We start from the raw sequence: 576,716 nt of genomic DNA, 5'->3' as shown, positions 1-576,716 counted from the left end.
ATTCTTAAGGGATGGAAATCCAAGATACATTCAATTAAAAAACTCATCAGTGATGCTCGTGAAATGTCAAATTCCCTAGTTGAATCCATTAATGAATCCTTACTTGAATCAAATCTTGTCTCCAACTATATGGAGGATTCCTTGCCAGATGTTGAAAGATTGCTCAAGAATTGGCTTGAACAGGGGGCCAAATTCACTAAAAAGGTTAACTAATTGAGTAAAGTTGATCTTCAATCCAACTGGAATTTCTTGGTCAAACCTCACACCAATTGGTTAGTTTTAAAGTCACTTACCAACATGTCCATTCTGATGCTGCCATTGTTGCAAGAGGCTATCTTTAGCAGCCAGATGCAAATCAAGTCCCGTCCCCCTCCAGAGCTGGTGATGCTTGTAAACATTAAAAAATCATGGCAAAGATGGATAGTGGAGCATGGGTCCACTTCGAGAGATCAAGTCATCCAACAATGGAGATTTTTTCCTGATTTGGAAATCATGACATGTCATTGTCATTTTGTAATTTTTTAAATATTTTGTTTTCAAGAAGGAATCAAGTTTGTTATGTAATATTTATAAAAGCTAGGTCATTGGAACGCTGCACAGCTGATTAGTTTAGACAACTGGAGCACTCTAAGATATTTTTGTAACTGTTTTTGTTGGGACTCTCCCTATAAAAGGGAAGAAGAACTCATTAGTAAGGGTTTGATTTTTCTATTATGGAGGTTGTAGCCTTCTACAAGTTTTGCAAGTTTTGAAGCTTATGAGATGTATGTTGTTCCTGAATATTAATGAAGATGTTTTTGGCGATTCCAAGCACTAGTATGTGAAGCATGTGTTTCTGTCCTCTTAGAAATCGCGTAATTGTAGCTGCTGGAACTCAGTCTTGTATGTTAGATTTATCTATGTCATGCTATGACAAATGGTACCTATAATATGTGAGATTGAAGGACTTAAACTTTGTTCCATGGTTTCTAATTTCGTTCCCTTTGTTTCTTCATAATTCCACTAGACTTGGTGTACAAGATTCTATCACTCGGGCCCTTTTCACTAGATTTATCTCTTGCATTCTTTCTTTCACCTATACTACAATAATAAGAAACTTCATTATATGTGTGTAGACCACCATGGCCGAACATTAATTCTTTGGAATGAACTATCATTAATGTTTGAAATGTGATTTTCCTCTGAGTAAGATAATTGAACCAAATTTAAATCATTTTACATTTAACTCTTGAGCAACATTGATCTATCTTCAAGAGACACTAAGATGTCCTAGGCATTGAACCTTCTTCTCAACCTGGGGGTTGTCTCTAGGAGCCACAAGATCTTCTGGCGCCATTGTCGGAGAGCGAATTATAATATATTTCCCTAGTTATGATTTTCGTGCATTCCTTTTTTCTAGTGACCAAAGGAAGTGTGGGTTGAGACCACTCACCTAATAGAGTTCTTACATTGTAATCCTAGATTTTAGAAGGCCTCATACTCGTTCATATACCTCTCAACAAAAAAATCCTCTACTCTTTAACCTAGAAATAATTATCTCCAGGAGAATCTGGAGAGAAATAACCCTAAGAAATCTTGATCCACTTGGTTCTTCCCTCGAAGCCTCAACTTCTAGTTCTTAGCTAGTTGTAATAAATGTTTTCCCCCACCCGACTCTTACTTTTCAAAACCTAAGTCTGAAGAGATCTCTACCAGCTATGATCCTCTTGCATTTCATACTTTCCTAGAAGTTTAAGAAGTCAAATATAATCTGATTACTAGTCCATGTCAAACCCCCATAGTTATTTCACACCAAATCTTATCTAGCATTGTTCAACCAACCCATCACCTAGGCCTTGCAACAAATATTTTTCAACCTCCCTTACAAAACATGGTTGTCCTTGGATTTTTACTCAACATATATTCTCCTCTCAATCTGCAGTAACCTATGAATGCAATGCCCCAAGACTATCTCAAGCTATTGCCTAGATTCACTGGGGAAGATGATGTCACAACCCAAAAACATATTGAGATCTTCTATGCATTTGCAGAAAACTTGAATGTAGAACATTTGGATGTAGTCCTGAGGCTATTTTTCCAGTCTTTAGATGGGGAGGATAGAAAAAGGTTCATGAATTTTCCCAAAAACTCAATCAATACTTGGGAAGAATTGGAGAACACCTTTATGCAGAAATGGGGGGAGAAGAAAGACCATGGATACTTCTTGACTGAATTTAATGCAATAAAGAAAAGGCACAATGAGGATGTCACATCATTTACCAAAAAAAATAGTAAACTATATAACGACTTGCCTGCTGAGATTAAACCTCCACAGGAAGCAACTAAGGTGGTGTTTGCTGGAGCCTTTGAGTTAGATTTTGGATTTGTACACAAAGAGAGGAAATCCTTCACACTGGACTAGATCTAGACTGATGCTCTGGAAGTAGAAGCGAAATTTTCATCTGTAGGGAAGCTAAAGGGAAAAGGAGAACATAGTGATAGGAGAAGAGGGAAAGAGAAATCCATCTCCTCTGGTCAAGCAATGGATGCTCATGAACATAAGATAGATTAGATGAATAAGTTGATTAGAAACCTTTCAAACAAGCTAGTGAAGCTAGAGTTGAAAGACGAAAATCCTCCTCAACAGATTCAACAAGGCCCTAAAAGAAACTTCAATCCCCAATATAGGAGACCTCCTTGATAGCTATTGCAAAGGGGAAGACAAGACCAACAATATCAAATATAACCTACCTTGTATATAGAGGATGATCCCGAGGAAGGTATTGAAGAGGCTCTTAAATCTTAGGAGAACCACTACTCAACTCTCTCAGAAGAAGAAAATAAATAGAACCACAGGGAGGAGATAAGGATGTCCAGAATGTCCCTTTGGATGAAGAAGAGATACATTCTTACTGTAAATAGTTTGTTGATATCACGCAAGAAAAATTGTATAGGAGATATGACTTGAGGTATAGGAAAATATCTCAGACACAGGACCAAGAGGAAGAAACTGTTTAACCTACCACCCAAAACAAATTGATAAGGGGAAAAAACATGCCATCCCTGATCTACCAGCCAAAGGAGAAACATCCCACCCCATTCATTCTAAGCTTAAATTTGTAAATACAGAGAAAATACCAAAACAAAACAGTCCATTCCATCAAGAAAACAAAGAGCTAATTGAGCCAGTGAAGGTGGATAGGAGTGCTTATGCCTTTAGTTTGCAAAAGGAACTAGAAAAAGTGAAGATATTTGTCCCTTTGGTTGAGTTGCTAAAACAACCTGCCTATAAGAGGAAAATATATGAATTCATGGATGTCTCTCATGTCACCTCAACACAAGATAGTTTAAACTTGTAGGAAGAGAGACTTGTAGTCATGTTTGGCCCACATGTGGAGGAGTAGGACCCTTCCACCCCTCCATTTTATGTTACATTAATGATTCATGATCCACTGCTTCATAATTTTATGCTTGATTCATGAGCTTCTCATAATGTAATACCTCTATCTGTCATGGAGAAACTAGGCCTACAAATAATAAAGCCATATAAGGACTTGTATTCTTTTGATTCCAAAAGAGTGAAATTCCTTGGGATGATCAAGGATTTGGTGGTTAATTTGGCTCAAATACCTCTATTATGGTCGCAGACATTCCTGTAAGATCTAGAATGATTCTTTCCAAATTATGGGGAATAAATCTTGGAGTATCCATCAAACTAGATGTCACATATGCCACCATTCCAGTGTTTGGTGGAGAGGAGTGTAAGTTATACAGAGAATCTAGGTTTGTGAAGATTTTCACTAAGCCAGACAATCCCAATAATTCTCTAGTACATGGCCAAGAAAAAGATTTCTCCTATCTATTGTTGGAAGTGGATGGTGAATTTATGGAGGATACCCAAGTGGGGGTTCCCTCACAAGTGAATAAGCATATGAAAGCTGGCTATGTTCAGAAGTTATATTTTGATGGAGCCTACTCCAAAGAAGGAAATGGAGTAGGAGTGTTGTTGATATCCCCTGAAGGTAACCTCATTCCTCTCTCATATAAGTTGGAATTTGAAATTGCAAATAACATTATTGAATATGAAGCATTGGTGTTGGGTCTACAAGCTACAAGAGATCTAAAAATTTAATGTTTGAAAATTTTTGGAGATTTTGAACTGATTATAAGACAAATCAGGAATCAATGCCACACTAAGAACCCAAGTTTGAAGTCTTATAGAAATGAAGTATGGATCTGATTCAGAATTTCTTTTTGGAATTTAATATTCAATTTCTACCTAGAGAGAAAACCAAAATGGTTGATTCCTTAGCAACAATAGGCAACACCTTCAAGCGACCACAAAATCTCCGACCAATATATGAAGTTGAGGTTAGGTACAAACCATCAATACCAGATTATGTGAAATAATGGCAGGTGTTTGGGGATGAAGAGCAAATTAAAAGGTTTAAGGAGGTGATAAGAGAATTTTCCAATTCCTTGATAAACCAAGAGAGTGAAGATATTGAACAAATTGAAGGAGCTGAGCAGTATGTGCCTTGGGAGGAAACTATGGCTGGACATAATTTTTTTACAGTTGAACGTAAACGTAATCCCAAAGGGGTTGGTTCCATTGGAAAGGTTATTTGCTGTTAATGATGTGGCCATCCAACCAACCAAGAAGGAGTCTGAAGATGACATAAAAGACTGTAAAATTGACACAAAACAACAACCCAAACTAATTAAGTTGGCCAAGGGGATTCTAGAGGGGATACAAACAAAAATATATTGACTTGTTTAGAAAGTATGTTAATATTTTTTATTGGTCTTATGATGACCTGAAGACTTATGATATCAGTATAATTTAACATAAGATTCCTCTCAAGTCTGGTATTAAACCTCACAAGCGAAAGATTAGGCAAATAAATCCCCTGCTTCTCCCTTTGATAAAGAAAGAATTCAGAAAAATGCTCCAATCTAAAATCATTATACCCTTGAGATATTCAGATTGGGTGGATAATTTGGTCCCTATCAGGAAGAAGAATGGAGATAGTAGGGTGTGTGTGGATTTTAGAAACTTGAACAGGGCTTCCCTAAAAGATAATTATCCTCTTCCCAACATGGATTATATTTTGCAGAACGTGGTGGTGTCATCAAGATTGTCCATAATCGATGGGTTATCTGGGTATAGCTAAATTGTTGTGCATCTCAAGGATAAGAAAAGGACAACCTTCACCACGCCTTGGGGGAAATTCGTGTATGCCATAATTCATTTTGGTCTCATGAACATCGGTGCTACCTTTCAAAGGGAAATGTATATAACATTTGTTGGGGAGAAGGATACGTTTTTGGTTATTTACTTGGATGACATAACAATCTTCTCAAAGTCTGATGAGGAACACTTGCAACATTTACAACACACATTTGAGAAATGCAGGAAGTATGGTCTGTCCCTAAACCCAAAGAAGTCTCAATTTTCCCTTAGAGAAGGAAAATTGTTGGGTCATATAGTCTCAAGAGAGGGAGTGAAAAGTGACCCCAAAAGGGTAGAAGAAATCAATACTATCCCTTTGCCAAGAAAGAAAAAGGAGATACATGTCTTCTAAGGGAGGATAAATTTCTTGAGGAAGTTTGTGCCAAATTATGCTGAGGTTGTGAAGGAGGTTACAAACATGTTGAAAAGGGGCAAAGAGGTCAAATGGACTACAGGAGAAAGATAATCGTTTTACAGAATTAAAAGGTCCTTTGGAGAGGCTCCAGTCCTAACTAGCCCCAATTATCAAAGGCCATTTCTTATCTTTTCTTTTGTGTCACCTTACACTGTTGTAATTGTCTTATTACAAAAGAATGAAAAGGAGAAAGAACAACTAGTGGCATTTTTAGCCAAGTACTGAGGGATGCATAATTAAAATATGAAATCTTGGAAAAATAGGCATATGCCCTAGTTAAGGCCGTGAAGGCTTTCAAGACATATTTTTCAATCTAAGATAATTTCCTATGTTCCTACAACAATTGTAAAGGACATCCTCACTCAAGGAGATGGTGAGGGAAAAAGTGGTAAGTGGATAGCCAAAATTCAGGAGTATGACATGGACATCAACCCAACTAAATTAATCAAGGGGCAAGGTTTACCCAAGATATTATCAGAAGCAAACTATCAAGCAATGTGGACAAATTTGTTGGCTGAGACTTCTAGACCAAATGTAGTAGGTAAGGAGGGCCAATCTAGTGAACAAGATAGTAGAATTGCTTATAAATATCTTTGTTCAGATTGGTACAAAAGTATTGTCCATTATCTACTATTTATTAATTGTCCAACAAATTTGACAAAACTAAATATAAGACTTTGAGAATGAAAGCCCATAAATATGTTATCACAAATGGTCAACTGTATTGGAAGGATCTCGTTGATGTATTTCTATTGTGCTTAACAGAAGATGAAATTCCTGAGATTATAAATGAATACCATGGTTGTGCTTATGGAGGCCATTATAGTTGGAAGGTTACAACACATAAGATCCTGAAGGTTGGTTTTTACTGGCCTAACTTTTTATTGATGTATATAAGCTAGTTAAAGGTTGCAAGGAATGTCATATTTTCACTGAAAATAAGAAGCTAACACCATTGCCATTGATTCCAGTTTTTGTGGAGGAACCTTTTAGACAATGGGGATTAGATTTCATAGGAGAAATCCACCCACCTTCCAGTGGAAAACATAAATGGATTTTGACAGATACTGACTATTTTACAAAGTGGGTGGAATCCATTCCTACCTGGACTGCAATTGATTCAGTGGTTATAAAATTTCTTGATGAAAATATTTTTGCTAGATTTGGTTGTCCGAAGAAGATCACTGACAATGCACTATTGTTTAAGTTTGCAAAACTTATTTATTTTTGACAGAAGTATAATGTCATACTTGGTTACTCTACCACCTATTATCCATAGCGAAATGGGCTGGCAGATTCATCGCAAAAGACTTTGGTGAGGATTTTAAAGAAAACTATTGCAGAGAATAAGAAAAACTAGGACTTCCCGCCTAAATTTTCTCTTTGGGAAAACATAGTCATAATGAAAAGATCCACTGGAAAATCACCATTTGAATTAGTATATGGTACTGCAACATTGTTCCCTAGTCAATTGGTTATGCCAGAGGCTAATTAATTCAGGATGCAGAGGAGGAACCTAAACCCTTAACTAGGAGGATAAATCAGCTGGTGGAGCTTGTTGAAGAATTTAACTAGTGCCGGTCTTCATAATTGTACGAGTCATAATGAAATGTATTTATCAAAATAAAGAAAAATAAATTGTATTATTAAATAAATTCACTTATTAAAGCACGGGTTTCACGAACTCATTATATATTGGAGCAACTTGACACATTTGGAAGCACATCACACACAAGTTTTAATTGTAGTAGCTAGGAGCAGAAAAAGTGTGAAGTTCAGAAGGAAGCTAGAATCAATGTTTTTGGATCTCTCTCTCATGTGCAACGAAATTATGAAGCTGCATCGAATTTGGGAAACTGCATCGAAGCTATGAAGCTACATCGAAGCTGTAAAGTTGCATCGAATCTGTGAAGTGCACCTATATTTGGTGTGCTTGATCTTCATGTTTTGGTTTTGGTAATTTCTTGATGAACTAAGATAAAAGAAGAACATAAGAAAGATAATAATAACTTAAAGAAATCACAATTAATTATCAATAAGAGAAAATATTTCTACCTTTTTTATTTTCCAACAGAGCTAAATGAAAGTGGGGAACAAGTCACTTAGAATATGATCAAGTACCAGGAAAAGATGAAGGATCTTTTTGACAAAAAGGCCAAAGACAGAATTTTCCAGCTAGGTTACCTTGTGCCCATATGGGATGTCAGGAGAGAAGACAAAGGAAAACATGGAAAATTTGATCCTTTGTGGTTTAGGCCCTTCAAAATGGTTGAAGTCAAAGGTAACAACATGTTCTTGTTGGAAAATATGGATGGTGAAGTGTTTGAGCTGCTTGTAAATGGGAAGTACCTCAAGCACTATTTCCAACACTAAATTCATGTATCCACTTCCATTGTAAATCCTAGTGAGTCATTGTAAGTACCAAAGTGTTTATTTCATTTTTAGTTTTGTATGTATTTTTGACTCAATGGCCAACAAGGCTACTAGTTTGCAGGTTCTCAGTGCCTTTCCAGCAATACGTTGTCCCTAGTTGGAGCCGATGTTGTACCCTCCTTTTCCTTCCTATTATCCTTCATATAGCAAAAGGGTCAAGGTGAAAAGGGTAGCAAAGATTGAATCCATTTTTAGGGCAACATGTGAACTCAAAGATTACATCAGACCCACCCAACTAGAAAGTTCTTATGGAAGAGCTTTCCAATCGTATAAAGAAGTTTGCAAATGCCCCCATGGATCAAAATATAGAGGCAGTTAAAGTTGGACCTATGAAGGTCAAAATCTTGGAAACCCTGCGACCTCGGAATCCCGTAACTCATCAAAAAATCAATTTCAAGAAGCTCCGGGGACCACAGGACTAGGGATCCATCAACTATCGTAGCCGAGGCTATTTATTGATGAAACCAGATAACATAAATCAGAGGCCTGAATCCCCGGACCCCATAACCTTTTGTGAAATGAATTATTGAGAGCGTCGGGATTGAACCGTTTACAAAGAAATTGTTCACAAAATAAATGATCAGGGGACCCTTTCTCTCTCCTTCTATTGGATAGGTGGAAATGAATGATTGGTCATAACTGACGTCAACAATTGCCCAATTGCAAATGGACATGTGGAAAGAAGTTTTGGAGTTTTTGAGTACCCAAAGGGCCCATATATGGATGACACATGGACCAATCACAGGTCGACATGTGGCTTGGTTGACATCAATATGACGTCATCCCAACAGCATACCCCGGAGGGTCAGAATTCCGTAACAATTTTCAATTACATTTCAAAAGGAGTCAGGCTTCCGGGGACCAGGGCACTAATGCATCCGGGTTGTAGACTTCCAATTCAACAGAGCGGAAGTCTTAAAAGGGTATGAGACGCACATGAGCTGCCAAGTGGTAGTGGACCTTCCCCCACTTTCCAAATGTAAATGGCTAAACATCGGCCACCAATGCGACAAATCACCATCCATCTTGAAGCGACCTCACCCCAGAAAGAGCTCCGATGGGTTAACAAGCATGACTGTTAAGATGACGTTTCCCCCCAGAAAGTTAGAGTCAATAAAGTGAATCACAAAAATATACAAATGTGATGAATTCCGGGGAATCGAACCTTGCCTCCATGTCTACCCAGGCACCCTGCTGGAGGAGGTAAAATGGGCCCACCACCTATCAGGCTAACGTGTCGACCACATCAGCAACATGGACCACTATCAAGCAAGCACAACAGGCGAGTGTGAAGCCATTCAACACACTACCCTTCCCCCTTTCTCTTTTCCCAATCCATCTCCACCATGTGTACCCTCCCACCACCTTTTCCTTTTCTTGCCTAAACACCACCACGTACCAAATGTTGCAACTTAAACTTCATTACTTCAAACTGTTCTATGTCTTGCCATTCTGCCTGTTTGCAGCTACCTCTGCTCAAGTATCAACCAACATAAGGAGCTCCATGCACTGACAACATTCCATTCCGTCCTCTTACTAGGGAAATCTTCAACTACTCTCGTCAAGAAGAAATGAAGAAAGCCAAGGGGAAAAAGAAGGAGTCTGTACAACAACAAGCCAACCCATTTAGGGAAACCATTGATGAAAAATTACCAAGAGAAGGATTATTTATAGATAATTTTTTTTACCAAGGATTCAAGACATTCCTTGTGGGAAGAATTTACAAATATTTTGAAGATGAAGGCCCCAGGGTGACAGTCAAAATAATTGTAGTTGACGATGAAACCCCCACTTTAGAGGCAACTCCACAGGATGCGACAAACTCTTTCTTGCATAGAATTGGAGCGAGGCCTCAAATTTTTCCCTATACAAATATGGTTAGATGGGTTATTGAAATGATAGATATCATAGAAAGGAAGTTCCACACTTAGAAAGGCACCATAATTGGTTTATTCACAACATAGGTCTTTCAGGAAGAATTTCACTTTCTAGACCCCCAATGCATATACAACAAAAATAATGTGGAGGGCTTCTTTAAAAAGCACATGCATCCAGCTGATTCTATTAAAGAATGGAGGAGTGACCCAAACAAACACAAAAAGGAAGGAGATTGTAAGTAATCTATTGATTCACTCGCTTCTCCTTTTTGTCAAGTTGCTGCCATGCTTTGCAGATTACATGCATATCCAAATGTCTCTGAATTCCCCAACAGTTGGGTTCCTTTAATTGATGGGGCTTCTGAGGGGTACACTTTTATTAGGCCACCATACTATCTAATAATTTGGCTAAACACAATTTGGATTTTTGTTCTTCCCGTAGTGTTTTAGAGAATACAATCCCTCCATTTATACGTCATCCTACATCATGGACTCTCTCTATTATTCGCTTGATTTTCTAGCCATGGGATGGAATGCGACCATCTCTGATCCCTCACCAATTCATATTTATCACAATGCACACTGGAAGACAAATTATTTTTTTATTTTTTATCAGATTTGTCACAAGGTCATGATCCTAATTTATGAAGTTATATTTGAAACCAAAACCCCAGGATGTCTCAAGAAGCTATGGAAAACCTTAGTAAAATTGGGAATTGGTTTGGTGAAGATTCATTTAGATATATGTCTTGGACAACTATGCACACCCACATGTCTTGCTACTTTATGTTCTAGATAAGTTGCTATGCAAGGAAGTAGCATACCAAACAGTTGGCCATGGGATTACCAAAGCCTTAAAAGAATCCAACAAAAGGGTTTGGCCTCAATTCCATCTACCTTTTGGAATATTCTCTTTGGCCAATTATGGACATGCTGAAAAGGAGTTGAAACCCATTGAGGTATTAAATTTAGCCACCATTCTGACTAGGCCTTATGACCCAAATGGAGTAGTGAAACAAGTGGCCCTAGCATATGGTATTAGAATATTCCTCCATGAAGAAAATAAGTTTGATGACTTATTCACTAAAGCAACTTCTTATAATTCAGTTTTGAAAAGGGTGGATGAGGAATTATCAGTTCAGGAGCGAGAACAATTCCTCGCTTTTAGAAATGCAAGACTAGCCCCCCTGCCATTAGATTTGTTGCAACCTCCTCTACAATATATATATATATATATATATATATATATATATATATATATATATATATATATATATATATATATATATATATTTTAAATGACACCACAACATCTACTCAATAGGATAATTCCTCCCAACTAGTGGTTCCTCCTCAACAATAGCAAACAACAACAACTAGTCCTTCAAACCCTAAAGGAGAGATGCATGTAGTAAACCCAAGCACGAAATAGGTGTGGGACCATTTTGATCAAGCCTTGAATTAGTCCAATCATGGTGAATAAGGGAAAAATATCTTAGAGGGAGAAATATTTTTCAACAACAGACTCCATTAAGTAGCCCCTCTTCTCAACAATACACCATGCTAGAGGAATCTACATTTGAGAAGACACCATTGGTTACCTGACTTGAAGTAGAGGTTATTCCAGTCAATACTACTTCAGAGGTCTTTCTCAACATTGAAGAGATCCCTCCAGTGGATATTTTTTACAAGCCTGTGCATAAAGCAATGGTAAAATGAGGAAGGAAGAAAAGGAATATAGATGATTATCAAGCCTTAGTGCCTGGGAAAATTTCACAAGATGCTCCTCTTGAAGTTCTCTGGAAAGGTACTTCAGCTGCCCCCGTTGATGAACTTGGAAAGTTAACACAATTCACAAGTGCATATGCTTCTGCCACCATGGACAAAGCAATTGAAGTACAAGAATTACTAAGGGAGAAGGATGAAATGATTGGCACGATGGAACAAGCATTCATCAATAAGGAAGAACAATTGAGAGCATAGTGGCAAGCTTAATTAGATCAAAAGGATATTGCACTGGAAGAATTGAAAAAGCAGTTCAATTCTCTTCATATTCAACATGCATAGGAGATCAAGGAAAAAGATACACAACTTCGAGAATCTTAGCAAAAATAAAACAATTACAAGTCAGGACCCTTCAACTGAAGGATTTCAAATATCAGGCCCATGATTTAAATGTAAAACTACAGAGGAAGCAACAACTATTTTGTGAGAAATTGAGTTTGATTAAGGAATAATGCAGATTTGAAAATACTCTGATTGATGAGTTAGTAGAAATGATTTCATGTTATGATGAAGCCAAGAAGGATCTCAATAAAATGCTAGAATGGCAAGACAGTGCTAAAGGGAGGAATTCTGACTTTCCCAAAATTGATGAAATGCATAAATCATTCATTCTTAAGGGATGGAAATCCAAGATATGTTTAGTTAAAAAACTCATCAGTGATGCTTGTGAAAGGTCAAATTCCTAGTTGAATCCATTAATGAACCCTTACTTGAATCCAATTTTGTCTCCAATTGTATAGAGGATTCCCTCCCAGATGTTGAAAGCTTGATGAAGGATTGGCTTGAACAGTGGGTCGAATTCACTAAAAGGTTTAACCAATTGAGTGAATTTCTTAGTCAAACCTCACGCAAATTGGTTAGTTTTAAAGTCACTTACCAACATCTCCATTCAGATGTTGCCATTGTTGCAAGAGGCTATATTTAGCATCCAAATACAAATCAAGCCTCGCCCCCCTCCAGAGTTGTATATACTTCTAAAAATTCAAAAATCAGGGCAAAGATGGATATTGGAGCATGGGTCCACTTCGAGAGATCAATTGAGCCAACAATGAAGATTTTTTACTGATTTGGAAATCATGACATATCACCGTCATTTTTCAATTTTGTAATATTTTATTTTCAAGAAGGAATCAAGTTTGTTATGTAATAATTAGGAAAACTAGGCCATTGGCATGCTTGCACAACTAATTAGTTTAGACCGTTGGAGCACTCCAAGATATTTTTGTAACCATTTTTTTTTGGGAATCTCCTTATAGAAGGGAAGAAGAACTCATTAGTAGGGGTTTGATTTTCTATTTTAGAGGTTGTAGACTTCTGCAAGTTTGAAGCTTATGGGATGTATTTTGTTCCTAAAGATTAACGAAGGTGTTTTTGGTGATTCCAAGAACTGATATGTGAAGTATGTTGTTTTATCCTTGTTTATCATTTTCATATTTGTTTCGTTCCTCTTAGAAATCGTGTAATTGTAGCTGTTGGAACTCAATGTTGTATGTTAGATTTATCTATGTCATGCTATGACAAATGGTACCTGTAATATGTGAGAGTGAAGGCCTTAAAATGCACTCCATGGTTTCTATTTTCGTTCCCTTTGGCTCTTCATAATTCTACTGGAATTTGGTGTAAATGATTCTATCACTAGCCCTCTGCATTATATTTCTCTCTTGCATTTTTTGTTTCACCTATACTACATCATTTAAATAAGATTCATTATCTATGTATAGGCCACCATGGCTGAACGTTAATTCTTTTGAACGAAGTATTGTTAATGTATGAAATGTGATTTTCCTTTTGAGTAAGATAATTGGACCAGATTTAAATAATTTTATATTTCAATCTTGAGAAGCACTGATCTATCTTCAAGAGATACTAAAATGTCCTAGGCACTGGCCCTTCTCATCAACCCAGGGGTTGTCTCTAGGAGCCACAACAAAGTATCTTCTTCATACTTTTCTTCCTTAGATAGACCTTCACTAGCCTCACGATAACCCTTCACTTGCCTTAGAATAACCCTTCGCTTGCCTTAGAGAATAGACCTTCGCTTACCTTAGAAATAGACCTTCGCTTGCCTCAAAAATAGATCTTCGTTTGCCTCTGAAACATGCCGAACCACAAAAGAAAGGAGACACAAATTTCTCTTTCACAAAAGATAAGAAAATTTCCCTTGAGGAGGTAGAGTCACTCTTTACTTATACTATTTCAACATAATGAATATTTGTTTCCTTCAACTAATCCAACTTAATAATTTGAGGGGCTGACTTGACTAGGAGGAGGCTGACGTGGCTAATTTGGAGTCCCAAATTTTATCCCAAAATTTCAAATTCTCTCTTTTTTGAAGTCCAATAAAAGGGACATGACTCAAAAATATTATTCCTTTTGTTCTAGCATGAACAACATGCTTATAAATACATAAATGACTCAAACATACATTATGAACATTGACCATAGTTACAAAAATCAACACTCCCTCTTAACTAGGGAGGTATTCATAATGACAATCTAGATGTTTTGATGTTGAAAGAATTTCTCTTTGAAAAGATAAAATCATCATCAATCTTGTCAGCATCTCTAACATCATCAACATAATCATTATTGGCATCATTATCTAACCATTAGCATCTTCTAGTTTCCATATCTGGTTAATACCTGACCCATGGCATATCATCATCATCTTGGGACATACTCTCTTAGAGTAATCTGGTCCTCAAATCCAAAGGCCTCTTATTAGGCAAATATGTTATGATACTAACTCAACCCTCCTAGGGAGAACTTTGGTCTTGATGGTAAAAGACCTCAGTCAACACTTCCTTGGGGAGTGATTGGGTTTTGATGTTGAAAGACCTCAGTCAACCCTTCCTTGGGGAGTGATTGGGTCTTGATGCCAAAATACCTCACTCAACCCTTCCTTGGAGAGTGATCATGTCATGATGCTAAGAGACCACACTCAACCCTCCATAGGGAGTAATAAAGGTCTCTTTACTGAGAGGTACTCACTCAGCCCTATTGGGAATCACTCTGGGCCTCTCAGACCATTCTCCCTATAGGGTGAGTGGCCATCCATATTTTGTCCTCATTAGCACTCCCTCTCAACGAGGGGTGATCTCCACATGCCCCATATTTTCTTTGTAGTACATGAACTTCTCTCTAGACAACGACTTCATCAAAATATCAGACAACTGCTCATCAGTAGAGACGTACTTAGGCCTTACTACTCTCTTCTTGTACCATGTATTGGTATTATATCTCAAGGTCCCTTAACCTGTCATCATGCTGTCACTTGCACCTTATCAACCAATCATGCAAGATGCAGTCAATTGCTTCATAACTCACCTTTAACATTGCAACATACTTGGCCTCTAAGTGCAACATACGTCTATTTCTTGCTAATCCACGAGGTCAAAGCCCAATCAGAAGCGATATACAAAATCATTCTGTCTTCATCACTCCTTGCCCAATTTTGAATTTTTGAATCCTTGCAGCTTCCAAAAAACTGACATTCCATGAACAAGTGAACCATGTTGGTACTTCAACATATGTTGAGCTATATGCATTGGCTCAACCATAGACTAATATGCTTCCTTCTCTTGATTTATCATCTTGGCTTCTTTCAAGCTACCCTAACTCGGTGTTCTTTAACAAATCCTATCACGGAAATCCCGATTTTCTCCCTCTTCCACTGATATTATCATTTACCTAGTGACGATATTTAATCTTGAATTCAAATATCAATTCCCTTTGAGGCTAAGACAAGAGTTGGAGAAGCCTTGACTTCTCTCTTTAGAGAAAATATTTCAATCAATACAAATCCCTTTGACAAATGATCTCTTCTCACAAGATGTTCCTTCATATTTTCTCTCCCTCTTACTAAGGTAAGCTTTGTACTTCTTTCCATCAATCATTTTTTGTCTTAGAGGTCACCACTGACTTCTTTCTAGTATAAATCAAGGCATTTTTCAACCTTGCTGATATGTCAGCTCCCTCTAAACTCATATCCCTACTGGGACAATATCTCTCAAGACAAATCCCTATTTATGGGAGATCCCTCTTCTCTTATCATATCTTTTCTTTTTTCTTCCACCTGCTATCAAAGCTTTGAAAAACTTCATTATGTACCTACAATCCGCATTAGGAGGCCAAGGAAGAACAATCACAACCAAGCAAAGAATTCAAGGACAACGAAATAACTAATAGTAAAATCAACAACAATAGTAATGAGAAAATAAGAAAGATATGGAATACTTATCTTTTGAGTGGATATCAACTCCCTCTTGATCTTCAGTCCTCTTGTATCCATTAACAACGTTATCAGCTTCGTCATGATCATGGTGTCATTCCTACAAGAGCTAGGGTTTTTTCTTTCACTGAAAAAGTTGATCTAAATCAAATCCTAGGATTTTGTCCATAAGCCCTAGAGCTTCCAAGCCATTGTTGATTACTAGGGTATCCTAGATGTGAAAAACCTTAGACTCAATTTATGCATTCTGATTTTTTCATGATTTCTTTTAACTGGTAATTACCTCCAATGTTTATTTAGCTAGTTCATCACAAATTCAACATTAAGCAATAAAAAATCTTCATTAATTGACAATATAAACAATAGGAACACTTCAATTCTTCTAAACTTGATGAAATCTTCAATCAAATAATGTTACCTTAGCATAAATTATGCTTTCGATATAATATCCGTATACTTCACAATGCATAATGGACATTAAGTGTTCTGATGAGGCCACCATCTGACTCTTATCCCGAGAAGATTTCATCGACAAGTGACCAGGCTTCTTGGTCACTTTAATTGTCAAGTCACCATTATTACTTTTCTAGGTCAAAACATTATCCATGTATATTTTTGTATAACTTACTATCACCCTTGATCTATTTCTTTGGATCAAACCTTGATAATCCAAGATGAGGTCAGTGGACATTTATTCTTCCTAGATTCGGTTTGCTAGAGAAACTTGTCTGCGTCAGGTTGACTTTAATTTTTCAAAATTCAAGAGGGACTCGACCCCTTTTTCTTTGTATGCTAAATTTATTGATCAAGGTGATCTATCTTCAAAGGCATATTAGTGACAGTTCATATATGATGAATATTTCTAGGACCTGATTTTAAACACAATGCAACATCTTTCAAGAAAACACACAGGTCAGTTACGAACATTTGTTTGATCTTTGCCCAGATTATGATGTTATCATATGATTATGTCCTCAGGGATATATTATCATATGATTGAATATCATAAGTGAGACTCATTGTGAGTGAAGGGACTCCTTCAATTATCGTGATTGTCCTTGAAGGTTTCTTTAAGGTCCCTTGAATAATTCATGATACACTCAAATGTAGCATTACTTTGGAGATCAATAGTTTCAAGGATAGTCTTTAACACATTACTACATACCTTTTTAATTAGACTCATGCCTGATCCTTAATAGTATTTTCAAAGAAACTTGATCTAAAACAAAATTTCTAAATTTGACCTAATGGTACATACCTTTCGGACTTCATTACAATCAGGATCTCTGGCTTCCTAGTCCTCGTACTCGTTTTGATCATCATTCACATGGAAGACAAAGTCATTTAGCATTAAACAATATTGTATTAATGAAACACATTCACACTTTAAAATAATACTAAGACATCAGATCAATCACAAATAAGAAAATGATTACAAAGATATCCTCAAATTTCTATGGGTTGCTTTCTTCAAAGAGATACCAGATCAAATCCTTGCAATGCACCACATATATTATCACCTTCTTTTATGATTAGATCCTTCCAGAGCTCAAAGATTAAGGATACACTAAGATCCTTTCAAGGTAAAATTAGATAGACTTCTTAAAGGATTTATAGATTCAACTTCTTCAGATGATTTGCTTTTTCAATGAGGTATAATTTGGTTTCTTCAATGTCGTATAATAGTAATAAAACTTACCTTTGATTTCAACTTTGAGGCTTCTTTGTCCCAAATTATGAGACTTAGACTTGATCTTTGTAAACAAGATATGCTCTGAGGACATCTAAATAAAAAGTAGATTATGTTATTTTGTGCCTCTGTCATTAGTCTTGAATTATTCGGTATTTTGCAACTTCCTGAGGTAACTTAGACCTTCATACTGAGTATGAGGTTAAGATTCAATTCTACTAAAAAAATTGATGTTTTTGGCCCGAATAATTTTTTTTCCAAAAATGATCCTAGACAGATCTTTGATATACATTCTTCTTCTTTGCAAACAGTGAGACATGCTCTTCTGAGGAAATTTGGATACTTCTAGGCCTGTGACCTAGTTTTGCAATCATTTCTAAAAAAAATCGTCCTAAAAAGGACTGAGGTCATTCGACCTTTAACACAAGCTTGTCAAAAATTTGGACTAGAGATCTTCCTTTTCAGTCATCATAAACAAGGGAACATATCTTAGTCTTTACTCAACTTCATTTTTGACCTTATAGGTTACTCTTTCACCCAATGCTTTGATACCATGTTGATTGTATAAGAATCTTCTATACTAATAATTATTTCTAATGAATTTTAGTCTTTTCACATTCTTATTCATTATTCCATCATTCAATAATTATACAAAAGAAATAAACAATATAATTCTTAAAATAGTAGGATCCTAAAGAGACAACCATATAAAATAACTCAAGAATTTACCCTGGGAAAATCCATATGGGGAAAACCCAAAAAACGTTTCAATAGATAAATCTTCAATTCAATAGAGATAAATGTTAGTCAATAACTAGGTCAAACCTGCTCCCTCCTAGTCAAGTCAACTTCCCACAGAGTGAATTAGGCCTTCTGCCTTTCTCAGAATTTGATCCCCTACTGCACTTTTTCATCTCAAAACTTCGAATTTCTCATGGAGTCTCTGCTTCAGAATTTGCTGCCTCAGATAACCCTTCATTAGTCTCAGAATAAATTTTCACTTGCCTCAGAATAAGCCTTTGCTTTCCTTAGAAATAGAACTTCACTTGCCTCAGAAATAGGCCTTCGAATAGGCAAAACCACAAAAGAAAGGAGTCTCAGATTGCTCTTTCACAAAAGCTATGCGAATTACCCTTGAGGAGGTCGAGTCACTCTTTATTTATAGTGTTTGAATAGGCCGAATAGGTGCATCCTTTAATTGAGCCAACTTGAACATTTGAGGGGCCAACTTGATCAGGAGGAAGCCGACATAGCTAATTTTGAGCCACGAATTTTATTTCAAAAATTCAAACTCTTTTTAAAAGTCCAAAATAAAGGGACATGACTCAATTTTTTTTGTTTTTATTCTAGCATGAAGAACATGCTTATAAATACATAAATGACTCAAACATACATTATGAAGAATAACCATAGTTACAAAAATCAACAGGCACTCACTAGATAGAGAATTAGATTTCACATCTAGCAAGTGTTCGCACTTGAATTTGAATTAGCCTATAAGGAGATAAGTCAAAAATAAAATTAAAAAAAAAAAAAGTATTTTTCTTATTTTCTCTCCAAAAATATTTATCCACGGGGATGGCATCATCATCTTGAATCTTGTTGGTTCTTTTAAAGTTGATTTTGTTAGTACATTTTTCATTCCAAGGCCCATTTTTTACCTGAAAATTACCCTTATTCAAATGCTTATTAGTGAATGACAAGGTGCGTCTTTCTTGCATCAAGACCACTCCAATACCTCTTCTGGGTTATCCTAGCAGTCTGAAGCCTATGCATCCAACGCAACGAGGTTTTCTGACCACCACATAATCCAAGCCAAGCCATCCGGCACTACAAATACTACAGTAATTCACATGATATCCTTTAAAGTTGAGAAAGCATGTTCAATGGCCTTACTCCAAAACAAATGCCTTATTTTTGAGTAGTGAAGTTAAGAAAACAACAAATTTTCCATAATTTTTCACTAGTTTCCTTTAATATCCTATATGTTCTAAGAATCCATGTAAGTTGCTTAGGTCTTGGGTCAAGGCCGATCTTGCATTGCTATTACCTTCTTGGGATCAACCCATACACCATCCTAATTTACAATGTGACCTAATTATTCAACCTCTAAATCCCCAAAGTACATTTGGATCATTTCACAGACAATTGGTAGTATCAAAAGAGTTACAAGGATTTGTCAACATGCTCTATGTGGGATCCCCATGTTTTGCTGAAGATTAAGATATCATCAAAGAATATGATCTCAAAATTGTGTATGAAGGTTCAAAAAATATTGTTCATGAGGCCCTAGATGGAAAATGGAGCATTGAAAAGGCCTAAGGGCATTACTAAAAACTCATATTGACCTTCATGTGTATGGAAATGGTGATGAGTAAGGGCTAGTAATAGGATGTATGATGCCCATGTCGAACAATTCCTTAATGATCTTTTCAATTTCATTATTTTGTGCAAAAGCGTATTGATTTACACATTAGGTGGTTGACTACCTCAAATGAGGAATACCATGGTTAAGCTCTCCATGTGAAGGTGGTAAAACTTGTGGTGTTTCAAATACCTATTGATGCTTACACTAAACTAGTTACAAATTACAATGAATTTCGTGTGGGGGGCATTAGAGAAATTTTGAGGACGAAAATGGACCTCCTAAGGAATATTATAAAATAATAGTGGAAATAATAAAATAAGATTAGATTACATCATAAAGTTTTGGAGGGAAAAAATAAAAAACTATTTTTTTCAACTCATATCTTCATCTTATCTCCCTACGATTTTACTCAAATTTTGAGCAAGAGCACTCGTTGGATGTGGAATTCAATTTTTTATCCAAGGAGTACCCATGTTGCATATTTTTGATGGATCCTACCACATGAAAAATGTGAAATACATGAACAAATGTGAATAAAATCACATTTTTCGTTTAGTAGGGTCCATTAAAAATATGCAACATCAATACTCCTTGGAGGAAAAATTAAATTATGCACCCAATGAGTGCTCCCACTTGAAATTTGAGTAAAACCGTAGGGGAGATAAGTTGAAAATACGAGTTGAAAAAGTTGTTTTTTATTTTTATTTTTGTTTTTATCTTTTTACCTTTTTACCCCAAAAATGGTGAATCATCCCCCATGATTGACATCATGATATTGAATCCTATTGGTTCTTATAAATTTGAATTTCATTGCACTTTTTTTTTAAGGCCCATTTTTTACCTCAAAATTACTCTAATGTTATCCACTACTAGTATGGTATTGAACTATGCAATGATACTCAAATGGCCTTTCCTTAATAACTTCTCCATATGATGACGTGTGATAATTTTAGGGGAATCAAATGTAAGCCCCTTGAGGGTATGGATTTTCCCTTCCTTAGTGACGCTCATATATAAATTCTTGAAATCCATGGTGGCATATGATAAAGAACATAACCATTCTGCCACAAGAACTACATCACAACTGTCCATTTCAATAGAAAATATGTGAGTTTTGAGATGATGTCTACTAATTTGTTTTTTTTTCACATTTTCACATCTACCTCCACATTTCATCATACCATAATTAGCTATAATAATTTAAGAATTAGATATGGAATTAACATAAGAATGAGTTTCTTGTGCCACTCTCTGATGAATAAAATTGTGGGAATTCCCACTGTCAATCAACACAATCACTTTGCAGTGGTTGATGTAGGCAATGAATTTCAAGGTTTGGGATGTTGAGAAGCCTAATAGGGCATAGAGGAAAATTTGGGGTCCATGAGAGTGTTAGCGTCTTCTAAGTTGGGTTTAGTAGTATCCTAAGAAATCAAATTCGTCCTCTTCGTGCCCTAAATCCCACGAATCAGACACGATTCTCTAGGACACGTGTCTGATTCTCGTGTCCACCGTGTCCTAGAACATGGGATTCTCATGTCCATTGTGTCCCAGCGTGTCCTAAAGCATGTCCTAACGTGTCCTGGAGCACACCCATCTATAATTTTTGAAGATTGCAGATACAAAGTTTGCCTCTTCATTCATCATGTTAAAGAGGTTGAGGGAGGTCAAGACTTCTCTTGGGGCCATCGTTATTTGAGAGTTTTGGTCTTTTTGGAGAAGGACAGATCAAGCAACCTCAAAAAGAGTCAAGGACATAATGTTAGATGATGCTTGGTGGGAGAGGGTAAGTCTCACTATTAAGATCATGGACCATATCATTGATTTCTTACGATTTGAAGATACAGACCAACCCATCCTAGGAGAGGTTTATGAGGGACGGTATTCCATTATTGAGTCCATGAGGACCATTATTTTATAGAGTGAGTGCGCTGAGTAAGAGACATCATCAAAGGCCTTCTTCACCACCATACATGATATCTTGTCAGCAGATGGGACAAGAATTGCACACCTTTGCTTTGTTTGGATTACTCATTAAACCCAAAATACTACAACCATGAGTGGCTGAATGGTGTGACCTTCCCGCAGATTCCCTCCTCACATGGATGAGAAATTTCATAGGGGAGGAAGGATGCATTGAGGGGATATTTTAGGATAGAGTATCCCTTAATGAGGTGGAGAATGCCTTTGCAGAGTTTTCCACTAGCACTAGGCGATTTGCAGGCTATGATGTTATTAGAGACAAGGTGGCTAAGAATCCCTATTCTTGGTGGGAAACTCATGGGGCAATAATCCCTGCTCTACAACAGTTAGCCATGAGGCTCCTCTCTTAGGTGAATTCATCCTCTTGTTGCAAGAGGAATTAGAGCACATATAGGAATTTGTATAGTGTCTAGAAGAGAAAGCTTGAGCAGTTCAGTGCAGAGACAATGGTGTATGTGCACACCAACCTTTGTCTTATTTACGGAAGAGGGATGAGTGGCTGAAGCGAAAGACAAAGATGTGGGATGTCTTTCCTGATGATATGGGTTTGGAAAACAGAGTTGAGTTGGCATTGGCCAACTTGGATCTTATTGACACAGTGCTAGAGCCTGTCACTTTTGATGATGGTGATACTCTTGAGGGGTCACCCTCCACACCCACAAATGCAAAGACTACATTGGATACAGAGGAGGAGAATGCAGCAGAGGAGAGCATTGGTGACCATGAAAATTTTTGATGATGATTATTATTAATGATTGATTAGCTATCAAATACCTTGAAGTTGTTTTGTATTTGCTATTTCTATTTTCCATTGGCATTGCTACTACCTATGTAACACATTTTGATTTTGATGACTTTATGAGAAAACTACAGTTTGAAGTTTGTCTTTCTCCTATTGGATCATTGATGAATCTATCACAATTGTATTTGTATGCATAATGTTACTTTGTAAAACTTACAAATTTCAAATTTACAATGAAGAATCCAGATCTATGTCTGAATTTGTATCATGAATGAGAATTTGTGTAAGAAATATCTATTTTTAATATATATATATATATATAACATGTCCTAACATGTCCGTTCCGAGGGGTCAACGTGCCGGTGTCGGACACTCGAATCTTCGTGTCATGCGTGTCTAGTGTTCCCGTGTCCGATGACTTAGGTAGTATCTTTAGCAATGTCTTTTGAGGGGCCCTGAGAAGATGCATCTATTTATAATTTGTTTGTTCTTTACATTTGTGCTCTTTGAAATACTAATCACAATTATAGAAAAGGTTGACGTGTTGGAAATTTTTCATCTCTTTGGGAAACAAATTTTGGATTCTTAATGGTCGAGAGGTGGAGAAGCTTAGGGTAGTGGCCATGGGAGGGCCATTATGAATAGGGAATGAAGGCCTTTTGGTGTTGGAAACACTGAGAGGGGGATGAATCAATATTTTTCTTATTTTTACACAATTGGTTGGTTTATTCTTTTAAGCATTGAGAGCATCAAAAAAATATGAAACATCATTGCATCGTAACAAAATGCATAGAAGATTTTGTCTCAACAAAAGCTCTTCATCATGTATGGTTACATACAACTTTACCAGCTGAACTAGAAGGAAGTAAAATACTCCCCACATATGAAGATATTTGTAGACTCAGTCTGCATGAGTCCTCAGTCTCCCTTACAATCAACCAATCACCCAATCACCACTTCTTGCTGTTGTCACACCACAATACCTACTGCAACTATTGCTCCAATCCTCTTCACTGTTGTCACTCTATAACTACCTGCTTTCAGTTTTGCATGAATGCTTGTTGCTCCAATCCAATTCACTCCTCAATGCCTACTGCCATTGCTACTACTTTTGCTACTGCCCACTGCTGCCACTGCTACTATTGTTCACTATTGTTATTGCCCACTGTTTCCACTGCTACTACTACTACTACGGTCTGCTATTGCCGCTGCTGTTGTACTTAGTCATTTGGACTCACAACATTATGCTCAAGAACTGCAATATATCATGTTGTCATAAGCTATATAGGGTCACTCCCATGCATCATATTGCAATAAGCTGTATGGGGTCACTGCCATGCATCACACTGTCATAAGCTATATAGGGTCACTTTCACAAGGTCACTACCATGTATCACACTATCATAAGCTATATGTCACTATCACAGGGTCACTGCCATGTCAAACAATGTCATAAGTGACTGTCATAGAGGCACTGCCATATTTATTAGACCAATATCATACATCACTGAGACAGACATAGAAGATCACATCCATACATTTTTGTCAAGCCTAACATCACTCAAGGTAACTGCCACTCAAACTCTGATAGCCAGTATGAATGCTATAACCTAACCTCAACACTCACTGTTCAAAACCCAGGGATTAACATATCTTCTTAAACTGGACAACTAGCTGTAACATGAAATGTTAGTAAAACATAACTAATTCAATACATAATGGTGACAAAAAGGCCCTTAATATTGCTGATGATAAGCCTTCACTGTTGTACTGCTCTAATTGCTGTAGAAGACTACTGCAACCAAACTACTGTTTCCACTTCTGTAGCTCTCAGTAAGACATAGGATTTGTGTAAGTGTCGGATTCATGTGCAGTGAAACCTTGCTACACTTCTCATGCCAGAAAAGGTGATCCAAGTACAAATTTACTTCTCAAGATGAAGTGGTTTGGTATGCTCAGGTGTGTACCTTTATATTGCAAAACTTTTGCATATCTTGAACGCCATGAATATTTAGATATACATTAGAACATTTCTTGAGATATTCGTTCCAAAGGATTACCAAATCTTGTATATGCCCTGCCACAATGGTTATGCAAAGAAGACTTAAAATATGTGCACATAAAAATAATTTCTCAAGTCTCTTAGCCTTTAACTTCTGATGTAGGTATCACCGTCAATTTGGTCTTCTTTCCTTGCGTTTCTATTCACACAGATTTTACTTCAGATTTTGTAGATCTGAGAAATGTGCTACTATAGGTGTTCATGTTAGCACAAATCACTAAATTAGCCTCCACTCACATTCTACAGTGAAGATACATAGTTTAACTCACAGCGATCCATGCCATAGTATGACTCTCCATCGTAGGTTCAACTATATGTGGTTTTAGGCCTCCAATTCATTGCTCAAACGTACTGGTATCAAATTTGGCACTATTCACTGTAATATGCCTTGCATACATGGTCTATGTATCACATAGGTTACTAAATTCTTTGCGTTCATGATATTAGTGTTAGAGCTTCATCACACTAGTTCAGAATTTCAATCATTTTGTAACCAAGTCGCAAATCTCATAACAATCCTTCTGATAATAGAGCTATATTGATCACATACATACACTTCAGATGTAATATTGGATTAGGGCAAGGATATTTTCTTGTAACAAGTGCCAAATAAAAAATTGCTTCAGGTTTATTCTCAAAGACCTGAATATTCAAGGGCTGCCCAATGTCTACATTGCACACTTGTCTCGCGTTACACCAAAAAACAACTACCGCCACACAACATGGAACCTTCACATTATTCAATCAATCTCATGAAGACATCATTTATGTAATAATGGCAGAGAAAAATCAGTGTTGTAGATTGTAACTACTGCAATTCTTGATCACAATCCAGAATTCAGAACGTAGCTACAGGGGTTCAAATTCAGATGAGGCTTTGATGCTCCCTTTAATTAGAATTGAAACTAGAATCAACCTCAAGAACATTATTAGTCAAAAATCCTTAAGACAAGAGCCATATCCTAAAGAGAATATGCCAAAATGCTCTCCAATACTTCGATTTCCAAAAGTATTAGACGTTGCTCCATAGGGTGAGAATCATCACTTGAGGAATGACGTCGAAGATAAGCTAGCAAGGCCACAGAGATGAAGATTTGATAGTATGCTACTCCAGATCTCCTTAGAATGTTGCTTGCTTCATAGGGATGGGATCATTTAGAGGATAATGCAAGTCACTTAATGAGTTGCAAGCTTGAACACAGATCCAAATTGCAGACGTACTCCCATAGATCTGAATCCCTTTCTTCCATAAATCCAACTATATTCAGATCATCCTCAAATTTGCCTTCACAAAGATGAATTGATTTCCGACATGATATTCCAATTAGTATCTTTTGGAAGAAAAATTCCTTCGCTTGGACAATGATTAAGACCATAGAGAATGTATATGTCTTCAAATAAGTTTTACAACGAGCTCCATAACTCTCAATGCAATAAAAATAGTTTCACCTCTGCTACTACCTTATCCAAGGGCCAAATTAGTCCAAATTTCTAAAACAACGAGAGAAATAGCTTCAGAGCAATATTAATTTTTGTGCAATGAAGACCACCTGCAAAGATTCAAGGAAAAAAATAATATAAAAACCCTTATGCCAACAAAGAACCAAAAACCCTTCTCGTCTGATCTAATGATGCTCCACAGGGGTCGCAATTGAATTGTAGAGGAAACAATGCCAAGTCATGTGTATTATGGGGAGAAATTGCACTTGATTTTTATAGAGGCCGAGTAGAAATTCAAAGGGGCATGCCAACCTTTACTTGGAGGGAAAAATAAATTTAAATGTTTAGATTAATTTGGATCCAAAACCCAATATTAAATTGAGGTTGACCTCCAATATTTCAAATTTGAACTAATTTATTTAATATCAACTTTGACTTTTGGAGCCAAAATGTTTCTTCCAAATTTTTCGACCATATATCCTTGATTAATTAAATTTGATAATTAACTTTACCTATTCAACAAATCATCCATGTTTGCCACATCATACAACCAATAATGTCATGCCATATCATCACTTGTTTGGGGCTTTTGACCATAAGTAAGGGGCTTCAACTTTAATAAAACATATCTCTCAAACAATGAGGACCCATGAAGCGCCCCACATATCACTAGAATCGACACTACGAGGAGAATCCAATGACGAGGTTCTCAATGGAAAATTCATTGAACTGCATCTTCAAAAAGTTCAACAAATGTGGTTGTGCTCATCTTCCAATAGATCCAAACCCTAGAGCTAGGGTTTAATCAATGCATCATCTCATCCATGCATGCCAACATACTAAGAACATCAATGATGATATCCTACACTCGCTTTGACATATTGCACCCACTATGACATCTTATACCCACTTTGACATATCATACTCAATAATCTCCCCCTTTGTCATTGATGTCAACACACTAATCATCTTGACATGTTGCATAAGCTCCCCTTTAGTTCATGCTTCTTCTCTTCGATCCTTTCCAATATTATCTCCCCCTTTGACATCAATGAAAAAGTGTGGCTGGGACGTTATTTTCATTAACTATATCTTCATTTGACATGGCTCCCCCTGACAATGTGCTCTCTTATTGCATCATCTCTCTCATTACACAAGCTTCCCCTGATAATGTGCTTTCTTGCTATATAATCTCTTCCATTACACATGATCCCCCTCACAATACATTATCCTGTTGAATCGTGTCTTCTAATTGTGTGAGAATTCATTGTGAAATATGTTTTCTTTTCCATCCCTGGTGGTATTTTCTTCTTTCCTGGTGAATTTCCATCCTTTTTGGTTCTCCAAGGTCCACTTCAAGATACTTCTACAATCTCGTGCAAAATGGCCAAAGTTATGACATAGGTAGCACTCTACATTTGGTTTGAACAATGGTGCAATGGTGTTGTAACTTTTGTTGTCATAAGCATATGGGTTGTTGTCTTGTCTTCCAAGAAATCTGTCTCCAGGGATTTGAAAAAACCCTCTATCATTACTCCTACTATATTCCTTGTAATCTCCTGCTACAATTCCATAGCTAGAACATGCATAACAATAACCATAAAATGTGCTTGTATACCTGGGTGTATATGGTGGTCTTCTAAAGGTGTCTCACCCTTGAGAATATCTTTGTTGCTCTCCACTTCTGAATGTTCTTGTATGATTTGTCATCTTCAATGCATCATCTTGACTTCTTGAGGCATTGATCTTCCAACTTCCGATGTTGGTTGACTTGTGAAAAACCTTGAATTCGGGCTTCTTTTCTTCTTCCTCATGTGGCTTCTCTTCATTTCTGGAATGAGGATTCTCTTCATGAGGCTTCTTTTCTTCTTTAACATGTGGATTCTCTTCATTTTTGGAGAGTTTATCCTTGCAACATGAGGACTTACCAACATATCCAAGAATTGTCTTGATAAGTGGTGATGTTTGGAAATTGAGAATGTCATCCAATCCCTGTGAGCTCCTCAATATTTGATTCAACTTGTCCATTTATGCTCTTAGAGTGACAATTTCATGTTCTCGTTTCATGAAATATTTTTCCTTCTACTTCAAATGATTTCTTATGACTTCCTCAATCCTTTTGGCTTCTTCAAGTTCCCTCTTCAAGGAGGCGATGAAAAGTTCTTTATCCTAGTTGTCCCATTTATTTTTCCTTTCCTTTTCCTTGAGCTGGCTTGTCAAGGTGCTTTCCCTATTATTTGCCTCTTGCAACATGCTTTTGAGATGATCCACTTCCTTCTTTGATCCATAAAGTTCATGATCTTTTTTTAGTTGTTGTTGGTTATTAATTTGATTTTAAAGAAGGCTAATTTTAACTACGACTAATCTAAAGTCATCATATATCTTTGTATTCTTGGTCTTCAACTCTTCATGTTTCGAATAAAGACTATTATACAAACCTTTGAGCCTATCCTTTGTCCCATTTCAATTCGTAAATTTTTCCTTTGAGGGAATTATCATCTTCTTTGGGATCAACAACCTTCTTATCTTCAACTACAAGATACCAATCAACTTTGAATGCTACAAATCCACCTTCAAGTGTTTAAGCTTCCAAAGAAGGACTTGCTCTGATCCCAATTGTTGGAAATATTGAGAGGGCGGTGAATCAATATTTCTCGTATTTTTACAAAATTCATTAGTTTATTCTTTTAAGCATTCAAAGCATCAAACAAATATGAAACATCGTCACATCGTAAAATAATGCATAGAAGATTTTGTGTCAGCAAAATCTCTTCATTATGTATGGTTACATACAACTTTACCAACTGAACTAGAAGTAAGATACCCCCCAAGTCTGAAGATATTTTCAGACTTATTCTATAGGAGTCCTCAGTCTCCCTTACATTCAACCTATCACCCAGCCACCACTGCTTGCTACTATCACACCACAATACCTACTGTAACTGCTGCTCCAATCCTATTCACTGTTGTCACTCTATAACTATTTTCTTCCACTGTTACACCAATGCTTATTGCTCCATTCCACTTCACTCAATTCCCACTGCCACTGCTACTACTACTTCTACTGTCCAGTGCTACCACTACTGCTAATGTTCACTGTTGTTATTGTTGCTACTATCTACTGTTGCCACTGCTATTATTGTCTGTGTTAAAATTGGAAACTAGGGCCAAACTCCATGTGGGTCACCTTATTTATGGCAGCTGATATTTTTCCTAGATTCCTCTCGTCGAGAGGTGTAGGATTGATCTAAAGATCATCTGATTCGGACAAGTATTTATGGAGATATGAATTTATTTCTAATTACTTAACAAATTGTCAAGGTTGGCCAGCAGCTAAGTGTGTCGCACACATGCCCAGCGTTTCATATAAATAGAAGAGAGGTTGAGTCATTTTAGCATCTCATCTCATCATCTCTTCTTCTCTCTCACTCTCCTTTCTTGTTTGGGTTAACAAAGGAGCAACAAGTGGGAAAAGAGGACACAGGTCTATTCTGCGTTAACCTAGGGTGCAGCCAGCAAAAGAGGACAACGTGGACCAGTGAGGAGCCTCTTTGACTGCGGCCTTGTGTGGGGAGTCTCCCTCAAGCTAGCCGCAAATCTGATCCGCTGTTTGGAGGGCTAATTTGACCCACAAAGTAACCAGCGCTGACTGGTTAGGGTTGACCGTCGGGCTGCCTAAACGTTGATCACATTTGACCACATTCTTTGGGTTGTTTCGGTCTGTCCTTCATCTCTGTTGAAGGCTAGGTTGACTAAGGTTGACTCTAGACTATTTGTGAATCATTTGATCCACTTTGCAAGTGCTGGTTAGGGCATCTTTTACTACTGTCATAAAATTACAGATCTGTACTATTGTACTATTTCTCTCTCTGCTGAACTATTGAAGATTAAAGAAGAATTGATCAAAGGGTTTCCCCGCATTGGGGTTTGTCCCTGGCTAGCCGCCACATCTGGTGTCTCTTGTCTTGGCTTGTTTTCTGTCAATCTATTAATGTTCTATCTGCACTTTACTTTATGTTTATGTGATTGCTAAACTATGGCTAATAAGAAGATTTGAAGTAAACTGCTCTAAGCATAGAACATACCATAAATTAACATGATATCAGAGCTGAGGTGAAGACAAAGTCCAACCAAGAGCAAGATTAGAGTAATCACCAAAGCTGTTGAAGCAATCTTAAAAGATGTCATGGGGTCCTCATCACACTTCCCTTTTAAAGACAAGCTCCATGAGAAGTTTGACTATCACAGATGGAAGATGTCTCTCGATCTGACATTGGAAGAGCAGGAAGTGTTGGACCATGTCAAAGGCAGAATTGTTGAGCCTCCATCAAATGCATCTGCTGCTGCTAGGAACAAGTGGACCAGGGGAGAATTCAAAGCAAAGAAGATCATCCGGGACTCTATCGACAAACGCCTGGTGGCCTATGTTTCCGAGCTGACCACTTCCAAGGAAATCTACAATATACTGGTAAGCTTATTTAAAGTCAACGATGCAACTCAAGTTTTGTTCCTTAGAAATAAGCTGAAGGAAATTAAGAAGGGAAAAGATGAGAGTATGCAAGCATATTTCTTAAGGATCATCGAGATCAAGAATGATCTCCTATCAATTGGGGAAGTCGTTCCTGACAGGGAAATGACCATCACAACTCTCTAAGGGCTCCCATCTGAATGGTATACATTTAGGACCACTCTTCTCAACAATAATATAATCCCAGGATTTGAGGAACTGATGGCAAGATGCATTCAAGAAGAAACTAGGATGGAAGAGCAGGAAATGCCTGCACTTAGAGGCAATCCCGTTGCATTCTCCTCTCATGCTAAAAGGAGAAACAATTTCAGGGCTAAATCCAAGGGAAAGGTCAGACCGAAGGGTGGAAGAAAAGGACGATGTTACAATTGCAACAAAATGGGCTACTATGTGAGGGAGTGCCCTGATAAAAGGGACTCACATCATGACGGTGATCAAAATCACTCCTGAGGCAATCAAAGGAATGGTAGGTTCAATGGCAAAGGAAAGAGGAACGTCGGAAATCAAGGAAGTGGTCAACCCTCCAGGAAGGCAAGAAACTCCAGTTATGAATCTAACATTGTTAACAACAAGAAAGATGAATATTATCTACCAGCGGCCCTCTCTACTATTGCTCCCCAGGACTCGCTGGGAAATAGGCTTATTGATAATGGTGCCTCAAGGCACTTCACTGGTTGCAAAGAAGCTCTCTCTAATCTGATAGAGAATGAGACCAACTTGGAAATTGTTCTTGGGGACAACTCCAAATATCCAGTGAAAGGCGTAGGAAATGTTACTCTTTAATTGAATTAGGGTAATACAATTCATTTGCAAGAAGTCCTATATGTACCGGATCTCAAAAAGAACCTGGTGTCCGTTTCGGAAATGGAAGACAAAGGCTACGAGGTGGCCTTCATCGATGGCAAGGTACGTGTATGGAAAAAGAATTTTAAAGATGCTTTCACTCTTGGGTTTCGAGTTGATTCATTATATCAGGTTGGAGGAAGTACGCTGGGTGTCATATCTTGTGACACATCTCTTCAGTCCGAACTATGGCATCGGAGGTTTGCTCACCTTCATTATAAAGCTCTACTTGATGTGAGACAAATGGTGACAGGGATGCCTGAGTTCAAAATAGAGCAAGAAGGTGTATGTCCGGGATGTGCCGAAGGAAAGCTCAAAACGGGACCATTCCCCTCAAGCCATAGCAAGACCTCTGATATATTGTAGTTAGTTCACTCAGACATATCTGGTATGATCCCTGTGAACTCCTTGGGAGGATATTTATATTACCTCACTTTTACAAATGACTATTCTCGCAATACTTGGATATACTTCTTGAAAAAGAAGGATGAAGTGTTCTCCTGGTTTCGTCATTTCAAAGCCTTGATCGAGAATCAAACTGAAAAGAAGATCAAGATCTTAAGGACTGATAATGGGACTGAGTATGAATCCAATGAGTTCCATGAATTTTGCAAAGAGGTTGGCATTAAGAGGGAGACTACAACACCATATACTCCTGAGCAGAATGGTGTGGCGGAAAGGAAGAATCGTATGATTGTGGAAGTTATTCGTGCTATGCTCCATGATCAAAGACTTCTGAAGTTTCTATGGGCCGAAGCTGCGAATACCGCCGTATATGTGCAAAACCGATGCCCTCATCAAGCATTGGGTTCCAAGACTCCCGAAGAGATGTTCACTGGTAAGAAACTTGACGTATCTCATTTTAGAATTTTTGGAAGTCTTGTATATTTTCATGTGCCGAAAGAGAAAAGGAATAAATTGGGTGCATCTGGAAAGAAAGGAATCTTCGTGGGCTATAGCAAAAATACCAAGGGCTATAGAATCTATGTGGCTGGTCAAAGGTAAGTCGAGATTAGCCATGATGTCACCTTTGACGAAGATATGGCTCTTAGCAAAGTTGACAATCTTCCTACTCTAAGGGAATCTAAAGAAGCCAACACCAGGAAACCGAAGGAAAAGGAAGATGAGACGATGCCCTATGTGGAAGAACCTATGGATCCTATTGATCCCCCTTCGCTTCCTATTCTAGGAAGAGGCCTTCATGGCTAAGGGGGACACTAGATGATGCTGAAGGACACATTGCACCCAGGGGGAATTTCCGGGAAAGTAAGAAGTCGAATAGGTATCAAGGATACTTGACCATCACGAGCACGATCATCCAAAATGAGCCTTCATCATTTGCAGAAGCCGTCAAACATCAAGTATGGAAGGATGTTATGACTGAGGATTATGATTCCATCATGAAAAACGATGTCTGGGATATGGTCCCCACACTCCAAGACAAAGCAGTTGTCACTTCGAAATGGCTTTACAAGATAAAATCATGGAGTTGATGGAAGTGCTGAAAAGTATAAGGCTCGTTTTGTCGCTCGTGGCTTCTCCCAGAAGGAAGGCATAGACTACGACGAGATATTTGCACCTATTGCCCGATACACCACCATCCGCTCGATCATAACCCTTACTGCTTCACAAGGATGGAATCTACATCAGATGGATGTCAAGACCGCATTCTTGCATGGTTCGATCAAAGAGGAAGTCTATGTGGAACAACCCGAAGGATTTGAGATTCATGATCTGGAATCTCACGTGTGTAGGTTGAAGAAAGCCCTTTATGCGCTAAAGCAAGGACCCCGAGCGTGGTATGAGAGGATCGATAGCTACTTGATGAAGCTCGGATTCACTAGGAGTGAAGCTGACCCTAACCTTTACTTTAAGGTTGAAAATGACAAAGCTCTCATACTGGTGTTGTACATTGATGACCTCTTTCTAATAGGTGTAGACCCTCTCATTCACAAATGTAAGAGGGAGTTGGCTTCTGAGTTTGAGATGAAGGACCTAGGACTGAAGCACTATTTCCTAGGACTGGAAGTCTGGCAGAAGCCAAGGGAGATTTTCCTATCTCAAGGAAAATATGTGGTGAAGATATTGGAGAGATTCGGTATGGTGGACTGCAAGCCCGTGACTATCCTGATGGAGCTTGACTTCAAGAAGTTAAGCGGTAGTGCTGTCGGACCTATTTTACAAAATGCTACCAAGTATCGTCAACTCATCGAAGCATTGATGTTCTTAGTGAACACCTGTCCGGATATATGCTTTGCAGTCAACACGTTGAGTCAACATATGGTTGAGCCTCACCACACACATTGGATTGGTGCCAAGAATTTGTTGAGATATATTTGAAGCATAATCACTCATGGGCTAAGATATATTGCTGGAGATGTGAGACTACATGGATATACCGATGCTGATTGGGCAGGCAGTGTGGTGGACCGAAAGAGCACTTTCGGGTGTTGTTTCTCTTTGGGATCTGCCTCGATATCCTGGATGAGCAAGAAGCAGAAGTCAGTGGCTTTGAGCACCGCCGAGGCAGAATACATTGCTACGAGTATGGCCTCTTGTGAGGCGGTCTAGTTGCGAAATCTCTTTAGTGAGCTGTTTGGATTTACATTAGATACTACTGTGATTCTGTGTGACAACCAGAGCGGGATTCATTTATTAGAGAATCCCATATTTCATGATCGCTCCAAGCATATCGATATCAGGTACCACTATATCCAGGATATGGTGCAGCGGGGAGCAATAAGGCTCCAACATATTGGTACAGATGAGTAGGTCGCTGACATTTTGACGAAGCCCCTAGGAAAGATCAAATTCTTGACTTTCCGAGAACAACTTGGTGTCGTTGAGAGACCCTCTTATGAGGATTGTTATGATGCATACATTAAGCTCTGGGAGCTCCAGGGGGCACGGGGTACTTCTTGTAGTGATATATGACCACAGGGCGACTCACCCTCCCATAGTGGTGCGTTATGTACAGGGTGAAAGGTTAAACCTTCCCCTATGATACCCCATGGCGACTTTGGGACAAGATGATTAGTTCTCCTATTGAGGCATCCTACCCATGCAGTCTGGGACTCATGGGAAGTACCTCTCATCTGATCAATGAGTAGGGAAATGGGGTTAGGGACCATTAGTAGTACTATTGATGGACGCATCGTTGTATCTACTGTACTCCCTATGTTAGGATGACCTCCATTGATCTGGGATCAGTGAGAGTGGTGTGACACACTCTGAGACTGACTTTGGGTCAGTGGAGGATGGTATGATACATCCTCGATCATTTCTTCTTCTTCATAGTTAAGCAGAGCAGAGCCGCGCAGTGCATTTGATGGCAGAGATAGTACCGACGGTCAGACGGATTAGCAGATGGAGTTCTCCCTAGTTGAGAGGGAGTGTTAAAATTGGCAACTAGGGCCAAACTCCATGTGGGTCACCTTATTTATGGCAGCTGATATTTTTCCTAGCTTCCTCTCGTCGAGAGGTGTAGGATTGATCTAAAAGTCCTCGGATTCCGACAAGTATTTATGGAGATATGAATTTATTTCTAATTACTTAACAAATTGTCAAGGTCGGCCAGCAGCTAAGTGTGTGGCACACATGCCCAACGTTTCATATAAATAGAAGAGAGGTTGAGTCATTTTAGCATCTCATCTCATCATCTCTTCTTCTCTCTCACTCTCCTTTCTTGTTTGGGTTAGCAAAGGAGCAGCTAGTGGGAAAAGAGGACGCAGGTCTGTTCTGTGTTGACCTAGGGTGCAGCCAGCGAAAGAGGACAGCATGGACCAGCGAGGAGCCTCTTTGACTGCGGCCTTGTGTGGGGAGTCTCCCTCAATCTAGCCGCAAATCTGATCTGCTGTTTGGAGGGCTGATTTGACCCACAAAGTAACCAACATTGACTGGTTAGGGCTGACCGCAGGGCTGCCTAAACGTTGATCACATTTGACCACATTCTTTGGGTTGTTTCGGGCTGTCCTTCATCTCTGTTGAAGGCTGGGTTGACTAAGGTTGACTCTAGACTATTTGTGAATCATTTGATCCACTTTGCAAGTGCTGGTTAGGGCATCTTTTAATGCTGTCATAACATTACATATCTGTACTATTGTACTATTTCTCTCTCTGCTGAACTATTGAAGATTAAAGAAGAATTGATCAAAGGGTTTCCCCGCATTGGGGTTTGTCCCTGGCTAGCCGCCACATCTGGTGTCTCTTGTCTTGGCTTGTTTTCTATCGATCTATTAATGTTCTATCTGCACTTTACTTTATGTTTATGTGATTGCTAAACTATGGCTAATAAGAAGATTTGAAGTAAACTGCTCTAAGCATAGAACATACCATAAATTAACAGTCTGCTACTGCCACTACTGCTTCTATCACTTACCTCTTCTGTCCCACAAGATTCTGTTGCACTTAGTCATTCAGCCTCACAACATTCTTCTCAAGAACTACCATACATCACGCTATCGTAAACTATATAGGGTCACTGTCATGCATCATACTGTCATAAGCTATATAGGGTCACTATAATGCTTCATACTGTAATAAGATATATAGGATCACTGTCAGAAGGTCACTGCCATGCATCATACTATCATAAGCCATATGTCACTGTCATAAGGTCACTACCATGTCAAACACTGTCATAAGTCACGGTCACAGAGGCATTGTGATATTTATTAAACCACTATCATACATCACTGAGATAGGCATAGAATATCACAACCATACATTGCTGTCAGGCTTGACATCACTAAAGGTATCACTCAAACTCTGAGTGCCGATACAAATGATACAACCTAAACTCAACACTCATTGTTCAAAACCCGGGGATTAACATCTGTGCTTAAACTAGACAACTAGTTGCAACATGATATGTTAGTAAAACCTAACTGCTTCGATACATAATGGTGAAAAAAAGACGCTTACTACCGCTGATAATAAGCATTCACTATTGTACTACTCTAACTACTGTAGAAGACTACTGCAACCAGACTACTGTATCTCTCAGTAAGACATAGGATTTGCGTAGCTGTTTGTAGGATTCAAATGCAATGAAACCTTGTGACACTTCTCATGCAAATAAAGGTAATCCAAGTACAAAATTTCTTCTCAAGATGAAGTTCTTTGGTATGCTCAGGGTTGTACCTTTATATTGCAGAACTTTTACATATTTTGAATCCCATGAATCTTCAAAATATACATCAGATCTTTGCTTAATATCTCCATTCCAAAGGATTACCAAATCTTGTATATGCCCTGCCACAATGGTTATGCAAAGAAGACTTAAAATATGTGCACATAAAAATAATTTCTCAAGACTCTTAGCCCTTAACTTTTGATGCCAATATCACTGGTCAATCTGGTCTTCTTTCCTTTCGTTTCTCTTCACACAAGTTTTACTTCAGATTTTGTAGATATGAGAAATGTGCTGCAACAGGTGTTCTTGAGTGCACAAATCACTAAATTAGCCTCCACTCATATTCTACAACGAAGATAGATAGTTTCACTCACAAATATCCATGGCATAGTATGACTCCATCGTAGGTTAAGCTGCATGTGGTTTTTGGCCTCTAATTCATTGCCAAAATGCATTGGTATGAGATCTGGCACTATTCACTATAATATGCCTTGCATACAAGATCTATGTATCGCAAAGGTTACTAATTTATATGCATTAATGATATTAGTGTTAAAGCTTCATCGCACTAGTTCAAAATTTCAATCATTTCATAACCAAGTCGCAAATCTCATAACAATCCTTTTGATAGAAGAGCTATACTAATTGCAAACATACACTTCAGATGTAATATTAGATTGGGAAAAGGGTCTTTGCTTGTAACAAGTGCTACATCAAAAATTGCTTCGAGTTTATTCTCAAAGATCTAAATATTCAAGGGTTTCCCAATGTCTGTGCTGCGCACTTGTCTCCTTGCTCTACACCGTAAAACAACTACTGCCACGCAACATGGAATTTCACATTGCTTAATCGATCTCATGAAGACATCATTTATGTAATAATGCCAGAGTAAAATCAATGCTGTAAATTGTAAGTACCACAATTCCTGATCACAATCTCGAATCCAGAACGTAACTACAAGGGTTCAAACTTAGATGAGGTTTCGATGCTCCCTTTAATCAGAAACGAAACCAAAATCAGCCTCAAAGACAATATTTGTGTAAAATCCTTAAGCCAAGAGCCATATCCTAAAGAGAATAAGCCGGAAACCTCCCCGATACTTCGATTTCCAAAAGTATTAGACGTTGCTCCACAGGGTGAGAATCATCACCTGAGGAATGACGCAAAAGATAAGTTAGCAAGGCCATAAAAGATGAAGATTCAAGAGTATGCTACTCTAGATCTCCTTAGAATGTTGCATGCTTCATAGGGACAATATATTTTAGAGGAGAATGCGAGTCATTTTCTTGAGTTGTAGGCTTGAACAAAGATCCAAATTGCAAATGTACTCCCACATATTGAATCCCTTTCTTCCATAACCCCAACTATATTTGAATCATCCTCAAATCACAAGGAGGAATTGATTTCAGAGATGATATTCCAATTAGTATCTTTTGGAGGACAAATTACTTCGCTTTGACAGTGAATAAGACTACAGAGAATGGATATATCTTCAAATCAGTTTTACAATGAGCTCTAGAACTCTCAGCACTGCAAAAATAGTTACACCTCTGTTATTACCTTGTCCAAGGGCCAAATTAGTCCAAATGTCTCAAACAAGGAGAGAACTGACCATAGAGAAATAAGAGGTTATGTGTCATGAAGATCACCTGCAAAGATTCAAGGAAAAATAGAATATCAAAAGTTATGTGTCATGAAGATCACCTGCAAAGATTCAAGGAAAAATAGAATATCAAAACCCCTGTCCCATCAAAGAACCAAAAAGCCTTCTTGTTTGATTTGCTGATGATCCACAGGGGCTGCAATTGAATTGAAGAGGAAACAATGCCAAGTCGTGTGTATTATGGGGAGAAATTACACTTGATTTAAATAGAGGTTGAGTAGACCTTCGAAGGGGCAGACTAACCTTTTTGTGGAGGGAAAAAGAAATTTAAATTTTTAAATAAATTTGGATCCAAAACCCAAAATTAAATTGAGGTTGACCTCCAACATTTCAGATTTGAACTAATTTATTTAATTTCAACTTTGACTTTTGGAGCTAAGATGTTTATTCCAAAATTTTGGACCATATATCCTCGATTAATTAAATTTGATTATTAAATTTACCTCTTCAAAAATCATCCATCATTGCCACATCATTCATCCAATAATATCATGCCACATCATCACTTGTTTGGGGCTTTTGACCATAAGTAAGGGGCTTCAACATCAATCAAGCATATCTCTCGAATGGTGAGGATCCACAAAGTGCTCCACATATTACCAGAATCAACATGACGAGGAGAATACAATGGCAAGGGTCTCCAAGGGAAATTCATTGATCTGCATCTTCAAGATCCTCAACAAAGGAGGGTTTTGCCTTAACCTTCTCAACAATCACATTGACCTGATGTTTTCTTGTCTATTCTTTTGTACAATGTCCTAATAGAAGTTTTCAATGCTATATGTTTGTTCTTTGACTAAATAGGTAAACACAATTAGAATTTTGACAAACAGTTTTCAAAACATTCCTTCCATGCACATATACAAAACCAGGTTGCAAATCTTCTTTCAAAGAGGGGTATCGACTCAAAGCCAGGTAAGTATCACTTCCCTGCATATGTACAGGATGCACTTATGAATGCTGGATTTATCAACTCCATATAGGGAATCTCCTACCCATTTTTGATGACTTTTTATGTTATGATGCACTTATTAATGCTGGATCCAACAATCTATTGATGGCTTTATTTGGTATTGTAGAACTGGACATGAGGATTACACAAATATTTTTGTCTCAGATGTAAGGTAGAGAATAGTAGAAACATACTAATAGTTACAGACAAAAAAAATCCATGAGAATTAATGACTCTGTTTAGAAAAACTCATTGAATGTACTCTCTTTCTTATTAATGATTTTTTTTTTTTTTTGGGGCTGAAAAGCAGGAAAAAAATGTAAACACAAAGTCAATGCTAAATGTTTGTTATTTGACTAAATAAGTAAACACAAATTCAATGCTATATGTTTCTTCTATGACTAAATAAGCTGCACAGAAACACAAATTGCAACCAGCAAGAGCACAATGAAAGTTGCAGTAATAAATATACGTGTCCTTCTAGATGAGCAAATACTAATTTTCTCTGTTGACATTGAAACTACAGCTCAGGAAAGGATGGTTGGTTTTGGATAAGTTGAAATGGCTTTGTCGCTGGAGAAACTTTCGGAACGAAACTTTCATAGTTCTTAATGCTATATGTTTGTTCTTTGAATATGTTTTCAATGCTATATGGTTGTTCTTTGAATAAATTGAATTGACTCTGACTCTGAGGAACTAGACAGATATGTAGTCCTCACTAGCTCAGTTTGTCGAAGAAAGAATCCGAAGAAAAGTGGATTTATAACATTCTAAGTGCATAATAGATTCTTAGAATGAAAGACAATTAAATCAGATTAAAAAGAAGGGTAATTTGTAGATAATTAGCGCATGGGATAAGTGACAAATGACCATTGTTTAACAGACAATTCAATCAGATTAAAAGAAGGGTAGTTTGTAGAGAATTAATGCATAGGAGAAGGGGCAAATGACCATTGTTTAACGAGCTTTAAAAGAAGGGTAGTTTGTAGAGAATTAATGCATAGGAAAAGGGGCAAATGACCATTGTTTAACAAGCTTTTATTGAAAGCTTCCATGTCATAAATTATATCTGTGATATAAACCAGCAGAATTAAAAATTGACCAAAGTTAATTTTTTTGTTAATTTTTTTTTAAATAAGTTTATCAAAAAGTATATGGGTATGAGATTTGGAAAAAATAAATAAATAAAGGAAGGAATTAAGAAAATTAAGAAATTAAAAGTAAAATTGAAAAATCATGAATGCTATAATCAAAGAGATATAGAACAGTCGGTGAAGGAGCGCGCTGTTAAGGCGCTCCATATGCAAAGGTCACCGGTTTTAGTTTCGCCGATATCAAAAAATCCAGCATGGTTTCCGCTGGTGCGGCTCAGGCCGGGTGCGATCCCCGGGTGATTTTGACGGCTTAGATGCCCCTGAGTCGTGGCCTCTCAGCCACATGGTAAGAGTGATTTTCAGGATTCACCCACTTATCAACAAAAAAAAGAAAAATCATGAATGCTATTAATTTTTTTATTCAAAACAATATAGATAAATCAATGTAATATAATATATATAAAATAATTGAATATATATAGATGGGATAGATTTTGAATGTTATTATAGTTAATGGAAAATGATATTTAAAATAAAAATAAAAAATTATTATAAATTTATTGTATTTGATATTGTTATTAGACTGTGTCTTAATTTGATATTGCTTAAAAATAAGTGTAGTTTAATTGTTCTATGTTTTGGTCTTTTTTCAAATATATTTTTGGTTAATTTCATCTAAAATTTGTTAAGGTTTTTTTTGGAATTTTGATCCTTTTTCAAATATATTTTTAGGTAATTTCATCTAAAATTTGTTAAGATTTTTTTGGAATTGTAGGTTTGTGCTATGTAATTTGCACAATCCAAACGTTCCAAAAGTTTTTCAAGATACTAAATTTGTTCATACATTCAAAGAAATAATTTAAATAATAAAAAATTACAAACCCAATTAGAAAATCACATTCCTATATTTTAAGAAAAAAATGTAAAACAATTAGACTATGCCATCAATAATATTTTAAACAGAATAAGATAATTTTGTAAAATAAAAAATTGAATAAAATTATGAAAAGTTTTATTATGATTATAGGTTTATATTGCGGGGAATAATACTCTTAGAAATATATGATGCAATTTTAAATAATTGAAAAATCCATTTTTTTAATCATCCCATTTTAAAAATTAAAATAAATTTTATTACATTATTATATAACTCTGTAGGAAACATTACCAATATTATATAATTATATACATTATTGTTAAGTTAAAAATGAATAATTTTTTTAATACTATACAAATGTATATTGTATAAATAAAAATATAGGATAATATTAAAAATATTAAATTAATTATTATTAATTAAATCTTATTATAGAAAGGAAAATTAATATTTTTATATTATATAATTCATATTATCATAATGATTGAATATATATTATGTTTATTATTAAAAGAAAGGTATAGAAAATTAAAAATAGTGTTTAAAATAAAAAAATTACTAAAAAAAATTAATTTTAAAAGAATTAATAAGATTCATAATGATAATATCATTTCTAGAAGTAAATATATTTTGAGGGAAGAGAAGAAAACTACTTTTCTTTATTGTAATGTTGGTTTATCTTCTTGTAGGTTTATTCAAATGTCAAGTGCCCACATCTATTCAATGCTGAATTACCCACTTTGCATACTTTTGAATAGAACCACATCCAAAAGAATTGAAAATACATGAAATAAATGTGTTGTTACTCAGAAGTATGCAAAGTGAGTACTCATTTGAATCCAATGTTTGTCTACACTTTGCACTTGAGTAGCCAAAAATACAATTCAAAAAGTAGTTTCTTTTCATTTTTTTCAATTCATAACTCTTATTTTATTATTTTCCATAGGAAAGCCATTTTAAACTTAGAACTTCCCCTAATAATTTTAAATTCACATAGATAAATCAACTCTTTAGGAAACAAATAATCTCAAGTAACATTATTAAGAAGAGTGTAAGACCTACAAAGAAGGGGGGAGTTAATCCCCTATTGACTTGAGGTGATGAATGTGATGGTGATAGGTGTTATAATTTTTTTTTTCTCCTAAAAATCATTTAATTCTTCTCTTGAATCACCATTAATGTTCAATGTTACTAGAGATCTTTCTGGAGATATTTTTAAAATGTTTCAGAAATTACTTAACTTTGTTAGAGAAAGTTGAACTTAGATTCATAATAACATTTAATTCTTGATGTTATTTCTCCTCACCTAGAAATTCATTAAATTGGATTAGCAATCAATTAATTTTTTGAATGGTATGCAAATGAATAGAGAAGAAACATGAACTTGATTATTAAAGAATTAGATTATGAGAATTTGTGTCTCTAATCGCCATCACATTTTTTTATAGAGTAAAGTTAGAATTTCAATGCCTTCTAAAGTTATGAGTCTCTCTATCTCATTGTACAACCAATTCCTATGAAAGTTCAAAGTCTTTCTGCCTATTGGGTCCTATTTCAAATTAATTGACCAACATAGATCTATCTAATCTTGAATCTATCAAGTGTCAACACGAGTTAATCACCTCAAGGTGCAAAACTTTCCTCCACTTTTTGCATCCTAATAAATTTGTTCACCTTACAGGATTTGATCCCTCTTAATACTTAATAGGTTTGTGTTTTTAATATATCTAAAATGATTTATGATTTTTGTATTAAAAGTGAAAATGCTTCTAATACAATAAAGTGGAATGTGACTCCTCCATGATATAGGAAAATAGATTTATCATATATTGTGATGATGAGTATATTGAATTTTATAAAAGAATGTGAAGACTATAAGAGCATAGATGCCTTGTGGAGTCTAAAGAATAGACACATAAAGGTTAAATATTGTACACATGTTCAACATATTTAGCATCTCCATACAATATTAGAGGTCTATTCACAAATGAGAAAGTCTTATTCAATAGTCAATAAGGTTGCATTGAGAGAAAGTAGGTGCATTCAACATTCTAGTATTGGAAATATTGTAACATCCTTCCCATGTATATAACATTGAGATCAATGTAAGTCAATCCAATATAATTTTATAAAAAACCTAAAATTATAGTAATAACAATCTCTCTCTCTCTCACGCACATAAGCGAGAAATGTGGGGCAATTTTGCTTAGCATCATTCTCTACTAGTTTTTAACAACCCACAATAGTGAATTTTGTGTATATTTCTAAAGAATGTAACTAGTGTTGGTCTTCATAATTGCAATTTATTTATCAAAAAGGAAAGAAAAATGATTTTTTCTTATTATTAAATTGACTTATTAAAGCATGGGTTTCATCCTTGGGTCAATGGTCAATATGTCAAAGTACCCATTGAGTGCTCTAGGATTCTTTTGTTGAGTCAAAGTCAAAGTTTTATATAAGAAACCCTTCATGAGTCCATGTTGTCAAATAAAGAAAAATATTTTTTGTCTTACATCTCCTCCATCAAGTCAACCATGGTCTCCTTGCAAGTCGGCCTCTTCAAAAAGGATAAGTCGGCTTCATAAACTGTCACATCCACCTTGCAGTTGACTATACACACACACACACACACACACACACACACACACACACACACTTGCATTCGACCTTGAGGAGTATCGATCTATAATGCATACTGTGATTTACAATTCGATAAGAAATGAAGCTCGTGGGGAATACAAAAGGAAGCTACAGGACCAAATTATCTATTGGCCACAGGACCAAATTTCTTCATGACTACAGGACCAAATTATCTCTTGGCTACATGGCCAAATCTCTTCTTGAATACATGACAGAAGTATTCCATCACTACAGGACCGAAGATATTCTTGATTACATGACTGAAAGACTTCATTAATGTAGGAAGAAGAATACACATGAGTATAAGAGAGGTCGAGTAACTTACAGGACCAACAGAAGATTTGTTAAAGGATGACTTGATGGATGGAAGGTGTTTTAGGTCTAGAGGGTCTTGGTCATCTCAACTTGAATTACTAGTAAAGAGTTCGGATTGGGTTTTCCCCTAGAGAGGGGTTTTTCCTTCTGTGTGCCTACATTTTGTGTCTCTTGTTGTGATCTTCATTGTTTTGGCATTTGTCTTGATAAAATAAATATAAGAAAGTATAAGAAAACCTAATAAGAAGAAAAGAACCATCACAAGCAAATGTTAAAGTTTAAGAGAAATCTATCTGAAGAATTTAATCTCCATGATGCCATTGATTTCTCAACATGATTTTAGAGCTTGGTTTGTTTGCTTAAAGGGAATTTAGAACATCACAGGTAGCTCTAGTTACAGAGATTAGGTCACGGGAAGAATGACGCTAGTTGAAGAATACACATTCCCTATGTTGAAGCTCCAAGGGGCTAGTCTAGTAGCTCATTCAAGGCCAAGAATATTGGTAATGAAATCGAAGGTTTGCACTTAAATATTGATCTTTGAAATTATTTATGAAATCATAAATCATATATAACAAAATTTTCCACTGGTTCAGTTCAAATTAAAAATAATAGAGTCATGAAATTTGTGATTAGTCCTTGAAACCATCAAATAAAGGAACAAAGACTGATTTGTTTAAAGGTTTTCAAGATTTACACATAAGGACCATTACAAAGTTACAAAGTCATATGTGAAGGAAGGACAAGTTGTCTGGAGAAGAGAGAAAAAGTGTAATGATCCTATATAAGATCTGAAATCGTCATTTAAGAATCATTTATGTGCTACAACAATTTGTGAAAGGAGTGAATAAGTTAAAGATATTACAAATTCATTTTCACTTTGGAAAATAGTTGATCTCCCTCAAAACTATAAGCATAAAATATGAAATTGGAAGCCCTGAAGTTTGGCCACTGTCATTTTCAAAAAGTGCCGAAATTTTGAGCAAGGTTGAGCTCTCAATTCGATCTATCACCCTCTTTCACAACATCATCTTGGAACAAGCAATACGTTGATCTTACAAGTGTTATGTCAAGTCAAGTTTGGTGGTAAATTCTGAGTATATAGATACATAGTCTGATCCTAAACAAGGAGACAATAAGTGACCTGTGGAAAATAATCTCAGTCTTGAAGAAGAATCAAACTTATGCATCTCTGTAAGATGAAAGAATTCTTTGATTTTCTAGACCCAATGTAACTATTTCATACCAACTTTTGATTGGAAGTCAACCCTTCCAATCCGAGAGGGCTTTCTCAATATATTTAAAAATTTGGCTATGATAAGCTTAAAAATATAGATGGCTAACTCTGGTTTTCTATGTGAATTTTGCAGGTGAAAGAGTGTGAGGACAACCACCATTGGGCATGGGGTCAATTAAAGAAAATCAATTACAAACATCATTGTTTTGTGGAAGCTGAGGCATTCTTTGGTTTACTAATGTGAATATGGACATTTACAATAATCACAACAAATTGAAGGAAAATTGAAGGAAGTTGGAGCAATGTAGCATTGAATTCCAAGTAATCAAATAAGCTATGAAAACTTATAACAACATAGAAGCATGATAGGATGGAACTGAAACCAAAAATGAATCTCAGGTTAAAAATAGAGGATTGCTGCAAACTGTATTTCTATTAACTAAAAAATATACAAAGTGGTCTTCCTCACATGATCGATTCCCCCCCTTCTCAGAGTCGAAAATCTCATATTTATAGACAAAAGATATCTTTACATTATCTGCCACTTGGGCTAGATTCGATTGATAACTATGAGATCTAATCCTATTTGATTTAATAAAACATGAGCCTTCATAGGGATTTTCTGTTACAATTATTTATGAAAATAAAACTATTTGTAGTGTGGCACTGTATTTGTGGAAATTCATACATCTGGCCCTTTGAATCATGCTATGTTGTTTCTGGGACTTTATCCCGCTGGTAGGTGTGCTGTTCGTTGATTGAAACATGTTTGAAAGTGTCTCGTTGTCTCTGTGCCTCGATGCCCTCTTTTCTCGCTGCCTCTGTGTCTTGTTGTCCTCTTTGTTTCGCTGCCTTCTATGTTTCGCTTCCCTCTTTTCTCGGTGTTTTGTTTAATGACCATGTTGCTGAATAAATGCCGAAAAATACCCTCGTTGTACACTGAGCAAAGGTGAAATGGACGCTTTAATGCTCGTTGACCTGGGTCTGATGTTATCACAATCAGAATACAGGAGGGGCCTTTAACATTGATTTATGGTAATTTCCTAATATGCTAGATTTGAAATTTCTCAAAACCATAAAACATAACCTATCGGGTCCATCGCAATTGCAAGTCATAAAGGAGTTCGATGGGGGAGGGATTTGTGACTTAAACGATCCCTGAATGTGATATCGCAATTGGCGAGGGAGGACTTATCGCAATCGGTGGGGGAGGACTTATCGCAATTGGCGAGGGGAGACACATCGCAATCGGCGTGGGGAGACACATCGCAATCAACGAAGGGAGACACATCGCAATCGGTGAAGGGAGACACATCACAATCGGTGAGTGGGACGAAACTTTATGCAATATCGCAATCGGCGGGGAGGACGTGTGATATCAGCGAAGGAGTGGTGGCAAGACTTTGCGATATCGCAATCGGCGGGGACAGAACTTTATGTGATATCGCAATTGCAAGTGGAGGAGAGACGAGTGGCTATGGTTTCACAAAAAGGAAAAGGCCAATTGCGATATAGACTACGGGTCCCAACCCTTTAAAAAGAATTGCGACTAGAGTTAAAAAAGGGACGCGGCTAGAGTTTTAAATATGGGTTACAACTAGAGTTGAAATATGAAATGTGGCTAGAGTTTAAATGCGGGTTACTACTAGAGTTTAAAAAACAAAGGATGAAATGGGATTAGTAAAAGAAATGGGTTTTAGAGAGCATGGGAATTTCTCCAAAACAATTTAAACTGGACCTGTTCATCTTCCTTAAATCTCCAAATGTAAGCACAACTTTATCAAAAAAACAAAAGATAGATGTAAAGAGCAGTGGTGAACAACCTATCTCAAATAACTAATCAAACTAAAAATTATTTCTAGGAGTTATCATGGATAACAATGGATCCAATGGGGATGTTGTGCCCCTGTGGTGCAACAAAGAACCAACAAACCAATTGCCTGACCATTGGGCTGGTCCCAATTTGAAAATTGAAAAGCACACTACAAACCAACTGAAAACTAACTACTACGGCTGCAATATGATATCAAACTGTTGTACAAATTGAAACTGTCAACTGCGAAATGTTTCCTAAAGTTGAAAGAAATGCTTGCTCAAAAAGCTTATTTATGTACTAATAACCCTACTCTAAGACCTGAAAATCCAACTGCTAAATTCAAACAATATGAAACCTCCAATATAACCAGTCAAAGAGTTGATTCAACGCCAGGGCTTCTTAACTATGCTTGAACAAAATCAGTAGTGGATCATCTATTGGCAACTTAGAATAAAAACTAAATCTATCACTTGAGCTTAAAAGAAAATCCATCTTCATAGATGACTGAAATAGACTTACCAAATGATCTTGATAATCATGAAAAATCACCTTTTCTTTATGAGTAACACCACAAGGAGTAACACCATAAGGACTGAATTCATTCATAACTGATAGCCTTTATTGTCCTATGTCTTCAACTCCAAGAATATCATTAAATAAAAAGGCGACAATAGATTTCTTTTCCCTTCCATGTAAATCAACAAAATCATCCATGCATCCTTGAACATCTTCAAACATGACATCCATATTGCGTGTATCAAAACTACTCTTTTGCTTATCAAACAAATCAGATATAACCTTTGGTAGTTTTGCTTGAGGAATGTCATCTTGAGTCTGAACACTAACAACTCCTATACAAACAACTTTATGTATATCATCCATGTCATTTTGATGATCCTAAAATAAAATAGGAAAAACTTGTATATTCAGCTCTTCATGTAACTCAGGTTTACCTAAAAGTGAAATTTCATGCACTTTAATCGAGACAACATCATTATGATCTTCAACATAAAAAAGTTCCTATCTAGGTAGACAACTTTCATCACATGTTACCTCTCTGTTTAGATTTTTCATGCATGTATTTTCAACACCTTGACCCTGAGGAGTTTCTTCTTGACATAAAATCTCAGAAAAGGACTCATACGTTTGACTGCATATAGATTGATAAGACTGAAAATCTTGATGGATTTCATGTAATATGACTTGATTGTCAAATTGTTGATCCATTTCATCTTCAACTAAAGAAGAGACATCTGCTTGTTGGAAAAATTCTTGATCATCATGACAAATAGCTTAAGAAGAAAATTCATAAAGTGCCTCTAACATTTCCTCATCATCCATACATTCTACATCATCATCAATACTTTCAAGATATTGAATGAAACCTTTCCAAAAATTACAACAGTCTTGAAACAGTGGTGTTGAACGATGAGACTTCCCATAATGTCCAAAAAATATTCTATGAAAATATTTAAGAGAACACAAGCTTCCTGTGGAAACCCTTCATACCATACTCTAGCTTTATCTTCTAGAGTAGCCATAAACATCTTCATGAGACAATCCTCAGGAAACTCAACCCTCAGTCTACATACATGTAAATGGAATTTAACCAAATGTAGACTAGCATCATCTTCCTTTTCGTCTTTAAATATGGGAATATGAGTTGACCAATGAACACAAGGCATAGGATTTGGAAAACTATAGACGTGAGACCAATCCATAAGATTGTACCTGGAATTTCTTCTTACAGTAGAACTCATCTTTGAAATTCTTCAAGCTAATGATCTATAAGCAGTGGAGTCACCATGAAGCTTCGATCTTCTGGATCTTTTGAAATTGGAGTCGCCAGGGTAATATCACAACCTTCAGAAAACTTTGATTTCATGTTACCCTCAGGAATCAGAATGAAGAGACTCAAAGAGAATCCAAGAAAAGGAGCTTTTCGGCTCCCGGTAGATGCACCAAAATGTTATCACCAGGCTAGAGTAGGTTGGGCTGTGTCAACCTTCAACCCAGTGTAACTATTTCAAACAAACTTTTGATTGGAAGTTAGCCCTTCCAATCTAAGAGGGATCTCTCAATATATTTAAAAATTTGTCTATGATAAGTTTAAAAATACATATGGCTAACTCTAGTTTTCTATGTGATTTTTGCGGGGGAAAGGGTCAGAGGAATCAGGACAACCACCATTGGTCATGGAGTCAATTAAAGAAAATTAATTACAAACAACATTGTTGTGTGGAAGCTGAGGCATTCTTTGGTTTACTAATGTGAATATGGACATTTACAATAATCACAACAAATTGAAGGAAGTTGGAGCAATGTAACATTGAATTCCAAGTAATGAAATAAGCTATGAAAACTAATGGCACCATAGAAGCATGATAGGATGGAATTGAAACCAAAAATGAATCTCAGGTTAAAAACAAATGATTGCTGCAAATTGTATTTCTATTAACTAAAAAATATAAAAAGTGGTCTTCCTCACATCATCGATTCCCCCCCTTCTCAGAGTCGAAAATCTCATATTTATAGAGAAAGGATCTCTTTACATTATTTGCCACCTGGGCTAGATTCAATTGACAACTATGATATCTAATCCTATTTGATTTAATAAAACATGAGCCTTCATAGGGATTTTCTGTTACAATTATTTATGAAAATAAAACTATTTGTAGTGTGGCACTGTATTTGTGAAAATTCATACATCTGGCCCTTTGAATCGTGTTTTACTGTTATGGGCCTTTATCATGCTGGTAGGCATGTTTTTCATTGATTGAAACGTGTTTGAAAGTGTCTCGCTGTCTCTGTGGCTCACTGACCTCTTTTCTCATTGTCTCTATGTCTTGTTGTCCTCTTTGTTTCGTTGCCTTCTGTGTCTCACTGCTCTCTTTTCTCTGTGTTCTGCTTAATGACCATGCTACTGAATAAATGCCAAAAAATACCCTCGCTGTCCTTTGAGCAGAGGTGAAATGGACGCTTTAATGCTCATTGACCTAGGTCTACTATTATCGCAATCAGAATACAGGAGGGGCCTTTAACGTTGATTTATGGTAATTTCCAAATATGCTGGATTTGAAATTTCTCAAAACCCTAAAACATAACTTATCAGGTCCATCTCAATCGCAAGTCAAAAAGGAGTTCGACGGAGGAGGGATTTGTGACTTAAACAATCCCCGATTGCAATATCGCAATCAGCGGGGGAGGACTTATTGCAATCGACGAGGGGAGACACATCACAATTGGCGAGGGGAGACACATCGCAATCGGCGAAGGGAGACACATCGCAAGCGGCGAGCGGGACAGAACTTTATGCGATATCGCAATCGGCGAGGAGGACGTGCGATATTGGTGGAGGAGTGGTGACGGGACTTTGCGATATCGCAATCGGCGGGGGACAAAACTTTATGCAATATCACAATCGCAAGCGGAGGAGGGATGAGTGGCTATGGTTTTGCAAAAGGGAAAAGGCCGATTGCGATATAGACTGCGGGTACCGACCCTTTAAAAAGAACTGTGACTAGAGTTAAAAAAGGGATGCGGCTGGAGTGTTAAATATGGGTTACGGCTAGAGTTGAAATATGAGATGTGGCTAGAGTTTAAATGCAGGTTACGGCTAGAGTTTAAAAAACAAAGGATGAAATGGGATTAGTAAAAGAAATGGGTTTTAGAGAACATGGGAATTTCTCCAAAACAATTTAAGCTAAACCTGTTCATCTTCCTTAAATCTCCAAATGTAAGCACAACAACATTTTTTAGAAAAACAATAGATAGATGCAAAGAGGAGTGGTGAAAAACCTTATCTCAAATAACTAATCAAACTAAAAATTATTTCTAGGAGTTATCATGGATAACAGTCTCAAGGAAGTACAAAGTCTTCAATAGTGAATGTGTCCTGCACCAACTCATGAAAGAACCCTAGAAGATTTCATCAAGGCCAATCTGCAAGTATAAATATTAAGTTGGAGCTTGCAATTAGAATCTCAATTCAAAAGGAAGAAAGAAGATTTAAGAAGAAATCCTACAAGGTTTGTAAAAGAAGCGAGGTATGTAAAAAGTCTTCTTCATTAAAGATATGATCATTTTGAAATTTTTTCTTGGTCTTACTAACTCTCTCATGTCTAGGTTTTCAAATCATAAGGATTCTTGTTAGGGTGATTAATCTCTTGATTGAATCAACCCTCATCATATTATCTTTTTCTACTTTGTTTATGAAACCCTAATCTAAGGGTTCACTATAAAACCCAAAGCCTCTTAACACTAAGGGTATGTCGATGAAACCCTAGTCTACTTAGGGTTTGTACAATAAAATTTTATCCTTTCTTAGGATATGTTAACAATAATGTTGAAACCTTAATCCTCTTAGGGTTGTTATTAAAGAACCGATGATGAAACGACTATTCTTGTTTTGGTATTGTTTTGACAAAATTGTAGTCTTTTAGGGTTTGTTGTGATTATGCTAGTAATAAACCAAATCCTTAAGTTAAGTTTTTTTGCTAATGAATCGAAACCCTAGATGTTTAGGGTTTGATGAATTGGGGTTTATAGAAAAATCCCTTGGTATGTATTCTTCTGCTTAATCAAAACCCTAGCTTGATTGAAATTTGTGTATCTAACTTTGATGTATTGATTCTAGGGTTTATATAAGTTTCTAAGTATACGATGTTGAAACCCTAGATATGCATATGCTAGTATGCTAACTTGAGTATTGATGTATCTAAGGTTTATAACAAAAACCCTAGCAAAAGGTTGAAGTTTAGAATGTAAAAGGATGTGTCTCTTGTTGATTATAAACCTATCTAGGTTTAGATATTTGATGTCTAAAGCATGAATTATTTGATGCTTCCATTACAATGACATGATAAAACATATCATAGTTTCCTTCGTGTCTTTGTATATTTGTACTTGGTTGTACGTGCTATTAAAGTTTTACAGTTACATAATATTCAAGATGTTGGAGATGTTCGTAATTGAAGATGATAATGAGCATGATGTAGGAAGCTATAAGAATGATGATGATCAAGATAACCTTGATTTCATGAAACCTTGAAAGGAAGAAATTTCTCCGATGTTATGAAGTCATTGATCTCCCTAAAGTTGAGGGGGAGCTTGGATAGAATAAAGGGTATATCTCCCTAGTTGAGAGGGAGGGCATATTATGATAATGAATACCTTGAAGCAAGAATACATGAAAAGTAATACAGATGAATGTTTGTGATTCATTAAGTTGCAATCAAAAGACTTGAGAAGTACTGAGGTTGTATTTGGTGTTGCTGAAGAAGTAAAAGAAGAAATATTCTGACAAGATGTATTTGGATAACTTGATGATGATATAAGTGACATCAGAATGAATGAGGACCCCAAAGGTTTGTGTTTACTTGTATGTATATTTGAAATTTTATTATTGATTGGGGTTGTGTTTGTACAGGTAAATCTCTCCATAAAAAGGATGAACACTTGGGAAGCATGCTTGGACAATTGGATATATCTAATTTAGTTTATTAGGGAGAGATGAAGCATCTAATGGAAAGATACTTGGGAGGACATCTGGCCAGCCTATGTGTTGATGTCTAGATCTCGAAGCGGGAGGGTGGCGCTGGTCACGGAGCTCCGAACTTGGATATGCACCTAGATCCCTAGGTTGGTGGTAGAGCTTAAAACATTGATGGTACCTAGATTGGTTAAAGCTTGATTCCCCTTAGTCCCACCCGGATAGAATACCTGGTTAGGTATCTAGTCCGCAACATTGAGTGTGCTAGAACTCTTCATAGTTAGTATCATTTTTGGATCTTCCATGTACCTCTATGTGTATGTAATTATGAATACTTCCCTAGTTAAGAGGGAGTGTTGAAGAATATAACTAGTTTCGGTCTTCATAATTGTAATTTATTTATCAAAAAGGAAAGAGAAAGGATTTTTTATTATTATTAAATTGACTTATTAAAGCATGGGTTTCATGCTTGGATCAATGGTCAATAGATCAAATTAACCATTGAGTGTTCTAGGAATCTTTTGTTGAGTCAAAGTCAAAGTTTTATATAAGAAACCCTTCTTAGGTCCATGTTTTCAAACAAAGAAAAATATTTTTTGTCTTACATCTCCTTCATCAAGTCAGCCTTGGTCTCCTTGTAAGTCGACCTCTTCAAAAAGGATACGTCGGCTTAATAAATTGTCACATCCACCTTGCAATGGACTATATATATATATATATATATATATATATATATATATATATATATATATATATATATATATACACACACTTGCATTTGACCTTGAGGAGTATCGATCTATAATACATACTGTGATTTACAATTTGATAAGAAGAGAAGCTTGTGGGGAATACAAACAGAAGCTAGAGGACCAAATTATCTATTGGCTATAGGACCAAATTTCTTCATGACTACAGGACCGAATTATCTCTTGGTTACATGGCCAAATCTCTTCTTGAATACATGGTTGAAGTATTCCATCACTACAGGACCAAAGATATTCTTGATTACATGACCGAAAGACTTCATGAATGTAGGAAGTAGAATACACATGAGTATACGAGAGGCTGAGTAACTTACAGGACCAACAAAAGATTTGTTAAAGGCTGACTTGATGGGTGGAAGGTGTTTTAGGTCTAGAGGGTCTTGGTCATCTCAACTTGAATTACTAGTAAAGAGTTCGGATTGGGTTTTCCCCTAGAGAGGGGTTTTTCCCTGGCTGTGTGCCTACATTTTGTGTCTCTTGTTGCGATCTTCATTGTTTTGGCATTTGTCTTGATAAAATAAATATAATAAAGTATAAGAAAACCTAATACGAAGAAAAGAACCATCACAAGAAAATGTCAAAGTCTAAGAGAAATCTAATTGAAGAATTTAATCACCATGATGCCCTTAATTTCTCAACACACACACACACACACAAACACATGACACCCTTGATTTCTCAACACACACACACACATATATATATGAAGAGAGAGAAAACACCAACATAGATGTATTTTAATTGAGATCTTTTAAGCACTATGAGATTTGTATATAAACTATTTTTTATCCTTCTTAATGTTTAATAAATTGGAAATTTAAATAAATCTTTCTCGGTCTATATTTCGATAGCATAATAACTAGTTGTTCAACCTTTGTTATAATGTCATATCTTCCATTTGTTTTTGCGATTTCACTATCATATTTTATGAAAATTTCATATTTAAATTTTTTTATTTTCTAAAATGGTCCAACTATAAACAATACCACACTAATAACCTCATATTTATAACCCTCTTCATGGAATTGTAAATTAAATTTCCACAACCTTAGTACACCTTAATAACCCTACTTACAAATTTGAGCTGCGGTTTGCAACCACTTCAAAATGAAATGCATGATAGATTGACAATTTAGGACCGTATAACTTTGCAACTAACTAAATTCCAAAATGCAATGCATCGCTATTTTAGACAATATGACTTTGCAACTAACTTAGAATTCAAAATGCAATGCATCACATTTTTAAACTATATGATTTAACATTAACTTGGAATACAAAATGCTTATTAATGGCAATGGCTTTGGCATGCTGGTGTCCATCTCACCAATCATTCGACATATGGAGCAACTGTCCTCCTTTGTTGGTTTCTACAAGTGCAAGCTAGTATTTTTTTTTTTCAACAGTAATTTGATTGGCGTTGGTTTGGCCTTGCTTTCATCAATCCGAGATAAAGGAATACTGAAATATCGAGTATGTTCTTCCACTTTGTCAATAGTTGGTAAACAAATGTGTTGGTAACCTAGATCCAAGTTTGTGACTTGCAAGAAAGTGCTAAGTAGTCTATTTCCATAAACTAATACTTTGTGGGTTGCAAGAACATAAAAGCCTTGACAAAAGTGGTGGGTAAGACTTAATCAACCTAGCAAATACATGTTGGAGTGAGACTAACATGATCACTTGTCAATTTGATAACAACAAACAAAGGCCATCATTTCAAAATTATAAGGCGTTAAACTAAAGTGAAACTAACATGATCACTTGTCAATTTGATAACAACATACACAGGCCATCATTTCAAAACGATAAGCCTTTAAACTAGCCTCTTAACAAATGGCTCTAAATCTTATAATGATTTTTCTTACAACGGCAGGCTAAATGTATGCATTTCAATGTTCCTATAGTTAATTCGTCACTGAATGCCACCATATTTAAGCTCGTTAAAATATAATAATGGGAAATCAGTTGATGCATCTTCCTCGGGTTAGTTTGTAACCAAATGTCAGTGTATTTAAATCTGTAAAACTATAATAATGGGAAATCAGTTGTATCAACTGAATAACAAACGCAAGGAAATAGGAAGCAATGTCTACAATCATTGTTAGCATGCATGCATATCTCAAGTGTTTTAAATAAGCCCACAGTAATTCCTCATCTCAAGTGTTTTAAATAAGCCCACAGTAATTCCTCATCTCAGGCCTAAAAGGTCTCCCCAAGTTCGAGTTGTTTGGAGAGGTTCTTCAAATAATAAATTGCAGTAATGCAACAGTAATTTTAAAATTGTGAATACCGAATAATACAATACATTCCGTTTGAAGCAATACTAATAATAATGTTATAATGCTTTCAATTTCGTAGTAATGATAAGGTTTCTTTTTAGTTACAAATGTTTTTCAAGAAGCCTATTAATACATATATATTTGTTATTGCTGTGAGGGTTAGTTTAATTGGCCAGTTTTTAGAGTTAAAACATTTTCGTTATTGACCGGATCAAGAGTTTAATTCTCTACATTTTTGAAATCTGCCTCTGTAATTGAACAAGCTAAAAGTGATCCCTTCAAATAAATTTACCTAATACATCTATCCAATAAACATAACCAAAATTCATAAACCAAATAAAAAAATAAAAAATAAAATACATACCTGCCATGTCCATGTCCAAATTAGGGAACGTTACAAATCTGTGTCTTTCCATGTGAATTCTGCTGTTAATTTTCCATGTGAATAAATGGTTTTAATTCTGAAATCCAAAGCTCCTTGGAAATGCAACCTGAGGGTTGTGCCTTATACTGTCGCGTACTCTTTAATCGCATGCTACAGCGTGTGACATGCATGGTCTTCCTCCAACTGCTGTACATACATGCATGCAGAACGGAACGTTGGAGTGAAACTCCAGTCGTGGTGTTTGCAGGGCCACACTAAGAAAAGAGGAAACTAGAAACCTACCCACATGCAAAACACACAGCAGCTTTCTGTCAGTTCAATTTTATTTCCCGTTCTATTATTCTCTGAAAGACATAACAGCCACAGCAACATAGAAGACTAACTATAGTTATGGAATTCAAATTTTTTCACTGCAAGATCAAACACATTTACTAGGGAAGAGAAGGACGCCATGAAAGTACCTTCCCTCCTGGCCTGGTGTGGCCTCTTGGAACGGTTTCTACGCCCTCTCCGTTTATACTGAGCTTTGCCTTGCTACAACCTTGCGAGAAAAGTTATAATGTACACATTTTTTCTTTTCATTGATCAACCAATCCAGAGTGCGAAGATGGAAGGTTACGGTTACCCTTATCTGCACCTAAGGGTTTTATAAGGTCGTTAGATAGGCGTTCCATCAACCCATCTATCTCCTTGCCAACACGCTGCTCTTAACTGCCAGTCACAATATCCCTAGCTCCGCAGGATATCGCACAGTAAAGAGATCTCTCCCTAACTATATCCCCAAGTTGAAGGAACTTAGATGTGGAAAGTTCATGCACATTAGCAAGATACATGCATCTTTAAGTGTGGTATGAATTTCCTTTTCAAGAAAACTTGTCAAAAAAGTGACATCAAAATTTGAAATTTGGGTTTAATTAGGTTGATAGGTGTGTTTATTTTAGAATAGGTGTTTCATAATTTTAATTTGACCTCCATGCAATACACTGAAATATTTATAGTTATATTTATAAATTAAAGATTAAAATTTATTTCCAAGTTAATTATGTTTTCTTAATTAATTTATTTCAAATTAATTAACTACAAGAAATTTCATATCAACACATGTTATATTGGACATGTGGTATTTATAAGCCATGGTATTGACCTTGTAAGAAGACATATTTCTACGGTGGAAAAAAGTTCTGAATTTCTCATTAATCAACAATTTAGATTTTAAGAATTTACATGATAAAGTGAGTGTGGATTTCCATAGTTAAGAATATATATATGTGTGTGTGTGTTTAACTCGTACATTTTATTTATTTATTTTTTATAATTAGTAATAATAATAATTTATAATAAAGTTGCTATATGTTTTTAAAAATGTATATATGTTTAACTCATACCTTAATTTTTTTACAATTAATAATAATAATAATTTATAATAAAGTTGTAATTTAGTTAATTTTTTAATAATTATTGCGCAATATGAGATATATCATTGGATAAGTGTTTTGATGCTTATTATGGATTGATGTCTATAAGTGTTTACCAACTATTTAATTTATGTAACTGCGCTAGTTATAGATTTTTTATACCCAACATGCCTAAAGTTAATAACCAGTCTAGATCCATATTAACTTGGTAGATCCAGAGTTAAGATGAATCTAGGCCGATTTAATTATTAATTATAAAATATAATTATTAATTTGATGTTTCCTATTTTATTTTTACCAAGTCAAAATGTTAAAGATTACCAGATCAAATGTTTACATAGGAGTATCCATCTTAACTTTGGATCTACCAAGGGTTCGAGAGGGATCAAATATTCTCCGAGCTTGGTAGATCGAGAGTTAAGATGGATTTAGGCTAGTTTAATTTATCTCTTTAAATATGCTACATTCCACATGAATACCATGGGCCATTTTATTTTTTTATTTTATTTGACCGAGTCAAAACATTTACATTACATTTTTATTTTACTTTATTTTTATGTAATTTGATTTAGTCAAAATGTTAAACATTACATTACAACATCACTACCATACTGGTTTGGAGAGTGCCTCTCACCTAAATGAACCTCAAATATAAAGATTTGTTTTAATAAAAAGTGAATTTGAGGGGAAATCTTGGATAAAATATAATATTACAGCATTTGTGTTGAAGAATTTAGGGCATCTAGGTACGGTGAGATTCTTCTCACAATGATAACAATTTGTGAAGCACTTTTTATTTTTCTTATTAGCACAAAATTCTCTTATTATTATTATTGTGTGTTATTCTTACTTCATCAAACACTTACCAAAACAAAAGAGACAAGAACACAAGATGTTGGCTCACCCAGGGCAAAACCTCTCTCTCCTAGAGAGGAAAACCCTTCTGCAAATTTCTCTTATTGAAGCTTCAATTGACCCTAGACCCTTGACAAGTAGATCCTCCAAACAGAAGGCATAATCTCTCTTTCTTTGTCCTTCAATTGATGCCTTCTTCTGGGTTGCACCTTGATCTCTTCCTTCACACTTCTTCCGGCAACTGGCAACTCTTTTTCTAGCAATTGCAGAAACCCTAGGTCTCCTTAGATACCTCTTCTTTGGAGTCCTTCATTCCTTCTCTACCTCGCTTGGCAATTTTCCTTCTCCTTGATACATACGCTAGAGAATGAGGCCTTTCTTGAGAGATGTCCTTGAGGTTATAGGTGATCCTTTTAAACCTTACTGCTTCTCTGATTTATGCACATGTGTGGCTGATCTAGGGCTTGAAATACACCCTTTCATTTGCTCCTTTCCTTTGCTAGGTGTGGGACCTCCTTCGCTTGAGATGAAGGCTTATTTGGGGTCACTTCTTGGCCCAATCGAACTCTATTATGTTGCTTCCCTTTTGGATCTGATGTGACTGCAAAAATGCCCTCCTTTCTTCACATGTGTGACAAAATTAGGCCCAAAAACGATTCTCTCAAACTCGGTTTCTCCTTCCTCTTCTTCACTGCCCTAGAATCACTTCAATGCTTCTTTTTCGCACCTCTTTTTCATCCTCATTTGCTCGTTGATTTCAGAGATGAGTAGTGATGCTCTTATGAGGTTGAACTGCCCTATATATAGGAGTCTGCCCCTCCTTTTAGGCCGACTTGACATTTGTGCATAAAAATTCATTTCTTGAGTGGACTTGAAGGGGAGACTTGTATTTGCTTTGGAGGATCACTCTAAACATATTTCTTTGACTGTAATACATATGTTTAGATAGTGTAACATGCCCACATGGGTCTTCAATAATTACATTGTCTCTTTGACTTTCCTAGAAGCACTTAAACATGTGCTTGACTTATCGAATGGACAAAAAATCCATTCTTGATAATGCCAAAAATAACAATTATTTTTCTTTTACAAGTACAAAGATCAAAATTACATTTATGAAGACCGAACCTAGTTACACTTTCTTCAACACTCCCTCTTAACTAGGGAGGTATTCATAAATAATTACAAGGTGTTTGGCCATTTTCAATTTGAAGAATTCACATAAGAGAAATCAAATTGACAATCTATCTGTTATAGCATCATAGTAACCAACATTGTTTCCACAACAAGGCCTTGACTAACAAGTCTATCTCTTATTAGATCGGAGCACAATGTTGGCAAGAACAATGACTATAGACACCTTCATCATTGTCTCTCAAGGTATATACCCACCTGGGTGTTCACTGAGTATGACCTTTTAGGACTATTCTTATCTTAGGTTCCCAGCCCTCAAAGAATATCGGTCCTCTTTCCTACTCTTATCTGGGATGCCCTACACATCCTCAAAGGGAATTGAATACCAAATGATTACCCAATCCTCCATTCTTTCTTACCAAGTGAAGACAAGAATTTTGTGCCTACCTCTCCCTCTTAACTAGGGAAGATATGCCCATTCTTGTAAATGAATGTACCCAAGCTCCCTCTGATCAGGAACTTGCCCAAGATCCCTCTTAATTAGGGACTTGTCAGAGCTCCTTCTAAACTAGGGAATCTTCTTTCCATCAACAACTTCTTCTTTGTGGGTCCTTCAATTGCTTGATCACTTTCTTTCCTTGGTGTCATGAAATTCATTTGAGCTTCTTCCTTGTAGGGCATTAACCATCGATCACTTTCCTTCTTGGTTCGTCATGTCATTCCTTTCTTCATGGAAAGTGGCCTTCTCGATACATATCTGGAACCTCCATCATATGGCTACTTCTTCCCCATCATGTTTCTTTAAGGAATTTCCATCCACCACATGAATGTTGGTTGTACTTGTACTTACAACCCTTGTTCTAGTAGCCCTGCACGAATCTATCCAGATATTATTCAAGAAATCAAAGCATAACATTAAATCACATAGTACCTTACGAGATGGCTTTCCATAATGACATCTTGCTAGCTTGAATCATCAACATCCTGCATTTTCCCCATCTCCAAGGCCTTTTCCAGGTGTCAAGGGTTTTTTGATATTTTTCTTCCTTTTCCAGAATTCTTGTGCTTTCTTCTGGGAGATGCCTTCAACAAATCTATCGGATGTTAATTCCTAGTGTCCATGGTGTCCTTTTATCCTTGATCTCTTTATCTCATATGCTTCTTTATAGATTTTCTTTGTCAACCACCTCATACTCCATATGAGGACATTTCTCATGTTGACCTTATCCACGAGTGAACCATGTCTTTATGCATATTCTTAATGAAAAGAGATCTACCCTATTCTTTGACTATGCTACTAGAGAAATTTCCTATGCTCATTGATACAAATGATGACATGACTTTAACTGAAACCATAGATGCATGCATACCTCATCTTAGTTCTTTCCTTGATCATCTCAACTTCCTTGATTGAGATTACCTCAATCCCCTTTTCTTTCCTACATCTTTCCTTGCCTGCATATCATCCTTTCTTGAATCCCCATAAGGGGAATTCCTATTGAGACATTTGTTTTTCCTGAAAATCATGAACATTCTATTGAATATTCCACCGAAGGATCCTAGTAGTCCTCATCCTGCAAATGCTCCTTTCTGCTGATGATAGTGACATTCCAAGATGATTCTTCTTGATCATGATCATTCCTTTATGCCTTGATTAGGTTATCCAATGGCTACATCCTTCCTACATGAATATATTTATTTGATTTATCTCTACATAATGCTCCTACATTCCTGAAAATTCCATTCTTTTAAATCATGCATTCTATCCTACTGCTACATGTTCCTATGATACCCAAAACTTTAAAGAAGAATTATGTGAAGAAGTTGATTTCAATCATAGTAGAGATCCAAAGGCTCCTCCTTCTTCTGCGTCTTATCTTCTTCTTTCACTTCTTGGGTAATGTGAGCTTCTTCTAGTTTCCTCTTAATGTTTTCCTTCTTGAACTTAGGACAATCTCTCTTATAGTGTCCATACTCTTAGAAGCCAAAGCATTGGACTTTGGACATATCTATTTTACCCTTTCTCTGTGGACCAAACTTTCCAAATTTCCCTTTTCTCTTGGCCATAGCAACAAATGCCTGCTCCTTTGATCCCACATCGTCTTTGGCTTTGATTCTAGTTTCCTCAATCTTGTATAGAGACCAAAGTTCATTCAATGGGGTGGCTTCCTACTTGGCATATATACTTGATGTGAAGTTGCCCCATTCCTTAGGTAATGCATTGAGCACTACAATTGTCATATATCTGTTTGACATAACTTCTCCTAGTTCTTGCAGCTGATCTCTCATCTCAGAGACCTTTATGAAGTAGGGATCTATTCCTTCTTCCTTGGATATATTCATTTTGTATATTTCATTACATAACGATATCACTTCTCTAGTTGTACTAACTGAGCATAGGTCCACCAACTTATCCTAGATTTCTTTAGATGTTTCAAGTTTGGAAACATAAGGAATGGGAGGGTCTTTGATGGATTCTATCAAAATCCTTTGAGCCCTTGTTTCATCCTTATTATAATTTGCTAAGGCTTGAGTTTTTTCCTTTGCAGTAATAATAACACTCCCTTTGACATAGAACAAGAGTTCATTTTCTTTGAGAAGTAGATCAGTCCTCTTTTTCCATGCAAGGAACTTAGCAGTCCCAACCAATTTGTTACTTTCCTTGCAAAAAAGAACTTTTGATTTGTTCAGGAGAGGACATAAAAATACTTACTTGCGAGTGTTAATGATGAGGAGATATTGCTGCTTCCTTGAAGATTTGATGACTTGAATTCTTAGATCTTGGAGTTCTTCAAGATGCTTCCTTCAAGGTGCTTTATGAGAGACTTTCTTGGTGATGAGAACTTCTCACTGTGTAAATATGTAGATCTTCAATGATTAATCTATATCTTGGGTGCCTTTCTTTGTCAATGAAGGATCTTTGATGGAGACTCTTCTTGGATGCACCTTCTTGTAGAGGCCTTTAGATGGAAGGCTTTCTTCTTTGTTTGTTCCCAAGATGGTAGTCCTTGTTGATGGATCTAGGAGAGTAGATGATAATCCTTCTTGTCTTTCATGGATTTGGAACTCTTGCTTGTAGATCTGATGCTTCAACCTTTGTGTACCCTTGCTTCTTGATCTTGATGATTCAATGTTCTATGTGTTGTTGATATACCCTTCCTTGTTGTGCCACTTTAGCTCTGATACCATGTTGAAGAATCTAGGGCATCTAGGTATGGTGAGATTCTTCTAACGATGATAACGATTTGTAAAGTACTTTTTACTTTTCTTATTAGCACAAACTTCTCTTATTATTATTAGTGTGTGTTCTTCTTACTTCATCAAATAGCTACCAAAACAAAAGATACAAGAACACAAGATGTTGGCTCTCAGCCAGGGCAAAACCTTTATCTCCTAAAGAGGAAAACCATTCTGCAAATTTCTCTTATTGAAGCTTCAATTGAAAAATGTCAAACCCTAGACCCTTGACAAGTAGGTCTTCCAAGAACAAGGCACAATCTCTCTTTCTTTGTCCTTAAATTGATGCCTTTTTTTGGGTTGCACCTTGATCTCTTCCTTCACACTTCTTCCCAAAACTGACAACTCTTTTTCTGGCAACTGCAAAAACCCTAGATCTCCTTAGTTACCTCTTCTTTGGAGTCCTTCTTTCCTTCTCTACCTCGCTTGGAAATTTTCCTTCTCCTTGATACTCAAGCTAGAGAATGAGGCCTTTCTTGGGATATTTCCTTGAGGTTATAGGCTGATCCTTTTAGCCCTTACTATTTCTCTAATTTCTTTGCACATGTGGTTGATCTAGGGCCTGAAATACACCCTTTCACTTGCTCCTTTCCTTTGCTAGGTGTGGGACCTCCTTCGCTTGAGATGGAGGCTTATTTGGGTTCACTTCTAGGCCCAATCGAACTGTATTATGTTGTTGCCCTTGTGGATCTGATGTGACTGCAGAATTGCCCTCCTTTCTTTGTACATGTGATAGAATTAGGCCCAAAACAATCCTCTCAAACTCGGTTTCTCTTTCCTCTTCTTTTCTTCCCTAGAATCACTTCAATGCTTATTTTTTGCACCTTCTTTTTGTCCTTATTTGGTCGCTGATTTCAGAGATGAGTAGTGATGATTTTGTGAGGTTGAATTTCCCTATATATAGGAGTTTTCCCCTCATTTTAGGCTGACTTGATAAACTGGTGAAGCCAACTTGACATTTGTGCATAAAAATTCATTTCTTGAGCCGACTTGAAGAGGAGACTTGTCTTTGCTTTGGAGGATCACTCTAAACATATTTCTTTGACTTTAATACATATGTTTACATAATGTAACATGCATGGGTCTTCAATAATACATTGACTCTTTGACTTTACTAGAAGCACTTAAACATGTGCTTGACTTATCGAATGGACAAGAAATCCATTCTTGATAATGACAAAAACAATAATTCTTTTTCTTTTACAAGTACAAAGATCAAAATTACATTTATGAAGATTGAACCTAGTTACACTTTCTTCAATAATTTGTTACCATCCCCACCTAATAAAAAGTGGCCAGGTGTGGGGGAAAATACTAATTAAATGTAATATTATTACATTTAACCCAATATTTCCCATCACACCTCAGCTTAGATGTTACATTTTAGCCAATATTTTCCCTCACGCCTACTAGTTTTATAGTTGAGATTGTTTACTTTCAAAAGTAAACAAACTCAACTAAATGGTTTTGTATCTTCCTTCATAACTAAGACTTATACATTAAAATTTGACAGATTGTCCTCCTTGTTTTCCAATTATTGCTACGTTTGTGTTATAATATAAGTACACCTCCTCTCTTGGTGATATTCAACCAAATCACTTTATTTAAAATGAATAAGCTAAAATTTGCACAAATCCCTTTTTTCCATGGCATTTGTGAATGAATGGAGTCTTAGCATCTTATCTACCATTCCATCATAAAAATAATAAAAGATTTTGTGGTATGGAGCTCACATTTCAAATCTTAAATCTTCTTCTCCCACTAGTGTGACTCCTCACATTGGTTGTTGGTTGTCTTACTATATTTGCTCATTAATGTCTTTCAACTCTTCCAACTTTTCTCTTCGTGGAGACTTTCCCATGGTTAATTTTACCTTGTTACTAATATGATATCTAATCACTCAGCTTATTGTCGATACGATTCATTAACACATATCCCTCTAAATTTATGTTGGGGATTGAACCTTAGAATAGAGAACACAAAATATACTATAAAGAAGTAGATAGAAGAGTAATTATGTTGCAAGATCATTAATGGTGTCTAAAGACACCATTATGGCACTTAAGAATAACACATTACAATTAGAACATCAAAATGCATGATAATGTAACAAAAATGAATTCAATCCTTGGTTTATTATATTCAACCCATAAGGTTCTTTATTTCTAATGTCCAAATCTTACGAACTTCCTTGAATTCTAGAAGATTTAGTGCACAAACGCGCATAAACAATTTCAACCATTTTTGTGAAATCTGCATTGTTTTGTTAACTAGTTGATTTTTTTAGCTATCCCAATTTTTGTCAACTAACAAATTTCCCAAGTTGATCTGATTGTCTAGTTAATTCATCTGACTGCTTAGTCAACGATTCCACTAGTTGATCACTCGATCGACTATCTACCGTTAGTTACTCGACCAACCCAATGATGACTCAATCGAATACTCTGCTAGTCAACCATTTGACTTACCATCTCTTGTTAGTTGAATCTTCAACTAACTATCTCCAGAAGATCTAGAGGTGACATGAACCAACATAACCTTAGGTTCTAACACCCCTCCATTAACACAACATTTTAGACGTTTGAGAGGTGAAATTTGTTAACACGTCACCCCACCCATAATTGCAGTGCCCTAAAGTCCAAGCATGTCACATAACTTAACAAACTTGGCGTAAAACAACGGTTTTATAAATATATCATCAATATAATCATAATTTCTACAATATACAAGGGTGACAACCTTCTCTTGAACCAACTTTCATAAGTAGTGAGCATGGAGTTTGACACGCTTCATCTTATTATGTGTAGTAAGATTGTCAACAACCTGAATTGTACTTTAATTGTCACAATAAATAACAATCAATGCATTGATAGGAAACCCAAGCTCTCCCAAGAGTTGATGAAACCATATTGCCTCCATCTCTACTTTAACAGATTCATGATATCCAACTTCCATAGTCAATAGAGAAACTATACATTACTTATTGCATAATCAAATCATGGGTCCAACACTAAAGCAAAACACATAGCCATAAGTGGATTTTATGTCATCACTGTCACTTGCCTCATTAGATTTGGTGAAGGTGACTAACAAATTTGAACCGTAATAATATTTGATACCAAAATGAGAGGTACCCTTAAAGTAATGAGCAATTCATCTTGCATCTTTATAATGGTTTTCTCACGGATCCTGCATAGACTAGGAAACCACACAAACAATAACAGAAATGTTAGGTCGAGTATGAGTTAAGTGAATAAGACCATTGACTAGTTGTTAATAAAGGATAACATCGACTTTTGGAGATTGATATTTAGACAACTTGATACCAACTGGAAGGGTGTAGCACATGGCTTATAGTCATCCATATTAATTTATTTCAATAAGTCGAATACATATTTAGATTAAGACATAAAGAGACCATCATGTATTGGTAAAACTTAGAAGACCAAGAAAGAAATGTAGAAGACCAAGGGTTGTCAACTCAAAGGTGTTAGCAAGTCTGCTCTTCAATCTATGAATTTGATCATTGTTATTGCCAGTTATAACCAAATCATCAACATATATAACACAATAAAAGTATCACCATTAGTTTGTAAGACATAGATAATATGATCTAATTGTTAGGTCCTTATAATACTAGTGTAACCCCTTATTATTATTGTTAGTGTAGCCCCCTTATTGTTATTGTTTTGCCCATGTAGTCCTCGTATTGTTATTATTGTTCCCCATAGAAGCCCACTATTGTTATTGTTGTGCCCTTACATTATTATTGTTATGTAGCCTCTAATTGTATTGTGACCCCTTCGACTCCTATATATAGAAAAGGGGCCTTTTCATTTGTATCATCCAATAATTATTCATTTGTGTAATGTAAAGGATGTTTCCCCATTGAAGAGGCTAATTTTTAAGTCATTGATCTATCTTTTCTTCTATTTTGTGAGTTGGTTTCATAATATTTGGTATCAAAGCTTTGGATTCTAGGGTTTTGCTTCTTCAAACAGGCCATCTTGGAATTTTTGATATAAATTTTTTTCTATGAAGCTTCAAAAGTTTAACTTACAACCACATGGAGCTGAAATATTGGTGAACCTCGTGTACGAATTTTAGATCTTGTCTCACTATATTTTCAGAAATATGATATGAGGAAGTTAGGGTTTTTGCAAGCTCCAAAATTCCATCTCAAATAGGTGACCTAGGGAAAATCATCATAACTTTGTCTCTGAGCATCATATTTGAATTTTGTAAAATGTGAATGAAAGAGGACGGACTCTAGTTTGTTGGGTATTATTTTCAAGATCAAAGGTCAAAACGGTGACACGTGGCACTCCATACAAGTTCGCTCTACTGAACTAGTCTATAATCAAGCCATCGTGGGAGATTGGGAATAACTCTTTCTTGAAGAATCCAATCTTCTTCTGACTTGTTGGGTTGGAAATAAGAATAATAGGACTAATATAGGACGAAATTTGAGACCTTGGAGATTCAAAATTACATAGATACAACAACTTCAATACCAAGCTCCTAAAAAGAAAGAAAAAAATGTGTATTTTTTAAATTTTACATAACTTTTGTTTGATATATCAGTTTGAAGTGATTCAAAGGGCATAGTGAAGCATATATATCATTGTTTTATTTCAAAATGCCTCGAAACAAAAAAAATGCACACACCTAGTAAGCAACTAGAAAGATCTACTATGATGTTGAAAATGCAACAAGATGATGGAGCCTAGTGAAAACAAGTCGCCTTCACTAAGTGGGCCCGCAAGCTATTTTTGGTGCAAAGTCTATTTTTAGACATATGGATCATGGTCTATGAGTTGCAGGATGTTTTTTATGGATGATTGGTCATGTTGGGAAAAATATATGGACTTCTATTTTTGGTTCACAGCGGAGTGATCAGAGTCTATTTTTAGACTGCCGGGCTAAAAATAGAAATAGTCAAATATTATTAGCCCTTAGTAATATTTGGACTCTAAACATTATCTTATTCTCTTGGAGCACTTCAGTTCGAGCTACGGATGTGGCACATGCAGCTGACAGAAGGAATCACGTGGTTTCATATGTGTTAGTTGAGCTATTACATGGAGGACTTCAGTTAGAACTCGTGCATGTGAGTTCTGTGGAGTTGATGGAGTTGTGTTCAGTTTGACTTAGTTGAACTAGTTGTATTTAGTCTAACTAAAGAATAAACTAGTGATGAGTTGTGTGAATTGATTGTTAATTAATTCACTAATTATTAACTCATAATGCAACTGAAGAATACATCAGTTAACTCAGTGCATGGATAGTTCAACAGAGACAGGTGTTAGAGGTAAGTGAAAGGGTGAGTTGTGACTATCAGTTGTGCATGAGATTTTGCACATGCATGGATTGAGTAATGCCAATGAGGATTGCATAATGTGGGCCAATATCAAGGCAATTGTAGCTTGTGCTCACGTGATTTCTCTTGTAGATTGTGCAGTGGAGGCAGGCAAAGCAGTGGAGGAGATTTGAACCTGTGACTTGTTCGGATCTGAGCTAGTTTTGTGTGTAACAGGTGGAGATAGTACTGAGTACTTGTGAGGAGTATTGTACTATGTATTGTTACATGTTCTCAATCATTAATATACAGATAGTGTGGGGTTTTCAGCTGTAAGCTTTCCCCGGGTTACATACTGTGTTAATGTGTGCATGTGATTGATGTTTCATTATTTTTGATGCTGCTAAATTGATGATCAACGTAGAGGAGGTTATGTATTATGCATGTATTCTGCAATAGTGTATAATCGGGATAATCTCTGTGAATAAGTGTCATATTATTCAAAATTTCTACATGGTATCAGAGGTGGTTGATTTGTAGAAAAAGTTCTATAGGATGTCAAAGCGGGATTGATCATCAGATCTATTATTCAGAAAGTGTTTACATTTTATTTCTTCAGGCAGAGTCTATAATTAGGCCAGGTATCTTCTGGATTCATCCTTCTTTTGGAAGGTGAGATATCCGGTGAATGCCCATACAGTCGATCTCTGTACAAGAAATAATTTGTTCTCACGAATTTTAGATCAGAAGCGATTGAGTTTTTGAGATGGTGGAATGGCGCTCAAGGATAAACTCAGAAACATCTAAGTGTGAGAATGGAGACAGTATGCCCAGGTATCTCACGAAGTTCACCCAATGCCGGGATGAGCTGGGAAGTGTGGGGGTGACTGTCGATGATGAGGACTTGGTGAGATTGGCTCTCCTTGGTCTTCCGAAGAGTTGGCATTCCTATCAGGACTCTGTCAATGGTCGGGAGGAATTGCCAGATGGGAGAGACTTTGGTCAGATCTTGTGCAAGAGGAGATCAGACGGAGCACCAGAGACAGTTCTTCATCCATGCATGATGAGGAGAATTGTGCCTTAGCGAGTAAGGTGAAGAAGGGAAAGGAGAAGGGTTCTCTTTCCGAATCCAGTTCTTCCAATGATGGGAAGAAGGTTGACAAGTCGAAGGTGAGATGCTTTCGTTGTCATGAGTTGGGCCATTATGCTACTAATTACCCAAAGAAGAAGTCCAAGAAGGGATCCGGGGAAGGATCTGAAGGTGAGGCTCTTGCTTCACAGTTTGAGCTGGATTTCACACTCTTCACATGCATGGTTTCATCCATGGTGGGAAGTGGTTGGTTTCTTGATAGTGGAGCTTCTTTCCACATGACCAGTGACAAAAGTTTGTTCAATACTTTGGAGGAGAAAGATCTCCAGATACTCATAGAGATGGGTAATGATGAGAAGTATAGTGTCTCAGGTGTAGGCACGGTTATTTTTCAGAGGGAGCATGGAGCTCGCCTTACCTTGACCGATGTCAAGTATGTACCAGGACTGAAGAGAAACTTGGTGTCGATCGCGATGCTGGAAGACAGAGGCTATGATGTAGTCTTCAGTGAGGGAAAGGTTTTCCTTAGACACATCATCACTAGACAGGTGAAGCAAATTGGTTCATGGGTCAAGAACCTGTATGCTCTTGAGGTTCTGTTGTGCCCTACAACAACCCCCCCATTTCATATCATTTATATTTACAAAATTATCATATGAAATGGGTCCCTTTAGAAGTTAATTGGTATCAATATTACATTATTTGAAAAAGGTCCGCAAACCAAAGCAAGACATTATATAAAACCTTTTGAAAAACCCATTTTTGATCAAATAAAACAATCTTTTATCATTGCGATAAAGCGATCGCAAGATCGCATATCGCAATGACATAGAAAACACAAATAAGTGACATATGGGTTCCCGCCGATGCAATATCGCTATCGGCTATCGGCGATACTCTATACGCAGTCTTAAAGCACCCCAAGCCTTTCACCCCGATGCGATGGGATATCGCAATCGACAATCGGCAATATCCTATGCACAATAATAAGGCGCCCAGGTCATACCCCCGATGCGATGCGATATCGCAATCGGCAATCGGCGATACACTATCTATGCACATTGTTATGCCCATTCACCCCGATGCAATGCGATTTCGCTATCGGCGATCGGTGATATGCTATCCAATTGTTTATATAATATCAATTCTCCCGATGCGATGCGATATCGCTATCGGCGATCGGGGTTTCAAAATTGTCAACATAAGGATTTAAGTGTTCCCGACGCCCGATTATGATATAGCGCGGATTTCAAAAAGCTGTTAAATGGAGGGATATTATGATGAAATCATATTTAAAGCTTAATCTGCTAAGCAATGATGCACCTGCGCCCAACCGCCAAAACATCCATAGCACGCTTAAACGGGTCATTCGGCCGAACAATGGTATAATGGGCATTTAAGGGGTGGCAGGTTTTAAACGGCCATTTAATGTAAGTGTAAGATCTTCCCATGGATTGTATCCATGGCCATTTTTAAGAGTTAATCTCTCAGCACGCTTTGATCATTATATCTTTCCCATATTGGATTTTCATTGGCATATCTTTGTGTTACGTTTATTTTCGCCTCTGTGTAGAATTCATCCAAAGGAGAAAGCTCAAGCAAAATGGGGAAGAAATCCAAGAAGACCACAGGCGCTTCCGCTACACCAGCTACAGGACAAGCCGTCGTGGACAAAAAGAAGGAATGATATCTGATACTACATGTTTGGGTCTCGTCAGAGTTACTTGGCAAGGTACCTACAACCTGATTGAAGCCGAAGAACCAGCAGTGACAACAGTAGAAGCTACTGTGGATTTAACTCGGAAGTCTGAGGGTACTCTCAAGGACTTAGCTGACTCCTTCCTTCACCGGATAGCAGCTAGTGAGCAAATTCTCCCATACACAGATGTAGTGCGGTGGGCGATTGAAGAAATCCCAATCCTGGATAGAACCTTCAGCACCAGAGATGGGAGAATTTTCGGGTCATTCAGGGCGGATGATCTAAGGCAAATGTATCATTTGCCCGAGCCGGAGAAGATATATAATAAGGCATTCCTGGAGAAATTCGCAAACGAAAATGAAGTTGAATCCGAACCCATCCGGGATTGGAGACAAAATCCGGCAAAGCACAAACATGAGTCGTCTGGTAAGTACTCAGTTGATTCCATGGCTTCTCCTTATTGCTATGCTGGAATAATGATGTGTAGATTATGGGGATTGCATGACTCTGCTAATTTTACCATAGAAATGGTTCCCCTAATGGAAGCAGCATGCAACAGTGTAATTATGGATTGGGCCACTATCCTCTCAGACAAATTAGCAACATATGTGCTTGAGTTTAGAAGCAAGACCCGTATTTCTGAAAGGGTAATTCCCCCATTCCACTACAGTGCCTATATTCTAGATACCCTGTGTTTTAACTCTGAATTCCCCGTACTCGGCTGGAGGTGGACTGCACAAGACCCCACGCCTATTCATATATATCATCAGAAATTGTGGAAATCTTCTTATAAACATCATCTATACCAAGTCTGTAATGGCTTTATGTTGCCTATTTATTATTCCATTTTCGATAAACCTGCTCCCAAGATTTCCTATCAAGCCGGATTTGATTTAACCGCAATAGGTAGATGGTTTGGAGAGGAGAGATTTACCTACATAAGAGTTTTCGGTAGCCAAGACGACCCCCATGTCCTCCCTTTATACATACCTGATAAACTGCTGGCAAGGGAAATCGCTTACCAGATTATGGCTGAGAGTGTTACACAGACTCTCAAGAAGGGCTGGCCCTCTTTTCCCTTGAGGTGTGGTGTCTATACTCTGCATGATATCAAACATGCAGAAAAGGAAGCCACAAAGATTCAATCCTTAACTCTGGCGACTCTCCCAAATAGGCAGTTTGATCCAAATAAAGTTGCCTATAATGCACTAGAACAGGCCAAATTGACAAGATTTGACCATAAAGAAGATATGTTTGACGACCTGTTCTCTTCAGCTGAGACAATAAATCAGGTTAAAGCATTCGCCAAAGCGAAATATAATGATGAAGGGTTGACTGAATTTAATAAACTTAGAGAACAGAGGTTGCAAACTCTGCCTCTAGATTTACTAGCGACAACCCCAGCGACATCATCAAGCGAGCCTGGTCGGCAATAGTCAAAGGAACCTCCGGTTATAACAAAGGATCATAAGAAAGAACAGGAGGAAAAGCAGAGGAGAGAACAAGAAGAAAGGCAGAGAAAAGAAAAAGAAGAAAAGCAGAAGAGAGCGCAGGAGGAAAAACAGAGAAGAGAGAAAGAGGAAAATCAAAAGAAAGAGCATGAGGAAAGGCAAAAGAAAGAACAAGAGGAACAGCAGAAGAGAGAATAGGAAAAAGTACGGAAGGAGTCTCAAGCCGAAAAGCAAAAACAAACCACCATTGATGTCAATATAGATACTCGTATTGACCCTAAATTGCTCCAGGAATGGAAGCAATTTGATTCCATCATCAGTGGGTTGGAATGTTCAAAGGATACAGACACTTCCAAGACAACGGATACGCAGGACATCACTTCACCTCAGGTTCTAAGTGGAACCAGCGGCCCACCCATTTCTAAAGAAGTTGAGGTAATACCAAAGGACCCCTCCGACCAAATCATTTTGCAGGTAGAAGATATTCCTCCCCTGGATGTTTTCTACAGCCCGAGGCATAAAGCAGTGGTGAAACGACAAAGGAAAAGAAGAAGGACTGATAAACCTTCCCTTTTCCCAGAGCAAACTGTTACGGGCAATGTGGTTTGGAAGGAGGAATTTGACCCCTCTGACGAACTGACAAAACTGTCGCAGTATGCGGGAGCCTATTCGGCAGCGACAATTGATAAGGCATCGGAGGTAAGTCTTCTACTGAAAACCAAGGATCAAGAGATTTTCTCATTACAGGCAGAGTTAGCTGAGACAAAGCAGAAGGCAGAGCAGCAATTGTTGACACAACAGCAAGTGAACAGTCAACTAACTCAACAATTGCAGGCAGAAAAGCAAAGGATCGACCAAAGCGCGATCCAGAAACAAAAAGAATTATCAGAGGCATTGGCACAATTGAAGGCAGCGAACGAGCAAATGGTGAAGACAAAAGATGAGCAAATCGCTCAATTATCATCACAGCTCGAGAAAATAAAGGGCGTTCCACAAGTGGCTGAATTTAGAGCAGAAGCATTACAAATAAACACTGCATTAATATCCCAAATTAAGCTTCTGTGTCAACAAATCGCCCAGGCAGAGCCACTGTGTGAATTAACGGCATCCATTAATAAGCAGGTAGAGAAGGCCAGAACTGAATTGGATCAAGCCGAAGAAACCATAGCTTCATTTCTTGACTGGCAAGATTCTGATTAAGGACAAGCGGCGAATTTGCCCAGGATCCTAGAGACACATAAAGATATACTCTTTACGGAATGGCAGTCCCAGTTAATGAAATCAGAGAGGGCAGCTTCAAGATGTAAATCAACTTCCAGCAATCTAGTTGAACTGGTTAATAACACTCTCTATTTATCAAATATGATCTCCCAATGCACACTAGGAAAGTTGACAACAAAGAACACATTGGAGCAATCATGTTATCCTGATTTAGAGGAAAAGGGGAGATTAATCGCTGGGATTAACAGTTTAACCTGGGACACATATTGGTTCTTCCTGGTAAAGCCGCATACACAGAGAGCCACCCTTAAGTGCCTAACAGATGCAATCGGGTATATGATTCCCGATATTCAGGATGCCACCTATGCCGCCCAGCTCAGTTCGCGCCTCAACAAACCTCCTGAAGTAGAGCCAATGCTTGCGATAAGTCAGCTCAGATTTAAAGGCAAGCAGCCTACTTGATGAATCATGCCGCCGAGTGCCAGATCGCTGAGAAAAATAGGATCAAAATTTATTGATACCGATTTAGTAGGATTTCAGTTTATTAGATATTTAGATTAATTTAGTATTTATAGACCCTTTCATTGTTTTGGAAAGGGTCATAAAGTTTTGTACCAGACTTAAAGACTGAAGTTTGCACTATTGTGCTTCAGTCAATATTCTTTTATGAAACTGGACTAGTTGTTCTTAATTCAACAAGGAAGTTTTTTTTATGCAATTGCGCACTATTGTCTTTGTTGAGAATGTTTCTGCGTTGAAGGAAGAATTACAAGTAGCGATTGATATTGGGAGTGTCAAGCAGCTCATATGGTATTTCTATCTATGTCTGAATTCATTCCTTTCATATGAATTGTTATGTGATTATTCTTGCTATTATTGATTATATGCATGCGCTGTAACAGCAGATCTATATTCATTCCACTATTGGATGTTTTATGATGTGCCTTTCTTTTTAATCATGTATATGTCAATGATATAAATGATAAGTGTGGTAATATCGCTTTAATCGCTTTGCTTAACTATTTAAGCATAGTAATCATGAATGAAATAATGTCCATGTCTGTTAAATGGAGTCATCTATATGCCTGTTTATAGACACAGATCATCAAGCGCTGCACTTTAAAGCTCAATAAGTTCCCGGGATAAATCATAGTTTACGTATTCTTGTTAATAGTTTTAGTTATTCGCTCACCGCTAGTTTAGTTTATAAATCATCCATTCATCCCGTTTATCCACTTTTGGGAAACTGGTCCCATTATCCCCAGTCGGAGCCACTATTCCAAACGGAAAAGGAGTTGTACTAAGGTCCGGACCGGGTGGTTATCCCCAATGTTGTTGCAGCGATTTTCGAGGCATCAACAGGTTCAAGATGCATGCAAAGCCTTGAGCAATGAGGCAACTGACGGAGACTTGGTGGTTGAGAGGGAGCGTATATTACCTCTCAACATGCAGAGCCAGAAGAAGTCTCAGACGATTGTGGAGGAGCCACGATTGGTGCAGCAGCTTCAGGAGGTTGTGGAGCAGCCACAACAAGGGAAGCTGAGAGGAGATCGAGTAGAGACATCTACTCATGCAGATACCTCCAGTAGGGGGAAAATTCGAGCCAGGTGGGCTGAGGGATCGCATGTAGCCATACCTCTAGGTAGGAGGTGGGGTGATGTGGATTGATCATCCCAAGGAGGAGGGGCATGATCCTTGAGGTACCCAACCTCTTGGATGAGACCTTGCTACGGGAGCCCCAATGTGGAGTAACAGGAACTGAATGATTGGGTAGAGACAGTGCGGATGGAGCGGCAGAGAGAGAGAGACAGTGCAGGGAATCCCAGGATAGCGCATAGCTAGCAGGCTGCAGCAATGCGAGAGGCACAAGTGTTTTGCACAGTGCTAGGTGGCACAGAGAGGTGTGCAATGGTGCGAGATGCATGGAGATGTTGCAGTAGTGCAGATTTCAGAGAGGGAGCACTTGTCAGCAGAAGGTAGAGCTTCAGCATCAGAGTATGTTCCTAGCCCAACAGAGTGGTCAGTTGGGAGTGGTTTTGTTCCAAGTGTTGTTGGAGCAAGTGGACCACGCAAATGTGTTGCATGCAGAACATTCCAGAGTTACAGGATAGGGGTTGTTGATAATCCATATCTTGTTGAGAGGGAGTGTTGAAAATGCAACAAGATGATGGAGCCTAGTGAAAAGAAGTCGCCTTCACTAAGTGGGCCTGTAGGCTATTTTTGGCGCAAAGTCTATTTTTAGACTATGTCTATTTTTAGACATATGGATCATGGTCTATGAGTTGCAGGATGCTATTTATGGATGATTGGTCATGTTGGGAAAAATAGATGGACTTCTTTTTTTGGTTCACAACGGAGTGATCAGAGTCTATTTTTAGACTGTCGGGCTAAAAATAAAAACAGTCAAATATTATTAGCCCTTAGTAATATTTAGACTCTAAACATTATCTTATTCTCTTGGAGCACTTCAGTTCGAGCTACAGATGTGGCACATGCAGCTGACAGAAGGAATCACGTGGTTGCTTATGTGTTAGTTGAGCTATTACATGGAGGACTTCAATTAGAACTCATGCATGTGAGTTCTGTGGAGTTGGATGTGGAGTTGATGGAGTTGTGTTCAGTTTAACTTAGTTGAACTAGTTGTATTTAGTCTAACTAAAGAATACACTAGTGATGAGTTGTGTGAATTGATTGTTAATTAATTCACTAATTATTAACTCATAATGCAACTGAATAATACATTAGTTAACTCAGTGCATGGACAGTTCAACAGAGACAGGTGTTAGAGGTAAGTGAAAGGGTGAGTTGTGACTATCAGTTGTGCATGAGATTTTAGCATGGATTGAGTAATGTCAATGAGGATTGCACAGTGTGGGCCAATATCAAGGCAATTGTAGCTTGTGCTCACGTGATTTCTCTTGCAGATTGTGCAGTGGAGGCAGACAAAGCAGTGGAGGAGATTTGAACCTGTGACTTGTTCGGATATGAGATAGTTTTGTGTGTAACAGGTGGAGATAGTACTGAGTACTTGTGAGGAGTATTGTACTATGTATTGTTACATGTTATCAATCATTAATATACAGATAGTGTGGGGTTTTCAGCTGTAAGCTTTCCCCGGGTTACATACTGTGTTAATGTGTGCATGCGATTGATGTTTCATTGTTTTTTATGCTGCTAAATTGATGATCAACGTAGAGGAGGTTATGTATTATGCATGTATTCCGCAATAGTGTATAATCGGGATAATCTCTATGAATAAGTGTCATATTATTCAAAATTTCTACATATGACACATGAAGAAGAGGAAGAAATGCAGCATGGTATATAAAATTTGCGAGATCAAGTGCAACAATTTTCACTCTCACAAAGAGTAACCAAATGAATTGGAAGCTAAGATGGACGGTTTGAAATCCAACATGGAATAAATGATGAATGTCAAGATGGAAGGTTTGAAGGATGGTTTAAAAAAGGATTTGAAAAGGGACCTAGAAGGTTTGCAGGAAGTTTTGACAAAATTTCTACAAGAAATGCTTCCTAGTGGGGACAAGGTACTCCATGAAAATCATGATGAGGATAAAATGAATACAAATTATGATTTTAGAGACTCACATAGTGGGTTGAAGAATAATCACATTCTAAAGATCGATATGAGGAATTTTGATGGCAAGGATCCGGTGACATGGATACTATAGATGGAGCAATTCTTTGATCTACATGATGTGTCGAACACACAAAAGGTACGCATTGCATCTTTATATTTAGAACAAAATCAGTTTGTATGGTATCAATGAATATGTTCTTGTCAACCACTTGTCACTTGGTAACTTTTTATGAAGGAAATGATAGCACATTATGAGGATACAAAAAGCAACACCTTGTTTAGCCAATTGATAAATCTCAAACAAAAGGGTTCAATGATGGAGCACATTGAGGACTTCCAAAAATTGAATATAACGGTAAATGATATTCCATATGAGCATAGGATTTTTGTCTTCATAGGGAATTTAAAGGATAACATCCAACATGAGGTTTGCCTTTGGGAACTTGATTCATTGGAGAAAGCATTCAAGACGGCAAGAAAAGTTGAAAGAAAAATTATGGCTACAAGGAAGTCTACCACTCACAACTACAAAGATGTAAGTGTTGCTACTCCTAGACTTACACAACCTACAAGTTGAAACCACAAATATTGGAAGAAAGAAGAGAAAAAGGGATTTGTTATAGTTGTGATAGAAAATACACTAAAGGTCATAAGTGTGTTGAGAAAAATTATTTTACATAGATTGTGAAGAGGAGGAAGAAAAGGAACAAGAAACGTCGAAATAAAAGGATATACACGAGGGACCAACCCCAAAGAAAGAAGAAATAAACCTGGCCATATCTTGTAATGCATTGGCAGGAATTATCACTCCTCAAACTCTCAAGATAGAAAGACATATCAAGAAGAAAAAGGTAATAGTGTTGATTGATTCAGGTAGTAGCCATAATTTTATTCATTGTAAGATAGCCAAGGAATTGAATTGCTTCCTATATCCAGCACCAGAGTGTTAAGTGATGGTTGCAAATGGAGGAACTTTAAATTGCTCTGGAAAGTGCCATAATATCAAGCTAACCATGGGGGAAAATGTATTAAATAGTTCAATTCTTTCCATTCCAATGCGTGGTGCTGATGTTGCACTAGGAGTCTAATGGTTACAATCTTTGGATATGAGAACTTTTAATTTTCAAGAACTTTTCTTGAATTTTTTTTGGGAAGGAAAGGAATTTGAATTAAAGGGTATTACAGGGAAACCAGGAAATATAATCAACTCTAATAGCGTGATAAATATTTTAAAGAAAGAACAACAGGGTATAATTGCCCAATTATGATCACTAGAGGTTCAAACATTGAAATCATCTATTTATCCAGATCTCCAAAAAGTGTTGGAAAATCATTACAAGGTATTTGAGACTCCCAAAGGCCTCCCACCTATTCATGATCATGATCATGCTATTCACTCAATTCCAGGAAGTGTTCCTCCAAACATCAGGCCATACAAATATCCATATGCCCAAAAGAGTGAATTGAACGTATGGTTGTAAAAATGTTAGAGGTTGGTATAATTCAACCTGGTCAAAGTTCTTTCTTCGCTCGAATAGTATTGGTGAAAAATAAGGATGGATCGTGTCACATGTGTCCATATTATAGGAAGCTCAACAAGCTCACTATTAAATATAAATTTACCATTCCTATCGTTGATGAATTGTTGGATGAATTACATGGAGAAATTTACTTCACCAAGTTGGATCTTAGTTCGGGATATCATCAAGTTAGAATGAATACTAAATACACTATGAAAACAACATTTAGAACTCATGAGGGTCATTATGAATTTTTGGTCATGCCCTTTGGCCTTACCAATGCACCTTCGGCATTTCAAAGTTTGATGAGTTCCATTTTCAACCCTTCCTTAGAAAATTTTGTTAGTATTTTTTGATGATATATTAATATATAGAAAGTCTTGGAAGGATCATATTCAACATGTTTATAGGGTGCTCAAACTATTGGAGGAGAAACAATTATATGAAAAAAAACTCCAAATGTTTCTTTGGAGTACAGGAGGTGGAATATCTAGGTCATATTGTATTTCATGAGGGTGTTAAGGTAGACCCTAACAAAATTAAAGCCATTAAGGAATGGAAAATCCCTACAAACATAAAGCATCTTCAATGATTTCTCAGGTTGACAGGATATTATCGCAAGTTTGTTAATAATTATGGGAGAATATCATCACATCTAACAACATTACTGAAGAAAGATGCATTTTCTTGGACTCCAAAAGCAACTAAGTCCTTTGAACATATTAAAGAGGCAATGTTCCAAGCACCGGTCTTAGCTATGCCAGATTTCACAAAAACCTTTATTGTGGAATGTGATGCCTCAAGAAATGGAATTGTTGTTGTTTTAATGCAAGAAGGAATACTCATTTCTTTTGAAAGCCATCTAATCAAAGGAAAGTATTTACACAAACATATTTATGAGAAAGAAATGTTGGAAATATTACATGCACTAAAGAAATGGAGACCTTACCTAATGGGAAAACACTTCAAGGTAAACACATATCATGATAGTCTTAAATACTTTTTGGAACAAAGATTATCTTAAAAAGAGCAACAAAAATGGGTCACAAAGATGTTGGGTTATGACTTTGAAATCATCTACAAAAAGGGGAAGCAAAATGTTGTTGCAGATGCACTCTCAAGAAAGGATGAGGATGTGGAAGCATTGCTTTGTGCCATTTCTATTATCCAACCAAATTAGATAACTGAAGCAAGGGATGAATGGAAGAATGATGAAGAAGTGTGGACACTCATTCAAAAGTTGCAGCAAGATCTCAATACATCTGATACATTTAGCTGGAAAATTGATTCATTATAGTACAAAGATAGCTTGTATCTTTGTAATAATTCCCAACTCAAACAAAATATTATTTTGGAATTGAACACCTCTCCCTTAGGAGGGCACTCAGGGTTTTAAATAAATTACCACGGGGTCAAGAAAGAATTTTTTGGTATGGACTTAAATTTGATATTCAAAAGTTTGTGGCAGAATGTTTGGTTTGCCAACAAAATAAAGTTGAGACAATTAAGACCCTGGGTTTGTTACAACCGTTAACCATTCCAAGTTAAGGTTGGGAGGAGGTCTCAATGGATTTTATCGCAGGTTTACCCAAGTCCGAAGGAAAGAGTGTCATCATGGTAGTAGTTGATAGACTTACCAAGTATGCATACTTTTGTGCATTATCTCATCCATTTAAATCTAGTACAGTTGCTATTGCATTTATGGAAACAATTCAAAAGATACATGGAAACCCAAAGATTATTGTAAGTGATGTAGAAATTTTGAATAATATGACACTTATTCACAGATATTATCCCGATTATACACTATTGCGGAATACATGCATAATACATAACCTCCTCTATGTTGATCATCAATTTTGCAGCGTTAAAAACAATGAAACATCAATAGCATGCGCACATTAACACAGTATGTAACCCGGGGAAAGCATACAACTGAAAACCCCAGACTATATGTATATTATAATGATTGAGAACATGTAACAATACATAGTACAATACTCCTCACAAGTACTCAGTACTATCTCCACCTGTTACACACAAAACTAGCTTAGATCCGAACAAGTCACAAGTTCAAATCTCCTCCACTGCTTTGCCTGCCTCCACTGCACAATCTGCAAGAGAAATCACGTGAGCACAAGCTACAATTTCCTTGATATTGGCCCACACTACACAATCCTCATTGGCATTACTCAATCCATGCATGTGCAAAATCTCATGCACAACTGATAGTCACAACTCACCCTTTCACTTACCTCTAACACCTGTCTCTGTTGAACTATCGATGCACTGAGTTAACTGATGTATTCTTCAGTTGCATTATGAGTTAATAATTAGTGAATTAATTAAAAATCAATTCACACAACTCATCACTAGTGTATTCTTTAGTTAGACTAAATACAACTAGTTCAACTAAGTCAAACTGAACACAACTCCATCAACTCCACATCCAACTCCATAGAACTCACATGAATGAGTTATAACTGAAGTCCTCCATGCAATAGCTCAACTAACACATAAGAAACCATGTGATTCCTTCTATCAGCTGCATGTGCCACATCCATAGCTCGAACTGAAGTGCTCCAAGAGAATAAGATAATGTTTAGAGTCCAAATATTACTAAGGGCTAATAATATTTGACTGTTTCTATTTTTAGCCTGACAGTCTAAAAATAGACTCTGATCACTCCGCTGTGAACCAAAAATAGAAGTCCATATATTTTTCCCAACATGACCAATCATCCATAAACAACATCCTGCAACTCATAGACCATGATCCATATGTCTAAAAATAGACATAGTCTAAAAATAGACTTTGCGCCAAAAATACCCTGCGGGCCCACTTAGTGAAGGCGACTCCTTTTCACTAAGCTCCATCATCTTGTTGCATTTTCAACACTCCCTCTCAACAAGATATGGATAATCTGCAACCCCTATCCAGCAACTCTGGAATGTTCTACATGCAACACATTTGCTCGGTCCACTTGCTCCAACAACACTTGGAACAAAAACACTCCCAACTGACCACTCTGTTGGGCTAGGAACATACTCTGATGTTGAAGCTCTACCTGCTGCTGACAAGTGCTCCCTCTCTGACATCTGCAATACTACAACATCTCCATGCATCTCGCACCATTGCACACTTCTTTGTGCCACCTAGCACTGTGCAAAACACTTGCGCCTCTAGCATTGCTACAGCCTGCTAGCTATGCGCTGTCCTGGGATTCCCTACACTATCGCTCTCTCTGCCGCTCCATCTGCATCTGTCTCTACCCAATCAGTCAGTTCCTGCTACTCCACATTAGGGATCCTATAGCAAGGTCTCATCCAAGAGGTTGGGTACCTCAAGGATCCTGCCCCTCCTCCTTGGGACGATCACTCCACATCGCCCCACCTCGTACCTGGAGGTATGGCTACATGCGATCCCTCAGCCCACCTGGCTCGAAGTTTCCCCCTACTGGAGGTCTCTGCATGAGTAGATGTCTCTACTCGATCTCCTCTCAACTTCCCTTGTTGTGGTTGCTCCACAACCTCCTGAAGCTGTTGCACCAATCGTGGTTCCTCCACAATTGTCTGAGACTTCTTCTGGCTTTGCATATTGATCGGTAATATATGCTCCCTCTCAACCACCAAGTCTCCATCAGTTGCCTCGTTGCTCAAGGCTTTGCATGCATCTACATGCAATTGATAAAGGTTCCTGACTCGAACCCCTAGCTTCCGGGTTTCTCCAGTTGTCTTGCTGCGTAGGAAAGCCTTTCCCTCACTGAAGACAACATCATATCCCTTGTCTTCTAACATCGCCACAGAGATGAGATTCTTCTTCAATCCTAGAACATGCATTACTTCCTTCAATCTGAAGGGTTTACCAGACTCCCTCTCAAAGGAAATGGTACCGATACCGGTCTCATTGTATCTACCATCATCGCTCATCTCGATGTGCACTCCAAGATCTTTCTCATCCAGATCAGAAAACAAATCTCGATCTCCTGTCATGTGAGAAGATGCACCACTGTCCAAAAAACATATCGATCCCATCACACTTGATACCAAGCATGCGATCAGCAAAAAATCCAGCTCAAACTGCGAGGCTAAGGCATCTCCCACTGCAGATCCAACAACTTGCTTATTTTTCTTCTTCTGCAGACAATCTGTGGCATCTCCATTCTCAGCTTTGATGTTTCTGAGTTTATCCTTGAGCGCCATTCCACCAGCTCAAAACTTAACCGCTTCTGATCTAAAATTCGTGAGAATAAAGTATTTCTTGTACAGAGATCGACTGTATGGGCATTCACCGGATATCTCACCTTCCAAAAGAAGGATGAATCCAGAGGCTACCTGACCAGATTACAGACTCTGCCTAAAGAAATAAAATGTAATCACTTTCTGAATAATAGATCTGATGATCAATCCCGCTTTGATATCCTGTAGAACTTTTTCTACAAATCAGCCAACTCTGATACCATGTAGAAATTTTGAATAATATGATGCTTATTCACATAGATTATCCCGATTATACACTATTGCGGACGACATGCATAATACATAACCTCCTCTATGTTGATCATCAATTTAGCAGCATTAAAAACAATGAAACATCAATAGCATGCGCACATTAACACAGTATGTAACCCGGGGAAAGCATACAGATGAAAAACCCACACTATCTGTATATTATAATGATTGTGAACATGTCAGAATACATAGTACAATACTCCTCACAAGTACTCAGTACTATCTCCACCTGTTACACACAAAACTAGCTCAGATCCAAACAAGTCACAGGTTCAAATCTCCTCCACTGCTTTGCCTGCCTCCACTGCACAATCTGCAAGAGAAATCACGTGAGCACAAGCTACAATTACCTTGATATTGGCGCACACTGCGCAATCCTCATTGGCATTACTCAATCCATGCATGTGAAAAATCTCATGCACAACTGATAGTCACAACTCACCCTTTCACTTACCTCTAACACCTGTCTCCATTGAACTGTTCATGCACTGAGTTAACTGATGTATTCTTCAGTTGCATTATGATTTAATAATTAGTGAATTAATTAACAGTCAATTCACACAACTCATCACTAGTGTATTCTTTAGTTATACTAAATACAACTAGTTCAACTAAGTCAAACTGAACACAACTCCATCAACTCCACATCCAACTCCACATAACTCACATGCATGAGTTCTAACTAAAGTCCTCCATGCAATAGCTCAACTAACACATAACAAACCATGTGATTCCTTCTGTCAGCTGCATGTGCCACAACCATAGCTCGAACTGAAGTGCTCCAAGAGAATAAGATAATGTTTAGAGTCCAAATATTACTAAGGGCTAATAATATTTGACTGTTTCTATTTTTAGCCTGGCAGTCTAAAAATAGACTCTGATCACTCCACTGTGAACCAAAAATAGAAGTCCATCTATTTTTATCAACATGACCAGTCATCCATAAACAACATCCTGCAACTCATAGACCATGATCCATATGTCTAAAAATAGACATAGTCTAAAAATAGACTTTGCGCCAAAAATACCCTGCGGGCCCACTTAGTGAAGGTGACTCCTTTTCACTAAGCTCCATCATCTTGTTGCATTTTCAACAAGTGACAGAGATCCCATTTTCACTAGAAATTTTTGGATGAAATTATTTTCTTGCCTGGGTACTCAATTAACGCATAGCTCGTCTTATCATCCTCAATCTGATGGGAAAACTGATATAATGAACAAATGTTTGGAAAGATATCTTTGTTGTTTTGTATCTAATAAACAAACACAATGGGTCAAGTGGTTACCTCTAGCTGAATGGTGGTATAACACTTCCTTCCATACTACAACAAAAATGATCCCATTTATGGCACTTTATGGACATCATCCACCGTCTATCACATCATCATTAAGAGAAAATTCTAATATTAAAGTAGTGGAAGATCACATCAAACATTAACAACGGGTTCTCCAACTCTTAAAGTATAACCTCACTTTGGCATAGAATCGAATGAAATAATGGGTCGATCAACATCACAGCAAAAGAAGTTTTAATGTAGGCGAATGGGTGTTTTTACGGCTACAACCATACAAATAAATGTCCTTCAAGAAAGCTAAGAAGGATAATAAATTAACACAAAATTATTATGGTCCTTAGAAGGTGTTGCAAAAGATTGGTACTATGGAATTCAAATTGGAGCTTCATGCATCTTCTTGAGTGCACCTAGTTTTCCATGTTTCATGCTTAAAGAAGGTTATAGGTGACAAGCTCCCAATTCAAAAAATACTTCTAGAACTTGACGAGGAAGAAAAAATCATATTGGAACTTAAAGCAGTCACAAAAGCAAGAACCTGACAGCTATGAAATTGATCCATTTCAGAGTGTATCATCAAATGGAAGAAATTACCCGCTAAAGATTCCACATGGGAGGATGAGATTTTTATACAAAAGCATCCATAACTACTCAAGTGTTGAGGACAACACTTTTTTGAATGAGAGGGGCAAGTTAGGTCCCTATAATACTAGTGTATCCCCTTATTGTTATTGTTAGTGTAGCCCCCTAATTGTTATTGTTGTGCCCATGTAGTCCCCATATTGTTATTATTGTGCCCCATAAAAGCCCACTATTGTTATTATTGTGCCCTTACATTATTATTGTTATGTAGGCTCTGATTATATTGTGACCCCTTAGACTCCTATATACAGAAAGGAGGTATTATGATTTGTATCATCCAAGCCCCTGTTGAAGAATCTAGGGCAAATAGAATTAAGATGATTCTTCTTATCATGATAACAATTTTTGAAGTATTTAAGCAATTTATATTAGCTTGATCTTTCATTCATTATTAGTGTGTGTTTTCACTTCATCAAACTGCTACCAAAAAAAAGAAAGAGACAAGAACACAAATACTTGGCTTTTTTCCAAGGCCAAAACCTCTCCCTCTTGGAGAGGAAAACCCATGCAAAATTCTTCTTATAGAGATTCCATTGACGAATACCAAGGCCATGACTCTTAACACATTCTTCTTCTACAAGACCAAGAAATCAATCCTCTTACTTTAACACTACTGAGAACATCATGATTGATGCACCATAAAAGTTGTCACTGAGATCTTCTAATATTTGCTCCATGACTGATATTTGATATTTTCGTTGAGGTGATCTTTGCATCATTCATCAAGATTATGATATTTCATAACAAGATCATAACAACATCTAGAGTTGATGTGTTACATCATGAGATCATGAGACTGTTTATCCTTGTCATCACTACCACAACTCCCTTCTTTATGACAAGGCTGTAACTATCATGGTTTCTTACTACTCTCTTTGAGTATACCGAGATTGTAGATCTTGAATTGATTGTCACTACTTAGATTGCAGTAGACACAGTCATCACTGAAATTCTCTTCAATGTGATAATATGTCGAGACTGAGATAATACCTTTAGGATCACTATGGTTTCTATTAGCCCGTGACAGTAAGGGCAACAAGGATTCTGAAGTTTACATTGATTGCTCATGAAGTATATCCACCAAGATCTACTTTCCATATAGGCCAAGAATACATGTATATCAGATATATATATGACGAGGCAGATTCATTCACATGTATGTCGTAAGGGAGATCTTTGCTCCATCTTCTATTCGAGATTCATCTTCAGGTATGCCGAGATATGATATAGCCCAGATCTTAAGTCAATGTGAAGTCAACTAAGACTTCTCCTTGTCATGCAAGGTCAATCTATCTTTGATGCCGAGATTGTCATCATGAAGATCAGTTATATGCCGAGAATGTGTTGAGCCTAGACTTCAACTCACTGTTGTGTCCTCATTCAAAGTTATTTCTGCTCCATACATCCGAGATCATGACTGCACCTAAACCCCAGATGAGGCGCAGTCGAACCCTACTGTGGCTCTGCTCCTATATGTGAAATTTCATAGGTATACGAAATTTTCCTTGTGTCATTTGCGCTGACCCTTCGTGGGTATTTATAATAGTGTGTGCTCTTAATTTGAGCCAACTTGAACTTATGAACCGACATGCCTTTATGCCAAGCCGACATGACTTCCATTTATACATTTAATTCATTTTTGGATCCGACATTAGGATTCCTTTGATATTTTTCTTGCAAACTTCGGTAGGCTGCTTTTGAGGTATTGATCTTGGTCTTGGAGGGCTGTTACACAACTTTGAGGACATGAATACATTTACATAAAGTCATGAAGAGTTTTTATACACATGATATGACTCTTTGACATATAAATAAATCCTTAAGACATCAAGAAGATGCCTTTCACCTAGTGAAAATTCTTGCTCATGAAACCCATGTAGAAAGGCATAAAAATAATTTATTTCCTTTTATTACATCATTTAAAAATATCATGTCATTATGAAGACCAAACCTAGTGATACTTTCTTCAACATTCCCTCTTAACTAGGGAGGTATTCATAATGGTACTTGGCCATTCTCAATTTGAAGAATTTCTCGTAAGAAGAATCGGATTTGCAATCCATCTGTTATAACATCATTTCAACCAACATTGTTTCCATATAGCAAGGCCTTTACTAATAGCTCTATCTCTAAAATAGATCAAAGCACATAATGTTGGCGAGACCAATGATTGATAAACACACATCATCATTATCTCTCTTAGGGTCATACCCACCCGAGTGTTCTCCGAGTACGCCCTACTAGGACTTTTCTCATCTTGGGTTCCCAGTGCTCAAGAATATCGGTCCTCTTGCCCACTCTTTTCTTTGATGCCCTACCACATCCTCAAAGAGTGTCAGATGCCAGATGATTACACAATCCTTCATTCTTTCTTCCAAATCGAAGACAAGAATGTCGTTTCTAACTCTCCCTTTTAACCAGGGATGAGTTCCAAGTTTCTCTTCACTCAGAAACTTGCTCGAGTTCCTTTTACTTATAGGAACCTATTAGAGCTCCCTGTTACCTAGGGACTCTCTCATTAGTACTTTATAGGGTCTTCTAGTTGACTGACAATCTAAGACTTTGATGTCATCAATTTCTTCACGTGTAGGGTTCAACTATCCATCACTTTCCTCCATCATGTCATTTCTTCTTTCCCGGAAAGTATCCTCCTTGGCTTTGCATATGGGGCTTCCTTCATAGGGCCATCTATCTTCACCCTTTTCTTCAATGGTGATTTACAAAGTACATAGTTGTGGCATCCTTCACAACTGTCCTTACCTTGGCCCTGCACACATACCTAGTCTTTTCCAAGAGGTCAGACACCAAAAACAAATTACATGTTACCTTTTCGTGATGACCTTCTATTAATGACATACTTTTGTAGGCATCGACATCCTGCATACATGTTGACACCTCCCAACAATATCTATTGTTAAGGGTCTTCATCTTTTCAGACTTCTATTAGATTCATCACATCTTTCTGGGAGATTTCTTGGTCAAGTCTTCCTGATCTTTTGGAACTTGATTGCCTTCATCAAGGTTGCATACTTCACGATCTTTGTCATCCTCACATCTTTCATTCCTAGGAGCTCTCAGATTTCTTCAATTGTAGTTAACTACCTCATACTTCTTATGAGGACATATTATGTTGATTTCATCTAGTTAGACTTATGTCTTTCTGCATCCTTTCAGAGGAGGAGATCCTTTCCCTTTTGATCATTCTCGATCCATTTTACCTGCAACCATATATCATGACATTACAACATCAAATACAAATACAAACATACATACCTCATTTTCCCTTCAGGTTACTTTCAACAGCTTTCTTGATTGAACGGATATTCAATCTCTTGGTCTGCTTCATCATGTCATCTGTCCTTCATCTCATGATTTCCATAAGTTGGAAATCCTGATGAAACATTTGCTGCCTTCCTGGACTAGGAGATACTTTACTGAAATATCCATCAGAGATCCTTTAGGATCTAGTATGTCCCCATCTGGAAAATGTTTCCTTTGTCCTGGATGACTTCTTCCTTTCCTTTGATATTCAATGAGATTCTCAAGAGCTATGTTATTCTTGATTCTCATACAAGCTCTTGTTTCCATGATGCCACGATGCACCTTATTACCATGAACATATCTGCAAAGACTTATGATAGGATCCTTTTGAGAGGGACACTATCTCACTCATAATGGAGATCTACTATTCCCTCTTTCCCTGATCCCTTTCTTCAGCTTCCTCCATCCTTTCGGTGATATGCGTTTTTCTTCCATAGTACTATTTTGTCTTGTCAACCTCCTTGTCCATGGACATTAGTTACCTTTCTTATCATTATCAATGATGTTTATTTTGTCATTATTCCCAGATATCGTAACTGATATCTCATGAAGATGTTTCTTCATTCTTCTTTACTATATTTCAGATAGTATATCCTCTAGCATTTCATGTATCCTTCTTATGTTTCCTTTCTTACTTTATAGAACCTTAAGAGATCTCATGACTTCAAAGGAGACCTCATTGTACTGACTTCACCTTTTTATAAGGATTTTATCAATCCTACTGCAATAACTTTTGATGACCCATCTAACCCATATATCTTCTTCCAATGATGAAGTCAATCAACCAAACTTGATTATAGAATGAAAAGATACTTACTTGATATGTGAAGATGAGATCTTCACCTTAATCATTTGATGCTTCCTTCGGATAGGATCCTTGTTGAGGCTTATCATCAAGTATTCAAATTAATTGACTTGAATATCTTATCCTTGCAACATTGATTTGAGGTTGCTTGCCATGATGTATAGATCCATCAATTACTGTTATTATGACTGTGGCAACGAACATCTTCATTCTATATTGAGTATTGTCCATGCAATTCATGCTGTAGATGATTTGCTTCTTTGAGTAGGAATCCGAGTTGTTCTCTATTGAAAGGATCAATCATTGTAATGTTGAGGTCATGCCATGATGTGGATTTTGGGAGTCATCAAGGCTTCTGCTATGCATCTTGAGATCTAACTATTTCATCCTGTGATTAATGTCTCTCAAGATCCTTTGTTGTAGACTTGATGATGTAGACTGCCCCTTAGATCTAGATCTTGTTCCTTTAGCTAATTTGTTTCCTTGACCTCTGAATGTCTCTTTTATGCCCCTTTCCTTGGCTACTAAACCATCCCTTTAATACCATATTGAAGAATCTAGGGAGAACAGAATTAAGGTTATTCTTCTTATCATGATAACAATTTGTGAAGTATTTAAGAATTTTATATTAGCTTGATCTTTCATTCATTATTATTGTGTGTTTTCACTTCATCAAACTGCTACCAAAAAAAAAAACAAAAGAGACAAGTACATAAGTATTTGGCTTTCTTCCAGGGCCAAAACCTCTCCCTCTTGGAAAGGAAAACCTACACAAAATTCTTCTTATAGAGATTCCATTGACGAATACCAAGACCATGACTCTTGACACATCTTGCCTCTCCAAGACCAAGAAATCAATCATCTTCCTTTAACACTGCTGAGATCATCATGATTGCTGCACCATTGAAGTTGCCACTAAGATCTTCTAATATCTACTCCATGACTGATCTTTGATATTTCCGTCGAGGTGATCTCTACATCATTCATCAAGATTATGATCTTTCATAACAAGATCATGAGAACATCTAGAGTTGATGTGTTACATCATGAGATCATGAGACTGTTTATCATTTTCATCATTATCATAGCTCCCTTCTTTATGATAAGGCTATAACTATCATGGTTTCTTACTACTCCCTTTGAGTATATCGAGACTCTAGCTCTTGACTTGATTGTCACTGCTTAGATTGCAGTAGACACAGTCATCACTGAAATTCTCTTCAATGTGATTATATGCCGAGACTGAGACAATACCTTCAGGATCACTGTGATTTCTATTAGGCCGTGACAATAAGGGAAACAAGGATTCTAAAGTTTACATTGATTGCTCATGAAGTATATCCACCGAGATCTACTTTCCATCTAGGTCGAGAATACCTGTATATCAGATATTTATATGACAAGGCATATTCATTCAGATGTATGTCGTAAGGGAGATATTTGCTCCATCTTCCATGCGAGATTCATCTTCAGGTATGCCGAGATAAGATATAGCCCAGATCTTAAGTCAATGTTAATTCTACCAAGACTGCTCCTTGTCATGCGAGGGCAGTCTATCTTTTATGCCGAGATTGTCATCATCAAGATTAGCTATATTCCGAGAATGTGTTGAGCCCAAACTTCAACTCACTTTTGTGTCCTCATCTGAAGTTATTTCTGCTCCATACATCCGAGATCATGACTACACCTAAACCCCAAACGAGGTTCAGTCAAACCCTACTGCGACTCTGCTCCTATATGCGAAATTTTAGAGGCATACAAAATTTTCCTTGTGTCATTTGCGTCGACCCTTCATGGGTATTTATAGTAGTTTGTGCTCTTAATTTGAGCTGACTTGAACTTATGAACTGACATGTCTTTATGCCAAGCCAACATGACTTCCATTTATACATTTAATTCATTTTTGGAGCCAACATTAGGATTCCTTTGATGTTTTGCTTGGAGACTTCGGTAGGCTGCTTTTGAGGTATTAATCTTGGTCTTGGAGGGTTGTAACACAACTTTGAGGACATGAATACATTTACATAAACTCATGAAGAGTTTTTATACACATGACATGACTCTTTGACATACAAATAAATCCTAAGGACATCAAGAAGAAGTCTTTCACCTGGTGACACTTCTTGCTCATGAAACCCATGTATAAAGGCATAAAAATAATTTATTTCCTTTTATTACATCGTTTACAAAGATCATGTCATTATGAAGACCGAATCTAGTTATACTTTCTTCAACAACCCCCTCGAAGAGGCTATTTTTTAAGTTGTTTATCTATCTTTTCTTCTATTTTGTGAGCTATTTGCATAACACTAATTCACAATGTTTGAACCCAATATTGAGAAAAAAACAATCAATCTTAACACATCAAGGGTGAGGGGCTTGCTTCAAACTATACAACAATTTTTTTGTTGAGAACACACTTATATTGGGGGATGGGGTTGATGAATTAGTATAAGACACATTTGATATTTTTAAACATTCATGAACCATAAAAAAAAACCACATATGAAATCTATCAGTTGCAGATTTGGAACACAAGATTTACATGGGAACCCTTATTGGTGAAAACCAGCAAACTTCGGTTTATAATTATTTATAGGCATCAACCTATTGTTACAAATATTTATAGACACCAATCCTGACTCGCACAAAACCCAATAGGAACCAAAGTACTCTTCTATATTTTCTATACAATAATCTATCGGAGATACCAATCCCCACAATTAAGCACCAACATAGAAAGAGATACCAATATATTTGTTTTTGTGGTAGCTTTCCCAAAACTTGCTAATTTTTGGCCTCTTTCCAAGAACACACTTAAATAGCGTGCCACATGTCCAATTATTTATATTTTAGTTTTACCTGATTCACCTAGACATGTCTCCTTAGATCTCTAAAAAACTCACATTCTAGAGTGACCCAGAAATATGATTATAGTGAAAATTCCATGACACTCGTTTGAAATTGATTCAAGGACCATTCAAAAACCTTAACTTCCATAGGGTATATATTCGAAATTATGGAGAACAATAATATAAAATTTTGAATGTATGTACTTTGAGTTGCTTTCTCAATATGCTCAAAATTTCACAGTCTAATTCTTCAAAGAAAGCAAATTATAGCGAAAGTTCTAAGTTTACTTGTTTAAAACTAATTTTAGGAAAATTCATAGATTCTAACTTGCACAAGGTATACCTATAAAATTATAATGAACCAGAATCTATTTCTTTTTATCAATATGTATCTTATTATGTCTTGTCAATCTTCTCCAAATTTCATAATCTGAAACATCCTTGAAAATAAATTATAGTGAAAATATCGAAATGACTCTTTTCAAAAAGATTTTAGAGTCAATCACAAACCTTAAATTTTATAGTGTATACCTTTGAAAGTATAGCGAACCAAAATTTGACATTTTAACAAGATGTTCCCCTCGATATCTCATCTATATGCTAAAAAATTCATCATTTGAGGCATCCCAAAAAAAGTTATAGAAAAATTCCAAGATGACTCGCTTACTCCACATATTACATTTTCACACACACACTTTCCTTCAAATACTTTCTCCTTTTATTCATTATCATAACCATTCATGAAGATACATGTTAATTACAAAATACACGTCAATTCATTAAGTAAATATTTAATTCCCCTTTTATTTCATTTTTTCAAATACAATGGGAAAATACCATGGGCTTGAAACCACAATTTCACTTTTTAGTTTGACTTCATCTTATTTCATGAGCATCCCCTTTTTAATATACTTAGCTAAACGCGTGCACACACACACACATATACATACTCCCCTTGGTACAATTCTCCACCTGCTTGCAACAAAATAATTCTCCCCCTTGCTGCAATACTCCCCCTATCTACAACTCTTCCCTTTGACATCAATAACAAAGGAATGTTGTGCCTAAACTTTAGTTTTTCCTTAAGAAATTAGTACTAATATGGATATTACTCCCAATTGTTTTCTAAGATATTCAAATGCCTCTTTGGGAAGAGGTTTTTTTAAAATATTTTCAATATGGTCTTTGGTGGAAATATGTTCCAACTTAACAATCTTTTCTGTGACTTGTTCTCATAAGACGTCATACTTGATCGGAATATGTCTTGTTTTCAAGTGCATAATATTATTTGTTGAAATATTTATTACATTTGTGTTGTTATAAAATATTGATAGTGGACACTCATATTATATCTTAATATCTCTAAATGTCTATTTCATCCAAAGAATTTGTGTGCAACATGATGTTGTTGATATATACTTGGTTTTTGCTTTGAATAGAGAAATTGAAGGTTGTTTCTTGCTCAACCAAGACACTGGATTATGCCTAGAAATAATGCCTATTTATACTTTTCATATCATCAACACTACCCATCAAATCTACACTCGTATATGATGTCAGAGTAAAATCTTCACCTTTGGAGTGCCATGAGTCAAAGTCTATGGTGCCTTCAGATATTTGAATATTCTTTTCACTACTTGGACATGAATTTCTTTTGGTGTAACTTGAAACCATGTATCCAATATCACTACTTGCATAATGTATGGTCTTGATGCTGTTACATAGATTAGGTTTCCAATAATTGAACTGTATAATGTTGGTTTTGCTTATGGATACTCATCATCTTTACTCAATTTACAACTTGCAACCATGGTGTGTTGTTTGGTGTACAATCTTCTATATGAATTTCTTCAACTTCTCCTTGATATAGTTTTTTTGTGAAATGAATATGCCTATGTCAAATTAAGAAATATATAAACCAAGGAAGAGTGCCACCAAGCATAGACATCTCAAATTCTTTTTGCATTTCCACTACAACCTCTTTGCACATTTTGTTCATATTGCCTCTATAAATGATATCATCTACATAAACCACAACAATCAATTGATTTTCTCCTTCTGTATTGATGTAGAAATTATTGTTGGCAATTCATCTTTAGAATCCTTGTTGTTGTAGATATTTTTCAAGTCTTGAATACTTGGGATCTTGTTTCGGCCCATAAAGTGTTTTCTTCAATTTGCACACATAGTCCTTTTTATTTGACAATAGGAACCCTTCTAGTTGTCTAGTGTATTTTTTTCATTAGATTTCTGAGAAAGGATGACTTGACATGCATTTTATAGAATTTGAAGTTCTTAAAACTTGTAAATGCCAAAAATATTCTAATAGATTTTAGTCTCGCAATTGGGGCAAAGATTTATTCAAAATCAATGCCTTCAACTTGAGCGTAGCCTTTGCAAACTAACCTTGCTTTATTTCTTATTACTTGAGCTCATTCATTCAACTTGTTTCTAAAAATCCATTTGGTGCTAATCATGTATTTATCTTTCAGTCTTGAAACCTGTTCTCATGTCTCATTCTTCCAAATTTGATTCAACTCTTCTTCCATAAGATCAATCCAATGCTTGTCTTCGCTAGATTTTGTGAAATTCTTCGGATCAATTTTTTATACCAGGGAGAAATGTACATGTTCTCGTCCACTTGCTATTATTCATTAAGTTTACACTCCCATATCATTATCACCAACAATTATATTTTTTGAATGATTCGTTTGGATGACTGTAGATGGTGCTTTTCTACCTTGTCCTTCTGTTTCTTCTTCTTCAATTTCTTCTTTCTTGCAACTCATCTCTTTTAGATGTTCATTTTTTTGTGATTTCTCCTTTTGAGTCCTTTCATCCACATTCACATTTGTAGTTGCTACAATTTTGTGCAATGATTTATTTTAGCATCTCTAAGCCTTGATTCTTAATTGATAACCAAGAAAGATACCTTCATCAACTATGGAGTCATTTTTTTTCCAAATCATCATCATATATTTTTAAGTAGCACCATTGGTGCACGTGGGGAAGTGACCAAGGGTTCAAGAATATGCCAAAAAATCCCCCTCAAATAGCAACATTTTCAACACCTACAACCAGGTGAGGTATCACTGGAGGTATGTTGATGAGTTTGCAGAACCATTGAAGGTTATGCAAGGAGAAAAGGGAGACAAATATAGCTCATAGTAACCCAATCCAACTGAGTGCAATTACCATATAATGTAGTGATCAGAATTTGATCATTATATTTTTTTCATCCATATCGATGCATTTGGAGTGGAAAAAGTGGAGGAATTAGCTCATGGGATTGTTTTTACCGAAGGAACCTAGTTTGGTGAAATGGGGTCTGAAACATGCCGGGAGCATTTTGAGGCATAAAATGACTTTTTTTGTGGGGTAAAACTTTACTGATCTAGCGTATCATTTTTTAATGTTATTCTACACACAAAGACCTTTCCAACGGTGCAAGAAGCGCATCAATAGGAGTCCATAAGCAAAATTTATGCCACTCAGAAGTTGACCTTCCTATTTTCACACCTATAGTTCGGGATGGTGCCACGCCAACCCCCATTATTCATGGAAAAGGGGATATCCATGTGTTTGTGATGTAAGAGAATATAGAAGAGTCTATTTTGTAACTTTAGTTAAGATTTGATGTAGTCAAACTTAACCACTATTACGCTATGAGGTTGTGTTATAACCAAGCCACTAGGAGGAAGAGACATTCCATTCTTTCGAGAGCATTTTGTTCCATAGATGAGAAAAGATAGAGATGAGAGATATGAGGTAGAGCACACACAGAGGATTTGTGCACTATAGCAACCCATGGGCCATAGGCATTACTTCTTTGTACCTGCAGCCATATTTCTAGTCAGAGAAAGAGAGCGAAGTGACCTCACCTTCCAGTTGGGTTTTCTCCCTAAAGGGTTACCCAGAGAGCATATCTTGTGTCTTGTGTGTGTGTGATTATTTTTTCATTCTCTACTTTTATGCATAATTTCCATTCATATATGTGTACTAATTATAATTAGATCCACAAATCTTAAAGTTTAATAAACTATAATAATGTAGAATTTTCAGAGTTTTAATATAATATTATTAGATCTATTGTGACAAACTTTCGGGTGGAATATCCATGGAAATTTATAGATCATTTGGTATCATAGCAAGTTTCTTTAGGTATTTGTGGATATTTGTAGGGGATCTAGGTTAGCGGGGTCAAAAATGGTAAAACCCTAATAATGGTCGATGAATCTGTAAACGAACCTCGTGATCTTGTAGAGGTGAGGTTTTTGCGGCTCGAACAACAAGTCGTGGATATAAACCACAATGTAAACCTCCTGATGGCATACCTAAGCAATAATATGGGGATATTTGGAGAAGATGGGGGTTCAAATGCAGAGGAAAAAATTAGAAGGGGGATCAAGAGATCAGGAAGACATGGAGAACCAACTTAAGAAAGAACCCGTAAAAGATCAACCCAGTTTGAGTGCCGTGAATCAATCCTTGTTCAAAATGGAAGAGAAATTTGAAATCAAGCCGTAACATGGTGAGATAGATGCTCTGAAGCTGAACCACTAATTGCAACAACTAGAATTTTATCTCATTTGCATGGCTAAATTTGGAGGGCCATGCACTGAATTGGTGGGAGAGCCACATGGAAACTCTGAAGTTGGAGGGAGAACGTCCAGTGACTAAGTGGGAGGATTTAAAAATCCCCATTAACTCATAATTTTATCCCATTGGGTACATGGAGGACTAGTGGATCTAACGACATTACTTTAGGTAAAAGCCGAGCCAAAGCATGTAGGAGTACACCACAGAATTCAGAAAGATGGCTATAATTCTAGGTATCTCTCCAAAGAACCCATATGTACTTGTTAAGTATTTGGGGGGTATGCAACGCCATCTGCATGAGCAAGTGATGTTTTTCTAGCCCAAAATAGTGGACGATACTTGTGTACAAACATAATACCTGAAGAACATAGGCCTGAAAAGAGCGCAATCAAGTGGATCAGAGTAGAAGGAGCAACATGAAGCTTCTAAGGAGGGGAAGAAGAAGAAAAAAGGGGGAAATATAAAAAGATGACAACCAAAACACACTAGTGTAAAGATCCTAGCAACCACTGCAACCACTACAACATTTATGGCCATAAAAAGGAGAAGTGCTGGAAGTTGCATCTAGAGCTAAACGTGAAGAAAAAGAAGAAAGATAATAATAAGAAGAATCTCTTGGCCACTGATTCAAGCAACCAAGTTGAAAGAAGCTCGGACATGGATGAGAAGATCGCCTGTACATCAGTGCAGAAGGAGGTGAATCTGAGTAGAATTCAGCAACGGGAAGAGAAGGAAATGACCAAACTCTTCGATGTAAAGATGCAAGACAAGAAGACAAAGGTTAATGCTTTGTTTGACTCAGGATCGCAGGCAAATCTCATTGCAGCAGAGCTGGTCAAGAAGTTGGGGCTAGAAGTTCGTGATCATCCAAACCAATATCCACTGGGATGGGTAAATAAGGATGTAAAGCCGAAGGTAACAAAACAATGAAAAATTAGATTTGCTATCAATGCTGATTTTATTGATGAAGTAAATCTGGATGTGATTCCCCTTGATGTATGTGGAGTCATGTTTGGGAGTCCATACATGTACATGCATGATGCAATATTCATGAGGAGAGCTAACCAGTACTGACTAATCAAGGATGGAAAATCATACATCATCAATGCGCACAAAGGCAAGTCAAAAATTTCACTAGTAGGTGCCAACCAAGCCAATAAATTGATTAGTCCCAACAAGAAGTATGTTTTATTGTTTTTAAGAGAAAGTCGATCTGAAGTGGAGTCAATAAGAGGAAAGGCATCCCTAGAGGGGTGTACTAAGACACAAAAAGCAACAATTGGAGGAGTTGTTACAAGCATACAAGGATGTGTTTCGAGAGCCTAAATAGTTACCACCTAAGAGAGAAGTGGAGCATGAGATCCAACTATTGCCAGAGTCTCCATTGCCAAATATTGGGTTGTACAAGCAGTTTGTTATAGAAGTAAATGAGGTGAAGAAATAGTTGCAACAACTACTGAACAGGGTGTCATTCGAATGAGTAGATCGCCATTTTTTTCACCCATCATCATTGTGCCAAAGAAGGATGGGACTTGGTGAATGTGTATAGATTACAGGGAGTTGAATAAAATAACTCTCTAGAGCAGATACCCCCTACCCAGGATAGACAATCTGCTAGATCAGTTGTAACAAGAAAAGTATTTCACCAAGATGGACTTGAAGTCTCAATATCACCAAGTTCGAGTCAAAGAAGAAGATACATGGAAGACCACCTTCAAAACCAGGCAAGGTTTGTATGATTGGTTAGTTATTCCATTTGGCTTATGTAATGCATGATTCAATGGATAAAAATAATGCTCAAAATTAAAAGTGCGCGATAGAGCTCGAAACCTATATGATTGGATAGATATCAATGATCTGAATCCAACTAAATTCATTTCACTCAAATCCAATGTCAGATGCTCCCATAATCTCATTTTGATCGATTTGGGAAACAACTAAAAATTTTGGAAAAAAGTTGTAGGTACACCCAGTCAGTAGTCCATACATTGACTGGGCCATGACTTGGCATGTTGATTGGTCCTCGATCGGCCAATGAATGGTCAACACTTGGCGCAACATGAATGGTTGTGGCACGGTGAATTTTCATTGGTTAATGGTTTTGTTGTGGCGACCTAATGAGGGAGTGGAACGTGGACCAACCAGTGGTTGCCATGTGGCCTCCTCATGGAGGCTAAAATTTGTTTGGAGGCCAAATGACACCCCTGTGATTTATACTTGTGACCTCACACATATCAGTCTAGGCCCACACCAACGCGCCACTATTGTTGCTTGTTAAGCGTTGCAAACAAAACAATATTTAAGTTTGGTGTATGGCACATTTGGGGGAGGGGTTGGGCTAAGTCCTAGCCCTTGGCCACCTTGTTGCCATAGGACCATAGGAGGGGGGCCAAGGGGTAGGGCCTAGCCCAACCCTCATGGCCCATGACTACAACCCCAAGCCATTGCATAGGCATGTGCCCAGTCAAAAAACCGGGAGTGCAAATGAAACAGGGGCCAGCCCCGGGTCATATGACCCTCATTGAACCACAGGCATGGCAGACAAGAGGGGCTAGCCCCAAGGGGTGGCTGAACGATAGTCACATGCGAGTGCATAAAACCAAGGGCGCATGCTAGTGAAGGGGGCTAGACAGAGCCCAGGATCTTCGACCCCTTATGCGGTCGCATGATGCCATCTGACTAGGATTTTCAGGACTGGGGGTCAATGGTGACCTTAACTGTCCTACAAATTCACCCACCGAGCAGGAATTGTGCTAGGTTTAGTGCGCATGTTTTGTGTTTGGGACGCTCAAGCCAGGTTGAGGTCGAATTGTAGGATGGTTAGCTGCATAATATGGGAAAATGAAGAAACAAGCATAAATTTCTCTGTTTTTGGCCTAATGAGGTGTAGAAGGAAAAAAAATAGGGGTTTTTGATAGTGTTGGATCCATCGGAGACATCAGTTATGCTATTTTAGCATTGTAAAGCATGTAAACACACTTTTGAGAATTTTTAACGAAAGAGGCCTTACATTGGAAAATGGATCAGGAGATGTATCCCAAGAGATGGGTGAACTCCTTTATCATGCTTGTGTTATGTATTTCAGATATGCTGGTTTTGTCTCTATTTTGGTTGTAAATTGTGGTTAAAATTTACTTGTTTATGTGTTTAGTAAAATGATCCTCTACCCAAAACACATATAAATTTAACTTGAAAATTGTTAAAAATAGTCAAGTTTACACATTTCAGATCAGTTTTGGTATCATAGAAACATGTTTTTTGTGAAGATTGATTTGTTTGCAAGTGTTTTTCTGATGCTTACAAGGTTGAATCTCAAGAGAGGAGAAGGAGAATTGGTGGAGCCAAGATCTCAAATTGTTTCAAGGAGAACAAACACTCCTCAAGCTTCAATAGTCATGGCACATGAAGAAGGTCCTGAAGAGATGTTTGAAGATGAGAAGACTTTCAAAAAAGCATTCTTTGAGATGTCAGAGATGGTTAAGGTTCTGTATGAGGAGAGGAATTCCATATTGTATGGAGAAAGCTCAAAACCTCATGGAGGAAAATGAGACAAACCTCCAAAAGGGAATGGAGGGAATGGTGACAAACCACCACCTTCACCTCCATCATCATCCTCATCTTCATATTCATCCTCATCTTCAACTTCTTCTACCCTTTCACAAACACATCCAAATTCCCCAAAGGGTCATGGTAAAACTCATTTTCTTAAGTTTGACATTAAGTTTTAATTGCCTATGTACAATGGAGAGGTAAATATAGAGAGATTAGATAATTAGATTTGTTAGATTGAAGTGTATTTCATGATACAAAGAATGAAGGATGATGAAACCAAGATTCAACTTGCTTCTCTTAGATTGGAAGGTGTAACACTAATTTGGAGGGAAGCCAAAACTCAAGAGGACATGAAGAAACATGGTAAGGTTTTACCCTCTTCGAATGATTTTTTCGTTGCAAATATAAGAAGGAAGTTTTGTCAATTAGAATACATGCAAAAATCTATTATGGATTGGCGGAACTTTAGGCAAGCTAAAGGGAAAAATGTGCTCGAGAACTTAGGAAAAGAGCTTTGATTTTGGGTATATATTTGTCCTCACAAGATATTTTTCTCAAATATATTGGAGGATTGCATAGTGATTTGAGACATACCATTCTCATGTTTAACCCTATGAAGCTAAATGAAGTTTGTGTTCAAGAAAATCATTTAGAGGCAAGAGGGAAAAATGTTTCTAAAGAAACTAGTGAGAGTTCCTTTGAGTCTAGAGAAAAAGGAAAAAGTAAGTTCAAAGGAAAAGGGAAAAATAATGCTACCATCAAGATGGAGAAAGAAAAATAAGCATGTAAGCATTGTTCCAAAGATGGCTATGATGAAGATCATTGCTTGAAACTTCATCTAGAAATAAGACCCAAAAAGTTTAAGAACAAGGAGAAGGGGAAGAGAACTGCAACTACACAACATGATTTAGGTTCAAATTGTGGAGATGAAAAAAAGACCACAACCATGGGTTTGAAAGGTAAGGACATTGCAAGTACTAGTTCTTCAAATTGTCTCAATGAAACTCAAGATGAAAAAACAAGAATATAGCTTTTCCATATTAGAGTTATTTCAAAACATACTAAGATAGATACACTATTTGATAGTGGTTCACAAGCAAATATTATCTGAGAAGACAGAAGTTGAATTTAGAAACCATTCCTCATCCTAAACCTTATCCTTTAGGTTGGGTATGTGAGAATGCCAAATTGCAGGTGAAAAATAAATGCATACTTAGATTTGAAATCACTGCAAAATTTCTAGATGAGGTAGAGCTTGATGTAATCCCAATTGTTATATGTGGTATTGTTTTGGGAAGCCCAAAGCTATATGACAGGAGAGATATTTTTCATCACCATCATAAAAAATATCATTTGTTCAAGAATGGGATTGAGTACATTGTCAGAGCACACAACAAGAAGTTGATTGCATCTATTGTAAATCGGGACAAATGAAAAGGACTGTTAATGCTAGTCATAACTTTGCATTGTTAATGATCAAACATGAAGGTGTTGAGGAATCTAAATCCTTTCAAGGATATGAATCAATTTTGAAATCCGATTTCATTGATGTTTCTAATTCATATAATAAGATGTTTCAAGAGTCTGTAATTCCCTACTTGATCATATCATTCTAATTTTGATTAGTGTTTAATTAACTTGAAAATATTGACTTATAACTATTAAGTAATCTTGGTATATATCTACACTTGTGAATCTCTAATTTTATTTTACTGATATGACTTTTGTTATTGTTATTTTTCAAATCCCAAGGTTTCCTCTCAAATATACTTTTGGATAATATATGGTCTTCTCCAATTTATTTATAAATTTAATATCCATATTTCTATTCCCAAGATGTCTTTTCAAATCTACTTTTGGATAAGATATGGTCTTCTCCAATTTATTTCTAAATTAAATATCTATATTTCTATTCCTAAAGTGTCTTCTCATATCTACTTTTGGATAAGATATGGTCTTCTCCAATTTATTTCTAAATCAAATATCCATATTTCTATTCCCAATGTGTCTTCTCAAATCTACTTTTGGATAAGATGTGGTAAATGAAGTCAATGATATTAAATTAAAAGGATGAGGGGTTACTCATGGAATTAATGGTAAGTGGTTGAGATGGATGAGAGGAAGAGACATAAATGGAAGGAGGATGAGAGGATAATGGGGATCTTTGGTCTTTGTTTTTGGCATTGGAGGATTTTATTTTGGGAAGGAATGTGGAGGAGAAGGGAGAGAATGGGAGAACTCAAACTTGGATCTATTGGAGAGTGTTTCTTTTAACTTGGACACACTACAGTTGGTTGGACTTGGGCTCAGAGGGCTAGGGAACCTGTGGAGGTTCCCTGGGCTAGGAATTCATTCCTAGTTTGTGGGAGGTAAATTCAGTTGGGTAGCCAAGAGCAACATTCCAACAGAGTCAGGAGCACCCCAACCAAGCTATTGGAATAGGTATTCTTCCATTTGTTGATTACTTATGTAATTTATTGCAATGAAAATTTAATATGTTGTAAATAAATTTTACCTGTATATTATCATGAGATAAATGTTGAGTTATAAATAGGATATTTCCTTCTTATTGTGTTTAATTGAAATAAATTCAGTTTGTTGCTATTAATGTTTCTAATACAAAATTATTTAAACATCAAAGGAATTTCGTGGTACTTTAATATTGATCTTCTTTAGAAATTTCTCTCTAAATTGATATGCATTATATGATCCATTACAAGCTATGGTAATATGGTAATATCTTTCACTTCTCTTTCTAAGGTGACTACGTGCTATGTGACCAACACCAACTAGCACCAACTTCATCATCTCCCACCGTGTGGAAAGGATCAATAAATACTAAATTCATTCATTATGTCTTCGCGCTATATAATCATATTAATCTCTAATAATGAATCATCTATCACATATGAGGTCAATCAAGTTGGATTTAATATAGGCCCTAAGGACACTCACCATTAATGCTTAGATCGACAAGCTTATAATTTTATTCATATAAACACCTAACAATTAAATTTTTGAGGTGACAACCCTATTGAAAATCCTGGTCAAATGACACATAGGGTTGTTGTTGGGTGCAAAAAGGCGTATTTTAAAACTCCTAATTGCTTCACATTAATTATCAACCTGGGCAAGTCCTCTTATTTCAAGAGTGTACACAATATGTGCACGCTATAATCCCAGAGAGTAATGTTTCCTAAATTGCAGTATAGATCTTTCAAATACAAGAGTAAATGGATGCTTTTAATAAATCCCAATTGCAATTAAAGAAAACTTAATCCTCTAATGAAATCAAATCATACATGCATCAAAGTAACAACAATCATCAGTCGAGGATACAATAGTGATAACTCATTCCTCTTTTAACTAATTTAATCTAAATCAAACACAATCCTAAATAACCAATACATGCAACAAACGATCCCAATCTGAGAGCTTTGACAACGATAGTCAATACTCTTTACAGTTGATGATCTCAAACATAATATGTAATTAAATAATTGAATCTGAAATAATAGTAAACTGAATCAACAACACTACTACGGATTATACAAAGCAGAACGATTCTGTTAAGATTGGAAAATAAGAAACAACAAAGCGATACAATTGCAGAAAGTAAGAATTCAATCAAACCATCACACTGCGGAAATCAGAAATGCATGATACAGGAACAACAAGTGAATCCACTAGGGGCTGGGCCCTTAGCTACCAGTGAACACCACCATATTACTTCAGTAGATGGGAAGGAACAACAACTACTTTTATATATTAATCAATTCAAAATCGTCATAGCCAGTTCATACTCTGCTTCAGCAGCGAGAGTCAATGATCAAAGTTACAAATACAATAGTAATTCTCTAATTAATTCTCCCCCTCTCCTCCTATCCTATCCTATCTATCTCTAATATAATAATCCATCTCATTCTCCATAATTTCCATTTTTTTGCTTTGATCTCTGTTTTCATTTAAATACACATAGAGCAGAGAGCAGTTACAACAGAGATGATTACAATGTGATTCCCATTACAAAATTGGATTGTTCACAACAAAATTGATCAACAATATCATATCTGAAATATCTTTCCATCAACATTCAACAGGAACAGGTCGAATTTGGTATTGCAACTGAGATTATTTGGAAAACGGCCACAATAGCAAATCTGAGAAAAACGTCCTCAAAGAACCTTCCATTTCTCTTAATACAGACCGAATTTGGGAAAACGCTCCTCACAAAATTGATTTGGTCCGTTTTGGACAACACCCATGTTTTGGATTTTCCAGATTCTTCTCCATTTGCCCAAAATGCCCAATGCAAAATTGTCACTTCTTATTCCAGTGAATTTCTGAGTTGGCACATTTAATGATGAGTTGGAGATCAAATCTGCAATATGGAAAATAGCTTGGAGGCTAAAATGGTGAGTGATGTTACAACCAATTTATTAATAAACCATCATGGGTAAAAACATGCATAATAACCAATTTATTAAAAATAAAAGAGAAGAAATAATATTTATCCATAAGAGCATAAATAATTATAAAATGGGATTATATGATAAATCATGATAAATGACATGATAAAGAAGAGTAGAAATGGATGAAATAGGTGTTCAAAAGTGATAATAATAATGACATATTGGCGACCCAACAGTTGCTATCCTGGATGGGCACAGGATCATGTCAGATGGGCTTGCAATCAAAGTGCCATCTCATCGCTCTCACATAGACGGTCAAGATCTTCCAAGGAAATGTGACAGCCTAAGTAGATTAGGTTTTCACTTGGTTGGGTGACTACCCTTATTTTGTTTTCATTTCCTCATTTCTATTTTTGTTTGGCTGCAAGTGTTGGAGAGGGTTTTAGATTTTAGCCATGGCACACCCAACAAGTGATGAGATCTAACACTATAAGGAGGTATCAAGTTCCCTCCAGAAGTCAGTCTGATGTTGATGCTGAGATCGGTGCATCTGAGCCCATCATTGTTGAAGCAGTCAGTTCTGAACAATTTAGTTATCGAGCTTTACTCCCTTAAATTTAGCGTCTGGTCTAGTGAAGATGACACTTAGGTATCTCATCCATAACTAAAGTCACCCTTGGTTAGGGAGAGTTCCGCAGGAGGACACTGCTATTGTTCTTATTATATCCTCATTTCTGCATTTATTCAAAAGAGGGTCTTCCCCTCCAACACACAACCTAAGTCTCACAGAGGAAATGCAAGGTGTAAAGCATAAAGAGATTAAAAGGAGACTGTATAATAAGAAGTCTCTCAGAACGAGTCTCCCTTCTAGGGATTTTTCTAGTTTTTTTTTTTGGAGCACGAAAATTGCAGCCATTTACACCTCAAGGTAGAGCAACTTAAAATATTCCCATAGAGTGGAATAGACCATAAAATCATCATATGATATTTTTACCATTCGTTCCTCCATACTCTTACTAGGGTGAGTTAAATTGATTAAAATGACCCACAAGGATTCCTACAACACATTATGTAGGTAAAATTGGGTAAATTGTTTCTTTTTTTTTAATGTCTTTGGTTATAATTAAATTCATTCTTTAAGATATATATATATATATATTAAGAGTTCATTACCTTGAGCACTATACCATGGAACCCTATGCTATATTCCACCCCAAAACTCATTGTTTTCTATTTTTGTGTCTAGAATTTGAAGTTTACTTGGTAGTATTTTTGCAGCTAATTTTTTTTAGAGATTCCACTGAGATTTGAACTTGAGGAATCTGAGTCTAAATTTTGCATATATATATATCTATATCTATATATATATATATATATAAGAGTTCATTACCTTGAGCACTATACCATAGAACCCTATGCTATATTCCACCCCAAAACTCATTGTTTTCTATTTTTGTGTCTAGAATTTGAAGATTACTTGGTAGTATTTTTGCAGCTAATTTTTTTTAGAGATTCCATTGAGATTTGAACTTGAGGAATCTGAGTCTAAATTTTGCCCTCTATTTCACTGTAAATTATATTCTTATTGTCATACATTCATATTTCATTTTACAGACATGCATTATATTTAAGAGATTTCAATCTAGGGAATTGGTTGGGATGTATAATTTTATAAGTTATTTTTGATTAAATACTTTATTGTTTTCACTAACTACTTTGTATTAATAATATGCACACGCTATATATATATATCCATTTTTTTTTACTATGTGCACTTATATATATTTTTTTAATTTTTAAAATTTTCATTGGTTTGTTGCGTCTAGAAGAATGGTGACATGTGTAGAGAAAAAGCAGATAATGGAGGGAGGAAGGTTTTCATTCAAATGATTAAAAGGAGACTGTATAATAAGAATTCTCTCAGAACGAGTCTCCCTTCTAGGGATTTTTCCAGTTTTTTTTTTTTTTTTTTTTTGGAGCACGAAAATTGCAGCCATTTACACCTTGCCAAGGTAGAGCAACTTAAAATATTCCCATAGAATGGAATAGACCATAAAATCATCATATGATATTTTTACCATTCGTTCCTCCATAGTCTTACTAGGGTCAGTTAAATTGACCCACAAGGATTCATACAACACATTATGTAGGTAAAATTGGGTAAGTTGTTGCTTTTGTTGTAATGTCTTTGGTTATAATTAAATTCATTCTTTAAAGAATATATATATATATATATATATATATATATATATATATATATATATATAAGAGTTCATTACCTTGAGCACTATACCATGGAACCCTATGCTATATTCCACCCCAAAACTCATTGTTTTCTATTTTTGTGTCTAGAATTTGAAGATTACTTGGTAGTATTTTTGCAGTTAATTTTTTTTAGAGATTCCACTGAGATTTGAACTTGAGGAATTTGAGTCTAAATTCCACCCTCTATTTCACTGTAAATTATATTCTTATTGCTATATAATCATATTTCATTTTACAAACATGCATTATATTTAAGAGATTTCAATCTAGGGAATTGGTTGGGATGTATACTTTTATAAGTTATTTTTTATTAAATACTCTATTGTTTTCACTAGCTACTTTGTATTAATAATATGCGCGCGTGCACACACACACACACATATATATATATATATATATATATATATATCCATTTTTTTTACTATGTGCACTTATATTTTTTTTTTTTTTAATTTTTAAAAATTTCATTGGTTTGTTGCGGTCTAGAATAATGGTGACATGTGTAGAGAACAAATGGATAATGGAGGGAGGAAGGTTTTCATTCCAATGAATCAATCAATTGGAGTAGTATATATCTGGCAAGGTTAAATCATAATTTTTTTTTTTTTTTAATTTCTTGTTTATTTTCCTTTTTCTTGATAACAATATGTGTTATCTGAGCATGGATGGAGAGAAAATGTGAAATCATTGAACAACCACAAATACTCAAGGAAACATAGAGGGGATGAGAATTGGTTCCACATGTAGTGACGATGGGATGATAAGTAAAGTTGAAGGTGGTGTAAATAGAGGGAGAGATGTAGTAGAATTAATTTCTTCCATCTTTTTTTTCCTATGAAATGTCCCTTTAGTTCAATAATGATTGACCAATCATTATCAATCTCTGATATCAAGCCATAAGATGATAGGAGTTTATATTATTCATGATTTTAAGGTTAAAATCACTGTATAATTCAATTATTTATTTATTTTTAGCTTCCCTTTTCTTATTCCAATTCTAGTTCTCTTAAATTAAAAGTTTGAAATTTTAAATTAACATTGCCTAACTTTTAATAATTTTAATGTTAAAATAAGTGTAAAATCTAGTTTTTATTTACCTTTCCTCTATTTTTTTTCTTTAGTTGGAGTTAATTCCATCTCTCTGAGTACAACTTTAATTGATTCCATCTCCCTTGGATTTAGAGTTTGAAATTTTATAATTAAGCCGTAAGGCGTTTCCATTTGAAATGAATTACCCCAGGTGCTGCTGTGTTTTGTTGTTGACCGTAGATTTATGATGTTAGACGATGGAATGAAGTGTGATCGTTGATCTGGAACACTGAAAGGTTAATGAAGAAGCAGGACGGACCCACCGCCAGCGAGCCATTCGTTTCAGCGGCTCGTTTCGCAGCTGATATGGGCTTGTTATAATCATGGTGCAGCAAACAGACACCCGAAAAAGATACCGCACTGTATACCTAACGCAGACCGGCTACCTTGCCCTGTGCAAACCTACCGGTGCATGATCTACACCAAAATGCCCAAAGATCTACCATCCCTGCTGCTTCACCCATATAAATCTCACGATAGCTCGATTTTTATGTCTGTGCTGCCGCGCCCTTTGCTCAAGTGAATGAATTTGTTGCAGGATTCCAATCCGAGTCTCTGCTCAGCTGTGTTCATTTCTTCACTGCAACGCTAATTCCATTTGGAACTCGCACCTCATCCTCAGTCAGGTCATTTGGCTCCTTTCTTGGGTAAGAAATGTGAGAAATCCGTGGAAATTCCAATCATTGCCTCATTCTTGAAATTGCTTACCTACAATCCATTAGTAGGAATAAACTTATAACGAGGCAAATAGCGGAACCAATCGCTATTGTAGAAAGCCGTTCGTAAGCCATGAGAAATATGTTGTCAACCCGGTATCCGGAGACTGTTATCATATTGAAGGTCAGGATAAAAATCACAACGCCGTAATCGTATTTGCGTTTTATTTTGGGGAAAAACCGAAGGTATGTTGCAGATGCCCCTGTAAAAACAATTATGGTAAGAACGATATCTAAAGTAAAATGTCCAAGCTTTTTTAATTTAATTTGGCCATGCCTACCGATATCACGAGGATATTTTTTTTTTACGGAATCTGGTTAAAGAATTAAAAAAATCAGTTTGAATAAGATTTTTTTTTGCGGAATCTGGTTAAAGAATTTAAAAAAACAGTTTAATAATTTTTAAGCGGTGGAAATAGATTCTGCACCCTCCCAAATTTATTTTAGAACTTTAAAATTTTGTTAATCTTATCAAAATTTTTATTATTTTCAGAGTTACCAAAATTTCTATTATTTTCATATTATTGTAAATTTTAAAAATATATTTTAAAAAACAATGTTAGATAGATGCCTGTTAAAATAATAATTAGTTTAATCTCACCCGGTAAATTCCTAAATATTCTTGGAAGTTACTTCTTTTTACAGGTGTATCATACAATTTTTTAATATTCAAAAAACAGGTTCAGCACATCATCAAACCTAGAATGAAACACGAAGCAGCGATAAGAATGGGTTCTCCTACTGTCCCGGCCCTTTGGGCTACCCATCCAACCAATATACCAAGAGATCCTGCGAGCACTGTCCCGATTCCTCTATTCAAGCCCTTAATAAGAGTGGCACCCGCACAAGGATATTTCACAAGAAATCTTATACTCGCACGCATATCCAATCAAAAATATTAGGTCATATCTTACGATTACCTTTGGTTTTAACAAAATTGTTCAACCTATTGAGATGAGGACATTTTAAATCCAATTTTATAAAGCCAAACGATCTAAACATGGACGCATCTGCATTTATAATTACATTAACGTATAAAAGAAAAAACACAAAACAGTAATTCTGAACCGGAACAAAGGTTTGTTCAAGTTCGATAGTATTAATCCAAGGATTTGCATCGATTAAACTAATTGATCGAATAATCAACGAAAAGTGTTAGCAATTACCTGCAGTAAACTCAAAAACCACCACAACGGTCATGATAGCCCAGATGGCATTATTACCCACACCATTAAATAAAGGCTCCATGAGATAGAACAGAGATACCACTGACAGTGCAAGCCCAACCTTGATCGCGTGTATAACTTTTCGCCAATCGTCTTTCCCCATCTTCCATACTCTTCTAAAAAAATCATTCAGAACGAGCTTCCAGATTGGAATTTCGTTTGATCTTGTAAATATATTGGGCTCCTCAGCAAAATTACTTTCAGAATTTTCTGCTCTGCTACTTTCAATGTTGATGTTACACTCGCTGGACTTTTGGTCCGCCATTGACAAACCAGAAGGACAATCCTTGATACAATAGAACTTGGGGCCCTAAACTTATATATAAACTATTGTCAGTTGCAATGCATCACAGCGATTCGAATTGATCAGAAAAAGATTCTGCACCAGCAATTCTATGAAGCTTGTCTGAATATTCGAGAGACGATTTGCTTTGAAAGTATTTTGAGTGCAGAGTTTCTTATATAGAGTCCATTTAGTGGCTTTAGAAATTTGGCCACTTAAAAGATTATTTATGTCCACTACGGCATAGTGGGATAGCACTGTGTAAGTTGTTTGCATAATTTGTAATACCGAAAGCGCACTTTGCAGCATGTGGGTCATGCCGAAATGGATCCCCAGGCCAAATTTCAGAAGTGGATTTCATTTAGCATGATTTTGGCAGTTTACTATCAAATTTCTTGTCACCATTTGACAAAATTACTGCGCTACAGTGAGTTAAATTTCTCTAATCCGGGCATAAATTTAAGAGCATCGGAGCCACGGCTGCTGACATTGATAACGGGTACTCGAACTGTTACTGATTAGTTTTAGGGCACTAATGTTTCCTTAAAATTTGGTAATTTCAACCATCCATATTTGCAATCCCCAACTATGAAGGTTAATGTGATCTCTACACACAGTAACAAATGGGGCAACTAATCAATTTACTTCAGGAAGTTGTTGCCTACTAGATTCCGTTTAAGGTTACCAGAATGAAAGCGATTTGAGTGCTCTTTATCAAGGTCCTTGCTTATTGCTGCGGTAATTGTTCTTGTTTGAATGTTTCACATCCGTGCACCATAGTGCTCCAGTAATTGATAAATTTACTTGTGAATTTGCTAAACACGGGATGATCACGACACCTAAAAAAAAGGTGATCATGCATTGAAATAAATAATTATTTTTATGTACGTTATAATCAAAATATCTGAATCCTGGACTCTTATACGGCAATCTAACGGTTGTCATTTGAACGCAGTCAATCTTGAATTTGGCATCCGAAACACGCGCGCTCATTGTTAGTACAATTATTTTGTTTTATTGAAATAAACTTACACCGGACGAACATGCAGTGTTAGTGCTCTTAGTTGATGTAAGCGTCATGTTTAGTTCCACATAATATCAAAACAGATGGCCAAGGATTCTCATAGAAAGTGGAGAGCATTCGACACAGTTGAGAGGGAGCGGCCGACATTCTATCTTATTTTCAAATGAAAACACCAAATGTCAATCGAAGCAACGGTTGAATTCATTGCAGATACGTCATATCATGTCGTTCGGATTCTCCTTTACGCTTGAATTCTCTCGAAATAACGGGCAAACATTTTCGTGGCTGTTCTCTAACGGTTTGATGGTAGATGTTTTCACTATTCTTCTGGGCCAATTATTTTTTTATTTTGATTGAAATTAAGGGAAATTTTCATGGAACACTAAGTTTTGATGTCTCTCTCTAAAAGTGGTGAATTTTATTTATATATTTATTAATATAATTATATTAAAAATATTAATGTGGTTATTGAAAGATTCATAAATATAATAAAAATAATTATTGTAATACTAAGAATGTTTTATTAATGTACATATTTATTTTATTAATTATTTATAAAAAGATTATGAGTCAATTTTAATTGGACGGAAAAAAAAATTTACATATTTTATTGTAAAATGGATGATTTTACTAAATAAATTTTGCTTTTATTAATTTCCCTATCTAATTAGAATATGAACTTATTAGAATTGAATAATTTCAATACTGTAAAATGGATGATTTTACTAAATAAAATTTGCTTTTATTAATTTCCCTATCTAATTAGAATATGAACTTATTAGAATTGAATAATTTCAATTCCTTAGAAAATTGGTGAGCTGCAAGCCACTTGACACGAATCTAATTTAACTTGAGAAAAGAAAAAGAATTACACATCTTATTGTAAAATATACCATTTTGCTCGATAAATTTTGCTTATACATTAATTTCCCTAGAATAAAAACATATTAGAATTGGAATAATCTCAAATCTCTAGGAAATTGGTGGCAGCGGCTACAGAAATACAATTTTATTAATGTACATATTTATTTTACTAATTATGTATAAAAAGTTTATGAGTCAATTTTAACTTGAGGAAAAAAGGAATTACACATCTTATTGTAAAATGGACCATTTTGCTAAATAAAATTTTCTTATATATTAATTTTCCCCTCTAATTAGAATATGAGTTTATTAGAATTTGAATAATCTCAAATTCATAGAAATTTGGTGAGCTGCAAGTCACTTGGCACAAATCCAATTTAACTTGAGAAAATAAAAAGAATTGCACATCTTATTGTAAAATATTAATTTCCATAGAATATAAACATATTAAAATTGGAACAATCTCATAAAATCAATACAAAACATTAAGATGAAAATATTTCCCAAAAATTAATCTAAAAATCAATTAAAAATCTTTTAAAAATTCAACACATCTTCCTCACCTTAAATTGAAATAATTTTATCTCCAAATTCTATAAAAAAAATAAATAAATAAAATCATTTACATAGCTTTCTAATTTTCTGCGGCTATTAAATTTGTAAATTTTCATTAAAATAATGGGGCCACAATTTCAATAAACGGGGGCAATATAATTACAGTACACACCGCACTAACAGCTGCGAATGCATGATACATGAGAAAACCTCATCTATTTCTACATGAACTCTATCATCTTTGGGAACGAGCGAATGTTAAAATTATTATTGTTTACAGTTGCGCTTACATTCAAAGATAGATGTGAGAAAAAGTTGAATCGTGAAACTTGTATTTCACTAAAGATGCCAAACCAATAGCAATGTAAGAAGATTATCTAATACAAATCATGCTTCCGATTTAGATGTAGTGGGACACATCCCACTACAATGTGTACTTATCCAAACAAACTGATAGTGGTTTGGTGTTGTACTTTCTCCACTATTTTCAGGTTTATATTATGATTTATGTGATATCACACGTCGTCATAAAATTGTCACATATTAAGGTAGTTACAAAATTTTGGAAACTCTAATATTTACGCCGTAAGGCGTTCCCTCTGGAATCAACACATATTATTACAAAATTTTGGAAACTCTAATATTTACGCCGTAAGGCGTTCCCTCTGGAATCAACTCCCTTCCTTGATTACGTGTCATTTTGTGCACCATACGATTAGATGTTAGACGATTACACAAATTTCAAGCGTTAGATCAATGGCAAGGGGAAGAGACACGGGCAGAATGGAGTGGTCACTGTGATTTGAATTCATGGTTATTGCCAATTGCAGAACCTGCGCATACCTCCACAATGCCCTTGATGCCCTTCGTTTCTGTGGAGTTTCGACCTTTAAACTGCAGACCACCTTTGGTGGCCACCCTTCCCGTTTCTTGTACAGGCAGGAACAGACGAAGGTGAGCCAATCTCAGTTTCAGTCCCACCTTTTCCCTCCTTCCCAACTATTCTTCCAATGGCAGGAATAGTTGCAGTATTTGAACGCCCGCCCTCCTGCCGGGCAGATATCGACGGAGGACGACGGGAGATTGCTGAGATTCGTCCGGTTGGAGGATGCCAAAAAAAGAATACAGTGGATTCACGATGACCGCATTTCATATGACGAGCTGCTGCGAGTTTACGTGGAGTCGTTGGAGGGGACTTCAGAGGAAGAAGCGAAAGGAATAACGAAGCTACTTGACGAATTGGGCCATGGTCTCGTATTGAAAAAGACTGTCTATTTTCGTCCTTACAAGGTATATCTAAATTAGAGCTTCTTTAGCATTTCTGGGGCTCAGGATTCACTGATTTGGGATTTTTAGTTGTGGTTTCACTGATATTCTTTTTTCTTTGGTGTGGTTTCAGATAGCAAGAGCTTTCGAGAAGATCATGCCTACGCCCCTTGCAACGAAGATCCATCCTTACAAGGAAGAGCTGGAGAGACTGGAGAAAGAAAAGGAGGAGATTGATCAGAAAGCTCAGAGTCATGCCATGACAGAATTACGGTTGGGGTTGGGGTTTTTTGGACTTAATGGAACCACCGGAAGTAGTTTTTTGGCAAAAATATGCAAAATCTTGGAGGAAGCTCAAAGAACAACATAGTCTTTGAGGAAAATGGAAGAGCAGCAAGCAGAAAATATCAACAGTTTCTAAGAATGGAACAAAAGATTAGAAGAATTTAACAAAATGCCACATCTAATAAAAATAATATGGGACAAATTCTGGAATAACAACAAGAAAAACGAACCAAATGATACTAATGATAAGTACTACAGAAGAAAGTATAAGAAAAAATGAGGCGAAAGAAAAAGTGTGGACATAGTTATCTCCCCCTAAAAATATGGACGATCCGAGGACAATGGGCCTGTGACTGAAGCATCTAAATCAGATAATCGGTCAATAGGTGATAAGTGAATGGTGTTATTTCATATTATTGCATGGTATATTAGTTGCTGGTTGAAGACTGGTTGGCATATCAGCTCATAAATTAGAAATGCAATATTATTTAGTTCTGGGTTATTTGCATTGGTGAAAGGTGCTTCTTGTCATTGTATGGTATATATCAGAATTGTATCTTTGGCTGAAATCTAATATTAAGGTTGTTTTCAGAGATTAGGCTTTCACCTTAGGCTTTCAGAGATTAGGCCTTCACCTGTGTAAGGGGCATTTAGGGACATGAAAAGAACTAAAAGAATTTTTCTCTGCTGTTTTAATTTTCAGTTGCAGATATGCCATCTCTTCATGGATTTTGTGATTGATGGTATCAGGTTATAGATAGTTTGTGTGCTATGGTGGGTATATGTTTTCACAGTGGCATTCTCCTCTGTAGATTGTTGGATGAATTTGCTATTGCATATGTTACGGATTGAATCTTCTTGTTTGGGCTTTTGGACGAGTTTTTAATATTTATTTGATGTGTAATGAGTTTTGAACCCTAACACCCAACTTAATATAATACAGTAACCTATTTTAGCATGGTCCCCAACTCAGCATTAACACAATACAGTAATTCATTTTAACATGGATCTCCAACTCTGTATTAATAGGGTTAACGTCGGGGTTCCAAGTTTGCATCAACATATACTGACTATTGCAGCCTATAGATGCACCATAAAACAAGTTACAACAAATATAAAGCAGAAGAGTGTTTTGCCTTCACACAGCTGCTGTGTAAACATCCAGCCAAAAAACCATGCCAAGCCCCAGACATCCATACAAGTTGAAAAGAAATAGGGCTTTTTGATAACACAGTAAAGCTCAAGAAAAAAAATACTACCATATATTTCTAGATTTTCAGTCAATACATGGTAATATAAAATTCAGGCTTCAACAAATAATTTGGGCCTTGGATCTTCAGACAATACACTCTAAGCTTATTTATCCAACTTCGTTTTTTTCTTGAATCAGGTGGCAGTAACACTAAGCTACATTGAGTTAACAACAACATAATTTTAAATTGAGTAACACACATTCCAAGTTAGCCCAAGGCCTTGTGCAGCAATTATCCCCGAATTACCCCTTTCTAACAAGAGGCAAACAAATAATCATGTTTATGAGGGATAGCAAATGCAGGAAATACATCAACTAAAACATGCAAGATGAATATACTTAATGTTAGATTTTTTGTTAATCTTCACATATCCTCTGGACCTGCATCTCCTAGAAAGCAAGGTTTTGTCTTACTGTCTATGTAAGGACAGCTGAATAGTACTTTAGGAAGGTTCACTGACCCTTGCTTTATGAATAGCCCTTTAGGAAGAAAAAATCATTTTAGCCTTTATCTATAGAGAAGTATTGAATACATTTAATTAAATAATAAAAAATATATAATGAGGCAAAAAAACTGTCACAAAAAAAGAAAGACAGAGGAGAATTCAACAGAGAAGACAACATGATAATCAAGGAACAACTTGAATAGATAAATTGTAGTCACACTCTGTAAGTGTGGGAGAATTCAAGATAATGTAAGGTTGACTCATGCATTTTATTTCCAAAGCACTGCAATTCTCTATCGTATATTTTTCTCTCTAATATTTGTCCACTGTGAATACATCATTTTTTCTGGTAAAATTAAAATATTTCAGTGGATGGTATGTCTTTTATTTGCTATACATTCATGCCTTAATCAATAAATTTGATTCCAATTGTTGAGCACTCTAGTGTTGCAAACACAAGCTCAATATCTCTCTTTGATCACTGGAATTTTTTCCAATATTTGATACCAAAGCTAATGGTCTGTTCATAAGGAAGGTCAGACTTTAATTTTCAGGTTGGTTACCTATTTGAAAAAGAACAAGCAATACAACAAACACCCATTCAAATTAGAAGTCTCAAAGTACACCAGAACCATGGCTGTAGCTAGCTTGACTTTCTTCTTTGTCTAAAACAGATCTGGTTGTAAAATTTAACAGCATGGGATTTCATCTGGAAGCTGCAAATGGGAATTCCATTATTGAACAAGATCATTTAGCATTCTGGAAGAAGATGAAGTCAAACATACCATATGAACTGCTAGAATCAACAAATGGGAAACTAATAATCACAGGACTCTTACTTGTATCATTTTGAGGATTAATGATCAAATGACTCACATCAGCAGTGCCAAAACACCAAAACTGTGAGATTTGTCTGAGGGAACTTCACCAAATAAAGAGGAGTCTCCTAATATGTAGCCAAACACAACAATCAATTGAAATTCAAGATGTTTAACATTTATGAATATCAAGCTGTCATCCTAAGATATAGCTGAGGAAGTTTTCACAAATAAAGATGACAACATAAGATGTGGCCAACAACACCAATCACTTCAAAAAATTGTTAGAGATGCTAGCACCTGTTGAGGCACCAATTCAAAATGTACATGCAATCATCGCCTTGCTTGCATTACTAGCCTAATCTTATGACAGTCTGGTCACTTCATTTGACATAGAACCCAAATCGCCATAATAATGCAAGAGAAGACATGAAAGAAATATTCAAGGTTGATAACAAAAAACACAGTTTTCTTTCAGCAAGTAGGAACAAGAAGTTCGAGAAAAAGGTTGTTGATCTGACACGAAAATGAGATTCACTTGCAATTATATTTTTTGTTGCTAAAATAGCAAGGTATAATTCATTTATTGCAGAAAGCAATGGCACCACACCAAAGGAGCATTGGAAAATGTTTTCAGTTGAAAAGGAGGATAAAGCAAATGTGGCAACATACTTCAGGTAGTCTGAGCCTACTTCTTACATCAATGCTCCACCGGTTGGCGCCCTTGCATTTTTCCGTGGTCATCCTTCCTAGCAAGCATGTGAAAATTAATGTGCACCAAATTCCTCTCACATAATTGAATATATTTGTACTCAAAATCTCACCCCAATGAAAAGCCCAAATAAACCATGCACCTGGCAAAGTGCACAGGCAGGCACAGTGGATGCAGGAAGCTTGCAATGGTGGTGGTTTAGGATTATCTGATTTTCATGGCCTCCATGGCTAAGTGGGTAGTACACAATCAAGCACACTGGATGCAGGAGCTTGAGTTTGCAATTGTAATGGCGATGGTTTATTGTATTTTTTTTTCAACTAAAAAAATTGTGTTTGGAGCAGTTTTCAGATATATATAATTTTGCTTGAGATTGGACCGCGTTTGGAGCAATTTTCAGATATATATAATTTTGTTTGAGATTAGACCTCCCTACTTAACTATGAACCATTAAACCACGTCCTAAAAACTATTTAAGATGTCTGGATGGCTAAGTGGTTCGTTATAAATTTGTTAATTGATTACGATGCAATGGGAAAACACCTTCAGTGTCGCTTGAACCTGCGCCCAAATGGAGACCTTGAATGTATATGTTTCGCAAGACGCTGGGAGCTGCCAATGCAGACAATTTATAGCAGCACGGGGTGGGATTCGTATGCATGGGTCTTCCGAGCACCTGCCAAAATGGTGGACGTCATTGTTCACAGAGTATAATTTACCTTACGCCTAGGGAATAGCCTGCGGGGATTCAACACCGCGAGCGGACCTGCGAGGTGAGCAAGCACCATGAGCAGGAGAAACGAATGCTCGAGAGGGCCTGTTCCGGTTGTGCGAATGGAGCAAATGAATGTTTGGTGCGAGGGATCGTTTGAAATTGTGTGAGTGTTGGTTGCCAAAATGGTGGATGTCATTGTTCACAGAGTATAATTTACCTTGCGCCTGGGGCACAGCCTGCTGGGATTCAACACCGCGAGCGGACTTGCGAGGTGAGCAAGCACCATGAGCGGGAGAAACGAATGCTTGAGAGGACCTGTTCCGGTTGTGCGAATGGATCAAATGAGCAAGCACTGTGAGCGGGAGAAATGAATGCTCGAGAGGACCTGTTCCGGTTGTGCAAATGAATGTTTGGCGTGAGGGCTCGTTTGAAATTGCGCGGGTGTTGGTTGCCAGCGCAGCGGGTGCCAGCTCGGAGGTGGTGGGTCAAAGAAGCGTTAGTTTGTGTCATATGTTATTGATGGCTTTACATAGTGTTATATGTTATCCATTGCCTTACGGCGTTTTCTTTGCAACGTCTAGTGCAAATGCTAGTGTTTATTTCCTATTTAAATTTTAGTTAATTCCAGATATAACACAATATTCTAAACAAAAACATGGCACTACAATGTACAAAATTACTAAATGCAACCAACAATCAACATTTATTTTAGCATATTGTACTATTCTAGGGTGTTTCTTCTAATTCTAGTTTAATGGTGAGGCTTATAAGGTCCTAAAGTGATGAAAACATGGTTCTGATACCATATGTGAGGATCCAACCTAGGGTCCTCTAACTAAAACTAAATTAATTTAATTTAAACACGATAAGAATGGAAATAGCCTAGTTATAACTTAATATTTATCTTATGGTAATATACAAGTAAAATTTATTTACAACATATTAAATTCTCATTGCAACAATTTACATAAATACTCATCAAATGGAAGAATACCTGTTCCGGTAGCTTGGTTGGGGTGCTCTTGGCTATGTTAGGATGCTCGTCTTGGCTATCTGACTGAATTTACCTCCCAGCCAACTAGGATTGAATTCCTAGCCAAGGGAACCTCCACAAGTTCCCTAGTCCTCCGAGCCGAAGTCCAACCAACTGTAGTGTGTCCAAGTTAAAAGCAACACTCTCTAATAGATCCAAGTTTGAGTTCTATCTTTCTCTCCCTTCTCCTCCACATTCCTCCCCAAAATAAATCCTCTAATGCCCAAAACAAACACCAAGGACCCCCTCTTATCCTCTCATCCTCCTTCCCTTTATGTCTCTTCCTCTCATCCATTTCAACCACTTACCATTAATTCCATGACTACCCCTTCATCCTTTTAATTTAATATCATTGACTTCCTTTACCATATCTTATCCAAAAGTGGATTTGAGAAGACACATTGGAAATAGAAATATAGATATTTGATTTAGAAATAAATTAGAGAAGACCATACCTTATCCAAAAGTAGATTTGAGAAGACATCTTGGGAATAGAAATATAGATATTATATTTAGAAATAAATTGAAGAAGACCATATATTATCCAGAAGTAAATTTGAGAAGACATATTGGGAGTTGAATAATAACAATAATAAAAGTCATATCAGTAAAATAAAATTAGAGATTCACAAGTGTAGATATATACCAATATTACTTAATAATTATAAGTAAATATTTTCAAGTTAATTAAACACTAATCAAAATTAGAATGATATGATCAAGTAGGGCATTACAGAGTCTAACATGTTGTCTCCTAAAAGAGGTAAACAAAATGAAGTAAATTTGCAGCAACATGCATCATTGTTGAACATTGGTGTGAACAAGATGCCAGTGTTAGAGAGTGCAGAGGTCCAAGAGAAAATGTAAAAGAAAATTGACAAAGAGGAAATTGGTTCCAAAAATTATTCTTGTGGGTTTCATAATGTGTTGGATTTGAAAAGGGATGGTTCATGGCAATCACGATAACATTTGGTCAAGAGTCGAGCCAAGTAGAAGGCTAGACATGGTAAGCATCATCATGATGACAATGTTCAAGGTGAGAAGAATTTGAGATTGTTTAAGTTTCCTTTGATTAGAGACCAAGGAGGGAATGTGTTTATTCCTTCAAAGACAGTTTGTTGATATCCATATTCTAGGAGATTGCAACAATATGGCATCTATGACACCAAGACAGGGACTTCAAAATTAGGGAAAATGATGTATTTTCATGAAAAGCTCAAAATAACAGATTCAAGCAAAGTTCAGTGGATTGAGACTAGAAGGGTGAGGAAATTGTGCCCTCATATATTTGTTGCTTGATAAAGAGCTTTTGGAGGTCCAAAAGCTTCCAATGGGGAGGACTGATCCGATGGATAAAAGTAATGCTCAAAAATCAAAGTGTGCGACAAAGCTTGAAACCTATATGATTGGATAGATCTCGGTGATATGAATCCAACACAACTCGTTTCACTCAAATCTGACATCATATGCTCCAATTAATGCATTTTAATCGTTTGGGAAATAACTATTTTTTTGGAAAAAGAGTTGCAGGTACACCCAGTCAACATGCCAAGTCATGGCCTAGTCAGTGTACGGGCTGCTGATTGGTTGTACCTACAACTTTTTTTCCAAATTTTTTAGTTGTTTCCAAAATCAATCATAATGTGATTCTGGGAACACCCGTTGTCGAATTTGAGTGAAACGAGTTGCGTTGGATTTAGATCGCCGAGATCTATCCAATCATACAAGTTTCACTTTGGGGCACACTTTCAATTTTGAGCATTATTTTTATCCACTGGATCACTCCTCCCCATTGGAAGCTTTTGGACCTCCAAAATCTCTTTATCAATGAACAAATAGATGAGGGTATGTCTCCCTCACCCTTCCAGTCTCAATCCAATGAACTTTTCTTGAATTTGTCATTTTGAGCTTTTCATGAAAATACATCATTTTCCTTGATTTTGGAGTCCTTATCTTATTGTCATAAATGATATATTTCTGTAATTTATCAGAATATGCAGAACAACGAACTACCTTTAAAGGAATAAATACATTCCCTCCTCAGTCTCCAATCAAAGGAAACTTAAAAAATCTCAAATTATTCTCACCTTGAACAATGTCGTCATGATGATGCTTACCATGTCTAACGTTGTACTTGGCTCAACTCTTGACCAAACGTGATCGCCATTGCCATGCACCATCCCTTTTCAAATCCAACACATTATGAAACCCATAAGAACAAGTTTTGGAACGCATGTCCTCTTTTTCAATTTGCTTTTGAATTTTCTCTTTGACCTCTGCACTCTCTAATACTGGCATCTTGTTCACACCAATGTTCAACAATGATGCATGTTTCCGCCAATTTACTTCACTTTGTTTACCTATTTTAGGAGGCAACATGTTAAACTCCTGAAACATCTTATCAAATGAATTAGAAATGTCAATGAAATCAGATTTCAAACTTGATTCATATCCTTGAAATGATTTAGATTCTTCAACACCTTCATGTTTCATCATTAACAATGCAAAGTTTTGACTAGCATTAACAATCCTCTTCATTTGTCTCGCATTTACAAGAGATGCATTCAACTTCTTGCAATGTGGTCTAATAATGTACTCAATCCCATTCTTGAAAAAATTATATTTGTTCTCATGGCGATGAAAAATATCTCTCCTATCATATATATATGGGATTCCCAAAATAATACCACATATATCAATTGGAATTACATCAATCTCTACCTCATCTAGAAAGTTTGCAGTGATTGCAAATTTCAATTTACATCTTTTTGTCACACTTTTTGTCACATGCAATTTTGCATTGTCACATATCCAACCTAGAAGATAAGGTTTAGGATGAGTAATGATTTCTAAATTCAACTTCTTGACAATGTCTTATGAGATAAGATTTGCTTGTGAACCACTATCAAACAGTGTATCTATCTTGATATGTTTTGAAATAACTTTGATATGGAAAATCTCTATTTTTGTTTTTTCATCTCGAGTTTCATTGAGACAATTTGAAAAACTAGTAATTGAAATGTCCTTACCTTTCAAACCCATGGCTGTGATCTTTGTTTCATCTCAAGAATCTGAACCTAAATCATGTTGTGTAGTTGCAGTTGTCTTCTCCTTCTCCTTGTTCCTAAAATTTTTGGGTCTCATTTATGGATGTAGTTTCCAATAATGATCTTCATCATGGCCATCTTTGGAACAACATTTACATGTGATATTTTATTTCTCCCTCTTGATGGAAACATTCTTCTTCCCTTTTCCTTTTTCTCCAGAATCAAAGGAACTCTCACTATTTTCTTCAGAAACATTTTTCCCTATTTCCTCTAAATGAGTTTCCTGAACACAAACCTCATCTAGTTTTGTAGGGTTAAACATGAGAATGGTATGTATCGAATAACTATGAAATCCTCCAATGTATTTGAGAAAAGTATCTTGTGAGGAAACATCTATACCCAAAATCAAAGTTCTTTTCCTAAATTCTTGAGTATAAGATTGCACATTTTTCTCTTTAGCTTGCCTAAAGTTCTGCCAATCCATAATAGGTTTCTTTGTGTATGCCAATGGATAAAATTGCCTTATTATTGCAACAAAAAAATAATTCAACGAGGATAAAACCTCACCATGTCTCTTCATGTCCTCTTGAGTTTTGGATTCCCACCAAATTAGTGTTACACCTTCCAATCTAAGAGAAGTAACCTGAATCTTGGTTTCGTCATCTTTGATTCTTTGTATCCTACAATACACTTCAATATGAAGAATCCAATTGTCTAACCTCTCTACATTTAGCTCTCCATTGTACATAGGCAATTCAAAATTAATATCAAGCTTAAACAAAGGAGTTTTACCATGTCCCTTTGGGGAATTTGGATGTGTTTGTGAAAGGGTAGAAGAAGTTGAAGATGAGGATGAAGATAAAGATGAGGATGATGATGGAGGTGAAGTTGTTGGTTTGTCACCATTCCCTCCATTCCCTTTTCCTCCATCATATTTTGAGCTTTCTCCATGCAATATGGAATTCATCTCCTCATACAAAACTTTAATCATCTCTCACATTTCAAAGAATGCTTTCTGAAAGTCTTTTCCTCTTCAAACATATCTTCAGCACCTTCTTTATGTGCCATGACTATTGAAGCTTGATGTGTGTTTTTTCTCCTTGAAATAATTTGAGATCTTGGTTCCACCAATTCTGCTTCTCCTCTCTTGAGCTTAAACCTTGTAAGCATCAGAAAAACACTTGCAAACAAATCAAATCTTCACAAAAAAATTGTTGCTCTGATACCAAAAAAGCTCAAAAGTGTGTTTGAATGCTTTAAAATGATAAAATTGAAGAACTAATGTCTCCAATGGATCTAAAATTGTCAAAACCCCCTTGCTTGTTTCTTCATTTTCCCAAATTTTGTAGTTAAGCATCCTACGATTCAGCCTCAACCTGGCTTGAGTGCCCAAAGATGGAACCGATGCACTAAAACGGGCACAATTCCTGCTCGATGGGCGAATTTGTAGGACCGTTAAGGGTGTCATTAAGCCCCTAATCCTGAAAATCTTGGTCATGTGGTGCCATACGACCACATAGGGGGCCGAAGATCCTAGGCTTTGTCTAGCTCCCTTCACTGGCGCTTGCCCTTGGTTCTATGCACTTGCATGTGACCATGGTTTAACTTTCCCTTGGGGCTTTCCCCTCTTGTCTATCGTACCCATGGTTCCATCAGGGTCATATGACCTAGGGCTGGCCCCCGTTTCGTTTGCACTTCTAGATTTTCAGTTGGGCATATGGCTGTGCGATGGCTTGGGGTTGTGGCCATGGGACGTAAGGGTTAGGCTAGGCCCTAGCCCTTGGCCCCCCACCTACGGTCCTGTGGCGTAGAGGTGGCTAGGAGCTAGGGCTTAGCCCGACCCCTACCCCAAACACGCCATAAACTAAACTTAAATATTGTTTTGTTTGCAACGTTTAATAATAAACACTAGTGACGCGTTGGTGTGGGCCTTTACTGATATGTGTGAGGAAACAATTTCGAATCCCGGGGGTGTTGTTCGGCCTCCAAACAAATTTTGACCGCCATGAGGAGGCCACGTGGTAGCCACTGGTTGGTCCACGTGGCACTCCCTCATTGGGGCACCACAACAAAACCATTAACCAATGAAAATTTGCCATGCCACAACTAACCATGCTGTGCCAAGTATCGACCATTCATTGTCCGATGGAGGACCATCAAACATGCCAATTCATGGCCTAGCCAACATATGGAATGCTGACTGGGTGTACCTGCAACTTTTTTCCAAAAATTTTATTTGTTCCCCAAATCGACCATAACATGATTTTGGGAGCATCCAATGTTAGATTTGAGTGAAACAAGTTGCATTGGATTCAAATCACTGAGATCTATTCAATTATACAACTTTTGAGCTCTATTGCAAACTTTCAATTTTGAGCATTATTTTTATCCATCGGATCAATGCACTAGCTACATTTATGAGATTAATGAAGGATGTATTGTGCCCTTTTCTAGATTCATTTGTTATTGTATATTTGGATGATATAATGATATATAGTGCTACATGGGAGGAACATATTTCACACTTGACGCAGGTGCTGGAAACATTGAAGAAGCACTAGTTGCTAGCAAATATCAAGAAGTGTGATTTTGCGCAGGTGTCCTTGGTGTATTTGGGATATGTGATTGGTGGAGGATAATTGAAGATAGATCCTTCCAAGATGGATGCCATCACAAAATGGCAAGTTTCTACTAATGTTTTTGAGGTCAGGGGTTTCATTGGGGCATCACAGTACCTGAGGAAATTCATAGTCTCATTTTCAGCAGTAGTAGCACTGCTCCATGCCATAACAGCAAGTGGAAAGAGTTTCCAATGGGGAAAAGGTCAGCATAAGGCTTTTGAGGAGTTAAAGAAGAAAATCAGTCAAGCACTAGTTCTGGCATTACCAAACTTGCAGTGGCCCTTCAATGTGGAGACAAATGCGAGTGCGTATGCTATGGGATTTTTCTTGAAGCAAGGAGGAAGGTCTGTTTGCTACCATTCTGAAGTATTTCATGGGGCAGTTCTTAAATTCCATACCTACAATAAGGAGCTCTATGCTATGGTGGAAGTTGTGAAGAAGTGGAAGCACTATTTGATGGGAAAGGACACAATAATCCACACAGATCACCAACCGTTACAGTACTTGCAGACTTAGAGTAAGCTATAACAGACCAGGCATTACAAGTGGATGGGGTTTTTACATCAGTTTCATTTGGTGATCAAGTATAAGAAGGGAAGCACACACAAGTTAGATGATGTGCTTTCAAGTCTTCCCACATCAAACATTGCAGCTTTGGGGACTCTTATGCACATGGAGCCATTTACCCATGATGCATATAGAGAGGCATATTCAAAAGATGAGGACTTCAAGAAGGTGTATCAGTAGTTGCAGAGTCAGAGTCATGTGCATGATGGTGAAAACACAGTTGAATACCATCTCCAGGATGGGTTACTCTAATGCTGGATAAGCTATTTGTTTCTAAAGGTGATCTTTTACAACTGATTAGAGAGGTTTACACCTCCATGGTTGTAAGGCACTTTGGTGTAGGGAAGACTGTGGCTAACTTGCAGAGGTATGTGTATTAGACTAAGATGCAAGAGAAGGTAGCTAGGTTCATAAGAGGATTTATGCTTTGTTGTACCAGTAAGCCTAGCAACAGGAAACAAGGTCTATATCAGCCCTTGCCTATACCTACTAGTCCTTAGGAAAGCATTTCCATGGAATTTGTGGCAGGTTTATCGATAAGTATGAAGAGACATGCCTACCTATTCATGGTAGTTGACAGATTCAGCAAGATGTGTGTTCCGATGTCCTGTAACAATAACATCAATGGACAAGAAGCAATTTTTTTTCTTTGGACAGGTCTGGGTGCACTTTGGGATACCAATGAGCATCATTTAAAATAGGGACACAAGATTTCTCAGTGCACTCTGGACTACATTGTGGGAGAATATGGACACAAAGTTGAAGAGATCTACAACATTCCATCCACAGAGAGATGGGTAGACAGAAGTAGTCAACAGGACTTTGGTGCATCTTCTGATGGGATACAACTAGAAGCATTCGAAGACCTAGGATGCAAATTTGGTATATATACAACATTATTATAACAGATAAGTCCACACTTCTATAGGAAAGTCCCCATTTGAAACATGTTTTGGATATTTTCCACCTTCACCTTTGGATATTGCATATGGGCAGTAAGGAGGAGTGAGGGAAGATCTTACAGCAGATGCTTTGAGGGTTGGAAAATTTATAGAGAATATTAGGGAGATCCATCTACAGGTACAATAAACACTACAAAAGTCATAGGAGAAGTATAAAGCCAGGCATGATAATCACAAAATAGAGAAATCATTCAAGGTGGGAGACAGAGTATGGCTACAATTGAACAAGGAGAGGCTGCAGGGGCCCGGTAAGAAAATTAAGGCTATAAGGTATGGTTCCTTTGAGATACTGGAAAATGTGGGCGATAATTCCTATCGACTCATTTTACCACTATATATGTGCATTTACCTTGTTCTGAATGTAGAGAATTTGAAATTCTGTGAGCCTTCCATGCTAGATTAGGGAGAGGAACATGCCCTATCTTTTGTAGAGGATTTGGCACCAGATGGTCAGGAAAATTTGACAAAAGATACAATTCTACAGAAAATCTCTAGAACTATAAGACAGAGGCAACACGACCTTTGGTAAATTGGGTTGAAGGGACAACTTCTAGGAAAAGCTAAATGGTACACTAGAGAGAAGGTGAAGGAAAAATTTCCTCACCTCATTCAGTAAAATATTTTGGGGACCAAAATCCTCCCAAAATGGGGAGGTGTGATCTGAATTGGATCTATATATTGTTTTTCATCTATCTCGATGCATTTGGAGTGGAAAAAGTGAAGGAATAATCTCACAAGACCATTTTTACTAGCGGAACCCAGTTTGGCGAAACATAGTCTGAAACCTTCCAGGAGTGCTTTGAGGTATAAAACGACTTTTTTTGGGGTAAAACTTTGCTTCTATACAATAAAATATTTTCATGCTATTCTACACATAGAGACCTCTCCAACGGTGCAAGAAGTGTGTCAATTGGAGTCTGTATACAAAATTTATGCCATTTAGAAGTTGACCTTCCTATTTTCACACCTATAGTTCAGTAGGATGCCGTGTCAACCCCCATTATTCATGGAAAAGGGGCTAGCCACGTGTTTTTGATGTAAAATACTCTAGAAGAGTCTATTTTGTAACTCTAGTTAAGAGTTGATTTAGCCAAACTTAACCACTAGTAAGCTATCGGGTTGTGTTATAACCGAGCCACTAGGAGGAAGAGGCATTCCATTCTTTTGAGAGAATATTTTTCCATAGATAAGCAAAGATATCCAAGAGAGATAGGAGGTAGCGCACCCAGAGAGGATATATGCATTGTAGTAGCCCACGGTCAACATACAATACTTCTTTGTACCTGTAACCATATTTCCAGACAGAGAGAGAGCGAAGCAGCCTCACCTTCTAGCTGATTTTTCTCCCAAAAGGGTTTCCCAAAGAGAATATATTGTGTCTTGTGTGTGTGTGCTTATTTTGTCGTTCTCTACTTTTCTACATAATTTCCATTCGTATGCATGCACTAATTACAGTTATATCCACATATCTTAAAGTTTAATAAATTGTAATAGTGTAAAATTTTCAGAGTTGTAATATAATATTATTAGATCTATTGTGACAAACTGTCCAACGGAATATCCACGACAGTTTACAGATCACGTAGACAAACCCATTAAACATTAATACTTTTAGAAGCCTTTACTGCATACATTAACATATTCCCAACGTCTATGATAGGTATTGGTAGCACATAATATATGGTTTATTCAGAAAATAAAATGTTCAACTGACCTTCATCACATGAACACAAAAATAACTTCAACGTAAAACAATAAAAGGGATATGTTTCATTCATTTGTTCAGTGACACAAATATTTAGAACACAAAAATTACTCACACAGACATTTGGTAGAAACCTTGCATAGACTCCACAGCCCATTCATTGATTCCACAATTGACATAATGCATATAAATGAGAGAACCTTGAATCTAGAACAAAACCTTTGGATAACTCATATTTATATTAAACATCAAAAGTGTAAATTATACATTAGGTCCACATGTCCGATAACAACAATTAAGAATGTGATCATTCATATAGCACCATTGGCTAATGCCATTACAACACACAAATTTCATAATAACAACAAATTGACAAATTACTAGAGCCTTGACATTATCATTCATGGAACCAGTTAATAGAAAAAAATAATGTTGAATAGCACCAACAATCCAAAACTATCAGGTAGCAAAAGAGGGACTACAGTATCATTGAACATAACCAAATAGAATAACGTTGAACAGACATAGCCCAAATAACATCGAACAATAGAACCATTGATCATCAGAAGTAGCCCCTTTTATAGAATTGGCCTTCCACATTTAGTTGTAGGGAATCTCCATGTAACTCACCTTGGTGAGGTGTTCTCATACATTCCAAATTTCAACTATTTTCTGAACCATATTGAGTTGAATTGCCACCTCATCCCATATCTAACCAACTTGCGCAACTAGAGGATACCCTATCAGTCGAGGAATATTTTGGTTACCACACAGTCATTTGGGCCTTTGTCACACATATACGCAGTTTCTTGAGCATCTACTCAGTCTGCTATGCGCGGTGTCGAGCATCCTCTATACAATATCCCCATACTTAGGCAAAATTAAAAAAAAAATCCCCCTTTTCCTCTTAACCCCAATAGTCCCCCAACACTAGTTGTGGCTCGTCCCCAAGCCACATTATCATTTTTGTGCACTGAGGGAAGGGAGGACTTTTGTAGTCTATGACACAAACTTCTCAAAGACTATTTGGCCTTGTGCATTGTAGCCTTGGATGATTGCATTGTTCCAATGATGTTTGTGACAAATCTCTATAAGCATATGTGTAGCTTGGAACAAAGGCTCATTCTCGATAATGATGTGCATTGTATTTTGTGTTGCAACAAGATCATCTATGAGTTGCTAGCCTCATCTTATAGTTGTTCAACTTTCTGTGCCAATTATTGTTGGTCTTCCCTCTAGTGGTTGATCTTTCAGCCCAATATCGCACTCACGGCCATTGCAACTCGATGTTCTAGGGCAGACAAAGTTATCAGATTGTTGTGTATAGCTTCATTCTATTGCTCAACAACCTGAATCTTGGAACTTATTGGTGCCTGATTTGACCCTCCTTAAAAGGTAGACCTTCACATGACTTTTCCTATTCTCATCGGCCTTATTCAACCTCCCTTATCATATGACTCCCTCTCATATTCTTGTGATAAAAATTGCTCCCTATAATACAAAGGTGAATCAATAAAATAGATTAGAACAAACCTAAGTAAGGTTTATAACTAAGCAACATTAAAGTAATGTCACACTATAAATATGCATATGTAATACTTTATTATGATTTCAATTTTATAAATCACATATAAATTCAAAATACAAACAATTTAAAGATTAACATCATTAATTAATGAATATTAATAAAAGCTATTAACATTTGTATTCCTAACTAAGAACTCCTAAAAATGGGAAACATTGTCCACAAAAAGGGGGAAAGATATATACTAAGAATATTTAAAATTTGGTGTTTGAATGATTAAGGGAGTTGACTTCATATATATATATATATATATATATATATATATATATATATATATATATATATATTTGTAATACATATTAGAAAACATAATTTTACAAATGTTACTCGCGGGTAATTTATGATATAAAACATGGAAGTAAATATTTAAAAGTCCACTTAAAGAATTTCCTAACATATGTTGAATCCATACACTTAAAAATTTATTAGAATTATTGTGCAAGGAACTCATCAAATCACTTTCTCTTTTTACTCTTCAAATGCATTGTAAAATCATTAGTCAAAATAAATTTGAAACTCAAGTGAAATTTCAAGAGGTTATTGTTAAAATTATCTTTATGATATAAAACATGGAAGTAAGTATTTAAAATTCCACATAAAGAATTAAAGAATTTCGTAACATGTTGAATTCATACGCTTAAAAATTTATTAGAATTATTATGTAAGAAGCTTATCAAATCGCTTTCTCTTGTTACTCTTCAAATACACTGTAAAATCAGTAGTCAAAGTAAATTTGAAACTCAAGTGAAATTTCAAGAGGTTATTGTTAAAATTATTTAGCTTCACAACTAATTCATTAAAACCCTATTCAAAATTTCAATAGAAATTTCAATTTATCTATGTAAATATATTCCAAAATTTTTAATTTGATTTAGAGTTTCAATAATTTATCCCGTGGATAATGGAATTTAATTACTAAAAGCCTTAATTATTTATAGAAAGATTTCATATTACATAATGGAACATATTCTATTGAACACAAATCTATAAATATCTAGGTGAGTATACTCAGTTTAATTACTAAAGCCCTTAATTATTCATGGAAAGATTTCATATTACATAATGGAGCATATTCTATTGAACACACATCTATAAATATTTGGGTGAGTATTTTACAGTACTCTTGAACCAATATGAAAGAACATACAATCATTTATTAAAAAATTTATAACATTTTATCGATAACATTTAAAATATGGAGAGGTTTGAATTGTGATTTTTTACAAAATCACTTAGACTCCTAATATTTTAATGCATAGATATTAAAATTATAAAAATAATTTCATAAACTTTTTAGAGCTTCACTCTCATTGTAGTTTGGGAACTTGGTTATTTGCATAAGCGATGAAGAGCATACAATCATTTATTCGAGAACATTTAAAATATGCAGATGTTTGAATTGCGATATTTTAGAAAATCATTTAGACTCCTATTATTTCAATGCATAGATATTAAAATTATAAAATCATTTCATAAACTTTTTAGAGCTTCACTCTCATTGTAGTTTGAGAACTTCGTTATTTACATAAGCTATGAAGAGCATATAATCATTTATTCAAAAGTTTATAACATTTTATCGAGAACATTTAAAATACGCAGAGGTTTGAATTGTGATATTTTACAAAATCATTTAGACTCCTATTATTTTAATGCATAGATATTAAAATTATAAAATCATTTCATAAACTTTTTAGAGCTTCACTTTCATTGTAGTTTGAAAACTTGGTTATTTACATAAGCTTTGTGAGAAATCAAAATAAAATTTAAAACTTTTCATAAAACAAATGCTCACAAAATGTTAAGATACTCTATCAAAATCATTAATTACTAAACAACATACTTTATATATTTTATTTTCCAAATATCGAGTTTATAGCGTTGCATTAAAATTATTAAAAGAGAACTAAAGCACAAAATATTTATTGAACTATATCTTATTAAAATATTTAACATATATTTATCTTCCCATCCAATATGAATGTCATCCCTTCATTAAAAATGAGATTCGCTGATATGATTTTATCAGGTGAGTAAATACTCATTAATATTATATTTTACGCAACAGAACCCGTAAAATTTTTATGCAGGTAGGCAAAATATTAGATAAAATGTAATAATTACATTTTTCCTAATATTTCCCCCACTTCTACAAGCTACATGGATTCAACGTCATTTTCTACAACTAATTATGTATCTAATTCCCCCCTGAAATAAGTTATATTCCACATGAATACCATGAGTTAATACCATGGATTTTTAAAACCATGAGTTATTTTTATTTTATTTTCACATGTTAAAATGTTTACATTACATTATGTTACGTTACACAATTCTAGCATACTATAGGAATTAAATCTCGGCTCAATGAAGAAATCACATATATCCCTAATACTAAAAAGTATTTTTCTAGCTATTGATTTTTAAAGTAACGTTACCCATCCCCCCGCCTCCACACACACACGTGTATATATATATATATATATATATATATATATAATGTAACACTACATGACAACATCTCCCTCATGTACTAGTAAAATGTGCAATTAATTTTACTTTATATCTATTAAATACTTTAAATATGTAATAAAGATAAAAATACTTCACATTAAAAATTTCATGTCCATTACTTTGAATCTATGGCAGACATAAAGATACTTAAAATTTAAAACATCAATTTATTATTATAAATTTGAAAGGAATTGAAATTGATTTCAAAATTATATATCTTGTTACATAACATTTAGAACCACATTTCGCTCAAATTTTTTGATACCCAATTCAAGCACAAGATATGGAAAATATTAGTGTACTATAGAACTGTCTCTCTCCTATCACAGAATTGTCCATCTCATTTATTGCTTATCATAGTTCCCCATGGGGTATAATTCCTCCTTGAGTACATCAAGAAATACTACCCAAGTGCATCCTACCTTTAATATTGTAGATTAATATTCATTTTGTCTCTCCTAGTAACTTTCCCCATAATCATTGACATGGGGAAGGGATTTCAGGAGTGAAAAAGGTGATATTTTCATTGTTTGAATTGTTTTCAACCGAGTAATAGCCATGTAATAGCCCTATAACATATTTAAGCATTTATCTAAATAAACTCCATCTATTTAGTCTTCAAATAAGGGGATATCAAATTTAACTTGTACCTTAAATGGTATCGCTACTCCAAAATTATAGCTTGTTGAAGGTGTCGTGGTCATTGTTAGAAATCATCGAAGGAACTGGGCAAAATTGTCCATTATCTCATTCTTTTGTCGCATGAGTGCTTCCTTGATAACCAATTTGATAGGATATCATGCTCCATCATCTCTCTTTTCTTCCACTATGGGATACTACTTGGGTTGGAGAGAGCGATCATTTCCAAGTGAAACCAACTCCATAGCTCGTAGGGTACATGTATTGAGAAATAATAAGGAGAAAATTGCTTGGATAACACTTATTTGAGTTGTAAAAGGAATGAAATAGAAGGAAATAAAGGAAATGAAACACACACAACAATAAATATAGTATAGTGAAATCCCAACTTATATTAATAAATAAAATAGTTGAATATTATAGAACACAAACTAATTAGAATGGTGGTAGCTTGTCTCTAGAGAGGGAGAGAGAGAGAGAGAGATGGAAGCTACACTCATTCACAAAAATATATTACAAGTGTCTTAAAGAATGATACTTTGACATAATGAAATAACCCTAGAGGTCTGAAACCTTAACCTTAGAAGATAAAGTGGAAAAATGTTTAGAGGCCCTAGGGTGGTTACTTGTTACATCAATTTCCTAGGGGTGCAACTTTTTCATACAATCTCCATTTGAGGCACACAATAGGTCATCATAAATAAATATATGATGATTACAATTTGGTCATCCCTAGCCCCCAAAATTACCAAAAACCATTGTTTAGGGCCTCAAAATTGCCTCAAAAATTTGGGACCCAAAAAATCATAGAATATTTCCAAGAAGATAGAGAATCATTGAGACACTAGAAGAGGTAGGTGACCATTAATATCCACCTCAATCACTTATATAGCAAAGGTATAGCTAGAAATTATCCATATTGATAAATGTTCCATCAATAAATCTTCTTTAACTGATGGTATGTGTTGACATTCATTTATGACTTTTCTAGGTATACTTGGATGTATTTCTTGAATAATAAGAATTATGAATTTAAAATATTCAATGAATTTGGGTCACTCCATGAAAACAACATGGCTGACTTATGAAATGTTTAATATCTCACAATGAAGGAAAATATGTGAAGAAATCATATAAAAAGTTATTTTCAAACAATGGTAACTCTTGGTAGAGATCTATACCTCAGATAGCCCATCATAATTGTGTTGTTGAATGAAAGTATTGGAATTTGGTTGAAATGTCACATAAATTTCTATAGGTTTAAGTTATATTGACTAATTTTTGGAAAAAAATCGTTGGTACTCAAACTATTTGTTAATACAATTCCACTAAAGATGTATGGGTGACTCTAGTTGAACAGTGGAGCGGAAGGGAACCCTTAGTGGGGACACCTTAGAACCTTTGGATGCACTATTTGGGCTCATATTTTAGATGATGAAAGGAATAAACTTGATGCAATGAGTCATGCATGTAATATGATAGTAGCATTTGTTAAGGATGTAAAATTGGTTGTTGCATTATATGTGGTTGACGTAAACATTATTGAAAATAATGTAAATTTAATTAATGGTCTAAGGAAATAATTTGCATATTCCTTTGAAATGATTGGTCTCGCTTTGTTGCATTTACCTTTAAATTGGTTTATGTTTATCTAAAGAAATCCTTTTATGGTTAGAAATAGTCCTGTAGGTTGTGGTATGAATGTTGGCCCAAACATCACACTGGGGGGGGGGTGGGTGAATTAGTGTGAGATTAATTTTACCATTTCGGAGCTTTTCATAATAAAAAAAACCATATAGAAATAAATAATAACCATTATCTCATCAACTATAAAAATAAATCATCAAACTACCATTATATCAATAATATAGAAGCCATCAAATCATAAAGAGACACAAGCTTTTTACGTGGAAACCCATACGAGAGAAAACCACAAATATTCTTCTTCTTTATCTTCGATTCATAGGCTACGACCTGTTGGAGGAAATTACCCCCAACATATGAAAGTTTCCACATATGGTAGGCTACAACCTGATTGAGGCACCAACCTTGAAATATGCAAGTAGATGCTCACTATAGGCTACAATTAGGATAAGGCACCAACCTTGATGATGTGTGGACTCCAAACTGCTTTAGGCTTCAATTTGATTAAGTCTCCAACCGCCTTATTCAACTCCTTGTGGACCTCTATTTCATATCATTTTCAAACTGGACCCACTTTCATCCTCTATAATGATTGAGTCCAATCACAACCATTGCCACAACCTATAATCAATGCCACTCCAAACACTATGACCATTGTCATTGTATAACCTACAAACACTATATTGTAATCATTTTCATAAAATTCATATCAATTACTAATGTTGGTTGTCATACTATTTTCCTATACCCTATTCCAACCTGTTCATCAATCTGATTACTCAATCCCCTTCTCGGAATGTATTTTCACAATGTATCCAAAACTTTCACAACCTGTTCATAACCTCTCAAAACATACAAAAGGGATTCTAGTCATAAAATAAGTGTCAAAAGGGAATCACACACCTCTGGTTAAATTCATCTCTAATCTCTAATCACCTAGCTTATTAAAGAATTCAATTTGGACAAATATTGACCCTAGAAACTCATAAAAACCATGTGGAACTAGATAACAAATTAATTGCACAAAAGGCATTTTTCTGGGCACCCTTCAACAAATTTCCCAAATTCTAGCATGAGTGTGACAGAATAGCTACCGCTAGTATGCTTAAATTTTCTAGAAAATGAACTCAATAATATAGAAAAAAATACACGCTAACCTGACTACCGTTGGAACTTGAACCATGGTCTCAACCAATACAACACGGGTGCACCACTAACCGAGTTGTGTGTGAGGCTTCTGAAATCCAAGCCTTCGAGTTAATGATAATTGTGATTTGGGACCTATGTGTGAGTATGGCCATCGTTCCAACCCTATTATATTATATCACACATGCCAATATATATCTATATCTATATCTATATATATGTATAGGTCCATGAAGCCATAGGCACAACCCAGGAAGCCATTCACTCTATCAAATCTAAGAATCTGAAAATCATCATTCTCAAGATGATCCTGATCCACTTAGGATTCCCTATAGCTTTCACAAATTGGATTATCTATTGCATAAACACAGCCTCCTTCAACATTTTGATTAATGGCTCGGCATCCCATTTCTTTCATGCAGAATGAGGGCTGAGGCAGGGGTGTCATTTGTCACCTCTACTGTTCCTCTTAGTGATGGAAGGTCTCAGTAGGCTCATTGCCTTTACAAAAATGGAGGGCAGACTAAAAGGTCTGAGAATGAACGAGCTCTGCCATCTCACACACCTGCTCTTTGTTGATGATGTTTTGATCTTCCTAGATGGCAGTATTAGGGACTCGGCCTCCTTCCATGAGATTCTCACCCTCTTTGAAAAAGTGGCAGGCATGGTTACAAATCAGATAAAATCTACGATAAAACTGACCCATACTACCCTACAAGAGGTCAGAGCTGCCCAAATTTACTTTCATTACATTCCTCACAACCTCTCGGATGGTCTCAAATACTTGGGTTTCCGGATAAAACCACACAGCTATCGGATTGCCGACTGGATCTGGTTAGTGATAAAACTGGAGAAGAGGTTGAAAATTTGGAATCATAGATTACTCTCTAGAGCAGGGAGACTTGTCCTGATTAAATTTATTCTGGAAGCCACCCCGGTATATTGGATGTCTCTTGCCTGGATCCCTCGGGGTATCCTCAGTCGCATACAACAGATATGTTGCCGATATCTATGGAATGGCCACAAGGAAAGTAAAACATTTGCTTGGGTAAGCTGGAAGAACATTGCCCTCCCAAAAAAATGGGGGGGATGGGGGTTAAAAGATCTGTCTAATTTTGCTCAAGCTCTTGCAGCCAAGATGAGCTGGTCTCTTCTCACTGCAAAAAACCTTTAGACGATGGTGACATACCACAAATACATTTGGCCACAACAGATCCTGGACTGGGTCCGTCTTCAAAACTGGCCTCGTGGGGGCATATCCATTGTATGGAAAGCAATTTTACAAACTATGCCTTTTATCAGAGCTGGATTGGCATGGCGCATCAACAATGGTTCCTCTGTGCAACTTGGCATTGATCCTTGGATTGGTGGGGGTAACAGATACCTCCTGCCCTCGAACCTCTTACATCATCTTAATCATCGGAATATCATGATGATTTCTTAGATTTCCGATCAAAAGCACAGTTCCATATTTAGACAATGCTAGAAATTTGCTCAAGATCTAAACATCCATGTTCAGTGGCAGCACACATGGGAATTATTTCTCTGGGCACTGCCCGAAGCACATATAACCCTCAATCAGGATCTTGATGTTTTAGTATGGACACCAGCTGACCACGGTAAATATAGTCCCAACAGGGATACATCCATCTACTACAGTCTCGTAAGCCTAACCATACTATTCAATGGTGGCAGCAGATATGGCGACTGAAAGCACCTCCACGGGCCTGTCTCTTCATGTGGTGTGTATTAAGTAACAAAACTCCCACAAGAGAAGCAATTATGCGCAGATCCATATTCGGGCCGAGCTGGTGTGTGCTATGTAAACAATCATCTGAAACAAATGAACACCTGTTCTTGCTTTGCCCTTTCGCCACCCAATTCTGGCAAGCTGTAACACAACAACTCTCAATGAGAAATGCATGGCAGGGTTCTACAATTCTTCAAGCTTGGAACAAATGGATATCAGTGCACCAGAGACAAAAAACTCAATGTTTACCCCTTATTATTTGCTGGACCCTATGGCTCGCTCGAAATCACCTTATTTTTCTGAATGAGTCTGTTTGTTGGCATTTGCTCATCGCCAAGGCAGTGACTGTCTTTCACGACATCCCTGAGGAGGAACCTTCACACACCCGTAAAATCTCGGGCGTTGGCAGCATTGAAAAATCTCGGTCATGGGCCTTTTTCGATGGGGCTTCTTAACCTCAAGGAAATGGGGGGGGGTTTCTGTTTATACCTCTCGGGGCAGCATCACTACAAAGTCAAATTAGGACTTGGGGAAGGAACCAAAAACTATGCTGAACTTATCACACTCAGACATTTTCTCTACTTTTCACTTGCACATAATTTCACCTCCTTATAGATCTAAGGAGACTCACAAATTATCTTCAATTGGTTCAATTCAAAAAATCACTGTCATGCTATATCTCTTCAAAACATTTTGAATGAAGTATTCAATCTCAAAGCAGGATTTAATATGGTCTCTTGTCAACATATATACAGGGAACACAATGAAGATGCTGACAAGCTTTCCAAGGAGGGCTCGCTACTTCCCCGAGGCTTGTGGATAATCGTTGAGCAGCAGGACTCAGAGGTCTATCAATATCATCACAAGCCATACATAGACCAGGATTACTATAGGGTGGAAAGACCCTAATTTATATCAGCTTTTTTGTGACATTTTTTGAGTTTAATGCATCAACACCAATATGTATATATTTATATTTTCTGCTGCAAAAAAGAGACAAAATACATATACTCTGGAAATGGCGAGGCCATATTTTTTGTTACAGCTTTTTATTGTACAAAGGTCTATATGATCTACAGATATAACATATGCCAACAGGCATCTACTACATGTAATTTTTCCTCATTAATATAGATATATATATATATATATATATATATATATATATACATACACTATCCATTCCGAGGATATGGCCTTCGTTCTAGTCAAAATGCAAACACTTCCCATTCTGAGGCTATGGCCTTCGTGCTAGTCATAATGTAAACATTTCCCATTCTAAGTGTATGGTATTCATGCTAATCACAATGTAAACATTGTTGTTCTGTATAAAAGGCCTTCATGCCAGTTATATTGTAAACATTTCCCATTCCAATGGTACAGCCTTTGTTCCAGTCACAATGTAAAAATTTCTCGTCTGCGGGTATGGCCTTCATGCCCGTTATAATGTAAACATTGTCCATCTAATGTTATATCCTTCGTGCTAGTAACAACATAAACACTTCTTGTTCTGAGGGTATGTACATATGGCCAGACACAACATAAACACTAATCATCTATAGATATGTCTGTTGTGCCAGTTATAATGTAAACATTTCCAATTTCAAGGATATAGCCTTCGTGCGAGTCACAATGTAAACACTACTTGTCTGCAGGTATTGCATTCGTACCAATTACATTGTAAACATTTCCCATCTGATGGTATAACCTTCATGCCAATCACAACATAAACATTTCTTATATGTGGGTATGGATTTCATACTAGTTACAATGTAAATACTTCTCGTATGATACTTTCGTGCTAGTTACTACAAATATTACCAATCACGATCCAAGCGCCAAGCCTTTTCACTAAACAAGCACTTCAAATGAAATCCACTGAGACTAAGTTTCAATCCATCACATGATTACTAATTATGTTTGAATTGGCAACTCGACACACATGGTCTCAAAATGGTGGAGGGATGACCCAAGGGCCCATGGATTTGCCTGTAATATTGGGGTCGACATCTCATATTATGCCATACATGTTCCATACAATCGGGGCTTGGTTTATGTGTTAGGCCCTTATCATGCATTGCCATTCAACATTCCATATAACTGAACTTTATTTAACAATGCCATTTATCCATAACTTCCACCATGTGACTGAGCTTAGTCCCACCATATGACCACAGATTTTAATTTTTTCCTTTGACCTTAGCGCTTTGGTCCCATGTGATTAGGCCTTATGACCAAATTCCTATGGGAACCTAGCCATTTGCATGATGATGTCATCATGCCACATGGTATCTTTTAGTGATGCCATGTTAGCATGCTTATGTTAGTGAGGGACCTATGTGTTCAGACAACCTGTAATCTCTTTTCATGTGTCATCAAATATGGGCTTCCCACTTCTTGGTTTGAGAGAGGTCAAGGTGGTAGGTAAACTATTGTGCATGTTCTTAGGGCATATTCCCTCCAATTTATTTGTTTTTCGATTATGTGCATCAAATCATTGACAAGATGCATGATATTTATCTAGGTTAAAGGTCTTGTAAGTTTTGTAAAGATTGACCATTCACTAGGTCAATGGGCCATGGATGCAGTCAAAAGGTACACAATATTTAACATATTACCTTTTTGGGTTTTTTCCTGTAGTTCAGGCTCCAACTATAATTTATTTTCAAATGGCGATAACTTCTCATCTAAAAGGAATTTTTTAGAGACAAATACATCATTATAAAGATATCGACAATATCTATTCAACCATGTAGGTTGTAGGATCATTTGGACATCATAACTTCATCAAAAAATCAAATAACTTCAATCACCTTTAACTTCACTTGATGAGATCATGTAAGTGTCCTAGATGTCATACTGCTTCATAAAGTGTATTTCTACATATGGGTGATGCTACTATTGTCTCAAACACCCCCTTTGACATCAATGATGTTTGGTTATCATAAATGACAACACAATGTGCAAAAATATCCCCCTTTGGCATTAACGGCAACACCATTAGAAATTAGTGGTAATTTGATTTCAAACTTGCAACAAAAAGTATGCCCCTGTAAAGATGCTCCATATGTTGATACTTACATTCTCTCCTTTAAATCATTGTCTCTAAAAACTACCCCCCTTTAACATTAATGGAAAAGGGTCATGGATGTCTATGAAACTACCATACTAATGATCCTGCATAAGTATTTGTCAAAACTCCATAACCTATTCCTGAATGATCTTGTGGACTTGACTGAACCATGTTATTATGCTTCCATAGAGTCTCCTCCTAAGACCATGCTTCCATTGTTGCTCATAAATGTACTCTTAAAATATTCCTTTTAGATCACGCACTTCCCTATGAACCTGATCTAAGTATATTGTTGCACATTATTGTTATTCAAAATATCCCCCTAAGACCATGCTTCATATCATATATGCATTCTCTAATTGTTCCTAAAACATGCCTACTTTAATTTTCTTTACATCTGATATATCATCATCAAACCATACTTAATCAATGTAAATGTATTTTCCACATACTGCATTCATACATGTAGTTACTTCTTCAAGTTTTGATTCAACAAATTACGGTCTAGAAAAATCTTTCACCAAGGACTTATATCTAAGGAATCACACCTAATCGAGGTCCTCCTTGACCTCTTATTTTTCTTGTATAATTTATAGGATGTCCCTATTGTTTGTACCATCTCACATTGAGTCTACAATCCCATGCTATATGGCCTTCATTGTGACATATCTAGCATTCAACATTGGGCTTCAACACTTGTGAAAAAGGCTAAGGAATTCCCTTGATTTGGTCCACATGCCTCCATCTAGGTACTTGATCATATCTTTTAAACCTGACCAAGTCATAGGTTCTGTAATCTTGTACTTTGTGCCCAAACTTTGTACACGAGAAACAATAACCCAGAAACTTATTTGATATATGTATATGGAAGGATGTCTTGATCTCCCAAAGTTACTTCTTAGGGGAGCCATGTTCCCTTGTTGATCAACACCTCCTTGATTTTTGCTTAATTCTTTGTGAGGAACCATATTCATATATTGATCTTCAATACATGCTTTATTGTTTCTTGTGAATTCTTTGTGAGGAGCCATATTGATTGACTACATTTTAACAATTGCATTATTTCTACTTGTGGATCCTTTCTCTTCATTTTCGTTCCTTGTATTTTCCCCTTCCTAGAATTGCCTTGAGTGTCATTGAATTAAATATGCTTAGCCTGGTGCACCATTTTCTTTGGATTATCAAGATATCTTTTTTTGGATGCTATGAATGTCTTATCAAGCCTCATGGCGTGATTTTCATTTGATGATATTGGGGGGTCATTGTTCTTGGGTGCCTCAAAATTTTCTTGATAACGAAGACATGTCTGAATGAGTGGGGATCTCTGCATGTTGAGTTTATGCTCTAGGGATTCAGTTCCTTTGTGGAAATTTGAATTGAGTTTCTATAATTGTTCTATTAATAGGAGAACCTCCTCTTCTAGTCTTTCACAAATTTTCTCCTTTTAATTTAGTTGTTCAGATAGAAACTCCTTTACCCTTTTTTCTTCTTCTAGTTCAACTTTGAGAGAAAGAATGATGTCTTCATTTAAACTTTTGTCTTGAAGTTGTTGCATCAATTGGATTTATTTATTTCTAAGGATCCCTATTTCATTCAATGCACTTTTAAGTTCTCCCTCATAATCATGTTATGCTTCAGGTTCTTCGGTCTCAACAATGAATAATATTTTACTCCTTTCTTTATCAATCATAATTTCATTGCTTTCACTATCACTTTGTTCTTTTCAGTAAAAAACATTTTTATTACTAGCTTTCTTCTTATTTTGATGCTTAGGTTTGAATATTGATTCATTATCACTATCATTCATCTTAGCATAAGGAAATTTAGATGCATAATGACCTATCCTTCCACATTCAAAGAATTTGAGGGGAATATTTCCTTTTAACTTGTTGGTTCCTCTCTTCAAATTTCATACAAACTTGGATTCTTCTTCATCAGAGTTAGATTCTTCTTGATCTTTTTTATTTTTCTCTTCTTTTTCTTCCTTGATTCCCAATTTGTCTTCCTTGATTGTTAACTCATATGTAAAGATATTTCCATGAAGTTTATCCATAGACATTTTGTCTACTTCTTATAGTTCCTCAAGAGGTGATATTTTGAGATTAAATCTTGATGGAAGTGATTTCAAACAAATTTAGACAACATAGCTATCTTGGAATTCTTCAATGAGAATGCTAATAGAGTTGATTATATTGTCTACTCAAAGAAAATATGAAGCAATTTCCTCATCTTCTTCCATCTTCAAACTTTCAAATTGTCCCCTAAGAGCTTATAACCTAACTTCTTTAACTTTTACATCCCCTTCATAATAATTTTTGAGCCTATTCCATACCTCATGAGCTAACTTACATTGCATTAATTTGACAAATTATGATTGTGCCAAGCCACTTAAGATAGCATGCTTAGCTTGTGCATTATATGTGTAGACTACCTTCTTTGTTTCATCTATTGGAAGTATTAGGGAGTTTGTATTCAGTCTCCACAATTTCCGACCAAACTTCTGCACCTAAGGAGATGAGATAGGTCTCCATATTTATTTTCCAAAATGCATAGTTGGTTCCATCAAACATAGGGGGATTTCCCACTACTCTAGTCGTGGATTTTTTTTATTTGATCTTTAACCTTTTAGTAGGTAGTTTTTCTAACAGTAATCTTCTATGATACCACATGTTGGCCAAGAGATCACACTGATAGGGGGGTGAATTAGTGTGAGATTAATTTTACCATTTCACAATTTTTCATAATCAAACAACCATATGGCAATGAATCATAACAATTATATCATCAACTGCAAATACATCATCAAGCTACCATAAGATCAATAACATAGAAGCCATCATATCACAAAGAGACACAACCTTTTTACGTGGAAACCAATACGAGAGAAAACTACAAATATTCTTCTTATTTATCTTCAATTCATTTATATATATTTGCAAGCTATGACCTTTGGAGGAAACTACTGATGGCCCTCAGTATTACAACAAGAATGTTGAAATTTGTGAGGGTCTCATCTTTAGTTATCAACCCAGGGATCGTAAAAACTTAATAGGTATCAACACTATATGTACAACATGCAATGTATTCTACTTACGTTGATCTGATGCAGCTGAAGAGAAGTTAAAATGCACAGAGACCACTCAGCTACAGGAAATGCTCAGAAAATTCAATGAATAGTAAATAGATCTATTCTAAATTGTAGGAAAGGAAACAACTAAAGGAATCTCATTCTATTGCAGAAAAGAAAATGATAGAAAATAAACCCTAATCTAATTGCAAGAAGGTAAATGACAAGAAGTAATTCTACCTTATTTTTCATAAAGTAAGTCTATGTTATTGTAGGAAAGTAAATGAATGAAATAGACCTATTCTATTGCAAGAAAACAAAGAAAACACTTCAAGAATGTTGGACGAAAATCAATCCTACTCTATGGTGCATGATAATCAATTCTGCAACTAAAAGGAGACATACAAAAAAAACCATAATTGCAGAAATAAAGATACAAATACTAGGGTAAAGTTACTAAGGGGTCTCAGAACCTCTAGACTCCATCTTCAAGCTCTAATTTACATTGTAAAATTTTGAGGAATGATAGAAAAGCTTTTGGTGCTATTCTGGTGATGTTCTAAAGCAATATGTGTATTGCTACAGGATGGCCTTGTTTTCCTACAGGAAACATCCAAGAGAAAATTATGAGGCCTACCTGCAGTTTGAAGAGAAGAGAAGGTGGGGGAAGGTTGTGGATGGGAAACTAAGCCCCTTCCAATCCCAGGTACACCCAATGGATCAAATCATACAATGAAGAGGCAAAATTGGGGGTTTTTTTAGCTTGATTAGGAAAATTTAGCTTGTTGGTAGTTTGCAAAGTTGTAAAATAGTGGGTGAAAATATGATGTTGTGAGTGAAATAAATGCATCAAAACAACACTAACTTTTCATATGAAACAATACCATCTATCTAAAAGTAAAGTGCATGGTTAACTGATAAAAGAAAGGTGCATAAACAACTGATAAACTACTAATGTGCAAAAAATTAAAATGATGGAAAGGATGAGTTGAACTTTAAATAAAGATTACTACTGCATAAAAGAAAATATTTTGTGTTTATCAATAAAAGGTACATAAAAAAACTCAGAAAGAGCTTACTCATAAATTACAATCCCTGCAAAGACAATATTTTTTCAAAGATGAGATTTGCAGAAAATCATAACTAAACTAAATGCATAGAAAGAAAATATACAAGAAGGGGGAGTATGCACATGGGTTTGGCCCTAAACAAAGGAAACTTAGGTCCCTTTGAAGAAAAGCATACTGGGAACAAAATGGCACTTTTCATTAATCCTCATAAGGGCTCATACATGAAACATGAAAAATTGAAATAATAAGTAAGAGCCTTTCTAGGGCCTTTCTCTAATGCTAACTATATTACTCTATAGTTTGAAATCCCTACTGAGTTGTTAAGGTCCCTTATTTATACAAAAACTGCGTGAGGGGCAGCCTCCTTGAAGGGAGGACTTCTTCCCTACAAATTCCCTAAAAATGTGGATATGGTTCCCTGGTGTCCTCACAGCTACAGAGAGGTAGTAAATTTCCTTGAAACAGACGAGATGGGATTAGCTTTCAACAGGGAACAAGCCTTATAATTCTATCTTGTTGGACCTATGTGTGATCTACATAAGATATCCTCATATCTTGCATATTTAATGCATTAGGCACACAAGATATAGAAATTTTCTCTTAACCCTCCTAAAACCATATTAAATTTGAAAAATACATTATGAAATGTAGAAGGAAAGGTTAAATATGCTTATGGATGGTTAGATGAACCTTAAACTATACCTATTTGGGAGTCCCATCATTCCTCCCTACTAAAAATGTTGCTCATCCTTTGAGAAACCTAGTCATCTTGATGCACCTCATTCATTTCCCTAATGGATTTCCTGACAACCCAAGTTGTTTTATATATAGTGGCCCCCTTTGGATGAAACCCTGCATTCCCCTCAATTTCTATCCACTCCCCGTTTTCCTCTTCCTGATCCTTACTCTCATGTAGGCCCAATAGTAGAGGGGGGTAGAACTTGAGTCTAATCTAGTGGAATCTAAGCCTCTAGATGATTCTTTTGTATAGAAGTTTTCTAGTCAATGCATCTCTTAACATCTTTGATGAATGGTATTATCTTATTCTCAAACTATGTGGCAAGGCACGCCAGCTTCTTTGGCATGCTTACAAGATTTCATCCCCCAAAAGTATAAAAGTGTCTTCAAAGTTAAGAATTTCCTATTCTTTCTTTTCTTTATAGACATTTTCCATTTTAGGATTTTTTGCTATGAATCTATGGTTAGCAATGATGAGATGTGTTAGTGTGAAATTTCTTGGAAGTTTTACCAAAAACAGTTCACTTAAGTCACTAGGTGACAAGGGACCCTAACAACAAGTTGATGGTTGTTTGCGATTTAGATATGCAGTAAAAATGGAAAACCTGCAACAAAAGTATAGATGATCTAGAATAGAAAGCAACAGTAAAAATATCCAATGCAATAACCCAAATGGAAAGACTTTAATTGAATAAATACTTTATTAAAACACCTAGTGAAGGAGATTTACAAAAGGGTTTGTAAGTGCCCCTCCGTGGGATGGGTCCTTTGATGTCCTTGATGCTTCAGAAAACAATGTTCTCTCTCAATGTGTAAAAAACCAAGACAAAATGTGGAGAACTCAAGTGGGATCTCAAAAGAAAAAAGACAATAATGGTAACGATGATTATGATCATGCTGAAGAATGAATGGAAAACCCTCCTATTTATAACGAAGTATTGAGTTAATCTCGAAAATGGAGAATAATAAAATAATATAAACCAAATCAAGGTATAACTGCTTGGAATACTTTATTATATTTATTGAAGAGGGAAAAAATATTTAAAATGGTCAAATATCTTTATTTAGAAATAATTAACAAATAAAAAATTATTTCACGAGGATTACAAATGGTGTGAAATTGAAACAATGATTAAATAGTGATTTAACAATTATTCCAATAATAGAAATAAGGAATATTAAATAAATAGGGATTTATTTAATTATTCCTCAGGGATTTAGTCAAACGTGATAAGGAATAATCATTTAAATAATGATTTAATAATTATTCCTAGAGAAAATTAAATAAATAATGATTTATATAATTATTCTCGTGGATTTTTTGATTTAAATCATAAAATAATCTAATAAAAGTGGTTTACTAAATTATTTTCCACAATGAAAATGATTTTACTATGGTAAAATTAATCCTACATGGTGTATTTCGATCCACCTAGTTAGAAATGGCTAGGTTATAATTTTTTGGTGATAACAGATCCCCCCCCAACGTATGAATGTTAGGAGCAAATCGTGTGACCGAAATATGTTGTAGGTTACACTTCCATGGGACACCAAAGGGGAGTCAAAGAGGTGAGAAAAAACTAAAGCAATACAAGGACGAACAAATAATGGAGGGGGCTAGACCTCCTAAACTAATAGAAGTCTCGTTTTATGTGGGACCACCTCATCTCAAATGAGGCGGGGGAGGCATACCCATACTTGTCGAGATAATTGCGTATAAATAATAATGGTGAGATCAACAATGTGGAACTGAACTACAAAGTACATGATACATGATACACTGGCTTCAATGGGCCATTAAATAATATAATGGATCCCATATAAATAATGCACCTGGAAAAACATAGGCCAAGATGAAATATAATAACATCTGATTACATGAGACATAATGCCCCTCAAGATGACATGGCGAGGGGGGATTGCAACCAAATAAGCCCTGCTGAACAGGAAAGGGCTATGAAGATTTGAATGTATCATCTAAAGGAGACATGCGTGTTGTGGGCACTGCAATTGATGGAAAATGAACCCATCAAATCTATAGAGCTGCTTCTGAGGTTGTATCAACATATGTGTTCATCTAGGCATGTGGGGGACTACCTAAAGGGTCACCCCCTCATGAGGTCTAGAACATCTCACACACACCTAGGAATCACTAGAACAATTGTCTGGATCTCCAAAACGTCAAGTGTATGAATCTCAAACATGTGATAGGGAGTTGGTGTCAAGCACGTGAGAAACAACCAAGTCAAAGGGAAATGATGAGTCCCTTTGCTTGATCTGAGGCACTGAATAAAGATGGAACCTGGAACCAAGGTACACCACCCTCTAGACCACTCTTTTGGAATAAATGTGCCGAGGTCGACAGAAGAGGGCCCACCAGAGTTAAGGAAATAAGGAATTCTTAACAAGGGCACGAGGGAACATAGTAGAGTGACTGATGGAATGACACCAGGGATGAGGATGGAAGGAAGGAAGATGGGTGGAGGACTGATGAATTTCCTTGTCAGAGCATAATAAGGATGGTTGACCTGGTAGCGTATGACTTGATTCCATAGGGGATGGTCAATGACTCAAACGATGTTTCAAAAAAGACGGAGCAGTAGATATGGAAGCCAAATATGAGTAAAATGGGAGGGATGCGACACATCGATGTATGAAACACTGTAATGGGACACAAGGGGACTCAAAACAAACTCCATAAATACAAGGGTGACTAATCTCTAATGCTTTGAACAAGGGTGACTCGATGATGTTGCCATGTGGGGGCGTCTTGGAGGGGACCATGAAAACATAAGTAAATGATGGTTATTCATGACAAATTGACATGTGAGTCAACCAGGGCAAAGGTAAAGTGTTCCCAGAGTATGGGTGGCTCAAATGAAGAAATTTGATTTTAATAGGCGGAAAAGTGAGACCTCATGGAATAATGGCTTCTCGGTGAAGTGTCAAATTACCAAAAACAAAGAGAGACCCATTATAGAAGTTGATGAGATATTTCCAATAGTTCTGATGATTCATCAAATGGAGCTACGATTAGGTTGCAATGGGTGACATAAAAACTAGTGTTATTCCTATAAAAGAGCTTCTTACCCCCAAATCCAATTCATTTGCATAGTGAGCCGTGGAGAATTTGGAGAGGAGGAGAAGGCCATAAATCTTGTGGAGATTGTATTAGACAAACCGATCGTAAGAATTTGGATTTGTGACTTTTAGGTAAGTGGCCTTACTTGTATAAGAATGGCCTTAATGGGAAAGAGGGTTCTTGATAAAGAATCAAGGGATATCAAAATTAACTACTTGAGAAGGTTTAGGATCATCCCATCCGACCAAGTCAAACATGGGGACTAGGTGGTAAGTCTGGAATCACATAAAGTAGGATGTTTGAATAGATGGTATCAATCATCTACAATATGTGATATGAATATGGCTTGCTGAAGAGGTCATTAGGAAAAATCATCCAAGGAATGAAAGGATAATCGACCATGCCTAGATTGTTGGGTTCTAGGCCGAGACTAATGTTGATCAAGTGAGAATGTCGTCAGGGGCCATCATGCCCCCAAGCATGGGATAATGTCCCCCCAGCATATGATGATGGAGGGGATTGATTAGGTGGGAATAATGCCCCTTAGCTGGATGAGTTTGTGGAGTGTCATTGTGTTCCAAGTGCTCAAATAATGGACTCAATAATTTGGCTCTAATGGAATAATATCCTGCAGAGTATCATGAGGAGATGTAGGGGCATATGTGCCCCCCAATTTTTGTATGGATAGATGTAGTATGCTATGGCATACCGAATGTATTTAGAGTAGTGGAATCCAAACACATCTTGATGATGTGGTTCACCATTTGTTTATGTTATGGATGTATTATTGTGGGAAGAGTGGATATATACAATTAGAGAAAGGAAATGGTGGATTACCAATCTCATTTGGCACTGCATATATGAATCAAATGGACTAAATTTCTGGGTTTTCATAATGGTATCACTATACCAAAGAATGGCTTTGGATATAAGGAACTAATGCTCATCTAGAAAACATGGTGGTTGAACAACAACAATTTCTAAGGGACTGGGTTGTTGATGTAAGATATAGGAATGATGAAGTGGATCATCCCCATCATGATCTACAGTGATATGAGACTCTAGAGGTTCTTCTAAATGGGGAAGAATGATGGTACTAAAATCAAAATTACTAGATGCACTAGGAGGGTTGGGGAGAATTGCTTCTCATGGACTCTAAAAAATGGATGCCCGCTTACCCAAACATTGTGTGGCAATGGAATGGCCTCAAGGTGGATGTGGTTCGAATTCATGGGTTCAAAGTAAGGGGTTGTTAAACCAATTGTCTTCACCATGGATGAAGTCTTTAAACTCCACAACATATTGATCATTGTTTTGCTGTGGAAGGAAGTATGCATGATGGTGCATATCATCCCAAGGATAATCAAGGGTGGTCATGGCTTCCATGATGTCTTCATCAGAATGGAAGATGGGGGGACTAGAGGAAGAGAGACCACATGATGGAGAAGAGATTCCTGAGGAATCTTCATGAGAGACAAGGTTCACATACAAATCATCAAGGATGGGATACATATGACTAGTAGACAGAATATCTACTGATTGTTAGACTAGAGTGTTCGTCAAAGAAGGTTCAACATAATCAAAATAGGAGACATCAAGGTAGTTCCAATGCATCGATCTCATGGATGATGGCATGTAGAGAATGATAGCGGTAGTATTCATCATCTCGACATCAGGGGGAGGGATCACAATGGGTGTTCATTAGGGGAATTTTGAGGTCTAAAATGAGCCTCCTAAGAAAAATGTACAACCAAAATAAAATTTATAAGAACCAATAGGATTCAAGATGATGATGTCAACCATGGGGGATGATTCACCATGTTTTGAGTAAAAAAGTAAAAAGATTAAAAATAATAAAATAATAAAACAACTTTCTCAACTCGTATTTTCAACTTATCTCCATAAGGTTTTACTCAAATTTCGAGTGGAAGCACTCGTTAGATGCAAAATTTAATTATTCATCTAAGGAGTACCTATGTTGCATACTTTCGATGGACCTTCCTACACGAAAAATGAAAAAACGTGATTACAATCACGTTTTTCATGTATTTCTCATATTTTGTGTAGCAAGGTCCATCGAAAGTATGCAACATGGGTACTCCTTGGATGAGGAATCAAATTTTTCATCCAACGAGTGTTGCTGATCAAATTTGAGTAAACCCATAGGGAGATAAGTTGAATATACGAGTTCAAAAAATAGTTTATTTTTCCCCTCTAAAATTTGATGATGTAATCTAATCTTCTTTTATTATTTCCACTATTATTTTATAATTTCCTTAGGATGCCCATTTTAGACCTCAAAAATCCCCTAATTGAAGAGACCTCTTGTTCTGGTGTAGGAGGACCAGAATCCGCAGGTAGAGGAGAGGTGAACTCACTACGAGCGGCCTCTAATTCGTGAAGCACTTGAAGTGTATCATGAAAATCTTAGAGAAAGGGGAAAAAATGAGAATAGTGGCCATAATGATCACACAAAGCACATGGGTGATTTGTGCGTAATGATCTATTCTTCTTAGCTGACTCAGGTAAGGTTACATGAACCTCAGGAATGTTAGAATCAGGGAAGGTATCAAAGACCACATATTTAACACGAGGGAGTTTAGGAAAATTATTGTGGTATGATCGACAACATCACACAAATCACAAGGAGGAATAGTCTTCGGTGACTTAGGAGGAGCTGGAGTTCTTGGGGGTGCCTTGTCTTTAGTTCCCTTTTTCAGGGTTTTTCCCCCCTCACCAGATGCTTTCGCAACAGGAGTAGGTTCCTGTTGAGGTTGTTGTGGAACTGAAGCAAAGGTAGGGGTAGGAAAATAGGTTCAACTAGGGTCAAAGCAGTGTAAGGTTTGAGTTGACTGGATGGAGCATTTGCAGGAGGATCTTTGTACCATACTAGGATCACCAAGGTAATGCTGGGTAAACTTAATGTAGCCATAACAAGTGTAGAATAAAATCCATGAAGTGGAAAGAAGAATAGTATTTGACCAGAAGTATAATGGCCTGGAGGAACTTCTCTGAGATGGTTAAGGCCCGGGGAAACGGTTTCGGGCGGGAATGGATTAGGAGAGATACCAGCAGAAGGAAATGATCCTTGAGGAGTAGTACCGTAAGGTTGTGTTGAGTTAGGAACAACAAGTTGCAGCGGTGTTGTCTACTGTGAAGGCGTACCAGACTATTTGTGGGTGGCTCGCGATGCTTGGAGCATGCAAACACTAGATGAGCTAGGCTTAGAAGGATTAGGTGGTGGACCATAGTAAGAACCAAGAAAAGTGGAATCTTTGTAGACTCTTGGAGAGACATTGGTGAAGGACGAGGCAATCGTAGTTTCAGCCATGAAAGAAAAGTTGGACTGAGGTGAAGTTTGGCTTTGGGGTCATAGTATTTCAACTGATAAACGGTGATGATATTTCCATTATGGGGAAAGAACATCTTACGGTGAACCACAGATGTGACAAATGACATGGCATAAGTATTGCTACGACCCAAAAAGATTTTATAGTCTAAGGGACTTCAATGTCAATAGAGATAGTCTTTCCAACAACTGTGACTGGGTAGTTGCGAGATAAGCCAAGGGGTTGTGAAGGATGACTATCCCATGCACGAAGAGTGATGGTGGATGGGGATAGGTTAGGGGAACCAAGTTGCTTCTAAACACTGGAAACCATCACACAGTTGGAGGTGCCTTCATCAATGATACACCGCTGAACAATGATGTTTCTAATGGAGACTGGAATTTGAAATGTAATGGATGAAGGTAGGGGAGAGTTTTTCAACTTATAAACATGAAATAAAATCATCTGATCATCTTGGGGATCCATGAAACCCAAATCAGATAGTAGAGATTTTCATTGGGATGGGCACGTATGGAGGACTTCTAGTGTTGACATGGAAACATGTGACTGCGCAAAGTCATCTGCTATGCTATATGTATGGGTGACTTTTGTAGAAGCATAATTTCAACGTAATGGACCTTTGGGGATCTTGGGAATAACCTCGACCTTAGATTGAGGGATCTGTAAGATACCATTGTATGATGATAGAGGCTCGGTGGAAACTTTGGGTTGGGACTCAGTCGTAGACTTAGAGGATGGCTTTTCGTATTGGCGTGATCGAGTCTGAAGGTTGACTTGCTCAATCTTGACCTCATCATAATTCATAATAAGAATCTGATAATCATGGTGACTAGATGGTGGAACTGGTTGGGCTGCCTGACCTTGTGTAGGTTGGGTAGCTATATATCCTTGGTGAGGGAAAGGATCTGTAAGCACTGTTGGTTGAGATGAAGCAGGGGAGGGAGGAGGAGCGGTGGGTTGCATTCCTCGAGAAGCAACTACTTCAGCTTTCCACGCTTGACGCATTTGAGGTAAAAGAGGACACTCATGGGTATAATGATCATATACACCACAACATGCATAAGGTTTTTTCATACAAAGACCCTTGTTTTGCTTGGCCTCACCATCCTGTTGCTGGGTTGCGGGATTAGGTTGAGGACCCTGAGGGGAATTGGGTGGAGGACCTTGGTTTCCTTGATTACCTTGAGACTTCTAGTTCTGATTACCCTTAACCTTATTCATTTTCTTGGGGTTAGGGGGATTGTGTCCACTCCGCTGAGCATACACTTTTCCTTGTGGAGGAGGTGGTTGTTGTGGCAAAGGGGGAGTAGGCATGGGGGGTTGGGGTGCTGGTGCCAGAGGGGCTGGAGCACTAGTAGGTGCATACTGATAATAAGGATATGGGGAAACATTGGGATAAATAGGCAGTGCAACAACTGGCCCTGGAATCTTTTGATGCAGATGGGGATATGCATATGGCATGCTGGGACCTGGATAAGGGTTGTCTTGTGGAGGATTGGGGGAGGGATAATTGTAAGTGGAATTGGTCCCTCCCTGAGGTGGACCATAACTCATTTGAGGTGGAGCATATGGTTGAGGGTGTGAAATAGTTCCAATTATGCCATCCGTGACATGATATGCCCTCGATGCATTAGAATCATTAGGTTGAGGCATATTAGGGATGATAGTGTAAACATAACCTGACTAGGCGTAAATTGAGTGCATCTTCCTTAGATTGGGGGAAGTGTGACGTGACGACTTTGGAAATGGGAGCCAAAAACAATCTAAGGAACCAATTCATATAGATGTGGTATTTGAATTCAGGAGCTCTATAAACACTCCTTCTTTGCCATTCTTGAACATGGTCAGAAAGGCGGGTGGCAGAAGTCTGACAGAATGAAGTCAAAATTTCAGTACCGATATCATAACGGAGAGGTAACTGGAAATAGGAAAGAAAAGTTGTGGCAAGATTCACAAGATAGAATGAGTGGCTTTGGGTTGATCGACATACCACTTAGTAGCATCTCCAGTGAGCATGCGTTGGAACAGACAAAGATGGATGGAGTCTCCAGTAATGGAATTCGATTAACACCACGTGTGGAATGAGTGAACACAAATAGTTGGATCTTCTCCAGGATTACCTTCAAACTTTGGGATGTCTGAAGGGAGTTTAGTAGGAATAACTGGCCAAGTGGGATCATGGAGAAGAGGATCATTGATAAGCTAGTTAAAATCGGGGAGACTCAAACTGGCCATAAAAGTAAGCAAGGGAGTAGGGGTGACCACATATGTGGGGGTTCTACTAGTGGGGGTACCCTGGTTGGTACCTGGGTTACCACCTTTGTTTCCTACACCTGCCTTGGTTCTTGACATGGTGGTGATATGGGGTTGAGAAGATGTGGAATCAAAGGATGAACATGATAAATCCATAGAATTATAATCAAAATGATGACTCGATGGAGCACTGGGATGATGTACTCTAACTCGACGGGGAGGGGTAATATGTCCTAACGGGAACTGAGGGTGAAGACCTCGAATTCGACGTGAAAAACACCTAGGGGAGGCAATGATGTCAAGACAAAAATGATCGAAGAACTAAAGGGTAATGATAGGAATAAAAGATCAACAAATAGCAAGCAAACACCTGGTGCAGTGGTGCCAAGTGTAAACTAACTATTTTAATGATGTTAGCAAAACATGTCCTATCAAAGGAAAATACCTCTAGCCTATAAGTGATCTAAATAATCAAACAATCCTAGATCTACTATTTCAGATGGCCTTCCAAAGAACTTCTTACTTGACGGAATCTGATCCCCACAAGCAGAGCTATCTAGAGAAAGGTGGGGTAAAGAACCAATTGCTTCCCAGATGCATTCCTATAGGGTGTTTTCCTAAGATTGGTCACTATGGTTACCTTCGTCCCACGGGGGTGGTCGAGTCTCGAGATTCTTGGTAGTCATCCAATGCATGGGATTTCCTTCCATGGGTTGGGTAGACCCGAGGGGAACCACTCACATGATGACCTGGCCTAACACCCTTTGAATTGGGTTTCTGATGCACTCTGACTTTGGACCATGGGACGGTGAAGGATTTTTAAACTCCCTAATATGTCAACTTCTATTTCTCAATGAAAGCGATTGATTGGTGTTATTGGAAGCCTATCCCATTGATCCTACACTTACACTATAAATATTGTTTAGCCCTGGTGCCCAAGTGGGCTTAATCTATGTGTTTTAAGTTATTAAGGTGTAGTGTTTCAAGTCTTGGCTTGGCGGTGTTAAGCAATCTCATGTTCTCTTAAGGTGTGAGTATGTGAAAATAATATGTCAAGTGGATGAGTTAATTAAGCATATTTCATGATGCCATGTGTTTCTGAAAGTAAAGTGTTGAAATACTATAAATAAATCTAAAAATGATAGAAAATAAACAACCAATCAAGCACACAAAACCCCACCCACAAAGGCTACCAAGAAACTAAGAAAGAGAGGGAAAACAAGCTAATCAAAGACACATAAAAAGGCCTAAAATATCTAATTTCAAGGGACTGGGATCTAGAGGCACTAATCTGCTATAAATGGTGCAAACAAATAACAAAAATCAAAGGTGAAAAATGCTGCAAAGGATGGTTGTGAAGTTATAAAATCTAAGATGCTCAAGGGGATCCTAAGGGGGAAAAAGAAAATCCAAACTCTAAAGAGAGAAAAGGTAAAATAAACCTATCCATAAGTGCTGGAAAGTAATGGATTAGAATCTAAAAATGAGTGGCTAAAAACGTTGAAACCCTAGAATCCTCACTCAACAAATATCTTCCTAACAATGTGGAGGTGTGCTCTAAATACTAGGGGGCTTTTTCCTTCCTCAAGGAGACAAATTAAGTGTATCTAGGCCTAGGGGAGAATGAAAATAGAGGTGAATTACCCAACCTAGTTTGCAGACAACACTCACGGTAATTCTAAAAAAAATTTGAAAATTTTCCGAAAAAATATCAAAATGCAGGTACTGACATGGAATAGTGAAAAATTCAGTTTTTGGGCCAAATAGTGTGCTCTGGAATGCAGATCAGGGGCTAAAATGTGCTTTTTATCCCAAGACTCTCGGTTGGTAGATCTCACATAGATTTTACCATCGCTTGCTCTGTTGGTACCTGTGACCTGTAGAAACAATTAGAAAAGCACCAGAATCTGAAAATTTGACAAAAAAGGAAATAATACTATAAATATAAATTGAGAGGCTAAAAATAGCTGTAGAAAACCCTGAAATTTTTTGAAAATTCAATTACCCAAGAACATTATTATTACACCAGTGGAGTCCCCATTTTTTGAATGACAAATGTGTAACTAAATACCCAATGGAGTCGCCATTTGTTAGCGACAATTGTAAGTAAAAACCCAGTGGAGTCCCCAATTTTTGAATGACAAATGTGTAACTAAATACCCAATGGAGTCGCCATTTGTTAGCGACAATTGTAAGTAAAAACCCAGTGGAGTCAACATTTGTTAGTGTGAAATTTCTTGGAAGGTGTACCAACAACACTTCACTTAATTCAATAGGTGACAAGTGACCCTAACAACAAATTGATGGCTGCTTGTGATTAAGATCTGCAATAAACATGGAAAACCTACAACTAAAGTATAGATGTTCCAGAATATAAAGAAACAGTAAAAATATACAATGCAATAACCCAAATGGAAAGACTTTAATTGAATAGATTCTTTATTAAAACACTTCGTGAAGGAGATTTACAAAAAGGTCTGTAAGTCCCCCTCCGTGGGATGGGTCCTTTGATGTCCTTGATGCTTCAAAAAATGATCTTCTCTATCAATATGTGAAAAACCCAAACAAAATGTGGAGAACTCAAATGGGAGCTCTAAAGAAAAAAGACGATTATGGTGACGATGATTATGATCATGGTGAAGAATGAATGGAAAACCCTCCTATTTATAACAATGTGTTGAGTTAATCTTCAAAGTGGAGAATAATAAAATATTATTAACCAAATCAAGATCTAACCGTTTGGAATACTTTATTATATTTATTGGGAGGGAAAATATATTTAAAATGGTTAAATAACTTTATTTAGAAAAAATTAACAGATAAAATGATTTATTAATTATTTCGCGAGGATTAAGAATGGCGTGAAATTGAAATGATTATTAAATAACGATTTAACAATTATTCCAATAATAGAAATAAGAATATTAAATAAATAGTGATTTATTTAATTATTCCTAGGGGATTTAGTCAAATGTGACAAGGAATAATTATTTAAGTAATGATTTAATAATTATTCCTAAAAAAAATCAAACAAATAATGATTTATCTAATTATTCCCATTAGTTTTTTATTTAAATCAGAAAATAATTTAATGAATTATTTTCCACAGTGAAATTTATTTTACTATGGTAAAATTAAACCTACATGGTGTATTTCGATCCACCTAGTTAGAAATGGCTAGGTGATCATTTTTTGGTGATAACAAGATCCTAATATGAAACTGGCACCCCTACTAATTCATGAACTTATAATATGTTTTTGATGTATGTTTGCAATGTATAACTTCCATGGATAGACTAGCCATTGTGGAAATTTATTCTTATTTCTCTTGTAGTAGCTTTTGAGTTTGATACAACTAGGATTTCAACTTCTTATTTTCATTTTGTATATGGTACCTTATGTTTGCTTCATTGGACCTGAGGTTTGCCATATCTTATCCCATTTTCTTCATCTTTTCTTCCTTAATGCCAACATAATCAACCCCTTTAGACCTTGAAATTTGCCTCCATTTATAAGTTATGCTTCTCTCTTTCTCGAATTAAAAAAAATAGTTCAAGTGCAAAGTGGGTAGGAATCACCTTCCTTGCATTAATCGAAGTAATATAAGATTTTAGGTTTAGTTAAGGATCTGGTTCCTATAGCTTTGGATTTTGTTCCTATAGTTCCATAGTATTTTCATGTATTTTTGCATTATGTCCCTATGGTTTTATAATCTTCTCCTATAGCTCTCTTGGTAGTTCTAGGAGCAATGTTTTCTTAGTGTCTGGCCCTTCTTATTGAGCTTGTGGCTCTTTTCCCTTAACTAATGTGGAGGTTGTCTCAACTTCTTATTTCTCCTGTTTTTAGATTCTTCCTCCTTATGGCTAATTGACTCCTCAATGGTGATTGGAGTTGGAGAAGGTGGTTGAGGTTTTCCTTGATTTATTTTGTTACTCTTCCTTCTCTTGAAGTAAAGGGGGGTTTCCCTTGGTTTCCTTACTTTGGATTTTATTGGGGTATTTTCTAATGCAGAGGTTATCTCAACTTATTTTTCTAAATTTCCTTCTGAATTGATCTATTTCTCCTGCATTTTACTTTTCTTTGGTGGCTTGGGGATGTCTCAATAGCCTCTTGGGGATTTTGAGCCTCTAATTATGTCAAATTGAGCTTAGCTAGCCCTTCCTCAACCACTTTTACCTCTGCCTTTGTTTCAAATTGTATTTTTTTCCTTCCTTGTCTATCTCTTCTTCTGATTCTCTCTTTGATTTCTCCCATTCAATCTCATATCCCCTTTTTGCTTCAAGTTCCTCCTCTTGTTATTCCCCTTCTGACTCCAATTGAGGTTGGACTTAGATTTCTAAAAATGTTTCTTTTTCCATGTCTATCAAATTAGTCTAGGAAACAGGTTTTTCCATGCTTTCCAAGGCATCTAGGATTATCAATCATATAAACCCATGGTGATATAGATAATGGCGTTTTCCTCCATTCAACCTTAGCCTCATTTTTTTATAGACTGAAGGAGGAAATGAGTAATGTTGAGCCTCTCTTGGGTAGGGAAATCTACTTGAAATATGAATTGATGGAGAAACCTAAAGTGATAAGCATATACAATTCTTATCCTACCATCACATGAAATATATTTGAGGAAATGGTAGGCCACCTCATCCCAAGGGTATGGTATGCTCTCCCTCCTCACTCCATTTTTATCCTCTACTGGCTGCTCATTCTGAAGGAAGAAATTCTTCTTGGTTGTAGTGGTCTCAAGCCTCTCTTCTTTATTATGTTTGACTCCCTTGGGGACTATGGTTACCCTACTGATAATTTCTTCATTTACGTAGATGATGTGGCCTCTAACCATAGTGATAGACTCATGCCCTTTTGGTAGCTATATATTTTAGGCAAACTCTTGCGAAAGTTCATCATCAAAGCCTCTTAGCCTCTCGAAAATACCTAGCCATTGAAAATTTGCAAAAATATTTTTGACGTTAAGGTGTTGATGGATCTTGGAGGGGTCTATAGGATATATTCTATTAAATCCCCCTCCCATGGCTTTAATATAATTCTAACAAAGTAGAACAAAGCATTTGTCTTTTGCTTCTACAGGATCCTAGGGTTTCTTGTGTAGTGGAAGATGTTGAAACAAAGAAAAAAATGACAATTTGTTTTACAAGGTTGAGGGAAAGAAAAAATTCAACATGCACTTATTCTTTGTTCAATACACCTTATCCTTTCAACACACCATATATTTTAAATAAGTGCCCAACCAATTCACTATTTTCCTTACTGAAATTCAAAATTATGAAATTTATAGAGTTCTTTCTCTAAGGATTGGGATGGTTTCTTAAGTCCTTATATAAAATTTCGTTGAGGAAAAATTACACTTACACTCTTTCTGATGATTTTCCTTTACTCCTCAAACTTTGATGGTTATTCTGGTCAGAAATGAGCTTCTTGTAGCACTTTGTGAACATATTTTAGCATTGGCCTATAACTTCCTGTAGCGGCATATGCTGGAAATTGTTTGGTTGTGTCGACCTCTTGTAGCATTGGCAGGCCTCCTTGGTTTTTAAAATAAACTTTTCATGCAAGAATAGATTTGGTGGGGGGGGGGGGGCAATGGTGAATTAAGTGGTTAATTCGTTGAGGTGATGGGCTTAGCGCGCTATGTGTGTTGGCCCCCACTTACTACGTTGAGTTCCACATTCCACAATGAGTAGGCAACGTTGGCCCACTCTCTCAAGTTATCTCCCCTTTTGTCTCATATTATTTTGGCATGTGTGGGTGACATTGGAGAAAAACTGAAGTTGACCACTAATTATGGTCGAGGCTTATCTAACTAAGTTTTGCCTATAAAACCTTTTCCTTTATACACTTCAAAAATTTCTTTAAGCTAAAATAAGTTTGAAGGGGGGGTTTTGAGGATTGCATACTTAGGCCTTACCTTCGGTGTTTCCTTGCAAATGATATCGAGGTTGTTGATGTAGTTGTTAAAGATACCTTTAATGGTCTTGAAGGTACTTTTGATGATTTGTTGGAGGGTCCAATGCTACTACCCATTGCTTCTGAAGGACTTCTAGAGTTTTTTTATTGATTTTTTTGTTTCCCAAATATCTTTGGTTCAGATGGCCAAAATACTATTGATATGAGTGGCTTGATGTTGTTGGTGTTGGTGATTGAATATCCTATAACATCCTACAAGAGATCATGTAGCTACTCAGACTTATTTTCTGTGTTCTTTGAATATGGTAGACTTCATAGCTCCTCTAATTGATAATGCAAATTTGGGCATGTAGGTCTTCTAAATACTGCTACATGACTGTGTATTTTCCTGTAGTAGCCACATAATCTCCTGAGACTCACAATTTATTTTAGATGGAGCCTTAAAAACAATTATAATTCAGGAGGGGGCTACTTATGGTGATGGAGAAATGGGTGAAAGATTGGAATATTGTGGGTGATCAATGAAATAGTGAGGGAAAAATTGAAAGTTGATGGGATGTAGGGGTACTAAGGACTCCTAAAGACCTTCTCCTTTGCTCGTGGTTGGAAAAACTTTAGATTTGCATCCTTTTTCTATGCTTTGTCATATCCTGTAGCAATACAAGATGTTTCCTTTAGAAATTTAGGACAATGATTAAAATATATATGGAAGAGTCTTGGGAATGATGGAGGAAGCTTAGGAAAAGTGTGGGAACGAGTGAGATGAATGTACAGAAGCTCCCTGAGTGCTTTAAATGTGAGTGCCTGAATTGTAGGTTGATTATCTGGGATGTTACAAGAATTATGTTGTACCTGCATCAATGTTAGAATAGATCAAACATGGGTGACTTTTTTGTGTCTTCATTTTTATTTTTATTCTTGTTTTTTTGTTTGTTTTTTCTTTTCTCCCTTTTTTATTTTGGGGCCCATAGGCTGCCTCATGGAGGTTTTCATCCTAAGTGAGTCTACCCCAGAGCCTCAAGGGAGGTTTTCACCTAGGGAAATTTTATTTTTCTTTTTTCTTTAGGCTCATTGGCTACCTCAAGGAGGTTTTTAGCCTTAGAGCCTTCCTCAAAGGAGGTTTTCACTTGGGTTTTTTTGTTTGTTTTACTTTTCCTCTTTTTTATTTTGTTTTTTTCTTACTTCTTTCTTGACCAATGGTTGAATGGATTGGGAGTTATAATGATCTCAATCACATTCAGTTCTCTACTTATTAAATTAACAAACTCAACCCTTGAATGGGTTTTCTTATAAAACTTCAATCTGTAGCCATTCACTAGAAGCATGATGTGTTCTTCATCAATTGTCTTGATCTGAACTAAGCCATTGTCATGTCATTTCTCCACTAGATAAGGAGCCAACCATCTGTTCATGAGTTTTCCTTTGAAATGTTTGAACCTAGAATCATATAAGAGGGCCCAATCACCCTCTTGGAAGGTTCTAGTCTTGATGTTCCTATCATGCCAAACTTTCCTTTGTAATTAAACCATTCTATTGTGCATTAGAGCTTGCAAATTGACTCCATAAATGGCATCTACTGTTGCAATATATCTTCCTAATATTTTGTGATTTTCAAATCAAGTTGTGATCTCATTCTTAATGTATTGTACTCAAATTCAATGGACAATACAACTTTCTTATCATAGACAAAATCAAAGGGGGTGAACCTAGTTGTGTTCTTCCAAGTAGTGTTGTAGATCCAATTAGTCTCAACAATCCTTTCCGCCCAATATTTCTTATTGCTACTAAGCACCTTAGTAAAAAAAATCTAGTGCTCTATTAGTCACCTCCACTTACCCATTTTCTTAAGAGTTATATGGGGGCAGATCTTCTATGCCTGATACGAAGTTGAATCATTATCCCCTCTATCATATTGGATGTGAATTGAGCACCTTGGTCTATCACTAGTTCCTACCTATGGAATCTTGTAGGTTGTTCTCTTAGAAACAAAATGAACCCCACAAGGTCTATCATGACATGTTGAGAGGATGTCATAGACCTCATATTTTCTTACATATATCCTTAGGGTTTGATAAATACCTGATCTAAAGAGGTTTCCCCTAATCCAAGGATAAGGAGCACTTTTCTTGACAATTTTTCTCTTTTCCTTTGAAGACAAGTTAAGGGAAACTGGCCAACAAACAAAATTTTTGTTATATAAACAAACTAAGGATATATCAATGATATGGAAAAGAAGTGCTCATCCGAAATTTGGTCATCCACCATCTCTTCATTTTCTACAGAGAAGGTCAACATAGACAAGAAATGTATAACAACATTTTCTTTCCTTGGCTTATCAATAATGGTTAGATCAAATTGTTGTAACAATAATAACCATCTAATGATTTGAGCATTGATGTGAATTTAATTCATCAAGTACCTAATGGTTACAAGATTAGTGTGCACAAAAACTAGATATCCAATAATGTAGTGCCTAAACTTATTCAAAGAATACACATAAAAAAAAGGTTCTTTTTTGGTGATTGTGTAACTGAGTTAATCCTTGGACAAGTTTTTAATAATGAAATAGATGGCATAAGCAAATTTACATTCAATTTTACCAATGTTTCCCCCATTGCTTTTTTTGATGCATCTGCGCGGGTGTGGAAGGGAAAGGCCCAATTTGGACCCCTAAGGATTGGTGCAATTGTCAGTTTGTCTTTGAGCTTTTCAAATTCCTTTTTGACAAACATTTGTCTAATATAAATTTGAATATTTGTTAGTAAACCAAACAAAGGTGAATAATTTTTTCTGAAATCCTTAATAAATATCATATAGTACCTAGCAAGTCCTACAAAGCTCCTAACATCTTTTTTTCTTTGTGGAAAAATAAATTTTCAAATAATTGCAATCTTATTAGGATCAACTTGAATTCCTTTTTAGGGAGGAAGTGGCCTGGAACAATTCTTGCATTAATAAAAAATTAGCACTTTTTAGGGCTTAAGGAGAGATTCATTTCTATGTATTTTTTCATAACTTTACATAGGTTGGAGAGAGCTTCCTGAGAAGGATCTCCATAAGGTATAAAGTCATCCATATAGATATCTACTAAGAAATGTATAATATCGAAAAAAATACTCAATATTTGCCTCTCGAAGGTGGAAGTGGCATTACACAAGCCAAACAGAAAGACCCTATAGGAAAAGGTCCCCGATGGGCAAGTGAAAGTAGTTTGATCTTGGTATTCAAAATTGATTTGGATCTAATTGTTGTTGAACCCTTCCATAAATGAAAAGAACTTTCCTGCAAGAGCAACTGAAACTTGGTCAATAAAAGGTAAAGAAAAGTGATATTTCTTGGTGTACTTAATAAGTCCTATGTAATCAATGCAAAATCTTCATTTCCCATTCTTCTTAGGCACAATTACTAAATATGACACCCTTTGATTGTCCAAAATTGGATAGATAAAACATGCATCTAATAATTTTTGTAACCCCTCTTTTACAATGTCCTTAAGTGAAAGGTTCATTCTTCCCTAAGGTTGAAGTTTATGGTATTCCCTAATGTATATATGATGAGTACAGACAGAGGGGTGAATTCCTTTTATCTCTTTGTAATCCCATTCAAAATCATAAAGGATTTTGCTTAAAATAGTGAGTAATTGTTCTTTTTAACCAGTTGAAAGGAAAGGGTTGATATTCAAAGTTTTAGAGGGGTTGATTTATATGATTTTTATATTAATTTGATTAGAACCAATAGTGATTAAAACTTCCCATGAGATATCTTCAGGTTTTTCTTAATATTCTTCTTTTAGACCATCAATTTGCATGGCAACAACATACTTATTTTGAAAGAAAAATCAATCGGATTGTCCTCATCCAATTTATTGTTATAAATAGTGGTTTCTAATGTATAAATGGGGTAGGTTGATGACTAAGCTATTCTTATTCCTCCTCTCTTACCCACATAGAAAATCATGCTCAACAAGGGGTTGAGTAGTGGGATACAATATAAGTTGTTTTTTAGCTTCCCATTTGTAATTTTCATGTTTCCATCTCTACGGTGATATAAACATCAACAATAGCTAATTGTGATATTCATAGGATAAGAGGATAACCATTTAACTTGGTTTTGAGCTGGAGAACATGAAAACCAATAGGGTACTCCTAGGAATCAATGGAAACCATGATGTCGTCAATGATTTCCTCCGGTGCTAATGTGGATTTGTCTACAAATTGTAGCATTGTGATGGTTTCCCTTAAGGCTCCTTAGAGGTTAAGATTGAGCATAGTCTTCTTCGTCATGAAATTTATTGCATCCCCTATGTAAATGAGGGCATTTGGGACTACAATGTTGTTAATGTGCACATCTACTACCAGGATACCAGGATCCAAATACTTTGGGATGATGACCTTCATAAGCATTAGATCAGTCAGTTTCCCAATGAAATTGATAGTAGGGGCATATTTCCTTTTATTTCTTGGCCTCTTAATGCATTCCTCTTTGATGAATCTATTATATATGGGAAAATCCTTGATAACTTGTATGAGGGGAATTTTGACATAGATATTTTTCAGTTCTCCCAAAAGTTTAGCTTCTTCTTGAGTGTGTGTTTTAGGATGGATCAAACTTTCAAGATAGGGTGGTTTTTTGGCTTCAGGAGTTCTTTCTTCCTTCTCTTTTCATGATTTTCTACTATAGAAGGTGGGTGAGCATTAGGAAGTACCTTCCCAGACCTGATATTGATTTCTTGGATTTCTACAACATAGGTAGGATAACATGTCTCTCCATTGTAGACTTGATGTGTTATGTCCCTATAATACTAGTGATTTCTCTATTATTATTGTCATTGTAGCCCTTATTGTTATTGTTGTGCCCTTATATTATTATTGTTATGTCGGCTTTGATTATATTGTGACCCCTTAGCCTCCTATATATAGAAAGGAGGTTTTGTCATTTGTATCATCCAAGAATTGTTCCTTTGTGTAATGTAAAGGAGGTTTCCCCCTCGAATAGGCTGATTTTGAAGTTGTTGATCTATCTTTTCTTCTATTTTGTGAGTTGGTTACATAACATTTGGTATGAGAGATTTAGATTCTAGGGTTTTGCTACTCCAAACAAGTCATCATGGAATTTTCTCTATAAATTTTTTTATACGACATTTGAGAAGCTGAAATTAAAACCCACTTGAGCCAAAATTTTGATGAACCTTGGTTACAAATTTCAAATCTTTTCTTTCTATATTTCCAGAGATAGGATCCAAGGAAGTTAGGGTTTTTGCAGGCTCCTGAATTATATCTAAAACAGGTGACCTAGGGAAAATCATCAAGAGGACGGAATTTAGTTTTCTTTGTATTAGTTTTAGGTTCTAAGGTCAAAACAGTGACACGTGGCACTTCAGACAAGTTCGCTCTACTGAACCAGTCAATAATTAGGTCATCATGGGAGATTTGGCATAAATCTTCCTTGGTGAATCCAATATTGATCATACTTGTGGGGTTAGAAAGAGGACTCAGAGGGATACTGCAAGACGCAAGTTCAGAGCTTGGAGATCTGAAATTTCAGAGATACAACAAAGTCAATATCGAGCTCCTACAAAGTGAAAAAATGTGTGTAGTTTTTTAAAAATTTTGCATAAGTTTGGTTTGAAAAATTAGTTTGAAGAAATTCAAAGGGAATAATGAAGCATTATTATCATTAATTTATGCCCTAAAGAAATAAAATGGAAAAACCTAGTAAGAAACCTCAAAGCTCTAGCATGACTCATGAAGAAGAGGAAGAAATGCAACATGATATATCAAAATTACGAGACCAAGTGCAACAAATTTCACTCTCACAAAAAGTAACAGAAGCTAAGATGGATGGTTTAAGGAAAGGCATGGAAGCTAAGATAGATGGTATGAAAGACAACATTCAAGATTGGAAGAAATACATGGAAGGTTGGAAGGAAGGTTTGACAAAGTTGCAACAAGAAAGGTTTCCTAATGGTGAAAAGGTAGTAGAGGAAACTCATAATGAGAACAAAATAAATGTTAATCATGATTCAAAGAATGACAACATTGAAGATTTGAAGAAAGACATGGAAGATTTGAAGGAAGGTTTGACAAAGTTGCTCCAAGGAAGGCTTCCTAGTGGCGAAAAGGTAGTAGAGGAAACTCATGATGAAAACAAAAGAAATGTTAATCATGATTTCATAGACTCTAACATTGGAACAAAGACACACCACATTCCAAATATCGATATGAGAGAGTTTGATGGCAAGGATCCCGTAACATGGATACTGCAGATGGAACAATATTTCGATCTCCATAATGTGCAAAACACACAAAAGGTACGCATTGCAACTTTATATTTGGATCCAAATTAGTCTGTATGGTATCGGTGGCTTTTCTCTCATAAACAAATTGTCACTTGGGCAATTTTTTGGAAGAAATGATAGCACATTATGAGGATACAAAAAGAAACACCTTTTTTAGCCAATTGATAAATCTAAAAAAAATGGTTCAATGATGGAGCACATTGACGACTTCCAAAAATTGAATATAAGGCTAAAAGATATTCCAGAGGAGCATAGGATTGATGTGTTCATAGGGACTTTAAAGGATAACATCCAACATGAGGTTCACCTTTGGGGACCTGATTCATTGGAGAAGGCATTTAAGTTGGCAAGAAAAATGGAAAGAAAAATTATGGCAACAAGGAATCCTACAACTCACAACTATAAATATGGAAGTGTTGTTTCTCCTAGCCTTTCAAAATCTACAAGGTTGACACCACAACAATTGGAAGAAAAAAGAGAAAAAGGGATTTGTTACAATTGTGATAGAAAATACACTAAAGGTCATAAGTGTGCTGAAGATAAATTATTTTACATAGATTGTGAAGAGGACGAAGAAAAGGAACAAGAAACGTCAAAAGAAGAGGATATACACCAGGAACAAACCCTAGAGAAAGAAGAAATGAATCCGACCATATCTTGTAATGCATTGGCCAGAATTACCACTCCTTAAGCTATCAATATAGAAGGACATATCAAGAATAAAAAGGTAATAATGTTGATTGATTCAGGAAATACCCATAATTTTATTCATTGTAAGATAGCCAAGGAATTGAATTTATTCCTATATCCAGCACCAGAGTTTCAAGTGATGGTCGCAAGTGGAGGAACAATAAATTTCTTTGGAAAGTGCCATAATATCAATCTATCCATGGGAGAATATGTATTGAATAGCCCAAAGCTTTCCATTCCAATGGGTGGTGCTGATGTTATACTAGGAGTCCAATGGCTACAATCTTTGGGTACAATAACTTTTAATTTTCAAGAACTTTTCATGAAATTTTCTTCGGAAGGAAAGGAAGTTGAATTAAGGGGTATCACAGAGAAACTGGGAAAGATAATCAGCGCTAACGGAATGACAAAGATTCTAAATAAAGAATAACGAGGCATAATTGCACAATTATGTTCGCTAGTGATAGAAAATTATATATTACAGAGCATGGAACACATAAAATATATTGCAGAAATTTAAACACAAAAAACAAATAAAAAAAGAGAGACACAGACATATGTGGTTAACCCAATTTGGGCTATGTCCACGGAGAAACAACCAATCCTTCCTTTTATATTATCCAGCAAACTGAAGAGATACAACCTACAGTAGATCCGCTATAATTCCCTCTTTTCTATCACACAATCTCCTCTCTCTTTCTCATTCAGAATACAGATCTACATAGACGCAATACAATTCTCTCATATATAACGAGGGGTTGTCTTCTAGGGAAGAAAACCCTAAATTAAACATAACTTCTACTGTCAGATATCCACCTAATGAATGACCTAGATTGGCTACGAAATTACAATATTTTACAAGGAATTTTTACATCTATTTTTAGCTTCGGGGACACTGCCCCCTATCCCCCACCAGGGGGGGCTCCCAAAGATCATAGCCACCCCCACCTGGACCCCCCTTGCAACATACATTTTACAGGCAGTGTTTCCTGTACATTAGGAAATGGGGTCCAATGTGGCGATACCTCTAAATAAAGAATATAATCAAGTTCCACACCCAACAGCTAGAGGTTCCCACATCAAAATCATCTATTTCTCCAGATCTCCAAAAAGTATTGGACTTTCATTCCAAGGTATTTGAGACTCCCAAAGTCCTCCCACCTATTTGTGATCATGATCATGCTATTCAATTGTTTCCAGGAAGTGTTCCTCCAAACCTCAGGCCTTATAGATATCCCTATGCCCAAAAGAGTGAGATTGAATGTATGGTTGCAGAAATGCTAGAGGTTGGTATAATTCAACCTAGTCAAAGTTATTTCTCTGCTCTAGTAGTATTGGTGCACAAGAAGGATGGGTCATGGCGCATGTGTCCAAATTATATGAAGCTCAACAAGCTCACTATTGAAGATAAATTTCTCATTCATGTCATTGATGAATTATTGGATAAATTGCATGGATCAATTTACTTCACGAAGTTGGATCTTCGTTCAGGATATCATCAAATCAAAATGAAGATTGAAGACATTTCCGAAAACAACATTTAGAACTCATGAGGGTCATTATGAATTTTTGGTCATGCCTTTTGGCCTTACCAATGCACCTTCTACATTTCAAGGTTTATTGAATTCCATTTTCAAACCCTTCCTTAGAAAATTTGTGTTAGTATTTTTCGATGATATACTAATATACAACAAGTCTCGGAAGGATCATGTTCAACATGTTGACAGGGTGCTCAAACTATTAGAGGAGAAACAATTATATGCAAAAAGCTCCAAATGTTTCTTTGGAGTACAAGACATGGAATATCTGGGTCATATTGTATCTCATGAAGGTGTTAAGGTAGACCCTAGAAAAATTAAAGCCATTAAGGAATGGAAACTCCCCACATCCATAGAGCATCTATGAGGATTTCTCGGGTTGATAGGGTATTATCGCAAGTTTGTTAAGAATTATGGGAGAATAACATCACCTCTAACAACATTATTGAAGAAAGATGCATTTTCATGGACTCTAGAAGCAACAAAATCCTTTGAACATCTTAAAGAGGAAATGTGTCAAGCACTGGTCTTAGCTACGCTAGACTTCACAAAAACCTTTATTGTGGAATATGATGCCTCAAGAAATAGAATTGGTGTTGTTTTAATGCAAAAAGAAAGACCCATTGATTTCAAAAGTCGTCCAATCAAAGGAAAGTATTTACACAAAGCTATTTATGAGAAGGAAATGTTGACAATACTACATGCACTTAAGAAATGGCGGCCCTGCCTAATGGGAAGACACTTAAGGTAAAAATGGATCATGATAGTCTTAAATACTTTTTAGAACAAATATTATCTTCAGAAGAGCAGCAAAAATGGGTCACACAGATGTTGGGTTATGACTTTGAAATCATCTACAAAAAGGGAAGAAAAATGTTGTGGCAGATGCACTCTCAAGAAAGGATGAGGATGTGGAAGCATTGCTTTGTGCCATTTCTATTATCCAACCAGATTGGATAAACGAAGCAAGGGATGAATGGAAGAATGATGAAGAAGTGTGGGCACTTATTCAAAAGTTACAACAAAATTCTAGTACATCTGATACATTTAGCTGGAAAAATGATTCGTTATGGTACAAAGATCGCTTATACCTATGTAAGAATTCCCAACTCAAACAAAAGATTCTTATGGAATTGCACACCTCTCCCTTAGGAGGGCACTCAAGATTTTATAAAACTTACCACATGGTTAAGAAAGATTTTTTTTGGAATGGCCTTAAATCGGATATTCAAAAGTTTGTGGTGGAATGTTTGGTTTGACAACAAAATAAAGTTGAAACAATTAAGACCCCAAGTCTATTACAACCTTTATCCATTCCAAGCCAACGTTGGGATGAGGTTTCAATGGATTTTATCACAGATTTACCCAAGTCTGAAGGAAAGAGTGTCATCATGGTGGTATTTGACAGACTTACCAAGTATGTACACTTTTATGTATTATGGCATACATTTAAAGAATGTACAGTTTCTACTTCATTTATGGAAACAATTCAAAAGCTACATGGAAACCCAAAGATTATTGTAATAGATAGAGATCCCATTTTCACTGGAAATTTTTTGACATAATTGTTTTCTTGTCTTGGTACTTAGTTAGCTCATAGCTCATCTTATCATCCTCAATCTGATGGGCAAGCTGAGATAGTAAACAAATGTTTGGAAGGATATCTTCATTGCTTTGTATCTGATAAATGAACACAATGGGTCAAATGGTTGCCTCTGGCTGAATGTTGGTATAACACTTCCTTCCATACTACAACAAAATGACCCCATTTATGGCACTTTATGGATATCATCCACCGTCCATCACATCATATTTAAGAGAAAATTCTAAGGTTCAAGCAGTGGAAGATCACATCGAGTGTTAGGTCCCTATAATACTAATGATGCCCCCATTACTATTGTAGTTGTATCCCTTATTAATATTGTTGTTCCCCATAGAATCCCTCTATTGTTATTTTTGTGCCGCTATATTATTATTGTTAGGTCGGCTTGGTTATATTGTGACTCCTTAGACTCCTATATATAGAAAGGAGGTTTTGTCATTTGAATCATCCAAGAATTATTCATATATGTAATGTAAAGGAGGTTACCCCCTCGAAGAGGCTGAATTCTAAGGCATTGATCTATCTTTTCTATCTTTTTGTGAGCTGGTTTCATAACATTTGGTATCAGAGCTTTGGATTCTAGGGTTTCGCTGCTCCAAATAGGTCATCGTGGCATTTTCGCTATAACTCTTTTTCTACGATGTTTCAGAAGCGAACAAAAAAACCCATTTGAGACGAAATCACGTTGAACCTCGGATCCAAATTTTAGAGATTTTCATGCTATATTTGTGGAGATATGATCTGAGGAAGTTGGTATTTTTGCAGACTCTTGAATTACATTCCAAACAGGTGACCTTGGGAAAATCGTCATAACTTTTGTTTTGAGCATCAGATTGAAATTTCATAAGAAGTTACAGAAAGAGGACGGACTATAGTTTCCTGTATATATTTTTTAGACTAGAAGGTCAAAACAGTGACATGTGGCACCTCATACAAGTTCACTCTTCTGAAAATGTATATAATCAGGTCATCTTGGGAGATTGTGCATAACTCTTTCTTGGAGAATCTAAATTTGATCAGACTGGTGGTATTGGAAAGATGACATAGAGGGATACTGCAGGTCGCAATTTTAGAACTGAAAGATCTGAAATTACAGAGATACATCATATTCAATATCGAGTGCCTACAAAGTGAAAAAAATGTGTGTATTTTTTTTAATATTTGCATAAGCTTGGTTTGAAAAATTATTTTGAAGGAATTCAAAGGGAATAGTGAAGAGTTACTATCGGTAATTGATGCCTCGAAGAAAGAAAATGGAAACACCTAGTAAACAACCTGAAAGCTCTAGCATGACTCATGAAGAAGAGGAAGAAATGCTACATGATATATCAAAATTACAAGACCAAGTGCAACAAATTTCACTCTCACAAAAGCTAACAGAAGCTAAGATAAATGGTGTGGAATCTAAGATAAAGGGCGTGGAAGCTAAGATGAATGGCGTGGAAGCTAAGATGAATGGTGTGGAAACTAAGATCAATGGCATGGAAGCTAAGATGAATGGCATGGATGCTAAGATGGATGGCATGGATGATAAGATGGAAGAATTGAAGATAAATTTGAATAAGTTGCTACAAGAAATGGTCACTAATGGTGAAAGAGTAGTAAAGGAAACTCATGATGAGAACAAAAGAAATGTTAATCATGATTTCATAGACTCTAATGTTGGATCAGAGACCCACCATATTCCAAAAATCAATATGAGGAAGTTTGATGGCAAGGATCCCGCAACATGGATACTACAGATGGAGCAATTTTTCGATCTCAATAATGTGCAAAACACACAAAAGGTACGTATTGAAACTTTATATTGGAACCAAATCAATTTGTATGGTATCAATGGCTTTGCTCTTGTAAACAAATGATCACTTGGGAAATTTTTACGGAAGAAATGACAACACATTATGAGGATACAAAAAGCAACACCTTTTTTAGCCAATTGATAAGTCTCAAACAAAAGGGTTCAATAATGGAGCACATTGAGGAGTTCCAAAAATTGAACATAAGGGTAAAAAATATTCCAGAGGAGCATAGGATTTATGTGTTCATAGGGTCTTTAAAGGAGAATATCCAACATGATGTTTGCCTTTGGGAACCTGATTCATTGGAGAAGGCATTCAGGTTAGCAAGAAAAATGGAAAGCAAAATTATGGCAACCGGGAAGCCTACCACTCACAACTATAAAGATGGAAGTGTTGTTGCCCCTAGCCTTCCACAACCTATAAGGTTGACACCACAAAAATTGGAAGAAAAAAGAGCAAAAGGGATTTGTTACAGTTGTGATAGCAAATAAACTAAAGGTTATAAGTGTGCTGAGAAGAAATTATTCTACATAGATTGTGAAGAGGAAGAAGAAAAGGAACAAGAAATGTCAAAAGAAGAGGATATACTCCAGGAACAAAGCCTAGATAAAGAAGAAATGAATCCGACCATATCTTGTAATACATTGGCTAGAATTACCACTCCTCAAACCATCAAGATAGAAGGACATATAAAGAAGAAAAAGGTAATAGTGTTGATTGATTCAGGAAGTACCCACAATTTTATTCATTGTAAGATAGCAAAAGAATTGTATTTCTTCCTATATCTAGAACCAGAGTGTCAAGTGACGGTTTCAAGTGGAGGAATGATAAATTGCTCTGGAAAGTGCCATAATATTAAGCTATCCATGGAAGAATATGTATTGAATAGCCCAATGCTTTCCATTCCAATGGGAGGTGTTGATGTTGTACTAGGAGTTCAATGGCTAAAATCCTTGGGTACAATAGATTTTAACTTTCAAGAACTTTTCATGAAATTTTATGCGGAAGGAAACGAAATTGAATTAATGGGCATTGCAAGGAAACTGAGAAAGATAATCAGCTCTAACGGTATGACAAAGCTTCTAAAAAAGGAACAATGAGGTGTAATTGCACAATTATGTTCGCTAAATGTTTCCACATCGAAATCATCTATTTCTCTAGATCTCCAAAAAGTCTTGGACAATCATTCCAAGCTATTTGAGACTCCCAAAGGTATCCCTCCTATTCATGATCATGATAATGCTATTCATTTGATTCTAGGAAGTGTTCCTCCAAACATCAGGCCGTACAGATATCCCTATTCCCAAAAGAGTGAAATTGAACATATGGTTGCAGAAATGCTAGAGGCTGGTATAATTCAACCTAGCCAAAGTTCTTTCTCTCCTCCAATAGTATTGGTGCACAAGAAGGATGGATCATGGCGCATGTGTTCAGATTATAGGGAGCTCAACAAGCTCACCATTAAAGATAAGTTTCCCATTCCTATCATTGACGAATTATTGGATGAATTGCATGGGTCAATTTACTTCACCAAGTTGGATCTTCATTCAGGATATCATCAAATCATAATGAAGACTGAAGACATTCTGAAAACAGGATTTAGAACTCATGAGGGTCACTATGAATTTTTGGTCATGCCTTTTGGCCTTACCAATGCACCTTCTACATTTCAAGGTTTGATGAATTCCATTTTCAAACCCTTCCTTAGAAAATTTGTGTTAGTATTTTTTGATGATATAATAATCTACAGCAAGTCTTGGAAGGATCATGTTGAACATGTTGATAGGGTGCTACAACTATTGGAGGAGAAACAATTATATGAAAAACAATCCAAATGTTTCTTTGCAGTACAAGAGGTGGAATATCTAGGTCATATTGTATCTCATGAAGGAGTTAAGGTAGATCCTAGAAAAATTAAAGCCATTAAGGAATGGAAAATCCCCACATCCATAAACCATTTGCGAGGATTTCTCAGGTTGACAGGGTATTATCACAAGTTTGTTAAGAATTATGGGAAAATAGTAGCACCTCTAACAACATTATTAAAGAAAGATGCATTTTCATGGACTCCAGAAGCAATAAAGGCCTTCGAACATCTTAAAGAGGCAATGTGCCAAGCACCGGTCTTAGCTACACCAGACTTCACAAAAACCTTTATTGTGGAATGTGATGCTTCAGGAAATGGAATTGGTGTTGTTTTAATTCAAGATGAAAGACCCATTGCTTTCGAAAGTCATCCAATCAAGGGAAAGTATTTACACAAAGCTATTTATGAGAAGGAAATGTTTGCAATACTACATGCACTTAAGAAATGGCGACCCTACCTAATGGGAAGACACTTCATGGTAAAAACGGATCATGATAGCCTTAAATACTTTTTAGAACAAAGATTATCCTCTGAAGAACAACAAAATTGGGTCACAAAGATGTTGGGTTATGACTTTGAAATCATCTACAAAAAACGGAAGCAAAATGTTATGGCAGATGCACTCTCAAGAAAGGATGAGGATGTGGAAGCATTGTTGTGCGCCATTTCTATTATCCAACCATATTGGATAAAAAAAGAAAGGGGGGAATGGAAGAATGACGAAGAAGTGTGGGCACTTATTCGGAAGTTACAACAAGATTCTAGTACATCTGATATATTTCGGTAGAAAAATGATTCGTTATGGTACAAAGATCGCTTATACCTCTGTAATAAATCCCAACTCAAACAAAAGATTCTTCTGGAATTGCACGCTTCTCCCTTAGGAGGGCACTCAGGATTTTTAAAAACTCACCACAGGGTTAAGAAGGAATTTTTTTGGGATGGCCTTAAATCAGATATTCAAAATTTCGTGGCGGAATGTTTGGTTTGCCAACAAAATAAAGCTGAAACAATTAAGACACCAGGTCTATTACAACCTTTATCCATTCCAAGCCAACATTGGGAGGAGGTTTCAATGGATTTTATCACAGGTTTACCCAAGTCTGAGGGAAAGATTGTCATCATGGTGGTAGTTGACAGACTTACCAAGTATGCACATTTTTGTGCATTATCACATCCATTTAAAGTGAGTACAGTTTCTATTGCATTTATGGAAACAATTCAAAAGCTACATGGAAACCCAAAGATTATTCTAAGTGAAAGAGATCCCATTTTTACTGGAAATTTTTGGACATAATTATTTTCTTGTCTTTGCACTCAGTTAGCTCATAGCTCATCTTATCATCCTCAATCTGATGGGCAAACTAAGATAGTAAACAAATGTTTGGAAGGATATCTTCATTGCTTTGTATCTGATAAACAGACACAAAGGGTCAAATGGTTGCCTCTGGCTGAATGGTGGTATAACACTTCCTTCCATACTGCAACAAAATTGACTCCATTTATGGCACTTTATGGATATCAGCCACCATCCATCACATCATATTTAAGAGAAAATTCTAAGGATCAAGCAGTGGAACATCACATCGAGCATCAACAACAAGTTCTCCAACTCTTAAAGGATAACCTTGTGTTGGCACAAAATAGAATGAAACAACAAGCAGATCAACATCGTAGTGAAGTAAGTTTTGATGTAGGTGACTGGGTATTCCTACAGCTACAACCATATAAACAAATGTACCTCAAGCAAGCTAAGAAGGATAATAAATTATCACCCAAGTATTATGGTCCATACAAGGTGGTGCAAAATATTGGTACTATGGCATACAAATTGGAGCTTCTTGTAGCTTCTCAAGTGCACCTAGTTTTCCATGTTTCATGTTTAAAGAAGGTTATAGGCGACAAGCTCCTAGTTCAAACAATATTTCCAGAACTTGAAGAGGAAGGAAAAATTATATTGGAACCAGAAGCAGTCATAGAAACAAGAACTCGACAGCTACAAAATCGATTCATTTCAAAGTATCTCATCAAGTGGAAGAACTTATCCGCTGAAGATTCCACATGGGAGGATGAGAATCTTATACAGAAGCATCTAGAACTACTCAAGCGTTGAGGACATCACTTTTTTGAAGGAGAGGGGCATGTTAGGTCCCTATAATACTAATGATGCCCCCATTACTATTGTAGTTGTATCCCTTATTAATATTGTTGTGCCCCATAGAATCCCTCTATTGTTATTTTTGTGCCTTTATATTATTATTGTTATGTCGGCTTGGTTATATTGTGACTCCTTAGACTCCTATATATAGAAAGGAGGTTTTGTCATTTGAATCATCCAAGAATTGTTCATTTATGTAATGTAAAGGAGGTTTCCCCCTCAAAGAGGTTGAATCCTAAGGCGTTGATCTATCTTTTCTATATTTTTGTGAGCTGGTTTCATAACATTGAGCATCAACAAAAGGTTCTCCAACTCGTAAAGGATAACCTCACTTTGGCACAGAATAGAATGAAACAACAAGCAGATCAACATCGCAGTGAAAGAAGTTTTGTTGTTAGTGACGGGGTATTCCTACGGCTACAACCATATAAACAAATGCCCCTCAAGAAAGCTAAGAAGGATAATAAATTATCACCAAAGTATTATGGTCTGTACAAGGCGTTGCAAAAGATTGGTACTATGGCATACAAATTGGAGCTTCCTGCAGCTTCCCAAGTGCACCCAGTTTTCCATGTTTCATGCTTAAAGAAGGTTATAGGTGACAAACTCCCAATTCAAACAATATTGCCAGAACTTGACGAGGAAGGAAAATCATATTGGAACCTAAAGTAGTCATAGAAACAAGAACTCGACAACTATGAAATCGATCAATTTCGGAGTATCTCATAAAGTGGAAGAACTTACTCGCTGAAGATTCCACATGGGAGGGTGATAATTTTATACAGAAGCACCCAGAACTACTCAAGAGTTGAGGAAAACACTTTTTTGAAGGAGAGGGGCATGCTAAGTCCCTATAATACTAGTGATTCCCCCATTAATATTGTCATTGTAGCCCTTAATGTTATTATTGTGCCCCATAGAAGCACACTATTGTTATTGTTGTGCCCTTATATTATTATTGTTATGTCAGCTTTGATTATATTGTGACCCCTTATACTCCTATATATAGAAAGGACTTTTTGTCATTTGTATCATCCAAGAATTGTTCATTTATGTAATGTAAAGGCGGTTGCCCCCTCAAAGAGGCTGATTTTGAAGTCATTTATCTATATTTTCTTCTATTTTGTGAGTTGGTTACATAAAATGTTGGATATACTTGTGTTTGTGGTTCCGATTTGGTTGAGTGTGGATTTGTGGTTGTTTAGGTGGATTTTTTTAGGGTAGTTGTGGTTGAGGAGGAAGAGGCACTGGGGCAAGTGGTTGGCTTCCTAAGGCCTCCATATTACCCCATTGAGGAGTTTGGTGTTGGTATGGTTGAAAAGGGAAAATGACAGGTTGAGGAGGATAGGACCAAGGAGTAGGCATAGGCCAAGGTGAGTTGTTAGGTGGATACCAAGATTGAAATGGTGCATTATAACTTGTATTGAAAGAGGAAGGATAGTTCATACCTTGATGATATGGTTTAGGGCCTTGTGGCCTCTTCTGGTTGATAAAGAAAAGTTGCTCCATGCCTCCTACTCCTTGATACACCACTTTCAGACCTAGCATATATGGACACTTGTTAGTTGAATGATTCTCTTCACACATAGAGCATATTTCTATAACATTTAATGGGAAGTAATTTCTAGGGTGCCTCTTGGTGCATCTAGGGAAAAATATGGCTAATGCCCTTTTTCCTCTTATTTTTTTCTTAATCTGCAATGTATCCATATGCAAGGAAAAAGTATGTAATATTTCACTTTTAAAATCCTCCAACATCCTTCTATTTTATTCTTAATGATTGAAGTAGACCCCAGTTGGATCTACCTCTTTTTTCTTGCAGTTATAGAGTGGTTTTTGAACATTGTTTAATGTCTTCATAATTGACTTGATAAATATCTCCATTGGCCAACATATTGAGGGCCTCCATCAACTCTTATTTGACCGCCTGGAGTAACGCTAGCTTCAATTAATGCATATCGAGGGTATATTTATCCCTCATATAGCTCGGCTGAAATATTTCTGCAGTCTTCTAGTGATTAATCTGGCCCTTGGGCCATTATGAATATTTCCTCCCTTGTATCTCTTGCTATGCAATAGTACCTATTTTTGGTGTTTAATGCTTGCTTCATCTGAGTGCATGTAGTAATGTTGCCCCCTTCTAAACTCATGAACTAGTGCAAGGCTGCATCCTTGAGGGTGGAAGGAAACAGTTTGAGCTTCTTCTCATTAGATGTATGACCATATGTCTTGTAGAATATAAAAATTCAAACCTAAAGGTGTCAGTCTAGTTATAATCCATTCCATGAAAGTGTGGAAGAGCAATGTGGCCAATATTTTTCATTTTAGCTTCCCCATTTGTCTACCTAATAGGAAAGAATTCAGGTTGTTTATTTCCAGCCATATTCTCAATAGGTGATGGAGGTTCTTCTCCTCCTATTGGCTCCTCAAAAATATATGGTTTCTCACCTAATAAGGCCTCTATATCCCCTATAGACAAATTAGGAGGCCCACAACCATCTAGTGAAGGTTGGTTGTTTGTAGGAGTGTTGAGTTTAGGCAGAAATTTCCTTGAATTATCCCTAACTCTATGAGGCATGGAATAAATGTTTTTTATGTATTTTTTTTATAAATGGAAATGTTGATGCAATTTTTTTGTGCTTTTTAAGGAAATGAAATGAAATTGATGATATTAGAGCAGAAAATAGTACCTACTTTGACACCTCCCAAACAACAATGCCAAAAAGTGATGGTTGACAATATTACAATAAGAATGTTGAAACTCTTAAGGGTCAACTTTAATTATCAACCTGGGGTTCATACAAACTTAAGAGGTATGAAAAATATAGGTACAACAGGAAATGTATTCTACTTAGGTTGAAATAATGCAATTGAAGAGAAGTTAAAATGTAGATATACCACTAGGCTACAGGAAATGCTTATAAAATTCAACGAACACTAAATAGATCTACTCTAACTTGAAGGAAAGGAAACAACTAAAAGGAATCCTATTATATTGTAGAAAACCAAATGGAAAAAAAAATCTAAATCTAATTGCAAGAAGGTATATAACAAGAAGTAATTCTACTTATTTAATAATTTATCTCACATTGACTAAATTAGTTAAATTTCTTGATTAAAAACTAGTTGTTATTGTTAAAATATTGTTATTATCCTAACAACTAAATCTAGAACTTGATGCAAATCTCCGTTATTTAATCCTATTTACAGGTCATTTTTTTCACCTTGGACTTGAACATGAAACTCATTAGTAGGTTCAAAACGTCAACCATCAATAATTGTTGATGTGATTTGTCTGAAAGCTAACTATAAAAATAAATATGGATCACAAAAGTCTGAGATCAAATAATTCTACCTTGTTTTGCAGAAAGTAAATCTATGTTATTATAGGAAAGTAAATGACTCAAATAGACCTATGCTACTGCAAGAAAAAAAATAAAACACTTCAAGAGTGCTAGAGGAAAATCAATCCTACTCTAGGCTACATGATAAATCAATTATGTAGTTGAAACAAGACATACAAACAACAAAACCTAATTGTAGAAAGAAAGCTACAACTACTAGGGTAAAGTTGTTAAGGGGTATTTGAACCTATAAACTCCATCTATAGGGTCTAATTAACGTTGTAAAATGTTGAGGAATGACATCCAAGCATTCGGTGAAATTTGGGGGATGTTCTAAGGAAATTTGTGTATTATTACAAGATGGCCCTGTTTTGCTACAAGAAACATCCAAGAGAAACTTTATGAGTTATAGATGTGATTTGAAGAGTGAAGAAGGTAGGGGAAGGTCATGGAAGGGAAAATAGGTCATTTCCAACCCCAGGCACATGCAATGGAATAACTCATAAAAGGAGGCAAAACTGTGGGTTTCTTGTAGCTCGGCTAGGAAGAATTTAGCTTGTCGCCATTTTGCAAAGATTTAAAATAGTGGGTGAAAAGATGATGTTGTGAGTGAAATACATGCATCAAAACAACACCAACTTTTCCTATGAAACAATACCATCTATCTGAGAGAAAAGTGCATTGTTAACTAATAAAAAAAAGGTTCATAAAGAACTTATAATCTACTAATATGTAGAAAAGTGTGGTCTAGAAGTTCACATTGACCTTTGTCATCGACCTCTGGAGATCATGTTGGTGACAAACCCTCAACTAGTAATAGTAGGGTTCATCGGAAAAAGCGTAAAGTCAAATTTCCTTGTAAGTTATGTGAAGGGAATCATCCCGAGTCACCTTTGTCCTTATATGGATGAAGCCTCAAAAGTGTTGGACAACCTTACAACTTCTCAGCCTCATCTTCGAACTGGTTATCGAAAGCTTTCCCCTGATCCTCCACCAGTTGATCAAGTGATTGATCAAAATGCATCTCTAGTCAGTCCCACTCTCTCTGAATGTGAATCCCATGAGCTCGTTCCCGATCAAACATTGGTTGAGAAAATGGTTGACTTAATTCCACCTTCAGTTGACCATACCCTTCCCGTAGAGAGTGAACTTCATACCACTCAGGTTCTTCTTGTTTCTCTAGATTCCAATGAATTGGGGGGAAATCCTACCATTCCCACGACACAGGGGGGTGATCCTCCGATTCCCATAATGCAAGGGTGCAATTCTCCCATTTTGATGACACCCTCTCCAAGTAGTATAGTCACTTCATTTCATTGGAGTCGACTGACCAGATATCATCTTCCTTCTTACGTACCCTTTTAGATCATAGTACAAGCTTATAATATACTCGTACCTGGAAAAAGCATAGATGAAGACATGTTAATTATTATTCTGTCCTCAACTACTTGGAAAGATGTAGGTTCTCCATAGCTTGTGCCCGTCACCCAGAATTTGTTGGCTTTTAATAGAGGAACCAATCAACCGTTAGGAATCCTTCCTAAGTTTCCTATTACTTTGGGAGGAAAAATAGTCTATATCAATGTGATGGTTTTCCAAGGCCCTTCAGATTTTAATTTACTCCTTTGTCATAACTATGTTTATGTCATGGGAGCTCTTGTATCTTCTCTCTTTTATGTCATATGTTTCCCGCATGAAGGAAGAATTGTGACCATTGATCAACTTTCATTCGTTGGTCATAATTTTTCTCCCAATCAACCATATTCCCTAAATGGTCCTTGAATGCAAGTGGTAACAACCCCTGCCACAGGTTAATTATGTGGCCACCTGTTCCATGTCAGCGTCTAATGATGATCTAGTCAATGATATAATGCATCATGTACTAGGAACATTGGAGCCTGATCTTTCTATTAAATCCCCTGGCATGTATCCCTTTCAGAGCATTGTTCTCCCATCTGATGAGAAACTCTTAGAAGCCATGGCGTCTTATGATCCATAATCAATGTTTTTCAGAGCATAGTTCCTTATCTTTTGTCAATCTCCTTAAAACATGAAACAAGGTGTTGGAGTAGAGTTCCTTTACTCGTGTCAAGCTCATTAAAATATGAAACAAATCCCCATCCAATTCGAGTCGTTTGATATGGTAAATTCCTAGTTGAGTCTTTCACTTGATCTCGTAAATGAACCTTCATTCCATCCACCTTTTAGTACCCAGTAGTCTACTTAGGTGAATGAAATGAAGCTTGAGGGGAATGTACCTCGAATCATATCATTATTCTGGGGGCATGCAAACTTATCTCAAGAATAGTTTTTCTTTGTTTCATGCTTGTGTAAAAATGAAACCAATATCAAGAATAGTTTGTCTTTGTTTCAAGCTTGTGTAAAAATGAAACCAAATCCAAGCATATTTTTTTCTCATGTTTCAAGCTTGTGAAAAAATGAAACCATCTTCAAGTATCCTCAAGCATAGTTTCCCATGTTTCAAGTTTGTGTAAAAATGAAATCATTCCCACTTTACCTCTCGTGATTGCCATTTTTTATCAACTTTTTTTTGCCACATGAACCTTGGTTTTCTCATTCCATCGTTACCATCTATTTGGCCAATCACACACTTTCACTCGGTTGTTTTATCCTTGCTTGAGGAACAACTGCGATGAGCGGTCTTATTAGCCAGTCTCTTGACCTTTGCATGTTTTGAACAGTTCCATCATGACCAAAACTAGTTTCCCTTTATGCCACTTGTTCCTCCAGGTCAAGACATCTTCCAACTCTTTTCTGACTCTCGAAATATGAAAATATTTTTTAGCACTTGTCTTTTCTAACTTGTAAAAGTAAACAGAAAGACGTATACTCAGTATAAGTTTAATCCTTGTCCGGATTGAGATAGACTAGTTACGAAAAGGGAATAGCTTAATCAAATGTGACTAAGAGGTTCTCTTGGATATTGTTTTATACCATTTCAGATTCGATTGACTATCTACGAAAAGGGACATCTCGAGTTTTCTTTTTGCCTCTTTTTCAAACTCTCTAAACATGAAAAATATGTTGAGTTACCCCTCTTTCAGACTGTAAAACTAAAACAACGAAGGACATGTCACCATGAAGATACCGAGCTACTCCTTCCTAGGGCTCTTTATAAATACTAGGATGGATTCATCCAAAGGATGAACTTATATGAAAATCATATGGCATCCTCTTCAAGCTTGAGATTAAAAATAAATAGGTACTCGCTAGAAATAGTGGTGTCAAATGGAAAGAAACATATATCCTGTATTTTGTATGAAAGGCAGTATGTCACTCTTGAACATGAAAATTATGTGTATCTCGTGTCTGGTTTGGGGCACTCACTTTGTCACTTGGCTTAGCGGGTTTGGGAAATCCATTTTCCTCTCTTTTTATTATATCGTATTGTCACCATGACCTCTGATCCTATTTTGAGGCAAATGTTGCCAAATTCCAGAGTCATGTCGCCAATATGTTCAAGAGAAGTCCCATCTGCAAATTCAAACCACTTATACCATGTTTTACTTTTTCTGCAACAATCGTGAATCACTCTTGCCAACTCTACAAAATCCTATGTTTCGTGTCGATGATGTGGGAAAAAAATTGGCTCTCTTTTGATGGAACACTTCCTATCGACTCCAACTCATTATCCAGGAAGATGATCTAGGAACTCCCTTTCAGTACCTTGGAGCTTGCATGCCTCAATGGAAGGTTCTTCGTATTCGACGATAGGTTCACATCACTAGCCTTCGATCAAATGATTCTGTGAGTGTTCGACTTCAGCTTCATTGTTCACACTTGTGGATTGTGTTGTTGTACCTTGAGAGCCATCGTCATCATTGGTGGTTTCTCTCATGCCTGTTAATGGTTTACATCATTGACCGGTAATCAGGTGGTTTCTACCATGTTCAACTACAACCCATTTATTTGCATGGAGAGATTCATACTTTGGTTAGATTGAGATAGAGATGAAGAGCCTGTGTTTTGTTCGATAAATCTAGGCTATGTGGAGCTAATAAGTATTCATGATTGTAAACATGATCCTTTCTATACAGATGGTTTCCATGTCGTGGATCCATGTATTGTTATATGCTTACACTTTAAGCATACTTACATCAAATATGTCATATATATTGTATTATGTTTGATTTGTAGGTCCCTTAACACTGTTTCTCTAAGTCCTTTCCTTTGCTTGTAAAGCACTTCAGCCATAACTTCCTATTCTAACTTCATGCCTTCGGGGCATCTGTTATTGACCCTAGAAACTCATAAAAACCATATGGAGCTATATAATAAGTTAAAGCTTCTACAAAAAGGCCTTTTTCCATAAACCTTTCTACAAATTTCCTGAATTACAGTGTTGATGCAACAAAATAGCCACCACTAGTCTGCTTAAACATTCTACAAAATGAACTCAATAATATATAAAAAAATATGCGTTGACCTAACTACTGTTGGGACTCGAACTAGGGTCTTGGCTAGTACAACATAGGTGCACCACCAATTGAGTCTTCTGTGAGGCTTGTAAGTCCAAGCCTCCAGCTTAATAATAACTATGCTTTGATACCTAAGCATTGGTGCTTAGGTCTCAGATCACAGTTATCATTAAGATGAAGGCTTGGATTTAAAAGCCTCACACAAAAACTTAGATAGTATGTATGTATGTATATATATATATATATATATATATATATATATATATATATATATATATATAGATATCTATATATATATAAACACTACCCATTCTAAGGATATAGCCTTCATACCAGTCACAACATAAAAACTACTCATCTGCGGGTATCGCCTTCATGCTAGTTACAATGTAAACACTACACATCTGATGGTATAGCCTTCATTCTAGTCGTAATGTAAAAATTGCTCGTTCTAAGGATATGGCCTTAGTGCTACTCACAATGTAAAAAATGCCCATCTGCAGACATGGCCTTCATGTTAGTTACAATGTAAACATTGCTCGTTCTGAGGGTATAGCCTTCATTCTAGTCACAACATAAACATTTCTAATCTTTGGGTATAGCCTTCATGCCAGTTACAATGTAAATACTACCCATATGATGGTATAGCCTTCGTGCTAGTCACAATGTAAACATTGCTCATCTGTTGGTATTGCCTTCATGCTAGTTAAAATGTAAACACTTCCCATATGATACCTTCATGCCAGTTACAACAGGGATTGCCGATCACAATCTAAGTGCCAAGCCTTTTCACCAATCAAAAACTTCAAACGAAATCCACTGAGATTGAGTTTTCAATCCATCACATGATTTCTCATTATTCTTGAATGGGAAACTCAGACGCATATATAGTGGTTCGTGGTCTCGAGAAGGGACAACCCAAGGGCTCATGGATTTGGCTTATAATATTGGGGTTGACATCCCATATAATGCCATACACATTCCATACAATTAGGGCTTGGTTTAAGGGCTAGACCATTCTCATGCATCATGATTCAACATTCCATACAACTTGGCTTAGTTTAACAAGCCCATTCAGCCATAACTTTCACTATGTGACCAGGCCTTATGACCGGGTTCCTAGCCATTCATGTGATGATGCCATCGTGACATCATTATGCCACATGATAGAATGTGATGGGTGCCATGTGTCACCCATTTCTAACCTTTCTACCAATAAAAACTTGTCATTTGTCCATACCATGTGGCAGCTTTTGGTGACACCACGTTAGCATGTTGACGTCGACAAGTGATGTGTCACCTACGTGTTCATACAACCTATGATATCTTTCCATTTTCCACCCAATCTGGTCTCACCACATTTCGATCCAAAAGAGGTCAAGGTGGTGAGGTAATTATCATGCATGTTTCTAAGACATTTGTCTTCCAATTTCTTCATCCGTCAGTTATATGCATTAGATTGTTGAAAAAATGAGTGATATTTAACAGGGTTAAAGGTTGTGCAAGTTTTGTGGAGATAAATCATTCACTAAGTCAATGGACCATGGATACACTCAAAAGGTGTGCACTATTTGACATATTACCATTTTGAGTTTTTTCCCTATAGTTTGGGCCTCCAACTAGAACTAATTTTCAAATGGACACAACTTCTCATCCGGGAGGATTTTTTCAGAGAAGGATATACTTTTGGAAAGGTATAAATGAGACCTACACTTTTATGCAACCCTCTCACAAAATAGAAGAAGAGATAGATCAACGAATTCAAAATTAGCCTCTTCGAGGTGACAACCTCCTTTACATTACACAAATGAATAATTCTTGGATGATACAAATGACAAGACCTCCTTTATATATATAGGAGTCTAAGGGGTCACAATATAATCAAAGCCTACATAACAATAATATTATAAGGACACAACAATACAATAGTGGGGCTTCTATGGGGCACAATAATAACAATATGCGGATGACATGGGCACAACAATACAATAAGTGGGTGTCACTAATAACAATAAGGGGCTACACTAGTAGTATAGGGACCTAACATGCCACAATCCTTCAAAAATTTGTTGTCCTCAATGCTTGAGTAGTTCTAGATGCTTCTATATAAAATTCTCATCCTCCCATGTAGAATATTCAGTGGTTAAGTTCTTCCATTTGATGAGATACTCTAAAATTGATTGATTTCATAGTTGTCGGGTTCTTATTTCTGTGACTGCTTCAGGTTCCAATATGATTTTTTCTTCCTCGTCAAGTTCTGGCAATATTGTTTGAACTTGGAGTTTGTCACCTATAACCTCCTTTAATCATGAAACATGGAAAACTTGGTGCAATTGGGAAGATGCAGGAAGCTCCAATTTGTATGCCATCATAGCAATATTTTGCAACACCTTGTAAGGATCATAGTACTTTGGTGATAATTTATTATCCTTCTTAGTTTGCTTGAGGGACATTTGTTTGTATGGTTGTAGTTATGAAAATACCCATTCGCCTACATCAAAACATATTTCACTATGATGTTAATCTACCTGTTGTTTCATTTGATTCTACGCCAAAGTGAGGTTATCCTTTAAGAGTTGGAGAACTTGTTGTTGATTCTTGATCTGATCTTCAACTACTTGAACCTTAGAATTTTCTCTTAAAGATGATATGATGGATGGTGCATGATATCCATAAAGTGCCATATATGGGGTCATTTTTACTGAAACGTTATACCACCATTCAACCAAAGGTAACCACTTGACCCCTTGTGTTTGTTTATCAGTTACGAAGCAACAAAGATATCCTTCCAAACATTTGTTCACTATCTTCGTTTGTCCATCTATCTTGAGAAATTTAGGACTGGTAATTCCTGCCAATGCATTACAGGATATGGTCGGATTCATTTTTTCTTTCTTTGGGGCTGGTTCATGGTGTATATCCTCTTCTTTTGACGTTTCTTGATCCTTTTCTTCCTCCTCTTCACAATCTATGTAGAATAATTTATTCTTAGCAACTTATGACCTTTAGTGTATTTGTTATCACAACTGTAACAAATCCCTTTTCCTGTTTTTTCTTCCAATTGTTGTGGTTTCAACCTTGTAGGTTATGGAAGGCTAGGAGTAAAAAAACTTCCATCATTATAGTTGTGAGTTGTAGGATTCGTTGTTGCCATAATTTTTCTTTCGATTTTTCTTGCCAACCTGAATAGCTTGTCCAATGAATTGGGTTCCCAAAGACAAACCTCATGTTGGATGTTATCCTTTAAATTCCCTATGAAGAGATCAATCCTATGCTCCTATGGAATATCATTTACCCTTATATTCAATTTTTGGAAGTCCTCAATGTGCTCTGCCATTGAACCCTTTTGTTTGATATTTATCAATTTGAAGGTGTTGATCTTTGTATCCTCATATTGTGCTATCATTTCTCCCATAAAAATGGACAAGGTGACAATTTTTTTATGAGAGAAAATCCATCGATACCATACAAACTAATTGGGCTCAAAATATAAAGTTTTAATACGTACCTTTTGTGTATTTTGCACATTATGGAGATCAAAATATTGCTCTATCTATAGTATCCATGTTACAGGGTCCTTGCCATCAAAATTCCTCATATCGATATTTGGAATATGGCGGGTCTTCAATACAACGTTAGATTCTATGAAATCATGATTAACATTTATTTTTTTCTCATCATGAGTTTCCTCTACTACCTTTTCTGATCCAGGTGGATGTTGGTGGCCACCCACCAACCCATTTGGACCCCCACAACTGTCTCTTTCAGTCTTTTTAGTTTCCTAAATTGTAGCACTGTTTACTATTTTTAGCAGTTTTTCGGGTCCTGAACTTCCGGAGCCATTTTGAGGCCCTAAACGATGTTTTTTTGGGAATCTGGGGCAACATGGGTCCATGGACCCATGTTGCCTCCCAAAGTGGTAGTACTCGGATAGATCTTTCTAACGAGCTATCGTACGTGTCAAACGGAGATCGTATGCCAAAGTTACGACCCCGGGAAATTGATGTACCAATTTACCCAAACGGGGCCCACAATTTGGCGTTTCATCTTCCAGGGCTAGGTTTCGGGATGTGAAGGGTTTTCCATTGTTTCTCAACAATAAATAGGCCTTCGAGCCTCATTGTAATACAGTTCGGAACAGTTCAGAGGCATGTAGCCGCCACATCTCTTCTCAGAGATAAGCTACCATCGCCCTAGCTGGTTTCTTTCCATTTTTGTTTGTAAGCATATTTCAGTATTTTACAGTAATGAAATGAAGTATTATTTCCGCTGCATCTTTGTGTTTATGGTTATCGCATCTCTGTATTTATGGTTATCTCTGTAAGCTATTGCGTTCCTGTTTAAATCCGGATCAGTGGTATCAGAGCGGTCTGCTTTTTCTCTGTTTTTCTTTGCATGTCCCCAACGAGGTCGGGATATAAGGAGTTAGGGCTTGAACTGGTCGAACCTTTGCAAGACCAGCCTCGCAAATCCCGACGGCCTCCCATGGCGGATGAGAAGAAAGATGAGGGGGCAGGAGATCCTATCAAAATCTTGCTCGAAGAAGCGCTCGAGCGGCAAAGGAACGCGATGATGGATAGCTTTGCGCAGATCCTTCAGCGGTTACCCAGAGGCGACGCATCGGCTTCCAACAGCGACTCTGGAAATGCCACACCCTTCAAGGTACAAGTTAATTTTGAAATCCCCATATTCGAGGGTCAAATAGACGCAGATGTCGTAGATAAATGGTTAAATCTGCTAGATGGGTATTTTTCTGTTCATGAATTTTCAAGTCGGGAAAAGATTGTTTTCGCTCTTCTCAAAGCAGCCCCCCACGTCAAGGACTGGTGGGAAACCTACTGCGAGCAGAAGGATGAAAGTACAGGCTCACTATTTTCAGCCGCACCCACTTGGAATGACTTCCGGGATGCCATCAAGGAGCAGTACTACCCTGTCGGAAGCTATGAGGACAAATACATCAAATGGACCACACTGCGGCAGGGTCGAGACCAAGATGTGCCGGAGTTCACAAACATTTTTCATACCCTTCGCACACAGTTGGGTATCAAAGATTCTGAGCTGCATCTGGTACTCAAATACCGCGGCTGCCTACACAGATACATCCAAGAAGAGATGGGGTTCTTGAACATCCCCTCACTTGGCACAGCGTACCGATACGCTGTCAAAATCGAGCAAAAGTTCAAACAGAAGAAGTGAGACTTTGGATCTGCAAATCCGAAGCCCAAAGGACAAAGCCAAGGCGGGGTGACCCAAGATAACCCGTCGAAGCCACAAGAAAAGAACAACACCACGAAGCCGAAGAAGGACACAGGAAAGTGGTGTGAGTTCCACAAAAGTCCCACTCATAACACAAGTGAGTGTCGGACCAAGCAGTCACTGGTGGCGGAGTTGAAGGCTTCTGAATCAGATGCATGTTCCGACCTTGAGCCAGAACCTGACAAGGGGAATGGTAAAGGGAAGCAGATCATTGATGTGGATCCCAGCGCCACTGTTGCCACTGCCAAGATCCAGAAAGATGAGCCCGAAAATCCAGAGGAAGGGGAGCGTCTTTTCCACTCACAGATGTGGGTGAAGGGTTCGCCGCTGCAATTCATTGTCGACAGTGGCAGCCAAAAGAACCTCATTTCAGCAGAGGTTGTGAAGCGGTTGGGTCTACCGACTACACCACACCCACAGCCGTACAGTATCGGGTGGCTTCACGAAGGACGAGATCTGAAAGTTCGCCAGCAGTGTCGCCTTCCCTATAGCATCAAGCCCTTCACAGACGAGGTATTATGTGATGTTACACCTCTAGATGTTTGTGATGTATTACTAGGCCAGCCATACTTGTGGAGGCGACATGCTGTGTATGAGTCAAGGCCTCGCGCTGTCATTATTTCTTTGAATAATTCATTATACAGGATACCAGAGGTAGCCCCACTTACTGCCACATCCTTGATCACTACCAAGAAAGGCAGCAAGCTCATATCACAGACCAGGAAATTCATCTGTCTGGTTCACTCCCAAAATAAGGGGAAGATCGTTGCTACATCCATGACCCCTGCAAAGGGTTCCTCCACGCAGCAGCAGCAGCAAAGGGATACGGTCATGACAGAACACAGGAACAACTTCTCCTCACCCACAGGGGTACCACACAAGTTTCAGGTGGGCGACAAAGTTTGGTTACATCTGCAGAGAGAACGCCTTACCAGAACCCATCAGAAACTCAGGCAACTCCGACATGGTCCTTACAGCAGTACCAAGGCTATGGGGAACAATGCTTTGGAGCACATCATTCCTCCATTCCTTTGCCTGCACCAAATGTTCAATGTGGACCATCGTCGACCATGCTTCCCACCATCACTGGACACATCAGAGATTGCAGGACAAGTTCAGCAGATGGAGGAACTCAACGCAATGGGGACCATTGCTTCCTAAGGGGGGAGGAATGATCCAGGTGGATGTTGGTGGCCACCCACCAACCCATTTGGACCCCCACAACTGTCTCTTTCAGTCTTTTTAGTTTCCTAAATTGTAGCACAGTTTACTATTTTTAGCAGTTTTTCAGGTCCTGAACTTTCGGAGCCGTTTTGAGGCCCTAAACGACGTTTTTTTGGGAATCTGGGGCAACATGGGTCCATGGACCCATGTTGCCTCCCAAAGTGGTAGTACTCGGATAGATCTTTCTAACGAGCTATCGTACGCGTCAAACGGAGATCGTATGCCAAAGTTACGACCCCGGGAAATTGATGTACCAATTTACCCAAACGGGGCCCACAATTTGGCGTTTCATCTTCCAGGGCTAGGTTTCGGGATGTGAAGGGTTTTCCATTGTTTCTCAACAATAAATAGGCCTTCGAGCCTCATTGTAATACAGTTCGGAACAGTTCAGAGGCATGTAGCCGCCACATCTCTTCTCAGAGATAAGCTACCATCGCCCTAGCTGGTTTCTTTCCATTTCTGTTTGTAAGCATATTTCAGTATTTTATAGTAATGAAATGAAGTATTATTTCCGCTGCATCTTTGTGTTTATGGTTATCGCATCTCTTTATTTATGGTTATCTCTGTAAGCTATTGCGTTCCTATTTAAATCCGGATCATTTTCGCCATTAGGAAGCCTTTCTTGTAGCAACTTTGTCCAACCTTCCTTCAAACCTTTCATGTCTTTCTTCAAATATTCCATGTTTCCTTTCAATTATGCTTCTATACCATCAATATTAGCTTCCATGACATATATAAAACCATTTATATTAGCTTCAATCACATTCTTCAAATCATCCCTCCAATATTTCTTACTAGGTGTTTCTATTTTCTTGATTCGAGTCATTATTTTTCTTGCTTTTAGGAGCTCAATCTTGAATCTGCTAAATATTTGTAATTTAGGATATCTAAGGTCTCAAATTTTTTCATGTGTTAGCCCTATGAGGCCTCTTTCCAACTCCACAAGTCTGATCGAGATTGGATTCTCCAAGAAAGAGTTATGCCCAATATCCCATGATGATCGAATTATAGACTAGTTTTATAGGGCAAACTTGTACGACGTGCCACTTATCACTATTTTGACCTTCGGCCCTGAAAACGATAAACATAAAACTAAATTCATCCCTATTTCTGTCACTTTTTATGAAATTTGAATCTGATGCTCAGAGAGAATGTTATGATGATTTTCCTAAGGTCACCTGTTTGAGATCGAATTCTGGAGCCTACAAAAACCCTAAATTCCTCAGTTCATATCTCGCAAATATAGCAAGACAAGATCTAAAATTCGGTTGTGAGGTTCATCAATATTTCGGCTTAAATGGGTTTTAATGTTAGATTTTGAAGCTTTGTAGAAAAAAAACTTTATAGCAAAAATTCCTCGATGACATGTTTTAGGCAGCGAAACCCTAGAATCCAAAGCTCTAATACCAAATGTCATGCAACTAGTGCACAAAATAGAAGAAGAGATAGATCAAAGACTTCAAAATTAGCCTCTTTGAGGGTGAAACCTACTTTACATTACACAAATGAACAATTCTTGGATGATACAAATGACAAGACCCCCTTTCTATATATAGGTATCTAAGGGGTCTCAATATAATCAGAGGCTACATAACAATAATATTGTAAGGGCACAACAATACAATAGTAGGAATTTTATGGGGCACAATAATAACAATATGGTGACTACATGGACACAAAAATACAATAAGGGGGTTTCACTAATAAAAATAAGGGCTGCACTAGTAGTATAAGGACCTAACATACACAACCATGCAGTTTGTAGGATCATGTGGACATCATAACTACATAAAAAACTCAAATAAATTCAAGCACCTTTGACTTGACTTGATGAGATCTTGTAAGAGTCTTGGATGTCATACTACTTCATAGAGTGTGCTGCTACGTATAGGTGATACTACTATTTTCTCAAGCATTCCATTTGAAATTAATGACATCCAATTATCATTAATGAAAACACAATGTGCAACAATGAGAAGATTGCACTCAACTCACAAATGAAATATCACTCAACAAATTTCTTAACATCCTTGTTGATGCTAGGCTAAATGTATCTTTTATTTGCTAATGTAATGTCCACCCAAACCTCCATTATGCAACTCTTTAATAAGATTTAGCCACAATGAGCTCCATCAAATGATTTTTTTTTTTTAAATAAGAATCCTTCTTGGATTTGGAAATCCAAATATGGAGTTCTATCAACACACCAATTTTCCTCATATGCTTTCTAGGATGTACAAAATTTTCATACTTTTCATATAACTCCTTCATACATTCCAAGCTCACTAATTCAATTAACAAAGTATTCAATAGCATTATCTTCTCACTTATTACATCTACAACCTTAATTGATTTTCTAGACATATGCTTTAAAACAATTGATTAATGTAACACAAATTTTATCCATTTGGAATGATTTTGATTAAGATCACCTTGACTGTTAATGTATTGAAACACAATATGAACAGTAAATAAGACAATATCCTTTGGTAGCAACTAATGTCTTCATTTAATCAAAGATTGTACAATAGAAAATATTTTTTTATCATAAATAGAGTACTTGTTCTTAGCAACATTCAACGCCTCACTACAAAATGCAATTAGTTTTCCTTATTGAATTGAAACTACAATTGTTGAACCACTTGCATCACAAACCACTTGAGACACCTTATTGAAATTTGGAAGTGCCAAAATTGGCTATTAAGTTTCCTTCTACTTCAAGTTTTCAAATGCTTTCATAGCTGCTATTTTTTGTTTGAATACCCCTTTATTCATAGATTTTGCAATTGTGGCACAAATATCAATGAAATATCGCATAAATTCTGCATAGAAGCTTACTAAACCATGAAATATTCTAACATTAAAGTGTTGGGCATACTATTTCCATGATGACAACCAATGTCGTGTCATTGATGTCAAAGAAGGTACAATGGTTTGGAGATCAAATGAAGAAAATGGTTGGGCATAGTGTTGTCAAGTCAAAGGAGGTATGATATCTTGGAAGATCATTGAGCATTTGATTAACACATCAGTGATGTCACGATTCCTTGAAATATCAATGAGTATTTGATTGGCATACTACTAATGTCACGATGCCTTGGAATATCATTGAGCATTTGATTGACACATTAGTGATGTCAAGAATATGATTTCCTGAAGATTATTGAGGATTGTTTTTGAAGTTATGATAATAAAATGAGTGTGTATAAGGTTTAGTTTGATAGTTCTCTTTAAGACCTTTCCAATGGTATATTACACTTGGTCAAACTCGTCCGGAATGAGAAGATAATTCAATTTGAAAGTGACATTGGAAAAAGGATCAAAAACACAAAATTTGTTAACATCCATGCATCTTCAAAGTGGATCTATGCTTTGGTGAGAAATCAAATATAGTTGGCGTGTGGACATGTGCATTTTTTAACCAACTTAAATATTGGTGCACCTCCGGGAAGATCTAGTGGTTATGAACACTATGCATGATAGATGAAGCACATACTTAGACGATGATTAATTTTGGTTACGCCCCCCAAAAATATGTTATCAAATGCAAAGAGAGAGGTTAAATGTGCTAAAGGATGGTCATATGGGCCTTAATTTGTATCTAATTTGGAGGCCCATCATACCTGTTGGGTCCCTATAATACTAGTGACTACCCCATTACTATTGTAGTTGTATCCCTTATTAATATTGTTGTGCCCCTATTGTCCCCATATTGTTATTACGGTGCCCCATAGAATCCCTCTATTGTTATTTTTGTGGCTTTATATTATTATTGTTAGGTCAGTTGGGTTATATTGTGACTCCTTAGACTCCTATATATAGAAAGGAGGTTTTGTCATTTGAATCATCCAAGAATTGTTCATTTGTGTAATGTAAAGGAGGTTTCCCCCTCGAAGAGGCTGAATTCTAAGGCGTTGATCTATCTTTTCTATCTTTTTGTGAGCTGGTTTCATAACATTTGGTATCAGAGCTTTGGATTCTAGGGTTTCGCTGCTCCAAACAGGTCATCGTGGCATTTTCGCTATAACTTTTTTTCTGCGATGTTTCAAAAGCTAAAAAAAAACCGAGTTGAGAAGAAATCGCTCTGAATCTTGGGTCTGAATTTCAAAGCTTTTTGCGCTATATTTGCGGAGATATTATCTGAGAAAGTTGGTCTTTTGGCAGACTCTTGAATTACATTCCAAATAGGTGACCTGGGGAAAATCGTCATAACTTTCTCTCTGAGCATCGGATTGAAATTTCATAAGAAGGTATAGAAAGAGGACAGACTGTAGTTTCTTGTATATAATTTTCAGATCCAAAGGTCGAAACAGTGACTCGTGGCACATCATACAAGTTCGCTCTACTGAACTAGTCTATAATCAGGTCATCTTGAGAGATTGTGCATAAATCTTCCTTGGAGAATCCAATTTGGATCAGACTGGTGGCATTGGAAAGAGGACATAGAGGGCTACTACAGCTCACAATTTCAGAACTGGATGATCCAAAATTGCAGAGATACATTAGATTCAATATCAAGCTTCTAAAAAGTAAAAAAAGGTGTGTAGTTTTTTTAATTTTTTTCCATAAGCTTGGTTTGAAAAATTAGTTTGAATCGGTAATTGATGCCCGGAGGAAAGAAAATGCAAACACCTAGTAAGCAACCTGAAAGCTCTAGCATGACTCATGAAGAATAGGAAGAAATGCAACATGATATATCAAAATTATGAGACCAAGTGCAACACGTGTCACTTGCACTTGGATGGTTTAAGGAAAGATGTAGAAACTAAGATGGATGGTTTAAAGAAAGGTGTAGAAGCTAAGATGGATTTTTTAAAGAAAGGCGTAGAAGCTAAGATGGATGGAATGGAAGCTAAGATGAATGGCATGGACACTAAAATTGATGGCACGGATGATAAGATGGAAGAATTGAAGATAAATATGAATAAGTTGCTACAAGAAATGGTCACTAATGGTGAAAGGGTAGTAAAAGAAACTCATGATGAGAACAAAAGAAATGTTAATAATGATTCCATAGACTCTAATGTTCGATCGAAGACCCACCATATTCAAAAAATCGATATGAGGAAGTTTGATGGCAAGGATCCCGCAACATGGATATTACAGATGGAGCAATTTTTCGATCTCAATAATGTGCAAAACACACAAAAGGTACGTATTGCAACTTTATATTTGGAACCAAATCAGTTTGTATGGTATCAATGGCTTTGCTCTCGTGAAAAAATTATCACTTGGGAAATTTTTACGGAAGAATTGACAGCACATTATGAGGATACAAAAATCAACACTTTTTTTAGCCAATTGATAAGTCTCAAACAAAAGGGTTCAATAATGGAGCACATTGAGGAGTTCCAAAAATTGAACATAAGGGTAAAAAATATTCCAGAGGAGCATAGGATTGATGTGTTCATAGGGAATTTAAAGGATAATATCCAACATGATGTTCGCCTTTGGGAAGCTGATTCATTAGAGAAGGCATTCAGGTTAGCAAGAAAAATGGAAAGCAAAATTATGGCAACCAGGAAGCATACCACTCACAACTATAAATATGGAAGTGTTGTTGCCCCTAGTCTTCCACAACCTATAAGGTTGACACCACAAAAATTGGAATAAAAAAGAGCAAAAGGGCTTTGTTATAGTTGTGATAGCAAATACACTAATGGTCATAAGTGTGCTGAGAAGAAATTATTCTACATAGATTGTGAAGAGGAAGAAAAAAAGGAGCAAGAAAGGTCAAAAGAAGAGGAAATACTCCAGGAACAAAGCCTAGATAAAGAATAAATGAATCCGACCATATCTTGTAATGCATTGGCAGGAATTACCACTCCTCAAACCATCAAGATAGAAGGACAAATCAAGAAGAAAAAGGTAATAGTGTTGATTGATTCAGGAAGTACCCACAATTTTATTCATTGTAAGGTAGCAAAAGAATTGAATTGCTTCTTATATCCAGCACCAGAGTGTCAAGTGATAGTTGCAAATGGAGGAACAATAAATTGCTATGGAAAGTGCCACAATATCAAGCTATCCATGGGAGAATATGTATTGACTAGCCCCATGCTTTCCATTCCAAAGGGAGGTGCTGATGTTGTACTAGGAGTCCAATGGCTACAATCCTTGGGTACAATAGCTTTTAAGTTTCAAGAACTTTTCATTAAATTTTCTCTAGAAGGAAAGGAAGTTGAATTAAGGGGTATTTCAGGGAAACCGGGAAAGATAATCAGCTCTAACGGTATGACAAAGCTTCTAAAAAAGGAATAAAGAGGTGTAATTGCACAATTATGTTCGCTAGATGTTTCCACATTGGAATCATCTATTTCTCCAGATCTCCAAAAAGCCTTGGACAAACATTCCAAGGTATTTGAGACTCCCAAAGGTCTCCCACCTATTCGTGATCATGATCATGCTATTCATCTAATTCCAGGAAGTGTTCCTCCGAACATCAGGCCGTACAGATATCCCGATGCCCAAAAGAGTGAAATTGAACGTATGGTTGCAGAAATGTTAGAGGCTGGTATAATTCAACCGAGTCAAAGTTCTTTCTCTGCTCCAGTAGTATTGGTGCACAAGAAGGATGGATCATGGCGCATGTGTCCGGATTATGGGGAGCTCAACAAGCTCACTATTAGAGATAAGTTTCCCATTCCGGTCATTGATGAATTACTGGATGAATTGCATGGATCAATTTACTTCACTAAGTTGGATCTTCGTTCAGGATATCATCAAATTAGAATGAAGACTGAAGACATTCTGAAAACAACATTTAGAACTCATGAGGGTCATTATGAATTTTTGGTCATGCCTTTTGGCCTTACCAATGCACCTTCAACATTTCAAGGTTTGATGAATTCCATTTTCAAACCATTCCTTAGAAAATTTGTGTTAGTATTTTTTGATGATATACTAATCTAAAACAAGTCTTGGAAGGATCATGTTGAACATGTTGACAAGGTGCTACAACTATTGGAGGAGAAACAATTATATGCAAAAAGATCCAAATGTTTCTTTGGAGTACAAGAGGTGGAATATCTAGGTCATATTGTATCTCATGAAGGAGTTAAGGTAGACCCTAGCATCCATTAAGGAATGGAATATCCCCACATCCATAAAGCATCTGCGAGGATTTCTTGGGTTGATAGGGTATTATTGCAAGTTTGTTAAGAATTATGGGAGAATAGATACACCTCTAACAACATTATTGAAGAAAGATACATTTTCATGGACTCCAGAAGCAACAAAGGCCTTCGAGCATCTTAAAGAGGCGATGTGCCAAGCACCGGTCTTAGCTACACCAGACTTCACATAAACCTTTATTGTGGAATGATGCTTTAGGAAATGGAATTGGTGTTGTTTTAATGCAAGATGAAAGACCCATTGCTTTCGAAAGTCGTCCAATAAAGGGAAAGTTTTTACACAAAGCTATTTATGAGAAAGAAATGTTGGCAATACTCCATGCACTTAAGAAATGGCGACCCTACCTAATGGGAAGACACTTCAAGGTAAAAACGGATCATGATAGCCTTAAATACTTTCTAGAACAAAGATTATCCTCTGAAGAGCAACAAAAGTGGGTCACAAAGATGTTGGGTTATGACTTTGAAATCATCTACAAAAAGGGAAGCAAAATGTGGTGGCAGATGCACTCTCAAGAAAGGATGAGGATGTGGAAGCATTGTTGTGCGCCATTTCTATTATCCAACCAGATTGGATAAACGAAGCAAGGGAGGAATGGAAGAATGACGAAGAAGTGTGGGCACTTATTCGGAAGTTACAACAAGACTTCAGTATGTCTGATACATTTAGCTGGAAAAATGATTCGTTATGGTACAAAGATCGCTTATACCTCTATAAGAATTCCCAGCTAAAACAAAATATTCTTATGGAATTGCACACTTCTACCTTAGGAGGGCACTCAGGATTTTTAAAAACTTACCACAGGGTTGAGAAGGAATTTTTTTGGGAGGGCCTTAAATTTGATATTCAAAAGTTTGTGGCGGAATGTTTGGTTTGCCAACAAAATAAAGTTGAAACAATTAAGACACCGGGTCTATACAAACTTTATCCATTCCAAGCCAACGTTGGGAGGAGGTTTCAATGGATTTTATCACAGGTTTACCCAAGTCTAAGGGAAAAAGTGTCATCATGGTGGTAGTTGACAGACTTACCAAATATGCACACTTTTGTGCATTATCACATCCATTTAAAGCCAGTACAATTTCTATTGCATTTATGGAAACAATTCAAAACCTACATGGAAACCCAAAGATTATTGTAAGTGACAGAGATCCCATTTTCACTGGAAATTTTTGGACAGAATTATTTTCTTGTCTTGGTACTCAATTAGCTCATAGCTCATCTTATCATCCTCAATCTGATGGGCAAACTGAGATAGTAAACAAATGTTTGGAAGGATATCTTCGTTGCTTTGTATCTGATAAACAAACACAATGGGTCAAATGGTTGCCTCTGGCTGAATGGTGGTATAACACTTCCTTCCATACAACAACAAAAATGACCCCATTTATAGCACTTTATGGATATTAGCCACCATCCATCACATCATATTTAAGAGAATATTCTAAGGTTCAGGTAGTGGAACATCACATCAAACATCAACAACATGTCCTCCAACTCTTAAAGGATAACCTCATGTTGGCACAGAATAGAATGAAACAACAGGCAAATCAACATCGCAATGAAAGAAGTTTTGATGTAGGTGAGTGGGTATTCCTACGGCTACAACCATATAAGCAAATGTCCCTCAAGCAAGCTAAGAAGGATGATAAATTATCACCAAAGTATTATGGTCCATACAAGGTGTTGCAAAATATTGGTACTATTGCATACAAATTGGAGCTTCCTGCAGCTTCTTGGTTGCACCTAGTTTTCCATGTTTCATGTTTAAAGAAGGTTATAGGCGACAAGCTCCCAGTTCAAACAATATTGCCAAAACTTGACGAGGAAGGAAAAATTATATTGGAACCAGAAGCAGTCACACAAACAAGAACTCGACAGTTACGAAATCGATAAATTTCGGAGTATCTTATTAAGTGGAAGAACTTATTCGCTGAAGATTCCACATGGGAGGATGAGAATTTTATACAGAAGCATCCATAACTACTGAAGCGTTGAGGACAACACTTTTTTGAAGGAGAGGGGCATGTTGGGTCCCTATAATACTAGTGATTACCCCATTACTATTGTAGTTGTATCCCTTATTAATATTGTTGTGCCCCTATTGTCCCCATATTGTTATTACTATTCCCCATAGAATCCCTCTATTGTTATTTTTGTGGCTTTATATCATTATTGTTAGGTCGGCTGGGTTATATTGTGACTCCTTAAACTCCTATATATAGAAAGGAGGTTTTGTCATTTGAATCATCCAAGAATTGTTCATTTGTGTAATTTAAAGGAGGTTTCCCCCTCGAAGAGGCTGAATTATAAGGCGTTGATCTCTCTTTTCTATCTTTTTGTGAGTTGGTTTCATAACAATACCCCTCTACTGAAAAATTTTCTCATCCTTTGAGCAACTTAGTCACCTAATTGTACCTCATTCCTTGCCCTGGTAGCCTCTCTCTTGTACATTTCTTAATCCTTTCCCTTAAGAAGCTTGGTTGTATGGACAAGCACAAAAATATAGTTGTTCTTTTAATGCATTTTTTTAGCAATATTTCAATCACAAAAACATAATTGAACTCTGATGAACTGTAGGTCAAAGTGACATTATCTCCATTACATGCACACCCTCTCCCTTGACATTCTCATTTCATTTTCTCTCATACTTCCAAACTATCTATGCACAAAAAATCCACAATTTTGCTTGAGACCATTAGTATGCATTTCTCCCCTTGCGCAAGATTGTCTCCTAAATAGTTCTAGGCTTGGGAAGGTCTTCCACATCCTTTACCAATCTCCTGCTACCTTTTGCCACCATTTAGCCACATTTGGAACCCTCAGATGCAATCTTGTAGTAGTATAGAGGATCCTATAACATCCTATAGCAGACCTATAACATCTTGTAGCACCTCAAAAAAATTATTAGAATTTGACTATAATTGACCCCTAGGCTTTATTTTTTCCTCTTACCCTTCTACAACATCTTTTAAGCTCTCGATACAAGCTGGAAGATATCAGAGACCCCTTGGAAAACCTCTTTTCATCATTATAGTTTGATTTTTGCAATTAGGGTTAGATATTTTGATGGTGAATGTTTACTTTCCTTCTACTCCCTTCTTCTTCTTGGTTGTGGGATATCTATAGTTAAATCCACCCCCATAGTATTCAATACAACTTTTCAAAGTTGGAAAGACAATTTTCTATTTCTACTATAAGTTTTAGATATTTTTGTGCACGAGGGTTTTTAAGACATGGGGAAAAAGAACAATTTTCTTGTTTCTTGGAAGAGGGCATATTTCATTCTCAACTCAAAAAAATTGCAATTTAATCTATTATAATGTTCAATTAAAAAGAAACACCCATACTTCATCTTCCTTTCATTCTCAAACTTTTATCAGAAATTGGTATAGGATGTATCGTTAAAAAACTAAAATATTTTACAGGATTTTTGCCCAAAAGGGGAAAGGAAAAATGTGTACTTACTTCCATTTTGATGCTCCTCATTTGAATCTTACTTCCATTTGGTGACAAAGTTGCTCAAAATCATGCTTTTTGTAGCTCTCTCGTTTCCTGTAGCACATTGTCTTAAACTGTAACATACTGTCTCAATCCTGTAGCAATCAATTATGAACCTATAGCACTCTATTCTAATCCTATAGCAGTGCTTTCCAGGTCCTGTATCCCCTCTACAATGGTCTATGAAAGAAATAAATCGGGTGGTTTATCCTCCAACACCAATGGCAGGCCTCCTTAGATTAAAATATAATTTTTTTATGTGCCACATGAGGCTCTAGCACGCTTAAATTATTGGTGGTTTGGTGGGAGAGAGAAAAAATTGCATTCCAATCTCAAGAAAAGTTCATATTCCTATTATAATTATCATCTGAACAAGAGAAAAATTTCACAATTTAGTTTCTTTTGTTTTCAAGGTTCTGTTATAGGATATGCAGTGAAGGATTTTTGCAAGAATTCACAAACTTTTTATTTTGCAAGAGGTGAGGAGAATCAAGTACTTACCCCTTCCTTGCATAATTCTTCAAAATTATAGGTTTTTTAGGACATTATTACTTAGATTGGGATCCTTTAAACTCCTTGAGACAATCCCATAGCACATCGTCTGCATGATGTAGCACAAAGTCTGAATCCTATAACAGTTGTCTGCAATCCTGTAGCACTAAATTCTGATCCTGTAGGAGCTAGTGTTCAGCCATAGATCTCTTATGCGTAGGCACATGGGACCCTTGATGGTATATAGCTTGACTCTTGATGATGCAGTTGGAATCTCTTGCCATTTTTGGATTGAAAATTTGGTGCAAATGGAGTCGAGGCCCGCTTTTATTCCATTTTTTTTCTTGGTGGTGGGCTCAGCGCATTGTGCTAGCTATCCCCCACCTACCACCTCAAAATTTCTATGTCAAACAGTAGATTGGACTGACTTGAATTTCTTTTAGCATGTTTCCATCATCCTTATGCATCTCCCCATAAATCATCTTGGCCAATGTATGTACGAATCTCGTGAGAAATGGAAAATGGTTGTAGTTGATGGAGCCCAATTTATTGAAAAATATGCACTGGAATTTGCTGAAATTTCTTGAGCATGTTACTGTCATCCTTACACAAATCCCCATGTAACAGAACACTCTATGGATGCTTGGTTTTCAAGATATGGTAAAAAAAATTCCTTTATGTGTTTTCCTTTCAATCCTTGGCTAAGTGTGGAGCTTCTTGTTGGTGTCACATCTTTGGATTGAAGACTTGTTTTGCAGGCATCGTTGGAGCCAAATAATTTGTTGCATGTGCTAAATGCAGGCATGATTCTTCGTTGATGATTTTTGTAGGGGTTTGTTTCTTCATGGCTAGTGTTATACATTATTTTTTCACACTCCCAGCCTAGTATCCTGAAGTGTCACATTTTGTGTCGTCAATGTCGCAAGTGCCGCAAGTGATGAAAGCCATCACAAAAAATGTATTCACCATGAAACATGTTTGGAACATCCCTAAAGAAAAGAAAGGATTTCTTGCACAAAAAAATGGTGACTCCACTAGGGAGTACATAACCCTTAAAACCTCGTTTTGTTTTTGGTCTCGTTTGATAAGTTTGGGCAACCTCTTAGTGATCCATAACTTTCATTGATTGTGGATCACATTCTGAGTGATGTGTGGTTTAAAATGTCAAATCTAGGTCTCTATTCAACATTGTTTGTTTTCTCCTAAATGTTTCTCGCCCAGTGCCCATTTTCTTGAGAAACAGAGCGCTGTCAGCGCGGATTTTGCTGATTACAGTCACACTGAAGACCAATTCAACGCGAATTTTGACCATTACAGTCACGCTGATCCAAAAAATGAGATTTTTTAGGGTTTTTGACATAAGATATGGAATGTCTTGATCTCTAAATTTTTTCTCCTGCTATGTTTGCATATAATTTTGACTCATTATTGTTAAATTCTTAATGGTTTTCAATAGTCTGTTCCATGTTTAAGTGGTGAAAATGAACTTTGGTTGAATCTTTAGTTCTTTGGGTAAATCGAATCTATTGTTTTTCTGCTTGCAAGTGTTGAAGGAATTACTGATTTGTTTTCTTATAAGTATTTCTTCTTTTGAAAACCAGAAAGGAATTGAATTTGCATTTGTTAAGCCTTCATCTCAAAATTTATCATTACTTCTGGAAATTGCATTAGATTACATTGCACTGGAAATTTGTTTTTGAGATTGTCATTGAGCATAGATTACATTGCTTGGTGTTGAAAGAAGATAAGTTCATCGTCATTCATTTTAAAAAAGAAGAAAATATTCATGTAGGTGAAATTTAGTGAATTAAAATTCATTTACTTTTGGGTTGTTGCATTGGAATTTTGGAATTGAAATATCTAGTTAGGAAGCTATTGTTGGTTGCATATTTGATTGTTGCATCAACATTTGCACTTATTTCCTACAATTGATAGCTTTCATTGAAATGAAACGAATCATTTTTTCATATTAGTTGCATCGTAGGTGTGTTTAGGTGACATCGATTTTTGAGCCTTGAAATCAAAACATAATTCAAGATCAACTTTAAAATTTACATCAATTAAACAAAGGAGTATTTGGAACATTAATGATAACATCTAGAGGTCTAGACTAGAGCCGTGTTCCAACGTTGTTAAAGATAGGAGTTGTCATTGTTTGCAAATATTGCATCTCATGTGTGAAATCCTGTTCCACGTACATAAATGTATAGGATCATTCTCCACGTACCTTTGGGTATATCAGACGACGCTCCACACATGAAATAAATGAACGCTCTCATTGAACAGTTATGCATTTGACAACACTACTACGGACTGCACTCCCACGTACCATCGAGTATATTTTGGGAGTCCGCTACATGTTCCTATCCATCCATAGGTAACTGAGTTTGTCGCCTTGTATACCATGATACACTGAATATAGCATTTGGGGAGATTGGTTGTCGTACGTTAAGTCCTTGGTTTGCCAAGGTGTACATTGCAGTTCACAGTGACTTGGTAAGCCCTTTTTCCTAGCTACCCCTTTGTTTTGTTTTGTGTCTTTAATTTCTAAAATTAATTAATTGACCATGGAACGACATCCTCCTCATGGAATAGCTCCTTAGTGGATCTTAGGTTGAGACTAATGGCAACAGTTCCTGAGTCCATCAACCAAGGAAAACCCTTTGATGGGAATCCTATTCCTTTTCCTTCTTTTGGAAATATTGGTGCTCCTTTTATGGCAATGTCGTCCCTTCTCGGATTTACCATTCGTTTTCCAGTTTGGTTATTTTTGACCCCTATGGTTTTGAATGTTCAAAATTCTTCTCAATCGGGTTCTCCTCCACCTCAACAATATCAACCTGTAGTTGATCATAAAGTTGACTCTTTGCCTTCTTCGCTTGTTCAATATTCTTCCTCTTCTTTCTCTTCGTTTGGTGAAAGCTTGCAAGTTAGTAACTAGGTGGATAAGAAGAAGAAGAAAAGGATTATTAAGAAGAAGAAAAATAAGCAAGGGGACAACCAAGAAGTCATTGCTATGGATGCAACTAGTATGGAGAAACCTTCCAATCAGCCCCGCAAAGTTAAATTCCCATGCATGCTTTGTAAGGGTGACCACATTCTTAGAGATTGTCCAGGTATTCCCAAGATATTAGAAGTGAGGTCTACAGGCTCACATCAACCTTTGTCATTGGCCTCTAGAGATCATGCTGGTGACAAACCCTCAACTAGTAATAGTAAGGTTCAAAGGAAAAAGGGTAAAGTCAAATTTCCCTGTAAGTTATGTGAAAGGAATCATCCTATTCACTTTTGTCTTTATATGGATGAAGCCTCAAAAGTGTTGGACAACCTTACATATTCTCAGCCTCATCTTCAGATTGGTTATCGAAAGCTTTCCCTTGATCCTCCACTAGTTGATTAGAATTCATCTCTAGTCAATCACACTCTCTCTGAATGTGACTCCCATGAGCCTGTTCTTGATCAGCCATTGGTTGAGAAAATGGTTGACTCGATTCCACCTTCATTTGATCATACCTTTCCCATTGAGAGTCAACTTCATACCACTTAGGTTCTTCTTGTTTCCTAATATTCCAATGAATTGGGGGGTAATCCCCCCATTACCATAGTGAAGGGGGCGATCCTCCCATTCCCATAACGTGAGGGGGTGATCCTCCCATTCCCATAATGTAAGGGAGAATTTCTCCCTTTCCCATGGCACCCCCTCCAAGTAGTATTGTCACTTCCTTTGATTGGAGTCAATTGGAAGGATATCGTCTTCCTTCTTATGTGCCCTTTCAGATCATAGTAGAGGCTTATAATATACACATACCTGGCACAATCATAGATGAAGGCGTGTCAATTAGTATTCTTTCCTCAACTACTTGGCAAGATTTAGGTTCTCCACAGCTTGTGCTTGTTAACTGTTAGGGATCCTTCCTAAGTCTCCTACTACATTGGGAGGAAAAATACTCTATATCGATGTTATGGTTGTCCAAGGCCCTTTTGATTTTAATTTACTCCTTTGTTGTAACTATGTTTATGTCATGAGAGCTCTTGCCTCTTCTCTATTTCATGTCATATGTTTCCCACATGAAAGAAGAATTGTGACCATTGATCATCTTTCATTCATTGGTCCTAATTTGACTCCCAATCAACGATCTTCACTAAATGGTCCTTGTATGCAAGTGGTATCACCCCCGCATACAATGATAAAGTGCATCATGTACTGGGAGCATTGGAGCCTGATATTTCCATTAGATCCCTTGGCATGTATCCCTTCCAAAGCATTTTTCTCCCATATTATGATAACCTCTTTGGAGACATGTCCTCTTATGGTTCATAATCAAGGCTTTTCAGGGTAGAGTTCCTTGTCTTGTGTCAAGCTCTTTAAAAAATGAAACAAGGTGTCAAAGCAGAGTTCCTTTACTTGTGTCAATCTTGTTGAAAAATGAAGCAAGGTGTCATGATCATGGTTCTTTTCCAGTGTCAAGCTCATTAAAAAATGAAACAAACCCCCTTCCAATTCGAGCCGATTAGATCTCATAAATTCCCAAGCTAGTCTTTCACTTGATCTCATAAATGAACCTTCATTCCATCCACCTTTTAGTACCCAGTAGTCTACTTAGGTGCATGAAATGAAGTTTGGGGGGCATGTAACTCGAATTGAGTCATTATGATGGGGCATGTAAACTTATCTCAAGCGTAGTTTTTCTTTGTTTCATGCTTGTGTAAAAATGAAACCAATATCAAGCATAATTTTTCTTTGTTTCAAGCTTGTGTAAAAATGAAACTAATCTCAAACATAGTTTGTTTCTCTTTCAAGCTTGTGTAAAAATGAAACAAATCCAAGCATAGTTTTTTTCTCATGTTTCAAGCTTGTAAAAAAATGAAACTATCTTCAAGTATCCTCAAGCCTAGTTTCCCATGTTTCAAGCTTGTGTAAAAATGAAACCATTCCCACTCTACCTCTTGTGATTGCCATTTTTTATCAGCATGTTTTCTCCAGTTGAACCTTGGATTTCTCATTCCATCGTCACCATCTGTTTGGGCAATCATATTATATCACTTGGTTATTTTATCCTTGCTTGAGGAACCATTGCGATGAGTGGTCTTAGTAGCCACCCTCTTGACCTTTACATGTTTTGAGCAGTTCCATCATCACCGGAACCAGTTTCCCTTTATACCACTTATTAGTGTCAGTCTTTGAAGCCTTCCTCCAGCGATCAAACGTGCTCTTACAAAGTGATTTTAAGGTGTCAAGGTCAAATTTTGTCATTTCAGTGAGTCTTCAAGTAAAATTTGGTCTGACTCTGACCATTCAAGGGCTCAACATAAACAGAAATATATAGAGACTTGTTATAAATGATGAAAGTATAAGTGCATGCAGGACTTACTTCTAAATCAATCGTCACTTCCCAAAACAACAAGCCTGATACAGATATCCAATCCTCAGGCGACCATGCGCGAGTCTCCACATGACCTCTCTCCACGGGTCTTCACTCAAGCGCCTTACAACTCAAACCTCTTTCGGATTACAGGAACTGTCCTCAGACAGGCGGCCCAGTAGGCTTCGATATTAATCAAAACAGAAACATAAATACACAAAGCTTATTACAACAGAGTGTCTCAGACTGAACGATCAGGATAGAGCAAATGGATCGAATGACGAGAATGATCGTAATGGTCTGCAAACTCTTTCTTATATAGACTCTATCTAGGCTGAAGCTATCTAATTACTGACGTCAAAAAGAAATTATTGAGGGTCCTGTCGGTATCTTTTTCCACCGACGGTGTCTACTCAATCCTTTCCTGTACAAGGGAATCTTGTCACAACATGTGAACAACATTATCACATTGCTGACAAAGATTCTACCAGGGTCCCATCGGACTCCTAGTCTCCCACATGTCTTCTTCTGATGATCCTGGAGAGGGTTCGTACTCATCTATAATTTGGCGGTGGTATCTGTTCATCAGTCGGTCATACTGTTCCTCGATTCCTTCATTTGGATCTTGCGCATCTGTCATTTCACCTTTTTCTTTCGGCTGCATTATTGTTGTCCAGCGAGATGCTGCTGATGATGATTCTCCTTTGTTAATATTCGTTTTGATCTTATGGAGGCCCGGTTGTTGTGAGGTATGCATCAATTCTTGCTTTTCCCATTTATTCAAAAAAGGAAGAGCACTGACTTCAATATCAAGAAACGAATCTTTAAAGGCGTTCCGGGTTGCAGGTGATCTCTGTACTGCCAATTCGATGCCATCTAATAATTCCCACTTAAAAATCTGGAACATGTTAGTTGAGCTTTCAATAGCGTGCTGAATCCATAATCTACAATTTTCGTTCAAAATATCTCTATGCTGCCATCCAAGTTCAAAAATCATTGATGTGCATATCTTTTTTGAAATCATTAAACTGACAAGGTGGATGACATTATTATTCCAGTTTGGAGATAAGACTGAAATGGTTACTAGTGCCCTCTGATTAATTATGAACTTCAGAGCTTTAGGCTGTCCTTGTAATCCATCTAGTTTATTTAGAATTTGCAATTTTTCTATCAATCTTAGATTCCCAAATTCATGGAACCATTCAGCATGCTGTTTTATCAATTCTTGATTGTTACCAGTTTCAAAACTGCCAATCCTTTCATGACTGAAAACTTGAGCAAATGGATTTGGCTCTATATTGTCTCTGATTCTTAAACTGTGAAAATCCCAGGGATAAGCAAAAGTCTTTAAATACTGTACCGTTCTTTGTATGCACTGGGATACTCTGGTAACCTGAATTTTTCTGCATTCTCCTCCTCTGATTTCCCAATCTGCAAAACTTTCAAAAATTTCATACTGAGGGAAAGTATCAGTATTGGCGTAATTTTCATCAATTCTTTGGAGGAATGAAGCTTCGAGTTCCTCAAAAATATCTGGGATTTTTAATGACACCAAATATTTTATCATTTCTTCGGTCATCGGAATTTCTTCTAAATCTAAAATCTTGGCACCTGTAAACAAACTGAGTGCAAAATCAACACCTCCTATGATCTGGTAGTAATTTAAGACTCGGAGTGTCCAGATCATTTCTTTTGTATAGACACTAGACCACAAATCACATAAGCTTCTGAAGAAAAGCTTAACCTTCATATTTGGCAAAGAAAAGATTTTTACCAAATTTTCGTCTAGGCCTAAGGAAATGCCTAAGTTCTTTGATTGCCATGCCTAACATTTTTTGATCCACATATTTCTTCTGAGTCTGAAACCGACCACTTTCTTGATTTCATCTGTTACAAAACTTGCATGACTTTCAAGGATTCGAAATCTATCTACAAAAGTGGCAAAGCTATCATCTTCTGGTCCTTTGCCTGGAATTTCAAAAACTGAATATTTACAAGTTATAAACATCTTATTCATATCTCTTGTCAAGGAATCTGTCAAGAAATTTGAATTGCCTGGAATCCACTCTACCTCAAAATCAAACTGCTGAAACCAGATTTGCCAGGCTAGAATTCTGCCTTTTGCAATTTGTCTTGAAATCTTAGCAGACAGAAAATATTTAAAATTTCTGGAGTCTGTTCTGATTAAAAACTTTACTGGGGTGAGATATACCTCAAAACGTTGAATTCCATTGAAAATAGCTAACGTCTCCTTTTCAGCTATGAAGTAGTTTTTCTGACTTGGTGTAAATTCCCCAGAAGCATATCCACACAAATTTTCTTCGACTTCTCCCTCGCTATTCTTTCTTTGCTCTAAAAGTACAGCTGCCCAAAATTCAAGTGAAGCATCAGTTTGTAAAATAAGTAAACCATCACCTGGTGGTTGAAGCTTGGGTAAGTGCTGGCATTCTTCTTTGAGTTTCTTCACTGCTTCAGTAGCTTCTTTAGACCATCCTTGGTTGATGTGTCTTCTGATTGGAGCTGTCTTCTCTGATAGATTCGGGATGTATTTGTGGAGATAATTCAGTACTCCAAGAAATCTCTGAATTGTCTTTTTGTCCTTCAATTCATCAGGAAATTGTGTTAACTTTGTTAGCACATGGGGCTGCATTTGAATAACACCATTAGCAACATTAATCCCCAAAAAATCAATGCTATCCTGAAATAAGGACATTTTTCTTTCTGACAGAACAATTCCATGCTTTTTAAGTTCTTCAAGAAAAATCTCTAAATGTTCTAAGTGAGTCTGTACATCAGGGCTATGAATCAATATATCATCTATATATGTGACTATAAACTCATATTTAGAAAAAATATAATCCATCCTTCTTTGAAAAAAGGCTGGAGCGTTCTTCAGGCCGAACGGAACAACTTTCCACTAATAGAAACCTGCTGGGCATATGAAAGCTGTTTTGTGTCTGTCTTCTGGCTGGATCTGGATTTGGTAGTACCCTGACTTCATGTCAAATTTGCTAAACACCTTACTATGCTGAATCTTCTGCATAATCACTTCGGGTCTTGGCAATGGATAATTAAAATTCTGAGTGATGGCATTAAGAGGTTTATAATTAATAACCATTCTTGGCTTACCTCTCACGATCTCAGAATGATTTCTTACTAGAAATGCAGAACATGCATAGTGAGATTCACTTGGCTCGATTAGCTGCATTTTTAGTAATTCTTGAATCTGATTCTTTATTTCTTGTTCATCATCTGGTGTGCACGGAATCATCTTTCCCTTTACTCCATTGTCATGTAAGGTGACTATTTCCTGCATCGGACTTTCAGTTTCCCAAAATTGTTGTGGATTGTCTGAGCAACTCTTTAGAAGTCTCTGGTAGATATCCTTCTGCTCTGTAGACCAATTAGTATCAATGCATGCTAATTGTCTTGTTTTGTTTTCTACTCTGGCCTCATAAATTTGTAGGACTTCTTGCCAGTCATCTGAGTCTTTTATCGGCTTTCGGGTTCCTACTCTTTTTTGACTATTTTCATACCTAGCTTCAGAATTTGCAATACTTAATCTAGGTACTGATATAGCTTTTTTCTTCAAATTTATTATCAGCTTGTCTTGGCTGATAGTAACAGGTAGCACAGAGTTTATGAATGGCATGCCTAACATCAAGCTTGTTGAAGGGTCGTAATGCTGAATTGCTGAGATTTTAATAATACTCCCCCCAACTTTTAAAGGAACATTGTCTACATAATGTGTGAGCTGAACAGATCCTCCAATTGTCTCTGAAACCAGTATATTTTTTAAAGGTTTCCACAGGGGTTTGAACAGAGATGGTCTAGCTAGATTGTTAGAACCTCCAGTATCTACAAATGCATCTACTGAAATCCATTCACCTCTTACTTGCACTTGTACTGGAATATAAATCAGACTATCTGTTTTAACAATCTTTTTTAGCAAAGTATTATGTTCTTCTTTAGTACCCTCTGGTTGTGGCATACTGGTTGATGGCGTTATTTTCTTTTCATACGGACAGAAAGAATTAAATTGAGATGAAGGCACTGCAAGTTGCTTACCTTTATCTTCTTGAACTGTTTCCAAGATTTCCGATTCATCATCTGAATCTTCTTCTGTCTCGCTTGTCGACTCAATGTCTGAAGAACTCTCTATGTCACTGTAATGTTGTTCACTAGAAAAATCTGAACAAGATGGACAGATATTCATTTTCTGTACATTATCACTTTCATCCTCAACATCTGAAACTTCTGTAAGAATATATACATCAGAAATTTCATCATCTGATTCTACAACAGACCAGTCATCCTGAAACTCTTCAATATCTACACAAGCTTTGAGTTTACTAGATGATTTCTGGGGGCACTTTCTGGCAAAGTGTCCTTCCTTTTTACAGATGAAACAACAACTGTTGTTTCTGGGTTTGGTTCTCTTCTTCAAAAATCTGAATTTTCTAAAAGGCCTCTTTGGGTTTGATATTCTTTTGGGTTTGTATTTGCCATACCTTTTGGATTTCTTCTTGGACTTAAAAGGTGTCCATGGCAATACTGATCTGCATACATCTGAACTTGGAGTGATGTCGTGCGCTTTCTTCTGCCAACATAAATATTTTACCTTTTCTGATACTCGAAACAGAAGATCAACCCAATAGATTTGATCTAGACTTTTCATCTGAATTTCTAGATCTTTCATTATTAGATCTCCCAAATTACCTGGTAATTTTGATAAAAATGCAATTTTTTGAGCAAGGTCATTAAACAGATTAGCTTTAAAGACTCTAGCCATAAATTCTTTTCCAAATTGATCTAAATGTTTTAGATCTTTCAATTCCATACGGCTAAGGTCAGTTAAAAGTTGTTTCTTTTCATCTACTGGTTCTGGCACAAATTGTGTTTTTAACAATATTTCTAATGTGGACAAACCAGCTTCCATGACTGCTCTTCTTTCTGTTTCTGATCCTCCCATCCACCAATCAAAAACAATTCCTGCCATCCTCTTTTCAGCTAGAATCATAATAGACAAATTGTCTAATTTTGTGGTGACCTGCATTTGATATAATGCTCCTATCCAAATTCTAATAGACTCTCCTGGATTTGATGAGTTATCAAGGTCTAGAATATAGCCACTAGAATTTGCTGCAAACAAGTCTTCTTCGATTCTAGGATATTTTGTAGCTTCTTTCAGAATATGAGCTTTATTCTGATTATTTATAGACGAAAAAATAAAAGATGGGAATTTTATTGCAGCTTGCTCTAATGTCATGACTTCCTTTTTAGACTCAAATGGTTTATCTATCTTATATTTCTTTGATGATTTTGTCTCACTGGTTAGTTTACCAGTGTCTATGGAAGTTCCTTCACCTGCACTAGATTGAGCTGCTTCTTTTCTATCTTCTTCATCTTCTTCTAAATCCAAGTAGTTTGGAGTTGACATATCTACATGAAACTTTGGGATTTGCTTGGCCTTCTTTTTCTGTTTCCTTCTTCTCCTTTCTTCTCTTTCCATTTTCTCTGCTTGTTTCTCTTCATATAACAACTTTAGATTATCATTTATCAAATCAGCTTGTTTTCCCAAATCGTCTAGAACATCCTCGGCATGGGAGCACCAAGTAGTCAAGTAGTTTCCTACCTGATAGACTTGATCCATATCATCAGGATCTTGAGAATTATGTTCTAACAAGGGAGCACAATCGGCTCTTGTGGGTGGCTGTCTAGTTCGAGATGAAGAAACACAGAACTTGGTTTTGGGTGGCCATTTCCCCCCTCTAACAAATCTTTTGTTAGCAAACTGATATTCTTCTATAGGCGGAAAAGTATTTACATGAGTCCTAAACATTTTATTGACTGCAAAAAATGGTTTTTCTTCAGGAATATACAACTGACTTTCAGACCGGGGTGTACTAGTGGAAGTAGAAGGTTGTTCTTCTGGTATAGTGAGTTGTCTATAAAAATATCTTCTTCCACTTTGGATTGGTTCTTCAACTGGTAATACATGCTTCTCTGGCAAGACTATGGGCTTAGGAATTCTAGGATGGTTTGGATTAGGTATAATCTTTACACCACCATCTGTAAGCGCCATTCTCTTAATCTTACTATTTGCACTGTCTGAAGCCAAAGACTTATACTGAATATACCAGTCATTGGGTAAGGATTCCTTTTCATAATGCACACCTTCAATTTGAGCATTTCCTATCCCAACTGTTACACAATCTTTCAACACTGGCTGTTTTAATTTTGGATGGACTGTATTAGTAAGCTGGAAGGATGTTTGGACTATTACAGACAGGAATTCATTGTCATCTACCATGGATAACCCTTGTACTCCTATCAAGGCTTTCCAACAGTATTTAATATGAACATCTGTTAGACTGATAGCATAATCAGGAAAAATTGTTCCATGCTAATAACCAGATGATAAGTTCCCCAGAATGGTTCCTATTCTAGCATGATCATATTCATTATGCCTTGTGTCAAATAACTCTGCTATGCAAGGAGTATTTAATCCATGTCTGAATAGAGGATCTAAACCAATTCTAATTGCTCTGAAATGTAAATAATAAAACCTTCCTTCTTTAGCATACTTTCTGAACTTCCTTATCTCATCTTCAGAAAATAAATTCAAACCAACTATCTGTACAAATGGACCTTTGATTCTGACTTTAATCTCAACTTCTTTAAAATAATACTTTTTTGATAATTTGAACATAAGCGGGACCGGATAGACTTATTTAGTATCTAGAGCAGGAGGGTTCCAGCTCTCAGGGTCTTCTACTTTCTCATGTTCATTTACATCTGACTCAACAAATCTACTTTCTACTTCTGATATTGATCTTTTGTCAATGGTAGAAAAAGATCTCATTAGGTCTAGGATTTGTTTTCATTCATTTCAAAGTTTTCCAAGTTTCGGTCCATATCACCATTCGGGCGAGTGTACCATCATTCAAAAAGTTGTCATCATCATTCCAGGTTCCATTGGGTCATTTTACACCTTGTTCGTGCTTCAGTTGTACCTAGGTAAGGCTCATTTCCCTCTCTTAAGGTTTTGAAGGTAATTTCTCTTGGATGGTAAAATCATCAACAAAACTTGTATCCTGATGCTCATACACCTTCCCCTATCCTTAATCTACCTTCTTAAGAACTCCCCATCACTGATATCCTTCAAATTTATCATTTTCCCACAAAGCCTAGCTTCTTGCTACAATTTGACAATTTTCTAGGCTAGGTCTGTGTTTTGCCCTTTCAGACCCCTTCCCCTCACTCAATCTTTGAAATCCCACTTCCCTTCCTTCCTAACATCCCTCCCTATTTTCAAAAATCTTCTCAAGAATTTATCAGCCCCTTATCCCCTTCATTTCCCTTCATTTCTACAAAACCCCTGTTCCACACATTGGGGTAGGTTTTCCTCAAATGATGTTTATGAGAAATAGAAGATGAATTTGAAAAAAGTGAGAGCGGTTTTTGTCCATAATAGGCCAAGGAAGAAAATCCTCCTTCAAATTTTACACATGTGTCATGGTTTTAGAGAAATGTAAAAAATAAAGTTGCCTCAGGAGGGTTGCTGTACCTCTGGAGTGACCTTAGGAAAATCAAGCTTTCTCCTATCATGGTTGGCCAAATTACTTGCTTGATGAGTCAAATGATAACTATACACAAATATATTTCCAATGAGCTATCATGAGCTCAATTTGGAGTTGAGGAAGACCTTCAAAGGTTGATTTCAACAACACTCTACATTTAAGCAGCCTCATCTTTCACATTTTGACCAGTCTTGGGAGATTTGAATTTTGACAGGGCAAATGAACTCCAAATTGAAAAATTCAAGATGTTTTGGAAATTAGACTCGACAAGATTTCCAATGAGCTATTATACACCCAATTTTGACACCGGAAGGACTCCAAAACTTAGTCTGAAAATGATGCTACGCATAGAATCAGTGGTGCTGCGCATTAAATTTTTTGCACAGGGATTTCCAATAGGTGCGCAGCGCCACTGTCACTACGCTTTTGGTTGGGACACCTTCTTGAAAAATGGCTTTCATATTTGGAATCAGCATGAAAAATAAGAAAACCCAAAAATTTTGAGAATATTTGGACAAGATCTTGGCCACCAAAAGGGCAAAACACACCCAAAAAATGCCCTCTTTGCCACGTTTTTGACCCACATGAAGCAGTCTTTGGAGAATCAACTTTTGGAGGGGAAAATGACCTCCAAATAAGGAAATTAAAATTGTTCCAGAAACTAGACAGGTAGGGATTTCCAACAAGCCATCTTGGGCATGATTTGGATGAGTGGAAGACCTTAAAAATGACCTCTGAAGTGGCACTGCGCATTAAACTGATTTTGCCAGTTTTGCTCAAATTTCCAAATTTTTCCTAGTTTTCTTCGAAGTTGACTTTTTATTCATTCCTTGGTAAATGTATGCATGGTAAATGATGTATTTGATGTAAATATGGATGAAAAACACCTCATAGGGTAGATACATCAAGTTCCAAGTGGTTTTGATCCTGAATGAATTGGTTTCCTAAGTTTTAGAGACAAGCTGTTCCACTACCTACTTTTGTGTTCCTAGTTTAGATATGGTTTAAACCACTCCTCTTCTCATGGTTTCGACCCCTTATAGCTAGCTTGAGTAGTTTCCTTGCCTATATCATGTACCCTTTGATTCATTTGTAAAGGTTGGACTCTTGTGGAAGCTCTGAGCTCTATTGTATATCTCTACAACAGTTTGGCAAGGAATAAAACTAGGTTTTGTAGCTATTTTTGTGGGATTCTTGTGATACTATGTTTTTTTATTGTTTCTTATTTTTTAATAAGTTATTCTTATGTGTTATATGTTTCAAAACCTTTTCATTCTTCTTAACTAAATGAATCAAGAGAAATAGGCAAAATACATTGATAACAGTGCTTTGCCTTGGGAATGCATTTAGTTCTTAATGTTTTCAGTAGTCTGAAGATGATTCATGATCTCTGCATGCCCTCCTCAACCCATCAGTAGTCTTAAATCAACCATCTCACTTGATTACTAGTGCATAAACACTTATATATCTCGCCCCATAGAACATGTCTGTAAATTTGACTTGATTTCCCGAACCCAAGCTACCTGCTCCATTTGATCCAGCAACCAATCATCAAAATAAACCAAAAACCTTTGAGCTACTATACCTAGCCTAAAATATAATTTCAATTCAGTCATCTCAAGCTGTAACTGCAGTCATCTTTATTGAGATTGACAAGGAGAGAGCCCTCTCCCAACCTGGTAGGGCTAGCTACCAGGTTAAGTGTGGTTTGTGGTTATCCTAGGATTACCTCCCTTCAGCCTGAGATCGATCTAGGCTCTAACACCACTCATTCCTCTAGGTCGAGTCATCTTCCATCTCTTTACCGAGTCTCGAAATATGAAAATATTGTCGAGCACTTGTCTTTTCGTACTCATAAAAGTAAATGAAAAGATGTCTACTCAGTATAAGTTAACTCTTTTCTATACTGAGATAGACAAGTTATGAAGGAATAGCTTAGTCAAACGTGGCTAAGACGTTCTCTTAGATATTGTTTTCTACATTTTTGGATTCGAGAGACTATCTAAGAAAAGGGACATCTAGATTTTTCTTTTCACCTCTTTCTCAAACTCTCTGAACATGAAAAAGATGTCGAGTTACCCCTATGTCGGACTCGTAAAACTAAAATGACGAAGGAATTGTCACCATGACAAGACCGGGCTACTCCTTCTTAGGGATTGTTATAAATATTAGGATGGATTCATCTGAAGGATGAACTTATACGACAAGAAAATGGTATCCTTTTCAAGTTTGAGATTAAAAATAAAGAGGTACTTTCTATAAATAGTGGGAGAAAAATTGAAAGAAACATTTATCTTGTATTTTGTATGAAAGGCAGTATGTCGCTCTTGAACAAGACACTTATCTGTATCTTGTGTTGGGTTTGGGGCATCGCCACTTTGTCACTTGGCTTACCGGGTTTGGTAAATCCATTTGCCTCTCATTTGATTATATCATATTGTCACCATGACCTCTAATCCTTTTGAGTCAAATGCTTCCAAATTCCAAAGACGTGTCGCCGATATTTTCAAGAGAAGTCCCATCTTCAAATTCAAACAACTTATACCTTGTTTGAAAATTTCTCCAAAATCCTGAATCACTCTTGCAAACTCTGGAAAATCCTATGTTTCATGTCGATGATGTGGGAAACATTATGGCCCTCCTTCGACGGATCACTACCTGTCGACTCCAACTCATTATCCACGAATATGATCTAGGAACTCCCTTACCTTGGATCTTGCATGCCTCAATGGTAGGTTCTTCACATTCGACGATAGGTTCACATCACTAACCTTCGATCAAATGATTCTACGAGTGTTTGACTTCAACTTCATTGTTCACACTCGTGGATTGTGTTGTTTTACCTTGAGAGCCATTGTCATCATTGGTGGTTTCTCTTGTGCCTGTTAATGGTTTACATCATTAATCAATAATCAAGTGGTTTCTACCATGTTCAAATATAATCCATTTATTCGTACGGTGAGATTCATATTTTGGTTATATCGAGACAGAGATGAAGACCCTGGGTTTTGTTTGATAAATCCAAGATGCATGGAGTTATTAAGTATTCATGATTGTAAACATGATCCTTTCTATATGGATGGTTGTATTTATGCCGTGGATCCATGTATTGTTATATTCTTACACTTTAAGCATACTTACATCAAATATGTCAGATATATTGTATTATGTTTGATTTGCAGGTCTCCTGACGATGTTTCTCTAAGTCCTTGTGTTTGCTTGTAAAGCACTTCAACCATCACTTCTCTTTCTGACATCATGTTTTAGGGGGAATCTGTTATTGACCATAGAAATTCATAAAAACCATATGGAGCTATATAATAAATTAAAGCTTCTACAAAAGGCATTTTTCCATAAACCTTTCTATAAATTTCTCAAATTACAGTGTTGATGCAACAAAATAGCCACCACTAGTCTGCTTAAATGTTCTACAAAATTAACTCAATAATATATAATAAAAAAATATGCGCCGAACTAACTACTGTTGGGACTCAAACTAGGGTCTTGGCTTGTACAACATAGGTGTGCCACCAATTGCGTTTTGTGTGAGGCTTGTAAAGCCAAGCCTTCAGCTTAATGATAACTACAATCTGAGATTTAAGCACCAATGCTTAGGTCTCAGATCGTTGTTATCTTTAAGCCGAAGACTTGCCTTTACAAGCCTCACACAAAAACTCAGTTGGTACATATATATGTAAACACTACCCATTATGAGGATACATCCTTCATACCGATCACAACTTAAACATTACTCATTTGCAGGTATGGCGTTCATGCTAGTTACAATGTAAACATTACCCATATAATGGTATAGCCTTCATTCCAATCGCAATGTAAAAATTGCTCGTTCTAAGGGTATGGACTTCGTGCTACTCACAATGTAAAAATTGCCCATATGAAAACATGGCCTTCATGTTAGTTACAATGTAAACATTGCTCATTCCAAGGGTACAACCTTTGTTCTAGTCACAACATAAACATTTCTCATCTTCGGGTATAGCCTTATGCTAGTTACAATGTAAACACTACCCATATGATGGTATAGCCTTCGTGCTAGTCACAATTTAAACATTGCTTGTCCACTGGTATGGCCTTCAAGCTAGTTAAAATGTCAACACTTCCCATTTGATACCTTCATGCTAGTTACAACAGATATTACCAATCACAATCCAAGCGTCAAGCCTTTTCACCAAACAAAAACTTCAAACGAAATCCACTAATATTTGCTTTTCAATCCATAACATGATTTCTCATTATGTTTGAATGGGAAACTTAGACGCATACATAGTGGTTCATGGTCCTGAGGAGGGCCAACCCAAGGACTCGTGGATTTGGCTTATAATATTAGGGTTGACATCCCATATGATGCTATACACTTTCCATATAATTGGGTCTTGGTTTAAGGTCTAGACCCTTATCATGCATCACCATTCAACATTCCATATAATTGGGCTTGGTTTAATAGGGCCATTTAGCCATAACTTTCACTATGTGACTAGGCCTTATGACCGGGTTCCTAGGAGAACCTAGCCATTCATATGATGATGTCAGCATGACATCATCATGTCACATGGTAGCATATGAGGGGTTCCATGTGTCACCCGATTCCAACCTTTCTACCAATCAAAACTTGTCATTTGTCCATGCCATGTGGCAACTTCTAGTGACACCATGTCAACGTGTTGAAGTTAGCAAGTGATGTGTCAGTTACATGTTTAGACAACCTGTAATATCTTTCCATGTGCCATCCAATCTGGGCTCACCACATTTCGGTTTGAGAGAGGTCAAGGTGGTGAGTTAGTTATCATGCATGTTTCTAAGACATTTGCCTTCTAATTTATTAATCCGTCAATTATATGTGTTAAATTATTGAAAAAATGTGTGATATTTAACTGGATTAAAAGTTGTGCAAGTTTTGTGGAGATAAATTATTCACTAGGTCAATGAACCATGGATACGCTCAGAAGGTGTGCACTATTTAACATATTACCATTTGGATTTTTTCCCTATAATTTGGGCCTCCAACTAGAACTAATTTTGAAATGGACACAACTTCTCATCTGAGAGAATTTTTTCAAAGAAGGATATATCGTTGGAAAGGTGTAAACGATACCTACACTGTTATGAAACCAGCTCACAAAATAGAAGAAGAGATAGATCAACGACTTCAAAATTAGCCTCTTCGAGGGGGAAACCTCCTTTACATTACATAAATGAACAATTCTTGGATGATACAAATGACAAGACCTCCTTTCTATATATAGGAGTATAAGGGGTCACAATATAATCAAAGCCTACATAACAATAATATTATAAGGACACAACAATACAATAGTGGGGCTTCTACGGGGCACAATAATAAAAATATGGGGACGACATGGGCACAACAATACAATAAGGGGGTGTCACTAATAACAATAAGGGGCTACACTAGTAGTATAGGGACCTAACATGCTACTCTCCTTCAAAAAATTGTTGTCCTCAATGCATGAGTAGTTCTAGATGCTTCTATATAAAATTCTCATCCTGTCATGTAGAATCTTCAGTGGTTAAGTTCTTCCACTTGATGAGATACTCTGAAATTGATCAATTTCGTAGCTGTCGGGTTCTTATTTTCATGACAGCATCAGGTTCCAATATGATTTTTTCTTCCTCATCAATTTTCGACAATATTGTTTGAACTCATAGCTTGTCACTTATAGCCTTCTTTAAGCATGAAACATGGAAAACTGGGTGCACTCGGGAAGATGCAAGAAGCTCCAATTTGTATGCCATCATACCAATCTTTTGCAACACCTTGTAAGGACCATATTACTTTGGTGATAATTTATTATCCTTCTTAGCTTGCTTGAGGGACATTTTTTTGTAAGGTTGTAGCCATAAAAATACCCAGTTGCCTACGTCAAAATTTTCTTTCGCTACGATGTTGATATGCCTATTGTTTCATTTGATTCTTTGCCAAAGTAAGGTTATTCGTTAAAAGTTGGAGAACTTGTTGTTAATGCTTGATGTGATATTTAATTTCTTGAACCTTAGAATTTTCTCTTAAACATAATGTGATGGATGGTGCACGATATCGATAAAGTGCCATAAATGGGGTCATTTTTGTTGAAGCGTTAACCAATATTCAACCAAATGTAACCACTTGAACCATTGTGTTTGTTTATCAGATATGAAGCAACGAAGATATCCTTCCAAAAAAAATTTCACTCTCTGTTTGTCCATCTATATTGAGAGTTTGAGGAGTAGTAATTCCTGCCAATGCATTACAAGATATGGTCGAATTCATTTCTTCTTTCTTTGGGGTTGGTTCCTAGTGTATATCCTCTTCTTTTGATGTTTCTTGATCCTTTTCTTCCTCCTCTTCACAATCTATGTAGAATAGTTTCTTCTCAGCACACTTATGACCTTTAGTGTATTTTTTATCACAGCTGTAACAAAGCCCTTTTTCTCTTTTTTCTTCCAATTGATGTGGTGGAAATCTTGTAGGTTGTGGAAGGCTAGGAGCGACAACACTTCCATCTTTATATTTGTGAGTGGTAGGATTCCTTATTCCCATAATTTTGCTTTCAATTTTTCTTGCCAACCTGAATGCCTTCGCCAATGAATCAGGTTCCCAAAGACGAACCTCATGTTGGATGTTATTCTTTAAATTTCCTATGGTGAAATCAATCCTATGCTCCACCAAAATATCATTTAACCTTATATTCAATTTCTGGAAGTCCTCAATGTGCTCTACCATTGAACCCTTTTGTTTGAGATTTATCAATTGGCTAAAAAAGTTGTTGCTCTTTGTATCCTCATATTGTGCTATCATTTATTCCATAAAAATGGACCAAGTGACAATTTGTTTACGATAGAAAAGCCATCGATACTATACAAACTGATTGAGTTCTAAATATAAGTTGCAATATGTACCTTTTGTGTGTTTTTCACATTATGGAGATCAAAATATTGCGCCATCTGTAATATCCATGTTATAGGATCCTTGCCATCAAACTTCCTCATATCAATATTTGGAATATGGTGGGTTTTCAATCCAATGTTAGATTCTATGAAATCATGATTAACATTTCTTTTGTTCTCATCATGAGTTTCCTCTACTACCTTTTTGCCATTAGGAAGCATATCTTGTAGCAACTTTGTCCAACCTTCCTTCAAACCTTTCATGTATTTCTTCAAATATTACATGTTACCTTTCAATTATTCTTCTATATCAAAGACATTCTCTTCCATTCCATATATAAAACCATTTATCTTAGCTTCAATCACATTCTTCAAATCATCCATCCAATTTTTCTTACTAGGTGTTTCTATTTTCTTGATTCGAGTCATTATTTTTCTTGATTTTACGAGCTCGATCTTGAATCTATTATATCTATATAATTTTGGATCACAAAGGTCTCAAATTCCGTCCTATGTTAAGCCTCTGAGACCTCTTTCCAACGCCACAAGTATGATCGCGATTGGTTTCTCCAAGAAAGCGTTATGCCCAATATCCCACAATGATCTGAGTATAGACTGGTTCAATAGAGTGAACTTGTACGATGTACCACGTGTCACTTTTTCAACATTTGGCCCTAAAAAAAGTAATAAAAAAACTAAAGTCCATCCTCTTTCTATCCCTTTTTACAAAATTTGAATCCGATGCTCAAATAGAAAGTTATGACAATTTTCCCAAAGTCACCATTTTGAGATCGAATCCTGGAGCCTGCAAAATCCCTAACTTCCTCAGTTCATATCTCCGAAAATATAGCAGGACAAGATTTGAAATTAGGTCACAATGTTCATCAAGATTGCAGCTCAAATGGTTTATAATTTCATGTTATGAAGCTTTGTGGAAAAAAAAGTTATAGGGAAAATTCCACAATGACCTGTTTGAAGCAGCGCAAACCCTAGAATCCAAAGCTATGATACCAAATGTTATGCAACCAGCTCACAAAATAGAAGAAGAGATAGATCAACGACTTCAAAATTATCCTCTTCAAGGGGGAAAACTCCTTTATATTACACAAATGAAAAATTATTGGATGATACAAATGACAATACCTCCTTTCTATATATAGGAGTATAAGGGATCACAATATAAACATAACCTAGATAACAATAATATTGTAAGGGCACAACAATACAATAGTGGGGCTTCTATGGGGCACAATAATAACAATATGGGGACTACATGGGCACAAAAATATAATAAGGGGTTGCACTAATAACAATAAGGGTCTACACTAGTAATATAGGGACCTAACATACAAAACCATGCAGGCTGTAGGATCATTTGGACATCATAACTACATAAAAATCTCAAATAAATTCAAGCACCTTGATGAGATCTTGTAAGAGTCTTGGCTATCATACTACTTCATAGAGTGTGTTGATACATATAGGTGATACTACTATTGCCTCAAGCATTCACTTTGACATCAGTGACATCCAATTATCATTAATGACAACATATTGTGCAACAATGAGAAGATTGAACATTTTTTTTCTAAATCTTGGTTTTAATCACTATTAATCTAATCACAATATCTATGTTTTTGCATGTAAGAGATGAGATGAATTAGTCATTAATATAAGTGATGTAAATGCATTATGGATTTGAACAAACAAATAGCAAATACCTTTGAAATGTTTAATCTTGGTTTATCACATATGTTTTAGCATCCAATTCCTATAGATGGATGATTATATATTTATTTATCAACCTAAACATATGTTGAACCTTCTATGAAAGTTTTGAATGGAATATTATAAATATTGTGCTATGTGGTATCAGTCGAGAGTGAATCTAACTAAAGAATGTGATTTTGTAAAAGTAGATGCAACACTTATCCATAACTTATTGGTAGCCTTATTTATTTAGCTCACAACAAATCTGATATTTTATTTGTTTTCAGTATAGTTTCTTAGTTTATTTAAGATCTACAAGAAATTCATGTTGAATCAATGAAAGTGAATTGTTTCTTATATAAATGGAACTTTTTGTCTTTGTCTAAAGTATTATAATGCCTCCATGAAATAGTTATTAGGTAACATCAAATAAAATTAAGACGGAGATGTAGATGACAATAAGTCAACATATAGTTATGTGTAATAACATTGCCCTTACAAGTAGAATAACATTGTGTAATGCATGATGACACAAAATCAATGTGGATTTGACATCTTATGTGAAAATGTGGTTTTATAATAAAGGAATTTATTATGGAGTATTGTGATAGTCAAAGCGTGAAATAGATTGTTAAAAATATTGTTGGACGTAGTAAATTGAAGCATGTGAGTCATCATGCTCATTATTTGAGGTATTTAATAGAATACCATGTTATAAATCTTATTATTGCAATATATATGATTAAATAGTTGTATCTTGATGTACGTGGTTGTTAAAATCCTATACACAACCAACTACATGAACATGGTCTCTTCTCACAACCAGCACAAATGTTTGTATGTTGGTATTAATAGAAATTATAATCAAACAAATGAAGTGAGGAGCTAAGAGTTATAGGGAGACAACAACAAATATGATTTCTTATTGATAAAACACCATTTTATTCTTACAATTTATGAGCATTCTTTCTATACATTATGACTATACATATGCATCATTTGTTTCACACTAGACTCAAACAAATATTATTCAAAGCTATTCCTTATTCCTTTTTTCGAGCTCTATGATTTATTCTCCCCTTTTTTATCCTTTGATCTCCCACTTGTCCCTTTCTTGTAAATTATGGGTTGGAATATAGATAATTGTGTCATTTCAACTTCCTCTTCTATTTCTCAAAACAATTAATATTTCCTCACATATATGACCAATTTTTTTTTCAAGAAGTCCCCATAAGACACGTGGAATCGTAGCGAGGTGGATTTGCAACACTCATGTCATAGTATGGAAGAGTTTCAACATTTCCACAACGAGGTAGAGTTGTGGCATTTTAATAATAAGGCAGAGTCACAACACTCTTATTTCATCCTCTAAACTACTAACTAGAATTAATCAATGTAGATTTCTTTAGGCCAAACATACTCTTCCCTGGCACTTCCTTGGTAAGAGAAACATGAGCTTCTAGCTCATCTGGATGCAACTATGGATGTCATAGATGAGGAATTCCTTTCTAAGTTTTCCAGTTCCTCTTTAGAAACCCATAATGCATCCTCTGAACTATTATTTCTCCACTTTAACAAATATTCATAGTAACCCTTATTTCAAGTCCTTTTCTTGACCCTCCTCCCTAATACTTTCTCTAATTCTTTAGCTAGATTAACAAGAAATTATTTCTTCCATAGATCTAGAGTGCTTTCTTCATCATACCCTTCTCCTTCATGAAACTCATACAAGTCAGTAATATTGGATATTGGAAAAATGTCAAATTTTCTAATAACTTCGACTTATAAGCATTATCAAAAATCTTCTTTAGGACTCAACATGGTTTTACTTTCTTGTACTTGAATTTACTTGATGTACCTATGGGGAATCTTTCTTTGTTAAATGTGCCTTCACCAAGTATCCTTCAAAATATTTTTTTCTTCTTTGCATATATATATCCGTTAATTATATCTAGAATTGCTTTGTTGTAGCCTTAGTTTGACCTGCTCATGCATTTCCTATACGTCCTCTACAAATTCACTTGCATCAATAGTGTTTCTATCCTCTAGATTTGGAAACTTAACCAAATCCACAACTCCCTTTGGTGACCTACCATAAACAATATGAAATGGATTATTTCCAAAAAACCTATTGATTGAATCATTATAAGTGAATTTATCTTGGGCCAAAACCAAATCCCATTGTCCATATTTTTCTCCACTCAAACTCCTCAACATTCCCAAGTCTCTGTCTAACCACCTTTGTAAATCCTACAATTTGTGGATGGTATGCATAATTGTACAAAAACTTGGATCATATTTGCTTCCAAAGTATGCTACAAAAATTTCCAAGAAATATTGCGTCTCTATCAAGATTGAGACTCCTTGGTAGTCCATGTAATTTCATGATTTCATAAAAGAACAAAACATCCAATTTAGTAGCATCATTGGTTTTCTTACATGGTATGAAATATGCCATATTAAAAAAACTATCTAGTATAATCATCATACAATCATGACCTCTCTATGTTCTAGGTAATCCAAAAACAAAGTCCATACTTACATCTTCCCATGACCTTTTGGTTGTTTGAAGTGGCATATATAACACTTTGTTTTTACTCCTTCCTTTCACCAACTGACAAATCCTATATCACTCAACAAATTTCTTAACACCCTTGTTGATGCTAGGTTAAAATTATCTTTTCTTTACTAATGTAATGTCCACCCAAACCTCCACTATGCAGCGCTTTAATAAGATTTAGCCACAATGAGCTCCATCAAATGAAAAAAAAAATGATTATTAAATAAGGATCCTTCTTGGATTTGGAAATGTAAATACATATTTCTATCAATACACCAATTTGCCTCATATGCTTTCTAGGATGTACAAAATTTGCATCCTTTTCATATAACTCCTTCATACATTCCAAGCTCACTAGTTCAATTAACCAAGTATTCAATATCATTATCTTCTGACTTATTGCATCTACAACCTTAATTAATTTTCTAGACATATGATTTAAAACAAATGATTAATGTTACACAAATTTTATCCATTTGGAATGATTTTGATTAAGCTTACCTTGACTAATAATGTATTGCAACACACTATGAACAGTAAATAAGACAATATCCTTTGGTAGCAACTAATGTCTTCATTTAATAAAATATTGTACAATAGAAAAGAATTCTTGATCATAGATATAGTAATTCTTCTTAGCATCTGATTCAGCTTCTCACTACAAAATGCAATTAGTTTTCCTTATTGAATTGAAACTACAATTTTTGAACCACTTGCATCACAAACCACTTGAGACACCTTATTAAAATTTGGAAGTGCCAAAATTGGTTATTAAGTTGCCTTCTACTCCAAGTTTTCAAATGATTTCATGGTTGTTGTTTTCTATTGGAATATCCCTTTCTTCATAGATTTTGCAATTGTGGCACAAATATCATTGAAATATCGCATAAATTCCACATAGAAGCTTACTAAACCATGGAATATTCTAACATTAAAGTGTTGGGCATACTGTTTCCATGATGACAACCAATGCCGTGTCATTGATGTCAAATAAGGTACAATGTTTTGGATATAAAAGGAAGAAAATGGTTGGGCACAGTGTTTTCAAGTCAAAGGAGGTATGATATCTTGGAAGATAATTGAGTATTTGATTAACACAACAGTGATGTCATGATTCCTCGAAAGATCAATGAGTATTTGATTGACACACTATTAATGTCACAATGCCTTGGAATATCATTGAGCATTTGATTGACACATTAATGATGTCAAGAATATGATGGCCTAAAGACTATTGAGATTTTTTTTTTGAAGTTATGAAAATAAAATGAGTGTTTATGCGGTCTAGTTTGATAGTCCTCTTCGAGACATTTCCAATCATTATATTACACTTGGTCAAACTCCTTCGAAATGATAAGATAATTCAATTTGAAAGTGGCTTTGGAAAAATGATCAAAAACACCAAATTTGTTAACATCCATGCATCTTCAAAGTGGATCTATGAATTTGTGAGAAATAAATGATAGTTGGCATATGGACATGTGCATTGTTTAACCAGCTTAAACACTGTGCACCCAAGGGAAGATCTGGTGGTTATGAACATTATTCATGATGGGTTAAGTGAAAACTTACACAATGATTAATGGAGATCGTGCCCCCCATGTTCTCCAACCTTTGCTATGTTGGAGGAATGGAAACACGACATGTGGTAAGTACCACGTGGTCCTTTAACTGGATGTCACATGGAAACTTCAGCAACATGACACATGGATTGATGATGCATGAGAGTGATCATGTTGTAATATAGTATTGGTGATAAGTGGTAGCACAAGTACACATGGATGATGGCATGGACATACACATGGATGATGATGTGTAAGTATGATAGATGATGTGGTAGCACGGTAGGGTGCGACATGACATATCCAATCAGTAGTTTTGGGTGGCCAATCAGACAAAATATGAGTGACATATGGCACCACTAATAGAGTTCCACGTGGCATGATATCGTTAGCATCCAATTAACCATGGACTCCTAAGGACTAGGTTACATTGCACGATCATATGGAGGATTGGGAAATCCCTATGGGGTACCTTGTTCACTATATATGCATCAAAGTCAGGCCATATGGATGTTTCTACATTATTCAAATTAACATTTGTCCAAATTCAAATTAAAGTCAGCCCCAATTATAGCTCGAGGTAACCCACACATATATATGCATGTGTTGGTGCAATTCATATGAGAATCGATGGTGTTAAATACATAATACCCAGTGTGAATTGATTTGGTCTGATATATATATATATATATATATATATATATATATATATATATATATATATATATATATATATATATATATATATATATATATATATATATATATACAAAGTGGCTCTTGGATCATGGTTAATCCCAAAGGCATATTTGGATCGGTTTGGTCTAATATATATATATATATATACATATATACATATACATATATATGTATATAGATATACATATATATGTATATATATACACATATATACATATACACATATGAATATAGACATATAGACACACACACACACACACACACACACACACACACACACACACACACATATATCTATGTGTGTGTGTGTGTGTGTGTAGTCTGGATCTTGGCTCTTGGATAAGCTCAGAGGAATATATATTTTCATCATGATTTCAAGTCTAAGTTAATCAATATAGTCTGAGTTATATACACAGTGCAACTCTTGGCTCTATTGTTAAGCTTAAAGGCATATTTGGTTTTGTCAAGGGTTTGAGTTAATCAATCTTGTCTGAGATATATACACAACGTGGTGTGGATTTGTGGTTAGGCCCGAAGGTGTTTTTGGTTATGTTACAACTTTTATCCAATCTAAGATTGAACGTATGGCATGGTTCTGTGGTTAAGCCTCAAGGCATCTTTAGTTTCGTCACAAGTTTGATTTGGTCCATGACTGAATGCATGGCATAACTCTATGTTTAAGCATAAAAGTCTCGGCATATGGCTCCACTCATGTTAAAACTATTTTTTATTACTAGCATAAACAAGTGACAACGTAGCTGAGTTGGTATTAAGTCTTATTGCTCCACTGTAGGTCATGGGTTCGAGTTATGTCGAGCTCACCAAAATATTTTTGGCCTTGGAAGTGGATTCCATTGAACCCTTTATTAGACAGACATAATGCATTTTGTTGAACGTGCACTAGAATAGTGCATTTTGTAGAATATAGATCAGAAAGGTGCATTTTGTTTATCAATTAATTTTTGTAATTTTTTATTAGCCAATTTGAGGTCCAAATTATTCTTGAAAAGGGGGAAGTGGAAAGGCTTTGTTTGTAATTTGAAAGGGGGACATGAAATGTCATGAAGATAAATTTTTGGGTGAAAGAGGGCTATTTTTTTTGTCAAAATGTTATAGGGATTATGAATAGGTACAAGAAAAGGAGATGGTGTTGTTGAATACTAAAGAACAAGTTGAATTGAAATGGGATTGTAGATCCAATTTGAAAGATTGTGAAAAGTGGTCCATATTGGTGCTTGCACATTTTAGAGGTTTGTGCCTTGATCGGGTTATAACCTAGAACAACTTGGTGCTTGCATATTACAGAGGTTGGTGCCTCAATAAGATTGTAGCCTAGAACAAGTTGGTTCTTGCATATCCTTGGGGGTCAGCACGTCCAGCAAGTTGGTGCCTGCAGATTTATTTTGGGCGTTGGTGCCTCTAATAGGTTGGTGTTGTTAATTTGGCAGCTCAGGGACAAATTCCCTCCTTTGGAAAACATTCCTCATCTGGAGAACATCCTCTTTCCCCTTGGAAGAATTTAATTTGGTCAAGGAAAAATATATGTTTAATATGAAAAAACACATGTGCACAAAAGTCCAAGTCAGCCTAAAGGACAAATTGGGTCTCCAAGGAATAATATAAATGTAAGGCAAGTCAACCTCATTTGGACATCACATCAACTATCTTCTTCTTCTCTCTCTTATTTGGATTGGTTCGTACAGGTCTGCAACTAAGAGGTCTGAGCTCACACATGCAAAGGGAAAGAGGCAATTCTGAAATTAAGCATCGACTTTATATTTGAGCAACCATTGACCAAGTTTGACTTAGATTTTTGACTTGCTTCAACTTGCATAATTCTGATCTTTGGAGGCTGATTTTTTTTGTGGAGGAGCCAATATTTTCTAGGCACTTTTGACTATTGTTGACCATTGAATTTGACCTCTAAAATATGAAGTTTGACTGAAAATATTTTCTCTCTCCTTGGACTAAGTTTCACTGAGTTGTTTGGGACTATTTTGACTGAGATTTGACCAGCAAGGAAGGCCGAGTATTTTTACTACTAACTGAGCCATTTTGGAGGAGTTTGACCATTGACTTCAAGACTAGTTAGGGAATATTTGACTATTGATGACTTTGATAAAATTACGTACTTTGACTTGCTGGACAGATTTGACTTTGAAGCTCATATTTTGGATATTATTTGGTAGTGATGAGCCCCAATATTGCAACAAGAATGCTACAACTCCCAAGGCTATCAATTTAAATTATCAACCCGAGGTTTGTACAAACTTAAGAGGGGCCGACATTGTATATGGAGCAGACACCTTCCTCTTCCTAGTTTGAATCCCTTTGATGAAAGTGAAAGAAGGAAATGAAACAACTTCAAATGATCAAATATCTAAGTAAGCCACCAATCCTAAGTTGCAAAAGGTAAATAACAATAAGAAAACTTATTCGACTTTGTTGGAAAGTAAATGGTAGAAAGGGAATCTATTATATTTGCACAAATGTAAATCATAATGAAAACTAAGCAAATTTAATCTATCATGTTGGAAAGGAAATGGAATTAAAGTAAATGTATTCTATTTTGCAAGAAAGGAAAGTCCTCGATTACTCTTGCAAGAAGGAAATCACACGTTGCATAAGGTAAATTGCAAAAAGGAAATCTAACCTAATTGCAGAAATCAACATTCAAGAAGCGAGAAATGTAAGACATACTTGGCGACCTAACCAAGCCTCGGCTCAACCAAAGTGGTCTCAGAGAATTCATAGGCTATAAATATACTTCTACCATGAATTTGGAGTGAATCTAGGCAAGGAAGATCTTGAAAACAACTTGTTATATGATTCCTACAAAATTGTTATTTCTCAAGTTAACTTGCCAAATTCCAAAGAAAATCAAATGAAAATGAGATGAGATTTTTTTTTATTAATTATGATTTCCTAGGAGTCCAACCCAAGTGGAATCACTCAAAAATACCTATGTTAACATGTGCTTAAAAATAACAGAAAATTACTACTCTAAAAACTGGAAATTTAAGAATTAGTGAGCTAGTTAACCTATCAAATTCCTACGCTGATGAAGTGAAAATTCTATGGGGAAAATGTTTTTATTAATTAGAATTATTTTAGGACTCAACACAAGTGGAATCAAGTCAAAAGAGCCTCGTTAACATGTGCAAAAAAATAGCAGAAAATTACTACTAGAAACCAAAAATTTCAGAGCAACGAACTAGTAAGCTAATCAAGTGAAAATGTTATGGGGTAAATTTTGTTATTAATTTGGATGTTTTTAAGCTCCAATACAATTGGAATAAACTTTAAATAATCTCATTAACATTTGCTAAAAATTAGTAGAAAATTAATACTACTTTGCTACAAGATACTTCCAGATATTCCAAAATTGTGAATTGGTTAAACTAATACAAGTAGATAAATCATGGATATGAATTTGAAAGGTTTGTCTAAAGATGAATCATGATTTTAAATTCATAAATAACATGCAAAAAACTCACTTCAATCATTTAACCAATATAACTTACAACAGGTGAAACATGAATACTAAATGCAAAAATAGGAAAAACAAGAATAGAAGATGCAAGTGAAAACATTCAAAGAAGATAAAGAAATTCTACAACATGATTCTGAGGATCTTGGGATAGCCAAGCACAAGGATACTTAGATTCCTTTGAAGGAAACTAGACTTTAGAAGCTAAAAATGACACCAAACTTCATTACGTCAATCAATCCAAGTACATCCCCGCTATAAATGAAAGTAGAGCTGCTAAATAGCATTTTTTTCTCCACAATAAGACTAAGAAACATATGCCTCTAGAGGAAAATTTAAATTTGTACTTATACAAATCTATGGGGAGGCATTCTCCTTAAAAGGAGGCAAATTTCCCCTCCGAAATCCCTCAAAAAGTGGATCTGGTTCCCAACAATAGGAATCTTCATTTAATGACAGGGAACACATTCCTAGATTTTCTCAACCAGTGGAGCTCCAGAAACTATCAATGATTTCATGAAATTTTATTCATTTATTGGTCCATCCTGTAGCATCCAGTGGTAGGGAACAAGTATCTAAATTCTCTCATTCATAATTAATTCAATATTTTCTTAATATTTTGCAAAAATAAATAATATTAGGCACATAATATGCAATTATTTCGAAACCTTCCTAATGAACACATTATAGCCCAAAAATATGTTATCAAATGCAAAGAGAGAGTTTGAGTGTAATAAAGGATGGTTAGATGGGCCTTAATTTGCATCTAATTTTGAGGCCCATCATACCCCTCTACTAAAAAAATTGTTCATCCTCTGAGCAACTTAGTCACCTAATTGTACCTCATTCCTTTCCCTAGTAGCCTCTCTCTTGTACAATCTTAGTCCTTTCTCCTAAGAAGCTTGGTTGTATGGACAAGCACAAAAGTATATTTGTTCTTTTAATGCATTTTTTTAGTAGTCTTTCAATCACAAAAACATAACTAAACTCTGATGGGTTGTAGGTCAAAGTGACATCATCTCCATTTCATGCACACCCTCTCCCTTGATACTCTCATTTCATTTCCACTCATACTTCCAAACTATATATGCACATAAAAATCACAGTTTTGCTTGAGACCATTAGTATGACTTTCTCCCCTTGTGCACGATTGGCTCCTAAATATTTCTAAGCTTGGAAAGGTTTTCCACATCCTTTACCAATCTCTTGCTACCTTTTTCCACCATTTAGCCACATTTGGAACCCTTGGATGTAATCTTGTAGCAGCATAGAGGATCCTATAGCATCTTGTAGCAGGCATATAACATCTTGTAGCACCTCACAAAATTTATCAGAACTTGACTATAATTTCCCCTCAAGCCTAATTTTTCCCCCTTACCCTTCTACAACATCTTTTAAGCTCTGGACACAAGCTGGAAGAGATTAGAGACCCCTTGGAAAACCTCTTTTCATCACTATAGTTTGATTTCTGAAATTAGGGCTTAGATATTTTGATGGTGAATGTCTACTTTCCTTCTACTCCCTTCTTCTTCTTGGTTATGGTATATCTATAGTTAAATCCACCCCCCATGGTCTTCAATACAACTTTTCAAAGTTGGTAAGGCAATTCTCCATTTCTGCTATAAGTTTTAGATATTTTTGTGTAATGACGGTTTTTAAGACAGAGGGAAAAATAACAATTTTCTTGTTTCTTGGAAGAGTGCATATTTCATGCTCAAATAAAAGAATTTGCAATTTCCCTTCTTATCATGTTAAATTCAAAAGAAACATCCATACTTCATCTTCCTTTCATTATCAAACTTCTATAAAAAATTGTTATAGGATGTATCGTTGAAAAACTAAAAGATTTTACAAGATTTATGACCAAAAGGGGCAAGGAAAAATGTGTACTTACTTCCCTTTTTATGCTCCTCATTTGAATTCTAGGGTTTTGGTGACAAAGTTTCTCAAAATCATGCTTTTTTTTAGCTCTCTGGACTTTCCTGTAGCACACTGTCTTAAACTGTAACACACTGTGTCAATCCTGTCTGTAGCAGTTTATTCTAATCCTGTAGCAGTGCTTTCCAGGTCCTATATCCCCTCTAAAATGGTCTATGAAAGAAATATAATAGGTGGTTTGTCCTCCAACAGTAGTGGCAGGCTTCCTTAGCTTAAAATACAAATTTTTTATGTGCCACATGAGGCTTTATTCTGCTTAACTTAGTGGTGGTTTGGTGGGAGAGAGAAACAAATTGCATGCCAATATTAAGAAAAGTTCATATTCCTATTATAATTATCATCTTTACAAGAGAAAAAATTCACGGTTCAATTTATTTTGTTTTTAGGGTTTTGTTATAGGATATGCACTGAAGGATTTTTGTAAGAATTCATAAGCTTTTTAGTTTGAAAGAGGTGAGGAGAATTAAGTACTTACCCTTTCCTTGCATACTTCCTCAAAATTTTAGGTTTTTGAGGACATTATTACTCATATTTGGATCCTTTACACCCCTTGAGACAATCTCATATCACATAGTCTATGTCATGTAGCACACAGTCTGAATTCTATAATTGTTGTGTGTAATCCTGTAGCACTGAATTCTGATCCTGTCGCAGCTAGTGTTTGGCCTTAGATCTCTTCTATGACACTCTATGTGATCCTTGATGGTAGCTAGCTCGACTCTTGATGATGAACTTAGCATCTCTTGCCATTTTTGGAATGAACTTTTGGTGCAAATGGAGTTGGAGCCCGTGTTTATTCCTTTTTTTGGTTTGGTGGTGGGCTCAGCGCATTGTGCTAGCTAGCCCCCACCTACCACCTCCAAATTTCTATCATAATCTCAATGGCCCACCATCATATTCATCACCCACTTTGGTTTTGTCATTTTCTCTATGTATGTAAAAAGAGAGGTAGTTCACTTAATTGTTCAAGGGTGGCCGATACTGTTGGCCACCTTCAACCTACAAAACCTTCTCTCTTATGCATTGAAAACAATTTTTTAGCCATAATACGCTCAAGAGGAGCGGTGAAGAACAATGCATACCTGTGCCTACTTGATGGTTTTTGGCTGCCTTGATGTTTGAATGTTGCTTCAAAATGGTGTTTTCTCTGCTGATATTTTAAGGTTCCATCTTCCATACTATTTGTTTCGTGATCTGGTTCTACTTTTGAAAAAAAATATTTTCTGATAGGTGTTTGATTAAGAAAAGTTTGTTGATGCAGGTTCTACAAATGGTGAATTGATTTGTTGTTGATTGAGATGAATAGTGACGTTGTAGTATCTCCTTAGGATTTGTGTGGCTTCCCAAGATCACAAATATGGTCCTTTAATGTTTTAGGTTGGCTACGTATTCATTTTGGTGTTGTCAAGTGTTTCCAACTGTGGTTCTGTATGGTTTGTGCACGCTCCTACAAGATTGGATTATTTCCTGTAGTAGTCACACAGACCCCTCTAAGATCAGAGTAACCTTCATGAAATCATTCAAGAGCTCTAATAATTCATGGTGACCTCATGCATAGGGACTAGAAATTGTGGTGGTGGTGAAAATTATGGAAGGAGTGAAAATGGGTTGTTTTCATGAAAAAAGATGAATTTTTTTTTATGGAGAATGCTAAATGGTGTGGAGGATGGGTGATGGTGGTGTTGTAGACTTGTTTTTTCATTCCCCCAAGGAAAACATAATATTTTACCCTTATCTCAATGCCAATCACAATCCTGTAGCAAATCTGGGACAATGCTATAACACTATGTGTCAATCATATAACAACCTTGTTTAACCCATATATCTCAAACAATAGATTGGACTGACCTTAATTTTTTTTAGCATGTTTCCATCATCCTTATGCATATCCCCATAAATCGTCTTGGCCAATGTATACATAATCTTGAGAAAAATGGAAAATGGTTGTAGGTGATGGAGGCCAATTTCTCAAAAAATATGCACCAGAATTTGCTGAAATTTCTTGAGCATGTTACCATCATCCTTATGCATCTCCCCATGAAACAGATCATCCAATGGATGCTTGGTTTTCAAGATATGGTAAAAAAAAAAATCTTATCTGTGTTTTTCTTTCAATCCTTTCCTACTTGTGGAGCTTATTGATGGTGTCACAGCTTTGGATTGAAGACTTGTTCTGCAGGTGTTGTTGGAACCAAATAATTTGTTGCATGTGCTAGATGTAGGCCTAATTCTTCATTGATGATTTTTGTCATGTGTTTATTTCTTCATGGCTAGTGTTATACAATATTTTGTCACACTCCCAGTCTCGTATCCTGAAGTGTCACACTTTGTTTCGTCAATTTCGCAAGTGATGAAAGCTGTCAAAAACAATGTATTCACCATGAAACATGTTTGGAACATCCCTGAAGAAAAGAAAGGATTACCTGCACAACAAAATGGCGACTCCACTAGGGAGTACATAACCCTTCAAACCTCCTTTTGTTTTTGGTCTTGTTTGATAAGTTTGGCCAACCTCTTAGTGATCCATAACTTCAATTGATTGTGGATCCACATTCTGAGTGGTGTGTGGTTTAGAGTGTCAAAACTATGTCTCTTTTCAACTTTGTTTGTTTTCTCCTAAATTTTTCTTGCCTAGTTTCCTTTTCCCTGAGAAACAAATTGTTGTCAGCACGGATTTTGTTGATTACAGTCACGTTGAAGACCCTGTTAGCACGAATTTTGACCATTACAGTCGCACTGGTCCAAACAATGAGATTTTTTAGGGCTTTTGACAGAAGATCTAGAATGTCTTGATCTCTAAAGTTTTTCTCATGCTCTGTTTGCATAGAATTTTGACTTATTGTTGTTAAATTCGTAATGGTTTGAAAGATTCTTTAAAACGAGCTTTGGTTGAATCTTTAGTTCTTTAGGTAAATCGAATCTATTGTTTTGTTTCTTTCAGATGTTGAAGGAATTACTAATTTACTATCTAATAAGCATTTCTTCTTTTGAAAAACAAAAAGGAATTGCATTTTCATTTGTTAAGCCTTCATCTCAAAATTGATCATTACTTCAGGAAATTGCATTAGATTACATTGCACTGGAAAGTTTTTTTAAGATTGTCATTAAGCATAGATTACATTGCTTGGTGTTGAAAGCTGATAAGTGCATCCTAATTCATTTTAAAAAAGAAAAATAAATCACGTAGGTGAACTTTAGTGAATTAAAATTCATTTACTTTTTTGGTTGTTGCATTGGAATTGGGGAATTGAAAGATCTAGTTATGAAGATATTGTTGTTGGCATATTTGATTGTTGCACCAATGTTTGCACTTCTTCCCTACATTAGATAATTTTCATCGAAATGAAAAGAATCATTTTTTCATATTAGTTGCATTGTAGGTGTGTTCAGGTGACATCAATTTTTTGAGCCTTGAAATCGAAACATAATTCAAGATCAAATTTAAAATTTATCTCAAATAACCTAAGGAGAATTTGGAACATTAATGAAAACATCTAGATGTCTAGGCTAGAGATGTGTTCCGATGTCGTTAAACGTAGGAGTTGTCATTGTTTTCCAACAATGCATCCCAGGGGTGAAATCCTATTCCACGTTTGAAAGTGTATAGGATTGTTATCCACTTACCTTCGGGTATACTGGAAGGCACTCCATGCATTAAAAGTATAAAGGAATTCTCTCATCAAATGGTCACACATTAGACAAAACCACTACGGACTGCACTCCCATGTATCATCGAGTATATATTGGGAGTCCCCTACAGGTTGTTATACATCCATAGGTAACTTTCACTATGTGACTAGGCCTTATGATCGGGTTCGTAGGGGAACCTAGCCATTCATAAGATGATGCAACATGACATCATCATCAACATGTTGACCTCAGCAATTGATGTGTTACCTATGTGATCGGACAACCTATAATATATTTCCATGTGCCATCCAATCTAGGCTCACCACATTTCGGTCCAAGAGAGGTCAAGGTGGTGAGTTAGTTATCATGCATGTTTCTAATACATTTTCCTTCCAATTTCTTCATCTGTCAGTTATTTGTTAGATTGTTGAAAAAATGTGTGATATTTAACTGGATTAAAGGTTGTGCAAGTTTTGTGGAGATAAATCGTTCACTAGGTCAATGGACCATGGATATGCTCAATAGATGTGCATTATTTAAAATATTACCATTTTCGGTCTTTTCCCTATAGCTTGGGCCTCCAACTAGAACTAATTTTCAAATGGACACAACTTCTCATTCGAGAGGATTTTTTCAGAGAAGGATATACCATTGGAAAGGTATAAATGAGACTTACATTTTTATGCAACCAACTCACAAAATAGAAGAAGAGATAGATCAACGACTTCAAAATTAGCCTCTTCGAGGGGGAACCTCCTTTACATTACACAAATGAATAATTCTTGGATGATACAAATGGCAAGACCTCCTTTCTATATATAGGAGTCTAAGGAATATAATCATAGCCTACATAACAATAATATTGTAAGGACACAACAATACAATAGTGGGGCTTCTATGGGGCACAATAATAACAATATGGGGACTACATGGGCACAACAATACAATAAGGGAGCTGCACTAATAACAATAAGGGGGTTTCACTAATAACAATAAAGGGCTACACTAGTAGTATAGGGACCTAACATACATCAAACATAGCATTCGAGGAGATTGGTTGCCATACGTTAAGTCCTTGGTTCACCAAGGTGTATATTGAAATTTAGAGTGACTTGGTAAGCCTTTTTCCCTAGCAACCCATTTATTTTGTTTTGTGTCTTTAATTTCTAAAATTAATTAATTGACCATGGAACGAAATCCTCCCCATGGAATAACTCCTTAGTGGATCTTAGGTTGAGACTAATGGCAACAGTTCCTGACTCCACCAATCAAGTAAACCCCTCTGATGGGAATCCTGGTCCTTTTCCTTATTTTGGAAATATTGATGCTCCTTATATGGCAACATTGTCCCTTCCTAGATTTACCATTGGTTTGCGAGTTTGGTTTTTTTCGACCCCTATGGTTCCAAATTTCCAAACTGCTTCTCAATCGGGTTCTCCTCCACCTGAACAATATCAACCTCCAGTTGATCCTAAAGTTGACTCTTTGCCTTCTTTCTTCTTCCTTTTCTTCTGGTGAAATCATGTAAGTTAGTAACCAAGTGGATAAGAAGAAGAAGAAAATGAAGATTAATAAGAAGAAAAATAAGCAAGGGGACAACCAAGTAGCAGTTGCTATGGATGCAACTAGTATGGAGAAACATTCCAATCGGCCCTGAAAAGTTAAATTCCCTTGCATGCTTTGTAAGGGTGATCACCTTCTTATAAATTTTCTTGGTAATCCCAAAGTATTAGAAGTGTGGTCTACAACTCACATCGGCCTTTGGAGATCATGCTGGTGACAAACCCTAAACTAGTAATAGTAAGGTTCATGGGAAAAAGGGTAAATTTAAATTTCAGTGTACGTTATGTGAAGGGAATCATCCTATTCTACTTTGTCCTTATATGGATGAAGTCTCAAAAGTTTTGGACAACCTTACAACTTCTCAGCCTCGTCTTCCGATTGGTTATCAAAAGCTTTCCCCTGATCCTGCACTAGTTGTTCAAGTGATTGATTAGAAATCATATCTAGTCAATCCCACTCTCTCTGAATGTGAATCCCATGAGCCCAATCCTGATCAACCATTGGTTGAGAAAATGGTTGAATCTATTCCACCTTCAGTTGATCGTACCTTCCCCATGGAGAGTGAACTTTGTACTACTCATGTTCTTTTTGTTTCTTCATATTCCAGTGAATTGGGGGGAAATCCTCCCATTCCCACAATACAGGGGGGTGATACTCTTGTTCCCATAATGTAAGGGGGCAGTTCTCCAATTCCCATGGCACCCCCTCCAAGTAGTATGGTCACTGCCTTTGATTGGAGTTGACTGGCAGGATATTGTCTTCCTTCCTACGTGCCCTTTTAGATCATACTACAATCTTATAATATAACCATACCTGGAAAAATAATAGATGAAGGCATGTCAATTAGTATTTCCTCCTCAACTACTTGGAAAGATTTAGGTTCTCCACAACTTATTCCCATTACCTAGAATTTGTTGGCTTTTAACAAAGGAACTAGTTAATCATTTGGGATCCTTCCTAAGTTTCCTATTACTTTGGGAGGAAAAATCGTCTATATCGATGTGATGGTCATCCAAGGACCTTTGTATTTTAATTTAATCATTGGTCATAAATATGTTTATGTTATCGGAGATCTTGCCTCTTCTCTCTTTTGTGTCATATGTTTCCCGCATGAAGGAATAATTGTGACAATTGATCAGCTTTCATTCGTTGGTACTAATTTGACTCCCAATTAACCATTTCCCTAAATGGTCCTTGTATGCAAGTGGTATCACCCCCACCATAGGTTAATTATGTGGCCACCTATTCCATGCCCGTGTCTACTAATGATCTAGTAAGTGATACAGTGCATCATGTACTCGGAGCATTGGAGCCTGATTTTTCCATTAGATCCCTTACCATGTATCCCTACCAAAGCATTGTTCTCTCATTTGATGAGAACCTCTTGGAAGCCATGGCCTCTTATGGTCCATAATCAAGGTTTTTCAGAGCAGAGTTCCTTGTCTTGTGTCAAGCTCCTTAAAAAATGAAACAAGTTTTCAGAGTAGAGTTCCTTTAGTCAAGCTCGTTAAAAAATGAAGCAAGGTTTCATGAGCATGGTTCCTTTCCTGTGTCAATTTAATTAGAAAATGAAACAAACCTCCTTCCAATTCGAGTCGATTAGATCTCGTAAATTCCCAATCTATTCTTTCACTTGATCTCATAGATGAACCTTATTTCCATCCACCTTTTAGTACCCAGTTGTCTACTTAGGTGAATGAAAAGAAGCTTAAGGAATGTGTACCTCGAATTGAGTCATTATGTTGGGGGCATGCAAAATTATCTCAAGCATAGTTTTTCTTTGTTTCAAGCTTGTGTAAAATTGAAACCAATCTCAAGAATAATTTTTCTTTGTTTCAAGATGTGTAAAAATGAAACTAATCTCAAGCATAATTTGTCTCTGTTTCAAGCTTGTGTAAAAATGAAACCATTCCCACTTTACCTCTCGTGATTTCCATTTTTTATCAACTTGTTTTTGCCAGATGAACCACTTGTTTTTATCAACTTGTTTTTATCAACTTGTTTTATCCTTTCCTAAGGAACCACTACGATGAATGGTATTATTAGCCAACCTCTTGACCTTTACATGTTTTGAGTAGTTTCATCATGACCAGAAGCAATTTCCCTTTATACCACTCATTCCTTTAGGTCAATTCATCTTCCAGCTCTTTTCTTACTCTCGAAATATAAAAATATTGTCGAGCACTTGTCTTTTCGAACTCGTAAAAGTAAATGAAAAGACGTCTACTCAGTATAAGTTTAAACCTTTTCCAGAATGAGATAGACTAGTTACAAAAAAGGAATACCTTAGTCAAACGTGGCTAAGAGGTTCTCTTGGATATTGTTTTCTACCTTTTCGGATTCAAGAAACTATCTATGAAAAGAGACATCTTGAGTTTTCTTTTCACCTCTTTTTCAAACTCTCTAAACTTGAAAAAGATGTCGAGTTACCCTTCCGTCAGACTCGTAAAACTAAAATGACGAAGGACTTGTCACCATGATGAGACCGAGCTACTCCTTCCTAGGGCTCGTTAAAAATACTAGGATGGATTCATCTGAAGGATGAACTTATATGGAAAGCATATGGTATCTTCTTCAAGCTTGAGATTAAAAATAAAGAGGTACTTGCTAGAAATAGTGGGGGAAAATCGAAAGAAACATATATCATGTATTTTGTATGAAAGGCAATATGTCGCTCTTGAACAAGACACTTATCTGTATCTTGTGTCAGGTTTGGGGCATCGCCACTTTGTCACTTAGCTTATCATGTTTGGGAAATCCATTTGCCTCTCATTTGATTATATCATATTGTCACCATGACCTCTGATCCTATTTTTAGTCAAATGCTACCAAATTCCGGAGTTGTCTCACCAATATGTTCAAGAGAAGTCCCATCTACAAATTCAAACCACTTATATGATGTTTTACTTTTTCTGCAACAATCCTGAATCACTCTTCCCAACTCTGCAAAATCTTATGTTTCGTGTCAATGATGTGGGAAACATTATGGCCCTCCTTCGATGGATCACTTCCTTTTGACTCCAACTCATTATCCGGGAAGATGATCTAGGAACTCCCTTACAGTGCCTTGGAGCTTGCATGCATCAATGGAAGGTTCTTCACATTCGATGATCGATTCACATCACTGGCCTTAGATTGAATGATTCTGCAAGTGTTCGATTTCAACTTCATTGTTTAGACTCGTGGATTGTGTTGTTGTATCTTGAGAGCTAACATCATCATTGGTGGTTTCTCGTGTACCTGTTAATGGTATATATCATTGACCGGTAATCATGTGGTTTATACCATGTTTGACCACAACCAATTTATTCACATGGTGAGATTCGTACTTTGGTTAGATCGAGACAGAGATGAAGACCCTAGGTTTCGTTTGATAAACCCAGGCTACCTGGAGTTATTTTGTATTCATGATTGTAAACATGATCCTTTCTATATGGATGGTTGTGTCCATGTCATGGATCCATTTATTGTTAGATGCTTACACTTTAAGCATACTTACATCAGATATGTCAGATATATTGTATTATGTTTGATTTGCAGGTCTCCTGATGGTGTTTCTCTAACTCCTTGCCTTTGCTTGTAAAGTACTTCCACCATAACTTCCCATTCTGACTTCATGCTTTAGGGGGCATCTGTTATTGACCCTAGAAACTCATAAAAATCATATGGAGCTATATAATAAATTAAAGCTTCTACAAAAGACCTTTTTCCATAAACCTTTCTACAAATTTCCTAAATTACAGTGTTGATGCAAAAAAGTAGCCACCACTAGTCTACTTAAATGTTCTACAAAATGAACTCAATAATATATATAAAAAAATATGCTCTGACCTAACTACTGTTGGGACTTGAACCAAGTTCCTGGCTAGTACAACATAGGTGTGACAACAACTGAGTTTTGTGTGAGGCTTGTAAATCCAAGCTTTCAACTTAATAATAATTGTGATCTGAGACCTAAGAACTAGTGTTTAGGTCTCATATCACAGTTATCATTAAGACGAAGGCTTGGATTTAAAAGCCTCGCACAAAAACTCAGTTGGTATATATATATATATATATATATATATATATATATATATATATATATATATATATATATATATATATATATATATATATATATATTTGTGTGTGTGTGTAAAGACTACCCATTCTGAGGATATAGCCTTCATACCAGTCACAACATAAACACTACTCATCTACAGGTATAGCCTTCATGCTAGTTACAATGTAAACACTACCCATCTGATGGTATAGCCTTCGTTCTAGTCACAATGTAGAAATTTCTCATTCTAAGGGTATGGCCTTCGTGCTACTTAGAATGTAAAAAATGCCCATTTGCAAAAATGACCTTCATGTTAGTTACAACAAAGATTACCAATCACAATCTAAGTGCCAAGCATTTTCACCAAACAAAAACTTCAAACGAAATCCACTGAGATTGAGTTTTCAATCCATCACATGATTGCTCATTAATTTTGAATGGGAAACTTAGACGCATATATAGTGGTTTGTGGTCTCGAGGAGGGCCAACTCAAGGGCTCGCGGATTTGTCTTATAATATTAGGGTTGATATCCCATATGATGCCATACACTTTCCATACAATTGGGGCTTGGTTTAAGGGCTAGACCCTTCTCATGCATCACTATTCAACATTCCATACAACTGTTCTTGGTTCAACAGGGTCATTTAGCCATAACTTTCACTATGTGAGCAGGCCTTATGACCGGGTTCATAGGGTAACCTAGTCATTCATATGGTGATGCAACATGACATCATCATCAGCATGTCGACCTCAGCAAGTAATGTGTCACCTACGTGATCAGGCAACCTATAATATCTTTCCATGTGCCATCAAATCTGGGCTCACCATGTTTCAATCCGAGGGAGGTCAAGGTGGTAAGTTAGTTATCATGCATGTTTCTAAGACATTTGTTTTCCAATTTCTTCATCCATTAGTTATATGTGTTAGATTGTTGAAAAAATGTGTGATATTTAACTAGGTTAAAGGTGGTGCAAGTTTTGTGGAGATAAATTGTTCACTAGGTCAATGGACCATGGATATGATCAATAGATGTGCATTATTTAACATATTACCATTTTTGGTCTTTTCCCTATAGTTTAGGCCTCCAACTAGAACTAATTTTCAAATGGACAAAACTTCTCATCTGAGAGGATTTTTTAGAGAATGATATATCATTGGAAAGGTATAAATGAGACTTACATTGCTATGCAATCAACTCACAAAATAGAAGAAGAGATAGATAAATGACTTCAAAATTAGTGACCTCGAGGGGGAAACCTCCTTTAAATTAGACAAATGAAAAATTCTTGGATGATACAAATGACAAGACCTCCCTTCAATATATAGGAGTCTAAGGGGTCACAATATAACCAGAGCGTACATAAAAATAATATTGTAAGGGCACAATAATACAATAGTGGGGCTTATATGGGGCACAATGTAGGAATTTACAGGGTAATTTCCTCATATAGAACACTGAAGGACACCGCTCACAAACAGATCACAGATCAATACACAAGTATTCTTGACGTGGTTAAAACCCTCAAAGAGGGAAAAAACCCACTGCTTCAGCCAACACGGCCACTTCAGACAATTTATTAATAAAAGAATGAAAATTTACATAAGCTTCTCTCATGAACGATTACCCTACAAATGACCCTCCATGCTCTTTAAATAGAGATTATGGACCAATTGGGTGTTAAGCCACAGATCAAGTGTCGGTAATACCAACAAGAGAATGAACCGTCAGATCACTTCATGTCTAGAACATATCGTGACCGTTGGATTGTAAGTTACAAAAGTACATAGTAAAAAAACACACTTTACCTAACTCTACACTAGACCAAGTTATACTTAACTATTTCCACTGTGTTGGAATATCCTAACATCCCCCCTTAAGAACAACTTGGGATAGGATTGAAGGATGTACAAATATGACATAATAGGAGAAGGAAGGAGGCATTAGAGCCTATCCCCCCTTAGTGACAACTTCTTGAACTCCAACCATAAATCGAAGTTTAGTAAACTTCGCCTCTATGAGAGCCTTTGTAAAGATGTCTACAACTTGATCATCTGTTGAACAATATTGCACTTCAAGAACATGGTCATGAATGAGCTTTCTGATGAAGTGCATGTGCAGTTCAATGTGTTTGCTGTGCAGATGTTGGACTGGATCTTTGCATAGTTGAATGTCACTTTGATTATCACACCAAAATGTAGTTGGATGCTATTGCTGAAAGCCAAACTCTGACAGGATTTGATGAAGCCACATGGCTTCCTTACTAGCTTCTATGGCACCACGATAATATGCTTCTGCTAAAGAAAGAGAAATGGCACTTTTTTTCTTGCAATCCCATGTAATAGGTCCTGAACCAAGAGTGAACACATAACCTACAATAGACTTCCGATCATCAGGGTCACCAACCCAATCGGAATCAATGAAACCAACCAATAGAGGAGATTCTTCTGCACTATAATGAATCCCAAACTGAACTGTACCTTGAACATAACGATGTATTCTTTTAGTTGCTTTCCAATGAATTTCATGTGGGTTTTGCATAAACCGAGCAATAAGGCCAACAACAAAGGAAAGGTCATGATGAGTATGGGTCAGATACAAAAGTTTTCCTACAAGTTGACGGTATAAGGTAGCATCAACTTTAGGGGAAGAACAAATGACTGAAAGTTTGGCTCCAGACTGAAAGGGAGAAGGGGTTGGTTTACAGTCTTCCATGTGAAAATAGCGTAGAATATCATAGGCATACTTGGATTGGGAAAGGGAAATACCTTCCTTGGATTGCAAGACTTGAAGACCAAGAAAATAATGCAAGTGTCCTAATTCTGTCATTTCAAACTTCTTTTTAAGGCTGGACTTCACATGGTTTATAAGGTTGGGATCACTACAGTAAGGATAAGATCATCAACATAAAGAACAAGAATGATAAGGGACTTGCCCACTTTCTTGATGTAGACAGTATTGTCAGAATGACACCTAGAAAAGCCAGTTTCTAAAAGAAAGCTATCAATTATAGCATACCAAGCCTAAGGGGCTTTCTTGAGACCATAAAGCAATTTCTTAAGCCGATTTACAAGGTTGGAGTCTATTTGTATAAAGCCAGTAGGTTGTTCCTTATAGATTTCTTCATGCAAGTCCCCATGCAAGAAGACAAATTTAACATCCATCTGATGGACTTCCCATTTGAAAGAGGCAGCAAGGGAAAGAACAAGGTGGATAGAGTTCATTTTGGAAATAAGGGAGAAGGTTTTAGTATAGTCAATGCGTTCAACTTGTGAAAAACCCTTAGAAACAAGACGAGCTTTATGTTTATGAACTTTTCCATCTGTTCCATATTTGGTTCTGTAAACCCATTTGCATCTAACAAGTTTTCGTCCCTTTGGAAGAGGAACAAGATCCCATGTATCATTTGCCAATAATGAACGATATTCTTCATTCATAGCTGCATTCCAATTTGGATGGCCTGAAGCTTCCGCAAAGGTTCCAAGATCATAATTAGTTGAAGCTTGAGCCAGTAAAGAAGAGGCTCTATTGAATTGAGAACGTGTACATCGCTGATCTGTAGGATCACCAGCAAGAGCACCTGCTGCATCCCGAGTAGCACGGAAGGAGGATCCTGAGAAGGTGGGGGAGGATTGTCATCCTCGCTGTCATCATCTGAAGAAGAAATATTTTCAGAAGTAGAAGGGATAGAGAGAGGTGGCACATCCACCAAACTAGGCTTGTAGGCCGATATATTTTAAGCAAACTTTACATCTCTTCTAATGATAACATTTTTGGACTTAAGTGGAATAAGTCTATATCCTTTGACATCTTCAGAATATCCAACAAAAATACATTTTTCACTCTTAGGTTCTAAAGCTTTATGTTTCTCATCTAGAATATGGGCCCATGCTTCACTTCCAAAAACACGAAAGTGACTTACATCTGGTTTAATTGAGCAACATGCTTCCTTTGGAGTGATATTCTTTAAAACCTAGTAAGAGTGAGATTTACTATGTAATTTGCACAGTTAATTTCTTCTACCCAAAATTAAGACTAAGTCCTTTAGATTGAAGCATACAATTAGCCATTTCCTTTAAAGTGTGATTCTTCCTTTCAGCTACACCATTTTGTTGTGGAGTATATGGAACAATATGTTGCATTTGAATTCTATTATTAGTGCAAAAGTTGATGAATTTGTTGTTAACATATTCTCCGCCATTATCAGAACTTAGCTTAAGAATTTGATGTCCAGATTGTTTTTCAACAAAGGCCTTAAAGGCTAAGAACATGTTAAATACATCACTCTTGAGTTAAAGTTAAGAAATACTTGTAGCCAAAGAATGAAACAACTGGAAGTGAACCACATAAATCACTATGCACAAGCTATAAAGGGGCTGAGGCGTGCCAAGAGGCATGTTTTTCTAAACTATCCCAATGATGTTTTCCGAGTATACATCCGGAACAAACACCATCTCTGCAAGATACCATTAGAAGACCTGTCACCATATTTTCTTTGCATAGATTCTGAAGGGAGCGATAGTTTAAGTGACCAAATCACTTATGCCAAAGTTTGTTCACTTCATCATTATGAACAACAAATACCAAGGGAAGATTTGATGACCCAAAGTTTTTAAACTTATACAACCTTGTAGAATCATCAACAATGTCAGTAGCTAAAATATGTCTAGGATCTCTTAGGTCCTTAATTACAACATCGTGAGGTGAAAATTCAATGATTTTACCTTCACCTGAATGATTTATTTGATGTATAGATAGAACGTTGCAGGATAAGGTTGGAACACATAATACATCATTAAATTGACCATTGTCTAGATGAACAGTTCTAGTCCCTACAACACTAAGAGATATATCATCACCAACATATATATTTTTGGTGTTACAATCATTTAAAGAAGAAAAAATGGCTTTGTTTTTGGCCATGTGATAAGAAGCTCTAGAATCAATGAGCCACTCATGAGAATGAAAAGAAGAAGATACATTTAGTGCATAACCAGACCAAGATACTTGACAACCACATGTAGAAAGTGTTATTCCTGAAGATGAAGTTGAAGTTGAAGAATGCTCCAAATGGATGTTATGCTTTTTCATTTCTGCTTCCAAGGCTTCTATCTTCTTAAAGCATTTGGATTCTAAGTGGCCATCTCAATTACAAAAGTGGCAATGTCTATCGTTCTTCTTCCCTTTGTTTTTATTTGCCTTATCATTTTGTTGAAATGATTTTTCATTTTGAGACTAAAATTGCTTAGGACCCTTGTTTGGTTTAGGACCATTCTTTTTAGGATACTGCTTCTTAGGATTCTTTGAATTTGGTTGTTGTTGGGTGGCTAAGGCTTTCTTAGAAGAGTTTCCAAGATTAAGAAGACTAAGATATAAGAGCTTTTCTTGTTCTCTTATTAAAGAATAAAAAAAGACATCAAAAGAGGGGGACTTGTAGTCTTGTCCTTGAGAAATAAAGGCTTCTCTAGTAGAATGGAAGGTGGAAACAAACACAGAATAGGCTGGTCCCAATTTAGTAAGAATGGAATAGATAAAGCTACCATGTTCTTTCTTAACCTTAACACCTTCCAAGAGAAGTCTAAGGGTCTTGAACTTGGACAAAAAATATTCAATGGAAGAAAAATTATTGGGGTCCAATGTAAGCAACTCATTTTCGAGTTGATGGACTCCAATTTCATTTTTAATTCCAAAAACTTTAGTGAGTTGTTTCATTGCTTAATTAGGAGTATCAAGTTTTGCGATATGGAATCTAAGGTCTGGAGAAATAGACATCCCTATCAACCCATGTGCTTGATATTGCCTATTTTCCCATTTGGCTTCCTTATCTTCATCTTGAGGTTTGGTTTCTTGGTGTGAGGCTATTCTATAAAGACCTTTACTTCTAAGTAAATCCACAATGTAAGACCACCATTGGAAGTAGTTGGTGTTGTCAAGCATAACTTGGCATGGAATTTCTATTTTAACAGAAATTGAAGCTGTAGATGCTGAAACTAAGTGTTCCAATGGAAATATCTCGAAAAATTAGGTTGATTAAAAAAACGACTTTGAAAATAGCTTCCGGATGAAGAAGTTGTGGCTTTTTGAAGAAAAGTTGTTGAAAATGTCGACGAAGTGCGTGAATATGCAGAAATGAATGAAAATATTATATTTAAAAAAAAGTCCTCCCCCTTCCAAATTTAATCTAATTAGCTCACTTTAAAAAAAAAAGATTTTATGTGACTCACTTTTATAAATAAGTGAAAGTCACTTTTACAATGGTACTTTATGAGCTACCCACTAAATTGTAACTTAAATAAAAGATAAGGAGACTTTAGAATTATAAGTGACTCACTTTTTATAATGGGTGAGAATATTTTTACATAAAGTAACTTTAAAACATAAGTTACATGTGCTTTTTGGAAGATTAACTAAAAGTGGTACTTTATGAGCTACCCACAAAATTGTAACTTAAATAAAAGATAAAGAGACTTTAGAATGATAAGTGACTCACTTTTTATAATGGGTGAGAATATTTTTACATAAAGTAACATTAAAACATAAGTTACATGTGCTTTTTGGAAGATTAACTCAACAAAAAGAAAGACTTGAACTCAAGATATCTATTCTCATAAAGTAACTTTGGACCAAGTGAGCTAGTTTAAAAGGTTAGTAATTTTTGGAAAAGAGGAAGAAGTGGTTTTTTTTTGTTTTTTGTTTTTGTTTTTTTTTTAACTGAAGTTTTGGGGTGCGTGCTTACTTGAAAAAACTCTTTTTTCTTACAGAACAAAAACCACAAAACCCAACACGGACATACAAAAAAAAACAATACCTTACATCTTGAAGTTAGCTTTAGCCAGAAACTAAATATTTTCTTCAATGTTTTTGATTCTCCGAGATCACACTAAGGTGTTGCGGAAAAGAGCATACACATGAGAAAAATTTTCTCATATCGCATAGAGTCGTGGGGCAAAGAACATACACAGAAATGAAAGGTATAGATCTGGGAATAAAAAACAGAGAGCTAAATAAACTGAAATAAACAGAGAGATGAATAGCTAGAACTACAAATAAAGACTGTATACCTCTATATCTTTAAAATGATGTAGCTAGGGCTACCAAAAACATTTTCGCATGAAAATAAAGGGGTTCCTCACTGGAATAGATGCTCCTAACATAATAGAGCAGTCCTTTCAGCCTGAAAGTAGTCAAAAACAATAGATCTAGGAAACGACAATCGGATGCAGTTGTATCGGATTTAGATTTGGATCACCAACGGATGCGACCCTCAAATAGCTCTGATACCATGTAGGAATTTACAGGGTAAGTTCCTCAGACAGAACACCAAAGGACACCACTCACAAACAGATCAAAAATCAATACACCAGTATTCTTGACGTGGTTAAAATCCTCAAAGAGGGAAACAGTCCACGGCCTGTGCCAACGCGGCCACTTCTGGAAATTTATTAAAAGAATGAAAATTTACTTAAACTTCTCTCATGAACGGTTACACTAAAAATGACCCTCCATACTCTTTAAATAGAGATCATGGACCAATTGGGTGTTAAGCCACGGATCAAGTGTTAATAATACCGAGGAGAAAATGAACCGTCGGATCACTTCATGTCTAGAACATATTGTGACCGTTGGATTGTAAGTTACAAAAGTACATAGTAAAGAAACACACTTTACTTAACTCTACACTAGACCAGGTTATACTTAACTATTTCCTATGTGTTGGAATATCAATATGGAGACTACATGGACATAACAATACAATAAGGGGGTATCACTAATAAAAATAAGGGGCTACACTATTAGTATAGGGACCTAACATACCACTTTCCTTCAAAAAAGTGTTGTCCTCAACGCTTGAGTAGTTCTAGATGCTTCTGTATAAAATTATCATCCTCCTATGCAAAATCTTCAGCGGTTAAGTTCTTCCACTTGATGAGATACTTTGAAATTGATCGATTTCATAGTTGTCAGGTTCTTATTTCTGTGACTGCTTCAGGTGCCAATATGATTTTTTCTTCCTCATCAAGTTCCAGCAATATTGTTTGAACTTGTAGCTTGTCACCTATAACCTTCTTTAAGCATGAAACATGGAAAACTTGGTGCACTTGGGAAGATGAAGGAAGCTCCAATTTGTATGCCATCATAACAATATTTTGCAACACCTTGTAAGGACCATAGTACTTTGGTGATAATTTATTATCCTTCTTAGCTTGCTTGAGGGACATTTGTTTGTATGGTTGTAGCTGTGAAAATACCCAGTCGCCTACATCAAAACTTCTTTCGCTATGATGTTGATTTTCCAGTTGTTTCATTTGATTATGTGCCAAAGCGAGGTTATCCTTTAAGAGTTGGAGAACTTGTTGTTGGTGCTTGATGTGATCTTCAACTGCTTGAACCTTAGAATTTTCTCTTAAAGATGATGTGATGGATGGTGCATGATATCCATAAACTGCCATAAATGGGGTCATTTTTGCTGAAGCGTTATACCACCATTCAACCAAAGGAAACCACTTGACCAATTGTGTTTGTTTATCAGATACAAAGCAACGAAGATATCCTTCCAAACATTTGTTCACTATCTTCATTTTTCCATCTATATTGAGAGTTTGAGGAGTGGTAATTGCTGCAAATGCATTACAAGATATGGCCGAATTCATTTCTTCTTTCTCTCCGATTGGTTCCTAGTGTATATCCTTTTCTTTTGACATTTCTTAATCATTTTCTTCCTCCTCTTCACGATATATGTAGAATAATTTATTCTTAGCACACTTATGACCTTTAGTGTAGTTATCACAACTGTAACAAAGCCCTTTTTCTCTTTTTTTCTTCCAATTTTTGTGGTGTCAACCTTGTAGGTTGTGGAAGGATAGGAGAAACAACACTTCCATATTTATAGTTGTGAGCGGTAGGATTCCTTGTTGCCATAATTTTTTTTTCATTTTTTCTTGCCAACCTGAATGCCTTTTCCAGTAAATGAAGTTCCCAAAGACAAACCTCATGTTGGATGTTATCCTTTAAAGTCCCTATGAAGACATCAATCCTATGCTCCTCTAGAATATCATTTACCCTTATATTCAATTTTTGGAAGTCCTCAATGTGCTTTGCCATTGAACCCTTTTGTTTGAGATTTATCAATTGGCTAAGGAAGGTGTTTCTCTTCGTATCCTCATATTGTGCTATCATTTCTTCCATAAAAATGGACCAAGTGACAATTTATTTACTAGAATAAATCCATCAATACCCTACAAACTAATTGGGTTATAAATATAAAGTTGCAATACGTACCTTTTGTGTGTTTTGCACATTATGGAGATCAAAATATTACTTCATCTGTAGTATGCATGTTACGAGATCCTTACAATCAAAATTCCTCATATCGACATTTGGAATATGGTAGGTCTTCAATCCAACATTACATTCTATGAAATCATGATTAACGTTTTTTTTGTTCTCATAATGAGTTTCCTCTACTACCTTTTCGCCATTAGGAAGCCTTTCTTGTAGCAACTTTGTCCAACCTTCCTTCAAACCTTTCATGTATTTCTTCAAATATTCCATGTTGGATTTCAATTATTCTTCTATACCATCGATATTAGCTTTCACGCCACAGATAAAACCATTTATCTTAGCTTCAATCACATTCTTCAAATCATCCCTCCAATTTGGCTTACTAGGTGTTTCTATTTTCTTGATTTGAATCATTCTTTTTCTTACTTTTAGGAGCTCAATATTGAATCTATTATATCTCAATTATTTCGGATCTCCAAGGTCTCAAATTTTACCTTGTGTTATCCCTCTAAGACCTCTTTCCAACTCCACAAGTCTGATCAGTATTGGATTCTCTAAGAAAGAGTTATGCCTAATCTCCCAAGATGACCTAATTATAGACTGGTTCAGTAGAGTGAACTTGTACGACATGTCATGTGTCACTGTTTCAACCTTCAGCCCTTAAAAATGTACCCAAAAAACTAAATTTTGTTCTCTTTCTGTCACTTTTTACGAAATTTGAATCCAAGACTCAAATAGAACGTTATGACGATTTTCCCAAGGTCACTTGTTTGAGATCGAATTCTAGAGCCTGCAAAAATCCTAACTTCCTCGGTTCACATCTCCGAAAATATAGCGAGACAATATCTAAAATTATGTCACGAGCTTCTTATAAACATTGTTATAGCGAATTTTCCATGATGACCTGTTTGAAGCAGTGAAACCCTAGAATCCAAAGCTCTGATACCAAATTCTATGCAACCAACTCACAAAATAGAAGAAGAGATAGATGAACGACTTCAAAATTAGCCTCTTCGAGGGGGAAACATCATTTACATTACACAAATGAATAATTCTTGGATGATACAAATGAAAATACCTCCTTTCTATATATAGGAGTCTAAGGGGTCACAATATAATCATAGCCTACATAACAATCATATTGTAAGGGCATAACAAAAAAATAGTGGGGCTTCTATGGGGAACAATAATAACAATATGGAGACTACATGGGCACAACAATACAATAAGGGGATTGCACTAATAACAATAAGGGGCTACACTAGTAGTATAGGGACCTAACATACACAACCATGCAGGTTACAGGATCATTTGGACATCATAACTGCATAAAAAACTCAAATAAATTCAAGCACCTTTGACTTCACTTGATGAGATCTTGTACAAGTCTTGGTTGTCATACTACTTCATAGAGTGTATTGCTACATGTGCTTCATACTGCTTCATAGAGTCTTGGCTGTCATACTGCTTCATAAAATCTTGGTTGTCATGCTACCATCTGTTTGGACAATCATACACGTTCACTTGGTTGTTTTATCCTTGCCCTAGGAATTGTTGTGATGAATGGTCTTATTAGCCAGCGTCTTGACCTTTGAATATTTTGAGCAGTTCCATCATGACCAGAATTAGTTTCCCTTTATACCACTCATTCATCCAGGTCGAGTCATCTTCCAACTCTTTTTTGACTCTCGAGATATGAAAATATATTCGAGCACTTGTCTTTTCGAACTCATAAAAGTAAATGAAAAGACGTTTACTCAGTATAAGTTTAACCATTTTTCAGAATGAGATAGACTAGTTACAAAAAAGGAATATGTTAAGCAAACGTGGTTAAGAGGTTTTCTTGGATATTGTTTTCTACCTTTTCAGATTGGAGAGACTATCTACGAAAAGGGACATTTGGAGTTTTCTTTTCGCCTCTTTTTCAAACTCTCTAAACATGAAAAAGATGTCGAGTTACCGCTCTGTTGGGCTCATAAAACTAAAATGACGAAGGACTTGTCACCATGATGAGACCAAGCTACTCCTTCCTAGGGATTGTTATAAATATTAGGATGGATTTATCCGAAGGATAAACTTATACGACAAGCATATTGTATCCTCTTCAAGCTTGAGATTAAAAATAGAGAGGTACTCGCTAGAAATAGTGGGGGGAAATGGAAAGAAACATATATCCTATATTTTGTATGAAAGGAAGTATGTTGCTCTTGAACATGACGCTTATTTGTATCTCGTGTCGGGTTTGGGGCATCCTCACTTTGTCACTTAGCTTACCGGGTTTGGGAATTCCATTTGCCTCTCATTTGATTATATAATATTGTCACCATGACCTCTAATCCTATTTTGAGTCAAATGCTGCCAAATTCTGGAATCGTGTCACCGATATGTTCAAGAGAAGTCCCATTTGCAAATTCAAACCACTTATCCCCCGTTTGACTTTTTCTGCAACAATCTAGAATCACTCTTTCCAACTATGCAAAATCCTATGTTTCGTGTCGATGATGTGGGAAACATTATGGCCATCCTTTGATGGATCACTTCCCGTCGACTCCAACTTATTATCCAAGATGATCTAGGAACTCACTTTCAGTACCTTGGAGCTTGTATGCCTCAATGACAAGTTCTTCGCATTCGACGATAGGTTCACATCACTAGCCTTTGATCAGATGATTTTGCAAGTGTTCGACTTTAGATTCATTGTTCACACTCGTGGATTGTGTTGTTAATGTACCTTGAGAGCCATCATCATCACTGGTGGTTTCTCTCGTGCCTGTTAATGGTTTACATCATTGACCGATAATCAGGTGGTTTCTACCATATTTGACTACAACCCATTTATTCACATGGTGAGATTCGTACTTTGGTTAGATTGAGACAGAGATGAAGACCCTGGGTTTTGTTTGATAAACCTAGGTCGTGTGGAGTTATTAAGTATTCATGATTGTAAACACGATCCTTTCTATACAGATGGATGTGCCCATGTCATGGATCCATGTATTGTTAGATGCTTACCCTTTAAGCATACTTACATCAGAGATGTCAGATATATTATATAATGTTTGATTTTCAAGTCTCTTGATGGTGTTTCTCTGAGTCATTGCCTTTTCTTGTAAAGCACTTCAACCATCACTTCCCGTTCTGACTTCATGCTTTAGGGGGAATTTGTTATACAATATTTTGTCACACTCCTAGTCTCGTATCCTGAATTGTCACACTTTGTGTCGTCATTGTTGCAAGTGTTGTAAAGTAATGAAAGTCATCACAAACAATGTATTCACCATGAAACATGTTTGGAACAAACCTGAAGAAAAGGAAGCAAACTTTCCTTGAAAGAATTTTGAAGAGATTTTCGAAAAACCTTGTTTTGCAAGCCCAACACTACTTTTATCAGGAAAATCCACGCTGGTAACCTCTAGTATTACACATGTCTAGCATTGCCAGTGCTACGTTTATTAGGAAAATACACGTTGGTCCTCTTCAAGCTTTTTTTTCCCAAAATGGAGGAGAATCCTCTCTTACTAGAAGGCTCGAGAATGATGATGTGGTTTTAGGTGAATGAAGATTGGAATGAGATCTCCCATTCCTGGCCCTAGATCCTACTTCCATGGATATCTCCCTTGAGATGTGGAACTCCTCCCTCTCTTCCTTATAAATTAATTTCCCACCATCAGCTAATGGTTGGATGTTGGTTGGTTGGTTTCCATCCTAAGAGTTGAATTATGCCCAATTGATGCCCATTTGCAAAGGAGAAAGGTGTTTGAAGGGTAAGGCTTGGACTTGGAATATCACTTGAAGGAGGCTTCCAACATCAAGGCATCATTGGTTGTAATACTCCCTTTTTCATCTATTAATAATAAAATATATGTTTTCTTTCCATAAATATGCCAATTATTGCCCATTTATTGTAATGCTCCTTCATCTGTTACATAATTTGTATTAGAAAATGTTATGCATTGCATAGTTTTGTTGTATCCACTTGATATTTCTTGCAAACACTCATCTACACCAGCGAAGAGGAGATCACGAGCTTGGAATCCAAAGAGTCAAGGTCGACATCAAGGGTATTAACATCAAAGAGAGGTAGGAGATCTATCTTCCTTTGTATTTTCTAGTATGAATTAGGAAATATTGCATGTAGTTGTCTTCTGTAGTTTCTAGATCCTCCCATAGGGCTAGAGAGATTTTTTCTGTTTGCCAAAAAGTTTTGATCATGTTACCATCATCCTTATGCACCTCCCCATGAAATAGATCATCCAATGGATGTTTGGTTTTCAAGATATGGTAAAAACAATTTTTGATCTATGTTTTTCTTTCAATCCTTGCCTACCTATGGAGTTTCTTGATGGTGTCGGAGCTTTGGATTTAAGACATTTTTTGCAGGCATTGTTGGAGCCAAATAATTTGTTTCATGTACTACATGCATGCTTGATTCTTTGTTGATGATTGTTGTCACGGGTTTTTTTCTTCATGGCTAGCTGATTGGATCCATGGCTAGATCTTCTTTATCCTTCTTGCATGGTTGTCAAACCTTCCTTTTTCATGTTGTTGGAGTATTCTTCAATTGTAATTGATGATGTTAAGGCCCTCTTGGCATCTTCTCTTCAATTTTTGATAATTAGTGGTGGTTTTGTTAGGCCCTTGAAGGTTGCTACAGGAAACAAAGTTTCTTGCAATAGTCACAAAGAATCCATAAACTCACCATTTCTTGGAGCTCTTGTTGTTGTGGGCACTCAATGGAGATAAGTTAAGGTTATTGTATAGGTATACATGGCTAAAAGAAAGAAGTGGAGGGGTCAAATGCTAGCTCTGACGAGGAGGCAGAACCATTGCATGAAAAAATACCAAATTTTGAAAGTGGTGGTCATCAAAAAGTGCTTGATTGGATTGATGGGGGAGGTAATTAGGAGTATCAATATTCCTTTATTTTCCTAAAATGAAGGAAAAAAAAAATGAAATTTTGTTTTAAACATGCTAGAAATATATGGGAAAATTTCAAGTTAGAAATGCAAGTTCTTGGATTCCAATTTAGGTCAATGATGCCTTCCCAAAGACAAATTGACAAGAAAAAGTTGTTGTTGTAGCATTTTGTTAAAAAAAACATATAAATGAGACTACGATGAGCTTGAAATGATGGTGGGAGCGGAGTTTTGGCACTTGGGATAGGTGGGGATAATTTTTTGAGTTGAGATACACCTTCCTCCCCTTCAAAATTGAAATTTTTTCCTTGTTATATCTTTTTAACAAGACTGTCTATATCTTGTAGTATTACAGGAGAATCCTGTAGCATTTCGGGACCATGCATCAAATGAGCTAGAAATTGATGAAATGGAAGGGGAAAAGGTATGGAATCATGTTAGGAGGATGGAAAGAGGTGAATTGACCTTTCCTTGGCCCTTCTTGATCATTTTTCATAGGAGGTAAGAAGTGCAAGGTTGATTGTTTTTTTACTTTTTGCTCGCATCATTGCTCATTTCTTTTTTTTCTTTTTTTGTAGCGCTGAATTGTTTCTTTTCCTTGGGTAGGTGGGGGAGTAACTGCATGGAAACACATAGATGCATATGGAACAAAAAAATTATCTTCTTCTTTCATTTTTCCATTTTTTTTTCTTTTTTATTTAGGCCTACTAGTTTCTTCAATGAGGTTTTCAACTAGTAGGTCTACCTGGGCGCCTCAAAAGAGGTTTTCACCCAAGATCTTATTGTTTTTTCTTTTTTTCTTTTTCCATCCTACTAACCACCTCATGGAGGTTTTCAATTAGTGAACCAATCTCAGGTGCCTCAAAAGAGGTTATCACTTGAGATTTTATTTTTTCTTTTATTTTTTCTCTTTTCCTTTTCTTGTTTTTTTTTAATCCTCTATCCTACTCTACTTGAAAAAAAGAAAATCTCTTTCAAGTATAGGAATACTTCCAGAGGATCCATGTCCATAAAAATATGACATATAATCTCATGTTTAGGCTTGAAATATATGCTTTGACATGTACCTGAGTATGATAGACCAACTTCTTTGACGATGTCAATAATTGTTGAAGAAGAGAGTGGTGCTTTAGCCTAATGATTTTCTGGAACCAAAGTTATAGCTTTGATGCCCTTGGTTCTCTTGGTCATATAGATCATTATGTATGTCTTCTTTTTCCATGTCATTCAAATCTTCTACTTTTTCTGATTATCCCCTTGAACACATAAATTATCTGATGATAAGCATTATAGAAATTCTTCAATCTCAAGCTCCAACGTTTGTTCTCCATAAAATGTGGTCCATGATTCTTTATTCTACCCTATATCTTCTTCTTTTGGATGTTTTTCTTCAATAGGAGAAATATATTTTCTTCTTTGCAATACTCTCACTGATCCAAGATGAATACCATTTGGCTCAAGAGGATTTGTTTGGATATTTTGGATCTTAGCATTGTAAGTGGGTTGAGTTAGTTTGTTGCTTGAGATTGGAAATGGTTATGTAGGTAGTTGAGTGGGAGTGGGTCTTTTAAATGGTTGTGGTTGAGGATGCTCTTGTGGCAGAGGTGGATGGGATGGATAACGTTGAGTTTGGTATGGAGAATATTGAGGATGTTGATGGAAATATGGATCACCCCATTGAGGAGGTTGGTTTTGATATGGATTAAAAGGAGGAATGAAATATTCGGGAGTATAAGACCATGAATATGGAGGAGAATATGGATAACCACATGGATGATGTTATGGGTGAAAAGAAGGAATGGCACAAGATCCGTGATATGGTTGAAAAGGTTGGGGATGATAAGACTCTTGTTGATATGGGTTGATAGAGTAGAGTTGCTCCATGCCTCCTAACTTCTCTACCACATATTATTCTTCTAGCTACATATGATCAAGTGGGGGGGTTTGTGGTGTTGAAAAAATATTTTTTTGTTGTTATAATTTTTTTGAATGAGAATGCTAATGCTAATGCAATGCAATTTTTTTGGTGTTTGCAGAAAATAAAGAGGGAATTGTTCCAAGAATAGGAGAGTTCTTGCTCTGCACCCTCCCCAACAACGACACCAAAAAGTGATGAGCCCCAGTATTGCAACAAGAATGTTGGAACTACCAAGGCTACCAACTTAAATTATCAACCCACGGTCAAACATAAGAGGGGGCGACATTGTATGTGCAGCAAACACCTTCCTCTTCCTATTTTGAATCCCTTTGATGCAAGTTAAAGAAGGAAATGAAACAAATTGAAATGGGAAAATATCTAAGTAATCCGCCAATCCTAAGTTGCAGAAGGTAAATAAAAATAAGCAAAACTATTCTACTTTTGCTAGAAAGTAAATGGAAGAAAGGGAATCTATTTTATTTGAAAAAAAGTAAAGAATAATGAAAACTAAGAAAATATAATCTATATTGTTGGAAAGGAAATGGAATTAAAGGAAACATATTTTGTTTTACAGGAAAGGAAAGTCATGGATTACTCTTGCAAGAAGGAAATCACACTTCGCATAAAGTAAATTGCGGAAACGAAATTTGAACTAATTGTAGAAATTAACAATCAAGAAGCAAGCAATGTAAGAGTTAAATGGTGACCTAACCAAGCCTCATCTCAACCAAATTGGTCTTGGAGCATTCATAGGCTATAAATTTACTTCTACCATGAATTTGGAGTGAATCTAGGCAAGGAAGATCTCGAAAACAAATTGCTACAGGATTGTTATTTCTCGAGTTAACTTATCGAATTCCCAAGAAAATCAAATGAAAATGAGATAGAATTTTTTTTGTTATTAATTAGGATTTTCTAGGACTCACCCCAAGTGGAATCGCTCAAAAATACCCTTGTTAACATGTGCCAAAAAATAACAGAAAAATAATACTCTAAAAACTGGAAATTCAAGAATTAGTGAGCTAGTTAAATTATCAAATGCCTAACCTGATCAAGTGAAATCGTTATGGGGATTTTTTTTTTATTAAATAGAATTAATTTAGGACTCAATAAAAGTGGAATCAAGTCAAAATATCCTTTTTAACTAGTGCGAAAAAATAGCAGACAATTACTACTAGAAACTAGAAATTTCAAAGCGATGAACTAGTAAGCTGGTCTAAGTGCCCAAATGGCTAGGCTAATCAAGTGAAAATGTTGTGGGGTAAATTTTTTTATTAAGTTGGACTTTTTTAAGCTCCAATACAAGGGGAATAAACTTTAAATAATCTCAGTAACACGTGCTAAAAATTAGCAGAAAATCACTGCTATTTTGCTACAAGGTAGTTCCAGAAATTCCAAAATTATGAACTAGTAAACCAATCCAAGTAGGTCAATCATGGATATGACTTTGTAAAGTTGTTATAAATATGCATAATTATTTTGAATTAGTAAATAACCTGAAAAAAAAACTTAATTAAATAATTTAACCAATATAACTTAAAACAAATGAAACATGAATACTAAATGGAGAAATAGGAAAAGCAAGAATAGAAGATACAAGTGAAAACATTCAAATAAGATAAAGAAATCGTACAACATGGCTTTGAGGCTCTTGGGATGGCCAAGCCCAAGGATGATCAGAGTTCTGTGAATGAAACCGGGCTTTAGAAGCTAAAAATGAAACTAAACTTCATTATTTGAATCAATCCAAGTACATCCCTGCTAGAAATGAAAGTAAAGCTACTAAATAACAAATTTTCTCCACAATAAGACTAATAAATACATGCCCCTAGAGGAAAATTTGAATTGGTACTTATAAAAATTGATGGGGAAGCATTATCCTTGAAAGGAGACAAATTTCCCCTCCAAAATACTTCAAAAATTGGATCTGGTTCCCAACAGTAGGAATCATAATTTAATGACAAGGAACATATTCATAGATTTTCTCAGTGAGTGGAGCTCTAGAATCTGTTAATGATTTCATGATATCCTGTAGCATCCTATGGTATGGAACAAGTCTCTAAATTATCTCATTCAAAATTTACTCAAAATTCTCTCAATATTCTACAAAAATAAATAATATTAGGAACATAATGTGCATTTATTTCTAAACCTTCCTAATGAACACATTATAGCTCAAAAAGATGTTATCAAATGCAAAGAGAGAGGCTTAATGTGCTAAAGGATGGTCAGATGGGCCTTAATTTATATCTAATTTGGAGGCCCATCATACCCCCCTACTAAAAGTGTTTTTCATCCTTTGAGCAACTTAGTCACATAATTGTACCTCATTCCTTGCCCCGGTAGCCTCTCTCTTGTACATTTCTCAGTCCTTTCTCTTAAGAAGATTGGTTGTATGGAAAAGCACAAAAATATAGTTGTTCTTTTAATGCATTTGTTTAGCAGTCTTTCAAGAAAAAAACATAATTGAACTTTGTTGGCTTGTATGTTAAAGTGGAATCATCTCTATTGCATGCACACCCTCTCCCTTAACACTCTCATTTCATTATCACCCATACTTCCAAACTGTCTATGCATAGAAAAATCACAGTTGTGCTTGAGACCATTAGTCTGCCTTTCTCCCCTTGTGCAATATGGGCTCCTGAAGAGTTCTAGGCTTGGCAAGGTCTTCCACATCCTTTCCTAATCTCCTGCTACCTTTTTCCACCATTTATCCACCCGTGGAACCCTCAAAATTCCCTAAGAAGCAATCATGTAGCAATACATAGGATCCTGTTGCAGACCTGAAACATTGTGTAGCAAACCTGTAACATCCTATATCACCTCACAAAATCTATCATAACTTAACTATAATTGCACCTTAGGCCTAATTTTTTATTCTTACCCTTCTACAACATATTTTAGGTTATGGAAACAATATGGAAGAGATCAGAGACCCCTTGGAAAAACTCTTTTCATCATTATAGTTTGATTTTTGCAATTAGCGTTAGATATTCTGATGGTGAATGTATAATTTCCTTTTTCTCCCTTCATATTATTGGCTATGGGATCTCTATGGTTAAATCCACCCCCCTAGTCTTCAATACAACTTTTCAAAGTTGGCAAGACAATTCTCCCTCTATGCTATAATTTTTAGAGATTTTTGTGAAATGAGGGTTTTTGAGACACAAGGAAAAAGAACAGTTTGCTTACTTCTTGGAAGAGGGCATATTTCATGCTCCACTCAAAAAAATTTCAATTTCCCTTCTTATAATGTTCGATTCAAAAGAAACATCCATACATCATCTTCCTTTCATTCTCAAACTTCTATCACAAATTGCTATAGGATGTACTGTTGAAAAACTAAAATATTTTATAGGTTTTTTATCCAAAAGGGGCAAGGAAAAATGTGTACTTACTTCCCTTTTTATGCTCCTCATTTGAATTCCAGGGTTTTTGTGACAAAAGTTCTCAAAATTAGGCTTTTTGTAGCTCTCTATGCTTTTCTATAGCACATTGTCTTATCCTATAGCAGACTGTCTCAATCATGTAGTAATTTGTTATGATCTTGTAGCAGTCTATTCTAATCATGTACCAACGCTTTCCAGGTCATGTATCCCCTCTATAATGGTCTATGAAAGAAATAGAATGGGTCGTTTGTCCTCCAACACCAATGGCAGGCCTCCTTAGCTTAAAATATATTTTTTTATATGCCACATGAGGCTCTAGCCCACTTAACTTATTGGTGGTTTGGTGGGAGAGAGTAAAAAATTATATGCCAATCTCAAGGCAAGTTCATCTTCCTATTATAATGCTCATCTTTACAAAAGAAAAACTTCACACCTTAGTTTCTTTCATTTTCAAGGTTCTATTATGGGATATGCAGTGAAGAATTTTTGCAAGAATTCATAGACTTTTTATTTTGCAAGAGGTGAGGAGGATCCAGTACTTACCCCTTCATTGCATAATCCTTCAAAATTATAGGTTTTTAAGGCCATTATTACTCAAATTGGTCTCCTTTACACCTCTTGTGAGAATCCTGTAGCACACAGTCTGCATCCTGTAGCACACAATTTGAATCCAGTAGCAGTTGTGTGCAATCCTGTAGCACTGAATTATGATCCTGTAGCATCTAGTGTTTTTCCTTAGAGCTCTTTTGTGGTAGTCTATGGGGCCCCTAATGGTAGCTAGATTGACTCTTGATGATGAAGTTGGCATCTATTACCATTTTTGGAATGAACTTTTGGGGCAAATGGAGTTGGGGCCAACTTTTATTCCCTTTTATGGTTTGGTGGTGTGCTCAACATGCTATACTAGCTATACCCCACCTACCACCTCTAAATTTCTATCATAGGCTCAATGTCCCACCCTCATTTTCATCACCCACTTTTGTTTTGTCATTTTCTCCATGTATGCCAAAAGAGAGGCAGTTAACTTCACCTAATTGTTCGAGGGTGGCCAAGACTACTGGCCACCTTTAGCCTTCAAAACCTTCTCCCATATGCATTGAAAACAAAATTTAGACATAATACGCTCAAGAGGAGAGGTGAAGAAGAATGTAAACCTGTGTCTACCTGATGGTTTATGGATGCCTTGATGTTTGCATGTTGCTTCAAAATGGTGGTTGATATGTTGATCTTTGGAGGTTACATCTTCCATACTAGTTGTTTCATGCTTTGGCTCTGCTTTTGAAAAAAAATTGTAAATATTTTCTGATAGGTGTTTGACTGAGAAAAGTTTGTTGATGCAGGTTCTACAAATTGTGAATCAATTTTCTGTTGTTGGAGATGAATAGTGACCTTGTAGTAGCTCCTAAAGAGTTGTGTTCCTGCCCAAGATCACAAATATGGTCCTTTAATGCTTTAGGTTGGCTAAGTATTCATTCTTGTGTTGTCAAGTGTTTCCAACTGTGGCTTTGTAGGGTCTATGTAGGTTGCTATAAGATTGAATTCTTTCTTGTAGTAGTCACAAAGACCCCTCTAAGATCGCAATAAATTTCATTCAATGCATTCAAGAGCTTTAATAATTCATGGCAAGCTCATGGATAGGGACTAGAAACTATGGTGGTGGTATAGTGGAAGAAGGGGTGAAAATGGATTGTTTTCATGAACAAAGATGAATTTTATGATGGAGAAGTTGTAAGAGACCCTAGTGAAAATTCCATGTAATAAAAGTTAATAAAGGAAAAATAATAACCACGGTTATGGGACACTTATTCCATGTTAAGATTGGGGAAGACATCCTAGTGTGGGTGTTCATTTAGTTTATTATGGCTAAGGAAATTGGCAAAGGAAATGGCAAAGGTTTTGGAAAGGAATGAGGCATTAATTGGCATTTTATTTATGGAAATAATGGACATTAGGAGAAAAATAAGGTAAAAGGTCACAGGTTGCATGTGAGGAGGAAAATGAAGGAAAATAATGGAAAATTGAAGAAAATAGAGGTCTTATTAATAAAAAGGATTCTGAAGATCAGTCTGTGGCTTTTTGTCAGTTCAATTTTGGAGCTCTCTCTCTATTCTCTCTCTCTCACTCTTGCACACTTAGAGTTTTCTTGGAGCACCTAAACATTGGATCAAGAAAATCAAAGAAGGTAAAGGAAAGCAAAGATTAAGCAAGGAAGAGAAAGATCAAGAAGCTACAATGAGATTACTTGTAGGTATCAATTTGTATGTGTGATTTCCTTGCTAGTTTTGGAATTCATGGTTATTCATGTGTGTTCTTGGTTCTCTTGTTGTCATTGGCATGGTTTTTTTCTAGGTGTGACAATGTTTTCAGCCTAGCCTTGTCCTTTCTGGATAGCCATGGTGTGATGGGGTTCTCATGCTTTTTGTTGAGCTGGATTTCTGGATGGATTCGAAATTGAGTAAGGTGGTCTCTCAAAGAAAGAAAACATGGCCTAGTGATCCCTGAATCAGACTGTGCATTACAGTAAATCCTTGTCCTAGTAACACCTGAACTGGACTGTGGGTTGCGTAAAGCTAGATTTTGTGTTACCTCAGTGGGCCTAGGAATCCTCGACCAGTGAATGGTGGGATATATGGTAACACCTAGAGGTGGGTTCCATCAATTTGGTCTAGGATAATAATTGGCCAGTGATTAGCATGATATACGGTAAATCCTGGAGGGTGGAGATTTAGTTAGGGCCTAGTGATCCAGTGGGGATTGAGATAAATCCTAGAGACTAGGAGACATGGAAATTCCTCACGATGTAGGTGGAGAAATCTGGTGGCATCCATGCTTGTCTGGGGCCTAGTGATCTAGTGTGAATTTCGGTAAAGCATGGTCCTATTGATTAGGGTGAGGTGCTTTGCCTCGGGAACCCCTGGTTGATTTTGGTTATGACTCCCATATTCATGCTTGGAATATGGCATGGTGGTGATTGGATGAAAGAAATATTTGGTTCAACCAATCTATGGATGGGTGGTTCATGGAAGTCCCATACCTGGTTGAATTTTGCATTCATTAATAAGGGTTCCTTCTCCTTGGTATTTCATGTGTAAATGTATTGGTTTATATGTGGATTTTATGGTTGTTGTATCATTATTATTTATGTTGTTTATATGTTGGTTATGAGTATGTTTTATTCTTTTATGTTGTTTATATGTTGGTTATGAGTATGTTTTATTCTAGTGATTATGTATGACTCTCATCATGTTTTGATTTGTAAATGAATGAACAATGAATATATGACCTAATAGATGATAATGCAACTAATGTGATAAGGAATCAATGCTTCTTATAGATTCTTAGATAAGTATGAGACTCCTATGCTCAGATATGTTGTTATAACCTATAGAATGCATATTTGTGACATGTTTGACAAAATTTTGTCATGGCTAGTAGGGGTCCATTCAAGTGTTTGCTCAAGTATTTGTATTAGTATCATTGTTTCAATGTTACTTTTCATTTTTGAAAGTTTCAAGAAGTTTTGGGCAGTGGCCTGAGTCCTGGCCCTGAAAAAGTGGCACAAAATCTAAGGTCGTAGACACAAAACTAGCTGGAAAAGTCCCCAGTCACTGGCATGTCCTTGTTATGGGAGTGAATGGAGGGTCCTAGTCTCATGCATGCCCATGTCACGGGAGAGACTAAGGCTCTAGGTCTCTAAAATGTCAATTTACCTCACGGGTTGGTCACCTAGAAGGGTTGGTTGGCTCTTGAAGGTTCTGTAACATGTGGAGAAGGTCAGATGGGTTGTGTTTTCTCGGTTCCACTTCCTTAACTATACAAGGGGAGTTGAATCAGATCATAGTAGCCTCTCCTCACATGTTTACCCCAGTGAACTGGTTAACTTCCGTAAATGTGGGAGGAGGGTGTTACAGAGTGGTATCAAAGCATGGTTCACCCCTTGGACTGGATGGGCAGTGTGTTGGTCATGAATTCATGTTGGTTGCATATGTTTTCCTTATACTCGTGGTCTATATGCTTGTTGCATATGCATGGTGTGCTCGTGGTTGCATTTGTGTCGCCATGTGAAAGTTGATGGTGTTGATGTTGGATGTGTTTATCATGAATATAGGTTGGTTATGCACCGGTTATGCATGTCAGTGTTTTTATGTATTGTGTATGCATGCATGTCGTACATATGTTGATTATGCATACATTGATATGGTTGTAGTTGTCATTCATGGGGTCATGATGTTTGGTTGATATGGTCATGCATTGATGACTAGAATATGGTTAGGATGATATCTATATGTTGTTATGATTATGTTTATACATGTATTGTGCTAATCTGGTTGATCTTGCAGATGAGATATCCTCCCCGAACTATACTGAGGTATGTTGATTATGTTTATATTTTGGTTTAGCTGTCATGGTATGTTTGGCAGGAAAGATATCAAAGATGAATAGAGAGATGGTAGACTACAACTCCCGAGACTCTCCATATGGATCAGATGAGCAGTGTGGTGTTGGGAACTCTTCTGAATTAGCAGACACATTGAGAAGTTTGAAGGAAGAAATAAGGAGTTGCGCAAGCAGATAATGATAGAATCATGCAGGCCCATGAGAAATACACAGAAATCAATGCAGTAACTCTTCAGAGTTTGTCTTACTTGCAGAGGCAGGTACCACTTCGGATCAACCATGGAAGGGAGGATAGGACTAATGGGGCATATGGCCGTATATATCATGGTGGTCACATGTCAGATAGGGATGACACAATCATAGATGGTAGGCTCTTAGATACTCTAGATAGGAGAGGTGATGGACATAGGTATTATTCTAATTCTAATTCTGGCACGCACTATGATCTCCATTTTTATCACCCTTATAGGACACGTGATAAGGGATACTTGCCAAATGAGTTCAAGAAAGCTAAACCACCTACTTTTGATGGATATTTGAAGAAGTCAGAGGATGCAGAGGCTTGGTTACTTGGAATGAAGTTATTTGAATTAAATGAGTACACAAAATATGAAGGCCAAAATAGATATCTTCAACCTCACAGGGAAAGAAGACATCTGGCAAGAAGATGTGAAGCAGGCTAGAGACATCAGGATAGAGGAGTTGAGTTGGCATGAATTCAATATACTTTTCAGGAAGAAGTACTTAACAGAAAGGTATTGTTGTAGCAGCCACAACCACCCTCCAAAAATTTTCCTTAGCTTCATTTTGGAGCCTCCCTACGGACCATCCTCAGTAGTATGTCTTGCACTATAAATCACATTGGCTTCAACTGTTTCATAGAGCCTTGTCAGCTTGTGCATGCAATTTTGTTCCACCCCCTTCACAGGCTTCTTTCTAGACTTATTGTCAGTTGCTGGTTGAGCAGCTCCCTATGGGAATTGCACAGTTCTGGAGGGGAACCATCCTTCCCTCTAGAAATTGCACAAACCCAGTTGGGCTCTAGAATTATGCAATTATTCCTAACAGTCTTCCTCTAAAAAATTGTGCAATTCATCCCAAGATAGCTGCTTAGCCCAAAAATTGCGTAATTCTCGGCAGAAGTCACCTGCTGCTCCTAGAAATTGCAAAATCCCTCTAGGATAGCTAGCCCAGCAACTAGCAAAAATTGCACAAATCCAGCCAGGCAACCTGCTGGCCTCAGAAATTGTGCGATATAGTTAGACATGCTTCCTTGAGAAAATTGTGAGGTTTGACCCAGGATAGCTGCTTAGCTTAGAAATTACGAGATATAGTCAGACAAGCTTCCTTGAGAAAAGTGTGAGGTCTAACCCAAGATAGTTGCTCAACATAGAAATTGTGAGATACATTTAGATAGGCTTCCTTGAGGAAATTATGAGGTTTGACCCAGGGCAGCTTCTCAGCCCAGAAACTGCGCAGATTTTCATCCCAGGCTCGCAGACCAATGCATGTGCCTTTAAGTTGACTAGTTCCCTCCGGGACTGAGCAAAACTGATTTGCATGCATGGACTGCTTCTCCCAAGGCAATACGCAAAGACATCCCTTGATTAAGATATCTATTTTTAGTAGATGGAGGTTACATGCAAGGATCATTTCAAAAACCTCCCACCAAGTGTCGCTTTTCCTAGATTTGTGGCATGCGCGTCACAACCTTGATTTTATCAAAACTCATCAATCGGATGCTGCAGAGCTCATTACTCACATCAACCGTGTAGCTCTGACATCCCACATTGCATCTAGGAGTCATCGGCACATTCAACTCATTTTTTTGGGGGTAAGACAACTTTTCATCTCTCATGCTGTGTTTCTGTCGCTTTATGTGTTTCACTTTGCATGAGTGCTATCTGCTTGATTTTAGTGAGCACTTTTTTTCGTTTTGATGTATGTTAGCTTGTAGAAGCACTGTTTCATTTTTTGTTTGCATCTCATTAATGTGGCATGCATGACACTATTTTTTCACGAACGGTCGTCGTTGTAGCAACTCGCTTCACACACATGCATGCATTCCCGTTTCCTGAATCCTGCATTTTCTGTTTGCAAGTATGATCATTCACTCTTATTTTCACTCACCTCATCATGCATTCATATTTCTCATGTTTCCAGTCACCCGTCGGCTGGTCTAGGCTGCCTTGGCCCGGGCTGCACCTTGCCCAGCTAGCACTACACATTTATGGAAGCAAAGGCTCTGCCTTCCCTTCAGAAATTGCGCAAGTTTGGCCCATCACTGACCTCCAGGATTGCATTGTGAAATTATTGGAGGCAGTGTCCTGCTAACCCCAGAAACTGTGCAATGCAGTTTGTTGGTTGCATGTCACTGCTGACTGAAAATGCGCATTGTGCAGTTTCAGTCCTCAGTAGACCAGGATGGACTGTGCATTGTGTAGTTCTAGAAGTTAGTCAGCCTCCCAAAAGCTCGGACTATGCCTTGCACATTTTTGGTAGTCATTCACCTGACATCCATTGGAAATTAAGAAACCTTCACGATCAATCACACAAGTATGTTGCAAGTGAGACCTCAAGTTTGTTTTGGTTTTCGACTCACAGATTTCTTGTCATGAGTGTTGTTATGTCTCCAAGTATCACAAGTGTTCATCTGCCTCTCAGCAGCACATGTACAATGGCTTCCAGGAGAGCAGAGTGGAAGACACCATTCAAAGCACACTTGGGGATGTTGTCGATCAAGTGTCTATGAACTTGCCTATCTATGAAGACATCAAGTTTTTCATGGACAAGGATATCAAGATGAATGGCAATGACATCACAGTGAGCAGCACCATCAGCAGAAGCAGAAGGCAACACACCTGCACGTGATGAATGCAAGAGGAAGGTTGTTGGAAACATAGAGGTGAAATAAAGTTGCAAGTTCAAAGCAGATCCACTCATGACCAAAGCAGCTTTGGAGATTGAGGCTATGAGGTGACAGCGCAACACGAAGATCGAACGAAGGTAGAGATAGAAAAAGAGAAGGAGTTGCATGTGGTGAAGTAGTAACTCAAGGAAGAACAAGAGCTGCACAAACAAGAGAATGAGTTGCAGTAGGAACAGGTACAATAGGGGGCACAACATGCATAGACGAATGAAACTATGCCCACACAAGTTATAGATCCATCCTAGCAGCTGGCACGGAGCAAACAAGGTGAGCAGTGATGTTGATCACATGCAAGGGAATTCAACAACATGCATGCCATTGTGCACACGCATGAGATCCCACCCATTTGGCACACTCACTAAGGAAAAGACAAGAAGCAAGTCCGATTCAAGCTAAACATGTACTTCGACAAGTTGATGTGCATGGTCACCAACACACACTTGGAGATCAACACATACACTATGCATCAATATATTGTTGGTCCAGCCACATTCAAGACGATGATGTGCATGCTATCAAACGAGTTGGATAGAGGGGCCATATCAGAGTACCCAGATGCAACAGAGGCAAGAGTTTGCTTTCAGTATGATGTCACCATTGACGCGCACGAACACCATCACGAACGACCAAGCTTGGCATCAGTTCACCACCATTGACCATCACAAGGATGTCAAAGGGTTGGTCTCACCACAATGGTCCGAGTGTCAGTGATGTATTTCATGGCTTTATCAAGCCATTTTGTCTCACATGGGTACATGTGCAGATTGTATGTAACATCTTGTCAAGTGGAAGTTCAAGTTTCGGTAGTTGAATGTAACAGTCATAGAGTAGTTGAAGAGTCATGAGGGTAGATGAACGATCACAAAGGGGGATGTCAAGGGTCACCCCACCCTTTGCTATAAATATTCCCTCATAACTCATTGTAGAGGCTTTTGGTTAGCCAAGTTTCCGATAGGAGTATCTTAGAGAAAGCTTGGACATTATTGTAACGAGCCTTGGCTTCTCCACTATGCAGAGCTAGTATATCTCTTTGGAGGAGTAGGCGGTTGTGGCTATAACATTCCGCTATCGGAACTAGTGGTTGGACATGGATCTATTGTATGACTATAACTTACACTTCTTAATATAACAGAGCCAACACGTTTCATGCATATGTCATATTGTATTCGAACTATCTTGTTTACTCTAAATGATATATGTATTTGTTTTCTTACGCATGCATGCATGGATTATTTTGTATAAGTATGTATGAATCTTACTGAAATGTGTTGATTGGTTTAACCATCACTTTGTATTGCTTGCTAACTTTCTTTCCATTTCGTGATGCATCTTCGCTCGTGTGTTCCCTTCCAAGCTGCGTGCTATCATAGGTTTCCAAGGGGTGCACTCAGCCCACTTTCCGTGTGTTAGAACCATTGATGCACCTTCCTTGAATCACCATAGCTGTCACACCCTTGCTACGAACAGGGACATCTTACTTGCCTCTATGTGAAACCGTGGTCAAGGTGATACTGTACGACCCACTGCTAGGACTCCTACACCAAACGGTCTTAGGTCTAATTGGGATTTCTTACCGCGGAGATCCCTTGACATGTTGGCGGGTCCAACATCATCAACATGTACCACGAAGTAAGGCCAAAGAATTTTAAGAGCTAAATATGGGATCAATGGTAGACGAGGAGTATATGACCAACTTCATGGAGCTATTGAGGTATGTATCGTATCTTAAGGATGAAAATGATAAAGTTCAGAGATTTATTAGTGGATTGCCATTGGCTTTTAGAGATCAGATTGAGTATGATGAGCCTTGGTCACTTGAGGAAGTTATTAGGAAATTGAAGCATTGTTATGAACAATCAAAGCATAAGAATAAATCTCAGCAAGGATGGAAAGGGAAAGATAAAGATAAAGGTAAAGGTAAATGGCAGCCAAAAATAACAAGGCCTTAGAATACATAAGAGAAAGAAAATGTTGCACCATACAAGAAGTTCAATGTAGCTAGACCGGGACATGGGTCACAACAGCAGAATAGAGGTGATGGTACAGGATGGTTGGAGTATTGGAAATTTGGTAAAGAACATCTTAAGATGTATTTTCCACAAAATCAGGGTGGTAGGCCTTAGATTTACGGTGCACAAGAAGCGTAGACAGTTGGGGATGTTGGCCAGAGCATTCCACTGATTTATTTAGTGTTGGATAACAATTAGGTAGAGCACCAGGCAACTGTTATTGGGATGGACAGTAAGATTTTTGATCAAGTTGTTTCCATTTTGATTGACCTCGGATCTAATTATAGTTTTGTTAGTCCTAACCTTGTGGATAAGTGTGGTTTGAATAAAGAAGTGCCTGCATAATCCTAGTTAGTGCAATTGGCTACAGGTACTAAGAAGAGAGTGTATCACTGGGTAAGATCTTGTGCATTCGATTTGAATGGTATGCCTACCTCAATACATTTGAATGTATTGTCATTGGGATCATACAGTATGATTTTGGGTATGTACTGGTTTTATCTTCATAGGACCAAAGTGGATTGTTATGACAGATCCATTGAGTGCTTGGATGACAATGGAGAATAGAGAACCTTGCAAGGTAAGAAGGCAACATCAGTTAGAATGGTGAAAACTATGCAGGTGAAGCACAGTCACAGGAAAGGGTGTGTGTTATTTGTAGTGTATATTTCTAGTGATAAAGGTAAGGAAGTTGAGGATGTAGAGGTATTGAGCAGGTACCCGATCTTGCAGTAGTTTCAGGATGTGTTTTCGGCAAATATTTCAGAGTTTTCGCCTCACAAAGAAGTGGACATTTATATTGAGTTGGTACCAGGCGAAACATCAACATCAAAAGCATCATAAAGGATGAGAGCTCTAGATTTAGTAGATTTAAAGTTGCAGTTGAAGAAATTCTTTGACAAGGGATACATTAGGCCAAGTGTATTTCCTTGGGGTGCACCGATATTTTTTGTGAAGAAGAAGGATGTTACTCTTAGGTTATCCATTGATTACATGCAGTTGAACAAAGTAACCATCAAGAACATGTATACATTGTCGAGGATTGATGACTTGTTCGATCAATTGAAGGGAGAAATATTGTTCTAGAAGATTGATCTGAGATGAGGATATCATCAGGTACACATTAAGGAAGAGGACATATAAAAGGCAAATTTTCGGACCAGGTAGAGGAATTATGAGTTTTTTGTAGTTCCATTTGGTTTGACTAATGCTCCAACTATCTTTATGTGCTTGATGAATAGTGTGTTGTGTCCTTATCTAGACAAGTGTGTTATCATATTCATTGATGACATCTTGATATATTCTAAAAATGAGGAAGATCATGTTGAGCATTTAGCAACAGTGTTGATATTGCTAAGAGAGCATCAATTGTATGTTAAGCTTAGAAAATTCAATTTCTTTCAAAAAGGTACATTACGTGGGGCATGTGGTCTCCAAGGAAGGTATAACAGTGGATCCAGAGAAGATAAGGGCTATCATGGAGTGGGTAGCTCCTAGAAATGTGGATGAGGTAATATCATTCATGGGGTTAGAAGGTTATTATAGGAGGTTCATCAGGAACTTCTCTCACATTGAATATCATATTAAGTCATTGCAAAGGAAATGTAAGAAATTTGAATGGAAAAAATAATGTGCAACAAGTTTTGAGCAGTTGAAGTAGTTGTTGACAAATGCTCCGGTGTTAAATATTGTGAATCCGGACAAATAATTTGTGGTGTGCACAGATGCCTACAAGAGAGTACTTGGTGGAGTCCTTATGCATGAAGCATGTAGTGTTCTATGAGTCACAAAAAATGAATGAGCATGAGCAGAATTATCCAACACATGATCTTTAGCTGGCAGTGATCATCCATGTGTTGAAGACGTGGAGGAACTATCTTCTTGGCAGGAGGTTTGTATTGATGAGTGATCATAGTGGGTTGAGGTACTTGTTTGATCAGATGAATCTGAATGTCATGCAAGCTAGATGGTTGGCCACAATCAATGAGTTTGACTTTGAGATCAGGTACATCAAGGGTAAAGAGAACAGGGTTGTAGATGCTCTTAGCAGGAAGATACAGGTGAATCATATAACATCCATGAGTTCTTATGGGATAGACTTACATGATCAGATCTTACAGGTAGTTCAGTAGGATGGTAGGTACATGGAGCTTATGCATAGGTTACAATAGGGTGTAGGTGGTCAGGATGTGGACTATCATCTTATAGCAGATGGTTTGATCAGATTTAGGGACAGGATTTATGTGCCATACAATAGTTAGCTCAAGAAGACTATCTTGAGAGATTTTCATGCGAAACCGTATTCGGGTCACCCAGGATATCAAAAGACATTGACAACAGTGAAGAAGTTTGATTATTGGTCGAATATGAAGAAGGAGGTGGCATAGCTTGTGGCTAGATTCTTGCATTGTCAGAAGGTAAAAGTAGAGTGTAAGCATCTGGGTGGACTACTACAACTGATTATAATTCCAGAGTGGAAATGGGAGGTCATTTCCATGGATTTTATAACAGGTTTTCCGAAGAAATATAGACAACATGATTCCATCATGGTTGTGGTGGACAGGTTGACAAAGGTAGAGCACTTCATTCCAATAAAGTCTACTTATTCAGCTAGTGATGTAGCATAGGTATTCATCAAAGATGTGGTTAGATTCCATGGTGTTCCAAAGAATATTGTGTCAAACAAGGATGCTAAGCTCACTTCCAAGTTTTGGAAGGAGTTGTTCACAAGATTGGGGACAGAGTTGGCCTTCAGTACAACTTATCATCCGCAAACAGGTGGAAAGACACAAAGGATTAATAGGATATTGGAGGACATGTTGAGGATGTATGTGATGCATCAGCAGTGGAAGTGGGAAGAGTACCTTCCACTGGTTTAGTTTTCTTACAACAATGGGTATTAGGAATCTTTGAGGATGAGTCTATTTGAGGCATTATCCAGGAGGAGTTGTAATACTCCCATCAGTTGGAGTGATCCAGCTAACAGGGTGTTGATTGGACCAAATATGTTGGCAGAGATGGAATAGGAAATGCAGGTAATCAATAAGAATTTAAAGGCAACATAGGACATGTAGAAAAGTTATGGAGATCAGAATAGGTTGTTTAAGGAGTTTCAAGTTGTGGAACAAGTGTACTTGTGCATCAAGCCCAAGAAGAGTTCCTTGTGGATTGGATCATGTACCAAGCTAGCACCTTGGTTTTGTGGACCTTTCAAGATTCTTGAAAGGATTGGACCAGTATCCTATCGAATTGCATTGCCTCCAACAGTGAAAGTCCATTATGTTTTCCATGTTTCATTGCTTAATAAATATGTTAAAGATGTTGCATGTGATTGACTGGTCTATATTGCAAGTGGAGCCAGATGGAGAATTACAGCTAGAACCTCAGTGTATATTGTAGAGAAACATGCTCATGTTCTAGAACCAAGCAATCGAGTAGGTTAAAGTGTAGTGGAAGCACTTTGGGCCCGATGAAGCTACATGGGAGATGACGGATCAGGTGCAGGCTATGTGTCCTTCCTTATTCGCTGGTTGAGTGCATTTTTTTGGCATATGTTTTGGTGTGCTGTTTTTGGTATATGTACATTTGTACATGGATGTAAATGCCACCATGAGTTTTGTTATAAACTCCAATAAGAAGTATGGGTGTCATGTCATTATGGTTGTCATGTTGTTTGTTTCTCAACAGGTTGATCATTGTAAATACTGCAACAAGCTAAGTTATAAATCTCCACGCCCAGTATGTTTTGATTTGAATAGTCTTATTGGTTGTAGGTGTCATTGAACATCGAGGACGATGTTTCCCCAAGGGGGAGGGTTCTATAACATCCCTGGTGAAAATTCCATGTAATAAAAGTTAATAAAGGCAAAATAATAACCACGGTTATGGGACATTTATTCCAAGTTGAATGTTGGGCAAGACATCTTAGTCTAGGTGTTCATTTGGTTTATTATGGCTAAGGAAATTGGCAAAGGCAATGGAAAAGGATTTGGAAAGGCATGAGGCATTAATTGGCATTTTATATATGAAAATAATGGAAATTAGGAGAAAAGGAAGGGGAAAGGTCACAGGTTGCACGTGAGGAGGAAAATGAAGGAAAATAATGGAAAATTGAACAAAATAGAGGCCTTACTAACAAAAAGGCTTATTAGGATCAGTTTGTGGCTTTTTGTCAGTTCAGTTTTTGGAGCTCTGTCTCTATTCTCTCTCTCTCTCACTATTGGGAACTTAAAGAGTTTTATTGGAGCACTTCAACATTGGATCAAGAAAAGCAAATAAGGAAAAGGAAAGCAAGGATCAACCCAAGAAGAGAAGGATCAAGCAACTACAACGAGATTACTTACATGTATCGATTTGCATGTGTGATTTCCTTACTAGTTTTGGCATGCATGGTTATGCATGTGTGTTGTTGGTTCTCTTGTTTTCATTGGCATGGGTTTTTCTAGGTGTGACAATGTTTTCAGCCTAGACTTGTCATTCTTGGATAGACATGGTGTGATGGGGTTCTCACGTTTTTGGTTGAGCTAGATTACCGGATGGATTCGAAACTGAGTGATGTGGTATCTGAAGTAAAGAACACATGGATGACCTAGTGATCCCGGAATCATACTATGGATTACGGTAAATCCTTGGCCTAGTAACCCTTGCACCAGATTGTGGGTTGCAGTAAAGTTGGATTTTGTGTTACCTCGGTGGTCCTAGAAATCCTCAACCGGTGAATGACGGGATATACAGTAAATCCTAGAGGTGGGTGCCCTCAATCAGGCCTAGGAATCATTGGCCAGTGATTGGAAGGATATATGATAAATTCTGGTGGGAGGAGTCTCTATTAGGGCCTAGTGATTGGTGGGGATTGCTGTAAATCCTAGAGAATAGGAGACAGTAAAATTCCACACAGCGTAGGTGGAGAAATCCAATGGAATCCAAGCTTGTTTAGGGCCTAGTGATTTGGTGTGGATTGTGGTAAAGCTTGGTTCTATTGATGAGGGTGAGGTAGTTTAACCTTGGGAAGCCCTGGTTGATTTTGGTTACAAGTCCCACATGCTTGGAATGTGGCACGGGGTTTATTGGCTAAAAGAAATATTTGGTTCAACCAATCTATGGTCAGGGGGCTAAGTCCTGTACCTGGTTGGATTTTGTATTCATTAATAAGAGTTCCTTCTCCTTGGTATTTCATGTGTAAATATACTGGTTTATATGTGGATTTTATGGTTGTTGTATCCTTATTATTTATGTTGTTTATATGTTGGTTATGAGTGTGTTTTATGACAATGATGAAGTATGGCTCTCATCATGTTTTGATTTGTAAATTAATGAACAATGAATATATGACCTAATAGATGATAATGCGGCTAATGTGATAAAGCATCAATTCTTCTTTGTGATTCTTAGATAAGTGTGAGACCTCTATGATTAGATATGTTGTTATAACCTGTAGAATGTTATTTGTGACATGTTGGACAAAATTCCTATCATGGCCAATAGGGGTCCAGTCAAGTCTTTGTTCATGTATTTGTATCAGCATCATTTTTATGATGTTACTTTTCAATTTTGGAAGTTTTAAGAAGTTTTGGTCAATGGCCTGAGTCCTAGCCCTCAAAAAGTGGCACAGAATCTGGGGCCATAGGCATAAAAATAAATGAAAAAGTCCCCAGTCGCTAGCATACCCAAGCTGTGGGAATGGCTGGAGGATCCTAGTTGCATGCATGCCCATGTCACGGGAGTGACTAAGGCTCTAGGTCAATAAAATGTCAAGTTAGCTCAGGGGTTGGTCACCTAGAAGGGTTGGTTACCTCCTAACGGTTCTGTCACATGTGGAGAAGGTCATATGGGATGTCTTTTGTCAGTTACACTTCCTTAACCATACATGGGGAATTGAATCAAATCATAGTATCCTCTCATCACATTTTTACCTCAACGGGCCAATAAATTGGGGTAAATGTGAGAGGAGGGTGTTACACAAGTAGCTAAATGGCATGGAGAATGGGTGATGGTGGTGTGGTAGATTTATTTTTTCATTTCCCCAAGGAAAACATAAGATTTTACCCTTCTCTCAATGTCAATCACAATCCTGTAGCAAATTTGGGACAATCTTATAGCACTCTGTGTCAATCATATAATAGCCTTGTTTAACCCGCATATCTCAAATAGTAGATTGGATTGACCTTAAAATTTTTGAGCATGTTTCCATCATCCTTATGCATCTCCCCATAAAACATCTTGGCCAATTGATGCATGAATCTTGATAAAAATGGAAAATGGTTATAGGTAATGGAGGCCAATTTCTTGAAAAATATGCATTTGAATTTGCTTAAATTTCTTAAGCATGTTACCATCATCCTTATGCACCTCCCCATGAAACATATCGTCCAATGGATGCACGGTTTTCAAGATATGGTAAAACCAATTTTTTCTCTGTGTTTTCCTTTCAATCCTTGCCTACCTATGGAGCTTCTTGATGGTGTTGATGCATTGGATTGAAGAATTATTTTTCAAGTGTTGTTGGAGCCAAAGAATTTATTGCATGTGCTACATGTAGACTTGATTCTTCATTGATGATTGTTGTAAGGGGTTTTGTTCTTCATGTCTAGCTGATTGGATCCATGGCTAGATCTTCTTTATCCTTCTTGCATGGTTTCCCAACCTTCCTTTTTCATGCTACTAGAGTCTTATTCAAATTAAATTGATGATGTTAAGGCCCTCCTAGCATCTTCTCTTCAATTCTTGCTAAGTAGTGGTGGTTTTGTTGGGCTCTTGAAGGTTGCTACAGGAAACAAATTTTCTTGCAACAGTCACAAAGACTCCATAAAATCACCATTTCTTGGAGCTCTTGTTGTTGTTGGCACTTAATGGATATCAGGTAAGGTTATGGTATAGGTATCCATGGCTAAAATAAAGAAGTGGAGGGATCAAATGTTGACTGTGATGAGGAGGCAGAACCAGTGCATGGAAAAATATCAAATTTTGAAAGTGGTGGAAATCAAAATGTGCTTGATTGGATTGATGGGGAAGGTAATTAGGAGTATCAAGATGCCTTTATTTTCCTCAAACTAAGGAAAAAAATAGATATGAAATTTTGTTGTAAATAGGAAAGAAATGCATGGGAAAATTTTAGGCTAGAAATGAAAGTGCTCAGATTCTAATTTTAACATGGGGGGTGTATATAATATTAAATTAGAAGGTCAACTATGTCTTCCCATGGCAAAATTGACAAGATAACGTTGTTGTTGTAGTTTTTTTCTAAAACATACCTATAAATGAGACTACAACGAGATTGAAATGATAGTGTAGGATGGCGGGAGCAAAGTTTTGGCACTTGGGATAGGTGGAGATAATGTTTTGAGTTCAGAGACACCTTCCTTCCCTTCAAAAATCGAAAATTTTGCCTTCTTGTATATTTTTGACAAGACTGCCTACATCCTATAGAATTCTAGGACCATGCTCCAAATGAGCTATAAATTGATGAAATGGAAGGGGAAAAGGTATGGAATCATGTTAGGAGGATGGAGAGAGTTGAATTGACTTTTCCTTGGTCATTCTTGAGTAGTTTTCATACGAGGTAAGAAACCCAATGTTGATTGTATTTTTACTTTCTTCTTGCATCAATTGCTCATTTGTTCTTTTTCTTTTTTGTAGTGTTGAATTGTTTCTTTTCCTTGGGCAGGTGGGGGAGTACTTGCATGGAAACACATAGATGCATATGGAACAAAAAATATCTTCTTCTTTCATTTTTTCCTTTTTTTCTTCTTCTTTTTCTTCCTTTTTTTCTTTAGGCCTACAAATTGCCTCAGTGAGTTTTTCCACTGGTAGGTATGCTTGGGTGCCTCAAAAGAGGTTTCACCCAAGATCTTATTATTTTTTCTTTTTTTCTTTTTCCAACCCAATGACCGCCTCATGGATGTTTTCAATCATTGAGCTAATATCAAGCGACTCAAAGGAGGTTTTCACCTGAGATTTTATTTTTTTCTCTTATTTTTTCTATTTTCGTATTTTTTTTGTTATTCCTCTATTTTACTCTACTTGAAAAAAAAGAAAATATCTTTCAAGAATAGGAATACTTCTAATGAAGCTATGTGCATAACAACATGACATATAACCTCATGTGTAGGATTGAAATATATGCTTTGACATGTACCTAAATATGAGAGACCAACTGCTTTGATGATGTCAAGAATTTTTGAAGAAAAGAATGGTGCTCTAGCCTATTGATTTTCTTGAACCAAAATTCGATATAGCTTTGATTACCTTCATTATATTGCTCATCTAGATCATTTTGTATGTCTTCTTCATCGATGCCATACAAATCTTCTACTATTTTCCAATTAGCCCCTTGAACACATAGGGGATATGATGATAAGAATTATAGAAATTCTTCAATCTCAAACTCCAATGGTTGCTCTCCATCAAATGCGGTACATGATTATTTATTCTCCCATGTATATTTTTCTTTTGGATGTTGTTCTTTAATAGGAGCAAGATAATTTATTCTTTGCAATAATCTTCCCAATCCAAGATGAATGTCATTTGGCTCAAGAGGATTTGTTTGGAGATTTTGAATCTTACCATTGTAAGTGGGTTGAGTTACTTTGTTGATTGGGATGGAAATGGTTTTGCAGATAGTTGAGTGGGAGTGGGTATTTGAAATAGTTGTGGTTGATGTGGATGGGATGGATAGCATTGAGTTTGGTATGGAGGATATTAAGGATGTTGAGGGAAATATGAATCACCCCATTGAGGAGGTTGGTGTTGATATGGATGAAAAGGAGGAATGACATATTGGGGAGGATAAGACCATGAATATGGAGGAAAATATGGATCACCCCATGGGTGATGATATGGGTGAAAATAATGAATGACATAAGATCCTTGATATGGTTGAAAAGGTTGGGGAGGATAAGACTCTTGTTGATATCGGTTGATAGAGTAGAGTTTCTCCATGCCTCCTAACTTCTCTGCCACATCTTCTGCTTCTAACTGCACATGATCAAGTGGGGGGGGGGGGGGGGGTTTGTGGTGTTTAAGGAATATTTTTTTGTTGTTATACATTTTTTTTGAATGAGAATTCTAATGTAATGCAATGATTTTTTTTTTTGTTTTTGTAGAAAATAAAGAGGGAATCATTCCAAGAGCAAAATATTTATTTCTTTGATACCCTCCTGTTGAGGGTCCTGAAATCGGGTCAACAACAAGGGGGATACCCACCCAGTCGGGGACCTGGTTGGCGGCTCCGTGCCCGTTTGGTGTAGCGGGTCCGACTGGGGATAACGGGACCAACTTCCCGTTCTAAGGGGATGTGTGTGTGTAGAGTTTGGTGATGTGTGTGTGTGTAGAATATAATAATGAAAATATGGAATTATTTCTAAGCTAATCTAGTTCTAAACTCTGAGACTGAATTTTATACTACTTTAATCTATCAAGAACAACACATCTAATCTACGCTAACCCGGGATAGAACTTTTTCCATTATGCGATCTAGAAAGATTTCACACAATAACTGGTAATGAAGATTATTCAGCTATTATGAGAATATAAATCAATTAAGATGAACCATCCTGCATAAAAAGTTAAGCAAAACGGTTGTGAACAGCATATCGCATAATCAGTTATTCATGTATTAAGCATAAATCAATGACTCCACCGTACAAAAGTGCCAAATGGTAGTCCACTCATTCATACGTTAACATATAAACAACATCAGCTGTATATTACTCTAAGAATGCAAGCAGAAACTCGTCAAGAGATAAAAGTACCATTTATGACTGACTTTATACTCACAGACCTGAAGCAATAATGATCTATTTCTACTTACTTCTAATGCCTACTAAGAGTACAGAAGTGCAACATCAGTAGCAGGTATTAAAATGCAAACATAAATAAATCTTGATCCGTCCATTCATCAAAAACCCCCTCCGAGGGTGCAAAAGTGCATGTTCTGAGGACAAGTTTTTTGACAAATTTCCTGACCCTTCTCCAATGCAACGAGAAGGGTTAAATACTACTAACCGGCTAATTTTAATTACACAAATTTAGGGAACGGCTTCAAATGACCGCCCTTTTACTAAAACAAATTTATTTCTAAAAACTGAAACTAATTTCTAACCATTTATGTATCTGCTCTTTAGTGCTGTAAGCGATGCGTTGTTCGCCGTGAAAGAGTCGGCTGCTTGTCCTTTCCTTTTGTTCAAGCTTGAAAATTAGAAATAATAAGAGTTGGCACCTCTTTCTGACAAACTAGAAGATATTTTTGAAAGTGTTCTTCTGGAGGAGTGTCTTCGCGGCGTGTATACTTAGTACAACTCAGATTTCTTTCAAACTGATTGTGTTGTTGCTATTTTGGTTTCCGGCCGTGCGAATGACTCAATGAGCTGGGGATTTTGTTGCCTGAACGATTTTCTCAATTGAAACTTGTTTCCATTCTTTGTTCCAGGCTTTTCTGAGACGTCTTTCCCCTTAAGCGTTTTTCTTTTTGCTTTACCCAATTTGGGACTCAGGATCTTTCATAAACGCTTTGCTTCTGTGCGCCTTTGACTCTGAGTCCTAGATAGCCTATTTCCATCAACATTTGTTGAGTGATACTCTGGGATCCGCGGTCCTGCTGTATGCGGTATCCATCTGCGAAGTCATCTCCTCTCTTTTCTTCTAGTTCTGGCGCTTTTCCTTAGATGTTTCCTGCATATAGATTTATATCAGTTGCTGACTTATAGTTCATGTAAATGAAAAGAGACAGAAGAAAAAATTGACATGAAAGCAATTAAGTTCTAATGAATGCATAATCATGTCACCCATTATGACTTGACTCTTCGAAAAACGCAACATAATCATCTTTGGATACACAGGCGTACAATCATTAATTTCCCGTAAGGTGCGCGCCTAATTTTAGGCTCATAGATCATGCTGAGGAATGCCTGCGACGAATGGCTTCTGCGATTTGCATCGCAGCATCGAAGATTGCGAGGTAAATAGGTGGCATCGCAGCGATTGATAGTCTCATTTGTCGCACACCATAGATCGCAGGTCGCAGCTTTGCATGGTCGCAGATCGCATATCGCAATATCGCAAGGTCGCAAGGTTTTTCGCTTTGTCACTTTGTGCTGCTTATGCGACATTGCGACGTGCGATGTTGCATATCGGCCGTCGGCGGCTTCTTAGGTTTTCCCCTTTTGAGCACCTTTAATGCACGCGATGCGATGAGTTCTCGCGTCGCTCCTCCTCAGTGTGTTCATGCGCTTTTGGAAAGCGCTCCTTTTTCCTTTGCGACGCGATATAGCTCTTAGGGAGTTAATACAAAAGGTTTTTCAAACAAAAATATTTTTTGGATTTTTTGGTTAAGGGTCCCCCTTTGCTTGATGTTATTACTAATATCAAACAAAGAGGGGGGTTGTTGGTGACCACAACAATGGCGATTCACTGTGAAGAACCAGTTATCTCTGCATTTCTATTGACCGTTCACTTCCGAAACAACAAAAATTTTTATATGTCTAAATTTTGTTATGGACAGATAGAGTAGATTGCCTCTCACCTTGTCGACGATATTTTGTCTCAACCCTTTTTATATCCCAATTTCTTGCTTCCTCAGGTTTTTTCTTGCATTCGCGTCAGACATTACTTGGTCTTGATAAAAGATAAAATAAGGTCTTCTCTGCGTACTGGCTTAAAAGTATGCTCATTTGTCGTAGGTAGAGCCTCTGCTGCCCGCAAGCGTCCATAGCCTCGACAGGGTTACCATGTTATCTAGCAATGATCCTTTTTCCTGCTTGAGGTTACTCGCAACATTCCAGAGAAAAATCCTTTTTGACACACATTTTTTTTTTTTTTAATTCTCTAAAGAACAATGTCTTGGTTTGGTGGCCAAATTATGACACAGTCATTCACCTAATTTACACTTTTGCTGAACAAGCCGGCTCGTGATGAGACCTCTTGTCTTTTGATTGCAACAATATTAAGTCGTTGCCCTGTTTTGATAGACAGTATTGGCAAAGTCAGCAAGTTATAATATCTGTGATCATGATAAGCCGGCTCGTGATGAGACCTCTTATTCTTTGAGATATAGTGTTTTGTTTGGATTGTTTCTCTGGATGCTGTAATTTCCTTTTAGCAGGGAGGAAGTCATTGTTTTTCCTTAAGAAAGCTCTGGACGACAATAATAGAGTTTTTGAAAACAACAACTTTGTAGAGAATGCTTATTTTATTATTGATGATACCTTTCATGGTGCTGATACAAAACAATTCTTTTACCAGAGGTTGCTTTTGTCAAAGTTTTTTAGAGGTCGAAACGAGTATCGTAATCAAAGTGAAGTTAACTCTATTTGTCAATAATAAAATTTAGATTTTCAAAAATTTTGCTATTTGTACAAGCGAAATCAAAATTTGATAGAGAATTGGCGTGCTCTTTCATGAATCCTTTTTAAATGATCATTTACAACGGGTTTTATTCATAAAAAGAGAAAAACAAAATAAAATAAAAACTAAAAACTAAATCTATCCTACAAAAATAGAAGATTTCTCTTCTATGGAAAGTATAATTTAAGAATCAGTCCATTGACAGGTAAAGAATCTCTCCTTCCTGCCAGATCCTGCAACACGAATGTAGACGGGTCTACGACTTCTACAATCTGAAAAGGGCCAAGCGACAGCTTCTGAAATTTCGTATGTTTGCCCTTTTCTTCATGAGCCTTATCCCATTTCAAAACTAAATCACCCATCTGAAAGTTTTTTCTGGTTATAATGCTTGAGTCAAAAGAAGATTTTATTAGCGCTTGGTGATGAGCATGGGTTTTCCTAGCTTGTTCTCTTTGTTCTTCTAGTTTGATTATTTCCATTTGTCTTAATTGTAAAGAGGAAGTAGGTACTTCATCGATATATTGCACTAAAGACAAAGAGGGAATGACTAGGTGAGTCGGAAGAACCACTTCTCTCCCATAAACTAAATTAAAGGGAGAAGTGCCGATCGAAGCTTTCTTTGTGATTCTATCAGCCCATAGAGCATTTACCAGCGCTTTGTGCCAATTCCTTTGGTTTTGGTCGATTGTTCTTTTGATAATTCTGATTAGGTTCTTGTTTGTTGATTCGGCCAATCCATTACCTTGCGGATAGTAGTTGGCAGAATATTTTAGTTTGAACCCTCTTTTAAGCGCAAACTCAGTCATAGCATTTCCAGAAAAATATGAAGCGTTATCAAACATTAATGCTGTTGGCAATCCAAACCTAGTGATGATAAATTGATCTATGAATTCAATAATATTTTCAGAATGAACTGTCTTGAGAGGAACTGCTTCTACCCATTTGGTAAAATAATCAGTTGCCGTAAGGATATACTTATGCTGCTTAGAAGAGTGAGGAACGATCTCACCTATTATGTCCAAGCCCCATTGACTGAATGGTTGGTCGATGATGACTGGTTGTAGCGGCATGGACGGTTTCCTTTGTTTTCCTGCAGCAGTCTGGCAGACTTGGCATTTCCTTACGTGATTGTATGAGTCTTTGAACAGCGTGGGCCAATAATATCCTGCACGCAAGATTTTATGTGCAGTCGCATCTCCGACATAGTGTCCGCTCGCTGGTCCATCGTGGAGTTCCTGCAAAACCTTTTCGGCTTCAGTTTTCTCAAGACACCTAAGAAGCACAGAATCGTAATTCCTTTTAAACAAGACATCATTTATGAGCTAGTATTGTTTAGCTTTTGATCTCAGAGCTCTTTTCTTGGTATGATCCAGACGTGATGGAGCATACCCGTTCTTAAGAAAATAAATGGTGTCAGCATATGATGATTCTGCATCGTTTAGGCTTACCTCGTACGCTTGTACCTCTTCAGATGAGTTCTCCGGGATTTGCGATGCTCCGGCTAACATCTTGCAGAAGCCTTGACCTCTTACGATGTTTGCTGGTTTGATCTCAAGATCATATTCTTGTAAAGCGGTAATCCAATTAGCTCTCTTTTCACCCACGTCTTTCTGCACTAAAAGGTTTCTTACCGCCGGAAACGGTACTACGCCTTTAGTGTGGGCTTTAAGCAAGAAAGGTCTGAAATATTTGATCACTTTGAAAACAACATATGCTTGTTTCTCTACATCTGAGTAATTAATTTCAGCACCTTGTAAGTTTGAGCTAAAGAATGCGATTGGAGCCTCCGCTTTCTCTTGATTTGCTTGGGTCAAAATCGTGGCATAGGATTTCTCTGAGGCAAAAGTGTATAAGGTAAAAGATTCTGAAAATTTGGGGTGGCCAAAGATGGAGCATTGATGATAGCTTGTTTGATTAAGTTGAATGCTTCGTGCTCATCTAGACCCCATTTGAAACTTGAATTCTTTTTTATCATATTTTGTAAGGGAGAAATAATACGTGAAAAATCCGGGACAAATCTTTTGACAAAATTGATCTGTCCAAGGAAGAATTGCATGGATTTCTTGTTATGAGGTATGGATATTTCGGAAATTTCCTTGATTCTGTTGGGTTCTATATGAATACCAGATTTCGACACTATGAATCCGAGCAATTTCCCTTCGCTTAACGCAAAGAAAGATTTCTTTGGGTTGAGCAAAATCCCATACCTCAAGCATCTTTGAAAGATTTGCTTCAAATCTTTGAGATGGTTGTTTCGTTTTTTGGAGTACACTATTATATCATCCAAGTAAATCACCACTGATTTATTGACTAACCCTTTAAATGCGATGTCCATGGATCTCTGAAAGGTAGCTCCGGCATTGATCAGCCCAAATGGCATCTTCCGATATGCATAAGTTCCCCATTTGGTTCGGAACGTAGTCTTTAACTGATCATCGAGATGCACCAGTACTTGATTGTATCCTGAAAATCCATCCAGGAATGACATTAATTCTGAGCCTGCTACTACCTGTAATATTTGCTCCATAGGTGGGAGGGGAAAGTTATCTTTCTGACAGGCTTTGTTGAGATTTCGGAAATCGATACAGATTCTAATGTCTCCGTTTTTCTTCCTAACGGGCACCATATTGGATACCCATTTAGAATGCCTGACGGGGAAGATTATTCTAGCTCTCAACAACTTATTAAGCTCAGTTTTTATCTGATTTTCTAGGTTAGGGTGTATTTTTCTGAGCTTCTGTTGGACAGGTTTTTCATTGTCAATCATAGGGATAACGTTTTGAATGATAGAAGTGTTGTATGTTTTTAGTTCATCGTAATTCTAGGCAAAAACGTTTTTGTATTGTCTCAGAAGACGGATATATGCTGATTTCTCTTCAGGGGCTAGGCCGTGACCTAGGTTAACGTTTTGTGGCTTCTGATCGGTCCCTAGGTTTACTAATTCATAGTTCAGGGTAGAACTGCAAAGTTTAGCATTGGCGGACCTTTTAAACCGACTTTTCAAATCATATAAATCTTCTAACTTGACCACCGATTTTGGTATAGCATTGTCGGAGCCATTTTGTTGTATTTGATGATCATGATGGTCTTCGTCGATTATCTGATTTGAGTAGGATCCTTCAGAAGTAAGGAAATTTACGATGTCAGGATCGTCGTTGAACACTCTCCAATTGGTGATATTGTCAGGGATGGATGGTCTAAAGATTAATTCTATTGAAAACCTATCAGGACTAAAATCTTCAGAAGGGATAAGTCTAGAGGCTACGTTAGCTAACAGGTCTGCGCTCGCGTTTTGAATTCTTGGGATTGACGAGATGTTGAATGCTACGAAATGTGCAGTGAGATCTTGAACTAATGATTGATAATGCTTTAAATGACTTGACAGGCAATGTATGGTGTTACGTACCTGTTTTATGACGATCTCCGAATCTCCAAAGACTTGAAGATACTTAATGTTTAATCTGATTGCTTTGTATAGGCCTTGAACCAAGGCTTCGTACTCTGTTGTGTTGTTCGTGCAATCGAACTCAAGTCTGCATGTGAGCATAATCTTATTCCCATCTGGGTTAATTAGAACGCATCCTGCTCCTGCTCCCTCATTTGATTTAGATCCGTCAAAATATAATTTCCAAAATAAAGATGTATTTACAGAATTATCTAAAAAACTAAAACATTTTGAGTCATCAGTTTGGGAGAAATTTTCAACTTGGGATAAAACTGAATTCTCTAAGTATGGTGAAATATGAGCATTGAAATTACCTAGGAAAGAATCTATTGCGTAATTGCCTACAATGCTGCTATTGTACGTTATGGCCTCATTTTCTCCTTCCAGTTCTGTCACTATGTATTTTTGGTGCAACTCTCATTCAACCTTTATCTAATTTGGTTTACCATTGTATGGTAACCACATGTGCGACCAATCGGTTGAAAAATATCCGTGGAGTTTTTCCAACCAATCCCTGCTAAGAATCAAACCATAGAACTCAGGGATATCAGCTACTAGAATGTCGATAACCTGACACACTTTTGGGTTAGACGACAATCTTATGGTCACCTGATTAAGTTCACCAATCACTTCGACTTGGGATCGATCAAGTTGAACTATACGTACCGCGGATTTTTGAGGTTTCACATTCAATTTGGCACATATTGATCTGGGTAAAATATTCGTTGAAGCACCAGAATCGACCAAGCAATTGTTCGCGTTTTTGTTGAAGATTTCATATGTGAGAAGAAAAGGAGGAGTATGAGATCTTGATCTTCCTCCAATCAAGGCGATGTCATTTGGATCAATTTTATTGATCGTGTTGGTTGGAGGCCTTCCCAGATTGTGGGAAGCTACAGCTGTAGGTAAAGATGTAGTAGGCACAGCATATAATTCTTTCATCATTATTTTCTGCTGGTGTTTCAATTTACTTAATTCGTACAGAGTGATATTAGCCCTAGTCTTCTTCATGTCATCAATGATGTTATACTCCATTTCATCCGACACTATTAGTGTTCTTGATGGAGGCGTTTGATCAGATTGGACTGGGCTAATCTGGGTTGCTTTAGCAGTTGTCTTTTTTGTTGCGACCTTTTCTTTTGTTGCAGGGCTTGCGCCCTTTTGTTTTGGAGTAGTTAGGGGAGGATCAAGTTGACTTTTGCTTCTCGTGCTAACAGGAAATGCTTCTTGATCCTCTTCTTGTGGGAGGATGAAGTCCCACATTCCTTGTAGTTCTACGACCTCTTCCTTGTCGGTCTGCCCTTCAATGGTATTCTCTTCTTCTTCGTCTTCTTCAGATTCAACGTTTGAGACAACACTAGGTGGTCTTACCTCCATGGGAGGATTTATTTTAAAAGTCCTAAAGGGCTTTTTCGAAGAAGTCTCTGCTACCTGTTTCTTAATATCAATCATCTCGTTTGACATGGCTTTCAACACTTTTTGTAATCCTTCCAAATCGAAAGGATCTTTCGTTTGCTTCTTCTTGGTGTCTTCTTTGAAAGAGATCTTCTTAGATTTGCGTTCTTCTATAGCGGATCTCTTTTCTAGGGCTACCACGCGTTTTTCCACTGCTAACGCTTCTGTCAAGTTGTCGACAAGGTGGTCTTGTTTGCCCTATCTACGAAGATAGCCAAGTTTGGAGGTAAAACCGTGATGTACCATTCACATCTTACTTCCTCGCTGGGTTATGAGGCGGCGGGGATTTTGTTGAGGATCTTATTGAACCGTAAGTTAAAATCTTTAATGGGTTCTCTAGCCTTAGCCTTAAGATTAGATAGGTCATTGATCAATGTCACCGTGGATCTGTCATCACCAAACTTGGTGAGGAACTGACTTTGAAAAATGTCCCAGCTTGTGATGGATCCGGAAGGTAACGAAAAGTACCATGACCCGGCTGTTCCCTGCATTGTATAAGGGAAAAGCCGGACAACAGCGTCTTCGTTAGTGACTCCGTTGAGATTAACAGAAAGCATGAAATTATTGATATGTTCCTCGGCTAGCATTCCTGCTTCCGGATTGAATTTAGGCAGCCATTTCTCAGGATGGGCCGGTATAGGGCTCAGGGGTGGAGGCATTAAAACCGCCCCAGGATTGTTCCATGGAGACTGGGCCATCGTTGAGCTGCTAGTTAATGGAAGTGCAGAAGACAATCCCTGATGCTGAGAAGATGAAGATATTAAGATCTTTGATGTTTGAAGAGGAAGGTTTGTAGAAGATGGGTGAGTGAGTTGGAATGAAAGAGTGGGTGGTTGACTTCACGGTGAGGGATTTGATATGGACGAAGTGGATGAAGGAGTCTGACTGTCAGACTCTGGTGGTGTTTTCCTTGCTCTTTTCCTGGTAGGGAGAGGGATTTCACTTGGTTGTATGCCAAAATTTTCACTCTTTGATCTGGTAAGGGGATGAGCAGGGTTGTACTGCGAAGTCACGCTGCTTTTAGATTTATCAGACTTCTGGTTAAAAATAGAGAATCCCTGGAGTTTACGAATCAAAGTTCGAATTTCAGGGGGTTCAATGATAGATTGGTCTGATATATTCGAATATGTAGCAGTGGTAGGTACTCGAGCGACTTCAAATTCCGGGTTTAACCGTGTTGGAGAAGTCGAGGGAGTTGATGAGGGTGTATTACTCTCAGAATGGTATTTAGATGTTTCTTTAGGTGCCATTCATAGTTCGGGCCCTCCTTCTAGCGCCAAATATGTTGAGGGCCCTAAAATCGGGTCAACAACAAGGGGGATACCCACCCGGTTGGGAACCTGGTTGGCGGCTCCGTGCCCGTTTGGTGTAGCGGGTCCGACTGGGGATAACGGGACCAGCTTCCCGTTCTAAGGGGATGTGTGTGTGTAGAGTTTGGTGATGTGTGTGTGTGTAGAATATAATAATGAAAATATGGAATTATTTCTAAGCTAATCTAGTTCTAAACTCTGAGACTGAATTTTATACTACTTTAATCTATCAAGAACAACACATCTAATCTACGCTAACCCGGGATAGAACTTTTTCCATTATGCGATCTAGAAAGATTTCACACAATAACTGGTAATGAAGATTATTCAGCTATTATGAGAATATAAATCAATTAAGATGAACCATCCTGCATAAAAAGTTAAGCAAAACGGTTGTGAACAGCATATCGCATAATCAGTTATTCATGTATTAAGCATAAATCAATGACTCCACCGTACAAAAGTGCCAAATGGTAGTCCACTCATTCATACGTTAACATATAAACAACATCAGCTGTATATTACTCTAAGAATGCAAGCAGAAACTCGTCAAGAGATAAAAGTACCATTTATGACTGACTTTATACTCACAGACCTGAAGCAATAATGATCTATTTCTACTTACTTCTAATGCCTACTAAGAGTACAGAAGTGCAACATCAGTAGCAGGTATTAAAATGCAAACATAAATAAATCTTGATCCGTCCATTCATCAAAAACCCCCTCCGAGGGTGCAAAAGTGCATGTTCTGAGGACAAGTTTTTTGACAAATTTCCGGACCCTTCTCCAATGCAACGAGAAGGGTTAAATACTACTAACCGGCTAATTTTAATTACAAAAATTTAGGGAACGGCTTCAAATGACCGCCCTTTTACTAAAACAAATTTATTTCTAAAAACTGAAACTAATTTCTAACCATTTCTGTATCTGCTCTTTAGTGCTGTAAGCGATGCGCTGTTCGCCGTGAAAGAGTCGGCTGCTTGTCCTTTCCTTTTGTTCAAGCTTGAAAATTAGAAATAACAAGAGCTGGAACCTCTTTCTGACAAACTAGAAGATATTTTTGAAAGTGTTCTTCTGGAGGAGTGTCTTCGCGGCGTGTATACTTAGTACAACTCAGATTTCTTTCAAACTGATTGTGTTGTTGCTATTTCGGTTTCCGGCCGTGCGAATGACTCAATGAGCTGGGGATTTTGTTGCCTGAATGATTTTCTCAATTGAAACTTGTTTCCATTCTTTGTTCCAGGCTTTTCTGAGACGTCTTTCCCCTTAAGCGTTTTTCTTTTTGCTTTACCCAATTTGGGACTCAGGATCTTTCATAAACGCTTTGCTTTTGTGCGCCTTTGACTCTGAGTCCTAGATAGCCTATTTCCATCAGCATTTGTTGAGTGATACTCTGGGATCCGCGGTCCTGCTGTATGCGTTATCCATCTGCGAAGTCATCTCCTCTCTTTTCTTCTAGTTCTGGCGCTTTTCCTTAGATGTTTCCTGCATATAGATTTATATCAGTTGCTGACTTATAGTTCACGTAAATGAAAAGAGACAGAAGAAAAGATTGACATGAAAGCAATTCAATTCTAATGAATGCATAATCATGTCACCCATTATGACTTGACTCTTCGAAAAATGCAACATAATCATCTTTGGATACACAGGCGTACAATCATTAATTTCCCGTAAGGTGCGCGCCTAATTTTAGGCTCATAGATCATGCCGAGGAATGCCTGCGACAAATGGCTTCTGCGATTTGCATCGCAGCATCGAAGATTGCGAGGTAAATAGGTGGCATCGCAGCGATTGATAGTCTCATTTGTCGCACACCATAGATCGCAGGTCGCAGCTTTGCATGGTCGCAGATCGCATATCGCAATATCGCAAGGTCGCAAGGTTTTTCGCTTTGTCACTTTGTGCTGCTTATGCGACGTCGCATATCGACCGTCGGCGGCTTCTTAGGTTTTCCCCTTTTGAGCGCCTTTAATGCACGCGATGCGATGAGTTTTCGCGTCACTCCTCCTCAGTGTGTTCATGCGCTTTGGGAAAGCGCTCCTTTTTCCTTTGCGACGCGATATAGCTCTTAGGGAGTTAATACAAAAGGTTTTTCAAACAAAAATATTTTTTGGATTTTTTGGTTAAGGGTCCCCCTTTGCTTGATGTTATTACTAATATCAAACAAAGAGGGGGGTTGTTGGTGACCACAACACCTCCCTGGCAATGACACCAAAAAGTGATGAGCCCCAGTATCACAACAAGAATGTTGCAACTCCCAACACTACCAACTTAAATTATCATATTAGTGTTTGTACAAACTTAAGAGGGGTCGACAATGTATGTGCAACCGACACCTTCCTCTTCCTAGTCTGACTCCCTTTGATGCAAGTGAAAGAAGGAAATGAAACAATTTCAAATGAGAAAAGATCTAAGTAATCCTCCAGCCTTAAGTTGTAGAAGGTAAATAACAATAAGAAAACGTATTCTACTTTTGTTTGAAAGTAAATGGCAGAAAGGGAATCTATTTTATTTGAAAAAATGTAAAGCATAATGACAACTAAGAAAGTCTAATCTATATTACTAGAAATAAAATGGCATTAAAGTAAATGTATTCTATTTATAAAGAAAGGAAATTCCTATATTACTCTTGCAAGAAGGAAATCACACTTGGCATAAAGTAAATTGCGAAAAGGAAATCAAAACTATTTGTAGAAATCAAAATTCAGGAAGAAAGCAATGTGAGAGCTAAATGGTGACCTAACCAAGACTCAACTCAACCAAATTAGTCTCAGAGAATTCATAGGCTATAAATCTACTTCTACCATGACTTTGGAGTGAAAATGGTCAAGGGAGATCTCGAAAACAAATTGCTACAAGATTGGTACAAGATTCTTATCTATTGAGTTAACTTGACGAATTATCAACCATATCAAATGAAAATGAGATGGGACAAATTTTGTTACTAATTAGGATTTCCTAGGACTCCAAACCAAGTGGAATCACTCAAAAACACCCCTGTTAACATGTGTTAAAAAATAGCAGAAAATTACTACTCTAAAAACCAAAAATTCAAGAATTAGTGAGCTAGTTAAACTATCAAATTCCTAACGTGATCAAGTGAAATTTCTATGGGGACTTTTTTTTATTAAGTAGAATGATTTTAGGGCTCAATACAAGTGGAATCAAGTCAAAATATCCTCATTAACACGTGAAAAAAAATAGCAAAAAATTACTACTAGAAACCAGAAATTTTAGAGCAATGAACTAGTAAGATTATCTAAGTGCCTTGAAAATGTGTTGGCATTATGGTACATGTGTTGTCCTTGATGGAAAACCACATACAGGTCAGTTCAAAAATGATAAAGGGAAACTCACATTGTAACAGGTCTATTCAGAGGTAACAGAGTAATGGTACAAAAGAACAGGATGATGGGACAAAGGATTACATATCAGAATCAAGAAATTGAGGAAAGAGAATGTTTTAAGTTGTATACATTGATTAACCTAGTCCAAGTAGCGTATACACACGGGTACATAGAATAAAGGAGCGTATACGTATGCACTCAGTTTCATAGAAGAAAAAACATGTATGGGATGGAAAATTAAGGTTAAAGAATACCAAGGGTCCATACCATGGTATTAGCCCGCAATATTAAGCGAAATAAAGTTACTTGACCCCATCTAAGAATACCATAGGTTCTAAGTGTTGTTTTGGTGCATGGTATTGACAAAGTCTCTAAGTATATAAGGAGGAGAAGATCAAAGGACTAATTGTGCAAGTGAAAGGGTTTTCATGAATACTTCTATCTCAGTATATTTTGTGTTGTAAGGGTTATGGTTATGATATAGATATGAAACATCTTGTGAACCCTTGGATACATTGTTGTATCAAGATCATGAGACCTGAAATGACTTATCATTGTATGATCTGATAATGGATAGGCTAGATCTAAGGCTAATACATGTTTAATCATTTAAATGCTATGATCTAGGTATATCTGAAGTCTTGAAAAGTTGTGAAGTTATAAGTCATTATTTGCATATCTATACACAGGTTCACCTGGAAAAAGGTGCGTATGCATGTGGGTTCGGAACTTCCAAGTAGCGTATGCAAAGGAAGGGCTTGTTCAGAAATGACTGATCTATCTGATAAGTGTTGTTGTTTCACTTCTGTTTTTCAATGATGTCTTCATTAGATTTGAAATAAATTGATTGTATTGTTGGCATTATGACACAGGTTTGGCACTATGACACAGGTGTTGTCCTTGATGGCAACTCACACAGATGACAGATCATAGTGCAGTAGGTCAGAAGCAAAGAATTGATGATCATACTACAAAGAATGAAGAAAGAAAAGTATATACGCAGGTTCACTATATACCAAGTCGTGTACACACACAAGTTCACTATATACAAAGTCGCATATATACGCAGGTTCTCTATATACCAAGTAGTGTATACACGCAGTTTCACTATATACAAAGGCGCGTATATCGTACACACGCATTTTCACGCAAGGAAAGGAGCATACATGTCGGAAAACTAAGTTTTGGGTCCGTGGTATTTGGACCTATGGTTTTTGACCTTGGTATTGCATCCGAAGTATTGAACCCAAGTATTGGGTCCCTAGTATTGGTTCTAAATGGTTTTGGACCATGGTATTGAGTAAGGCCTAAGACTATAAAAGGGGAAGGAGATCATTGGGCAAAGGCACTTACTCAAGCATTGAATATCTAATGAAGAGCAAGATCTAGAATTGGGTTATGGTGCATTGCTGGATCTGAACCAAGGAGGAACCTAAGCGCTAAAAGATGGATAAGTTTTATTGATGGGTCATGATCTTAAGGCTTGAATAGTAGTATCTTTGTGTGATTTTGATCTGTTATATTTGGCGCATGATTTGATCTATAAATCTGATAATCTGGGTTTAACTGAGGTTTGAATAAGTGAAAAGGGTAAATTATTGTTTATAGATCTATACGTAGGTTCGGCACAGCAGAGGCGCGTATACACACAGGTTCATTAATTCAAAACAACGTATATGCAAGTTGGCCTTAATACATCAGTGTATGCACGCAGGTTCTACATATTGAAGTAGCATACGTCTCATGAAATATGTTTTAGCTACTTCTGTTCATTGTTGTAGTGTTTTGAGTTCATGATTGGTTCTGGTTACTGTTACTGTATTCTGGTTACAGCTTTCTGAGAAGTGATTGGTTGATTCAGTACTGGTTTGTACAAATAATATTGGTTGATGCAGATATCCTTGATGTTTGATTTATGTTATTCATGGATCCAGTCTGAAAATTTATGAAACATGGTCTCTAGAAGAAAAGAGAAGGTTGTAGCCTTTGTAGGTCAGCACCTACGTACTAGTACCTCAGCTAATACAAGAGCTAACGGGTTTGTAGCTCCATTCCAGGAGAAGTTGGAGAACGAGAGAAGGTTGTAGCCTTCTGTAGGTAGTAGCCTGCGTACTGGTATAAGACTGCACCAGTACATAAACATTGTAAAAAGAAGTTTCTAATTAAAAGAAGATAGAGACGAATTGCAGCAAGTGGTTTTCACCCACATTGGGTTTCCACCTTATATATTTTGTTCTAATGTGTGACTGCCTGTTCTGTTTTACTGTTCCTGGTTACTGTTTATATGATTTGATGCACAAATTAATGATCAACATCTAAAGAATAATTTAAATTACAAGTCTTCTGGTTATACGCTGGTTTCCTTAACTATAGTTGCATACATACGCAGTTTTCACTAACTGAAGTAGCGTATACAAATCTGATTGTGAAATGAAAAATAATTGACCTGATAATGTTGATTCACCCCCCCTCTCAGTATTATTTCCAACAATTGGTATCAGATCGGTTCCTTCAGAAGAAGCTTGATCGCTTGAAGGAAGATCTATCATCATGAGCAACTACGTAAAAGAGGCATCTATCAGGCCACCAATTTTTTATGGGAACAACTTCGTCTATTGGAAGGTAAGAATCACAACCTATCTTCAATCTCTTGGTACAGAATTTTGGGATATCGTGGAAACATGATACACATTTCCATCAGCAACTCCTACAGATACGGCTAGTAAGAAGCAGTATGAAACAAATGCAAAGGCTGTAAATACTCTATTAGGGAGTTTATCTCAATCAGAATTCGTCAAGGTTATGCAGCTCAAACCGTGAAAGAAATATGGGACAAGATCATTCTGAGCTATGAAGGAGATGATCAGGTAAAATAGGCAAAACTATAAACTCTCAGAATTCAGTATGAAAATCTCAGAATGCACAATGATGAAAGTGTGGCTAACTATTTCTTACACATAGATGAGATTGTTAATTGTATGAAAAACTTGGGTGAAGAAATAAAAGAAGTTACTTTGGTTGAAAAGGTTCTAAGATTCTTGTCTTCTAAGTTTGAATCAAAAGTTTCTGCCATAGAAGAAAAGCAGAATCTACAGAGCATTACCATGTCACAGCTGCACGGAATCGTAACTGCTTCCGAAATGAGAAAAGGGGGACCATCAGACAGGAGAGAAGCCGCATTCAAAGCCTCAGGAAAAGGAGATTACAATGAGTCAGGACATATGTCAGAAGGAGAGGAATAATCAAACTTTGTCAAGAACCTTCAACGGGGTTCTGGAAGATTCAGAGGTAAGCTACCTTTCAAATGTTTTGCTTGTGGAAGAGTCGGTCACTATGCTGCCAAGTGTCCTCATAAAGATAAGCTTGACAAAGGTAAGGAACTAGTTAGATGGAACATAAAACAAAATGTAAGTAAGAAGAGCTATTATACACATGAAGAAAGTGATGGATTTTCAAATAGTGATGAAGATGAACAATGTAATGATTATAGACTTTTGATGGCTTTTGAAGATGATGATTTCTTGGATCCTATAGATGAAGAAGGTCTTTATGAAGAAATTTCTAAACTCAAAATTTGTTTAGAAGAAAAGCATATGATTATAGATACTCTGACATTCCAACTTGCTGAAAGGGAAAAACACAATGAAAAGTTAGAATGTGAAATTGTGGGACTTAGAAAAGATATTGAGAAATCAAAAGCTCTTAATCTTAGATTTGCTAAAGGATCTGAAACTTTAGATGATATTATCAAAGTGCAACATTCTCCTCTAATCAAGACAGGTCTTGGATATACTGAAGAAGCATCTCAAGCACAAAAGCAATCCACCTCCAAAATTTATCTTGATGCAACAAGGGGAAGTGAACAGGTTGAAAATCGATAGCAAAGGCATAATGCAGATCACCAGGTAAATCAGGGACAATTTACTTCAAGAATGAACAGAGATCACCAAGTAAATCGGGGGCAATATACTTCAAGGATGAACATAAGCTACAATGAACCGCAGGTAAATCATTCTCAATTTGCCTCAAGAATGGATGTCAATAGAAACTATAATCATTTGGTCGGTAGGTTTGATAATCGCAGGAATTTCTTTAATGGCCAATGTTTCTCTTGTCATAACTTTGGACACAAAGCTGCTCAATGTGTTGCCTACAAGACCATCATGAATAGAGAAGAACAAAAATAAAGGAGTGTGACTGGGATCATGAAAAGGACCTACAATAACTTTTCAGCTCTTGAAAATGAAATAGAATGTTCTATTTGTAACAACTTTGGTCATGAATATTCTGAATGCAGGAGTAGGTTTCGGCAAACATCTCAAAAGGAGCAAGCTTCATTGAGTCCCAAAACATGGAGAAAGAAAGAACTGCAACCAGAAAGATGTGGTATAGCCTTATATGCGGAAGGGCAGGAAAATCAGTGTTACATCAACAGTGGATGCTCGAAACATATGATAGGTGATAAAGAAAAACTTCAGTCATACCATGCCTTAGAAAAGGAAAGGAGGGTCTCATTTGGAAATGACACCCCTACACTCATAAAAGGTAAAGGTTCTATTATTTTGAAAGAAAACGTCAAAGCTGGAAATGTTATGTATGTTGATGGTTTAAAACATAATTTATTGAGTGTCAGTCAAATGTGTGATCAAGGAAATGAGGTAATATTTCGATCAAATGGATGTATTGTTCGTGAGATTGATACAGGAGAAACAGTGATCAAAGGCATAAGAACTCCCAATAATTTATACATACTCAAGGGAGGACAACAACAATTCTATCTAAGTAAGAATGATGAACACTGGCTATGGCACAGAAGATTGGGGCATCTAAGCTTCTCTCAGATAAGGAAAGCATGCAAATATCAGGCGGTTCGTGATCTCCCTGACATCAGAATTCCAGACAATACAATATGCAAATCATGTCAGTTTGGTAAGAAAACCAGAACTAATTTCCCTGAGAAGGAAGGATCAGCTAGTAGGCCACTTGAACTTGTCCATACTGATGTATGTGGTCCATCTAGGAAGAGGTCACCTCGAGGAGAAGAATACTTCATATTGTTCATTGACGATTTTTCCAGGATGTGTTGGATAGGACTTCTGAAGCATAAAGACGAAGCTTTCGAAAATTTCAAAGCATTCAAAGCCTTCATTGAAAACAAATCAGATCACAGAATCAAATGCCTCAGGTCTGATCGAGGAGGGGAATTTACCTTGGATGAATTTTTTGACTTTTGTGAAGAACATGGAATAAGAAGGGAATTCTCTGCAACAAGGACTCCTCAGAAAAATGGAGTAGTGGAAAGGATGAACATAATGGTTCAACAAATGGCTCGTGCTATGCTTGATGAGTCTGGAACTCCTGCAACCTTCTAGGGTGAAGCTGCATTTGATGTAGTTACTATTCTTAACAAGACAAACGTCCGGGTGAACAACACTCAAACTCCTCATGAACTTTGGTATGGTAAGACTCCCATGGTAAAATACTTCAAAATTTTTGGAAGCAAATGTTACATCAAAAGGACTGATGAAAACCTTGGCAAGTTTGAACCTAGAGTAGATGAAGGCATTCTCCTTGGTTACTCTCCCCATAGCAAAGGATATAAGTGTTATAATAAAAGACTTGGAAAAATTGTTGAAAGTATTGATGTAGTGGTTGATGAAGAAGGAAACATTCCTAGGCAGGTAAAATCTGAAGATTTCTAAGATGATGAGGACTATCCTTCAACATCAAATCAAACTTATGATGAAGAAGAAACCCATGAGGCTCCAGAAGAACAGATAAGGTTAGAAGAAAAGACTCCTTCCAGGTACATTTAGAAGAATCATCCAAAAACTCAAATTTTGGGGAAGAAAGAGGCAGGTGTACAAACAAGAAGAACTATTTCAGAAGCTTGAAGCTATATAGCATTGCTCTCATCCACTGAACCACAAAATGTAATTGAAGCATGCAAAGATGAATGCTGGGTCAAGGCCATGAATGAAGAACTTGAGAAGAATGAAAAGAATAAAACTTGGGAGTTGGTTCCTAGACCAAATGATAAGAATGTCATAGGGACAAAATGGATATTCAAAAACAAGTTGAATGAAAATGGAGATGTTATTAGAAACAAGGCCAGACTTGTTTGTAAAGGGTATGCTCAACAAGAAGGTATAGACTTTGAAGAAACTTTTGCACCGGTTGCTAGACTTGAAGCCATAAGAATGTTTCTTGCTCTTTCTAGCTTTCAGAAGTTCAAAGTATTTCAAATGGATGTGAAATCAGCCTTTTTAAATGGAGACTTAGAAGAAGAAGTGTATATTGAGCAACCAGATGGATTCATCCTTGGAAATGATCCAAAACTTGTATGTAGACTTAAGAAGGCACTCTATGGTCTTAAAGAGGCTCCAAGGGCTTGGTATTATCGTCTGGACTAATACCTCCATCAAGAAGGTTTTTCAAAAGGATCAACAGATAGCAATATATATATAAAAATTGATAATGATAAATTGCTAATTCTTGTTGTGTATGTTGATGATATCATCTTTGATAGCAATGAAGAAGCCATAAGTCAAAACTTTGCCTTGGTGATGCAGAAAGAATTCGAAATGTCCTTGCTTGGTGAGCTGACATATTTTCTTGGCTTACAAGTCCAACAAAATAAAGACGGTATCTTTTTATCTCAAACCAAGTACCTCAAGCAGATCTTGAAGAAATATGGCATGGAAGATTCGAAACCAGTATGTACCCCTATGGTAATAGGATGCAGCCTCAGCACAAATGATGAATCAGAGCAATACATCAACCAACCTATAGATCCATGATTGGTAGTCTGCTCTATCTGACGGGTACCCGACTAGACATCATGCATGCAGTGCGAATAGTTGGAAGATTCCAGGCAAATCCAAAAGAAGCACATCTTCAGGCGGTTAAAAGGATTTTCAAATATCTTCAAGGAATTATACGAAGAGCTTCGGCGTAAATCACATATAGAAAGACCTTTGTCCTGATGATGAACCACACTTGTTGGTTCGAAAAGCGTCGACAAAGGTCTTTCTATATGTGATTTACGCCGAAGCTCTTCGTATAACTGTTATGGATCACAGAAGTCTCAATTCAACAATCTTCAAGGAACACAAAAATATGTCTTATGGTATCCTAGAGATACAGATCTCACACTTCATGCATATATAGATGCAGATTGGGTAGGAAGCGTGGATGACAGAAAAAGCACTAGTGGTGGTGCATTCTTTATGGGTTCTAGACTAGTATCTTGGTTTAGCAAGAAACAAAGTTCAATTGCTTTATCTACAGTTGAAGCAGAATATGTGGCTGCTGCTTCTTGCTGCACACAACTTCTTTGGATGATGCAAACATTGCAAGACATTCAAATCACTTGTACTCCACCTATCTCCATTTTTTGTGATAATACAAGTGCAATCAGTATTTCAAAGAATCCAGTCATGCATTCGAAGACCAAGCACATACCTATCAAATATCATTTTCTCCGGGAACAAGTGCTTGAACAAAAGGTAAAATTGGAGTATGTCCCCTCCAAAGAACAAGTTGCTGATATACTCACCAAACCACTACCCAGGGAGACATTTGAATACCTCAGACAGAAGCTGGGAGTAGTTGATGCATCATCTTGCTGTTGAAATTATCTGTTTTAGAGAACAGTGGTTGTACGCGAGTTTAATGAAGCATATCCGCGTATATACACTGATTTCTGTGGGTACAGTCGCGTATATGTTGGTTTGAAGAAAAACAGTGGGAACAGACTCAAGATGAAAAGAGTCTGATATGGGTCTGACAGAGACCATCTGGCACAGGTTCAGGGGGAGCATATACGTCTAATAATGCATTGTTGGCATTATATTAGAAGATCTTGGTTCAATTTCACAACTATTTTTTTTTAGGTGGAACATGTGCAGAAGAAGATCATGGTTGCCGGTCTGAATGATGATTGACAGATGCTGCTGATGTTAGTTGATGATATTAGATATTTTTGTCTCTATGTCATGTATTTCATTTATTATTAAGGTCATGTAACGGCCTATGTTGGTTTCCCCACTATGCCTGGGATGGATGATGTAATGTTCTTGTTTATCTTATGTAAACTTTTGGTGTATCCCCACTTGGTTGGGTGGATGAGTCAATTTTGGTATATCCCCACTTGGTTGGGAAATGGTTGTATGTATGAGTCTTTGATGATAGGAAGGTCATGTATGATGTATAAAGTCATGTTTCTTCTTGTAGAACATCTTTTTGCAGACCTTGCCTACTGTCGGGGGAGCATGGACAACACAACAGAGTAGAGATTTCAGCGTGTACTCAGGGGGAGCATAACCCTTTGCACTTGATGACAAAGGGGGAGAATGACTTTGAGGAACTTGGGGTTGCCATCAAGTCCAAAGGGGGAGATTGTTGGCATTATGACACAGGTTTGGCGCTATGAAACAGGTGTTGTCCTTGATGGCAACTCACACAGATGACAGATCGTAGTGCAGCAGGTCAGAAGCAAAGAATTGATGATCAAACTACAAAGAATGAAGAAAGAAAAGTATATACGTAGGTTCACTATATACCAAGTCGTGTACACACATAGGTTCACTATATACCAAGTCGCGTATATACGCAGGTTCTCTATATACCGAGTAGTGTATACACGCAGTTTCACTATATACAAAGGCGTGTATATCGTACACACACATTTTCACGCAAGGAAAGGCGCGTACATGTCGGAAAACTAAGTTTTGGGTCTGTGGTATTTGGACCTATGGTTTTGGACCTTGGTATTGCGTCTGAAGTATTGAACCCAGGTATTGGGTCCCTAGTATTGGTTCTAAATGGTTTTGGAAGATGGCATTGAGTAAGGCCTAAGACTATAAAAGGGGAAGGAGATCATTGGGCAAAGGCACTTACTCAAGCATTGAATATCTAATGAAGAGCAAGATCTAGAATTGAGTTATGGTGCATTGCTGGATCTGAACCAAGGAGGAACCTGAGCGCTAAAAGATGGATAAGTTCTATTGATGGGTCATGATCTTAATGCTTGAATAGTAGTATCTTTGTGTGATTTTGATCTGTTATATTTGGTGCATGGTTTGATCTATAAATCTGATAATCTGGGTTTAACTGATGTCTGAATAAGTGAAAAAGGTAAATTATCGTTTATAGATCTGTACGCAGGTTTGACATAGCAAAGGTGCATATACACGTAGGTTCATTAATTCAAAACATTGTATACACAGGTTGGCCTTAATACATCAGCATATGCACGCAGGTTCATTAATTCAAAACACCGTATACGCAGGTTGGCCTTAATACATCAGCGTATGCACGCAAGTTCTGCATATTGAAGTAGCATATATCTCATGAAATGTGTTTTAGCTACTTCTGTTCATTGTTGCAGTGTTTTGAGTTCAGGATTGGTTCTGGTTACTGTTACTGTATTTTGGTTACAACTTTTTGAGAATTGATTGGTTGATTCAGTACTGGTTTGTACAAAGAAGATTGGTTGATGCAGATATACTTGATGTTTGATTTATGTTATTCATGGATCCAATCTGAAAATTTATGAAACATGGTCTCTAGAGGAAAAGAGAAGGTTTCATCCTTCTATAGGTCAGCACCTACGTACTAGTACCTCAGCTAGTACAAGAGCTAAGGGGGTTGTAGCTCCCTTCTAGGAGAAGTTGGAGAACGAGAGAAGGTTGTAGCCTTCTGCAGGTAGTAGCCTGCGTACTGGTATAAGACTGCACTAGTACAGAAACATTGTAAAAAGAAGTTTCTAATTAAAAGAAGATAGAGATGAATTGCAACGGGTGGTTTTCACCCGCATTGGGTTTCCACCTTATATCTTGTGTTCTTCTGTGTGACTGCCTATTCTGTTTTACTGTTCCTGGTTACTGTTTATATGGTTTGATGCACAGATTAATGATCAACATCTAAAGAATAATTTAAATTATAAGTTTGCTGGTTATACACTGGTTTCCTTAACTATAATTGCGTACATACGCAGTTTTCACTAACTGAAGTAGCGTATACAAATCTGATTGTGAAATGAAAAATAATTGACCTAATAATACTGATTCACCCCCCCTCTCAGTATTATTTCCAACATGTATAAGGAGATTGAGTCTAGTTGACTGATCGATTGAGTAAGAAGGGTGATCTTTGATGCTATCTGTTTAGAACTCTATGATATGACAATAGATCTTCAAAACGTCTTTGGTTAGTATAGTTTTTGGTTCCAAAGTTTTATGATTCAGTATCTTTAGATGTATACGTAGGTTGAGTTACAGAAAGTAGTGTATACATGCAGATTGTCCTCATTGAAGTGGCGTATACATTCTGACATATGATTTTTGAGGTTGCAGTTGGTTTTGGTTGTTGATGCAGTGTTCTAGGTTCGACTCTGTGTTCTAGTGAAAGTGATCTAACTATTCAGTTTGATTGATTATGTTTTTCTTCAGAATTGATGGGTTTCAGTGATTAGTCGATGCAGTTGTATTTGATGGTTGTATTGCAGTTGTGGTGATTGATTTTGAGCTTCAATGTTACTGATGGGTTCAGTATGAAAATTTGATGAAACGTGGCCTACATATTGTGTTGTTGTGTACCAAGAGTATCCAGTCTAAAAATTTATGAGGTCCTTGGAGGAAGAGTGAAGGTCGTAGCCTTCTGTAGGTCGACGCTTATGTACTAGTACAAGTTTACGCCAGTAAAAGAGCCAGTGGGTTGTAGCTCCCTTCCCGTAGTAGCTAGAAAACGAATAAAGGTTATAGCATTCTTTAGATCAGCGCCTACGTACTGGTAAACATATTAGCCAATACAAGAGCCAGGGGTTTGGAGCTCCCTTCCAGTAGAAGTTGGAAAATGAGTGAAGGTTGTAGCCTTCAGCAGGTAGATGCCTGCGTATTGGAAAAAGTCTGCACCAGTACAAAACTTGTAAACACCTTTTATAATAAGAATATTGAAGACTGAGACAACAACAGCGGTGGTTTTCTCCCACATTGGGTTTCCACCTGAAAAATGTTCATGTGTGTTCATGTGTGTTGATTTATTTTGTTCTTACTGCATCTGTTTACTACTTAGTAAATGCATCACACTCTGATTTAAGTTCAACAGAAAATGAATTAGTTGTTTTACAAGTTTATTATCTATACGCTGGTTTCATTCATTATAGTCGCAGATATATGCAGTTTGGTTTTTGAAAAATCGCGTATACAGTTTGAAAAGGAAAAATTATTATTGTGAAAGTTTAAATAATGATTCACACCCCCCCCCCACCCCACCACCCTCTCAATATTTTTCCCAACAAAATTTTGTGGGGTAAATTTTGTTATTAATCTGGATTTTTTTAAGCTCCAATAAAAGTGGAATCAACTTGAAATAATCTCATTAAAACGTGCTAAAAATTACTACTATTTTGTTACAAGATACTTCTATAAATTCCAAAATTGTGAACGAGTAAACCAATCCAAGTAGATCAATAATGGATAAGAATTTGCAAGGTTGTTATAAATATGAATCATGCTTGTGAATTCAAAAACAACTTGCAAAAAACTCACTTCAATCATTTAACCAATATAACCTACAACAAATGAAACATGAATACTAAATGCAAAAATAGGAAAAACAAGAATGGAAGATGCAAGTGAAAACTTTGAAAGAAGATAAATAAATTATACAATCAAGATTTGAGGCTCTCGGGATGGCCAAGCCCAAGGATACTCAAAGTCCTAAGGACACCAAGATTTATAAGCTAAAAATGATACCAAACTTCATTATTTGAAACAATCCAAGTACATCCCTCCTATAAATGGAAGTAAAGGTTCTAAATAACATTTTTTTCTCTCCATTGTTGAAATCCTCCCGAATAACATTACTTTTAGAAGGAAAAAGCGGAACGAGGAATGGCGGCTAGGGTTTGAAGAAGACCTGCTCAAGCTGCAGCCATAGTACCAACTCTGGAGGAGGACAGTGCCAGAGCAGCAGAGCTTCGCAGAAGAGGGCAGGTTCTGACCCTACAGATGAAAAACGTGGGGTCCAGCGGGACCCCATCTTATAAACAGGTAATGATGCACAAGGAAAAAACTGCACTAGACGGGGTGCAAATATCAGGCTCTGAGAAGTCAGGAAAGGAGGATCTGACCAACAAAGGAAAGCTAAACAGTGAGGGCAAAGATACCCCGAAACAAAAAGAAATCATTGGCAGCAACAATACTGAGAACAGAGACAGGAAAAACCCTTCCCCTGAGGATGAAAGAGCACATGAAAATGGGCTTGAGGATGAACGATCAAGAGACAAGGAGGATCTAAACCAAGCCAAGGCAGGACAGGAAGGAACAACGACGGAAGTCAAAAAGAAAGAAACCCAGGGACCGTGCAAGCCCAAAGCAACTGAAACCCTACGGGTAATAATCTCTGACCCAGAACTATAGGCGTACCGTGACCACATGGTAGAACATGCAGTGATCTGCAAGTTTATGGGTTTCTGGCCAACAGAACGAGCCCTGTGCATGTGGATAAAGCAGCAATGGAAACCCAGAGGGGATGTAAGACTCCACTTAGGAGCCAAAGGATTCTTCACAGTGGTTTTTACCAATCTGGATGACAAGGATCGAATCTTTGATGGAGGCCCATATTTCTTTGCCTCAGCAGGTCTTTACATGAGACCATGGAAACCCAACTTCACACCAGAACAGGAAACCTTCAAACAGGTACTGGTTTGGATTCGCTCATTCTCTCTACCGATTGACTACTGGGGACAGGAAACACTTGGACAGATAGTCAACAAGTTAGGAACCTTCATCAAAGCTTCAGAGGCAACATTACAGAAAAGATACACCTCCTATGCAAGGATTTGCGTCGAGATGGATGTTTCGGGAGCTCTTCATGAGGACCTATGGCTAGAATACAGAGATGAAGTGTATTTTCAGGCTATAGACTATGAGCAAATCCCATTCCACTGCAGAAAATGTCATGAACATGGACATTTGATTATAGAATGCCCAATGAACAGAAAGACGGAGAAACCCAAGGATAACAGAGGAGATAAGAATAAGGAGGCCTTTGTTCGACCTAATGCTAGACAGAGAGCAAACAAAAGATGACAAAATAAAGCAAATACCTCCTTCAGAAACACAAGCAATGCTTTTGAGGTGTTGGAATCAGAGACAGATTCAGAGGACAACAATCCAGAGCGCGAGACACTGAGAGAAAGCCAAACCACAACCACACCAGGAACAAAAGAACCCATTTCTAATCCATCCAACAACATCCCACATGCTCAGGGACAAACAGAAGGATTAGAAGAAGACTCAGAGATGATGACTAGCGAAATAGGGCTAGAGGATATGGAACTAAGCGACATTCTTGAACAAGAAGGTATGGATCTACCAAACATGGTAGAAAATTGGAAGAAGAAAGGCATGGAACACATATCAGAAGAGGAGGTGAACAGAATCAACAACTTATTCATAGCAAGACAACAAGCAGAACTGGATTTGCAAAGAAGGAGCTTGGGAACAACAAAAGGGCTAGGGGTAAGAGCTCAAGGACTGCATCAAACCACCACCAACTCAAAGCACTGGAAAAAACGAGGAAGAAGGACAAACAATGAAGCATTACAAGAACTTGGTTAAATGCTCCTAAACTCAGGTAAGATGAAATCCCTTGAGGTGTTCACATTCACCTCCTAAAATTTGTTAATTATGAAAGTACTTTCATGGAATGCTAGAGGGCTAAATAGCCTAAAGAAGCAATGGTCACTAAAGAAAAAAGTAAATAAGGAACAACAAGATATAATTTTTTTGCAAGAAACTAAATGCTCTAGCAAAACAATGGAAAACATCAGTAAAAAATTGGGTAAACGAATGGAATACCTAGAAATAGCAAGCAGTGGATGGGAAGGGGGCCTGGCCATTCTTTGGAATCCTCAAGTTCTCCAGCTTATATCCTCTGAAGCTACCAGATCTCATATATCTATCGAAGTCCAAATGGTAGGAAATCCGGCCACCTATCTTTGCACAAATGTATGGAGATCTGACTCCCTTTTTCAGCTCATAATATAGCAACCGAAATTTGTCTAAAAAAAAAAAATGTCTATGGCCCTCAGAAACTAGAGGAAAAATTGCTATGGCTCAGAGCTCTATCCAACTTGCAGTAGAGATATCCCTAATCAAAAGCCGTTTTCGGAGGTGATTCTAACATTCACTTCGCTCACGGAAAAAAAGGAGGCATCAGATCTCTCAACATGGATTTTGAAGCTTTCAAAGACTTTATTAAATTAGCCAAGCTGGTAGACATCTTCCCCAAGAGTGGAGCTTTCACATGGAACAACAAAAGAGGGGGTGATAGGCAAATCGCCTCTAGACTGGACAAGTTCTTAGTGACAAAAACCATTCTTCTGGAAGGGATTACTGTGGATTCGGACATACTACCAAGTGGCGGTTCAGACCACTAGCCCATAATAATGAATGCAGCCATCCTAGGCACACCAAGGAATAAGCCATTCAGATTTGAAAAGTTTTGGCTTAGTCATCCTGAATTCACAACGAAAATAAAACAATGGTGGAGTGAACCGTTAGGTATAAGAGGCACTAAAATGTTCATTCTCCAAGCTAAACTTAAACATATCAAAACCAGGTTAAAATCCTGGAATCAAGAAGTCTTCGGTAACATTTTCAAGGAAAAAAAGAAGCTGGAGGAGCAATTGGAACAAATTCACAAGGAATGGATCCAGGGAAATATTAATCAAGAAACTATGAATACAGAACAAAAACTCATGCAGGACTGGCAGATAAGATGCCAACAGGAGGAAACTCTATGGAAGCAAAAGTCTAGAATTCAATGGCTTAAGGAAGGTGAAAAGAACACTAAATTTTTTCACAGATCTGCCATTGATCACAGAGGTGCTAATAAAATATTAAGAATAAAGGATGATCAGGGAACCTCGGTGCAAACTCATCATGAAATCTCGAGCCTTCTCATAAATCATTTCAGCCAAATTGCATTGGAACCTAATATTGACAGAGAGGAAGCTATTAGGGACCTAGTGACTTCTATTCCCAAGCTCATCTCAGAGGATCAAAACAAGGCTTTAAATCGAGCAATTACCTTGGAAGAAGTGGAAGAAGCGGTGAAAGATATGCCAAATGGTAAGGCGCCAGGACCGGATGGCTTCACCATCGACTTTTACAAAGCCTGTTGGGAAATAATCAAAACAAAGGTATGGGAAGTGGTGGAGGATTCTTGGCACTCCTCTTCCATCCTAAAATCCCTCAACTCTATGTTCATAACCCTTATTCCAAAGGAGGAGGAAGCAAACACTCCGTCGAAGTTTCGACCAATTGCATTGTGCAATGTGTTGTACAAGATCATATCTAAAGTCATAGCTAACAGACTAAAACCAATTCTTCCAGGTATCATTTCGGAAGAACAATCTGGTTATGTAGAAGGGAGACAGATTATGGACAACATACTACTAGCTCAAGAGATGATTCATACTCTCCAAACTCAGAAAAAAGGCGGGCATGCTAATGCAGTTGGACCTATCAAAAGCTTATGATAAAGTCAGCTGGAACTATTTGGAGGCTATTTTGGATGCCTTTGGCTTTGTGAAGCAATGGATAATTTGGATCCTAGCCTTGATTAAGTCTACCAGATTTTCCATTCTGGTTAACGGAGCTCCCACAGCCCAGTTTACACCCTCTCGAGGTTTGTGACAAGGGGATCCCTTGTCCCCCTTTCTGTTTGTAATTCTAATGGAAGGTCTTAGTCGGCTTATCAGAAGAGCAAAAGAGGATGGCATAATTTAGGGACTCCAACCCTTGCCCTCAAGCCCTACTACAACTCATCAGCAGTTTGTCGATGACATAATGCTGCATGGCATGCCCTCTATCAAAGAAGCTCTTGGTTTCAAAAACATTCTCAATCGCTTCAGCCTAGCCTCAGGTATGGAACTTAATCTAGCTAAATCTTCCATTTTCTTTTTCAATACGCACCTAGCAGTCTAGAAAAATCTATCTACTATCCTCAGTTTCAAGAGGTGTAACCTCCCTTCAAGGTACCTAGGCATTCTGCTGACTGATAAACCCTGGCAAAAAATTCATTGGGAAAAAATGATTGCCAATCTAGAGAAACGGTGTCAACATTGGACTCATAGGACCCTCAACTTTGTAGGCTGCCTAGTCCTCACCAAATCCGTCCTCCAGGCCATTCCTCATTTCATGCTTTCCATCCTCCCAACACCTAAAGGTGTTCTTCAGAAAATCTGACTCATTCAGAAAGCTTTTCTTTGGTCGAGCAACTCAGTGAAACAGAAGTGGTCTTTAATGGCGTGGGATAAAATCTGCAAACCCAAACACCTGGGTGGGTTAAATCTTCAGGACCCCTATACCGTCAACCGAGCATGTGGAGCCAAGTTATGGTGGAGATGGGTAAAGGAACTGAATATACCTTGGGCCAAACACTGGAAAGCAAAGTATGCTAATCACTATAGCCTACAAAATTTGATCAGGATGCAAGAACCCCCAGACGAATCTCCAATCTGGAACCTTGCAAGAACTAATCGAAGCATAATTTAGGAACAAATTTTTTGGGAAGTCCGTGATGGACAGACTGCCCTGTTCTAGGAAGATGCTTGGCAGCAATTACCTAAGCTCGAAAGCCCTGATTTCCTAACCATTCAGAGAAGAAACCAGGAGCTAGGGAGGACAACAGTGAGTCATTACTGGAAACCTAACAATAATAATCAAGCATGGAATCAGTGGATATTCAATGATACAGAGCAGACAGAAGAGGAAGATAACATTATAAGAGAACTGCAGATAAAGCTGGCCAAAAGGAGAATAAGGAATGCTCGTGATGCAGATCAACTGCATTGGGGCAAGCTTGAGGGAGGTAATTTCTCCCTCAAAGAAGCAAGAGTCTATATCGAAGAAAACGAACAAAGGGAAAATTTCGATTGGTATAGTAAAGTTTGGGATGCAGATCTTTGGCCGAAGATTAAAACTTTCCTATGGCTTTTGATGCACCGAAGGACTCTTACCTAGGAGAACCTTCGGAAAAAAGGGTTCATAGGCCCCTCACGATGCCCCCTGTGTGAAATTGGCGAGGAATCCACAAATCACCTCCTCAATACTTGTAAATGGACAGAAAGCTTATGGAACTGGATGGAAGCCATATTTAAGAGAACAGACAGGGATAGAAACTCAATACAGGAAAGCATAGGGAATTGGTGAAGTAATTTTTCCAAAACCCAAATGGTCAATACATTATGGAAATTAATCTTGGGGTTTATAGTGTGGATGACATAGAAAGAAAGAAACAGAAGGGTGTTTCAAAATGAAGTTAAAACCACAGAGTTTATTAAAGCCACCATTTTGCAAAACATGAGGGAAACAACTCTTACCAGAGGGAAAGCAAAACAAAACAAGGATTTATCAGTCACTGACTTACAAATTCTGCAGGCTTTTGGAATTGAGATAGGATCCATCATTTTCTCCTCTGAACCACGGTAACAACAAGAACCTTCCATGAATGTCTGGTCACCACCACCAACAGGCTTTCACAAACTCAACTTTGACGGGGCTTCTCGTGGGAATCCTGGTCCAGCAGGTATAGGAGGTGTCCTTCAGGATTACAAAGGAGAAATACAACATATTTTCAGTCAATCATTGGGTGAAGGAACCAACAATGAAATGGAATTTGCGGCTTTAGAGCAAGGGTTACGAATTCTAATACGCCTGGAAACAGGAGCTACAGTGGTGGAAGGGGATTCTCTTTTGGCTATCAATGCAGCAAGGAGAATGCAAATGGGGGTGAAACCGAGTAAGGTAACGAAGCATTGGAGGTTGGCCAAGGTCACAGAGCTCATAGCAGAGCACCTCTCAAGCCTCGACGGAATCATCCTGCAAGCAGTGAGAAGAAAGGCAAATGCGGTGGCTGATTGTCTGGCCAACTACGGGATCGATCACCACTTCACCTACCCGGACACCTGTTGGCATGATGTCACATGCACAGAACTTTGGGATAAGTGTTTACTTCTCTCGAGACAAGACATTCGTTAAAGGGAGGAGGGGTGCAGAAGTACGATGGATCACGCCTTAATAGCGAATGAAGATAGCCAACCGAAGGAACAACGGGCGACAGGCCCATGAAGTACATGAGGAAGAGTGGGAAATCATAAACAAGGACAAAGTGTAGCGAACGAGGAGGACGATCAACAAAAAATATGATCGGCGCCGTCAGCAAAACACAGGGGAGGACACATGGCGTTCAACCAATAGCCTCAAGCGTGGCAGAGTTAAGGCTCTGGATACGCATCATGAACAGGAATTGGGAATTCGTAATGGCAGTTATTATGGCAGGAACAACGCCTATCCGACGATGAAGTGGGAGATCTCAAGCCAGACCTTCCCACCCTCAACTATATCTAAAGCATCCAACCAGAAGATCAGAACATTGCTCTCTCCCGGCTCGCCTCTTAGCATTCGCAGTGCTGCTAGAATTTTCAGTGATTCCGCGACCTGCAATAACATTATGGTGCATGAGGGAAGTCGAAATGTTTCCGCTAACCGGGACCTGCAGAAAGCCCGGGAGGCTTATGAAACCCGAACCACCCAGAAAGAAAAATGCAAAATCGAAGAGCTCGAAGCTGCAGTAACAGAGGAGGAAGAACGTTTGGACGCGCAAGATTTGGAGAAGGAAGTGGAATGGCTATCTGATCTAGGCACAACGACTACAAGAGCAACTCAATTTGTTCGAACCCAGGGAGAAATGTGGAGGATGAAAACCATGCTGGCCAAGGCGCTCAGCATGCAGGCTGAAGACATCAAAAAAGCTCACCAGGCCATCTCTCTCGTTTCAACTGAGAATTTGGCTAAGCTTGATGCCATGGAATTCAATTTCAGTGCCCTGACTCAGGAAGTCAGAGTCCTCTCGCAAAAACTAAGTGTCCTCATCAGTCTCCTCAGGCTCTCCATGCGTCAGGGATCCACGGCTGCGATGGAGGTCACGGAGGAGGCAACCGACACCAGTCAGGTGAAGCGCCCCACTCCTCAGAGGATTCTGCAGCCTGAGAAAACGACTGCAACGGCTGGCCCAAGTGCTCCCAGTACAGACTATGTGATCTTAAAGTTGTAATGGCTTCTCTGTTCTTGATATCTCTTTTGGTTTTGGTATGTTATGTTCCTGGCTTCTATGCTCCTGGTATCGCGTAGCTGTAGAGGTCCTCCTGGCCTCTGTCTTTCCTTTTGGCACTACTGTCCAGCAGCCTAGGTTGAAGATCTATTTTTTTGTTTTTTACCCCTCTTTGGGCAGCCCTGCATGGTTAGCCTCAGGTTCAGTAGATGAATTTTCAGCTGCTTATAGTCATTTTGAGCATGCAATGAGGTTTTGGCTTTGTCTGTGTGTGCAGACCCCTTTGTATCCTATGTATTTTATGAATTAATATAAAACTGCTGATTTACAAAAAAAAAACATTTTTTTCTCCATGATAAGACTAATAAATGCATGCCCCTGGAGGAAAAATTGAATTAGTACTTATGAAAATTGATGGGGAAGCATTCTCCTTGAAAGGAGGCAAATTTCCCCTCCAAAATCCCTCAAAAAGTGGATCTGGTTCCCAACTATAGGTATCAGGGAACACATTCCAATATTTTCTCAATTAGTGGAGCTCTAGAATATATCAATGATTTCATGATATTTTATTCATTTATTGGTCCATCCTGTAGCATCTTGTGGTAGGGAACAAGCCCCTAAATCTCTCATTCAGAATTTATTCAATATTATCTAAATATTCTACAAAAATAAATAATAATAGGCACATAATATGAAACTATTTCTAAACCTTCCTAATGAACACATTATAGCCCAACCAAATGTTATCAAATGCAAAGAGAGAGGTTAAATGTGCTAAAGGATGGTCAGATGGGCCTTATTTTGTATCTAATTTGGAGACCCATAAGGTAGATCTCTTGGATAGTCAAAGAATTGACTTTGACTCTTTTGTTGATGAATTGAATCATTGTATCTCTCTGCTAAATATTTAATGAAAATCTAATTAGAAGAATAATTTGAAAAGGTTTCCCCCCTTGTGGATTTTTCCCCTAGTCTTTGACCAAATCTTGTGTCTCTTATTGCTCTTGATTGCCTTCTATTGTACATTACATTTGTTGTTCTATCTACAATTGTTATTTGTTACTAGAAGATTAAATTGATACAAAAGTGATTTCTAATTGAAGAAAGGATTTGGTTTAAATTGATTGCATCAACATGGAACAGTGGCAAAGTAATAGGTGCTCGCAAATTTATTTTGGGGGTTAGTGCCTCCAAGAAGTTGGTGGCTGAAAATTTATGTAATTAAAGAATGAAGAAGATAAAATATTTTTTGTTTTCTCCCACAAGGTCTTCCACATACATCTGGTGCTTTTGTATGTTGATGTTATGATGGTATTTATTGATGCACTATTATGTTTACAATTACGATCAGTTGTGAAATTGTTTAAATTTTTAAATTGGCCATTACACTAATTCACCCCACCTCTCAATGTAACCATTAGTCTAAAAATTGGTATTAGAGCAGGTTCCTTCAAGAACAGTTAATCACTGGAAGGTTGATCACAAGAAACATAGCTAATTTCAAATCCTTAGGAAAGCCTCCTTAGCTTGATGAAACAAACTATGCTTTCTGGAAAATAAGAATGGAAACTTACATCATGTCTTTAGGTATTGATGTATGGATGACTATTGATAATGGTTTCCAAGTACCTGTGATTCCTCCCACTGATGTAGTTGGTAAAAATATCTATACATTTAATGTAATGGTAAATAATGCCATCTTAAGTGGTTTATTAGATATTGAATTTCTCAAAGTAATGTATTTCTAGTCAGCCAGAAAATTGTGGCACAATATTAAAATTTGTTATGAGGGGGATGACAAAAAGGATGTCAATATGAAAACATATATAAGAAAGTTTGAGATTTTGAAAATGGAAGAAGATGAAACCATGTCCTCATATTTCCTTCGAGTGGATGGTATTGCCAATACAATCAAAGGTCTTGGTGAAATAGTTAAAGAAGCTCACATTTTTTAGGAGAAGCCCCCTCAAAAATTGTTTTCAAATGGTTATGATATAACATAAACCCAAGCATTTGATATCGGAAAGTGAACAACATGAAATAGGGATTCAATAATTACTAGATAGAGGCCTTGAATCAATTTGGAAGGAGAAATGTGATTGAAACATATGTAAAATGAATTAGCGCAATGGAATTTTTTTTTAACTCAATCGGAAAATGTGAGATTTGGAATAGGAATAGATAAAATCATGGATAAAATTATTTGTTGCAAGATTTTTTCGCAAATTTTCCTTAGTTTGTATCAAATTTGAGAAATAAAGAGTCTAAGAATTTCATTTTAGTTGCATCAACGAGAGGAAGAATATGATTATTAACTCATATTGCTAAATGTGCGAGGAAATAAAAATATGAATAGAAGCAAAACTAAAGAATACCCAAATTCTATTAAAACAACAAATACTTTTGTGGACATGTTACAAATTAGAAAGGGTTGGTTTCTTTCTTATCTTCAAGTCTCCAAAATCAAGCCAATGAAGACTTGCAAAAGGAAAAAACAAAAATACAAAGTGAACTATGAAAAAGAGAAAACTAACAACATATGAAGATGAACCTGCTAATTCATACTTGGAAGAATATTGACTGTAAGTTTACCTCATGATTATTCATGTTTTCCCATGCATTTCTCAAATTTTGCATATGTTCAACATCATCTACTTATTTAATCGAAAATGCTAAGTAATGAACTTTCAAATTTCATCCACCTCAAATTTACATTGGAGGACAAGAGTGTTGAAAATGATCCTTTAGAAGTAATTGTGAATCAAAAATTACCAAGCCATAGTAATTCCTTGGAATTTCTTCACATGTGATTTTATTACGAAAAACATTTTTTAACAATGTGATGAAGTTTTGCAAAAACAAGACAATCAATTGCTTCACAAGTGTGTATAATCAAACTACATAAGAACATTGATATGTTCTAAGCCACTTTTCCAGAAAATGAAAGGGGATGCCAATGGAAAATCGGGCTCATTACTTGCTTATTGAAATTCTGTAATAACAAAATAACTACAAACATGAAAGGAAACTAATTCTAAACTAATTTATTGTTAATCCTAATTGAATCAAAGGAAACATGACTAATTATAGTCATACTTCCAATGTAACCATTCTCTCATTTTAACTCCTACATGTATGTACAGGTCAATCAACAAGAGTAAAACTGCAACTAAATTATTAAAAGAAAAATTCAGCCTACTATGTACAATTAACAAATTTAGCAAAATAAACTTATTTACAAAAACAATTCCTCAAAATTCTTCCAAAATTTTGCCTACAGGATCATAAAAATGAGCATGTATTTCAGTGAATGATTGAAAGAAGTTCAAAGGAAAATGAAACATCAGGCTTGGATTGAATGATACATTTTTAAATATTGAAGTCTATTGAACACTAGCAAAATCAGAAATATTCCTGAGTAGTGGAACCTCTAGATATTTTTCAATTGGATCGACATAGAATGGATAAATATTTAAAAGGTTTCTAAAAGTGTCCCATTTCTTACCAGAATGTAATGATGCACCCTCAAGTGCCAAAATTTGTAAAGAATTCATTTGAAAATCAGAAGTAAATTGATAAAGCATGAACACATTAAATTTTAGAATAAAATGTAGATGATGTTCATGCCTGAAATTCTGAAATTGATTCTCATATACACTTATTAATGTGCCTAATGAGTGCTGAAAGTTAGAAATCTCAAAATTCCAGTGCAATGTACCCAGAAATTAAAAAATGAAATTCGAAAAAGAAACAAACTGAAATCGGGGAAAATGAGAAAAAGGAAAATTATGATACACATCTATGTTACAGATAATGGTACAACATAGCAAGAGTCTATTTGTGAAGATTTCCTTTTCACAAGTGATTATAAAATTAAAGTCATTTTTGTCTCCATTCACTTGCAAAGATGAAAGAATTTCAAGATTATGATCCCAAAAAGGTATGTCATCATCGTAGGAGTCATAAATTAGGGCAGATTCATAATTTTTGAAATCATCATGATGATCGAATGGTGGAGAAGGAATATTTAAACCAACTTCCTTTTCATATTCAGAAACAAATTCACTTAAATAATCATGAAAGTGAGAATCAGTTAGGACCATTATTAAATTCATCATCATGAATAATTTCATTAATATCTTCTTTCTTTTTAAAACCAGAATATGGCAGAAAATCGTATAGCAGAGAATTTACAGAATTGTAAGAAATTGAATCTTCTTTGTCCCTCTCACAATTCATTGATAATTCGTTAGTGAAGGCTCCTTTATCTTTTGCATTGTTATCAATGCTGAAAGGAGCAACTGAATTATTATTTGATCAATTATCAAATAAATTAGGATACAAAGAAAAATGTGAATTTGAATTTACAAACCTATAAATTTCTTTGTTAGAAGAGTAATTTTCATTTCCCAAATTCTCCATTACAAAATTTTCTTGGTTTGCATGATTGCAGACTTTAGGATGTTGATATATTCCCTCATTGCTGGAAGAGTCTTATTTTCTATTGCTTAAAAGAATATCTGGAGGAAGATACTGACTGTAGCTTATCGCTGATTGTAATTGTTCATTCACAACAAAATTATTTATTTGGGTAGAGTTATTTTTCTCCGGAAATTGTTCATTTTCAATTCTAATTTCTAGAAGAGGATCATCATTGTTGTTTTGAGCAATTAGTTCTTCAACAGAAATACATTAATTTTCTGCTTCTTGATAAGGAATACAAGGGAGAGATATTAATTGTTTAAACCAACCCATTAATTGAAAATGAGGAGGTAAATCTTTGGACTGAAATTGCATTAAAATTGATTTGAATCTAATTAGGAAATCATCCAATGACTCACCTTCTACCCTACACAATTTAGCTAACTGGTCACACGCCTTTTCATAGTCGTATTGTTGAAAAGAATGAAGGAGAATCTGTGAAAATGTGTCCCAACTATGTACAGAGGCAACTGGAAGTGATAAGCATCAGCCTTTGGCTTTTCCTGTTAAAGTAAGAGTGAAGATCCTGTAAATACTATCTTCGTCAATTTTGAAATTATTGGAATTTAAAATAAATTGAAGGAGATGACTAAAAGTAGATGTCTTACCATTTTATTTTACCTAAGACAGGGTCTAGACTGTCTTTAATAGAGTAGTAGTTAGATGAGGTCCAATAAAGAAACTCCAAGGAGGTCTTTTACATGGAGCCATAGTAATAAAATAAAAACTTGAAATTTTTCAAAGAAAACAATTTACTATGGCCCTCCTTCTAGCGCCAAAAATGTTGTAGGCTCAACATGTTTGCCTCAACATTTGGGGAAATCCACCCGATCGGGATCTTAGAGTAGATCCTTTTCCATTTGAAATGGTGGTTCCAACTAGTTAAACTAGGTCCAATTACCTTCTCTCTACCTCTTCTAGCTTAAAATATGTCTTTAACTAGCCAACAAAGAAAGAGCAATCGAATTAACCTTCTTTCTATGCATAGACAAGGAAGAAAATCCTTAAGCTGATCCAGGGCTCAACCAATCCACAACCAAAGTTTGCCTCTTTGATAAGAGGACTTCTAGAAATGCATAATTAAATCTAAATGCAAATTAATCCTAAATGAAAGCAAAAGGAAAGAAATCCTAAGCTTATCTTGATTAGGAAGATGTAGATCTAATCCAACCGAGAGCAAAGTAATTAAATGATTGGGATTTCAATATGACTGGTTTATGATGAATATCTGGCTAATGAAATAGTTCTACTATATGATATTATAATTACCAAAACATGTTCTATTTGCAGATCATTTAACAATGAATAATTGACTATCAAAACCAAGAAATAGTTCTCATAATTCCATAGTAATTAAATTGTCTTTTGATAACAAATTTCTAACTAAACAATTACTTAGAAATATGATTTAAATATTTGAGCAAAGAGAAATTAATAATAGATCTAAGTGACTATGAATTATATAGCTAATTAAAAAGACATGTTTCCTCATATCAAACATGAATGCACAACATGATAAAATTGTACGCATATCCACCATTACATAAATGAAATTTTCAACTAAATAAAAGTATTCAAATTACGAACTAATGAAACCCGATCTCTTGTTCTGTTTTAAATCTGATCTCCTACAATTCCCTCCAAAGCATAAACTTTGCTGCGAAAAGAAAGAGTTGCAATAGTGAAAGATGTGCCTCCCATACATAGTTCAGATTTGTAAAAGATAAATCCCAATATTCCTCAGAAATGAGATTTCACTCTCCTCTCACCTACAACTCCAAACCCCCATTACAGTAGTGCTATAAGAAATACATAATTGCAGAGAAGAGAAGCCATTTTCCCATTCTACAAACCCTTATTTATAATTACAAAAATTAATTCCAAATAGGAGACTTGTTGAAGAACTAAACTACTCCAACAATTTTTATTGGTCAAAATTCTTTTTCTTCTATTGTTGGTGCAATTCCAATGATTTAAATCTTTTCTTCATCATATCTTCAACCATTCTCATGCCAAAACCAATCAAAATTCATTTAAAATGAAAATTAAACTCAAAAATATTGAATCTAGAAAACAAACATCTCCAATTAAAATTAAAATTAAATAAATAAATAAAACAAAATCTAAGCTTTTCATTGATACTTGTAAAGATCTTTTTGTTCAAAGAGAACATAAACGAATGGATCTGCAATCAACCGAGGCTATGAACAAATGAAAAATGCAAAAATTAAACTTAGAAAATTAATTTTAGTTACAAATTTTAAGTTTGATTTTCTACTAAATTTTAGACTCATTTAAGGACAAAATCTGGTCACACAACCACTTCAAAAATTTTTTTCATGAATTTAACTATCTAACGAGCCATCCTGAGCCTCATTTGGCCAAGTAAAACTCAACTTATGAGCTTCCAAAGTTGAAGTGTTCAAAATTCCAGAATTTTGGAAAATTGTTGTCTCGGCTAAAAAGAGAAAAGTTTAATTAAAATCTAATTCTAAATATTTAAAAAATAATAATAATTAACTGTTAAGTTTCGAGAGGTAAGTAACTGAAAGAATCCTTCTCGGTTTGTACAGGGATGTAGCTCAATAAAAAAGCTGTGTTTGGCCAGCACGATTCCTTCCATCTTGCCCCCAATGCTCGGTAAATACTCAATTGTGCCCCGCCCCTACCCCTGCCAAAAAGAGTCAATCCCCCAATGCCCAGGCAAGTATCCAATCCCCCAACGCTCTATCAATAATAGAAGGTATAACCAACACAGTTTCATCCCCAACGCCAAGGAAAGATTCAATACTGCCCTGCCCACAATGCCCAGTAAATAATTAATACTAGCATTGTCCCATCCCCCGAGACACAGTCAATAATAGAAATGAGACACACAATTCCATGCCACAATGCTCCCCTACTGGAAAGAGTAAATTCCACAATGCCCAACAAAATTCCATCCCACTAACTGATAATTATTTTATTAATTAAAAACAATTTAATTACAATTATAAAATTAATTACATTAAAAACTTTAAATTCATTATGAATTAATTAATTTAGAAATTAATTACATACAAATTTTAAATAAGAAAAATTTATTTTTTTTAATTAAAATTTAAATAATATTAAAATAGTTATATTAAAGAAATCTATTTAATATATTAAAAAAAACTAAGAGTTAGCATGTGACCAGACTAAGTAATGTAATAACACAACCATATGAAAACCAAGTTTGACCATAACATCAAGTTGGAAGGGCCTCGATTTTTTTGAAATATCGGAAATTTTCTTTTGTGGTCGATGCAATTGTTACTCTTGATATGGAGAGGGTCTAGGAATGAAATGTTAAGCCATCAAGTTTTTTAATTTTATTTTTTTATTGGAGGTTAGGTAACATAGGTATGTTGGAGAAAAATGGGGAAAATGATATCAAAGGTTCTATGGAAAGAACTTCGATATTATAAAGTGCCGAGGGATAAGAAGTGAAGGAGAGTTATGGTGTGAAGGAGGAGAGGAGAGCCATGTGGAGAGGGACTCTTTCTCTTATGTATTAACTACAATTACTTGTAATGTTAAATAATAAAAGAACTACAACCACTAGGTAATGAAAGTTCGAAAAATAAAAAATTACAGCCACTTTGGAAAATGAATAATTTCAGAATTTTAGGAGTATCAAGAAGTTAAATTTATATTAATTTCCGAGATCCGAAAATCATAAATTTAATTGTTTCATAATTTGCTGTGGTAATTTTGTAGGACCGTTTGTGAAAAAATGAATTAATTAACAAAAAAATAAAAAATATTATTTACACCTAATTACTAATTTATTTAGAAAAACTAAGATAATATATACTTTGTACATTTTTTATCCCTGGTAGTAAAAATCATAAAACTTTGGCGAAGTGCCATTTGCAAACCACATATCCAAATGAGATGAAACAAGAACCAATGGAAAGCTAGTGAAAAATCAAACTCAATGAAGCAACCAAAAAGAAATCTGACAAAAAACCAATGGAAAGCTAGTGAAAAATCAAACTCAATGAAGCAATCAAAAAAGAAATCTGACGAAAACGAAAAAAATGTCAAAATTGTAGGACATTTAAACAAAAGAAAATATTAAAAAGAAGATTTAGCCATAAATTTATGGAAAAGGTCCGCATTATTTGAAATAAATAGGTCAAAAAAGGGGGGGTTGAGTTTTCACTTCAACAGGGGGACAGATCCATAAGAAGATATAAGAACAATTATGCAACATTGGCTCAACAATAAGTAATTTCTAAACTAGCATCAATTTTGAATAGGTCCCTTTTCCATTGAATTCAAAGGGGGAGAGAAAGTATATTCTGGACCAACAATTTGGTAGGGGAAGTTCAATCAATTTCCATCAATGACCATCAATGTTTGGTGGTGTTCCCATCAATGATAAAGGGGGAGATTGTTGGCCATAGTGTTGTGATTGATGACAACTAATGTCATGTAATTGATGTCATATGATATTTTGGTTGTCAAAGGAAGTATCTTGTTGGGCATAGTGTTGTCATTGATGATAAACAATTTCACGTCATTGAAGTAAAAAATGTATGATGTTTTGGATATCAAAGGAAGAAAATTGTTGGGCATAGTGTTATCAAGTCAAAGGATGTACAATACCTTGGAAGATCATTGAGAATCTGATTGACACATTAGTGATGTCACAATGCCTTGAAAGATCATTGATCATTTGATTGACACATTAGTGATGTCACGAAGCCTTGGAAGATCATAAGCATTTTATTGACACATTAGTGATGTCAAGAAGACATGATGGATTGAATATTATTGATAATTTTTGTTGAAGTTATGATGATAAAATGAGTATGTCGATAGTATGGTTTGATATTCCTTGGCGAGACCTTTCCAATGATATATTACACTTATTCAAAGTCCTCCTAAATGAGAAGATAAGTCAGTTTGAAAGTGACATTGGCAAAAGGATCAAAAACACCAAATTTGTTAACATTTGTGCATATTTAGGGTGGATCTATGCTTTGGTGAGAAATAAATGAAAATTGGCACATGGACATGTGCATTTTTTAATGAGATTAAATTCCATGCACCTTAGGGCAGATCCAACTATTATGAATGTTGTGCATGACAGATGAAACAAAAACCTGTGCAGTGAATGGAGGTTGTGCCCCCCATGTTCTTTGACCTTCACCACGTTGGACCAATGGAAACATAGCACATGGTAGATGTTAAGTGGTCCTTTAAAAGGATTCCACGTGGAAGCTTCAACCGCAGGACAAGTGGAGTGATGATGCAGGGGAGTGATGATGTGGAAGTACAATATTGGTGACAAGTGGAAGCACAGGTACACATGGTTGATGACATGGACGTACACATGGATGATGACATGAAAGTATGATATATGATGTGGAAGCACAACACGATGTCATGTGGCATGTCCAGTCAAAGGTTTTGGGTGGCCAATTGGGCCAAATATGAGTAGCACATGGCACCACTCAAAGAGTGTCATGTCGTATGATGATGTCACATAGACATCAACATCAAATCTACCATGGACCCCTAATGACAAAGTCACATCGCACGATCATATGGGGCTACCCTGGTCACAGGTGAGGTTCCAAAATTAGGTCACATGGACTTTTCTACATTAGCACCAATTTCAAATTAACATCAACCCTAATGATAACCCAAGGGAAACCACACACACATGTGCGTGGTGTGTATAAGCATTGATGGTATTAGAGACATAATAACTAGCGTAAATTGATTTGGTTTGAGATACTGATATAGATGGAGTGGCTTTTCGCTCTTAGTTAAGCCTAAAGACATATTTGGTTTTGTCTAGTCTAAGATATACATATACATAACATAGCTCTTGGCTCTTGGTTAAGCCCAAAGGCATATTTGGTTTTGTCTAGTTTGATATATATATATATATATATATATATATATATATATATACTGGGATCTTGGTTGTTGACTCTTGGTTAAGCCTGAAGGAATATTTGGTGTTGTCACTAGTTTGAGTAAATCAATCTAGGCTAAGATATATACACGATGTGGCATTACTTTGTGGTTAGATACAAAGGAACTTTTTGTTTTGTTATAACTTTAATCTAGTTTGAGATTGAATGTATGGTGTGGCTCTATGGTTAATACCAAAGGCATTTTTGGTTTTTCCAAAAGTTCGATCTAGTCTGATACTGATGCATGGAGTGGCTCTATCATCAAGCATGAAAGTCTCAGCCTATGGATTGACCCATGTTAAAACTATTTTTTATGACTAGCATAAACAAGTGACACAATGGCCAATTTGATATTGATTCTAATTTATCCATACGAGGTCACGTGTTTGAGTTCTGTTGGGCTCTCCAAAATATTTTTTGGCCTTGGAAGTGCATTCTATTGAACCATTTTTCATATGGGTGGAGTACATTTTGTTGAATGCACCTCGAAAAGTGAATTTTGTAGACTGTGGATTGGAAGGGTGCATTTTGTTGATCACTTAATTTTTGTAATGTTTTATGAGTTAGTTTGAGGTCCAAATTAATTTTAAAAAGGGGCAAATGACAAGATTTGATTTTTAATCTAAAAGGGGGTTATGAAAAGTCATGAAGAGAAGTTTTTGAGGGAAAAAGGGTTTTTTTTTGCCAAAATGTTTTGTGGCTTATGATCATGTACAAGAAAATGAGAAGATGTTATTGTTGAAGATTCAAGAATAGGTTGAATTGAAATGAGCTTGTGGATCCAGTTTGAAAGATTATGAAAAGTGGTCCACTATGTTTTGGTGTAGGAGATGGGTGCCTCAATCAAGTTGGATCCTCCAAAAAGTTGGTGCATGCACATTTCATAGGTTGGTTCCCCAATCAGGTTGGAGCCCAAATCAAGTTGGTGCTTGCATATTTGATGTGTTGGTTCTTCAATCAGGTTGTAACCTACAACAAGTTGTTGCTTGCATATTCTTAGGGGTCGGTGCCTCCAAAATATCAATGCCTACAAATTTGTTTTGGGTGTTGGTGCCTCCATTGGGTTGATCCTTGCAAATTTATTTTAGGGGTTGGTTCTTGCAAATTGGTGTAATTAAAGGTTGAATAACAAAAAATATTTCTAGTTTTCTCCCACAAGGGTTTTCATGTACATATGGTGTTTTCATGTGTTGATGTGATGATGGTATTTATTAATGAGTTATTATGTTTATAGTTATGATCAATTATGAAATTGTTTAAATTTTTAAATTGGCCATTACACTTATTCACCCCACTTTCAGTGTAATCATTATTCTAACACAAATGTACACTTGGATCTTGGAAAATCCAAATGGCCTTTATGTTTTTAGGATCCATATTCAAGCCTTCCTTGGAAATTACAAATATCAAGTGCACTAATATCTTATTTAGAAACATACACTTTGTCAAATTTATCAATGTTTTTATTCCCTCGACCATTGTAACACATTTCCCACATGGTCTAGATCTTCTTCCTTGGTCTTACTAAAGATCATAATGTCATCTAGGTATGAAAACAAACTTTCCTAACATGATTTCAAGAATCCCTTCATAGGTCTGATAAATATGATATAAGTTTTAGTCAACCCAAATGCCATGACTAACAATTCAAACAATCCATCCTTTCTCTTAAACATTGTCTTCCATTTGTCACCCTCCCTTATCTAAATCTGATGATATCCACTCTTCAAATAAATCCTTTCAAAATACTTCGCTCCACTCAAAACATCCATGAGGTCATCCATCCTTAGTAAGGGAAATCTATACTTGATAGTGACCTTATTAATAACCCATGAGTTTGTACATATTCTCTATTCACCTCCTTTGTTAGGTGCTAACTGTTTGTCGGTACAACATAGGGACTTAAACCCTCCCTAAGAAATCCTCTTTTAAGAAAAGTTTGTACCTTCACATTCACTTCTTCAATTCCTGTTGGAGTCATTCGATAAATATATTTGTTAGAAAAACTTGACCCTAGTAGCAAGGGAATATGATGATATACTTCTGATGGGAGGTAAACCTACTAGCAAATCATTCACAATGATATCCTTAACTTCATTCAACAAAGGTTGAATCTATGGTGGTATAGATCTAATTTTTCCACCTTCTTTGACCTTTCTTTCTATTATGACCAAATAGAAACCAACCTTCTTATATTCCTTCAAAAATTCCCTAGTTGAACATAACATAACTTTAATGCTACTACTACTCATATCTTTGTTGCTACTACTTCATGTGACAGTCATTGCATTTTCCAATATTGGTTCCAACTTGTATAGTTTTCTAACCTTTTTGAATTCACAAGTATTCTCATTGCCATCATGGAAAACATCCCTATAAAATAACCATGTTCTTTCAAGAAGTACATGGTATGCATCCATCTCTATTGCATCACATAAGACCTATTCACTAAAGCTTCCAAGCTGAAAATTAAACAAGCACTTCTTTTTCAAAGTGAATTGGTGTCCCTTTTGTAACCATGAAATCTAGTATGCATTGGGATGGGGAATAAATTTTTACTTTAGCTTCTCTATGACTTCCATGGATACCAAATTTTTATGTACTTCCACCATCTATGACCAAATTACAACATTCTCCCTGAACTTTAAATCTAGTCATAAAAAATTTACTTCTTTGTTTGGACTCTTATGTTGTCTTCTTTTTAGGTTTAAGAACACCCTCTAGAATATTGGATTCTCACCTTGCTCCTATTGAATTACCATTACATTTTCAATAGAAATGGTTTCCTGATTTTCTTATGTGACTTGTGTTTGAGCTTCACTGCTTCTTCCTATATTATGTATTTTTGAACATCCAAATGCCTTATTCCATTCTACTCCACATTTGTAGAAAGTAATAATATACTTACATTTTTCCTCTTCTTAATCCTTTGTCTCTTCTAGTTCCATTTCCTCCTTTATTTCTTTGGCTACTAGTGGAGTCATTTTCCCTTTCATTGTCTCTAGCAGTGCTTGTTTTGTCCCTACCTCTAGGTCATTTTCCTTGAAATTTCTATTGTCCTTTTCTATCAATCCTTTTTTCCACCTTCAAGGAAACTTGACAAGCTTCATCTACATTCCCAAAGAAAAGTGTGCTCATATCATCTTGAATATGATATTTCAATCCATTCACATATCTCATGACTTTTTTATATTTTGGTTCTTTAATCCATTATCTAAGTGAAAATTTAAAAAAAATCCCCATTTTACTCTTGGACAATAAGCTCTTCTACCTTATGGTTTGTACGTGTTTACACAAATTCTACTAATAATCGTCAAGTAGGAAATTCTCCTTAATTTTTCTCATCATCTTCCTCCAAGTTCTAATCTTCGCCTTCTAGTTATCTTCCCTATCTTTCTATAGAATATCCCAACAAAGTGAAACATTCCCCTTTAACTTTTTCATGGAAAATCGAATGTGACTAGGGTCTTAAAAATGCTCATGCTTAAAATAACTTTCAAGCTCCTATATCCAATTAGTGGGACTCTTGGCCTTTAAATTAACACCATTGTAGGAGACTCCCCCCTTTACACTACATCTATCCATCAGAGAGGATTTCAAAAGTACTATTAGGTCTACTTCCTCAAAATTTATTTCTTCTTTAATGTCATTTTCCAACTATGAGTATGCTTCAACATCCCCAAATGTTTTATTTTCTATATCTTCTATTCTCCTTCTCAATTCCTCCAATTCTCGGTTCCTTGCACCTCCTCTTGTTGCTCCTTCTCTACATGGTGGAAATCCCACAAGTTTTTTAGTGGCCCTCAACCTGACTAGCATTCATAGGGATTATTTGAGCTTGGTTTCTCATAACCTCTCTTGGGTCCTTCCACAACCATGCACTATAGAAGCACTAATAAGAGACTGATCTTAGGAGCTTAAACCCACTTTGATCCACTTGATGTTGGTGACCATTAAAATATTATACAAAAGAAACTATAGGAACTCAATCTCTTCAAATAAAATGCACAATTACTTGTATGCTAACGTTAATAGAAATTAAAAACCAACAAATGTAGTGAGGAATTGAGAGTTACAAAAGGATAAGAGACAAAAGAACATTTTATCTCTTATTCATAAAGTGCCAATTTATTCTTACAATCTGTGAGCATTCTTGTTGTATGTTATGACTCTACATACACATTTTCAATTTCACCTCCAAACTCAACCAACTATTCTTCAAAAAAATTGATTGTTTCTTTTCCCCAACTTCACAATCACTTCCCCTGTTTTGTATCCTCTAATCTTGCATTTTTTCCTTTCTCTTAAACAATGGCTTGCAAGTTATACAATTGCAACAGATCAAATTCATCATCTATTTCCCAAACCAATTATTATTTCTTTGCATAAATGGCCCATCAATTTGTCATGAAAGTACTTGTAAGACATGTGGAATCATATTAATATAGAGTTGTAGCACTATCATAGCAAGGCAGAGTTGCAGCACTATTGTAGCAAGGTGAAGTTGTAGCACTGTCACAACAAGGTGAAGTTGCAACATTGTCATAGCAAGGTAGAATTGCATAATTGTTGTAACAGGGCAGAGTTTCAACACTATAATTTCATCCTCTAAACTACTAATTGAAATGGATTTATGTGGATTGTTATAGGAAAAATATGCTCCTACATCATATATTTACAAATCTTGTATTAGAAGCTAATTCTATGAAAATTGAGGCTATGCTTGGGATTTAAGGAGATACAATTAGTGGTAGTAGTTGGAGAAGTAATTTCACCTACTGAATGTCCATAGTGTTGTGTTGATGGGGAGTGTTATAATGACAAGATTTACTAGTTCATCACCCATATGGAATTTTTGAGGCAAACAGTTGAAAGTAACATTTGATTAAGTGGTTGACTAGGAGGTTGATTGAAGAGTCAAACAAGAGATCAAATAAGGATTTTTATAGTACGGAATTATAATAGAAAATTAATTGGAGAATATAATATGGAATAATTTAAGGAGATTGTTATGTTCCATGACCCAAATATAGAAAAAACTCCTAACTCTTTCACGAAAGAGAGAAAGTTAACTTTGTCTCTAACCCACTAGCCTTGGATAAATCTTGGGGGGAAAAGGAGAGCACAAAGGATGGGGATAAAGCTAAATATTAACCAAGAATGTTGGTCTTGATACTTCTTTCATTCCGCCCCTGAGTGGATTATTATAGTTATATGCCTACTAGGCCCTATTACACTCTACATCTAACACTCACTTCACTTATTTTTTTCTAATGGAAAGGAAAGAAATGAGAGATATCGTAAGACCTTGTATAAACATGAATTTATCTATTACACTCCCTATGAGCTATAAAGCTCAAACATAATAGCTATTTTAAAATAGTTCCCCATCCCATTGACCTTAACCTCCTCACTTCAAGGGAGTTAGTTACATCTTGGTGCTATATAAGATGGTCCTCTGGGACGATATAAGTGGGTAATGACAATGTATTTTGTATGGGAATATTTTGGCTTTCTACACTTATTTATATGTTGACTAATGTTCAGTTGTACTTAAGTGTTGCAATGGTTCCTTTATACACCATATTATCTTGGAAAACTAGTTCTTTGATATGCCTAATCCTATGTTTCTCGAACATAATGCACCATAAGAGTAGTGACATTAGAGAAAGACAAATGAAGATGACGTTTTTTTCCCTTTGGATTTTTGTTGAACGCCATCATGAGCCAAGAATGCATAGATGAAAAAAATGCAATATAATGGGAGCTTTAGTAATGAAACAAGAGAGCCAATTATGCATTATACCCTTCAAGTATTTGTTGAATCTTGCTATAAGCTAAAGAATGAAAAACACCAGTTGGGAATTTAAATAATTGAAGCAAGAAAGACGACAATTCATTGTCTCATTTGGTTTTAGGGAACACTCAACTGCTAACTCATTGTTGATACAATCTATTTGAGTTAACAATGTTTTTTAATTAAAAGATGGATTTTCAATTCACAAGTGGAAGACTGTGGAACAATTATACAGTACCAAAAAATCAAATGATAGTTTGAGATCACCATTTACCACCAAATTGATTTGTTATACTCCTCATGTTCCATTAGTGACTTGGTTATTATCTTGTTGATGTGAATTTATAAAAATAAAATTAATTTAAGAAATTTTAGTTGTTGAATTAAGTTATGTTTATTTAACCACAAATAATTGAAAATGGACAAAATGGCATTGTGCATTTGTTGTAGGTAAAGAAACCTCGCATTTCTCTCTCTTAGCAATTATGCTTCATCATTTTAATCTCTTTTAGCTAACCAATAAATTAGGAACTTGTTAACTTTTTATGCTTATTTCATGTTTTAACACTTTTAAAAAGTTACCATACCTTTAAAGGTAATGTATATTATTTTATCTAATGAAAATCATAATCTAAGAATTTATGGAAACTATTATCTTATGCTTATGAAGGATTTTGTATGCCAAGACTTGAATGAAGAATTATTCATCAATGTTGGAACCTAAGGTCCTATTGGTTCATCATACCTCTGAGCTGCTAGAGACAGTCAGTCGAAGGATCAACTAACAAGTGATAATTAGTTGAGGAGTCGACTATAGTCAAGTGGTCAACTAGTGGAGAAACTGATTGTATGATTGATTGAGTCATTGGGATCGACTAAAGGGTCTGATCAACTAGGGTAGTAAACTATATAATGAAATTAAGTTGAGTAGAATAGGCAATTAGCAAACAAAATAGAGCATATTCCACATAAACAATTGGAATTGTTGATGCTCGTTCATTGACCAGATCTTTCAAGCAATGCAAGGGAGTTTCATTCATATAAAGATGAAGGGGAAGCATCAACTAGCACACCATTTCCTTTATTCAATCACAATTAGTGCATCACATATAGAGAAACATCATTCCAATGGGGTGATATATATTGGATGTTTCAGAATGAAACTTCCCCCAAATTTGCACTTGGGGATCTAGAATTAGATATTTCTCAAACAATCAGGTTCTCATGGTTACATAATATATCATCAACCCATGATTATTTCTGTGTGGAGATCAATTGGATCATTAACTAGGTGGAAATAAAGAACAAATTAATCATATATGATAAAGGAAAAGCTCTATCTACATTCAACCTTGTCTACTCTGAGAGTATACAGAAAAAAATAAAAATAAAAATAAAAATGAAGAAATAGAACTCAATGACTATTAGATAACCACATTTTACCTTTAACCTCAATCACGTGATGAAAATGTAGTGGATTCTAACAATAAATTCAAGACTAGAACATATGGTTCATACCCAACTAACATTTGAAGAGTCCTTAGCAATATGTGGAAAATATTCTTTGTTTCTTATAAGGAGAATGAGATGCCAATAATTTCAAGGAAATGCAGGCTTCTTTGATGTATCAAATCATCACCATATGGTTCATTTTAAATTGGGTGGATATTCTATTTGTAGAACTGGATGAGGAAAATTCATCTACAAAGGACTTGAAATAGGTAAGACACCCATAGTTTCACATTATGTCCTATGTGTTAGGTGTGGTGTGCATAATGCAAGCATTCCCTAAACTCGGATGGCAATCATATTTAAGTGAATCCCAAATAAACATCTACTACAAAGACTTATGGGAACATAGATATCACATCCATTCTCCAAAAATATGAGAGAATTTTCTAGTCCTCCCCTTATATGAGTTGTTATGTGTGAATTTTTTTATCGCCATATATGAGTTATTGCTTTGTGTTCTAGCAACCTACATGATAGGAAAGGAAATGCAAGTAGTTGGGAGAGTGGGTAACTAGTGTGAATTGAAGCATGGGATGCATATAAGAGTATATGGCACAATGAATTTTCCTCATATGTTGCCCAAGGTTGTGCCTAACAAACTTGTAGTGTTGGAAATAGCCTACCAAATTCTAGCGCATGGAGTGAGAGTAGATTTAGCTAAAGACGAGAAATAGACTTGGCCCCTAATGCCATTTTCCTAGGATATTACAATTTCAAAGATGTCAAAGAAGAACAAACTAAATATAACGCCCTAACAACTTTCCATTTTGGGGAATAAGTTTATTATAGGAATGATCCCTTGTAAATTATCTACAAACATTGTCAAGCTTGCAAGTACAGGTGGCCTTTAAATCTGAAACTTACAAACATGAATAAATACATAAAATGGCCTCCAATGATATGTAAACTATGATGGATATTCTAATGGAACAAATTTTCCCAATTTATTTGATAAAATTTTTGAAATATTCACTATGAATATTAATTCCCTTTAGATCTTAAATTCTTTATTTATTGTTTTTATAGTTAAAATGAATAAATTAAATGAAACGTGAGAAATATGGAGTAGAAAGAAATACACATGCCATCCATAATAGACACTCATTTTTCCTTTGGAAACCTTTATAAGAGAAAACCAAGCTAAAAGATGAGGCTTCCTTGCTCTCTTTTTTCTAGTATGGAAATGTGCAAGTGCAAAGGAAGAGCTATTGTCTAGGGAGTTACTTGAGACATGTGGTCGATAAGGTTGCTATAGAGACTTAACCTTCTCTTTTCTACTCTCTAACTTACCACTTGCAGTTTCTTTGATTGACTTTGGAACAAATATAATAACATTGAATGGAATCCTTACTCCTCTTGGTGGCTCAGTATTAACATATCTTGATAGCTAACTAGGGCTAACATTTTACTCCTTCAACCCTCAACTAGAGTTACAATTTTGGACCTTATTTAAATTTTTCGCATGGCTAGACATGTATGCATAAGAAATGGGGGTCAATGTGGCATCCATTAATACCATAGTGGTCATGACCAGTAGGTCAACTTGCAAGAGGCATAATTTTTGTATACAAACTCCGGTTGACATGATTCTCACGTCATTGGAAATGTCTCTAAGTGTAGAAGAACATTAGAGGTTTTGATGCTAGTGATATTTTATTTTCACTCTAGAAAACATAATCTAATTCCTCAAAATGGCTTCGAAATGTCTCTAACCCTAATTCTCAAAACTATGACCTACCATTAAAATGACACTGGTAGTCGATTCCTCCATTTTTTCTACTCTCAATGCATCAAGATAGATTACAAATAACATAGTGATCCAATATATATCAACCAAATTTTACCAAGTTCTCTTTAAGAGAGGAATCATCTTCCAACACCAACAAAAGCTCAAAGAAACTCAAGAGGCTAACAAGGAAAGAAAAGAAAAGGAAAGGATTGGGGTAGAAGTGGAAAAAAATAAGAAAAATAGAGAGGAAGAAGAATGAGAGTGACAAAAACTCCTTTATGAACAATAAAGTAGGAAAAGAGAAATGAGTAAAAAAGGATAAGAAGGGAAGAAAAGGAAAAGAAGAGGAAAGAAGATGAAGAATGAAGAAGGAATGATGAAGAAGAAAAAAAGAAAAAATAATAGGCACAAAATATTGACCTTATGGATATAGGCGCTCCTGAAACTTCCAACACACCATTAACAAGAGGGAATTTTCCTATGGAAGAACTAAGCCTAGGAAGATTCACCCCTTCTAAAGCTAGTAGGGTCACACATTTAAGTTCTTTTATATATGACAAGACCCTTAGCAGAATCATCAAGTAGCTTATAACAAGACTATATGTATTGATCACTTCTTCATATTCTATAACTACAAAAGCACCAATAATAACTAAAACTTGTGAATACCTCATAACCATCACTTCTATTAGTGTAGCATTTACATAGGATATAGAGAATAATGTTAGAGATCTACTAGAGGAATACAAGGGAAATATTGTGGCACTATAGGATGAAAACTAAATATACAAACAAGAAAGATCCAACCTAAATAACTACAAAGCATGTGTTATTGATATGGATGAAGAATTCAAGGTTATCACCAATCGGGTTTATCCTTGTCTACAAGAGTTCAAAGGAATAACCACTATGCTACTATCATTAGTAGATCAAGATAAACACAAAAGAACCAACTAAGGGAGTGAGCATTACTATCAATGATTCAACGAAATTGCTATGGGAATACCCAAATACACCCCCAAAAAATTCCACAATTGGAGGAAAGTGAACTCCATCTAATTCATATATTAGTCACAAGAGCCAAAAGGTTGTAGATAATATGGAAAGAGATACAACAATCTCCCTTAATACATACCAAAATTTGTACTACATGGATAAAAACCTTATTGGGGAAGGAAGGTGTCCTAAGATAGAAAACAAGGGGGAACAAAGGCCATCATGGAAGTTTATATAGAGTTGGAAGAGACCCTAAATGCAAGTATGTAGCTAGCTAGAGAATGCCATTTGATAAATTCTTTTTGGTTTATTCGTAGTTGGGACACAAACTTTTGAGGCAACATGCAATCAAATATGTAGTCACAGGAGAGAATTTACTATTTTGATAGGATTTTAATGATTTCATACTATTGTGAAATTTGTGCTACATATCTACAAGAAAAGGGACTAATCGAGTAATATATTCTACAATGCACTATTATAATGTAGAATAGGAGAAAATGAAAGAAACTAAATAATTGTAACTATCCTTGGGAAGTCAAGAAGTTCCAAGAAACAATTACAAATTATTGTTATATATAACCAAGAACACCAAATAAAAGGGGCTCTTTCTTTTATGTAAATTTTGAGAACTATTTCTAAGATCTTGAATGAGAAGATATTGTCAAGGCTAGTTTTAAAGGAGTAGCAATTATGATGTTAGTGTTGTACTTGCTATGAATTAATTCTAGTATGTTTTTGGATGCTTTCATTGCTATAAGGTTTTAATTTCAATTCAATGGGAATTTTTTAATGGGTTGTATGACTTTACTACTTGTTGTCCTTTTGGAATTATTGTTCTAAGTTAATGAATGGATAGTTCTAGATGATTTGTCGCTTCACACTACTCTATACACTGACCTTGTTTAGTTATTCACCAATTATTGTTTTTATTTAATAGATAACTATTTTTTTGAAGTGCAAGTAGGTATTGGTTATTTTATTGTCCATTTAATTTACTTGGCTACTCCTAGTTAGTATACATTAGCATATTTGCATCCTTTTCATATAGAATATAATCATTTGCATCTTGCATTTTTCATTTCAAGTAGTTTAAAATCAACTCTTCCATGGTAATGGTAGTTGGGTCATATTCTAGACATGGCTCTTATGAGGTGTAATTATGACTTTACATTAGGAAGTAACCCTAATTTGTTGAAGCGAATTTTACCTATGTCAACAATTTTTTTGGTGCTAGAAGGAAGGATGAAGAGTTTCGTGGCTAGTAGTGATATTTAGTCGTCACATTGACAAACATTTCAACCTACCGTCCAAGAACCACAACAATATCTTTCCCACACCAATTGTATAGATCCCATGGTAGAACCTTCATATAAGACGTACCTCCTATTTTTGAGAATCCTAACTCACCTCCTGAAACCTTGTACATCACCCCCAACATTGAGGTAAATTATTTATGGAATATCACCTACAATTTTTCCAGGAAAATTAGACAACTTTCTGGATCTCCTTTGTTTTCTAAGAATCCTACTAACCAAAGACCTATAACCTAGTCTAACATCCTTGTTTACTTTTTTGAATATTTGATAAAGCTCACTCTTCAAGGGATTCCTCAACCACTAAACTAGATCCCACCATATTCTCTAGGCTCACTTCATTTTCCTTCATCAATTAAGTCTAATTTTAATGAAAATAATGGAGTTATCTTCGATGGTAACCAAAATTTCCCATTTACATGGATGTCACAAGGATATGTATTATAATTTTTGGCTCAAAAAATACTTATTGTAGTCAAGAGGCTAAGCAAGTGATCAAGGGGAAAACCCCAAGGAGGATGCCTCTATTCTTGTAGATACAGTTGCTCACATGGATTAAAACTCACCTTTCCTATTGAATATAGGAGTTAACGTATTTAATTGGAAAAATGGATTTTTGAATATAGTTTGATCTCTGTGAAGCATATTCAAGAAATATGTGCAACCAAACTTCTGTCGGAACCTAAGATGATCAAAATAAAATAAATTGAGTTAAAAGCTAAGGAGGTTAGGGTGAACACTCATCTTCTATACTAGAAAGAAAAATGTAACCTTCTTCTAGAGGAGAGTGAAGGTTATGCAAAATTGGTGACTCCCTTGTGTCAATGTGGCTCTGATGGATTAACACATAGGAGTGCATCTGTAGGTATCAACAAAATGAAGTCATTAATACGCCATTTTGATTTGAAACCAAACTGTGTTTTTGACATTGTTTTGGAATTTTTTGAGATGCAACCTAAAAATGATGCTTTTATTCAACTGATACATATCTTCCCAAAGTCTCATGTTGCACACATTCTTGGATTTAAATTCTAGTACCACCATCATCAAGATGTAAATGAGCATATACCTGATCAACTATATAGACTTTCAATAGAACTAGTGAAGACAAATTTTATTGACCTTGATAACATAAGTGTAGTCTAAGTAGCCAACAATTTTTCTCGAAAAACATTATATTTTTTGGCATGATTTTGAATAAATCCATTAGAAATTTTGGGAAATCCTTGTTACAACTGTAAAACTATGGATTTTTGGCTCTCCTAGGGGTTATTGATGGTGGTAAATCCATTTATAGCTTCAAAATCATGATTGAAGCACCATAAAATTTAGATTTTGCAACCCAAAAATAATTGGATTTCAGTGAAAATTTATTTTCTGGGCGATAATTGTCGCCTTGATAAACAACTATGATAATATATATGCACATTTAACTCCAAATGATGAAAAATAAATTATGAATTATGAAGATATCTAAAAAAAAGCAATTGGATGAGGCAAGTAAAATTGATAGGATAAATATTGCAACAACAAGGAAGGAATTGATGGAAGAGGGAAAACCTAGAGATTTTACAATTGAAAATTTGAAGGTCTATATATGGAAGTAGGAATTGGCGATTAATCTTCCATAGAACTTGATACAAATCAAAAATTGGATCTACTAAAATGATTTCTTGTTGTTGATAATTGGTTTCATGCACATTTGTTGTTGGAGTGTCTTTATCCTCTTAATGCAGTTGCACATAAACCATTTTTTGATGGTTTGTTCAGGGTTATGGAGAAATATACAAAGAGAACAAGGCTTTATCTCATATGCAATTACGTCAATAATCTTTGCAATCATGGTGCACAGGATTTCATTTTTATCCTCTTCATATTTTCAATGTGACAGAGTATCTATGGCATGTCATAAGTGAAGAAAGGTTTTATGTTACATAGGATGACTTATCTACAATAATGATGCCTAGTTGTGGTGACATGAGAAAGGCTCTTAATATTTTTCAGTCTACAAATGGCTTCTCCTCGTGTAATTGAAGAATATTTCTACCTGTGCATGGGGAATCCAATGCCCAATGATATTGAAGAAATATCACTTTGGTTATGTTGTATCGGCTACAACCACCCTCCAAAATTTTGGCTGGCATGCAAATTTCGAAGCCTTCAATCATTCCTTGGTCACTTATTAGTAAGCTGATGATCTCAAGCCCCCTCCTTTATCTGAAGAGTTTTTCACGTTCTCATCTTTATGCACCATGTGTCATCTTTGGGCATTAGGATTACCATATTTCATGCAAAGGGAAGCTTGTCCTGGTTCAAGGGGAAATCCTTGTGCATACGAGTTGTTCTCACTACAAAGCCATGTTGCACACTCACTTCACACACTCTTACCACGAAGCTTGTTGCATCAAGCAGAGTATGTTTTATATGTTCTAGATGGTCTATGTTGTATCACTAAGTGTTCAAGTGTGTGATCATAGTCAAGTTCTATCATTATTTACATCAATTTCATTGATCCCACACTTAGCCAGTTTCCCGAGCAACATAGCCTCATCCAACTTTTCAGAACTACAAACTTTGCTTCTACAAACCTCAAGTTTTTTTCCTTACCTACTTGGAACTGCACACTGCACAGATACCCCAGCCTCCCACTTTCTCCAGAAACTATGCAGTATTGTCCCTTAGCTGCCCAATCTACCTTACATCCAGAAACTGTGCAGAAGTGTCCTCCCACGACCCCATCACGAGCAACCTAGCCTCATCCAACTTTCTTGAACTGAACACTTCGCTTCTTGCAACCCTCAAGCTTTTCTCCTTTCCTGTTGGAGTTGTGTAATGCATAGAGACCCCAACCTCCCACTATCTCTAGAAACTGTGTAGTATTGTTCCTTAGCTGCCCAGTATGCCTTGCATCTGGAAACTACGCATAAGTGTCCTCCCAGGACCCCATCCCATAGAAATGCCTTGAATTAAGAAACTGCGCAGTGTTGTCCTCAGTTGTCTAGTTTACCTTGCATCCAGAAATTGTGCAGAGCTGTCCTCTCAGGACATCATCCCAAAAGTAGGCATTTCCCGTTGAAACTACGCAGATGTATCTCTTAGCAACCACAAGGAAATATGACATGCTAGATGACTCCCAAGAGGTTAAGGAGAAATACCAAGGAACTAAGTTATGATAGAAGATTGGGACCGCTTGAAAACTCCATTGGATGCATAACCATCTAGAAGGTAAGTATGGTAAGTAAAGTACATCTTTTGAAATACACCTCTTAGTGTAGCTTGAAGTACTAATGACATGCATGAAAGTCATTCCATGTGTGTCATCTATGTGTCTTGTTCCCTGTCGCTTGTTGGACCAACGATCATCTTTTAGCATATGGACTTCTTTGTCATGCTTGCGGTCTTGTTCTGACAATTTTGAAGGTTGGCCTTTGTGTGCATGATTTGTCTTCGCTCTATGAACATCATTCGTACTCACACACAAAGTTGTAAGAACTGTCACGGAAGTGTTGTCATGGTCGTTTGAAGGTCTATCTCAAGTGTCGCACTTGTTGCCCTCAACCTTAAAGATAGCCTCACTGAGCACATGTTTCTCTTATTGGTTTGTGGTGTTCTATCATCAATTCATGCTAATTGTCTAATCACAATGTCACGTCTACATAAGTTCACTTGCTCTTGCACTTAGCCATTTTTCCTGAAAACCTGTCGACCAGAAAAACCCCTTCAACCAGACCCCGACTGAGCTACACTGCACATTATCAGTTCTCAGTGACCCCACTGCTACCCAAAATTGTGCAGTGCTTGAGGTTGTCCTTCAGGGCAGCTGCACTGCGCAATCCTAGAAGTGAGCAAGTTGATTGTCTCCCGAAATTGCGTAGAAGTTGTCTCCAAGCCTGATCCACTCCGCGCTTCCTACAACATTAATTATAAAGCCTCCATATGGTCAACTGGAAATATGCATTACACTATGACTCGAGGCTACACTCCTCTCCAGAATTGCGTAGACATACCCAGCTATTTGCCCTGCACTACCTGTAGGTTTTAACATTGTACAGAAATTACCTGCATACAAATTCTAAAACACAGAAAATAAACAATGTGAGAACATAACATATAAAACACGTATACACAGATATTTTCCCCTGGATCCCAAAACCGGGAATACCAGCTTGATTTTTCATTATGTTCCTTTCAATGTTACAATATATATTTATACATGTTGAAGCATCCAATACCATGGACCGAAAACCATCGCATCAAAAACCATGGACCAAAAACCATCGCATCCAAAACCATGTGCAAAAATCATGCACAAAACCATAGGTAGGTATGCCCAACTTAATATAGGGTCCGAAGAATATAACATAACCCAACACTACCTGCAGAAATTGCGCAGTCATGATGAGTTAAGCCTCCTATTGGCTTGCTCTGCACTATCCCTGAAAATTGCACAGATCTGGCTGGTACACCTGATGCTGCCCTGCTCTGCACTATTTCCATAAAATGCATAGCAATTGCCTATCCTACACTGTCTCTTAGAAATGATCAATTATGACCAACAACTCCCCGCAACCTGACATGCCCTGCTCTGGAAAATTGCGCAGAATTTCTTGCTAGTGTCCCTTGCTGCTCAGCGTTGTCTCCCTCAGAGAATTTGCGCAGATTCTCAGCTGGACCCCGAGTGACCTGCCTAGTCCTCACCTTGAAAAATGTGTAGAACTGTCCAATAGTTCCCCTAGACACCGTGCCTTGTCTTCCTCCCAAGAATTGCACAGTTCTGTCTAGCTGGGTTCCCCTTGGCAGCTGTCACTGTTGTCCCTGATTGTGCAATTTTTCCTCCTAGTGGCCTCTACACAATTTTTCCCGATAGTACTCCAAAGCCTCTCATCCTAGCTTGAGTTGTGCTCTACCCAGTTTTAGTGTCTTGTCCTCCCTCCCAGTCACCTACACTCGAAACCGAAAACAATGCATCATGCTAGACTAGGAGATTTTTTGATTTGATGTCGCCCGTCATGAGTGAATTGCAAGAACAAGTACATTGATGTAACATGGCACGACAAAGATCAAGATGAAGAAGGAGCGCATGTTAGAAGTCTTTCTCGTAGCTGAATGAAAGTACCAAGCACATTGAGCAGCAAGCGAAAGGGATACATGCTTCTAAACCATCAAGCAAAGACCAAGACCATTGAAGACCCCGCAACACTTTGCCATGCGGAGGTGAATACACAACACACTGAGAGCACATCCATCACTTAGCAGCATAGCAACTAGACATGGACACCACAATTAGCCAATACATGTCAGCAATGTCATGTCAAGTTGTGTCATGAGTTGTCTCAGCCACATCACTACTATGGACCATACTTGTTGTAATAAAATGTAATGTAATGTGAAAGTCCAAGAGACGCACATATGAAGTTGAAGAGTCACATAAAGTTGAAAAGTCATAGGAATTTGAATGGTCATGAGGGAAGTCCAAGAGTCACAAGGGTCAAGCATCACCCTTGGCTATATATACCCCCTCATTGTATGAGCAAAGGACTTTTTACCTTGGCTCCTCCCACATAGCCTTGAGAGTTTGTAGTGTGTTCTTTGAGGAACAAGGAATGGCTCCAATGTCCCACTATTGGGGCTAGCGACGTATGGTGTATAGATTTGTCTTGGAACTTTTGCTTAATTCAGAAGCCTACCTCAGGCCAACACGTTTTCACGCATATTTTGTATACATTTGTAAGACTATTCTTTAAACATTTGTAATGCATGTTGGCTTAACCTATACTAATATAGTTGACCTACTTTGGTTATTTTAGTACTTACATTGTCGAAGATGTGTTGTATTTTTTATCATTGTTGTCTCGTTTGTGTGGACTATTCCGCCGGACATTAGACATACCATTCTTGTTTTCCTTAGTTATAATGACCATCACCCCTGTGTGGACTACTCCGCTAGACAATGTACGTGTTTTCCCCTTCACTTTGGTTTTAACGACTGCCGCATCCACTGTGGAATATTCCACTAGATGCTGGACAAACCCTTGTTGTTTTCACATGTGTCTCTCCCTAGGTGGTACTTCTACCTCTCATCTAGAGGCTCACTTTTACCCTGTCCCTTATAGTAAGAGAACCCAGACACAAAGTTACATTATGCACTCACCAGGCATACTCACCTCGCTTTCTTGAAGCTACAAGCATAACACTCTCATGTGTTGAAAAGCAAGAGCTAAGGAAAATATCTAAGATAATGGCAATCGGACCATCATAGCTGATGGGACTCCTACACCAAATAGTGTGAGGTCTAGTTGGGACTTCATACTGAGGATATCCCCTGAATGTTGATGGGTCCAACACTTTCAACATTTCTGGTGCTAGAAGGATGGATAGGTGACAAGATGAGTCCTCAAAATCTGTTTTGAACTATCACACATCTATCATGACTAACTGTACAATTTATCCTTCGAGATGTATGTGCTATGGAAATGAATTTGAAATCCCGAAGGATTTCTGGAATGACTTGTCAGAAAACACATACGAAGGTGAAGGCGGAACAACTTGGCATAGACACGTGGTTGTATTTTCCAGTCTCTATCATAGGTATGGAATCTATGAGGATTACATGACCTACTTGTTGTTCGCATTCACGCTTCGAGGGCATCCACTGCAATGGTGTGTCACACTACCCGACTCATCCATTCACTCTCTTAATCAGTTGGTCGTAGAGGTAGACAATGCTTTCCATCATTTTGACCGTAAAGCACTTAACAAAAAAATTCAGGAATTACGAAAAGCCCCTGATGATCTAGGTGGCTCAAAGGACACACAGAGGATAAAGAGGGCTTATGGAAACTCAAAAATCAAAGTGATTAGAATGCTTTTGAAATAGGACCAGAGCGTAGATCTCATCGTCCTGAACGTAGCGGTGTAAACGGTTCGTCAATCTGGGCTCGTATGAGGGAGAACGAGCCAGTCAAAATTTTGGTTGACTTTCACTAACTGGGCAAGCTTAATGGAGACACAATTTGGAAGCTTTCCGGCGGATGGAATCCAGCCAACTCCGGCCAGATTTTGGGCTAATTTTTGGCCTATTTAATTTGAGTCCTTCGGTCAAATTTTTTGAAATTTTCAAAAAGGGCTTATGATTATTAAAAATTAAAAAAAAAAAAATATATATATATATATATATATATATATATATATAAAGGAGGTGGTGGGCCACCGCCCCACACCTATCTATATATATGAACCATACGACATAATTAAAAGAGGCTGGTGGGAGTTGAACCCACAGCGGACGGGTCAGCTAGCCCTACCCACATGGTGGCCCCACATACAATGCCACCAACACAAACTCCATATACGATTCTGCATTAATAACCGCACCATTCCAAATTTAATACAACCCCCAAAGCATTCAGATAGAGTATGAGAGTTATGGGGCGGGCCGCCAAATGCGGACCTGACCCCCCTCCAAAAATAATGTTGCGGTTTTGTTTTAAAAAAAATAAAAAATAAAAAAAATTTAAACATGGAGGAGGCAGGGTTTGACCACCTGACCTCCTCCACCAAATTCAAAAATCTTAACCAATGTGCCAAACGGATTCTTTGGTTTATTTGCCCTCCAAAATTATATAAACCTTAATTTCACCAGTGTGCCCATGCAACATGGAGAAACCAGGAGCGGGCACAAAAATCGAGACAGGATATTTTTTTAATTAATTTTTAATGCAGGTGGAACCATGAAGGAGCAAAATTTCCAAGAGGGTGAAATTTTTGCAGTGTCCAAATTGGACAAAATTTATGTCGATCTTACACCTCTCAGCCACACAAACCCGATGGCACAATCAGTTTCCTGATCTGAGCAGCAGATTTGCAAAGGTCTCGGAGGAGGGAATCTTTAACGAATCTAAAAGATTCCTTAAGCCCCAGATTCTCACTTTCTCAGAATTCAGAAATTTGATAGTCGATTTTGCACTATTCGACGCCAAAAATATGATGGTGCATTCAGATTTTCCATTTTCTCATTTCATTTTTCTCCCACTTTTCTTCGTGGAGTGCAGGTGTCAGCATTCAGCGTGCGAGCAATTACTCCATGAGATTCGACACCACGAGATTGATGTTGCGAACAGCCTTAGCAGCTTGACATCCTCTTCTTCAAATGGCCCTAGTATGTGAGGTATATGCAGTGTGTTCATGTACTTCTTTTGCTATGCATTGTGCTGCACAGATCCCTGTTTGATGTTGATGTAGGATCTTGTTTCTTACGTGTTTTCAAGATTCCTGCTTGATGTGATACAGATTCATCTGTGTGATGTACTTGTTGTCATGATTCATCATGTTGTGTTTTGAGATCCCTTTGTTGTATGTGATGGGATACTCATGTTGTCGTCATGTATGTTTGCATTGAGATCCCTTTTATGCCACATTGGCAGGATGATCATATTGCATGAGTTTTGTGTCATACTGATAGGAGTCTTTTGACTAAGAATTCCTGTAGTGGAACATCTCCTGGAGCCACTCCTGCGTGAGGGAATTTTCCTTGTATGATAGCGACATCACCTCTTATGTACATAATCACTATTGACAACACTTAATGCAGCGGCCTACACCATCTTGACAATGGGGCCCGAAGACGTAGTCCCTCCTAGACAAATTCCGTTATCAATGGCTTATGTTTTCATGTGTTGATGATTATCATGTTCCTCATCTTTACAACATGCAGATATATTCATTAATGTTCTTTTAAAAATGCAATTTAACACATCACAAAAATAAGAGGTCTTGGAAGGGTCATTTGTCACACCTGGACCCGGATCAAGTGGTATCAGAGCAGTCTTTGCATGGATGTGAATTGCAAGCGTGAACAATGGAATGTGTAGCGACAAAGGATGAAAAAGCGATGTACAAGACCATGCTCAAAATTTCCAAAAGGGTGGAAATAATGTATGAAACTCTACAGAAAGAGACAGAGGAAAAGGAGCGATTGTAGCTTCAGTTGCAAGCCATGGAAGAGGCCCTGGAAGAACTGAAGCACAACAACCAGAATCTTCAAACATAGAATGTTGAATTGAAGATGCTTCTACATGAAGAGAAAGAGGAAAAACAAAGTTTTCTATGACAGCTGCAAGCAAAGGATGAGGCCTTGGAAAAGATGCAGCGTGACCCATGTGAGGTAAAACGTAGTTCTCCATCTTCATGTATGTATCCTGATGATGATTTCGTTGTTTTTCAAAATCATACCACAGGAATTGGCTCCAAACTGTTGAAGAAAATGGGGTATGAAGGAAAAGGCTTGGGCGTTAATGGACAAGGCATTTTCAACCCCATCAAAGTAGAAGAATTACCCCGTCAGGCAGGACTTGGGTATGTCAGAAAGGAAGTTGGGGAATGCGCTGAGATAGCTAGTGAACCACCAACAATAGATGATGAGAAGCCCTCATCAGTTCTTTCCAAATCGACAGAGGAGGTAAAATATGTTGATTTCCTTTTGGTTTCGTCTTCACATAGTATGATTTCTGTTGGAGATGTGGAGATCCCAATTACAGGTACAAACATGAGGCTCCTTACCAGGACGAGGCCCAAGGAGGAAGAAAAACTTGGTGTTAATAACCAAGGCATAACTTGACCATTGGAGGTTGTGTAGAGACCTCAATTTGTAGGCTTAAGATACACCAAAGGAGAATGCTCGAAGGTGTCATATGCTTCCGAGACATCGTCAAAATCATCAAGGAAAGAGAATGATGGGAACACATCCCCATCATCCCATGGCAGTAACTATTGTAGGGAAAGAGCTTAGGCAAGCTCTCATCGCCATACTTACACCAGAGACAACAAGGAAAGGTATAACCACTTGACATTCGAATGTTCATTTCGATTATAATCGTGTTGTTAGAGATGAATGTAAATCATGGAATCGAAAAACATGTACCTTTTGTGGATTACATAACCATACAATTTCTAAGAGTTGGAAAAGAATGGCAACACACAAAAGGATGAGGCATGAAAGACCCTCTCAACACCAGTTAAAGAAACATGTTAAACAAATCTAGAAAAAGAAGATGTATTGCATTCATTGTGACAGAAGTGGCCATCAAAGAGCCACTTGTTGGAGGCTCCATCCATAGCAGCGCCTTAAAGACAAAGTGTCGGTGCAGGAACTAGGTGAAGCAGTTGTTCGACAAGCAAAATCGCCACAAGGAGGTGACCCATTCACCTTGATAAGTGAAAAATGGTTTCTAGATATGTTAGCGTTTCATGGTCGTGCTTTTTAAATCATTTGTTGCATTTTAAAATGTAAAAGTGATTATGTGTTTTCCATCACTTGTTCAGCAACAATGATGCCTAGTCTTATTTTGAGTTGCATTTTACACTCTGAAAGTGATGTTGTGTTTCCATCACTTGTCAAAACAAATAGTAATTGGCCTTATCTTTGTAAATCATGTGTTGCAGTGATGATGTGTTTTCCATCACTTGTTGAAGCAACAATGATATGTTGGCCTTGTTTTTGTAGCAAGGGTATTGTGTCCATCTTGACGTAAACTTGACCACTGAGTATGTGTTATAAACTCGTGGCAAGTATGGGATGCTTGGGTCATTAGTTGGTCATGAGAGTCAAGCACGTAATTTGAAAAAGCAATGTACTACAGGTTGTAGAGGTTGCAGGTGTCGGCTCATCGCTTAAGGCTCTGAAGAACAAAGGTGAAGGAGATGGAAGCGAGACCTTTTAGGACGCTTGTGATGCAAACAAGGTACAGAGAAGTTGTAGATTATTTTTCATGCTTTTGGAGGACCAAAATGTCCTCAGTGGGGAGGATTGATCTAGGTGGCTCCAGGGACACACAGGATAAAGAGGGCTTATGGAAGCTCAAAAATCAAAGTAATTAGAATGCTTTCAAACTAGGACTAGAGCGTAGATCTCATCATCTGATTGCAGTGGTGTGAACAGTTCATCAAACCGAACTCGTATGAGGGAGAACGAGCTAGTCAAAGTTTTGGTTGACTTTTGCTGACTGGGTAGGCTTAATGGAGACACAATTTGGAAGTTTTCCAATGGACGGAAACCAACCAACTTCGGCCAGATTCTGGAAAAATTTGTGGCCTGTTTAATTTGACTCCTTCGGTCAAATTTTGAAATTTTCGAAAAGGCCTTATGATTATTAAAAATTAAAAAAATATATATAAAAAGGAGTTGGTGGGCCACGACCCCCACCAACCCACACCTATCTATATATATGAACCATACGACATAATTAAAAGAGGTCAGTGGGAGTTGAACCCACGGCTGACTGGTCAGCCAACCCCACCCACGTGGCGGCCCCACATACAATGCCGCCAACACAAACTCCATATACCGTGCTGCACTAATAACCGCACCATTTCAAAGTTAATACAACCCCCAACACAGTCAAATATAGTACAAGAGTTATGGGGTGGGCCACCCAATGCAAATGCGACCCCCCCTTCAAAAAGAATGTTGCGGTTTTGTTAAAATGGAAAAAAAAAAAGTTAAACATGGAGGAGGCGAGGTTTGACCACCCGACCTCCTCCACCAAATTTAGAAATCTTAACCAATGTGCCAAACGGCTTCTTTGGTTTATCTGCCCTCCAAACTTATATAAACCTTCATTTCACCAGTGCGCCCAGGCAGCATGGAGAAACCAGGAGTGGGCATGGAAATTGAGACAGGATATTTTTTAATTAATTTTTAATGCAGGTGGAACCATGAAGGAGCAAAATTTCCAGGAGGGTGAAACTTTTGCAGTATCCAAATTGGACAAACTTTATGTCGATCTTACACCTCTTGGTGACATGAACCCAATGGCATAGTCAGTTTCCTGACCTGAGCATCAGATTTTAGAGGACACAGAGGAGGGAATCTTTAAGGAGTCTAAAAGATTCCTTAAGCCCCAGATTCTCACTTTCTCAGAATTCAAAAATTTAACAGTCAATTTTTCACTATTCGATGCCACAAATCTGATGGTGCATTCAGATTTTCCATTTTCTCATTTCATTTTTCGGCCACTTTTCTAAGTGGAGTGTAGGTGTTAGCATTCAGCATGCAAACAGTCATTCCATGAGACCCAACGCCGCAAGATTGATGTTGCGAATAGCCTCAGCAGCTTGACATCCTCTTCTTCAGATGGCCCCAAGATGTGAGGTATATGAAATATGTTCATGTACTTATTTTTTTATGCATTGTGCTGCACAAATCCCCGTTTGATGTTGATGTGGGATCTTGTTTCTTACTCATTTTCATGGTTCCTGCTTGATGTGATACGAAATCATCTGTGTGATGTACTTGTTGTCATGATTCGTCATGTTGTGTTTTGAGATCCATTTGTTGTATGTTGATGGGATAATCATGTTTTCGTCATGTATGTTTGTATTGGGATCCCTTTTATGCCATGTTGGCAGGATGATCATCTTGCATGAGTTTTGTGTCATACTGATAGGAGTTTTTTGACTGAGAGTTCCTGTAGTGGAACATCTCTTGGAGCCACTCTTGTGTGAGGGAATTTTCCTTCTATGATAGCAACATCATCTCTTATGTACATAATCACTATTGACAACACTTAATGCAGCGGCCTACACCATATTGACACCGGGGCCCGGAGATGTAGTCCCTCCTAGACGAACTCCATTATAAACGGCTTATGTTTTCATGTGCTGATGATTGTCATGTTCCTCTTGTTTACAGCATGTAGATATATTCATTAATTTTCTTTTAAAAATTCAATTTAACACATCACGAAAGTAAGAGATCTTGGAAGGGTCCTTTGTCACACCCAGACCTAGATCACATGATGAATCCTTGTTGCAATTTTGGGAACGCTTTCGTAATCTCGCATTTCAATTGCCAGAAGATGAAATTGACTAGAAATTTTTTCATGAAATATTCCAGTATCTACTTCACATTTATGAGAATCCGCATATATTAGAATCATTCAAACCCCTCCCAACACACCTCAGTGTTAGAGCTTCCAAATCTAAGGCAAACAAGGTTGTTGTGACAAGTGACCGCCCATCCTCTTCTCATCAATAAGCTCTAGCTCCACAGTGTGAGGTGGGAGAAGGTGCACACACATCTGTTGAACTGTCACATCCTCCCCCCCCCCCACCTGCTCTGAACATCTACGTAGATTTGGCTTGCAAGCCTTATGGTTGTCACGTGAACTCGTTCTCTCAGCCTCTGTCTTCTGGTTCCATTGATCCTCTGAATTGCATTGTGTTGTGTTCTCCCATTCCGGAGTCCGCATATTGTGTTCATGAGGATCAATTTGATGACAGAGTTGATGTTGTGAAGCCAACCTGCGTTGTCATTCATGATGAGTGTGTGTGGTAATCTGAAGAAGAACCCACGGTGAAGGATGACTTACTTCCATCCGTGCCTCATCCGCTCTATCCTGACATCTATTTTGATTCTGCCACCTTTGATTTTCCTTGTGAAAACTCATCGTCAGATATTTCTACTTCCAATCATGCACAAGACACATCAGATGTTAGTCTATCATTGCATTGTGGAGAGGACACATATTTCTCTAAAAATCCATTAAATCTTTCATTTATCATTTCCATAAACGCAGAGGGTGAACATCCTTGTTTCTCATCAACCCCTCTACATGGTTTTTTAGATCATAAGGATGCTGATGAACACCTCAAATTTTTTTATCGTGGTCATTGTGATCTCTTTACTCCTTCATTTGATCACGATGTTGATTCACTCGATGATAATATTTATAAGCCATTGGTCTTGGATGATCTACCTGTTGTTGAAGTGGAAACCCCTTAAGTTGTCGAGGCACTTCAACTTGCACTGATGGTTATGTCAAGCCCTCATTTTCCTGAGGTCAGCTCCACTCCCGATCAGAAATTTGTTGAAACACCTCAAGCTCCCCATCACTCTCTTGTTTGCATTGAAGATCAATCTAGTTCACAGATTTCACATCCTCCACCTGAATCACATGATCCCATCGCTCATTCATTGGAGGAATCATAAACAACAAGCACTCTCACTAAGCAAAAGTTGTCTTACTTTTTCATGATTTCTTGTTTGTCATGGTCGAAAGAGTGTACATGCTTATCATTTGCACGTAGTGTGTTGCAACACAATGGCACATCCGTATAACGTTTGTCCTGCGCATTTATTCTTTTCTTTATTGTGCATGCATTAAACTCAAAGTGTGTTGGTCTTCATTGTCTTATCTTTTTTGTTTTCTGGTTTGCATGCTTATCTTTCTTGTTAATTATGCCTTCATCAACATGGGCCAACCAATGTGTCATTGGCTACATTGGAAATATCATTTCACTTGAGTAGGCCCATGCACTGTTTAGTGTAGGAGTAGGAGTAGTGTCTGCTTTCTTTATTTTCTTTTATTTCTTGTTTTCTTTGCTTTGCTTTCTTGTTTTTTCCTTGCTTACTTATGCTTGTCTTTGCTTCTTTTTTTGTTTTCTTGTTTGCACCCATAGGTTAGCTTCACATGAAACCATGTTTGGCTCTAAGACAAGTTGGGTAAAATCTAAGAGGACTTGTACAACTATCAAAATTTGGTTATCTATTGTCCTCTCTCTTTATGAAGAGCTTGTTATCTTCAGTTGATGATACCCTGATGGAAAATATGTTCTGTTTAGAGTGAGTCTTGGTGAAAACACAATGCTTGCACTTTTACTAGTATCGACTACTCTAATTGGTTTTTGCGTTAACCCTTGTCATCTCAGTCAAGTAGAGTAAGGTGAAGGGGAAAACCTTAACAAGTATGCCAAAGGTATATATAACATACTTCTCTGGAGGGACAACCTCTAATGCTCTCAATAAGTCGGGATCCCTCTTCTGTTTCATGAAACTAATAAGTGCCTATGCACAGCCCTTTGAAAATGAAAAAAATGAAAAATGAAAAAAAAAATAAGGTGAAAGAAGAGAAAGGCTTCCTGTGCACAGAGGTGATGCAAGTAACTCTGTCGGGGTATTGAACAGTCTCTTTGGCAGCAGAGCGATGCTTGTGTTCCTGGTTGACTTTGTTGGGGTACTGTCCAGGCCTACTAGCAATAGAGAAACACCAGAGATGAAACTAAAACTTTGATAGTTATATTACTTGCGCACCAATATACCCCTCATCCCCAATCAAAACAACTCAGTTGACTTGGCTTGGTATGTGCGTTGACCGATCAAGAGAATGGTAGGGACTACATACTTCACTCAAGCTAGTGAGGAAGCCATGATGATCAAAGAATCAAACAATACTTTTGGAAGAGTTAGACTCGCTTTCACGAGACACTGTCCATACAGAGAGTTGGAGTTCTACCAGTGTGTCACCAATGTTGTAGCGGCTACAACCACCCTCCAAAAGTTTTGCTCGCATGCAAATTTTGGAGCCTACTGTGGATCCTGTGATCAATCATTCCTTGGTCATTTATTAGTAAGTTGATGATCTCAAGCCCCCTCCTTGATCTTAAGAGTTGTTCATGTTCTCATCTTTATCTAACATGTGTCATCTTTGGGTATCAGGATTACCATTTGTCATGCAAAGGGAATTTTGTCCTGCTTCAAGGGGAAATCTTTGTGCGTACGAGTTGTTCTCATTACATAGACATGTTTCACTCTCACTTCACGCACTCTTACCATGAAGGTTGTTGCATCAAGTAGAGTATGTTTTATGTGTCCTAGATGGTCTATGTTGTATCACTAAGTGTTCAAGTGCGTGATCATAGTAAAGTTATATCATTGTTTACATCAGTTTCACTGATCCCATGCTTAGCCAGATTCCCAAGCAACCTAGCCTCATCCGTCTTTCCAGAACTACACACTTCGCTTCTGCAACCCTCAAGCTTTTCTCCTTGCCTTCTAGAACTGTGCAATGTGTAGAGACCTGAGCCTCCCACTGTCTTCAGAAACTGCACAATATTTTCCCTTAGCTGCCCAGTCTGCCTTGCATCCAAAAACTGTGGAGAATTGTCCTCCCAGGACCCCATATCGCAACAATGTCTTGCATTTAGAAACTACGTAGTGTTGTCCTCATTTTTCAGTCTACCTTGCATCCAGAAACTGCCCAGAGGTGTCCTCCCAAGACATCATCCCGACAACAGTCATTGCCTGCTGTAACTACGCAGATGTATCTCTCAGTGACCACAAGGAAATATGACATGTTAGATGACTCCCAAGGAGTTGAGGAGAAAGACCAAGGAACCGAGTTATGATAGAAGATCAGGACTGCATGAAAACTTCGTCAGATGTATAACCACCTGGAGGGTAAGTATTGTAAGTAAAGTACATATTTTGAAATACATCTCTTAGTGTAGCTTGAAGTATTGATGATATGCATGAGAGTCATTCCATGTGTCTTGCTGCCTATCGCTTGTTGGACCAACAGTCATCTTTAAGCATATGGATTGCTTTGTTATGCTTGCGATCTTGTTCTAGAAATTTTGAAGGTTGGTCTTTGTGTTCATGAGTTGTATTCACTCTGTGAACATCGGTCGTACACACACACAAAGTTGTAAGCACTGCCACGCAAGTGTCATCACAGTCGTTCGAAGGTCTATCTCAAGTATCGCACTTGTCTCCCTCAACCTTAAAGACAACCTCACTGAGCACATACTTGTCTTTTTGGTTTGTGGTGTCCTGATGTCGAGTCATGCTAAGTTTCTGATCACAATTTCATGTCTACACAAGTTCACTTGCTCTCGTACTTAGCCATTTTTCCTAAAAACCTGTCGATTGAACCCTGACTAAGATGCACTGCGAAGTATTAGATTTCAGTGACCCTACTCTATTGCCTAGAATTGCACAGTGCTTGAGGCTATCCTCTGGGGCAACTTCACTGCGAAATCCTGGAAGTGAGCAAGCTAACTGTCTCCTAGAATTGCGCAGAAGTTTTCTCCAAGCCTGATCCACTTCACGCTTCCTCCAGCATCAGTTATCAAGCCTCCCTCTGGTCAACCGGAAATCTGCACTACATTGTGACCCGGGGCTATACTCCTCTCCAGAATTGTGCGGACATGCCTAGCTACCTACCCTGCACCACCTGCAGAAATTGCGCAGTCATGTTGACTCAAGCCTCCTGCTGGCTTGCTTTGCACTGTCCCTGAAAATTGCATAGATATGGCTGGTACACCTGTTGCTGCCCTACTCTGCACTATTTACGAAAAATGCGCAGCAACTACCTGTCCTGCATTATCTCTCATAAATGTGTAGTTATGACTAGCAGCTCCCCGCAACCCAACATGCCATGCTCTGGAAAATTGTGCAGAATTTCCTACCAGTGTCCCTTGCTGCTCAGCGTTATGTCCCTCATAGAATTTGTGCAGATTCTTAGTTGGACCCCGAGTGATCTGCCTAGTCCTCACCTTGAAAAATGCGCAGAATTGTCCAGCAGTTCCCCCGAACACCCGGCCTTGTCTTCCTCCCAAGAATTGCACAGTTCTATCCAGATGGGTTCCACCTTACAGCTGTCATTGTTTTCCCTAATTGCGCAATTTTACCTCCAAGTGACCTCTGTGCAGTTTTTCCTATAGTACTCTGGAGCCTCTTATCTTGGCCTCAGTTGTGCTTTGCGCGGTTTGTCTTGTCCTCCCTCCTGGTCACCTAGACCCAAAATTGAAAACAATCCATCATGCTAGACTAGGAGATATTTGGATTTGATGTCATCCCGTCATGAGTTAATTGTAGGAACAGGTACTTTGATGGAGCATGGCGCGACAATGAACAGGATGAAGAAGGAGCACATGCTAGAAGACTTTCTCACAACTGAATGAACGTACTAAGCAAATTGAGAAGCAAGCGAAAGATATACATGCTTTTGAACCATCAAGCAAAGACCAATACCATCGAAGACCCCACAACACTTTGTCATGCAGAGGTGAACACACAACACACCAAGATCACATCCATCACTCAGCAGCATAGCAACTGGACATGGACACCACAGTTAGCCAGTAGATGCCAGCAGTGTCATATCAAGTTTTTTCATGGGTTGTCTCGAACACATCACTACTATGGGCCATACTTGTTGTAATAAAATGTAATGTAATGTGAAATTCAAAGAGACGCACATATGAAGTTGAAGAGTCACATGAAGTGGAAAATTCATAGGAAGTTGCATGAGGGAAGTCCAAGAGTCACAAGGGTCAAGCATCACCCTTGGCCATATATACCCCCTCATTGTATGAGAAAAGTAATTTTCACCTTGGCTCCTCCCACATAACCTTAAGAGTCTGTAGTATGTTCTTTAAGGAGCGAGGAGTGGCTCAAATGTCCCATTACTGGGGCTAGTGATGTATGGTGTACAGATGTGTCTTGGAACTTTTTCTTAATTCAGAAGCCTATCTCAGGCCAGCAAATTTTCACACATGTTTTGTATCTATTTGTAAGACTATTCTTTAAACATTTGTAATGCATGTTTTCTTGACCTGTACTAAAATAGTTGAACTACTCCGATTATTTTAGTACTTACAATGTTGAAGATGTGTTGCATTTTTTATCACTAATGTCTCGTCCGTGTGGACTATTCCGTCAGACATTAGACAGACCATTCTTATTTTCCTCAGTTATAACGACCATCACCCTTGTGTGGACTACTTCGTTGGACAATGTACGTGTTTCCCCCTTCACTTTGGTTTTAACGATTTTCGCATCCGCTGTGGACTATTCCACTGGATGCTGAACAAACCCTTATTGTTTTCATGTGCGTCTCTCCCTAGGTGGTACTACTACCTCTCATCTAGAGGCTCACTTTTACCCTCTAATTTACAGTAAGAGAACTTAGACACAAAGTTACATTACGCACTCACCAGGCATACTCACCTCGCTTTCTTGAAGCTACAAGCATAACATTGTCATGTGTTGAACAACGAGAGCTAAGGAAAATCTCTAAGATAATGGCAACATAGCCATCGTACCAAATGGGACTCCTACACCAAATGGTGTGAGGTCTATTTGGGACTTCATACCGGGGAGATCCGTAAATGTTGGTGGGTCCAGCACAGTCAACAAGTTACTAAATGAGTTTTTTGCAAATGCTAATCACTACATATAAGAAAGGAAGACTAGAAAGGGGCTAGCTCTTGTTGATGTTGTAAGAGAAATTCCATTGTTTATTTTTAATATCAAAATGTATACAACAATTCATGTTCAACTAATTAATGCTTTATCTGACATTGAGTATAGGTTGGCATTTGATACAAATGAGAAACTACAACTTGGATCTCTTGTCATTTTTTTTTACAAATTCATGATGTGGATTGGTTGCATCTTATAAGTGACTTTTAAATAATTTCATTTATAGGTACAAGGGAGAAAAATATGTAGTAAAGGGGTATTTTGCAAGTACTTGTTTCTTTAGACATGAGCCAATTTAAAGGCTCCTTTCAACCTAGAAATATTAAAATTGATTCAAACTACTGGGCTAATCCTGGCGACATCAATTTCATGGTCATAAGCAAAACATATCTCAAGTATTACTTTATGGTCCCAAGTCAATACCATTGGTCTAAACCATGAGTTGATTTAAAACATGGGTGTTAAACCATTGTAAAGTTTGGACAAGATAAACAAAATTACATAGAAAACAAATTGAGGAGAGGGAGAGTGATTATGAGTGTTGTTTGGGAGGAAGAATAGGAAGCTAATTGGTTCAATTAGATTACAAATATTTGATTGGTTCATATTAGAATGCAAAATAGGAAGTTGAATGGTTTAGACCATATTACATGACAAAGAGTTATCAAGTGTTGATACCAGTAGTGAAGGTGATTCAAGAGGAGCTAATTATATCAACATCAAATAATATTCAAATCAAAGATTTGAAATGGGATTGGAGTCTCCTGCAAGTGGGTGCCTATAAAACTTTGAAAGGGGATTGGTTTTTCCTGCAAGTGCGTGCTTGCAAAGAATATAACTATAGGTTGGTGCCTATAAAGACAAAGTTGTTTTGTCATTTTCTCCCAAATGAGTTTCCACATTAAAAAATTGTGTTTTATGTTCAAGTTTGATTTTGGATGGTATTTATCTACTTATTAAAATTGTGTAATGGATTTAATATTAAAGTTGATTTTGTTAAATCGGGAAAAGAATTTAGAATATTGATTCACACCCCCCCCCCCCCACTCAGTAGTCAACTCCTTGAACTTAGTCTTCAACATGACCCACCTAGACACATAGGAATACTTCTGCCCCAAGTTCAACCCAAATAAGTCATGTATCCTTGAATATCATATAAAAAAATTATATCTAGCTACAACGCTTATGAATGTAGAGCACAAGGATGTAGTCTACCAAATTGTTACTTATACTTTTGAAAACAAGTCATCTACTTGAATTAAAAATTTCCTATTGGCTCTATTAATGTTTAGAATGCATTTGAGAAAGTATTTGTTAGTAATTTTGGGGAAGAGAAAACCCTTGCTAACATATGGAAAGAGTTAATTACTATTAAATTGGAGAAGAATGAAAAAATAAGCATTTTAATAAGTGTTTTACCACAATACTAAACATATTCCTTGTTGATTATTAGTTGGTTAAACCATTGGTTATAGAGTATTATAATTTTTCTTTACATGCCTTGATCGCCATGTTTGTAAAGGGATTAGACAAACCTAATTTAGTAGAAAACTTTGAAGAGGAAAAGAATGTACAAAAGGAAATGTTATCTTTAGGAGGGAATTTAGGGGGAGAAGAACCTAAAGTTGTTGGAAATAAAACTTTGGTGCTAACCAAACCTACTAAGAAAGAGGTAATAGACCTAGAGAGTGTTCTTAAATTGGTAACAAAATTGTTTAAAGAAGTGGTGGATTTAAACAATATCTATGGTGAAGGGCCTTGATCACAAACCTTTTAGACATTTTTGCAAAAGAAACCATACAACAAACCCAAGTTAGCTTGAACAACCAATCCAAATTGTAACTCGAACTATTTTTTAATGTAAAATTTCTACTTTTACCATCAAGGAAGTCACTCAAACATAACTTACCTACGATCGATTAACTCAATGAATCTAGACATAAATATATTATTGAATAACAATATCTTTCTAATTAGTTAGTCCGAGAGGATTAATTGAAGAGAAACTGAATGAAGAAGATGCTACTAAGGGGTCTATTATGTTTCTTTGTGATTGCATTGTAGATTTATAATACCCAAACCATTAAGTAAGTATCTTTGGATTATCTCAAGTTGCATAGACCACTCCAAGATTTATAACCTAAGCAATAATGGACATGTTGTTGGTACCACTATTCTTACTCAGCCTATACCTATTCATAGGAAGCTCACACCCCTTACAATAACATAGAAATAAAGCACATCACAACACAAGATGCCTCACAACATGTCCTAGTCAAGTAATACCACAACAAATTCAAGCATATAGTCCATGGAATACAATGTTATAGAAGATATGAAGAAAACTAAGGTCAATGTTTCTTTATATGACATATTTAATCTTTCAAGGGAAAGAGAATCAATAATGAATACTTTTAAACCTATTTCCGCTCAAGAAAATACAATTACAACCCTAGAAATCACAATTAAAACTTTAAAAACTAAACAAGAGGACAAGGTTGCATAAAAATACACTATTAATTTAGCTAGTATTGGATCATGTTCTAGATCTCAAACTCCTCCTTTCATCCTAACCTTAAAGGTTTTTAATTATAATATGAAGAATTGTTTGGTATACACAAGTGTTTTATCTATTGTTATCCCTTATTTTTTCTATCAAAAGAACAATATTATCCCTATTAAAACCACATCCAAAATTATTCACTAGATAGATTAGAGATCAAGGTTATGGGAGAATTGAAAGATGGCATGATTAGGCTATATTTAGACCCAAGGGTCCATCAAATAATTGACTTTATAGTTGTGGATATCCTAGATTGTGTGATTTATGGTTGCATAAGAATTAGATTCAAAAGTTATATGATTACTTTGTTTCTGAATAGTCTCTTTTATGGCTATTGTATAATGGAAGGGGAAACTAGATAAAGGTGGACAATGAAACCCATACAAAACACACGATGATAGAACTAAAAGGTCAGAATGAACCAATCAATTTTGATAATTCAATTTTAGGAAGTTGTTTCTAAGAGACTAATTATGGTTTCCATGTAGCTCAACAATCACCTTTTCCAACAAATAAACAATTTTAACTCCTTTATTACACTCAGATTAATGATGATGATTGTAATACAATAGAAATTGGCAGTGTTAGTTCAATTAAATTAGATATTATGATTGACATATGGACTCTTTATTTTGATGGCTCCAAGTCAAAAAAGGAGACAGAGAAAGATGCATACTAATTGATCCAAGAAAAAGGAAAACCTTAATCTCTTGTACATTGGAATTCAAATGCACCAAAAATATCACTGAATATGAGAACTTGGTTCAAGGTTTGAAAAAATCCACTGATCTCAATGTAAAAAGTAAAAAATATTGGTGATTCTAAAATCATTGTTTGATAAGTAAGAAATACTATTCATCTCTTGTCTCCTCACTCAAAGGGATACCAACAAGAGGTATGGAAACTCATATATTCTTTTGAGGTTTACAATATGACTTATATTTTATGTTCCAAAAATATTTTTATTGACTCATTAGCTAACACAACATCAAGGTTCACCCCATTAAATAATGGTTTTTTTATTGAAATACTTTTCAAGCCATATGTACCAAATAATATTACAAATTGGATAGTATTCAATGATGGGTCGCAACTAACTAAGTTTCCCACACATGTGGGTACTTTCAATGATGTTATCATACATGATGAAGATCATGAGAAAGATATCTAAGAATGCAAAGGTGATACTTACCACATAAGATGAAATGTTATCTTGAATTGTGTGTTAACAATTGAAAGTTTATTTAATCTTCAGTCCAAATTCAAACCAATAGCAAATGTAAAAACAATTTTTTTTTACTATGATGCATCCATTAATCAATCTAGGAAGTCCAAAATGTCCCAAAATTCATAAACTTGGGGACTTGTTTTGAATCTGAGAAAAATACCTTTATCTAAATATTTTTAAAATATAAGCATGTCTTTGCATGGACCTCTGAGGATTTGAAAACATATGACACCTAAATTATTCAACATGTTATCCCAAGAAAGGAGGGTGTCAAGCCTTTTCAACAAAAGCTACGAAAATAACATCCTATATTGGAGCCCTTAATATAAAAAGAACTTAAAAAAATCTTGGATGTTATGATCATTTTCAAAGTTTATCATTCATTGTGGCTTTCAAATTTGGTACTTGTATGGAAAATATTTAGTGGAATCAAATTTTGTGTAGAATTTAGGAATTTAACTAGGCTTTTGATAAAGATAACTATCACATTCCTCCAATGGAGTAGATTCTGCAAATCAGATAAAAAATGCTCTCTATTAGATAGATTTTCAAGCTACAGTCATGTTCTTATGGTTGAATCAAACCAATTAGAGACCACTTTTCACACAAAATGAGCAACGTTTGCTTATAATCAAATCTCATTTGGACTTATAAAAGTGGGAGAAACTTTCTAATGTATTATGGATATAATGTTCAAGGGTCTAATTGGTGACAATGTTGTGGCCTATCTCAATGATGCCATTGTATTTTCCAAGAAAAGAGGAAACCACCACCCCTTATACCTAAAAATAGAGTTTTGAAAGATGCAGGAAATATGGAATATTTCTAAATCTCGGGACATATATATTCACTATTTCAAAAGGAAAATTACTTGGGTGTGTCATCTCCAAAGATAGGGTTTCTATGGATCCCCCAAAAAATAAAAGAAATCGCTCAAATTCCATTGCTCAATAGCAAGAAATCAATACAATCTTTCTTTAGAAAGATAAATTTAAATTTTGTGAGGAGATTTGTGGCTATGACATAGTAAATAAGGCCCATGTAATAGCGTGAAAGCATTAATTGTAAAAAGGCTTACTAAAAGTTTTGCTTATGAGAAAGTCCATTCCCTACAATGTCCCTAGGAGGTAGATAATGTTATATAGAGAAGTAGAAGTAATTTAATGAGATATCTTAGTGAAGTTTATTGTAATTAGAGCTCTACTCAATTAGAAGTTACTCTTGTAAATTATAAAATACTCTTTAAATAAAAGAAATCACTCAAATTCCATTGCTCAATAGTAAGAAATCAATACAATCTTTCTTTAGAAAGATAAATATAAATTTTGTTAGGTGATTTGTGGCTATAATATAGTAAATAAGGCCCATGTAGTAGTGTGAAAGCATTAATTGTAAGAAGGCTTACTAAACTTTTTTGCTTATAAGAAAGTTCATTCCCTACAATGTTCCTAAGAAATAGATAATGTTATATAGAGAAATAGAAGTAATTTAATGAGACATCTTAGTGAAATTTATTGTAATTAGAGTTCTACTCAATTAGACTCTTGTAAATTAGAAAATAGTTCCTTAAAAATATAAATAAATACTTTCATTAATAAAAAACATTTCCTAGTATTTAAATGTAATTATTATAATCATAATTTACCATTTTTATAATAGATCTTAATAAAATTTATTGTTTTTATTCTATATCTTTAAAAATATTATTAATTTTTCATAATTAAAATATTTAGAATTCACATCTAAATTAAAATGATCATCCCTTTATATAAACCTTCATAAATATTTGATTAAAAACCATATAAACTTGTTTACGCCCCTACCTCTTCAAAATAACTAGAAGGATATAATGAATAAAATTGTTTATATTTTGAAAACTATTTATGTATTTTGTTCTTCGGTTTAATACAAATTCTTAATTGTAATTTTAGTTTACAAATAGATGGTAAAAATGATGGCCTGGATTTTTTTTTTCCCTTCCCATTTAAAGGAGGAGGAGTGTGGAGGTTTCAAATGATCATTTTATGAATTGCAATAGTACATTTTGATTCGGTGTCAGATTGGTGTGTTTTCATGAGTGACTATCTATATAATTATTTATTTTTATGAGAAATACTTAAAACATAGACATTTTATATGAGAATTTAAAGTATTTAATTATTTTATTTTTCGAATAAATTTAAAAATGTATTTTATTGGTTTTGTTAAATTTTATCATTTTATATCAATAAAAAAAGTATTACATAGTTCAGTTATTCACTAATGACAGATGGTTTTAACCTACCCAATAAGAACCTAGGTATTTTTTATCATCAATTGATAAAGTAGCAAGACCAAAATTAAAAAAATACAATATTTGTAACATTACGAGAGAGTCTATTAGATTATCATGTTTAAAAAAATTGATAACAAACATCTAACAACTAGGAATCAGAGGAATTCACTGATGCCAGATCTTGTGTACTGGGGCTTGGAAAGGTTGATGAGGTAGTTATGCAAGGGATGTGCTGTTCAATTTGAGCCAAATGAGTGTCCATCCTTTCCATACATAATCTCACATTATGTTTCTCTCTTTTCACGTCCATGAGGTGAGAAAAGACACTGTATTATTCCTTTTATCTTTCCATCACAAATCTGCCCATTAAAGTTTTCATCTTCCAACGAAGGAACAAGGCCTAGAGGTACTACTTCCTGCGACCCTTGATGTGGCCAAGGTCAGGAATCAACTGTTCAAACTCCTATAACAACTTTGAATCAGGCATAGTGTGTCGGTCTCTGACAACCAAGTTCTTAAGATTATGTAATTCATTTCGAATGTCATCAGGGATGGCTGAGTTGAAAGCTTCAACAACCTCCTAAGTTTTCTAGTTATCACGATTATGACCCTGTTTTCCTCAATTACCCCCCCTTCCCTACCCTTCCCCACCTCTACAACTTCTCATGCATTCCCTCTACATGGTGGCAAGTTGTCAAGGTTGCAACCAAATAGTAATTGCACATAGTATACCAGTAAAAAAACACTAGACTTGCAACCACAACAAATATCTCAATACCAAAGTGTTGAATAAGCTATCCCATCAAAATTCGCAGATGAAACTAAAACTCATAGAAATTATACTTGAAAACACCTAGTAACCAAATAATACCAAAATAATATCATGGTGTAGAAGGACAACCACAACTAGGCTTTCGTCACTAGAGTTGTCAGTGCAATTTCATAACTTAGACAAAAAATAAGACTAAAGCCCAAAACAAGACCACACATAAAACTAGAGCCTACAACAATTAAACAAAAGTACACCCCAAGACCAAGTACAATGGGAAGAGACCCTCCCCAAAGCCATGACAACAACACTAAGAAACCATTGATATCACAATAGACTGAAGATCCAAGCTATGATCCAACTAATAATAGAATCAATGAGGATAAAAAGGCATCACACAAGCTATACCTTTAACCAAAACACATTTATTAAATCAAGAGGCCTGAGAGAGTTTAGAATTACCTAGTGAGAGGCATTGTCAATGTCCACATGCAAGGTGTGATGGTCATCCAATGAAATGCATGTGAGGTAGGCAATGATGATCCTTTGCTACTTAGTTGGCCAACAAGCCTTCAAACATTCCTTTCTTTCCATATACAAATCAACTCCCATCTCTCCACTCCAATATTATGGGGAATTAAAACTGGTTTTCTAGAACTTACAAGAAGCCAAGGCTTTCCCCAGTAAAAGCTACACTGGAGTCTCCTCACCTTTCATCGTTTAAACTCGTCTCACCTCACATCTTTCCAAATCTCAACATATCACAAGCAATGCATGTATGGGGTGGTCATGCCACCCCAATCTTAAATGCCTTGTGCTAAGTCGTATGCCAGGGTGACAGGCACTATTGGCTCTAATGTCAACACTTAGCATGCCAGGGTGACATGCACTATTGGCTCTAATGTCAACATCCTCAATCTGTTTTATTATGTTAATCTAAAATTAAATTAAATTTAATATTTTTAAGTGATTAAATTTGATGAATGGTATTTAAGACAAATGGAAAAAAAACATGATTAATTTAATTTCAAATAAAACAAATGCATTGAGATTTAGTTTTAGTAGTTGGATAAACATGGAGAGAAAAAGACAAAAATATAAAGTAAATTAAATAAAAAATTATAAAAAATATAAAAGAAATGTTTATTTAACATTTTAAATTAAGAAGAAGTGAATGATATGTTCTAATGATTACATATTTTAAGAAAAAAATATAATAAATATATTTTTTTTATTTTTTTAAATAATAGATTTTATATATATATATATATATAATGAAATAATAAAAAAAGTTTCTAAAATATATTTAAACTTTTTAAAAAAATAAATTTTTATTTTTATTTTTAATTTTTTTCCCCTGGAAAAAGTCGTAATTTCCATTAATGTTTGAAAATTACATTTTGTAGATGTCGTAGCATATGCATATGTGAGGCGATAGCCTATCAGTATATAGATGAAAAAAAATCAAAACCATGTGGTCCACGCAGGGAGCACTATTATATCAACATAAAATACTGTCTCTACGCAGAGAGAGTGATCATAGTACTGTTTGTGTGAAAATCCATAAAAAACTTAGATATATAATAAAAAATTTCTACTGGGCTCGTGAGCCCATTATACTGCATGTAAATCTATGAATGGTCTATGGTAGTGCTGGTAGAAAGCACCATCCTTCTCCTCCTGTATTAACCAATTGTCATCCTGCCTGTGCGCTGCCTCCTTAGATAGGAAGTTTGCCCCTGTGTTACATTCCTTGAAAATGTGATGACATACAAAAGTGTCAAATAATGATATAAGCCTGTGAGCCTCAACCAATATGTGCCTCAATGAGTATGCAGTGTAGTTTGCTGTTTTATTTAACCAATTGCATACAATTTTAGAATCCCCAAAGAGTTGTAGATGTCTGCATTGTTTTTCTAAGGCAAATTGTATGAGATATTTGGCTGTGCAGAGTTCAACAAAATTGTTGGTTCCCCTTCCTAGGCCCATTTGAATTTTAAAACAGTGTACATCAGATAAATATAGAATTTCCCCTCCCCCACATCCCAAATCTTGGGCTGATCCATCGAAATAGGCCCACGGGATGGACTTATTGATGATTTCAGGTTGTATGACTCTAGGGGAAGGGACAAAGTCTTCTTCAGGTAGCAGGTCATAATCAACAATGATCCTAGGTAATATTGAGTTCCAGTGAGGTGCCTTATGATGAAAAATAGTCTGATTCCTAGCAATCCAGATAGCCCAGCACATGATTAAGGGCATATTCCTTTCTTTCCCACTATGAGCAGTCCACCATGAGCTCCAAGCCTCTGTGATATTCCTTCCCTACCAAGATTTTAAAGAGGGGTAGTGTGATGTTATATGTATCCATTGCTCTTTAGTTATAGGACAATCCAGAAATAAATGATCAGTGTCCTCGGAGTTCTCTCTACATAAATGACACCAAAACGGTCCATGGAAAGCTTGCTTCATCAGGTTTAAGCCTGTTGAAATCTTGTTGAAGAGGATTGTCCACATGAGAACACGAGATCTGGGCGCAGCTTTAAGTTTCCATAAAGCTTTCCACCAAGGCTCAATATGTTGTGGCTTGACTGATTCCATCAAGATCAAATACCCTTCCTTTGGTGTGTATCTGCCATGCTTGGCATGAGCCCAAATGATCTCGTCTTCTCCTTCTGTGATCCGAATATGAGACTCAGTCAATGCATCAGTATAAAGAAGCCAGTTTTGTTGCCATTGTGCAGGTATGTTGAGGTCAAGTACAAATTTCCAGGCTTGTTGAAACATTGAGGAGTGCACCTCATCCACTATGTGACTGATATGCGTAATTCCTTGGCCCGCAAGATAATGCTTCAAATCCATGGGCAATCTATGTGCATTGCCACATCCTATCCAAGGGTTAGCCCCGATTCAAATAGAAGTTCCAAATTGTATTCTCCATGTAAGTCCATCTCGAATGAGGTTGATGGAATTTATGATAGCCTTCCAAATGATCGATATATTAGAGCTGACTCTCTATTCTTGCCGAATCCAGTCCATGATATAGGAGGGACTAATATATTTGGCAGTAGCAACTTTAGTCCATAGACTGTTTGTATTAATAAGCTGCCAACCCAGTTTTTCCGCCAGAGCTTTGGAGAAGATGTCCAACCACTTTATTCCCATCCTCCCCATCTTTTAGGTCTGGCAATGGTATCCCATTTTACCCAGGCAAATATTCTTCCTTGTTGATTCCCTTTCCATAAAAAACAACAGCAAATGTTTTGTAATCTGGCTAGAATACCTCTGGGTATCCAAGCTAGCGTCATCCAATATACAGGTGTAGCTTCCAGGACTGCTTTGATGAGGACTAGTCAGCCAGCCCTTGAAAGGTACTTGTGATACCAGATGTTGAGGCACTTTTCAATCTTGGTGATGAGCCATATCCAATCAGCGTTTTTGTATCCTTGTGGCTTTAGTCTATATCCAAGGTATCTCAACCCCTCTTCAATGGATAGAAGGGTAAAGGGAAAGCGCCAGAGTGCAAAATGAATCTCATGTTGTGTACATCCTATGGCTGTCAGTGTGGATTTGCTGACATTAATGGCCATACCAGTAGCTTGCTGAAATAGTCCAAAGGCATTCTGAAGTGTTGTGATATCCCCAATGCTCCCATTCAAGAAGATGAGCACATCATCCACAAATAAAAGGTGTGTAAGGATGCATGAGTCAGTGATTTTAATGCCTTCTATCCTACCCCTTCTATGTTCAGCTCCAATGATCTTGCTCAATCCTTCCATGATGAGAAGAAATAGAAGTGGGGAGAGTGGACATCCTTGTCTGAGCCCACGCTCAGCATGAAAAAATGGGGTAGTTGCTCCATTGATTAGTACACTGAAAGATACATTGGTGATACAACACATTATCCATTTAATATAAGCATAGGGAAAGCCCAAATGAGTTAATAACATCCTGATATAGAGCTAGTTGACTCTGTCAAAAGCTTTTGATAAATCAACTTTTAAAATCATGCCTTTCAATTTTCTCAGATGGACAAAATGAAGTAATTCCTGAGCTGTTCCAAAGGCTTCATGAATTTGTTGATTTTGGAGGAAGGCAAATTGCTTAAGGGATATGTGGGAAGATGGGATGGGTTTGATGCGGTTAGTGATGATATTGGTGATAATCTTATAGATGCAATTACAAAGAGATATAGGACGAAAGTCATTGAAAGTGGAGGGGTTATCTGATTTAGGGATAAGGGAAATAAATGTAGAGTTGATGGCCGCAGACATTTTACCATTCCTACAGCAAACCCCAATGACCTTTAGTAGATTTGTGCCTTAAATTTCAAAAAAAGCAATGTAGAACTCAATAGACCAACCATCCGGTCCTGGGCTCTTATCTTTCTTGAACCATTTTAATGTGGCTTCAAGTTCTCCCATAGTAACCTACCATGTAAGTTCTAGAGCCTCGTCCTGATCTGCAAACCTAGGGAAATTCTCAACAGTGCGCATAACTTCCACCAAGTTAACAATATGAGGAGCCTTGTAAATGTATTTAAAGTGTGAGGTGGCTAGGTTAGCCAGATCGTAGGATGATTGAATTGTATGCCCCTGTTCATTCTGTAGTTCCCATATTGTATTTATGGCCTTCCGTCCATTAGCAAATTTATGATAGAATCTGGTGTTATCATCACCCTCCTTTAACTAGATCGCCTTGCTTCTAAGTCTCCAGCTTTCTTCCCTGTCCTTCAGTATTTGTGTCCTTTGCTGGATAAGGGAGGTGATCATATCTTTGTGGTCCTGGGTGTAAAATGTGCCTTCAATGTTTTCCTCATATGTGGATATTTCCTGTTCAACATTCCGAAGCATGAGATCATCCTGTATCCTTTTCTTATGTGCCCAATCTTTGGATAAGGATTTCAACTCCTTTAGGTTGTGAACAAACCCATCAACAATATCCCCTCCTTCCCCAATCAAGTGATTAATCCAGTAATCAGATACTAGTTTCATATACGAGGGGTCTCGTAACCAAGAAGAGTTAAACTTGAAGGGTGCCTTAATTCTGTGCTTACCACCACCCAATTCAAGAAAAGTAGGTCTGTGATCAGATATGCCTCCTGATCCTACCCATTTTCTAATCCGTGGAACCTCATTGCATAATGCCTCGATGAGAAATCGATCCAGTCTCCTGGATAGACTGTGTTCCCCAATTCTTTGTTCCTCCAGGTGTCTTGAATCTTTGCAGAGGGGATGTCAATCCAGTTGTGATCCTTGAAAAAAAATCAGACAGCCCATCTATCTGAGCCTATTGACTCCACGATTCCATGAAACCAATATAGAAATTTGAGTCCCCTCCCAGGATGATACTGTCTTTCTGGATAATTGAGGAGCTAAGCAATTTCCTCTAGTAATCAGCCCTATCATGACAAGGGCCATATACATTGATAATTTTGTATTCTGCCTCTAAGGTGGTAGAGTATATGTCAGCCCCCAAGTGTCCGATTCCCCCCCAAACCCTTTTCAATTCAATGGTGCGAATATTAACTCCTAGAGAAATGCCTCCAGAGCGGCCTGAAACATCCAGTGCATGGAATGACCAACCAGGCAACCATGATTCCAAGAGAGGGATAATAGTGTTGGACATGCCTAGGGTTTCTTGTAGAAATATGATGTCAACTGTAACTAATGAAAAAAATCTTCTCAAAGCTAGTTTTTTACCAGGGCTAACTAACCCTCGATAATTGAAAGATAGGATCTTCATGGAGTGGGGGGCGGGGGGGTGGCGGGGTGCTAGGGTATTCCTTGCTCTAAGAACCTTATCAAGTGTCAGCTGTTTGCCTAGCGCCACCTCTTCACCAACAAGGTGCTTGGCTTTGGAAAGGGATGATGGTCGTCCCGTGGGAGGTTTAAGGGGTGTAGGGGTGACTTCCAGATCAAATCCGACAACATCCGGTGCATGAAGTCTGCCTTTTGAACGCAGATGATATCGGGAGATGGAGGATACCAAATAGGGAAGCGAGGGGTGGAAGGGCACCGAAGTGATGGATGGTTGGGAAAATGAAAATATCGGAGGGGGGCTTGAAAGGTGCAAGCCACATTGATGGGTTGAGACGGCCTGGTACCATGATTAATCATATGACCCACATAGGGGGGAATACAGTGAGATGAATGCGGATTAAGTGTAGATGAGATCAATGTGGGATTTGAATTAATTGAACTATTTGTTACAGCTATTGATGAGGTGTGAGAGAAAGAAGAAATAGACATACCCGTGGAGAAGACATCTCCCTGAGCCGCCCGAGATCTCGTCAGTGGAGGGGAGGGTGGCTGGTAAGGTGTCTTCCCACGCTTCTTCTTTGATCCTTTAGCAGTGTCCACCTTCGCAACTTCATTTGCCGTCTGTTGTTCCTCTGTATCTTCCACCTCGGTCGGCTGCTATGGATGAGGTTCTAGTTTTTCAAAATCCTTGTTTTGTGCCTCTTTCTTATCCTTGCGGTTCAGTAGACAATTTCTGAATAGGTGTCCAACCTTATGAGATCTTCGGCACTGATAAGGTACTCCTTCGTAATCCAATAACTACTTTCGCGAGAAGGATCTCCATTGAATGGTGATGTGTTCCTGCAGTCCTCCTCTAGTGCCTAAGTGCACCAAGGTCCTTGCATTGGCCATCATACCTGTGGTCTGGAATGATTTATCATATTCCATGTATGTGCCGAGTGAGTTCCCAATCCTTGTGAATATATCTTCTAACCAAAATTGCAACGACAAGCCAGGTAGCCTAATCCAAATAGGTCTAGCCCCAATCTGTTCTGTCTCCGGGTCAAATAAGGGCGTCTATAGCTTCAATAAAATAGGGGCATGCTCGAAATGCCAATAGGAGGACAATACCCAGTTCGTGTGGTCAGGTCTCGCAAATCTCAACACGAACCAATTGCACACGAATGTTTGAAAAAAGGGGATGTTGACCAAGTGGTGTCCCCAAACCTTTGAGGCGCAAATTTTCAAGCGTGCCACAAAGTAATTTCGACCCCTAATTTTTCTAACAAGAACTCTATCTGCAAAATCCATGGTGTCTCCCCACTGAATATCCTCCTCGAGCCTCAAAATTACGTCCTCTGCCTGGTCTTAAAGCATTTATACTTCTTCAGGAGTTAAGGCTCACCTGCAGATGGGTGATGTTTCGAACCTCTTTCAGTATCCTCTGTAACTTCCACCGAAGGGTTAGGGTTTGCGGGGATGGCATCCGAGAGCGGTGGAATGGTCGTGAAACAGCCTGATGGGGGGGTAGAAGAGAGGGGGGGTTCAGGGGAGCCTGTTCAGTAGCGGCATTGGTAACGGCAAGTGTAGTGTGGGTAACCGAGGTCGACAGGGGTTCAAGAACAGGATCAGGGTCATCGGGGCTAGGGTTAAGGCAACTCGAGATAAACCCCAAGGTAGACGGTGACGGGGGAGGTGAGGAGAGAGCCAGCCAGGTTGGCAGGTCATCCGGTAAGATAACTGTAGGGTTGGAAGGACCAGAAAACTGTGGTAGCTCATCAGTAGTGCCGGTTAGGATGTCGCTGTAAGTTAGCAAGCCCTCCGATGCTGAATGCGTGGACATCCAAATGGATCCCTCCTCCAGCGGGTCTTCCGAGTAGTCCACTAGGTCTATGTCCATCGCGCCAGCTACCAGTGGAGCAAGAAACGATACGAGCAGTAAGTCCGGCGACAAGGGCGGTAACCGACAGTGTACATGGGAATGGTGGAGAAGCAATGTTGTCGAGGATGCTAAACTGTCGAGGAGGTAGCAGGTTGCGGGTAAACGAGGAGTTATGTAGCCGGGGTACCGCGTCGATGAGCCAGCGAGGAGGAGAGTGAAGTAAAAAAACCCTTCAGATAAAAACTGAAGTAAAAAATACCCCCCTAGACTACTTGTTCCGAGAAAATAATGTCGAGACGGGTCGGATAAGCTATCTGCAACAGTATCCCGTATTGCAGACCGTAAACCCTCTCATTCTTACATCTCTCCTCGCTTGACACAACTCATTTCCCAACCTCACATCAGGCATTGTCCTTTAATTTTTTATAATATATAAATAAAAATAAGTTTAAGAGGGTAATTTAATTAGTTAATGTGATGTGATGAAAATGATGAAAATGAATTGTTACGCATTAAGAGATTTGAAGTTTAAATTTCCTAATTTATCTATGTTTATCTGAACATATATAAAATGCTTAAAAATTATAGTGATAATAAACAAAATCAACGCATATCACTCTAGAACTAAACTAACCTGATTTTTACTTCATCTAATCACAGAAATAAAATAACAAACATATATATAATATCATATCTTATAATAAATCAAGTAAAAAAAATAAAATATCCCTTTTATCTTGAACTCCTCATGAATAATAATCGGTCCCTATTTTTGGATAATATGGGCATACCTCAAATCAAAGACAAAAATAAAATAGCATAAAGTAATAATTATAATGATAGGAAAACAAGTACAAAGTTAATAAAAAAGTTAATCTTCCCAATTAAACCCAAGTACACATTAAATATATTTTAGTGACATCTTCAACAGTTATCCTATAAAATATATTTAAAAACATCTACCAAAGTGGTAAAGTTTTATCTCGCTCCTGGAAGGCATTGGGAATCGTCGAGATCAGATCAGTCACACGGCGACCAGTACAGCAATGATTCTTTGGCCTCGCCCTCTGCTCTTGCTACTTACGATATTTGTCTCCGCAGCAACTCTCACAGGTATCTTAATGTCGTTTTTCTTCTCTTCTTCTGCACTGAATGAATAATTTGATTTGGTAGGTTTTGGTTATAGATACAGGCTGTATTTTCTGTGGCCATTAATGTTCTCGTTTTCTCCCAAGGAACCCATTAGGTATCTGTGAATTCAGGCAGATCTGTTCTGTATTAGTTACAGAGTCATTTTCCCTGCTGGAATAATGAATTGTTATTTGGGTATGTTGAGCGCTGAGCAGAGGGAGCTGTGGCACAGTGGTGTATAGCAGATCCACAGGCACCTGATGACATGTTGCAGAGCGCACTGGATTGGGTATGCGGTTACGGAGGAGCAGACTGCAGCAAAATACAGCCCAACCAAGAGTGCTTCTTGCCAGAAAGTCTGGCCTCCCATGCCTCCATTGCGTTCAACAGTTACTGGCAGAAGTTGAAGCATCAAGGGGCTTCCTGTTATTTCGATTCTGCAGCTTTCGTCTCTGAAAGCGATCCAAGTAAGTGGGTTTCTCTGCAATTTCTGTTAATTGCATCTCTGCACAGTAAAATCATGTAATGTTTGATTTGATTATGGCTTTGATTTGGGATGGACATGTGGTCATTGCATTGCATTGCAGGCCACGATGGGTGTGAGTACGATTTTGTTCCATAAACATTAATCCACATGATATATGGGAGGGCAGCAATAGCATTTTAACACAGGGTTGTGAAATTTCTGGTTTCCTGGTAACTTACTGGGTTCTCCTCTTCAATTTAATATGGCCTGGAATTTGCCCCATATTTTGGTCTTTTAATTAAAAAATCTATCCGGTATGATTTACAGTTTATTAGAATATTATCTTTACAATTCTATAAATTTATTGCAGGAATATTTTATTCATTATTATGGAATGTGATTTGAGATGTTTGAGATTTTGGAAATGAAAAATTATTGACTTTTATTATATATCAATTTTTTCTAAATTTCATCGTAATTCATCCATAAATTGATAATTACAACCAATTTTAATCATATAACTTTACATATTTAATTTTCTTCCAAATTGAGATCTCACTCAATATGGAAATGAAGATTCCAATCATATATTTTTTTTAACCCCTCTTTCTCTAGTTTTTTTTTTTAAACTCCTCTTTCTCTGAATCATTTTGCTAAACAACATACTACCAAATAGATATTTAGACTAATTAACAATTGCAATCATTTTGCTAAATAATTTCAACATCTACCTACCAAATAGATAATTAGACTAATTAACAATTGCAATCATTTTGCTAAATAATGTCAACATCTACCTACCAAATAGATAATTTGATTAACAATTAGAGTTTAGATAATTTAATTAACAATTAGAATTTGAAATGTAATCATTTTTACCATGAAATTCTAATCATATCTACCCACTAAGTAGACAATTTGAGGATGCCTTAAAGTTTAAAGAGATTCCAATTATATAGCTCTTTTCATACTTGGCTTCATATGGTTAGGATAAGTCTTAATAATAACAATCATTCTCTCAAATAATTTCAGCGAACAATTTCAACATTTATCAATTTAGACAATATAATTATGCATTAAAGTTTAAAAAGAAAAACATTTTAAATATTTATATGAATGTTATATGAATATAATGTTAGAATAGGTGAGCCCCACTAGGTTTGAAGTTCAAGCCTCACAGAGAGGAGTTGATGGAAGCCAATTTTGGAGGAATTAAACTATCCCAAGGGGCATCCAAGCTTAACCAAGCTTTGCACAATCATTTGCATAATCCTAGTAATAGCATCCCACTAGTGGGCAATCCATACTTCCATCAATACATGAGATGTTGTAGAATGATTATAATGATATATGGATTTAGTATTATTATGACAATAGTGTATAATAATTAAATATATTATTTTATTGGAGGCATTAATGTATATATAATAGAATATTGTTAATTTCATAAAATTGTGTATATGTATTATTTTTTTAATAGATAATAATGAATAAATAGGTAATTTCATTTATTCATTTTTTATATGAGAATATTAGATTTTTCAAATAAATGTTCATATCTATTGTGTAAAGGAACTATGCATATAATGTATAATCAATTTTTATTTTATCAAACAAATTGATATAAGGGGTGTTCGATCAAAGTTAACATTGTCAAGTGACTTTGGATTATAAATAGACATAGTCATATGAAATTGTAATTACACATTGGTTGATGATCTAAGTACTTAGAGTTTAGTAGTCAAAATTATACATTTGGATCTTCTCACTTGATTTAAAGATAAGTATTGTGTCTTTTTAATAGTGAGTTTCCCACATGATATTCTAGTTGTTTGTTGTTATAAATATTGTGTTTGATTTGTTATGTGATTGGTTATGGTTGTGGTAATTAATTGAATGGTACATTGATATTTAGCCTTGTTATTTTAAGTTATATTAAGTATTTCAATTATGATCATATTATTGGTTAAATAGCTATGGTTTCTTTTGGTATTTAGTTTATTATGGTTTTGAACAATATTGTAGTGATCAAATATTTGTTAAAGGTTTAAGTAATGTTATGATAGTTTGTTTTATTTAGTTAGAGTTAGAATTTTTAGGTCCTTCATCAACTCACTTGATTGTAAAGGTTTATTTTGCATATTTTGTGTTCAGGTTGGAGTTTCTTTTAGACCCAACGTTTTAGGGAAATTCTACAAGCTCATGACCTTTTCGTAAAAGGATCTCATCATTATAAAATTCCATAAGGGGTTTTTGGAGGCAAGTACAAAATTCGGGGAAACAAGAAAGTTTAATGCCATCAAAAAATAAGACCGGAAATCCTAATCCTAATCCAAACCTAAACTAGGAGGGTGTGCAAGCATCAAAGTTATCACCAAAGACTAGAAAATTAACACCTAAAAAAATTCATCTTATTGCAATCGAATCCAAGGATTCAATAGAATCATAACAAGAACATGAATATATGGAAACTAATTTCCCCAAGGGATCAATGTGAAATTCCATCAATCTTTTGAAGAACCCAAGGAACAAGAGTAAAGGATGTGTACTATGAAGAGAAGAAGTAGAAGAAAACTCATGACAAGTTTCAACCCAACAAATATGTGTTTCCCTCTTTTGGTGGCATGAGAATTTTGGATGATCATTTGTTCACCTTCAACACCCATTAGAGGATGAAAAAGAAAGTGACAAATTAACCGAATTGTTAACACCAAAGGTTCTACAAGGGTGCAACACTAAAGTGTTATCAAGATCTCGTAAGTAGCTAAATTTCAGAAGCTAGGATTATGTGGTTAATAAAATAAAGAAGGATTATGAGTAGCTCACCATGAAAACCTTGTTCTTTTATAAATATTAGAAGAACATTAGATATGCATGTTGAAGTTGTGCAATGATATGAATCCTAATTGGGGGACATTTTCATCCATATAAAAGTGTAATATTTTAGGACCAATAAATTTGAATTGGTTCATGTTAGACCTTTGGCCTACCTTTTAATCATAGATATGAGGAAATAGATCAAAGTGGACACTGAGATGGAAAATAAAATGGAGGTGAATGCTCAAGATAAGGAGCATCACCATGAGTATTGGGCCCATATGAGGATCATTGAAACTAAATGATAGAAGTCAAACCAAACAAAGAAAGACGAGCAACTTGATAATAAAGACACATAAACGATACAAGAACACAAACAAGTTGAATAGATTCAACTTTCACTACAAATGAAACATTAACAAGAAAAATATTTGAGCAAATATAACTTCAACATGAAGAACCGAGGCTAATTTTGGGTCATACAGGGGATTGGGGTGACAAGACACTTTCAAACCATGAAATTGATACTTAGAGATGGAACAACATTAGAAATTCTTTCAAGCCCAATCCCAAGCCTAGCAAATGTTTAAAAATGTCCATGAATAAAGGAAGAAAGGGTTGGAAGTGTTTCAACAAGGAAGCATGGACACTCAATAATTATATTTTTAGTATTCAAAGACAAGTGTGTCTTTACCTCTATTGTCTACTTGTGTATGTTACAAGATTATGTTCCTAGTTTAACGATCCTCCATCCAAGAATTATGAAATGATTCAAGTGGATGAATAAGTTTAAGAGACATGCAAGGAAGCTTTTATTACAACTCAATATATACTCAACAAGTATGAACAAACTAGGTTTGATGAACAACATATACCAAATGAAGAAGGTTGGGAATTTATAGAGCAAAATTGAGCATTGGAGAAAACACTCGAAGATATTAGAAAACACAATCAATTTTATGAAGTATATTTCTTAAAGACCACGTCCACATCTAAGGAAGGAGGAATCACGGTAGAATAAGAAACAAGAACAAATCAATTAGTTATTAGGAATGTGATGAGATAAGAAATGCCTGAAGAATGTTCTATTAGTTTCTTGATTTTCTACTCAATGTTGATAAGTATGGAAATTTAGATTTAGATGCAATAAAAGTGAGAAAGGTGAATATCTTCTTCTGAAATGACATATATGTTCCAACTACTATCATGGAGAAGCCAATATGTGGTCCGATGATTAACCTAGATTTTGATATCAACATTATTACATCATCTATTTGGATGAAATTCTCAACCAACCACCATTATTTCACATCTTGGTGATGATGTAGAAACCTATTTATATAACATGTAAACCTATTAGAAGAATGATAACAATTAAGGCATGCAACTTTGGGATTAAGACATAGGCCAATTTTGTGGTGTTGAAGCTTCAGAGAGAAGCATATTAGATATTTCTAGAAAGACCATGGATATATTCCGTGAAATGAATAATTTTCTCTCATAATTAAATTCACATTGATGTTCAATCAAGACCAAAAGGAAGTAATCATTTCACTTAACAAAATAAAATGAGTGGTTGAGACTAAAACAAATGGAAATAAAACATATGAGTTGTCAAGACCAAGGTCCAAAATGGTTTACCTATATGTAGCTAACCAAAATAATTTGACCCAAAGTTTGACAACCAAGGCATTTTGCACATGGAGGTTATGTTGGAATAACACATTGATAGAGTATTTCAAGAATGGTATATAAAAACCATGAAGTATAGCCTTGTTATGTCATGATCATGTTCATATTTGAAGTGCAACATACCAACAAAATAACATAAAATGAGGATGGGAGAGATCCTATAAATCACATTGAAACAATTGAGAAATGATGCAATTTTTTCTTTAACAAGAAAAAGTGCAAGAGTATTTTATAACATTTTGAACGGTGATTTTTTAATGGTCACAAGGGGATTACTCTTGAAGATCTAAAACATAATACATGAGTGGATATAAGGAATATTTAATTTTTCAATATCTATTTTGGTATAATGGTAGATAATGGGTTAAGAGAATTTAAAATTATGTAGGTTATAGTAATTTTTTAAATTTTCAACACAAATTTGTTGAACACACGACAAATTTCCGTAAGGGACTATCAATAATGATAAGCCAAGTTATCATTCAGGAGTTGTATAGATAAGAGGAAAATGTGGTAAGTTCTAATAATAGGGGTAATTTTTTTAATTTTGTGCCTGTGTTTTGAACATTTTTTTTGTAAGGGACCCTTCCATGTCAATGGTTGATGCCTTGTTTTAACCACAACTAACACTAACTTGTGAAAAGGTCATGGCTCTATTTTTATGTTGATTAAGTAAAATTAAAGGAGGAAAGTATTGCAAGTATCATGAGGCAATAGGTACCAGTCGTAAAGGCTCATATAAATCAAATAGGAACAACGAAGGAATTTGGAACCCCATAAGAGTAGAAGTGCATATACTACTAGGCTTTATCAACAAATTTCTTGTAAGTGGTACCATCATAAAGAAGAAAAAAGAGAAAGAAAGGTTTGAAATACATTGTGGAAGACTAGGTTTATTGTCAATTTGAATTAAGGATTCACCAATGATAATATACCATGACTACTTAAATATGGAAAAGAAGCACAAAGTTGCATATGAGAATACTTAATGAATAGATTGTATTCGAAGTATCAACACTCGATAATGAAGAATATATTCTCAATAGCCATACCAAATAACAAATCAATCATATATATATATATATATATATAGAGAGAGAGAGAGAGAGAGAGAGAGAGAGAGAGAGAGGAAAAATGACAAATCAATAACACATAAAATTCACATGAGAATAATTGAATAAAATCAACATTGCAAAAGGATAAGGATATCCCAAATATTGGGAATCATTGATTGTTGGGTTGAAAAAGTGGTAATCAAGGTCATATCCTATTTGGGAAATCACAAATGTCTACACCTACAATTTTTAGTATCCAAAAGGGATCTTAAAGGATGGAAATGTGTAAAGTGAATTTCATCTAAATGTTAACCTAATGAGTTAAGGGCCATCCAAAATGAATTCAAAGTACAAAGAGAACATACATGAGGAATATCCAAATATGTTTGGTGTTGATATCATTTAGCCTCTAAAGGAGAGGGAATGGATCTCATCAATAATAATGGCGATCATAATTAAGAATCTATGTAGAATTTTAAAAATAAATCATTTAACCATCAAAGACCCCTATACAACAATTTTATAGAGGAAATGTTAGGAGTTGCAAGAAGATAATTTGTTACACCCATGATGAGTATTCAAGATAGAATCAAGAAATGATAATTAAGAAGGATCAACCAATTATAACATCTATGATTAGATGACAAGCTTATGCATATCCACAAAACATCATTCAATCTAGTTGATGTACCATCCTACCTCTCCAACTACTATAATGTGTGGTTCTAGTATCACTTATTTGCATCACTACAACTTGGTATCCCTTTTCAAAAAACAAATGTTAGCACACAGTAGGATTTTGCAATGTGAACTTGTGTTGAATTTTAATGCATGAGCATCAACCCTGAATCAGACATTCTTTATTAGACCCAAGGGGGTCATGAAATTTTCCTAAGGGGAAGAAATTTTAAGCAACCATATATGTATGTACAGATAAGGCAGCGAGGTAGCCTAGGATGTGGAACTCAATCAACTTAGAGTAGAACTCGATCAGTTAAGCATATGAGCTGAAGTTGCCCTAGAAATTACATTATACATTTATCTATAAATGTCATTGGTTTTGAGTAATACAATGGATTGAGTTGAGCTTCTATGTGTATTATTCTCTTTTGTGCATTATATATTTTATCTTTTGAAATAAGTGATGTGTTTAAGACTCCTCTTTGTAGATATAATCATTAATGAGGATAAATATCCCTAGGCTTTCACTGGCTCGATATTTCCCTAAGTTGGGGTGATAATTTCGATTCAATGTTGAATCAAAACCTAATATTGGGTGTTCGTAATAAGCTCTGCAAATAATCTTTCCTCTATTGCATTATGGGGGTTTGTGTGTCACCCCTATAATGGAATGTGAATGTAAGAGTTTGAGACCTGGCTCAATATCCATAGAAGCAAGTCCAACAATATGAGTCTTGTAGAAAGGGTGTGAATGCCCCTAGAGAATAGAGATCGAGGACTGGAGAAAAGCTATGTGTGGGGAAAGGAAAGACTATGCAATTGTGATCTACATAGATTCGAGTCACCTATTTAAAACAAAAGTTCACAGCTCGACGAGATGCACACAGAGATTAGGGCTAGTTGTTAACAAGTCCCTTCGACGATCATTTTAGCCTAGTGAACGGAACCTCGATTGCATCCCCTCTCCCTGCAATTAATATTATTCATTGGTTAAATCGATGGTGGAGAGCCATTGTGGACCCTCCTCCTTTTGTTTATGTCACAGGGGTACTCCTCCATGAATCAATGAGATTCGTTGATCCTCCACCAGTAAATCCCTATTTTTCGATTGATAGAGTGGACCTGTGAGTGTGGACCCCACAACACTATAATTAACCAAGGTCGTCCATCTCAGTTGTCCATCCTTTGTCATCGATTTATTTTTACTGGTTCGTAGTGTTGCTTAACCTTCAACATGACAAAAGGGTGAGGTGAAGTGCATGGAGTTGGGTCATATGGGAACAAGACTGTGGGCTAACTAAGGGAGCTCTAATGCCACCAGGAGCCAAGAGAAAGTTTACAGAGAAATCATTACAGAAAAAGCAGAGAAATCATTACAGAGAAAAATTAAGGAAATTAAGGTGAAAGAATACCAAGGGTCAATACCATGGTATTAGCCCATAATATTGAGCGGAGTAATGGTTATTTCATCATGTCTAAGAATACCATAAGTTCTAAGTGTTGTTTTGGTCTAAGGTATTGAGAAAGGATAAAACTATATAAGGAGGAGAAGATCAAAGGGCTAAGGGTACAAGTAATGAATATCTTATGAAGTGTTAGATCAAAAGCAATTATGCATGTTATGGGTTTTTGATGCTTTGTTTGATCTAGACTAAGTATGCACCTGAGTGTTTGATGATGTATGAGATCTAATGATGGAACAAGATCATAATGACTTATAATTATGAGATCTGAAAATTGATAGGATAGATCTTAGTGCTAACAAATGTTTTGTGCTTTAAATGTTATGATATGGGTATATCTGAAGATTGGAATAGCTACGAAGTTATAAGTTTTTATCTGCAGATTTGTACGCTAGTTCGCCTTGGTGAAGGTGCGTATACACGCTGGTTCGACACTTCCAAGTAGTGTATGCAAAAGAAAATCCTATTGTTTAGAGATAACTGATATAACTAATCAATGTTGTTGTTTTACTGCTGTGTGTAAATGATGTATTATTAGATCTGAAAGTAGAACTTAATGCATAAGTACATTGATTCTGATTGATTAATTGAGAAGGGTGATTTTTTCTACTGTCTGTTTAGATATCTGTAATTTGAAAGCAAATTTTCATATTGTTATTGGTTGGTATCGTTTTGATTCAAAGTTTTTTATGATTCAATAATTTTGGAGGTATACACACGTTTTGTTAAAGGAAGTAGTCTATACACGCAGGTTAACTTTTTTGATTTTCTAATGTGTGAAATGTAAATAATTATTTTTAATAATTTTTGAAGTGGTCTTTTTCTTCATATTTTCTTGCTTTTTTTTTTTTTTTTTTTTTTTTTGAGGTTTTTATTGTTTCGCATATTTAAAAAAGAACGTTGATATTTTGAATTTTCAATATTCTACATATTTATACATTGTTAATTAATTTTTCAATCCACAAGAAATAATTGTTTCTAAAAAACATTATTTTCTAACAATTGACATAAAAATAGCCATTTTTAACATAAATATAATTAAAAAAATACACGTTTTGATAATTTTTTGCTACAATTGACATGCGAAAATCACAATTTTTATACGAAAATTTTAACTAAAAATAGTTAAATAAATTTTTTTTTATGAATTTCATATCAAAAAAATAATAATAATCATTTTTTTTTCAAAAAATAATGGTTAACTTAAAAATTAATGCGAAAATCACATATTGCAAATATTCAACACATAACAACTTTAATTGAGTGTATATTCTTCTCATAAAATGTCAAAGTCAAAACATTGCAAGTATAACTACTTAATAGTTACAAAAAATGAGCTTGATTTCCAAGCATAACTTAAATTTAATCAACAATGTCACGTAATCCAAACTCTTCGTCCTCTAGAGTTTCATCATTGTTTTCTTCCTCAATATTTTCTGCTTCATTTTGCTCATTTTCGTCTTCTAATGGATCTTTCATGTCTGTCAATCTCCCAATGTATGTCTTTCCAAACATCCCATGTAATGGTGGTTGAGGTTCCTTTGCCTTTTTTGTGACACGTGATTCACTAAAGTCCCCTTTCTTCAACCCAATTTCTTGCATTGCATCTGGAAGAAATTGAAGAGCATTAATTCTTTGCTGAATGAAATTGCATTGTAATGGATCTTTTTCAATTGCAATGCAATTTCTTCCTTTTTGAAGGCAGCATGCTAGTGTTGTACTTAGTTATCAAGCACAAAAGAAATAATGAAGTAAATTAGTACAATGACATATTAATTAAAAAAATAACATATTGAAATTCAATTCTATATAATAAAACTTACCTGAGCCAGAAAATAAATCCAGAACCCAATCTCCTTCATTTGAACATATGTCTATAAGATAGTTAATCAATAATTGTGGTTTTTGATAAATGTTAATTATCTCTCCTTTTGCTTCTTTGTCTTCATATGTTAGTTTTCTTACAACAGCATCATAACTCAGTATTTTGCTATGACTCTTTCCGTCCACCCGATTAAAAATCATAAACATACAACTATCATCTTTTGCCCCACTATCAATATGAATGAACTCACAATTATTTATAAATACTTGATCATCATGGTTAAGAAGATTTGACTTTTCCCTGTAACATGAAATAGTAAAAGTTCAATCAACTTGTACATAAATGAATTTTTCAAACATTTTAAACGTCTTACCATGTAAGCTGCATCCTTGAATTCGTTTTCCCTTTGAAGCTTGACAATATCATTGCCAATTGTGTGTCTGAATGAAATGTCACAAATCTCCATAATGGTGATGACATGACTTCTACAAATCCCGCAACCAGTTCACTAAAAGCTTGATAAGTATAAGGGTCACTATCATAGTCAATATTTGGAACATTGAAACCATGGGGAATATCTGCAATAACTGGGGCATACTCCCTTTTAAGTATGAGTTTAGCAATGTCTTCACAATTGCCTTGTATTACTTGATATTGAACAGTGTCTAGCCCATTCCAAATGAAATGAGTAAGAGTTGGATCAAGTTCAACATTCTTAACACTTTGCTTCCTCAGTCTTTCGGTATTTATTTTTTCAATAAAGGTTCTGAAGCTAGTTGGCGCTCCATTATCATCCTTCTTCATCTTTTATAAAATAAACAAATATATGTGTAAGCTATAAATTAAAAATAGTACACAGATGAATAAAAACGAATGTGTAAATCAAGATACCTTTTTAAATGCAAGATAAAAAGCTTTTAATGCTGATGTAGAACTTGAATCTGGATAGTTACGTACGACATCATCCCAACTATCTTCATTCAACAATCTAACCATTTGTTCTTGAATTTTCATGTAAACTTTGTGACTACATAGATAAAGTAACAAAAAGTCAATATAATGATATGTATAACAAATACTACCAAGAACAACATGTTTTATTTAAAAGAAAATTATAATATAGAAATAAATAAAAATTATGCAACAAACTTACTTTTGAAATTCCTCGGACATTTCCTCCAATGATAATTCCCCTGAATTCACACGAGATAATATTGTTTTGACAATTTTTCATCTTTCACTCTTTGCATTGCTCTCCAAGGTGTGATAGTCATATCTTCTGGAAGCTGCTTCAAGTCAGAACCTAATTTACTGCCGCCACATATCAATGGCTTAGACTTTTTAACCTTCTGGTTTTTAATGCCAATGTTTTCCCACATGCTAAAAATCTCATCAATCAAGTTCCAAACATCTCCAGTTCTAAATGCCAATTGGAAAATGTTATCAACACCTTTGAATATGTCACTAGGAAGGTTGCGTTTTCCACCTTTTGAATTGGGTTTCTCTTCAATTTGATAGCCTATTTCCATACAACATTCCCTTCGGAAATATAAAGTAACATTTATCCTATCCCCACCACATTTTTCTTGAAATTCACTATGAATAAATCTAACCCTTTGGATGAAAGTCATAGACATCCTATATTCATTATCTGAATTATGATCCCATGCCACTAACTTTGCTTCTATATCCAATAAACCAACGTAAATGATACATTTCATTGTTTCAAAACGTGGGTTATTGGGATATTCCTCCATCAATTGTCTTTGAGCTTCTACAGAATGGTTCCCCCAAGCACATAATAATTGTATTCAAAACATTTTGACTTATCAAATGCTTCTTTGTTGGGAACTTGAACTGGATCAACAAGAAGCACATAATTAACCACATGAGCATATGGATTATACCTCATCAATGTCTTCAAGTTGTGAACATGCAGATGGTGTGGCTTTCTGACTTGATATTGACATTGTCCTTCACTTGCCTTATAGGTTTGTCTGACATTAAGCTGAAATGTACGACCACCATCAATTAAGTTTTTCTTTGACAAATTCTGTCGAATGGCATTTTGTTTTATTTTGATAATACCATCCTCTAAATCACCTGGTGTAATGATTTCTCTGCTTTCTTTTGAAGTTTCACTAGCCTGTTCTTGACTGTTGGTAATGACTACTTCAAAATCTTCAACTTTACTTTTCTTCGTCATAACATTCTCAACAGATTTATTTTTTGGCGTTGTTACTTTTGGTCTTTTACGGCTCTTCTCAGTTCCAATGTCATCTTTAGTAACGACAACATATGCTTCACTGTCAGTTTCAACTTCATTGCCATCAAAAGTAACTTGTTTACCCTTGCTAGATTTGTCCACTAGAGGCCTTTTTTCTAATCCTTTGGATGTAGTTTTGTAGCATCATCAATTACTACATTTTGCTTGTTTTCCATATCTTTTTTTGACACTGAGTAAAAACTGCTGACAACTTTCATGATATCATGCTCTATGAAATGAATGCCTCCCAACCTAATTGAAAAACTTTCAACAAAATTCTGCCAAATAAAATATCATATTTCAATAAAAACAAAATTAAAAAATATAGCGAGACACTTTCAAGAAAACAAAATACAAATATAAATGACAATACTTACGATGTTTCCTTTCATCTCATTTACAATTTGTTTACACAACTTTGTAGATACATCTCTCGTGTCATACAATGAATATGTTAGTTGATATTTAATCCTTTCATGTGACTTGGGAGCTTTTGTAAGTATGTAAACAACTTCAGTGTCTGGTACCGAACACATATCTATGACTCTTTCCATCAGCTCAAAAATTCCATTTTCATTCGGTATATCAATATATAGATATATGTTCACACTTTGACTTTCTTTTTCTTTCACATACCATATTCTTGATGGGAATTTCACCTCTTTTGAATTCTTCCAGTTTGAAATCATCTTCTTAACATTTGAGGCACTTGAAAGATTTGTAGCCATGAGCTTAGGTGGAGTTCGTTCACTAATGTTTTTTGAAGATGCACCTTTAAGTGTCTTAGGTCCAGACATATTCACAGAAATCTTCTTTGATGCCATTTTCCTGAAAAATAGAAACACAAATTAGTAAACAACGAAAACATATTAACTTAAATCTACAACGAAAACATATCCTAAATTTTTAATTTGTATAAGCAGATAATTGAAATTAAAAAAATATTAACACTAAGAAATGGCAGAAGCCCACTGACACCACCCTGTCCATCCACGGAGTGGTGGGAAATTTCCCACCACTTACCCTGCACGCCCCCTACCCCTCTTCCCCCTCAACAGACCCACACCATCCCACCCCACAATTGGATGGCCATCCAACCGCACTCTTACCCCCCTTCCACACCTCCCCCCTACCCCCACGCCATGCCACCCCACCCCCCAACCACTGCCCCTCCACGCCCCCCTTCACCCCCTAACCCCACTACCGACCCACAACCCCAATGCCACTCCACCCCCTTTCCGCTCTCCCCAACCCCCAACATCCTACCCCCTTCCCCCCAACGTCCGCCAGCCTAGCCCACCCTTACCCACCTTCCACCTATTCCGCCTACCCGCCTCGCCCCCAACTGAACCACCCCTCCCCGCAATCGAATGGCTACCCCAGCCCACGTTTACCCCTCCTTCCCTCTACCCCTTAACCCCCCCTCCCCTACCTCATCCCCCCTACCTCACTCCCCCCAGACTCACCCCTCATCCACCCCTCCTCCCTTCCTCTCACCTCACCCCTCATCCCCCCCCAACTACCTGCGGCCACCCCTACCCCTTGTTCCCCCTCACTCTACCCCCCCTCACCCCTCATCCCCCTCACTCCCCTTGTTCCCCCTCACTCTACCCGGACCCCCCTCACCCCTCACCACCTCCTCCTTCCCAACCTTCCCTCTCACCCCTCGTTCCCCCCTGCCCCTCTCACCCCCACCTCACCTCACTCTACCTACCCATCCCCGCCTCACCTTTCATCTCTCCCCTCACTCCCCTTCTCCCCCCTCTACCTAGCACTCCCCTTCTCCCCCCTCTACCTAGCACTCCCCCCTCACCCCTCATTCCCCCTCATACCCCCTCCCTCCCTCACCTCAACCCCCCCCCCCTCACCTCACCCCTCGTTGCCCCCCTCACTCTACCTCCTTCTACCCCTCATCCCTCCCCCTCACCTCACCCCTCTACCCGGGTTGCCCACCCTCCCCCTCATTCCCCCCTCACTCTAGCTCATTCTAACCCCTCATCCCTCCCCCTCACCTCACCCCTCTACCCGGGCCCCCTCATTCCCCTTCATCCCCCCCACTCCCTCTACCCGGCCGCCCCCCTTCCCTGAACCCTTAACTCACCCCACCCACCCTACCTCTACCTCCCTTAACACCCTCAACCCCACTCCCTCCACCTCACCCTTACCCCTCACCCACTAGTCCCCCTCCATAACCCCCCCATCCCCTCAGCTCTCCCCCTCTACCCCTGGGACCCTACCCTCACCCTCACCCTACTCCCCCCCTGGGCGCCCCCCACTAAATCTACCTACCTGTACCCCCGGCGGTCCCCCCTTAACCCTACCCCAGCCCCACCCCCTTAAACCCCCTCCCAAACCCCTTAACCCTACCCCATCCCCCCGCGGCCTACCCCCTCAACCGACCACCCATACTCCCCGCCCCACGCTAACCCCCTTCCCAAAACCACCCCCGGCCCCGCGTTAACAGTACCCCATCCCGCCCCCGGCCCACCCACTTAACGCCCCCACCCAACCCATACCCAAACCACCCCCTGGCCCCCCTTAACCTTACCCCATCCCTACCCCCCCCCCCAATACCCCCATCCCCCCACCCACTTAACCCCCCTCACCCCACCCACCCCCCACATCCCCCGCCGCCCACCCAACCCATACCCGCCCACCCAAACCATACCTGCCCAACCCATACCCGCCCCCGACCACCCAACCCATACCCGCCCCCCAAACCCCCCAACCCAACCTCGCCCCGCCCGCCCAACCCAACCCTGCCACCCCCCCCCTCCCCGCCCCCTCCCATCCCCGCCCGGCCGCCACCCAACCCCGCCCCCCACCCGGCCCCCTCCTATCCCCGCCCCGCCTCTCCCCCTCACCCTCCCTCCTCCCGCTCGGACAGCCACCCAGGAGTGCCTGCGGGCCGCCGGGTTGGCGCGCGGGCGGCAGTGCCCCACCCTGCGCCACCTCGGCGGCCCGCCCGGGGTGGCCGTCCAATTCCCGGAATCAGATGGCCACCTTGGGCGGGCCGGCGGCTCGTTAGGGTGGCGAGGGGCGGGCGACAACGCCCCGCCCAACGCCACCCCGGCGCCCCACAGGCACGCCCGGGGTGGCCGTCCAATTCTCGAAATCGAACGGTCACCTCACGTCCACCGGCGGGCCGCCAGGGTGGCGCAGGGCGCTGCCGCTGCCCCACCCCGCGCCACCCCGGCGACCCGCCCTGCCCTACGCCACCCCGGCGGCCCGCAGGTGCGCCCGGGTGGCCGTCCAAGCGGGAGGAGGAGGAGAGAGGGCGAGGGGGAGGGGTGGGGGGCGGGGTTACGAGCGGCGGGTATGGGTTGGGTGGGGGGGAAGGGTTAAGGGCGGGGGGGGGGAGGGCAGGTTAAGGGGGGTGGAGTGGGGCGGGTATGGGGGGGGTTAAGGGGGGTGGAGTGGGGCGGGTATGGGGGGGTTTAAGGTGGGGGGCGGGTTAAGGGGGGTGGGGCGTATGGTGGGGGGGGGGGGGTAAAGGGGTTTGGAGATGGGAGGGCGGTTAAGGGGGATGGAGGGGGGCGGGTATGGGGGGGTTAAGGGGGTGGAGGCGTATGGGGGGGGGGAGGGTTAAGGGGGGTGGGGGGGCGGTTGGGAATGGGAGGGGGGATAAGGGGGGTGGGTGTGAGGGGGCGGTAGGGGGGATGGGGTGGGGGAGGAGTGTGTATGGGTTTGGGGGGGCGGCGGATGGGATAGGGTTAAGGGGGGCCTGCCAAGGGTATGGGTAGGTTTAGTGGGGGGCGCCCAGGGGGAAGTAGGGTGAGAGTGAGGGTAGGGTCCAAGGGGTAGAGGGGGAGGGCCGAGGGGATGGGGGGTTATGGAGTGGGGTTGGGGGGCTTATGGAGGCGGGCCGGGGGGTGAGGGGTAAGGGTGAGGTGAAGGGAGTGGGGTTGTGGCGGGGGGGTGGAACAGGGATGAGGGGTGACGGGGGGGAGTTGGGGGTTGTGGTGGGGGGGTAAGGGGGCTGTAGGGGTAGAGTGGGGAGAAACGAGGGGTGAGGTGAGGGGGAAGGGAAGGGGAGTTGGGTAGGGGGGCAGGTGGGTGGCTCCAGGGGAGTGAGGTAGGGGGCCGGGTAGGGGTAGGGGTCGTGTGGGGTAGGGAGGTCAGGCGGAAGGGGGGTTGAGGGGTGAGGGGGAAAGGGGTTACTGAGTTTGGGGAGGGGCCCGGAAGGGTGTGCGGAGGGAGTGGGTGGCTGGCCGATTGCAGGATGGGGTTGCCCTGGGCCCACCATGCTCACGTCGAAAATATTTGTTAATTTGGTTGACAAAAAATTTTAAGTTTATAAAAAAAAAAATCTAGTGGCCGGTCGATTGCAGGATGGGGTTGCCCTCAGCCGTCCATACTCATGACGGAAATATTTCTTAATTTGGTTGACAAAAAATTTTAAGTTTAGAAAAGAAATCTACTTCGTTAAACTAATTTAATATTAGAAATTTCAAAGAAAAAATTTTAACTGACCTTTCAATTGCGGAAATTCTTCGTTGAATATATTGTTGATCCCAATGTAGCTGCTCCACAAATTCACTCCAAGTATTTTAACAAACTTCAGCAAACCTTGATGTAACGTGAGTAATAGTGATAATGGAATATATAGGTGAAACTGCGAAGATGTTTTATCATACGGTGAATGCGGGATTAATTAGTTTTAATAAATTTTAACATGTTAATTTTTTATGGCGATGAATGAAAATATGATAAAGCGAACAGTTTGGAATTGTTTTATAGCGGGGTGAATGTGGGATTACCTTGTTTCTAAATGTATTATAAAAATTTAAAAAAACATTCAATTGTTTAGTAAAAATTATATACTTTGACTATTAAAATAATTTAGGTAGAAGTTGCAGTTTACAATTTTAACTTTAATGATTTATTTCATAAAAAAAATTAAGTTTACATTTTTCATTAAATTGCATAGTAAAATAATGAAGTGAAATATATCTCACAAACTTTTAGAAGGGAAATATTTTCGCGAAATTTTTTGGTTGGAAAATTTTTGGAGGGAAATATTTTCGCGAAATTTTTTTGTAGGGAAATTTTTGGAGGGAAAATTTCATTATCTAAGCTATATAATATCTTTAGGAGACTCTCCATTTGTATCATTCAACATCTTCTATTTGAAAGGGATGGATTGTCCTGATAGTGAAGTTTCGATTTATACAACATCAACATCTTCATCGCATAAAAACTCTATTCATATGGATGAATATAGTGGGAATTCTTCCACTATGAATAGAAAGTCAATTCTTCCACTTAGTCCTGATCCTAAGGACTATTAGAGCAGCACTGATGAAAGAGGGGATGGAGAATTTCAAATAAATAAAAAGTCACAGATTCCACTTAGTCTGAATTTGAAGGACTATGAAAGCCGTAGTGATGATGAGCTTGATGACAAATTTCAAAAGAATGGAGTCTCACAGTGTCCACTTAGTCCTAATTCTATGGACTATGAAAGCAGCAGTGATTAAGAGCAAGATGGTGAAGTTCAAAAGAATGGAGTGTCACGGTGTCCACTTAGTCCTAATTCTATGGACTATGAAAGCAGCAGTGATGAAGATCAAGATGGTGAAGTTCAAAATAATGGAGTGTCACGGTGTCCACTTAATCCTAATTCTATGGACTATGAAAGCAACAGTGATGAAGAGCAAGATGGTGAAGTTCAAAAGAATGGAGTGTCACGGTGTCCACTTAGTCCTAATTCTAAGGACTATGAGAGTAGCAGTGATGAAGAGCATGATAACGAATTTGAAAAGAATGGAGTGTCAAAGTGTCCACTTAGTCCTAATTCTAAGGACTATGAGAGCAACAACGATGAAGTGCATGATGATGAATTTCAAAAGTATGGAGTGTCACGGTGTCCAGTTAGTCCTAATTCTAAGGACTATGAGAGAAACTTTGATGAAGAGCGGGATGATGAATTTCAAAAGTATGGAATGCCATGGTGTCCAGTTAGTCCTAATTCTAAGGACTATGAAAGTAGCTTTGATGAAGAGCGGGATGATGAATTTAAAAAGTATGGAGTGCGACGGTGTCCAGTTAGTCCTAATTCTAAGGACTATGACAGTAGCAGTGATGAAGAGCGAGATGCTGAAATTCAAAATAATGGAGTGTCACGGTGTCCACTTAGTCCTAATTCTAAGGACTATGACAGCAACAGTGATGAAGAGCGCGATGATGAATTTCAAAAGAATGGAGTGTCACAATGTCCTCTTAGTCCTGATTCTAAGGACTATGAGAGCAACAGTGATGAAGGACTTGATGATGCACTTAGTCCTAATTCTAATGAGTATAAAGGTAGCAGTGATGAAGGACAAGATGATACACTTATTCCTAATTCTATGGACTGTGAGAGCAGCATTGAAAATGCACATGAGGAAGAATATCCAATAAACATCGAGTCAAAATTTCCATTGAGTCCGAATTTTATGGACTATGACAGTAGCACTGAAGAAGGGGAAGATGAAGAATATCCTCCAAGTCAGTATTTGAAAAGCACAGTTGATCATAGTGTGGATAACATTCCTCTTAATGATGATAAAATCCTTATACAAATGATGATGTAATGATGGATATGTTGCCAAGAAATATTGTATTGAGGAGTAGGACCAGACCTTTTCATATCAATGCAAGATGTTCTAGTTATACAAGGGGTAGAGCAGAATATCTGACGAGAAGAAGTTCTATCAGCACACTCATTTCAAGTGAATGTTGCCAAAAAGATTGCTTGAAACATATGGATTTCAAACTTGCATTTGACAGCAGGAAGAGATATTTGTCAATGAATAAAAGCATGCAAAATTCATATTTAGTTGGGTGCATGCAATCTACATTGTCAGGTTATGATTATCATATTAAGACTTTATTTATCTGTAGAAAAGCTTTCAAAATGTTTCATTCGATTGGGAATTTTCGTCTCTCAAGAATTCAAGAAAATTTGGAAAAGGATCCCACATTTTATTCTGAAATACGTCATAAAAGACAGTTTGGGCCATTATCAAACATTGCAATGTCATGGATGAAAGATTTCTTTTCAAAGCATGGAGAGTGTATGCCAAATAGAGAGACAATACATATTTCAGATAATTTTTCGAGACGCGAAATCTACAACTTATACAAAGAATATGCAGAAGGTGCCGAGGGACATGGCCGGTTTATTACATATCAATATTTTGTGAAGATATGGAAGAAAGAATTCAATAATGTCCATATTCCTAAGAAGACAAGGATGGGGATTTGCAGTACATGTGCTTCTCTTAAATAAAAAAGGGACAAATATGAAGGGTCAGAAAGAGGTAGGCATTCATAACTTTAACTTTTAATATTGTATATTCATCAAGTATGAAAACATATTTCTTAATGGCTTTCTTTTATGTTGTGTAGATTCAATTGTCAAAGAACTTTAGGAGCATCGCGAACAACAAACAAATGAATGGAAAAAGTTGTGCAAGCATTGAAAGAAGTGCTATGATAATCCGAATAAATATTTGGGTTTGATAATTGATGGTATGGACCAGAAGAAAACACTTTTACCACATTTTGTTCGCACACCCAAAAATTTACAGGAGGAACATTTTATTCAGTATCACTTGGTCGGTTGTATGGTCTTCAATGGGAAAATGTTGCCAAAGGTGTACTTCATAGCTCCAAATATTCATAATGATGCAAATCTGACCATAACCATAATTCATGGTGTGCTTTCTCATTGGTCTGGTAATCTTCCTAAAGTTTTGTATCTACAATTGGACAACACTTGCCGTGAAAACAAAAATCAGGTTTTTTTTGGATATCTAAACATGCTTGTTGAATTGAGAATTTTTCAGAAGGTAAAGGTTGGTTTCCTTCTTGTTGGGCACACTCATGACCATATTGATCAGATGTTCAGTCATTTTTCAGTCACATTGAGGAGGACGGAAGCTGGGAGATTGCCATCATTAATTGAGTGTATTAAGAAATCATACATGCCAGAGCCTACTTTTGATGTGTTGGAAGAAACTGTTGACCTGCGAAGGTTTATTATGGGATCATATGGCGAGGGGAAATGCATTGAACAACTTAATGACATTAGCTTCCAACATCAATTTCGTATCAAAAAAATTGATGGGAAAACACTAATATGGGGCAAGAAGTATTCAACTACTACAGAATGGGCACCGTCACCAGGTTTGCAATTTTTGAAGTTCATTCCAGATCATCCAATATTTGCATCGAAAACATTGTTATTACAATTAGTTGGTGAAGTTCATAATGCATGCAAACAAAACAGAGATATAAATTATTCTGATTTCCTAGAAGAAATTAAAAAATGTATTAGATATACATATGAGTACTTTGACATTGCTGATTCAGTTTGGTGGGAGTCATTTTTCAATAATCAAAGTGATATCATTTCAACAAGAACAAATGAAGATATACCTTTGAAAAACCCATTTATTTGGCCACAAAATGTGTTGAATGCACATGAGGAAATAAACATTGTTGAATAGCAACAATCTCAAGGTATCATTAATTCTTCATAGGCAGAGGAAAGAGAGATGTATATTGGTTCCAGAAGATCTCGTGCACAACATGAAGCCATGGAAGACCTTTACAGGGGTTCAGTATAGGATATTAAGGAGGGTTACATGATCGCAGTGCTAGCAGAAGGAGATCTCAATGGCTATCCATTTTGGGTTGCTAAAGTTATAAAGGTCTTTACAGAAAAAGAGGATGTTACAAGTGTTGAAGTACATTGGTATGCCACAAATACACACCCATTCAATGGTGTGTATAAGCCAGAGATGGTAGTTGACAAAAAAAATGGTGGAAAGAGAAAAAGAAAGGGTACGAATATAAATCGTCGCTGCACAAACATATTGAAATTGGCAGATGTTGACATACTTTTTTATGACTTCAATTTAACAAAGAGGGGAACTCTTCGCTTCAATACGATAGAGATTCTGAAAAGGTTGTTACCAAAAGGAACAGTATTGAGATGGGAGTCTACTGAAACCAGTCGTAGATCTAGAAGAATTTTGAAACCTGAAATGATGGGCATGCATGTGGACTCAGATGGGGCACTAGTTGATGAAAGAGAAGAATATGGAACATCTTCATCAGCATCCAGTGACTCATCTGAAGATGTGAATTTTGATGGCGTGCAAGAAAATATGAGTGATTTTGAATAATTGTTTAAGACAGTTTATCTAACTGATGTATGCATCGTCTCTTGAAATAAAATTTTTGATTTCCATATGGTGTTAAATGAGAAGTTATGAGTCACTTTTATGTTGTTAGATCATTTTACTAGCATTTTTTTAAAATTTTGAAGATTGAACCTAAAAAAATAAATCATCGTTCCAGTATAATCACTTTTTCGTTTTCAAGCTATATTTTGCACGAAAATTTTGTTTTCACTGCCATTTTTAAAACATGTTCAAAATTGTCCCTTAAAAAAAAACCATCGTTCCAGTATACACACTTTTTGTTTTTAGCACTGTTTTTGATTTTTTTTGGCCTTTTTTTGCCAGAGTTCCCGTTTTGAGTTTATAGTTCCTGTTTCAAAGTTTACATTGTTAAATTCAAGTTCCCTTCACTAAAGTAGCGTATATAAATCTAATTACGAGATGGAAAAAGTTATTGATTTGTAAATATTTATTCACCCCCCACCCCCCTTTCAGTATGATTCCCAACAATTGGTATCAGAGTGGGTCCTTTGGCAGAAGCTTTATCGCTTGAAGGAGATCTGTAGAAACAATGGGAAAGAAGCTAATGAAGAAAGTGCCTAAGAACAAGAAGGCACCTCAAAGGAACAGTAACAACAGGAGAGACAATTGGCTACTATGTGGAAGCAACTATTTAGAGTCAGAATCACCTTAGAATGAAGACGAACAAGAAAAAGAATTATGAGGTACGAATTTGTTGTGTTAAGAAATCTACTGCATAACATAAATAATTACTGAGAGGAATAGATATAAAAATAACCAGCAACAACCATAAACACATAAACACAAATGTTTATCTGGGAAAACCACAAATCCGGGCAAAAACCCAACCTAATAAGATCTCATTAGCATTGTCCAAAACCCTGGCCAATCCGACCAAGTGAGCCTTCACCACTCACCTCCAGGTCTTGCATTACAATGAAGTCCTTCCAGCCTTTTATAAGCTCCATTACATATAATACCACGGGCAGAATACTATAAGTTCACAATACCATGTGCCCCAAAACCATTACTGTTTAACTTGGTCAACTTTGACTCTATCTTGAGTCAAGTTTACCTAACAATTCCCCCCTTAAACTTGACTTGGGGTTCTTTAACTAACTCCAGCCAAACCTGCTAAGTGAGACAATCCTGCTCACTCTAGCCCTTACCCCCCTCAGAATTTTTACCCGGGGTATTGCTAACCCGGCATCCCCCCTATCACCTAGGTCTAACCCAGACTTTTCCGGTGATCACCGAGGGGTACACATGCCTTACCAGGTCTTACAATAGTATGCCCATTTACATGCAATAATTTTGACTTCATTAATTTTTTTTTGTTTATTGCTGCTGCGATTCTGATCCACCCTCTCTCAATTTGATTTGCTAAAAAACTTTTATCAAACCGCTCCAACTGCGAACCCGACAAAAACCTCGTAGATTCCAGCACCGGTGGCCTCATGTAGCAGAAAACAAACAATTTTCGAAGTCGCATGAACAATTTTATTCTGTTCACCTGCATGCAGCCCACGCCTACTCCATCTTTCAACACAACATAGAACACACAGGAAATATCCCGTATTGATTCCCTATGAAAAAAGCTTCGAACAAAATCAGCCTTGAATTTTAATATTACCAAAGGTATCTCTCAACCTTCTTTAAATAGCCACATGAATCCCGAACAATTTGTCAGCATGTTCCAAACCAGTAAATATCACAAATGCACTGCGATCCCTGGCAGTTATGGCACTATCTTTTGCACATTCTCCTCGAGGTTCTTCCGCGTACGTTTGTTCCACCATTATTTTCCAGACGCAGATCTGGAAAAAGGCTGCATTGATCTCATTAGGAACTATAAAACCCTGGCATCAAAGAATCCCTTTGAAGCCAATATCTGGCTCTGATACCAGTTGTTAAGAAATTTACTACATAACATAAATAATTACTGAGAGGAATAAATATAAAAATAACCAGCAACAACCATAAACACATAAACACAAATGTTTATCCGGGAAAACCACAAATCCGGGGAAAAACCCAACCTAATAAGATCTCATTAGCATTGGCCAAAACTCTGGCCAATCCGACCAAGTGAGCCTTCACTGCTCACCTCCAGGTCTTGCATTACAATGAAGTCCTTCCAGCCTTTTATAAGCTCCATTACATATAATACCATGGGCATAATACTATAAGTGCACAATACCATGTGCCCGAAAACCATTACTATTTAACCTAGTCAACTTTGACTCTATCCTAAGTCAAGTTTACCTAACATGTTGTGCTCTGGTGATACATTTCTCTATTCACTTGAAGATAATGAATGTGACAGCGAAACAACTGAATTTTCTCTTATGGGTGAAAGATAAAGAAGTCAAATAGAGGCAGAATTTAGAAAGCTCACAGACACAATTAGAGATCAAAAAGATCTAATTGATAAAAGGGAATGTGCCTACAAAGAAGAAGTTACTAGGTTAAAAGCTCAGTTGGAGTGAGGAAACAAAATGAAGAAATAGTACAAAGAAAAGGAAGATCAAAGTCAAAGGCTGCAAGATGAAGTGACATCATTAAGAAATGAAGTGAATGAAAAGGACACAACAACCAAGGAACTTATAGAAAGAACCAGTTACTGCAAAGGTCTTGAAGTTGTGGTCGTCTCTCTAAAAGAAGATCTGAAAGATTCAAATAAGCAGAATGAAGAACTACTTCAAGCATTTGAAGAACAAAAAAATGAAGTTCTCGAATTAAAGCAATAAGTGGAAGAAGGAAAAAAAATTGAATAAATCATGAAGAAGCGGTATCTTGAAAAGGAAAAGAAATATCAGGTTGAGGTGTATATCCTAAAAGTTAAATAAGAAGAAAAGTAGAAACTTTTACGATTTCAAGATAGTACTAAGATTTTGGATGATATTCTTAGTAGTCAAAGGTCTCCTGCCATCAAATCTAGTCTTGGTTTTCATGAAACTATTAAAGGTGAATCTAGCTCACATACTGAAGCAAGGAACTCTAGTGCAAAATCTGAAATGGTCAACAAGGAGATAAGAGGTCAACCCCATCAACAACCAAGGAAAGAAAGTCTTCAAAGAAAATCATTTACTACTAACCATGGAATTGTTAATCAATTTTTTCCTCTGATGAATAAGGTTGAATATTTTACATGTCATAATTTTGGACATGTTGCAGCAAGATGCAAAAGTAGAATGGTTCAAGCTAATAACCGTCACACAAAAAGATAATCAGCTTCTATGTACTTTAAGGGATATTTTTTTTCTTGTAATATGTTTGGTCACAAAGCCATGGATTTCTTTAGAAGGAATATGAAACATATAAGATGTTATGCTTGTAACAAGTTTGGGCATATAGCAAAAGAATGCAGGAGAAAATTCCGGCTAACATACCAAAAGGAGCAAACATCATCACACTCCAAGGTATGGAAGAGGAAGGAATTACAGTCAAAAAAATGTGGCATAACTCAGTATACAGACAAAACAAACTCAGGAGGAATGAAAAGTATGAAATTTCATTGTTCTAATTCTCATACGCAGTTATCATGAATACAAGTCGTGTATATATGCGAGTTAGAAGCTGCACAATCGCGTAGATGTTGGTTTGATGTAGAATCAGTAAGACAGACTCAGGAAAAGGGGTCTGATATGGTTTAGTCAATTATCAATTATCCTTCTGTTATAATTGCTGATGATAATAGTCTGTTCATGATATGTAGAAGTGATTTTGACCCTCATAAGTTGTTGATGACTTGATGTATAACTAGTTGATGATGATGCCTTGATGATCCTTACTGATATATGCAATGATTAGATCTGACAGTGAACAGCTCGCACAGGTTCAGGGGGAGAATATGCTATGTTTCCAATAATGCATTTTTGGCATTATGTCTTTGGTACTTATGTTGTTGAAGTGTTTAAATGATACATCATGTTATGCTGTAATCATGAGTTGCCTATGATGAAATCTCAAATGATACTTACATTGCTTCAGCCACATAGTTGTTATTCAGATCAGATTTATGGATGATTGTGGATGACCCTTTTGATGATGCATACAGTATGGTATGTTTCTTACATAGTGGTATTCATAAGGACAAGGAGAAGAACAAAGCTTGAGTACACAACTTCATTATTTGATAAGTGTCATTTCTTTTATGATGTTGTCATCATGCCTACAAATATGCATAAGCTTCATATTATGCAGTTATGGATGAAGCTTCCTATAGTTCTTGGCTCTTACATGGTTAAGGATTGTTGCTATTGATGGTATCAAGAAAGCTTGACAAATGACTATGAGCTCATGGTTTTCTAGATACATATTGCTATCTCTTTGATGGATACACATTATGCTGGATACATGGATGATTACTTAAGTTGCATATTGATAAATATTGTTAGTTGGCCAAGAGAATGGTGTTATTGTGGGTCTCATGAAGACATAGCTATTTGAAGACATGGATATTCAGAGACATGGATTACTTAGTCACATAATGATGATGACTTCTTACTTTATGATGATAAGTTTGATACTCACATATGTTGATTATCATGGTTGATTCCTATCAGATGTGGGATTTTCCCTAGTGATGATACATGGTTGATATATTGAGGGTTCTTGTGGAAAGATCATGCAATTCTTGATGATGATGACTATGGTATTTTCACATACATATGATATGATGTGAATGATTTTGTGTTACTTCTTGGAGATATGACATATGCTTAGTTGATTCATGAAAGGTTATGATAAGGCTTTTTCTACTAAGGAAACGGAGCAAGTTGATCTTGATGAGATCAAGAGGATGAGTTGATATCTATATGCGGCATACTTTGTCACATGTTGATGATATTTACATTGTCATATATTGGGATTTGATGATGGACATATACAGGTTTCTGGTATGGATGTTGCTGATAGATGATTATGGTGTAGATCATATATGGTGTATGATGGTTGTTGATGACTATCATGGCCTTGTTTAGATATTTGGTCTTTGTTATAAATGTCGTGTATATCATTTGATGTAAAGGTCATGTAAAGACTTGTGATGTAATAATTGTCATATTTCGGTCATGTATAAACAATTGGTATATCCCCACCTGGTTGGGTGGATGAGTCAAATTTGGTGTATCCCCACTTGGTTGGGAGATTGATGTATGCATGAGTCATTGGTGATAGGAAGGTCATACTCACATGGTTGAGTTATAGAGTCATGTTAGTCTTTTGAAAATATTTTTGTAGACTCTGCATGTGCCTATGGGGAGCGTGATCAATGTTCATATTCATCTATTTAGATATGGAAGTCTGCATTTAATATTGGTCAGTCGACCCTTTGCCCTTGATGTCAAAGGGGGAGAGTAGCTTAGTGTTTGGAGAGTAGCTTGATGTTTAGAACAACTTGGTGTTATTTATAGGTTGTGGTGACCAAACACCAAAGTAGTTGCCATAGTGTCCAAAGGGGGAGATTGTTGGCATTATGATGCATGTGTTGTACTTGATGACAACCCACTTGTAGCAGAACAAGTATATGGCAACTAGATCAATCTATAGGACAGATCAGAGGTGACAGAATGATGGAACAGTGATGAATGAACAAGTCATAGGTGAGAGAATGATGGAAGAGAATAATGGTCAAAGGTTTGATACAGGGAGATTGTTAATGTGTGTTGTCCTTGATATTTGATGAATGAACTAATTGATAAAAGTATAAACATGATGTGACGGAATGCATTGCAGTTGTGTTTACAGGTGTGACAAAATGTAGGGCAATTCAAGGAAATCAGTTTAGAAGTGATGTATGATGGGAAATCACATTATAACAGGTCAATTTAGGGGTAAACAAGATGTTGGAACAAAGGACTATAGATCAGAATCAAGAAGTTGAATAAAAATGATGTTTTCAGGTATGTTAAGTTGTATACGTGGGTTCACTGTACAAAAAGAGCGTATACACGCAGGTTCACTGTAGAAAAAGAGCGTATACGTATGCACGCACTTTCACAAGAAGAAAAGCGCGTATGGGATGAAAAATTAAGGACATTAAGGTGAAAGAATACCAAGGGTCAATACCATGGTATTAGCCCAAAATATTGAGCAGAGTAACGATTATTTGATCATGTCTAAGAATACCACAGGTTCTAAGTGTTGTTTTGGTTTGAGGTATTGAGAAAGGCTAAAACTATATAAGGAGGAGAAGATCAAAGGGCTAAGGGCATAAGTAATGAATATCTTATGAAGTGTTAGATCAAAATAAATTATGCATGTTATGGATTTCTGATGGTTTGCTTTATTTAGACTAAGTATGCACCTGAGTGTTTGATGATGGATGAGATATAATGATGGATCGGTATCATAATGACTTATCATTATGAAATCTGAAAATGGATAGGCTAGATCTGAGTGCTAAAAAATGTTTTGTGCTTTAAATTCTATGATATGGGTATATTTGAACACTGGAATAGCTACGAAGTTATAGGTTGTTATCTGCAGATCTGTATGATGGTTCGCCTTGGTGAAGGTGCGTATACATGCTAGTTCGGCACTTCCAAGTAGCGTATGCAAAAGAAAAGCATGTTGTATAGAGATGACTGATCTATCTAATCAGTGTTGATGTTTTACTACTATCTGTAAATGATGTCTTCTTAGATATGAAAGTAGAATAGAATGCATAAGGAGATTTTGTGTAATTGATTGATTGATTAAGTGAGAAGGGTGATCTTTGGTGCTGTTTGTTTAGATATCTGTAATTTTATAGTAGATATTCATATTGGTACTGGTTGTTACAGTTTTGATTCAGAGGTTTTTATGATTCAATAATATTGGAGGTATACGCAGGTTTTGTTAAAGGAAGTAGCGTAAACACGCAGGTTTTGTTAAAGGAAGTAGCGTAAACACGCAGGTTGGCTTCATTGAAGTAGTGTATACATTCTGACATATTAGTTTTGAGGTTGCAGTTGGTTCTGATTGTTGATGCAATGTTTTGGGTTTAGATCTGTGTTTTGGTTACAGTGATCTGATTGTTCACATTGGTTGGTTGAATTTTGATTAAGTATGGGTTGATTGGGTTTTAAGTGAATGGTTGATTCAGTTGTGTTAGAGGACAATGTTTGTTTGATTCAGTGTGTCATAGGTTTCATTTATTGATTGATTCAGTTGTGATTGATTCAGATATTGATGATTGTGTTTCAGTGATTGGTTGATGCAGATGTATCTGTTGATTTTATTGCAATGGTTATTGATTTTGAGCTTCATTTTTACTGATGGGTCCAGTATGAAAATTTGATGAAACGATGCCTTCATATTCTATTATTGTTCACCAGGAGCATCGTGTCTGAAAATTTATGAAACGTGGTCCCTGGAGGATACTGAGGGTTGGAGCCTTCAGTGAGGAAGTAGAAGCTTCCTGCCAGTAGTGGTTGGTGATTAGATCAAGGAGTTGGAGCTCCCTTCTAGTAGAAGCTGGAGAATGAGTGAAGGTAGTAGCCTTCTGTAGGTCAGCGCCTATGTACTAGTGAACATATGGCTAGTACAAGAGCTAGGGAGTTATAGCTCCCTTCCAGTAGAAGTTCGAGAACAAGAGAAGGTTGTAGCCTTTTATAGGTGGGTGCCTGCATACTGGTATGAGTCTACACTAGTACAAGATTGTAAACAGATTATTCTTTATATTAAAAGAAGAAAGAGAAAAAACAACAGGTGGTTTTTCTCCTGCATTGGGTTTCCACCTTAAATCTTGGTGTTCATGTGTGATGATTTATTCTATTATTACTACACATGGTTATTGTTTAATGTTTAATAAAGTATTGATGCACTGATTAAAAGATCAGCATATGATGAATTAACTTAATCATAAGTTCACTGGATATACGCGGGTTGCCTTAAGAACAGTTGCGTGCACACGCAAGTTCCCTTCACTAAAGTAGCATATATAAATCTGATTATGAAATGGAAAAGATTATTGATTTGTAAATATTGATTCACCCCCGCACCCCCCCTCTCAGTATTATTCCAAGTAATTTGAATACATTAACAGATGCATTAGAAAATTATGTTCTCGATAGACATTTGCGTAATTTATAAAACTGATCATATCATCATGGTACATGGACACATAAGTAGAAAATAAAACATATATATATATATATATATATATATATATGTATGTATGTATGTATGTATGTATGTATGTATATATATATATAGATATATATATATGTATGTATATATATATACATATATGTATCTATATATATATATATAGATATATATATGTGTGTGTGTGTATATGTATCTATATATATATATATATATATATATATATATATATATACATATATGTATGTATGTATGTATGTATTCATGTTTTATTTTCTACTTATGTGTCCATGTACCATGATGATATGATCAGTTTTATAAATTACGCAAATGTCTATCGAGAACATAATTTGCCAATGCATCTGTTAATGTATTCAAATTACTTGGAATGTGTTGATATGTGATAAAATCAAAATTCCTTTCCAGTAATCGAACACGTAGATACACACACATAATTTGTGGATTTCTTACTGAGTAATGGTTATTCAATTGTAACACAATGAGTTGTGAATCTAATTTAATAACTAAACTCCTAATGGTAAGAGAAACTACTTCGGATAATAGTTCAATGACTGCACTATATTCAGAAATATTATTAGTTATCCGTCCCAGGAAAATACTTTGTAAATTGATCTACTCGCCATCAGGGGTGAAGAGTGCCCAAGCTGCGGAAGATAAGTTCTGTGTGCTATGACAAGCACCATCAACAAAACCAACACAATGGTTTGAAAACATTTGCAAACCGAGTGGAACACAGGGTAAGCAGAAAAACATGTCTGCAAAGTAAACAATCACACCAAAAAATCAAAACCGTACACCAATGAATTCACACACTAATGTACAAAAATAATTAGACGGAACTCATGCATAATAATTTTTCAAATACAACCCATTGCAGGGTTGTGACAATGCATTACCTACATAGTCAAATAGCTTGAAGGCATCTTTTTGCAAGACACGTTTTACAACATATGGCCCATTCCACATAGGTTCGAACTTCCCAGCTCCCAACTTATCATTGGCTTGATCATACAAGAGGACCAAGGTGCCTTTAACAAAAATGTGTGGAGAAACAATTTGATCAAAATGGGATTTAACTCATTTTTTTTGTGCTTCGATCACCATCATAGCAATATGAGGGGTCTCATCAAGCCTCTTGAGATAAAGTAACTACTCCTCTTTAGGCAAGGTATCAACAAGTATTTCGATAGCTAATTTCAACGAAGGGATTTCACACTCAATCAGGAGTGTTGCCTCTAAACCATAAACCAAACGGAATGGAGTGAAATCAGTGGTTGTTTTAGCTGAAGTCCGATAAGCCCAAAGAGCCAAGAATAACATGTGATTCCAATCCCTTTTATGCTTCCCAATGGTTCGTTGAAGCATAGTAGTCAAAACTTTGTTAATTGCTTCAACTTGGCCATTGGCCTATGGATAGTAAGGAGTTGAGTTATCTTGGGGAAGACCCAACTGAGCAGTCATCTCTACCATCATGTACTGATAAAAATGTGATATGTGATCAGTGAAAATGGCTTGAGGGATGCCAAAATAGGCTATGACATGGTTAAAGAGGAACTGAGCAACAATAATACCGTCAGCATTATATGTAGGCAACACCTCAACCCATTTAGTGAAGTATTCGACGACGACGATGATATAGCCATGCCCTCTATCCGAGCGAGGGTTACATGTCATGAAATCTATGCCCCATTTAGAAAATGGGCCAACGATAATGACTAGGTGTAATGGTGATGGCGGGGCTCACTGTTTGCAGTTATAAATCTGACATTCATGGCACTTCTGAACGGCCAAAATACAATGCTTGAAAATGGAAGGCCAGAAATAACCAGCACGAAGGATCTTCTGAGAAGTGGCTGTTACACTAAAAAATGTCACCATGACTATTTACAGTTAGTATGGCTCTATCAACAGTCATGCTATCCTCTTAGGCAAGTCTTATGCCTCTGCTCTCCATGTCAAACTCCAAAAAAGAGAGAAAGTCTTTATAAATGTATTTATCTCTGGGGACGCAGGTTCTCTCAACCTTACCTGCGGGGACGCACCCAATGTTCACAAAAGCTGCGTCTTTGGACGCTCTGTATGTAAAGGGGCAGGTGCGTCCCCCTGTAAAGGTTAAAATGCGCAAGTTTCATCTTCAAAAAAGTTACTTGTGGTCATTTCTAGAGGCTTCTAGAAGTATGTTTGACGTGTATGAAGCGCCTCCAGATGGTTCATGTACCCCTACCAAAGAGGAACTTATCCCATCAATAAGGGAGCTATCCCATCCAAAGAGGGGATTATCCCATTGATGGTGGACCTGATTAACTTCCTCTTGAGCACTATAAATACAGGCATTGGGCCAGAAGGAGGAGAGGTTGGAAGCTATACATTTCTAAGGGTAAATGCTGCAGGAATTAGGACTCCCATTTAGAAGCTTGTGAGGAGAGATTGCCATCTTTGCTTGTTCCATTTGGAAGTGGGTGAGCTTTGTCAAAGTAAAGGAGAACTCTTGATGGACCCTGGGAGGGACTTGCACAACACCAAGGCTCAGGTTGTATTTGTTCCTTTTGTTACCTATTAATGCAAATGAGTCCATTCTTCTCAATAACTTGTTATTTATGAGTTGTTTCATGTACTCCTTGGTCTATGTGTTAAATATGTTTTATTCTATGAGATTATCAAGTGCTATTTAATCGTTTGATTGTTAGTGTATGCAGGTTTCAAAGTGAAGGAGGAGCTCATCCGGATCAGCGGAGCTGGACTGCTACAACAGCGTTGGATTATAGGTAGGATCTAAACACTTGATTTCCCATATAGTAAATGCATGTTTAGAGAAGGATTGCTCTTGTTTGTCTTGTTTGTCACTAGAGAGTCTTAGGCTCCTAGGGAGGTTGGTTGTGTCCGCACAATCGACTCTTTCCGCTTGACAAATTGGCGACTCCACTGGAGAATCCATTGATGTGAAAAGTCTTTTCCTTTGTATGAACTTTGCTCTGAGAAAATTGGTTTATTTTTCTGGTTTTTGGCTCTGTGACTTTGTCTTTGGGTGGGTTAGCTTAGGGTTAGATTTATTTTGGTTTTTCTTGAATTTTCCAGTAGGACGCACCCTCTGAGTATTGCATAGTGCGTCCCTGGACGCACTGTCGCTGTGTGCACAGAGCGGGCCCGCACCTGTTCTAACGGGTCGCCTGCGTCCCCTGCTAAAATTTGAGAAAATTCCATTTTTTTTTGCATTTTTGCTCTTAGATTTTGCTTTTTCTTAGTTTTTACTGCCCAGATTCATTAGTCCCTTGTCAAAGATCTTCACCTGAACTTGTTTCGATAGCATTGAGTGTTTTAGTGGATTTCATAGAAATTTAAGCCCTAGGGTTTGATTTTTGAGTAGGTCTTGTAGTGACTTTGGCGGTAGAAGTTGTCAAGCCTTAGATCTCTCTGGTTTTGTCAGCGTTCTTAGAAGTCAGTCCTGTCATAAAGTCTACCTGTGAGAGCAAATTACCATTGAGTTGTTTCTTGGGCAAATTTCGAAGTGCTTGTTGATTAAGTCTTGAATTCCATTTTACAAAAAGAACAAAAAGATTTGAGTTTTGTTTTGACTAGTCTTTTGATTCTGCATTAGCTGATCCTTGATTTGATTTTGGTCAAGTAAAACAACCTAGAATCATCTTTGTGAGCTTTTGCCTTGTTAGGTTTGCTTAGAGTAAATTTCTTTTGATTTTCTTGTGAGTCAAGTTTTCATAGATTTTATAGCTTTTGAGATTGATTTTCGTTAAGATAGATTTATATGCTTTATTAAAAAGAGAAAATACAAAAACATCTCCTTTGAAAAGTTTTGTTTCAAGTAGCTTTGAAAAGTTTTGAAAGAAAAAGAGTTTTTCGTGCACGTAAGGAGTGGTCATGTTTGTATGCTTGAAAAGATAAAGAGAATTGTTTCTTTGATTGTCTTTACTAAGAAAGTTGTTTTCTATAAAATTTGCATCTCTCAACTCTCTTAGTGAAGAATTTCATTGAAAAAGGAAAGTAGCGTAAATCATCTTAGGTGCATCTTTGTAGTGGTTTGAGTCGAGTCTACACACCATTGGTTTCACTTCCGCTACCTTTTGTCTTTAAGAAAAACCATAAAATTAACGCTTAAAGTAAAATCGACGTAGTAACTTTTATTTACTAGGGCTCTGAAACACCAATTTAGATCAGGCTAGTGTCTTGGAGTAGGTGAGTAATTAACTCTCCAAGACAACAAAACCAAACAAGTAGCTTATCTTGTGATAGAATAAATCCAATTGTCTCATTTGTACTCTGGGAAAGCTCCTCTTAAAGGAGAAGCACGAGCTCGTGTCCGAACCAGTGAGGGGATCAATCCCCCCTCGTTGGGAACGACGCCAGACACGCACGTATTACAAATGGTAAACCTCGGATTAACCATTGTCGAGGAGCCAGGGGTCACTTGTCGGTAAACCTTGGATTATTGTCAAGGAGCCGGCAAGGGGATTGAGCTTGCTACTCTGCCCTTGCGTGCTGTCGGAGTTTAGACTGTTCCCCCAGGTGCATTTGTTGCGGTTGGTAACCTTAGTGACCATTATCTTTAGGATTCTACCGAGGTGACGATGGAGGGAAGATCCCACTGTACCTGGAGCAGACGTCGGCTAGATTCACTTGGATTTTCTGGGGGGTTCACTTCACTCGAGACGGTTAAAGTGGAGGAACTTGGTCCAGTCTATTCATTAAGCAGGTTGTCGGGGTAACTGTTCCACCCGCCACTTCTGTACTGAATCCAGCGATGTTGGGCTTCATCACCAACTAGCGCTTTCGGTCTGGAAGGCTACTGTTTGTGCTTGGTTTGACGCCCTAGATTCTTTAGGCGTGTGATTCAAATTTGTTTGGTTCTTTAGAGACTTTAGGTGGTTTGATTTGAAATTTTATTTTGTTTTCGTGTGTAGTAGTTAAAAGTTTTAGCTGTGGTGGAATTACCGAGACAGTCCCGTAGACTTCGGGGCAAGTCACCTGATATTGTTACCGGAACAGATTTGTTAAGAAAACTCCGTAGATCGCGGGGTGGATCTCCTGAAGATATTCCGGGTCAGTACGAAGGGTTGAAGGTCCTTGTAACTCTCCTAGTGGCAGTAGAGTAGGTTCACCTGAAGAAGGAGAATCTTCCTTGGTAGTCCATCCAGATTACCAAAGTCTAGAGACAGGTTATAATCCCGAAGCTGTTACAGTTTCTGAGCTTGCTGGTAGTTTTTCGTCTGCTAGTGATACAGGCGAAGAACCTGAAATATCTGAACCTGTTACTCCAACTTCTAGTGTTCCAAATTCACCGAGAATAGAAAGAATTATCACCGAAAATCTTCCTACTGGTTTGATTGCTATCGAAGAACTTGCTCCAGAGGAAGAAATAGGCGTCTCTAACCTTGAAGATCAACTTACTATTGATCTAAGGGAGCGTGAATCTATCTTTTACAGTCCTCCTAGAAGTACTACTTGGTACCTTTCGTTAACCAATTATTTAGACAACTTCGGGCTAGGTTTTTCTACACCTCGTACTCCTTTTCCACCTGGAGGTATTCATACTCCTGTAAATATGTCTGGTCAGTCGTCCGTGTTTACACAAAGTCCTGAATCTTTCTTACACGGCGGTCCTTCTGTTCCCACTGGGTATCAATCACTTTCTGGTACCTTTGCGGGGGCATCTCCTCAACCCGTCGATCATGGGTTATTAACTGGAAACAGTGGTAATCTACCATTGGGTGTAGGAGACATTTATATGATGTCAGGTTCAGTTCCCGTTTCCCAACCTCAAGGTGGCCAATTACTGCCTGGGGGGCAGCCTCAGTTAACGCCTGGGGGGCAACCTCAAGGTACACCATTCGTGTCTGGGGGGCAACCTCAAGGTCAGTATGCGCCTATGGCGCAATACATGCCTCAAGGTCAACCCTAGCCTCAATATGTACCCCAGGGTCAACCTCAGTATCAATATCAACCTCAAGGATGGCAACCTCAAGGATGGCAACCCCAAGGGTATCAACCTCAAGGGTACCAACCTCAAGGTCAAGGTCAACCCCAGTATCCGTATTTACCTCAAGGTTATCAACCTCAAGGTCAATACTCGAGTCAAGGTTATCAACCGCCTCAAGGTCAATCATATGTTCCAAGTATGGGAACTACACCTTACAATTATCAATCCTATCCTCAATCCGGTTATGGATCTCAGTATCCTCAACCTGTTACGGGTCAGTACCCTGGAATGTTAGTATGGGATCCATCACAGGGTCAACAGGTGTTGCAGCCAAGTATGCAGTTGGTACCTCAAGCTGGACAACCCGTAGTTTCTGGTCCACCCCAGCAACCGCAACCTGTCCAGTCAAATGTTCAAACTTCTGTAACTTCGGTAGTTACTCAGCCGCCAATTGCACCTAGTACTCCATCTCAAACGGCTGCTGCAACTACCGCCACATCTACCATACTTACTTCTGGAGTATCGATGGCTCCGGTTTCTACTGTCTCTGTAACCACTCCTCAGACATCTTTACCGTTGTCTGGATCTACGGTTCAAACCACGGTCCAGATGCCTGCAGGTCAGCCTGGTATAAGTACGGTTGTCACTACTCAAACTCAATTTGTTCACCAACCGTACTAGGGACAGTACCAACCTGGGCAAGCTGTCCAACAACCGGTTTACCAGTATCAACCGTATCCTGGGTACACTTATCAACAACCTCAACAACCCCAGTACGGTCCGGTTAATCCTGGTTTTCCAGGAGGATATAATATCCCAAATGCGACTCCTGTTCCTAGTTATCCTGGATATCCTCCTCCTGGGACTGGTCTTGTGACCCAGAGTTTTAGAGATCCTAACCGGCAGTTACCGTTTATCGCAACTTTGGATTTACCAGACTTGACGCGCCTAACGAACGATCCAATTCAATATCTTCAGTTCTGGCCGCCAATGCCAAATAAGTTGCCCAGTGATATACCCAAGTTCGAAGGTAAGTCTGGAGAGGATCCGTCCAATCACGTGATGACTTACCACCTCTGGTGTGCTTCAAATTCTATCTCGGATGATTCGATCCGCTTACGTCTTTTTCAGCGTACACTCATTGGTCTCGCGGCCAAGTGGTACATTGAGTTACCACGGGCCTCTTTTTACAATTTTAGCCAGTTAGCTACCTCGTTCTTAACTCACTTTCAGTTGCCGGTCAGATACGATAACGGCACGGAGTTATTAACTTCACTAAAACAATCAACGTCCACGTATATTTCTGATCACATTCATGAGTGGAGACGTCGAAGAAGGCTAGTGAAAGTTTTTATCCTGGACCAAATCTTAGCTGAATGGTTTGTTAAATCATTATTACCGAAGATTACTGAAGATGTAGCTAAGGCCGGAGTAGTTACTGAGGAGCAAGTCATTGCTCAGGCGCAATACCTTGACTTAGTTTACACTCAGTCGGGTACGTTACACGAGAAGATTCCGGATCTTCCAAAGTCGAATCAAATCGCTGCTGCTCCTTCGGGATCTCATGCCGCTGATGGTATGATTGGTATCGTGAATACGAAGAGCAAGAAGAAGTCTTCCAAGGCTTCAACTACTCCTATTATCACTTTGCCTGATTCCCCGACAGGAGAGTCTTCTCCTGAACTTACCGCCGATATTCACGCTGTAGAGTCATCTACGGCCAAATCAAAAAACGGTGGAAAGAAGAAAGGAAAGAAGAAGGCTAAAGCAGACAAGGCTCCGAAGGAGAAAACGGAAAAGTCGGAAACCAATGACGAAAAGCGCAAACCTCGATATCCTTGTCTTATTTGTGAAGAGGATCATTTTACGAGAGATTGCCCTCATCAGGCCGAGGTTGTGAAAATAGTCAAAGGTTCTCCCACTCCTGCTGTGTTAAAAAATCCATTTCCGGAGCAGGAGAATAAAATGATAGGTTCTTCCTCGAATGCCAGTGAAGAACCCATTTTGATGATGTCTCATGTGAGGATTGCGACTCGATCGCAAGATTATGGTAGTAAGAATCCCGTTGATGGTAAGGAAGCAGAATCTTCTCACTCTAACCCATCAACCTCAGCTCCTGGTTCTGATCCACTACAGATCGAAAAACCTAACCCGGACTTAGTAATTAAACCGCCCGCCAAGGGTGTACTTCGAAGGTCTGCTTTCAATCCACATGCGAGAGCAGCCCAGAATTACAACATTGTTGAGGACTTAGCTGTTTCACCCTCAGCAATGTCGGCGTTAGAAGTGCTGCAATCATGCCCAGCACAACGAAAATTACTTTTGTCGGCTATCGGAGCTGTTGATGTTCAGGATCCGAATCTAATAATCTTCGATCTAGAAAATAGTACACCACGTCTCCCCCATCAAATGGCTTTCCAAATCCCAGTGATAGTAAAAAACAGGCCTATTCATTGGACTGTGATTGATGAGGGAGCCTCTACGTGTACTATGTCGATTCAATGTTGGAGATCTCTTGGTTCTCCTTCGTTGAACCAATCCCCCACCATCCTTAAGGCCTTTGATGGTCGTGGGTTCCGTCCGTTTAGTATTCTACAGGAATTGCCTATAGGGGTAGAAGGTAAAACCGTTAGTCTGGATGTGGAAGTGGTTGATGCCCCTCTAGACTACAACCTTCTTTTGGGTCGAAGTTGGTCATATGCTATGACAGCGGTCGTTTCATCGGTCTTCAGAATAATTAAGTTTCCACATAACGGTAAGATCGTGACTATTGATCAACTGACATACTTTTCATCCGACCCAGCCTCTTCAGAGAGTATCCAGCATGTCGGTAAGACGACAATCCCTTATAAGGACGTTGGCGTAGGTTTAGTTAAAGATTCCGGTTTACTGGGAACTTTTCCTCTCCCTCCAATCAGCGTAGACCCTTCATTTGCAACAATTCATATGATTACATCAGAAAACATTATTTATGATGATCCTTGGATTGTCCCATCTGAATCTGAGATAGACTCATTCGGTGATGCTATGCCTTTGAGTCCATATGAAATTGCTTATGAAGCTGTCATGTCTTTTACCGACTCGCGTTCAACCCAAATCGACCAAATGAATGTGGTCAGTGAAGAATCACTTTTCACCTCAACCTTAGAACGGATAGCGTTTCCCGAAGTCGTGTCATCTGACGAACAACTTCGCGAAATCCTAAGTGTAGACGATCTACCATGGGAAGATCTCCATCACAGATCTTCGTTTTTACCTAAGGATGATGCATTTGAAAATGATTTTTCATCTATTTTTACCGCTGAATATGTCAAAGACGCTCAGGATCCAACGAAACATTCTGATTCCGAGTTGAATTTAGGGAATATTTCTCGCACTATTCCCATTGATATTTCAGTGAAGCCCGGAATTGAGGAGAACATTCATATAGGTGCCGCATGTACAGAAGATGAAATCCAAACTTACAAGGCCCTATTCCAAGAATTCCGTGACGTGTTTGCCTGGTCTTACGAGGAAATGCCGGGAATCGATCCTGCCATTGTTGTTCATGAAATAAAGACCTACCCGGATGCTAAACCCGTCCGGCAACGGTTGCGTCAGATTCACCCTCGAAAAGCGGCTGCGATTAAAGCAGAAGTCGAAAAGCTGTTGAAAGCAGGTTTCATTTATCTGATCCCGTTAACGGATTGGGTATCGAATATTGTTCCGGTCAACAAGAAACAAGGAACAATAAGAATCTGTATCGACTATAGGGATATAAATCGAGCTTGTCCAAAAGACAACTATCCTACGCCCTATATCGATCAAATTATTGATGATTGTGCCGGAAGTGAAATGTTTTCCTTCATGGATGGTTTTTCGGGCTATAATCAAATCAATATTCTACCTGCCGACCAACCAAAAACGGCCTTCATTTGTCCATGGGAGACATTTGCTTATTGCAAATTACCTTTTGGGCTTAAGAATGCCGGGGCCACTTTTCAACGGGCGATGTCTTACGCATTTCATGACATCAAGCACATTGTGCAACCGTATCTCGATGATTTGCCTGCTCATTCTTTACGTCGAGCTGATCACCTTGTCCACTTACGAGCAATCTTTATGAGGTGTAGGCATTATCGAATTCGGTTGAATCCCCACAAGTGTGTTTTCTGTATAGAAACAAGTCGATTGCTGGGATTTGTTGTTTCAAAAGCCGGCATTCGCGTCGATCCCTCGAAGGTCGAAGCTATCATCAAATTGCCTCCTCCTTCGAGTTTGCGCCAACTCCAAAGTTTGCAAGGGAAAGCGAACTTTTTACGCCGATTCATCCCAAACTACGCCGAGGTCACTAAAGGTTTTACATGGTTGTTGAAACAGAACGCTCAATTCTTTTGGGACGAGATTGCCCAACAATCTTTTGATGCACTTAAACACGCGTTGACCCATGCACCGTTGTTGCATCCTCCCAACTACAACCAGGACTACTTCTTATACCTCGCAGCTTCGCATTCCACCATTGGAATGGTGTTAGTTCAAGAAGATGAATTCGGAGCGGAACATGTGATATATTATCTTAGTAGGACCTTAAATCCCACTGAGCTAAAATATTCGCATGTGGAGAAATTGGCCCTGGCAGCCGTTCAAGCTGTCCAGCGTTTTCGTCACTACATTCTTCTCCGTAAAACTACAGTTATTTCGGATTGCAACCCTATGATTTACATTTTGACAAAACAACTGCTAGGGGGCAAGTACTCTAAATGGATCGTTATCCTGCAAGAGTTCGAATTGGAGTTCGAAAAGTCCAAGTCTAAGAAATCCTTAGTTTTTGCGGAATTGATGTGTGATTTCCCGCGTGTTGACACAGAGACTGTGGCAGAGGAGTCCATTGCGGACGAATCTTTGTTTCTTATCAGTACTGTAGATCCGTGGTACGGAGATATAATCATCTATCTCCAAACCCAAACCTTTCGGCCTGAAGCTTCCAAGGCGGAACGTCGAAAAATTCGGTTTCAATCCCAGCAATACAAAATTATTGGAGATACACTTTATCGCCAGGGGGCAGACTTAGTTTTTCGACGTTGTTTAACTCACGAAGAGGCTGAGAGGGTTTTGAATGATTGTCACTCTGGAGCATGTGGCGGTCATATGTCTGGGTATGCCACAACTCAGAAGGTGTTGCGCGCTGGCTATTTCTGGCCGTCTATGTTTAAAGATTGTATCATTGCAGTCCGGAAGTGCCACAACTGTCAAGTGTTTGATCGCAAGATGAGCGCACCACCTGCTCCTCTCCACCCTATAATTGCCGTTGGTCCATTCGCCAAATGGGGTATCGACTTTATTACTTGTAACCCTCACTCGGCCGGGGGGCATGCGTATATCATCCTCGCGGTTGATTATTTTACTAAATGGGCCGAGGCGATGCCTACATTCGACGCAAGCGGCAAAACAGCTGCAGTTTTCGTATTCAATCATATTATAACTAGGTTTGGTGTCCCACAAGCAATCATTACTGACCATGGGAGCCATTTTCGAAACATCATGATGACTGAGCTTACAAGCCAGCTTGGTTTGCGCCACGATAGCTCTACTCCTTATTATTCGCAAGCCAACGGTTTGGTTGAGTCTATCAACAAAGTTCTAGTTATCATGATCCGACGAACCATTGGTATTCATCGGTCGAATTGGCACAACATGTTATTTTCAGCGCTATGGGCATACCGAACCTCAGTGAAAACTTCAACAGGGTTCACTCCTTTCCAGCTAGTTTATGGCTTGGAAGCTGTGTTATCCATTGAATGCGAAATCCCATCACTTCAAATGGTTGTCGAATTACTTCCAGCTACTTCCGAAGAGGAGAAACGTTTATTGTACTTAGCTAAATTAGATGAGACTCGACGTGACGCTGCATTGGCAATCGAGACTCACGCGAAGCGAATGAAAGCTCAGTATGATAGAAATGTGACCCCTCGAAGTTTTTCGGAGGGAGACCTAGTGCTATTATATGATCAAGCTAACGATAAGCTAGGTGTTGGAAAATTCGTTCCTATGTGGCATGGACCCTACATTGTAAAGCGAAAGCTAGCAAAAGGGGCTTATGAGCTGGTAGATTTTGATGGGGACTCTTTGGGTAAACCCAGAAATGGACTTTACCTAAAGAGGTATTATGCTTAAATGGTGGGTATGGAGAATTTTTAGTTAGGTTAGGTTTTCTTTCTAGCTAGTATGTTTGTTAGTTAGTTAGTGTGCTTAGCTTAGAGAGTGTGTTTTTCGTCGTTATTCTGGCTTATCTTGGTTTTACTCTTGATATTGCAGATGTCGACGCCTCTCCAAACATACATTGGATTTGCTGATGGTGCTTGTCGTAGTACACGGAATATCTCTTCCACAGCTTGGGTTATCTATTCACCCTCTGACGAGTTAGTTTCTATGCATGGGGTAAGCCTCGGTCAAACAACGAACAACATTGCAGAATACAGTGCAGTGGTTGAATTATTATCCGAATCTATTTCATTTGGAATTCGACGTTTGATAGTGAGGTTAGATTCTGAACTTGTTGTATTACAGCTTAATAGAGTTTATGCCATTAGAAATCCTGTGTTATTAAGGTTGTTTTTGAGAGTGCGTCTCTTGGAACGTGAATTTGATTACATTGAATATCAGCATATTCCAAGGTCTTTAAATACATTAGCAGATGAAATTGCTTCTCGAATGTTGTACATACATTTACAATAATCATGCAAGTAAATTTAAAAACATTTCATCACATATGTTAAACAAGATAAGCCGGTAATAGTGATATATATATAGATAGGAGTGTGTCAAAAAATATACATCGTCTTCGATCATAGGTTGAAAAACACCTTATGATCGGCAAAAATGATAAAGTACAAAAAGTCAAAAATGTCACATGTGTCTACAAAGTGACTAGCCAATCACTGGTGGTGCTCCCTATACGACACCATTGCACGGGCTACCTTACACAAAAATCTCCTAAACGGTCCAGGGACTGCGACTACATAGCGCTGAAGTCTGATAGGAATATCATCTATGGTAGTCTCAGGCATATCCGCCATCAGACGCTCTAGATCCTGCTCCAACTCAGCTAGTGACTCTGCAGCCGCGTCCTGTGGGGCCGGTACCGGTGCAACTGGATGTCTCCTCTCAAAAGGCCGGAGGTTGGCTGGGCGCTGTGGTCCAACATCTGCATTTTGAAAATTTTTACTATCAGTTTTGAGACGATATATATAAAAAACAAAAAAAAAATAATACATAATTTGAAAACTTGTGAAAAATAAAATACCTCTGTCATCCCATTGTTCTCCCTGTGGAAGAACCATGTCCGGATCACCTCGAAAATCTACTCCGGCATACGGAAAGTCCTGGATCGAAAAAACCTGGTCCTCTAACCAGTGAAAATAACTATCAGAGAATCGAACAATCGCCGCGCCCTCGTCAGGATGCCGGGCCATCACCGTAACCCATCGTATCAGCTTTGGCTCCCGAGGACCCAAGATATCAACAGTGAGTTGCTGAGGGATCAACATCGGAACTCTCTCTAAGGCAAAGCTCACAACTAGAGGCCCATATCCAAAGGTCTTCAGTCGTCCGTTCTTTGCCCTAGTCAGTTGGCTCTTCATATTAGCCGACACAGCATCACACCAGTTGAAAATGGTGCCTTGGTAATAGTCAATCGCCATCCGCATTTGGGACCCGGAGGCAATATGTAAAGCGGCTGCGCCGCAAATTCTGGTAACCGTGAAAGCTATAACTTTGAGTTCACGCAGAGAGATGTGTTTGATTTCCACGCCTTTCGCATGGTGTGCATTGGGTGTGCACCAATCCGCCCGGAGACTAGCAAGGGATTGGCCACCCGGCCTAGTCCCGGCTAGATTGAGTTGCTCGCCTCTATTCGGCAAGCCAGTGAGAAAGTATATGTCAGAGGGCTCTATCTCGAGCTGGTGCCCTCCGATGTAAAAGCATTGCTCTTGAACGTTCCATCTCTCAACCAGCCATTCTAAGAACCTCACCTGAGCCCTCATGCCAGGTATGGCCCAGTATTTATATAGCCCGCATGCTTTTAGGGCATCAATGGAAGGTTGATGTTCAATTGCGGCTAAATCAACGTCCTCGTGCTCTCTTTCTCTCCAATCCAACATGGTGAGTGCCCTACACACCAAGAAACAATGATTAGAATTGATTTGGGGAAATTTAAATGGTTGATGGTGGAGTTTGGGGTTTCAACTTCCGCCTTTCGCGGGGGACGCACCCCGCGTTTAGAACACAGGGCGTCGGGACGCAGCTGGCCTGAAGGTGGGCTGCGTCCCCCGACCTTTTTCCTGTACAAGAAAAATTCGGGGGACGCAGGTCACCTGAAGGGCACCTGCGTCCACCGCAGAGCGCACTTTGAAACCCAAAACCCCCCAAAAAATCAAAACTAAAACCTAAAACACAATTTTAATCGGATGAAATTGAAGAGTAGGATGTTGTAAAATACCTGGAAGAGACGACGTTCGATTCTGACGGTCGGATTTTCCGCAGCGACCACGGGAAGTTTCTTGCCAAAAGCCCTTTTTTCAACCTCAACAGTAAAATGGTAAAAATGACATGGTAAAAAGTCTTTTTATAGGTTTTTTGGATGAATTTGTTCATTTTTCACCATGGAAGGATGTTTTTCGATGTATTTTTGCCTATCTTAAACAGGTATGAGCAATGTGTCGTTTTTGTGCAGGACAAAGGGATTTAGAGGGAAAATTGTCATTTTTCACGAACCAAAATATCAGAGTCATCTTTTAAACCCTTTTCTGACTCCTAAAAAATGAAAAGATTGCCGAGCGTTTCTTTTACACTCGTTAAAACGGAATTAAAAGACGGTCCCCTTATAGCTCTTTTCTGACCGTAAAATCAAGAAAAGATTGCCGGGTTTTTGTCGTTTCAAACTCGATACGGAAATAAAACGACGTGTCCTTGATCGCTTTTTACTTTTCAGGTCAGTGGCACTAATTATGAAAGTACTCCTTGGTCGCAAGATCAAGCGGTTCCCCCAGGTATTATTTTATACTTTTTCGGGCTTGAGGGACACAAATTTACGAAAAAGTTCAACTTGGAGTCTTCTTAAGTTTTTCAGACTCTCTAAAATTGAAAAACGCCGAGTTTCTCCTATACTGGGCTCGTTAAACATTTCACAGTAAAGGACCTGTTCAATTACAAACAGGAACGAACCGCTCCTTCCTAGGGTTCGAATCAAAACTAGGTTGGACTCATCCGAAGGATGAGCTTATAATCAAGCATATGTTATCCTCCTCAAGCTTGTTAAAAATAAAGAGGTACTTGCCAGAAATGGTGGGGGAAAAGAGAGAAGAATGAGCCTATTTGTTACCTTTTGTCTCAGAAGAAACTTTATTACCACTCTTGAACACGACACTTTTCATTCACCTGGGTTGGGAAATCTTTTACCTCACAGTTGATCAAACCACTTTGAAAGTCTTCAGCCGGGTTTCGGGGATTAACTTTGAGTTATTCATCACCAAGCCATCTGTCGTGTCGCTATGTGTTCAAGAGGTCTGCAAGCAAAACTTTCATCTGCAAAATACTTGTCATCCATTTGACCATCCCTGAGTCAGTCCTTACAGCAACATTTCTTCAACTTGAACAATGATTTCGTGTTGTGGGCTTGCCTGCAACGGGTCGCTTTCTATCGACATCAACACATTATCTAGAGAGATGACTTAGAAATCGTCAGTACCTTGAAGTCCGCATGCATCAATGGCAGGTTTCTCGCCTTTGACGTCAGTTTACATCATTGACTTTCGATCGAAGGATTCCGTGAAATGTTCGACATCAACTCATTCATTCACATCTCATGGATTGTACTGGGTACTTTGAGAACCATTGACATTACTGGTGGTCTCTCTCACGCTTGTTAACAGTTTACATCATCGACTGGTAATCAAGTGGTTTCTACCATGTTCGACATCAACTCATTTATTCGCATGGCTAGAATCGTACCAATTCGGGAAGTAGAAATGAAGACCCTGGATCTAGTTTCCACCATCCAGGCTGCGAGGAGTTTTGTATTCATTATCTAAGTAGACTAATCATAAACAGATGGCTGCGCCCATACTGTGTCTACAAAAGTCTATGATTATGATGTACTGCAAGATCATTCCTGTATCAGAGTAGTTAGTCTGTTAGTTAAAGTTTTAATCTGAGTATGGGAATGCCTACCTCAGTGATGATATAATCTTATACATGTATTTTGTGTTGAAAATTGCAGGTTTTGACCAGGCTCTCCACGAGATAATCCTTGAAATGATAAAGCGCTTCACCCTTCCTAGATAATACAAAACCCTAATCTATTACAGGCTTCGCACTTTAGGGGGCAATCTGTTACACTAAAAAATGTCACCATGACTATTTACAGTTAGTATGGCTCTATCAACAGTCATGCTATCCTCTTAGGCAAGTCTTATGCCTCTGCTCTCCATGTCAAACTCCAAAAAAGAGAGAAAGTCTTTATAAATGTATTTATCTCTGGGGACGCAGGTTCTCTCAACCTTACCTGCGGGGACGCACCCAATGTTCACAAAAGCTGCGTCTTTGGACGCTCTGTATGTAAAGGGGCAGGTGTGTCCCCCTGTAAAGGTTAAAATGCGCAAGTTTCATCTTCAAAAAAGTTACTTGTGGTCATTTCTAGAGGCTTCTAGAAGTATGTTTGACGTGTATGAAGCGCCTCCAGATGGTTCATGTACCCCTACCAAAGAGGAACTTATCCCATCAATAAGGGAGCTATCCCATCCAAAGAGGGGATTATCCCATTGATGGTGGACCTGATTAACTTCCTCTTGAGCACTATAAATACAGGCATTGGGCCAGAAGGAGGAGAGGTTGGAAGCTATACATTTCTAAGGGTAAATGCTGCAGGAATTAGGACTCCCATTTAGAAGCTTGTGAGGAGAGATTGCCATCTTTGCTTGTTCTATTTGGAAGTGGGTGAGCTTTGTCAAAGTAAAGGAGAACTCTTGATGGACCCTGGGAGGGACTTGCACAACACCAAGGCTCAGGTTGTATTTGTTCCTTTTGTTACCTATTAATGCAAATGAGTCCATTCTTCTCAATAACTTGTTATTTATGAGTTGTTTCATGTACTCCTTGGTCTATGTGTAAATATGTTTTATTCTATGAGATTATCAAGTGCTATTTAATCGTTTGATTGTTAGTGTATGCAGGTTTCAAAGTGAAGGAGGAGCTCATCCGGATCAGCGGAGCTGGACTGCTACAACAGCGTTGGATTACAGGTAGGATCTAAACACTTGATTTCCCATATAGTAAATGCATGTTTAGAGAAGGATTGCTCTTGTTTGTCTTGTTTGTCACTAGAGAGTCTTAGGCTCCTAGGGAGGTTGGTTCTGTCCGCACAATCGACTCTTTCCGCCTGACAGTGGCATAGCCTGACATGTGACCACCACATGCCCTAAAGTAGTATTCATTCAAGACTCTTTCAACCTCTTCAAGTGTTAGACATCTGTGAAGAACAAAATCAACACCGACTCGGTATAATGTATCACCAATAATCCAATAAGGTTGAGACTGATGCTGGATACGGCGTCGGCCAAACCGAGACAACTCAAATCGGAAAGTTTGGGTTTGAAGATAAACAATGATATCTCCATACCACGGGTTGAGAGTGCTGATGAGAAATAAAGTTTCATCAGGAATCTGCTCAGAAAAATTGGTGGAAGTGTTTGCGGAAGGAAGGGCACAAATCAATTCGGCAAAAAATGAGTGACTTCTTTGATTTTGCGGCAGTAAACTCCAAATCAAACTCTTGTAGGATAACAATCCATTTAGAGTATTTTCCCCCAAGCAATTGACGAGTCAAAATATAAGTCATGGGGTTGCAATTAGAAATCACCGTGGTCTTCTGTAGAAGAATGCAATGACGAAATCATTGAACAACATGTACTACTACCAAGGCAAGTTTCTCGACATGAGCATATCGAGTTTTAGTGTCAATGATATTTCGACTTAAATAATAAACCACATGTTCATTACCATTGTCATCATCCTGGACCAATACCATAGCAATGGTACTGTCGACTGCGGCCAAGTAGAGGAAATAATCGCGGTGATAGTCGGGGGGATGCAATAAAGGAGCACTGATGAGTGTGTTCTTTAGGGCATCGAAGGATTGTTGGGAGATTTCATCTGAAATGAATGGGACCCCCTTTTTGAGTAAGCGAGTAAATCCCTTGGCGACTTTAGCATAGTTAGGAACAAAGCGATGAAGAAAATTAGCCTTTATGCAATGATGTAGCAGGGGGTAAATTTACAATAGCCTCAAATTTCAGAGGATCTATTTAGATACCTTCTTGGGACACCAAAAAACCCAAAATCTTACTGGATTCTACAGAGAAGACAGATTTATGCAGATTAAGAAGAATATTATTATGTCGATAACGCAAAAATATGGCTCGAAGGTGGTCCGGATGGTCATGACGCTTAGCAGAATGAGTTGTAATTCGTCTAGATAAGGTTGAACAATGTGTCTAATATCATGAAAAGCATATGACATTTCTCTTTGAAAGGTAGCACCAAAGTTTTTCAGACCGAAAGGGAGCTTCTTGTAGGAAAAAGTCCCCCATGGAAAAATGAAGCCCTTCTTGTGTTGATCAACAGATAATATATTGATCTAGTTGTAACCAGAAAAACCATACATAAAAGAGAAAATCTCACTCCCAACACACTCATCGATGATTTGATCAATAAACAAAGTGGGATAGTTATCTTTCGGGCATGCGCGATTGATGTCACAGTAATCAACACAAACTCGGATCGTGCCCTATTTTTTAGTAACAAGTACAATGTTAGAAACCCAATCTGTCAATGGGATAGGGTAAATAAAACCATATTTTAAAAGTTTTTAAACTTTTGCCTTAATAGCAACAACCTTCCTAGGATGCACGGGATGGAGCCATTAGCGAACGGGCTTCACATCAGGATACATTGGTATTTAATACACCACAATAGCCGGATCAATACCAGGTATTTCCTCATAAGACCAAGCGAAGACATCGTGAAATTCTTTGAAAAGATCGGTGTAAACCCTGATCTCATCAGGAGAACAGGAAACCCCAATGTGAATGTTCTAAAAAATTCTAGGTTTAATGGAAATGTCAAGTGCCATGGTTACAGTAATATTTCCCATATTACCTTCAGACAAGACTTCATGCACCAAAATATGGGTTTTAAGTGGATTTGTTGAGTTATGAGAAACTAAAGCTTCAAGACACGAAGGAATCTCACTTAGGCTTGGAAGGAACAAGGAACGATGATGAATATTTTTCCAAGGAGTTTCATCAAGAGACATAACGTCAATAATACTCTCATCGGTGGGTAATATCTCATTCAAAGGATCCAGGGAATCCCAAGAACCAAGCCAAGGATATTGCACATAGTTATCCAGGTTCACACGGAGAACAACATGACTTTCTGAAGCAACCGATGAAGCTGAGAAAATTTCATGATAAGCTTGTTCCAAAGGGATTAGCAGCATAGTGTCACTGAATGAATCAATCTTCTCTGAAGAAGGAATAATCCATGGATCATTAGAAACAGAGATCATATTGATCGAGACGACATGCAAAGGTGGGAGAGAAAAAGTTCCCATTAAAGAAGAATATTTGAAAAGACCTGCCCCCACACTCTCATCTGGAATATCGGTATTTCACACATATGGGATGTTGTCGTTCGAGGCACCAGAAGAGAAAAAGGACAATTGATCGACGGCACAATTTTTCCTTCATGAGGAAAATGGAGCACCCAGAACAAAGAGGAAACCACACAAAACATTGTAGGTTTTAACCCCGTACAGAAATTATTTGCATATGAATTCTAAAACACAGAAAATAAACAATGCGAGAGCATAACACATAAAACACATATACACAGAGATTTTACCCTGGATCCCAAAATTGGGACTACCAACTTGATTTTTCATTATGTTCCTTTCAATGTTAAAATACATATTTATACATGCCGAAGCATCCAATACCATGGACCGAAAACCATCGTGTCCAATACCATGGATCGAAAACCATCACGTCCAAAAAACATGTGTGAAAATCATGCAAAAAACCATAGGTGGGTCTGCCCAACCTAACATAGGGTCCAAAACCAAAATTTTCAGGGGCAACGCCATAAAGTGGGGTTATGGGTGCCCTTTAAACCACCCGTTAACTACATGGAAAGAATATAACACAACCCAACATTCTCCCACTTGTTGTTTTCTTTCCACAGGGAGCCACAAGAGAGCTTAGTCATTTTCCCAACCCTGAAATGCCCATTGTCTCTCTACGCCAAGAGAACTTCTCAGAGCTCACAGATTTTGTCAATGCATCTGCAATATTCTTCAAAGTGCCCACCTTTACCAGCAACACCTTTTTGTCTTCTAGCATATCCCTCACAAAGTGATACTAAACATCAATGTTCTTTGTCTTTGAATGATATGTGGGGTTCTTTGCCAACAAAATTGCACTTTGGCTGTCACAGTCTATCCTTATAGCTTCCTGTACTAACCCCATACTTGAACACAATCTCTGCAACCAAACTGCTTCCTTGCTTGCATGAGTGGCTGCCATATATTCTGCCTCTGTAGTTGACAGTGCCACTACAGATTGTTTCTTACTCATCCAATTGACTGCACCTCCAAATAGGTTAAACACATACCCACTTGTAGATATTCTCTGATCCAAATCTCCAGCCCAGTTTGCATCAACAAAGCCATGAATATCCAACGCTCTATCCAATCCTGGTCTTCCTTGGTAGCACAAACCATAATCACTAGTGCCACGCAAATACCTGAAAACCCACTTCACTGCTGTCCAGTGCTCCTTCCCTGGTTTTGACATAAACCTGCTCAATACTCCCACTGCATGTGCAATGTCTGGTCTAGTACAGACCATTGCATACATCAAGCTACCGACTGCACTTGCATATGGAACACGGGACATGTCCTCTTCCTCTTCTTGTGTCTTGGGACACTGTTCAGTATATAACCTCACACCTACAGGAATAGGAACCTTCACCAATTTACTATCCTACATATTAAACCTCTGCAATATTGTCTCGACATACTTTCTCTAGTTTAACCAAAGCTTCCTCTTTGCCCAATCTCTTTTAATTTCCATGCCCAAAATATAGTTTGTAGCACCAAGATCTTTCATGTCGAATTTGGAGGAAAATTGGGTCTTCAAATCCTGGATAATTTCTTTGTCATTTCCAACTATCAACATATCATCCACATACAAGACCAGATAAATAACACGGTCACCAATTAATTTAAAATAAACACAGTGATCTGCTTTGCTTCTGGTGAAGCCAAGTCCCCGTATAAATGTATCAAATTTATGATACCACATCCTTGGTGACTGTTTTAATCCATACAAAGACTTCTTTAACTTGCATACCAGTTCTTTCTTACCCTTCACCGCAAAGCCTTCAGGTTGCTTCATGTATATTTCCTCTTCCAGATCCCCGTGAAGAAATGATGTCTTCACATCCATCTATTCTACCTCAAAATCAAAAGCAGCAGCAACAGATAAAATTAATATAATAGAAATTACCTTGGCAACAGGAGAAAAAATATCACCAAAATCAATTCCTAGCACCTGGGAATAACCTTTTTCTACCAACCGAGCTTTTTATTTCTCCACCTTTCCTTCTGCATTTGTCTTCTTCTTGAACACCCATTTGCTGCCTATGGGTTTCCTTCCAACCGGCAACTCCACTAGATCCCAAGCCTCATTTTTGTGCAAAGATGCCATTTCATCAACCATGGCCTCTTTCCAGAGTTTTCCATCCTCTGAATCCACTACTTCCTTCACAGTTCTCTGATCATCATCAATAATAGACAAAGAAAAATTTGAATAGAAATTAGATGGACTATACCTTTCTGGCTACCTTCTTTCTCGAACTGATCTTCTCACATCTGGAGTTTGTGGCTCTTCATCTTCTGATTCCTCCTTTGCTGTAGAGTCTAATTCTTCCTCCTTTAGCTCAAACTCTATCTTCTCATGCTCCTTTGGTTGGACTTCATGTTTAATAACATCTTTTACCTCTCTGAACACCACATCTCGACTATACACAACCTTCCGTGTGACTGGGTTCCAAAGCTTATAACCTTTTAAACCATCCTTATACCCAATAAAGATGCACTTTTCAGATTTACTATCCAACTTGGTTCATTTTTCCTTTGGAACATGTACATATGCATCACATCCAAATACCCTTAGATGTGAAAGAGAGGGTTTCTTACCATTCCATACCTCTTGTGGAGTCTTATCCTCCAATGATGATGAAGGTGACCTGTTGACCAGGTAACATGCAGTATCCATCACCTCTGCCCAGAATTCCTGCCCTAACGTGGCACCATTGAGCATACTTCCAATATATTCGAGCCTTTGATACCACAACATGGTCTTTTCTCTAGAGACCACTAGATCTTCTGCTCCACTTTCAGGAACCACGTAACTATTGCACCCATCAATAACAGTGCTACCTTGCAGCTTGTACAAAGTTCCAATCCGAACTCCCCGCATGAATACCAGTGCTCCCCGAACCATCTTGCAGGTATCCTTCTCAAACACTGTTTTTACACCTGCATCATCCAGCTTGCTTACAGAAATCAGATTTCTGGCCAATGCAGGAATATGCAGAACACCTAGAAGTGTTCTAACTCTTCCACCTTGCAATTTCAACTTTACTTTTCTGCTACCAACGATTCTAGCCTTCCTATCATTCCCTAAGAAGACATCACCACCATCGTATTTCTCATACTCACAGAACCACTCTCTGTGGGGAGTGAAGTGAAAGGATGCACCTAAGTCAATCAACCATGCCTCATGATCTACATGTGTACTTGAAAAAGCCAAGTACACATCCCCACCTTCATCTAAGGTGGCTTTCACCTCTGCAGAAGGAGCATCATCAGATCCCTTTCCTTTGTTAGGAGCTTTAGATTTACAGTCCCTTTTGAAGTGCCCTTTCTTTCTGCATTTCTAGCACACCACCTTTACAGGTTTTCCTGGAGATTTAGATCTCCCTCTAGATTTAGATCTCCCACTCGATGACTTATTTTTGCTTCTGTTCTGGGACCGTCCTCGTACAAACAAGGCATCACCATTTTGGCTCTCCATATTTTTCCATCTCATCTCCTCCGTCAGCAAGGCTAAGACTATTTCATCAAACTACAAGGCAGTTGCATTGCTACCTATTGCAATAACCAGACTATCCCATGAATCTAGTACAGAACACAACAAACTGATGCACTTATCTTCATCTGAAATTTTAATATCAACAGACGCTAACTGACTTACCACAATATTAAATGCTTTCAGATGCTCTGTCATCGAGTCTCCATCTTTCATCCTCAGGTTATATAGCTTTCTTCGCAGGAACAGTTTATTCACCAGAGACTTAGATTGTTACAAAGTCCCTAACTTGTCCCACAAAGCCTTCACCATAGCTTCCCTGGATACATTCAACAATACTGAATCTGAGACACACAATTGTATTGTGCTCTTTGCCTTCCGATCCAACTTTTTCCATTCTTCATCGGACACTCCCATTGGTTTAGTACCTGGATCTACCATGATCCACTGACCTTTATCCACCAACAGATCCTCCATCTTGAGTTTCCACAACTCAAAACTCTGACCATTAAATTTCTCGATCTCTATCTTTCCACTGCTCGCCATCTTCTTTCACCACCAGAATTGATCTCGCAGATCTCCCACTGAACAGGGTCTACCACAAGCCCGAGCGAAACCCCTTAGCAATAAAGGCGTCCCCTTGAAGCAAAAACTGCTCTGATACCAAATGTAGGTTTTAACCCCGTACAGAAATTACCTGCATACGAATTCTAAAACATGGAAAATAAACAATGCGAGAGCATAACACATAAAACACATATACACAAAGATTTTCCCCTGGATCCCAAAACCGAGGCTACCAGCTTGATTTTTCATTATGTTCCTTTCAATGTTACAATACATATTTATACATGCCGAAGCATCCAATACCATGGACCAAAAACCATCGCGTCCAATACCATGGACCAAAAACCATCACATCCAAAAAACATGTGCAAAAATCATGCACAAAACCATAGGTGGGTCCGCGCAACCTAACATAGGGTCCAAAACCAAAATTTTCCGGGGCGTTGCCCCGGACTCCATAAAGTTGGGTTACGGGTGCCCTTCAAACCCCCTATTAACTACGTGGAAAGAATATAACACAACCCAACAAACATGGCATGGACCAACTTCTCCCATGTAGAAGGTTGTAATTCAGATTTGCGTCTACAACTTCCACTTCTATCTCGACAGTCTTCCCTTCCAAAGTGATAGGAAAATTTGTGAGAATACCATAAGAACAAGAGCCTCTACCATCAAAGGCCTCCAAGGTGTTCAGGGACTGGTTAAGGGGTGGAGAGCCAATGGCTTTCCAACATGAAACATACATTATATAGGTGGAAGCACCTTCATCAATGACAGTCTGATGGATCTTCTTTCCTTTTATAATAACTTGGAATCAAAAAGGAAATCTAATGAGGAAGACGAGGAACATGGTTTTCGAGATTGAAGGTAATCAAACTAGAATTAGCATAATCAATGCCTCCTATAGCAAACAATAATGATTTCCATTGCGACAGACATGTTTGGAGAACTTCCAAAGCAGACATCACCAAAGGCACCTGAGCTAGATCTTCGACAATACTATAATGTTGAGAAGCTTTTGCGTTTAGATTATAGGATGATTTCCGAAGAACACCTTTGGGAGGTGGTCATAGAACGAAATCATTATTAGGTCTCTCAATATGGAGAGGACCAAAACTGGGTGGAGTAGAAGTAGAAGGCATATCAGTGGCTTCGTTCTCCACCATTTGATTTTGAAGGGTTTGATAATCTTTCGATCGAGTAGTGATAGAGATAGGCCATGAACCCATCATCATGTAAACTTGACAACATTGACCTTGGATGTTTTACCAAGATTTGACGGATTTTTTGAAGGATGACTAGAACCAGTATCTGAAACAAATTTTTTCTTAGAAGAAGCTTTGGTGGAAGTTTGAGACACTTATCTAATTATACCATCAATAGGTGGTACAGTGGGAGACTTTGAAGATGTCGGATCCGAAGACAGTCTTGGAGAATTAAGCAACATTTCATATAGCGTGCAAGACTGAGAATAGACGAAGTCCAAATACTAGGCATAGGCAATAGCTTGGTCCTCCGTAACACATCCACCCATCGCTATATCTTTAGAAATTTTGTTTACGAATGATTTGGTGAACCATTCAATCAACAACTCATCAGGAATTTTGAATTTGATGAGGTGACACTGACATCTCCATTCATGAATGTGATCGGAAATATGGGTCGCGGTATCTTTATTCAGAGATGTGATCATATGAGTACCATTTTCATAATGAACTGGAGATTAGAAGTGGGTGAGGAAGGCCATAGCCAAAGAGTTAAAGTCTGCATAGATACCTAGAGGAAATTTGACATACCACTTTGTGGCAGCACCTGTCAAGGTTCACTGAAAGAGGCGGAGACGAATAGAATCGTAAATGCAAGAATTGGAATAACACCATAAGTGATATGTCATCACATGGGCTTGAGGGTCCTCTTTAGGTTTTCCTTCGAACTTAGGGAAATCACTTGAAATCTTAGTAGGAACTGGAGGCCAGTAAGGCGAATGAAGAATTGGATCATTAGTAAGCCTCGAGACATTAGGCAGTTCTAATGTAGCTAAAAATTTCCATTGTAGATTAAAAGGCATATAAGGCCTTTGAGGAGGCCCAGGCTATGGGTTCCAACCTTGTTGGTATGGATTTTGTCCCCAAAGCGAAGGATTTTGACCATAGGGGGTTTGATTCTACCCCCACTGAGGGGTACCCTGACCATAAGGTGGATTCTATCCAGAGTAGGGTTGATATTGACCTGCCATAGGCTGTTGATAACCATAAGGAGGATAAACATTATGTGTGGCGTATGGGTTGTAAGGTTGCTACACCTGCTGACCCTAGATATGAAGTGATTGGCCCTGATGTTGCAAGGGTTGGCCTTGTGTCTACAAGGTTTGACCTTGTTGATATATTGGTTAAGCTTGCTGCTACAAGGGTTGACCTTGCTGCTGCAAGGGTTTCCCTTGCGGATACCAGGGTTGGTTGGGTTGTTGAACAAACTGTGTTTGTTTTTGCAAAGGTTGTTGATACTGCTACAAAGGTTGCCCTGTTGCTGCAAAGGTTTCACTTGCTGCTGTAACGGTTGTTGGACAATTCCTTGAGGGATTCCCTGTGGGTATTGATAAGTTCTAAATGGAATTTGATCATATGCACTTGGAATGGAAGTTTGAGCAGGTTGCACATGAGGACCTGCTTGTGGAATATATGTTGTATTTTGCAGTGCTTGTGAACCATAAGGAGCATAAGGTTGTTGGAGTGGTATCTGGGCCGTGTAAGGCTGTTGATACTAGATATTACCTGCCCCAGATGAACCAACAGGATAAGGAATACCACTAGGATTAGGTGGACTAACTCCAACCATGTGAGGTTGTGATCCACTCACATAGGTTCCACCTAACACAAGAGGAATGTTTGGTCTTTGCCCCTCAAGCTGTGAATAAGGTGGTGGTACATTTTGTCCACTTGAAGGAGGGACTGAGGAACTTACAGATGCATAAAATGAAATAGTTAGTTGTACCGTAATGGAAGATTGAAACGACGGTAAAGGTTGTGATGGAATCATCGGTTAATGTGAACTGAAGTAATGACAGTTTCTATAGGTATTTGAGAGGTCACGTTAGGAATAAACAGACTAGAAGTAGGCATATCATTTCACAACAAAATAGGATTTTGGTACAAAGAAGAAACACTGGGAGTTCCTGAAACTAATTGAGCCAAGGTTTTATAACCATGTGGAAGCATAGGCCCATTGTTTTCAAGATTTGGTTGAACTGGGACTCTTCCCATAAAAGGAAAGCCTTCTGGAGGAAATTCATATTCAAGCTCTTCATCAACATGACGAGTGTGGGTAGCGGAGACTTTCGGAGGACCTCGAGGAGAGGTTGGAATCTTGCCTTCTGAATCCATGGGTAGAAATTGTTGGCAAGGAGGAATATGAGATGCACGAGTGGATAAATCCAAAGGAACACCAAGTCGATCGTATGGACTATAAGGATGTTGAGGAGATATCACAAAAGGATCAAATAATGGATTGAAAGGGCATACAACAAACCTTTGTGGACTCTCAGGGGTTTCTGGATTAGACTGCTGAGGTGACAAAGAATCTGGAGGTGGTGACAAGAAGCAAGGGGTTGGATGTTTGGGACAATCCCAAGTTCAAAACCTTGAGCTTCAAGTGACTGTGAAATTTGTGGGTGAACCCCTTGTGATACCCTTCAATATCAGACAATGAAGGGGAACTGTGGGGTATAATCAATGGTTCAACCACGGTGACTTTCTCTCAAGAGTAGAAGAAGAAGAGATGATTCGTTGAGGGTTGATTAAAATTAAAATTTACAAGGAATTACTCAATATGGGGCACATAAGAAATTGCATGGGTTTGACATGTTATCGTTGGTAGTTAATTTTATGACACGAAACAACAAATAGATAAAAAAGCGTAATACTAGGAAAGAGGGTTTACCAAGTAACCATGAACTGTTATATACACCTTAGCCAAAACCAAGGACTTGACATACGACTTCTGATCTCCTCGACTGCTGTGTTTAGTGTAACACGTTTACAAGGAAGCTGACTCGGTTACATGTGGCTAAAGGATAGAAATCTAATGGGGTCTCCCAATATATACTCGATGGCACAGGGAGCATAAGTGTATGTTAGCGCTATCTAATGCATAACCGTTCGATGAGAGCATCCCTATATACTTATCATACTGAAGTGCCTCCTATATACCCGAAAGTACTGGAGAACCTTCTATATACTTCCATACTAGAACGAGATTTCACCCCTAGGATACACTGCAGGCAGTTAACGACAGTTGTTATGTTTAAAGACGTCGGAACACGTCTTTAGCCTAGACCTCTAGATATTTGCATTCGCTGACAAATGCTCCTTAGGTTAATTGAGGTAAATTTTAAGTTTACCTTGGATTAAGTTTCAATTTGATGGCTCAATGATGTCACCTGCATTCCTATAATGCAGCTAAATGATGAAAATGAAATATTTTCATTCGATGAAGGCTAAACTAACGAAGGAAGAGAGAAAACCAAATAATGGATCAAAACATAATTCTTTCCAATGAAAAATGTAAAAATGAAATCTAATCTTTCATTTCACTAAAAAATGCAATGCCAAGATGCAATCCTATAAGAAATGAAAATCACTTTCCTTTCACTAAGATGTACTAATGATTTTTCTTTCACTTTGATTCAACCAATGCAAACTAATGCAATGAGAAAAGGAAGAATGCAATCCAACTCAATGAAAATGAAAATTCATTTCCCTTTATGGTTCTGAGTGCAAAAAATGTCTCAAAAATAATTAAATGAAGATATCTTTCACTTTTTCTTTCTGAAACATAAGACTGAAAACAAGTACTCTTTCAGTCCAACCAAAGCAAACAATTTGTAATCTATGCTTGACAATGGAACTAAAGTAATCCTCAAAGCATCAATATGACTCGACACTAATGACTACAACTTCACATTAATGAACCAAAAGCAACTTGAAAAAAGATGTCCTGATTGCAGGAAGAATCCTGAATGGAAGCAATTAATCTCAAGAAATCATACCAAACAATGAGTGGAGGGTGACCTAGAGGCCATAGAAACCTTAGAAAGAAATGAATCCTGAAACACACATTAACAAAGTCAAGAGACAATTGCAGTCATACAAGCATAACAACCAAGACAAATACGTTGTAGACACACTGGAAAATCATTGACAGAGGCCAAAAACACTAAAAACAAGAAGAAACCCTAATTTTTCCCCTATCCTCTGGGATCAGCACACTTGTTATAGGAAAAATGGCGATGCAATGGTAATAAGTGTGATTGTAATTAAAAAAGAAGCGATGACAGCATGATTATTGAAGCAGAACACATGATGGGCGAGAAAAATTGGGAAAAATAAAAAAATCTTCAAGACCAGAACAAATTGAATGTCCTCAAGCAATAACCAGTGAATGCAAATAGCTATAGTGAAGCAAACAAGCCAAGAAACTGACGGTTGGTCAAACTCATCAGAGAATCTGATTGAAGAAATGGATGGAAAGGGTTATAACTTCCCCAGTAGAGTCGCCATTTCTTTGTCTAGGAAAATCCCCTCTACATACAGAGATGATCCCTCTAGCCCAATGAGTGGGAGTAGAAACCTACATGATGATCTGTAAGACACTTTCCTAAATTACAATTGAAATGAGAGAAGAGGAAGATGGCCTAAGTTGTTCTGATCCTATAACGTCCTCCTTTGTTGAAGACCTCGAATCACTTGCGCCTAAGGCTCAGTCCTACTTCTCACAGCATTTGAATGCATGCATAAGATATCGAAGACACGACAAAGCATACAAATACAAATAGAATAATTGAAAGTAATCCACGTAACAGATCAAGGAGCATTAAGATAAATGATGCATTAACACACACATTTATGGAAAGTGAACCAGTAGTTGTATATATTAATAGAATAAAGTAGGAAGCATACAACCAAGCCTTGATGTCAATAAGCTCTCCTTGAGTGAATTTCCAAGTCCAAGCTCAAGCTCTCCAAGCACTCCTTCTCCAAGTCAAATGAATAGCATGTAGGCACAATCTCAGCATAAGGGTGCAAATAGCCAAAGGCCAACCATTTGGTAATGGGAAAAGATGAATATATAAGCAGGGAAAGGGAGTTAGGATCTCTTCAAATATAGGAGAAGACCCTAATCTCAAGGAGGTGGCTAATAGGGATAAGAGGAAAGGGCCAAGTTGAGAGAACTCGACCTCATCCACCTCGAACAACCTCCAGCTCATCATTTTGGAAGCCTCTAGATCACGAAGATTCTTGTCCTCTTCGGAAAAAAATTCTTTTAGGGATCATCGTGGGTATCCAAGTCAAAAGTGCGCTGATAGCATGAGGCTATTGAAGTGAAGCTAGCAACTAGCACAGGTTGCCAATGTCAAGGGAGTGATGATCCTCAAATTAGGGTTTTAGAGCTCTTTTCTTAAGGGGAAGTTCAAGGCATTTTTCAATCGGTGTTTTAAGGAGGATTTGAGTTGCATATCTAGATGGGTAAACTGCATGATTGTCATGTTTCAGGCACTTCAGGGATGACATAGGGAAGTGCGGGGTTTGTGACAAAAGCATTGTAACACCGGGGTGAATGGCTAAAGAGAGAATTGGCTCAGCTATTCTATGGTCAAGTTTAATGTGGTAGTCCCATCACGGGTTGGATTTTTCATTCATTAATAAGATTTTCTTTCCTTAACATCTTATGTGTAAATGTATTGGTGTATATGTGGTTTATATGGTTGATGTATCCTTTATATTTTTGTTGTTATTATGTTGTTTATAAGCATGTTTTATGACAATGATGATGTATGGTTCTCCTCATGTTTTTATTTGTAAATGAATGAACAATGTATCTATGACCTAATAGATGATAATGCAACTAATGATATAAGGGATCAATGCTTCTTAGTGATCCTCCAATAAGTATGAGACCCCTATGCTCAGATCTGTTGTTTACACCTGTAGATTACATATTTGTGATATGTTTGAAAAAATGTCTGTCATGGTTAGTAGGGGTCCAGTCAAGTACTTGTTCAAGTAATTTCATTTGTATCATTATTCTGCTGTTATATTTCATATATGAAGGTGTCATTTACTTGTGCCCATTTACTTGGGCTCTAGGCCTAAAAAAGTGGCTCAAATCTCGGGGACGCAAGCACAACACTGGGCAGAAAAGTCCCTAGATGCTGACATACCCATGTTGTGGGAGCATGCATAACCTCCTTGATGCATGCATGCCCATATCAAGGGAGTGTTCGGGAGTTAAATGGTCTAAAAACGCAATGGAACCCAGGGGCTAGTTACCTAAGAGGTTAGTATGGTTCTTAGGAGTCTTGTTGCAGATGTGGAAGGTTTGTATGGTGTGTTTCTGTCGGTTCCACTTCCTTAAGGTGACTTAGGAGGTTGAATAATATCATAGTAACTTCTCGTCACATGTTTACCCTGGTTAGCTGGTTACTTGGGTAGATGTGGGAGGAGGGTGTTACAGAGTGGTAAGAGAGCATGGTTTACCCCTTGGACTAGATGGGCAGTGTGTGTTGGTCATGAATTCATGTCGGTTGCACATGTGCTAATCATCATGTGGTCTATATGCTTGTTGCATATGCATGGTGTTGGTCATGGTTGTAGTGGTGTCATCATGTGAATGAGGATGTTGTTGTTGTGAAGTGTGTCTTCATGAGTGTATGATTGGTTACATGTTGTTTATGCTTGTGTATTGTCAATGTACATTGGCATGGTTGTTTTTGTTATGCATGAGGTCATGGTATGTGTAGTTGATATGGTCATGCATTAATGACTGGACTCCATCTAGAATGATGGTTATATGATTATGTGATTATGTATTATATTTATATATGTTGTCATGATTATGTTATACATATATTATGCTAATTTGGATGATCTTGCAGATGAGATATCCTCCCCAAATTTTGCTAAGGTATGTTGGTTTATTGTGATTTTGTTTAGCTAACATAGTATGCCTTGTAGGAAAGAGATCAAAATGGATAGCAAGATGGTAGAATACAAATATTCTCCCTATGAATCAAATGAGCATGGTGGTGTTGGGCACTCTTCTGATTTAGTAGACACATTGAGAAGAATGAGGGAATAGATAAGGAGTTGTAAGGCGGAAAATGACAAAATCATGCAGGCATAAGAGAAACAAGCAGAGGTTAATGCAATACTCCTTCAGAGTTTTTTAGAATTGCAGCGACAGGGGCGACTTTGGATCATATATGTACAAGAGGATAAAACTAAGGGGGCATATGTAAGTAGGTCTCATTGTGGTCACAGGTTAGATAGGGATGACATAGTGAGAGATGGTAGATTGTTGGATACTCTAGATAGGAGAGGTGATGGATACTGGTATTATTCTAGCTCTAGTTCGGATAGGCATCATGATTGTCATCGTTATCATCCTTACAGGAGGAGTGATAGAGGATACTTTCCAGATGAGTTTAAGAAAGCAAAGCCACCTTTTTTTGATGTAGAGTTGAAGAAACCAGAAGATGTAGAGCCTTGGATACTTGGGATTAACAATTTATTTCAGTTGCATGAGTACACAGAAAACATGAAGGACATAATTGATATCTTCAGCCTGAAAGGTAAAGCAGATATCTGGTGGGAAGATGTGAAGCGGGTCAGATACATCAGGATGGAGGACTTGAGTTGGCATGAGTTCAAGAGGAATTTTAGGAAGAAGTACTTGTTAGAAAGGTACTACGACAGTAAGGCCAAATAATTCTATGATCTAAAGATGGGATCGATGACAAATGAGGAATATACGACCAAGATTTTAGAGCTATTAAGGTATGTACCATATATTAAAGATGGGAAGGCTAAAGTTCAGTGATTTGCCAGTGGTTTTCCATTAGCATTTAGAGATTGGATTGAGTATGATGAGCCTTGGTCACTGGAGGAAGTTATTTGGAAATTGAAGCTTTGCTATGAACAATCAAAGTGTAAGAATGAATCTCAGCAAGAATGGAAAGGGAATGATAAGGATAAAGGTAAGGGTAAAATTTGGACGAATTCGTTTTTAGAAAAATGGAAATTGGCGAATATTTTTTTTTGGAAAAAGCATGGAATATCATCCCACCTGTGAATATTAGCCCCTAAAATTTTCCCTGGTACCTAGTTCTATAGAAGTTTCAGGGTGTGTTTCCCACATAGATTTCAGAGTCTCCACCTGTTAGGGAAGTATACTTTTCTATTGAGTTAGTGCTAGGGGAAACTCTGACATCGAAAGCACCTTACAAGATGAACACACCTGAGTTGGTAGAGTTGAAGTTGAAGTTGTAGGAAATGTTGGACAAGGGATACATTAGGCCAAGTGTATCACCTTGGGGCGCACTCGTATTGTTTGTGAAGAAGAAGGATGGTACTCTTAGATTATGCATTGACTACAGGAAATTGAACAAAGTGACCATCAAGAATATGTATCCATTGCCGAGGATTGATGACTTGTTTGATCAGTTGAAGGGAGTAGCAGTGTTGTTGAAGATCGACTTGAGATCAGGATACCATCAAGTACGCATCAAGGAAGAAGGCATTTACAAGACAACTTTCTGGACAAATTTCGGTTTGACTAATGCTCTAGCTACCTTTATGTGCTTGATGAATAGTGTGTTGCATCCATAGTTGGATAAGTTTTTTATTGTGTTCATTAATGACGTTTTGGTATCTTCTAAAAATGAGGACGAGCATGTCAATTATTTGGCAGTAGTGTTGATATTGTTGAGAGAGTATCAGTTGTATGCTAAGCTCGGAAAATGTAGCTTCTTTCATACATAGGTACATTACTTGGGACATGTTGTCTCCAAGGAGGGCATAATAGTGAATCCAGAAAAGGTAATAGCTATCATGGAGTGGCCAGCTCCGAGAAATGTAGACGAGGTAAGATCCTTCATGGGATTGCCAATTTATTACAAGAGGTTCATCAGGAACTTCTCATAGATTTTTTATCGTATTACATCATTTGAGAGGAAAGGTATGAATTTTGAATGGACAGAGGAGTGTGAGGCCAGTTTTAAGAAGCTCAAGTAGTTGTTAACACATGCACCAATTTTAAAGATTGAAGATCCAGACAAAGAATTTGTAGTATGTCCAGACGTTTGCAAGAGAGGACTTGGTGGAGTCCTTATGCAGGAAGGACAGACAGTGTGCCATGAGTCACAGAAACTGAATTAGCACGAGCAGAACTATCTGATGCATGATCTCGAGCTAGCAGCGTTCATACATGCATTGAAGATGTGGAGGCATTATCTTCTTAGTAGGATGTTTGTATTGATGAGTGATCACAGTGGTTTGCGATATCTATTTAACCAACTAAATCTGAATGGCAGGCAGGATCAATGGTTGGCCACGATCAATGAGTTTGATTTTGAGATCAGATACATCAAAGGAAAGCAGAACGTGGTTGAAAATTCTCTTAGCAGGCAGATACAGGTAAATCATATAGCAACTATGAGTTCCTATGGGACAGATCTACAAGATAGGATATTTCCAGTAGGTCAACAAGATGTCAGGTATATGGAGATTGTGCACATGTTGCAGCAGAGTATAGGTACAAGTATAGATAGTAGTACAAGTACATGTGTAGGTGCATAGGATGTGAACTATCATCTTACATCGGATGGATTTGTCACGTTTAGAGATAGGATATATGTGTCAGACAATAGTAAACTCAAGAAGGTGATCTTGAGGGAGTTTTATGCGAAACCATATTTAGGTCACCCAGGCTATCAGAAGACATTAACCACAATGAATAATTTTTATTATTGGTCGAATATGAAGAAGAATGTAACAGAGTTTGTGGCTAAGTGTTTTGATTGTCAGCAGGTGGAGGTAGAGGATAAGCACCCAGGTGGACTTCTACAGTCGATTGCGATTCCAGAAAGGAAATGGGAGGTCATTCCCATGGACTTTATCACAGGTTTGTCGAGGACAATGAGAAAACATAATTCCATCATGGTCATTGTGGACAGGTTGAAAAAGGTATCGCACTTCATTCCAGTGAAGTCTACATTCTCAGCGAGTGATGTAGCACAGGTCTTCATTAGTACTCGACCAACGAGAGAGGAACAAACGCTCGACTAATAAGGCCGCCATCGCTCTCAATTGAGGGAGAGGAACTTGAGTTGCTTGACCATAAGGATGCGTAAGCAGGCTCGACTGTTAAGGCCGCCATTGCCGCCATCGAGAGGGCCGCCATCATTCCCGCTCCTACAGAGACCCAACCAACCAAGGTCCGGAGAGCTTGCGCTTCTGAGGGCAAGGAACTAACACTTGAAGGAAGGGAAACTGATTGAATTGAAAGCGGTGAAGGTACGTTAGTGACTCGACCGATAAGGAGAGCAATGATCACCTCTTTCGACTGCTGGCTGATCCCACTGCACTGGCCCTTCTATGGCAGAAAACACCTAAGATGACGGTTGCTTTTCTCTTTTAACTTCAGCCTTGACCAAAGGTAAGAACCAAAGTAAGAAGGTCCCACCAAGTAAGGCTGAGTTTTAGGGGCAATTTGAATTGAAATTGAGGTCTTGCCTTATTGGGTTAGGGACTCTTATCTGGGTGTGTATCACTAGTTATATATGAGTATCCGTGTGGACTCCAAAGAATAAGGGGAGGAATAAAGAAACTGATCACCTTATCTGGAAAGCAGTTGAGCCATCACCTGATCATCCATACCTTGATTTTTATGCCATCGCTCATCGCTCCCCGGTGGACCATGAAACAGCTTCCCCTTTCTTTAAGTGCCCTCATTCATTATTTGTCGTTGTTAATACGTATAATATATGTGTTAATCAGTTCCTTTATCAGTGGTGGCTATCATTATCTTTCTTTAGTTAGAGTTAATTAGTTCTTGTATTAGTATTGTTGTGGGTAGTTGTTGTTAGGTTGGGTGGAGTACATGGAGAGGTGGGTCTCGTACAAGAAATAGTAGTGGTTGTATTTGATCTCCTTTCTTATTATAGGTGGTATGTAGTTATCGTAGTCGGAGGTAATAGTAGGAGAGATATCGAGGTGGTGGGTGCAAAGATAAGGAGAGGTGGGAGAAACTATGACTTGTCTCCCCTCTATATGGAATCTTGTTTCTGGTATCTATTCCCTACTATTCTCTTCCTATTAGTAAGAAAGTTGGTAGCTAAATCGTTGATTGGTTAATGAATGAAAATCGCTCGACCACTTCAACCTTTGCTCAGTATGGTACGGTTTGGCTTGGTAGGTTCGATATGGTATGGTTCGCTTGGTATCGGTAGTAGTATCTTAGTCTGCTTTCCCTGCCTTGATAGGAGTTGATATGAAAGTAGTCAATATTATCCTATAGGTACATTCCCTTTCTGTCTTCCACACTACACCAAGTGAACCATCTAACCATCAGTCTTCGTTTGCTTTCCGGATTGATAAGTTAATCCATCAAGTCAGTACAGTCAGTCCAGTCCAGTTCAGTATCAGTCAGTACAGTAGTAGGATAGTCCACTAGTCAGTCAAGTTAGCAGTGGAATAGTTCCATGGCATTGATCATCCAACCATTGATTGGGACGTCTCTCATGAGAAAAGACCGTGATTTGAGCCTATCTATAGCTATAAGAGCACTAAATAAGTCCTAATCTTATACCCTAACCTTTCCGCTGTAGGTATTGAGCTTCGTTGACTGAGAATACCTGATCAGTCCATCAGGAAGACCACACAGAAGTCAGTAGTGGAATAATAGTCCCATGGCTCAGAAGAAAGAGATAAGTAGTTGATGTTCTGTTCCGTTCCTCTTCTCTTGATCCCTTGGCTCGAGATGGTTCACTCGGTTCATGATTCCGCTGAGAAAGAACTACAATCAAAGTATGGGGAGGGATAAAGAATCACATTCCTCGAGATAGAAATCAACCAAAGCAAGAAGCGAGAGAGTTGATCACAGACAAATCTAGTAGAGAAAGAGTCTGTCTTCGAGGACAAAGAGAGTCTAGAAAGAGTATAGTCTTCACTCACTCCATTAGGCTTGGAGTTACGAAGAATATTGTGTCGGACAGGGATGCAAAGTTCACTTTCAAGTTTTGGAAGGAGTTATTTGCAGGTTTGGGCATAGAGTTGGCCTTCAGTACATCTTATCATCCACGAATAGATGGACAGATAGATAGAGTCAACAAGATATTGGAGGACATTTTGAGGATGTATGTGATGCATCAGTAGTGGAAATGGGAAGAGTACCTTCCACTAGTAGAGTTTTCTTACAACAATGGGTACTAGGAGTCACTCAGGATGAGCCCGTTTGAGGCATTGTATGGGCAGAGTTGCAATACTCCCATCAGTTGGAGTGATCTAGTTAACAGGGTGTTGATTGTACTGGACATGTAAGTGGAAATGGAACAGGAGATGCAGGTAATTAAGAAGAATTTGAAAGAAACACAGGATAGGCAGAAGAGCTATGCATATCGAAATAAGTTGCTCAAGGAGTTCCAAGTTGGCGAACATGTGTACTTGTGCATCAAACCAAAGAATAGCTCCTTGTGTACTGGATCATGTGCCACACCCCAGTTTTGTGGACCTTTCAGGATCATTGAGAGGATTGGGCCAGTAGCCTATCGACTTGCACTACCTCCAACAATGAAAATCCATGATGTTTTCCATGTTTCATTACTTAAAAAGTATTGTTAAAGATGTTGGTCATGTGATTGACTGGTATGTATTGCAGGTGGATCCAGATAGAGAATTCCAACTGAAGCCGTAGTGTATATTGCAAAGAGATGTGTTCATGCTTCAGAACTAAGCAATCGAGTAGGTTAAAGTGTAGTGGAAGCACTTTAGTCCCAATGAAGCTACATGGGAGATGACAGATTAGATGCGTGCCATGTATCCTTCATTGTTTACCGATTGAGGCAAAGTAGTTTTGGTATGATGTTTGCTATATGTTTTGGCATATGTTTGGGTGATGTTTTGATATATGTACATATGTATATGGATGTAAATACCGCCATGAGTTATGTTATAAAGCACCAACAAGCGGTGTGTGTGTCATGTCATTATAGTTGTCGTGTTGTTATGTTTTCATGTTGGTTTTCTTTTCAGCAGGGTGATCATTGTAAATATTGCATCGAGCTAAGTTATAAAGTTCCATGGGATGTCTGTTTTTTTTTCACCGGTTTTGTTGATGTATAAGTGTGGTTGAACACTGAGATGGTGTCCCGCAAGGGGGAGGGTTTTGTAATAGCCCTGGTGAAAATTCCATGTAATAAAATTTAATAAAGGAAAAATATTAATATTAACCACAATCAATGGGACACTTATTCCAAGCTGAATGTTGGTCAAACATCCTAGTGTGGGTATTCATTGATTTAGTATGGCTAAGGAAATTGGCAAAGCAAATGACAAAGGTTTGGAAAGACAAAATAACATTTTTGGCACATTTATTTATGAAAATAATGGAAATTAGGAGAAAAGGAAGGTGAAAGGTCACATGTTGCATTTGAGGAGGAAATGAAGCAAAATAATGGAAAATGAAGAAAATAGAGGCCAAATTGATAAAAAGGCTTCTAAGAATCAGTTTGTACCCTTTTTGTCAGTTCAATTTTGGAGCTCTCTCATTATTCACTCTCTCCCCCTCAATTTTCGACACTTATTTTTCCTGTAGAACTTTGGTATTTGATCAAGAAAATAAATGAAGGCAAGATGAATTAAGGAGCAAGCAAGAAGAGCAAGATCAAGAAGCTATAACAGGATTCCTTGCAGATATCGATTTTCATGTGTGTTTTCCTTGCTAGATTTTGCATGCATGTTATTTCATGTGGTTCTTTGCTATTATTGCATGGGTTTTTTCAGGTGTGACAACATTTTTAGCCTAGTTTTTCCATTTCTGGATAGCCATGGTGTGATGGGGTTCTCATGTTTTGGTTGAGCTGGATTGCTGGATGGATTCGAAGCTTAGTGAGGTGGACCTCTGAATGATAGAACACATGACCTAGTAACCCCTGAACCAGACAGTGGGTTGAGGTAAATCCATTGGCCTAGTGACCCATGAACTGGATTGTGGGTTGCGGTAAAGCTCCATGGGCATCATGTTTTCTTTTCAATAGTTTTGTTGAGATATACGTGTGGTTGAACACCGAGGACAATGTTGCCCCAAGGGGGAGGTTTCTATAACAACCTTGGTTAAAAATCCATGTAAAAATATATAAAACCATGGTCATGGGACACGTATTCCAAGATAAATGGTGGGATGTCCTAATGTGTGTCACTTCAGTTTATTATGGCTAAGGAAATTGGCAAATGCAATGGTAAAGGCTTTGGAAAGGAAAAATCGCATTTTTGGCACATTTATTTATGAAAATAATGGAAATTAGGAGAAAAGGAAGGTGAAGGGTCACAAGTTGCATGTGAGGAGGAAAATGAAGGAAAATAATGGAAAATAAAGAAAACAAAGGCCTCATAAATAAAAAGGATTTTGAGGATCAGTTGGCAAGCTTTTCGCTAAGGCTTGGTTAGTGTAAGGTTTTTGTCAATTCAGTTTTGGATCTCTCCAATTACTCTCTCTCTCTCTTTCTCACTCTTGGACACTTAGAGTTTTCTTGGAGCACTTTGGCATTGGATCAAGAAAGGCAAAGAAGGAAAGAGGAAGGAAGGAGAAAGCAAGGAAGAGAAGGATCAAGCAACTATAACATGATTCTTTACAGATATTGATTTTCATGTGTGTTTTCCTTGCTAGATTTGGAATGCATGGCATTACATGTGGTTAATTTTTTTTATGCCATGAGTTTTTCCAGGTGTGACAGTGTTTTTAGCCTAGCCTTTCCATTTCCGGATAGCCATGGTGTGATGGGGTTCTCATGTTTTGGTTGAGCTAGATTTCCAGATGGATCCGAAGTTGAGTGATGTGGATCTTTGAAAGAAAGAACACATGGCCTAGTGATCCCTGAACTGGACTGTGGATAGCGATAGAGCCACTGACCTAGTGACCCTTGAATCAGACTATGGGTTGCGGTAAATCCAGGTATTATGTACCTAGGTGGGCCTACAAATCCTTGACCGGTTAATAGCGGTATATACGATAAAGCCTAGAGATGGTTTCCCTTGATTAGGCCTAGGAATTATTGTCAGTGAATGGCAGGATATACGATAAAGCCTAGAGGGTGGAGTCTCAATTTAGGACCTAGTGATCCCTGGATCAGACTATGGGTTGCAGTAAAGCCTGAGAGATTAGGAGACATGAAAATTCCTCACGGTGTAGGTGGAGAAATTTGGTGGCATCCATGCTTGTTTTGGCCTAGTGATGTGGTGGAGATCATGGTAAATCATGTTATTACATGTATATTGTTTTGGCCAAGTGATCGGGTGTGGATTGTTGTAAAGCCTAGTTTCTATTGATGAGGGTGAGGTAGTTTATCTTAGGGATGCCCTGGTTGGTTCTTTTAGTTTGAGTCCCACATTCATGCTTGGAATATGGCACGAGGGTGATTAGCTTAAGAGATATTTGGCTCAGCCAATCTATGGTCGGGTGGAATGTGGTAGTCACATATCGATGTGGATTTTGCATTCATTAATAGGAGGTTCTCTCCTTGGTATCTTATGTGTAAATTCACTAGTTTATATGTGGATTCTATGTCTGATGTATCCTTGGTATTTCTGTCATCATTATTTTGGTTATGAATATGTATTATGACAGTGATGATGTATGGATATCCTCGTGTTTTGATTTGTAAATGAATGGAAAATGTATTTGTGACCTAATATATGATAATGCAGCTAATGATATAAGGGAACAATGCTTCTTAGCAATTTTCAGATGAGTATGAGACCCCTATGCTCAGATATGTTGTTTAAACCTATAGATTACATGTTTGAGGAAATGTTTGTCATGGCTAATAGGGGTCCAGTCTAGACCTTGTCCTTGTTTTTGAAAATGCATTATTGTTATGTTGTGTAAGTTCATTTTCAAAAGTGTCATTTAGTTATGGGTAGTGACTTGGGCTCTGGTCCTAAAAAAGTGGCTCAAATCCTGGGGATGCAAGCACAACACTGGGCAGAAAATCCCTTGGACGCTGGCATGCCCATGTTGCGGGAGTGTCCAAAGCCTCCTGGACACATGCATTCCCATATCAAGGGAACGTCCAAGATTTAAATGGTCTAAAAACTCAGTGGGTCCCATGTGTTTGTTACCTGAGAGGTTAGGATGGTTCTTGGGAGTCCTGTTGTTGATGTGGAAGGTCGATTTGGTGTGTTTCCATCGGTTCCACTTCCTTAAGGTGACTTGGGAGTTTGAATCACATCATAGTAACTTCTCGTCACATTTTTACCCCGGTTGGCCGGTTACTTGGGTAGATGTGGGAGGAGGGTGTTACAGAGTGGTATCAAAGCTATCATTCAGAAATCATGAAGGTCATTATGAATTTTTGGTCATGCCTTTTGCCCTTACTAATGCACCTTCCACATTTCAAGGTTTTATGAATTCCATTTCCAAACCCATCCTTGGAAAATTTGTGTTAGCATTCTTTGATGATATACTAATCTACAACAAGTCTTGGAAGGATCATATTCAACTTGTTCATAGGGTTCTCAAACTATTGGAGGAGAAACAATTGTATGCAAAAAACTCCAAATGTTTCTTTGGGGTACATGAGGTGGAATATTTGTGTCATATTGTATCTCATGATGGTGTTATAGTAGATCCTAACAAAATTAAGTCCATGAAAGAATGGAAAATCCCCACAACCCTAAAGTATCTTCGCGGATTTTTCAGGTTGACAAGGCATTATCGCAAGTTTGTTAAGAATTATGGGAAAATACCAGCACCTCTAACAACATTACTAAGGAAATATGCATTTTTTTGGACTCCAAAAGAAACTAAGTTCCTTGAACATCTTAAACAGGCAAAGTGCCAAGCCCCAATTTTGGCTACTCCAAACTTCAAAAAAACATTTATGGTGGAATGTGATGCCTCAAGAAATGGAGTTGTTGCTATTTTAATGCCAGAAGAAAGACCCGTTTCTTTTGAAAGTCATTCAATCAATGGAAATTATTTACACAAACCTATTTATGAGAAGGAAATGTTTGCAATACTATATGCCCTGAAGCAATGGTTCCCTTACCTAATGGGAAGACACTTCAAGGTAAAAACATATTATCATAGTCTTAAATAATTTTTGGAACAAATATTATCTTTAGAAGAGAAACAAAATTGGGTCACAAAGATGTTGGGTTATGACTTTGAAATCATCTACAAAAAAGGGAAGAAAAATGTTGTTAGAGAAGCATTCTTAAGAAGGGATGAGGATATGGAAGCATTGCTCTATGTCATTTTTATTACCCAATCTGACTAGATAACTAAAGCATGGGAGGAATGAAAGAATGAAAAAGAGGTGTGGATACATTTACAAGTTGCAAAAAGATCCCAGTACATATGATACATTTATCTTAAAAATGACTAATTATGGTACAAAGATCACTTATATCTATGTAAGAATTCCCAACTCAAACAAAAGATTCTTTTGCAAGTGTGCACCTTTCCTTTAGGAGGGCACTATGGATTTTTAAAAACATACCACAGGGTCAAGAAGGAATTTTTTGGGATGGTCGTAAATTTGATATTCAGAAGTTTGTGGCTAAATGTTTGGTTTTCCAAAAAAATAAAGTTAAGGCAATTAAGACCCCATGTCTATTACAACCTTTATCCATTCAAAGTCAGCATTAGGAGGAGGTCTCAATGGATTTTATCAAAGGTTTAACCAAGTCCAAAGGAAAGAGTGTCACCATGGTGGTAGTTGATAGACCTACCAAGTATGCACACTTTTTTTCATTATCTCATCATTTTAAATCCAGTACAGGTGTTGTTTAATTTATGGAAACAATTCAAAAGCTACATGGAAACCCAAAAATTATTGTAAGTGATAGAGATCCCATTTTCACTGAAAATTTTTGGACGAAATTCTTTCTTGTCTTGGTACTCAGTTAACTCATAGCTCATCTTATCATCCTCAATCTGACGGGAAAACTAAGATAGTGAACAAATGTTTGGAATGATATCTTTGCTGATTTGTATATGATAAAAAAACACAATGGGTCAAGTGGTTACCTCTGTCTGAATGGTGGTATAACACTTCCTTCCATATTCCAACAAAAATGACCCCATTTTTAGCACTTAAAGGATAACATCAATCTGGCGCAGAATCGAATGAAAAAATAAGTAGATCAACATCTCAATGAAAGAACTTTTTACATAGGAGATTGGGTATTTTTACGAATACAACTATACCAACAAATGTCCCTCAAGCAAGCTAAGAAGGATAATAAATTATAGCGCAAGTACTATGGTCCTCACAAGGTGTTGTAAAAGATTGGTACTATGGTATACAAATTGGAGTTGCCTTCACCTTCCCAAGTACACCTAGTTTTCCATGTTTCATGCTTAAAGAAGGTTATCAGTGGCTACGTCCTAGTTCAAACAATATTGCTAGAACTTGATGAGGAAGGAAAAATCATATTGGATCTTAAAGCAGTCAAGGAAACAAGAACCTGACAACTATCGAATTGATCAATTTCAGAGTATCTCAATAAGTTGAAGAACTTTCCCTCTAAATATTCCACATGGGAGGATGATGATTTTATACAAAAGCATCAATAAGTACTCAAGAGTTAAGGACAACACTTTTTTTGAAGGACAGGGGCATGTTAGGTCCATATAATACTAGTTTAGCCCCTTATTGTTATTATTATGCCCATGTAGCCCCCAAATTATTATTGTTGTGCCCCATAGAAGTCCACTATTTTTATTTTTCTTCCCTTACATTGTTATTTTTATTATTATTTTTATGACCCTTAGACTCATATACATACCAAGGATGTATTTCCATTTGTATCATCCAATAATTGTTCATTTATGTGATGTAAAGGAGGTTTCCCCCTCGAAAATGCTAATTTTGAAGTCATTGATCTATCTTTTCTTCTGTTTTGTGATCTGGCTTCATAATGCCATTATATCTCCAAAATTCTATCAACAATCATTCCACGGTACTTGGAGAGATGCGTAACAGTCTTCCACCTACTCTAAGTCATGACCATGCTATTCATTTGCAATCTATAAATGTACCACCTAACATTAGACCTTATAGGCATCCATATCCATAAAAGAGTGAGATTTAGTATATGGTTTAAGAAATGTTATAGGACAACATCATTCAACATGGCCAAAGTTCTTTATGTTCATCAATGGTGATGGTTATAAAAAAGGATGGTTTGTGGTGTATGTGTTTAGATTACAAACAACTCAACAAAATGACAATCAAAGATAAGTTTTTGATTCATTTCATTGATGAATCATTAGATGAATTGCATGGAGAAATTTTATTTACTAAGTTGGATATACATTCAAGATATCATCAAATTAGAATGAGGCAAGAAGACATTCTGAAAACAACCTTTAGAACACATGAAGGTCATTATTACTTTTTGGTTATGCCATTTGAACCTATTAATGCACCTCAAAGTGTTCCATCATTGAACCGTTTTGTTTGAGATTTATCAATTGGCTAAAAAAAGTGTTGCTTTTTGTATCCTCATAATGTGCTACCATTTCATCCATAAGAATAGCCCAAGTGACAATTTGTTTACGAGAGCAAAGCCATCGATACCATACAAACTGATTTGGTTCCAAATATAAATTTGCAATGCGTACCTTTTGTGTGTTTTTCACATTATGGAGATCTAAAAATTTCTCCATGTGTAGTATCATTGTTACGAGATCCTTGCCATCAAACTTCCTCATATCGATATTTGGAACATGGTGGTTCTTCGATCCAACATTAGAACCTATGAAATCATGATTGACATTTATTTTGTTCTCATCATGAGTTTCCTTTACTACCATTTCTCCATTAGTAAGCATTTCTTGTAGAAACTTTGTCAGATCTGTCTTCAAATCTTCCATCTTAGCTTCCATGTCTTTCTTTAAATCATCCATCTTAGCTTCCACTCCTTTCTTTAAATCATCCATCTTAGCTTCCACACCATCCATCTTAGCTTCCACATCATCCATCTTAGCTTCCATGACATTCATATTAGCTTCTATGAATTTCTTTAAACCATCCATATTAGCTTCCATTCCATACATCTTAGCTTCTACATATTTCTTTAAACCATCCATCTTAGCTTATTTTCCTTTTTGTGCGAGTGAAATTTGTTGCACTTGGTCTCGTAATTTTGATATATCATGTTGCATTTCTTCCTCTTCTTCATGAGTCATACTAGAGATTTCAGGTTGCTTACTAGGTGTTTCCGTTTTCTTTCTTCGGGGCATCAATTACTGATAATAATGCTTCATTATGCCCTTTGAATTCCTTCAAACTAATTTTTCAAACCAAACTTATGCAAAAATTTAAAAAAAACTACACACATTTGTTCACTTTGTAGGAGATCGATAGTGAATCTATTGTATCTCTATAATTTTGGATCTCCATGGTCTGAAATTGCTTCATGAGGTAACCCTCTGAGTACTCTTTCTAACCCTACAAGTCTGATCAAGATTGGATTCTCCAATGAATAATTATGCCAAATCTCCCACGATGACTTGACTATAGATTAGTTCAGTAGAGCGATCTTGTACGAAGTGCCACGTGTCACTGTTTTGACCTTAGGATCTGAAACTGATACTCAGAAAACTAAAGTCCATCCTCTTTCTGTAACTTCTTACTAAATTTCAATTTGATGCTCACAAAAAAGCTATGAATTTTTTCCGCAGGTCACCTGTTTTAGATATAATTCGGGATCTTGCAAAAACCCTAACTTCCTTGGATCATATCTCCGAAAATATAGCGAGACAAGATCTGAAATTTGGACCCAAGGTTCTGAGCGATTTCGGATCAAATGGGTTTTTGTTTTCACTTCTGAAACGTTGCAGGAAAAAAGTTTATTGCGAAAATTCCATGATGACTTGTTTGGAGCAGCGAAACCCTAGAATCCAAGCTCTGATACCAAATGTTATGAAACCAGCTCACAAAATGATAGAAAAGATAGATCAACGACTTAGAAATTAGCCTCTTCGAGGGGGAAACCTCCTTTACATTACACAAATAAACAATTCTTGGATGATACAAATGACAAAAACCCTTTCTATATATAGGATTCTAAGGGGTCACAATATAACCAAAGTCGACCTAACAATAATAATATAAGGGCACAAAAATAACAATAGTGGGCTTCTATGGGGCACAATAATAACAATATGGGGACAATAGGGGCATAACAATAACAATAACGGATACAATGACAATAGTAATGGGGGAATCACTAGTATTATAGGGACCTAACATTGTGAATAAATTTTTAGAAGGATATTTTCATTGCTTTATATGTGATAAATAGACAAAATGGGACAAGTGGTTTCCCTTCGCAAAATGGTGGCCCAACACATGCTTCCATAATTCATCAAAATTGTCCCCAATTATGGAACTTTATGGGTATCATCCTCTATACATCACATCACCTTGAAAAGGATAGTAAATGATCAAAAAACGGATGACCACATAGGGAATCAACAAGAGGTTCTCAAACCATTGAAGGACAACTTAGCTATAGCACAAAATAGGATGAAACAACATTGAGTAGAGAAACATTATATTCAAATGGAATTTGAAGTGGTGGATTGGGTATTTGTGAGACTACAACCATATAAATAAATATCACTCAAGTAACAAATAAAAGGACAATAAATTAGCACCAAAATATTATGGCCCCTATAAGGTGTTGCAGAGGATTGGAAGTATGGCTTATAAATTGGAGGTGCCTCCATCTTCACATGTATATCTAGTATTCCATGTTATTGGCTTCTTATCATTTTTAAGGTGCATGATTCATAACAGTATACAAACATAATAAGTGAATTTTACATGACATTTTTTTCTATTTATTATTAACAAAAACAATACAAACAATAATAATTCATCTTCAAGCTATCAAATAAGAAACTTGACTATGAATCTCTAGCAAATATCATAACAAGAATGACGGTTATATATAAATGACAAACCAACATGATTTTATGCTAAATACTTCAGCAACAAACTTTTGCAAGAAAGGGATGTTATTAAGATATTTTCCACATTAATATTTACCTCACACAAAAGAACATTAAATTTAATGTAAAAATATTATTGCAAAATTATTAGCCACAACATGTGAAGAACTCCAAAGGAAAATCTAAGGTTCTATTAGAATTCTAAATACTAAAACACATCAAACACGTATAAATGATGCATAGAATGGTTCATATTGGCATTTTGTGCCAACGAATAGAGAATTGTCCATAGATTGGAAGATATTAAAGGATTTGTAGATGATGGGAATTTTACCAACAAAATAATTCTTCGAAATAAAATCTTAACCAATTCCAAAAGTAGACTTTGAATGACTAACAAATTTGAAGATATTGTTCCAAGTTATAAACATTATTACTAAATCTAATAAGGTTTCAATTAAGTTTGAGTTGTTTCCAAGTTAATGCGGAAATAGTTGGACCTATATAATAAGTGGATTTCCAAACGTGAGGAGATCCATGCAAAGCTACTCTGGGACATTCTTTTGCATCATTTTTTTAGACCTTAAAATTATTCAATTGTAAGAGTCAATATGTAAAATCAAAGTGTTTTACTAAGTATTTCTTCTAGAATTTTTTAATGATACTTAAGCTTGGATGCAAGGTTATTGTCTAGCATCTTTCAAAATGTGAATTCTCTAGAAAAGCTTTTACGTCCCTTCAACTAGCTACCAACATAATTTACACATGCATCTTCCAAGTATTCTATCCTTTATCAATTACTTTGAAAACACGAGTACTAAATAATAATATTATATTTTTCCTTCTGGAGTTTCATGATAGTTTATATTAGTCATTTTGGATATTTAAGCTTTTCATAACTTTGATTTGAGATTATTGTAAAATTATATTGTTATAATGAGTAAGTTAATAGGGGAGCGGGGAAAGTAGCTTGTTCTTGTTCTTGTTGTCGTTGGTGGTTACTTCTCTTTGTCAAATTTGATTTTGATGCCCATGAATTCGATAATATCAATTTAAATACTACCAATGAAATCATTATTATAGATAATTTTATCTACCCAAGTTGTCATTATCACCCTCCCCCACAACAAAATCCAAGGAACATACGAGGGCTATTTATAAGTCCAAGCATAAATTTTATCATCATTTAGGGTCGAGCAATGATTAATGGAAGGAAAATTGAAGGTAATAAAAAATTATGTAATTGTTGTTTATTTCCCTTTATTTCTTGGTCTTAACAGGTTTATAATAATGTTGGTGGTGTTTGTAATACATACGAATATAGTTGTTTATGTGGTTATATAGTCATTTTAACTAGTATTTAGGAAGGTGTAAATTATTTATTTAAACAATGTGGGGAAAGTACAATAACCAGGGTAGAAGAATTAAAAAAAAAAAAACTAAAAATGAAAAGAATATTTTTTCTGTGATATTATCTTGATATTGATGTAGTCTCTCATTTAATAATAATGGACTTTGTCTAAGTGAAAAATTCAAACTTTAAAAAAATCTCTCTAATAAATTGAGTTTAATAATCATATGTTGTTCTTGGGTTAGTAGGTGTGGGAGGGGTTCTCTTCAACCCAAGAGGAAACATGGTGCTTTCTTTCTCATGGAGTCTCGGTGTAGCCTCAAATAACCAAGCTGAAGTTTACATCTTGTATCAAGGGGTAATTCTAGACCCATCCCTCACCATCCAAAAGTTCAACATTGTTGGAGAGTCCAAAAACATGATTTGACACCTCTAGGTGGGATCTTCTCCCTTTGATGTCGATCTAAATTTGATCTTCCAATGAATTCATGCAACTATATATCATTTCCCCAAATCTCATTTTACATGTTCTTCAAATAAAAAATAATCAAACAAATTTCCAAGTCAATTTGGTTGTACAAGCAAAGGAGGGGATTTAATTGTTGATGAATTTCACTCCATCATCCTAATACATTTATGCCTCTCTCCTCATATTTTTCCCCTTCCCTTGGATCCCACATGAACACCCTTCATCATCCTCACTTCATCAACTTTTTTTATCTCCCATTAGATGAGGTTATCTTAACATGTTATGGTCTTCTCACTATTCCCTCTCATACATCCCTCTAGCTCTTCATTGGATTTTCTTAGCAATGGAGGATCCTCTGGTTTAAATGTGTCATCATTTCAAAATGAGGGCTTCTTCGCTAATGGGAATGATAATTATGACCCACTTCAAAATTCAGTGTCTCGTTGTTTCCCTATGGAATCTCCTATTTCAGTGTTTCTCCCTCCAAGACATCAAAGCTTCCTCCCTATCATTGATATCCCTACATTTTCTAAGGTTTCTTATTTTCCACCTCAACTTTCATCGCTCATCAAGCTAATCTAGTTTGTGGGTCAACCCAAAAACATTAGGTTGATGAATTTGAAGATCTCAATTCCTCTGTTCACCTTCTTCAAATCTAGATTTCAAATTTGGACTCCCTGGTCAAGGCACTGTTAGAAACTTATTCAACACCAACATCGCATCCACTAGGTCAATGTAAACTGTGAGGCTCTCTTCTCTCATCTCAAGGAAATCTCAGTCACGCACGACCAATAGAAATTTTATACTCTACTTTATTTCATTGAGAAACAACTTCATGAATCTCTATAACTATGTTCCTCCCTAACTTAAACACTCCAACTAAAGGGGAATTTCAAGATGGAAACACAACTCAATGACTCTAATGTAGGAGCATTGTAAAAATCAATTGACTAAAAAAGGTCAACCCTTTTCACCAGAGGGGTTGGTTCCTCAAAGTGTGGATTTAGTTAGATTAGGAGAATTATTTGTTTATCATTTAATCCGTTATCATTAGGAATTTGTTAAGAGATGATTGAGGAAGTTTGAGAGGTTTTGTTTGAAGCCAAATTGGGCCATCTAATCCACTATTCATGGATCTGGAAGACTGCATGTTGTTGTATTTCTTCACTATTTGAATTTAATAAAAAAAGGTAGCATTTGTGTGGAGTAAGTGTGATCGAATTTAATGCCAAACTAGTCCTTTTGCCATCCCATATCCATATATATATATATATATATATATATATATATATATATCTGTGTGTATGTATACACACACATACACACACACACACATATATATATTTCTTTTTTCTTTTTTTCTTTTTTGAATGCGCGCTTGTACATTATTAACATATTGTAGGGTATTATGTTATGGAAGAGTTTTGTTTAATCCCTATAATGAGGACATAGGAATTCATGTCCATATAATGACCCTATATAATATTATGGTGGAACCCTTAAGGATCTGAGATCGGAGATAGGGGCCCCCACATTGATATAATAGTCTTCATAAAATCCTGCATTAAGATTTTTAATTGGGTCGTGATCAAAATACACATGTGGAGGAGCTAAGAACTTAGTCATTTCCCCTTTCGGTAGAAGTCTATCACCTGACAGGATCTAGGAGACAGAATCGACTTTTCGTCAACAAATAATCGTCAAGAGATATACAAGGGTTGATATGTCTCGCGAAGTCTTTCCCCAAAAAGTTAAAAGAATTCCAAGTGAGTGAAGCATCAGGATGACATGGATCAAGATGATGTGGAGGATTCGGTGACATGGAGAGCATAGGGATAAGATGGACCCAACATATTGCACAATAAGGAGCTAAGTGGAAAAAGGTATATGCGCCATTGAAAGGACTGAAGTTGGGGACCACATAGACAGAACTTGAGCATGGTGATTGATGAAAATATTCACATACCAAAATCCATATCCAAGAAGAAAAACCTCTGTGCATCGTTTCGAAGAGTCAGGGTGACTTGTAGTTGGGGTGACATGTAAAGTTAGCGACGTGTGAAAGGCCCAGGTATGTGGAGCACTTTTATTGGAGGATGAGACTAACAAATGGCCGCGAGAATTGTTGAATCCTCCCAAAGGTAAAGACTTGCATGATTTTAAAAAGGGCCTAGGGATGATAACTAATGGGAGTCAGGAATGATAGTTGACAGGAATAAATTCCCATTCCCCGAAGTCTATCTCCAAAAGCATTCACTTGCGCACAATTTGGAATAGGTCGGGGTGACATAATCTCGGGATGACAAGTCCTGGTGGATAAATAACAGTGTGCCAAGGAAAAGGTTGGGACCAGGTCCTGTGGTGTGGTTCCATAGCATAGAGTGGGAGGAAAGTGTAAAGCAACGAGAGCTATAGAGTGGGCCGTGCCTATGGAATAATGCATAAAGCTTGGTCTGGGTGGATATAACAAAAGGCTTGAGCCCATATCTATATATATATATATATATATATATATACACACACACACACATATATAGATATAGATATATATATACATAAGCTCTAAGGTTGCATCATTAATGGTATCCGAGTAGGATAACCTGCTTGATTGAATTCTTTGGAATTGAAGAAAAAATTATAGCAATAATCTTTTGATTTGAATTTCATTGCTAATTCAAGCCAAGGTATGCAAAGTTGTTATAATGATGTGAAGGTTATGGGATATGAATGCTAGTTGTATAGGAAGAACCATACACATGTTTGGAGTAGATTGAAACTAGCGAAGAAGAGTATAGGGTGATGGTTGAGAAGCAAGACAATTGACAGAGATAGACTTGCAGTCAGAACTAAGAGATTGCAGTAGTGATCAAAGAAATTGGATGACAGGTAATGATTTTAGTTTTCAACTAATTTGGAAGTGTTGAAATAGGTAGTAGTAGAAAGAAAGAACACAGTGGAAACATTTACAACTAGGAAGCTATGAGAAAAGGAAGAGAGAAAGTAAAGCTAGTGGTAGGAAAAGTGCAGCAAAGAATGTTGTAAGGAGATTTCAGTTGGAGCTTGAAAGTAAAGGAACAATGGAATTTCTCAAGAGAAGAAGATTATGAGCAGAATGCAAAATACTGAGGGCAGAAAAGGAGTTCTCAGAGGGTTCTAGAGGAAGGAACGAGTAGTACCAAAAGTCTAAGCTCGGGAGGAAGGTTGGTGAGGTATTGGTAGCAGGAACAGAGGCTTGGTACGAGAGAAGGCTTGGTTGTATCTCACAGTGGGCATGGAGAATCTCAGAGAAGAGAAGATGAAGATGACTATAGACAGTCAAAGGAAAAATTTAGGAGGAAGCCACAATAGTGAGAAAGAGGATGCCAAGACAATTGGAAAGAAAGAGAAGAAAGTGAGTGATGAAGAATTTGAAAAAGAGATGGTTGAGATAAAGGCATAACTCAACAACCGGAAGAAGATGCTACAGAAAGAATCAAAGAAGAATTGAGACAGGGATTATATGTAGGGAAGAAGGTCAAGTGGCCTATCAGGGATTTATTTGCTGAGAAGTTAATATAGAGAGTGGAAAGAGAGGAGGCACTCAGGGAAGTTGAGTACGAGTTGAAAAAATCCATTTGTGAACCAAAGAAAGGACTAATTCTTGGAGAAGAAGACAAAGATGATGAAATTATTACAAGGATGCTAGAGACATATTTATAGACTAAAGGGTCTCCTGTTTTTAATTTTAATTATTTGTGTGTGTATTTTTAGGTACCAAAAATAATGGAGGTTAACAAATGTGAGAGATGGTGGAAAAAATAAAAATTTCAAAATGGTAGAATTTTTCTTATGGAGAATAACCAATATTAGAAGAGTTAGAAGATGAACAGTCTCAAAAGAGTATCACAAGAGAAGGGAATTCAATAGTTGTTTATGGAGACAACATTGAAGAAAGTCATGAAGAAGTTTGGGATGGAACTATTCAAATTTGTAAAAGGAAACTCAGAGGTATACTTAATTGGTTTCATTTTCGTTTACTAAGTGTATAGTATATCATTTTTTAGAGAGTTTTGTCAAGTTTTGGAAATGATTGGAGATTGGGAAGAAAGGAGAACAAATGTTTTGCAGAATTGTGAATTAAGACAATGTGAATATAGTCAAAGAGGAGTTGGTCAAAGGAACTTAGCTCAAAATATTTTAGGAAACTTAGAGGAGACTATAATAAGTCAAGGATGAGAAGACAGTCAAGAACATGTTATGGAAGAAGAGGAATCATTGTCTCATACAGGTCAGAAGGACAAAAGGATAACTTATGAGGGTAGTTACAAGGAAGGAAGAACAAACCAAAGCAGTGATACGAGTGGTGCAGAACAAGTTATTATGTGGAACAATAATGACGATGTTCAGTATTGCTAGGAAATTGCAGAAGATGGAGAAGGAGCTCATGTGTATAAAGAAAAAAAGAATTATACATTTGTTGAGAATTATCAGAAAAGAGAACGAGACAAATTTTAAGTTGAGGAAACGATGATTGAGGACGAGAAGAAGTACTCAGATGAAATTTCTAAGGATTTTAGTGGAGGACTAGAGTTGTTGGATTTCATTATTTGAATTTAATAAAAAAGGAAGTGTGTGTTCAAAGTATGTGTGATTGAATTGAATGCCAAACCAGACCTTCTTCAATGGAGGATCTTAGATCCTTAAGGGTTCCATCATAAGATTATACAAGGTCATTAGATGGACATGAATGCCTTTGTCTTGGTTACATGGATTAAACAAAACTGACCACATATATATATATATATATATATATATATATATATATATATATATATATATATATATATATATATATATATATATATATACACATGTACATGTACATGTATATGGATATGGATATGCATATATCTATTTATTTATTTATTTATTTTAACGCGCGCTTGTACATTATTAACATTGCAAGGTACTACGTTGTGGTCAGTTTTTTTAATACATATAACTAAAACAAAGGCATTCATTTCCATATAATGACCCTGTATAATCTTATGGTGGAACCCTTAAGGATCCGAGATCAGAGACAAAGGCACCAGCATTTATATAATAGTATTTGTGGTTATGAAGTGAAATTGAAGTTCTAAATTCAAATTGGATTGAATATATATATATATATATATATATATATATATATATATGCATATATGTATATATTCATAATCTCTAGGGTTGCATCATTACTAGTATCAGAGTAGGATAACCTACTTGATTGAATTCTTGGGAATTGAAGAAAAAAATATAACAATGATCTTTTGATTTGATTTTCTTTGCTAATTCAAGCCAAGGTATGCAAAGTTGTTATAATGGTGTGAAGGTTATGGGATGTAACAACCCTGGAGAAAATTCCATGTAATAAAAGTTAAAAATAATAACCACAGTTGATGGGACACTTATTCCAAGCTAAATGTTGGGCAAAACATCCTAGTGGGTGTTCATTTGGTTTATTATGGCTAAGGAAATTGGAAAAGGAAATGGTTAAGGCTTTGGAAAGGAAAAATGGCATTTTTGGCACATTTATTTAAGAAAATAATGGAAAATAGGAGAAAATGAAGGTGAAAGGTCACAGGTTGCATGTGAGGAGGAAAATGAAGAAAATAGAGACCTAATTGATAAAAAGGCTTCTAAGGATCAATTTGTAACCTTCTTGTCATCTCAGTTTTGGAGCTCTCTCATTACTCTCTCTCTCTCTCTCTCTCTCTCTCTCTCTCTCTCTCTCTCTATCTTGTACAATTATAATTTTCTTGGAGCACTTGGCATTGGTGCAAGAAAGGAAAAAGAAGGCAAGAAGAAGGAAGGAGAAAGCAAGGAAGAGCAGGATCAAGCAGCTATAGCAGGATTCTTTGCAAGTATTGATTTGCATGTGTGATTTCCTTGATAGATTTGGCATGCATGGTATTGCATGTGGTTCTTTTATGTCATGGCATGTGTTTTTCTAGATGTGACAATGTTTTCACCCTAGCCTTACCATTTCTAGATAGCCTTGATGAGATGGGTTCTCATACTTCATTCGAGCTGGATTGTCGGATGGATTCGAAGCTGAGTGAGGTGGATCTCCGAAATAACAAACACATGACCTTGTGGTCCCTGAATTGGACTGTGGATCGTGGTAAAGCCACTGGCCTAGTAACCCCTGAGCTAGATTGTGGGTTGCGGTAAAGCTAGGATTGTGTGCCTCGGTGGGCTTGGGAATCCTTGCCAGTGAATGGCAGGATATACGGTAAATCCAAGAGGTGGATTGCTCTTCATTAGGCCTAGTAGTCCCAGGATGGGATGTATGGTAAATCCTGGAGAGTGGGTTTCAATGTAGGGCCTAGTGATCCCTGGATTGGACTATGGATTACAGTAAAGCCTGAGAAACTAGGAGGCACTAACATTCCTCACGATGTAGGTGGAGAACTCTGGTAGCATCCATGTTTGTTTAGTTCTTTTTGTTTGGTTATGAGTCCCACATTCATGCTTGGAATATGGCATGGGGGTGATTTGCTGAAGAGAGATTTGGCTCAGCCAATACATGGTGGGGTGGAACGTGGTAGTCCCATCCCTGGTTGGTTTCTACATTCATTAATGAGAAATCCATTCCCTTGGTTTTTCATGTGTAAATGTATTGGTTTATACGTGGATTCTATGGCTGATGTATTCATGGTATTTTTGTTATTATGTTAATGTTATGAGCATGTATTCTGACAATGTTGATGTATGTCTCTCCTCATGCTTCTATTTTTAAATGTATAAACAATGTATCTATGACCTAATAGATGATAATGCAGCTAATGATGTAAGGGAACAATGCTTATTAGTGATTCTCAAATAAGTATGAGATCCATATGCTTAAACTTGTTATTTACACCTGTAGATTACGCGTTCGTGATATGTTTGACAAAATTCCTATCATGGCTAGTAGGGGTCCAGTTAAGGACTTGTTTATTTGCATTTGCATCATTGTTTCCTTGTTATCATTATGTTCTGAAGGTGTCATTCAATTCTGGGCAGTGACCTGGGCTCTAGGCCTGAAAAAGTGGCTCAAATCCCTGGGATGCTGGCACAACATCAAGCAAAATAGTTCCTAGATGTTGGCATGCCTCGTCATGACATCATCCAGAGCTTCCTTGACGTTGTCAAGCCCATAGCATGGGAGTGTCCAGAGGTCAAGTGGTCTAAAACCTCAATGGGACCCAGGGGCTAGGTACATGAGTGGTTGGGATGGTTCCTAGGAGTCTTGTAGTTGATGTGGAAGGTCTATATGTTGTGTTTCCATCAATTCCACTTCGTTAAGGTCACATAGGAGTTTGAATCCAATCATAGTAGCCTCTCATCACATGTTTACCCCAGTTGGTTGGTTACTTGGGTAGATGTGGGAGGAGGGTGTTACATAGTGGTATCAGAGAATGGTTCACCCCTTGGACTGGATGGGCGGTGTGTTGGTCATGCATTCATGTCACTTGCACATGTGTTTTCATCCTTGTGGTCTATGTGCTTGTTGCACATGCATGGTGTTGGTTAGGGTTGTAGTGATGTTGCCATGTGAAAGAGGATGTTGTTGATGGAAAGTGTGTCATCATGAGTGTATGATTGGTTACATGTTGTTATATGTTTCTTACATGTATCGTTCTTGTATGCTTGGTTACATGTTGCTACCTGTTGTTACAAGTATTGTCTATTTATGCTTGATTATATGTGTTTATGTGTGTGTGTTGTCCATGTTTATGCTGGTGTGTTGTCCGCATGTATGTTGGTGTATCGTCTATGTTTATGATTGTGTATTTTCCACGTACATTGGTATGGTTGATGTCGTCATGCATGAGGTCATAGTATGTGTAGTGATATGGTCATGCAGTGATGACTGGACTCTAGCTAGAATGATATTATGTGTTGGCATACTTAGTTTTTATATTTTATATGTTTATATTTTGTTATGATTATGTTTATACATGTATCATGCTGATTTGGATAGTCTTGCAGATAAGGTATTCCCCCAAACTATACTAAGGTACGTTGGTTTATTATGATTTGTTTAGCTGACATATTATGCCTTGCAGGAGAAAGATCAAAATGAATAACAAGATGGTAGACTACAAGGACTCTCCCTATGAATCAGATGAGCAGCAGGGTGGGAACTCTTCTGATTTGGCATAAACATTGAGAAGCTTGAAGGAGGAAATAAGGAGTTGAAAGTTAGACAATGACAGGATCATACAGGCACAAGAGAAACAAGCAGAGGTCAATGCAATACTTCTTCAAAGTTTTTCATAGTTGAAATGACAAGGACCACTTCGGATCATCCATGGGTAGGAGGAAAGAACTAATGGGGCATATGGCAGTAGATCTCCTGGTAGACACAGGTCAAATAGAGCTGACACAGTAAGAGATGGCAGACTATTAGACACTCCGAATAGGAGGGGTGATGAGGACATGTACTATTGTAATTTTGGTTTGGATAGACATCATGATCTTCATCATTATCATCTATACAGGAGGAGTGATAGGGGATACTTGCTAGATGAATTTAAGAAATCAAAGTTACCTACTTTTGATGGCTATGTGAAGTAGCCAGAAGATGCAAAGACTGGGATACTTGGGATGAACAAATTCTTTGAGTTGCATGAGTACACATATAATATGAAGGTTAGAATCGATATCTTCAACCTAAAAGGTAAAGAAGACATTTGGTGGGAAGATGTGAAGCGGGTCAGAGACATCAGGACAAAGGACTTGATTTGGCATGAGTTCAAGAGGATTTTCAGGAAGAAATACTTGTTAGAAAGGTACTATGACAGTAAGGCCAAATAATTTTATGAGCTAAATATGGGGCTAATGACAGATGAGGAGTACATGACCAAGTTTCTAGAGCTATTGAGGTATGTATCATATATTAAATATGAGAAGGCTAAATTTTAGTGATTTGTGAGTGGATTTCCACTAGCATTTAGATATCTGATTGAGTATGATGAGCCTCAGTCACTTGAGGAAGTTATTGGAAAATTGAAGCATTGCTACGAACAATCAAAACATAAGAATGAATCTCAGCAAGGATTGAAAGGGAAAGACAAAGGTAAAGGTAAATGGCATCCTAAGAGAGCAAGGCCTCAAAATGCAGAAGAGAAAGAAAATGTGGCACCTCAAATCAATTTTAACGCAACTAGACAGGGACATGGATCACAACAACAACATAGATGTAATGGTATTGGATGGTTGGAGTGTTGGACATGTGATGAGGAACACCTTAGGAGAGATTTTCCTGCAGAATCAGGGTGGTAGGCCTAATATATACAATGCACAGGAGGCGCAGACTATTGGGGATGTTGGGTAGAGCATTCCTCGTATTTATGCAGTCATGGACAATAGACAGGCAGAGCATTAGACATTTATCATTGAGATGGATGGTAAGCTTTGTGATCAAGTTATTTCTATTTTTATTGACCCTGGATCTAATTATAGGTACGTTAGTCCTAACTCAGTGGATAAGTGTGGTTTGAGTAAGGAAATGCATGCAAAATCTTCATTAGTGTAGTTGGCTATAGGTACAAAGAAGCGAGTTCATCACTGGGTAAGAGCTTGTGCATTTGATATGAATGGTATGCCTACCGAAACAAATTTGAATGTATTACCGTTGGGATCATACAATATGTTGTTGGGCATGGATTGGTTGTACTTTCATAGAACCAATGTGGGTTGTTATGATAAATCCATTGAGTGTGTGGATGATAATGGGGAACCAAGAGTCTTACATGGAAAGACGAAAGCCACATTAGTTAGGATGGTGACAGCCAAGCAGGCAAAGCACATTTGCAGGAAAGGGTGTGTCTTATTTTCCATACATATTTATGGTGACAAAGGTAAGGAAGTTGAGGATGAAGATGTTTTGAGTAGGTACCCAGTTCTACAAAAGTTTCACGATGTGTTTCTTGAAGAAATTTCAGAGTTGCCACCTCACAAGGAAGTAGACTTTTCTATTGAGTTAGTGTCAGGGGCACCTCCAGCATCAAAAAAACCTTACGGGATTATTAAGCACACTTGAGTTAATAGAGTTGAAGTTGCAGTTGAAGGAAATGTTAGACAAGGGATACATTAAACCAAGTGTATCATCTTAGGTGCACCGGTATTGTTTATGAAGAAGAAGGGTGGTACTCCCAAATTGTGCATTGATTACAAGAAGTTGAACAAAGTGACCATCAAGAACAAGTATTTGTTACTGAGGATTGATGACTTGCTCGATCAGTTGAAGGGAGAAACAATGCTCTCAAAGACTGATCTGAGATCGGGATATCACCAAGTACGCATCAAAGAGGAGGACATTTACAAGACAACTTGCTAAACTAGGTATGGGCATTATGAGTTTGTTGTGGTTCCATTCGGTTTGACTAATGCCCCAACTACATTTATGTGTTTGATGAATAGTGTGCTGCATATTTATTTAGACAAGTTTTTTATTATGTTCATTGATGAAATATTGGTATATTCTAAAAATGAGGAAGAGCATGTCGAGCATTTAGCAGCAGTGTTGAGGTTGTTGAGAGAGCATCAGTTGTATGCTAAGCTCAGAAAATGGAGTTTCTTCCAGACTGAGGTACATTACTTAGGACATGTTGTCTCCAAGGAGGGCATTGCAGTAGATACAAAAAAGATAAGGGCCATCATGGAGTGGGTAGTTCCTAGAATTGTAGATGAGGTGAGATCCTTTGTGGGGTTGGTAGGCTATTACAGGATGTTCATCAATAACTTCTCGCAAACTGCTTATCCTATCAAATTATTACAGAGAAAAGGTAATAAATTTGAATGGACAGAGGAGTGTGAGGCTAGTTTTGAGCAGCTCAAGCATTGTTGCCATATGCGCCAGTATTAAAGATTGCAGACCCAGACAAACAATTTGTAGTATGCACAGATGCTTGCAAGAGAGGACTTGGTGGAGTCCTTATGCAGGATGGACATGTGGTATGCTATGAGTCACGAAAACTGAATGAGCATGAGCAGAACTACCCCACACATGATCTTGAGTTGGCAGCGATCATACATGCATTGAAGATGTGGAGGCACTATCTTCTGGGTAGGAGGTTTGTGTTGATGAGTGATCACAGTGGTTTCCAGTATTTATTTGACCAACCAAACCTGAATGGTAGGCAGGCTCGGTGGTTGGCCACAATTAGTGAGTTTGACTTCAAGATCATGTACATCAAAGGAAAGGAGAATAGGGTGGCAGATGCTCTTAGCAGACGGGTATAGGTAAATCACTTAGTAGCTATGAGTTCCTATGGGATAGACTTGCATGATAGGATCTTGGAGGTAGGTCAACAAGATGTCAGGTATATGGATATTGTGCACATGTTGTATAAGAGTATAGGTACATGTAGTAGTACATGTACAGGTACAAGTAAAGGTATAGGTAGTAGTATAAGTACAAGTAGTGGTACAGGTACAGGTACAGGTGCAGGTGCACATGATGTGGATATTTTCTTATAGTAGATGGATTGGTCATATTTAGAGACATGATATATTTGTCAGACAACAGTGAGCTCAAGAAGGTGACCTTGAGGGAGTTTCACGTGAAACCATATTCAGGTCACACAGGCTACTAGAAGAAATTGACTACAGTGAATAAATTTTATTATTGTCCAAATCGAAAGAAGGATGTAGCAGAGTTTGCGGCTAGGTGTTTGGATTGTCAACGTGTGAAGGTAGAGTGTAAGAATCCAGGTGGACTGCTACAGTTGATTGTGATTCGAAAATGGAAATGGGAGGTCATTTCCATGGAAATTATCACAGGTTTTTCGAGGACATAGAGACAACATGATTCCATCATGGTTGTTTTGGGCAAGTTAAAAAAGGTTGTGCACTTCATTCCAGTGAAGTCTACATTCTTAGCTAGCGATGTAGCACAGGTATTCATCAGATATGTGGTCATATGTGGTCATAGGGATGAAAAGTTCACTTCCATGTTTTGGAAGGAGTTGTTTACAGGTTTTGGCACAAAGTTGGCCTTCAATACTACTTATCATACATAGACATATGGACAGACTGAGAGGGTCAACAGGATATTAGACAACATGTTGAGGATGTACGTGATGCATCAAAAACAAAAGTGAGAAAAGTATCTTCTACTGGTAGATTTCGCTTATAACAATGGGTACCAGGAGTCACTAAGGATGAGTCTATTTGAGGTATTGCATGGTCGGAGTTGCAATACTCCCATTAGTTGGAGTGATCTGGTTAACAGGTTGTCAATTGGACCACACATATTGGATGAAATGGAACAAGAAATGCAGGTATTCAAGAATCATTTGAAAGCAGCGCAAGATAAGAAGAAGATCTATGCATATCGAAACAGGTTGTTCAAGGAGTTCCAAGTTGGGGAATAGGTGTACTTTCACATCAAGCCAAAGAAGATCTGCTTGCAGATTGGATCATGTGCCAAGTTGGCACCACAATTTTGTGGACCCTTCAGTATTATTGAGAGGATTGGGCCAATAACCTATCGAATTGCACAACCTCCGACAATGAAATTCCATGATGTTTTCCATGTGTCATTGCTTAAGAAGTATGTTAAAGATGTTAATCATGTGATTGACTGGTCTAAATTGCAGATGGAACCAGATGGAGAATTCCAGTTGTAGCCTCAATGTATATTTCAGAAAAAGGCTTTCACGCTCCAGAACCGAGCAATCGAGCAAATTAAAATGTAGTGGAAGCACTTTGGGCCTGATGAAGCTACATGGGAGATGGCAGATCAGATGTGGGCTATGTGTCCTTCATTGTTTGTCGGTTGAGGCAAAGTAGTTTTGGTATGATGTTTGGTATATGTTTTGGTGTGATGTTTTGATATATGTTTTGGTGTGATGATTTGATATATGGATGTAAATACCGCTATGAGATCTGTTATAAAGCTCAAATAAGTGGCATGGGTGTCATGTCAGTACGGTTATCATGTTGTTATGATTGCATGTTGTTATGTTATCATGATGGTTTACTTTTCAGCAGGGTGATCATTGTAAATACTACATTTAGCTATGATATAAAGCTCCATGAGTAGTATGTTTTATTTCCAGTGGTTTTACTGAGGTATATGTGTGGTTGAACACCGAGGACGTGTCCCCCAAGGGGGAGGGTTCTGTAACAACCCTTGTGAAAATTACATGTAATAAAAGTTAAAAAATAATAACCACGCTCGATGGGATACTTATTCCAAGCTAAATGTTGGGAAAAACATCCTAGTATGTGTTCATTTCGTTTATTATGGCTAAGAAATTTGGAAAAGGCAATGGCTAAGGCTTTGGAAAGGAAAAATGGTATTTTTGGCACATTTATTTATGAATATAATGGAAAATAGGAGAAAAGGAAGGTGAAAGGTCACAGGTTGAATGTGAGAAGGAAAATGAAGGAAAATAATGGAAAATGAAGAAAATAGAGGCCTAATTGGTAAAAAGGTTTATGAGGATCAGTTTGTAACCTTTTTGTCAATTCAATTTTGGAGCTCTCTCATTGTTCTCTCTCTCTCTCATGCACTCTTGGGCATTTAGAGTTTTCTTGGAGCACTTTGCATTGGAGCAAGAAAGCCAAAATAAGGCAAGAAGAAGGAAGGAGAAAGCAAGGAAGAGTAGGATCAACCAACTACAGCAGGATTCTTTGTAGGGATTGATTTGCATGTGTGATTTCCTTAATAGATTTAGCATGCATGGTATTGCATGTGTTTCTTGTATGTCATAGCATGGGGTTTTCCAGGTGTGACAATGTTTTTAGCCAAGCCTTGCCATTTCCAGATAGCCTTTATGAGATGGGTTCTCATACTTCGGTTGAGTTGGATTTCCAGAAGGATTCAAAGCTGAGTGAGGTGGATCTCTGAAATAAAAAACACATGGCCTAGTGGTCACTGAACCAAACTGCGGATCACGGTAAAGCCACTGGCCTAGTAACCCCTGAGCCATACTATGGGTTGTGATAAAGCCAGGATTGTGTGTCTCAGTGGGCCTAGGAATCCTTGCCAGTGAATGACGGGATAGTCAAAGGAAAAATTTAGTAGGAAGCGACAACAGTAAGAAAGAGGATGCCAAGAAAATTGGCAAGAAAGAGAATAAAATGAGTGATGAATAATTTGACAAAGAGATGGTTGAGATAAAGGCATTACTCAATAACTTGAAGAAGTTGCTACAAAAAGGAATCGAAGAAGAACTGGGACATGGATTGTATGTAGGGAAGAAGGTCAAGTGGCCTATAAAGGAGTTATTTGTTGAGAAGTTAATGTATATATTAGAGGGAGAGGAGGCACTCAACAAAGTTGACTACGAGTTGACAGAATCCAATTGTGAACCAAAGAAATGACCAATTCTTGGAGAATAAGACAATGATGATGAAATTATGAGAAGGATGCTAGAGACATACTTAGAGACTAAAGGGTCTCTTGTCTTCAATTTTAAGTATTTGTGTGAGTGTGTATTTTCAAGTAAAAAGATAATGGAGTTAAAAAAATGTCATATATGGTGGAAAAAATAGAAATTTCACAATGATATAATTGTTATTATGGAGAGTAGCCAGTGTTAGCAGAGTTAGAAGATGAACAGTCTCGAAAGGCTATAACAAGAGAAGGGAATTCAATAGTAGTTTATGGAGACAACATTGAAGAAAGTCATGAAGAAGTTCAAGATGGAACTCTTCAAATTTGTAAAATGAAACTCAGAGGTATACTTAACTGGTTTCATTTTCTTTTTCTAAGTGTATAGTATATCATATTTTAGGGAGTTTTGTAAAGTTTTGGAAACAATTGGAGATTGGGAAGAGAGGAGAAGACGTGTTTTGCAAAATTGTGAATTAGGACAATGTGAATATAGTCATGGAGAAGCTGGTCAAAGGAACTTAGCTCAAAGTATTTCAAGAAACTCATAGGAGACTATAATAAGTCAAGGATGAGAAGACAGTCAAGAACCTGTTATGGAAGAAGAGGCATCAGTGTCTCGTACAGATCAGAAGGACAAAAGGATAACTTATGAGGGTAGTTACAAGGAAGGTAGAACATACCAAAGTAATGGTACGAGTGATGTAGAACAGGAAATTATTTTTTGGAACAATAATAATGATGTTCAGTATGGCCAAGAAATTTCAAAAGATGGAGAAGGAGCTCATGTGTATAAAGAAAAAACAAAGTATACATTTTTTTAGAATTATCAGAAAAGAGAACGAGACATATTTTAAGTTGAGGAAATGATGACTAAAGATGAGAAGCAGTACTCAGATGCAATGTCTAAGGATTTCAATGGAGGACTAGAGTTGTTAAATTTCACAGCTTGAATTTAATAAAAAAAGGCAGTGTGTGTTTGAAGTATGTGTGATCGAATTGAATGCCAAACCAATCCTTCTACAGTATATATATTTACTTACTTATTTTAACGTGCGTTGGTACATTATTAACATTGTAGGGTACTATGTTGTGGTCAGTTTTGTTTAATCCTTGTAACCAAGATAAAGGCATTCATGTCCATATAATGACCTTGTATAATCTTATGGTAGAACCCTTAAGGATCTGAGATCGAGACAACGGCTCCTACATTTATATAATAGTATTTGTAAGATCTTGCATTAAGAGTTTTAACGAGGCCGTGATCAAAATACACAGGTGGAGGAGCTAATATCTTAGTCATTTTCTGTTTCGGTAGAATTCAGTCACCTTACAAGAGTCGAGAGATGGTATGAATTTCTGTCAACAAATAATCATCAAAAGACAAGCTCGGGGTGACATGTCCTGGGAAGTCTTTCCTCGAAAGATTAAAAGAATTCCAAGTGAGGGAACTGTCAGTATGACAAGGACAAGGATTATGTGGAGGAGTTGGTGACATGGAGAGTGTTGGGATGAGATGGACCCAACGTATTGGACAATAAGGAGTTAAGTGGAAAAAGAGACGCGTGGCATTAAAAGGATTGAAGTCAGGGACCACATAGACAGAACTTGAGGGTGGTGATTGACGTAAATACTCACATCTCAGAATCTGTCTCCTGGAAGAAAAACCTTTGCACATCATTGGAAGAGTCAGGATGATGTGTGAAAGGCCCAGGTGATATGGAGAACTTTCATTGGAGGACAAGACTAACAAGGGACTGCGAGAGTTGTTGACTTCTCCCAGAGGTGAAGACTTGTGTGCTTTTAAAAAGGACCCGAGGACGAAAACTATTGGGACTCAGGAACGATATTCGATGGGGATAAATTCCTATTCCCCAGAGTCTGTCTCCTGAAGAATTCACTTATTTTCACATTGGAACAAGCCATGGTGACATAAGCTTGGGATGACATGTCGTAATAGGTAAAGAACTATGCCCCAAGGAAAAGGTTGGGGACCAAGTCCTGTGGTGTGGTCTGTGTACCATAGAGTGGGAGGAAAGTGTAAAGCACTGGGATCTATAGAGTGGGTCACGATTGTGGAATAACACATAAAGCTTGGTCTCAACCGCTATAAAAAAAGGCCCAAGCCTGGTGGTTTTAATATGTTGAAAATAGCAACAAGAAATGCTAAACATAGAAGTTCTAAAAATAGCACTGCCATAAATAGCATTTCGAGATACCTTCCTATTTTAGTTAATCCCTGAAATAAAATTGAGAAGTAAAATTCGAATTTGTTCTTAGCGGCTGTTTGATTAATAATTAATTAATTCATTTTGAGTTAATTAGTTGGAGAAAATCAAACATGAAGTCTATGTGAGGACATGTAACAGTTATCCCATTGATTGAGGAATTTATCCCTTAGTTAAAGAGATAAGGATGAGTTGTAATTTGAGTTGTAAATAGTTAGCTCAGTTAACTGAGTTAAGTCCAATTAGATTAGTTCAAATATATTGTTGAACTAATTGTGAGTTCAGTTAGTTAATGCATGCATGCATGTAACTGCTGCACTTCAGATAACTGAATATTCTCTCATAAATAACTCATGCATGTTAGTTCAGATAGAGACCCAGTTGAGATCAGATGATGGGACAGTGTACTATCAGTTGCAGGAATATTCCATGGAGGATATCTCTTACATGCAGAAGGAATTCATTCCTTGGAGATTGCATAGTTACTTTTGGGTTTGGTGAGTGTGTGATGAGGCCAATTCACACAGGTGGCAGCATTGGACCCCAAGGAAAATTGCGCAAGGAAATAGGAGGCTTGGAGGGCTAAGCAAAGTTATATCTTGTGTCTATTCAATCTGTGAGCTATATTGTTCGATTGTACTGAGAGCAGGATAGCTTGTGAGATGATTCTTTGTGTAATCTGAACATATTTCCACTTGTATGATAATACGGAGATTGGGGTTTTTTAGCTAAGGATTTCCCTAGAGTATTCTTCTGTGTTCATGTGTGATTGCTTTCTCTTCATCTGTTATATGTGTTCTATTTGATCTTGCTCAAATTCGATTAAGCTTCCGCAAGTTTGTTGTAGAAGTATATCTTGTATTTTGCTTTAGTATATTGCATAATCTGTTGATCTACAGTGGGAAATTCTACATGGTATTAGAGAAAAGGTGATCAAAGTGAAGAACAGTATACAAAGAAGGGAGAAGTTCGAAGTTTCAAGTTCTTGATTATAGAAATCGAGTTCTTATCACATCTCAATTTCACCAATGGCATTCAGTGGTTTAAGACTCGAGTATGCCCTTGATGGCAGCTCGAATTATATTGCCTGGAAGGATTGCATGGAAGCAGTATTAGAGGACAACGATCTAAAGGACTTCATTGATCAAGAAGTCCCCAAGCCAGCAACAGCTAATGCTACAGAATTGGCGGAATGGAAGAAATGTGTGGCTAGAGCAAGGAGAATCCTCCTGGAGGGAGTTTGAGACCACATTGTCTCGAGCCTCCATGGGAAGGAGACACCATTTTCAATGTGGAAAACATTGAAAAATATATATCAGAATAGCAGTGATCAAAGGAAGCTGGCACTGAAAGACAATCTTTGGAAAATCAAGTGTGAAAAGGGCGACACAATCTCTACATATCTGAACAAGCTCACCACCTGGAGGGATGAGCTTGGAAGTGTAGGGATCACTACACCCAAAGATGACATGGTGAGTCTTGCACTCCTCAGTCTTCCTAAGAGCCAGCATAACTACCAATACTCGGTTAATAGAAGAGAGAAACTGCCATATTGGGAACGACTTTGGTCGGATCTGATGCAGGAGGAGATAAGAAGAAGCACCAGAGATGGATCTTCATCAAAGCAAGATGATGAAGAAAATATAGCCTTAGAGAGTAAGGTGAGGAAAGGGAAAGGGAAGGTGTCCCATCCCAAATCCAGTTCTTTCCATGGTGGGAAGAAGTTTGACAAATCGAAAGTGCGATGCTTTCATTGTCATGAAGTGGGCCATTATGCTACGAATTATCCACGGAAGAAATCCAAGAAAGGATCCTCGAAGGGATCAGACGGTGATGCACTAGCCTCAAAATTTGGGTTGGATTTCTCTCTTATCACATGCATGGTTTCATCCATGGTGGGATGTGTGCGGTACTTGGACAGTGGAGCCTCTTTCCACATGTCCGGCGACAAGAATCTTTTCAGTACCCTGGAGGAGAAGGATCTCTAGATGCGGATCAAGATGGGTGATAATGGAAAGTACCGTGTTTCAAGTGAAGGTACAGTTCTGTTTCAGAGGGTGCATGGATCTCCTCTCACCCTGACTTATGTAAATTATGTACCAGGTCTGAAGAAGAATCTTGTGTCTATCGCTATGCTAGAAGATAAAGGCTATGATGTAGTCTTTAGTAAAGGAAAGGTATTCCTGAGGCATATCGGTACTGGACAGACAAAGTGTTGGAAATAATACTGAGAAGGGGGGGTGAATCAGTATTAGCAAATCAATAACTTTTTCGTTTCCATAATCAGATTTACATACACTACTTCAGTGAAGGGAACTCGCGTGTACATGCAACTGTATTTAAGGCAACTGGCGTATATCCAACAAACTTATGATTCGGTTAATTCATCATATGTTGACCTTTAATCAATGCATCAGTACTTCATTAACCATATAAACAGTAACCAGGTGCAGTAAAAACATAACAAACCATCACACATAAAAAGCACACATGAACACCAAGATTTAAGGTGGAAACCCAATGCGGGACAAAAACCACCTACTGCTGTCTTCTTTAATATAAGAAAAAAATGTTTACAATCTTGTACTGGTGTAGACTCATACCAGTACACAGGCACCCACCTGCAGAAGGCTACAACCTTCTCTCATTCTCCATCTTCTACTAGAAGGGAGCTACAACCCCCTAGCTCTTGTACTAGCTGATTCGTTTACTAGTACGTAGGCGCCGACCTACTGAAGGCTATGACCTTCTCTCTTCCTCCAGGGACCACGTTTCATAGATTTTTAGACTAGATACTCCTGGAACACAACACCATAATTTGAAGGCCACGTTTCATCAAATTTTCATACTGAACCCATCAACAACATTGAAGCTCAAAATCAATCACAACTGCAATACAACCATAAGATACATCTATATCAACCAATCGTTGAAACTCAATCATCAATCTTTGAATCAACCACAACTAAATCAATCAATCACTAACAACCCATCATTACTGAAACAAATTACAATCAACCAATCTAAACATTCAGAATACTGTCATCATAACACAGTCATCAGAACACAGAGTAGAACCCAGAACTCTGCAACAACCACTAGAACCAACTACAAATTCAAATATCATATTTCATAATGTATATGCTACTCTGATGATCCGAACCAGCATGTATACACACTTTTAACAAAGCAAACCAGCGTATATGTCTGCAAATATTAATTCATAATTTTGCAGCTATTCCAAACTTCAATCAGACCCAGATCATAACATTAACATAACAACACATGTGTCAGTATTCAGATCTAGACTATACATGATCAAACCACATAATGATAATTTATTTCAAGCCTTAATATCCTGATCCATCATTAGATCTTATCCTTCATCAACCGCTAAGGTTCATCCTTGGTTTAGATCAAGCACAACACCATAAGCAATAACCTACATGCTAGATCTCACACTTCATCAGATGTTAAATACTTGCATTGTTGGCCTAGTGATCTTCTCCTCCTTTTATAGTTTTAGGCCTTTCTCAATACCATGGACCAAAACCACTTAGGACCAATACTTTGTTGGAAATAATACTGAGAGGGGGGGTGAATCAGTATTATCTAGCAATTTAATAAATCTTCCTTATTTGATCTTTGAATTATTTTAGCATGTCAGTACCATAAAATAATGAGCATGAAAAAACAGATAGTCACACCAAAGAACACAAGATGTAAGGTGGAAACCCAATGTGGGTGAAAACCACCTGCTGCAATATGTCTCTATCTTCTTTCAATTTAGAAACTTCTTTTACAATGATTTTGTACTGGTGCAGTCCTTTACCAGTACGCAGGCTGCAACCTGCAGAGAGCTACAACACTCTCTCTCTCTCGTTTTCCAGTCTACTCCTGGAAGGGAGCTACAACCCCCTACTTCTTTTCATAAAGCATCAGATGATCAACAAGTACATAACATATATAGATCACTACAGATATCAGATCAGCAACAACAGAACTAACCCAGAACACCTTATCAATAGAGAAATTCAATCAACAGAACATCTTAAAACAGAGACGCAGTTTTTCTTTCTGTGGCCTGCGACCAGACGCCGTTAACCTTCTGCTACTCTGCGTCCACACGCAGATATCCTTCTGCTCCGCTGCGTGCCCACGCACTGTTCCTTTGACTGCTCTGCGTTCTGTTGCTTCAGGGACGCACCCAAAGATACTATCGCGCCGCGTCTTTCGCTACAGAGACGCACCTGAAAACACTATCGCGCCGCGTCCTTCTGCTTCAGAGACGCACCTGAACCTTGATCGCCCTGCGTCCCCACGCAGGTCTCTCTCTACTGTGCTGCGTCTCGGCGCACTTGCCCTTTATAGTACCTGCGTCCCGGCGCACTTTCCCTTCACTGAACCTGCGACCCTTTAGATATAAATGATATGAAGGCTTCAGGACAAACCCAAACAGTCAGATCTATAGATCTGATCATGCGCCATAGAGATCACAGTCCATTAGAAGATTCGCCCTCTTAGATCTGGACTAGATCTCACCAAATAAGATATTCAACCCAAGACAATTGCTCAATCCAAATGAACTCCTTTGCTTTATATAGGCAAGCTCCTCCCCAAAACATGGAACAATACCACGAGCCGACACCATAGAAACATAAAACCGTCGGCTAGATACCACACAAGAAACCCCCACGTGCTTTTCTCTGCCTTGAAATGTGTGCACTGGGTAGATGCACCCCTTGAACGGCTGGCCGGCGTCCCTGGACGCGGGTTCTGCATGGTATACCTGCGGGGACGCACTTTCTGAACCGATTGCCTGCGTCCTTCTTAATTTTTCAACAAACTGAGAGCCTTACCACTGGAGTTGCCATCAAGTACAACATCTGTAACATACAGTCATACCAGATAACATAATGCCAACAATCTCCCCCTTTGGACTTGATGGCAACCTCAACCTGGCAACCTCAACCTTACAAGCTTCAGCTTCATTCTCCCCCTTTGACATCAAGGGCAAAGGGTATGCTCCCCCTTAGCTCATGCTCCTCCAGATCTGCAACAAATAACCAGAAATCCACCATGAAAGAGATAGAGACATATTGCAGCTATTTCCAAGATCTCCTTCTCCATAATGCCAACAATGCATTATGTGCTCCCCCTGAGCCTTGTACCACCAATAAGAAGATGTTCAACAATAAGATGATGCATCAACAACCCCCGGCTTTTGCCCGAGGTATTCAAATGTGTCCCTGGGCAATGGTTTGGTGAGAATATCAGCAACTTGTTCCTTGGAAGGAACATACTCCAACTTGACTTTCTGTTCAAGCACTTGTTCCCGGAGAAAATGGTACTTGATTGGTATGTGCTTGGTTTTTGAATGCATAACAGGGTTCTTTGAGATGATGATTGCACTTGTATTATCACATAAGATGGGGATTGGTGGAGTACAAGTGATTTGAAAATCCTGCAAAGTCTGCATCATCCAAAGGAGTTGGGTGCAACAAGATGCAGCAGCAACATATTCTGCTTCAGCTGTAGATAAGGAAATGGAACTCTGTTTCTTGCTGAACCAAGATACCAGTCTGGAACCCATAAAGAACACACCACCACTTGTGCTTTTCCTGTCATCCACGCTTCCGGCCCAATCTGCATCTGTATAAGCATGAAGAGTAAGATTTGTATCTCTAGGATACCATAAGCCATAATTTTGAGTCCCTTGAAGATATTTGAAAATTCTATTTACTGCCTGAAGATGAGTCTCCTTCGGATTTGCCTGAAATCTTCCAACTATTCCAACTGCATGCATGATGTCCGGTCGGGTACCTGTCAAATATAGTAAACTTCCAATCATAGATCTGTAGGTTGGTTGATGTACTGCTGCAGATTCATCATTTGCACTGAGACTACATCCTGTGACCATGGGTGTACATACTGGTTTTGCATCTTCCATGCCATATTTCTTCAAAATCTGCTTGAGATACTTGGTTTGAGATAAAAAGATTCCTCCTTCCTTTTGTTGGATTTTCAAACCAAGGAAATATGTCAGTTCTCCTAGCAAGGACATTTCAAATTCTTTCTGCATGACCGAGGCAAAGCTTTGACTCATAGCTTCTTCATTGCTGCCAAAAATAATGTCATCTACATACACAACAAGTATTAGCAATTTGTCATTTTCAACTTTTATATACAGATTGCTATCTGCTGAACCTTTTGAGAAACCTTGTTGATGAAGATATTTGTCCAACCGGTAGTACCAAGCCCTTGGAGCTTGTTTGAGTCCATAGAGAGCCTTTTTCAATCGGCATACAAGATTTGGATCATTTCCAAGAATGAACCCATCTGGCTGTTCAATGTACACTTCTTCTTCCAAGTCTCCATTCAGAAAGGCTGATTTTACGTCCATTTGAAATACTTTGAAGTTTTGAAAACTTGAGAGAGCAAGGAACATTCGGATGGCCTCAAGTCTTGCAACAGGAGCAAAAGTTTCTTCAAAGTCTATTCCTTCTTGCTGCGCATACCCTTTACAAACAAGTCTGACTTTGTTTCTAATTACTTCTCCATTTTCATTCAATTTATTTTTGAAGACCCATTTTGTTCCGATAACATTCTTATCCTTTGGTCTAGGAACCAGCTCCCAAGTGTTGTTCTTTTCGATTTGCTCAAGTTCTTCATCCATTGCTTTCACCCAACATTCATCTTTGCATGCTTCTTTCACATTTTGTGGTTCAGTAGAGGAGAGTAATGCCAAATAGCTTGAGGCTTCTGCAACTGTTCTTCTTGTTTGTACACCTGCTTCTTTCTGCCCCACAATCTGAGATTCTGGATGATTCTTCTGAACATATCTGGATGGAGTTTTCTCTTCTATTCTTGTCTGCTCCTCTGGTTCTTCTTGAGGTTCTCCTTGGGGTTCTTCTTCTTCATTATTCTGTCTTTGAGGGTAGCCTTCATCTTCTTCTATATCTTCATGATGTACTTGCCTAGGAATATATCCCTTCTCATCAACCACTACATCAATGCTGTCAACAATTCTGCCAAGTCTTTTATTGTAGCATTTGTATGCTTTGCTATGTGGAGAATAGCCAAGCCGAATGCCTTCATCTGCTCTAGGTTCAAGTTTGCCAAGCTGCTCATCAGTATTCTTGATATAGCATTTGCTCCCAAAGATTTTGAAGTGCTTTACCGAAGGAGTCCTGCCACTCCAAAGCTCATGAGGAGTTTGAGTGCTGTTCACCCGGACATTTGTTTTGTTGAGAATAACAACCACAGCATGTGCAGCTTCACCCCAGAAAGTTGCGGGAGTTCCTGATTCATCAAGCATAGCACGAGCCATTTGTTGGATTGTTCTATTCATTCTTTCAACAACTCCATTTTGCTGAGGAGTTCTAGCTGTAGAGAATTCTCTCCTTATCCCATGTTCATCACAGAAATCGAAAAATTCATTTGAAGTAAATTCCCCACCTCTGTCGGATCTGAGGCACTTAATTTTGTGACCTGATTCATTTTCAACCAAGGCTTTGAAGGATTTGAATTTTTCGAATGCTTCATCTTTGTGCTTCATAAGTCCTAACCAGACAAACCTGGAGAAATCGTCAATAAATAATATCAAGTATTCCTCTCCTCTAGGTGTTCTTTTCCTGAATGGACCACATGTATCTGTATGTACTAGCTCAAGAGGCATGCTAGCTGATCCTTCTTTCTCTGGAAAGTTAGTCCTGGTTTGTTTTCCAAACTGACATGATCTGCATATGGTGTTGTCAGGAATTTTGATATCTGGAAGATCGCGAACTGCCTGATATTTGCATGCTTTCCTTATTTGTGAGAAGCTTAGATGTCCCAACCTTCGATGCCATAACCAGTGCTCTTCATCCTTGCTTAGATAGCATTGTTGTTGTCCTTCTTCAAATATGTACAGATTATTTGGAGTTCTTTTGCCTTTGAGTACTGTTTTACCTGTATCAAGATCACGAACAAGACATCCATTCGATCTGAAAATAACCTCGGTTCTTTGATCACACATCTGGCTGACACTTAGAAGATTATGCTTCAATCCATCAACATACAAAACATTTCCAGCTTTGACCTTTCCTTTTAACTGAGCAATGCCTTTTCCTTTTATAGTTGCAGGAGTATCGTTTCCAAAAGAGACTTTCTTTCCTTTTTCTAGAACAGAATAAGATTCAAGTTTTTCTTTATCACCTGTCATATGCTTCGAACATCCACTGTCAATGTACCATAGATTTTCCTGTCCCTCTGCATAAAATGCTATTCCACATCTTTCTGTTTGAGGTTCCTTTATTCTCCATGTTTTGGTGCTTGAGGCTTGCTCCTTTTTCTGCTGAAACCTGCTCCTGCATTCAGATTCTTCATGACCAAAGTTATTGCAAATAGAACATTCGACTTCATTTTCAAGAACCGAAAAGTTGTTATAGGTCCTTTTTGTCATCCCTGTCATACTTCTTTGTTTTTGAGCTTCCCTAGTCATGATTGTTTTATATGCAACACATTGAGCTGCTTTGTGACCAAAATTATGGCAAGAAAAGCATTGTCCATTGAAGAAGCTTCTGCGGTTATTGAATCTACCTGCCAACTGATTGTAATTTCTATTTTCATCTATTCTTGAACCAAACTGAGAAGATTTTACCTGTGGCTGGTTGTAGCTTTTGTTCACCCTTAAGATGGATTGCCCCTGATAGTTTCTGTTTGTATTTTGTCCCTGCTTTACCTGATTATCTTCATTGTTCTTCTGCTCATTTCTTCTTGCCGCATCAAGATAACTTTTTGAGGTGGATGCTTGAGAGGTTTCTCCATTGTAACCCAAACCTGTCTTGTTTAGAGGAGACCGCTGCACATTGATAATCTCATCCAAAGTTTCAGATCCTTTGACAAACTTAAGATTAATAGCTTTTGTTTTCTCAATTTCTTTTCTGAGACCAACAATTTCACCTTCTAGTTTTTCAAGATGTTTTTCTTTTTCATCAATTTGAAATTGTAGAGTATCAATGATCACATTCTTTTCTTCTATACATCTCTTGAGTCTAGTAATTTCATCATAGAGGTTATTCACATCTACAACATCCTCATAATCATCATCTTCAAATGCCATTAACAACTTATATTTATTACCTTGTTCATCTTCATCACTGTTTGATAAACCATCACTATCTTCATGGGTGTAGTAGCTTTTCTTATTTGCACTTTGTTTCTTGTTCCATCTAGCAGGTTCCTTTCCTTTATCCTTATAAGGACATTTTGCAGCATAATGACCTACTCTTCCACAAGCAAAGCATTTGAAAGGTAGCTTACCTCTGAACCTTCCAGAACCCCTTTGAAGATTTCTGACAAAATTTGATTCTTCTTCCTCTTCTTCTGGAACATGGCTTGTTTCATAGTAATCTTCTTTGCTTGATGCCTTAAAAGCAGCTTCCCTTCTGTCTGATGGACCTCCCTTTCTCATTTCATAAGCATTTAGAATTCCATGTAGCTGAGACATAGTGAGAACACGGAGATTTTCCTTTTCTTCTATTGCAGATACTTTAGATTCAAACTTGGGGGATAATGATCTTAGAATCTTTTGAACTACTATAGCCTCTTTTATTTCTTCACCCAAATTTTTCATACAATTAACAATCTCATCTACCCGAAGAAAATAATTAGCCACACTTTCATCATTATACATCTTGAGAGTCTCATATTGAATCCTGAGAGTTTGAAGTTTAGCTTGTTTTACCTGTTCATCTCCTTCATAGCTCGTGACCATTTTGTCCCATATCTCTTTTGCTGATTTGAAGTGCATTACCTTCATGAATTCTGTTTGGGATATACTTCCTAATAGAGTACTGACTGCTTTTGCATTTGTTTCATACTTCTTTTTCTCAGCTGGATCTGTAGGAGTAGCTGAAGGAAAAGCATAGCCTGTTTCTACAATGTCCCAAACTTCTGTACCAAGAGATTGAAGATATGCAGTAACTCTTACCTTCCAATAATTGAAGTTTGTCCCATCAAAAATCGGTGGCCTGATTGATGCTTCTCTCTCGTAGTTGCTCATGATGAACGATCTACCTTCAAGCGATCAAGCTTCTCTGAAGGACCTGCTCTGATACCAATTGTTGGAAATAATACTGAGAGGGGGGGTGAATCAGTATTATCTAGCAATTTAATAAATCTTCCTTATTTGATCTTTGAATTATTTTAGCATGTCAGTACCATAAAATAATGAGCATGAAAAAACAGATAGTCACACCAAAGAACACAAGATGTAAGGTGGAAACCCAATGTGGGTGAAAACCACCTGCTGCAATATGTCTCTATCTTCTTTCAATTTAGAAACTTCTTTTACAATGATTTTGTACTGGTGCAGTCCTTTACCAGTACGCAGGCTGCAACCTGCAGAGAGCTACAACTCTCTCTCTCTCTCGTTTTCCAGTCTACTCCTGGAAGGGAGCTACAACCCCCTACTTCTTTTCATAAAGCATCAGATGATCAACAAGTACATAACATATATAGATCACTACAGATATCAGATCAGCAACAACAGAACTAACCCAGAACACCTTATCAATAGAGAAATTCAATCAACAGAACATCTTAAAACAGAGACGCAGTTTTTCTTTCTGTGGCCTGCGACCAGACGCCGTTAACCTTCTGCTACTCTGCGTCCACACGCAGATATCCTTCTGCTCCGCTGCGTGCCCACGCACTGTTCCTTTGACTGCTCTGCGTTCTGTTGCTTCAGGGACGCACCCAAAGATACTATCGCGCCGCGTCTTTCGCTACAGAGACGCACCTGAAAACACTATCGCGCCGCGTCCTTCTGCTTCAGAGACGCACCTGAACCTTGATCGCCCTGCGTCCCCACGCAGGTCTCTCTCTACTGTGCTGCGTCTCGGCGCACTTGCCCTTTATAGTACCTGCGTCCCGGCGCACTTTCCCTTCACTGAACCTGCGACCCTTTAGATATAAATGATATGAAGGCTTCAGGACAAACCCAAACAGTCAGATCTATAGATCTGATCATGCGCCATAGAGATCACAGTCCATTAGAAGATTCGCCCTCTTAGATCTGGACTAGATCTCACCAAATAAGATATTCAACCCAAGACAATTGCTCAATCCAAATGAACTCCTTTGCTTTATATAGGCAAGCTCCTCCCCAAAACATGGAACAATACCACGAGCCGACACCATAGAAACATAAAACCGTCGGCTAGATACCACACAAGAAACCCCCACGTGCTTTTCTCTGCCTTGAAATGTGTGCACTGGGTAGACGCACCCCTTGAACGGCTGGCCGGCGTCCCTGGACGCGGGTTCTGCATGGTATACCTGCGGGGACGCACTTTCTGAACCGATTGCCTGCGTCCTTCTTAATTTTTCAACAAACTGAGAGCCTTACCACTGGAGTTGCCATCAAGTACAACATCTGTAACATACAGTCATACCAGATAACATAATGCCAACATACTTTGAACCAAATACCTAGGGTCAATACCTCAGACCAGATACCTTGGACCAATACCATGGATCAAAATACCATGGACCAAATACTTTGGACCAAAAACTTAGTTTTCCAAGATATACTCGCTTTTCCTTCTATGAAAGTGCATGCATACATATACCTACTTGTGTTCATTGAACCTGCGTGTATACGCACCTTGGTCAAGGTGAACCTATGTATACCTCTCTTTCTTCATTCGTTGTAGTCTGATCTGTAATTCTCTGATGTTAACTTGTTGTACTGTGATCTTTCATCTCAGTGAGTTGCCATCAAGGACAACACCTGTATCATAATGCCAACAATCTCCCCCTTTGGACTTGATGGCAACAACAACACCAAGTCACTCTCCCCCTTTGACATCAAGGACAAAGGGTAGACCAAGATATCCTCCCCCTTTGATATACATTATGTTGTCCATGCTCCCCCTGAGTACATGCTCAGATGCACCAAACCGTCCATGCTCCCCCTGAGCACATGCAGAGTCTGCAAAGATATTTTCAAAAATAATAACATGACTCTATAACTCAACTATGTGAGTATGACCTTCCTATCACCAATGAATCATACATACATCCATCTCCCAACCAAGTGGGGATATACCAAATTTGACTCATCCACCCAACCAAGTGGGGATATACCAATTGTTTATACATGACTGAAATAGAAATTATTACATCATCCTTCCCATGCATAGTGGGGTTACAAATTAGTTATTTTCAAAACCTTTACATCAAATGATATACATGACATTTATAACAAGGACAACCGATCTAAACAAGACCATGATAGTTATCAGCAACTATCATATGATTTGCACCATCAGCAGCATCAGGATCAATAGCCTGTATATTATCATCAAAAGAGTTACTTGAATCAAAACAACTATGTGGATCTGTACCAAGATCTTCTAAGATAATGCCAACAATGCATTATTAGAAGCATATGCTCCCCCTGAACCTGTGCCAACTTATGAGTACCAACACATGCCATCATCAAACAGAGCAGATAAGTGACTGAACCATATCAGACTCCTTTTCTTGAGTCTGTCCCGCTGCTTTTTCCTCAGAACACCATATACGTGACTGTGTAGCTTCTAACTCACATATATACGTGACTTCTCTTCATAATAGCTGCATATGAAAATTGATATACTGAAGTTTTACACTTTCAGCTTCCCCTGGGTCTATTATGTCTGCAAACATCTTTCTGACAATAATTCCATCTTCTTCAATACCTTGGATTGTGATGATGTATGCTCTTTTTGGTTTGGTGTCCGAAATTTTCTCCTGCATTCCTTTACTTTATGTCCAAACTTGTTACACGCATAATGTTGGGTTGTGTTATATTCTCTCCACGACTAACCTACGTAGTGAACCGGGGGGTTAGAGGGGGGACGGAGCCCCCCCTTTGTTGCGCCGATTGCACAGCGAGGGGGTCACAGGGGGGGCGGATGCCCCCCTGTCTTGGTGGTTTGAGGGGGGCGGGTAGCCCCCTTCTATGGGGTCTGGGGCAGCACCCCCGGAAAAAAAAAAAATTTGGACCCTATATTAGGTTGGGCGAACCTACCTATGGTTTTTGGTCCATGGTTTTGGACGCGATGGTTTTCGGTCCATGGTATTGGATGCTTCGGCATGTATAAGTATGTATTGTAACATTGAAAGGAAAATAATGAAAAATCAAGCTGGTCGTCTCGATTTTGGGATCCGGGGGAAAATATCTGTGTATATGTGTTTTATGTGTTATGCTCTCGCATTGTTTATTTTCTGTGTTTTATAATTCGTATACAGGTAATTTCTGTATGGGGTTAAAACCTACATTTGGTATCAGAGCTGTTTTGGCTTCAAGGGGACACCTTTGTTGCTGAGGCATTTTGCTTGGGCCTGTGGTAGACCCTGTTTAGTGGGAGATCTGCGAAATCGATTCTGGTGGTGAAAGAAGATGGCGAGCAGTGGAAAGATAGAGATCGAGAAATTTAATGGTCAGAGTTTTGAGTTGTGGAAACTCAATATGGAGGATCTGTTGGTGGATAAAGATCAGTGGATCGCGGTAGATTCGGATACTAAACCAACAGGAGTGTCCAATGAATAATGGAAGAAGTTGGATCGAAAGGCAAAGAGCACAATAAGATTGTGTGTCTCAGATTCAGTATTGCTAAATGTATCACGGGAAGTTACAACGAAGGCTTTGTGGGACAAGTTAGGGACTTTGTACCAATCTAAGTCTCTGGTGAATAAACTGTTCCTGTGGAAAAAGATGTATAACCTAAGGATGAAAGATGGAGACTCAATAACAGAGCATCTGAATGCATTTAATACTGTGGTAAGTTAGTTAGCGTCTATTGATATTAAAATTTCAGATGAAGATAAGTGCATCTGTTTGTTGTGTTCTTTACCAGATTCGTGGGATAGTCTGGTTATTGCAATAGGTAGCAATGCAACTGCCTTGCAGTTTGATGAAATAGTCTCATCCTTGCTGACAGAGGAGATGAGAAAAAAAATATGGAGAGCCAGAATGGTGATGCCTTGTCTGTACGAGGACGGTCCCAGAACAGAAACAAAAATAAGTCATCGAGTGGGAGATATAAATCTCCAGGAAAACATGTAAAGGTGGTGCGCTGGAAATGCGGAAAGGAAGGGCACTACAAAAGGGACTGTAAATCTAAAGCTCCTAACAAAGGAAAAGGATCTGATGATGCTCCTTCTGCAGAGGCGAAAACTACCCCAGATGAAGGTGGGGATGTGTACTTGGTTTCTTCAAGTACACATGTAGATCATGAGGCATGGTTGATTGACTCAGGTGCATCCTTTCACTTCACTCCCCATAGAGAGTGGTTCTGCGAGTATGAGAAATATGATGGTGGTGATGTCTTCTTGGGGGATGACAGGAAGGTTAGAATCATTGGTCGTGGAAAAGTAAAGTTGAAGTTGCAAGGTGGAAGGGTTAGAACACTTCCAGGTGTTCTGCATATTCCTGCATTAGCCAAAATCTGATTTCTATAAGCAAGTTGGATGATGCAGGTGTAAAAACAGTGTTCGAGAAGGATACATGCAAAATGGTTCAGGGTGCACTGGTATTGATGCAGGGAGTTCGGATTAGAACTATGTACAAGCTGCAATGTAGCACTGTTATTGATGGGTGCAACAGTTCTGTGGTTCCTGAAAGTGGAGCAGAAAATCTAATGGTCTCTAGAGAAAAGACCATGTTGTGGCATCAAAGGCTTGGACATATTAGAGAGAAGGGCCTTCGAATACTTCATGGTAAAGGTATGGTAGGAGGTATGACTAATAGCTCTCTGGATTTTGATTTCTATGAAAATTTTGTATATGGGATGCAGAATCGGGTGAGTTTCCCCTCTGGTAGTAAGAGGGTGAAAAAGATATTAGAGCTTGTGCACAGTGATGTGTTTGGACTTGTGAAGGTTCCATCACTAGGTAAGTTTTTGTACTATGTATCATTTATAGATGACTTCTCAAGGAATACATGGATATATTTCCTTAAGAAGAAATATGAAGTCTTTGACAGGCTTAAAGAATTTAAGGCTCTCGTGGAAAATCAAACAGAGAAAAAGATAAAGGTGTTGAGGACAGATAATGGTGGAGAGTTTTGCAGCAAGGAATTTGAAGAATTCTGTAAGAAGTGTGGTATATCACAACAGAAGACTACTCCATATACACCTCAACAAAATGGAGTTGTATAAAGAATGAGCAAGACATTGATGGAAAGGGCAAGAAGCATGATCAGTGGTGCTAGGTTAGGACAGGAATTCTGGGTAGAGGTGGTGGATACTGCATGTTACCTGGTCAACAGGTCACCTTCATCAGCGTTGGAGGATAAGACTCCACAAGAGGTATGGACTGGTAAGAAACCCTCTCTTTCACATCTGAGGGTATTTGGATGTGATGCATATGTACATGTTCCAAAGGAGAAACAAACCAAGTTGGATAGTAAATCTAAAAAGTGCATCTTTATTTGGTATAAGGATGGTTTAAAGGGTTATAATCTTTGGAACCTAGCAACAAGGAAGGTTGTGTACAGCCGAGATGTGGTGTTCAGAGAGGTGAAATATGTTATTAAACATGAAATCCAACCAAAGGAACCTGAGAATATAGAGTTTGAGCTAAAGGAGGAAGAATCAAACTCTACAGCAGAGGAGGAATCAAAAGATGAAGAGCCACAAACTCCGGGTTTGAGAAGATCAGTTCGAGAAAGAAGGCAGATAGAAAGGTATAGTCCATCTACTTTCTGTTCAAATTTTGCTTTATCTATTACTGACGATGATCACAGAACTGTGAAGGAAGTAGTAGATTTAGAGGATGGAAAACTCTGGAAAGAGGCCATGGTTGATGAAATGGAATCTTTGCACAAAAATGAGGCTTGGGATTTGGTGGAGTTGCCGGCTAGAAGGAAACCCATTGGCAGCAAATGGGTGTTCAAGAAGAAGAAATATGCAGAAGGAAAGGTGGAGAAATACAAATCTCAGTTGGTAGCAAAAGGTTATTCCCAGGTGCCGGGAATTGATTTTGGTGATATTTGTTATCCTATTTCCAAGGTAACTTCTATTAGGTTACTTTTATTTGTTGCTACTGCTTTTGATTTTGAGGTAGAACAGATGGATGTGAAGACAACATTTCTTCACAGGGATCTAGAAGAGGAGATCTACATGAAGCAACCTAAAGGATTTGCAGTGAAGGGTAAGAAAGAACTAGTATTCAAGTTAAAGAAGTATCTGTATGGGTTAAAACAGTCACCAAGGATGTGGTATCAGAAATTTGATACATTTATACGAGGACTTCACTGTGTGTATTTTAAATTAATTGGTGACCATGTTATTTATCTAGTCTTGTATGTGGATGATATGTTGCTGGTTGGAAATGACAAAGAAATTATCCAGGATTTGAAGACCCAATTGTCCTCCAAATTTGACATGAAAGATCTTGGCGCTGCAAACTATATTTTGGGCATGGAAATTAAAAGAGATCGGGTAAAGAGGAAGCTCTGGTTAAACCAGAGGAAGTATGTCGAGACAATACTGCAGAGGTTTAATATGCAGGATAGTAAACCGGTGAAGGTTCCTATTCCTCTAGGTGTAAAGTTATCTGTTGAACAGTGTCCCAAGACACAAGAAGAGGAAGAGGATATGACCTGTGTTCCATATGCAAGTGCAGTCGGTAGCCTGATGTATGCAATGGTTTGTACTAGACTAGACATTGCACATGCAGTGGGAGTATTGAGCAGGTTTATGTCAAAACCATGGAAGGAGCACTGGACAACAATGAAGCGAGTTTTCAGGTATTTGCGTGGCACTAGTGATTATGGTTTATGCTACCAAGGAAGACCAGGATTGGACAGAGTGTTGGATGTTCGTGGCTTTGTTGATGCAGACTGGGCTGGAGATCTGGATCAGAGAAGATCTACAAGTGGGTATGTGTTTAACCTATTTGGAGGTGCAGTTAGTTGGATGAGTAAGAAACAATCTGTAGTGGCACTATCAACTACAAAGGCAGAATACATGGCAGCCACTCATGCAAGCAAGGAAGCGGCTTGGTTGCAGAGATTGTGTTCAAGTATGGGGTTAGTATAGGGAGCTATAAGGATAGACCGTGACAGCCAAAGTGCAATTTTCTTGGCAAAGAACCCTGCTTATCATTCAAAGACAAAGCACCTTGATGTTCAGTATCACTTTGTGAAGGATATGATAGAAGACAAAAAAATGTTGCTAGTAAAGGTGGACACTTTGAAGAATACTGCAGATGCATTGAAAAAATCTGTGAGCTCTGAGAAGTTCTCCTAGTGTAGAGAAATAATGGGCGTTTCAAGGCTAGAAAAATGACTAAGCTCTCCTGTAGCCCCCTGTGGAAAGAAAACAACAAGTCGGAGAATGTTAGGTTGGGCGAACCTGCCTATGGTTTTTGATCCATGGTTTTGGATGCGATGGTTTTCGGTCCATGGTATTGGATGCTTCGGCATGTATAAATATGTATTGTAACATTGAAAGGAAAATAATGAAAAATCAAGCTAGTAGTCCCGATTTTGGGATCCAGGGGAAAATCTCTGTGTATATGTGTTTTATGTGTTATGCTCTCGCATTATTTATTTTTTGTGTTTTAGAATTCGTATGCAGGTAAATTCTATATGGGGTTAAAACCTACACATAACATCTTACATGTTTCATATTCCTTTTATTGCAATCAATATCTTTGTGACCAAACATATTGCAAGCAAAACAATATCCCTTAAAGTACCTGGAACGTGATGATCTTTCTGTGTGACGGTCTTGAACCATTCTACTTCTGAATCTGGCTGCAACATGTCCAAAATTATGACATATAAAACATTCAACATCATTCATTGAAGGAAATAACCGACTATCACTTCCACAATTAGGAGTAAAAGATTTTCTTTGAAGAATTTCTTTCCTTGGTTGTTGATGGGGTTGACTTTTTATCTCCTCGTTGAGCATATCAGATATTTCATTGGAGTTACTTACCTCACCGTATGAGTTAGATTCACCTTCATGAAAACGAAGACTAGTCTTTACAATGGGCGAACACTGAACTTTCAATATTTCATCTAACATTTCTGATCCTTTAGCAAATCTACGATTCAGAGTCTTTGTCTTTTCAAGTTCTTTTCTTAGACTTACTACTTCACATTCTAATGCTTCATTGTGTTTGTCCTTTTCAGTGAGTTTATGTGTCACTTTGTTTATCACTGTCTCCTTTTCTGCCAAACTGATTTTAAGTTGATTGATTTCTTTAAGGAAATCTTCCTTTTCTAAGGCATTATTTTCATATGCCATGAGTAGTTTAATTTCTTGATCATCTTCATCACTATTGGACAAGCCATCACTATCATCATGAGTATAATAACTTCTATTACCTTCTTCAGACATATTTCCTTTGACATGAGGGCATCTAGCAGCGTAATGACCAACTCTACCACAAGAAAAGCATTTGAAAGGTATTTTACCTTTGAACCTTCCAAAACCCCATTGAAGCTTCTTGAAAAAATTTACGTCATCTTATTTTTCTGAAATGTGTCCTGATTCATTGTGTTTTTCTTTTTCTTTTCCTTTTGCTGATGCTTTAAATGTCATTTCTCTCATATCTGATGGTCCTCCTTTTCTCATCTCAAAGGCAGTTAAGATTCTGTGAAGCTATGTCATAGTGATATTCTGCAGATCCTGTTTTTCTTCTATGGTAGACACTTTAGGTGAATTTAGCAGACAAGGATCTCAAAACTTTCTCAACTAAGGTAACATCCTTAATTTCTTCACCCAGATTCTTCATACAATTGACAATCTCATTTATACGTAAGAAGTAACTAGCTATGCTTTCATCACTATGCATCTTAAGAGTTTCATACTGAATTCTGAGAGTTTGAAGCTTAACACGTTTTACCTGAGAGTCTCCTTCGTAGATTAGAATGATTTTGTCCCTTATTTCTTTCACTGATTTGAGTTGCATGACCTTGACAAACTCTGATTTTGACAAACTTCCCAATAAAATAGTAACAACTTTGGCATTGGTTTCATATTCCTTTTTACCTGCCGTATCTGTAGGAACTGTTGTTGGAAATGTATATCCTCCTTCCACAATTTCCCAAATATCTGTTCCAAGAGATTGTAGATAGGTTGTGGTTCTTATTTTCCAATAAACAAAATTTCTCCCATCAAATATTGGAGGTCTGATGGATCCCATGCTTTCTTGATTATTCATGTTGATGGATCTGCCTTCAAGCGATCAAGATTCTTCTGAAGGACTTGCTCTGATACCAATTGTTGGAAATAATACTGAGAGAGGGGGGGGGGGGGGGGGGTGAATCAGTATTAGCAAATCAATAACTTTTTCATTTCCATAATCAGATTTATATACACTACTTCAGTGAAGGGAACTCGCGTGTACACGCAACTGTATTTAAGGCAACTAGCGTATATCTAGCAAACTTATGATTCAGTTAATTCATCATATGTTGATCTGTAATCAATGCAGCAGTACTTCATTAACCATATAAACAATAACCAGGTGCAGTAAAAACAGAATAGACCATCACACATAAAAAACACACATGAACACCAAGATTTAAGGTGGAAACCCAATGCGGGACAAAAACCACCTGTTGTTGTCTTCTTTAATATAAGAAAAACCAGTTTACAATCTTGTACTGGTGTAGACTCATACCAGTATGTAGGCACCCACCTGCAGAAGGCTACAACCTTCTCTCGTTCTCCAGATTCTACTAGAAGGGAGCTACAACCCCCTAGCTCTTGTACTAGGCGATCCGTTTACTAGTACGTAGGCGCCGGCCTACTGAAGGCTACGACCTTCTCTCTTCCTCCAGGGACCACGTTTCATAAATTTTCAGATTGGATACTCCTGGAACACAACACCATAATCTGAAGGCCACGTTTCATCAAATTTTCATACTGGACCCATCAACAACATTGAAGCTCAAAATCAATCACAACTGCAATACAACCATCAGATACATCTGTATCAACCAATCGCTGAAACTCAATCATCAATCTCTGAATCAACCACAACTGAATCAATCAATCACTGACAACCCATCATTACTGAAGCAAATCACAATCAACCAATCTGAACATTCAGAATACTATCATCATAACACAGTCACCAGAACACAGAGCAGAACCCAGAACTCTGCAACAACCACTAGAACCAACTGCAAATTCAAATATCATATTTCATAATGTATACGCTACTCTAATGAGCCAAACTATCATGTATATGCGCTTTTAACAAAGCAAACCAGCGTATATGTCTGCAAATATTAATTCATAATTTTGCAGTTATTCCAGACTTCAGTCAGACCCAGATCATAACATTAACAGAACAACACATGCGTCAGTATTCAGATCTAGACTATACATGATCAAACCACATAATGATAATTTATTTCAAGCCTTAAGATCCTGATCCATCATTATATCTTATCCTTCATCAACTGCTAAGGTTCATCCTTGGTTTAGATCAAGCATAGCACCATAAGCCAATAACCTGCATGCTAGATCTCACACTTCATCAGATGTTCAATACTTGCAGTGTTGGCCTAATGATATTCTCCTCCTTTTATAGCTTTAGGCCTTTCTCAATACCATGGACCAAAACCACTTAGGACCAATACCTTGGACCAAATACCTAGAGTCAATACCTCAGACCAGATACCTTGGACCAATACCATGGATCAAAATACCATGGACCAAATACCTTGGACCAAAAACTTAGTTTTCCAAGATATACATGCTTTTCCTTCTGTGAAAGTGCGTGCGTACGTATACGCTACTTGTGTTCAATGAACCTGTGCGTATACGCACCTTGGTCAAGGTGAACCTACATATACCTATCTTTCTTCACTCTTTGTAGTCTGATTTGTAATTATTTATTGTTAACCTATTGTACTGTGATCTTTCATCTGAGTGAGTTGCCATCAACGACAACACCTGCATCATAATGCCAACACAAAGAGGATTGGATTCAAGTTAAGAATCTCTACAAGCTGGAGGTAGACGACTGTGCTGCACTGAGTTCCAAAGCAGAGGTGGTGTAAAGACAAGATGTTGGAGAGCTATGGCATAGAAGATTGGGCCACTTGCACCATGGGGCCTTGAAGATCATGCAGCAGATTTCTACTAGACTTCCCAAGGGAAAGCTGGAGTATACAGATACATGAAAGGGTTGTACCTTGGGTAAGTATGCGAAATATTCCTTTCAGGATCGAGACAGTAGAGCTGGAGCAATCCTGGAGTGAGTTCACATAGATGTTTGTGGACCATTCTCTACGGCCTCCACCACTAAACAAAGGTACTATGTTATTTTTGTTGATAATTTTTCTCGTTGATGCTGGATCTACTGTATGCAAAAGAAGGATCAGACCTTCTTGAGGTTTTGTGAGTTTAAAGCCTTGGCAAAGAAAGAATCTGGAAATAAAATAAAAGCCTTGTGTAGAGACAATGGTAGAGAGTATGTCTCCCAACAGTTTAAGAATTTCTGCGCTGCAGAAGGAATTAAACGGGAATTGACAGCACCCCATAACCCACAACAAAATGGGGTGGCCGAAAGGAAGAACCAATCAATTGTGGGAGCAGCTCGGGCGATGTTGCATGACCAAAGCCTACCACTGCATTTGTGGGATAAGGCATGCAATACAGCAGTATACTTGCAGAATAGAAGCTCACACCATATACTGGGGATGAAGACACCTATGGAGGCCTTTTCTGGGAAGCGACTAGATGTGAGTCACTTCAGGATATTTGGATCATCAATTTATTTCCATGTGACCAAAGAGTCCCAGAGGAAGCTAGATCCAACAACTGAGTTGGGAATACATGTGGGGTACACTGATACACCCCACAGCTATTGGGTGTACCTGCCTACCATTCAAAGGACAATGGTATGCAGAGACCTGAAGTTCGATGAGCAGAAAGTCATGCGAGTATCACTTGAGAGGGAGCTCAAGTTGCATGCAAAAGAGGAACTTTCAGTTCCTAAGGAGGAGGAGCCTCAGATTGATGTGGAGTAGCTGCATGCAGAGGATCCGTGAGTGGAGACATCCACTCATGCTGAGTTTTCCAAAGATGGGCGGAAATGCTCAAGGGAAGCTGACAATTTGATGCTGGATGTGCGAGAGAATGTGAGACAACCATTTTCTCAGCACAGACAAAGGAGGTCACCCGAGCGCTACACTAGGTACATGGCCCTGGTTGGGGAATGTGTAGAGTCTGAAACTTCTTCATTCAAGGAGGTAGTGCAACAACCAGTTTGGGTTGATGCAATAGTAGAGGAGTATAACTCTATCATTCGGAACAGTGTATGGGATGTTGTACCAAGACCTCAAGACAAGTCAATGGTGAGTTCCAAATGGCTTTACAAGGTAAAGCAGGCAGCTGATGGTAGTGTTGAGAAACATAAGGCAAGGTTTGTTGCCCGTGGTTTCTCATAGGTCGAGGGGATCGAATACAATGAGACATTTTCTCCTGTAGCAAGGTATTCATCTATCAAATCAATGTTGGCACTATCAGCTCAGATGGGTTGGAAGATCCATTAGATGGATGTGAAGACCACGTTCCTCAATGGGAAGATTGAGGAAGAGGTGTACATTGAGTAGCCAAAAGGTTTCAAAACCTTCGATCGTGAGTCGCATGTGTGCTGACTCAAGAGGGCTTTATATGGGCTGAAGCAAGCACCCCGTGTTTGGTACACTAGGATCGACAACTATTTCACCAGGTTGGTCTTCACCAAGAGTGAAGCAGATGCGAACCTTTACCACATCATGGTAGAAGGTAAGCCATAGATCATTGTTCTTTATGTGGATGATCTGATTTTGACAGGTGATGATCAGTTGATAAAATCTTGTAAGGATGACCTTGCAAGAGAGTTCGAGATGAAAGGCATGGGTCTTATGAACTACTTTCTAGGCATGGAGGTGTGGCAGAAAGATGGGGAAGTATTTGTGTCTCAAGGAAAGTATGCCAATGAGATACTCAGGTGCTTTCACATGGAGAAGTGCAAGCCCATGTAGACTCCTCTAGCTGGGAACTGGAGGAAGGAGGATGCTACTTCAGGTGAGGTAGTAGCTGCTACTATTTATCGGCAGCTTGTGGGTTCACTTATTTATCTAGTGAACACACAACCAGACTTATGCTTTGCGGTGAACCAACTGAATCAAGCTATGGTTCAGCCTACCAAGTTGTTTTGGAAGGTAGCAAAGCATGTGCTGAGATACCTCAGAGGCACATCTCAGTTTGTATTGCAGTACATATGGACAGAGGGAGTGAAGTTTTAGGGCTTCACAAATGCGGATTGGGCAGGGAGTCCATCAGAATGGAAGAGCACTTCTGGAGGAATCTTCAACCTTGGTTCAGCTGCAGTTTCCTGGTACAACAGGAAACAGAGGCCAGTTGCACTTAGCTCAGTAGAGGTTGAATACATGGCTGCTAGTCAGGCTGCATGTGAGGCCATTTGGATCCGAAAGATTCTAGTGGGATTGTTTGGTCAGAGGATGGATCCAACTGTGATCTACTGCAATAATCAGAGTTGTATCAAACTCTCTGAGAATCCAGTCTTTCATGACAGGTCCAAGCACATTGATATCTGGTATCACCATCTTCGAGACTATGTGGTCAAAAGGATCATGTTGTTGTTGTATGTTTCGAACGAGGAACAGGATGCAGATATTTTGACTAAGGCATTGTCAAAATGCAAGTTCGAGTTCCACAGAGATAGGATTGGGGTTACTAATAATCCCTTTCTTGTTGAGAGGGAGTGTTGAAAATAGCAACAAGAAATGCTAAATATAGAAGTGCTAAAAATAGCACTACCATAAATAGCATTTCGGGATACCTTCCTATTTTAGTTAGTCCCTGAACTAAAATTGAGAAGTAAAATTCGAATTTGTTCTTAGCAGTTTGTTGTGGGGAAAAATGCCTATGCAGGATGATCCTATCCACCTAAGGTGTGACAGTGCCTTAGCAACAAACGAGTACAGCTATTCTGGTTTCTTCCTTTATGAAATGTGAAAGAAGAGAGATCAATAGACTTACCGGTGTCTTCCGTTTGTCCCTCGATCCGGTCTCTCTTCTCTTTGGGAGTTCACAGCTACTTGCCTTCTTGCTTGTCCAACTTCAACGGGTTCCTGCAAGATCACAAGAGAACAGCTATTTGCGACAAGAGAACAGCTACTTGCGACAAGAGAAGAACACTACACAAAGATAGATATTCACATTCATAACTAGTTTAGGATTAGAAATAAACTAAACATACTAATGCATTCATACATCAAAAATACATCAGCATATAGGAGAAACCAAGATAGCTTTATTGATGAATAACAAGGTTCAGGAAGAGATACAACCCAGAGGGCTCCAATCCAGCATCTCCTTCCCAGCAAATGGAATTCCTATCTTCACCCCCTTCAAAGCATTAAGCACCCAATGATTCCAGTCTCAAACCAACAACAATTCTTTGCAGTAACAAAATTCCAGCCTCCAGATCTCATGGAGGAGAGATCCATATATAGATGTTTGGAGAGAGGATGAGTCAGCTTGAGATCTGACTAGTGTCCTCTCCCTCTGTCAGTTCTTGAGTCCACTTGGAGGTTCTTGCTTCCACTTGGAGATTTGGAACCTCTTACTCATCACCAGTCGAATTCCCTGAGGCAAGTGTCATTTTGGAAGCTTCCTGGGTTTTGACACCTTGAGAAATGAGCCTGCCACTTGTCCATTCTCGTTCAGCGCAGGTAGCCAGTGTTGGCTTTGACATTCAGCGCAAACAGCTAGTGTAGCCACTGAAATGATCCTGAATTGACTTGTTTTTGAGCAGTTTCTGGTGGAGAACTTCTGTGAATTGTTGTGGTTTGTTAGCCTTGTTCCTCTAGGGGTAGGAACAACATGTTTAGGGACTTTGGATCCCTTAGATTATGGACATTTCATGCTCAATGTTGTAAGGCACAAAAATGTCTATAACAGTTGCCCCCTAAAGTATGAGGCTGTTTATCAGGTGAAATGCTTTATCAGGGGGATCCGAAGTTCATCCAATGCTGAGAGGAGACCTGTAATACAATACAATACAATACATTATTTTTCATACTGCTTTCATGATCTAGCTGAGGCGGGCATTCCCATGCTCAGCTTTATAAATTCATTTTTCTGTACATAGAACAGACAACCGTCTGATGGTAGACTGATAATTTTGATGAAATTATCATCCTTTGAGTAGGATGATTATCTGCTGCAATGATGTACATGTCAATGTCTTTATCTTTCCTGAATATATATCACAGCCCGGATGGATGAAACTAGATCCGGGGTCTTCAAACTCGTTCGATCTTCACTCTAAGTACAAGTCGATCCATGTGAGAAATGTTCTGAAGTCGAACATGGAAAGACATCGCTTGATTACCGGTCAATGATGTAAACCGTTAACAAGCGCGAGAGGAATCACCGATAATGATAATGACCCTCAAGGTACTGCAGTACAATTCACGTGGTGTGAATAAAGGACTTGGCGTCGAACACCACGCAAAATCTTTCGGTCGAAGGTCATTGATGTATACCTGTCGCCGGAAGTGAGAAACTTGCCATTGAGGCATGCAAGCTTCAAAGTACTGAAGGGGTTGTTCCTAGATCAACTTCTTGGATAATGAGCTGATGTCGACAAGAAGCGATCCGTCAAAGGAGGGCCTTAATGAATCCCACATCAGTGACACGGAACGGAGCTAATGATTTTAATGGAGGTGAAAACGATCTGTGACATATGATTCAGGGTGGCGGTCATGAAAGGATGAAGGATAATGTATGGCAGTGGATGGGACACGGTTGACTTTTCTGAACGACTTCTCTTGAACATATGGCGACACTGATGCGATGGATTGGTAGCATTACCCCAAATATGGATGGTATGGCGAGACCATGGATGTGACCGGTGAATGAAACAACCCAACCCGATTGTGGTACGGAGGAAAAGTGTCATGTTCAAGAGCGACTTGCTACCATCAAAGTTTTCTTTAGTTTCTCCCAATTTTTCCCCAGTCATTGCTGACCAGTACCTCTTTATTTTTATCAAGCTTGAGGAGGATAACATATGCTTGTTCTATAACTTGCCCTTCGGGCAAGCCCATCGCTATGTTTTAACGAGCCTAGTGATAGTGAAACTCGTTCTCGTCTAAAGACAAGTTTGTCGCTATTTAATGATTTTAACGAGTCTAACGACAAGGATAACTCGGTCCTTTTCATTTTTAGAGAGTCTGAAAAGGTACATAAAGTTAACTCCAAAAGTCCTTTTTCGTCATCTAATCCCTTAAGTCCGAAAAAGTATAAAACAATACAGAAGGGATGAGTTTTCAATAGTTTTAACGAGCCGAATAAAACAAGCGCTCGATCTTTTTGTGCAATAATCCCTCAGGTCCAAAAAGATTAAAATCTAGAGGAGGGATAGCTCTTCCTGTCCCTTTAACGAGCTGGAAGGCCAAGGACTCGGCAATCTTTTCATATTTTACGAGTCAGCTGAAAAGAGCTTAAAGAAGACTCGTCTTTTGAGGAACGAGTGATAAACAGGGTTAGCAGCTGATTCCAGGTACAGGTTGGAATTTTCCAATCACAGCAGTGTCACAAGGATGGCTAGGTGAAATCACTCTTCGCAGCTGTTCCTCAAAATGGGTAAACAATCATATGGAGGTGAACGATCGGCCAATGGAAAAGTGGAGGTGACAGTGCAAACACGACGAAGGCTTTAATGCCTGATGATATTACATTCACTGTGGCTATTTACCGGGATAGTTCATTTTTTAACGAGCTTAAACGCGGGTGGAAACATTTGCTCGGTCTTATGTTTATTTTTTAACGAGCATGAACTATGTGCTAAAACTGCTCGGATCTTGCGTTTATTTTTTAACGAGCATGAACTGTGTGCTAAAACTGCTCGAATATACCAGTCATATGATAAGAGTGTCTCATCAAGATTCTATTTTTTATGGAGCTTCATCTCACTAAGCTTTGCTCCGGATCATTTCTTTATGCAAGTTTGGAAACGACTAATCCTACGAGTTTAAAGGGTTAGAGGTCCTAAAAATTTAAAAAATAAATAGCCGCCCCTTGCTTGCACTCCAAAAGGTTTGCATGCCCCCAGGTATAAAGCAGAGTTTCAAGGTTACCTCTTCTTCACTTCCGCCAAAACATTTGTTTTAACGAGAGAGGCTTACCTCTTTCAGGTTACCCAAAGATTGTCTCGTTAATCTTTAAAACAAAACACTTCCTCGGCAATGTCTACCGAAATAGACAAAGGTGAGCGACGTAGCCCGCCAACTCACATAAATTTGACAAAAGAATCTTATTCTAGAATAACCCTCTTCCTAGACGGACGGGGTACAGACTAGTCATATTCTCCCGCGGAAACCTACTCTATACCCAAAGTTTCCTTGCTGAAGCAGACCAGGACGCATGTCCCCTGGGTTCCAGTCATATCCTCCCGGATTACTCGCGCTCATCAGGAGGACGGACCGTGGGTTGAGACACTTCTTGTGTGAATAGACCATTTGGGGATGGTAAATGACTATTTGCGATGCGTGATCCGGGAAACGAAAGTTGGTCTACGAGCTTGACCATTCTTACTTCATGCGGAAAACACATTACTCTAAAGAGTGAGGAGACTATAGCTCTCATGCAATATATATAGTCTCGTCCAAGGAGTAGGTTATAATCCAAGGGTCCTTGAACGACCATCACGTTCATTTGAACGGTCTTCCCTTTCAATGTTATGGGCACATTGGGGAGGATCCCTAAAGGTCGACTGGTTCCTTTATCAAAGCCCGATAGATTTCTCATTTTAGGCAAAAGCGCTGGCGAACCAAGTGCTTTCCAAGAAATAGAGGAAAGGATACTCATAGATGCCCCCTCATCAATGATAGTGCCAGCCATTACCATTCTGTATATTTGAACGATAATTCTGAATGGTATGCTTGTTGGCAACCGAGGTCTGCCTAGTTGGTTCCAGTCAAAGGACACAACTAGGTTGCTTGGTGGTGGGACCGAATAGACGGCCGGATATCACTCTGATGAACTTCCTTCCTGCGATAAAGAAATGGGGGCATTGCCCCCTTGTTCATCAGGGTCAGTGTTGATGAAGAGAATTTGGACGGTGTCGTCTTTATTCTCCTCTGTGATGGTATCATTCGAAGATAGAGCCTTTGAAGGCAAAACCGGGTCAACTGCCGTCTCAGCCTTTTGACTTTCGTCAGGCATGGATCCAGATGGTTCATCTTCAATGATAGGTGCTTCGGCTGACCACCTTGGCGAGCAAGCCGGGTTCTCAACTAGTGAAGGACTTGGCAGGAGTTTTTGATATCCAGGAGGAAGTTGCGCTCGTAGAATCGGGCGATCTTCCAGAACTCTTTTAGCCTCGTCTAAGAAGGGACAACGGTGGATGGCGTGATCGCCTTCACACAATTTGTAGGGAAATCTAGATTTCCCTCTCTGTCCTGGGACTTCACTTTCACTAGTCGACGGTGAGCAGTCAACATGGCTATCAGAGGTTGATGCTACCGAATTGTGCAAATGGGGAGACTAGTCCCTTAGTATTCGAGGGATACAGGGAAAATCTCTGTGGAAATGGTCTCCCTTGCATATGACACATGGCGATTTAGGCCTGGTCAGTGCTGTGTGTGGATTTTTGTCAGACGACACTTGTTTGCCCCCAGTCGCCTTTGGCTCCTTCTTCTTCTTCTCTTTCTTCTTCTTTTCCTTCTTCTCCTTAGGAACCTGGTTTTTTGTTTTACCAGTTCCGTCAAGCGAAGAGGAAGGAGGAGAGGAAGATGAAGTAGAAGGCTGGTGGGCAACTATGGTCTGGTCTAACTGTTGACTCAACTGTTCAGGAATGGTGGTGTTCTGAATGACATTGGTTGAAAAGAGCCAGACTGGCAGGCCAATTGTCAGTCCTGGAAGCGACAATGTGGCCATGTGGGGCGCACCAACATCTCCCCAAGAGGAGAAGGGACTAGGATTTCCACCAAGGGGAATTCCTTGGTTGGTGTGCTCCATTTTTTCAACCTAAATATCAACACAGGAATAGGGGTGATTGTTCCGTTTAAAATAAATTTTAACGACGCTTTAGACACAACTTGCTTTTTCAATTTTAAAGAGTCGAGAAAAAGCTAAAGATGACTCTAGTCTCCTTCGATGTTTTAACGAGCCCGAAGTGACAAATGCTCGGATGGACTTTTTCCGTTATAGAGTCTGAAAAAGGCCAAAAGGAACTGTTCTGGAGTTCTAGGCAGAGGGTGTGCCAAACTTTTCGCAAAACCGCAGAATACTTTTTAGGGTACGGGCAGTCGATCTTCCTGAATGCTGTGTTCAGTGCATTGCGATCAGTAGGGCGGCCGACACGGCTTCCTAAGGATAAAGGTTTTATGCCTATAGGGGTCTCCCAATATATACGCGACGGTACGTGGGAGCACAATCCGTACTGGTGCTATCGTCCCTCAGGAGGAATCACCCACCATCCACGAGATCGACAGTCACCAGGCTTAACGACGCCGGAACACGTCTCTAGCCTAGACCTCTATGTTGTGCGTTATATTACAAAGCGTTGTTAAGTTCATTCAATTTATTTTAGGTTGATCTTTTTAGAAGTTTGCCTTTCAAGGTTCACCACGAGATGTATGATACAATTCCTAAATGCAGTCTAAATATGATAAGCAAGCTTTATATCTTTTCAACTTTGAAAATCCTAGCTACTAAGGGAAAATAAAGACACCATCTTTTCTCAAAGAGCAATCAGCACACTCTAATGCACTTTTCCTAAATCCAACATGCAAACTATCAAATGCAAATGCACAATGCAGGTGTTTGTTTTCCGCTTTCTTAGTATTGATGCCTACAAATAAAGCTTTTTGTACAACTTTGAATTTGCTTTTAAATGATCAATACAAACAAGTTTACTTTTTCGAAATCAGAGAGGGTAAAAGAGATTACAACACTTAACGATCTTCGAAATGAATACTTGTTTTGACACTTAAAAGAGACAAATTCAAACCAATAAGCAAGAGTAGATGTATAATCAATCTGCAAACAGCCAATGAACTCTCTTCTAAGATCACAATCAACAGATCTGAATCAAGGGCTACAGGATGACTATTTCACTCATGCAAAGGAAAACTGTAAATGACGCAAAAACACATAAAAACACTCATAGTCTTTTTGTACAAAAGGAGGTGGAATTTAAGCAGAGAAAAGGAGTTATCAGACTGGTACCTATGCTGGTTACAGGCTGCAAAAATCAGAGATCAAAACAAGGCAAAACAGAGCAGAGAACCCCAGCTGCACAAGGGCAAACTGGTTCAGCGCAACCTCAACATAGGGGTTTTGACATTCAGAGCAGGTAGCCTTCACGGGACCTGCGTTGAAATGCAGAATCCCTTCACTGGGTCTGCGCTGAAGGAGAAACTCTCGTTTCTCGCAGGTTCTGGGTCACAGATGTCTATTTAATTCACTGTTTTAGGCCAAATAAAAGCAACAAGCAAGGTGTAATCAAAGGGATGCTTTGAAGGGCTACTAAGATCTATCACAAGGATCATCAAATCATTTGTGAATCCATTGTTCAGATCATAGACCAGTCCAGTAATTGGATCAAAGCAGCAACTTTCTACTTTGCATCCGGGAAAGATGCAGTTCGATTGTTGTTGTCAAGTCTATGATGCAAACAATGATAGAAACACAAATAAAATGACTAAACAGATCTCCCGAGCGGAGTCACCAATTTGTTGTGGGGAAAAATGCCTATGCAGGACGATCCTATCCACCTAAGGTGTGACAGTGCCTTAGCAACAAATGAGTACAGCTATTCTGGTTTCTTCCTTTATGAAATGTGAAAGAAGAAAGATCAATAGACTTACCGGTGTCTTCTGTTTGTCCCTCGATCCGGTCTCTCTTCTCTTTGGGAGTTCACAGCTACTTGCCTTCTTGCTTGTCCAGCTTCAACGGGTTCCTGCAAGATCACAAGAGAACAGCTACTTGCGACAAGAGAAGAACACTACACAAAGACAGATATTCACATTCATAACTAGTTTAGGATTAGAAATAAACTAAACATACTAATGCATTCATACATCAAAAATACATCAGCATATAGGAGAAACCAAGATAGCTTTATTGATGAATAACAAGGTTCAGAAATAGATACAACCCAGAGGGCTCCAATCCAGCATCTCCTTCCCAACAAATGGAATTCCTATCTTCACCCCCTTCAAAGCATTAAGCACCCAATGATTCCAGTCTCAAACCAACAGCAATTCTTTGCAATAACAAAATTCCAGCCTCCAGATCTCATGGAGGAGAGATCCATATATAGATGTTTGGAGAGAGGATGAGTCAGCTTGAGATCTGACTAGTGTCCTCTCCCTCTGTCAGTTCTTGAGTCCACTTGGAGGTTCTTGCTTCCACTTGGAGATTTGGAACCTCTTACTCATCACCAGTCGAATTCCCTGAGGCAAGTGTCATTTTGGAAGCTTCCTGGGTTTTGACACCTTGAGAAATGAGCCTGCCACTTGTCCATTCTCGTTCAGCGCAGGTAGCCAATGTTCCAGTTGACATTCAACACAGGTAGCCAGTGTTGGCTTTGACATTCAGCGCAAACAGCTAGTGTAGCCACTGAAATGATCCTGAATTGACTTGTTTTTGAGCAGTTTCTGGTGGAGAACTTCTGTGAATTGCTGTGGTTTGTTAGCCTTGTTCCTCTAGGGGTAGGAACAACATGTTTAGGGACTTTGGATCCCTTAGATTATGGACATTTCATGCTCAATGCTGTAAGGCACAAAAATGTCTATAACACAGTTGTTTGATTAATAATTAATTAATTCATCTTGAGTTAATTAGTTGGAGAAAATCAAACATGAGGTCTATGTGAGGACATGCAACAGTTATCCCATTGATTAAGGAATTTATCCCTTAGTTAAAGAGATAAGGATGAGTTGTAATTTGAGTTGTAATTAGTTAGCTTAGTTAACTGAGTTAAGTCCATTTAGAATAGTTCAAATAGTTTGTTGAACTAATTGTGAGTTCAGTTAGTTAATGCATGCATGCATGTAACTGTTGCACTTCAGATAACCAAATATTCTCTCATAAATAACTCATGCATGTCAGTTCAAACAGAGACCGAGTTGAGATCAGATGATGGGACAATGTACTATCAGTTGCAAGAATATTCCATGGAGGATATCTCTTGCATGCTGAAGGAATTCATTCCTTGGAGATTGCGCAGTTACTTTTGGGTTTGGTGAGTGTGTGATGAGGCCAATTCACACAGGTGGCAACATTGGACCCCAAGGAAAACTGCGCGAGGAAATAGGAGGCTTGGAGGGATGAGGGAAGGCATATCTTGTGTCTATTCAGTATGTGAGTTGTATTGTTTGATTGTACTGAGAGCAAGATAACTTGTGAGCTGATTCTTTGTGTAATATGAACATATTTCCACTTGTATGATAATACAAAGATCAGGGTTTTTTAGCCGAGGCTTTCCCCAAAGTATTCTTCTGTGTTCACGTGTGATTTCTTTCTCTTCCTCTGTTATATGTGTTCTATTTGATCTTGCTCAAATTCGATTAAGCTTCCGCAAGTTTGTTGTAGAAGTAGATCTTGTATTTTGCTTTAGTATATTGCATAATCTGTTGATCTATAGTGGGAAATTATACATAATATAAGGTAAGCCCCTTCAATTCTTGAATATATATATATATATATATATATATATATATATATATATATATATATATATATATATATATATATATATATATATATATAGATATATATATTGGCTCTGGGGCTATATAATGGAAGATCTTAGTTGTAGTGTTTCTAAAGTGAACTTGAGGGTCTACATTCAAATTGGATTAAATATATATACTTAAGCTCTAGGCCTACATCATTAGCGATATCTAAGTGGGAGAACCTTCTCAATTGAATTCTTTGGAATTGAAGAAAAATATTATAGCAACAATCTTCTGATTTGATTTTCATTGCTAATTCAAGTTAAGGTATGCAAATTTATTATAATGGTGTGAAGGTTATGGGATAGGAATGTTAGTTTTAGAGGAAGAACCAACCACATGTTTGGAGTAGAATGAAACAGGCGAAGCAGAGTACGGGGTGATGCTTGAGAAGCAAGAAAATTGATAGAGATAGACTTATAGTAAGAACTGAGAGATTGAAATAGTGATCAAAGAAATTGGATGACATGTAATTATTTTTTCTTCAACTAATTTGGAAGTCTTGAAACAGGTAGCAATAGAAAAAAAGAAGGAATTTGTGACAAAAGAGGAAGTTTCCAAGTAAAGCTCCTAAATTAAAGTTAATGGCAGAAAAAATTGTATAAAGGAATGTTCTAAGAATTTTAGTTGGAGTTTGAAAGTGAAGAAGCAATGGAAGTTCTCTAGAGAATAAGATTGTGAGAAAAATGCATAAGCTAGAGGAGAGAAACAACGTGCTCAGAGGGTTCTAGAAGAAAGAACAAGTAGTACCAAAAGTCTAAGCTTAGGAGGAATTTTGGCGAGGTATTGGTAGCAGTAACATAGGCTTGCTACGAGAGAAGGCTTGGTTGCAGCTCATAGTGGGCATGGATAAGTTCACAGAAGAGAAGATGAAGATGAGTAAAAGAATTCAAAGGAAAATTTTAGGAGGAAGTCATAGCAATGAGAAATGGGATGCTAGGATAGTTGGAAAGGAAAAGAAGAAAATGAGTGATGAATAATTTGATATAGAGATGGTTGAGATAAAGGAAAAACTTAGTAGCCTGAAGAAGTTGCTATAGAAAGGAATCACAAAATAATTGAGACATGGATTGTACGTAGGGAAAAAGTTCAAGTGGTTTGTCAAGGATTTATTTGCTAAGAAGTTAATGCAGAGAAGAGAGAGAGGAGGCGCTCAGGGAAGCTGAGTGCGAGATGAGAGAATCCATTTGTGAACTAGAGAAAGGACCAATTTTTGGAGAATAAGACAATGATGATGAAATGAAGAGAAGAATGCTAGAGACATATTCATAGACTAAAGGGTATCATGGTTTTAGTTTTAATTATTTTTGCGAGTGTGAATTCGCAAGTACCAAAAATAATGGAGTTGAACAAATGTCAAAGATGGCGGAACAAGTAGAAACTTCACAAAGGCAAAAAATTGTCTATGGATAATAGCCAAAGTTAGAAAAGTTATAATATGAACAGTCTTGAAAGAATATCACAAGAAAAGGGAATTAAACAATAGTTTATGGGGACAACATTGAAGAAATTCATGAAGAATTTCAAGATGGAGCTCTTGAAGTTTGTAAAAGGAAACTCATAAGTATACTTAATTGGTTTCATTTTCTTTTGCTAAGTCTATATTTAATCATTTTTTAGAGAGTTTTTTCAAGTTTTGGAAACAATTGGAGATTGGAAAGAGAGGAGAAGACATATGTTTTGCAGAATTGTGAATTAGGAAAATGTGAATATAGTGAATCAAGAGCTGGTCAAAGGAACTTAGCTCAAAGTATTTGAGGAAGCTCAAAGAAGAATATAAGAAGTTAAGGACAAGAAGACTATTAAGAATGTGTTATGAAAGAAGAGGCATCAATGTCTCATATAGGTCAGAAAGACAGGATTATAACATTCGAGGGTTGTTACGAGGAAAGAAAAATATACCAAAGCAGTGATATGAGTGATGAAAAACATGAAGTTGTTCTGTGCAATAGTAATGATGATGTTTAGTATGGTCAGGAAATCGCAAAAGATGGAGAATGAATTCATGTTTATCAAGAAACATTAAATTATACATTTGTTGAGAATGATTTGAAAAGAGAACGAGAAATATTTGAAGCTAAGGAAATGATGACTGAGGATGAGATGAAGTACTCAGAGGAAATGTCTAAGGATTTCAGTGGAGGACCAGAGTTATTAGAAGAGGCGTTACAATAGGCTGGAAATAAGTATGGAGACATTAAAGTAATAAATACACCTATAGTAGATTCCATTTTGTTAAATGAATGTGAATATGTGTTAATAGAAGGTGGTCAAATTATTGTTTTTAAAGACAACAATAGGGTTCTAAGAAAGAATTATTTCCAAGAGAAAAAGATGGAAACTAAACTGTCCGAACTAATTGAGTTTGGAGAAACACCAAATCAGCATAAGGATTTTGTAAACAAAGGATGGAGTAATCCTTTGAAACAAAATAGACAATAGATGGATCCTTGTGGTGGAGTTTTCCAATAGTTAGATACCTTGAATATTTGTGAAGGGAAGTGGGAGAGAACTCTTGTAACTCTCACACATCATATGTTGATAGCTGAATGGAAGAAATTGCTTCAAGGAAACAAAAGGTATAATAATCCATATGATTTTTTTTTATGAAGAACATAATGTTTTACAAGTTGACAGGTGTCAAATAGATATTTTAAAAACAACATGGGCACAAGGAGAAAAATTTGAAGGTAGTCAGAATAAATTTGATAGAAATGAAGGCATGAAGGAAGTCATTTGGCTTGGAAATGACTTAGACTATATAAATGTGAGATGGTTGATAGAGGAGTGCAGCAATGCAACTATGGAAGAAAAGATAACAGTGAAAGGACATGAAAATTTTAGTGTATCATGTACATCTCAGTAGCATGAAAATTCATATCATTTGAAGGAGGAGATCAATGCAAAGTACAATTTGGTTCTAAATTTTAAAATTTTAAGCTAATTGTAATTTGCATAATGTTTTTGGAGATGTAATAACTTGTGTAGATGAAGATAATCTAAGAGGTCTTGAAGACAGAGACAATCCAAAAGTTGATGCTTGGAATGATAGAATATGAGTTCCTACAACTCTCACATTTGATGTGTTTGAAATGAAGATAGATCACCAGAAATGCAAAGTTACGGTATGTAACCAGATTGTGTCATTAGATCAACAAGGAAGTAAAGATCTAGGTATTGTTGAAGAAGGTAAAAAGGAAATTGAATACAACATGAATACAATGAATTATTGGAAAAAAATTGAATTTGTTGCAGTAAAAGGATAGCATATGGTGGATTTTTACTATGGAAGGATCCCACTTGAGATAGTGAATACGTGGATGTCGAGAAAAATTAAGGAATTAAAGGAAACAGATGATGATAGAAGTACAAATTAGAGCAGCCGACAGTGGATGCAAGGAGAAGGAATTTGAATATTTTGGAACCTTAAGAAACCATTGGTGTAAGTTCCAAATGTTTTGTCAATGTGTGATGTGTCCAATTCAAATAGGCAGTAGATAAAAGCAGGCAGAAGTGAAAGGAGCTAGATCGAGGATAAGGGCTCTCAAGCGTATGAGTAGTACTAATCATTGCACCTATGGGCAGATTATTGATAATGGAAGCTAGAGAAAGGAGACTACACAAAATCAAAATCAAGTTTGGGATCCTGGATGGTTGCAAGAAGTAACAGACTAATAACATAAGAGTAAAAAAAAAGGTAGGCTACAACATACAATTTGGGATCCTAAGGACTTTAGCAGCAAAAGACTCATGATCAGGAGATCATGAAAATTTTTTTCCTTGGGAGTATGATGCATGAGCATCATAAAAATTAATTGACCGAAGAAGGTCAACCTTTTTTACGAGAGGATTTGGTTCCTTAAAGTGTGTATTTGTTTAGATTAAGAGAATTATTGTTTACCATTTAATATATTATTATTAGGAATTTGTTAGCAGAGGATTGAGGAAGTTCGAGAGGTTTTATTTGAAGCCAAAATGGGGCATCTAATACACTATTCATGGATCTGGAAGACTGCCCGTTGTTGTATTTATTCATTATTTTAATTTAATAAAAAAGGTAGTGTGTGTGTGTGTTTGTGAACGCGTTCTTGTACGTTATTGATATTACAGGGTATTGTGTTGTGGCCATGTTTTGTTTAATCCTTCTAACTAAGACAGAAGCATGTCCATATAATGAACTGTATAATCTTATGGAAAAACCCTTAAGGATTTGAGATCGACGATAGAGATGCCTACATTAATATAATAGTCTTTGTAAAATCTTGCATTTAGATTTTTAACGGGGCTTTGATTGAAATACATAGGAAAAGGAGCTAAGCAGTTATTCATTTTACCTTTCTTTAGAAGTCCATCACTTGACAGGAGCTGGGAGATGGAATCCAATTTATGTCAAAAATTAATCATCAAGAGACAGGCCTAGGGTAATGTGTCCCAAGAATTCTTTCCCCGGAAGGTTAAAAGAATTTTAAGTGAGGGAAGTGTCGGGATGACAGGGATCGAGATGATGTGGAGGAGTCGGTGACATGGAGTCTGTTGGAATCTTGTGGACCTAGCATATTGGAAAATAAGGAGTAAAGTGGAAAAAGGTATATGTGTCATGAAACGACTGAAGTCAGGGAACACATAGATAGAAATTGAGGGCGGTGATTGACAGAAATATTCACATCCCAAAATTTGTCTACTGGAAGAAAAACCTTTGTGCATCAAGTGGAAGATTTGGGGTGACTCAAAGCCAAGATGACATGTAAAGCTAGCGACGTGTGAAATTCCCAGGTGATGTGGAGCACTTTTATTGGACAACAAGACTAGCAAGGGGTCATGAGAGTTGTTGACTCCTCCCAAAGGTAATGACTTTGTTGGCTTGTGGGGGCCTGACCCAGGTTCAACATTAGTTATCCAAACAAATCCCTACACTACTGGCCCTTTCAGCATCAGCCCGCGGAGCGTGGACTGAAGTCTCACCCGAAGCAATATGGGGGGATGCTAGAACCAAGCTTCCGCACCCTGAGATGGTCGTGATGTAGTTTTATTCCTTCTACTCCTGCCTTCACACAAGTCACTTAGTTCTAGGGCTCTGTCTACCTAACCCCTTATTCCTCCCTATGATACCTCCGCGAAAGGGTACGACTGACCTTTGCGCAACCCTGACCTTCAGTTCAGACAATTTCACACTCAGCTACAGAGCCTCTACCTACACTACAACCTAAAACTTAGACTTCTTACTTCAAAGCTATGACTATCTTATTAATTACACTTCGTGTCTCTCAACTACTTAGAGCTTAGCTTTTTCTTATACAATCCCATGGTCTGCAGACCATGGGTAGATATTTTACAGTCGACTTTACTTTACAAAACTAAGAGTAGACAACCCTTTATGACACGTTCGCACTCTATGACCACAAAATGTGGAGTCTTTACAAGTTTATTACAAAATTTGAAAAAAACATGGGATTTTAGCCCCAAAACTGTCCTTTGGGGGATCCCGTTCCCAACATGCCCCCAACACAAACATCATGACTTGCCCTCGAGTCACTCGGTAGGTGTAGAGATCTTTGCACAAATCCCTTCCAGCTCGACCCGTATGACCCAACCTCAGCCATGCACTTAGCTGCCACCTGCTTGGCATCTTCGACCATTTGCTCGGTCACTACTCCTACGTTGTCGGCCTGAAGCTTTTGTTGTGTTGCTTGCAGAGACGTAAGCTTGCCTTCGATAGATCCTATCATGGTGTAAGCCTCATCCAGCCAGGGCTTCAGTCTTTCCTTCAGCACTGCTTCCTTTTGCAGCACTGCATCCACCTATTCCTTTAGTCGCTTGTCCTCCTGCAGCTTGGCTAGTCTCTGTGTCAGCGCGTCAGTTCGTGTTGTGCCCTTAACCTCATCATAACGATGTTGTAGCTCATGCGCTTCCATCTCTAGCCATTGTACATTGGGGTCCTCCTGCAAGCTGGTCAGGACCTCAAATGACTGCTCAAACAATTATGTGTAGTCTGCTACTACACTATCCACCACCGCTACTACTTCTGTGACAGCGGTCGACCGCTGCTCCTTTACTTCTAGCAGCATTGAAGGCTGGGCCTTCAACTGTAACTCCATGATTTGTAGGTTCAACTCCAACTGAACCCATGCCATCTTAGTATGAGTGTTGTGCACCCCTGTGGCCAGCTTGCAGATGCGTACCTCGACTGGCTCCTCCTCCGGAATGGCCAATTCTGGGACCATTCTACATGCCTTCTAAACAACCTGCATAATGCACTTGCTCTGATTGGTCGCCTCAGTCTAAGTGGCGATGGCAGCATCTCTCTATAGTTTCATCTGCTCATTGTTGATCCGTTGTTCACTGATCACCTAGAAGGCGCGGTGCTCTCGGGCCCTCAGCTCTACAATCACTCCATCCTATAAGAGGTGGAGCACTTCTCATAGGAGTGCTACGAGGTTCAACCCTACTCCCTTTAGGGTGCTGACAGTGAGCCTGTCAGCCTCTTTCTTAGTGGTCAGTGCTCCATCAAGCAGCACTATCGCACTGGAGGCATTCGCACGCAACATATCGGCAGCTTCTGAAGTGCCGATAGCTAGGCTGGTAAACACTGTGCCAACCTACAATGTGTGGGTCTGCAATTCCTACAACCCTATCTAGAAAGCCCCTAAGATGATTTGTTGCTGCTACTAAACTTATTGCAGGGCCTCTGCAGTGACATCCCTCACTGTGTCACCAATATCATGCATGTCGCCCTCTGTTAATGTGATGGGGTCTAGTGAGGTCTTAGTCGCCTTTGATTTCTTCCTGGGTCCTCCTTTCTCCAGCTCCCTTGGGCGCTTGATGCAGTCAAACGTATCCTAAGGTTCTGCGTCATGATGTTCTATCTCCTCCTCTGTCTCAGGTGAAGGTGACATCACGCCTTTATCAAAGACCTTCTCTATCCCACCTGTCTGATTCCCTGTCTGTGCGTAGCCTCACGCTCTGCCTGGGCCTTATCAGCAGCCTCCTTTTTCCTCTTTTCAGCCAGTTGTGCCATCTTAATCTTTGCCTCCTCCTTCTTCTTCTACACAATGGACTTGCTCCCACCCACCGCCAAGTTTGTGGTAGTATGCCACTTTGTCGGCCATTGATCAAGCACCGCGTCAATGGCATCATCTGTTGCTAGATAAGGCAAGTCATACCATTTATGTGCAAGATCCTTTCGTGCCCTGATGGATACTCGATGGAAGTCTACTTTAAATTAGGCGTAGCCCTACAGGTTGGTGTACATCATAGGCGACAATTGCGGTTTGCGATTGATAGCCATGCAGATGTTCATCTCCATCAAGATCTAGAAGATCTTGTTGTCCTTAACTTGCTGTGTGTCCTTGGTCACCCACAGCAAAGCATACTTCGCTACTTCTAGGAGGACTGGAGCGACAGAAGGGAACTAGTTGTCCTTTGGTAGCTCCCACACTACCAGCACAATTGACAGCAAGAGACACGCATAGTGGAACGTCTTGCTGAGCTCCTGTGCTTCATGACAATTCTCCAAGAACTCTTCGCGAAGGTAATCCAACCAGTTGAACTGGACTCCTTCAGCACACTGTGCTGCTAGCATGACGATAGGCACCGACACCTCATCGGCGTGACACTTCCTCATCACTTTCCCTGCGAGGATCTATGTAGCTACCTTCATAGCAGGGTCATAGATGCTGGATATAGCGTATCTATGCAGCTTCTTCACCAACGTAAATTTTTCCTCCATGGACTCTGCGAGATCCTATTCGCCACCTTTTCCACCAAATATCATGGCCAGATTCTCACCTATATATGGAAATCACATTATCCTGTGAATCAGCCTATCTGTGATGGGTATTGTCTCCTCCAGCCACAGACACCCATCATGCACCAAGCACAATAATTGTTTGATATCCAAAATTATCACCGGGGTGTGGTTGTAGTGGAGCACCCAAAGCAGGTTGAGCAACCCTGCCTTGTCTACTCCTTGAAGCCACCTCTGTGGCTCCAATGCAATCATTCTAGAGCTCGTATCAATGATGCAACGCATCAGCTGCTCGATCGCTAGCTATGGGATCCCAGTCTTCAAGTTTCAGCAGCGGCACTCGTGCCAAGCGCGGTCCATCAAAAACAATTTCATTCGGCAACAGAGGGGTTTGCAGGGGAGTCTTACTCTCATCGATGTCCTTCGGCACCTTGGTCTTGGGCTTGCGCAGAGGGACGTACTCTGGAAACCGAGTAATAGGGTCCGCACCCTGGGTTTCAACCTCCTCTACTTCAACTCCCACATCCTCATCATCCATCAGGATGTCTTCAATGTCTTCCTCCTCTGGCTCCAAATTTATAACTTTTCCCTTCTCCTGTGCGGTGGGCTTCGGTGGGTTTCTCCTTGGCAATGTGTGCACCGGTATAGCAGGTTGCTTGCCCTTTTTATCCTTTGTGGTCTCCTTGGTGGGGGTCGGCTTTGGTCTCAGTGTCCTCGGTGATTTAGGGACCTCTGCCAATACTTCGGCCACTGCTGGAGCAACTTCCTCTGCCTCTATCTCCATTTCCAACGCCGACTCCTTTGCTATTTCTTCGGTATTTATAGTTTCTACAGGTGTCGACATAACGCTTTCCAACAGTACTCGCGACATCTCTAGTAAGTTTTCAAATGCTGGAGTCTCTTTCAAAGCTCAAAGAATTCTCTATTCATGAGTGCCTAAAATCTCAACAACTCAATTCTCAAAATGCCAAGTGTTTTTCGCTAGACAAGTACTTATAATTTATAGGGCATTTTGATTTCAAATCCAACTGTTCCCCCCAAATTAGATCCATTAATGCCGGATTGGCGGCAGATTTTCAAAGATTTGAACCATACATTTCATCTTAAATGTCGGCCGCCCACTCCATTTGGCGACATTTCTATCCTCAAATCATGAACAGTGACTTTAACAGTCACTTTCTAACTGACCTATGCAATTTCTCCCTGGGTAGTGCAACTCCCTTCGCGTTGTTGCGAATTCTGTGACACTTCCCTGCTTCGTACAATTCTCCAATCGCCCAACTCCCCAACCTAGGCAGTGTAGTTTATGGTCCTGTGCCTCCTTTCAGTTGCCTAGAGCACTAAGACTGTGCTACCTCCATCTAGTCCCATGGCTAGACCGCTGGTGTATGGCTTCAATCGACTGCCATTCACATTTCCTGGGAAGGGATCTCCATTCAATTTGATCAGTTGTACCGCTCCTTCGTTGATAATTTCCTTAATGACATATGGCCCTAACCAGTGCAACCTAAACTTCCCTGGAAATTTATCAAACTTACTATCATATAACAAAACCAGGTCATTTACCTTAAAGGTGCGCAGCTTAATGTGTCGATCATGCCAGGATTTTTTGCACTACTTTTGCACCTATTGGTGAAATCCCACTAGAAATCTCTCTTCCTCAAGCTCATCCAGCTGTGTGAACCTTTCCTCCAGGGCTCCACGATCCGTCATACCTATGAGCGCTGCTATGCACAGAATAGGCACAATATATTCCATAGGCATTACCACTTCAACACCATAGACAAGCCTAAAGGGGGTTTGTCCAGTCAAATTCTTACATGTTGTTCGATAAGCCCACAGTACTGCAAGTATGTGTAGGTCCCAATCACTCCACTGAGCATTGCAAACCTTGGTCAACACGTTCTCTAGCACTTTATTGAATTCTTCCACTGCCCTGTTAGCCAGCGGGTGATAAGGGGTGCTCTTTTGGTGATATCCCTGAAATTCCTCTGTCAACGCGCTCATCGTCTCATTCAGAAAGTGTGCACCGTGATCACTCATCAAGATCTTTTGACAGCCAAATCGCGTCAGTACATACTCAAAGAGGAACTTTTCAGCAATCGCACCTGAGCAATCCTTCACAAGCTGTGCCTCCGCCCAACGAGTCAAATACTCCCTCACAATGATAATGTACCTCGCTCCTGTCTTTCCTTGGGGCTGAATGGGTCCCACAAATCTATTTCCCATTTCTCAAAGGGTTGCAATGTCATCTGTGGATTCAAAGGCATCTCATCCCTCCATGATGGAGTATCAGTCCTTTGACACACATCACACACCTTGCAATATGCTTTTGAGTCCTGATGGAGGGTTGGTCACTACAACCCTCCGCATAGAATCTTCTGCACTGTTGCCCTCCTTACATAATGTCCTCCCGCGGCGCCCCCATGAGCGTTCATGAGGATGTTGATTCTTTTAAACTCATGTACATATCGTCGCAATATCTCATCAGACCCCATTTTGTATAGATGCCCAGCAATGACAGAAAAATATGTCGCGTGCACCACTAATTCCTTCTTTTGTTGGACGGTGTATCCTTCCGGGGCAGTTCCTCTCATTAGGAAGTGTATTATATCCTCAAAATGACCATCCGCGACACGCACTGCAAATAGATGTGCAACAGGCAATCCTCCTCCAAATTAGTGGGCTTTTCCCCTGTTTCTATGCGCGACAGATGGTCTCGTCCTGCATTCAATAATCCAGGCTTCACAATAACTTCAAAATCATATTCCTGGAACAATAACAACCATCTGCAGATTCTTCCCCCAACACAAGCTTATTGACCAGGTACTTCAGCACGGATTGATCTGTATACATCTTAAAATGGCCTCCCAGCAAGTAGTGTCTAAACCTCTGGAGCACATACACCATGGCTAACCCTTCGCTCTCAGTGGTGGAATAGTTCTTTTATGCCTTGGATAACCTTCTGCTTGCAAATGCGATAGGATGGTCCAAGTCTTCTCCACCAGTTTGTGTCAGTACTTCTCCCAGTGTTATACATGATGCATCGACATGGACATGAAACTCCTTCTTCCAATCTAGGAAGACTAGAATCAGCGCGGTGACCATTTTTTCTTTCAATATATCTAGGCTCTTCTTACAGTCCTCGTTCCATCAGAATGTGACGTCCTTCTTCAACAATTTCTCCATAGGGGCAGTGATTTGGGCATAGCCTTCGATAAACTTTCTGTAATATCTCGTGTGTCCTAATGTAGCGCACAGCTGCTTCACACTCCTCAATGCTTCCAAGTTCAGTGTCACCGCGACCTTTTCAGGATCTACCATCAATCCCTGTCTGCAAACCACGTGACCCAATAGGGTCCCAAAAGGAACACAAAATAGACACTTATTTAGATTGAGCACGATCTGGTATCTTCGAGAGGTATCCAACATTAGGCGCAAGCCTACTACATGGTGTTTTACCAGCCTCAACACAGTCCATTCATCAAAGTATACCTCCAGGAACTTATGAATAAATTCCTTGAATGCAACAATGACTATGCACAAGAAGATTGCAGGCGCATTCTTTAATCCAAACAGCATTACAGTGTACTAGAAACAACCCCACTCAGTTGTGAAGGTTATCTTGCTCCTATCCTCTAGTGCAATTTTGATATGGTGGTACCTAGAGAACGCATCAATGAAGGAATATGCTTCATGGCCACCTACATTGTCCAATACTTCATCAGTGAATGCAGTCGGGAAAGGATCATGTAGACAAGCGTCATTCAGCTTTCTGAGATCCACGCATATCCTTATTTCATCCTTGTGCTTCTTCTCCTATACCACCATTTGGCTTACCCAGTTAGATTCTTCCACAAGTTCAATGATGCCTGCTGCGAGCATCTTGTCTAGCTCTAAGCGGACCTTCTCCTTATACTTCAGATTGAGACGGTAAGGTCTTTGCTTAATTGGCTTCACGTCGGGCTTCAATGTGATCTTCATAACACCCAGGTCCCTGATTATCCCTTTTAAATCTGTAAACTTAGTAGGGAATAAATCCTGGTACTCGCGGAGCAATTCAGCGACCTTATCCACCATTGCATCGTCCCAGTAGTCTCCAATCTTTGTGAATTTGAGTTCTGCCTCCGTACCAATGTTTGCCTGTTTCGTTTTCAACGGTGCTGTTATATCAAGATTCTCAATTTGTGGTCTTTCAACATCGCGGTGGCCTTCTGTTTCAGGGATGTTAATCTTTCACAGATCCTCATCCTCTTCCTCGGCGGTTACGTTATAGAATTCTAGCATGTGACTCCGTTGAGTACTCAGGCTGAATCAGGACCAAAGGATCCTGCAGTATCCTAAAGATTGCTGCTTTCACCTCTTGTAGCGCCTCACCAATACAGTCAAACCCATCTTCAAAACTGAATGTCATTATGAATCCTTCGCGTAGAATATCCCATTCACCTATACCATGGCAAAGCTTTGTTTCTACGTACCAATTCATTGAGACGACGTCCAAGGTGTGAGAGAACAAGTGCACCCATTCTGGTTGGGGCTTCTCTCCATAATCCTGGGCCCATTTGGCCAAGTGCACGCGCGGGTCATCCTGCACATCATACTTGTCTGTCATTCACACCTTTGACTTCCCAAAGTGTGTCCTCATCATTCTCCTGCATTCACGCCAATCCTCAAAGCTTCCCTTGTCTGTACCCCACCATCTTGCGGGCGTAGCACGCAGTGCCCAATCCAACGCCTGGAAGCGTTGCTTTTCTGGTACCTCCCTCTCGAATGCATCCAAAAATATATGTACATCATTCAGGCCATCATAAGTAGGTAGATTAAGGAGGTAGATTTCTTACCTCCGACAACACACAGCGCAGCGACCGGGTCATCATGTTACAGCTCAGTGTAGTTACTTCATGTAACCAATACTGCTAGCACTCTAATTCTTCATCAGAGTTCAAGGTACAAGAACTCTCACGATCCCACGTAATTTGTCCATCTGTTGTTGGATTCACCTAGTCTTGGTCTCGCACTGTTATCTTATAGATACAGTCCATATTGTCATCGCTCTCATAATCGCGGACTGGTTCAATATAGCGCGATCCTTCAACAGGATCTAGGTGTACTATTACGTGGAGCAATTTCTTCTCAAATATCATCTTTTGCTTCTTTAGGTTGATTACCCCATTCATATCAGTAGCCCAATCAATTCCAAGTAGCGCAGGGTAGGGGTTGTTATCATCCATAATTTCTATCACTTCAAAGTCATCCAGCGCGCTCACAACTTCAATATTTACAGTCACCCCCTGCAACCACCCCATGGGGATGATCTTTTGTTGGTTCGCCATCCTTAGCTGAATCAGAGACCATTGCAGCACGGGTCTCCCCATCCATTCCCAAGTCTGCTTCGGTAGGACATTCACATCTAACCCCAGGTCCAAAATAACCTAATCCATTTCATACTCTCATATATGCGCGATCAGTCTCATCTCCCGTCCCATCCTTATTTTATGTTTACCAATCTTTCGTACTATGGGCAACTCACCTGGAGCATTTCCGGCACATCTATTTATGATCTCTTGCAGCCCCTTCACAGCCTTGCTATCACGCAGCAACTTCATACAGGTATTCAAGAAGGTTGTAAGCATGGAAGGGTCCATCTCTTGATCAGGCTTATCCTTGCTCCCTGAGGTGGAGGCCTCAGCGAAGCTCTTCTTAGATTCCATGAATGTTTCACATGAGAGCTCCAAATCGAACTTAGCCTCCTTTGATGGAGCTTTGCAAACCCATGTAATGTCTTTGTGTTGTTTCCCCTTGTCATCTCCTGTTGTGATTCCACTTCATAGCACTATATTCATGTTCATATCCTCTTCGTACGGCTCAGACCTCATCATCTACAGGTTTTGAGTTGGTGGAGGTGGTACCACCCCTTTGTCACATATCCTAGCTATCATCATAGGACAACCTTCCATTTCATGATCAAACAGAGTGCAATACTTGCATGACAGACGTGTTGGGTTAGTGAAATTGCGGGCATAATGTCCTCGTCCTCCGCAATTGTAGCAGATCAACTGTCCTCGACCTCTACTAGGTCCTTCTCCTCCTCGACCTCGTCTACGCCCCTGAAAGCCCATTCGCGCCATCCCCACACTCGGATCAGGGGGGCATGTTTCTACCTAGACCCTATAAGTAGGAGTTCTATCCATCATCAATTCGTAACTTTCTATAATTATGCTCATCATGCCCTACCGACCTACAAAAGTTGAAGAATAGTTGTTACGGTGTCTGTACAAACTTCTACAGCAAATGACAGTTATCTGTGGCATGTTTTCCTGCTACCTAACAGATAGTGTACCACAATGCAGGCCCCACGCTTAGTCCTGCTTGAGCTTCTGGTCTCAAAGGCATTGGTCCTCGTCCTGCATTATAGTTCACAAAGACCGGAAAATGGTCTTTGTCATGACCCTAACTCTTGCATTTCAAACACCATACCTCTTCGTGCACCTCTGGTCCTGCTTCAAACTTTGCATCTCAAGGAAAATATTTTTCAACTATGCATGGATCTATTGAACCCCCAGATTTGGATATTGCATTGGTGTTTCATGTAGCCTCATGGCAATCTTCAAGGCCTCTGCCTGAGTTGTTATCTTCTGTTGCGACTGCGCAACCCTTAAGTGTGGCAGGAGTGAAGCCACAAACCATTCGCGATGTTGTCCATCTGTTAAGTTCATGTTAGCTTCACGGATCTTACACTTCAACCTCTGATCTAATTCCCAAGGTGTCTCACCTGGTTGCATCATGATTTCCTTGAATCCCACAATCAACTGTGCCTCATATTTAGGCCTACTAAATTCTCTATTCAGTGTTGTCTGGATGTCTGCCACTCTAGCATTCGGGTTATTGTTAGAATATTTGATGTACTAGGCTAGCACATGATCCTGCAGAGCACTAACCAAGGTTGCCTTCTTCATGTTATCATCTGTAACACCCTGAGCTTCCCATACATCTTTTACAACGAACTAGAATTGGTTTGGGTCCTCATTCCCCAAGCCTTTGAAAAAAGGGAGCTTTACTGAATTTTCCATACTGAACTGTCGTGGAGGTGGAGGTGGTACGGGTGAAGGTGGTATTCGTGGGAATCCTTGTCTTATTAACTAAATAGAACTTCATGGAGAAACATGCCCTACTCCCTCTTCGTCACCTCGCAGAGGTGAAATCAATGGACTATATTCAAGACCCTTTTTTCCTTTGTTTTTGTAATTTTTTCCACTTCGCATAGCTCTGAACATCAAGGTAGTTGCATAACCTGTTTTTCGCACAATAGCATTTTAATCCAGGTATTCAAAGATTTCACATACTTACCTTGTGGTCCTTTGAAAAAGCACCGCTCTGCCTCATTGTAGCTGACTAAGGTGTCGACCGCGAGTTCAGTTACAAATCCTCCTATGACGCGATCGAGCCAATGATTGACAGTGCGGGCGATCTTATCCTCATATGCTTCTGATTTTTGTACTAGATCCGGGGTCCAAACAATAGGACCGTCAAGTTTCCACCTTCCTTGGCTATCTGCTAGCTTCGCGATCCACTCGTATAGCTCAACTGGAAAGGAGCAGAAAAAGATTTTGTGGATCTCTATATATAGGTATCTGTCCAACCACTATTCCTTTGTCAGTCACGGGTCTCTGTTCTCCTATGCCACGAATTCGTGGATCTTCCTATCCAAACAGTCTCCGATCTCTTTCTTAGTTGGATTCAAGTGATACGACATCACACATCTCTCATGCAGATTCTAGTCCCAGCAACAGAACCAGTTGTAGGCTTGTGGGGGCCTGACCCAGGTTCAGCGTTAGTTAGCCAAAAAAATCCCTACACTACTAGCCCTTTCAGTAGCAGCCCACAGAGCGAGGATCAAAGTCTCACTCGAAGCAATATGGGGGGATGCTGGAACCAAGTTTCCACACCCTAAGATGGTCGTGATTTTTTTTATTCCTTCTATTCCTGCCTTCGCACAAGTCACTTAGTTCTAGGGCTCTATCTATCTAACCCCTTATTCCTCCCTACGATACCTCCGCGAAATGGTACGGCTGACCTTCACGCAACCCTAACCTTCGATTCAAATACTTTCATGCTGCTAAGGCAGCATATTGCTCAAATTGTCAAGTTATCTTAAGAATCTTACCTATCTTATTAAGAAATCATAGTTAGCACTGCGTAAGCAGATATTCTTATTTGCGTTCAGTTATCCAACATAATTATACACATTCGCGCATCACATAAGAATTATAAAGGAAATTCATACATAATATGACAAGATGAATTAATCAAAACAAAGACATAGAATTTGCAGAATACTTCTCTTTATTGATATCTCCAAGTGATTACAGGCTCTATCTACCCTGTGCACATAGCTGCAGGGGTCCGTGCACTCAGTTGCATACTTCTACCCTAGGTCTCTGCACACTCACTTGCAAAGCCTCTACCTACGCTACAACCCAAAACTTAGACTTCTTACTTCAGAGCGATGACTATCTTATTCATTACACTTCGTGTCTCTCAACTACTTAGAGCTTAGCTCTTTCTTATACAATCCCATGGTCCGTGGACCATGGGTAGATCTTTTTACAACCGACTTTACTTTACAAAACTAAGGGCAGAAGACCCTTTATGACACATGACACCTTCAAGCTCCGCGACCACAAAATGTGGAGTATTTACAAGTTAAATTTGACAAAAACATGGGTTTTTAGACCCAAAACTATCCTTTGAGTAAAGTGGAAAAAGGTATGTGTGTCATTGAAATGACTGAATTTGGGGGCCACATAGATAGAAATTGAGGGCTGTGATTGACGGAAATATTCACATCCCAAAATTTGTCTACTGGAAGAAAAACCTTTGTGCATCAAGTGGAATATTTGGGGTGACTCAAAGCCAATATGACATGTAAAGCTAGCGACGTGTGAAATTCCCAGGTGATGTGGAGCACTTTTATTGGAGGACAAGACTAACAAGGGGTCACAAGAGTTGTTGACTCTTCCCAAAGGTAATGACTTGCATGCTTTTAAAAAGGGCCCGAGGACGACAACTGATGGAAGTCGAGAACGATAGTTGACGAAATAAATTCTTGTTCATTGGAATCTGTCTCTCGAACCATTCACTTGCATGCACTTTAGAACAGGGTTTTGAGGACCAGGTCCTTTGGTGTGGTCGTGTAGCATAGAGTAGGAGGAAATTGTAAAGCACTTGGAGCTATAGAGTGGGCCACGCTTGTGGAACAATGCATAAAGCTTGGCCTCAACGGCTATAAAAAAGTCTTGAGCCCAATGGTTTTAATATAAGGTAAGCCCCTTCTCTTTTTGACTAAATATATATATATATATATATATATATATATATATATATCAGCGTCAGGGCTATATAAAGGAAGATCTTTGTTGTGGTAGTTCTAAAGCGGATTGGAGGTTTTGAATTCAAATTGGATCGGATATATATATAAGCTCTATACCTGCATTCATTAGGGGAATTTTGAGCTCTAAAATGGGCCTCCTAAGGAAATTATAAAATAATAGTGGAAATAATAAAATAATATTAGATTACATCATCAAATTTTAGAGGAAAAAAGAAAAAACTATTTTTTCAACTCATATTTTCAACTTATCTCCCTATGGGTTTACTCAAATTTCAAGTGGAAACACTCATTGGATGAAAAATTTAATTCCTCATCCAAGGAGTACCCATGTTGCATACTTTCGATGGACCCTACTACATGGAAAATGAGAAATATATGAAAAAACATGATTGCAATCATGTTTTTCATGTATTTCTCATTTTTCTTGTAGTTTGGTCCATAGAAAGTATGCAACATGGGTACTCATTGGATGAAGAAATAAATTTTGCATCCAACGAGTATGCCCGCTTGAACTATGAGTAAAAACTTAGGGAGATAAGTTGAAAATACAAGTTGAAAAAGTAGTTTTGTTATTTTATTATTTTTTAATCTTTTTACTTTTTTACTCCAAAAATGGTGAATCATCCCCAGTGGTTGACATCATAATCTTGAACACTATTGGTTCTTATAAATTTTATTATGGTTGTACATTTTTCTTAGGAGGCCCATTCTAGACCTCAAAATTCCCCTAATGATATTTTCTCCAATCTCAGGTCCTCCTAAATGAATTACTTTGTAATTTTTATTCTAGGCATATACTGCAGGGATTACACTATAAATCTATATTTTGATCACTTGAATCCTCTTGCATTAGACATAATTAGCACTTTCTATAAGCCAAAAAAATTAGATAGGCTTTCTCTGAATGTAGCTCAGACTCTTTTGTATCTTTGTTGTACCATCTCAACACAAATTTTACTAATATCAAAATCCTCCAAGTTCAATTAACAAAAACAAGAAACAAACAAAAACATATACTATTAATTCTTAGAAATGTGTTGTCATTGATGGAAAAGGTGATGAGGATGAAGGCAAAAGCAGAGATGACTGCAAAATATGTTATAGACCATGAAGGAGATGGTGTGGGATATTTGAAGCCGTTTCTAGCTCATTAGATAACTTCAAACATAGTCGATACACATTCAGATTGAACGCTATGACCAATCAAAGTATGTACTCCTAAATTCAAAGATTGTAGAGATATTAGTGGTAGAGGACCTTTGTTTCAAGTTTTAGATTCGAATTTTGCAAAAATGCTAGAGTAAGTTAGCTAAGCCGCTATCCAAAGGGTCGGGAAAACATTATAGGGTACTGTGTTGTGGCCGAGTTTTGTTTAATCCTTGTAACTAAGACAGAGGCATTCATGTCCATATAATGAACCTACATAATCTTATGGCAGAACACTTAAGGATCTGAGATCAGAGACAAAGGCACCACATTGATATAATAGTCTTCGTAAAATCTTACATTAAGGTTTTTAATGGGGCTTTGATTGAAATACACAGGAAGAGGAGCTAAGCACTTAGTCATTTTACCTTTCTGTAGAAGTTCGTCACTTGAAAAGAGCCGAGAGATGGAATCGAATTTCTGTCAAAAAATAATCATCAAGAGACAGGCCTAGGGTGACGTGTCCCATGAATTATTTCTCTAGAAGGATAAAATAATTCTAAGTGAGGGAAGCGTTGCGATGACAAGGACTGGGATGATGTGGAGGAGTCGGTGACATGGAGAGCATCGGGATATGATATTCGACAATAAGGAGTTAAGTGGAAAAAGGTACATGTGCCAATGAAATGACTGAAGTTGGCGACCACATAGACAGAAATTGAGGGCAATGATTAATGGAAATATTCACATCCCAAAATTTGTCTATTGGAAGGAAAACCTGTATGCACCAAGTGAAAGAGTTGGGGTGACTTAAAGCTGAGATGACGTGTAAAGCTAGCGATGTGTGAAATTCTCAGGTGATGTGGAGCACTTTTATTGGAGGACAAGACTAACAAGGGGTGGTGAGAGTTGTTAACTACTCCCAAAGGCAATGACTTACATGCTTTTAAAAAGGGCCCAAGGACGACAACTGATGGAATTCGGGAATGATAGTTGATGGGAATAAATTCTTGTTCACTGGAACCTATCTAACGGGGAATTCATTTGCATGCACTTTGGAACAGGCTACGATGATGTACACCTGGGATATGATGTATCAGTGGGTAAAGAATTGTGCCAAGGAAAAATTTGAGGACTAGGACCTATGGTGTGGTTGTGTAGCATAGAGTAGGAGGAAATTGTAAAGCACTGGGAACTATAGAGTGGGCCATGCTTGTGGAACAATGCATAAAGCTTGGCCTTGACAACTATAATAAAAGGCTTGAGCCCAGTGGTTTTAATATAAGGTAAGCCCCTTCCCTTTTTTACTATATATATATATATATATATATATATATATATATATATATATATATATATATAGATATAGATATATATTGGCTTCAGGCCCATATAATGAAATATCTTTGTTGTGGTGGTTCTAAAGTGGACTTGAGGGTTTGAATTCAAATTGGATCAGATATATATATTTAATCTCTATACCTACATTAGATTTTCTCCAATCTCAGGTCCTCCTAAATGAATTACTTTGTAATTTTTATTCTAAGCATACTAAAGGGATTACATTGTAAATCTATATTATGATCACTGAATCCTCTTGCATTAGACATTATTAGCACTCTCTATGAGCCAAAAAAATTATATAAGATTTCTCTGAATGTAGTTAATACTCTTTTTTATTTTTGTTGTACCATCTCAACACAAATTTTACTAATATCAAAATCCTCCAACTTCAATTTAAAAACAAGAAAGAAAACAAAAACATATACTATTAATTGTTAGAATTGTGTTGTCATTGATGGCAAAGGTGATGAGGATGAAGGCAAAAGAAGAGATGATTGTAAAGTATGTTACAGAACATAAAGGAGATGGTGTGGGATCTTTGAAGTTGTTTCTATCTCATAATATCACTTCAAACATAGTCGATACACATTCAGACGGATAGAGCTCTTAAAGAGATTTATAGTGGTATAAGGGAAATAAAAAATGGCCTCCTAGATTGAACGCTATGACCAATCGAAGTCTGTACTACTAAAATTCAAACATTGCAAATCTATTAGTGGTAGAGGACCTTTGGTGCAAGTTTTAGATTGGAATTTTGCAAAATATGGTGGAGTAAGTTATTGAAGTTGTTATTTAAAGGACCGGGATAATGAATCCTATACAGTGATGCAGCAGGAAGAGTTTTGATTGTCCAACAGTGGAGCCCCACAGAATAGTTCACCCCAGCAGGTGGTGTCCCTAGAAGGATCAAAGGATCATGCATAAATGAATGCCTGAGATGATGTAACTCCAAGCGGAGTCAGCAGGTGAAAACGTATTTGATCGGTGACATATTTAAATAATAGGTGGTCCTTAGAGCCATGTAATCTCAGCGGATTTCTCCCCATAAATTTCAAGGGTGCGCTCAAGGGAGAGTTCCAAAGATGACGCAAGCCTGGGAGGCCTACCCCGAAGGAAATTAGAGTTGCACATAAATGTCATTCTCCGAGATGATTAATCACAGGGCTAGCGTGGCAAAGATCAGTAGTGGTGTCACGCGAAAAGAGTCGTTTGTGCGGACACAACTGACCTCCCTAGGAGTCTAAACTCTCTAGCGACAAACAAGACAAAATGGAGCGATCTTTCTCTAAATACACCTTTTAAAACATGAAAACTACAAGTGTTTAGGCTTACCTTATTCCAAAACGCTGTTGTTGTAGTCCGTCCTTGCCGATCCGGATGAGCTCCTCCTTCACATCAATTCCTGCAACCACAAACAATCAAACAATTACCAAGCACTTGCATCTCATATAATAAAACATATATTCAACATGCAGACCAAGGAACACATGAAATAACTCATTAACACAAGCTATTGAGAAAAATGAACCAGTTTGTATTAATAACGAAACAAAGAAACTCGTACAACCTGGCCTTGGTGTTGTGCAAGTTCCTCCCAGGGTCCATCAAGGGTTTTCCTCTACTTTGACAAAGCTCACCCACTTCCAAGTAGAATCAAGCAAAGACAATCTCTCCTCACAAGGTTCTAAATGGGAGTCCTAATTCCTGCAGCATTTACCCAAAGAAAATGTATAGCTTCAACCTCTTCTCCCTCTGGCTCAATGCCTTTATTTATAGTGCTGTAAAGAGGTTATTCAGGTCCACCATCAATGGGATAATCCCCCTCTTTGGGTGGGATAGCTCCCTTATTGATGGGATAAGTTCCTCCTTAATAGGGATACATGAACCAACTAGAGGCGCATCCATTTCATCAAACCGACCTCTAGAAAGTTCTAGAAGTAACCACAAGTAACTTTTTTAAGATGAAACTTGCGCATTTTGCCTTTTACAGAAGGACGCACCTGTCCCTTAACATACAGAGCGTCCAAGGACGCAGCCTTTGTGAACATTGTGAGCGTCCCCGCAGGTAAGGCTTGAGAGAACGTGCGTCTCCAGAGATAAACACATTTTTTACAAGACTTTCTCTCTTCTTTGAGTTTGAGATGGATAGCAGAGGCATAAGACTTGCCTAAGAGGGTAGCATGACTGTTGATTGAGCCATACTAACTGTAAATAGTCATGGTGACATTTTTTAGTGTAACAGATTGCCCCCTAAAGTGCGAAGCCTGGAATAGATTAGGGTTTTGTAATTCTAGGAAGGGTGAAGCGCTTTATCATTTCAAGGATTGTCTTGTGGATGACCTGGTTGGAACCTGCAATTTTCAACACAAAATACATGTATAAGATTATATCATCACTGAGGTAGGCATTCCCATACTCAGATTCAAAACTTTAACTAATGGACTAACTACTCTGATACAGGAATGATCTTGCAGTACATCATTTTTATAGACTTTTGTAGACACAGTATGGACGCAGCCATCTGTTTATGATTAGTCTACATAGATAATGAATACAAAACTCCTCGCAGCCTGGATGGTAGAAACTAGATCCAGGGTCTTCACTTCTACTTCCCGAATTGGTACGATTCTAGCCATGTGATTAAATGATTTGATGTCGAACATGTTAGAAACCACTTGATTACCAATCGATGATGTAAACTGTTAACAAGCGTGAGAGAGACCACCAGTAATGTCAATGGTTCTCAAAGTACCAAGCACAACCCGTGAAATGTGAATAGATGTTTTGATGTCGAACATTTCACGGAATCCTTTGATCGAAAGTCAATGATGTAAACTGACGTCAAAGGCGAGAAACCTGCCATTGATGCATGCAGACTTCAAGGTACTGTCGATTCCTAAGTCATCTTTCTAGATAATGTGTCGATGTCGATAGAAAGTGACCCGTTGCAGGCAAGCCCGCAACACGAAATCATTGTTCAAGTTGAAGAAATGTTGCTGTAAGGACTGACTCAGGGATGGTCAAATGGATGACAAGTATTTTGCAGATGAAAGTTTTGCTTGCAGACCTCTTGAACACATAACGACACGACAGATGGGTTGGTGACGAATAACTCAAAGTTAATCCCCGGAACCCGGTTAAAGACTTTCAAAGTGGTTTGATCAACTGTGAGGTAAAAGATTTCCCAACCCAGGTGAATGAAAAAGTGTCGTGTTCAAGAGTGGTAATAAAGTTTCTTTTGAGACAAAAGGTAACAAACAGGTTCATTCTTCTCTCTTTTCCCCCACCATTTCTGGCAAGTACCTCTTTATTTTTAACAAGCTTGAGGAGGATAACATATGCTTGATTATAAGCTCATCCTTCGGACGAGTCCAACCTAGTTTAAATTCGAACCCTAGGAAGGAGTGGTTCGTTCCTGTTTGTAATTGAACAGGTTCTCTACTGTAAAAGTTTAACGAGCCCAGTATAGGAGAAACTCGGCGTTTTTCAATTTTAGAGAGTCTGAAAAAACTAAAGGAGACTCCACGTTGAACTTTTTCGTACATTTGTGTCCCTCAAGCCCGAAAAAGTATAAAATAATACCTGGGGGAACCGCTTGATCTTGCGACCAAGGAGTACTTTCATAATAGTGTTGTTGACCTGAAAAGTAAAAAGCGATCAAGGACACGTCGTTTTATTTCCTTATCGAGTTTGAAACGACAAAAACCCGGCAATCTTTTCCTGATTTTGCGGTCAGAAAAGAGCTAAAAGGGGACCGTCTTTTAATTCTGTTTTAATGAGTGTAAAAGAAACGCTCGGCGATCTTTTCATGTTTTAGGAGTCAGAAAAGGGCTTAAAAGATGACTCTGAGGTTTCACTTTTTCGTAAGTTTTAACGAGTTCGAAAAAGGGATAAAAATGTACTCATGGTTTTCACTTTTTCGTAAGTTTTAACGAGTTCGAAAAAATGATAAAAATGTACTCATATGGCCGACTTTCAATTTAATTTACGAGTAGGAAAAGACGGAAAGATCTCGGAATTTTCATTTGTTTTACGAGAATGAAAGATAGCAAAATAATCTCGGTATTTTCATGAGTTTAACGAGTCTTGAAAATAACTGAAATTGACTCGAGATAGGTTTCATTTTTACAAAAGCTTGAAACAGAGAAAAACTATGCTTCAGAGTAGTTTCATTTTTACACAAGCTTGAAACAGAGATAAAACTGTGCTTGATGCCCCCTAAGCATAACTGCTAGAGTGCATGCCCCCCTAGCTTCATTTCATTCAACCATTTGGATGAAATGAAGGTTTAGTGACGAGATCATTTAAAAGACTTTGACCTAAAACTGTAAGAAAATTATGCAAAACACCGAAACAACTAACCTAAATATACAACTTAACATTTACGAGATCTAGTCAATCTCTCGACTCAAGTAGAGGAGGATTTGTTTCATTTTTTAAATGAGCTTGACACAGGAAAAGAACTATGCTCGGATTCGGTTTCATGTTTACACAAGCTTGAAACGAAAAACTATGCTTGTTACAAGTTCACATGCCCCCGGCATAATGATGCAAATCAAGGTACATGCCCCCCAAGCTTCATTGCATTCAATGAGGTGGATGGAATGAAGCTTTACTTTCAAAATCTTGGAAAGACTCGTGGGAGTTGTTTCATTTTTTAGTGAGCTTGACACAAGACAAGGAACTATGCTCATAACTACTTTCTACAATCTACCTAACAAAAAACTATACTCTAAAAAACCTTGATTCATTTTTTAACGAGCTTGACACAAGACAAGGAACTGTGCTCTAAAAACCTTGATTCATTTTTTAATGAGCTTGACACAAGACAAGGAACTATACTCTAAAAAACCTTGATTCATTTTTTGAGCTTGACACAAGACAAGGAACTATGCTCTAAAAAACCTTGATTCATTTTTTAACGAGCTTGACACAAGACAAGGAACTATGCTCTAAAAACCTTGATTCATTTTTTAATGAGCTTGACACAAGACAAGGAACTATGCTCTAAAATCCTTGTTTCATTTTTTAACGAGCTTGACACAAGACAAGGAACTATGCTCATGACTACTCTCTACAATCTACCTACTTAACCTACCCTTGTTTCATTTTTTAACGAGCTTGACACAAGACAAGGAACTATGCTCAAAAAGTTCGCATGCCCCCAGTATAATGATGCGAAATGAGGTACATGCCCCCTAGGCTTCATTGCATTCAACCGGCTGGATGAAATGAAGGTTTACTTTCAATATTTAACTTGAAAAGGGAGTTGTTTCATTTTTAAAGAGGTTGACACAAGAAAAGAACTGTCCTCATACCTGATTCATTTTTTAACGAGGTTGACTCAGTAACAGGAACTATCCTCAAACCTGATTCATTTTTTAATGAGGTTGACTCAGTAACAGGAACTGTCCTCAAAACCCTACTTTCTACGATCTACCTACATAACCTAAAATCTACCTGATTCATTTTTTAATGAGGTTGACTCAGTAAAAGAACTATCCTCATACCTGATTCATTTTTTAACGAGGTTGACTCGGTAACAGGAACTATCCTCACACTCACTGATTCATTTTTTAACGAGGTCGACACAGTAAAAGGAACTTTCCTCGTACCTGATTCATTTTTTAACGAGGTTGACTCAGTAACAGGAACTATCCTCACACTCACTGATTCATTTTTTAACGAGGTCGACACAGTAAAAGGAACTTTCCTCGTACCATCCAATTTCATTTTTTAACGAGGTTGAGAGAGGAACAAACTATCCTCGTACTCACTGATTCATTTTTTAACGAGGTTGACACAGGAACAAACTATCCTCACACTCACTGATTCATTTTTTAACGAGGTCGACACAGTAAAAGGAACTTTCCTCGTACCATCCAATTTCATTTTTTAACGAGGTTGAGAGAGGAACAAACTATCCTCGTAACATGGATCATGGCTTCCAACTGGAGGAAAGACATGTCAATGGACACACCTTGATCATGGCTTCCAAGAGGTCTTCATCCGAAGGAAGAATACTTCTTGGGAAGGAACACATGTCAAGGGACTCAAAAGGGATAAGAACATCGTGTTCAAGTAATCCCATAGAGTTTTCCATGTCAATTACCGGAGCTAAATCAAAGGAAGATGAGCAAACAGTGAGAGGCTCACTTACGTCGGTAACTGAAAACATGGGACCAGTTGCCACATAATTAACCCGTGGCAGGGTAGATACCACTTTAGACTCAGGAACATTTAGGGCTGTCATATTATTGGTAGTTGAGACAAGACTAGGGAACGAAAGCTGGTCTACAGTCACAATACTGCCATTGTGAGGGAAAGACATCACGCGAAAGAGTGTCGATACGACAGCTTTCATTGCATAAACATAGTCTCGCCCAAGGAGTAAATTGAAATCCAAGGGACCTCGAACTACCATAAGATCAACACAAACAGTTTTACCTTCCAAGGTAATAGAAAACTTAGGAAGGATCCCTAAAGGTTCACTAATTGTTCTGTTAAAAGCTTTCAGATTCTGCGTAATAGGCGCAAGCTGAGGGGAACCCAAAGCTTTCCAAACAGCTGAGGATAAAATACTAACAGAAGCACCTTCATCTACCTGAGTACGATGTATGTCCCTACCACCAGCCTTGACAATGATTTGGAAAGGGATGGAGGAAGGAAGACGAGGTTCTGTCAGTCTATTCCAATCAAAGGAAAAGACCTCAGTACTTGGAGGGGGTTCTGTAGAAACAGGTGAAATTCCCCCCGGCATAGAAGAATCTGATGTAACAAGAAGAACCTGAGCGGTATGAAGTTCACTCTCTAAAGGGAAAGTGGGATCGACCAAATGTGAAATTGAATCGACCACTTGATCAACTAATGGATCATCATCCTGAGTGACATGAGTTTCACTCTCCAATGGGAGAGTGTGATCGACTGTACTTGAATTTAAATCAATCACTCCGTCAGTTGACGGTAGGTTGGGAGAAAGTTTACGGTAACCAGTTGGAAATTCTTGCTGTGGAATAGTAAGTTTTTCCAACAATGTTTAGGCTTCATCCATGTGAGGGCAAATGTGAGTTTGATGACTCCCTTTGCATAACTTACAAGGAAACCTAACTTTACCCTTTTTCCCAGGAACCTAACTATCACTGGTTGATGGATCAATGGAAAGTTGATGGGATTTTTCTGACCATACTTCCAAGACCTTTGGAATACCAGGACAATTGACAAGGAAGTGGTCACCCTTACAAAGCCTGCAAGGGTATTTGGGTTTACGATGCATGTCGGAATTTTCCTCAACACAACTAACACTTACAGCCATGGTTGGTTGGTTGACTTCTTTCTTATCTTGCTTCTTCTTCTTCTTCTTCTTCTTCCCTTTCTTTTTCTTATTAGCCTCCTGGTTACTAGCATCAAGGCTTTTACCAGGCGAAGAGGAAGAAGTGGAGGAAGAAAAATTAGGCGAAGAAGGTAAAGGGTCAACAGAAGGTTGGTGATGTTGAGATGGTGAACTCTGTTGAGGTGAAGCATCCGGTTGAGATGGAACAATTGGAGTATTTTGGGCCAACGAAGTTGAAAATAACCATATCGGTAAACCTATTGTAAATCCAGGTAATGACAAAGTAGCCATATAAGGAGGACCAACATTTCCAAAGTAAGGAAAAGTACTAGGATTCTCATTAGGAGGGGTTCCTAGGTTGATAAATTCCGGAACATTTGCCATTATATTCAACTTCAGTGAATTTTATTAACAATTTAAAACTAAAATTAACAATTCACAATTCACACTTAACAACTAAAATTCACAATTCACACCTATGGTCTCTAAAAGTAAAAACAAACAAATTAACACGCGCTATCAAATCTAGGAGTCAAACCACACACAAACAGTAAGCTCTCCGGACCGAAAACACTAGTTGGTGATGAAGCCCAACCTCGCCGAATTCAGTACAGAAGTGGTGGGTGGAACAGTTACCCCGGCAACCTGCTTAATGAATAGACCGGCACAAGTTCCTCCACTTTAACCGTCTCGAAGTGAAGCGAACCCCCCGGAAAATCCAAGTGAGTATAACCGACGTCTGCTCCAGGTACAGTGGGACCTTCCCTCCACCGTCACCTCGGTAGAACCCTAAAGATTATGGTCACTAAAGTTACCAATCACAACAATTACACCTGGGGGAACAGTCTAAACTCCGACAGCACGCAAGGGCAGAGTAACAAGCTCAATCCCCTTACCGGCTCCTTGACAGTAATCCAAGGTTTACCGATAAGTGACCCCTGGCTCCTCGACAATGGTTAATCCGAGGTTTACCGTTTGTAATGGCGGAAAAAGTCGTTTGTGCGGACACAACTGACCTCCCTAGGAGTCTAAACTCTCTAGCGACAAACAAGACAAACTGGAGCTATCCTTCTCTAAACATGCATTATGATATGAGAAATCAAGTGTTTCGTTCTTACCTTTATCCAAACGCTGTTGTAGAAGTCCAAGCTTTGTTGATCTGGATGAGCTCCTCCTTTTCTCCAAAACCTGCAATCACCAACAGTCAAACAATTAAATAGCACATGATTATAACATAAAACAAAGCATATTCAACATATAGACCAAGGAGTACATGAAATAACCCATAAACAACAAGTTATTGAGAAGAATGGACCAATTTGCATTAAAGGTAATCAAAAGGAACCATTACAACCTGAGCCTTGGTGTTGTGCAAGCTCCTTCCAGCGTCCACAAGAGTCTTCCTCTACTTTGACAAAGCTCATCCAGATCAACAAAGCTTGGACTTCTACAACAGCGTTTGGATAAAGATAAGAACGAAACACTTGATTTCTCATATCATAATGCATGTTTAGAGAAGGATAGCTCCAGTTTGTCTTGTTTGTCGCTAGAGAGTTTAGACTCCTAGGGAGGTCAGTTGTGTCCGCACAAACGACTTTTTCCGCCACGACAAATTGGCGACTCCACTGGGGACAAAACTGGCGGAAAAAGTCGTTTGTGCGGACACAACTGACCTCCCTAGGAGTCTAAACTCTCTAGCGACAAACAAGACAAACTGGAGCTATCCTTCTCTAAACATGCATTATGATATGAGAAATCAAGTGTTTCGTTCTTACCTTTATCCAAACGCTGTTGTAGAAGTCCAAGCTTTGTTGATCTAGATGAGCTCCTCCTTTTCTCCAAAACCTGCAATCACCAACAGTCAAACAATTAAATAGCACCTGATTATAACATAAAACAAAGCATATTCAACATATAGACCAAGGAGTACATAAAATAACCCATAAACAACAAGTTATTGAGAAGAATGGACCAATTTGCATTAAAGGTAATCAAAAGGAACCATTACAACCTGAGCCTTGGTGTTGTGCAGCTCCTTCCAGGGTCCACAAGAGTCTTCCTCTACTTTGACAAAGCTCATCCAGATCAACAAAGCTTGGACTTCTACAACAGCGTTTGGATAAAGGTAAGAACGAAACACTTGATTTCTCATATCATAATGCATGTTTAGAGAAGGATAGCCCCAGTTTGTCTTGTTTGTCGCTAGAGAGTTTAGACTCCTAGGGAGGTCAGTTGTGTCCGCACAAACGACTTTTTCCGCCACGACAAATTGGCGACTCCACTGGGGACACAACTGGTAATAAGCTGGTAAAAGACTTTTTCCCCAGCGGAGTCGCCACATGTACCTTGATTTGCATCATTATGCCGGGGGCATGTGAACTTGTAACAAGCATAGTTTTTCGTTTCAAGCTTGTGTAAACATGAAACCGAATCCGAGCATAGTTCTTTTCCTGTGTCAAGCTCGTTTAAAAAATGAAACAAATCCTCCTCTACTTGAGTCGAGAGATTGACTAGATCTCGTAAATGTTAAGTTGTATATTTAGGTTAGTTGTTTCGGTGTTTTGCATAATTTTCTTACAGTTTTAGGTCAAAGTCTTTTAAATGATCTCGTCACTAAACCTTCATTTCATCCAAATGGTTGAATGAAATGAAGCTAGGGGGGCATGCACTCTAGCAGTTATGCTTAGGGGGCATCAAGCACAGTTTATCTCTGTTTCAAGCTTGTGTAAAAATGAAACTACTCTGAAGCATAGTTTTTCTCTGTTTCAAGCTTTTGTAAAAATGAAACCTATCTCCACTGGGGACCAAATTTGTCGTGGCGGACTCCACTGGGGACTCCACTGGGGACCAAATTTGTCGTTGGGGACTCCACTAGGGACCAAATTCGTTGTCGGGACCAAATGTCGTGGCGGAAAAAGTCGTTTGTGCGGACACAACTGACCTCCCTAGGAGTCTAAACTCTCTAGCGACAAACAAGACAAACTGGAGCTATCCTTCTCTAAACATGCATTATGATATGAGAAATCAAGTGTTTCGTTCTTACCTTTATCCAAACGCTGTTGTAGAAGTCCAAGCTTTGTTGATCTGGATGAGCTCCTCCTTTTCTCCAAAACCTGCAATCACCAACAGTCAAACAATTAAATAGCACCTGATTATAACATAAAACAAAGCATATTCAACATATAGACCAAGGAGTACATGAAATAACCCATAAACAACAAGTTATTGAGAAGAATGGACCAATTTGCATTAAAGGTAATCAAAAGGAATCATTACAACCTAAGCCTTGGTGTTGTGCAAGCTCCTTCCAGGGTCCACAAGAGTCTTCCTCTACTTTGACAAAGCTTCCGCACAAACGACTTTTTCCGCCACGACAAATTGGCGACTCCACTAGGGACACAACTGGTAATAAGCTGGTAAAATACTTTTTCCCCAGCGGAGTCGCCACATGTACCTTGATTTGCATCATTATGCCGAGGGCATGTGAACTTGTAACAACCATAGTTTTTCGTTCCAAGCTTGTGTAAACATGAAACCGAATCCGAGCATAGTTCTTTTCCTGTGTCAAGCTCGTTTAAAAAATGAAACAAATCCTCCTCTACTTGAGTCGAGAGATTGACTAGATCTCGTAAATGTTAAGTTGTATATTTAGGTTAGTTGTTTCGGTGTTTTGCATAATTTTCTTACAGTTTTAGGTCAAAGTCTTTTAAATGATCTCGTCACTAAACCTTCATTTCATCCAAATGGTTGAATGAAATGAAGCTAGGGGGGCATGCACTCTAGCAGTTATGCTTAGGGGGCATCAAGCACAGTTTTATCTCTGTTTCAAGCTTGTGTAAAAATGAAACTACTCTGAAGCATAGTTTTTCTCTGTTTCAAGCTTTTGTAAAAATGAAACCTTGTCTTGTGTCAAGCTCGTTAAAAAATGAATCAAGGTTTTTTAGAGTATAGTTTTTTGTTAGGTAGATTGTAGAAAGTAGTTATGAGCATAGTTCCTTGTCTTGTGTCAAGCTCACTAAAAAATGAAACAACTCCCACGAGTCTTTCCAAGATTTTAAAAGTAAAGCTTCATTCCATCCACCTCATTGAATGCAATGAAGCTTGGGGGGCATGTACCTTGATTTTCATCATTATGCCGGGGGCATGTGAACTTGTAACAAGCATAGCTTTTCATTTCAAGCTTGTGTAAACATGAAACCGAATCCGAGCATAGTTCTTTTCCTGTGTCAAGCTCGTTTAAAAAATGAAACAAATCCTCCTCTACTTGAGTCGAGAGATTGACTAGATCTTGTAAATGTTAAGTTGTATATTTAGGTTAGTTGTTCCGGTGTTTTGCATAATTTTCTTACAGTTTTAGGTCAAAGTCTTTTAAATGATCTCGTCACTAAACCTTCATTTCATCCAAATGGTTGAATGAAATGAAGCTAGGGGGGCATGCACTCTAGCAGTTATGCTTAGGGGGCATCAAGCACAGTTTTATCTCTGTTTCAAGCTTGTGTAAAAATGAAACTACTCTGAAGCATAGTTTTTCTCTGTTTCAAGCTTTTGTAAAAATGAAACCTATCTCGAGTCAATTTCAGTTATTTTCAAGACTCGTTAAACTCATGAAAATACCGAGATTATTTTGCTATCTTTCATTCTCGTAAAACAAATGAAAATTCCGAGATCTTTCCGTCTTTTCCTACTCGTAAATTAAATTGAAAGTCGGCCATATGAGTACATTTTTATCATTTTTTCGAACTCGTTAAAACTTACGAAAAAGTGAAAACCATGAGTACATTTTTATCCCTTTTTCGAACTCGTTAAAACTTACGAAAAAGTGAAACCTCAGAGTCATCTTTTAAGCCCTTTTCTGACTCCTAAAACATGAAAAGATCGCCGAGAGTTTCTTTTACACTCGTTAAAACGGAATTAAAAGACGGTCCCCTTTTAGCTCTTTTCTGACCGCAAAATCAGGAAAAGATTGCCGGGTTTTTGTCGTTTCAAACTCGATAAGGAAATAAAACGACGTGTCCTTGATCGCTTTTTACTTTTTAGGTCAACAACACTATTATGAAAGTACTCCTTGGTCGCAAGATCAAGCAGTTCCCCCAGGTATTATTTTATACTTTTTCGGGCTTGAGGGACACAAATGTACGAAAAAGTTCAACGTGGAGTCTCCTTTAGTTTTTTCAGACTCTCTAAAATTGAAAAACGCCGAGTTTCTCCTATACTGGGCTCGTTAAACTTTTACAGTAGAGCACCTGTTCAATTACAAACAGGAACGAACCACTCCTTCCTATGGTTCGAATTTAAACTAGGTTGGACTCGTCCAAAGGATGAGCTTATAATCAAGCATATGTTATCCTCCTCAAGCTTGTTAAAAATAAAGAGGTACTTGCCAGAAATGGTGGGGGAAAAGAGAGAAGAATGAACCTGTTTGTTACCTTTTGTCTCAAAAGAAACTTTATTACCACTCTTGAACACGACACTTTTTCATTCACCTGGGTTGGGAAATCTTTTACCTCACAGTTGATCAAACCACTTTGAAAGTCTTTAACTGGGTTCCGAGGATTAACTTTGAGTTATTCGTCACCAACCCATCTGTCGTGTCGTTATGTGTTCAAGAGGTCTGCAAGCAAAACTTTCATCTGCAAAATACTTGTCATCCATTTGACCATCCCTGAGTCAGTCCTTACAGCAACATTTTTTCAACTTGAACAATGATTTCGTGTTGCGGGCTTGCCTGCAACGGGTCGCTTTCTATCGACATCGACACATTATCTAGAAAGATGACTTAGGAATCGACAGTACCTTGAAGTCTGCATGCATCAATGGCAGGTTTCTCGCCTTTGACGTCAGTTTACATCATTGACTTTCGATCAAAGGATTCCGTGAAATGTTCGACATCAAAACATCTATTCACATTTCACGGGTTGTGCTTGGTACTTTGAGAACCATTGACATTACTGGTGGTCTCTCTCACGCTTGTTAACAGTTTACATCATCGACTGGTAATCAAGTGGTTTCTAACATGTTCGACATCAAATCATTTAATCACATGGCTAGAATCGTACCAATTCGGGAAGTAGAAGTGAAGACCCTGGATCTAGTTTCTACCATCCAGGCTGCGAGGAGTTTTGTATTCATTATCTATGTAGACTAATCATAAACAGATGGCTGCGTCCATACTGTGTCTACAAAAGTCTATAAAAATGATGTACTGCAAGATCATTCCTGTATCAGAGTAGTTAGTCCATTAGTTAAAGTTTTGAATCTGAGTATGGGAATGCCTACCTCAGTGATGATATAATCTTATACATGTATTTTGTGTTGAAAATTGCAGGTTCCAACCAGGTCATCCACAAGACAATCCTTGAAATGATAAAGCGCTTCACCCTTCCTAGAATTACAAAACCCTAATCTATTCCAGGCTTCGCACTTTAGGGGGCAATCTGTTACACTAAAAAATGTCACCATGACTATTTACAGTTAGTATGGCTCAATCAACAGTCATGCTACCCTCTTAGGCAAGTCTTATGCCTCTGCTATCCATCTCAAACTCAAAGAAGAGAGAAAGTCTTGTAAAAAATGTGTTTATCTCTGGAGACGCACGTTCTCTCAAGCCTTACCTGCGGGGACGCTCACAATGTTCACAAAGGCTGCGTCCTTGGACGCTCTGTATGTTAAGGGACAGGTGCGTCCTTCTGTAAAAGGCAAAATGCGCAAGTTTCATCTTAAAAAAGTTACTTGTGGTTACTTCTAGAACTTTCTAGAGGTCGGTTTGATGAAATGGATGCGCCTCTAGTTGGTTCATGTATCCCTATTAAGGAGGAACTTATCCCATCAATAAGGGAGCTATCCCACCCAAAGAGGGGGATTATCCCATTGATGGTGGACCTGAATAACCTCTTTACAGCACTATAAATAAAGGCATTGAGCCAGAGGGAGAGGAGGTTGAAGCTATACATTTTCTAAGGGTAAATGCTGCAGGAATTAGGACTCCCATTTAGAAGCTTGTGAGGAGAGATTGCCATCTTTGCTTGTTCTATTTGGAAGTGGGTGAGCTTTGTCAAAGTAGAGGAAGACTCTTGTGGACCCTGGAAGGAGCTTGCACAACACCAAGGCTCAGGTTGTAATGGTTCCTTTTGATTACCTTTAATGCAAATTGGTCCATTCTTCTCAATAACTTGTTGTTTATGGGTTATTTCATGTACTCCTTGGTCTATATGTTGAATATGCTTTGTTTTATGTTATAATCAGGTGCTATTTAATTGTTTGACTGTTGGTGATTGCAGGTTTTGGAGAAAAGGAGGAGCTCATCCAGATCAACAAAGCTTGGACTTCTACAACAGCGTTTGGATAAAGGTAAGAACGAAACACTTGATTTCTCATATCATAATGCATGTTTAGAGAAGGATAGCTCCAGTTTGTCTTGTTTGTCGCTAGAGAGTTTAGACTCCTAGGGAGGTCAGTTGTGTCCGCACAAACGACTTTTTCCGCCAGTGGTTCGCCACATGTACCTTGATTTGCATCATTATGCCGGGGGCATGTGAACTTGTAACAAGCATAGTTTTTCGTTTCAAGCTTGTGTAAACATGAAACCGAATCCGAGCATAGTTCTTTTCCTGTGTCAAGCTCGTTTAAAAAATGAAACAAATCCTCCTCTACTTGAGTCGAGAGATTGACTAGATCTCGTAAATGTTAAGTTGTATATTTAGGTTAGTTGTTTCGGTGTTTTGCATAATTTTCTTACAGTTTTAGGTCAAAGTCTTTTAAATGATCTCGTCACTAAACCTTCATTTCATCCAAATGGTTGAATGAAATGAAGCTAGGGGGGCATGCACTCTAGCAGTTATGCTTAGGGGGCATCAAGCACAGTTTTATCTCTGTTTCAAGCTTGTGTAAAAATGAAACTACTCTGAAGCATAGTTTTTCTCTGTTTCAAGCTTTTGTAAAAATGAAACCTATCTCGAGTCAATTTCAGTTATTTTCAAGACTCGTTAAACTCATGAAAATACCGAGATTATTTTGCTATCTTTCATTCTCGTAAAACAAATGAAAATTCCGAGATCTTTCCGTCTTTTCCTACTCGTAAATTAAATTGAAAGTCGGCCATATGAGTACATTTTTATCATTTTTTCGAACTCGTTAAAACTTACGAAAAAGTGAAAACCATGAGTACATTTTTATCCCTTTTTCGAACTCGTTAAAACTTACGAAAAAGTGAAACCTCAGAGTCATCTTTTAAGCCATTTTCTGACTCCTAAAACATGAAAAGATCGCCGAGCGTTTCTTTTACACTCGTTAAAACGGAATTAAAGGACGGTCCCCTTTTAGCTCTTTTCTAACCGCAAAATCAGGAAAAGATTGCCGGGTTTTTGTCATTTCAAACTCGATAAGGAAATAAAACGACGTGTCCTTGATCGCTTTTTACTTTTCAGGTCAACAACACTATTATGAAAGTACTCCTTGGTCGCAAGATCAAGCGGTTCCCCCAGGTATTATTTTATACTTTTTCGGGCTTGAGGGACACAAATGTACGAAAAAGTTCAACGTGGAGTCTCCTTTAGTTTTTTCAGACTCTCTAAAATTGAAAAACGCCGAGTTTCTCCTATACTGGGCTCGTTAAACTTTTACAGTAGAGCACCTGTTCAATTACAAACAGGAACGAACCACTCCTTCCTAGGGTTCGAATTTAAACTAGGTTGGACTCGTCCGAAGGATGAGCTTATAATCAAGCATATGTTATCCTCCTCAAGCTTGTTAAAAATAAAGAGGTACTTGCCAGAAATGGTGGGGGAAAAGAGAGAAGAATGAACCTGTTTGTTACCTTTTGTCTCAAAAGAAACTTTATTACCACTCTTGAACACGACACTTTTTCATTCACCTGGGTTGGGAAATCTTTTACCTCACAGTTGATCAAACCACTTTGAAAGTCTTTAACCGGGTTCCGGGGATTAACTTTGAGTTATTCGTCACCAACCCATCTGTCGTGTCGTTATGTGTTCAAGAGGTCTGCAAGCAAAACTTTCATCTGCAAAATACTTGTCATCCATTTGACCATCCCTGAGTCAGTCCTTACAGCAACATTTCTTCAACTTGAACAATGATTTCGTGTTGCGGGCTTGCCTGCAACGGGTCGCTTTCTATCGACATCGACACATTATCTAGAAAGATGACTTAGGAATCGACAGTACCTTGAAGTCTGCATGCATCAATGGCAGGTTTCTCGCCTTTGACGTCAGTTTACATCATTGACTTTCGATCAAAGGATTCCGTGAAATGTTCGACATCAAAACATCTATTCACATTTCACGGGTTGTGCTTGGTACTTTGAGAACCATTGACATTACTGGTGGTCTCTCTCACGCTTGTTAACAGTTTACATCATCGACTGGTAATCAAGTGGTTTCTAACATGTTCGACATCAAATCATTTAATCACATGGCTAGAATCGTACCAATTCGGGAAGTAGAAGTGAAGACCCTGGATCTAGTTTCTACCATCCAGGCTGCGAGGAGTTTTGTATTCATTATCTATGTAGACTAATCATAAACAGATGGCTGCGTCCATACTGTGTCTACAAAAGTCTATAAAAATGATGTACTGCAAGATCATTCCTGTATCAGAGTAGTTAGTCCATTAGTTAAAGTTTTGAATCTGAGTATGGGAATGCCTACCTCAGTGATGATATAATCTTATACATGTATTTTGTGTTGAAAATTGTAGGTTCCAACCAGGTCATCCACAAGACAATCCTTGAAATGATAAAGCGCTTCACCCTTCCTAGAATTACAAAACCCTAATCTATTCCAGGCTTCGCACTTTAGGGGGCAATCTGTTACACTAAAAAATGTCACCATGACTATTTACAGTTAGTATGGCTCAATCAACAGTCATGCTACCCTCTTAGGCAAGTCTTATGCCTCTGCTATCCATCTCAAACTCAAAGAAGAGAGAAATTCTTGTAAAAAATGTGTTTATCTCTGGAGACGCACGTTCTCTCAAGCCTTACCTGCGGGGACGCTCACAATGTTCACAAAGGCTGCATCCTTGGACGCTCTGTATGTTAAGGGACAGGTGCGTCCTTCTGTAAAAGGCAAAATGCGCAAGTTTCATCTTAAAAAAGTTACTTGTGGTTACTTCTAGAACTTTCTAGAGGTCGGTTTGATGAAATGGATGCGCCTCTAGTTGGTTCATGTATCCCTATTAAGGAGGAACTTATCCCATCAATAAGGGAGCTATCCCACCCAAAGAGGGGGATTATCCCATTGATGGTGGACCTGAATAACCTCTTTACAGCACTATAAATAAAGGCATTGAGCCAGAGGGAGAGGAGGTTGAAGCTATACATTTTCTAAGGGTAAATGCTGCAGGAATTAGGACTCCCATTTAGAAGCTTGTGAGGAGAGATTGCCATCTTTGCTTGTTCTATTTGGAAGTGGGTGAGCTTTGTCAAAGTAGAGGAAGACTCTTGTGGACCCTGGAAGGAGCTTGCACAACACCAAGGCTCAGGTTGTAATGGTTCCTTTTGATTACCTTTAATGCAAATTGGTCCATTCTTCTCAATAACTTGTTGTTTATGGGTTATTTCATGTACTCCTTGGTCTATATGTTGAATATGCTTTGTTTTATGTTATAATCAGGTGCTATTTAATTGTTTGACTGTTGGTGATTGCAGGTTTTAGAGAAAAGGAGGAGCTCATCCAGATCAACAAAGCTTGGACTTCTACAACAGCGTTTGGATAAAGGTAAGAACGAAACACTTGATTTCTCATATCATAATGCATGTTTAGAGAAGGATAGCTCCAGTTTGTCTTGTTTGTCGCTAGAGAGTTTAGACTCCTAGGGAGGTCAGTTGTGTCCGCACAAACGACTTTTTCCGCCACGACAAATTGGCGACTCCACTGGGGAATCCATTAATGTGAAAGTCTTTTCCTTTGTGTGAACTTTGCTCTGAGAAAATCATTTTTACTTTCTGGTTTTTGACTGTGAGAATTAGTATTTGGGTGGCTTAGCTTTAGATTTAGTTAGATTTGGTTTTTCTTAACTTTTCAGAAGGACGCATCCTCTGAGTACTGCACAGTGCTTCTTTGGACGCGCTGTTGCCGTTTGCACAGAGCGGGCCCGCGCCTGTTCTAACGGGTTGCCTGCGTCTTCCTGTAAAAATTTAGGAAAACTCCATTTTTGCTTTAATTGCTTTTAGATTTTGTTTTTTCTTAGTGTTTTCTGCCCAGATCCTTTAGTACCCTGTCAAAAATTTTCACCTGAACTTGTTTCATTAGCATTCCTGCTTTTAGTTTTCATCAATTGGGTGTTTTGAGTCTCTTTTTTGAGAAATTCTTAATTTGATTTCCTTTGGTCATTACTTGGAGGTTTCTCTCAGTGTTTTTATGTTTTGATCTTTGGAACTCTCACCCAATTTTCTCGACTTGCACTTGATTGGTTCTTAGATTACATTAGAATCATCTTGTGTTTGAGAATTCTCTTGCATAGATCACATTTGCATAATTAGAGTTCTCAGTTTCAGAATATGAATGAAAAATGTGCATAGATTACATTTGCATACTTTTCATGTGAATTGTGCATAGATTACAATTGCATAGTTTACATTCTGAAAAATCAATCGTAGATTTAGATAAGCTTTCTTTGATTTGAATTTACACAAAAATAAAAATAAAAATTGGTTTGGAATTGATTTGCATTAGTTTTTCTTGATGAAATTAGTGCATTAGAGAATTTGTTAAATTTTCTCTTAATGATCAATTTTTTGCATTGTTGGAAGTGAATGGAAACTCTCTCCTTACTCTAGTTAGGATTCATCGAATTGAAAGGATTGCATTATCATATTCGATTGCATTCAGTTGAGTCGGGTCATAACACCATTGGTTTCATCTCCATTTACCCATTTGAGTAATAACAGCCTTAATAACACAGCGCTTAATTAAAATTCATCTAGTAATTTTTACATTTCTAGGGCTCTGAAACACCAACATAGCTTAGGCTAGGGTCTTGGAGTAGGTGAGTACTTAACTCTCCAAGACTACAAAACCAAACAGATAGTTTATCTTGAGTAGAATAAATCCAATTGTTTCAATTGCACTCTGGGAAAACTCCTCTTAAAGGAGAAGCACGAGCTCGTGTCCGAACCAGTGAGGGGATCATTCCCCCCTCGTTGGGAACGACGCCAGACAGTACGTATTACAAACGGTAAACCTCGGATTAACCATTGTCGAGGAGCCAGGGGTCACTTATCGGTAAACCTTGGATTACTGTCAAGAAGCCGGTAAGGGGATTGAGCTTGTTACTCTGCCCTTGCGTGCTGTCGGAGTTTAGACTGTTCCCCCAGGTGTAATTGTTGTGATTGGTAACTTTAGTGACCATAATCTTTAGGGTTCTACCGAGGTGACGGTGGAGGGAAGGTCCCACTGTACCTGGAGCAGACGTCGGTTATACTCACTTGGATTTTTCGGGGGGTTCGCTTCACTTCGAGACGGTTAAAGTGGAGGAACTTGTGCTGGTCTATTCATTAAGCAGGTTGCCGGGGTAACTGTTCCACCCACCACTTCTGTACTGAATTTGCCGAGGTTGGGCTTCATCACCAACTAGTGTTTTCGGTCCGGAGAGCTTACTGTTTGTGTGTGGTTTGACTCCTAGATTTGATAGCGCGTGTTAATTTGTTTGTTTTTGCTTTTAGAGACCATAGGTGTGAATTGTGAATTTTAGTTGTTAAGTGTGAATTGTGAATTGTTAATTTTAGTTTTAAATTGTTAATAAAATTCACTGAAGTTGAATATAATGGCAAATGTTCCGGAATTTATCAACCTAGGAACCCCTCCTAATGAGAATCCTAGTACTTTTCCTTACTTTGGAAATGTTGGTCCTCCTTATATGGCTACTTTGTCATTACCTGGATTTACAATAGGTTTACCGATATGGTTATTTTCAACTTCGTTGGCCCAAAATACTCCAATTGTTCCATCTCAACCGGATGCTTCACCTCAACAGAGTTCACCATCTCAACATCACCAACCTTCTGTTGACCCTTTACCTTCTTCGCCTAATTTTTCTTCCTCCACTTCTTCCTCTTCGCCTGGTAAAAGCCTTGATGCTAGTAACCAGGAGGCTAAGAAGAAAAAGAAAGGGAAGAAGAAGAAGAAGAAGAAGAAGCAAGATAAGAAAGAAGTCAACCAACCAACCATGGCTGTAAGTGTTAGTTGTGTTGAGGAAAATTCCGACATGCATCGTAAACCCAAATACCCTTGCAGGCTTTGTAAGGGTGACCACTTCCTTGTCAATTGTCCTGGTATTCCAAAGGTCTTGGAAGTATGGTCAGAAAAATCCCATCAACTTTCCATTGATCCATCAACCAGTGATAGTCAGGTTCCTGGGAAAAAGGGTAAAGTTAGGTTTCCTTGTAAGTTATGCAAAGGGAGTCATCAAACTCACATTTGCCCTCACATGGATGAAGCCTCAACATTGTTGGAAAAACTTACTATTCCACAGCAAGAATTTCCAACTGGTTACCGTAAACTTTCTCCCAACCTACCGTCAACTGACGGAGTGATTGATTTAAATTCAAGTACATTCGATCACACTCTCCCATTGGAGAGTGAAACTCATGTCACTCAGGATGATGATCCATTAGTTGATCAAGTGGTCGATTCAATTTCACATTTGGTCGATCCCACTTTCCCTTTAGAGAGTGAACTTCATACCGCTCAGGTTCTTCTTGTTACATCAGATTCTTCTATGCCGGGGGAATTTCACCTGTTTCTACAGAACCCCCTCCAAGTACTGAGGTCTTTTCCTTTGATTGGAATAGACTGACAGAACCTCGTCTTCCTTCCTCCATCCCTTTCCAAATCATTGTCAAGGCTGGTGGTAGGGACATACATCGTACTCAGGTAGATGAAGGTGCTTCTGTTAGTATTTTATCCTCAGCTGTTTGGAAAGCTTTGGGTTCCCCTCAGCTTGCGCCTATTACGCAGAATCTGAAAGCTTTTAACAGAACAATTAGTGAACCTTTAGGGATCCTTCCTAAGTTTTCTATTACCTTGGAAGGTAAAACTGTTTGTGTTGATCTTATGGTAGTTCGAGGTCCCTTGGATTTCAATTTACTCCTTGGGCGAGACTATGTTTATGCAATGAAAGCTGTCGTATCGACACTCTTTCGCGTGATGTCTTTCCCTCACAATGGCAGTATTGTGACTGTAGACCAGCTTTCGTTCCCTAGTCTTGTCTCAACTACCAATAATATGACAGCCCTAAATGTTCCTGAGTCTAAAGTGGTATCTACCCTGCCACGGGTTAATTATGTGGCAACTGGTCCCATGTTTTCAGTTACCGACGTAAGTGAGCCTCTCACTGTTTGCTCATCTTCCTTTGATTTAGCTCCGGTAATTGACATGGAAAACTCTATGGGATTACTTGAACACGATGTTCTTATCCCTTTTGAGTCCCTTGACATGTGTTCCTTCCCAAGAAGTATTCTTCCTTCGGATGAAGACCTCTTGGAAGCCATGATCAAGGTGTGTCCATTGACATGTCTTTCCTCCAGTTGGAAGCCATGATCCATGTTACGAGGATAGTTTGTTCCTCTCTCAACCTCGTTAAAAAATGAAATTGGATGGTACGAGGAAAGTTCCTTTTACTGTGTCGACCTCGTTAAAAAATGAATCAGTGAGTGTGAGGATAGTTTGTTCATGTGTCAACCTCGTTAAAAAATGAATCAGTGAGTACGAGGATAGTTTGTTCCTCTCTCAACCTCGTTAAAAAATGAAATTGGATGGTACGAGGAAAGTTCCTTTTACTGTGTCGACCTCGTTAAAAAATGAATCAGTGAGTGTGAGGATAGTTCCTGTTACTGAGTCAACCTCGTTAAAAAATGAATCAGGTACGAGGAAAGTTCCTTTTACTGTGTCGACCTCGTTAAAAAATGAATCAGTGAGTGTGAGGATAGTTCCTGTTACCGAGTCAACCTCGTTAAAAAATGAATCAGGTATGAGGATAGTTCTTTTACTGAGTCAACCTCATTAAAAAATGAATCAGGTAGATTTTAGGTTATGTAGGTAGATCGTAGAAAGTAGGGTTTTGAGGACAGTTCCTGTTACTGAGTCAACCTCATTAAAAAATGAATCAGGTTTGAGGATAGTTCCTGTTACTGAGTCAACCTCGTTAAAAAATGAATCAGGTATGAGGATAGTTCTTTTCTTGTGTCAACCTCTTTAAAAATGAAACAACTCCCTTTTCAAGTTAAATATTGAAAGTAAACCTTCATTTCATCCAGCCGGTTGAATGCAATGAAGCCTAGGGGGCATGTACCTCATTTCGCATCATTATGCTGGGGGCATGCGAACTTTTTGAGCATAGTTCCTTGTCTTGTGTCAAGCTCGTTAAAAAATGAAACAAGGGTAGGTTAAGTAGGTAGATTGTAGAGAGTAGTCATGAGCATAGTTCCTTGTCTTGTGTCAAGCTCGTTAAAAAATGAAACAAGGATTTTAGAGCATAGTTCCTTGTCTTGTGTCAAGCTCATTAAAAACTGAATCAAGGTTTTTAGAGCACAGTTCCTTGTCTTGTGTCAAGCTCGTTAAAAAATGAATCAAGGTTTTTTAGAGCATAGTTCCTTGTCTTGTGTCAAGCTCATTAAAAAATGAATCAAGGTTTTTTAGAGCATAGTTCCTTGTCTTGTGTCAAGCTCATTAAAAAAGGAATCAAGGTTTTTAGAGCACAGTTCCTTGTCTTGTGTCAAGCTCGTTAAAAAATGAATCAAGGTTTTTTAGAGTATAGTTTTTTGTTAGGTAGATTGTAGAAAGTAGTTATGAGCATAGTTCCTTGTCTTGTGTCAAGCTCACTAAAAAATGAAACAACTCCCACGAGTCTTTCCAAGATTTTGAAAGTAAAGCTTCATTCCATCCACCTCATTGAATGCAATGAAGCTTGGGGGGCATGTACCTTGATTTGCATCATTATGTCGGGGGCATGTGAACTTGTAACAAGCATAGTTTTTCGTTTCAAGCTTGTGTAAACATGAAACCGAATCCGAGCATAGTTCTTTTCCTGTGTCAAGCTCGTTTAAAAAATGAAACAAATCCTCCTCTACTTGAGTCGAGAGATTGACTAGATCTCGTAAATGTTAAGTTGTATATTTAGGTTAGTTGTTTCGGTGTTTTGCATAATTTTCTTACAGTTTTAGGTCAAAGTCTTTTAAATGATCTCGTCACTAAACCTTCATTTCATCCAAATGGTTGAATGAAATGAAGCTAGGGGGGCATGCACTCTAGCAGTTATGCTTAGGGGGCATCAAGCACAATTTTATCTCTGTTTCAAGCTTGTGTAAAAATGAAACTACTCTGAAGCATAGTTTTTCTCTGTTTCAAGCTTTTGTAAAAATGAAACCTATCTCGAGTCAATTTCAGTTATTTTCAAGACTCGTTAAACTCATGAAAATACCGAGATTATTTTGCTATCTTTCATTCTCGTAAAACAAATGAAATTTCCGAGATCTTTCCGTCTTTTCCTACTCGTAAATTAAATTGAAAGTCGGCCATATGAGTACATTTTTATCATTTTTTCGAACTCGTTAAAACTTACGAAAAAGTGAAAACCATGAGTACATTTTTATCCCTTTTTCGAACTCGTTAAAACTTACGAAAAAGTGAAACCTCAGAGTCATCTTTTAAGCCCTTTTCTGACTCCTAAAACATGAAAAGATCGCCGAGCGTTTCTTTTACACTCGTTAAAACGGAATTAAAAGACGGTCCCCTTTTAGCTCTTTTCTGACCGCAAAATCAGGAAAAGATTGCCGGGTTTTTGTCGTTTCAAACTCGATAAGGAAATAAAACGACATGTCCTTGATCGCTTTTTACTTTTCAGGTCAACAACACTATTATGAAAGTACTCCTTGGTCGCAAGATCAAGCGGTTCCCCCAGGTATTATTTTATACTTTTTCGGGCTTGAGGGACACAAATGTACGAAAAAGTTCAACGTGGAGTCTCCTTTAGTTTTTTCAGACTCTCTAAAATTGAAAAACGCCGAGTTTCTCCTATACTGGGCTCGTTAAACTTTTACAGTAGAGGACCTGTTCAATTACAAACAGGAACAAACCACTCCTTCCTAGGGTTCGAGTCTTTTACCAGTTCAAGGCTTTTACCAGGCGAAGAGGAAGAAGTGGAGGAAGAAAAAAGAAGAAGAAGAAGCAAGATAAGAAAGAAGTCAACCAACCAACCATGGCTGTAAGTGTTAGTTGTGTTGAGGAAAATTCCGACATGCATCGTAAACCCAAATACCCTTGCAGGCTTTGTAAGGGTGACCACTTCCTTGTCAATTGTCCTGGTATTCCAAAGGTCTTGGAAGTATGGTCAGAAAAATCCCATCAACTTTCCATTGATCCATCAACCAGTGATAGTCAGGTTCCTGGGAAAAAGGGTAAAGTTAAGTTTCCTTGTAAGTTATGAAAAGGGAGTCATCAAACTCACATTTTCCCTCACATGGATGAAGCCTCAACATTGTTGGAAAAACTTACTGTTCCACAGCAAGAATTTCCAACTGGTTACCGTAAACTTTCTCCCAACCTACCGTCAACTGACGGAGTGATTGATTTAAATTCAAGTACAGTCGATCACACTCTCCCATTGGAGAGTGAAACTCATGTCACTCAGGATGATGATCCATTAGTTGATCAAGTGGTCGATTCAATTTCACATTTGGTCGATCCCACTTTCCCTTTAGAGAGTGAACTTCATACCGCTCAAGTTCTTCTTGTTACATCAGATTCTTCTATGCCGGGGGAATTTCACCTGTTTCTACAGAACCCCCTCCAAGTACTGAGGTCTTTTCCTTTGATTGGAATAGACTGACAGAACCTCGTCTTCCTTCCTCCATCCCTTTCCAAATCATTGTCAAGGCTGGTGGTAGGGACATACATCGTACTCAGGTAGATGAAGGTGCTTCTGTTAGTATTTTATCCTCAGCTGTTTGGAAAGCTTTGGGTTCCCCTCAGCTTGCGCCTATTACGCAGAATCTGAAAGCTTTTAACAGAACAATTAGTGAACCTTTAGGGATCCTTCCTAAGTTTTCTATTACCTTGGAAGGTAAAACTGTTTGTGTTGATCTTATGGTAGTTCGAGGTCCCTTGGATTTCAATTTACTCCTTGGGCGAGACTATGTTTATGCAATGAAAGCTGTCGTATCGACACTCTTTCGCGTGATGTCTTTCCCTCACAATGGCAGTATTGTGACTGTAGACCAGCTTTCGTTCCCTAGTCTTGTCTCAACTACCAATAATATGACAGCCCTAAATGTTCCTGAGTCTAAAGTGGTATCTACCCTGCCACGGGTTAATTATGTGGCAACTGGTCCCATGTTTTCAGTTACCGACGTAAGTGAGCCTCTCACTGTTTGCTCATCTTCCTTTGATTTAGCTCCGGTAATTGACATGGAAAACTCTATGGGATTACTTGAACACGATGTTCTTATCCCTTTTGAGTCCCTTGACATGTGTTCCTTCCCAAGAAGTATTCTTCCTTCGGATGAAGACCTCTTGGAAGCCATGATCAAGGTGTGTCCATTGACATGTCTTTCCTCCAGTTGGAAGCCATGATCCATGTTACGAGGATAGTTTGTTCCTCTCTCAACCTCGTTAAAAAATGAAATTGGATGGTACGAGGAAAGTTCCTTTTACTGTGTCGACCTCGTTAAAAAATGAATCAGTGAGTGTGAGGATAGTTTGTTCCTGTGTCAACCTCGTTAAAAAATGAATCAGTGAGTACGAGGATAGTTTGTTCCTCTCTCAACCTCGTTAAAAAATGAAATTGGATGGTACGAGGAAAGTTCCTTTTACTGTGTCAACCTCGTTAAAAAATGAATCAGTGAGTGTGAGGATAGTTCCTGTTACTGAGTCAACCTCGTTAAAAAATGAATCAGGTACGAGGAAAGTTCCTTTTACTGTGTCGACCTCGTTAAAAAATGAATCAGTGAGTGTGAGGATAGTTCCTGTTACCGAGTCAACCTCGTTAAAAAATGAATCAGGTATGAGGATAGTTCTTTTACTGAGTCAACCTCATTAAAAAATGAATCAGGTAGATTTTAGGTTATGTAGGTAGATCGTAGAAAGTAGGGTTTTGAGGACAGTTCCTGTTACTGAGTCAACCTCATTAAAAAATGAATCAGGTTTGAGGATAGTTCTTGTTACTGAGTCAACCTCGTTAAAAAATGAATCAGGTATGAGGATAGTTCTTTTCTTGTGTCAACCTCTTTAAAAATGAAACAACTCCCTTTTCAAGTTAAATATTGAAAGTAAACCTTCATTTCATCCAGCCGGTTGAATGCAATGAAGCCTAGGGGGCATGTACCTCATTTCGCATCATTATGCTGGGGGCATGCGAACTTTTTGAGCATAGTTCCTTGTCTTGTGTCAAGCTCGTTAAAAAATGAAACAAGGGTAGGTTAAGTAGGTAGATTGTAGAGAGTAGTCATGAGCATAGTTCCTTGTCTTGTGTCAAGCTCGTTAAAAAATGAAACAAGGATTTTAGAGCATAGTTCCTTGTCTTGTGTCAAGCTCATTAAAAAATGAATCAAGGTTTTTAGAGCACAGTTCCTTGTCTTGTGTCAAGCTCGTTAAAAAATGAATCAAGGTTTTTTAGAGCATAGTTCCTTGTCTTGTGTCAAGCTCATTAAAAAATGAATCAAGGTTTTTTAGAGGATAGTTCCTTGTCTTGTGTCAAGCTCATTAAAAAATGAATCAAGGTTTTTAGAGCACAGTTCCTTGTCTTGTGTCAAGCTCGTTAAAAAATGAATCAAGGTTTTTTAGAGTATAGTTTTTTGTTAGGTAGATTGTAGAAAGTAGTTATGAGCATAGTTCCTTGTCTTGTGTCAAGCTCACAAAAAAATGAAACAACTCCCACGAGTCTTTCCAAGATTTTGAAAGTAAAGCTTCATTCCATCCACCTCATTGAATGCAATGAAGCTTGGGGGGCATGTACCTTGATTTGCATCATTATGCCGGGGGCATGTGAACTTGTAACAAGCATAGTTTTTCATTTCAAGCTTGTGTAAACATGAAACCGAATCCGAGCATAGTTCTTTTCCTGTGTCAAGCTCGTTTAAAAAATGAAACAAATCCTCCTCTACTTGAGTCGAGAGATTGACTAGATCTCGTAAATGTTAAGTTGTATATTTAGGTTAGTTGTTTCAGTGTTTTGCATAATTTTCTTAGAGTTTTAGGTCAAAGTCTTTTAAATGATCTCGTCACTAAACCTTCATTTCATCCAAATGGTTGAATGAAATGAAGCTAGGGGGGCATGCACTCTAGCAGTTATGCTTAGGGGGCATCAAGCACAGTTTTATCTCTGTTTCAAGCTTGTGTAAAAATGAAACTACTCTGAAGCATAGTTTTTCTCTGTTTCAAGCTTTTGTAAAAATGAAACCTATCTTGAGTCAATTTTAGTTATTTTCAAGACTCGTTAAACTCATGAAAATACCGAGATTATTTTGCTATCTTTCATTCTCGTAAAACAAATGAAAATTCCGAGTTCTTTCCGTCTTTTCCTACTCGTAAATTAAATTGAAAGTCGGCCATATGAGTACATTTTTATCATTTTTTTCGAACTCGTTAAACCTTACGAAAAAGTGAAAACCATGAGTACATTTTTATCCCTTTTTCGAACTCGTTAAAACTTACGAAAAAGTGAAACCTTGGAGTTCTCTTTTAAGCCCTTTTCAGACTCCTAAAACATGAAAAGATTGCCGAGCGTTTCTTTTACACTCGTTAAAACAGAATTAAAAGACGGTCCCCTTATAGCTCTTTTCTGACCGTAAAATCAGGAAAAGATTGCCAGGTTTTTGTCGTTTCAAACTCGATACGGAAATAAAACGACGTGTCCTTGATCGCTTTTTACTTTTCAGGTCAGTGGCACTAATTATGAAAGCACTCCTTGGTCGCAAGATCAAGCGGTTCCCCCAGGTATTATTTTATACTTTTTCGGGCTTGAGGGACACAAATGTACGAAAAAGTTCAACGTGGAGTCTCCTTTAGTTTTTTCAGACTCTCTAAAATTGAAAAACGCCGAGTTTCTCCTATACTGGGCTCGTTAAACTTTTACAGTAGAGCACCTGTTCAATTACAAACAGGAACGAACCACTCCTTCCTGGGGTTCGAATTTAAACTAGGTTGGACTCGTCCGAAGGATGAGCTTATAATCAAGCATATGTTATCCTCCTCAAGCTTGTTAAAAATAAAGAGGTACTTGCGAGAAATGGTGGGGGAAAAGAGAGAAGAATGAACCTGTTTGTTACCTTTTGTCTCAAAAGAAACTTTATTACCACTCTTGAACACGACACTTTTCATTCACCTGGGTTGGGAAATCTTTTACCTCACAGTTGATCAAACCACTTTGAAAGTCTTTAACCGGGTTCCGGGGATTAACTTTGAGTTATCCGTCACCAAGCCATCTGTCGTGTCGTTATGTGTTCAAGAGGTCTGCAAGCAAAACTTTCATCTGCAAAATACTTGTCATCCATTTGACCATCCCTGAGTCAGTCCTTACAGCAACATTTCTTCAACTTGAACAATGATTTCGTGTTGCGGGCTTGCCTGCAACGGGTCGCTTTCTATCGACATCAGCACATTATCTAGAAAGATGACTTAGGAATCGACAGTACCTTGAAGTCTGCATGCATCAATGGCACGTTTCTCGCCTTTGACGTCAGTTTACATCATTGACTTTCGATCAAAGGATTCCGTGAAGTGTTCGACATCAAAACATCTATTCACATTTCACGGGTTGTGCTTGGTACTTTGAGAACCATTGACATTACTGGTGGTCTCTCTCACGCTTGTTAACAGTTTACATCATCGACTGGTAATCAAGTGGTTTCTAACATGTTCGACATCAAATCATTTAATCACATGGCTAGAATCGTACCAATTCGGGAAGTAGAAGTGAAGACCCTAGATCTAGTTTCTACCATCCAGGCTGCGAGGAGTTTTGTATTCATTATCTATGTAGACTAATCATAAACAGATGGCTGCGTCCATACTGTGTCTACAAAAGTCTATAAAAATGATGTACTGCAAGATCATTCCTGTATCAGAGTAGTTAGTCCATTAGTTAAAGTTTTGAATCTGAGTATGGGAATGCCTACCTCAGCGATGATATAATCTTATACATGTATTTTGTGTTGAAAATTGCAGGTTCCAACCAGGTCATCCACAAGACAATCCTTGAAATGATAAAGCGCTTCACCCTTCCTAGAATTACAAAACCCTAATCTATTCCAGGCTTCGCACTTTAGGGGGCAATCTGTTACACTAAAAGATGTCACCATGACTATTTACAGTTAGTATGGCTCAATCAACAATCATGCTACCCTCTTAGGCAAGTCTTATGCCTCTGCTATCCATCTCAAACTCAAAAAAGAGAGAAAGTCTTGTAAAATATGTGTTTATCTCTGGGGACGCAGGTTCTCTCAAGCCTTACCTGCGGGGACGCTCACAATGTTCACAAAGACTGCGTCCTTGGACGCTCTGTATGTTAAGGGACAGGTGCGTCCTTCTGTAAAAGGCAAAATGCGCAAGTTTCATCTTAAAAAAGTTACTTGTGGTTACTTCTAGAACTTTCTAGAGGTCGGTTTGATGAAATGGATGCGCCTCCAGTTGGTTCATGTATCCCTATTAAGGAGGAACTTATCCCATCAATAAGGGAGCTATCCCACCCAAAGAGGGGGATTATCCCATTGATGGTGGACCTGAATAACCTCTTTACAGCACTATAAATAAAGGCATTGAGCCAGAAGGAGAAGAGGTTGAAGCTATACATTTTCTAAGGGTAAATGCTGCAGGAATTAGGACTCCCATTTAGAAGCTTGTGAGGAGAGATTGCCATCTTTGCTTGTTCTATTTGGAAGTGGGTGAGCTTTGTCAAAGTAGAGGAAGACTCTTGTGGACCCTGGAAGGAGCTTGCACAACACCAAGGCTCAGGTTGTAATGGTTCCTTTTGATTACCTTTAATGCAAATTGGTCCATTCTTCTCAATAACTTGTTGTTTATGGGTTATTTCATGTACTCCTTGGTCTATATGTTGAATATGCTTTGTTTTATGTTATAATCAGGTGCTATTTAATTGTTTGACTGTTGGTGATTGCAGGTTTTGGAGAAAAGGAGGAGCTCATCCAGATCAACAAAGCTTGGACTTCTACAACAGCGTTTGGATAAAGGTAAGAACGAAACACTTGATTTCTCATATCATAATGCATGTTTAGAGAAGGATAGCTCCAGTTTGTCTTGTTTGTCGCTAGAGAGTTTAGACTCCTAGGGAGGTCAGTTGTGTCCGCACAAACGACTTTTTCCGCCACGACAAATTTGGTCCCCAGTGGAGTCCCCAACGACAAATTTGGTCCCCAGTGGAGTCCCCAGTGGAGTCCGCCACGACAAATTTGGTCCCCAATGGAGATAGGTTTCATTTTTACAAAAGCTTGAAACAGAGAAAAGCTATGCTTCAGAGTAGTTTCATTTTTACACAAGCTTGAAACAGAGATAAAACTGTGCTTGATGCCCCCTAAGCATAACTGCTAGAGTGCATGCCCCCCTAGCTTCATTTCATTCAACCATTTGGATGAAATGAAGGTTTAGTGACGAGATCATTTAAAAGACTTTGACCTAAAACTGTAAGAAAATTATGCAAAACACCGAAACAACTAACCTAAATATACAACTTAACATTTACGAGATCTAGTCAATCTCTCGACTCAAGTAGAGGAGGATTTGTTTCATTTTTTAAACGAGCTTGACACAGGAAAAGAACTATGCTCGTATTCGGTTTCATGTTTACACAAGCTTGAAACGAAAAACTATGCTTGTTACAAGTTCACATGCCCCCGGCATAATGATGCAAATCAAGGTACATGTGGCGACTCCGCTGGGGAAAAAGTCTTTTACCAGCTTATTACCAGTTGTGTCCCCAGTGGAGTCGCCAATTTGTCGTGGCGGAAAAAGTCGTTTGTGCGGACACAACTGACCTCCCTAGGAGTCTAAACTCTCTAGCGACAAACAAGACAAACTGGAGCTATCCTTCTCTAAACATGCATTATGATATGAGAAATCAAGTGTTTCGTTCTTACCTTTATCCAAACGCTGTTGTAGAAGTCCAAGCTTTGTTGATCTGGATGAGCTCCTCCTTTTCTCCAAAACCTGCAATCACCAACAGTCAAACAATTAAATAGCACCTGATTATAACATAAAACAAAGCATATTCAACATATAGACCAAGGAGTACATGAAATAACCCATAAACAACAAGTTATTGAGAAGAATGGACCAATTTGCATTAAAGGTAATCAAAAGGAACCATTACAACCTGAGCCTTGGTGTTGTGCAAGCTCCTTCCAGGGTCCACAAGAGTCTTCCTCTACTTTGACAAAGCTCACCCACTTCCAAATAGAACAAGCAAAGATGGCAATCTCTCCTCACAAGCTTCTAAATGGGAGTCCTAATTCCTGCAGCATTTACCCTTAGAAAATGTATAGCTTCAACCTCTTCTCCTTCTGGCTCAATGCCTTTATTTATAGTGCTGTAAAGAGGTTATTCAGGTCCACCATCAATGGGATAATCCCCCTCTTTGGGTGGGATAGCTCCCTTATTGATGGGATAAGTTCCTCCTTAATAGGGATACATGAACCAACTAGAGGCGCATCCATTTCATCAAACCGACCTCTAGAAAGTTCTAGAAGTAACCACAAGTAACTTTTTTAAGATGAAACTTGCGCATTTTGCCTTTTACAGAAGGACGCACCTGTCCCTTAACATACAGAGCGTCCAAGGACGCAGCCTTTGTGAACATTGTGAGCGTCCCCGCAGGTAAGGCTTGAGAGAACCTGCGTCCCCAGAGATAAACACATTTTTTACAAGACTTTCTCTCTTTTTTGAGTTTGAGATGGATAGCAGAGGCATAAGACTTGCCTAAGAGGGTAGCATGACTGTTGATTGAGCCATACTAACTGTAAATAGTCATGGTGACATTTTTTAGTGTAACAAATTGCCCCCTAAAGTGCGAAGCCTGGAATAGATTAGGGTTTTGTAATTCTAGGAAGGGTGAAGCGCTTTATCATTTCAAGGATTGTCTTGTGGATGACCTGGTTGGAACCTGCAATTTTCAACACAAAATACATGTATAAGATTATATCATCACTGAGGTAGGCATTCCCATACTCAAATTCAAAACTTTAACTAATGGACTAACTACTCTGATACAGGAATGATCTTGCAGTACATCATTTTTATAGACTTTTGTAGACACAATATGGACGCAGCCATCTGTTTATGATTAGTCTACATAGATAATGAATACAAAACTCCTCGCAGCCTGGATGGTAGAAACTAGATCCAGGGTCTTCACTTCTACTTCCCGAATTGGTACGATTCTAGCCATGTGATTAAATGATTTGATGTCGAACATGTTAGAAACCACTTGATTACCAGTCGATGATGTAAACTGTTAACAAGCGTGAGAGAGACCACCAGTAATGTCAATGGTTCTCAAAGTACCAAGCACAACCCGTGAAATGTGAATAGATGTTTTGATGTCGAACACTTCACGGAATCCTTTGATCGAAAGTCAATGATGTAAACTGACGTCAAAGGCGAGAAACCTGCCATTGATGCATGCAGACTTCAAGGTACTGTCGATTCCTAAGTCATCTTTCTAGATAATGTGCTGATGTCGATAGAAAGCGACCCGTTGCAGGCAAGCCCGCAACACGAAATCATTGTTCAAGTTGAAGAAATGTTGCTGTAAGGACTGACTCAGGGATGGTCAAATGGATGACAAGTATTTTGCAGATGAAAGTTTTGCTTGCAGACCTCTTGAACACATAACGACACGACAGATGGCTTGGTGACGGATAACTCAAAGTTAATCCCCGGAACCCGGTTAAAGACTTTCAAAGTGGTTTGATCAACTGTGAGGTAAAAGATTTCCCAACCCAGGTGAATGAAAAGTGTCGTGTTCAAGAGTGGTAATAAAGTTTCTTTTGAGACAAAAGGTAACAAACAGGTTCATTCTTCTCTCTTTTCCCCCACCATTTCTGGCAAGTACCTCTTTATTTTTAACAAGCTTGAGGAGGATAACATATGCTTGATTATAAGCTCATCCTTCGGACGAGTCCAACCTAGTTTAAATTCGAACCCCAGGAAGGAGTGGTTCGTTCCTGTTTGTAATTGAACAGGTCCTCTACTGTAAAAGTTTAACGAGCCCAGTATAGGAGAAACTCGGCGTTTTTCAATTTTAGAGAGTCTGAAAAAACTAAAGGAGACTCCACGTTGAACTTTTTCCTACATTTGTGTCCCTCAAGCCCGAAAAAGTATAAAATAATACCTGGGGGAACCGCTTGATCTTGCGACCAAGGAGTACTTTCATAATAGTGTCGTTGACCTGAAAAGTAAAAAGCGATCAAGGACACGTCGTTTTATTTCCTTATCGAGTTTGAAACGACAAAAACCCGGCAATCTTTTCCTGATTTTGCGGTCAGAAAAGAGCTAAAAGGGGACCGCCTTTTAATTCCGTTTTAACGAGTGTAAAAGAAACGCTCGGCAATCTTTTCATGTTTTAAGAGTCTGAAAAGGGCTTAAAAGAGAACTCGAAGGTTTCACTTTTTCGTAAGTTTTAACGAGTTCGAAAAAGGGATAAAAATGTACTCATGGTTTTCACTTTTTCGTAAGTTTTAACGAGTTCGAAAAAAATGATAAAAATGTACTCATATGGCCGACTTTCAATTTAATTTACGAGTAGGAAAAGACGGAAAGAACTCGGCATTTTCATTTGTTTTACGAGAATGAAAGATAGCAAAATAATCTCGGTATTTTCATGAGTTTAACGAGTCTTGAAAATAACTAAAATTGACTCAAGATAGGTTTCATTTTTACAAAAGCTTGAAACAGAGAAAAACTATGCTTCAGAGTAGTTTCATTTTTACACAAGCTTGAAACAGAGATAAAACTGTGCTTGATGCCCCCTAAGCATAACTGCTAGAGTGCATGCCCCCCTAGCTTCATTTCATTCAACCATTTGGATGAAATGAAGGTTTAGTGACGAGATCATTTAAAAGACTTTGACCTAAAACTGTAAGAAAATTATGCAAAACACCGAAACAACTAACCTAAATATACAACTTAACATTTACGAGATCTAGTCAATCTCTCGACTCAAGTAGAGGAGGATTTGTTTCATTTTTTAACGAGCTTGACACAGGAAAAGAACTATGCTCGGATTCGGTTTCATGTTTACACAAGCTTGAAACGAAAAACTATGCTTGTTACAAGTTCACATGCCCCCGGCATAATGATGCAAATCAAGGTACATGCCCCCCAAGCTTCATTGCATTCAATGAGGTGGATGGAATGAAGCTTTACTTTCAAAATCTTGGAAAGACTCGTGGGAGTTGTTTCATTTTTTAGTGAGCTTGACACAAGACGAGGAACTATGCTCATAACTACTTTCTACAATCTACCTAACAAAAAACTATACTCTAAAAAACCTTGATTCATTTTTTAACGAGCTTGACACAAGACAAGGAACTGTGCTCTAAAAACCTTGATTCATTTTTTAATGAGCTTGACACAAGACAAGGAACTATGCTCTAAAATCCTTGTTTCATTTTTTAACGAGCTTGACACAAGACAAAGAACTATGCTCATGACTACTCTCTACAATCTACCTACTTAACCTACCCTTGTTTCATTTTTTAACGAGCTTGACACAAGACAAGGAACTATGCTCAAAAAGTTCGCATGCCCCCAGCATAATGATGCGAAATGAGGTACATGCCCCCCCGGCTTCATTGCATTCAACCGGCTGGATGAAATGAAGGTTTACTTTCAATATTTAACTTGAAAAGGGAGTTGTTTCATTTTTAAAGAGGTTGACACAAGAAAAGAACTATCCTCATACCTGGTTCATTTTTTAACGAGGTTGACTCAGTAACAGGAACTATCCTCAAACCTGATTCATTTTTTAATGAGGTTGACTCAGTAACAGGAACTGTCCTCAAAACCCTACTTTCTACAATCTACCTACATATCCTAAAATCTAGCTGATTCATTTTTTAATGAGGTTGACTCAGTAAAAGAACTGTCCTCATGCTAGCCTATTTCATTTTTTAACGAGGTTGATACAGGAAAAAACTATCCTCGTACACACTGATTCATTTTTTAACGAGGTTGACACAGTAAAAGGAACTTTCCTCGGAACATCCAATTTCATTTTTTAATGAGGTTGAGACAGGAAAAAAAACTATCCTCGCTACAACCTATTTCATTTTTTAACGAGGTTGATACAGGAAAAAACTATCCTCGTTACAACCTATTTCATTTTTTAACGAGGTTGATACAGGAAAAAACTATCCTCGTAACAACCTATTTCATTTTTTAACGAGGTTGATACAGGAAAAAACTATCCTCGTTACAACCTATTTCATTTTTTAACGAGGTTGATACAGGAAAAAACTATCCTCGTAACATTGATCATGGCTTCCAACTGGAGGAAAGACATGTCAATGGACACACCTTGATCATGGCTTCCAAGAGGTCTTCATCCGAAGGAAGAATACTTCTTGGGAAGGAACACATGTCAAGGGACTCAAAAGGGATAAGAACATCGTGTTCAAGTAATCCCATAGAGTTTTCCATGTCAATTACCGGAGCTAAATCAAAGGAAGATGAGCAAACAGTGAGAGGCTCACTTACATCGGTAACTGAAATCATGGGACCGGTTGCCACATAATTAACCCGTGGCAGGGTAGATACCACTTTAGAATCAGGAACATTTAGGGGTGTCATATTATTGGTAGTTGAAAAAAAATTAGGGAACGAAAGCTGGTCTACAGTCACAATACTGCCATTGTGAGGGAAAGACATCACGCGAAAGAGTGTCGATACGACAGCTTTCATTTCATAAACATAGTCTCGCCCAAGGAGTAAATTGAAATCCAAGGGACCTCGAACTACCATAAGATCAACACAAACAGTTTGACCTTCCAAGGTAATAGAAAACTTAGGAAGGATCCCTAAAGGTTCACTAATTGTTCTGTTAAAAGCTTTCAGATTCTGCGTAATAGGCGCAAGCTGAGGGGAACCCAAAGCTTTCCAAACAGCTGAGGATAAAATACTAACAGAAGCACCTTCATCTACCTGAGTACGATGTATGTCCCTACCACCAGCCTTGACAATGATTTGGAAAGGGATGGAGGAAGGAAGACGAGGTTCTGTCAGTCTATTCCAATCAAAGGAAAAGACCTCAGTACTTGGAGGGGGTTCTGTAGAAACAGGTGAAATGCCCCCCGGCATAGAAGAATCTGATGTAACAAGAAGAACCTGAGCGGTATGAAGTTCACTCTCCAAAGGGAAAGTGTGATCGACCGAATGTGAAATTGAATCGACCACTTGATCAACTAATGGATCATCAACCTGAGTGACATGAGTTTCACTCTCCAATGGGAGAGTGTGATCGACTGTACTTGAATTTAGATCAATCACTCCGTCAGTTGACGGTAGGTTGGGAGAAAGTTTACGGTAACCAGTTGGAAATTCTTGCTGTGGAACAGTAAGGTTTTCCAACAATGTTGAGGCTTCATCCATGTGAGGGCAAATGTGAGTTTGATGACTCCCTTTGCATAACTTACAAGGAAACCTAACTTTACCCTTTTTCCCAGGAACCTGACTATCACTGGTTGATGGATAAATGGAAAGTTGATGAGATTTTTCTGACCATACTTCCAAGACCTTTGGAATACCAGGACAATTGACAAGGAAGTGGTCACCCTTACAAAGCCTGCAAGGGTATTTGGGTTTACGATGCATGTCGGAATTTTCCTCAACACAACTAACACTTACAGCCATGGTTGGTTGGTTGACTTCTTTCTTATCTTGCTTCTTCTTCTTCTTCTTCTTCTTCCCTTTCTTCTTCTTCTTAGCCTCCTGGTTACTAACATCAAGGCTTTTACCAGGCGAAGAGGAAGAAATGGAGGAAGAAAAATTAGGCGAAGAAGGTAAAGGGTCAACAGAAGGTTGGTGATGTTGAGATGGTGAACTCTGTTGAGGTGAAGCATCCGGTTGAGATGGAACAATTGGAGTATTTTGGGCCAACGAAGTTGAAAATAACCATATCGGTAAACCTATTGTAAATCCAGGTAATGACAAAGTAGCCATATAAGGAGGACCAAAATTTCCAAAGTAAGGAAAAGTACTAGGATTCTCATTAGGAGGGGTTCCTAGGTTGATAAATTCCGGAACATTTGCCATTATATTCAACTTCAGTGAATTTTATTAACAATTTAAAACTAAAATTAACAATTCACAATTCACACTTAACAACTAAAATTCACAATTCACACCTATGGTCTCTAAAAGTAAAAACAAACAAATTAACACGCGCTATCAAATCTAGGAGTCAAACCACACACAAACAGTAAGCTCTCCGGACCAAAAACACTAGTTGGTGATGAAGCCCAACCTCGCAGAATTCAGTACAGAAATGGCGGGTGGAACAGTTACCCCGGCAACCTGCTTAATGAATAGACCGGCACAAGTTCCTCCACTTTAACCGTCTCGAAGTGAAGTGAACCCCCCGGAAAATCCAAGTGAGTATAACCGACGTCTGCTCCAGGTACAGTGGGACCTTCCCTCCACCGTCACCTCGGTAGAACCCTAAAGATTATGGTCACTAAGGTCACCAACAGTAACAAATACACTTGGGGGAACAGTCTAAACTCCGACAGCACGCAAGGGCAGAGTAGCAAGCTCAATCCCCTTACCGGCTCCTTGACAACAATCCAAGGTTTACCGATAAGTGACCCCTGGCTCCTCGACAATGGTTAATCCGAGGTTTACCGTTTGTAATACGTACTATCTGGCGTCGTTCCCAACGAGGGGGGAATGATCCCCTCACTGGTTCGGACACAAGCTCGTGCTTCTCCTTTAAGAGGAGCTTTCCCAGAGTGCAATTGAAACAATTGGATTTATTCTACTCAAGATAAACTATCTGTTTGGTTTTGTAGTCTTGGAGAGTTAAGTACTCACCTACTCCAAGACCCTAGCCTAAGCTATGTTGGTGTTTCAGAGCCCTAGAAATGTAAAAATTACTAGATGAATTTTAATTAAGCGCTGTGTTATTAAGGCTGTTATTACTCAAATGGGTAAATGGAGATGAAACCAATGGTGTTATGACCCGACTCAACTGAATGAAATCGAATATGATAATGCAATCCTTTCAATTCGATGAATCCTAACTAGAGTAAGGAGAGAGTTTCCATTCACTTCCAACAATGCAAAAAATTGATCATTAAGAGAAAATTTAACAAATTCTCTAATGCACTAATTTCATCAAGAAAAACTAATGCAAATCAATTCCAAACCAATTTTTATTTTTATTTTTGTGTAAATTCAAATCAAAGAAAGCTGATCTAAATCTACGATTGATTTTTCAGAATGTAAACTATGCAATTGTAATCTATGCACAATTCACATGAAAAGTATGCAAATGTAATCTATGCACATTTTTCATTCATATTCTGAAACTGAGAACTCTAATTATGCAAATGTGATCTATGCAAGAGAATTCTCAAACACAAGATGATTCTAATGTAATCTAAGAACCAAACAAGTGCAAGTCGAGAAAATTGGGTGAGAGTTCCAAAGATCAAAACATAAAAACACTTAAAGGCGATTAACACTCATACACAATTTAGCCCCCCCCGGAGAATGAGGGGGAAATTTTTTTGCAAAAACAAAAGCAAAAAGATGCAAAATTGTGAAAAGGCTGAGAGAAACCTCCAAGTAATGACCAAAGGAAATCAAATTAAGAATTTCTCAAAAAAGAGACTCAAAATACCCAATTGATGAAAGCTAAAAGCATGAATGCTAATGAAACAAGTTCAGGTGAAAATTTTTGACAGGGTACTAAAGGATCTGGGCAGAAAACACTAAGAAAAACCAAAATCTAAAAGCAATTAAAGCAAAAATGGAGTTTTCCTAAATTTTTACAGGAAGACGCAGGCAACCCGTTAGAACAGGCGCGGGCCCGCTCTGTGCAAACGGCAACAGCGCGTCCAAAGATGCACTGTGCAGTACTCAGAGGGTGCGTCCTTCTGGAAAAGTTAAGAAAAACCAAATCTAACTAAATCTAAAGCTAAGCCACCCAAATACTAATTCTCACAGTCAAAAACCAGAAAATAAAAATGATTTTCTCAGAGCAAAGTTCACACAAAGGAAAAGACTTTCACATTAATGGATTCCCCAGTGGAGTCGCCAATTTGTCATGCGGAAAGAGTCGTTTGTGTGGACACAACTGACCTCCCTAGGAGTCTAAACTCTCTAGCGACAAACAAGACAAAATGGAGCGATCTTTCTCTAAATACACCTTTTAAAACATGAAAACTACAAGTGTTTAGGCTTACCTTATTCCAAAACGCTGTTGTTGTAGTCCGTCCTTGCCGATCTGGATGAGCTCCTCCTTCACATCAATTCCTGCAACCACAAACAATCAAACAATTACCAAGCACTTGCATCTCATATAATAAAACATATATTCAACATGCAGACCAAGGAACACATGAAATAACTCATTAACACAAGCTATTGAGAAAAATGAACCAGTTTGTATTAATAACGAAACAAAGAAACTCTTACAACCTGGCCTTGGTGTTGTGCAAGTTCCTCCCAGGGTCCATCAAGGGTTTTCCTCTACTTTGACAAAGCTCACCCACTTCCAAGTAGAATCAAGCAAAGACAATCTCTCCTCACAAGGTTCTAAATGGGAGTCCTAATTCCTGCAGCATTTACCCAAAGAAAATGTATAGCTTCAACCTCTTCTCCCTCTGGCTCAATGCCTTTATTTATAGTGCTGTAAAGAGGTTATTCAGGTCCACCATCAATGGGATAATCCCCCTCTTTGGGTGGGATAGCTCCCTTATTGATGGGATAAGTTCCTCCTTAATAGGGATACATGAACCAACTAGAGGCGCATCCATTTCATCAAACCGACCTCTAGAAAGTTCTAGAAGTAACCACAAGTAACTTTTTTAAGATGAAACTTGCGCATTTTGCCTTTTACAGAAGGACGCACCTGTCCCTTAACATACAGAGCGTCCAAGGATGCAGCCTTTGTGAACATTGTGAGCGTCCCCGCAGGTAAGGCTTGAGAGAACGTGCGTCTCCAGAGATAAACACATTTTTTACAAGACTTTCTCTCTTCTTTGAGTTTGAGATGGATAGCAGAGGCATAAGACTTGCCTAAGAGGGTAGCATGACTGTTGATTGAGCCATACTAACTGTAAATAGTCATGGTGACATTTTTTAGTGTAACAAGTGCGCAGGGGCCAATAGAAAGGAAGTCGAGATAACATGGCAGACCACAATATAAAATGATTTAATCTGGTGGTTTTATGTTAAAATATTTAACAAAGAAAAAGATTAAAAAACACAAGCCTTGAGACCATTTTTCTCTCTCCTCTCTAATAGGCATGTAACATAATTTTAGTGGACACTGATGACGTGAGCATGACATTGCTACAGGTGACATGTAGTAGGTAGATTCAGTATTTTTGGGTAGCCTAGTGGGTCAAATATGAGTGACATGTATCACCACTCAGATGGCACCACGTGGCATTGGTGACATAAGCATGACATCATCCCAGAAGGGCTTGCCTAAAATATTTATAAGGTGCACATGCATGAAAATTTGGGCTAACTAGGCATCAAGTGAATGTGGCATTGACAGTTCAACCTGATCTATTTGTTTATTGGTGCACAGTGCAGCGGGTAGACCCACGGGGACATGTCATCCTAGACCAATGACCTCAGCAGGTTTGTAAAGAGTACAAAATAGGTACCACCGAATTGACAGAGCTTTGGGATGAGATGGAAGCCTATAGAAAAGTAGGAGCCATTGTAGGAAGGCATAGGGTGGTCCCATGATGAACACATCATCCCAGAGGATTAATATCGAAAGAGAAAATAAAGGTTCAGAAAGGAAATTGGTTGGGATGATGGACCTGGGAGACAGAAATATGGAAAATAAGTGATGTTCTGTAAAGTAACAAAGAGTACGTCGGGACATGATTTTGTTGTGGTTCTATGCATATAATGATCGAGGTCCTTCAAGCTAATTGCAATATAGAAGCATCATGTGCACGATTAAAAAGGATTAGTGCCTTAAGTATGATCAGATTGGAAGATATGAGCTAATCATTTGCGGCTATAGCATAAAAACAACCTGTGAAGGTAAATATGGCAATGTTTTTATTTAATTCTTTGGGATTTTGGATGAATGAGTCAACAACATAAAATTGGAGTTTATTCCAAATACACCAGCAACGCTAAAATTTGAAAAACGAAAGCAAGAACGAGTTGGAAATTCCATTAGCAGCATGGACACAATTAGAGGAATATTTGGCAATTCAAACAAATTTGGAGTTTGCCAATTTTAGAAAAATCCTTTCTAAATCTTGTAACTCACCAAATGTGAGGAAAACAACAGTTTAACTCTATTTTTCTCATAGAAACAACAAAGTGTAGTTTGAAGACTTAAAGATAACATTTAGATGACTTGACAGAAGCAATACAAAGGCAAAAATTAAAAAAAAAAAAATTCATGCAAACAATCAAGTGCAAGAGAACTAAATTTCATCAACCAAAAATATCAGTCCAAAATTATTTATAAGCATAATTGAATTTGAAAGATTAGGAGGTGTGTGAATAAGTGTGTTGGTGAGATGGATTGATGTTGTTGGTGATTATGGTGAATTCTTCAGTAATAATAGATTGTTGAAGGTGTTTATAATGGTGGTCTTGGTGAGCGTTGAAGTGAAAATTTGACATATTTTGTAAAAGGGAATGGTTTCATGATTATGAGTATGAAAATTGTTTGAAGCATTAACCATTGAGGTCATGCAAGTTGTATCTTGCAGATAAAGGGTTGAAGCTCATTCCAGTAGTTGTTGGTAAATACTCAGAGGGGTTGAAGCTCCTTTCAGTGGTAGCTAATAAACTTAGGGGTTGTGGCTCCTTTTAGTTGTAGTTGATAAATCAAGGAGTAGTTGTTTCATGTTGGTTGTAGCCAAAGAACTTTGTAACAACAAGTTGAAGCTTGCTATTGTGAAGTAACTTGAAGAAAAATTTGAAGAATCCACCATTACTATTTGAGCTAAGTTATGTTGATTCTTTCCATGCTCATATAAATTAATTGTTGTAAATTTTATTGGTGTCCTAGTGTCATTGTAAGTAAAATAAATTTGTAAATTCCTACAATATTTATTCACCCTGCCCCCTCTAAGTATTGTCCTGATTTCTAATAATTGGTATCATAACAACCAAGTTCCTTCAATATCAGTTTAACAACTAAAAGGAAGTTCAAGGACCATGCTAAACCAAGAAGGAGGATTTACCAATAGGGCACCCACATTCAATGGAACAAACAATGTGTTTTGGAAATTTAGGATGGAGACCTATATTCAACCACTTGGAGCTAATGGATGGGATGCAAAAGAAGAAGAATTTCAAAATCCTCTAATAGTGATTACTAAATATCAAAAAATGGAGTTCACATGCAATGCTAAAGCTATAAATGCAATGCTTGCCAGTATAATTGAATCAAAACTAGTCAAGGTTATGGATTCCTCACCAACAAGGTTATTTGGCACAAGATGAGCAACTGCTATGAAGGTGACAACAATGTAAATAAATCTAAACTTCAAGGTTTTAGAATGAAATTTGAGTATTTAAGGATGCATGATGATGAATATGTTGCAAAGTACTTGTTAAGATTTGATGAAGTTGTGAACATTATAAGAGGCCTTGATGAGAAATTAAAAGAACTTGTAGTTGTTCAAAAGGTGTTACGATCTCTCCCTGAGAGATGTAATCCCATGGTATTTTCCATTGAGGAGATGACCAAGTTGAATACTCTCACTTTGGACCAATTACTTGGTACACTCATTGCTTATGAGATGAGGATTTCAGTGGAGGACTAGAGTTGTTGCATTTCATTATTTGAATTTAATAAAAAAGGCAGTGTGTGTTTGAAGTATGTGTGATTGAATTGATTTCCAAACAAGTCCTTCTGCAAAATATATATATATATATATATATATATATATATATATATATATATATATATATATATATATATTTTAACGTGCGCTTGTACATTATTTTGTTTAATCCCTTTAACCAAGACAGAGGAATTCATGTACATATAATGACCCTATATAATCTTAAAGTGGAACCCCTAAGGACCTGATATTAGAGACATAGGCGCCCACATTTATATAATAGTATTTGTAAGGTCCTACATTAAGAGTTTAATGGATTCGTGATCAAAATACATAGGCGGAGGAGCTAATATCTAAGTCATTTTCCATTTCGTTAGAATTCAGTCACCTAGAAAGAGTCGAGAGATGGTATCAAATTTATGTCAACAAATAATCATCAAAAGACAGGCTCGAGGTGACATGTCCTGGGAATTATTTCCCCGAAAGGTTAAAAGGAAGCGTCAGTATGACAAGGATAGGGATGATGTGGAGGCATTGGTGACATGGAGATTGTTGGGATGAGATGGACCATTGGACAATAAGGAGTTAAGTGGAAAAATATATGCGTGCCATTGAAAGGACTGAAGTCAGGGACCACATAGACAGAACTTGAGGGCGGTGATTGACATAAATACTCACATCTCGGAATTTGTCTCCCAAAAGAAAAACCTTTTCACGTCATTTGGAAGAGTCGGGATGACATGTGAAAGGCCTAAGTAATATGGATCACTTTCATTGGAGGACGATACTAACAAGGGACTGTGAGAGTTGTTGACTCCTCCCGGAGGTAAACACTTGTGTGCTTTTAAAAAGGACCCAAGGATGACAACTAAGGGGAGTCGGGAACGATATTCGATAGGGATAAATTCCTATTCCCTGGATTTCATCTCTTGGCACTTTAGGACAAGAAATGGTGATGTAAGCCCAGGATAACATGTCGCGACAGGTAAAGAATTGTGCACCAAGGAAAAGGTCAGGGACTAGGTCCTGTGATGTGGTCGTGTACCATAGAGTGGGAGGAAAGTGCAAAGTAATGGGAGCTATAGAGTGGGTCACACTTGTGGAATAACACATAAAGCTCGATCTCGACCGCTATAATAAAAGGCTTGAGCCTGATGGTTTTAATATAAGGTAAACCCTTTCAATGTTTGACTATATATATATATATATATATATAGGCTTGGAGGCTATATAATGAAAGATCTTGGTTGCAATGTTTCTAAAGCGAACTTGAGGATATAAATTCAAATTTGATTAGATATATATACTTAAACTTTAGGCCTGCATCATTAGTGGTATCAGAGCAACATAACCTGCTCGATTGAATTATTTGGAATTGACGAAAAAATTTATAGCAGTGATCATCTAATTTGATTTTTATTACTAATTCAAGCCAAGGCATGCAAAGTTGTTATAATGGTGCGAATCTTATGAGATAGGAATGTTAGTTGTAGAGGAAGAACCAAGCACATGTTTGGAGTAGAATGAAACAAGTGAAGCAGAGTACAGGGTGATGTTTGAGAAGCAAGACAATTGACAGAGATAGACTTGTAGTAAGAACTAAGAGATTGCAATAGTGATCAAATAAATTGGATGAAAAGTAATGATTTTTGTTTTCAATTAATTTGAAAGTGTTGAAACATGTAGCATTAGAAATAAATAACAGGGTGGAAATAGTTACAGCTAGGAAGTTGTGACAGAAGAGGAAGAGAGCAAGTAAAGCTCTTAAATTAAATCTAGTGGCAAAAAAAGTTCTAGAAAGGAATGTTGTAAGAAGATTTTAGTTGGAGATTGGAAGTAAAGGAACAATGGAAGTTATCAAGAGAATACAATTATGAACAAAATATAGAAGCTAAAGGAGAGAAACAAAGTGCTTAGAGGGTTCTAGAGGAAAGAACCCATAGTACCAAAATTCTAATATCGGAGCAAGTTTGGTGAGGTACTGGTAACGGTAATAGAGGTTTGCTACGAGAAAAGGCTTAGTTGCATCTCATAGTGGGCATGGATAAGTTCACATAAGAGAAGATGAAGATGAGTACAGGAAGTCAAAGGAAAATTTTAGGAGGAAGCCATAGCAATAAGAAAGAGGATGCCAGGACAATTGGAAAGAAAAAGAAGAAATGAGTGATGAATAATTTGATAAAGAGATCGTTGAGATAAAGGCAAAACTTAGCAACCTGAAGAAGTTGATATGGAAAGGAATCACAAAATCATTGAGACAAGGACTATATGTAGGAAAAAAGTTCAAGTGGTTTGTCAAGGATTTATTTGCTGAGAAGTTAATGCAGAGAAGAGAGAGAGAGGAGGCACTCAGGGAAGTTGAGTGTGAGATGAGAGAATCCATTTGTGAACCAGAGAAAGGACCATTTTTTGGAGAAGAAGACAATGATGATAAATAAAAAGAAGAATGGTAGAGACATATTCAAAGACTAAAGGGTCTCATGGTTTTAATTTTAATTATTTTTGCAAGTGTTCAGTTGCGAGTACCAAAGATAATGGAACTAAACAAATGTCAAAGATGATGGAAAAAGTAGAAACTTCACAAAGGTAGAAATTTGCCTATGGAGAAAAGCCAAATTTAGCAGAGCTAGAAGATGAAAATTCTTGAAAGAATATCATAAGAGAAGGGAATTCAACAGTAGTTTATGGAGACAAAATTGAAGAAAGTCATCAATAATTTCAGGATGGATCTCTTCAAGTTTGTAAAAGGAAACTCAGAGGTATACTTAATTGGTTTCATTTTCTTTTACTAAGTGTATATTTAATTATTTTTTAGGGAGTTTTTTCAAGTTTTGGAAACAATTGGAGATTGGAAAGAGAGGAGAAGACCTATGTTTTGCATAATTGTGAATCAGGAAAACGTGACTATAGTGAATGACAAGTTGAGCAAAGTAACTTAACTCAAAGTATTTGAGGAAGCTCAAAGAATACTATAAGAATTTAAGGATGATACGACAGTTAAGAATGTGTTATGGAAGAAGAGGCATAAATGTCTCATATAGGCCAGAAAGACAGAAGTATAACTTGTGAGGGTATTTACAAGGAAGGCAAAATAGACCAAAGCAGCGATACAAGTGATGCAAAACAGGAAGTTTCTTTATGGAACAATAATGATGGTGTTTAGTATGGCCAGGAAATCACAAAATATGGAGACGAAGCTCATGTGTATGAAGAAACATTGAACTATACATTTCTTGAGAATGATTAGAAAAGAGAACAATACATATTTGAAGCTAAGGAAATGACGACTGACGATGAGATGTAGTACTCAAAGGAAATGTATAAGGATTTCAGTGGAGGACCAAAGTTGTTGGAAGAGGCGTTACAATAGCCTGGAAGTAAATATGGAGACATTAAAGTAATAAATTCACCTGTAGAAAATTCAATTTTGTTCAATGAATGTTAATATGTGTTAATAGAAGGTGGTCAAAGGATTGTTTTCAAAGACAACAATAGGGTTCTAAGAAAGAATTATTTCCAAGAGAAAAAGATGGAAACTAAACTTTCTAAACTAACTAACTTTTGAGAAACACCAAATCAACGAAAGGATTTTGTAAACAAAGGATGGAGTAATCCTTTGAAACAAAATCGACAATAGATGGATCCTTGTGGTGGATTTTTCCAGTAGTTAGATACCTTGAATATTTGTGATGGGAAGTGGGTGAGAAATCTTGTAACTCTCACACATCATATGTTGATAGTTGAATGGAAGAAATTGCTTCAAGGAAACAAAAGGTATAATAATCAATATGATTTTTGGTTTGATGAAGAACAAAATGTTTTACAAGTTGACAGGTGTCAAAGAGATAGTTTGAAAACAACAGGGGCACAAGGAGAAAAGGTTGAAGGCGATCAAAAGAAATTAGACAAAAATGAAGGCATGGAGGGAGTCATTTGGCTTGGAAATGACTTAGACTGTATAAATGTGAGTTGGTTGATAGTGGAGTGCACCAATGCAACTATGGAAGAGAAGATAACAGTGAAAGGACATGAAAATTTTAGTGTATCATGTACATATCAGTAGCATGAACATTCATATAATTTGAAGGAGGAGATCAATGTTAAGTACAATTTGGTTCTAAATTTTAAAATTTTAAGTTAGTTGTAATTTGGGGAATGTTTTTGGAGATGTATTTACTTGTGCAGATGAAGATAATCTAAGAGGCCTCGAAGACGGAGACGATCCAAAAGTTGATGCTTGGAATGATAGAATAAGAGTTCCTACAACTCTCACATTTGATGTTGTTGAAATGAAGAGAGATCACTAGAAATGCAAAGTTACGATATGTAACCAGATTGTGCCATTAGATCAATAAGGAAGTAAAGATCTAGGTAATGTTGAAGAAGGTAAAAACGCAATTGAATATAGCATGAATACAATTAATTATTGACAAAAATTTTGAATTTGTTGCAGTAAAAGGACAACATATGGAGTATTTTTACCATGGAGGGATACCACTTGGTATAGTGAATATGTGGACATCGAAAAAAATTGAGGAATTAAAGGAAGCATTTTAGATGCAACATATGATGATAGAAGTACAAATCAGAGCAGCTGACAACAGATTCAAGGAGAAGGAATTTGAATATTTTGGAACCTTAAGAAACCATTGGTGTAAGTTCCAAATGTTTTTTCAATGAGTGATGTGTCCAATTCAAAGAGCCAGCAGTCAACAAGCAGCAGAAGTGGAAGGAGCAGGATCGAGGATAAGGGCACTCAAGTGTATGAGTAGTAATAATCATTGCAGCTATGGGCAGATTATTGATAACGGAAGCTAAAGCAGGGAGACTACACAAAATCAAAATCAAGTTTTGGATCTTGGATGGTTGCAAGAAGTAACAGACCAATAACATAAGAGTAAAAAAAATGGTAGGTTGCAACATAAAATTTGGGGTCACGAGGACTTTGGCAGCAAAAGACTCATTATCGAGAGATCATGAAAAAATTGTTACTTGGGAGTATGATGCATGAGCATCGTAAAACTTAATTGACCGAAAAAGGTCAACCTTTTTTATGAGAGGAGTTGGTTCCTCAAAGTGTGTAATTAGTTGGATTAAGAGAATTCTTTGTTTACCATTTAATATATTATTATTAGGAATTTGTTAAGAGAGGATTGAGAAAGTTCAAGAGTTTTTGTTTGAAGGAAAATTGGGCCATCTGATCCACTATTTATGGATCTGGAAGACTACCCGTTGTTGTATTTATTCATTGTTTTAATTTAATAGAAAAGATAGTGTGTGTTTGGAGTAAGTGTGATCGAATTAAATGCCAAACCAACCCTTTTGAAATCTCTTATCTATATATATATATATATATATATATATATATATATATATATATATATATATATATATATATATATATATATATATATATATATATATATATATATATATATGATATACATATATACATATACTATGTATATGTATATATATATATATATATATATATATATATATATATAAATATATATATATATATACATATATATATATATATATATATATATATATATATATATATATATATATATATATATATATAATTGAACCTGTTCTTGTACATTATTGACATTTCAGGGTATTGTGTTGTGGCTTAGTTTTGTTTAATCCTTGTAACTAAGACAAAGGCATTCATGTCCATATAATGACCCTGTATAATCTTATGGCAAAACCCTTAAGGATCTGAGATTGAAGATAGAGGCACCCATATTGATATAATAGTCTTCGTAAAATCTTGCATTAGGATTTTTAACGGGGCTTTGAATTAAATACATAGGAAGAGGAGCTAAGCACTTATTCATTTTACCTCTCTGTAGAAGTCCATCACTTGATAGGAGCCGAGAGATGGAAACGAATTTCTGCCAAAAAATAATCATCAAGAGACAGGGTTCTGGTGACATGTCCCAGGAATTCTTTCTTTGAAAGGTGAAAAGAATTCTAAGTGAGGAAAGTGTCGTGATGTAATGTCCCCTAATAATAATAATAATATAATAAATAATATAATATAATATTAAAATATAAGAAAATAAATGATAAACAATAAAGAAAATATAATAATCGTAAATAAATAATAAATAATGAAGAAAATATAATAATAATAAATAACAATACTAGAGTTCTAAATAAATATAGATAAAAATAAACTGTAAAAATAGTAAAAATAAGTAAAGTTAAAAAAAAGTAAAATAAAATAAGAACGATTTAAATTAAGATAACTATAAAATAGTAAAAATAAGTAAAATTATCAAGAAGTAAAAGGAATAAAATAAGAAAAAATTATATTAAGGGAATTACTAAATTAAGTTAAACTTAAAATAAAGAAATAAAAGTTGCATGTTGACACATGGAGTGTGTGCATGCGGTTTGTTATAGACATTTTTGGGCACTACAACCCCAAGCATGAAATGTCCATAAACCAAGGGCTCCTAAGTCCCTAAAAGTGTTGTTCTAACCCCTAAAAAGAACAAGGTCAACAGATTACAACTTCTCCCAGAAGTTCTCCATGAAAAACTGCTCAGAATTGGTCAAAACAGGGTCATTTCAGCTGCTCCACTGGCCAAGTGCGTTGCATCTCACCTAAATACACTGTGTGGGTGCGTTGCATTTCAAAAATCCCTTCTATGGGGTGCAATGGGCGAGAAATGACAAATGGTAGTGTCAGTCCGCGAGGTGGAGAGGCAATGGAAGCTTCCAAAATCTTCTCCTGTGACACTTGCCTCACTAAATTCGACCAAGGATGAGTAAGAGACCATCAATCTCCAAGTGGAAGCAAGAACTATCAGAGGGAAGACACTAATCAAATCATAAGCTGACTCATCTCCATTACAGATATCTATATATGGATCCCTCATCCCAGAGATCCAGAGGCTGGAATTTTGCATATTGTAAGGAATTGTTGTTGGTTTCTTGAGACAAACATCAGATTGTTGGGTGATCTAAGCTTTGTTTGAGGTGAAGAGGGGCTTCTTTGCTGGGAGGTTGATGCTGGGTCAGAACAACTGGTTGTAACTCCTCTTGGCTCTTTTCTTGTTTATCAATAAAAGCTATTCAAGTTTTCCTCCATGCTTTTGTGTCATTGATGCTTGCTACATTTGTCTGGTCAATTTACATCTGATCCTAGATTGTTTATGATTATAGATCCATGTCTTTGTATAGTGTTATGCTTCTGTGATCTTACAGGTACTTTGTGAAGCTGGGCGTGCAAGGGAGCAGGTAGCTGAAGACTATCAAAGAAGAGAGGGATCAAATCAGGAGATTAGCGCAAGACAGAGGTTGGTCTTTCTGTCCCTCTCTATCTATAATTCATAAAGGAAAAACGAAAGTAGCTTTTCTCTGTTTGTTTCTAAGGCAACTGTCACACCTTAGTGGGATAGAGCAGTTCTATATAGACACTTTTCCCTGTAACAAAATGGTGACTCCGCTGGGGAAGAATTAGTTTGTTTGTTTATCATTCTTTGTTGTCTGTTTCATAAACTTACAGGTAGTGTTCGAACTGCATTTGCCATAAAAAATGCAAAGTAGATAAATGCTACTTCAATCCATCTACTGGATCTGTTTATGATTTAAACAACTGATTCACAAACTATCTGATTTCCCTTGTGATAGCTCTTAGATCCTCCTTAGATCTACCCCTGATTGTTGCATTACTGATCGCTTTTTGCTCGGCCAAAACCCAAGAACTGAACTGCAAACTGTGACCCAGAACCCAAACAGAATCGCATTCCTGGCCCAGCGCAGGTACTATTCAGAGAATCTGAACTTCAGCGCACTTCCCGAGTGGACAAGGTGCGCTGCATTTCAAATTCTTTGTGTTACAGTTGCACTGATCAGACTAGCTCTGTGCAGTTTTGGCTTCTGTGATTCATTCTTTCCAGTCCTATTCCTGAATTTTTGCTGCCTGTGATCAGTATATGTCTGTTTGAAACCCCTTTTCCTTGCTGTTATTCCGCCTCCTTTGTACAAAAGAACTGTAGATGTTTTTGTGTGTTTGTTGAGTCATTTTCAGTTCTCCTTTGCAAAAGTAGCATAATTGTACTGTCGTCCTTTGATTTGAAACAGTCGCAAGTGTCGATTTCAATCGTAGGAAAGAGTTTGATTGCTGTTGATGGTCGATTATCTTGTTACTATTGTTTTTTGGTCTGAATTTGTAATTTTCTAGTGTCAAGAACAAGTATTCATTTCAAAATCGTAAGGTGTTGTGATCGTCTCCATTTTTTATTTCGAAAAGAAACTCGTTGATATCTGTCACTTGAAAAGAAATTCAGATTTGTGCATCAACTTTCTTTTTAGCATTCATATACTAAGAAAGTCGAAAACAAATACATGCATGTGCATTTGCATTTAGACAGTCTGATTGGTTTGATTTAGGAAAGTACATTTAGAGTGTGCTCTTTGCTCTTTGTGAAAAGATTCTGTCTTTCTTTCCTTAGTAGCTAGGATTTTCATTGCCCAAAGAAGATAAAAAGTTTGTTTATCATCTTAGATTGCATTTTAGGAATTACATCTACATCTCGCGGTGAACCTGAAAGGCAAACTTCATAAACAAGATCATCTATAAAATAAATTCAATGAACCTAACAATGCTTTGGAACTTAACGCACAACATTTAGAAGTTTAGGCTAGAGACGTATTCTGGCGTCGTAAAGCCTGGTAACTATTGTTCTCACTGATGGTTGGGTGATTCCTCCACTTTGAGACAATAAGTGCCAGTACAGACTTGTACTCCCACGTACCGTCGAGTATATTTTGGGAGACCACAATAGGCTTAATCCTTTATCCATAGGAAGTCGTGTCTGCCGACCTATCGATCACAATGCACTGAACACAGCATTCGGGAAGATTGACTGTCGTACCGTAAAAAGTATTCTGCAGTTTTGCGATTGGTTTGGTAATCCCTCTACCTAGATTTCCAACCCTCTCGTTCCTTTTCAGACTCTTTAACGGAAAAGGTCCATCTGAGCACTTGTCACTTTAAACTCATTAAAAATCGAAGGCGACTAGAGTCATCTTTTGTTTTTTCTCGACTCTTAAAAATTGAAAAAACAAGTTGTGTCAAAGCGTCTAAAATTTATTTTAAACGGAATAATAATCACCTTTCCTACGTTGGTCTTAGAAGTTAGTCTCCCTTCATCGCAAAGTTCTTGTAGAATCGCTAGAAAATCTTTTGGATAGACTAGATATGTCTGAACAACCATCGACATCTAGGACTATGTCATCCAACACAGTAGCAGCAGAACCTCCTGCTGCTACTCCAACAATGTTCGTCGGTATACCATCTGTCCCGGCAAGTTATCAACAACAAGCTGAAGTCCAATCAGGGACTGTTTCGACGACATGGTCTGTTCCTATTTCTTCATCCGGATTATCATCTGGTATTTCTTATGTTGAAACTCAACAAATTGATCCAATGTGTCTTCAAAGGCCAATTTACCCTTTAAGTACTGGATTTCCACCATATGGAGGGCAGTATGCCTTTTCATTGTTCCCTCCCAGAGAACAACCATATGGGAGTTTACAACAAAGTTCAGGTCAAACTGGAATTACATCCAGCGGTTGGGTACCAATACTGCCTCAGCAACCAAGGGTTGTATATTCAATGCAACCAGTCCACCCTGTGTCGAATATTCCCACTATACCTGCTATGGTGACTGCGTTGCAAGTACAAGCGCTACCTGTTGTATGTCAACCCCAAGTTTCTCAGGTTGCAATACAACAACCCCTTGTCTCAACGACTCAATCACAACCTCAGGTTAGTGCCTCCTTATCTGGAGCGACTAAGGCTCAAACAAGTACTATGACTCCTCATCTTGGTCAATCATCCAGTATTGGACAATAGCAAATGGTCCAACAACCAGGGCTGATTCAATCTCAACAACCGCCATTCCAGCAATCATATCAAGGACCTGAGCAACAAGTCTTTGTAAGTAATGGGCAACTGCATTTCCAAAGCGGTTATCAACAACCATATTATAATGGTTATGCCCATCAACCTTGTCAAAATTGCCAACATCAAATACATTATGTTGGTATGCAAAGACCCACTGCTCAGGCGATTCCATCTTATCCTGGGTATGCTTCGCCTAACCTGAATCAACAGTTGCCCTTTGTAGCAACTCTAGAATTACCAGATCTAAACCGGCTGATGAATGATCCAATTGCTTATGCCCCTTGGTGGCCAGCGATTCCGCATAAACTTCCGTCAGATATTCCTAAATTTAATGGAAATCCGGGTGAAGACCCGTCGAATCATGTGATGACATTTCATCTGTGGTGTTCATCAAACACCCTAAACGATGATTCGATTAGGCTTCGCCTTTTCCAGAGGATGTTAACTGGTCCGGCAGCAAAATGGTATATCGAATTACCTAGAGCTTCGTTTGATAACTTCAGTACCCTAGCCACAACCTTTTTAACCCATTTTCAATTACCAATAAGGTACGAAACGGGAACAGAACTTCTTACCAACTTCAAGCAAACAACGGCCACTCACATATCTGATCATATTCATGAGTGGCGACGTCGTCGCAGAATGGTAAAAACGTATGTTCCCGATCAGCTCCTAGATGAATGGTTTATCAAGTCATTACTACCTTCCATCATAGAAGATGTGGCAAAGGGAGGGGTCATAACAGAAGAGCAAGTTATCGCTCGTGCGCAATATTTGGACTTGATTTACACTCAGTCTGGCACGCTCTACGATAAAATACCTGACACCCCTAGACCAGAATTCTCAGTTCCTCCTCCTCCTAAATCAAACAATGACTCTCATGCCGGCGATGGCGTGATTGGCGCAACAGACACGAAATCGACAAAGGCTACATCCAAAAAAGCTCGTAAGATTTCAGGTCAAAATGCAAATGAGGAACTTCTTGCCTCGGAAGTAAATGTCGTGTCGACCGACAAGGGCAAACAACTGAAGCAACCAGGGGGCAAGAAGAAAAAGAAAGGGAGGAGAAAGAAGCAGGATGAGTCATCTCCTGAAAAACCTTCTGCAAACCCTTCTGGGCAAAGGAAACCCCCTGCGGGGTGTCACATATGCGATGAGGATCATCGGATGAGAGATTGTCCACATAAAGCTGAAGTTAAGAAACTCTTTAAGAGTTCAAAAACCTCAGCGGTATTGACTGATCCGTTTCTAAACCCAGGAACCAAACTGGTTGCTAATCAAAATGCTTCCCGATCCCAAGTGCTTATGTTGTCGGTTTCGAAACAACAAAATGATGCTTTGATAACCACAAGGAATAAAGATTACGGGAATCCACAGCTGTTGAATAACAAGGCTAATGAACAACCCAGTAGTTCGACAACAACTTTGACCGAAGTTGTGTCACCCATCATTCCTGAACCAACGATAAAGTCACCAAAGGGAGTAGTACACAAATCGACATTTAATCCTAGTGCAAAAGTAGCACAGGATTATAATATAATAGAGGACCTGGCCCAATCGTCGTCTGCTATGTCGACACTTGAGGTACCACAAAATTTCCCCTCCCAAAAGAAAGCTTTATTATCAGCAATAGGTGGTGTTAGAGTCGGTCTTGTTTCCCTCCATCAGTGATCAAATCTCTTTGCATTTGCATTAGTAGGTGTCTCATCAGTGTCAATTTTTGCATCCCATTAGGCATGCCATAACCTTGATGGAGGAGCTGGTGTCTTTGTCCCCCTCTTGGCATTGCTGGATCAAGTCATTTCAGTCCTTAGTCACTTTCAAGCTTGTCTTGTCTTGTCTTGAGGTCAAATTCCTAGGTCTAGGGTTTTGGTCAAAATGGTTTACAAGGTCATGTCTCTGAAGGTCAATAAGTGCTCAGCAAGCTAGAGGGATGATTTTAAAGGTGTTTCTTCGCAAATTTCAATCTTGTACAGTTAATGTTCACCTTGGATTTAAAAACTCTGTTTTTAAAGCCAAGGTCATTTTTCAAATTCTTGTAAAAAGTGATGAAATTTCAAAAAAGCTTCCAAGGACAGTATGAAACCCTGGCTCCCTTGGCAAGATCCCTCAGATGATGTCCCTGCAAAAAAAAATATCAAGCAAAAGCATTAAATGAGTCAATTTCAGGATAAAGGAAACCAAGAAAAGTCAATTTTATAAAGTGTCAAAGAGAAACATTATAAAGTGGGTTTGGGCATGAAATTATTTCAAATCAAAGCTATAAAGGCCTAATCTCCCTCCATCGACCCTCATTGTGCATCCAAGTTGTTTGCAAGAGCGATTGAGTAAAAGATTGAGTGAATTTGGGAGCTGGACAGGCGCGCGACCCGTCAGACCAGGTGCGCGACCCGTCAGAGGCGCGCGACCCGTCAGCAGCGTTCCGGCAGTGCATTTTTTCAACGGGCGCGACCCGTCAGTGGCGCGCGACTCGTTGGGTGAGGTGCGCAACCCGTCAGCGCCCTCCTTTCCAAACCGACTGCAAATTCGTCCAAGGAGCCAACAAATCGCTAAATTACCTGAGGTAGGCCCTCCAAACTTATAAATTGCTGCTGGTTATGATTAAAAGACATCATGAAATCATTTTTAAAGATCTCCATTGCAAGAGAAAAGCTCCTTGTTGCTGTAGTTTGAAACTTGTAAAAATGCCTAGGGTTTTATGATGTTTGAAGGTATTCCCCTTGTAATCATTTTCCCCATTTCCCATGTCATTTTCCCTGTTTTTCTATATAAATTTCTCTTTTGAATTTGTAAAGAAAAAGCCAAACCCTACCCCTCTTCCCTAAAAAATGAAAAATTAAAGCCCTAACCCTACCTCTCATTACTCATGTAAACAATGTATATGACGATGCATGTGCAATGATTTTTGGCAATGTTTTTTTCCTTAAATCCCTGTGTTATATATATATTCCCATTTTCCCTTTAAAAGTGTCCCTCCCCTAACATTCCCTTCATGCTCCTTGTCCCCCTTGAAACAACATACAAATCAGCATTTTACAAAGCAGAAACAGCAGTACATTTTGTCCACTCTGCTCCTTAAACAATGTCAGAAACCGAAACCTATGAGCAGAGTGATGACCAGGCATCAGCTTCAGAGATTGAGATACAGAGGAGGCCTCATAAGGGTGGTAAGGGTGGTCATCATAGGCGAGAGGAGCCCACCTCTTTGACAGAGTTACAAGCTTGTCCTATGGCAGTCTCATGTTTCCAGTACATGTCTTGCTAGGAGTTTTGTGAGAGGATCTCTCGGATTCAGCACCACAGAGAGTTTGCTCGCCTGTTTGTTTTACACTTGCATGATGGACATGTCAACCTTGCCGGGGTGGACTTCACATTGACACCTGAGGTGATTGCACAGGCTACAGGGATACCTAATGTTGGAGAGGTATGGAATAAGCGCAAGGTGTTGGACAGTGTTCATTTTGAGCCTTTTGTTAGACCAGCACTCATGAGACACTTGACAGGAGCATTTCCCTTCAGATTTCTCAGGAGCGAGTATGCTCCCATGATGAGGCTCATCATGCACTATTTTACCTGTGAGGGCAGATTTTCACAGGTATATTCATACCATATTCGCCTCTTGATGCACTTCACCCGAGTGAGGATGATGAACATCCCTATTTTCTTCTATCAGAACATTGAGAAGATGGTGTCCATGATGCAGAGGAAGAGCCCGGCACAGCAGTACAGGAGCCTTTATCATTATGGTTTGATTCAGCTAGTGGTATTACATCAGTTGGCTCAGCAGGGCATCTCATGGGAGGAGTTCATCTCTCGTGAGCTTTTCACAGCACCATCACCACCACATCCTGAGGTTATTCATGAGGAGGGAGGACCATCACAGCAGCATGACATCCCCGTCACCAGACATGTCAGCTCCTCACCTGTGGTTACTTATCAGAGAGGCCAGAGGGCCTTATTTGCAGCAGCTCGGCGAGTACTTTCTCCACAGCATGTGGAAGGGGTCTCGCCTTCTTCATCGGCTCAGCGAGTGTTATCTCCACATCAGGTGGAAGGGGCCTCGCTTTCTTCACTAGCACAGGTACCAGGGAGGGGCAAACAGCCCAAGATTGATGAGGGACCATCAGGTGTTCCGGATATAGAGCTTATTGATCTTGATGTCAGTTCTCCTAGCCGAGAGGCAAAGGAGATCATTCAGCACCTCAGAGCTGAAAATGATGCCTTGCAGAGGAGATTAGAAGGGGCACAATGGACAATCTCATACCTGGAGCAGCGTAACAAACAGTTGGAGGATGAGCAAGCACTTTATGAGCTGTGGAGGATTTGTAGTGACCGCATTTTGAACCGGAGAAGACCCGGTGATCCATTGCCCGCTGACCGAGAGTCCATGCTCATCCGGGTAAATGCGCACTTGGAGAGGCTGTTGGCTAAGGCCAACCAAGAGAAGAAATTGCTGAGGAACATGAAGAACCATTACTGGGCAAGACTGCATGTGTGCAAGGCAAAGATGAAAATGTTCCAAAGGCGGTTGGCCAAGGCACAAAAAAGGAGAAAGAGGCCCGATCCCCTCCATATCTTGGCTGAGGCCTCACTAAAGGACCAAGGCACTAAATAGCCCAGCCACAGCACAAATCCCAAGAAATTTTGAAAATTTTGGGTCAATTTTGATTTTTCAGGCAATTTACAGGTTTTTGCTCATTAACGGGTCTCACCCCCCGCGCAACCCTACATCATGGCAACTCCATTTTGCAAAAACTCAACATTTCCAGACTTTTCATGAGAAGTTACATATGCTCATCAATGGACTTGAGATTTTATGAAGTTTTGGGCCTCCAGAAAGTCAAAAAAGGAGCAAAAAATGACTTTCTGCCACATTTTTGAGTTGCAGAAAGCAGTCTTGGGAGATTGCAATTTTGGAGGGGCAAATGACCACCAAATTCAGAAATTCCAGTTGGGTTGGAAAGTAGACTCACAGACCTTTCTAACAAGCCTACTCTTGCTCAGTTGGGACACCTGGAAGTGCCCCAAATGTGGTCCCAAAGGCGCGCAACCCATCAGGCAGAGGCGCGCGACCCGTCAGGCAAACTTCTCCAGATTTCAGTGTACAGCTCAGAAAAACGCAGTTTGACCCTGTTTGACTTTTTGGGGTGGATTATTATCCTATTTGATGTAATTAATGTACTTTATTGACACTTTTACTCTTATGTATCTCTTCTAGAAGATTCATTCATGAAAAAGGTGAAAATTAAATGAATGAATTGGTTTCCTAGCTTATAGAGGCAAGTTGTTTTGACTGCCTAGTTTGTAGTGCTTAGTTTAGAAGTGGTTGAAACAGCTCCTAGGATAGTGAGCTCGACCCATGGAGGCAGGGAAAGAGGTTAGATCATCTATATTATGTACTTTCTTTCTCATTTTCATGGTTGGACTCTTGAGGGATAAGCTATCATTGTATTATTCATTGTATCTCTGCAATTTTTGGCTAAGGAAGACCAGGGTTTTGCAGTCCTTTTTGGGATTCTTGTGGTTACATGTATTGATGGTGTGTTTCTCTATGTACCTGTAAGTGTGTTATGTGAATCATTTCCTTTCTTTTCCTTCTGCACATTAAACAAACGAAGTGTTAAAGTAAGAATTCATGACTGTCATGCTCTACTTTTAAGTTTGTTTAATTTCAATGTTTTCTATTGTTTAAGGAGAATTCAAAGTTATTGTTTGCTCTCCTTAGCTCCTCACCTGTCATTCCAGACCATCCACCTCAATCAAAAGCATCAATATTGTCTCCTACCTCGCCCCAAAGAACCCCCTGCAGAAACTGTGTCCAATCCCCGCACCCAAAATTGCCATCCCCTCAATTTGCCACCAAAAACCCTAAAAACCCTAAATCAACCCTTTTGATCAGTTTACTAGCCTAAAATCAGTGTTACCCTATTGGTCATCTCATCCATTGAATATCTCACCGAGATAGACCGGAGAGAGCCCTCTCCAGCCCCGTAGGGCTAGCTACGAGGCTAAGTGGTTTGATGTTGCCTTGAGGTTTACCTTTCTAAGCCTGAGGTGAAATTTAAAGCGCTAACATATTGGAGACCATACTGGGGAGAACATTCGACTTGTTGATTGTCTTGTCCCAGTACATGAAATCAAATTGCAGATCTGATGCTGATGGTGGACAGCAGACAGACACATATGCAGGCTGAACCATTCACCTGGCGACTCCAAACTTGATCCAAACATTCCAGTGCTTGTTGATTCACTCATGCAATGGTAGAGTATGTGGCAAACCCTGCCTTGTGTGAAGCTGTAGAAGGAATAAGAAATGAGTTAGCAGATTCTGAATTTGATGAAGCTTTTTTCAGTACCTTGCTTCATTGGTTGAAATCTTCAAAGCTCTTCAAAGCTAAATTTTGTGAGTTAATTGTTGAAAGAATCGAAAAGGAGATTCAAGAATTAGATGAGCAAATTCAGTCATATGATTTCCAAGACCCTAAAAAGTTCTTGGAAATCCTTCCTCATTCGAAACAAGATATCATAGAATCGCCTATAGATGTTTACATTGACAATGTGCAGCTGGAAGTATGCATTGCAGAGTTGGGACAGCCAACAGAGTCCGGCTTCCGTGATCCTATTGCGGCATATATGGACATGTTTTTCACTTTGATTGATAGATCAAACTGTCTTGTACGTGACCAGGCTCAGTACGTGTATGAAAGGCTGCCAGCAACTGCATCTGTGACCTGGTGGAAGCATTCTCAAGCGGCGGCATCATTCTCAAGTTTACTTGAATGGTTAATTTGGCACTTTAGTATTACCTTATCTATTGTTTGTACACCGGAGTAGGGTAGATTTTGTAAATAAATAAGCAGCCATAAGGGCAGCATCTTGTTTTAGTTAGCTTGAAGATTGTTAAGTCATTTAAGTTTTGAGATCAAATCAGTTTGAGTTCAGTTTCAGTTTGAAAATGAGTCAAGATTTGTGTTGATGATGACTCCATTTCCCAATGGGTGGAGGCACTGTCTGCTCTCCCAAAGTTTTGCGGTTCTTGGCACCTCCAAGAAGCGGCAGCTGCCATCCCAAGTGGAGCCGATGTTAGACTCCGTCTTATGTCAGTGTGAGATTGATTCTTCTTCAAAACCCTGTTTTGAAGAAGAAATCATTAAATGTGTTTTTTGAGAATATGTTATTTGTCAAAATGTTTCAAAATTCTTCAGCTCTTCAAATGGAAGCGACTTCAAGCTCCTATCCCTGCAAAAGCACAATTCAGAATATCATCAGCAATCAGAGGCAAAGCAGGTTACAATCTATTTGGAGAGATCTCACTGGAAATCCCAAACAAACTTCATTGTCATAGCTGTTGAATCAAATGATTGTGTTAGCGCTGGGAATGCATGCCCTGCGTCTTATTGATCAACGGAATGTGATCCGAGGTGATTTTGTGCCTGTTAGTGGTGACACTGTGAATAATATGTCTTTGAGGCAAGTTCTGCAAGAACACAAGGAGAAGAGAGGAGGCATTAAAACCGGAATTAACATTGAATCCTGTTTTAGAGGTGTGCATATTTAGTAATTTGTTCATATTTATATCCTGCAGGCTTGGAGACAATCATTAAGAAAGTGGTTCTACGGTTTTCTTCAAGAAGATCAGAT

The 576,716-nt window shown here is 37.7% G+C and overlaps 2 protein-coding genes and 2 pseudogenes across 2 annotated transcripts; 3 read left to right on the top strand and 1 right to left on the bottom strand.

Annotated features, from left to right (window-relative positions):
• Positions 1–108,825: 108,825 nt before the first annotated feature.
• On the bottom strand, positions 108,826–110,328 carry LOC149142471 (aluminum-activated malate transporter 12 pseudogene; annotated as a pseudogene).
• Positions 110,329–305,616: 195,288 nt separating this feature from the next.
• LOC149142470 (uncharacterized) lies at positions 305,617–306,273 on the top strand. Its single transcript, XM_089451491.1, has one exon. It carries the CDS (start codon positions 305,617–305,619, stop codon positions 306,271–306,273), a length of 657 nt encoding a protein of 218 aa, XP_089307617.1.
• A 62,275-nt stretch (positions 306,274–368,548) lies between these two features.
• Positions 368,549–369,640, top strand: LOC149142469 (glucan endo-1,3-beta-glucosidase 13-like). Its single transcript, XM_089448804.1, has 3 exons — positions 368,549–368,706; positions 368,940–369,191; positions 369,312–369,640. The coding sequence occupies exons 1-3, from the start codon at positions 368,640–368,642 to the stop codon at positions 369,344–369,346; spliced, it is 354 nt and encodes a 117-aa protein (XP_089304930.1). The 5' UTR covers positions 368,549–368,639; the 3' UTR covers positions 369,347–369,640.
• A 206,792-nt stretch (positions 369,641–576,432) lies between these two features.
• LOC149142468 (sulfhydryl oxidase 1 pseudogene) overlaps positions 576,433–576,716 on the top strand; it is a 1,502-nt pseudogene continuing 1,218 nt past the window's right edge.

This window comes from Pinus tabuliformis, chromosome X (assembly GCF_031772625.1).
Source record: "Pinus tabuliformis cultivar Carrire ecotype Pingquan chromosome X, CPIR1, whole genome shotgun sequence".
NCBI lineage: Eukaryota > Viridiplantae > Streptophyta > Pinopsida > Pinales > Pinaceae > Pinus > Pinus tabuliformis.
This window is presented reverse-complemented; position numbering and strand designations above follow the sequence as displayed.

What these genes read in the sequence shown, in the direction of transcription:
- LOC149142469 (XM_089448804.1), top strand. Translation starts at nt 368,640, where the DNA reads ATGATTCTTTGGCCTCGCCCTCTGCTCTTGCTACTTACGATATTTGTC. An exon ending in CTCCGCAGCAACTCTCACAG is followed by an intron (nt 368,707 to 368,939) that starts GTATCTTAATGT and finishes AGCGCTGAGCAG; the next exon opens with AGGGAGCTGTGGCACAGTGG. An exon ending in CGTCTCTGAAAGCGATCCAA is followed by an intron (nt 369,192 to 369,311) that starts GTAAGTGGGTTT and finishes ATTGCATTGCAG; the next exon opens with GCCACGATGGGTGTGAGTAC.
- LOC149142470 (XM_089451491.1), top strand. Translation starts at nt 305,617, where the DNA reads ATGGTAGAACATGCAGTGATCTGCAAGTTTATGGGTTTCTGGCCAACA.